General features: G+C 42.0%; 6 protein-coding genes and 1 long non-coding RNA gene across 16 annotated transcripts in view; 5 read left to right on the forward strand and 2 right to left on the reverse strand.

Annotated features, from left to right (window-relative positions):
- Positions 1 to 106,707: 106,707 nt before the first annotated feature.
- BDKRB2 (bradykinin receptor B2) lies at positions 106,708 to 151,212 on the forward strand. Of its 3 annotated transcripts, XM_048854056.2 has the most exons (4): positions 106,708 to 106,816; positions 131,889 to 131,961; positions 142,517 to 142,600; positions 145,822 to 151,212. In XM_048854056.2, the coding sequence occupies exon 4, from the start codon at positions 145,829 to 145,831 to the stop codon at positions 146,960 to 146,962; it is 1,134 nt and encodes a 377-aa protein (XP_048710013.2). In that variant the 5' UTR covers positions 106,708 to 106,816; positions 131,889 to 131,961; positions 142,517 to 142,600; positions 145,822 to 145,828; the 3' UTR covers positions 146,963 to 151,212. The 3 variants fall into 3 exon arrangements, with proteins under 3 accessions (XP_048710013.2, XP_048710014.2, XP_074985958.1); XM_048854057.2 differs by lacking the exon at positions 131,889 to 131,961; XM_075129857.1 differs by lacking the exons at positions 131,889 to 131,961; positions 142,517 to 142,600.
- Positions 151,213 to 197,601: 46,389 nt separating this feature from the next.
- On the reverse strand, positions 197,602 to 278,842 carry ATG2B (autophagy related 2B). 4 transcript variants are annotated; one of them, XM_048852484.2, is made up of 42 exons: positions 278,307 to 278,838; positions 273,361 to 273,523; positions 268,279 to 268,431; positions 267,444 to 267,546; positions 265,405 to 265,567; positions 264,628 to 264,807; positions 259,590 to 259,686; positions 258,278 to 258,460; positions 257,153 to 257,307; positions 256,168 to 256,285; positions 255,357 to 255,618; positions 250,872 to 251,022; positions 250,057 to 250,149; positions 249,677 to 249,865; positions 248,766 to 249,039; positions 248,098 to 248,200; positions 246,448 to 246,640; positions 246,177 to 246,319; positions 243,166 to 243,323; positions 242,722 to 242,894; positions 242,036 to 242,183; positions 241,008 to 241,207; positions 233,367 to 233,447; positions 229,702 to 229,808; positions 229,381 to 229,473; positions 225,475 to 225,545; positions 223,684 to 223,760; positions 223,177 to 223,347; positions 222,409 to 222,550; positions 221,414 to 221,616; positions 219,854 to 220,080; positions 219,129 to 219,237; positions 216,851 to 217,045; positions 216,125 to 216,226; positions 214,392 to 214,470; positions 209,039 to 209,246; positions 207,887 to 207,956; positions 207,083 to 207,165; positions 205,196 to 205,317; positions 204,907 to 205,061; positions 203,102 to 203,251; positions 197,602 to 201,679 (listed from the first exon to the last, which is right to left on the reverse strand). In XM_048852484.2, exons 1-42 carry the CDS (start codon positions 278,466 to 278,468, stop codon positions 201,449 to 201,451), a joined length of 6,240 nt encoding a protein of 2,079 aa, XP_048708441.1. In that variant the 5' UTR covers positions 278,469 to 278,838; the 3' UTR covers positions 197,602 to 201,448. The 4 variants fall into 4 exon arrangements, with proteins under 4 accessions (XP_048708441.1, XP_048708442.1, XP_048708440.1 ...); XM_048852485.2 differs by having other exon boundaries at positions 209,039 to 209,156; positions 242,036 to 242,186; XM_048852483.2 differs by having other exon boundaries at positions 242,036 to 242,186; positions 278,307 to 278,837.
- A 51-nt stretch (positions 278,843 to 278,893) lies between these two features.
- Positions 278,894 to 284,755, forward strand: GSKIP (GSK3B interacting protein). Its single transcript, XM_048852488.2, has 3 exons — positions 278,894 to 279,012; positions 280,218 to 280,476; positions 282,531 to 284,755. The coding sequence occupies exons 2-3, from the start codon at positions 280,219 to 280,221 to the stop codon at positions 282,690 to 282,692; spliced, it is 420 nt and encodes a 139-aa protein (XP_048708445.1). The 5' UTR covers positions 278,894 to 279,012; position 280,218; the 3' UTR covers positions 282,693 to 284,755.
- Positions 284,756 to 287,805: 3,050 nt separating this feature from the next.
- On the forward strand, positions 287,806 to 354,632 carry AK7 (adenylate kinase 7). Of its 2 annotated transcripts, none has more exons than XM_075129858.1 (18): positions 287,806 to 288,046; positions 296,896 to 297,081; positions 299,480 to 299,588; positions 301,369 to 301,463; positions 302,059 to 302,169; positions 310,318 to 310,401; positions 314,002 to 314,090; positions 314,691 to 314,781; positions 315,620 to 315,697; positions 316,868 to 317,017; positions 323,926 to 324,054; positions 325,321 to 325,465; positions 327,096 to 327,224; positions 330,870 to 330,935; positions 332,732 to 332,929; positions 340,553 to 340,773; positions 346,233 to 346,391; positions 348,540 to 348,764. In XM_075129858.1, exons 1-18 carry the CDS (start codon positions 287,939 to 287,941, stop codon positions 348,747 to 348,749), a joined length of 2,358 nt encoding a protein of 785 aa, XP_074985959.1. In that variant the 5' UTR covers positions 287,806 to 287,938; the 3' UTR covers positions 348,750 to 348,764. The 2 variants fall into 2 exon arrangements, with proteins under 2 accessions (XP_074985959.1, XP_048711157.2); XM_048855200.2 differs by lacking the exon at positions 348,540 to 348,764 and adding an exon at positions 353,555 to 354,632 and having other exon boundaries at positions 287,812 to 288,046.
- On the reverse strand, positions 350,174 to 353,560 carry LOC125638910 (uncharacterized). Its single transcript, XM_048855205.2, has 2 exons — positions 351,280 to 353,560; positions 350,174 to 350,710 (listed from the first exon to the last, which is right to left on the reverse strand). The coding sequence occupies exons 1-2, from the start codon at positions 351,866 to 351,868 to the stop codon at positions 350,559 to 350,561; spliced, it is 741 nt and encodes a 246-aa protein (XP_048711162.2). The 5' UTR covers positions 351,869 to 353,560; the 3' UTR covers positions 350,174 to 350,558.
- Positions 354,633 to 356,553: 1,921 nt separating the features above from the next.
- On the forward strand, positions 356,554 to 453,134 carry PAPOLA (poly(A) polymerase alpha). Of its 2 annotated transcripts, none has more exons than XM_048855195.2 (22): positions 356,554 to 356,779; positions 385,612 to 385,785; positions 386,440 to 386,506; positions 388,032 to 388,113; positions 388,677 to 388,786; positions 389,167 to 389,220; positions 390,614 to 390,725; positions 393,771 to 393,860; positions 393,966 to 394,104; positions 395,740 to 395,812; positions 397,486 to 397,606; positions 398,597 to 398,681; positions 403,871 to 403,924; positions 404,866 to 404,985; positions 418,936 to 419,045; positions 437,710 to 437,831; positions 439,917 to 440,059; positions 441,207 to 441,304; positions 442,418 to 442,638; positions 446,082 to 446,144; positions 447,890 to 447,967; positions 450,962 to 453,134. In XM_048855195.2, the coding sequence occupies exons 1-22, from the start codon at positions 356,772 to 356,774 to the stop codon at positions 451,055 to 451,057; spliced, it is 2,220 nt and encodes a 739-aa protein (XP_048711152.1). In that variant the 5' UTR covers positions 356,554 to 356,771; the 3' UTR covers positions 451,058 to 453,134. The 2 variants fall into 2 exon arrangements, with proteins under 2 accessions (XP_048711152.1, XP_048711151.1); XM_048855194.2 differs by having other exon boundaries at positions 356,556 to 356,779; positions 441,204 to 441,304.
- Positions 453,135 to 538,470: 85,336 nt separating this feature from the next.
- LOC125638911 (uncharacterized) overlaps positions 538,471 to 575,222 on the forward strand; it is a 41,916-nt gene continuing 5,164 nt past the window's right edge. For 2 of the 3 annotated variants that reach the window (XR_012669050.1, XR_012669051.1), the window contains exons 1-3: positions 538,471 to 538,857; positions 539,933 to 540,200; positions 541,201 to 541,328. This is a non-coding gene — a long non-coding RNA (uncharacterized LOC125638911). Of the gene's footprint in view, positions 538,858 to 539,932; positions 540,201 to 541,200; positions 541,329 to 551,402; positions 551,484 to 575,222 lie in introns of those variants that run through there. The other variant, XR_007357321.2, reaches the window with a different exon arrangement.

The raw sequence follows: 575,222 nt of genomic DNA on the forward strand, positions 1-575,222 counted from the left end.
GAAGCATGTCCTGTTCTTTGTGCTACAGAATGGGGCAGGAGTAGCTCTCTGACTTCCCGGTGATACTTGATGGGGGAGCAGACCTATTGGCTGGCCTCTAAAGGTATGTCTAAACTCCAGTTAGACACCTGTTGCTGGCCCATGCCAGCTGACTCAGGCGCACGGGGCTCAGGCTACAGGGTTGATTAATTACAGTATAGATGTTTGGGATTGGGCTATAGTCTGAGCCTCTGGACCCTCCCATAGTCCTAGACCCCGGGCTCTAGCCCGAGCTCAAACATCTATGCTGCAATTAAAGAGCCCCACAACCTGAGCCCTGTGAGCTCAAGTCAGCTGGCATGAGCCAGCCACAGGCTTTTGATTGCAGTGTAGACATTCTCTGAAGAGGCAAGATGAAGTGGAAAGTGGCCCAGCCGTCTTCTCTTAAGGGGAATTACTGATAGGGCAGGTAGAAGGGTGACTTCATGGTCCTCCGACAGATGGATAAGAGAAAGTCCACCCTGTTGAGAGGAGGGCAGAAAGGAGTGCTATGAAACTCACCTTACATGGTTTAAAATAAATATTTGTCTTAATTTTGTTGGTTTGGGTGAATCTGCAACCCAAAGCTCACAAATCTGTATGGATGGTAAATTTAGCTAAAACTCATAAAAACCCAGATCAGCTGGTACTTATCAGGCACAGTTAGTATGAGTCTCTAACACTGGAGTGAATTATGTCATTCAGTGGACTAGAGTCACTACATTTCAGCAGGTAATGCCTAATCATAGTTCATTCAGCTGTTGCCATTGTGGAAATCTGGTTGAATTTGAATGTTTACAAATGTGTGGAAAATTTGAAATAAAAACAAACAAACAAAGGTATGTATTGTGTGAAGACTAATTACAAGTAGCTGTGAGAATTCTCAACAGTCAAGGAGGAAAACAGGAATCCATTTACAGAGTAAGGTCTGTCAAATCTGACTAGCATACACCAGTTTAGTTTCATAGTGTCCGTATTATAAATATTCTTGAGCTCTGCCGCCTGCTTAATCTGAGATGAGGACAGTGTCCTTTAAATTAGCATCTTCTGTGGAGAGACTCACAAGGAAAATCAAGAAAGACCTTGCCTTTAAAGCTCTGGTAGTCAAAGTGCCAAATCAGCTACCAAAAGACCACCTACTTGGGGTACATCCTGGGACAGGGGAAGGTGCGTCCCCAGTTGGGAAGATCCAAGCCATTCAAGAACACCTTCCCCTGACCACAAAGAAACAAGAGAGACAATTTCTGGGGCTGGTGGGCTACTACTGCCGTTTCATCCCCAACTTTGCCTCGATTGCCGCCCACCAACGGAACTCCTAACAAAGAACCAGCCGCAATGTGTCAACTGGTCCCCCGAGTGTGCCAAAGCATTCAAGACATTAAAGGATTATCTCTGCCACAAACCAGTGCTTTATAGCACTGATTTCTCTCATAGGGTTGTGGTCCAGACCGATGCCTCGGCAGTGGGACTCGGGGCTGTCCTCTCTCAGACCTCAAAGGAGAGGAACACCCTGTCCTTTACATTAGTCGGAAGCTCTTTCCCCGAGAATGCAACTATTCCCCCCCTACTATTCAATCATGGAGAAGGAGCCCCTGGCAGTTAAATGGGCTGTGAAGGCCTTCGGTATTACCTCCTGGGGGACTCCTTTATTGTGGTCATGGATCACCCCCCGCCCAAGTGGCTCCAGATCATGAAACACACTAACGCGAGGCTAATGAAGTGGTACCTTGCCCTTCAACTGTTTGCATTTACCATACAACTTAGGGCAGGTAAAGAGAATGCAAATGTGGATGGTCTCTCCTGGCTGGGGGAGTGGGACCATACCAGCCCCGGAGAGTGGGGGCTGGACTTGAGCGGGGAGGGTGTAGCGAGGGGGCGTGGTCTCCCTCCCTGACGGACAGGGAAAGAACTGTGACCGCCCCCTGGTGAGCAGAACCGGGATATTCACGGCTACCTCGCCAGAAGCAGAGGTGGGGCAGGAACCAGAAATATAAAAGGCGGGCCCTCCAGCTCAGTTGGGCCACAGCTGCCAGAGGAGAAGGATGTTTCCACCCTGCTGCTGGAGCCGGACCTGATGGAGGCCGCTACACTGTCAGAGACCCGGAGGGACTGCTGGAGTTGCCAGACACTGGGGACACAGAGGAGCTGTTGGGGCTGCCATTAGCTGTCTACCCCAGCAAGGCAAACAACAATCCTGGAACCCAGGTACCGCCTGACTGGGAGTGTAGGAAGGAGCCCAAAAAAGCCAAATAGGGTTTGGCTGTGTTACAAACTGCAAGTCGACCAGCGTGTTGTGGCCAGATTTCCCTGCTGACCCAGTGGCGGACCAGTCCGCCCTGTTTGGGCCCTGGGCTGGAACGCACTGGAGTGGGTGGGCCTGTATTCCCCTACTCCCTGCCACCCTACTCCTGGGAGTGGCAGCCTCCTCACCTTTAGGCCAGGAGGCCTGTATTGGTCTGGTGCCTGCCCAGGCTAGGACGCCAGACGGTTTGGCTGGCTCTCTTGCCAGAGAACTAATCCCCCCCCACCCCCCCAGACTGCTGTGTTGCTCTACCTGACTGTAGGCCAGAGCCATTACCTGATTGCTGCCCCGCCCTGATTGAGGGCCCTGGGCAGACAGATGCCCTACTGCTCTGCCTGACTGCATGCCAGAGCCCTTAACTGGTTACGCTCCTGCCCTGATTGAGGGCGCTTGGCCTATAGACTTACTGCTACACTGCCCGACTATGGGCTAGAAGCATTAACTGTGTGCTGTCCCGCTCTGGTTGAGAGCCGGGGCTCACAGACCCAATTGCTGCCCGGCCTAGACTGCAGGTGTGGACCTATAAACTGTCGCCTAATTCCCCCACTGAACAGAGTCGCTATAGGAGCATTGCAGTGAGAAGGCAGGAAGAGAACTGCAACCACCTTACAGTTCTCAAAAAAGTATTTTGAAAATTAAATAATTCTTAGAGTATCTTTAGCATATTAGCTATTAAAGAAGCTGTTGATTCTTCATGACAATGTTTGGAAAGATGATTCCAGTTTTCCTGAGCTGACTGAGGGAATTTATTGAGCACTGGTAATAATTAATGTCCCGTTAATATAAATAATCTATACTTAAATAGCTTCTTACATTAGTAACTTGATTAGCAAGGTCATTAGATTCCATGCTGGTACATAATTTTCTTAACCATTTGCATAGCAATCATATTAGGAAATCCTATTAGGAGCTTTGCATTTACTTAAGATATTTGCAAGTATGCAAAGGGGTTTGCCATTTCAACATTTAATAAATAAACAAAAGGTTTAAAATATTTCCTATTACACATATTTTTTCTTGGAGTTTTAAAGACACAAGCAGAGGTTTTTCTATAAAAGAAAAGGGGGCAGAGGGGAATGGCATAGTCCTTTTACCACCTAGATCTATTGCTCTGATAAGACTTTCCTGTTTCCTATCTTCCTTTTTAAAGTATACTGCATAAAGAACATTGTCACAATTTTTCCAACTTGATCAGATCTTTACTTAAGACATGACTGTTTTGCATGCTTTGTATTCCTAACAGTAGGATTACATTTGTACCAAAGGAGAGGGATGTATCTCTTCTAGATAAGACATTTTTTTGGTTTGTCTGTTGACCCAAGCTCCTTAGAGTTACAACCTCTTTGTTGTAGCAATTAAATATTTTCTACAAAACACCCATTTTAATAACCAATACATCTTTTAAACATAGCACAAAAGAAAACACTATAAAGTTAAAGCAAGGTAAAGTTTAAAATGCAGCTTTCCTGAGTTTTTGTAACATTGTTGGGGCAATAAACATGGTTTTATGGCTAAGGAGGGGTTATCTTCCTGGCATTTGCTTTTCTCTAGGGTGACAGATGCAGAAACCTCCTGGAATTTCTTTGATTAGCTTGAACATTTTTCTTATAATCCCATGCAAGAAGTTAATAGATTTTGGAAGAAAATGATAGTGTCTATGTTAAATAAACCGTTTGATGGTGTTGTTTGAATGCAATATATTGTAGGCTGCCAGAAGATGATACTGTGGTTTCTCTATGTTTAAGAGCAGACTCTCAAGGAGGATGGGAGGGTCAAAGTAAGGAAACTGCTGAAAGCAGGAATAGCTACCACTTCTCTGTGTAAATGTGCATGTAATTCTAGTAAGACCTGGGAACAGCACTCGTTTGCGCTGTTAGATTGGCCAAACCACATGAAACTTGCTTGGTTTAATGATGAACTTGAAACTTGGAAAAGGTTTGTCCAATGAACATGAGCTGATCAATCAACATATTTGACACCAAAACCTTGGCAATTTTATGTTTTTTAAAAAAACCCACAAAACCAGGTGAAGGTTGGCAGCATTGACAGGGCTGTATGATGAGTTTGGAGCTCATTTGAACCCAGGTACTCCAAGTGAAATACAAAGGCTGCAAACACACAAGAACCAAAGAAAATGTGCACATGAACTCACTGTGATTTTTGCACAGCTGCCTTGTTTGCATTGTGGAGTGAATAGCCTCAAAGCTGACACTCGCTTAGTGCCATTCCTGCTATACGTATTCCCTTGCAGCTTGAGCCAACCTGCCTATTTTCCATTCCTGAAAACATTCCTGTTTATAAAGCAGCAGTTCTGTTAGACAGTCCAAAGAACAGTGCGCAGATGTTCAGTTAACAAAGGATTTTTTAATTCTCATTGCAACATAATGTCTTTGCATGGGGTAACTAATACAAAGCAGACAGCAAGAGGGTATCCAAGCCCTTCCTAAGCAAACATCATTTCTCACTCCTCATGCAGAGAAAGGACTTACCAGTAAACAACTTTACAGCTCTGGTTGAATATAGGCATTGTATTATACCAAACCATATCCAGCCTTTGATTGGGAATTGGAGTAACCTGCACTGCAAATGAGCTGAAGCAGTAACTGCCCCAGTAATTTCAAGTGAATTGTGTAAACAGTGAATGGCTCACTTAATTAGAGCAATCTGGGAAAAGGACTGCAAGAGGCTGGCTTAGTTTTCATTCTATTTTCTGCCATGTTCCTCAACTGGATTTTTCTGTCAATTGATATCTTAATTTTCCTTTGATCTAAATTAACACTGACTGAATTTTCCTGTTTTTGCATCTTCTTAATTTGTTATTCCTTAATCATATCAAAACGTCCAATTGAGTCTAAATGACATTTTTCTTATCCACAGTAACTTCTCAGAGATCTACATTTTTATGCCCTCTAGTGATATCACTTCTCTAGCTAAGCAAGCAGCTTTTTAGTTACTCATGGTCTTTGTCCATGCACACTGTTTATAGAGCTGGTTAAAACTTAAGAATTTTTATTGGGAGAAATTTTGAGCTTTCAGAATTTAGTTTCGTTCTGAATTAGAACAAAACCCAAATGTTTTTAAATGTTTCACAAACCAGAAATCTAAACAAAAAAATTGTTTCAAAACCATGGACATATGGTGATTCAGAAACAAAACATTCTGGCCTAGACTGGAACTGCTGGCTGAAATTCACATTCTTGATTTAGCCGTGCTTTTGCAAGACATGTCAAGTTCAACAAGCCGTCAATTTTTCCATGAAACTGTTTCATCAGAAAATTTCCAACCAGCTCTAATTATTTATAGCTATTGCGATGGTGTTTTTAAAAGCTCATCATTGATATTGTACTTAGGCCCAAATTTAACAAACATTGAATCAGCAACAAATGCATGGTGGAGGAGCTCACAACACAGAGGCAATATGTAAGCTTTCACTGGTCACGTGGGGAGAAATTCACTGCTGTGCAGAGGGCCAGCACAAGTAATGGCCATCATTTAGTCCCCTTAACTGCTCATATCAGTATTTAATTTGGACTTAAGTGACTCAGAAGCCATGTGACTTTCACCATTGAGTTATAATCCTGCTCCTATTGAAGAAAATTCAGAGTCCTATTGACCTGAACAGAGAAGGATCCTTGTTTACCAAACGTCTCAAACTTCTGAACCCTAGTATGCTTCATGTCCCATTCTTCTCTTGCTCCAGAAAGTCAATCCAGTTAGTGCCAATATTTTAAGGGTTATCCTTACTTCTACTTTGGGTTTTTTCCCTTGCCTCCTCTGCAATCTGCCTTCAACTATTGTTGTTGTTTTGGATATTGTTAATACCCTCCACACATCAGACCATTTCTCATATTTGAAAAGTATATTGGCTTATAGTTGCAAAGACTTCTATCTATTATGAATGATACAAATTGTCTTCCTTATGAATAATTCTTTGAGAGATGCATCATAATAATATATATTGGCACATGAAGAGAAAGGAGTTACCTTACAAGTGGAGAACCAATGTTGACAGGGCCAATTCAGTCAGGGTGGATATGGTCCACTCCCAGTAACTGATAAGGAAGTGTCAGTACAAAGAGAGGGAAAATTGCTTTTGTAGTGAGTCAGCCATTCCCAGTCCCTGTTTAAGCCCAAACTTATGGTATTAAGTTTGCAAATGAATTGTAGCTCTGCAGTTTCTCTTTGAAGTCTGTTTTTGAAGGTTTTTTTGTTAAAGAATGGCTACTTTTAAATCTGTTATTGAGTGTCCAGGGAGATTGAAGTGTTCTTCTACTGGCTTTTGAATTCCTGATGTCTGATTTGTGTCCATTTATCCTTTTACATAAAGACTGTCCAGTTTGGCCAGTGTACGTGGCAGAGGGGCATTGCTGGCACATGATGGCATATATCAGATGTGCAGGTGAATGAGCCCCTGATGCGGTGGCTGGTGTAGATACGGGGGCAGAGAAGGCAACAGGGCTTGTTACAGGGATTTGTTCCTGGGTTAGTATTTCTGTGGTGTGGTGTGTAGTTGCTGGTGAGTATTTGCTTCAGGTAGGGGGGCTGTCTGTAAGCGAGGATTGGCCTGCCTCCCAAGGCCTGTGAGAGTAGGGGATCATTTTCCAAGATAGGTTGTAGATCATTGATGATGTGCTGGACAGATTTTAGCTGGGGCTGTACGTGATGGCCAGTGGTGTTTTGTTGTTTTCCTGTCCTGTAGTAGGTGACTTCTGGGGCCTGTCTAGCTCTGTCAGTCTGTTTTCTCACTTCCCCAGGTGGATATTATAGTTTTAAGAATGCTTGATAGAGAAGTTGTAGTTGTTTGTCTCTGTCTGAGGGATTAAAGCAAATGCAGTTGTATCTTAGGGCTTGGCTGTAGTCAATGGATCATGTGATCTGTCCTGGATGGAAGCTGGAGGCACGTAGGTAAGTATAATGGTCAGTAGGTTTCCAGTATAGGGTGGTGTTTTTGTGACCATCACTTATTTGCATTGTAGTGTCCAGGAAGTGGATCTCTTGTGTGGCCTGGTCCAGGCTGAGGTTGATGGTGGGGTGGAAATTGTTAAAATCCAGGTGGAATTCTTCCATGGCCTCCTTCACGTGGGTCAATATGATGAAGATGTCATCAATGTAGCATAAGTAGAGGAGGGGCGCTAGGGGACGAGAGCTGAGGAGCTAAGTCAGCCATAAAAATGTTGGCATACTGTGGGGCCAATATTTCAATGTTTTTATTTTCCTTACAGCCAGACTGGGAATTGGTCCTGCTTTGAGCAGGGGGTTGGACTAGATGACCTTCTGGGGTCCCTTCCAACCCTTATATTCTATGATTCTATGATAATACTGAAGGCTTTTCTTTCTCTTTTCCCCCTAGTCTTTTGTGGGTTTAATGATCACCTTGATATTACAATAATCAAATATTCTCCTTTGTCTATATCATTTGTGACTCCTCCATAATGTAATTTTATAGCCTTGAGATATCATTAGAATTTAGTGTGGAGCAAAGAGGTTTCCAATGGAATGCTTCACTAAGTACTATCAACTCATCGTTAGAGCATATCATCATTACATTGAATTATGTTTCTGTTTTCTTTCTAAGTTATAAAAGCAAAATGATCTACATCCCATCCACCTTTTGGTCTGAATCACACTGTATCTCAGCACCCCACTTCAAAACTAAAATGAAAATTGAACCAGAAACTCAGTCTTCATGCTTCTCTAAGCAGGCTGGGGGAGGTATTCAGCACAGATACACTTTTGGACATAGTGTACCTTTTAAAAATTCCTTCCTCCCCCCCTCTGTGAAAGTCTCTTTCTTATGGAATTGTCCTGTAAAATTTAAATGAGAAAGCATTCCCAGCTAAATTGAGTGGCCTGCGTTATCCATCAGATGAGACTAGATGATGATAATACAGTAGTTCTTTCTGGACTTAAATTCTATGATTTTTTTGATTGATCTGATAAAATGTAATGGAAAATTCTCTCCTACAGAATAGTTTTTAAAAAATATAGAAAGTTTATTATATTCTACTAAATTCTGTTGATTTTCAGAGTTAATTTCTCTAGAACCCCAGTAAATTTCTCATAAGCCATACTGTTTTCAGCCCTACTTCAAGGTCTTAAATTGGGCATAAGTGGTGCTGGCCTTCAGCACAGCAATTCATTTCACTCTTAGTTTCTTTATTTATTAAAGATAAAGAGAATTGTTGACCATGCACATTATTTTCTTACATGAGTATTAAAGGAAAGGATGACAAATATGAGATTTCTTAGTTCAAGTTTAAAAAAATACATGAATTGAACCTTGTTTGTCAGTAAACAGCAAAGCGTACTGAGTCCAGGGAACATGTATAGTTGAGCTAACACATGGACTTTGAGATCTATCCATGGAAAGCCCTATGTAAGAGCAAGGTATTATCATTATTATTTATTTAGTACATCCTGTGATATTTCCATACACAGAGAGCAAAAAATATATTCTCCTCTCTTTAAAGTCTCTCAGTTTGACAAGCCAAATTGCCACTGTTCTGATTAGCATTCCAGAGCAGCTCTGTGGCATAACTGGCCTCTAATTACATGGCTCAGACCAGGGGTTGGCAACCTTTCAGAAGTGGTGTGCCGAGTCTTCATTTATTCACTCTAATTTAAGGTTTTGCGTGCCGGTAATACATTTTAACGTTTTTAGAAGGTCTCTTTTTATAAGTCTTTAATATATAACTAAACTATTTTTGTATGTAAAGCAAATAAGGGTTTTAAAATGTTTAAGACGCTTCATTTAAAATTAAATTAAAATGCCATCCCCCCCCGGGACCGGTGGCCAGGACCCAGGCAGTGTGAGTGCCACTGAAATCAGCTTGCGTGCTGCCTTTGGCTTAGAGTTATGAGCACTCACATTCTGCGTCTTTCCTCTAAACTTTCTATCACCTGTGGATTAACACAAGGGCTTCGCCTCAGGCCTTTGCTCTCCCATGTAATTTCCTAACCTTATCAGATTTTCTCACTCATATGCTTATTCTCACAGCCTTTCTTCATGTTTTCAGCTGTGGGAATTCCTGCCACATGCAGTAACTGTAATTCAAATGGCACCCTAACTATTGTTTTTATCTATTTTATCTAACTGTTGTTTTTCTCACATTATCACTACAGCACTGTCAAATGAATGCAGCCCAACTCTCTGATGTGTTTTACTTCAGTGGGAGGCTGCAAATAGTATAACTTCTTGCTAAAGCAATCAAAAACAGGGCCCTGATGCACCATCGTGACACACTACAGCATTTCTGCCTCAGTCTAATCCTTGAGCATCCTAATGAAGAAGAATCTTTGCTCAGACCCATTGCATAGAATAAATGCCTCCAGTTTCTTAGTGAACTGTTTCTCACTTTACTTCCTTTTTTATCTGGGTTTTCCCTTTTATGAGAGATAGATGTCAGATGTTATGTTTCCAAACTTTCCAAAACTGAGGAAGAGCCAGATTATATGATCTGGCTCAGATCCATCATTCATCTTAATCTTCACCCAGGTTTCAGAGTAACAGCCATGTTAGTCTGTATTCGCAAAAAGAAAAGGAGTACTTGTGGCACCTTAGAGACTAAACAATATCTTCACCCAGTGAATCATGCACTGGCATTTTAGTCAAGAGTGGGAAATGGTTTTCCTGTGATTACAAGCCCTGTTCCCATTTCTGGATCTTTATTTAATTTCCTTATAGGGAAAGGCCCACACCAAAAGTCCAGCTCTGAAGTGTCTGAATTTTCCAAATGATCCCTATGTTTAGAATGGGTGTGACCTGAAAGCCATAATTTTAACACATACACCCAGGTCCAAGGCATTTAAAAGCAGATTGAAATGTACCTTGAGCCCATCTCAGTTTGTATGTAGCCCTTTCACTTTTGCCAGAGAGATTTTTCTCTTCTTGGTCTCTTACTTGAGGGGGTGAGTCACTGTAAATCTACATTTCTTATTCCTTAAAAATGCTGCAGTATGTTGGCACATTACAGCAGATTGGTATGTAGGACATCTTAAAATTAGAGATGTCAGTCATAACATACCCACAATCCTGTTCTACCCACTGGCAGCCACTTTTAATACTAAAAGTAACTTTGTCCATTAGTTATTTGCCATAGGATGAGAATTATCCTGCACAATGTCAGCAACTAAAATCTTCTAGGATAGTTTGTTTTTTTAAATATATATTATAAAAGTTTTCTCCTGAAAAAAGAGCTGCCAGGAGCAAATGTTTAAACAGATCTTGACTGGGATGCTGATTCTGTGCCAAAGGCTTGTTTCCACTGAAACTGTTAGCTCAGTTTAGTACTTTTGCATATGTCACTCATACTAGCCTCGCTTGAGCAACCACATGAAATACCCTCTGAGCTGTAAAGTGTTACTGGAATAACAACTAATGAGTTGTTGGAACTCGAGTTCCAACATCCCCACTGGATTTCTAGGTCAAGCTTCAGGAGCTCTTGAACTTCACCCCACAGCCTGGACAGGTCAGCTAGCTCAACATTAAAGCACCACTTAACTGAAGCTATAGATTTGCATGTGTGGACAAGAGTCTGGTTTGATTCAGCACGAGAGTTAGTGTGAGCTAACAATGCTGTGAAGACAAGCTGGCATGCAACCATCAGAAGCAGACTTGCTACACCAACACAGACGAGTTGCTGTATCGGGGTCTTAGTTTCTTCCTAATCAGTTTAGCTTTGGGTAGAATTCACCCCTGTGCAACGGACCCGCACTGTGCTTATATCTGCCAATTACCCCCCCTTTTTTTTCCATTAGCACAATACAGAAATGCTGTAAAGAGTCTGAATATTTTTCATTATGTGTTTATCTTTTAAGTCATGGAAATATTTTTCTTAGGCTTCATAAGAACTGTTAGAATTTTAAAATTATAAAAATCTGTAGAATGTTTCTGTTCCTTTAAAATGTTGTTCTTTAAAAAAAATAAACACATCCATAATAAGCATTTCAGCAGCTGACTCTGACTGTGGAGTTCAGATTATTTGTAACCACAGGTGTAAGGAAGCATCTTGAATAGTTTCTTTAGATTTACTCAGAGGGCCCAATTCTGTTGCCCTTACACTGAGCAGTACCTCACTCATTGAAAGCAATGGGACTATTTGTACAGTACGATACTATCATATGCAAATCATGGTGGTTGAATCTGGCACTAAACAGACAGTGCTTGGCTAGGTTTACATTCCGGTCCTTATGCACTAGCCCATTGTTGCTTTCATTCTCCTTTCCAGCTGCAGCCTGATACCCATCCCACCTCCTCATTCTTCCCCCGCCCCCTTCCTGTATCCTGAAAATAAGAAGGATCATTTCTTTCTAGCAAGCGGTGAGCCTCCTGTTCCTTGCCTGCCTTGCTTCCCCTGCTAACTGGCCTCTTCCACATGTAGCCACTCTCCACCATGTCAGGAATTCCCAACGCTAACCAGCTGAGCCATCTGCTGTCTGGGAATTCCCTGTATGAGGCAAGGGGTGGGACCCAGCAACAGGATTAGGGGCAAGTCTCTCATCCAGAACAGGGAATCACAATCAGATCTGCTCACTCATACTAGCTCTGTCCAGGAATCCAACAAGGCCAGAAAATCAAGAAAAGTGGCTACTCTTGATGTGTAGAACACTCAAGGATTGGCCAGCGACCTAAGAATTAAATGCCTTAATAAGACGAGGGGCGTTCTGCCAACACAGGCAGAACCAAGGACTACTCACAGCGTGTTACCTGTTTAATCTTTGGAAGGAGATATTGACACCATCTGGAGATGAATGAAGCCACAATGTGATTACTCTTCTTAGAGTGAAGTGAGACTAAACAGAAGCTGTAGTTTTTAGGATCTCAGTGTGGTAGCCAAAGATTTCAGTTTGCCTTATTTGAACCATACTGTTTGCCTTCTGCTGAGTGTTTAAATGATGGATATAATATTTACTTAATAAAAAGCCAAAGGAAAGAACAAAGAGCAGCATCTGACGCATTTGAATTTATTTTTCTATTTCCACTTGGCTACAAAGTTCCTGAAATGTGTGACTTCCCTGCAGGGAATGTGTCATTTTTTTATGTGGGAGTTCCAAGTTATTTCCCCTGTGTAAAAGAAGAAATGATGATTAACATTTATGATAATAAGATGAAAAGAATCAGATTCCTGTTATTGAGGAAGAAAATCTCCAACTTCCAGATCTGATATGGTGTTATTCTATAAATGTCTGCCCATGGCACAACTGTAATGCACGTAGATGCTGATCGTAAAGAGCTCAGTTAGGTGGGAATGTCTGAGAAAAAGATTATGCAATAGCCAACAAAAGCTTCAGTCAACAAAGCGCATGCAACTGCGCGGAACAAACTAAAAATAAATCATGCCCACAATGCAAGAAATTCTCAGCAAGACAGATGGTAAAGAAGGGGGAAATGTAACAGTTTCCTACACATTTGGATTTCCTCAATTAAACACCTCAGATGATCCCAACTTTGTACAATGGCAATGCCGTTATCTAGTCCCCATCTGCACTATGGAAATGGCTCTTTGCTGGCAACTGTTGACATCAGTGGGTCCACCTTCAGCTCGTGTTGAGGGCCCTTCATTTTCAGTTTATTTTATTTAATTTTTCTTGGGAATTTATCAGTGTTTATTACCACAACAAAAACAGGTGAAAATCAGTGCAAAAACTATTAATAATTTTTCTGGATAAATATCGGGGTTTATTTTGGTGGATGGAAAGACCGGGGGAAAAGTATTCAGTAGACTAATGCTTTGAATTCTGATCATCAATGTGGTTTGCTGCAGAACTAAAACAGAACTCAAAACACAATTCCGCCTCTGAGTTTAAGAAAATAATATATCTCTAATCCCCAAATAAAACTTTTAATTTGAACAAACAGTTCACTGCTGGAGTCTTAGGAGTGTTAGCCTATAAATATTTACATTTAATAATTGGGCCACACCATTTGCAGCACATACACTCAACTTCATCCTTTTCTCCTGTTTTTGTTTTTCTACAACTTGTGTTCTGAAACGTATTCTGATACAGATTTTCATTTCTTCCCCTTTTAATGTGTCAAATCTTTAAACCATTATCTACTAATAGCTTGAAATGTGGCCGTGGTGGGCATGAGATTCATCAGTACATTCAGATGCGCACGCACTTCAGACCTCGCGTGTGTGCCTGTTTGTTTATTGCATGTATCTTCTAGACCAGGGGTGGCCAACCTGAGCCTGAGAAGAAGCCAGAATTTACCAATGTACATTGCCAGAGCCACAGTAATACCTCAGCAGCCCCCCATCAACTCCCCATTTACTCCCAGCACCTCCCACTCACTGGCAGCCCTGCCGATCAGCACCTTCCCCTCCCTCCCTCCCTATCAGCTGTTTTGTGGCATGCAGGAGGCTCTCGGAGGGGAGGGAGAAGGAGTGAGGACAGTGTAGGCTCAGGGGAGGGGGAGAGAAGGGATGGAGTGGGGGCAGGGCCTGTGTCAGAGCCAGGGGCTGAGCAGTGAGCACCCCCTGGCACATTAGAAAGTTGGCTCCAACTTCCTCTGTAGCATGGGGCATAGGTGACTTGCTGGAGGATTCTCTGCACCTTGAAGTCTTTAAACCATGTTTTGAGGACTTCAATAGCTCAGACATAGGTGAGAGATTTACCGCAGGAGTGGGTGGGTGAGATTCCGTGGCCTGCATTGTGCAGGAGGTCAGACTAGATGATCATAATGGTCTTTTCTGACCTTAATATCTATGAATCTATTAATATTCACTTCTGAAGAGCCGCACGTGGCTCTGGAGCCACAGGTTGACCACCCCTGGTCGAGACTAATACATAGCCTTACTTCAATAGGCAGCTTTGTGTATACACACAGACTAATGTATTATCGTAATACATATATCTCATGCAATCTATTATATTTTCCTAATAAAACAAATTATTTTTTATATATTTGGATGATACAAATGTAGGGTGAGAATCAAAAAAACCTGAATAATACTTTTTGTAAAATGTGGACATTTTTCAGTAAAAATCTGTTTAAACTGAAAACAAAGGGACTTAAGCATAGGTTTAGGAAGCATTTGCATCTAATAGCTAGGGCACTAGACTGGGAGCTAGGAGACCTGGGTTCTGATTCTGGCTCTACCATAGACCTGCTGAGGGACTATGGGCAAGTCACTTCACCTCTGTTTTCCCTCCCAATGGTATTCTGTCTTGTTTATTTACAGACTAAACGCTTCAGAGCAGAGACTGCCGCTCATTGTGTGTTTGTGCAGAGCCTATCACAATGGGCCCTCATTCAGAGCTGGGACCTCAAGGCATTGAGGGAAACACAAACAATAGTAATAACAGACAAAACAAGACCATTTCCAGCACCATCACAGACAGTGTGACTGGGGCCATGGATTCTCTGGCGGGGTCTGTAGTAGCGCTTGGGTAAGTCTGTGCTGTTTTTAAACAAGGCCAGCTGCTAACAGTCCACAAGGGATGATATGCTGGCTGGAGATCATAGGTGCGGACTCCATGGATACTTCAGGGCTCGAGCACCCACGGGGAAAAAATGGTGGGTGCTGAGCACCCACTGGCAGCCCCCTATCAGCTCCCACACCAGCGCCTCCCACCCGATAGTGGCCCTGCGGATCAGCACCTCCCCCTCCCTCCCTGCTTCTCCCGCCCCCCACAAACAGCTGTTTCACAGCATGCTCGAGGCTGGGAGGGAGAGGGAGGAGCAAGGATGCAGCATGCTTTGGGGAGGGGGCGGAACTGGGCTGGAAGAGGTAGCGCAGGGGTGGAGCAGGGGCGGGAAGAGGCAGGGCGGGCGTGGGGCCTTGGGGGATGGGGTGGAGTGGGGGTGGGGGCTGGGACAGTGCTGGGGGTCGAGCACCCACCAGCACTTTGGAAAGTCGGCACCTGTGCTGAAGGTTTTAGGAACACAGCATGATCCAGCCACAGCCCCTATGCCAGGGATGGATAGAGGAGGGAGCTGGTTACTCTATCTCTGCACCAGCTAAGAACTTCGCCACACCAGGGGATTCTTAGCTGGGAAGATCCAGCTGCTTTTCAGTCTCTTTGTCTTGTATGAAAGGAGCAAAGGGAGCAGAATGCACAAGAGAATCTGGCTCAGTGATCTACCTAAAGCGTCAGTCATGTCCTTCTCACAACAATGATGAACAGAGTTTTGTCCAATATACACTATAACACTAGCAGTTATACCATTTTTTGGCATCATGGTAGACACATGGCCACAGTAATTCAGTGTGGAATGAAGCACCCTGTTCCCACTTAGTTATGCATTTACATCACTTGCTCGAATTTTTCCCACTAGCTATAAACAAAGCCATTGTGTTTATCTCACTGATTTATAAACACTGTTTATACACAGATGGATGGTGGGGGATGAGAGCTTGCTGGTCCAGCTGGGGCTCTTACTACTGCTTCACAGGCTGATTAAATATGTCCGCTGTCCTATTTTATTGTTACTCAGCCATACCACCTGTCAAGCTGTTTTTAAAAAATAGAAATAGATTATTTTGCAATCTAGTTGAATTGAGAAAATCCACCAGGCTGGTGGCCAGTGCTTTGAACATCGTTTTAAAATGGCAGGGCCAGAAGAGGCAAGGAAGAAGAAAGAGCCAGTGTTGTCTATACTGAACTCACACACAGAGGCTACATAACTGGCAAATGATGTCCATCACTCTGAGAGTGTACAGGATTTTCAAAAGAATTCAGCTCCTGTTTAGGCACCTTAATATCAGATTTTCAAAGCTTCCAGTGGCTCCCGTGGTGATAATTAAAGCCAGACTTTCAAAAAGCTCAGCACTCAAAATGCTGATCTGTTTTGAAAATCTGGCAATGACGGAAGCCAATGCTACACGATAGTAAAAGCCTCAGTCAAGACTTTTCTTATCAAGGGGGTTATTTGCAGTTTGGTCTCGCTCTGCTATCATGTACGTTACTTATTTAAATGGTAAAAGTCCATATCTGAGCTAGTCAATTAAAATATAAAGCAAAAAATAAAGAAAGGAAATGTTTCCAAGTTATACACCCGTCCGTATGCACCTTAAGGAGAGGATTCTGCCATCACTCATGCATGTGAGTAACTTACTCATAGTAGTCCCTTTGGCTTCAAGCTATAAGTGCTTTGATAGCCTGTAAGACAAGGTAGATACGGTTACATTTTTTATTGGCCCAGCTTCTGTTGGTGAGCGAGACAAGCTTTGTGTAAGCTCTGTGTAAGCTCTAAAGCTTGCCGCGCTCACCAACAGAAGTTGGTTCAATCAAAGATATTACCTCACCCACCATGTCTCTCTAATATCCTGGGATATTAACATGACATGGCTACAACAACATTCAAATCCTGTGACAGACTTCTGACAAGCATTTGGCCTAATGGTCAACAGCTGGTTTTCATAGTATGGGGATATACTTAAATCGGGGATGAAAATGAACTCTGGTCTAGAGAATTCACAGTCTTTTTATTTTTGTAAATAATGCTCTGGGATTTAGGTATTATATAAACACAATTCTCTTTTATTCTTTTCTATTTCACTTTGCTTCTCCAGAACAGAGAAACAACGTCTGTGTCAAGTTCTTGCTCTTTATTTGAAAAACTTTAACCAAGTACCATGCCATCAAATGCCATGTGGGCAGAGGAGAGGAATAGCAGAGTTATCTCCTATTAAGTCACTGATTAACCTTCTGTAAGTCACTGCTCACTTTGACATGTTTCAGTTTACTCGTCTACAAACTGGAGATAATATTTGCCTACCTCACAAGTGTGGTATAAAGATTAAATACTTGAGGTACGTAGAGCACTTTGACAACCTCAGATGAAAGTTGTTATATAAATGTTACGAAAAAAAGATTTGGGGGCCAACTTGAGTTGGTTGCTTTGTGCTGCTATGGCAAAACCAAGCATCCAGAAAGCTGGAGTAGCTGGGCTCCTGGGTACTCTTCAATAACAGCTCCTGCACCAACCACCAGCCCTCCCAGGCCAGGGGCAGGGGATGGATCTGGGAAAAGTTCGGCGTGGCTGTGGCATCTCTATGAGTTGGCAACCCTCCACTACTAGAATAGCCCACTGGGGCAATGGGAGCGTGGTGTGAGTGAGAGCAGCCCTGACTCTAAGGACAGAGCTACACTTAAAAAGCTTCAGCAGTGCAGCTGTGCTGTGGCAGCTCTTTATTGAAGATGCTACTACACCAATGGGAGATGCTTTTAGTTAATCCACCTCCATGAGGGGGAGTAGCTATGTTAACAGGAGAAGCTGTCCCATCGACATAGCGCCATCTGCAGCAGGGGTTAGGTTGTATAGCTACGCTGCTCAGGGGTGTGGATTGTTTACCACCCCACCCCCCGCATGGCACAGTTCTACCGATGGAAGTTTGTAATGTAGACCTGGCCTAAGTAAGCTGGGCGCCACAGCCCAGGATGTGCAGCACAACACATAACTTGGAAATTCTGTTCTGAAAGCAAAAATATCAAGACACGGTGTGCATTTTTTTCCACAGATTGAGTTGTCAGAATAAGTCCACATGAGGTTTGCTCAGATTTGTATGGGAAATAGAATATACATCCATAAATGATATGTATCCATAAATGACTTTATTGTCTAATTCTCACGAGAGGTGATGCCTACTAATGCTGGACCCAGCATGATCCTGCTTACCTTATGAGATCTGATGAGAGCCCAGCATAGTGTGGCATGGTTATATACCACATATCCACTAAGACAGAATTCGGACCCTGGATATGTGAAATAAGGCTTTTATTTAAATCAGTGGAAGGCAGTCATGCACATCTAAGGGCAGAATTGGTCAGTGTCACTGCTCTGTTTTAAACACTTTTATCTTTCATTTGTAAACAAAGATTCTGCATATAATAGTAATATCCTGGGAAACAGAGTTTCAAAGCTGATTAAAGTACTGGTATTTTTATTAAATGTTTTTGTAATGCTTTGTGAGATAGTAAAATCTTTAGATAAGAAATGGGTGAAACCTATGAACGGTTCCAGAACATGCTTTAGAAATGGGAATACATTAAGAAAAATAATCTCAGCTGTGATAAATACTTCCAGGGGAATCTTTGAGTTACAAGAAGTTGGTCAACAGGGAACCTGCTACTTATCAATGTACTATCTTCCAGATTGTCTTTGTCACTATTTATGAGCATGTAGTTGCCCCTTTTGAACTCGTGGAGGTCAGCTGGGAGGGACTTTGTGGCTCCAAGTTGTAGGGCTGTGAAATCGGTGACTTGCCAGTGAAGAACTGGAAAATCCTTGTAATCAGGATCAGTTGTATGTAAAGTCTGAACAGACAAGCTCATTTTGCATAATTCTAAAGCCACTCAAATGTCAGACTGCAACATTACTGAGTTCATGTTTCACTTTGGAGGAAAAAAAGGAGTACAGAGATGAGCCAGAGTAAAACCTACAGTGAAATAAACTGGATGGATAATGGAGTGGAGAGAAATAACAAATACCGAGACATTAGAAATGGGGGGAGAAGAAGGAACAGAGATATTTAGAGGAAGAAATTCTGCTAAAGAAAGAAATTCAGTGTGTTCTGTGAGCACCCATCAGTGGAAGCCTAGCTTTCTTGTGGGGTTGGTGGGAAGGGATTTTTTAATCTTTAAGGCCAGGTCTATGTGCAAGACATCCTCAGGGTGCAACCTGGAACTGGGGTACTGCTGAGCCTTCTGTCTCACCAGCTTGGCTTCCTTACTCACTGTGAGGCTGTGGAAAGGTGCAGACCTCTCCCAGTCCTGCGCTCACACAAGTATTTACACAGGCAGGGACACACCCAGCAGCAGTTACTTGAGTGCCTTTGCCAGTCAGTCAACAATAAAGAGGCTTCAGCCTCCAGCCTAGGACCCCAGAGAGGAACCATCTTGCCATGGACAAAACCCTGACCAATGTAAGTTTATTTTCCAGTCCGCCCCTCCCTCAATGTGGAGAGGACAATGTACCAGTTCCTGCTCCTGAGCAAATTTCCCTTTTGCACTGTTTTAGGTAAAAAATATAAAACAGATGTATTAACTACATAAAATAGATTCTAAGTGATTATAAGTAAGAGCAAATAGATCAAAGTAGATTACCATAAGAAATAAAACAAAAACACAATCTAGGTTCTGTAACCTGGATGGGAATTGTCTCACCCTATTAGATAGTACAAGCAGGTCACAGTGTTTGCATACACAGGCTGGAATTCTCCTGTCCTGCCTCGGTCCCCATTCCAAAGTTCAGTCTTTGTTCCTAAAGTGTTTCCAGCTGTTAAATCTTGGGAGGAGTGAGGCCAAGTGATAATGTCACTTCCCTCTTTTATATCTTTTTCCAGCTTGCTGGAAAGATCTTTTGCTGTGACATGAGTCAAACAGTCTCCATTGGGTATGTGCTATCTCTGATTTGTAGCAAGCAAAACAGGAGCCCTTTAGAAGACAGGGAATAACTAACTTAATTTTAAATATTAAAATACTGTTCACGGTTCAGTAAAAATGCAAGTTATTATAACTCAGAGCCATTAGTCTGGAGCTGCCAAATAACATAAGGAGCCTTGAAACAAAAATTCTTTTTCACTGCAACTTGCTTTAGGAGTAAAAGCAAAACCTATGTAATGACACAATTTACTTCTTTGTTATTTAGTAATGCTAAATACACACACGACTATAACAGGGTTAAAAAAAAACTAGATAAGTTCATGGAGGATAGGTCCATCAATGGCTATTAGCCAGGATGGGCAGGGATGATATCCTTAGCCTCTATTTGCCAGAAACTGGGAATGAGCGACAGGGGATGGATCCAGGCCCACTGACAGGGGTGGGGGCAAAGGGGGCAATTTCCTGGGCAGGCTTCAGGGCTCAGAGGCGATGCTGGGGGAGGGGGGTGGGAAGGGTCACCCTCCCGCCCTCCCCAGATGCCTGCTCGGGGCACTCAACCCAGCAGACAGCCCTGGCTGGGGAGAGGAAGGAGTGGGGCAAAAGCTGGAAGGGAAGAGGTGGGGCCAGAGCCTCTCCTCTTCCAGCCATGCTGCTGTGTGCAGTGCAACATCTGCCCTGGGGCTCAGCTTCTCTAGGGACAGTGGCCAACAAGCTGGAGCCCCATCGCCCTCCCCGGCATGCTCAGAGTCAGCTCCTGTCCCCAGAAGCTGAGCCTGGGCAAGGCAGGGAGCGGTGACAGTGGTAGCCGTCTCAGCGCAGGCTGGTACCAGTGGCGGCAAAGGCAGCCAGGGGGGTATGTGGAAGCTCTGGATGTGCCAGAAGAGTGCGCCCAGCAGCACAGCCGGAAGCAGCTTGCTGGGCACCAGCCAGCAGAGGCGCAGCACCGTTCAAACGTCAGGCAGACCGTGTCCGCGCACTCTGGGGACCCATTGACTGTTCTGCCCGGGGGCCCAGAATTGCTGTTGGCTGGCCTGGATGGATCACTTGATGATTACCTGTTCTGTTCATTCCCTTTGGGGCACCTGGCACCAGCCACTGTCAGTAGACAGGATACTGGGCTAGATGGACCTTTGGTTGGACCCAGTATGGCCATTCTTATGTTCTATGTCTTATTGGTCCATAAAGAATGAATTGATACCGGCACTGTCCTGTTGCACTTTAGTCTGTGGCTCTGATCAGAATCTCTTTAATCCTATTTCTGATATTAATTTTAACATTATTAAACTACTGACCATTGTCAACATTTTGTAAACCCTTAAAGTACAGCAACAGAATGAAAAAACGGTGTAGAAGAAAAATAATTGTGGCACAAAAAGACCATTGAGTCTTCTTGATCAACTTGGTAGGTTCTGATAAATATTGACAGGTTTCAGAGTAGCAGCCGTGTTAGTCTGTAGCCACAAGAGTACTTGTGGCACCTTAGAGACTAGCAAATTTATTTGAGCATAAGCTTTCATGGGCTACAGCCCACTTCATCGGATGCATAGACTGGAACATACAGTAAAAAGACATATATAGATATAGATATATATACACAGAGAACACTACTTCCACCTTTTCATGTTCTCTGTATGTGTATATATATATATATCTTCTTACTATATGTTCCATTCTATGCATCCGATGAAGTGGGCTGTAGCCCACGAAAGCTTATGCTCAAATAAATTTGTTCGTCTCTAAGGTGCCACAAGTACTCCTGTTCTTTTTTCTGATAAATATTGACACTAAATTTTAGGGAGCCAACCAAGCTCTCATTCCCTCATTACTGGTGAACCAAACTCCAACGGTTCAGAGTTTGAGTACAGTTTACATAAACACCTTAATGTCTAGATTTTGTCTAAAAATTACTCTAGGTATTTGAGTCTCTTAACCCTGCTGACTGTCTGCAAATCTCATGAGAACAAGCTTTCTAGCAATATTTTAGTACTTTGCTGTAATGTGCCAGATGGAACACAGAAGTGCAATGAAGTGTGAAAATGAGAACTAAAAAGTTTAGAATCATAGAATCATAGAATATCAGGGTTGGAAGGGACCCCAGAAGGTCATCTAGTCCAACCCCCTGCTCGAAGCAGGACCAATTCCCAGTTAAATCATCCCAGCCAGGGCTTTGTCAAGCCTGACCTTAAAAACCTCTAAGGAAGGAGATTCTACCACCTCCCTAGGTAACGCATTCCAGTGTTTCACCACCCTCATAGTGAAAAAGTTTTTCCTAATATCCAATCTAAACCTCCCCCCCTGCAACTTGAGACCATTACTCCTCGTTCTGTCATCTGCTACCATTGAGAACAGTCTAGAGCCATCCTCTTTGGAACCCCCTTTCAGGTAGTTGAAAGCAGCTATCAAATCCCCCCTCATTCTTCTTTATTAAAGTTAGTTAGAAGTTCTTCTGTATGGCTCCTTCCACCTGGCATTCTTTCCAGATGTGAGCAGGGATCATGTGTTTTGGATGTTCCTCTGTAGGCCTTATCTCAGTAATAAAGTATAGTAACAGTGCAAGTAGAAGCATGGGTCAATATTATAGAGAAACTGAACAAGAATTGGACGCAATTATTTTTTCTGTCTCCAGTGGAGGAGGAATTACTAGTGCAGAAATTCACAGATACAGAAGTAAATGGGAGACTTCTGTTATTGCACTGTGTAGAAATAAATATCAGATTGAAAGAAATAAAAACATTAGAAAGCTTCTGCTTACTCAGCTTGAAAGCATTGAAATTCCATATTCTCTTCTGCTGTAATTCCAATTTGAGATGGGCTAGCTGAGTTCAGATAAATAAGGAGCAACATAAACTAGAAGCCTAATTCAAGCCACACGGTTCTAGAGGTCTGACAATGCTCTGCTACTACCATTATTATGACGGCCGTGCTTAGTACCCCAAACAGGAATTAGAGCCTATTGTACTAGGCAATGTTCAAGCAAACATCATATAGACAGTTCCTACCTCTAGAAATCTTAAAAGCTAGGATTTAGACAATATGCAACAGGTGAATAAACAGACACATGGGAAGTAGGGATTGAATGACCAGGTTAAAGGTAGGTGGCATTACATAGGTTGTCAGTCATGGTGGACTCTGTAGTCAGAGGTGGTCTCCAATCTAACCAATGTCAGCTGTATCTTCTATTTTAAATTCTTGTGTCACTTTTTCTATTGAACTTCCTGGTTCTGTGTGGAGCCCAGAATAGGAAATGAAAAATTGCCAGGTGAAAAGCTACTCTTGTGAGAGTGTTGGATCATATTAAAGAAGTTCTGTATTAAAATCACAAATGAGTTTGATTCCCCATAGTTTAAATTCCAGGGTATTACTAATTAAGAAGTCTCTTGGTTTTTGGTACTGTTTCTCTCCCTCTATGTGTGAAACTTGCAAGCTGCTAATTGTGTTAGTACATTCTAAGACAGAGTCTGTTCTCAAAGCAATTCACAGAGAGAGAGACTCAAAGCAATACTCTAACAACAGAAACAACACCCAGAGACTCCCCACCCTTTTGTTGTATTAACAATTGTGATTAAAATAGAGATAGAGGATGTATGTGGATGGATGCTTGGTGTGGATAATAACTGAATGATCAGGGAGGTGCCAGCCTAAGAATCCAGTGTCCATCGGCTGAAGAAGGCGTCAAGTGGAAATAACCAGAGGACCCCCCGGAGGGCAGACTGGAATCCACCCAACAGCCTCAAGAATGGGAGAACCAAAGAACAAGATAACATCTTGGAGCCGTCAGGAATGTGCTATCTGCTGATTGATTCAGCAACAGCATGATGAAGCAATTCCCATAGACTGGCATAGGAAGAAATTCCTATAAAAATAGACTCTAAAAAGTGAGAACTTTGGGGGTCTGATTCTGCAAACCAACTTCCAGGAGCATCAGATGAGCATCTGACAAGGCCCTGCTCCCTCCTCATGTCCAGGCCACCTGGCCAGTGGCTTGGCATGAGCAACTCTAAGGCTGGTAACTATGATAACAACCTTGCAGAACGTGTGTGTGTGTGTGTGTATGAATGAATGAATGAATGAATGTGTGAATAAATATGAGATTGAATGGAATGTTATAACTAGAACTAACTGCTTTCTATGATTCTTTCTGTATTCACAATAAATGTGGTATTTTGCCTTTTTCCCTTTAATAAGATCCTGCTGGTTTTTATTTTATTTATTTTATTGGTACAACAAGAGTTCCAGCTCAAATTTGCATACTCAGGAGGTTTAGATTAGAGGTGGGACTCAAACTAACACCGTGCATATGAACCCCACCAAATTTGGGGAAAGTTCAAATTCAGAATCCAGTTTCACAGCCCTGGCCTATCTCTAGCTATCTAGCTTATATGAGGTGTCCGCCAGATAAACATCTGGATTTCAGGATGTTTCTATAGCGTGAACCTCTGAACCCTTTGAGGCTTCATCCATCATTGTAATCTGGCTACTAGCTTCCAGTTAGTGGAAGGAAGAATAATATATTTCCTGCCTTATTGCTTGCCTTCTCACACAAGGCTTTTTGCAGCTACTGGAGTTTCCTCAAGCAGATAATTAGTAGTTTTAATTAATGAATATGTAGAAAATTTGTTTGCCCAAGTTGATTTGCCTAGGATGTTTCAGGCTTTGACAGAGGTGCTAAAATAGCAGCGCACTGCATATGCCACCCAAAACCTTCCCCTTTTCAACATTCACAGTTCAGTAATGAGACTCTTCTGGCTCATAAACTTTTTGTTGTGTGGGGATGGTTGTCTGTATTCTCTTGAGCAGAACTGAAAACATCCTCATTAAATTTGATGAGCATTTGTTTAGTTTTTACCTGAGCGCTCAAGTTTTTTCCCTATTAGAGGCTGAAAAGTGCTTATTTCCAGTGCCTTGGTATCACCCACTCACAGTGTGATGGCCCATATTAAATAATGCTTTAAAAACAGCAACTCCCGTCACCATTCTTTTTTGTAGCAAATGTGGTAATGTGAAGACACTGCCATTATCTAACATGAGACAAAAAAGGCTAAGGGACTTGAGGGTAAGTCATTATCCAAACAGCTGTTACAATGTTTAATAAAGAGAGTTCTTTATAGACCTTTAATGCAGAGTGACACACATCTTTTGGTCTTGTGAGCCAGATATACAGAAGAAGAGGCAGTATCTGAAAAATTGTCTAATATCATGCAGTCACTGACATCAGATATACTATTTGACCTATTGCCAACATATCTGTTATGACCCAGAAATCTTTAGGCTCTTCCCAAGTCATGCATAAGATTTTCTGTCTCCCTGTATTTCTCTCTCTCTCTTTAAAAACAAAAACAAAACAATTTGAGCATTACACAGAATCTTGCCGCATTATTACAGTGTGGTGCTAATCCATCTGTAATTCAGATTGCAGCTTTCCTCTTATTATAAGCCTGATTTTCAGCTCCTCTCCAATCTCCCAAAACTATTCGCCTGAAATTTCACATTTGGTTTGCATTTCATATATGGATAGATATTGTTTTCCCCAAAGTTTGGTGGAAATCAAGAATTTTACAGACATGACTGAAATTGTCAGCTTTTTTTCTTTTTTCCAGCCAATTTTGGACAAACAGAAACATTGAGAGGTCAAACCCACTTGGAATCCAAAGGCTAGAAGGCAAACACCTTTCAAAAAAAACCCTTAACTTTACTCCTAAAAATCTTTTTCAGATGTCTGAAGTGATGGTTCTTCAGATTTTACATTTGAGATCAATTGAATATAGCATCATAATGAAGATGCTTCCTATCTCAATGGAAGGATTTTTCCATTGATGTAGTTAAGCCATGTTTCTGAGTTATGGTACCTTGGTCCATGGAAGAATTCTTCTGTCAACTTAATGGTGTCTACACTGAGACTTAGGTTGAGCTAACTTTGGGACTCCGGGCACAACATTGTTCACATCCCTCAGTGCTGTAGCTTGGTCAATCTAATTTTAAGTGTAGACCAAGCCCAAGATCACACAGGAACTCTGTGATAGAGCAGAGAACTGAACTTGGGTCACCCAAGTTCCAGGCTAGCACCTTGGGCCGGCCTTCCTCCCTCTGGAACTTCTCATGCTACATTCTGCCCAGACATCCAACTTCTCACACTATGTGAAGCTACTTAGGTACACATTTTTGTGTCTCTGAACTTTATTTAAACTCTCTAATTATTTTTCTCCCTTGCCCTGTATTTCACAGATTCCTTTATTTGAAAACACGAGATTGATCTCACCCTTGTTGAGTGAAATGCATCCCTATGCAGAGGGCAGAGCAAGACCAATGCCCCACTTGAGCCTTGGCTAATTCTGTGCACAGTGGAGAATTTCAACCTTTGCCTCCATGAGAAGGGAGTGACTCCCACTGGATTCTTTTTCAAGACTGATTCCATAACGGTGGAGTTATATAGCTATGTGGGCAAATACAGAGAAAAAAATGTATCCCTCGCTAGATCATTTTCATGTATATTACTTCCACATGCGTAAATATTAATAAACACTACAAAAATGATGCATCTCACTCCCATGTGTACATGTTGGCTGGGGGAAGACTTGTGAGTGCTGGGGGAAGGGGAAATGCTTGAAGTTGACAGCACTGCACACCAGACGGGATTTAAACTTGAAAGCATCCACTCTTGGTTTTTACAACATTTTTAAAGGGTTTACAGAATATATGTTTCAATAGTAAAGTTTCAAAAAACAGATAGGCCAGCAGTGCTTCCTGCTCTGCAACCCCGGTTCATCGCCCTCCTCTGCTCCCCATGCTCCTGCTCTGCTTTGAGCATTTTAAATGTCCAAACATTAAAAGTGGGAGAGGGACAGAAAATGTGAGCAGATAGATGCCAAAAGGAAGGCAGGGGACATGGAAGGGGATGCAGAAAATGGGATGAGGCACTCAGATGGGATTAGGGGAGTTCAGGAAGGAAGGGAAGGGACACAGAGGGCCCCGAGCAGGGACAGCAGAGAAGATGGTAAAAGGATGGGGAGCATGGGCCTGGAGGGCCTGGAAGGGCAATGTAGGAGTGAGAGCAGGCTATGGAGCAGTCAGAGGTAGAAGAGGGCAGTAAGGCACAGAACAGGGTAGGGAATTGAGGGGAATGAGCGTGAGGATGGGAGCGTATTGAATGAGAGTACCTGAAGAGGGCAGGAGAGATGAACCATGGAATGTTAAGTACAGGGAACCAGGTGGAGCAAATGTAGACATGAGCAGGGTGAGAAGGTGTCTTTTATCCACATAAAAAACTTTAAAACGTCAAATTTTAGATACACAAAGCTTTAAGTTCTTGCAGTTTTCCCTTCAAGTGCTATGTGCTAAACAATGGCACAGAAGCAAAATATTTGTACCCATTCATCAGCTCTGGTTTTGAGCATCTTTCAAGGTTCCTCCCCCACTCTGAACTCTAGGGTACAGATGTGGGGACCTGCATAAAAAACCTCCTAAGCTTATCTTTACCAGCTTAGGTCAAAACTTCCCCAAGGTACAAAATATTCCACCCTTTGTCCTTGGATTGGCCGCTACCACCACCAAACTAATACTGGTTACTGGGGAAGAGCTGTTTGGACGCGTCTTTCCCCCCAAAATACTTCCCAAAACCTTGTACCCCACTTCCTGGACCAGGTTTGGTAAAAAGCCTCACCAATTTGCCTAGGTGACTACAGACCCAGACCCTTGGATCTTAAGAACAATGAACAATCCTCCCAACACTTGCACCCCCCCTTTCCTGGGAAATGTTGGATAAAAAGCCTCACCAATTTGCACAGGTGACCACAGACCCAAACCCTTGGATCTGAGAACAATGAAAAAGCATTCAGTTTTCTTACAAGAAGACTTTTAATAAAAATAGAAGTAAATAGAAATAAAGAAATCCCCCCTGTAAAATCAGGATGGTAGATACCTTATAGGGTAATTAGATTCAAAAACATAGAGAACCCCTCTAGGCAAAACCTTAAGTTACAAAAAAGATACACAGACAAAAATAGTTATTCTATTCAGCACAGTTCTTTTCTCAGCCATTTAAAGAAATCATAATCTAACACGTACCTAGCTAGATTACTTACTAAAAGTTCTAAGACTCCATTCCTCTAAGACTCCTATCCCCGGCAAAGACAGAATATAGACAGACACACAGACCCTTTGTTTCTCTCCCTCCTCCCAGCTTTTGAAAGTATCTTGTCTCCTCATTGGTCGTTTTGGTCAGGTGCCAGCGAGGTTACCTTTAGCTTCTTAACCCTTTACAGGTGAGAGGAGCTTTCCCCTGGCCAGGAGGGATTTCAAAGAGGTTTACCCTTCCCTTTATATTTATGACAGCATCACTTTTTTTTCTCCTCCTCATAGTGGCATATGTCATTAAAAGCTGAGAATTAACCCTGCTAGGTCCAACTTGGGCTTCATGTCAACCTCATTCTGCTTGGTTGCCTTTCAGTTTTCCTATCTTGTTGGATGTATCACCTCAGTAGCTGTCTTAGACTGAAATTCCCAAGGTGTTGTCTTTCCTTTGCTCAGCAGACACTCACTCAATATTGGCTGCTATGCCTCAGTGGGTATTTATTTGTGGATATAAAATGCCAGAATAAAATGAGTGTGAATTTCTTTGTTGCAGCTCGTCCAAAACATCCTCAACCACAGCTAATGCCACAACCTCTGTTTTTCATTCACTGTCTAAGGTTAAGAATGTTCCTTCCTGTCTGTGGTGAAGCTCATCCAAAACAGCCTCAACCACAGCTGACACGTCCTTGTCAATATCAATTGCATGGAAGAGTTTCAGAAACTCTTTTAAAGGATCACTGGAAGATTTCTTGGAAAATTTCAGCTTGGCTGAATGACTTGCAACATTATTCAGGAAGAGAAGGTTTTTGTAAGGATTTAGTTGTCATTTGGGTTCAAGTTGAGATGTATTGATGCAAACTTAAGTTCTGAAAATGTGAAAATCATTCCAAATTGATGCAGGGAATGTATTTAACGTCCATTAGCTTCCACATTAAAATATGCATATAATAGATTTCTAGTCCTTTCAAAATTTAAACAAATGTTGATGCATTTATACTAATGGAATTGCATTGTTTTCTTTAAAAAAAAAAAAAGAAAAGAAAGAAAGCCCATGCTCCTTGTAAATAAAAGAGACATCAATCTATTTTGACTTCGCAAAAGCACTGGACAACATATTCTTCAGAGAGTATTTGCATAGGGTACACAGCCTAGGGGAAGAACATAAAAAAAGGAAAACGTGGATTAAAAAGGACAGTAGAAAACAAGAGAAAAGTATAAATGGAATTTATGGTTTTTTGGTTTATAGCTGCTTGGTTTCAGCGCTCTGGTTGTTTTATTATTTATACAAATCACTCTGCTGGTAAAACTAGTATTAAAAGATTTGCAGATGAATCTCACTTAGGAGACATATCACAGATGGTAATGACAAATGATCCTTTAAAATATAGCGCAGTAGTCCTGGGAGGAATAGAATTTACATCGTCTGTTACCTTGAGCTTTGAAGAAAAGTGCAAATTTCATAGGGCCCAGAAGTTTACTCATGATTTCCAACATGGAGGTAGGAAATTAGAGGCCATTTTTTTTTATTATTTTTTTTAAGTGTGGCCTTTAACACACATAATAACATAAGAATGGCCATACTGGGTCAGACCAAAGGTCCATCCAGCCCAGTATCCTGACTACCGACAGTGGCCAATGCCAGGTGCCCAGAGGGAGTGAACCTAACAGGTAATGATCTAGGGATCTCTGTCCTGCCATCCATCTCCACCCTCTGACAAACAGAGGCTAGGGACACCATTCCTTACCCATCCTGGCTAATAGCCATTAATGGACTTAATCTCCATGTATTTATCCAGTTCTCTTTTAAACCCTGTTATAGTCCTGGCCTTCACAACCTCCTCAGGCAGGAGGAATGGTTCAAGTGGCTTTTTCCCTTTGGATTTTAGCCGAATACATCAACAGGGGAATATTATCCTTTGATCTAATTTGACATCGTTGGGAATTAAACTCATGTAAGAGCCGAGCAGTGCAGCAAAGTCAAGATCCACCATAAGGGGTATGTCTGCATTGCGATCACAGGTGTGATTGCAGCACGCGGAGATATACCTGAATTACCTAACTAGCACGAGTACCAAGCCATGACAGCATAGACTTCAGGGTGGGCTAGATGCCTGAGTAAGTACCCAAGGTCCCTGGCAGGCTTGTCCATCCCATGCTGAAGCCTGTGCTGTCACAGCTTTACTGCTACTGGTACTTGCTCCAAGTAGGTTAAAGCTAGTTCAGGTATATCTATATGAGCTGCAATCACACCTTCAACTGAAGTGTAGACATAAGTAGAGATGAAAGAGGAGAATTGTATCTTTAACCTACCAAAAGGAGTAGTCTTTGCAAAGACTCACATGATGTAAATTTACCTGTTAAATATGTTTTGATCATGGATGGAAATATACTATGCTGAGCATGCAAACAACATGCCTTCCTAAAAGGATTCAGAATTTCCTGATCAAATGAATATATAGAGAGATATAGATATCTCTCTATATAGGGTGACCATCTGTCCTGTTTTTAAAGGGACAATCCCGTTTTTTGAGAAGTTTTCTTATACAGGCACCTATTACACCCCACCCCCTGTTCCATTTTTTTACAGTTGCTATCTGGTAACCCTATCTATATATATATATTCTGTATAAAGAATATTGCAATGAGAGATATGCAAATAATGGATTTTTTGCTTTGCTGGCAGTGCTGAAAAATAAACACTGGGTTGAATGAAAAGTTTCATTTTGACAAAACTGTAAAGTTTCCTTTTGATTGCAATCATTGAAAATGGTTTTGATTATTTTTGGTTTTCATATAAAATTAAAGGAAATTTTGAAATTAGATGTTGGTTTGACTCAAAAAAATCAAAATGTTTCATTTCAAAAATGTCAGAATGTAGCATTTTTTAAAGGATTTTGTTTTCTGGCTGAAACGATTTGGCAAGACTAGTACAAATTTGTGAAATCTTTTGGTGTTGACAAACCTGCATTTTTGCTGAAAAAAAAGTTTTGTAGAAGAACTTTGCCCAGCTCGAACTGCAAACTCATTTTTTATTGGAGGCATTTGTAACACTCTGCTACTTCTCTCTCTTTGGATGATGGCTACTTGAAAAATGCTCTAAGAATGTGACTATTACTGCTCTCTTTTACTCAGAGGAGTAGCGCTTTCTCTTTTGGATGGGAAATTTCTCTGTATTATTTGTTCTTGATTGCAGCCTTTAATTCCAGACTCGTTAGAGTAAAGGTTTGAGATGATTGTACTTAAACAGAAAGCTGGCTTGTTATGCTTCCTTACATGTAACAAGTTAAAGTTTGCAGTGTACCTGCAGTTGTTCTATAGTCCTCATGGTACATTCTCATCCTGATGCAAAAGGAATTTTATTTATTTTATTTTATTTGCAGAATTTCCATTAGTCGTAGTCTTTATTTCCAAACTGGTAATTGTACTGTAGTTCTACTATGACCAAAGGGCCCAGGGAACTGAGAGCAGGTGTGTTAAGGAAATTCAATAGCAGGCCATCATGGACAATAAAGAAAACTATGCAGGTATAAAGGAAAATGTGAATCACTTTCTGTACTAGTTTGTTGAACTGACCCTTTAGATTCTAGCATATGAATCCGTTGCATGATGGCAGTGTTGTTGTCTAATAGTTAGAACAGGGAACTGGGAGGCAGGAGATCTGAGTTCTATCCCGAACTCTGCCATTGACTTCCTACATGACCTTAGGTAGGACACTTAAACACCTTGGGCCTGATTCTCCACTGCCTTGCACCCTTGGCTAGACATTTACATGTACGTATAGTGAGCATGATACGTTCTGAGGGCAGGTCTACACTTAAAATGCTGCATCAGGCCAGCTGCAGCTGAAGTGCTTTAATGAAGACGCTCTAAACTGACGAGAGAGAGCTCTCCTGTCAGCTTAGTTAATATACCTCCCTGAGAGACCGTAGCTATGTTGACTGGAGAAGCTCACCCACCAACACAGCCCTGTCTACATGGTGGGGGTTAGGTCTGTAAAATTACTTCCCTTAGGGGGGTGGATTTTTCACACCCCAGAGCGACGTAGTTATACCAATATAGGTCTGTAGCGTAGACCGGACCATAGACCAGAATGGTAGCATTTTATGCTCACTTCAAGCAGGCACCAGTGACTACGCAAATTGCAAGGCAGTGGAGAATCAGAAATGTGCTTAAATGACCCTGTCAGTAGAAGGGGGTAATTAGTACTCACCTTTTGCAAAGCACTTTTCTGACCCTTGGAGGAAAGTTGCTATAAAGTTTTATTACTCACTTCAGTCTGAACTCATTTATCTCGCTATCTAAAGCACCCAGATGTGACAGAACTATTCAGGAAATAGGCTGAATCACTGCAATTCAGGTATGCTCTGCTGTTCCTACAATAGGTGTGTATGTCAATGTATTTGTTCCCATCTCCAGCTAGAAGGATGATTGTGCTGGGGATTAGGGAAGCTATCACAAAATCTCACAGCTATTTGTAGCATTCAAAGTTCTGCCAAGCCAATGGCTCATTGGGCTGACCTGGTAAAGGCATAATAGTGTCATAGCAAAGGTGCACAAGGGAGCTATGTGCCCAGCATCACATCCAACCACCTTTGGCAGCCCTAACCTGATGGATCAGGTAACCATTTGTAGCTGGGTGCACTGGAGGTGGCCTTCCAGCGTGAGACCAGGCAAAACTCAAACCCACACCTTTCAGGATTGTAGAAAATCCCCTTAACAGATTAGCTACCTCACCTCTTAGGAGAGTCCTAATATTCCTTAAAAACAATGCTGGTGTGGTCACTTCCCAGTACATTTGATTTCACCATGCTAAGTTATTGCTCTCTTCCAGAATTTATATTATGTCCCATGTGGTTCTGTACTTTCAGGTTCACCTTGTACTATTTTAAGTAGGTTACTCTGAAAAGAAGGATAAGAAAAAGGATATTTACAATCTCACACAGGAGAAGGAAGGAGAGCAATTTTTGTTTATTGTGAAAGAAGTTGCCAGGATATTTGACAGAGTTTTTACATTTCATAGGACTCAAAAAATAGCACTGGTCAAATGTTCCAGTTCTTCACAGGAGTGTCCTCTTTTCCATGAATAGGTTTCATAAACTGCACAACAACATACACTTTAGATTTGTCTCAAGCAGATTTCAAATGATGTTGGTTTTAATTTTGGGGCTTTGCCTTTCATGACGTTTAGTTTGAAGTAGCAATGTTCGCTGGGGAAAGCCTGTAAAAATGAGAAACTTCCCATTCAAAAGACGATGGAGAGTATAAAATAATGGGAAGAAAAGAGTACTTTGACTGGAAATCTTTGTCACTAGCACCAGAACAGGATAGATTATAAAACTGAAAACAGTTTTTCTAAGTCTGGGTTTTTCCAACCCTAGAACTAACTCTTGACCTGGTGTTGATCATTATAGTTCCACTGAAGTCAATGGAGTCATGTAGACTGATGGTGTTCAGTGGAAGTAAGTTGTAGTGCTAGGACTCGGGGTCACTTCTCGAGCTAGCAGTCACTTTCATTAGCTAGGAATTGAAGTGGGGAGTGGGAAAGGGATAATGGTAATCAGAATAATGTGATTTTTTATGATCTGATATATCATGAATCTCCCTGGCTAGAATAAACTTCCATATACCACTGGAAATCTGGGATTCTTAGATTTGCAAATGGTGTGTGGCGTTATTTTATACCTTGGATCAATCTGTCACTGAATACTGAAGTGAATTTATACCTCTGGGGGAAGCATTTTCAATGTTTCTAGACTCAAGCTGAAGTTGCTTGGCCAAAGTCAGGTATCATACTCCGTCAATGGCCTACAGGTATCCAAGTACTTTACTGGCTTTACTATTATCTTTCCTGTATGGGTCTCACTATTAGCCCTTCTTTCCTCCAGGTTTCCCAGATGTACTGCATTTAGGATGTGTTACAGCTGTCAATGCTCTAGCAGGATCAGAAAAACCAACTGGCTGATGCTTCACTGTAGTTCCAGCCTAATGCAAAAAAATCCTGAGTAGGATTAGTTATCAGTCAAGAACCAGTGTTCTGGGCCTTGGACTTCAGACATACTGTTTCTTGAAGATAAAGATTCTAATGAATAGTTGATCTATAAATGAATGAAGTATGCAGAAAGGCCTAAAAGGGAATACACCCAAACTCTGCTACACTGTATTCCTTCCATTAGAGGGGATCTCGCAGGATGTCCGTGTATGAGGAGGGCTTGCCTGTCTGATCATCTTTAGTCCAAAACCTGCCTTTGAAACAATATGGGCCAACTCTGGTTGTCCTTATTCCTTGCTCAGTCAAAACTCCAGTTGCCATTGATGTTAATGGGAGCTTGGACTTAGTAAGGACAGTAGGATCTGGCCCTTTATTGGCTACTTTCTAACACTGGGTAAGCCCACAGGAATCTCTCAATAAGACTCAGTTTCCATTCAGTTAATATTCTTAGACAGAAGTATAAAAGCCAACAGAATGTTAGAGGTGTACAGGACACACTGGGGTAAAATATTTGCTGATGGCCTTTTTTAATTGACTATTTTACTAGCTCACAAGATACAGGGTTTTTAGGAGGTGCGGGAAAAGGGATGATATTCATCCTTCCAAATAATGCACTAATCATTTCATAGGCCATCCTGCTCTTTGACAGGTTTCAAAGTAGCAGCCGTGTTAGTCTGTATCTGCAAAAAGAACAGGAGTACTTGTGGCACCTTAGAGACTAACAAATTTATTTGAGCATAAGCTTTTGTGGGCTACTGCATGCATTCAATGAAGTGGGCTGTACGAAAGCTTATGCTCAAATAAACTTGTTAGTCTCTAAGGTGCCACAAGTACTCCTGTTCTTTTTGTGGCTACAGACTAACACGGCTGCTACTCTGAAACCTGTCATTATGCAAAGCACTGAATTTAGCCGTATGGAGTGGAAATCCATCAACTTAATGAAAAAATTCGTACAGGTATTTTCCACTGCATGTATCCGATGAAGTGGGCTGTAGCCCACGAAAGCTTATGCTCAAATAAATTTGTTAGTTTCTAAGGTGCCACAAGTACTCCTGTTCTTCCTGCTCTTTGAGAGAATGTAGCTTTTTGGACCACAACTCACTTTGCCCTTGGCTGCTGAATGTATGCGTCACCCACTCTGCTGTGATGCTATCTGGCAGTATGGGTCTTTATCCCTGGCTAGTGGCTGGTCCACCCTAGAGGTTAATGAGTCAGCTATAGCTGCCAGCTCCTAAGCCTGCTCTTTTAGCTTAAGTGATAGAGGCTTGTATTTTTAGTGTGAGAGATCCCAACTTCAGTCCCCATTGAACACCGCTAGTGAGCAGTTATTACATTTTTTCACTGGTTTACCATCACTGTTTCTTTACTCTGGTATTTGGTTAGTTCTCTTTGCTAGTGAATAGGTTCCCAAATATTCTACCGCCGGACTTTGAATTTGCCAGATGTATGAATTTTAATGTGGTGCCTATGTGTGTGGTACTCATAAAAAGTCGTGCTCCTGAGGAGTCGACATTCTTTCTGCTAATGGCTATTTTATGTTGTCTGCTGCTATTTTTTTAGATGCTTGAGTGCTTTACTTATATATGCCAGGCCACAGGGGTATTGTAGCATATACAGTAGACTGTCAAAGTTGTGCTAAAAGACATTCATTGATGTACTTTTAATGGTTTGCCTCATAGTTGTCATGTAATCTGGTCAGCTCAGATCATGATATTACAACATGAGCAGTTAAAACCAAGGAAGTTAACTTCTTTGAAACTAAAAAAACAAAGTCTAGTGGGCAACCTGGGTCCACAGGGCTAAATCAACCGTTAAAACATGCAGATTTTTGCCTTTATACGTGAAAATGATTCAGGGCCACATTTTGCTCGCAGTGTAAACCCAGAGTAACTCACTGAAGGAGCCCAGAGGAGAATATGGCCCACAGAAAGATTCTATTTCTTCTCTCTCTTCAGATAAGTCACTGGTTAAAATATGCCAGTGGTTCAGCACAGGTTTCTTCCAATTTGTTTAGTGTCCTCCCCCAGAATAGCTCATCTCAGGTGCAGTATTTCTGTAACAATGAAGCTTCTCACTTGATGGCAGGAAGATGACTTGAGTAAAAGGAGGTTAAAGGCCTGACTGTTTAATCCTTACTCATGTTGCAGGGCACTTCCTCACACAAGTAGTCCCATTGACTTAATTTGGGACTACCCCCATGAATAAGTAAGTCTCCCACAGTTGGCCCCTAAATTATTTCCCAGCGTCAAACACTGAGCCAGGCCCAGGCTGTATTCATAACTTCCTAGATTTTAAAGCCAGAAAAGACCTTTAATTCATCTAGTCTGACTTTCTGTCTAATGCAGGCCATAGAATATCATTCAGTTTCTCCTGTATTCAGCGCTATAGTTTATGTTTGGCTAAAGCTCATCCTCCAGAAAGGCATCCAGTCTTGATCTGAGGACATCAAGAGATGGAAAATCCAACACTTCTCCTGGTAGTTTGTTCCAATGGCTAATCACCCTCATCGTTAAAAATGTATGCCTTATTTTGTCTGGCTTTAATTTCCAGCCATTGGTTCTTCTTTTGCCTTTCTCCATTAGATTAAATGGCCTTTTAGTACCTGGTATTTTCTCCATATGTAGATACTTATACATCACAGTAAAGTTACCTTTTGATTTTGGATTAGAACACAGGACTTCTCAGCTACTGGTCCTTTTTCCACATTTTGCATTGTGTGAAAAAATACTTCCTTTTGTTTGTTTTAAACCTGCTCCTATTAATTTCATTTGGTGACCCCTAGTTTTTGTGTTATGAGAAAGAGTAAATAACACTTTGGCCTGGTCTACACTACAGAGGTAGGTCGAAGGAAGCCTCCTTAAGTCAACCTGTTAATGTATGTGTCTACACTACCGGGTCCTTTACACTGACCTAAGTCGCGTCTAATGTCACCTTCTGTAATCCACCTCTGTGAGTGGCGTAGCATTTAACTTGATTTTCATGGGTCGACTGCGAGGTAGTACAGAAGCAGCGTTGTGTAATTTGACTTAATTGGCCTTCAGGTGGTGTCCCACAATGCTCATCTGTGACGGCTCTGGAGACCATTCTCAACTCTGCTGCACTGCAGCCAGGTACACAGGAAACAGGCCCTCCCCTGCTAAAGCCCCAAGAATTTTTCATTTCCCATTTCCTGTTTGATCAGCATTGGGAGCATGCCAGCTTGAGCACAGCTGATCATGGGGACTACGCACTCCAGCCTGGTCTGCACAGGAGGTGGTGGATCTCATCGCTGTGTGGGAGAAGAGTGTGTGCAGGCAGAGCTCCGATCCAGCAGAAGAAATGCTGACATCTATGCAAAGATCTCTCCTGGAATGGGGGAGAAGGGCTACACGAGAGACACGCAGCAGTGTCGTGAGAAAATAAAAGAACTTCGCCAAGCGTACCAGAAGGCAAGGGCAGCAAACAGTCGTTCTGGTGCTAAATCCCACACATGCTGGTTCTACAACGAGCTGCATGCAATTCTCAGGGGTGACCCTACCAGTACTCCCACAAGCAACAGGGACCCCTCATAGGTGCATGAGTCTAGGGACAACAAGGGGGATGATATGGCGGATGAGGAATAGGAGGAGGAGAAGAATGGGAGACAGGCGAATGGTGGATCCATTCTCCCCGAAAGCCAGGAAATATTTTTAACCCTGGAGCCCTGTGGGTGGCAGGACATCACGGTGGGCCACCATGATGCCAGGGAAGGCATCTCTGGTGAGTATACAGTTACAATCAAAGTCCAGTTAAACTTTAGCGGGCACACATGTTCAGTGGTATTGCATGTTTACTGTGAAGAAAAAGCGAGGTTCTGTGGTTCTCTACTTACAAGAACCTGGGAATCCTCCAGGGATATCTCTAGGAAACTTTCATGGAGGTACTCTGCAATCCTTTGCAGAAGGTTTCTGGGCAGGACAGCCTTACTTCTTCCACCACGGTAGGACACTTTCCCATGCAACTCCTGAACTAATTCTGTTGGCATCATTGTGGTACACAGCATAGCAGCATAAGAACCAGGTCTATACCCAGACTCTTGCAGCATCTCCTTCCTTTCCGCCTCTGTTACCTCAGGAGACTGATATCACATAGGGTCACCTAGGGGAAACGGGGGAAGTTCTTATTAAAAGTGCTTTTACAAGAAAAAAAGAGCATGTAGACTCCCCCTCCTCCCCCATATTCTGGATCACCAAACCATGCAGCTGCTAATGGTTGACGGGGGACTGGGGGCCCACATGTGAGATTCCACAATTTGGGAGTGAAAACGTTCCCCCCCTCTTGCCCTGTTCGTAAACAGCTTCTTGTGGTGCTATGGGAAAGGGCCATTGTTCCATTAGCTACCTCTGCTCCCAACATGAGCCTGCCATAAACTTCTTTAAATGTGCGGTCACCCATGGCTTGGGGGGACCTAATCACCATGGCTGGAACAGCAAATCAGTGCAGTGAACGGTTACGGATTCTAATTATGTTATGGTTTGCACCTAGTGTAATAAGTTTTGTTTTTTTTTTAAACAAAAATGGCCTTGCTATGGAAACATTTTTTTGCATGTACAATGGCTCCTTTCTTTTTTCCCATGACTGACAGCTGGAAATCTGTCCTTCAGCATGCCTTCAACATCTAAAGGCAGACTTTCACTGATTAGAAGGAGGAGAAAGAGAAGGTGGGAGGACATGTTCACCGAGATAATGAACACCTCTAGGACAGCTGTCACAGAGCTGAGAGCGTTGAGGATTTCACTGTTTGAGAAGTTAGATATGGACATGGAGAGTAGGAAAGCTTCCCATGAGCGTGAGCATGCGGCTCAGGATGACATGCTTTGGATTATGCGGGACCAATAAGACATGTTGAGGCATCTGGTTGAACTGCAGGAACAGAAACAAGAAGGTAGAGTCCCTCTGCAGACCCTGGTGGACAGCCAGCCAGCATCACCTGGCGCAGAATCACCTCCCCCAAGCATTCCATGAGGCGTGGGTGAAAAGTCCATTATCCCTTTCATTTAACTCAGGGGGAGGTTACAAGGAACAGAAAGTGCCCATTCCCAGACATTTTATGGTCTAGAATGCAGTGTTATGTTACACAGCTAAAAATGTTTCTCCCGTTCCAACTTTACAACCCCTTTTCCCCAAGGCTAACTTTTTTTCTGTTCTCTCTCTTTACTTATGTTTGTTAAATAAAGTAGATGGATTTGAGAAATAAATGTTCTTTATTGAGTAGAAGCAGTGGGTTTGGGCAGGGGGTTGGCTTTACAGGGACTGTGATACAAGCCAGGTGAAGCTTTGGGAAATCACAATGCAGACAAGCAGTTCACATTACTGTGACTCATTACTGAAACAGCTTTTCAAAGCCTTGTGGATACGCAGCGCCTGTTGCTGTGCTCTTCTTAGTACCCTGGTGTCTGGTTGCTCAAAAATGGCTGCCATGTGATCTGCCTTAACTGCCCACCCCTGTGGAAAATTTCCCCCCTTTTTTTCCCACAGATATTATGGAGCACACAGCAGGCAGCTATAACCATGGGGATGTTCTCTTCACTAAAGTTCCACCTCATTAGTAAACGTCTCCAGCGTCCTTTTAAGTGACCGAGGCACATTCAACCACCATTCTGCACTTGATGAGCCTATAGTTGAACTGTTCCTTGCTGCTGTCCAGGCGGCCAGTGTACAGCTTCATGAGCCATGGGAGCAAGGAGTAGGCTGGGTCCCCCAGGATAACTATAGGCATCTCAACATCCTCAATGTTCATTTTGTGGTCTGGAAAGAAAGTCCCAGATTGCAGCTTTTTGAGCAGAGCCAAGTTCCTAAAGATGTGTGTGCCATGAATTTTTCCCGATCATCTTATGCTGATGTCGGTGAAACGCCCCCCTGTGATCCACCAGCACTTGAAACACCATTGAAAAGTATCCCTTTCAGTTTATGTACTCTTTGGCAAGGTGGTCTGGTGCCAAGATGGGGATATGCATGCCATCTGTCACCCCAACACAATTAGGGAACCTATCGCTGCAAAACCATCCACTATGTCCTGCTCATTTCCCAGACTAACTACCCGTCATAGCAGAAGTCGATTAATGGCCCTGCACACTTGGAACACAGAGAGAACTAAACACTTGAAGAGAACTATACACAATGACTCCAAGATCTCTGTCTTGAATGGCCTGAATCCCAAGATTTGTGAGAGTGAGGGATTGTCCTTCAAGGTAGGTTGTAGATCCTTGATGATGCGCTGGAGAGGTTTTAGTTGGGGGCTGAAGGTGACGGCTAGTGGCATTCTGTTACTTTCTTTCTTGGGCCTGTCCTGTAGTAGGTGACTTCTGGGTACTCTTCTGGCTCTGTCAATCTGTTTCTTCACTTCAGCAGGTGGGTATTGTAGTTGTAAGAACGCTTGATAGAGATCTTGTAGGTGTTTGTCTCTGTCTGAGGGGACTTTCATCCACACCCACCACACAATCCATTGTCTACAGCCAAGTTCTAAGATACAACTGCATTTGCTCCAACCCCACAGACCTATCCTGAAGGACGATCTCTCACTCTTACAGATCTTGGGAGACAGGCCAGTCCTTGCTTACAGACAGCCCCCCAACCTGAACCAAATAGTCATCAGCAACCACACACCACACAACAAACACACTAACCCAGGAACCTATCCTTGCAACAAAGCCTGTTGCCAACTGTCCACATATCTATTCAGGGGACACCATCATAGGGCCAAATCACATCAGCCACACAATCAGAAGCTCGTTCACCTGCACATCTACCAATGTGATATATGCCATCATGTGCCAGCAATGCCCCTCTGCCATGTACATTGGCCAAACTGGACAGTCTCTACGTAAAAGAATAAATGGACACAAACCAGACATCAAGAATGACAACATTCAAAAACCAGTTGGAGAACACTTCAATCTCCCTGGTCACTTGATTACAGACCTAAAAGTGGCAATACTAAAACAACAAAAATTCAAAAACAGACTCCAACGAGAAACTGCTGAATTGGAATTAATTTGCAAACTGGACACCATTAAATTAGGCTTGAATAAAGACTGGGAATGGATGGGTCATTACACAAGGTAAAACTATTTCCCCATGCTTATTTTTCCCCCTACTGTTACTCACACCTTCTTGTCAACTGTTGGAAATGAGCCATCCTGATTATCACTACAAAAGGTTTTGTTTTTGTTTTTCTCCTGCTGATAATAGCTCACCTTAACTGATCACTCTTGTTATAGTGGGTATGGCAACACCCATTTTTTCATGTTTTCTGTGTAATCTATCTATCTATCTTCCTAGTGTAGTTTCCACTGCATACATCCGGTGAAGTGGGATTTAGCTCACGAAAGCTTATGCTCAAATAAATTTGTTAGTCTCTAAGGTGCCACAAGTATGCCTCATTCTTTAAGCAGGATAAGCATCTACAAGAGAAGACCTGCCTAGATGCATCTTTAGGTGCTTTAACACCTTTGTGAGTCTGGTCTTTTATGCCCCAAATGGATACAGCATGCTTAATGCTATGAGTCGGTCATGGATTCCGTGATTTTACGTAAACTTCTCGACTTCAGCCCCAGGCGGCAGGGCTTGGGCTGTCAGCCCTGGGTGGTAGGGCTCCGGCTTCCGTGCTTTATTGTTTATTTCCCGCATTCTGTCCATGACTTTACTGGCAATACAGCCTTTCCTATACTCCTCTGTCATTTGTCCTCATTTTGGGGATCATGCCTAAGAGTAAGATTGTGTCTGTCCATATGAACAACAGTTAGTTCCATTTATAATGGGGGCTTTTGTGTTGCAAGTATTCATGCAACACGCTGGTCTAAGGCCATTAGCTTGCTTCTCATGCTGTAAGCCACTGAACTAGCAGTCTCAAATTTGTACCAAGGTTTGACTATAGTTTTCAAAGCCCAGCATCTTAAATATCTTCATGTATTTTTATATTTTATACTTCCTATGATCATAACATGAAACCTGTTATGCTCTTCAGTAAGCTATCCCTCTAGACTAAGGGAAAGGGCAAAGAAAGAAACAACAAATATAAAGTATCCATACAAGAATGTGCTCTGTAGCTGCAACCATTTTATATTTAGGGACAGATTTCAAAGGTTTAGGCACCTACCTTCGTCTTTAGACATCTAAATATTGTCAAAGCCAGATTCAGGACTCACATAATTTGTCAGACCACTCTGTTTATTAGCAAAGCGCCTTGCTAATGCACCCAGATGTGAGCCCCGATCTGAGGCCCAAGATAACTTATTTATACAGCTAAGCCAAAGCCAATTTAACATAAGAGACAAAAGAAAGCAGAAACTGACAAATATACATACATATCTTATTTGCATACTAACGTTTGCCAATCTCCTAGCTCAGTAGGAGCTTTAAGTTAATTAGTTTGAGAACCCATTGTCTCACACTCCTTAATGTTTCTCTTCCTGACAACTATATTTCAACAAACCCTTCAAGTAGCATTTCTTTAATGAATTATAATTTCAATATAATTCATTCTACTTTCACAATATGATTTCCAAAAGCCCCTGTGCAGATTAGGTACCAAACACCCATTGAAAACTGCTTAGATGTTTTGAAAATCCCTTTAGGCACCTGTCTGCTTCTGCACTTTTGAAAAGCTGGCCCTTAGTCACAGGAAAAACCTCCAAACAGCTCAAGGTGCCTGCTTTACTCTTAAGGGTACAGGACTTAAAGCAGACCCTACATACAAAGCCAACACACACTTTGCTCTTGTTTCTCACCAGTTATCACCCTATCTCTAATCTTCCTTTGTTATGGAAGACCTTTACAAAGGTTACTTTGGTGTCATCTGTTGGCCTGTGTTTTCCTTTTGGCTTGGGACACTGCTGACAAACAGCCCCTAATTTAAATGTCACATTATCGGTGACTCAGCCCTGTCCACCCTATAAAATTACTTTGGTATAACTATTTTGCTCAGGGGTGTGAATAATTCACACCTCTCTGCGATGCAGTTATATTGACCTAAGCACCGGTGTAGACAGCACTATGTCAGCGAGAAAGCTTCTCCCGCTAACATAGCTACCACCTCTTGTGGAGGTGGAGTTATTAAGTTGATGGGAGAGCTCTCTCCTGTTGACGTAGAACATCTTTGCCAGAAGTGCTAAAGTGACACAGCTGCATCGGTGCAGCTGGGCCACTGTAAAAGTGTAATGTAGACCTGCCCTTAGCTGTCAGTGGAAATAATTCATTCTGGACTTCACTTCCCCACTGGACCAATAAAACAGAGTTGCTTGATCTTTAGGGCATAACACAAGGTTAATTTCCTTTCTCCAGCATTTGCTTGAGGCAGAGGTTTGATGGGACTTGGGGAATATCTTTCTTTTTTATGTAAGAGGCAGCAAATGTTGTTTTGATTATATTTTTGTAAGCAATAGGGATCATTTCATAGATAAATCTGTGTTTATGGAGTATATCCATTGTTTTGCCATCTACCATTCACTGACTGTGTTAAACCTACCCATAGTGAAATTAGTAAACTGGGTTTTTATGTGTATTTCTGTATTAGTTGCTGCAACAAAAGGCCGAGATAAGGAAATATTACTAATACTTTGCACTTTGAGAGAACCTTACATCTGATTTTCTCAAAACAGTTTAAAAGTTTAAAAGTATTTAAAGTATTTACATAATAAACCCTTCAAAACACTCCTGTGTGGGAGGAAAATCTATCAATCTAAGAATGAATCTAAACTGTTTCTCTATCATGCTCCTCACCATAGTATCTGAGCCTCTGAAATATTAATATATCCATTTGAGTAAATTAAGGCCTAGAAAAATTAAGCAACTTTTTCCAAGGTCACACAATGGTCCAATGTGAAAGATCCAAAAATAGAACCCAGGACTACTGTCTCCCAGTCCCATGCTCTGACCACTAGATTCCTCTCTTTCCCAATGCGGTTGGGTTCTCACTTGGTGATGCAATGGACTCTTATTGTAGCATCACACCCAGACATCTCTGGAGTGGGTGGTGTATCTAACAATATTTTCGAAGGAAGCAATCTAATGGAAAGAGAATCCTCAGAGCTGTCTCTGCAAAAGCATGAAGCCAGGACTGAGTGAGTCTGAAATCTGAAAACCAAAGTAGATGATTTTAGCATAATTTAACAGCTGCCTAAACTGGTACTTCACAAGTAATAGTGATTTAACTCAATCCAAGTCACTTGTTCCTTCTCAGTAAAATGCTGTCTATTATCATGTTAACCCTGTCTGTTATCATAGAATGAAAACACCAGTTCAACTAGTCTCCCACCAAACAAAACTTGCTGTCAGGGATAACAGTTTTTCAGCTTAATTGCTTATGCTGAGCTCCCCTGACATTTTCAGTGCTTCAGTTTCTAACTGTGCATGCTAACTAAAGACTACCTGTCCTCATGATTTTATTCTGTTCATATTTAAAACTCACCCTCGCAAGAAAACTTAAAATCAAGGTCAACCCATCTTCTTTCACCAGCCTACACCTACTTGTGGTGTTTCAAGACTTAGCAGCATAAACATCAGGGGCAGATATTTTTAGTGGTCTAATGTAATTAAAGGTATCTATCTATTCACTTTATAGCTCTGCCTGCATATCTGCTCTCTCTTTGTGTATTATCCTGTTTCTGCTTCTTACTTTTTAAGGAAGGTCAATTTCTGAACAAAGAAACGTCCATTTCTTTTTCCTCCCTTACCTTTTAAGGCAGAGGGACATCTGTGTATTATGGGTACAAAAATACATATTTTCCAACATTATCCTGCCTAAAATATAGTGCACTAAAATGCTCTAGACACTACAACTTGTCCAAATTCTCCTGTGGATTACCAAGGTGATGACCAAAGCAATCTCGAAAGTAGAAAGACATTGAGCAGTGTTGCTAGTTACAGCAAAAAGGGCAAGAATGGAGAAATTCTGCTTATTACACCATGCCTTGGATTAGTATTGCTGCACTCTTTCACTGTATGGAAATTTAGGCTGCTTTTGCCCACGAGCACAAGGTGAGAAAGTACTTTCATAAGTGAGGTTTATCTTTAGCTGTAGCTCAGAAACCTTGTAGAAGATTTTGGTGGAGTTCAAGCATGCAGAGTCTATTGATTGGATACCATTTATCATCCAGTGAGCACAAAACAGGGATCTTTGCTGGGGCTCTCCCTCCCTTCATGTACCCTTTTTTACCCAGTTATACCAATGTTATTTGTTACAAAATAACATTAGATTCATCTAGTCTCTTTGGTCCTGATTCTCCACACCATTACACTGATATCATGCCAGTGAAACTCCATGGGATTTAATTGAGTTATATCAGTGTAAAATTGATACAGTGGAGAATCAGGCCCTGCTAGTAGCCATTTCTCTTTGAATATCTCTCATTTCTAGTTGTAAAGAAGATGGGGAGGGGGGCAGAACCACAGCTGGTGTAAATCTGACATCGCTCCTTTGACTTCATTGAAGCTACACAAGTTTTACACCTGTTGCAGATCTGTCCCACTATCTTAGCTGAAACTAGAATCCCTCTTTCTAAAGCTTGTCACTGACATTATATAGGCTAATAACAAGTTTGCAGTGAACAAGCTCGTATGTTGTTGAGGTTTTTTTTACTACACAGGTATTTGCAATTGTTTCCCCATGCCATAAATGGACTGTTTAGTTAGCAGCCATGGTGTACATTACTTGCAGCCATGGACCTGTTAGAAGCTTCAAAGTTTGTGGAGAACTCTGAAATCTCCTGTGGCTGAAATAAGGATTCAAAGTGCATCCTGTCCCATCTCAGTCTGCCACATCTTGAAGCTATTTTATTCTTAGCCTGTCAGTTACTCGCCCTTTCAGCTTACCCATCTTTTCCCTCTGCAAACCCTGCTCTCTCTTCAAAGTGATATTTTAACACAAAATCCCAAGGTGGCCACCCTTTCTCCTTTAACTAACACATGTGTGACCGCAAGTGAGAGCAGCGTGTTGTTCATTTGGGAGTCAGTGTAAAAGAACAGTGCCAGACTGCTCAAGGGTATTTTCTTACTTGTGTTTCTCAAAGCCGGTTCTAAAGATTGATAGAACACAGCCAGAATATATCCCGTTTTCCTGATGGCAATGTATCCTGATGGTAGTGTGATATCTTTGATATGTGTATGAGAGATATCTATTTGAACAGCTATGTAGAGTCCTGTACAAACGTAGGTATAAGCCTTTTTTTCCTGCATCGAGCACAGGGTTGGAAGCTGGAGAATTATCCTCTATTCCTGACTCTCCCAGTGACATGCTTTGGACCTTGGGCCATTCTGCACCTCAGTTCTCACATCCGTGAAAGGAGAACAGTGGTGCTCAGGCACCTTATAGAACGTGATTTGAAGTTTACAAATGAAAAATGCAATTACTTATTGTTATCGGTTAGTACATAACACCCTAATCAGGTCACCTCACAGTCCTGCTCCCAGCAGGCTTCATCCTGCTCCCACTGAAGCCAATGGCAAAATGCCGGTTGACTTCAATGGAACTGGGCCTATTTTATGGTCTTTCAGATAAAAAAGTTTCAAAAAGAAAAATTCAATTTAAACCCCTTAGTCCTCCCCTAGCTGCCAATGCCAGAATGTTCCCTGTGCTATAATTCTACCAAGTAATTGGACTTAACTAGCAGTTACTAATCTGCACACAGCACAACCCTGGGAAACTAGTCAACAATCTAATAAATCTCACTGTTGGCAAATTCAGGCTGAATATCAAAAAATATCCTCAGTGTTTTTAATTTCATTCCATTACTTCTAGTGACAGCTCCTTTGGACATTGCTCCTCTCCCTTCTTGACCTTTACATCTCTCAGATACTTGCAATGAGTTATGTCCCATTCAGATGTTGTGTGGCCATCATTTATCTTTTCACGTGAGTCCCTCCAGACCCAATTGTCCCTTTTTTCAGGATTCTCTACCATTTATCTTCTAAAGCTTTCTTGTACTGATGTGCCCAGAGCTGAATGCCGCATTCTAGACTCAGCAGTGATGTATGGTACGGAAAAGGATTATTGTCTTATCTGACTTGATTCCTTTGCATATGCAGCAAACAAAACAATTAGATTAAAATTGCATACAGTTGGTACAAAGAGAGAGAAGATAGGTGAGATAATATCTTTTATCGAACCAACTTCTATTGGTGAGAGAGACAAGCCTTTGGGATTACACAGAAGTTGATCCAGTTAAAGATATTACCTCACCCACCTTGGCACTCTAATATCCTTGGACCAACACAGCAAACATATAGTACATACCAGATGTATCAGTTCCAGTAAGGATGGAAGCACTGGAAAAACAGACCATCAGCTTATCTTTTGCATTTCTGCTTCATGTATCCTTAATACATGTATGGTGATCAGGGGAGAATTTAGGCTGCAGTGTCTAAGACACAAGGTTCAAAGTCTTGTGGTTTTGCTCCTCCACATGTGCTTTTTGTTCTTTTTGTTTTCTTTTATGCCCCTCATTTATATGAGCACTGTGTTTGTTCTCTACATTAAACTAGTAAACATCAGAAACATCATAGTCTAGTGTACTTAGCGTAAGTTAAGGAGTCAGGAATTCCTGAGTTCCAATCCAAGCTCTGCCAGTGATTTTCTGTGTAGCCTTACCTGTCTTCTTGTAGGGAAAATACTACTTACCTATCTTTCAAGGGTGTACTCAGCATTGGGGTCCCATTCTGCTAGAGACTGAACAGATATATAATAGACAGTCCTTTCCCCGAAGAGCTGACCTCTCCCTTTGATACCAGAGCCTTGGACACAGGAAAAGTTGTTTTAAGATACTGAATTTAGATGGGAAGGGGAAACAGGGTTTGGGGTGAGGATTGGGAACCCTGTGGGAGGACAGAAATGGAAATGTTGACTTATAGGCCAGAAGTGACCATAGTGATCATCTAGTTGACCTCCTGCACATTGCAGGCCACAGAATGTCACCCACCCACATCTGCAATAGGACCATAACCTCCGGCTGAGTTAAGGTTAATGCACTAAATTAAGGTTAATGATCTTATAAGATACCCAACACCTCCAGCTCCCATGGATTTCCTGCCTCCTAGTCACTGGGGCTACATGCACAAAGGGATTTTGATGCCTACATTTCTGTTGGTGCATATGCACACAGCCACCTAAGTCCTGATCCCACTGAACTGCCTGGTACCTAGCTCACACCTAAGCCCCAGTGGGATTTGCAAACTAGATGTGTTCCCTGCCAGTCTTGCTTGATCTGGTAGGTATGCTATGCACATGCCCCCACCCCCAGTAGCCCAGTGGTTAGGGCACTAACCTAGAATGTAGATGACCTACGTTCAAATGCCTTCCTTGTGGATTCATAGATCCCAAGGCCAGAAGAGACCATTGTAATCATCTAGTCTGGCCTCCTGTATAACACAGGCCACAGAACTTCCCCAAAATAATTCCTGGATCTATCCTGCGGCTTTCAGGCTCAAAGATTCTGGGTCAAATCCTGGTTCCACTGAAGTGAATAGGAGTTTTGCCATTGACTACAATTGGCCCAGGATTTCACCCTGTTTCTTCTCCATGGGTCCAGTATCTTACTCCATATTGCTGGGTTTGTAGTCCAAGGAATGACTCCTCTTACAACCTCCCTACCCCATGAGAAAGCCAGAATTAGCTGCAGATAACAGCAGGAAGGGGAGTTTTTGTATCCTTTCCTATTCTTTTTCTTGTAAGTTGCAATTGCGGGATTCAAGTTGAAACTTAATGGAGTTTTTTCTCCTACTTACCATGTGTAGCCTGAAGTTTGTACAGACCTTAAAATGAAAAATAAAAGTCAAACTTATTAAATAACTTTAGGTTGAAGAAAGTGATTTTGACCTGTTGAGAAGCAATTTGCCCATTTCCATCCACATGGCTTTACTTGTCTCAGACAAACCAAAGGAATATTAAAATGACATTAAAGATCTGGATTACACATAAAACATCATCACCCAGCCATTTTATCAGTGTAATTGTGTTGGATAAGAAAGAGCATGAAGGTTTTTTTAGCATCCTGTCATGGCTCTGTTTCATAGACTCAGACTTTAAGGCCAGAAGGGACCATCATGATCATCTAGTCTGACCTCCTGCACTTTTCAGGCCACAGAACCTCACCCAACCACTCCTGTAATAGGCTCATAACCTCTGGTTGAGTAACTGAAGTCCCCAAAGCTTGGTTTAAAGACACTGTGTTACAGGGATTCCACCATTTACTCTAGTTCAAACCAGCAAGTGATCCATGTCCTGCGTTGCCGAGGAAGGTGAAAAGCCCCCACGCCAATCTGACCTGGGGAGAATTCCTTCCTGACCCCAAATATGGCAATAAGTTAGACCCTTAGCATGTGGGCAAGACCCACCAGCCAGACACCTGGGAAATAATTCTCTGTAGTAACTCGTAGTCATCTCCATCTAGTGTCCCTTCTTCTGCTTTTGGAGATATTTGCTAATAAAAGTTGCAGATGGGGCATATGCCATTGTAGGCAATCTCATCCCCTCTATAAACTTGTCAGTCTTGACACAAGTTAGGTTTTTTGCCCTCACTACCACCTTTGGAAGGTTGTTCCAGAACTTCACTCCTCTGATTGTTAGAAACCTTCATCTAATTTCAAGCCTAAACTTATTGATGGCCAGTTTGCATCTATTTGTTCTTGTGCCAACATTGGTCCTTAACTTAAATAACTCCTCTCCCTCCCTGGTGTTTATCCCTCTGATGTATTTACCGAAAGCAATCATATCTGTCCTTACCCTTCCTTTTGTTAGGTTAAACAAGCCAAGCTCTTCAAGTGTCCTCTTGTAAGGTAAGTTCTCCATTCCTCTGATCATTCTAGTAGGTCTTCTCTGCACCTATTCCAGTTTGAATTATTTTTAAACATGAGAGATAAGAACTACACATAGTATTCCAGATGAGGTCCCATTCATGCCTTGTATAATGATACTAACACTTCCCTACCTCTATTGGAAATACCTTACCTGATTCATCCTAAGATTGCATTAGCCTTTTTCACAGCCGCATCACATTGGCAGCTCATAGTTATGCTGTGATTGACCAATACACCCAGGTCTTTCTCCTCTTGTCACTTCCAACTGATATGGCCTCAGCTCATAACAAAAAATCATATTGTTAATCCCTAAAAGCATGACCTTGCACAATCAAATTTCATCCCATTTCTATTACTCCAGTTTTCAAAGTCATCCAAATCTTGTGTGATATTCCAGTCCTCCTCCATATTGGCAGTACCTCCTACCCTTGTGTCAGCCACAAATTTTATTAGCACACTCCCACTTTTTATACGTAGGTCACTAATGAAGATCTCCACTAGTAACCTCCCTCCAGCCTGAGAGTTTACCTTTCAACATGAAATAATGTAGTCTCCCCTTTAACCAGTCCCTTACCCACCTTTCAAATCTTGTATTAATCCCCTTCTTCTACAATTTAACGAATGATTTCCCACGTGGAAGTTTACCAAATGTGTTATTGAAATCCATATAGATTAGATGTACTGCATTGCCTATGTCTAGAAAAATCATTTATCTTCTCAAAGATAGATATCAGGCTGGTCTGGCATGATCTACCTCTTTTAAAAACATGCTGCATTTTATCCCAGTTACTATTTACCTCTATGTCCTTAACTACTCTCTCTTTCAAAATTAGTTCTAAGACCTTGAATACAATTGAGGTCAAGCTAACAGGCTTGTAGCTACCCAGTTCACTTTTTCCCCCTTTCTTAACTATAGGTACTATATTTGCAATTCTCCAGGCAAAGGGTACAACCCCTAAGTTTACAGATTCATTAAAAGATCCTTGCCATTGGGCTTGCAATTTCATGTGCCATTTCCTTTAATATTCTTGGACAGAGATTATCTGGCCCCCTGATTTGGTCCCATTAAGCTGTCTGAGTTTGTCTTCCACCTTGGATGTGGTAATTTCTACTTCCACATCCTCTTTCCCATTAGTCACCCTACCGCTGTCTCCACATTACCCTTATTAAAAACTAAAGCAAAATGTTTGTTTAGGTGTGGGCCATACCTAGATTACCTTTAATCTCCACCCAGTCATCAGCATTTAGCAGTTCGATTACCTCTTTCCATGTTTTTTTTTATTTATATGGCTTTAAGTTAATTTGCAAGGTCCAATGGTCAAATGTGGGATGTACCTCTAACTAGTTAATTTTTATTCCATGCAGTTTACTAGCTGTGCTATAAACATTTTGGTCTCCAACCAGCCTTAGGAATGACCAACAAACCAATAAAATGGGAAGAATCCTAAATAAGGAGAGATGGATGGTTGTTTGTGACAGAGTTTATAAATCAGTCTCCATACTACTTGAGATAAGCAACAAGGGCTGCCATTTAATAGTCAACTTTTCCACTATTAAACTCAAGCAGAGGAGTTAGTTTTTCCTCGGGAGTTCCAAACTATGACTAACTTAACATGACATAGCTGGACATCTTACGTAATTAAAGATTCCTTAAGAAAGGTTTTCCTCCTTCATTCATACAAATATATGCACCTGATTCTTCAGTCCCTAGCATGCACTACTCCCATTCTATCTGTCAAGTATTACTAAAGAAGCGATGGTATTTATTGACTTCAGTGAGAATTAGTAGAAGGATCAGATCTCATAAACACTGAAAATTGATACAAAACCCATTAGTGAACACATATCCGATCTGTGTAATAGGTTCCCACCTCTGTTACATTCAGTGTCCAGCCTGTGTTGCTGTTTGTATGAAGGCATTATCTTCTTTTATTAAGCACTACATAACACAGAAACCAACCCCTGCTTTAAGCCGCAGCCTGGTACTCTCTGATCTGGCCCCCTAGAGTCCAAAGACTCACCTTCTAAAATGGAGGATGACCTCAACCTTCTGCAGCTACATCCTTCCACTACAGCAGCTAGTGCCAACCCAAGTACTGAAAAATCATGAGACTGGCTTCAAGATCATGAGATTTTTAAGAAGTGACATAAATACTGGATTCTGTTTGTTTGCCTTCCAGTCTTCGGGCCTTTGAGCTGCATTTCGGTCACATTTTCCAGCTTTTGCTCTCAACCCTGAGGGATAACATCTCATGTGTTCACTTGTCTCTAGGAGCTGGGGATTTAAGAAAAACACCAGATATCATGAGACTAGTGATGAAATCACAAGAGTTGGCACTATTGCAACAATGAGAGCGGTTCCACAAATCTCTCCCCTTCCTTTGTTTGTTGTAGCCACTTACTACCCTTGTACATTTACTGCACACTACAGCCATCTGCCTCTGCCACTCCTTCGAAAATAATGGGCTCTAAAACGCGTATGCTGCTTATGGGAATCTATACAGTTTGTTCGATGTAGATTGTCACAGGCTGGCAAATATTTTGCTTTTACAACTGGATTATTTCATTTCTTTAGTAAATATACAAACAAAATGTCTTTATTCTTAAGGCATTTCTTAATTTAGACTTAGGTTCTTTGGGCCAGGGCCCGTCTGTTTATATAGCACCTTACACAATGGAGCCCCAGGCCTTCCAGAGGCCTCCTGGGGCTACTATGCTGCAAAAATAATAATCATTAGCTATGAATAATAATAATATAATTAAACCTGCTGGCAGCCCTGTGGACAGAACTGGCTGCTGCTGCTAATGATATTATTATAATAGCAGGTGTACAATTCTATTAGCTATAATTAAAGGACACCAAACCTTTTACCGGCTGGAAAATGCCAAGGGGCAGGGGCTTGTTACTGCAGATATGACCAAGGACTTACCTGCCCAGGGAAGGTAATGCACGGCAAGCTAGGATGTGAATTTAAAGCACACTAGCTCCTCCACACTAACTCCTGATGTGGACACTCTGACTGTGTGTGCAGTAGCTCACTGAACTTTGAACGGGCATTAAGCTAAACTTCCTGAGGGCACTCTTAGTGCTCTGTACGTGTGTCCATGTGGGGAGTTAGTGCAGACTAGCTAGTGAGCTTTAAAGTCACACGCTAGCTTACTGCACACTAACTTCCCTGGGAAGACAAACCCTGACACCCTGTAAGAGCAGCTTGAGTGAATGGAATAGCAAAGTGAGCTGGGACTCTAAGCAGCATGACGGGTCAGTACAGGCTCCATGCAGGCCTTACAACAGGATCCCTTGTGCCCTCCACAAGTGTTGCAGCCACTGTAATCCTGGTGTCTTCTGAGAGGCACTGGGGAACAGGAGGTGTCCTGTAAGTGCATAGGGAAGCCATTTTAGCCCATTTATAATGAAAGATGAGTTTAGTCATATTTGTTTTCTCCTTTTCTTTGTTTGACTGATGGAGACTGAGCTTGTGGAAAGAAACTCTGAGGGCCTCACTGCTTTGTGAACTGTACGTGCTTTATTTTGTTCCTGGTTTGCGATCTTGTTTTGACGTCAATAAATCCTGACAATTATTCTTTCTCTGTACCTACTCTAGACAGAAGAACTGTCACTTCATGCCTGGTCCCGAGCATATCACAGGGACTTGGCTGCCAGACAAGTCATGCCCCTAAGTAATTGCACCTGCAGAGCGTGTACATGCTTTACTAATGTGAGGTAAGCAACATCCTAGAGGGCAAACATGGCACAAAAAGCTCTGGTTCCAATACCCATAAGCCTGAAAAGAATCTGCACTGAGATCTGGGTTCTGTCATCATGACAGAAAGAGTAAGTCTGAGAAAAAGCAGCCACTCAAATAGCTACAAGCTAACAGTAACCAAGGAGAAAATTGAAGAGGATAAAATGGGACACTTGTAGATTCAAACAATTCTGTTTAAATACTGTTGTTAGGTATTTTTGTCTGCTAGCCATAAGAGTTGTATTTTTCAGTGGTCGTGATGTAGGGTGTTCATTGAGGGGTTTTGATCAGCAGCCAAAAGTCAAGACCATTGAGTTCTATTCCCAGCACTGGCAATGACCTTGATCTTATTCTGTCTCTGCCTCAGTGCTGTGCCTGTCTGCCTGCCTTGTGGTCATCTGGTGACTAAGATTAAAAAGTGCCAAGGGGCAAGGGCTTGTTACTGCCAGCAGGTTTCATTATATTATTATAATTCACTGATAATTCATTAACTAATCTTTGTGTCAAGTGCTTGGTGATCCTCTGATGAAATTTGCAATGTAAGTGCAATATATTATTTATCTCAAGCTATTTTTCTTATGCACTTTCTACTATTTATTTGCTGCTATTTTAATTTACTTTAAAAATACATGGATGATAAAACTAGATAGAATTATATGTTAAAAGCTGTCAATCTTTACTCGTCAGGGTAGCTATCCCATAGGGGAGAAAGGATAGCCTTGTGTTTAAGTTATTGAATTGGGGTGCTAGAGATCTGAGTTCAGTTCCAGGCTGGGCCACAGACTTGCTTTTCAGCCTTGGACAAGTTACTTAACCTCCATGCCTTAGTTTCCCGTCTGTAAAATGAGAATAATAATACCTTTCTCCCACTCTTTGCCTATTTTGTCTATTTAGACTGCAAATTCTTTTGGGTAGGGACAGTCTCTATGTATGTGTATGTACAGTGCCTAGTTCAATGGGCCCCCTCATTACTTAAGGTTCCTAGATGTTATTGTAATATAACTAATAATAAGATGGCCTGTCCTGCGAATCCACACACTGTTCATCCAGACTTTCATCATCTCACATCACAATTAATGCAACATTCTTTTCTCTTCCCTTGAAAAATGCAATCTTGTCCTGCTGAGATCAAGCACCTTTGTGCCCTGTTACCCACACAAAATTCTCTGTTACACACACTCTAGGGCATCCACCTTTACCATTCCATGGGTTCAAGGCGTGATCTTGCTAATTTAGGCATCCCCACCCTTTCCCAGTTCTTAGGGCTCCAGGCAAAAGACACCTAACTTTACCCAATTCCCAGGGTGTAATGTGGTTAATTTAAATACCCACCCTTACCCAATGCAGGGCTCAATGCATAATCTTTTGTGGGTTTACAGGATCTTTTACCAGCAAAAGAGCCTTACACAGTAATATCCATAACCTACATTTATTAACAATCACCAAAACAGAATGCACACGCTAAGCATACAATGCTCACCATTCCCAATAAGGGAGATGAACTTTTCTTGATGGCCAGGTAGGATTAGGTCATCGGGGACTCCAGCTTCTGCATGCTGTCATTGGCAGGGTGCTGAGATCTGGCAGCTCTGATCTTGGGGCTGTGTCCTAGAGTTGGTTCCCAAGAACTTCTTTTGGATCCAATTTATATAGTGAAACTTGAGTCCTGCTTAGCTGTACCTTAACCAATCATTTTGCTAAAATATTACTAAACAATTCTCTAACCAATCCTAACATATTGTACAACAATTCTTTAACCAATCATACTCCACTATCTTAATTGATTTACACCTAGCAAAATTAGTTATGTAACAGACTGAAACAATCAAAGAACTAGATAAAGATCATACAGACAAACAATAGAGAAGTAAGGGCCATAAAGGCAAACAACAGAAGTATAGATTTTACAAACACAACTGTTAAGTGATTTCTTGCCAGACAGAACGCTATCAAACAAAGTTTTCTTTAACCATCTTAAGATCTGTTTCTTTATAGGGTGATGGTGGGTACTATCAGGACAGGAGCCTTCTTAACAGCCTGATATTATATTGTTTTAATGGAATGTGAGGATGTGACTTTCTGCTTCTTAGCTCATGGCTGCTGGTCTCCTAATATGGCTGCAGGAAAAAGTTAAACTTACAGCCCCTCATGCTTGGAGAAACTTCTCAGCAATATCCACTAAACTAATTTACCTCCTTCAAACCTCTCCTTTGCTGTAACACCTACCAAAAACTTTTAACCATGGTTAGGCTGCTATGGTGTGCTGAGACCACTACCTGTCACATTGACCAATATTGACTCATTCTTTCCTGTTACCTCCCATGTCTATCTGTATCCATCTGTTGTGTCTTGTCTTACACTTGGACTACCAGCTCTTTGAGAAAGGGAGTGTATGGAACAGCTTCCATATGAGTAGAGATTAATAAGACTGGGACTTTTCAGCTTGGAAAAGAGACGACTAAAATCATGACGGGTGTGGAGAAAGTAAATAAGGAAGTGTTATTTACTCCTCATAACAGAAGAACAAGGGGTCACCAAATGAAATTAATAGGCAGCAGGTTTAAAACAAAAGGAAGTATTTCTTCACACAACACACAGTGAACCTGTGGAACTCCTTGCCAGAGGATGTTGTGAAGGCCAAGACTATAACAGGGTTAAAAAAAGAATTAGATAAATTCATGGAGGATAGGTCCATCGATGGCTATTAGCCAAGATGGGCAGGGATGGTGTCCCTAGCCTCTGTCTGCCAGAAGCTGGGAATGGGCAACAGGGGATGGATCACTTGATGATTACCTGTTCTGTTCATTCCTTCTGGGGCACCTGGCATTGGCCACTGTTGTAAGACAGGATACTGAGCTAGATGGCCATTTGGTCTGACCCAGTATGGCTGTTCTTACTTTCTTATTGTTCTGTCTTTGTAAAGCACCTAGAAGAATGGGGTCCTACTCCATGACTAGGGCTCCTAGGTTCTACAATAATAGAAAAAATCAAATAATTTTACCACTTGACCCCCCCGCTTTCACCTACCATGAGTGCAAAGTGGTCTCAGAAATAACTTGTCAGAAACCACTGTGTAGGTCTTGTTGATTTTTCAACAAGATGTAGGATAGGGTTTGATGCAGGTTCCATAGAGCCATTGGACCCACTTTGTGATGTATAAATGTATTCATTTTGTACATCACCCAAGTGCTTTGACAATGAACTTTCAATAACCAGTAAGTAATTTAAACAATTACATAATTACTGCTAAGCCTATTTGGCAGTATAGCTGGACAAGTGTGTAATGAGTGAACAATGTCCCGCTCATGAAGAGGTTGATTGTGTGTATCTGTAAAGGCTGCCCCTGTGTTTATTCTGTAATACACACATTTGTAAGAGAAATGTTTTGATGTGACTCTTCTCAAGTGCTTCAGAGGTTCAGACTATCAAACAACAGCACTGGGATGCTTGGCTTGTGTTACACTTTGTAAACACTCCCACAGAGGTTAAAAATGATGGGCCAAATTCAGCAAAAGCTCCCTGTTGGAAGTAAATAACTTGCCAGGAAATCTAAGACCTTCACATGTTTGAAGGGAGCCATTCTGGAAGAAGGTAGATGGCATTTTTGCTGCTACCCCAGGTGAGGTTTCAGTTAGTGTGGGCACTGGGCAGCTTTAATTTGTAAAGCTACTCCAGTAGGAGAGTCACTGAATCATCACAATCCCCAAACTTTCCAGGACACACCCTTTCTGGTTGGCACCAACCACTTTCGTAACTGTAGGCCTTCTCCAAAGCAATGTTGTTATTACTAGTTTGAACCACCTCAAACATTCCCCCGGGAGAGAGGGAACCTGAGCTAAACCTGGCACCATCACTGATTCAGTACAAGATATGAAATATGTGTGAGGCCTAGAGGTAAAAAACAAGGTTCCTTTTCTGTATAAAATTAAAAATAAATACGGGCTTGGCTCATTTTTCTGCTGGTTGTCTGGGAGAAAGAAAGATGATGAAACTATCTAATGGTCTTCTGATGTCTCTATTTCATTTTCAAAAGAGTAGCCACTTTATAAGGCCAAAAAATAGTGTATTTAATAACAGGGAAAAGCTTCCAGATAAAAGTGATGAGAGTGACCCACTCAAAGCACCAACTAGAGTCAATAGACCAGGTCCTCAACTGGTGTAAACCAGCAGAGCTTTACTGAAATCCATAGAGCTATGCCCATTTATAACCGTTAGCATGTACCACTCCATCCTTCATCACAAATAATGGACGTGGGGGCATGTGGTTGATAAAACATATTTCAGAAATTTCCTCCTATCATGTGAAAGCTCTGTCAAAGTTTGACTCAGACTCACAATTTATCAGACCACTCTGTTTTATTAGCAAAGCTGCTCTGCTAATACATTTAGAAGTGAGCCCCCCGAGTGGGGCTTGTGTCTCTTAATTTATACAGTTTTTTGGAGAACAAGTTACAGAGAAGTTACAGACAAAAGAAGAAAAAGATTTTAGTCACCACCCTTCGAGATCCCTGAGACCAGTCACGTATCTTCAATTACCTGCCACCCTTAACAATCTCCTTTAACAGCTTCCAGTTAACTTAACTAATTGCCCTTCACACCTTCCATTCTGATGCCTGCTTCTTAGACGTGCTGGCTCTATCTTAATTGCTTCTCCATTCAAAAGCTAACTGTCCCTACGTGTGCTCCCTTAGATACTTTGTAACATGTTTTGGCATGCCCTCTCATATACAATGTATCCAACATGTCCCCTTATACAATGTTATACTTCCACAGCTCGTTGTTCAAAGAGTGGGCCTTCCTTACAATAGAGATGCTGGACTTGTCACAATGATTAAAACCTCACCAGTGGTAAAATAGGGTAGGATGTAATTGTTTGTTTTCCTTATGGAATGCTCAGACAGGTCATCATTCTATAAAGAATCTAGGGTTAAATTGTGGTTGTTCTGACCCCTTCATGTACAGAACAGGGGGAGTTCTATAAAACAAAGGGGTTGGGGGTGAAGCAAATCTGTCTGGTTTATCTGAAAACCCAGTGTACTGTACAACTGACCTCTTAACTGTCCAATATAGGGTAGGATACTGAAGATTGATAGAGTTATGCACATGAGTCAAGGTTACTTGCATGGATGAAGCTGCAGGATGAGGCTTTAAGATTATAAACTCCTTAGAGCAGGCATTGTGTCTTTGTGATGGTCTACACCAGGAGATGGCAACCTTCGGCACGCGGCCCATTAGGGTAATCTGCTGGCGGGCCGTGAGATATTTTGTTTACATTGACTGTCCGCAAGCACAGCTCGCTGCAGCTCCCAGTGGACACGGTTCAGCGTTCCTTGGGGGATGCAAGGCCCGGGGCGGAAGTGACATCATTTCCGGGATCAACCACCCGGGGGTGGGTAGGGGAGGTGGTGCCTCCCCAAATAGCCAGGCGTGGCCCCGCCCGCTGTGCGCTCTCCCTCCTAGTGCTCTGGAGCTGAGGAGGCTGCAGCACCCTCATGGCAGTGGGTGTGTCTCCCTCGGGTGGAAGGGGCAGAGCTGGGGGTAGCCTCCCCAAGCCAGTGGTTCACCTGCCGCCCATGCAGCACCTGTCAATCGTGCCAGTTCACCGGGCCCCCCAAAGTGTGGGCTCCCCATAGGGACAGCTCTGCTTGCAGTCTATACCCCAGTTGGGGGGGTGACATTATTAATGTAACCCGTGACCATATAGATCATTGTTGCAACCCACTGTTTTTTATTTGCAGCAAATATTGTACAAAGGTTGTCGTATAAGGTGTCGACGGAAAGGTTATGGTTTGCTGATTATGATTATGCTCACTGTATGCATGCCTCGTTTTTGTAGTTGAAGTTATGAATATTGGCTATGTACTTGTATATCAATGTGTTTGAATTCTGAAGTAGCCTTAGGGCATGGCTACATGGGAAACTTCAAAGCGCTGTCGCGGGAGCGCTCCCACAGCAGCGCTTTGAAGTGCGAGTGTGGTCGTGCGCGAGCGCTGGGAGAGAGCTCTCCCAGTGCTCCTGGTAATCCACCTCCACGAGGGGATTAGCTCCCAGCACTCGGAGACTGTTTACACTAGCGCTTTAAAGTGCTCAGACTTGCTGTGCTTGGAGGGGGGGGTTGATTTTTCATACCCCTGAGCCAGCAAGTTAGAGCGCTATAAAATGTAAGTGTAGACAAGTCCTTAGTAAAGCATTTGGTCAGCTTCTTGAGAAAGGAATTTGCAAGTTAAGTGCGCAATCAAGAAACACTTAGCTGACAATAGACCTTTGGAAACTCCAATCAACATAAGAAGTCTTCCTGGAGACGTTCAAGATAGCATGTGGGCAATGGCTGTCGCCTGTAAAAACTGAGTCATGTGACTTGCCCATGTAACTCCAAACTCCGTTTTGCTGTAATTTTCCACAGTAAGAACACCTGGTAGAGACTATTAAAGCCAGGTGCCTCATCTCCATCTTGTCGTCAATACTGCTTCATACCTCTGGAGGGGACTTTGCTACAACCTGAAGCTTTGAACAAAGAACTGAATGACCCATCCCAGCTGTGGATGTACTCCAGAGACTTAATTTGAACCTGCAGTTTATTCCATCACTGCTACAAGCCTGAACCAAGAACTTTGCCATTACTGTATGTAATTGATTCCATTTAACCAATTCTAGCTCTCATCTATATCTTTTTCCTTTTATGAATAAACCTTTAGATTTTAGATTCTAAAGGATTGGCAACAGCGTGATTTGTAGGTAAGATCTGATTTGTATATTGACCTGGGTCTGGGGCTTGTTCCTTTGGGATCGAGAGAACCTTTTTCTTTTACTGGAGCATTGGTTTTCATAACCATTCGTCCCCATAACAAGTGGCACTGGTGGTGATGATTCTGGGAAACTGGAGTGTCTAAGGGAATTGCTTGTGTGACTTGTGGTTAGCCAGTGGGGTAAAACCAAAGTCTTCTCTGTTTGGCTGGTTTGGTTTGCCTTGGTGTTCACAGAAACCCCAGGCTTGGGCTGTAACTGCCCTGCTTTAAGCAATTTGTCCTGAATTGGCACTCTCAGTTGGGTCCCACCAGAACCAGCATTGTTACAGGGGGTAATCATCAAAGAGTGGTATAAGAATCGAGACAGTGGCCTCCAACACCTCTCTCTCCCCACCCTCCATCTCTACTCACAGCAGCTACAACTCTTGAAAGACAAAGAAAGTATCATTCAACTGGGGAAGGGGTGGTCCTAGCTGGAAGGTTTTTCAGCTAGTACAGACTGCTGTAGCATATCGTCAGCTGAAACGAGCTGTAGCTCACGAAAGCTCATGCTCAAATAAATTGGTTAGTCTCTAAGGTGCCACAAGTACTTCTTTTCCTTTTGCTTTTAAGTTCACTTAGCTTGTTAAGTTAGATATTAGCTTGTTCTTTACTCTTTTATTTTCTTTTTGTAATTTATTCTGACTTTTATGCATCATCACGTGTAATCACTTAGAATCTAGCTTTCTGTAATTAATAAACTGATCTTATTGTTTTATCTTAACAATTGAAGTGTGTGGGAAATTCCATTTGGGATAACAAGACTGGTGCATTTTGATTTTCTGTTGATGAAATGAGAGACTTTCTATGAGCTTGTACTGTTCAGAAGGGTACTGAGCAGTAAAAGATGCACATTTCTGGGGGACAAGGGTTGGACTAAGAATTTGCGGGTTTCACTCTGTATGTAATTCATGAGTGACTGGTCAGAGTGCTCTTGTATTTAGCTGGGAGTGAATTTGCATGCTGAAGGCTGTGTGAACAGGCCAGGAGTGGATGTTCTGACAGTAAAGCTGTGTAAGAGGGCACTCCAAGCTAGAGAATTAAGGTGACATAGTTGTTCAACAGTCCCGATTGTACCCTGGGGAATGTCACAGTCTTCTTCCATGCTCTATAGAGTGCCACACTGTAATAATGTTAAATAAAAGACAATAATAATAATCCAATGTACGGGTGATGTACCACCCTTCGGATGGGGTAGTTGTTATTCTTAAGGGAAAGGGCAGAAGATCGATCCCCTGTGGCAGAAGCATTTGTTGTTCATTGGAGGGGGGTATTATTCCAAGCTAGCTTGTTGGCAAGATGAATAACTGCAGTATTTTTCTGGTAATTGTCCATTTTTAATGCTGATTGAGATCCAAATTAATTAGGCTTATCTGTATTTCTCTGCCTTTCTCCTTTCTACTAGTGATGTGATGGGAGTTTAATGTGAATTAAGAAAAGAGAAAGGTATGGGAAACTGCCAGTATCAGTGGAATACAATTAGCAATGCTAGACATTCAGAGATCGCTTGCCAGACTTTAAGTGACACTTTTTAAAAATCTCGCAAGCAATAATCAAAACACTGTTGAAATTAATTGCGCCACTTCACCCATCTCACACTGTTTCTCTAACTCCCTTTCCCAATAAACTCACAGCAACAGATCTCGCAGGAAAACATACCATCTTATAACACAATCAGAATGGTAAGATTTCAAATACTTATTATTCATTGAAGAACTCTATTCAGGAACATTTTATTCCCTTCATTAATTGATTAGACTTGTATATTTACTTCAAGTTAATTCATATGTCCCACAGCAACTTTTTAAGGACTTTTTTTTTTTTTTTTTTAAACTATAAGGAAAGTGTTGTACTGATTATAATGCCACAGCCTGGAAGAGAAATATGGCCATGCTTCCATGATCTGTGTCTAACATACCTCAATATATAGAGTTGCTTTCATGAATTATTTTTCACAATCTTTCTTGTGAATATTTATTAAGACTAATATAAAGAGTAGCAACTCTGCATATATTATCATTTTCCATTTCCATTTTCCAATACATACTTATTATGCATGCAGCATTTTAAAAATATACACAGTTTACAAAACAGACATTTAAATGCCAGAAGAGTCTTGTCATTGGAAAAATACAAAATGTGGCAGCTTTCCCAATTCAAGCCCTAGGAATGATCTGCCGTTGTCAATAGAATTAGAGCCTGATATTAAGTCAGTTGATGTTAATATAGCTGATGGTAAAATGGAGTTTCTGTCCCACAGGAAATAAAAATCTTAAATTTCAAAATTTCCTTTCATCCCAAATTAGAACAAAAAGTTGGAGTTTCTAAATTTGCAATGGCATGGAAATATCGAAATGTTTCAATTCAGAAACATCAAAACGACCTATTGAAAGGTTTCATTTTGACAATGTTGAAACAATAGAAATATAAACAAATTAAAAAGTTAAAAAGTCAAAATGAAACAAAAAACTCAGAATGAATTGAAACAAGAAAGTCAAAATGAAATACCACATTTTGATTCAAATCATTCTAGAATTTTTCTGTCAAAAATTTTGCTGACATCAGCATGTTCTTATGAAATGTTTTGACTTTGACAAAACAGTATTTTTCCCTGGAAAACTGTTCTGTTGAAAAAAAAAATTGATCAGCTTTAGAAATTAATGGGAGTCAACGATGAATTTTGGATTAGGCCATTTAAAACCCGAATTCACCAAAGTACTTAAACATGAGCTTACTTTGAAGACTCATCACAGTGCTGAAGTCCCATTGAAGTCAGTGCTTTATTGAATCAGGCCCTTAGTGATCGTGTCTCCACTGTCTGTCAGTATTACTACAGTAAGACAAACTGCAGCTCATACCACTGAGCCATTATTTGGTGGGACATACACACAAAGATTTCAGAACTGTTTTTAGTGACTAATTATAACCTTACAAAAAATAGGAGTATAGTTCTTCTTGACGGATGAGTTGTTTTTAAAGTTCAATGTTCATTTTACTCTCTATCTGTTACATGAGCAATGAAAGGCTGAAAGTATTGAATTTGAAAAGGCCACTAGTACACCAAATTATTCTTATGAACATTTGACTTCAAAACTGGGGTTTTTTTTAGTTGCAGCTAATGATGTTAAACAGAAACAGCTATGTTTCTCCTTGATTGCTGTATCTAAAATGTATAATGAAAAGCTAAAATTCACTCCCAATAGGACTAGGAGTGTGGTGAACTAGGGGTAGCTACTATTCTGTTTTCTGTACACTGCATCTATTATTAATTATCTACATTATTGTAACGCCTTGGGACCCTCCTTGTGGGCCACAGTCCCATTGTGCTAGGTGCTGTACAAACACAGAACAAAAAGTCTCTGCCCCAGTGAGCTTACAATCCAAGTATAAGAAGGGAGTCTGTCTGCCCGAGGGCAGAGTTGTGAGACACATTGTGCTTTCTTTCTCAATGCCATTTTAGATTTGTTTTTTTCCTCAGACGTTTTTCACAACATAAAATAAGTCATCTAGAGTGAAACTACTTGTTTTACTCTTTGTGTATATAAAAAAAAATCCGAAGAGGAAATAGCCCTTCCTTTGTATGCAAAACACCAACCTCAGCATAAAAGTGAGGAAGCCAGAGAAATACAAGAACTTTAGAACACAAAGGTGTTAATTCACCTGAGAACAGAATGGTATTTTGTTTACTTAGTCTGCCTTTCAAACCATCCTATTTCTAACTCAGTTGGTTTGGAATGTTGTTTTTCAGCCTTTTTGAGATTAACAAGTACAATCAGAATATAAATTTTGTATATGAGGAATGTATTCTTTAATGCTAGAGTCTGTCCAGGAAATATCAAAGCTAGTTAAAAAAAAAAAAGTTTTCTTCGAGTACGGCAAAAATCTTCTGCAAACCGAAGTGCTCGCCTGCATATCTGTCTCTTTTTAGGAGACAAGTGCGTGGTCTCTAAAGTCCTCTGGCAAGATTCCAAGTTTTTTGGAACAAGGTTTCCAGTCACCCTAATTACTGTAATCTAAGAACTAGACATCTGGAAATTGTGTACAAAGTGATACAGCAGCATAACTAATTTCCAGTGCATCAGGACCCTATTTTGGAATCCTGAGAGTCTTTTACTCTGTGACACAGAGTTCTCAGAAAATGAATACTATTTGGTCTGGTTTTGTTCAGCTTTGCAATGGTAGCGCATTTGTCTTAACCTTTGTATTTTAGGGCATTTTCAATTGTTGATCCATGTCATGGGGTCAGCCAACTCCCAGGAACCCTCTCATGGCGAGGGGCTATGCTACAGGCAGCCTGCCTCAGTTTCCCCCTCAAAAGGCTTCTTAAACACCCCCACAGGAGTTTTTCTTGTCTATTCACCACCCCTTATCAGAGTCCAAGATCCGTTACATAAATAAAGCTCCAAAATAAGACTCAACATCCCAAAACACAGATCATTGGTTTTACCCCCTCGTTGGATCACAACCAGATTTTTCCGGCCTGTAATCTGCATAAGGAAATCCCAGATCTTTCTGATGGAGTGTACTCATTCCCAGCAGTCTGATTCACCCTACTCCCAGGCCTTCCTGCCAGGACCCTGTCCTGCTTTGGCAGGCTACTCCCAGGCTCTACCTGGCGGGAGCCTCAGAGTTCTGGATCAACCTTGCAAGCCTGTTACTATCAAGATCTTCCCTGCAGAAGCATTTCTTTTATTTCCTGCAGTTTTCTGAGCCACACCCTTCATTACAGCCACTGGCTGCCCTTTATAGGGAATTACCTGATCTAACTGAGGCGTGCCTCTTTAGTAATCAGGGTTGGCTTGCCCTAGACCCTCTAGCCATTAAGAGGCAAAGCTCCCTGTTACAATCCAATAAAACCAGCACAGATACAAGGGGAATTCCTGACTTCACTACATCACATAAACTACCTATATTCAAGAGCTTCCTGTCTGCTCTTTACAGTAAATAGTCTGCACTGATTACCAGTAAACCAATGGGATCAATTCAAGGTCTTACAAACAATATATATAATTCTTAATAATCTAAGTCTGAAGTACGTGAGTGATTGTCTGTCCCCATGTTCCTCTAAGGGTATGTCTACACTACGGAATAAGGTCGAATTTATAGAAGTCGGTTTTTTAGAAATCGGTTTTATAAATTCGAGTGTGTGTGTCCGCACAGAAAATGCTCTAAGTGCATTAAGTACATTAACTCGGCGGAGCGCTTCCACAGTACCGAGGCAAGCGTCGACTTCCGGAGCGTTGCACTGTGGGTAGCTATCCCACAGTTCCCGCAGTCTCCGCTGCCCATTGGAATTCTGGGTTGAGATCCCAATGCCTGATGGGGCTAAAACATTGTCGCGGGTGGTTCTGGGTACATATCGTCAGCCCCCCGTTCCCTCCCTCCCCCCTGAAAGCAAGGGCAGACAATCATTTCGCGCCTTTTTTCCTGAGTTACCTGTGCAGACGCCATACCATGGCAAGCATGGAGCCCGCTCAGGTAACCGTCACCCTATGTCTCCTGGGTGCTGGCAGACGTGGTACGGCATTGCTACACAGTAGCAGCAACCCCTTGCCTTGTGGCAGCAGACGGTACAGTACGACTGGTAGCCGTCATCGTCATGTCTGAGGTGCTCCTGGTCGCCTCTGTGAGGTCGATCAGGAGCGCCTGGGCAGACATGGGCACAGGGACTAAATTTGGAGTGACTTGACCAGGTCATTCTCTTTAGTCCTGCAGTCAGTCCTATTGAACCGTCTTATGGTGAGCGGGCAGGCGATACGGACTGCTAGCAGTCGTACTGTACCATCTTCTGCCGAGCAGCCATGAGATGTGGATGGCATGCAGTCCTTCTGCACCGTCTGCTGCCAGCCAAAGATGTAAAAGATAGATGGAGTGGGTCAAAACAAGAAATAGACCAGATTTGTTTTGTACTCATTTGCTTCCCCCCCTCCCCTGTCTAGGGGACTCATTCTTCTAGATCACACTGCAGTCACTTACAGAGAAGGTGCAGCGAGGTAAATCTAGCCATGTATCAATCAGAGGCCAGGCTAACCTTCTTGCTCCAATAAGGACAATAACTTAGGTGCACCATTTCTTATTGGAACCCTCCGTGAAGTCCTGCCTGAAATACTCCTTGATGTAAAGCCACCCCCTTTGTTGATTTTAGCTCCCTGAAGCCAACCCTGTAAGCGCCCCTCCCAGCGTCAGAGCAATGGCAAACAATCGGGCATCTGAGAGTGCTGTCCAGAGCAGTCACAATGGAGCACTCTGATGGGGCTAAAACATTGTCGCGGGTGGTTCTGGGTACGTGTCGTCAGGCCCCCGTTCCCTCCCTCCCTCCGTGAAAGCAAGGGCAGACAATCATTTCGCGCCTTTTTTCCTGAGTTACCTGTGCAGACGCCATACCACAGCAAGCATGGAGCCCGCTCAGGTAACCGTCACCCTATGTCTCCTGGGTGCTGGCAGACGCGGTACGGCTTTGCTGCACAGTAGCAGCAACCCCTTGCCTTCTGGCAGCAGACGGTGCAATACGATTGGTAGTCGTCCTCATCGTGTCCGAGGTGCTCCTGGCCGCGTCGGCTGGGAGCGCCTGGGCAGACATGGGCGCAGGGACTAAATTTGGAGTGACTTGACCAGGTCATTCTCTTTAGTCCTGCAGTCAGTCCTATTGAACCGTCTTATGGTGAGCGGGCAGGCGATACGGACTGCTAGCAGTCATACTGTACCATCTTCTGCCAGGCAGGCAAGAGATGAGGATTGCTAGCAGTCGTATTGCACCATCTTCTGCCAGGCAGGCAAGAGATGGGGATGGCTAGCAGTCGTACTGTACCATCTTCTGCCGAGCAGCCATGAGATGTGGATGGCATGCAGTCCTTCTGCACCGTCTGCTGCCAGCCAAAGATGTAAAAGATAGATGGAGTGGGTCAAAACAAGAAATAGACCAGATTTGTTTTGTACTCATTTGCCTCCTCCCCTGTCTAGGGGACTCATTCCTCTAGGTCACACTGCAGTCACTCACAGAGAAGGTGCAGCGAGGTAAATCTAGCCATGTATCAATCAGAGGCCAGGCTAACCTCCTTGTTCCAATAACAACGATAACTTAGGTGCACCATTTCTTATTGGAACCCTCCGTGCAGTCCTGCCTGAAATACTCCTTGATGTACAGGCACCCCCTTTGTTGATTTTAGCTCCCTGAAGCCAACCCTGTAAGCCGTGTCGTCAGTCGCCCCTCCCTCCGTCAGAGCAACGGCAGACAATCGTTCCGCGCCTTTTTTCTGTGCGGACGCCATACCACGGCAAGCATGGAGCCCGCTCAGCTCACTTTGGCAATTAGGAGCACATTAACCACCACACGCATTATTCAGCAGTATATGCAGCACCAGAACATGGCAACGCGATACAGGGCGAGGAGGCGACGTCAGCGCGGTCCCGTGAGTGATCAGGACATGGACACAGATTTCTCTGAAAGCATGGGCCCTGACAATGCATGCATCATGGTGCTAATGGGGCAGGTTCATGCTGTGGAACGCCGATTCTGGGCTCGGGAAACAAGCACAGACTGGTGGGACCGCATAGTGTTGCAGGTCTGGGACGATTCCCAGTGGCTACGAAACTTTCGCATGCGTAAGGGCACTTTCATGGAACTTTGTGACTTGCTTTCCCCTGCCCTGAAGCGCATGAATACCAAGATGAGAGCAGCCCTCACAGTTGAGAAGCGAGTGGCGATAGCCCTGTGGAAGCTTGCAACGCCAGACAGCTACCGGTCAGTTGGGAATCAATTTGGAGTGGGCAAATCTACTGTGGGGGCTGCTGTGATGCAAGTAGCCCACGCAATCAAAGATCTGCTGATATCAAGGGTAGTGACCCTGGGAAATGTGCAGGTCATAGTGGATGGCTTTGCTGCAATGGGATTCCCTAACTGTGGTGGGGCTATAGATGGAACCCATATCCCTATCTTGGCACCGGAGCACCAAGCCGCCGAGTACATAAACTGCAAGGGGTACTTTTCGATAGTGCTGCAAGCTCTGGTGGATCACAAGGGACGTTTCACCAACATCAACGTGGGATGGCCGGGAAAGGTGCATGATGCTCGCATCTTCAGGAACTCTGGTCTGTTTCAAAAGCTGCAGGAAGGGACTTTATTCCCAGACCAGAAAATAACTGTTGGGGATGTTGAAATGCCTATATGTATCCTTGGGGACCCAGCCTACCCCTTAATGCCATGGCTCATGAAGCCGTACACAGGCAGCCTGGACAGTGGTCAGGAGCTGTTCAACTACAGGCTGAGCAAGTGCAGAATGGTGGTAGAATGTGCATTTGGACGTTTAAAGGCGCGCTGGCGCAGTTTATTGACTCGCTTAGACCTCAGCGAAACCAATATTCCCACTGTTATTACTGCTTGCTGTGTGCTCCACAATATCTGTGAGAGTAAGGGGGAGACGTTTATGGCGGGGTGGGAGGTTGAGGCAAATCGCCTGGCTGCTGGTTACGCGCAGCCAGACACCAGGGCGGTTAGAAGAGCACAGGAGGGCGCGGTACGCATCAGAGAAGCTTTGAAAAACAGTTTCATGACTGGCCAGGCTACGGTGTGAAAGTTCTGTTTGTTTCTCCTTGATGAACCCCCCCACCCCTTGGTTCACTCTACTTCCCTGTAAGCTAACCACCCTCCCCTCCTCCCTTTAATCATTGCTTGCAGAGCCAATAAAGTCATTGCTGCTTCACAGTCATGCATTCGTTATTCATTCATCACACAAATAGGGGGATGACTACCAAGGTAGCCCAGGAGGGGTGGTGGAGGAGGGAAGGAAAATGCCACACAGCACTTTAAGCACAGCACTTTAAAAGTTTACAACTTTAAAATTTATTGAATGACAGCCTTCTTTTTTTTGGGCAATCCTCTGTGGTGGAGTGGCTGGTTGGCCGGAGGCCCCCCCACCGCGTTCTTGGGCGTCTGGGTGTGGAGGCTATGGAACTTGGGGAGGAGGGCGGTTGGTTACAGAGGGGCTGCAGTGGCAGTCTGTGCTCCAGCTGCCTTTGCTGCAGCTCAACCATACACTGGAGCATACTGGTTTGGTCCTGCAGCAGCCTCAGCATTGAATCCTGCCTCCTCTCATCACGCTGCCGCCACCTTTGAGCTTCAGCCCTGTCTTCAGCCCGCCACTTACTCTCTTCAGCCCGCCACTTACTCTCTTCAGCCCGCCACCTCTCCTCCCGGTCATTTTGTGCTTTCCTGCACTCTGACATTATTTGCCTCCACGCATTCGTCTGTGCTCTGTCGGTGTGGGAGGACAGCATGAGCTCGGAGAACATTTCATCACGAGTGCGTTTTTTTTTCTTTCTAAGCTTCACTAGCCTCTGGGAAGGAGAAGATCCTGTGATCATTGAAACACATGCAGCTGGTGGAGAAAAAAAAAGGGACAGCGGTATTTAAAAAGACACATTTTATAAAACAGTCGCTACACTCTTTCAGGGTAAACCTTGCTGTTAACATTACATACATAGCACATGTGCTTTCGTTACAAGGTCGCATTTTGCCTCCTCCCACCGCGTGAACGGATTTTGGTTGAATGCCAGCAAACATACACTGCAATGCTTTGTTCTACAGTGATTCCCCAGTACGTGTTGCTGGCCTGGAGTGGTAAAGTGTCCTACCATGAAGGACGAAATAAGGCTGCCCTCCCCAGAAACCTTTTGCAAAGGCAGAACCGCAAATGCCAGGGCAAAGTAATCCTTTCACATGCTTGCTTTAAACCATGTATAGCATTTTAAAAGGTACACTCACCAGAGGTCCCTTCTCCGCCTGCTGAGTCCAGGAGGCAGCCTTGGGTGGGTTCGGGGGGTACTGGCTCCAGGTCTAGGGTGAGAAACAGTTCCTGGCTGTCGGGAAAACCGGTTTCTCCGCTTGCTTGCTGTGAGCTATCTACAACCTCCTCATCATCATCTTCTTCGTCCCCAAAACCTACTTCTGTATTGCCTCCATCTCCATTGAAGGAGTCAAACAACACGGCTGGGGTAGTGGTGGCTGAACCCCCTAAAATGGCATGCAGCTCATCATAGAAGCGGCATGTTTGGGGCTCTGACCCGGAGCGGCTGTTCGCCTCTCTGGTTTTCTGGTAGGCTTGCCTCAGCTCCTTCAGTTTCACGCGGCACTGCTTCGGGTCCCTGTTATGGCCTCTGTCCTTCATGCCCTGGGAGATTTTCAGAAAGGTTTTGGCATTTCGAAAACTGGAACGGAGTTCTGATAGCACGGATTCCTCTCCCCAAACAGCGATCAGATCCCGTACCTCCCGTTCAGTCCATGCTGGAGCTCTTTTGCGATTCTGGGACTCCATCATGGTCACCTCTGCTGATGAGCTCTGCATGGTCACCTGCAGCTTGCCACGCTGGCCAAACAGGAAATGAGATTCAAAAGTTCGCGGTTCTTTTCCTGTCTACCTGGCCAGTGCATCTGAGTTGAGAGCGCTGTCCAGAGCGGTCAGAATGGAGCACTCTGGGATAGCTCCCGGAGGCCAATACCATCGAATTGTGTCCACAGTACCCCAAATTCGAGCCGGCAACGTCGATTTAAGCACTAATCCACTTGTCAGGGGTGGAGTAAGGAAATCGATTTTAAGAGCCCTTTAAGTCGAAATAAAGGGCTTCATTGTGTGGACGGGTGCAGGTTTAAATCGATTTAACGCTGCTAAATTCGACCTAAAGTCCTAGTGTAGACCAGGGCTAAGACATTTGCAATCAACTGAATTATCCTTGCTTTCTGTCCCAAGGTTCCATCTGGATGGTGCTGGGAACAGGGCCTTCATGGTTCAGCAATTCATGGAAGCTCCCTCCTTGTATTCATGTGCCAGAGGCCATTGAGGGCTGTCTTCAGGACTCTGTTCAAAGACATTCTGTTTGTCATTATGCAAGGCACTGAATTTAGCCGTATGGAGTGGAAATCTATCCACTTATATAAATCTCCCCACTGTATTTTCCACTGAATGCATCCGATGAAGTGAGCTGTAGCTCACAAAAGCTTATGCTCAAATAAATTGGTTAGTCTCTAAGGTGCCACAAGTCCTCCTTTTCTTTTTGCAGATACAGACTAACATGGCTGCTACTCTGAATTCTGTTTGGGCTGGTTCAACTCTAATCATTTCCCCACCCTTTAAAAAAAGCTTTTCTTATGTGAGAAAACCTTGGGTTTGGGGTTTATTTGTTTTTTGTTTGGTTAGGTGGGGGGGTTTGTACATGGCTATTCACCAGCTACAATAAAAATAAGGCCTGATCCTGTAATCCTTACTTAAGCAAAACTCCCAGTGAAAAAGAGGGGAGTTCTTCCTCAGTAATGACTATAGGATCATTCCTCAAAACCTTAGAACAGGTATCGCTACTTCACTGCGGAAAGGGATCTGGGGGTCAGAGTAGACCACAAGCTAAATATGAGTCAACAGTGTAACGCTGCTGCAAAAAAAGCGAAATTTGGACTGGGCTGTATTAGCAGGAGTTTTGTAAGCAAGACACAAGAAGTAATTCTTCCACTCTACTCCTCATTGATAAGGCCTCAACTGGAGTATAGTGTCCGGTTCTGTGCACCACATTTCAGGAAGGCTGTGGACAAATTGGATAGAGACCAGAGAAGAGCAACAAAAATGATTAATGGTCTAGAAAACATGACCTATGGGGGAAGATTGAAAAAATTGGGTTTGTTTAGTCTGGAAAAGAGAAGACTGAGAGGGACATGATAACAGTTTTCAAATATGTAACTAGATGACCTCTTGAGGTCCCTTCCAGTTCTAGTTCTATGATTCACTTCTTAGGCAGAGACATCTGAGCTATTAAAAAAAGAAAAGAGGCACTGTAAACAATATGGGACATGTTTACTGGTGGGAGATACAGTATCCCCTATATCTGGCTTGACAAAGCCCTGGCTGGGATGATTTAACTGGGAATTGGTCCTGCTTCGAGCAGGGGGTTGGACTAGATGACCTTCTGGGGTCCCTTCCAACCCTTATATTCTATGATTCTATGATTCTATGGTCACAGCCTTTAAGAACAATAGGATTATGACTGATGAGCATCCCAAAACCCATTTTAGCTCCTTACTACTGTAACGGGCCATATAATGCCTCACAATCTTTAATGTAAGAGACAAGTTGGGTGAGGTAATATATTTTAGTGGACCAACTTCTGTTGGTGAGAGAGACAAGCTTTCAAGCTACACAGAGCTCTTCTTCAGCTAAGTTAACTTAGGCTTGAATAGAGACTGGGAGTGGATAGGTCATTACAGAAAGTAAAACTATTTCCCCCCATTTATTCCCCCCCGTTCCTCAGACATTCTTGTCAACTGTTGGAAATGGCCCACCTTGATTATCACTACAAAAGGTTCCCCCCCGCCCCTGCTCTCCTGCTGGTAATAACTCACCTAAGTGATCACTCTGGTTACAGTGTGTATGGTAACACCCATTGTTTCATGTTCTCTATGTATATAAATCTCCCCACTGTATTTTCCACTGAGTGCATCTGATGAAGTGAGCTGTAGCTCACAAAAGCTTATGCTCACATAAATTGGTTAGTCTCTAAGGTGCCACAAGTCCTCCTGTTCTTTTTGCGAATACAGACTAACACGGCTGCTACTCTGAAAACTACAAGATGACTTGACAGAACAAGGAGCTGAACCTGGGTTTCACTAGTCCTAGGCTAGCTTGCATCTAATCACTGGACCATCCTTCCACTGTGGATACTGCCTCTCTACAATACAGAGCCAAATGATCAATCGTTGGAAACTGGTGGCACTTTGTTAGCTTGGAGATTTCAGGAGATGGGGTCTTAACATTACAGGTCAACATGTGTGGCACCCTCTCCACTCTGACATACACAAAAGTCACTACTAGCATTCTTCATGGCTAGGCTCAAGACCTTTTTCTTTCTCTTTGTACTTCCATGTGCTGTGGGATCGTGGGATTATTTGGTTGGGGTTGCTCAGCCTTTGTTACTCCTCTAAGAACAAATTGGCCATGCTGACATTTTATTTTAAATGATATATTTGTGTTCTTGCTATGGCACCCAGAGATCTTTGGCATAGATGTGCCAGTGTTAAAGATCATATTGATATCCAAAGCTTCATCACATCGTTAATGTCGTAGTATATTATTATTATTTTAAATCTAATATACAACAAGGCGATTAAAGTCCTCTTAGATCACTTACTAGCCAGACAAACAGAATGGTGTGGTTAGAGGTTTGGCTGCATGTGTGTGTTCTCCCTGTGTGCTGCTCCAGCTCTGTGCAGACAGCTGGCACAGCAGCCCTCAAGTGAACTGCCCAATGACCCTCTGCGATACATCTTTATACCCTGATACAAACAAGTTATTACTGCCTCTGATATAGTTAGTTATTGCCCCCTGACATGGCTAGTTATCACCCATCATCTTGTAAATGTTGGTTCAATCAAAACATTCCTATTAAGTACTGTTAGCCTGACCGTATCTTTTAGGAGGGTCAGTGTGTTCCTGTTATCCTTGGGGAATGTTTTTGTACCTTCCTTGATATTGGGAGTTCTGGTACCACTTGATATAAGGATGTGTTTGTGTGAGTACCCTTAGCATTTCTTAGGAATGTGTATTTCTGCCCTGCTCTTGCCAAATTCTGTGAACAGGTCCTGCCTCATACCAGGCCTCTAATACAAGGGCTTATGTCTCAGGCTCTCTTCCTACTACATATGGCAGTTCAAAACTATTATTATAATGGAATAATTAACTTCACTTCCAACTAATGTTCCCTGCACCTGTTGTCATTGTTTCATTGCTCTTAGCTGATGTAATGTTCTTTGCCATAGTTGTTTTGAAATTTAAATGAAGCAGGTAGATTTTGCTTGCCTAGCTACTCAAAAATAAATAAAATGGCACTATTGATTTCTATGAATCCACCTTGAACACTACTTCTTTGTTTTCTTCTTCGGTCAAATTTCCTCTGACTCTTCTCTGGTCACAAAATACATTTCTGCCTGTACAAGTGCTGACTGTAAGCAACTCTAAGAAGCACCCCAGTTCATTATGGATGGAAGTGAGTATGGTTCACTCTCAGGTTCCTGAGCCACGCAAAGGATTTTGCTTGTTCTCGCCTTCAGTTTTTCAATTCAATGTCAGACTGTAACACATTCTGACACAGCATCTTAAAAATGAACATGTTGCTATGTGTTGAAACAACCAGACTGAATTGGGAACCTGAGAAAGGTCTGATTTCCCACAAGGCATTTGGGACTTTCCACAGAGTTCTTGATGTTTCTGAAGGCATTTTGCATTTTTTATTAAAATAACTATGTATTTCCTAGAGCTGGTTCCAGTGACTTAGAATATAATGACAAATGACCCCGTCAATTAGCCCCAAATTCATGTCTATAGTTTGGCTAAGTGATGGCTGAAAATGGAGAAAAACAGTTTACATATATTTAAAAAGTGTGAAGACCAAGGAGGGAACGGAATTACTTAGTGTGGTGTACAGAGCACAGCTATATGGAATAGGATGACATTAGGAAGACAAAGTTTAGTTCTGTCAAGAAAAATCTTTCTGCCAATGAGATGGATTAGGATGTGGACGAGAATCCCAATGAAAGTGACAGAAATCCCAACATGTCAGACTTTTAAAACTAGTCTAGAAAATATATTGTAGAGAACAATGCTGCATTGGCAAAGAAATAGACCAAATAGGTCTTTTCAGTTCCTAACTTCTATGAAGTTCTAAGACCAGACCAAACTGTTTCTGAACTTCCAGAAAAGGTCAGATAACTTTATTTTTCGTTCTTTTTCCTTTTCATGCACTTCACACTTCTGGGACCACCATCAGAATGCTAAAATAACAGGAGGTATTTTACCACTTGCACTATTTCAAGGCTGACCAAAAGTTAGAAATACAAGAAATCTCATGAGAGATTTTGTTCTTCCTAAATTCCAGATCAGGTTTGCAGATCTTAGAGATTTGGATACTTTGCATAAGGTTTGCAAACTATGCGGTATTTATCCAACCTGAAGATAAACATTGAGTGCTAAATATATGCTACCCCACTGAAATCAAAAGTGTTGAACAGGATGTATATATCAAGACAGAAGTTTTCCAATCCCTAGCCTTTTCCGACAGGAAATCACTTAAATTCAGAGCTGGGCAAGCCATTCAGGAAACACCTGAATCTGCCTCTCTCTTTTATCAGTGAGATCTCCAAAGTGAACCCCAACATCAACTCTTGATCAGAAAACCCCAGTAAAAATCAGCGAGTGTCACCCATTTAAATAGGTTTCAGAGTAACCGCCATGTTAGTCTGTATCCGCAAAAAGAAAAGGAGTACTTGTGGCACCTTAGAGACTAACAAGTTAATTTGTTAAATGAAACTAATTGTTAGTCTCTAAGATGCCACAAGTACTCCTTTTTCCATTTAAATAAGACAAATATGTCTTCAAGGGTCAAGATTATAGATGATGGAAGACTGTGAACTTCTGTTTCTCAAACCTCTAATAAATTATTTTATTGTCAGAATCTAACTCAGGAGGATTAATTGTGGGGAACCAGCCTTCTCCTCCCTGTAAAAAATAGGCATTTTTCCTTAGATTTGCCTGCAAGAACCTTTTAGGGCAGGGCTGAATTCCTGGATTTCATGCCTATTGCAAATTCTGCTGTAATCTCTAGCTCAGGGATCGACAACCTTTGGCACACAGCCCATCCAGGAAATCCACCGGCGGGCCGGGACAGTTTGTTTACCTGCAGCATCCACAGGTTCAGCCAATCACAGCTCCCACTGGCTGCGGGTTCGCCGTTCTAGGCCAATGGGGGCTGTGGGAAGTGGTGGCCAGCACATCCCTCAGCCCGTACTGTTTCCTGCAGCCCCCGTTGGCCTGGAAAGGCGAACCGCAGCCAGTGAGAGCTGTGATTGGCCGAACCTGTGGACACTGCAGGTAAACAAATAGTCCCGGCCCACCAGCGGATTTCCCTGACGGGCCACGTGCCAAAGGTTGCCAATCCCTGCTCTAGCTCTTCACTCTGAGTTGGAATTGATGGCCTGACCCCTTTCAAAGTGTTTACACTGGAAAATTTTTAATTCCCTACTTTGTAGGTACCTAAAGCATAAAGATCTAAAAGGCATGCACAGAGAGAAAACACATTCCAAAAGCTTTTTCCTGCAACATTTCATTGGCACTATATTAATCTACCAAACTGTCAGACAAGACCAAGGCAGCTCACACTCTTTTCCGGATTATCCTCTGCATCCTAAAATACCAAATTATCCAAACAAAAGTATCTACAAAACAGCGACCGAGGCAGAATCTTCATTACACAGGAACAATACAAGTAAGAGCAAGCAGCATGAATAGTATCTACTGAACACAGGTATTATAGGTCTGTATGGATCTTCTGCATATAGAAAAGGAGTACTTGTGGCACCTTAGAGACTAACCAATTTATTTGAGCATAAGCTTTCGTGACCTACAGCTCACTTCATCGGATGCATACTGTGGAAAATACAGAAGATGTTTTTATACACACAAACCATAAAAAAAATGGGTGTTTATCACTACAAAAGGTTTTCTCTCCCCCCACCCCACTCTCCTGCTGGTAATAGCTTATCTAAAGTGATCACTCTCCTTACAATGTGTATGATAATCAAGGTGGACCATTTCCAGCACAAATCCAGGTTTTCTCCCCATCCGCCCCCGCACAAACCCACTCTCCTATTGGCAACAGCTTATCTAAAGTGATCACTCTCCTTACAATGTGCATGATAATCAAGGTATACAGAAGCCAGCATGGATCTGTTAAACAGCATTTTCCTTCCAATCCGATTCTGCAAAAAGAAGCACCCTTCTGGAGTCTGTATTTATTTATCTGCATTTTGCTTTGCCATTAAAGAGATGCTACTTTGCCAGCATTATTTGTCTCCTCCTAGTTTGTCTACTGACATCCAAATGGGAGCACAAACTATCCCTATGCCAATGGTGAAGTGAGTTCAATAAAATCTGCATTTAAAATGCACCCTTTAAAGCAGTTTTGGGCACACTGAACCATGGCAGAAGGTGCCAGCTGGGAAGCTGTATATTTCAGCTCAGAATTATTACTTTAGCTTCCAGCTACCAAAAACCTAATTTACAAGAACTTGATTTACTTTACACATATTTGCAATTAATTTTCACCATCAAATGGACGGGCCTGGTGACTGATTTTTGTTAGTTTATCTCTAGGAAGTTTTTCAAAAGCTATTCATTTTCTCTGCCACACAGGGTCATGGAGCTCCCTTTGCTCTTCTAGAACAGCTTGTATCTGAGATTTTCAGAACATTTTAGCAATGTCCAATAATTAAACCTCACCCCACTTCACTGACACCAAGAACATTACTATCCCCATTTTACAGTTGGGGAAAACAAGTTAAGGGACTTGGCCAATCACCTACAAGAAACATGTGGTGGAATCAGGGCTAAAACCCAGATCTCCAGTGCTGTGCTTCAGCCTCAAGATCAGCCTCCCTGTACTGGATAGTACCAGATTGTTCCTTGCTTTTGAATGAGTGCAGCAATGGTTGCAGGATACAGCAATGCATGGAATCTTCCCCACCTTTGTCTGCCTCATGCAAGAGCCACCTGCACTTCTAGCTCAGCCAAGCTCCCAGTGGCAGGCCCAGACAGCCCCAGGTAGATCCCCTCACAACAGTCCTTCGGTGAGGGCATGAATGATTGAAGCGATACTTGCAACTCACAGGAAGGGGTGCAGCCTCTTTACTAGCCACAGATTTTTAAAGTTCTGTCATGGTTACCAGAGCAACCTGGGAGTCCCAGAAATCTAATGGATGCAGAAGATCCTGAGAGTGAGGGCCATTTTGACCATGTTTATGCAGATGCCTTTATTTGATAAAACAATTAGTTTTAGACAGGTAGACAAAGCATTTTCCCTTGATGATCAACTTCACCTTTGTCTTTTCTGGATAGAGTTCTAGCCGGCAAGAGAAACAGCTGGAGAATCAGCTGTTCAGTTGGTGTTTTCAGCAAAAAACCCCATGAAAACTAAATGAAAGGCATTAGCACAGCAAGTATTAGGAAGAAATAGTTACCACAGTGATGATATAAGAGCCTGTTCCTGCTCCCAATGACAAAACTCTGGTTGGATCTCACAGTACAGAATTAGGCCATACAATGCTTAGATTAGATAGCAATCAAGAACCGCCCCTCCAGTTGAGCAAGTCCTACCTCTGGCAGCTCCCAAGGAAGAACCATCTTGACTTCCTCAATTGCATGGATGATGGCTGGAATGAGGGGTCAGCCTTGATCCCAGGGAATAAGCCAACATTTTGCTTTGGAATAAGCCACAATACTTAATGCAATATTTCGACATATGCCTTGTTTATGGACAACATTCCGAGAAATAGCAGGTTTAACCGAAGGCATTTTCTCTTTTTTGTCATTTCCAAAGGCATCAGATTAACCTCTGGTGGAATGCTGATGAAAAACATGTTACCATCTGCTGTTTAGAAGGACGTGAAGTATGAAGACTTGATTTGCTTCTGCCTAACACCCCAAAAAAATAGCTATTCCATTTTCTTATTATTCTTCAGCATCTAATACAACAGGTTATACTGTATTTTTCCTGCACATAGGAACCTATTTTTAATATGCCACGGTTTACACTACACTCCCATTTATCCGAATGCTCTGTGGAACATCCGAAAGTTTGGACAACCAGGAGTTTGGATAGACAGAAGTGATTAATAAACATAGGGCTACATGGAGGACACATGAATTCAGATAACTAGGATTTTTGGATGGAGGCAATTCAAATTATTGGAATTATACCATATATATTATTTTAATAAAATGATTGTCCTCTAATGATGCTGAGAATTAGCATATTGTTTCCCTAGCAAATGTCAAACTCCATTGCTCTATCTAGGCTTCTACCATTCTGAAGTAGACTTCAGATAATTAGGGAAATTAAAAAGGAACTCACTTTTCTATTTAAAACACAATGCTAAAGAGTTCACTCCTGGATATCTGTTGGTTTGTATATTTAAATGGCAGTTCAGGATGTATGGCTTCCCTTGCCCCGCCCCAGGAAGCGTGGGAATTGTCCACTCAGTCTCCAGTTATTTAAGTCTCTCTTTTTCCAGGTTCATCCACTTCCCATTTATGTTCCTGCATCTGACAACCTTCTCTCTTTTTCCTGTCTAGACAAGAAATGCATACTTTACTACCATCACTCCCAGGTGCAGTCCTTTGTCAGTTACGGGCCACCATCTGCGATTGCTCTGGGAACAATACCTAAAATCTAACTTAAAAATACCCAATCTAATTAAAAAAAAGAATCCTGCTGTATCTTCCTTCAAAAATCTTACCAAACTTCTTTGAAGAAGTTTGGATAAAGCTCAGACAAGCAGCTGGAACTGCTGAGTGTTTTGACTTACCACATCCAAACTGCATTCCTTTTGAGCTCCCCCCCGCACCACCCATCACTGCTAATTAAACATTTCAAGAAATATTTTGAAATTACGGTCTTTATACACTTGTTTTATATGGTATATTCCACTGACTTCAGTGGAGTTCTCCCAACTTACATCACTCAAAGTGAAATCCAAATCAGACCCTGGATGCTCAGATAAAAACCAGAACTTCCCCAAAGTGAGAGGATGATTGATTTGCAGGATCCCTAATGGTAGAGAAGAAGCTGCTTAAAAAAATTGGGCCCATAAGCCTTTTTGCAAGAGAAATGGAACTCATTTAATACTGGGAGTGGACTGGAGATCCAAATATGCAGTTTGCATCCAAATCTCAGTGGAAACAGAGGCCATATTCTCCTCCCTCCTCACCAACATAGGAGTTACTCCTACTGAGCTCAATAGGTGTTACTTGTATTGGGCCTGATCCAGCTACCACTGAAATTAATGGGCAACTTTATATTGACTTTAATGGGAATCAGGTCAAGTCAATCCCTAAACAGGAGAACAAGGCCCAGCAGTACTAGGAAAAGTGTAAAAGTCCACCAGTGCGAAAACACACAGAATTGTGAGGCAGGTGAGAACAGAAGAGAGGAAGGCAGACGGGGAGAGGAAAACAAATGGACAACGTCAAAAATACAGACATCCATGGGTGAGAGGAAATGTTAATACCTAGAAATATTTAAAGATGAAGTTAAGCTTCAGAGCTTCAGAGGAACAGCCGTGTTAGTCTGTATTCGCAAAAAGAAAAGGAGTACTTGTGGCACCTTAGAGACTAACCAATTTATTTGAGCATGAGCTTTCGTGAGCTACAGCTTCAGAGCATCACTCTCATCTGAGTTCCACTATGGAAATGAATGGAGTTACATCAGTATAAAACCAGCGAAGGCTGGGGGAGATTCTAGGCACCTGTGTTTTATAGTGCCTTAAAAATGTAAAGAATCATGTTAACTTGATAAGATTCTCTTCATAAATTCATAGATTACAAGGCCAGAAGGGAGCATTGTGATCATGTAGTCTGACCTCCTGTATAATACAGGCCATAGAACTTACCCAGAATAATTCCTAGAACACATCTTTTGGACAAACATCTAATCTTGATTTAAAAATTGTCAGTGATAGGGAATCCACCACTACCCTTGGCAACTTGTTCCAATTGGTAATTATTGTCAGTTTAAAATGTATGTGTTATTTCTGAATTTCTCCAGTTTCAACCTCCAGCCATTGGATCATGTTATACCTTTCTCTGCTGGGTTGAAAAGCTGATTATTAAATATTAGTTCCCAATGTAGATACTTACAGATTGTAATCAAGTCACCCCTTAACCAGCTCTTTGTTAAGCTAAATAGACTCATGGAGCTCAATCTATCACTATAAGCATGTTTTCAAATCCTTTAATCATAATTGGGGCTCTTCTTGGAACCCTCTCCAATTTATCATCATCCTTCTTGAATTGTGAACACCAGAACTGGACACAGTATTCTAGTAGCAGTCGTACCAGCACCAAATACAGAGTAAAATAACCTCTCCGCTCCAACTTGAGATTCCCCTGTTGATAGCATTTTGCAACGATGGCATTTTGGCCACAGCACAGTACTGGGAGCTCTTGTTCAGAGGATCATCTACCATGCCCCCTCTCCACTGGCAATCTTTTTCAGAGTCACGGCTTCCCAGAATAACTTCCCCCATCCCGTAAGTGTGGCCTACATTCTTTACATTTATATTTAGCTGTGTTAAAAAACCTATTGTTTGCTTGTTCCCAGTTTACCAAGTGATCCAGATCACGCTTAATTAGTGACGTGTCCTCTTCATTATTTATCACTCCCCCAATTTGTGTGTCATCTGCAAATTTTATCAGTGATATTTTTTTGTTTTCTTCCAGGTCATTAATAAAAGTGTTAAATAGTGTAGGGAACAGAACCAATCCCTGCAGTACCCAACTAGAAACATACCCAATCGATGGGGATTCCCTATTTATAATTACATTTTGAGACCTATCATTTAGCGCGCTTTTAATCCATTTAACGTATGCCGTGTTAATTTTATATCTTTCAAGTTTTTTTAATCAAAATGTCAAAACCAAGACAAACACCTTGCAGAAATCTAAGTCTATTACAGCAGTGTTATTACCTGTGAGGCAAATCCACAGCTGGACCAGAGCTTCTCCCTCAGCTGCAGTGACTCACCCCTCCTGCACAGCCTGCAGTGACTCATTTCTCAGCCATGCTGAAGCAGCCTGTCCCTGGGCAGGGCCCAGGTCAGATGACCCCAAGCGCAAGTATTTCACTATCACCACCAGGACCGCAATTTAGTCTGCACAACATCTAGGAACCCTCCTGCTGCCTCAGACTCCCTAGGCTTCCTGTCTGCCCTCCATCCTGTCCCTGTTTCTCTTTCTGCCCCTGCCCCAGCCTTCATCCAGCCCTCTTCAGCCTTGCCCATACCCTATTCTGACCTCACTCCATCCCCATTCCTGACCCTCACCGGCTCTGCACCTGCCTCTTGACCCCCAGATCTTTGGACTGATTTCAACCCAGTTTCGATCTTTGGCCTGCTGCCAGACTCTAACTACAATCCTGCTTTGACTTGTTTATGGACTCTGACCCTGGTTCTGATCCACTGCCTGTGCCCAGATCCCAGTTTTAGTGCTGCCCTTGGACCCGTCCTGACTTTACATCCAGCTTCGAGGTGTTCTTGACCACCTCTCCAACCACTAGGCATGACTGCCTAGAACTCAAAAGCCTGACATTACCTTTAGCAACCAAACTTGCAATCTCATTTAAAAAAAGGTATCAAGTTAGTTTGATGGGATCTATTTTCCATAAACCCATGTTGATATAGCATTAATTATAATACCCTCCTTTAATTCTTTATTTTAATCAAATCCCATATCAGCTGCTGCATTATTTTGAGTGGGATCAGTCAAATTGACAGGCCTATAATTACCTAGGTCATCCTGTTTACTCTTTTTTAAATATTTGCACAACATTCCTTCCAGTCTTCTTGAACTTCCCCTGTGTTCCAAGATTTACTAAAACCAACATAAACAGTCCAGTGAGAGCCTCAGCCAGCTCTTTTAAAACTTTCAGGTGAAAGTTATTGGGATCTGCTGATTTAAAAATGCCTTACTATTGTAGCTGCTCTTTAACAGTCTCCTGAGATACTAGTAAAAAGACAAGGAGTATCATAGAATATCAGGGTTGGAAGGGACCTCAGGAGGTCATCTAGTCTAACCCCCTGCTCAGAGCAGGACCAATCCCCAATTAAATCATCCCAGCCAGGGCTTTGTCAATCCTGACCTTAAAAACTTCTAAGGAAGGAGATTCTACCACCTCCCTAGGTAACGCATTCCAGTGTTTCACCACCCTCCTAGTGAAAAAGTTTTTCCTAATATCCAACCTAAACCTCCCCCACTGCAACTTGAGACCATTACTCCTTGTCCTGTCCTCTTCTACCACTGAGAATAGTCTAGAACCATCCTCTTTGGAACCACCTCTCAGGTAGTTGAAAGCAGCTATCAAATCCGGCCTCATTCTTCTCTTCTGCAGACTAAACAATCTCAGTTCCCTCAGCCTCTCCTCATAAGTCATGTGTTCCAGACCCCTAATCATTTTTGTTGCCCTTCGCTGGACTCTCTCCAATTTTTCCACATCCTTCTTGTAGTGTGGGGCCCAAAACTGGACACAGTACTCCAGATGAGGCCTCACCAATGTCGAATAGAGGGGGACGATCACGTCCCTGGATCTGCTCGCTATGCCCCTACTTATACATCCCAAACATGCCATTGGCCTTCTTGGCAACAAGGGCACACTGCTGACTCATATCCAGCTTCTCGTCCACTGTCACCCCTAGGTCCTTTTCTGCAGAACTGCTGCCTAGTCATTCGGTCCCTAGTCTGTAGCGGTGCATTGGGTTCTTCCGTCCTAAGTGCAGGACCCTGCACTTATACTTATTGAACCTCATCAGATTTCTTTTGGCCCAATCCTCCAATTTGTCTAGGTCCCTCTGTATCCTATCCCTGCCCTCCAGCGTATCTACCACACCTCCTAGTTTAGTATCATCCGCAAATTTGCTGAGAGTGCAATCCACACCATCCTCCAGATCATTTATGAAGATATTGAACAAAACCGGCCCCAGGACCGACCGCTGGGGCACTCCACTTGACACCGGCTGCCAACTAGACATGGAGCCATTGATCACTATCCGTTGAGCATAAGCTTTCATGAGCTACAGCTCACGTCATCGGATGCTGTAGCTCACGAAAGCTTATGCTCAAATAAATTGGTTAGTCTCTAAGGTGCCACAAGTACTCCTGTTCTTTTTGCAAATAAAGACTAACACAGCTGCTACTCTGAAACCTGAGATACTAGTGGATACATTCCTGCTGACAACGCAAACACCACTCTTTGGGGGTGGAAGGTTTTTGTCGGCAGGAAAGCTGACAAACAGCGGTTACACGGCGCAAGTTTTAGCAGCACAGCTGAAGTGACACAGCCCTGTCACTAAAAGCTGTGTAGTGTAGACACAGCCCAAACCACAAAAGAGATTAAAAGGTTTTTTTGTCAGCTATTCTTATTTCCTTCTTCCAGAAATCAAGGTGATGGGATGAGCCCTTTTACAGGTAGCCTTTTCAGGGGTGTGAAGGAGCAGGTAACAAATTCTTTGTATTGTGATGTCTCAAAATGGCCCATTTAGTTTTGATAGACTGCTTGATGAGCAGGACATGATCCCTCCGCAGAGGTTCAGTTTCAGAGCGAACATTTTTATATTTATAAAGCAAAAAAATAAATATTTTATAACGTGTGATAAAGATATGTGAGATTAATGGATGCAGCAATTTACAAGCATTTCATAAAATCAAAACACTAAACACATTGTTAGAAGTCCAAAACCCATCTTAACCTAGCTAACACACAGGTGAAACAGACTGGTTTCCAGCACTGAATTTGTCAGTGCTCAGCTAAGGCCTAAAGCTTTGGCAAGAGCTGGCACCTGGTTTGCCAGCATTACAGAGGCTTTCTGGCTTTTGAGTAAAGTGCTCCAAACTATTCCAAATTATCAGTCACATTTTTCTGATTAAATTCTTTCTTCCAGCTGATTTGACTCATAATTGTTTTCCATCATTGTGAAATTGGATCTTTTAAAGCATCAAGTATATATATGGATTTTATCTGCTTGCACATAATACATATGCTCAAATCATTATCACTTGCACTTAAGTTACCATTAATTTTTAGTTCAGTGATCAGTTCCTCTTTATCTGTCCAGACGAGGTCTAATTTAGAACTCCACCATGTTGGACAAAATAGTTTTTCAGTTAGGCAATTTTCATCTATAGAAATTCCAAGGATGTTTTAGTGCTGGAGGCATGAGACCTCCAACATGTCACTCGAATTGAAATCCCCCATGATCATGCAGGCTTTTTTTCCTGCACAATGTAGACAGGTGTGTAAGGAGCCAATCATCCTGTTCCTTAGTGTGATTTAGTTGTCTGTACCAGACACCAACGAATATCCCATCTTGTGCTTTATCTATTAGGGCATTGATCCATAAGCATTCAAGGACATTTTCTTCTGAGTTCTCAGTGACTTGGGAACAGGTAATGCCATTTTTGACAAAGTGCCACTTCCCCTCCCCTTTTGCCCACTCAGTCCTTCCTAGATAGGTTTAACCATTGATTTTAACATTCTAGCCATGGGAATCATACCTCCAGGTTTCAGTAATACCAACTAGATCAAATTTATGCTCATAAATGAGCAATGCCAATTTTTGTTATTTATTATTGGGGAGAGAGAGAGCTCAGTGGTTTGAGCATTGGCTTGCTAAACCCAGGGTCGTGAGTTCAATCCTTGAGGGGGGCCATTTAGGGATCTGGGGTAAAAATTGGGGATTGGTCCTGCTTTGAGCAGGGGGTTGGATTAGAGGACCTCTTGAGGTCCCCGATATTCTATACCCAGGCTCCTAGCATTGGTTTATAGGCAATTCAAGAATTCCTTCTCTTGATGTCCTTTGGTTCCTCAATTAATTTTGTACTCGACATCTCAGTTTTGTGCTGAGTACTCATATCTTCCCTCTTTTTACCTTCCCCTTTTGTTATTAGTTTAACGCTCTTCTAACTACTTTAGCCAACCTGTCCCCAAGAATATTGGTCCCCCTTTTACTGAGGTGGAGGCCATCCAAACAAATACCACCAACTCTCCCCATAGAAGGTGGAGCAGTGCTCCACAAACCCAAAACCCTGCCCAATGCACCACTTAGCTAGCCAGCGATTCACTTCTAGAATCTTCTGCCTATTGTCTTCCTTTGCTTATGGGACAGGAAGGCTCTCAGAGAAGATCCCTTGGACAGCCTTCTTCAGTATTCTTGTGAGTTCCCTGAGGGCATTTACTATCTTGCAAGATATCCCACTATGCAGTGTCATCAGTGCCAATATGAACCATTATGTCAGCTTCAAAAGCCTATCTAATCTTAGATTTCAGAGTAGCAGCCGTGTTAATCTGTATTTGCAAAAAGAAAAGGGAGTACTTGTGGCACCTTAGAGACTAACCAGTTTATTTGAGCATAAGCTTTCGTCTATATTGCTCCCCAAGGACAAACTGGACTTAGTGATAAATGGTCACTTACACCAAAAATCACACCACATTGGTTTCTTCCAGTCACCCTATCCTAGATCAATTGGTACACTAGATCTTACACCAAAGACACCGCCTGTAGCCAATCCTGTAAAAATCTATCTAAGGGTTTATTTACTCGGAAAAAGAAATGAGTTATTTACAGATTAAAGCAAGCAAACATATACACACAAATGAGTTACCATCTAAATCCTAAGAGTGTCAGAGTTGTTGTGATCTGCCAATTCAAGTCATCTTTCAGGGTGGACCCCGGAGGCAGCCCTTGGGGAATCTCTGGCTTCAGTTTAGAGTCTCTGGCCCTTCAGAATTCAGACAAGCAAAAAGATGGAAAATTTTCTTGTGGTTTTGTTTTACTTCCTTTATTCAGCTTCCAAACCTACAGGAGGAGCTTCCTTGCACATAGCACTTCCCAGGTGCAGTGAGGGCCATTAACCAATTCTCTGTATTGTGATGTTCCTTGATGGGCCATCTGATTTTGATAGCCCTTGTGGATGGGTGAGGGGAGGAGTCTCATGCCTGGGTTCATAAGTTCAGAGCACACACGTTCAAAGTTAAAAAGCAAAACTTACATATTTTCTTATAGCATGGAATACAGTTATTGCAAGTGAGATTATGCAAACAGCAACTTACAAACTTTTCATGGAGCAAACACTAAATACATTCTTATAAGACTAATACCTATTCTGAGTAAAACTAACATACTGGTGAACTGGCCTGGTCTCCAGCTACAAGTTTGTCAGTTCTTAGCTAATGTCTGCAGTCTTGGCAAGAGCTGGCACCTGGTTTGCCAATGTTACACTAATGGTGACAAATTAAATGCCAACATTAACCATTTTAGTAGAAATATCAAGCTAACAGGCTTATTCCCCCCAATCTCTTTCACCTTTCCAGGTTTTAAATAGTTTAGCTGCAGCACGTCTGTCAAAACCTCCAACTTTCTCCAGGACAATTTCTACAATGCAATCATGTATTTTCAATGCAACATTGAACAACTAGATATGCAGGGGCAGCAGCATAATGTTAATTAAAAGCAATATTGAATTAAAGTACACAGCCATCATGGTCATGATGATTCATTTTCATGTTTAATTCAGTAAAGAGGTAACTGTTTTAATTTCTCTAGTGCTGCCAAAGAGTTTCCAATTTGCTTTTCTGGAAGGCTACTGAATCTGGTCCTCACACCATCAAGGTTTGTCAGAGTACAAAGGGTGTGACTGTAGTCAGCATAGCTAATTTCATCAAGAGATGCCACAATGTAAGAGGGTTCCTCAGATAAATAATTACTCTAGGAACTTGTCAGATCAACAGGAGTCTGGTCAACTTCACCACTGCTCTTCAGTGTTTGGCACCCATGAAACTGACAAGAATTATGTCACTTTCAAGTTGGCTTTTGCCAGGTCTTCCAGGGTCCCCAGTTCCTTCCAGCTCACAAGACAGGCAGCTACAGATTCCAAGGAGTTTGGAAGCCCAGGGTTCTCGGTGGCCTACCCAGTTTTGCAGCCTGCCTGGGTTCCATTGGGAGCTCGTGAAAATCTAACCACTTCCACAAGACATTTTGATTTTTGATGAATGGGCAAATTCTGATGGAAAGATGTGTCTTGGTAATTTTTCTGACCAGCTCTGCTAAGATTGGCACATAGCGGGATTTAAAAAAGCACCTGAGCAGGTTAGGCACTTTACTCCCATTACAAGCCAATGTGAATTAAACACCTAGCTCATCTGGGCACTTTTGCAAATCCCACAATGCACCTACCTGAATTTTTAGGTACCTAAATACTTTCTAAATCTTGCCCTCCATCCCTTATGATTCTAGCTGTATTCCTCCCTTCCACAGCTGCATTTTGTCATGCTCTCTAATCCTGCATTGTATTCCACTCTGCTGTCTTGCCTTAGTAAGCAATGCATTTTTCCAGGGCTATTGCCCTGATCTTTTTATCAAAACATTTCCCCATCTTGGGAGGCTTTATTTCAATGATTCTGACTTGATTGAAGTGATGAGCTTTTTGCTGACATCTCTTCCCCCTCCCCTCCCACTTTATACCGTTCAGTTGCCTTGCAGTGTTTCTGCTATAGTAAATACAATTCGACTCAGACAATAAGGCTTTGGCCAGGAAAAAGCAGATGATGAGTGTAAAAAACAGACGTTAAACAACCAACCAACCAACCAACCAAAAAGCAGTAACTGAATCTTTACCTTTCTATGACCTCTGGTAATATTTAGGAGGATAAAAAGCCACTTCCCTTCCTTCATTTCCTGACTTTTATTGCAATCAGATACTGCTGCTTGTCAAAATGGGATCTGGATGATGGTATCCTGACCCACACACTGTTTGAATGGAATCAATAACTTAACCTTGGGTTTATTATTGTCACTAATCCACAGCCTTCTCTATTAGCGTGGCTAGCTTGGGAAATAAGCAGATAAACCTTCTCGCCTCTTTGCGCTCATTTCCTCCTGTTCCTACACTTCCTCAGAGCCTCCAGCCTCACTGCTTCCTGTGTATCCTTCTCCAATTCTCATCTCCATGCTTTCTTCCATGCAGCCCCTCCTATTTAGAAATCCCTGCCACCTGGGCACAAAAAGCAGCTCACCTTCTCTTCTTAAAACCACTCATTGCCCTGGTCTACACTAGGACTTTAGGTCGAATTTAGCAGCGTTAAATCGATGTAAACCTGCACCCGTCCACCCGATGAAGCCCTTTATTTCGACTTAAAGGGCTCTTAAAATCGATTTCCTTACTCCACCCCTGACAAGTGGATTAGCGCTTAAATCGACGTTGCCGGCTCGAATTTGGGGTACTGTGGACACAATTCGATGGTATTGGCCTCCGGGAGCTATCCCAGAGTGCTCCATTATGACCGCTCTGGACAGCACTCTCAACTCAGATGCACTGGCCAGGTAGACAGGAAAAGAACCGCGAACTTTTGAATCTCATTTCCTGTTTGGCCAGCGTGGCAAGCTGCAGGTGACCATGCAGAGCTCATCAGCACAGGTGACCATGATGGAGTCCCAGAATCGCAAAAGAGCTCCAGCATGGACCGAACGGGAGGTACGGGATCTGATCGCTGTTTGGGGAGAGGAATCCGTGCTATCAGAACTCCGTTCCAGTTTTCGAAATGCCAAAACCTTTGTCAAAATCTCCCAGGGCATGAAGGACAGAGGCCATAACAGGGACCAGTGAAGCAGTGCCACGTGAAACTGAAGGAGCTGAGGCAAGCCTACCAGAAAACCAGAGAGGCGAACAGCCGCTCTGGGTCAGAGCCCCAAACATGCCGCTTCTATGATGAGCTGCATGCCATTTTAGGGGGTTCAGCCACCACTACCCCAGCCATGTTGTTTGACTCCTTCAATGGAGATGGAGGCAATACGGAAGCAGGTTTTGGGGACGAAGAAGATGATGAGGAGGAGGAGGTTGTAGATAGCTCACAGCAAGCAAGCAGAGAAACCGGTTTTCCTGACAGCCAGGAACTGTTTCTCACCCTAGACCTGGAGCCAGTACCCCCCGAACCCACCCAAGGCTGCCTCCTGGACCCAGCAGGCGGAGAAGGGACCTCTGGTGAGTGTACCTTTTAAAATACTATACATGGTTTAAAAGCAAGCATGTGAAAGGATTACTTTGCCCTGGCATTTGCGGTTCTCCTAGATGTAGTCCTAAAGCCTTTGCAAAAGGTTTCTGGGGAGGGCAGCCTTATTGCGTCCTTCATGGTAGGACACTTTACCACTCCAGGCCAGTAACACTTACTCGGGAATCATTGTAGAACAAAGCATTGCAGTGTATGTTTGCTGGCATTCAAACAACATCCGTTCTTTATCTCTCTGTGTTATCCTCAGGAGAGTGAGATATAATTCATGGTCGCCTGGTTGAAATAGAGTGCTTTTCTTCAGGGGACACTCAGAGGAGCCCATTCCTGCTGGGCTGTTTGCCTGTGGCTAAACAGAAATGTTCCCCGCTGTTAGCCACAGGGAGGGGGGAAGGTTGAGGGGGTAGTCACGCGGTGGGAGGAGGCAAAATGCGACCTTGTAACGAAAGCACATGTGCTATGTATGTAATGTTAACAGCAAGGTTTACCCTGAAAGAGTGTAGCGACTGTTTTATAAAATGTGTCTCTTTAAATACCGCTGTCCCTTTTTTTTTCTCCACCAGCTGCATGTGTTTCAATGATCACAGGATCTTCTCCTTCCCAGAGGCTAGTGAAGCTTAGAAAGAAAAAAAAACTCACTCGAGATGAAATGTTCTCCGAGCTCATGCTGTCCTCCCACACTGACAGAGCACAGACGAATGCGTGGAGGCAAATAATGTCAGAGTGCAGGAAAGCACAAAATGACCGGGAGGAGAGGTGGCAGGCTGAAGAAAGTAAGTGGCGGGCTGAAGACAGGGCTGAAGCTCAAATGTGGCGGCAGCGTGATGAGAGGAGGCAGGATTCAATGCTGAGGCTGCTGCAGGACCAAACCAGTATGCTCCAGTGTATGGTTGAGCTGCAGCAAAGGCAGCTGGAGCACAGACTGCCACTGCAGCCCCTCTGTAACCAACCGCCCTTCTCCCCAAGTTCCATAGCCTCCACACCCAGACGCCCAAGAACGCAGTGGGGGGGCCTCCGGCCAACCAGCCACTCCACCACAGAGGATTGCCCAAAAAAAAGAAGGCTGTCATTCAATAAATTTTAAAGTTGTAAACTTTTAAAGTGCTGTGCTTAAAGTGCTGTGTGGCATTTTCCTTCCCTCCTCCACCACCCCTCCTGGGCTACCTTGGTAGTCATCCCCCTATTTGTGTGATGAATGAATAAAGAATGCATGAATGTGAAGCAACAATGACTTTATTGCCTCTGCAAGCGGTGATTGAAGGGAGGAGGGGCGGGTGGTTAGCTTACAGGGAAGTAGAGTGAACCAAGGGGCGGGGGGTTTCATCAAGGAGAAACAAACAGAACTTTCACACCGTAGCCTGGCCAGTCATGAAACTGGTTTTCAAAGCTTCTCTGATGCGTACCGCGCCCTCCTGTGCTCTTCTAACTGCCCTGGTGTCTGGCTGTGCGTAACCAGCAGCCAGGCAATTTGCCTCAACCTCCCACTCTGCCATAAACGTCTCCCCCTTACTCTCACAGATATTGTGGAGCACACAGCAAGCAGTAATAACAGTGGGAATACTGGTTTCGCTGAGGTCTAAGCGAGTCAGTAAGCTGCGCCAGCACACCTTTAAACGTCCAAATGCACATTCTACCACCATTCTGCACTTGCTCAGCCTGTAGTTGAACAGCTCCTGACTACTGTCCAGGCTGCCTGTGTACGGCTTCATGAGCCATGGCATTAAGGGGTAGGCTGGGTCCCCAAGGATACATATAGGCATTTCAACATCCCCAACAGTTATTTTCTGGTCTGGGAATAAAGTCCCTTCCTGCAGCTTTTGAAACAGACCAGAGTTCCTGAAGATGCGAGCATCATGCACCTTTCCCGGCCATCCCACGTTGATGTTGGTGAAACGTCCCTTGTGATCCACCAGAGCTTGCAGCACTATTGAAAAGTACCCCTTGCGGTTTATGTACTCGGCGGCTTGGTGCTCCAGTGCCAAGATAGGGATATGGGTTCCATCTATAGCCCCACTACAGTTAGGGAATCCCATTGCAGCAAAGCCATCCACTATGACCTGCACATTTCCCAGGGTCACTACCCTTGATATCAGCAGATCTTTGATTGCATGGGCTACTTGCATCACAGCAGCCCCCACAGTAGATTTGCCCACTCCAAATTGATTCCCAACTGACCGGTAGCTGTCTGGCGTTGCAAGCTTCCACAGGGCTATCGCCACTCGCTTCTCAACTGTGAGGGCTGCTCTCATCTTGGTATTCATGCGCCTCAGGGCAGGGGAAAGCAAGTCACAAAGTTCCATGAAAGTGCCCTTACGCATGCGAAAGTTTTGCAGCCACTGGGAATCGTCCCAGACCTGCAACACTATGCGGTCCCACCAGTCTGTGCTTATTTCCCGAACCCAGAATCGGCGTTCCACAGCATGAACCTGCCCCATTAGCACCATGATGCATGCATTGTCAGGGCCCATGCTTTCAGAGAAATCTGTGTCCATGTCCTGATCACTCACGTGACCGCGCTGACGTCGCCTCCTCACCCGGTATCGCTTTGCCAGGTTCTGGTGCTGCATATACTGCTGGATAATGCGTGTGGTGTTTAATGTGCTCCTAATTGCCAAAGTGAGCTGAGCGGCCTCCATGCTTGCCTTGGTATGGCGTCCGCACAGAAAAAAGGCGCGGAACGATTGTTTGCCGTTGCTCTGACGGAGGGAGGGGCGACTGATGACACGGCTTACAGGGTTGGCTTCAGGGAGCTAAAATCAACAAAGGGGGTGCCTGTACATCAAGGAGTATTTCAGGAGGACTTCACGGAGGGTTCCAATAAGAAATGGTGCACCTAAGTTACCGTTCTTATTGGAACAAGGAGGTTAGCCTGGCCTCTCATTGATACATGGCTGGATTTACCTCGCTGCACCTTCTCTGTGAGTGACTGCAGTGTGACCTAGAGGAATGAGTCCCCTAGACAGGGGAGGAGGCAAATGAGTACAAAACAAATCTGGTCTATTTCTTGTTTTGACCCACTCCATCTATCTTTTACATCTTTGGCTGGCAGCAGACGGTGCAGAAGGACTGCATGCCATCCACATCTCATGGCTGCTCGGCAGAAGATGGTACAGTACGACTGCTAGCAGTCCGTATCGCCTGCCCGCTCACCATAAGACGGTTCAATAGGACTGACTGCAGGACTAAAGAGAATGACCTGGTCAAGTCACTCCAAATTTAGTCCCTGTGCCCATGTCTGCCCAGGCGCTCCCAGCCGACGTGGCCAGGAGCACCTCGGACATGACGATGACAGCTACCAGTCGTACTGTACCGTCTGCTGCCACAAGGCAAGGGGTTGCTGCTACTGTGTAGCAATGCCGTACCGCGTCTGCCAGCACCCAGGAGACATAGGGTGACGGTTACCTGAGCGGGCTCCATTCTTGCAGTGGTATGGCGTCTGCACAGGTAACTCAGGAAAAAAGGCGCGAAATGATTGTCTGCCCTTGCTTTCACGGAGGGAGGGAGGGAACGGGGGCCTGACGATATGTACCCAGAACCACCCGCGACAATGTTTTAGCCCCATCAGGCATTGGGATCTCAACCCAGAATTCCAATGGGCAGCAGAGACTGCGGGAACTGTGGGATAGCTACCCACAGTGCAACGCTCTGGAAGTCGACTCTAGCCTCGGTACTGTGGAAGCGCTCCGCCGAGTTAATGCACTTAATGCACTTAGAGCATTTTCTGTGGGGACACACACACTCGAATATATAAAACCGATTTCTAAAAAACCGACTTCTATAAATTCGACCTTATTCCGTAGTGTAGACATACCCATTGAAGCATGCCTCTTCCACTAGACCTAGCAGTGTTAGGCCACTTACATTATAATTACTGCTTGCTAACAATAGTAAAGTGAAATTTATGAACTAAATGACTTATCCAGCTCTAATTATTTGGGTCTGAACAGTTTCGCCTGGAACTAACTAGATTACAAGCCTTTTAAGGGTACAGACTGTAAAGTTCTGTGTCTTGTTTTAGTCACACAAGAAGGATGTGGTTTTAAAATCCTGCTGTATTTCCGTTTGCTCAGGCTGACTGCTAATGTGGGGCTGCCTAGCACAAAGGCATTGTCTCCCTAGCAAGGGACAGTTTCAAGAGGCTCAAACAATGAGACTGATGAAAATGAATTTAGCATTTACTCTATTCCTGGGACCCTGTCACCTATACAATGATGTAGCACTGAGACCTCTGTTGGTGTCCAGTTTCAAAAGAAAGAGAACAGCACAGTTAGCATCATTTCCAAGCAATAGCTGACAAAGAAGGTCTACTTTGTCAGGCATGGAAACTCCCTAAAGCTCCAGCACTTCTTAGATAGATATTATTGGTAGTTTACTGACTGTATACATTAATGTACCTTTGCCTTCTAAAGAGTTTTAGTGAATGGATGCTGGTGAACAATGCCAGACTGTTAGCAATGAAGACAACAGCCTAGACTCTGAGCTGAGACAGAGGAGTGCTTGGTACAGCTCAGGAAATGTCTTTAAGCCAGTCCTGTGTTCCCCGCGACCATTTGGGCATCTGCCACTCTGGTGGCCATAGGCAGCCAGTGGAAGATAAAGCAGCCTTTAGGAGTCTAGCTCAGTGCACAGTGGCCTGAGGAGCACAGAGGTGGATTGAACTCACCTTTGCAACCCTGTCTCTCCTGAAATGTGCAGTGTGCCCTATCTGGCAACAACAGAAGGTCAGGGCGATTGTATTCAGTTCTAATCCACCTTCATCTAAACGTCGCCTTTGTTTTAAAAAAATTGTCAGTCCCTAGAGTGGCCATTTGAGACAGATTTCTTTGACTTGTCTGGCTGTCTGTCTGTAGCAGGTTCGGACGCCATGGGCACCACTGTGGTATCCAAGTGCCTAGAAATTCTGATCAGGTGCTAAGCTACTGCCCTCCCCTGGACTACATCTTACCCCAGTCCCCTTTAGCTTCCCAGAGTAACTCACTCTAATCAAAACTCTGGCCTGGAGTCTCAGTCACTGTTTCTGCTCCGTTGCTTTGCACAGGCCTGCGTTGCCAGGTCCCAGGCAATGAGCTCCTGGGTAATATTTTTCCCTTCAGAACAGCCCTCTGCTCCCTTACATTTCCTCCCTCTGAAGTGCCCTGCTCCTGTTTTTAAAGTCCTGCCTCCAGCTTCTGCAAGCCCTACAGGTATGGCTGGGTGGGCCCAGAGCTGTTCCTTAACGCCTTGCTCTCCAGTGTGTAGTTTGTACACCCTATCACACATACGGGCTTAACTGTGTCATTCAGCCACAGCTCACAGTAGAGGGATAGCAAAGAGCTATGGCCCCTGCCCTCCCAAGGGAGCACTGGAAGGTGCTACAGAGAACTCCAGGAGCTTGTGTTAACTTTGAGCCCGGGGTGTAGTTGGAAGGTTGATTTGTGGGATAAAACGCCAAGCTGTCACCCCTGGCCATGACTTGTGGGGCACAGGAAATGAGAGTAGACGTGTTCTCCAGCCAAATGGAATGCTTCTGTGGGCCTGCAGTCTACATGCCTGCTCCTGCATTTTGTGGGTGCCGTTCACTTGGCCATGCGCAGCGGGAGTGCTAGAGGAGTAGGTAAGGAGAAGTTCTCGATCTGTGCTCAGGGACTGCAGTTCTAGCTGGCCTACAAGTAGACCACACAAGGGAGGGCGGAGTCACTCACACGCACAAGGTTTGATGGGGGCCTTTCCACTGGCTTCAGTGGGTATTGGATCACACCCATGTCATACACCTGCAAGAAAGTCAGGGGTCAGAGCACGATCTGGTGTAAACTGTCAACGTGGCATTGACTTCAATGGAGCTAAGACAATTGATACCAGATGAGGCTCTGTCCCCAGGCATTAGTTGAACTGGGCCCTAAAGAACACAACAGTACACAACATTAGAAACCCAAAATAACCTGGTGCCAAGAGAGCGCGAAATAATAAAGGAAACATGCTGCAGAAGCTTGGGATTGATGAGAGCAAAGGAATTCCTTATGTTTAAGATGCTTAGTGGCAACATGACCCTTGAATTTAGAGTACAGAGGCTACGTTTACACTGCGCGTTTCTTTCAGCAGCGAGTAGAGTATGTACTCGGGTAGCCGCCCAGCACAGGTTTAAGTAGCAGTATAGAGGGTGAGACACAGCTTAGGCAAGGAGAATACAGACACGCCAGAAGGGTAGGGTATGTACTGAGTAGGTACCTGGGACAGTGTGAGGAGCCTAAGGGATTATCTACACTCAGGCCATGTCTACACCAAAGTGCAAAGAGCATCACAGCTGTACCAAATGCAGGCGCGCTGCTGTAAGATCTCCATGTAGCCGCTCTATGCCGACAGGAGAGACCCCTCCCGTTGACATAATAAAATCACCTCCATGAGCAGCGGTAGTTATGTCAGCGGGAGAAGCTCTCCCACCAAGGTAGTGCTGTCCACACCGGTGCTTCTGTTGGTGTAACTTATGTTGCTCGGGGTGTGTTTTTTCACACCCCTGAGCGACATAAGTGCTAGTGTAGACATAGCCTTACCGTGCTGCAGCTGTGCCGCTGTAGTGCTTAGTGAAGACACTACCTATGCCAACAGGAGAGCTTCTCCCATGGGCACAGGCACTCCACCTCCTGGAGAGCTGATGGCCATATCAACAGGAGAAACCCTTCCATAGACGTAGCGCTGTCTACACCAGGGGTTAGGTTGGTATAACTGCGTCGCTCGGGGGTGTGGATTTTGCACACTCTTGAGCAACGTAGTCATACCGACATAAGCTGGTTAGTGTAGGCCAAGCCTTAGGCAGACTCACCACTCTGTGCACTTTGGAAGTGTCACCACATGGGGTAAATTGGTGAGATAGTTTAAGTACTAAGAAAAGGAGTACTTGTGGCACCTTAGAGACTAACCAATTTATTTGAGCATAAGTTTTCGTGAGCTACAGCTCACTTCATCGGATACAGAACATGTTTTTATACACACAAACCATGAAAAAAATGGGTGTTTATCACTACAAAAGGTTTTCTCTCCCCCCACCCCACTCTCCTGCTGGTAATCGCTTCACGAAAAAATGGGTGTTTTGTAGTGATAATCACGCATTTTTTCATGGTTTGTGTGTATAAAAACATCTTCTGTATTTTCTACAGTATGCATCCGATGAAGTGAGCTGTAGCTCACGAAAGCTTAAGCTCAAATAAATTGGTTAGTCTCTAAGGTGCCACCAGTACTCCTTTTCTTTTTGTGAATACAGACTAACACGGCTGCTACTCTGAAACCTTTAAGTACTAAGTGATTCAGCTTGTCAGCTAGAAACAGTTAAAAGAGGCATGAAGAAGACTGGAATAGGGTGGCCAACTTTGACTGAAACTATTCCGGGAGATTTTTTCCCTAACATGACATAATGTCATTTTCTTAAAATATGTTATTAAAATCTCCTGGATTGCTTTCAATAGTTACTGGGAGATCAATGCCGACTCCTGGAGATTCCAGGCCAATCCTGGAGGGTTGGCAACCCTAGGCTCGAAGGAAGGGCCAGAGAAGCCCAAGATCTCAGAGAGGTGAGATCTCTCCCCCAACCCTTGGGGATAAACCTTATGCTGTAAGGAACAAACGTTTACAAAGCACATTGTAAATAAAGCACTTGGTGTTAATCTGCCAGTGGTGTGAGTAAGGACGGTGTCAAGGTTCCTCCCCTACTCTGAACTCTAGGGTACAGATGTGGGGACCTGCATGAAAAACCTCCTAAGCTTATCTTTACCAGCTTAGGTCAAAACTTCCCCAAGGTACAAAATATTCCACCCTTTATCCTTGGATTGGCTGCTACCACCACCAAACAAATACTGGTTACTGGGGAAGAGCTGTTTGGAAATGTCTTTCCCCCCAAAATACTTCCCAAAACCTTGCACCCCACTTCCTGGACAAGGTTTGGTAAAAAGCCTCACCAATTTGCCTAGGTGACTACAGACCCAAACCCTTGAATCTGAGAACAATGAAAAAGCATTCAGTTTTCTTACAAGAAGACTTTTAATAGAAATAGAAGTAAATAGAAGTAAAGAAATCACCTCTGTAAAATCAGGATGGTAGAAACCTTACAGGGTAATTAGATTCAAAACATAGAGAACCCCTCTAGGCAAAACCTTAAGTTACAAAAAAGATACACAGACAGAAATAGTTATTCTATTCAGCACAATTCTTTTCTCAGCCATTTAAAGAAATCATAATCTAACGCATACCTACCTAGATTACTTACTAAAAGTTCTAAGACTCCATTCCTGTTCTGTCCCCAGCAAAGCAGCATACCAACAGACACACAGACCCTTTGTTTCTCTCCCTCCTCCCAGCTTTTGAAAGTATCTTGTCTCCTCATTGGTCATTTTGGTCAGGTGCCAGCGAGGTTACCTTTAGCTTCTGAACCCTTTACAGGTGAGAGGAGCTTTCCCCTGGCCAGGAGGGATTTCAAAGAGGTTTACCCTTCCCTTTATATTTATGACAGACGGTTTACAGTAAGAACCCAGGGTAAGAGAACCCTGCCCTGCGACAATACCCTACACAGCTCTCTACTCACCCAAGCCAGGCCTTCCCCTGTACTCTGCTATTTTCAGCAGTAGTGCCCAGCTGCCTTCCAGCTGCTGGAGCCTTTCCCCACTGCAGGACAAGCCTCTGGCATGGGGGAGCCTTTTCCCTGCTGCCCCCCACCCCATGACAGAGCCTTTCCATGCCACAGTGAAAGGCTCCAGCAGCTGCTTAAGCCTTTCTCCTGCCTCCCCTCTGCTGGGGCCTTTCACTGCCACACAGCAGTGTGAACGCAGCCTGCTTTTCACTGTGGTATGTAGCTGCCTGCAAACTACCTGCCGCTGAAATTGATGTGTAGTGTATATATATATCCATGGTCACCAAGTTTGCATCTGGATTGGAATCTGAACTTCCCCAGAGTACATTGTGTACAGATCTGTGACCTGGGCCCTTCTCTAACTGAAGCTTAAACAGATTACTGACGCACTTCGCCCTGAACATCCCATAAAAAATGTCAGGGGGATCTATTTTTTTCTCCACTAGAGCCGGTGGTTCACCATCTCTGGAAAACCATCAAAGCTTTCATATGAAAGATTAGACCCCTGCTGTAAACATATAATTCCCTCAGGCCTGTAGCCACTGCTGGAAGAAAAGCATTAGCTTTTAGAACAAGAAGCTGTGGAAACAGTCCAACCCTGCAGCATCCCAAATGCATTCGCAACCACCGCTCTGCTTTGGCAGGTTTTCATAGTAACATGTCATTTTGAGCTTGTTCATGCCATTCAGGAAGCTCTTCCTTCCCTGCCCTGCAAATGGCATCAGACACAGGCTCTATTGGCTTCCCTACAAAGTTAAACTGCAAGGAAGCCTGGACAGCACAGACCTGTCTCCCAAAAAAGCCAGTGAGAAACTACTTTCATATATTCCAAAGCGATTTCCTACTGTTGACATATTCGTGTGGCCATGTTCTATGAAGCAGGAAGCACATGAGGAAAACATCAGCAGCAGGAAAACATTCCATGGCTTTCAGAGGAGCCCAGAAGAGGGTGCTGACTTTGGGCCAGGTGTATAATTAGAAGTTGGCTTGGCGACTTCAAAACGCCTCTCAGCTCTGACCATGACCAGGGATCAGAAAATGACAGAAGCATCCTCCTGCCTAAACTTTATCCAGGAAATACAACAGTAGTCTGCACTCCTCTGGTATGTTCAAACCTGTAGACCAATGGGGTGGACAACTTAGGATACTGCTGTTCTGCACCAGACCTTTCTGCTCTATAGTACTGTTAGCCACAACCTTCACTATGGACCCATATTAAACACTCTGTTGCACAAAAATTTTATGACCTCATTTCTAATTGTGAATCTCTGTGCTAAGCTGTCTTGCAGTGGCTCAAGAGCATCAGTACCAACCTCCGGGCAGATTGTTAAGAAGCAGGGCATATACCCCAAATTGGCTGTGAGTTTTATACATAGATTCCACCCACTGAGTATCCTCAGGCACTATAGCAGCCTTAACGTGAAGTCCCAGACAGTCCCTGTGACATTCTATACCTTGGGGGGGCGTACTGTAACCCCCATATTCCTCATTTTCATATAACCATGATCTTCCATATAAAGTATGCCTTGTAAGGTATCAGGGAAAAGGTTATGATCTGCTGAAAGTCATTTTTCTATCCATATATGTGTATCATTAATGCATATGAAGTAAAGAGAATTGTGTTGTATGGTGGTCACTAAAACATGCTGTAAATTGGGGGATCAGCCAGACGTTAGCTCCCCAGGGATTACAGCAGGGAAAGTGACCAACACCTGGGCAGGGTGTCAAACAACCCACCAACAGCCGTTGTCCAGCAAGGGAGCTACAATGCAATGACTCACCTGCATGAGGCCACACCAGAGAAATTGCTCAGCCTAGCTTGTAGAGACTCAGCAATGCCCCCCCAGACATGCCTGAACTTGTGCTCCCCAAGCACATGGACTGAGGCTATAAAACAGACAGAGTGGACACATACTGGGCCCTTCTCCTGCCCCACCTATGCTTTCAGCAATCAAGACACCGAGAAAAAGACAAGACTCCAACAGAGGAGATTGGCCCAGGTTTAAGGAACAAACCTGTATATTAAGGACTGCAATATCCAGAGGGGTGAGAAAAACTGCTTAATCTAGATGTTGCCCAGTCTAATAAAAGCAGTCTATAAAAGCAAAATAACCAAAAATAACCTTGCTTTTGCTAAAATATGCCTGGTCATCAAAACGCCAAATGTTGGGGGCAATAATTGTGTTTTGTTCAAAGTTGCAAATAGAACAAAGAAGTCCTGTTTCTGTTGTGTTAGTTTCTTCTGTAGGTAAATGTTCTTCCCACACATCCAATCTTGAGTTTTTGAAAGGTTCAAACATGTCGGTATAAAATATGGCCTCCTCCCACCTCCCTTTCCCAGGGACCAATACCTGCCTTAAAACACAAATAAACAATTTCAAAGACAATCTTTATTTCCATGTTTCACTGTTTCATTGCTTTTACCCCTAAATATGTATCTGTTAAACAATCAAAGGAGCTACTTCATTCTTATGAAACCCAGATCAAAATTCAACAAATATATTTTATGCTAATACAGTTATTAAAGTACTAATTAAATGTTAAATGTTAATTTGTCAACTTAAAACCATGGGCAAAGACATTATGTAACCTTTGACCATTGGCTACTGTGCTATCATGTCTTGCTGCTAGACTTATCTGCGGAAGTGGGACTGCCTACCCCGTCACTTTCCCCCACCCATAAAAAATCCATAAATTCCATTTTAATCAATTACTTGACAGTGTCTCTGAGCCTAATAAGCAAGGTAACACTCCATCAGCACTATCCGTAATAAACTCCTGCGCTTGACCTCTACACGGTGTGAATTTATGTCATTCAATAAGCAAGCTCTATATGTCTTTTAGGGCTAAGCCAGGCCAAGCACTGGGGATCTTTTGCATATGCTTAGTAATCCTTGCCCCTTAGAGTCCAAGCAGTGAAAAAGATACTGTTCCTCCTTGTTAGGTTTTTTTATTCTTCCCCCCTTCTGCACTGAGCTTCAAATACAGCCGTTGGGAGCTATTCACTTGCACGTCTCTTCTACATGCGGCGGGGAAGGAAGCAATCAACAAAATATTTTGTCCTCTGATATGCACAATGTTTCATCTGGTGTTAATTGGCCTCCTTTGTTAGGCAGAGAATAACATCTCCAGTTGGAAACTAGTATTGTTGATGTTTCTCTCCTGTCTGGTGATTTAAAGTTACAGAGCAAACACTTAACTATTACATTATAACATGAGATACAGATATTACAAGTGAGATTGATGCATGCAGCATTTTGCAAGCATTTCGTGAAGTCTAAACACACAGGTAAACCAGACTGGTTCCAGCTCTGTATTTGTCATTGTTTAGTTGAGGCCTAGGGGCCTTGGCATGAGCTGGCACCTAGTTTGCCAGTGTCCCACTCTTATTTATATAGGAAATGTTCAGTGGTCTTACAGCAAATCCTATTTATGCTCAAAATATTACTCCCTCATTGTCAATAAAGGACAAGGTCAGGCTTGACAAAGCCCTGGCTGGGATAATTTAGTTGGGGATTGGTCCTGCTTTGAGCAGGGGGTTGGACTAGATACCTCCTGAGGTTCCTTCCAACCCTGATACTCTATGATTCTAAGGTATATAACCCTTCTCCAACACACTGGAAATGGAGAGGAGACAGAGAGAGCCCCATATGCAGTACATATCTATGATGAGAGGTTCTCGGGGCCCCATTTTCCTCCCAAAGAATGCCCACAATCACATCCAGCGTGGGGAGAAGCAGTCCCTTGCAGAAGGATAGGAGTCAGGCTCTTCTGGTGTATAGTCACTAGTGGAGGAGATACGAATCGGAATGTGCAGGCACTCACTCGTTACATCACAAGTACTTTCAGGCTTGCATTCCTTTCATTCTTCGGAGCAGATGACACGACTGGACCCCTCGCCATTGGCATTTGGGGGCACTGATGTCTGATACCATCGGCTTAGCTCTTTAATGCCTCTAGGAATATTCTCCATGCCACATCTTATATAGTCGTAGCATGAGTACACAACAAATGGACTGTGAATCCTGCTGTTGTGTGACCACAATGAATAACCTGTGAAGCCTGGCTCTGTGGTGCCAAAATTAAACATATTAATAGAACCTTTAAGGGGTCAGTAGATGGGTAGGTAGAAGAATTGCACAAATAGGATATAATTTCACCTGGCAAGTTCAGGGAATGGACGGCACCAGTTGTGCATGTTCCAAAAACTGATGGGCATTTCAGAATTTGTGAGGATTATAAAGTCCCGGTAAACTCCTGGTTGTAGGTGAATCGATATCAAATTCCAAAAGCAGAAGAATTCTGTGCTAATTTGGCAAGAGGGGTGACATTTATAACGTTTCATTAGCCTCAATCATATCAGCGGGTTGTAGAAGAGGATATTTTTCATTGAAGGGCATAGCTAGTACACCAGCGTTCAGAGAATAGTGCATTATGTGCTGCAGGGGTTAAATGGGGTCATCTGTTGTTTGGAAGCCACATTGATTATTGGGAAAGATACTGAAGAAAGTGTAAGAATCCTCAGAGTTTCTGAGAAGACTCTAAAAATATGATTTTACAGGTAGAAAAAGAAAAAAAGTGCTTTATTCCTGCATGGAAGTTGTTTGGGGCATAGCAGAGATGCAGAAACATCCCTTGAAAAATAATGCATTACGGAGAATGTGGCTGTACCCTGAAATATTTTAGAGTTTGGATCATTTATAGCAGTGCTGAATGGTTGTGAAAGATTCATTCCAAATTTATCAGCTTCAATCAGCCAAGAGTTTGCAAAGTTAAGAAGAAAATGCAAAATGAGGATAGCTCCAGAGATAAAACTGAAAAGGAAGCAAAAGCAAAAGTGAAAAGCTTCTATGGACTGGGGCATTATATTTCAGAGCTTCCTATACTCTTAGCATGCACTGTCTCTCCCATGGGCTTAGGAAATATCATTCCACAAATATGTAAAGGGGGAAAGATAAACATAACATTTTCTTCCAGAACATATAAAAAGCTGAGGAATTACTCTCATTATAAAAGAAGGGCTTGGCACTATTATGGGGATAATTAAATGTCATGAGTGCTTGTCAGGAAAATATCCCCCTCAACTCTTTAGTAAACATACTGATCCCTGATTCTTGGATCTGGCCAAACTGTGCTCAGTACAAGGCCAGAAGCAAGACTAATGATGGTTTTATGACATCACAGCAGTCCACCAATTCTTGGGGCAATCAGGGGTCAGTTCAACCCCAGGGTAATTTAGAGCATCCCAATTATTCTGGCATGTCACTGACCAGAAGGTGATGGATTACACCAGCCTGGGATCACTGTAGCATGACACACTCTTGGCCACATCTCTTTATGTCCTCTACACCAAGGAGACCAGAATCTAGCCTACTAGGTCCAAAGGCACCAAGTATATTGCACTTCTAACAGCACCCTGGACACAGAGAAGGGCTCTGTTTCTGACTGTGTATCAGTATAACATCAAGGACAGAGGGCCCAATTAAAAAAAAAGTTTACCTTTTTCTGATAAAAAGAAAAGGAGTACTTGTGGCACCTTAGAGACTAACAAATTTATTTGAGCATAAGCTTTCGTGAGCTACAGGTCACTTCATTGGGTGCATGCAGTGGAAAATACAGTGGGGAGATTTTATATACACAGAGAACATGAAACAATAGGTGTTACCATACAGACTGTAGCAAGAGTGATCAGGTAAGGTGAGCTATTACCAGCTGGAGAGCGGGGGGAGAGGGGGAACCTTTTGTAGTGATAATCAAGGTGGGCCATTTCCAGCAGTTGACAAGAACGTCTGAGAAACAGCAGGCGGGGGGGGAGGGATAGTTTTACTTTGTGTAATGACCCATCCACTCCCACTCTTTATTCAAGCCTAAGTTAATTGTATCCATTTTGCAAATTAATTCCAATTCAGCAGTCTCTCCTTGGAATCTGTTTTTGAAGTTTTTTTGTTGAAGAATTGCCACCTTTAGGTCTGTAATCGAGTGACCAAAAAGATGGAAGTGTTCTCCGACTGGTTTTTGAATGTTATAATTCTTGACGTCTGATTTGTGTCCATTTATTCTTTTACGTAGAGACTGTCCAGTTTGGCCAACGTACGTACATGGCAGAGGGGCATTGCTCGGGGGGGGGGGGGGGAATAAACATGGGGAAATAGTTTTACTTTGTGTAATGACACATCCACTCCCAGTCTTTATTCAACAATGATGAAAGCTTATGCTCAAATAAATTTGTTAGTATCTAAGGTACCACAAGTCCTCCTTTTCTTTTCACAGTAGATCTGCCGCTTTTCATTCAGCAGCAAATGGGCTAGAAGAACCCCTTCCACAGATACTAAAAGGGCATTAAATAATTAAGTTTGCAACATTTGTATTGCAAATTTTCTGTTACCATGCAGATCTCCCCCACCTTCTACCACAGAAAAACCCCCAGAAGAGTTTGTTCTAAAATGTCCTGAACAAACTAGATTTTACTGAGCAAAGATTTAACAAAAGGACTGAATGAAAAACACAGAATAAAGAGTCCACAAGCTATGAGTTCTGGGATTATATGATTAGACCAGAGAGTACTAGCACAGGGAAAAGAGGGCCGGAACTAGGGGAAATGGTGGTGTCATGAAGGAATGAGGACTAATGATTTACCTGGTAGAGGTTAAGACAATACAGAAATATACTGAGCAAGCTATTACAAGGGTTTCAGAAAGGGAAAGGTACTGAAACAAGCTGCTAACAGTGGACTGGAAAGGAAATGATTGTCCTTCTTATTGGCCTGAGAAGTTTTAAATGATAATGTTACTTTAGAGAGTGAATTGAAGGACGTAGATAGAGAACTGGAAAAAGAACAGGTGCTAAATGCCTTTTCCGGCAGGTGCTTTTGATCACAACATAAAGACAGACCTCTCATAAGACTAAGCTAGTAACAAAAATGTCTGCTTGATTTTTTTTTGAATTATGGAGGAAGAATTTGTTGTATGTAATTGAAAGGGGTTTTTTCCTTTTCATTAAGGGTGGAATTCTTTGTAAAGAACTTGTATGTGCTCTGTGCATCACTTAAGTGGGATTTAAGTGTTCCATACAACCTTGTGCTAACCCGCTGCACTGGGGTGGATTACGCCCAGAGAACAGAGCCTGGGTTTTACTGTCTAGATCACTGCTACTCAAAGTGGTGGTCCACGGACCGGTGCCAGCCTGTGCACACATTGGGGAAAAAAATTGCTGGTCCCCCACATCAGATAGCTTGAGAAGCACTGGTCTAGATGACTTTTGGTTTGGACTAGAGAAAACATAAAACCAAGAAAGAACGAACATAATGTCTCCATGAAAGACAGACATAGATGTTCACCTTGTAATATTGCACATCTGAACTGAAACAAAAAGTGGCATCCACCACTGCAGAAAGACAAGGGAGCACCTCTTCATTTAAAGCTACAGGATGCAGAAAACAGAATGGCAACACCTTTCAATTACATACACCAAATTCTTCCTCCATAATTAAAAAAAATCCCACTTAAGTGATGCACAGAGCACATACAAGTTCTCTACGAAGAATTCCACCCTTCATGAAAGGGAAAACCATAACAGCAAACATATTTCAACAAGGGAAAGTCACCAACAGTTCTCCTGAGGGAGAGTAAATCTCTCTGAGTCTTATGAAGTCTGTGAAAACACAAATAATAGATTTATCCCTCTGAGAAAAAACATTGGCAGTGACACAGCGGGTATTTAATCTGTTCTGATTTAAAGAATTTCACAGAGGTCCCAACCCTGTAAGGCAATCAGTACAGCTGGGTGGAAAATGATTTGCCTTTCCCAGGAACATTTTTAAGATTTTGAGAAAAGTTTCTGTCCCAAATCAGTATAAAAAGTCAAAATCTCAAAAATTTTGCAAACTAAAAAATAAAATTGGTTTGGGTCAATCAAAACATTACATTTTCAGATTTGATTTTTTAAAATATAATTTGCTTAAATTGCAAAACCAAAAGTCATTTTGAAGCAGAAAACTGGAATTTTCAAAAAAAAAATTAGTAGAAAAATTTGTCGAACCTGATCCTTTCCCGCAAAAAGTTTCAAGTTTGATGGATCAGCATTTTCCAGTGAAAAAAACATTTTGCCAGAAAAATTCCTGACCAGCTCTATAGCTGAGCACCTTCAATTCCCAGCGAAAACAACAGGATTAAGAAAGCACTCTGCACCACACAGGATCAAGCCTAAACTGATGGAGGCAGGAAGGGAGAGGAATTTTTCTTCCATATCAGGCTGAGATTTTAGCTTGATGTGTATTATTCACAAGGTTTAGTTAAATATCAGTGACCTCATATTGAAAACAGCTGCCAAACTTTGTTCTTGGAGGAGATTGTGTGTGTGGGGGGGGGGGGGGGAAATAATCCAGGAGTCTGATGTCATGAACAGTGGGATGAGCTTATTCTGTCTAGAGTTGAGCAGAAAACCAGAAGTTGGATTCGTTCATACAGCAGCCAGAGCCTGCCTATCCACTGAGAAATCTCTCTCTTTACCAGCGTTTGCCTCCTCTGAGGTGTATTTGGTGTGAAGGTACGTGTTCCTGCTTCTCTTTAAGCAAATATGAAAAGCCCTCAATTATTCAAATTCACCACAATTTTTCTTTTCTTCCTCAGACAAATTCCTTGATTTTTTTCCCTCTGTTTATGTTTCAGTTACAAACCAGATTATGCTTCAAGGGAGGGTTATTATTAATTATGATTATTGCTTCAAATTTTGTTTTACTGTTAGACTCTATCTTTTGTAGTTTTGATGATTAATGGGATTTGCAGCCCAGAATGTCACCCCTTAACAGCAGCTAACGTGTCACTGACCCAGTGAAAAGAATAGGAGGGCTTGTGGCACGTTAGAGACTAACAAATTTATTCGAGCATAAGCTTTCGTGAGCTACAGCTCACTTCATCGGATGCTTATGCTCAAATAAATTTGTTAGTCGCTAAGGTGCCACAAGTACTCCTTTTCTTTTTGCGGCTACAGACTAACACGGCTGCTACTCTGAAAACTGACCCAGTGGAATTTCAGTTGCCAAGTGACTACACTACATGTCAGAGGGCAAAGCATTAGTTGTAACCAAAGGTTACTTACTGTGTCTCACAAAAGTGCAAAATAATTCAGACCACAAACTTCCTAGTTTGTTTTCAGTGAGAGATTGCCAAACAAACTGTAGAGAAAACATACTGAGTGAACTCTCTCTTTTGTGTCCTTTACGGGTGTCTTGTCTTCTGTGCTTGTTATTTGGATTGTGAGCTTTGTGGGGCAGGGACTGTCTTTTTATGTGTATCTTGCATTCCTGAGCTTTATTATCTGTGCTTAATAAATAACAGAAGATAAATATGAAAATCTAAAATGTTCAATGTACACCAAAGTTGACAGAGTTCAAGTTTACTTTTAAACATTATCAAGCTTCTTATTAAAAATTACACCTTGCTTTATATTATATTAAAGGAAAAGTTTAATTTGTCAAAAAAAAATGTGACTTGTAAGCTGATGATAATAAAAGAAGCTTAGAGTTGGAGTTATTTCTAGGAAGATATGGCAGAAAGAGCAGGTAACAATGTCACAATATATGCTGGACATTTTAAGTCACTCCTGGTGCTGCACTCGGTGACTTTTAGAGAAGTTGCAGCATTATAACAATAGTTATACAACAGCAGAACACCAGGACAGGGGAATTCAAATAGTTTGTCACTAGGATCCCCAAGTTTGAATTTCTTTTTACTACATTGTTGGATATTATTATTTTTAACAATGATATATTTTAAGGCTAAAATACAGAATATGTTAGAAAAATTTCTGTTTACACTCCATAATACCCCAAAGTCTCATATTCCAGCATGCCTTTTTGAAAGTATTGGGATAGCCAGTCATATCAATAATATGATTTCTGTTGTTATTGTTATTGTTGTCTTCTCTCTGTGGAAATTTGCAGATGAAAGAGAGAAAGATGTTTAAATGAGAGTTTCTTCCTAACTGAGAATTGTCCCAGGTTTACTTGTCTTCAATATTGTAAAGTTTAGAACTATACAGACTATACAGAAGGGAAGAGAAAGATCCAGGAATAGATGTGGCCAAATTCCTGGACAGGACTTTAGAACAACTGAAGAAGAAGAGGCAGCCCCCAGAAAAATGTCCAGGGGTTTTACAATGAGCCCAATGCATGCTAAAACAGGATTTGAGTTTAGTCAGCGCTACCTGAACACTCCACAATCCAGACATCACCAGTGCGGCTTCTTGATTGGAGGAGCTCACCAGTAATGTGGGCCATAACTTTAAGAAACTCTCAGCACTATATATCTGAAGTCCTTCCTCAGGCAAAAAGCAACAGGAGTTTTGTAAGGTATCAGTATAGTGCCTGTAAAGAGTTTGTGTCCGTTTCCACCGATCTAGTCTTAAAATAAAACATTATGAGATAGATTGTAAGGGGAGAATCTTCAAAGGCACAAATGACAGTTAAAGGGATTGAAAATGAAGGAGAGATTTTCGAAAGCATCTAAGTGATTTAGGGGCACAAATCCTAAATCAATGGGTCTTGTGTTCCTATGCTGAGCTGGTCGGAAAACAAAGATTTGTTTTTTAAATTCATTTTGGTACACATTTTCAGTGGCAAAATTTTGAATCTTGTCAAAAATACAAATACTCTACAAATTTTCAATTTTCAGCAACCAAAAGTCAAAAATGAAAAAAATTAGTCCAAAAAGCTGCTGAAAACTAAAAAAAAAAAAAAGGGGGGGGGAGGGAGGTTATTTGCCCCACATAAAATAATCAAAAATAACATAATAAGAAGAATAAATTGACAATTCAAGGAAAACAAATGTTTTAAGTAAAAATTTTCATTTTGTCAAAAATTCAGTTTTCAATAAAAAAAGAAGTTTGACCAGCCCTATACTTCAGTCAGTGCTTTTGAAAATCTCACCTTGACTGCCCTGTGTGTCTTTGAAAAATCTCTCCCTAGACAGATACACAGAGCTAGGTTTTCAAAGGGCTGATCTGCCTCCCTATTGCATTTGCAATATTTGTTCCCGATGTTGAATTGCAGGCACAAGAGGAACCTATGTGTCTAACTACCTGACTGCAACTGCTATGCAACTATGCATGTAAATAGCACTTTAAAAAGGGTAGGCTGGAGCCGCAGCATGACTAAAAAGATAGCTCCACCTTTAAGCACTTTTACAAATAGAACAAGCCCTGTGTGAGGAGATAGTTTAAAAAGTATGATTTCTCCCCACAGGTGGAACCTGAGAACCAAATTCAGCCCATATTTAACATATGCAACTCCCACAGCAGTAAATAGGAGTTGCACCCACTCATAGACTTTAAGGTCAGAAGGGACCATAATGATCATCTAGTCTAACCTCCTGCACAACGCAGGCCACAGAATCTCGCTCACCCACTCCTATAACAAACTCCTGACCTATGTCTGAGCTATTGAAGTCCTCAACTCGTGGTTTAAAGACTTCAAGGTGCAGAGAATCCTCCAGAAAGTGACCCGTGCCCTGCGCTGCAGAGGAAGGCAAAAACCCCCCAGGCCTCTGCCAATCTGCCCTGGAGGAAAATTCCTTCCCGACCCCAAATATGGCAATCTGCAGAACCCTGAGCATGTGGGCAAGACTCACCAGCCAGATACCCAGGAAAAAATTCTCTGTAGTAACTCAGATCCCACCCCATCTAACATCCCATCACAGGCCATTGGGCATATTCACTGCTAATACTCAAAGATCAATTAATTGCCAAAATTAGGCTATCCCATTATACCATCCCCTCCATAAACTTATCAAGCTTTGTCTTTAAGCCAGATATGTCTTTTGCGTCCACTGCTCCCCTTGGAAGGCTATTCCAGAATTTCACTCCTCTGATGGTTAGAAACCTTCGTCTAATTTCAAGTCTAAACTTCCTGATGGCCAGTTTATATCCATTTGTTCCTGTGTCCACATTGGTACTGAGCTTAAATAATTCCTCTCCCTCCCTGGTATTTATCCCTCTGATATATTTATAGAGAGCAATCGTATCTCCCCTCAGCGTTCTTTTGGTTAGGCTAAACAGGCCAAGCTCTTTGAGTCTCCTTTCATAAGACAGGTTTTCCATTCCTCAGATCATCCTAGTAGCCCTTCTGTGTACCTGTTCCAGTTTGAATTCATCCTTCTTAAACATGGGAGACCAGAACTGCCCACTTATGATCTTGGCCCAGAGAGATTAAATGGCTTGTCCATTGTCACACAACAAATTAGCGGGAGAACCAGATTTAGATCTCAGCACTTCATGGCTCCCTGAACTCAGCGTCACACATCTGCATATATATATCCCACCCATGTGTATGTACGTCCCATTCACATTCTAGGGGCAAAGATAAAGAAAGGGAATTTAAGGGAGCATTATTCTGCTGTGTGTGCAGCCCCATGGTTTCTAGATGTTACAACACATACACTGGCAAGCAGTGAAATGTCATCACAGCACCGTAGTATCCTTCTTATTTGTGTGTATTGGAGTAGCTCCTAGGAGTGCTAGTCATGGACTCAGATCCTATTGCATTAGGTGCTGTACAAATACAGAACAATGGCTAAGAGCTTACAGTTTAAGGGTATGTCTACATTAGGCAGACACTATAGCCACATCACCATAGCTATGCTGGCATAACCCTGTTGTGTGGATGCAGCCCATGCTGATGGAAGGGTTTTTACCCCCCACTGTAGGAAAACTACCTTCCCTCATGATGGTAGATTGATTAACACAAGCATTTTTTCCATCGACACAGCTGTGTCTACATTGGGGGCTAGGTCGGCATAGCTATGTCAGTCAGGAGTAGGTGGTTTTTTTCACACACCGGACTGACGTGGCTAAATCAACCTGACTTTTAGATGTAGACCGGGCCGAAATAGAAGACTACAATCTAAGCATATGATGAAAGATAACAGGTAAATCCAGACAGCCAGGGAGTGCAAAGTTACCTGCTAAGAGGGGGACATTTTAGATATCAGGCTGATAACGGAATGGGCAAATTACAAAATGTTGAGGTACAAGATTTAGCTGCAAAGTTGCCAGATCCCAAATCTGAGTGGAATGTTTTGGGCCCAGATTGAATCCTCTCTCCTTGAGTCCCTGCACAAGGACCCCTGTTGCATCACATAGCCTTACTGTTGTGCTAACACAGGTTTTGAGGGTTTAAGACAAATATATGTTGAGAATGATTTTCCTTACGTACCGAGTAATTTCCTCATAGTGACGAGTTTAGCTTGCTTTCAGCACTGTGTACATTTTATATCCTTTCAATATTCTGACTCCTCAACTGAGTTCTAGGGGGTTGTTTTTCTTTAAAATACCCTTGATCTGATTGTTCAGGCGTATGGACCCTCTGATGCTGCCTACTCTGCACAATGTTCAGCTTTCACACTTATGCAAACCAATTAATCTCAATAGTGTCACATGGCTGCAACTGAGGACAGAATGAGGCCCTGGTTAATTTCAGATAGTGGGACTGTCAACATGCAGTCAAGGGTTTCTTCTGAGAGGTACCTCCGAGGTTACAGGTAGCCTCAGGAGAAGAGAAAGTGTCACGGCAAGCAGCCCAGCTTCTTTTGACTTTAATGGGACTTGCACCTGGGTAGCTGAGGGAGCAGCGTTTTTTTCTGGGCCCTTTTTCTGCACTGGCAGAGTGAAGAGTCCTATAAGGAGGAAGAGCGATGGTCCCATCTTCCTGCTTACCTCGGTCGGTCCCTCTGGAATCCCATTCCTTTTGCCTTTATTCAATGTGATTTCCCATCAGAAAACACTTTCTTGGTCCTTCTCAGGGAGAGCATACTATGCTGGGAGTGGGAAATTACATTGTATAAAGGCAAAGGGAAGAAACTTCCCTCCAGGGTATGATCTGATCCTGGAAAAACAGGCATGCTGAGAAGTAATAATACTCCACCTCATCCCGGCTCACTTTTCTCCGCTAATGCTAATGGCTAATGATAAACCTTACCCTATGAAAAAAAAGAAATGGCGATGCCTTCAAAATGTCCACTTAGGGCCTAATCCAAATACCATCAAAGTGTAAAGATAGAAAGATTCCCAACTGATGCAATTACCACCGGGGCCAGATCATCATCTAGTATAAATGGGCATAATTCCATCAACTTTAGTTGAGTTATGACATTTACAAGCTGGAGATTTGGTCCCAGGAATCTGTTTACTAGAAATGGATGGTTGCCAGTTTATGTTATAACTCCATTCTCCTGCTATCTGGGGACAGCATTCCCAGAAACGAGGACTCAGCTAAGCCAGCAAAACTTGTACAGAAGATGTTTCAGCACAAGCGATATGGTGACATAGGCTCTTGTCATAAATATAAAGGAAAAGGTAACCACATTTCTGTATACAGTGCTATAAAATCCCTCCTGGCCAGAGGCAAAATCCTTTTACCTGTAAAGGGTTAAGAAGCTAAGGTAACCCCGCTGGCACCTGACCCAAAATGGCCAATGAGGGGACAAGATTCTTTCAAATCTGGAGTGGGGGAACAAAGGGTTGGTCTGTCTGTGTGATGCTTTTGCCGGGAACAGATCAGGAATGCAAGCCTTACAACTTCTGTAAAGTACGTTAGATTTTCTTTTGTTTAATGGCTTGTAAAATAAGCTGTGCTGGAGGGAATGTGTATTCCTGTTTTTGAGTCTTTTTGTAACTTAAGGTGTTGCCTAGAGGGATTCTCTATGTTTTGAATCTGATTATCCTGTAAGGTATTTACCATCCTGATTTTACAGAGGTGATTCTTTTACCTTTTCTTTAATTAAAATTCTTCTTCTTGATTTTTCATTGTTCTTAAGATCCAAGGGTTTGGGTCTGTGTTCACCTGTACCAACTGGTGAGGATTATTATCAAGCCTTCCCCAGGAAAGGGGTGTAGGGCTTGGGGGGATATTGTGGGGGAAGACGTCTCCAAGTGGTCTCTTTCCCTGTTCTTTGTTTAAAACGCTTGGTGGTGGCAGCATACCGTTCAAGGACAAGGCAAAGCTTGTACCTTGGGGAAGTTTTTAGCCTAAGCTGGTAAGAATAAGCTTAGGGGGTCTTTCATGCAGGTCCCCACATCTGTACCCTAGAGTTCAGAGTCGGGAAGGTACCTTGACAGCTCTTCTTACTGTATTCCTTGCCTGGCCAGGAAGGATCAGAAATCCATGTAGCTGGCCCATCACTAATTGTTACCACAGCTAAACAGTACTGTGAGATGGGGAAGACAATACAAAGAGACATGCTTTAATCCAACTATTAGTTCTTGGACTAGATGCAGGAATTACTAGGTACGGTTCTATGGCTTCTGTTATGCAAGAAGATCCGACTAGATGATCTAATGGTACTTTAATGGCCTTAAAATCTATGAATCCCTGGGCTGTAGAGTTAGATTCATAGGTTCAAAGGCCAGAAGGGACAATTGTGATCATCTAATTTGACCTCCTGTATAACACAGGCCATAGAACTTCTCCAAAATAATTCCTAGAACAGACCTTATAGAAAAACATCCCACCTTGATTTAAAAATTGTCAGTGATGCAGCATCCACCACTACTCTTGGTAAATTGTTCCAATGGTTAATTATTCTCACCATTAAAAACGTATTCCATATTTCTAAACTCATGCTTTCAGTGATGAAGGTTCTACATTCAAACCCTGCAGATGGACGGTCCTTTGCACAGGCTGCTCTCCTCCTTGTTACTGTCCTCAAGGGTCTGTTTCTTGCTACGTCCCATTCTGTCCTAGTAAGGACAGCATGGAAACACACCAAAATCCTTTTTCTGGGGGAACAAGACAGCAAATGACACAGGCCTGGGAAAGGAAGGTGAAGTGGCAAGTGGACAAACTGAGGTAAATGGCCTCCATGTGGATATATGCTGCATAAGCAGAGAATTATGTGGCATCTTAATAGGAAGGTAAATTATACTGCCATGCATCAGCTGCATCAGCATGGAGCCCTGCCCTGTAGCCATCTCTTGAGTTAACGCAATGCAATGGGGTGCTGCAGGCAGCTGTACTGTTTATTTCCTGGCCTCCAAGAAACCATCCTCCTTGGTAAAAAGAAATCAGGAATTATTTTCATCAGACAATTCTGATGTCTTCTTTTATTAGGATCAAATCTGGTTTGTTAATTTATTTCCTTTCCCATGTTTGGACATGGATCTTTTAATCTTCTATTTTCCTTCTTCTAGACAATAATAAAATGTCCAACTGGCAAATAGAGACACTGACAGATAAACAAGCACCCTACTGGTCTGGGATTGTTTGCAGAGATCTGTGATAAATACCGTAAGGGAAAGGGGTTTCTTAGGCTTTTAAGTGTGAAAGAAACCAGGCTAGGATTTCACAAGAGCTAAGGCAATGTTTTAAAGCTGAAAAACTTTCCAAATGGTGTTTTTCTTTTCTTTTTAAATTGTGAGTTGCCAGTTCATTTTCAGAGTGGAAAGGCCTGGTTTTATACCATCATAGTTTAATGCAAAGTCAGAGTGAGTCAGGCATCAAAGCTGTTCATGCATGTTTAGGATGCTGTACACTGAAATATAGATATGGTAACAAAAGGAGCTTGTAGAGGCATGTTGGACAAAGCTTCCATTTACATCATTCATCTGAAGAAAAGAGTGAAAATTTCCCACACATAATTGTGCCTGTTTTTCTGTAAATTGAATACCTTACAACCAAGAAATCCCAGCCCTTTGGCTCAGCAATGGACCTGCTTCCCTGAGCTAGAGGGAGGAGAGGTGTATGATGTTTGGCTAAAAATACTTGGTTAGATGTTTCATTCAGTGCTTTAGAAATATTCGCTTTTTAGTGAAATGTAGTGAGACTCCCCACCCAATAAGTCATTTTCTCCTACTATACAGTCATTCAACCCACAGTTTCACTATGCTCATTGCAATGCTGTTAAATATGAGGGGGTTTCATTCTGCGGCACATAACAAGGAGCTTATCTGCTGCTAAGCTCACTGTATATATAGATTCCATTGTACATTAATTAAATTGAAGTTTTAAACATGTTTTTAGGATGGAATGAATGAGTTCTCATCATGTACAGGGGAAAATAAATTAAAATAGGCTTGATTTTAAATACCAGATCTAGACATTGCTGAACTTTCAGGGTGTTTGAACTCTAAATGTAGCTAAGGACCAAAGTTGTGTTTTATACTGGGCCAAACCAAAACCCCAGATCCAAATTTTGGGATGTTCATAATTCAGATCTGGATCCTGTTCCATACTGTGTCATAAACCCGTCTCTGAACATTAAAAATCTCTCTCTCCCTTCCCAAGCCCAGCATTCTCCCCTCTACTTGCTTGTTTCTCAGCCTGGTTTACCCTGTCCTGTGTCCCAGAGCTCATATTCTCTCTTTTTCTACTTTCTACTTTTTCTACATTCAAAAAACTCCATCCGGACATTCTGCAGCATGTCTGTGTTTCTTGCTAAAAGAAAGTTTTCAAATAGGATATTTTGCCACTGTGGAGAATGTGGGAAATTTCTTTATTATGAAAATTGTGTGTCATTCAGTTTGCTCATTCACTTTTGTAGTGTTATCTGCTTGGTCTCAAGAAGCAGACTTCTTTCCAGAAATTTCTCACTGAGTGTGTGTCATTTTGGCATGTCTGGGTTTGTGTGAATGAACACTCAAGAACTGTCAACATGTGACTACAACTACCTTACAGATACCATGGAGACCCATGACTGGACCATTAACTTTTAATGGCTGCTGGGCAAGAGAACTTTTTAGAATATGGTGGGTGATTACCTGTATAAACACAGCTCCTGCCCTGCCTAAACCCAAGGAGGAGGGAAGGGAGGAGAGTACAAGTGAAAAAAGTCATGAATGCAACTACAGAGAAAGAACTGACCTGTTAAAAGACTTGCTCACAGAACAGAAGAATGTAATCCCATCCAATAACTGTTGGGCAGGGCCAGGGAGGCTGGCTGCAGGCAGGAATCTAGGAGGGACCCTCCTAATCATCCAAGACGATGCTGACGGATTACAGGAGAGTTGTACATTTACGCTTTTCTTTACCATTTTAACTCAGTGTTCCTGAATACTATTGTCCTGTGGACTGATAAAGAACATCTTGTTTTGAAGAGGCTGTCCTGTGTCACTGCAAACAGCTCTCAGTTGCAGAGCTCCTAAGAGGGGAAGTCTTGAACTGGAGTCCCAACTCATCTGGACCCACTGAAGGAGCCATACTGAGAACCAGAGATGCTGAAGCCAGAGACCCAGTCTCAGAGTAGTGGAGTCACAGGAGTGGAGTCTTCAGCAGAATGAGGCCCAGGGTCTGTCTCTAAGAAGGGTACACTCCCAGAAAGGCTTTATAAAGATGAGAGGCATGGGATGCCCTGTAATATCAAGACAACAGGGACAGAAGGGACCTCGAGAGGTCATCTAGTCCACTCCCCTGCACTCATGGCAGGACTAAGTATGATCTAGACCAGTGTTTCCCAAACTTGTTCCGCCACTTGTGCAGGGAAAGCCCCTGGTGGGCCAGGCCAGTTTGTTTACCTACCGCATCCGCAGGTTCGGCCAATCGCGGCTCCCAGTGCCCGCGGTTCGCTGCTCCAGGCCAATGGGACCTGCTGGAAGCGGTAGCCAGTGCGTCCCTCAGCCCGCGCCGCTTCCACAGCTCCCATTGGCCTGGAGCAGCGAACCGCGGCCACTGGGAGCCACGATCAGCCGAACCTGTGGATGCGGCAGGTAAACAAACCGGCCCAGCCCGCCAGGGACTTTCCCTGAACAAGCGGCATCCCAAGTTGGGAAACACTGATCTAGACCATGCCTGACAAGTGTTTGTCTCACCTGCTCTTAAAAATCTCCAGTGATGGAGATTCCACAACCTCCCTAGGCAATTTATTCCAGTGCTTAACCACCCTGACAGTTAGGAAGTTTTTTCCTAATGTCCAACCTAAACCTCCCTTGCTGCAATTTAAGCTTCTTGTCCTAGCCACAGAGCTTAAGAAAAACAGTTTTTCTTCCTCCTCCTTGTAAAGCCTTTTACGTACTTGAAAACGGTTATCATGTCCCCTCTCAGTCTTCTCTTTTCCAGGCTAAACAAACCCAATTTTTTTCAATCTTCCCTCAAAGGTCATGTTTTCTAGACCTTTAATCATTTTTGTCTCTCTTCTCTGGACTTTCTCCAATTTGTCCACATCTTTCCTGAAATGTGGTGCCCAGAACTGGACACAATACTCCAGTTGAGGCCTAATCAATGTGGAGTAGAGCAGAAGAATTACTTCTCGTGTCTTGATTACAACACTCCTGCTAGTACATCCCAGAATGATGTTCGCTTTTTTTGCAACAGTGTTACACTGTTGACTCATATTTAGCTTATGGTCCACTATGACCCCCAGATCTCTTGCCGCAGTACTCCTTCCTAGGCAGTCATTTCCCATTTTGTATGTGTGCAACTGACTCTTCTTTCCTAAATAGAGTACTTTGCATTTGTCCTTATTGAATTTCATCCTATTACTTCAGACTATTTCTCCAGTTTGTCCAGATCATTTTGAATTTTAATCCTATCCTCCAAAGCACTTGCAACCCCTCCCAGCTTGCTACTGTCCGCAAACTTTATAAGTATACTCTCTATGCCATTATCTAAATCATTGATGAAAATATTGAACAGAACCGGACCCAGAACTGATCCCTGCGGGACCCCACTCATCTTTCCACCATGACTGTGAACCACTGATAACTACTGTCTGGGAATGGTTTTCCAACCAGTTTTGCACCCACCTTCTAGTAGCTCCATTTAGGTTGCACTTCCTTAGTTTGTTTATGAGAAGGTCATAGAATCATAGAATATCAGGGCTGGAAGGGACCTCAGGAGGTCATCTAGTCCAACCCCCTGCTCAAAGCAGGACCGATCCCTGACTAAATCATCCCAGCCAGGGCTTTGTCAAGCCTGACCTTAAAAACTTCTAGGGAAGGAGATTCCACCACCTCCCTAGGTAACGCATTCCAGTGTTTCACCACTCTCCTAGTGAAAAAGTTTTTCCTAATATCCAACCTAAATCTCCCCCACTGCAACTTGAGACCATTACTCCTTGTTCTGTCATCTGCCAACACTGAGAACAGTCTAGAGCCATCCTCTTTGGAACCCCCTTTCAGGTAGTTGAAAGCAGCTATCAAATCCCCCCTCGTTCTTCTCTTCTGAAGACTAAACATCCCCAGTTCCCTCAGCCTCTCCTCATAAGTTAGTTCCAGTCCCCTAATCATTTTCGTTGCCCTCCGCTGGACTCTTTCCAATTTTTCCACATCCTTCTCGTAGTGTGGGGCCCAAAACTGGACACAGTACTCCAGATGAGGCCTCACCAATGTCGAATAGAGGGGAACGATCACGTCCCTCGATCTGCTGGCAATGCCCCTACTTACACATCCCAAAATGCCATTGGCCTTCTTGGCAACAAGGGCACACTGTTGACTCGTATCCAGCTTCTCGTCCACTGTAACCCTTAGGTCCTTTTCTGCAGAACTGCTGCCGAGCCATTCAGTCCCTAGTCTGTAGCGGTGCATTGGATTCTTCCGTCCTAAGTGCAGGACTCTGCACTTGTCCTTGTTGAACCTCATCAGATTTCTTTTGGCCCAATCCTCCAATTTGTCTAGGTCCCTCTGTATCCTATCCCTACCCTCCAGCGTATCTACCACTCCTCCCAGTTTAGTGTTATGTGAGAGAGTATCGAAAGCTTTACTAAAGGCACGATGTACCACGTCTACTGCTTCCCCACTATCCACAAGGCTTGTTACCCTGTCAAGGAAAGCTATCAGGTTGTTTTGACATGATTTGTTCTTGAAAAATCCATGCTGACTGTTACTTATCACCTTATTATCTTCTAGGGTGTTTGCAAATTGGTTGCTTAATTATTTGTTCCATTATCTTTCTGGGAGCAGAAGTTAAGCTGATTGGTCTGTAATTCCCCCAATATATTGCAGTTAATGTTTACAACGGACTGGTAAAATAATTTCGTGACATTGTAATATCTAATGTGCACATTGAAAACGCTGCAGCAATACCCGAGGGGCGCTGGAGCTTGCAGCACTCTTGCCGCTCGGGGCACCACTGGATCAGCCCATGCCTGGCAGAGAGGGCACCGCTGGGGGAAGCCTGGCAATCCCTCCATCTCTGCTTCTCTTGCAGCTGGCTGCAGTGGTGAGTCTGCCTGGGAACCACTGGATCTGCCAGAACACTTGGATCTGCCCTGGCACCACTGCTTTCCTAGCAGCGATCCACCAACTAGCTGCACTAGGCAGTGCCTAGTAACTGGGAGAGCAAGGGGTGGGATCAGAGCAAGGCATGCAGCGCCCAGCCATGCACATGCAAATGATCCTCCAGCCCACTGTACTCCACCTCTGAGGAGAGACAGCAGGGTGGGCCATGGGCCCTCCCCCCAACGCCAGGGGTGGACTGTGAACTTGTTAACAATTAAACGGTTAACCGACATAATTTTAATAGTATAAACGGGTACTTTTAAAAATGATATTTATATCCCTAGTTCTGTGGCCTGCAATGTGCAGGAGGTCAGACTAGATGATTACAGTGGTCCCTTCTGACCTTAACGTCTATGAGTCTACATGCTGTTGGTGACCACCTCTGTACAAGGACTGATATATATAGGGTAAAAATAAACAAATTGTACTCAGAATATACCCATAGTCTGCATCACTGATTTCTCTTTCAATAGGAAGCTGACCTACAAATCCTCAACTTCTGCTAACACCACCACCACAAAAACACAGTTTATTCCCAAAATGCTGGAAAAGATACAGGAGAAGGGGGGAAAAATACAGTGCAGCTACCAAAAGGTGGGAGTCAAACTCCTTTTTGTCACCCTTTTGTCACTCCCTTTTGTAGCCATAGCCTAAGGTAGCAATATTAAGTGTACTGTACAGGACAAATTCTGTCTTGGCTAATTAAGTTCTGGCAGCCTGAAATTGCCATTGTAGTTTCAACTGACAATAGTACATTCACCCTCACCGTCATTTTCTAGCTTAAACTATTGTCTTATTATTGTACACTATTAAAAAGTGCTGGCTCACTCAGTGACTGAGTTGTCATAGAATCACAGAAATGTTGGGCTAGAAGGGACCTTGAGAAGTCCAGCTCCCTGCAATGAGGAAGGACCAAGTAAGCCTAGGCACATATCCTTGGAAGGAAGGTGTTGTAAGAGTACAATGCATTATTAATTATTATTTTATAGAGAGGGCCAGTTTCTGGCCTCCACTCTAGCTGCAATGCCCCTGAGGGTTCCTTGTGCCTGGGTGGAATCCTCAGGTTCCATAGAGCTGCCAGCATGGGTCTTAGTGGGGGAAAAAAAAGGGCTTTGGCTGGATTATCTCTGCACCGTGGCATCGGCGGCTGGGGTTGCAGCCAGCTGAACATAAGTTATAACAGCCATCAGACTGCTCTAACTTGCACCAGGGACTGACCAGTCCCAGGATCAGTGGGGACTAAAGAAATCAGCTGCCTGTGTGATGAGAACTGATGAAGACTGTGACCCTGAGAAAAGAGATGATGAGATTCCAGGCACACTGGGCAGCCATTCTTAGATACTCAGGCCTTGTCTACACTACACAGTTTTGTCAGCAAATGGCAGCTTTCGTCATCAAAGCAGTGGAGGTGTACACACTACAATGCTCCTCTGGCCGACAAAACCCGCCTGCTTTGCTGAGAAAATTAAACCACCTCAACGAGAGGTGTAGCGCTTTTTGTGGCTAGAAAGTTAGATCGACAAAGCATCAGTGTACACACTGCGCTCATTACATCGCCATAACTGGCCTGTGGGAGGTATCCCACAATGCCCACCATGACTGCTCTGCTCACTGTTTTGAACTCCGCTGCCCTGCAACCAGCTATACAGACATGCACCCCTTTCAAAGCCCCAGGAAGCTTCGAAACTGCTCAGCGTGGAGAGTTCACATAGCTACTGCCCAGCTGAGCATGCCAGCAAACACATTCCTGCCTGGACTACAGCGGAGGAGGTGGCTCTCCTTGATCTGTGGGAGAACTCGGAGGGAAACAGAATCAAAACATTAACGCGGAATCCTGCTCTCCCCAGCACTGGGACCACAGCAGCAGGCAGGCAGGACAGGCTGTTGTGGGGTACGGGGGAAAGAGCATACACGTGCTGTGCTGTGCAGAGCCAGGGGCTGATGTTGGGGTGCTCCCCTCCTGCCACCGGTGTACCATTCTTTACTGAGCTGGGGTGTGGGAACAGGGAAACACCAACGGTATGTGCAAAAGCTTCTGCTGCAGGATTGGTTGCTTCCGGCTGGTGTCTGAACTTAAAGAGACAGCGTGCCGACACACTCACTCTCCCCAACACACACACACACACAAACACACTCCCTGTCACACACTCCCCACATACACACACTTCTGCGGGCTTCTTTTGTTAGTGTTCAGCAATGCCAGTTTGGTCATATTACCAAGTGCTACTTTAAAAAGTGTTACTTTTCAGTCACACACCCAGCAAGCATTACAAGGTTCATAGCATGGTGCAAACCAACAATGCCAGGCTCCGCACACTACAGCAACGCACATTACTGTGGCTCAGTGTTAATATAGCCCCCCGCTGGGTTCCTCTTACAGCCTTGTGTTCATAACACACAGCACAGTACTTAACAGCAGTGCAGGCTCCATGCTTTCTGACAGAGATAACTGAGTTGCAGGTTACCAGGGCAGTTGAAAAGCAGCTGACAATCTATGAGGATGCCCATTGAATGATGGGATTGACAAAGCTGCATCATGTGATGCTGTACCTGCCTCCATGAGGCATTGCAAACCCTCCCAAAGCACCCTGCGGCCAGTTGCACAGTGGCATCGCTACTCACAGTGCGCTGCTCTCAGTCAATGCAAAAGCGGCTATTGTGGATGCGCTCCACTGACACAAAGAGCATAGTGTGGATATGCAACAGAGGTTTAATTACAGCAGTGCCTGTACATCGGCATAACCTGCATCGACCAAACTCTGTATTGTAGACAAGTCCTTAGAGCTTTTAGACACGAGCCTGCCTTGGCTAATAGTGACAAGCAGATTTCCCTTGAGGAACTGGAGCTGTGCACAAGTCACGTGTGAAAATGTATTAGTGACGTGTAAGAGTGTGCAGCATTGTTGCAGCCACCATCAATGGCGCCTCTATCTGGCTGTAGTGATGGTAGGCAAGGGATGAAGTGAATTCCAGCCTCATCTATTAGGGGCCGGCACAGTGTCCACATGGTACCACTAGCAAAGTGCTTACAGCCAGTTCATCCAAAAGTCAGATCGCTCCATGAAATATTCAATGTGCAGAGAAAGAGACACCGGCAAAAGTTGTTTGGCCATTAGACCATCACACTCTGCCGAGTCAGGAGAGCCGTAAAGCTCCCACCCAGGGAAAAGAGCTTCATTTCTGCTGCTACCAGAGAGGAGCTAAATTGCACTAAGAGTTACAGTGTATTTTATGTGCAGTCTGACAGAAGGGAGAGCCAAAAGAAGGCACCACCACTGTGCTAATTGATGAGTTGTGTATGTAGCCCAACTGCTATATAACGCCTCTGCCCTGGCATGGAGAATAAAGAAATACCACTTGTTGCAGCTGCTTTCAGAAGGTGAATGTCTCAAGAACTTTCAGCCACTGATTTTCATTTTTCTGTCCTTTCCTTTGGGTTTTGCTTTCCCTCCAGCGAAGCTCCAGTGTGAGCATGACATGCTATTAGGTACTTTCATGCTATTAGGTAACTGCTGCACGGAGTTAGCTGACTGGTAAGGGCACCATAAACTAGGGAGTAAAGGCTTATATTTTTATTGAGGAGGGAAGGAATGGGAAGCACTGAATAAAGACTCATGCAGGGCTCTTTTGGTGACTTATATGTCATGATGAGTAAAATACTAGTGACTCTAATGTAGCCAGAGGAAATAATGCAGGAATTGCAAATGCAAACTCCTTTGAATGGGGGGTGAAGAAGGAGCCTTCTCCAGTGGCACAGGTGGAGTTGAATCAGAAATGAACTGACCCTTTCCCCCTCTTCGGGAATAATGATCAAAGAGCTGTTATCAAATGTGTTTAGAACATGCACACAACTCCATATGTGGAGTATGTGCTTAGGAGGAGATGGTGCAGGGAGAAGGGCCAGGCCTGGTGTTCGGAGCCATCCACTCCTTAGTTTTAATCCTGCCTCAGATACCGATGTCTCTTGGCCTTTGGAAGGCCAATGAGCCTGTGTGCCTCAGTTTCCCCATCTGTAAATTAGGGATAGGGAAATTTGCCTACTTCCAGAGAGGTTATGAGAATTAATTAGGTATTTATAAAACACCTTGGAGATATGAAGTGCCATTCTGGTGCTATGTATAAAGAACAGGAGGAAGGGTCAGGGGGTGTTTGTGTGTCAGATACATCATACCACATTAGCTCTGTTCTGTTCTGATTGTGTGAATGTGCAACCACATCATGTATACACACTGGTGTGTCTAACAGCCATATTCTCTAGCCATAAACATTTTTATTAAGCCCTATGCCCCCCAAATACAGAAGTCAAATTCTGCCTATGGAGCCAGCCCCACGTGGCGGGGCTCAGGGTGGGGGCACCACCTCCACCCCCGACTCACTTCAGGCGGCCACCTAGCCACCTGCTCTGTCTGGGTTGGGCGGATGCAACCAAAAAATATCGGGGGGGGGCATGTGGCCTCTGGTAGGGGACGCAAATATACTTGCTCGTCCCAGGCACGCATATGCCTAGTTACCGCTCTGGCTTGGACTTCCCAGGCAAACACTTGTCACATGTGAAGAAGAGGAAGTCTGTGCAGAGCATCCTGATGCCAAAACTCTTTTTAATTTTTTTTCTTCAAGAAGTGTTTTGTTTCTCCCCCGCTGCTCTGTTGGAGACGTGAAAATGTGCACTGACCTTTGCTTCCCACACACTATGGTTAGCAGAACAATGTGATTATAAAGACACTGTGAAGCTAGACAGCAAGCCAGCTACTGGAAAGGAAACATTATATTAATGGCTAACCATCTCTCTCAGCAATGAGCCAAACACAGGGCACAAGTCCTTGGGCGAAAAGGCATGTAAGTGAGACACTGTAGGGTTTTCTAGCTACTTATGAAGTACATAATAATTAATTTAGTTTGTGTCATGCTTTTCAGCTAGGGACGCACAAAATTGTGGCTTTAGTTCACCGGGGGTGGAGGGAGGGGGCGGTTGATGCAAACTTTGATTTTAGTTCACCCATCCCGAAAACGTATCCAAAACGGTCATATTTCACAATTTTCACCCTGAACACTAAGCAGGATTTGCCTGCCTATTCCCCCCAGGCTGCCCCCTCCCCCACAGCCTCAGTCTCCCTTCCCTTGTGTTTGTGATCTTCTGGATGTGGGGACAGGAAACTAGTGGTCCGCAAATTACTTCTTCATTTTTCACACCATCACCTCCTCCTGTGTCTGTGGGGAGCAGGGGGCCAGTCAACCTGAAGCATGGTGTAGAATTTTCCTTAGGCACAGTACACCTGGGATATCTCACTCTCATCCTAAGAGTGACTTAAGGGCCAGCAAAGCAATAGGCAGCACCACTTCTGCTCCTGCAGGTTGGGTGTGGGCAGGCTAGTCATCGCCCTGTAGCTGCCAGGATTTTTTTTGCCACCTTGCAGACTTCCTCCCTCCTCCCATGTCCTTGGTCAGGATGAAAACACTTTCAGTCTAAAATGACTTATTCAATTGAACGAAAACAACAATCAGAGCGAAAGGAAGTCCCTACCATGGCTGAGTTACTACTCCCTGTGAGCCCAAAGATTTGGGTGGGGCCTTCCTGAGGGAAAAGCTGTGAGCAGCACACAGTCGCAGTGTTCTGAGGACGGATCGATACGGCTAAGATTTTGTCACGGATATTTTTATTAAAAGTCACAGACAGGTCATGGGCAATAATTCATGGAAGCCCGTGACCAGTCCCTGACTTTTACTAAAAATATCCATGGCAAAATGGGGAGCCTGGGCAGCTGCGGGCAGGCTGAGAGCTCCAGGGGCCCGCACCACTAGGGTGACCAGCAGTCCAGCTTTCAACCGGAACACCCAGTGGAAAAGGGACCCTGGTGGCTCTGGTCAGCACCGTCGAACGGGCTGCTAAAGGTCCGGTCAGTGTGCTGTGGAGCTAAGACAGGCTAGTCCCTACCTGTCCTGGCTGCACCCTGGAAGCAGCCAGCAGGTCCGGCTACTAGGCAGGGGGGCCACGGGGCTCTGCAAGCTGCCCAAGCGCCAGCTCCTCACTCCCATTGGCCGGGAACCGCAGGCGAGAGCAGCATGCACCGCAGAACCTCCTGCCCCTGCCCTCTCCCCCCACCAGGAGCCGGACCTGCTGTCCACTTCCAGGGCGCAGCACGAAGCCAGGACAGGCAGGCAGCCTGTCTTAGCCCCTCTGCGCCGCTGACTGGGACCCCTGCAGCTCTCAGCCAGCGTTGGCTGAAGTCAAGGAGGTCTTTGGAAGCCACAGACCTCCATGACTAAATCACAGCCGTACAGATCGACACCACAGGTATCCACCACAAAGGCACATAAAGAATGTGTAGCTAGGAGCAGTATGGGCAACATAATACAGCCACTTACAGGCATAGTGGGGCTGATCCATCTCTGTGACGAAGCAAATTTAGGGACAGAGGGAGGCAGCTTGTTTCTCCTATTCAGGCTATTACAATGGTGCAGAATTGCCTCAGCCATGTCCTCTCCAGCAGCAGAGTAGCCTCCTTTCTGCCCCCATCCCCAAACACCCCCTACGCCTGTGCCTGCTACCAACATACTGCAGAGTTGGTGGAGATAGTTCTGGATCCGGTGTAGAAGCCCTTTCACCAAGGGTATTCCTTGGAGCAGAGAGTTATGCTTGCCCTGTAGCCATTCTGCACCAGGGTAGCTGCTGTAAGGTAGCCCTAGAGCAGTGGTTCCCAAATTTGTTCTGCCGCTTGTGCAGGGAAAGCCCCTGGTGGGCCGGGCTGGTTTGTTTACCTGCCGCATCCGCAGGTTCGGCCAATCGCGGCTCCCAGTGGCCGCGGTTCGCTGCTCCAGGCCAATGGGAGCTGCTGGAAGTGGCGCGGGCTGAGGGACGCACTGGCCGCCGCTTCCAGCAGGTCCCATTGGCCTGGAGCAGCGAACCGCGGGCACTGGGAGCCACGATCGGCCGAACCTGCGGACGCGGCAGGTAAACAAACTGTCGCGTCCCACCAGGGACTTTCCCTGCACAAGCGGTGGAACAAGTTTGGGAACCACTGCCCTAGAACAATGGTGAACTGGGTCTCTCTAAGGGCTCTGTATCCATGCTGCGTCCACCCAGAGGGACAGATTGAGTGATAGATATTTCAAGCTACATTTTCAGTGAGTAATATCCCCGCAACAACAACAACAAAAACCATAAGAGATTAAACTCTGGCAAGGAAGCTAGGCTATGAGATGCAATAACAAAGGGTAATGATGTTTATCCACCATGAATAAAAGTGGCAAACATTAAAGCAGCTGATAAATGCAAGGAGAGGCTAAAGGTTAATCTCTGGGCCTCATTTGTTTTATTGGAACTTTTTAAAAGACTATTTACAATTGGTGTAGTACTCACTGCTGCAGACTGCTATTTCTGACCTGGTGTCAAGTATATAGAGACCAAAGATTTTGATGGCTGACTTCCCCTAGTATGCTGGTAAATGATGTAATGGAGGAAAACCAATTCACCTTGCTTGCTCCTTTGAGTGTCCTGTTAAACAAAGCTAACCAAATAACACCCGCTGGACTGCAGAGATGAGCCTGAATTCAGTTAGTAGTTCTTTCCTGCTGGGATACTTTCTGTCACTATTGTCACAATGCTTTTAGTTTTAAGTAAAATGGGCCAAAATTGGAATCTCAAATCTGAATCCGGATGAAAGGGGTTTGGACATGAATCCCTAGATCTGAACCCTATAGTTTTGTTTCTGGATCAGTCTCAAGCCCAGAAAATTATTGTTTTCCCATTCAGATGTAGGTGAAGTTGGGGTGGGGGTGAGGGAGTGGAGCTCACTATTTGTACAAGATTTCAGCATAAAATAGCATCTGCCCACCGCTGACTCGCTACTCACCTCTTCACCTCCTCCCTCGCCCACCTGCCGCTCACCTCCTCACCCCCCTGCCAGACTCCCCCGCCACGAAACCTCCCCTGCCGCCTGCCGTGCAGCTGGCTTGCCGCTCTCCTCCTCACCCTGCTGCTCCCTTTCCCTCACCGCGAGGCCCTACCCCCATTTCACCTTTAAAGTGCTAATAACATTCCCCTACGGAAACTAAACAGCTATAGATCAATTGCCAGATGGATTCTCCTCTGCGTGGCAGGGAGTTTGGTATATACTGTATAGAGAGACATGAAAAGTCAGGCTACCTGCGCCCTGAAGCCTAATCTATCCTTTTGAAAAGTTTCAGAGTAACAGCCGTGTTAGTCTGTATTCGCAAAAAGAAAAGGAGTACTTGTGGCACCTTAGAGACTAACCAATTTATTTGAGCATGAGCTTTCGTGAGCTACAGCTCACTTCATTGGATGCATACCGTGGAAACTGCAGAAGACATTATATAAACACATAATGTCTTCTGCAGTTTCCATGGTATGCATCCGATGAAGTGAGCTGTAGCTCACGAAAGCTCATGCTCAAATAAATTGGTTAGTCTCTAAGGTGCCACAAGTACTCCTTTTCTTTTGAAAAGTGTTTGTCATTGACAACCTGCATCAGGGCAGTAGTTTAATGACTGTTCTTACACAGAATTCCTTGCCAGACTCGCTTACTTAAACTGGGTTTGAATAAAATGACTAGATCAAGAAATAAACTCACTGGCTATGTCAGCTCCTCCTTGAGCCCGGTTAGTCAAAAATATTTCTACTTGGTACAAAGAATAACGGACGGGTCATTTGGAAACTGTTTTTAACCCCAAGAACACATTTTCCTACAATATCAAAGCCAGCTGAATGTGGCCAAAGGCTTGCTGGGTGTTGGCAAATGCCTGTTAAATGGCTTCCTTACCATTTTAATGGCCCTTAACAGTTTTAGTGATCTGCTACTAGGTCTCTGGTCTGAAAAGGCTTTTTCACTGTGTAAAGTTACTCGGGGATCCCCTCCCCTCCTCACTCCCCGGCCTGCTGCTCACATCCTCACACTCACACACACACACACACAACCTGCACCCTGCAAGGATGGGGGTGAGGATGCACACACCGGCAGCTGCAGGGACCTCCGAAGGGGGAGGAGGATGGAGTGGAGTAGAGGAGGAAGACTCACACCAGGCAGCAGCAGTAGGCCGTGGGAGCCTCCAGGAAGTGTCAGAGCAGGGAGGGGAAGAGGCAGGTGGGGGCATCATGGCCCAGGTATCGGGCGGCAGGTACGACTTGCTAGGGGAGGCAATGCCTCCTCTTGCCTATTATACCCGCCACCCATGTCCAGGATATCCTAAACCTATTGTGTATGTGTGTGTGCTTAATATCTATTAGTAGTTTTAGATAAGAACATGCTTTTTGGTATCAATCATTTCTCAGATGGAAGCACTGCGTTCCCATTGATTTATTCCTGATACTGCCTGTGGAGAAACAGTTAAGTTACTACTGCTTTCGATTCTGAAAAACCCCTGTTACTCTGAAACCTGTCATGTAACAACAGGATCAGACTCCATAGTTTTTATCCCCTGGTCACTTGGGGTATTATAACAAAGGCATTATGTTGGAAAGACTTCCAGATTTCCCCTTTATGTAATAATTTTTCCTGCTGCTTTGTTGCAGCAGGATAGGTTTTGCATCTATTCCACATTTCCCTTTAGGTAATAGAAAGGAACAGCATCAGAACTGAATGGATTGCTCCTGGGGGAAATTTAGCAACTTGTTTTTTCCACTGGATTTGCTGCTAACTGAGACAACTTTAAAAACAATAGAAGTAATTGTTTTTCATCTTTTCCAAATATAAATGAGCCCAATGCACTTACCTATAGATGCGATATGACAGCTGTAATTTCATACTGTGCCATCAGATTACATGCTGTGGGATCTCTTAAAATTTAGTTTTCAAAGTGTATTATCGCAGTATGTTTTCTTTATTTCTTGATATGCATTGTTTTCCTATAAAGGGAACAGAAATAGGGAAAGATTTTTCATTTGCTTTTCCTTTATTTCTGCTTTGGTGCTTTTGATTGCTTGCACTACTAGACCTATGACACATTATGACTTTTTTAATTCTCATGTATTCTTACTTAACAACAAACAATATCTTAATGTGGAACAGAAAGGTCTCCTTTGTAATCTTTAAAGACTTTCAAAATGAGAGCAACGTACACATAAGTAGGAGATGTTAAATGTTCTTATCATTGAGACTGTTAGGCATAAGCTCCTATTCTTCAAACTGTTTCCAAAAGTGATTTTCAAAAAACTGCCGCAGCAGCTTTGGTGCTGGGGTCAGGGGAAAGGTGCCTCTCCCAGTCGCAGCAGCTCCAAGACTTGGGCCGGGGCTGGTGGACAGGTGCCTCTCCCAGCTGCAGCAGCTCCGGGGCTGGGACCAGGGGAGAGGTGCCTCTCCCTGCCGCAGCAGCTTTGGTGCTGGGGTCAGGGGGATGGTGCCTCCCCCCCAGCCCCGCCCCACAGCAGCTCCAGGGCTTGGGCCAGGGGAAAGGTGCCTCTCCCAGTCGCAGCAGCTCCAAGACTTGGGCCGGGGCTGGTGGACAGGTGCCTCTCCCAGCTGCAGCAGCTCCGGGGCTGGGACCAGGGGAGAGGTGCCTCTCCCTGCCGCAGCAGCTCCAGGGCTGGGGCCAGGCACCTCTCCCCACCACTGCAGCCCCGGGGCTGGGGGAGAGGTGTCTCTCCCCACTGCAGCCCTGCATGCCCCAAGCTCCCCGCCCACCCCCTATTCTCCACCTCACCAGGGCCGGCTCCAGGCACCAGCGTTCCAAGCAGGTGCTTGAGGCGGCAGTCAGAAAGGGGCGGCAGAGTTTCGGTGGCGGCGGCAATTCGGCGGTGACAGGTTTTTTCACTGCTTGGGGTGGCAAAAACGATAGAGCCGGCCCTGAACCTCACTCTACACCTCTCTCCTCTCCAGACCCCTGTGGCTGCGTACCTGCACGGCTCTCCTCATTAAGTGCGCGGCCCTTGATGGGTTCCTGTGCAGCCACGCACCTTAGAGGGAACACAGCTGATGTCCCAAACCAGTGGTGGGGTCTATAATTAGCTTTCACCAAACCAGTAACAAATGTGAACTCCTGGATCACTAGAACAGCCTTACCATGGCATCACAGGGAGCCCCCTTAGTCTCTCCAGTCTATCTTGCCACCCAGACAAACTGGGCTTAGTGATAAATTGTCACTTACACCAACAATCACACCATTTTCAGGTTGCTTCCAGTCCCAAGAGATCAGTCACTTACCCAAGATCTGCAGTTTCCACGGTATGCATCCGATGAAGTGAGCTGTAGCTCATGAAAGCTCATGCTCAAATAAATTGGTTAGTCTCTAAGGTGCCACAAGTTCTCCTTTTCTTTTTGCGAATACAGACTAACACGGCTGTTACTCTGTTACCCAAGATCAATTGGTATCCTAGATTTTACTCCAAAGACACTGCCTGTAGCCAATCCTGTAATAAACTCTCTAAAGGTTTATTAACTAGGAAAAAGTAATAAGAGAGTTATTTACAAGTTAAAGCAAGCAAACACATACATACAAATGGGTGACCATCTAAATCCTAAGAGTGACAGAGTTGCAGTGATCTGTCTATTCAAAGTGTCCTTCACGGCAGACCGAGAGGCAGCCCCTGGGAATCTCTGCATCCGATGAAGTGAGCTGTAGCTCACGAAAGCTCATGCTCAAATAAATTGGTTAGTCTCTAAGGTGCCACAAGTACTCCTTTTCTTTTTGCGAATACAGACTAACACGGCTGCTACTCTGAAACCTGGCCCTTGAGAGTTTCAGCAGCCAAAAAGATGCAATTTCTTCTTAATTCCCTTCCCGCAGAGCTCAAGATAATGGGATGAGTTCATGTGCACATCTCCTCTTCATGGTGAAGGGGGGAGCAATCAACAAAGTCTTTTGTCCTCTGATGTTCCAGGGTTTGTCTGGTGTCTATGGGCCTTCTTTTGTTGGTCAGGAGAGGACACCTCCTCTGGCAAACTAGTACTTCACACTTGGTAATGCTTCTCACCAGAGCAACCACTTCTACATTTACAAAGCAAACACTTAAATTTTACCTTATAACATGGGATATAGATATTATAGGTGATATTAATGCATGTAGCAACATAGCAGCATTTCATAGAGTTTAAACACTAAAAACATTTTATAAGACTAATACCTACAGTTTTTGGATCAAAACTAACAAACAGGTGACTTGGTCTGGTCTCCATTTATGAGGCTGACAGGTCTTAGCTAATGCCTGCAGCATGGGCAAGAGCTGGCCTCTAGCCTGCCAGCGTAACAGTGGAATCTATGAAAAAATAGAATCAGTGGAAGACATTCTTCTTTGTGCATAATATTGCAGGATGAGCCACCCTTACTTAAAGCAGATTTTAACTAAGTTTCTTTTTACCTTTCACAGGATGAGCCACCCTTATTTAAAGCAGATTTTAACTAGGTTTCTTTTTACCTTTCACTCTTATCACAACATTTCTGTCTGGCATATATTTTCTTTTTTCCACAGCTCAGATGGCCCCTCGATAAACATATTTACTGCAGTTTTAAAGTTTACATAAAGGAGCAAGTCTTCTAAATTAGTAAGTATTCTCAGGGGGATATTCAACTATATTAGCCAAGTTCATGTTACACAAGAGATTCAAGGAGATGAACCCACAAACTGAGGTCATTTTGTATAGGAAATACACAAAATCACCATGAAAATATTCAGTCTGCATACATGCTGTGAGACCGGTAAAAGCAGAAGGTTGGTTAGGAAAACAGTTTCAGGGAGAAAGGCTGTGTTGAGAAACAAGAAATGGTATGCTAGCTTTTACTAATTGTTCCTCTTACTGCCAGATCTGACAAAACCAAATCAAAAGATGGATTGATACAGGCTATTCATAAAACTATTTCAGGCATTCTGACTCCACTAATTTAGTCACAGGGGTTCTCTTACATACCTTACAGACACCAGGATTAAGACCAAGCAAAATCATCACAGTTATTAAAGAAAGGAAAAGAAAACATTAAAACAAAACACAAATGATAAACTGGTTACTTCCATTACAAACTCTTCTATATGTCTCTCTGTGAAGAGCTTTCAACAGAAAGTACACACTTGAGAGTGAACTGCCTCTGGGGGCACTTTTCTCCTGGTAAATTAAAACCAAAGTACCATATACGGTTTCCCAAAATTATTATGAATCCATTATTTAGTATATCCTTAGATCATTAAGAATGTTGATAGATGGGAAAAAGAATTTATTTCAGGGCGGGTAGATCTGTTAGTTATTAATAAATAACCAGTCAGTTTATAGTTGGGTAAAGTAAGCAATCTGAAGTACATACTATGAAATCAAAGAAAATATTTTAGAAGAAGCCATTTAAGGATCTGTTTTGAGATAGGTCTATTAACCAATATTAAGAATCTTAAATCCCACTATTTCTCTGTTTAGCAATGTTTAGCCCTTGTATAGTCTTCAGAAATACATGGTCTAACCACTTTGTGATTATCAGGAAAAACTTAAAATATTAAGTTACGATCACATTTCAATTTCTACATTCCAGAAGAATTATACAAGTTTCAAGGTAATCCCTTGTCAGTGTCGTAGTTAACTTTCTCTCACCGACCCACCCACATTGAAGTTTTAGGGAGATTTTTCTTGGATTGGTTTCTTCCTGAGTCTTCTCTGTTTTCTTACCTATGTGTAACAGCTTGCTTGTAGAGATGGACTGGAAGAGTGTGGAGTGCTTGCTGTCTAAGCAGGGTAGCAGAGGCTTGTGTGTGAAAGGTGCTCACTTCAGAGGGTTTTTTGCTCTCTTCCGTCCTATTTCCATGAAATTATGAAAATGCTCCTCTTTCAGGCCTGTTTAGATTCAAAGTTGGTTGCTGTCAATCTTTCATTGGCTTCATGTCTTCTGTGTTAGCTTAGGTGACACCTGCAGCTCCTGAACATGCAGTTGGCCTGATCAAGACACAATGGTTCTTTAATTGTCTTTGTTCTTGTGGCAGGAAGCATCAGATAACTTAATTCTTCCTTTTTATTCAGTCCATTTTCTTAGATAACCCTTTAGTTCCATCAGAGTTTAATAGGAGTTCAAATTCAGTTTCAAATGAATCCAAATACTTTTGTTTTCTTTGTAGAAGTCAGCTCTCAAAATAGTCTTTTCAAATTCTTAAATGGTCAAAGAAATATTGTCTTTTCTTTTTACTAATCTTTGGAGAGGTTCTTCTTGTCTTCACAAGTTTGGTGAAGGGCTGCTTAAGCATTGCCATATGATTCATTTCTCCATTAATATAAATATTTCTATACTCACATGACATCTCATATTAGTAACCAGTTAAAGCATCAGGTGACCTTGAAATAAAGCATTTTACCATTTACATAAAAATGATATTAGGAGCTTTGCATTTAGCTAAGTTATTTGCAAGTGTGGGTTTCACAAAGGTATTTGCCATTTAAACATTTAAGGAATAAACAAGGTTTAAAACACTTCTAACTACACATATTTTTCCTAGAGTCTTTTCTGAATGTAAAAAGAAAAGGAGTACTTGTGGCACCTTAGAGACTAACAAATTTATTTGAGCGTAAGTTTTTGTGAGCTACAGCTCACTTCATCGGATGCATCCCTGAATGTATTTTCTGAATGTAGTTTTTAAGAGCAATTATAAAATTCATTTCAATTAGGATATTTCTAGAATGCTTTGTGTGGGTTTACTTAGATTAATTACTCTGATAATATACCCTGCATTCCTTTCACAATCAGGTCTCTTCCTAAAACATGAATGTTTTATATGATTTTTCTTCTTAAAAAAAGATTACCTTTGTATCAAGCTGGTATCTTATACAAAGGGAGATATGTCCTATTCTTTGATAAGACACTCTGGTTGGTTGGTTGGTTGGTTTTCTGACTAAATGGTTTCTAGATTTTCAATCTACCATTTGCAGTATATTTACAATTGTAATTACAGACTCTTATCAAATATTCTGTACAAAGCATGAATCATAATAATGAATCATGAAAGACTAGGGTTGGAAGAGACCTCAGGAGGTCATCTAGTCCAACCCCTGCTCAAAGCAGGACTAACACAACTAAATCATCCCAGCCAGAGCTTTGTCAAGCCAGGCCTTAAACCTCTAAGGATGGAGATTCCACCACCTCCCTAGGTAACCCATTCCAGTACTTCACCACCCTCTAAGTGAAATAGTTTTTCCTAATTTCCAACCTAGACCTCCCCCACTGCAACTTGAGACCATTGCTCCTTGTTCTGTCATCTGCCACCACTGAGAACAGCCGAGCTCCATCCTTTTTTGGAATCCCGCTTCAGGTATTTGAAGGCTTCCATCAAATCCCCCCTCACTCTTCTCTTCTGCAGACTAAATAAGCCGAGTTCCCTCAGCCTCTCCTTGCAAGTCATGTGCCCCAGCCCCCTAATAATTTTCGTTGCCCTCTGCTGGACTCTCTCCAATTTCTCCACATCCTTTCTGTAGTGGGGGGCCCAAAACTGGACACACTACTCCAGATGAGGCTCACCAGTGATGTTACCTCAATCTGCTGGCAATGCTTCTACTAATGCAGCCCAATATGCCGTTAGCCTTCTTGGCAACGGGGGCACACTGTTGACTCATATCCAGCTTCTCGTCCACTATAATCCCCACGTCCTTTTCTGCAGAACTGCCACTTAGCCAGTCGGTCCCCAACCTGTAGCAGTGCATGGAATTCTTCTGTCCTAAGTGCAGGACTCCACACTTGTCCTTGTTGAACCTCATCAGATTGCTTTTGGCCCAATCCTTCAATTTGTCTAGGTCACTCTGGACCCTATCCCTACCCTACATAGTATAAAAGCAAATAGTATAGAATATTAAAGCAAAATAGAAGTTATAAAACTGCATTCCAAGGTCAGTGTAGAAAGACCTGGAGGTAATAAACATTTTAAGTCTGTAAAGCCATGTTTATCTTCCCAGATAGTTGCTTGTCCTTGGAAGATAAGGTAGAAGCCTCCTAAAATTCCTTTGATTAGCTTGAATATTTCATCTAATTAAACAAACAAAAATACATGCATCTGACATACTTTTATCCAAGCACTGTATGTATGAAAGCAATGATAAATATATTGTAAGCTTCAGTTAACACACAAGCAAGTTTAATAACATCTTATTAAATATATACATAATTTTATTAATATCATTTTTGTGTCAGTATTGATATCTCTGCCCTACATTTGTCTTGTAACTAAGATCTAATCCCCTACTTACAGCATCAGCTCTAGGGTTTTTGCCCTGGGTGAACGTCTGCACTTTGGAGCCTGCCGTTATTCCCAGAATAATAAACAGCTGCGAACCACATTTTCCTCCTGCCCCTAGTATTTTGCTGCCCATGGCAATCATCTGTATTGTAAAGCTAGCCGCATGTATTTGGGATGTACAGAATACTGGTTTGGCCCTTTGTAGCTCCTAAAAGAAAACCTATGTAAATGTAAGATCTATGTATACTGCAGATGGACTTACTCTGGACATGATACCAACCATGCACTGAACTCCCATTGAATATTACAGCAGAACCCATCCCTTATTAAGACCCAAATTACTAAATAATTGAACCATAATATGTTAACACCTATGCCAAATTCATTGGAATGGTCATTCCAATGGATCTAGACTGTTCTCAGTGGTAGCAGATGACAGAACAAGGAGCAATGGTCTCAAGTTACAACAGGGGGGGTTTAGGTTGGTTATTAGGAAAAACTTTTTCACTAGGGGGGTGGTGAAACACAGGAATGGGTTACCTAAGGAGGTGGTAGTTTTAACCTTAGAGGTTTTTAAGTTCAGGCTTGACAAGGCCTGGTTGGGATGATTTAGTTGGGGATTGGTCCTGCTTTGAGCAGGGGTTGGACTAGATGACCGCCTGAGGTTCCTTCCAACCCTGATATTCTAGAACTCATTTCCCAGAGTGCAAACTTAACCTTAACCAGCTAAATCGTTGTCCAAAGCAACGTTAGATGGGATTAACTATCTCCCACTATCTCCAGCCAACATGACTGGGATCCCTTTTTTGTGAATGAAAAATGTGCCATCCTTTTTCCTTCCTTGGTGAAGGAAGACAAGGTGTCCTTTTGCCTCTCCTTATATCCTCAAAATTCATTGTTGGTTCCCAGAGTCAGGATGACCTGTCCTCCCGCCTGGGGTTTATTTGCTTTTATGCTGGCTTCACTTCCTCCTGCTGATTTTGTATGAAAATAAGGCTTTTGTTGTTTTAGCTTACAGTGTTCAATTTACAAGTGAACCAAAGCAAACAGGTGAATATACCTCCCTTTGTCTGGCAAAAACCCATTTGTCAACCCTGCTTTGATTTAGACTTTAAAACATTTTCCTGTGTGTGTGTATATGTGTGAGCTCCACAACTTCTTACGTGGTATTTGTATATATATATTTTCACAATGTTATCAATGACGAGTGTGATCCAGGCTTTCATTTGAGATCTCACATGGCATTCATTATAGATAAATATTATGAAAGCAGTGTGCTAGATGCAGTGAGTTTGTCAGGCCTGTTAGAAGTTGCTGTTATAGAATAGTGAATCTTTTTCCAGCTGGCACTGAGCAGTTCTTAGGGTCACAATCACACTGATGACTCAGATTCACTGCGTGATGCATTATAACCCATAGTTATTTTTCACCAGTGCTACTACCTACTCAGTTATTCCCCATGTTGTAGAAGTGTGTTTGATTTTCCCTTCCTAAGTAAAGTACTTTGCATTTGCCTTTACTGAATTTCATCTTGTTGATTTCAGACCAATTCTCCAATTTGTCAAGGTCATTTTGAATTCTAATGCTGTCTTCCAAAGTGCTTGCAGTCCTTCCCAGCTTGATGTAATTTCTGTGAGCGTTCAGTGGCGAGGGTCTGGGCACTTCAGGGAGCGCTCTTGAGTACTCTGTGGGTGGTGTATGCCTATCACTAGCGTGCACTGAGAGAGGAAGATCTGGGGAGACCTGGACATTAGTGCTTGCATTGTTGGTTTCAGGGAGCTGAGCTGCAGCAGGTACAGATAAGACCACCTCACATTAAGGGCAGGTAATGATGAGGTGCCTCTTGATCCTGGATACCATCACAGTGATACAGTTGCAAAAAAGACGACGATTGTGGGGTATTAACAGGATTGGTATTTACATGGGAGATAAATTGTCCCTCCCAACTTGGCACTGGCCTAAGATGGAGTACTGTGTCCAGTTCTGGGTGCCATATGTTAGGACAAATATGGACAAATTGGTCAGAGTCCAGAGGAGAGCAATAAAAAGATAAAAAGTTCAGAAAACCTGACTTATGAGGAAAGGTAAAAAAAATTGGGCATGTTTAGTCTTGAGAAAAGATGAGGAGGGGTCCTGATCACAGTCTTCAAATATATTAAGGGCTGTTATAAAGGTGATGGAGAACAATTGCTCTCCATGTCCCCTGAAGGTAGGACAACAAGTAAGGGGCTTAATCTGCAGCAAGGGAGAGATTTAGATTAAACTATTAGAAAAAACTTTCTAACTAGGAGGGTAATTGAGCTCTGGAGTAGATTGTGGAATCCCCTTCACTGGAGGTTTTTAAGAACAGGTTGGACAAAAACACCTGTCAGGGATGGTCTAGGTTTACTTGGTCCTGCCTCAGCACAGGAGGCTGGACTTAATGACTTTGAGGTCCCTTCCAGCCCTAACTTACATTTCTATGATTAGCTGTTTTTCCTCATTTGAGAACAGTTAGGTAGCTGGTGTGTGCTGGGATCACTGCCTATTATGCTGACCAGAATTCTCTCCTTTTTTCCTTGTGCTCTGCCTTCTGTCTGTATCCACCTGCTGGCTCTTGTCTTATACATCTATTGTAAACTCTTTGGGCAGGCACCATCTTTTTCTTCAGTGTTTGTACAGTACAAATGTGGTCCTGGTTCATAACTAGAGGCTCGGAGGCACTAGTGCCATGATAATCTTCCAGCAGATGAGATGTGGTAGACCTGGTAAAGGCTTAGGTGAGTAGGAGATCTACATATTGATTAACCACAATCTTGCAGAAGCCAGTGGGAGTTTTGTCCATATGAGGACTAACACAAGAAAGCTTATCTTGGGTTTCCTGAATGGATCCTGAAGCTAACTCATCACAGATATTTCCATGCTGTGTTTTTACCATTTTGAGGCAATGCAGAACTCAGAGTCATGAGTAGATTCCTGAGATAAGCCTACTCTTTTGACAAAATCCAGCACATTAATATCTCCAGTCATTTTAGGCCAAGTGATGCCTTCCCTTACAAGTAGTTGTCATTCCATTGAGTTCAGAGGTATATGCCCAATTTATGCTCACCATAAATTTAATCCACGGTGTCAAATGGGAAGTCAGATATCTTGTATGACTAAAAATATAGAAACCGTTGGAGCAGAGAAGCTGAGTTATGCTCAGGATGTTGTGACTGAATCTCACATTAAGGTGTTGGCAATGATACAGCTCAGCCTGTTCTGGTCTTAGCAGCAGAGAATCAGAAGGGAAGAAATCAATGGACCAAGCTGACACTTTGTTATCTCGGGTGAAGTTATGTCCCTGCTGAATTTGGACCAATGTCTTTAAGAGATGTCAGTGATTCCTTCACTGGCCTCAATACTAAGAGGTCATGGAAGGCAAAAATTCACACACAAACACGATCACTTGGACATTGTTTTCTTAAGAGAACGAAGCTGGAAGAGCAGTAGTAGTAACAACAGTTAAGTTTCAGTATTTTCTGTTCAAAAATGCGCACTTGTGCATCTTTGCCCCGCGAGAGCAGGTCAGCACCTCCAAAAGCCACAGACATGGCCACTTCTTACCAGGGAACAAAATATTCCTAAATTATGTTTAAAAGCGTCCACCTTGCAATGAGTTATATGTCAGCAGACTCCTATGCTGTCCTAGAACCCAACTGACCTCACTGCATGGGCAAAGGGGACAACCTGCATGAATTGCATTGCAGGACTGGGTTCTACATGGGTAAATAATGTTTGAGCTTCCACAGCAGAAGGTGCTCTCTCATTCATATTATATTTTTTATTATGTGTAGTACAGTAGTGCTTAGTAACCCCCCAGTCATGGGTTAGGGTCTTCTTGTGTGTTAGGCTCTACACAAACACAGAACATTATTTATCAATTACGGTTATTTCTCAATGGACCCAAGTCAGAAATCATAGCTATTTAGCTGTGACATACCTAGTTAGTGAAAGCCACCATTGTCAAGAAATGGGCATTTTTACTTTAATAATACAGTCTCTTCCTCCTTTAATTATGGGTGGGGGGATAGAAGTTATTCACACTTCCACAGGCAGCACACAGACGAGCGACTTGCTGGCCAACGCACCTCCACATGAGGGGACATGGCACAGCAGGCTCTCCGCAGTTGGTGTCCCTGCCAACAGCCACTTTGGCCCTCCATGATCTGCTTCGTTTGGCGACTCAGTCCTCCAGCCAAATCACCTTAAAGTCTTACTCCTTGCAGAGTAGCAATGTCCCACAACTCTAATTAACAACAGAGCATCTTAATCCCATCCAGGGCTCCTCTGCCGTTCCCCTTTTCTCACAAAGCGGCAGACTCCCAGGCTTCCTCCCTGTATCTCCCAACAGAACACAGAAAACCCCAAACAAACCAAACTAAAGCCATCCCCACCCAGTCTGACTTGAGCTTTTAGTCCTACCAGGATCTCCCCAGGTCCTTGTTCCAAATCCAGAACATCAACTACCTTGGCTATTTTTCACAGGGCCTACGGGTGGGGCTAGCTCCTCTCCTACAGTTTCCTCATAGTTCCTTCCCCAGAGTGAAGGGAAACTCCAGCCTACTTTCCTCCTAAGCCTCCCCTGTAGCTTTCACTTCCTTCCTTTATGTAGAAGGCTTAGCTTTGCCCCAGCTGGGTCTGATAAACCAAGCCTGACACACCCTCCAGATAGAGCAAAGGGGGTTAATTGAGCTCTCAGACTTCTGTTAACCCTTTGTTCACCTCTGTGGTGTTTACACCCCACCACATGGCATCAAAAGCAAGAAATATCTGTCTATTGCTTTGCCCGCCCACTTCCTGGATCCCACTAAGGCTTGAGTCAGGGAAACCTGGGGTGACTCAATTCAGCCCTAAAGCTCCAGTTGATGTAATCAAACAGCCGTTTCAGGATATGCATATATTTTACAAAATCAGAGAGACCCTAGGAGACTAGAGACCTTAAGCACTCTAGAAATAGTGCCTTGTGTTCAACAATTAACTTCCAGTAGTTCCTCAGTCTGAAATGTGAAGAGTGGCTTCAGAGCAAAGAAAGCAATTACTGTTAATGCCTGCCTGATCTTGTGAGAGATGAGATAAGTAGCTACACAGAGAACTGTGCAAAAAAATCTGCAGCACAGCAAAGGTGAGATGAACATCAGAGTCTCTGAGCCAAATCCTGAGCTATTTGCCAGGTTACTTCAGCTGAGGTTCCCTAGCCATTTCTATTTAGTTGTGATGGTTTTCTAGCATTGGACAGTGTTTAAACAAAGAAATGAAACCAACCCATCCTTGGAAAGGTACTGTCTTGGGTTTTAGCCTTTCTGTATCGTGCATGGTCAATATTTACACTCTGTGTGTAAACATGTAACTTATTTATTGTTACATAATTTATCATAAATAAGCTAATGGATGTGTGATGTCACTGTAAATGTTTGAAAACCATGGCTTACGGACACTTAGCATTTCCACAGCTGTGTAAACCATGGATCGCTCAGTAAATGCAGGAAAAAATAAGTAGTAAAATCAAATGAGTGCTCGTCTACACTACAGAGAACATGTTGCAGCATTTAAATATATTACCTAAACTGATCTCAAAATCCTGGCTTATGCAGTGTTCATAAATTCATTCATAAATTACTCCCACATCTGTACCAATATTTGATTCTTACAAAGTGCTTTTCATCTCCAAAGTTTTATAACTAACATTGGGCCAGATTCTGGCTAGCCCCTGCATGGATGCTCACAGATGGGAGGGGTAAGGCAGAACCCAAAATGCTCCTGTATCTTTCAGCTCAATTCAGGGATTGGCCAGAATCCTGAGAATCTGGGAACCTACACTCTGGTCGCTTCAGCCCCCAGTAACTCAAAGAGGGCACAGAAGGAGAGGCAGCTTGATGCAACCCCCATTGACGTCAATGGGAATCTTTCCATTGAGTTCAAAAGGTGATGGACCAGACTGAGGATGGGGGCTAGATCATGGTTCCACTCCACACAGGCTAGCCAAGGGGCTGGTCACTGAGGGAAGCATACTGCATTCCTTTCAAGGATGGTGCAGCAAGCTCACTGGTGATTGCCTGGGCATCTCTAGCAGAATTTTGGATGATTCAGCTAATGCTGGATTTACAAGGGGGACGTAGGCACCTAACTGCCACGTTAGCTGCCTAAATTTGACATTTAGGCACCACTGGCATTCACAAAACCACTGCTCAGTTGCTGCCTAGCCCTGAAGGTACCTGAAGTCCCTGGGCACTTAAGTTTCCACCACTAAAGTCCCCATGGTGCCTAAATTTCTGTCACTGGACGTGCACAAAGCCACTTAAGAGCATCTTGACACCTAACTCATATCTAAGCTGCAGCTGGATTCACAAACTAGATGTTTCCCCAAGTATCTTGCCTTTGGGGCCCTGGCAGGTAGGGGTGCTCAGAGGCTGCTAAAGAACATGCCTACCAGATCAGGAACAAGTATGAGGGTCTAGTACCCAGAAAACAAAATCACAGTCATTGCATAGGCTACAATGCCAATAATTTGCTTTATTTTACAGAAATGTCTTTGTAAATGCTTCCTTTCTAAAAATGTAATCCCAAAGATATGAGGTGAGGTGAGGTGAGAAATATCCTAAAACATGTACTCTCTCCTTGTTGTGCTGCTATTCACTGTAAAATTAACATTCTGCAGTGGGATATTCTTCTTCTGCTAGTCATAATCATGAGGAGAAGGAATAAGAAATTGCCAAGCAATGTTCCAACCTTTATGAACTTTCTTTGAATTGCAAATGAATGGCTTTTAAATATGTGCATATGTTCAACCACAGAGCACAACATAAAGGAGTCTTATATTGCTCTTCACCAATTCAGAACCTTTTATGTTACTAACAGGAAGATAAACAACTTCTGTTTAATTGCAGTATCCTACAGGACTTCTGTTCAGGAATGACCAATTGATTGGCAGTCATCCACCAGTCTCCTGCGTACATTTATGGCGTAAATCTGTAAGTGCTACAGGAAGAAGGAGTAAAACAAAGTTATTTGCAACACATTAAGTGGACCTACCACAGCCTCAGAGCTCTCAGATATTTAACTTATTAGCACTGGTGTCCAGATACCAGTGTTGTATGAAACTGGGTGAAAGATTGCCACTACCAAGACTGGACTTTTGCTAAGTGATTTCAGCATTTTGCGGGAGGAGGCTGAATAGAACAGGAGAGAAAAGTCTGGTGGGAGCCCTTTTTTTGTACAGAGGAGTTTGCAGTGATGATGTTGCTTAGCATGGTGGAGGTCACGCTCCTAGAGCCTTAACATTATACCTGTACTGCATAAAAGGAGTCTACACAAAGACATGATCCTGGCACCAAACAACTTTTACAATATGAGACAATGAGCAACAAACAAAGGGCCGGGGTAGGAGGGGGAGCTACAATCAAAATACGCACAATGTGACACATAAAACTCCCAGTATGAGTGTGTTTGATTTTAAACTGTAGTAAGTAAATCCAAATTGATTGTACCAAACAGCACCAAAAATCAAGGTGTCCCCAAGACCTTAGGTCACAGCGTAACTCACCAAGCCATGCTGCTAATTCTTCAGACAATACTAAAATGCGTAAGGGGCCAAAACCAGGCAGGCATTTGAAGACAATAAGGGAGGTTGTTTGAATGGGTTCTGAGAAGAACAGAGAGCAAATGATGATGTCAGAGGACAGGGATATGCACCTGAGTTTAGATATGGGTGTGAGGAGGACATATTTTGGACAATGTGAATTCTGGACAGTTGAGAACACTGCATGGATACTGCTCATGGGGAATGAATACACAGATTACCAGGATATCTACTTGTCTGCTAAACTCTGTTCCTTTTAAAGTTACCTCATCTTCCCAGCCCCCTCTGTCTGTTTCACTCCCCTGCCCTATCTGACATCTACATTCTAAACTCTCTGGGGCAGAGACTATCTTCTTTGTTACCTGCCTTTACAGCACCTTGCACAAAAGAATCCTGATCTTGACTGGGGTTCTGAGATACCACAGTACTAATCAATTACCGTCAGCTTTGCAGTAATCCTGCTTCCAGCAAGTATGGGTTTGATTGTACATTTCCAGCAGTCAGCTAGCAACAGCAGTAACCAGAGCACAGCCTATATTTGCATAATAGACAGCAGACCCCTCCAGTGAGATCTAAAGTTGTCCTTTTGCTGTCCAGGTGCCAGCTGTATCAGACAACTGCCCTGATTAAAAATACGTTTGACTCAGCTTCCAATAAGACTATAATAAAAGTTACCGCATTTTAAAGACTTGGCATAAGGCAAGTCCATACCTGTTGCTCAGTCCCGACAGCTACACTCAAACCCAGGAAGACCATCTTGCAGTTTAAAAATGTCACAGTATGCTCTTAGCTGCATAAACACGGGAATCTCTAGTAGGAGTAAAGAGGTTATTTTACATCTGTATTTGTCACTGGTGAGACCGCTGCTAGAAAATTATGTCCAGCCCTGGTGTCTACTATTCCAGAGCAAGTTGAAATTATGGAGAGGGTTCAAACAAGAGCCACAAGAATGATTAAAGGATTAGAAAAGATGCCTTATAGTGATAGACTCAAGAAGCTCACTCTATTTAGCTTAACAAAGAGAAGGCTAAGCGGTGACTTGATTGCAGTCCATAACCTATGTGGATAATGAATATTGGACATTGGGCTCTTCAGTCTAGCAGAAAAAGGTATAACACGATCCAATAGCTGGATGTTGACAAATTCAGAATGGAAATAAGGCATAAATTTTTCACAGTGAGGGTAATTAGCTATTGGAACAATTTACCAAGGGTAGTGGTGGATTATTCATCACTGACAATTTTTAAATCTTGATGGGATGTTTGTCTAAAAGATTTTGGGGACGTTCTATGGCCTGTGTTATGCAGGAGGTCGGACAAGATGATCACAATGGTCCCTGCTGGCCTTGGAATCTATGAATACAATAGTAACAAGCAAGGGGCAGATTTTCAAAGGCCCAGAGTGGCAGCTAGACACCCAACTTCCATGTGAACTCAACAGAATGTATGCACCTAAGTGACATTAGTGCCTATGAAATGCTTCCCCTGAAACATGAAGGCATTACAAGCTGTGCAATATTAACAATACAGGGCCACATTCTCAAAGAGGTTGTCACCTGGCATCAAAATTGTCCCACAGAAATCCTGGACAGGCCCGAACTTATGTGACAGACACCATCTTGGCCATCAGACCAGGAACTGAAACAGGGTCCTCCAGACTAAAAGCAGGACTCTCTTATTGGGGCTGTAACATTCATACCCTCTGTGGATCAGGCAGGGTATTATAGATGCAAAAAAATAAGCATATGAATCCAGCCATGAGAAGGCAAGCGACCCAATTTGCTGGCAGATGCAGGTTTTGCACTCACAAATTTACTCGTCCAAAATCGCAGTTGCATATTAAATGGTTGCTTGTGAAAATATGGTGCTTAGCTGCTGACAACATTCATTCCATCCCTGTAGTCTAAAAACCATTAAAAAAAGAGGGGGGAAAGGATCATCATGTTCTGTAGAAACCAGATCACCACTTTTCAAGGAAGGGTATAAAACAACAAGTGAGATGCCACAAGCACAACACCTGCACACCATAAAACTATCAAGAAAGAGAGAGAGACTACAAATATGTCCTATAGGAGACTACACTTAACACTACAAAAAGATAAACCATGAAGAAAACCAATAGTGTGCTCAAGGTATCAAAAATGCTCTACTTTATATTGCTGGAATTAATGATCCATAAAAACATTTTGTCCCAGCCTCAGTCATCTAGGGTGACCAGATGTCCCGATTTTATAGGGACAATCCCGATGTTTGGGGCTGTGTCTTATATAGGTTCCTATTACCCCCTACCTCTGTCCCAATTTTTCACACTTGCTGTCTGGTCACCCTACAGTCATCCCAAACCACAGATCTTCCACTGTTTCATCTCTTCTGTTTTCAGTCACTTGAACGAGATCCACCTGGGATGCTCCTGTGGTTACTGTCTCAAAGCCTCTTCAAATATGCAGTATCTGTAAGAGGATAAACCACATGCTATATACAATTAATTGTCAGTCTGTATTCCGTTAAAAGACATGCTCCTAGGGAGTATAAACAGTCATTTTTACTTTATTTATCATGTCTTTAGCAGTGATGTGCAGTATAGAATTATCTTATTTCACATTTTATTTTCCAGCAGAGAAATGGATTCCATCACAGCAGAAAATGTTTCCAGTGGTATGACTACCTGGAAGCTTGGAACCAGTCAGTCTTTTTCACACAACACATCAGAAAACAGCAGCAGCTCTACCTGCATTATATTGGATACATGGGATTGGTTATATACATTTCAGCCTATGTTCCTCTGGGTCATTTTTGTCCTGGGAGTGATAGAGAATGGCTTTGTCCTCAGTGTTTTGTGTTTCCACAAGAGTCGCTGCACGGTGGCTGAAATTTACCTGGCAAACCTGGCAGTTTCCGACTTGATGTTAGTTTGCGGTTTACCTTTCTGGGCCATTAATATCAGTAATCAGTTTAAGTGGCCTTTTGGCACTTTCCTTTGCAAGGTTGTCAATGCAATCATTTACATGAACTTTTATTCTAGCATTTATTTTTTGATGATGGTGAGCATCGATCGCTACCTGGCCCTGGTGAAAACCATGTCTCTTGGACGTATGCGACGAGGTACATGTGCCAAATGGAATAGCCTTATCATCTGGGTGTCTGCATTGCTCATATGTTCTCCTGCTCTAGTGTTCAGGTCTGTCGGTTATGTGGAAGAAATCAAGGGCAGAGCCTGCATTCTTCATTATCCATCCACCCACTGGACAATTGCAACAAACATTGTTCTGAATACTGTGGGCTTTTTGATCCCACTCTGTGTAATTACCTATTGTACTATTCAAATAATCAAAGCCTTACGAGGCAACAAAATACAAAGACTCACAGAACTCCAAACTGAGAAGAGAGCCACCATCTTGGTCCTTGCTGTCCTTTTGCTGTTTATCATTTGCTGGCTTCCTTTCCAGATCACCACATTCATTGACATATTAATTCAGGTCGGCATCATTTCTGACTGCATTACTTCAGAGGTCAGTGAATTGGTGACCCAGGTAGCTACATACTGTGCTTATAGCAACAGCTGCCTTAATCCAGTATTGTATGTCATTGTAGGCAAGCATTTCAGAAAGAAATCCAAAGAACTCTACAAAGGCTGCCTGCCTAGGATATGCACCAAATCAGAGTCCATCCAGATGGAGAATTCTTTGGACACTCTTAGAACATCCATTTCGATTGAATGCCCAAAGAAAAAGTCTGCTTCTTCATTAGCACGATAGCACAGTTTTGCTTATTGCAAAGTTACAAGAAAATCTTTCAACATATCAGTGCGTAAACTGTCCTTAATATCCATCTACTATGGCACCCCATTGTGTGCACTGGCTGCATTCATTATGCATGAAAGCTTGGGGAGCTGATCTCAGTAGAAAACTCCATGTAGGCACCTACTTCTACCAGCTAATGGACAACATTTTTCATGACTGAATCACATTTCATGATATATTTATATATTCATGGCTGAAGTTTATTTGACACACTATCATTTTAAATATTCATATTGCTAACAAAGATAAGTATCTGACATCAGAATATAGTTCTCTAAGTAACGCCATTTTATAACAGCTACTGTCAGTATTATGAAGCTAACCACAGTACCATACATTTGAAAGAATACATTTTTAATATAAGGAACATTTTCAAATGAGACTATAGTGAATGGAAGGTCTTATAGGATCATTATTTAAATTGATGTTCAGCATCCACATTATTTTCCCCCTTTGGTCAATAAGGTGTTCCAAATGCTCCAATCCAAAAAATGCTGTTTACGTGATTGCCAGGTTATACCTTTTGGGGATTGCTCTGACTTTGGTGGGGGTAGAATGTAATGTAACCCTACATTCCCTAGAGTGGGACAATTTCTAGTCTTTTAGATCTGTGTAACCCCCGCTACATTCAACAAGGGTTGCACAGGTGTAACTGAGAGCACAATTTGAGTGAATGAATGTAGTTCACAAGTAGACTGTAAGCTGTTCAGGAGCAAAGACCTGTATTTTCTACCTGTCTGTAAAGAAAAATTCACATCTGTGGTGCTGTACAATACATACACGAGAATACAGATTAGACATACATGGGGTATACTCATAAAAAAAAAGAAAAAACAGAAGTATGATTGAGACAACCGTACAATAACTGCATTTGAAATCAGGCTGATGCTAGTGGAAGATCTGCATGATTAAGGAATGCATGAGCACATTCTTTATCATGTAATGTAGGCTAAATCAGCACTGTTGAGTTAACTTAGCTACATGAGTTAACTCCTCGTGAGTAAGCCTAGCTCAAGTGAGAGCATCCACACTGCAAAAGGAGTCTGGAACTGCGCAGAGTGATTGTGTTAGCAGCTGCTGAATTGTGCTAACTTGGTCCCCTCCCAATGGGCCAGCAAAAAGTACCAGACTTGTGTTAAGTGGTTTTCTGTGTGGACAGGTCTTGAGTTAACACTGGAGTTATGAAGTGAGTTGACTCTGCAGTGAAGACAAGCTCCTTGTGTTCTGAATAGCCAGTGGTCTAGCAAACTAGCATTTTGCCTCTGGAAACCTGGTTCAAAACCTGATTTGGGATCTAATCAAAAGCCCACTGAATTCAATGTCTTTTCATTGACTTCAGTGGGCTGTGGAGTAGATCCCTAAGGTCTCAAGTTAAAACTGAAATAGACTTGGTCAGAAAACCATCAGAATACTGACAATCGTTGCCTAACAACCATGCAACTGGAAGTGTTGCTTATGAAAGGCTGAAGAGGAAAAGCAGCCATTTGGGAAAGTCCTATTAAATTTTAAAAGGATTAAATCAACAGGGTTCTATAGAAATGTAAAGAGTTCCCTATAGATTTCATGCTAAAAACAGAGTATTTAATAAAAAAATGTCCTCCTTTCCATAGGTTTGTTGAACCATCCTACATAATTCTACAGCAGGGATATACTTTTCTGTTCCATTCCACATATGATCCAAAACACCTATAGAAAATATATAACTTTTTCTGAAATTCTGTAGACTTTTCATTAGCTTCTGAAAGTGTTATTACACCCCTTACCCTCACAAACACACCGTTCACTCACAAACTTTAAAATAGAAATAGCATTTTAAAGCCATAGAAGCACAAGAGAACTTCCAGTATTCAGTGCTGAGAAGCAAAATACCAAATGATTTAGAAACTTCTGGACAAATAACATTATTTTAAAGCACAGAATCATAGAAATGTAGCATTAGATGTGACTATGAGGGATCACCTGTCCAGCCCCCCTGCACTAAGACAGGGCCAAGCATACATAAACCATTCCTGTCAAGTGTTTTTCGCACCCGTTCTTAAAAACCTCCAATAATGGGAATTCCACAACCTCCATTGGAAGCCTATTCCAGTGCTTAACTATCATTATAGTTAGAAAGATTTTCCTAATGTCTACCCTAAATCTCCTTTGCTGCAGATTAAGCAGATTACTTCTTGCCTACCTTCAGTGGACATGGAGAACAATTAATCACAGTCCTCTTTATAACAGCCTTTATCACATTTGAAGACTGCTGTCACATCCCCCCTCAGTCTTCTTTTCTCAAGACTTTTTCATTTTTGTTGCTCATCTCTGGATTCCCTACAATTTGTCTACATCTTTGTTAAGTGTGAACCCCAACACTTGCCACAAAACTCCAGCTGAGGCCTCAGCGGTGCCAAGTAAAGCTAGAAAATGACTTTTTGTGTCTTACTTACAACATTCTTGTTAATATGCTCCAGAATGGTATTAGCCATTTTAGCAATTGCATCACATTGTTGGCTCATATTTCTTTTGTTAACCCCCACCCCCAGACCCTTAACAGCTGTACTGCTGCCTAGCCAGTTATTCCTCATTTTGTAGTTGTGCATTTAATTTTACTTTCCTAGGTGAAATACTTTGCACCTGTCTTTACTGAATTTCATCTTGTTGATTTCAGACAAATTATCCAATCTGTCAAGGTTGTTTTGAATTCTAATCCTGTCCTCCAAAGTGTTTGCAACCCCTCCCAGCTTGGTGTCATCCAGAGATTTTATAAGCATACTCTCGACTCTATTATCCAAGTCATTAATAACAATATTAAATAGTACTGAACCCAGGACAGGTCCCTGGCAAGACCTCATTAGATACATCCTCCCAGTTTGATGGCAAACCATTGATAACTACTCTTTAAATATGTTTTTTCAACCAGTTATACACCCACCTTATAGTAATTTAATTTAGACCACACTTCCCTATTAGGCTTATAAGAATGTCATGTGGACCTGTGACAAAAGCCTTACTAAAATCAGGTAATATCACATCTACAGCTTCCCCTCTATCTAATAACCCTGTCAAATAAAGAAATTAGTTTGATATGGCATAGTTTGTTCTTGGCAAATCCATGTTGTCTATTATTATAGCCGGATTATCCGCTAGGTAACTACAAACGTATTGTTTAATAATTTGTTCCAGTATCTTTCCAGGTATTGAAATTAAGCTGACTAGCCTATAATTTCCCAGGTCCTCTTTGTTTCCATTTTTAAAGATAGGTACTTCTCCAACCACCTGCAACCTCATCTTGTCCTCCAGAAGTTGTCAAAGTAATCCCGGACAGGTCTGAGATTGCTTCAGCTGGTTCTTTAAGTACCCTCGGATGAATTTCATCAGGCCCTGTTGACTTGAATACATCTAATTTATCTCAATATTCTTTAACCTGATCTTTCCCTATTCTGGCTTGTGCTCCTTCCCCCTTGTGAATAGTAATTGTGTTGAGTATCTGGTCACCATTAACTCATTTAGGGAGGACTGAACCAAATAGGTATTAAACACCTCAACCGTCTTGATTCATGCATCACATATATGCATACGTGCACGTATATGTATACAAACTATAGTTACATTATTTTGTTAAAATGTGTACTTGCTGCATAAAATTTTGAACATAGTGCAAATGCATGGTGGCAGGGTTCTGTAGCATGTGTTAATTTAGTCTTTTGAAAGTATCACTGCCTTAGAGATTGAAAGATAGAATAGAAGGTGGATCAAGGGAAAATTAACTGATATGACTGACATCTTTAACTATTCTCAGAGGTCCTCTTTTTTGGGTAGCTTCCATTCACTCTTCCACTAGAGATGAGAGCGCTCAGCGCTTTGCAGAACTGGGCTCTGAACATTAGACTACAGCTGAAGTCAATTGACGACACTCACCATTTTTCAGTAAGTGCTCAACAGCTTCCAGGCTCAAGCCCTTACGCAGTAGCAAGTGTTATTTCCTCATTCAGTGGGTTCACTCCTGTGCTGCTGGGAGCCAAGATGCATATTATGAAAAGCATAAGTAGAGTGGCCCTAAATTACAATGAAAACAGAGCAGGTTCAAAATTTTCTGATGGAAAGCTTTTCCCTAGGAATATGCCTTTTTTTATTTTTATTTTTTACAAATGTAAAACATTCTGTGGGAATATGTCAATTCTGACAAAATTTCATTGAAAAAATCTAAACTGTTTCAAGAAGGGTGCAATGGAATATTTTCAACTTTTTGTTTCTTAGCTTATTGTTTACAAATTTATTTTGTTTGATTTTATATTATAAACCATAATATAATAAAGTCAAAATCAGATTGAAATATTTCAGTTTTATCAAAGCAGAACATTTTGACTGACTGAAAACAAATTGTTCTTGAAAATTTCATTTCACAGGAAATATTGAAATGTTTTATTTTCATTCTGATTTGGAATGTAAACGAATTTTGAAATGTCAAAATTTCCCATGCGATGGATATGCCACGTTTGGACTAGCTCTAAATGAAAGAATACTATAGGACACCCTAGCCTTACATCAAAATAGAAAGGTTTCTTCTCTCGGATTACCTTCTTAGATAAAAGGAGAAGCAGCAGGGCAGGTTTGTGAGAGGCAGAATTTCCAGAGAAGTAAGATGAGGAGTAATTTATGCAGAAGTGGGAAAAATTATTAACGTTAAAACAAGAAAAAAGTTACCCTTTTTTGAACCTTAAGAACTCTTTGGGATTGGGTTTGTTTCTGATAAAATAAGGACCTCCCTGAACCATTTTGGCCATCTCTAATGATAAGATAGATATAGCTATATAGATATGGGTTTTTTAACATCCTCATGGACATCACTAAAGACCACACAACTTTCTGCCATAAGTCTTTGGAAACCATTGCAGTCTATCATGTCAAAGCAGGTTTAGTGGGGTTGCTTAGAGAAAGTGAAGGCAGAATTTTGCCCATGATAACTGCAGAGCCCTATTATCATCTCAATAAGCTTATGTTTGTTGTCCACCAAGTTCATGGAGAAAAATGTGGGCAGGATCAACACAGTTTTACTATTGGTCATATAAATAAAAGCCATGAACAGTACATAATGGGTACAGGACGGGAGTTCTAGTCTAGGCTCTTACACTGTCTGTTTCAGTTCTTATATAGCCTCTGTTATCACAGTATTTGAGCACCTCACAAACTTTCATGTATGTATTCTCACAACCCCCTTGTGAGATAGTACTTCTCTGTCATCCCATTTTACAGATGGAGAACTGAGGCACAAAGAGGTCAAGGCCAGCTTTTTATAGTTATTTAAGTGTTCTTCTGCTCAGCATTGCAAGGCCTGAGTATCTTAGCCATCTAAATTACTTCAATGCTGGGCAGAGCAACACCTAAATATCTTTAAGATCTGGGCCTACGTTACTTGTCCAAAGTCACTCAGGAAATCTGTAGCAAGAGCAGCAAATTCACCCTGGGTCTTCCAAGACCCAGGCTATCACACTAGCCACTGGACTACCCTTCCTGTCTAAACACCACTCACTCCTTGTGTGGTTTGGGGCCAATAACATAACCTCTCTTTTTCTGCTTCCACATCTGTAAAATAAGGATAACATTTGTTTATTCTCTCCTTGGGAAGTGGTTAATGTTCATTAGTTAATGTTTGTACGTCTCTATATAAAAGAGTTAAGTATTATTATTTCTCATTTAAGTTCTCAACAATTACTGTACACTGACACATAGCTGTATGTGTATGGAAATCTAAGTAGGCTAAGAACTGTGTTTGAAATCACATGTGTATGCAGGAAACTGTTTTACTGGACGTAGAATAAGTGATCAAATTGTCACAAGTGGATTTTGAAGAGGATCTTAATAGAGAACATAGTATTATCCATCATTTTGTTATACTGTAGCAATAATGTGATATGGAAGATCATAAAAGCTTCACAAGATCTTTATTGGGAAGGAATGTCTAATGATTCGGGTATCGGTCTGAGACTTCTGGGATCTTTTCTCAGTTTTGCTGCTTGAATTATGTAAACTTTGGACAAATAACAAACAAAATAGATAAGCAGAGGCAAAGAGGTTAACTTATGTCTCAGTTTACCAACTTGATAGGAATGCTCTGAGGTTTGGATAATGATTAAGTGCTTTTAGATCATCAGATGACATGAGCACTTTATAAGAAAGTCCTAATTCGTTTTATCTGAGTGCCTGTATAACCATAAGGTATAAACAAATGTATTCTACATAAGCATCTTAGATGAAAGGCAATGGCCAGTTACGTTATGAAACTGTATACAAGGGAGTGCTCTTAAACCTTCACATCATACACTATAATGCAGAAGTCACTGTACACGATTCTTTCTAGTGCCCATGCCTTGTAAAGCCTTTATAGCTGTGTGAAATGCTACCTAATCACAATGCACTCGGCACAACTTTCAATGAGTATGGAAGGTGCAAAGCAGTAGATAAGCAGGCCCACTATGTGTGAATCTGTAGCGTAGGCCCTACAGCTCAGTATAAGCTGCCTATTGATCAGTAGAGGCCAATAGAATGTGTTGGTTCAACAATCTACCCTAAATGTAGGCTTTCTGTACATTCTCCCCTGGTTGAATCTTCACTGGAATCACTCTCCTCTTCTGAGTGTGACACACAAAAATTCTAAAGGTTACAGTAACAGCAATAGGAGACAGGAAACAGTTCTTTGATCCAGTTTAGACAAACAAAGAAAATGTTTTTTTCAAATCAGTAAAAGTTCAAAACACAGCTGCAATGTGTAATGCTCAGCATGTGTGTGCTGGCTGCCCGCAGACACAGATTCCTGTCCAAATGAGGCCAAAAAGGCTCAAAAGCCATTTAAAACTCTGACATGTTATTACTCACATGTCTCACATTCTGAAAAATGACTTCATTTAGAAATGCACCAGCATTTGTGAAGGGAAATATAGGAAAGTCCATGATGCTAGTTGTGCTACGCTTTCCTTAGTGAGTCATGATGTGGGTTGTGATGATGGAGATCGTTAAGGGCTGGCCAGAAAACAAGAATTCTGTTTCACAAAAAAAACGGTGATGTTTTGACGTTTGTTCTCATTCTGTAATGGTGAGTGCCCTAACCACTGGACTATTGGTTATTCTGGACTCTTGCTCTCTCTGTGATCAAAACACTCATCCTCAGAAATCTTCCTCATGAAAATTTAATCAAAACCAATATGTTTCCACAAAAAGTCTTGTTTTTGATGAATCAGCATTTTCCATTGAAAAAATTCAACCAGCTCTAATCATGAGAACTCACTGCACAGCCATGAATGACATAAAAATTTTCATAATATTTCCAACTGCTTCCCCAATAGCAAAACATACTGGGAAGTTGGAATTCAGAGGGTATGTCTACACTGCAAAAAAATATGTTCTTAACTGAGGTTAACTACCTCACATTAGCAAACTCAGGTTGAAAGAGCAGTGAAAACATGGCAGCTTGGCTTTCAATTCAAGTTAGCAGCTGGAGTTCAAACCTATAGTAGAGCCTGGAGTGGAACCGGTTCTGCCAACCAGAGTTAAAAGCCCAGTTGCAGTGTCTTCTCTGCTGCTTTAACCCAAGTTAGCTAACCCAAGTTAAGAATACACTTCCTTTTTTCAGGGTGGATATACTCTGGGATATAGTGAGCTACAATTATTGAAAAGGTAGCCAGTGGGGAGCAATGCTTTATGTATTGTGATACAGCATGGCCAGAGAGCAGCAGGAGAGTGGGGTCTTTTTTTTTCCAGCAGGAGAGTGTTTATTTGCATAACACACTTACAAAACAAAAACAACAGCATATGCAATGTGTAACACAGCAACTGATCACAATTGTTTTCTCATTAGCTTCAGGGGAGGGAAGTGTTCAAGCTTGCCTGGGCCCAGGGCGGGGGGGCTTCCTCGACTCTCGTGGTCTCCATCCTTCCGAGTTACGTGGCACCACGCTCAGTGTCACCAACAATTCCCTCCTTTGCAAGCACTCAGCAAGAGGGGCAGTCTGTGGGGTGGACAATCCGGGGGGCGGGGGAACACATGCACCCACGTGTGAAAGGACCCCTCTAAGGTGGTGGTGTCCATAGCAGCAATGGCTGGGGCCCCTTACCCTCTCCCCCAATCAAAGGGTCAAACAAAGGGAACCGGACGGGGACACCAAGCAGAGAACCTCGGACAGCGCCCACCGCTCCTCAAAAGCATCAAGGGAGTCGGTGGACGCCGCCCAGAGGAACTCCGCCCGGATACGTGAACGGACCGAGGATCGGAAAACGGCCCACAGTCACAGAAAACTCCATCGGCCAACCTCCTCTCTCTGGTTTTATAGATAGCTGTTTTAGCCAGGGCCAGGAGGAGGTTAACTAGGAGATCCCGCGACTTTGTGAGGCCACGGATGGGGAGTGCATAAATAAAAAGGTGAGGGGAAAAATGCAACCAAAAACATAATAGAAGATTTGTGAGGAGCTGGAACAGGGGCTGCAGCCTGGCGCACTCCAAATTATACGTGCGCCAGGGTTTTCCTCACACCGCAAAAGGGACAAGTATCTGGGATGGGGGTGAACCGCGCCAAGTATGTGCCCGTGCTCACAGCTCCATGAAGGAGCCGCCAACTGATGTCCCCGACGGGCCTCAGAATCAAGGTGGAATATAGGCTGGCCCACCGGGGCTGCTCACCCTCCAAAAGGTGGCAAAAAGGTCTCGCCACTTTGTGTCGGGGCGGGACACTAGGGTGAGGGCGTGATAGATGTTTCCTTGGTGCGGTTTGGAAGCATACCGGCTGCAGTTCATGCAGCCGGCTCGCAGTAAAGGGATGAGGAGGTTGATTGGGTATATGGGCTGGGGGGCCAATTAAAAGATCCGGCGGGCCTGGGGTAGAGGGTGGGCGGGGCGTGCCCTCGAGCAGGACCCGGTTGAGGTAAGCTCGGGCAGCGGGCGGCAAAGCGGCCTTCACCTCCTGAAGTACGCGTTGGGGGGTACGAGGTCTGGAGAGCCCCATGCGCCGAGCGAGCATCAGGGGATCCAGCCAGTCTCCCCAGTCATAGTCCAGGAGGTCTCCAACTCTCGTGACTTCTGCCAGGATCAAGCTCTGGTGCACCGAGCAGGACTCCGCCACCTGCTCACGGAGCTGGGGGTTGTGTAGCAGGGGCTCCGTGAGGAGATCTGCCCCCTTGGTGGCTGCCACAGACCTGGTCATTAAAAACAGTTTCCAAGTCCAGAGGAGGTCCTGGTAGAAGACCGGCAGCCCGGAGAGGTCTCGCGGAAGACCTCCCGGACGGGGATAAAAGAGCTGCTGGTCATATCAGAGCCCTCGGATGTGGCGGAAGAGGCGGAAGACGCGGACCTGAGTGTGCAGACACTTCAGGCCCTGTCCTCCTTCCATCAGGGGTAGATGAAGAACCTGTACAGGGGCCCAGTGCATTCCTGTCCAAAAGAACCCAAGAATCGATGTCCGGAGGTTGGTCAGGAAACCCGGGGCTGGGACCAGGGTTTTGAGCCGGTACCAGAGCATGGACAGGACTAGTTGATTAAGCACCAGCGCTCTCCCTCGGCGGGAGAGACATCCGAGTAGTCCCATCTATTTCCGGAGCCGCTCTATCACCCCGCCCTCTAAATTTTCCCAGTTCTCCGGCGGAGAGGGATGCGTGGCGGAAAGGTAAATGCCAAGGTAGAGCAGCGGACCCGCGCTCCACCGGATGGTCTGAAGCACGGGTGGGAGGGAGCTCATCTGCCGCCAGTCTCCTACTGGCAGGCCAGAGCTCTTGACCCAGTTGACCCAGACGGAGGAGGCTGCCGAATAGATGGCCTGGCAAGCCTCCGCCCGCGCCAAGTCGCCCGGGTCCTGGACCACGAGGAGCAAGTCATCGGCGTATGCCGACAGGACCAGCCACAGCTCCAGCACCCGCAGCACCAACTCTGTCAACCTCCTGCGGAGGAGACAGAGGAAGGGCTCGATCACCAGAGCATACAGCTGGCCCGAGAGGGGGCACCCCCTGCCATACTCCTCGCCCGAAGTTGACCAGTTCAGTCAGGGTCCAGTTGAGCTTAACCAGACACTCTGTGGAAGCGTACAGCACCTGGAGAAAACCCACAAACTGGGGTCCAAAGCCAAACGCCCGCAGAGTGCTCAGGAGGTACCCGTGGTCCACCCTATTGAACGCCTTCTCCTGATCTAGGGACAGGAGGGCGAACGACAGACCGTCTCTACGCCCGAGTTCCAAAAGGTCCCGAACCAGAAATAGGTTATCAAAGGTGCTGCGGTCCGGGACGGCATAGGTCTGGTCCGGATGGATCACGTCCGCCAGCACAGACCCTAGCCGCAGCGAGATTGCTTTCACTATGATTTTGTAGTCCGTGCTGAGGAGCGAGACGGGTTGTATCGCAGAGCTTGGCTGTAGACGATGGATCGTGTGGTGTGGTCAGGGTGAAAGTTGGAGGCATGTAGGTAGGAATAGCAGTCAGTAGGTTTCCGGTATAGGGTGGTGTTTATGTGACCATTGTTTATTAGCACTGTAGTGTCCAGGAAGTGGATCTCTTGTGTGGACTGGACCAGGCTGAGGTTGATGGTGGGATGGAAATTGTTGAAATCATGGTGGAATTCCTCAAGGGCTTCTTTTCCATGCGTCTGGATGATGAAGATGTCATCAATGTAGCACGAGTACAGGCTTTAGGGGATGAGAGCTGAGGAAGCATTGTTCTAAGTCAGCCATAAAAATGTTGGCATACTGTGGGGCCATGCGGGTACCCATAGCAGTGCCGCTGATCTGAAGGTATACATTGTCCCCAAATGTAAAATAGTTATGGGTGAGGACAAAGTCACAAAGTTCAGCCACCAGGTTAGCCGTGACATTATCGGGGATAGTGTTCCTGACGGCTTGTAGTCCATCTTTGTGTGGAATGTTGGTGTAGAGGGCTTCTACATCCATAGTGGCCAGGATGGTGTTATCAGGAAGATCACCGATGGATTGAAGTTTCCTCAAGAAGTCAGTGGTGTCTTGAAGGTAGCTGGGAGTGCTGGTAGTGTAGGGCCTGAGGAGGGAGTCTACATAGCCAGACAATCCTGCTGTCAGGGTGCCAATGCCTGAGATGATGGGGCGCCCAGGATTTCCAGGTTTATGGATCTTGGGTAGTAGATAGAATATTCCAGGTCAGGGTTCCAGGGGTGTGTCTGTGCGGATTTGATCTTGTGCTTTTTCAGGAAGTTTCTTGAGCAAATGCTGTAGTTGCTTTTGGTAACTCTCAGTGGGATCATAGGGTAATGGCTTGTAGAAAGTGGTGTTGGAGAGCTGCCTAGCAGCCTCTTGTTCATACTCCGACCTATTCATGATGACAACAGCACCTCCTTTGTCAGCCTTTTTGATTATGATGTCAGAGTTGTTTCTGAGGCTGTGGATGGCATTGTGTTCTGCACGGCTGAGGTTATGGGGCAAGTGGTGCTGCTTTTCCACAATTTCAGCCCGTGCACGTTGGCGGAAGCACTCTATGTAGAAGTCCAGTCTGCTGTTTCGACCTTCAAGAGGAGTCCACCTAGAATCCTTCTTTTTGTAGTGTTGGTAGGGAGGCCTCTGTGGATTAGTATGTTGTTCAGAGGTATTTTGGAAATATTCCTTGAGTCGGAGACGTCGAAAATAGGATTCTAGGTCACCACAGAACTGTATCATGTTCGTGGGGGTAGAGGGACAGAAGGAGAGGCCCCGAGATAGGACAGCTGCTTCTGCTGGGCTGAGAGTATAGTTGGATAGGTTAACAATATTCCTGGGTGGGTTGAGGGAACCATTGCTGTGGCCCCTTGTAGCATGTAGTAGTTTAGAAAGTTTAGTGTCCTTTTTCTTTTGTAGAGAAGCAAAGTGTGCTTTGTAAATGGCATGTCTAGTTTTAGTAAAATCCAGCCACGGGGAAGTTTGTGTGGAAGGTTGTTTTTTTATGAGAATACCCATTTTTGAGAGCTCATTCTTAATCTTTTCCTGTTTGCTGTAGAGGATGTTGATCAGGTGATTCCGCAGTTTCTTTGAGAGCGTGTGGCACAAGCTGTCAGCATCGTCTGTGTGGTATGTAGATTATAATGGATTTTTTACCTTCAGTCCTTTTAGTACGATGTCCATCTGTTTGCATTTGGAAAGGAAGATGATGTCTGTCTGTATCTGTACAAGTTTTTTCATGCAGTTGATAGATTTCCACTCCATACGGCTAAATGAAGTGCCTTGCATAATGACAGGTTTCAGAGGAACAGCAGTGTTAGTCTGTATTCGCAAAAAGAAAAGGAGTACTATTGCCAGCAGGAGAGTGAGTTTGTGTGTGTGTGTGTGTGTGTGTGTGTTCGTTCCCCGGGGGGGGGGGGTGAGAAAGCCTGGATTTGTGCTGGGAATGGCCCATCTTGATTATCATGCACATTGTAGGGAGAGTGGTCACTTTGGATAAGCTATTACCAGAAGGAGAGTGAGTTTGTGTGTGTGGTTTTTGGAGGGGGGTGAGAGAACCTGGATTTATGCAGGAAATGGCCCATCTTGATTATCATACACATTGTGAAGAGAGTGGTCACTTTGGATGGGCTATTACCAGCAGGAGAGTGAGTTTGTGGGGGGGGGGGGGGGGCGGAGGGTGAGAAAACCTGGATTTGTGCTGGAAATGGCCCAACTTGATGATCACTTTAGATAAGCTATTACCAGCAGGACAGTGGGGTGGGAGGAGGTATTGTTTCATGGTCTCTGTGTGTATATAATGTCTTCTGCAGTTTCCATGGTATGCATCTGATGAAGTGAGCTGTAGCTCACGAAAGCTCATGCTCAAATAAATTGGTTAGTCTCTAAAGTGCCACAAGTACTCCTTTTCTTTTTGCGAATACAGACTAACACGGCTGTTACTCTGAAACCTGTCAGTATATGTCCAGTGAAACTAACAACAGAGAAACCGGCTCATCATGAGAACAGTTTGAACTCTCTAGCTTCTCTCTTCATAAGTCATTTTACCAACTATTTTCAGATTTGAAACCTCAACTAAGGTAACATGAAGGACAAGGTCCAATATGTCTATTCATTTCAAAATCTTGTCTTCTATATGGTTATGGTTAATTTCCTTGATCTGTAAAAACTTGGTAGTTCATGATCTGAAATGTATATATAGGCTTTGTGTGCTTGGTTGATCTGCAAACCTTTACTCTCAAAGGGTATACCTTATTCCTGAGTTTGCTCGCAGATTGCGAGTATCTCAGAGTTCAAACCCTATTTGGGTATTTCCAAGCCCCAATAAATATTTGTGACATTCTATACCTTGGTGGAGCATCCTGGAACCCCCATATTCCTCGTTTTTATATAATTGTGACCTTACATAAAAAGCTTGTCCTGTAAAGTATCAGGGAAAAGATTACGATTGGCTGAAAGTCACTTCTCTATCCATATGTGTATATCATTAATGCATGTGAAGTTATGAGAGTTGTGTTGTGTGGTGGTCACTAAAACATGCTATAAATTGGGGAATCAGCCAGACATCAGCTCCCCAGGGATTACAGCAAGGAAAGTAGCCAACACCAGGGTAGGGTATAAATCAACCCATCAACAGCTATTGTCCAACAAGGGAGCTACAATGCAATGACTCACCTGCATGAGGCCGCACCAGGGGAATTTCTCAGCCTTGCCTAGAGACTCAGCAAGGCCCACCCAGACATGCCTGGACTGGTGTTTTCCAAGCACATGGACTGAGGGTATAAAACAGACAGAGTGGACACATACTGGGCCCTTCTCCTGCCCCCACCTATGCTGCAAGCAACTAAGACACTGAGAAGAAAAGACTCAGACAGAGGAGATTGGCCCAGATTTCAAGGACTGTATACTAAGGACTGCAATATCTGTATACTAAGGACTGCAATATCCAGTGGCTGAGAACTGCTTAATCGAGTTGTTGCTCAGTCTAATAGGGTTGAGAGTTTAGACTGCGTGGTTATATTTTATTTCTAACTTTATAACTAACTGACTTTTTGTCTATCACTTACAATCTGTCTTTTATAGTCAATAAATTTGTTTAACGGTTTATCTTTACCAGTGAGTTTGTATGAAGTATGTGGCAAATCTCAAGTCTTGCAAAGGCTGGTATATGTCCATTTTCCATCGATGAAGTAGTGAACTATTTAATAAATCTGCATTGCTCGTCTGAAACAGTGCAAGACGGTATATTCCTGAAGTACAGTACTTGGAGCTGGGAGGATTTGGCTCTGGTGCCTTTCTCTGCGTGATTCGTGAGTGGCTCTGGGGGCATTCATACAATGTAGCAGGGTGTGGGGCTCCACATGCTGTTGTGTTGAGTGATCACAGCGCCTGGTGTGGCTTCCTGCTGGTCACTAGCAAGGCATTGTGTGAGAGCCCAGGCTGGAGAGAGTTAAGGGGGCACAACAGTCCCACAGTCCCAGGCAAATCCCCGGGGGGATCCCGTCACAATACTAACTTCACTGTATATGGAATTTCACTAGAACCAAGTTCACAATGGGCAGATTCCACTGTACCATGATGTGCAAAGGAGGTAGTTATGAAATGCGTTCAACTCACTGATTAAAAACTACTCATCTGATTTGTGGTCACACAGTGCCAAATATTTAAAATTACTCACAGAAGAAAGAAACTACCTTGGCTGAAATAAAAAAAAAAAAGGAATTGAGTAGCTGAAAATTTATTTCATTCTCAGGCACATCTGGAGTTTTAAACCTTGTATTAATGTTGCAGGATTGCTAATTCTAGGAGCTATTCACTAGCAAGCAGGCTCTGGGGCATCTAAGGGGCTTTGCTTGATTCCACAGACCCTTTAGAAAGTGCATAGGCCTCCAATTGATAGGGGGATATGAAGTTAATTGTAGTTGTGATCAAACGCAGGTTGTAACAGAAAATTACTTTCCTGCAGTTACTTTTAGTAGCCCATAGTAAATGAATGAGACGTTTTAACTCACATGTAAAAGACACCAGCATGATTAGCACTAATTGGTACCAAAAAACTGGTCAGAAAACAAAGAAGGAGGGGAAACAAGCAAATTATTTTATCTATTTTTAGTCCAATTGTTTCAGTAAAAAATTTTCAACTTTGTGTGAGGTTTTTTACAAGTCTCCCCAGTCCATTTTTCTTTGAAATGTCATTTAGACAAATGTTCAGACCATCTCTGTGGTACCCTTGTTTGCTGTCATGAAAGGAAGAATGGCCCAGTGGTTAGGCTGGGGAAAACCCAGATTCCGTTCAGTTCCACAAGTGGCCTGCCTCTGTGTCACAGTCTCTCTGACCCTCATTTCCCCATCTGTAAAAGGGGGATAATAGCACTTCCCCACAGCACAGGGTGTTGTGGGGACAACTACATTAGAGATTGTGAGGGTGACAGGGGACCATATAAATACATTAGCTGTACAGTAGCCCCTCAATACCATCTCTCGGTGATTTAAAGATGACCCTCCAGGCGGAAGGGACATAGCTAAAACAATAGCAGCAGAAAGCTTATATTAAGTCTGGCTGATGGCAACCGATTTTTTTTTTTTTTAAAGATCATATGCTGTGACTGTGTAGGAAGCAAACAAATGTTTCTTTGCCTCACCCTAAAATCTGCAAACTCTTGTCCTGTAGAACAGTTCTGAGGCTAGATTGCTGTAATAGGACTTGGAGATTAGGTAACTATAATAAGACTTCTAGAAAACTGAAGACAAGACAATGGAGCTGCCTGGTTACGAAGCAGAATTTCCTGTGGGGAGCACATAGCACCAGCACTCTAGGTTCTACATGGCTGTCAGTAAATTGCTAGGTGGAGATAAAGGTATTGCCTCTGGTAAAAGGGATAAATGGTTTGGAACTCAATTACTTGAGAGACTGCCTCTCTCCCAGGGTCATACCACCAGAGCTGAGATTAGAGCCCTGCAACCCAACCCAACCCCCATGAGACGAGACTGCAAGGGTCAGATCCAGGTGGGAAAACAGCTGGACCCTCTCACGAGTCAGCTCCCCAAGTCCTGCCCATAGGGGTGGCACCACAGGGGCTGCATGGCCTGCTTCCCCTGCCAGCAGCGCCTCACTGCCTGGGTGTGCGGCAGAGTGAGTGTGCCAAGGAGTCGCAGCAGGCACATGGCGTGGCAGGGCGTGACAGACATCAGGAGTGGGGCATGCAGCCATGCTGATCCCACGGGCAGAAGGAGGAGAGCCAATCCCATGGGCAGGAGGAGGCATCTGCACTAACTCAGGTTCAAGGGGAAGGGTCGAGATCAGGTCAGAAAATGACTCTACCCTCTTGGGTTCAGGATGGGTGGGCTTGAGTCTGGGTTGGGCCTAAAAATTTGACCTGAGCAGACCACTAATGGATGACCAGAGGCCCTTGAGCAGCAGGTCCCTCCACATAAATGGGAGGAGCCTGCTGGCAGACAATCTGCATAGGATCATATCCTTTGTCTCTTGTTCCTTGGTCCTCCAGAGCTTATGGACACGTCCATCATCCTTCCGAGGAGGGATGTTTGAGGAGGGAGTAGAGAGGAGTTTAGAGGGAGGGTTATGATGTCACTAGTCCTAGCAGAGAGATCCTGCCCAAAGTATGTTCAGCACAGGAATAGAGCAGGGCAAGGGAGGCGGACGAGGGTGGTGGTAGGTCATTATGGTACCTCCCTATATCCTGGGGCAAATTGGGAGGTCGACCTGGCACCTAGCGTAAATTACTGCAGCTTTAGGGCTGCTCTAGCATACACTTGGTTGCAATGGCCCTGTAGGGGCCATTGCTGTAGCCAACAGCTGCCTGAATGCAGTTGTCAACCGACCACCCCCCAATCTCCCTGGACCATGCTGGTGGTTGTGGGGCAGTACAGAACCAGTTGCACTGGCTTGGTCATCCAAGGAATCCCCTTTGCAAGTGACATTCCCTGATGGGGAGATCTGCTATTTTCAGGGGCCCTTGGCATTGCTGAAGTGACTGCATCTCAGTGAGATGCAAAATTGTGCTCAGTCTCCAAGGCAAGATGAGGCACATTGGCAGGGCGAGGTGGGGAGGGCTTAACTACAGGAAACTTGTGTAGGGAAGCCCACTACTGTAGCTAGAGCCTAGCTTCCAGGGTTATCAAGCTAGCTCCTTCCTTATTAAAAAATTTTAAAAAGCGCCCATCTGTATACATCTGTCAGCACAGAGACAGACTCTGCTAAACCTCAGCACTGTTTGTAGCAATTAGGCATCTACTAATGGCATTCATTGAGCCCAGCTTATGTCTTAATGAGGGGGTGGACACTTCCATGGTTCACTAGCATATCTGTTCCTGCCATCAGCCTGGGAGGGCTGTATGTTGTGACACATACTAAATGGGCCCTTTCCTTCTGTTGTGCCCTTGAAAACAATGTCAGTTTAAAGAGGAAATATCACAGACTGTGGCAGGAGTTTAGCTTGTGTCAGTGCTAGAAATATGATCTCTGAATCATACACAAATTTAGCTTATAAAAACTGGATGACCTCTAAGGAATTTTCAGTGAAAAATAAGCTATCAGGAATCACTACTTGGAGAACGTTTTCAGAAATCCCTGCCTCTGGGTGACCCCATCCCTTTTTCTTCTTTCAAAGCACAGTTCCACTCCAGTACGTCAATGACATTCATATTTACTTCAGCGTAATACAAATGGCCACAAGTTCTCCATCAGACCTTCATTTCTCAAGCCAGAGTGAAAATGAGAGCAATTTAACACACGGTCCAGATGAAGAGGAGTGGTGGGATGTGGTGTATTGTATAGTATCACCATACATTGACACAGTCTGTGGTGCAGGTGTGCTTAGAAATGTGTGTGGTGTGTCTGTTTATTTGCTACCTTATAAATCTAGCAGCTGCTGACATGGTCTTTCTTGTGCACCTCCCTTTCTGGACTGACACCATCAGGAATAAATACAACTGGCCATTTGGTACTTTCTTTGTCATAGCACCAAACACATCTATCAAGATGAACACATACACCAGCATCTTTGTTAATGACAATCAGCATGTATTGCTATTTAGTTTTCGTTTACACCCTGAAAAGCAGAGGGAAACTAAGTAATGTTCAGGCTAAAGCAATCTGTCTGCTGGCCTGGGTCTCTAGCAGTCCGAGCATCCCAACATTTACGTTTTGGTCTGAAATATCTACAAGACCGGAATATCTCCTCTTGCATACTAGTCTTCCCCAGCAAACCATGGGAGACAACTGATCACCTGACATTAAACACTCTAGGTTTGCTTTGCCATCTATAGCAATCATCATCTTTAACTGCCACATTGTTCATCCTCTATGAGAAAACACAAGAGGTCAAGGGACCACAAGGACACAAAAGCCACCATGTTGATCTTCACCGTTGGTCTTACATTTCTTTTCTGCTGGACTCTATCACATTTTTGTTTTCTTATTGCAGAATAGAAGCTGTCAAGGGCTGTTCCTGAGACAAGTTGTTCAATTTTGGCTCCCAATTTTCTCCTGCTTTCACCAACAGTTGCCTTAAACCCGGGATTTATGTATTTGTTGTGAAGTACTTCAGGGAGAAGGTTTTTAAAGTTTATATACAATTTATTCAGAGCTGATTTCTTTTAAAAGGCCTAGCACATCAAGGGAAATCTTCATATTTTACTTCCAGCTTGAAGCAAGTTATCTTAACGCAAGAATTCTGCTTCTGCTTCATTTTGAGGTCACATTTCTCAGATATTAAAGAGATTAACATGAATTACTGAGGATTAGCTTGGCCTGTAAATATTGAACGCATACTTAACTAGAGTAAATCCTGTTGGTTAATTATTTCTCCATGGTTTGTCCAACTGCTATGCGTCCAAATGCACAAATACCAAATATTCACCCAATATAGATGATTAACACAGTGTCACCCAAGAGAAACTTATGCAACAGATATTGGAAGGATGCTTTAAAATCCTGTCTGGTCAGGAAACCCAGCACAGCCTCTGCAGCTGAGTAGTTATCTCACAGGAAGACAAAAATAACAGAATTTCGCTATCAGACGCAGGTAGATAGCAAAGAGGGAAGTTTCAAGAGTTGATGAGGAGCCCACCAAGTCATCATGCATGAAAGTTAAGATGCCATCGGCATAGTACCACAGCAAAAAGGGTAGTTTGTCCTTACGTCGGCTTCTTAAAGAGACCATGGAAAAACACCATTGATCTAAGCTGGCTCATTTATCAGTCACAGGAAAGGAAAATCCCTCAAATTGGAAAACAGAACGATGGTCTACGTATGAAAAATAACCAAAGGGTTAAAAATTATATTGCATCCTATCTATTGACCATTTAATAGAGTTCAGTGTTAACCACTGTATACACCTGAACTGCAATGTGTGAAGCGTACAATGCTTACAAACAGGTAGATGTAAATATGAAGTCAATCCACCAATGGTATAGATCTGTGTAGCTCCAAGGAACTATGACACTTTACACCAGCTAAGGATCTGGCTCTGTTATTGTTAATCTTTGCTATTTTTACTAATAGTCTTAGTGATGTAATGCTTGACAGTTGTTTCTAATATCTTGGATACATAAATATTGTGCACTACATGAAAGTGTTCCATAAGGTGAGAATACCTGACTTGTTTAAAAAAAAAATCCACACAAATAAATGGCCTTTTTGGGAGCCAATCTTAAAGATGTAGCTGAGATTTTCAAAGTGAACTCAATGGTGCTGGGAACCTAAGTCACTTAGGCTCTTTTGGAAATCCTAGCCTTAAGCATTTAATTATGGAACTTTACTCACCTGAGTAGCCCCAATGAAGCAAGTGTGACTACTTGCAGGAGTAGAGTTATTCAACTACTGGAGTAATTTTCTACATTATTTGTAATATTGTGAAGATGGATTGTGCTGTTAAAGAGAATCTCTGAGCCAGATCCTCAGCTGGTGTAAATCAGGGTAGCTCACTCTAGTCCATGGAGCTATGTTTCTATGCACCAGCTGAAGATCACGCTCCAATATATTGCTAATATGACCAAGGACTCCATTCAAGGCTTGTCAGCTAGACGAGGATTCTTTTGATTTTTCTCCAAAATCTAGATGAAGAATCTGTACCTGTTGCATTTGTTTCCATAATAATTTACTGTATTCTTAATGTCTGGTAAAGACACCCAGAGCTCTGGATATGCTTTTATTTTTGTTGGTATAAATCAATGAGACAAAATATATTTAATTTTATTTCCTTATGCTCCCTGTCTGTTTATTTCTGTATGCTCCCTGTGCATTTGTTATGTCCTCTTATACTTTGATTGTTGGTTCTGTGGGGAAAAGGCAGTTTTGTGTTTGTACAGCACCTAACACGATGGGGTCCTAGTCTACGACTGGAGTCCCTAGGTGTTACCACAATAAATAGTAATTCTATCCCAAATCAGCACTGGGCAGCAGGGAAACTTCTCTTCATTCATGTACTCCTGTAAGACAGGCACAAGCTGACAGTTGGGAGATCTGACCCAATTGTTAGGGGGCTTATTCCTTCACCCACTTACTTCCCTGGTCCTTCTCGCATGAACAGAGAGCAACAATACCCGAAGTCCAAAGGTGCAAACAATTTGATGTTTATTGGGGTGAACTTCCAGCAAGCATGATTCCAGTTTCCTTCCTTAGTATCCTCCTTCCCAGCTCTGACACCAGAGCCTTACACCTGTGTCCCTGTTCCCATTCCTACCCTTAGCATAACATGATTCCAACTTCCTTACTCCCATTCCCTGTTCCCATTTCTCCCTTTAGCAAAACATGATTCCAATTTTCTTACCCCCATTCCCTGCTCCCATTTCCCTCACCCTCCCACCCCCACCCACCCACTTCCTCATTGACTACAGATTATATAGTAAAACTTGAGTTCTGCTTAGCTATACCTTAACCAATCATTTTCCTGAAATTTAACTAACCAATCCTAACATATTGTAACATGATTATGTAACCAATTATATCCCACCACCTTAATTAGTTTACACCCAGCAAAATTAATTATACAGCAGACAGGAACAATCACAGAACCAGATAGAGATTATACAGACAAACAATAGCAAAGTGGGACCTATAATGACAAGACAATACAGAAGTGAGGATTTCACATCCCAGCTATTGATAAGTGAGTTCTTGCCAGACAGGATACTATCAAACTAAGTTTCCTTTTACATTTTCTTGGCACTTCCCTTTCTCTGGAGGTGATAGGAATACAATCCTGTCCTGATAGTGCCTAACAGCCCAATAGCACCTTATTTCAATGTGACTAGTTTGGAATGTGAGGATGTGACTGTTCGCTTCCCAGCTTATGGCTGCCTCTGCTGCTTAGCCAAAGGCCTTAGCCTAAGAACAGGGCCTCAGACTGTGACAGTAAGAGAAGGCCCTTACACCAGCAGACAGTGATTTTGATTCTCTCTTTTATACCTCTATAATTAGCCAAGTGATAAGAATACACCTAAATTCTTAGAGTCTAGGCCTTTACCGACAGGCCTGAATATCTATATCCTAACACCAATCAGAGTACAAGATTATATATCTACAAGCCATAGAAAGAAATATAGTGTGTGCTTGGAACCAGTCAGACAGCATCACTATGAAAGGAAAATAAGTTTGTGAACCCAGAACAATGCAGAGAGCAGAAAGGGCAAATACAATACAGCTGTATGTGTTCAACAGGTCATGAAATCAGTTTTAAAAAAACAACCTTCTACTCACAGCCGTAATTAGCATTTGTAATAAAAATGTAAGTCATGACAACCAGCAATTCCAATGGCTCTTGATTAAGAAATCTGTCCAGATGCCCCTAATTCCATTGATGTGTTGTTTTTTAAATCTTGACCTAATTCATTTCCTGTGGATCCTTTTTCATTTGAGCAAAGGAAGCCTTTTGGAGAAGTTGGGGGAGCCCCACAGCAGAAACCTATCCTATTACTAGAGTGGGTTAAGTGATCATGGAATGAGGTTTACCCCTAACTGTGTGAATTTTACTCATTTTGGCATGTTTGAGATCAATGTGAACTGATCACTTGTTCCAGTGAGTCATTTGTGAGCAAGAATCTGCTTCTGGTCCACCCAGATATGCTGCATTCAGTTAAAAATAAAGACGGGATACTTACTCAGTGAGAATCATTGAGGGAAAAGTGAAAAGAATTAAAAAAATTGTATGAATGTATGTGTCATTTTCCCACTATTCTTGAGGACCTAAAAAGGCAAGAAACTTTCCTCTTTTTGGGCTGACTAACCCTCTGACATATTCATGTCTATGTAAAAAGAAAAGGAGTACTTGTGGCACCTTAGAGACTAACCAATTTATTTGAGCATGAGCTTTCGTGAGCTACAGCTCACTTCATCAGATGTTTACCGTGGAAACTACAGTTTCCACGGTAAACATCTGATGAAGTGAGCTGTAGCTCACGAAAGCTCATGCTCAAATAAATTGGTTAGTCTCTAAGGTGCCACAAGTACTCCTTTTCTTTTTGCGAATACAGACTAACACGGCTGTTCCTCTGAAACCTGTCATGTCTATGTAGACATCTAAGGGGAAAATGCTTCTTACACAGAACTTAGGGAAAAGACTTCCACTGATGTCAATGGACATTGTATCAAACCCCAAATTAATGCCCTGTTTGTTTTAGCTGTACATAGCTACCAAACAGTGTGAGATTAACATGTTTATGAACTGTTTAGTTCTGGGATTTATAAATTACATGATTTGATTTCCTAGCTTCCTGCAAATATACCGGTAATGGTTTTCTACAGTACTTACTGGAATCTCAGATCAATAGATTGAACCCACAATACCAATGAGGGAAAAGCAAAGTGTTTATTTATAAATGCATGAAGCAGATGTAAAAGTCTCTGGCTTCTGGCTCCTATTTCCGCTTGCATTACAGATCACTTACTGTAATCTAGGGGAATACAGTGTAACTTTGATTATTAGCCTTGGAGCTCGATTAAACATTCTTCTAACAACGTTAAGTGCTGTGTTGTGATAGGAAAGGCATGGAAAATAAATATGAAAGTGTGATAGGCCGCCTGTAAGAGTGCCATCCTGGGAAGGATTCTTGACTTGAAATGTGCATGTGGGGGGAACAGCACAGGAATAAAGAAAGAAGTGGGGAGGGAAGGCTAAGGCTTGTTGTGCTCTGTGCAAGCCCTGTAGAAATCACAAGCCTTAAGACACAGATCTTCTTTGAGGAGAACCAATGTTTAGAGGATATTACTGTAAATCTACAGCATCTATTCCATCAGTCACCATGTCATCCCATCGTCTCCAGAGCTAAATTCTTATTTTGGAAGAAGCTCATAAGTTCAGCCAGCCATGAGCATTCAAAGATGAGGAGTCAGGTCCAAAAAGACAAAACAAATGGGATTTTTTCTCTCTTCTGCCTTGAGGGTCAAGTTTACAAGCTTTTCTCCACAACAAGGCCTTAAAAAAAATTATTTTTTTTTTAGGCCAAGTGAAAGCCCAGAGAATTGTGTACTCACCTCACTCCAGAAACAGGGCTTTTGGGGAAAACACTGAGTATGTAAGACTCATGATAAAGATCATGCATTGGCAGCACTGCTCATACGTGGCTTTCCAAATCTACTGTGGTGAAACAGGGAAGCTTGTGACATTGGCCAAGTTGTGCTTGTGACCTTTCTTATGTTGTCACAAGCATAACAAGTCACTTCAACACCCTCCATGGTGGTTTCTAGCTTTAAGGCGATAATGCTAAAAAAAATCTATTAAAGGGAGGATAAATGTATTCACTACTCCCTAGTATTCATGCAGATTACGTGGATGATGCAGTCAATGCTACCAGCAGAATGTCATTTAAAGTAATAACTCAGGAAAGAGACCCCAAAAGCCTTGCTGTATACACACAAGCTGCAGGCATCTTCCGAAAAAGTTCACAATAAGGATAAGCAATGTTTCCTCCAGAAACCAAGGCCAGTGATCAATCATTGTTCTAAACTTCAGCACATACCACAATTTTTAGAGATCCTCTCCTCTGGTAATTAATTTAAATGCATCAAAGTTCACATTTTCTTTCATGAATCCTCATCCATCTGTTTTGTCACATGCACACACAAAACCCATCCACACATTGGAAATTATATCAAGCACCCTCTTCCAAAACTAATGATGAGCCCCACCTCTCACCTCTTACATGAGTAGTCCCACTGATGGGCCTTAGGGCCTGAGCAGTGCCCTGCATCCCTTGATGAGCCTTGAAGTCAATGGGATTGGAGGAGCTATTAAGGCACTCTCAGAGTTGGCCCCTACAGGGCAATTCATCAATTTACTAAGAGTCTATTGCTTATCCACCATCTCCAAAAACCCAGCAAGTTCTTTGTCCCATAACACTAACACACTTTTAGTTTGGTGAATGTTTCATGCACCTCACTCCTAGACAGCAACAGGCACTTTTTTCAATAATACTTCAGTGGTAGGGTTTTCCTGAAAGGATTCATCAAACAATTTATCGTGCCAATTAGCTGTGAAGCCTGCCTATGCAAATCAGATAGTCATGGAATGAGACGAGTCTATATTCCTGTACAGATAGAATGATGAGCAGTGCTGGGCAGGAAATGGTTTTCCTGTCCCATGAATATTTTCGAGAACTCAATATTTTTCCCTCATCCCAAAATGGGATGAAAAGTCAAAATCTCATTAATATCCATGAACCAAAAAAAAAAAAAACAGGGGGAGGTCCAATTTGCCTTAAATTTCTAAACAAGAAGTCATTTTCAACCAGAAAACTGGAAAATTTTATTTTGAAAAACATCAGAACAAAAGGTTGCTGGAATTCTGAAACTTTCAACATTTTTTCAGGTTGGGAAATTCATTGAACCTGAGACTGATCCACAACAGATTTTTCTCTGACAAATTGGCATTTTTTTCAAAACAAAAGAACAGTTGGTCAAAGGATTCCTGACCAGTTCTAGTGATGAGCAGAAATGAGCTCCAAGTACTTCTTATCCTCCTTCCCAAAATTGCTCTCTTGATAAAAGACTAAAGACCAGATCCTCAGGTGATATAAGTCAAACTGAAGTTAGTGGACCTATGGCTATATAGAACCTGTCAAGGACTTGGCCTTTACAGCAGAGATAATGGACTTTATTTCCACTCCATTATACTACTTTTTTAGATGATTAAACTCCACTGACTTCAGTGAAGTCACAACAGCATCAACCTGGTATAATAGAATGGAGAATCAGGCCCTATGTATTTTTGCTAGGCTTATTTAGCTCTAAAGGCTCTGGAAGAAAATGGCCTTCTGGGAACAGTACTGTTGACACAGAGCATAAAAATGCCAGCGGGTGATACGTTTTTACTGTTTTGAGGTGTAAACTATAAAGAAATAAAACCTTGGATCCTTTTCTGTTGGGAAAGGGAAAATTCAATTAGGCTAAGTTTTGAAAAGAGCTATTGGAAAAGAACTCAGGATTTGATAGTTGACTCAAAAAGCGTGGGGTGTCTGAGACAAAGATAGGTGTAAAAAAGTCAATGGAAAGACAACTTCTCAAGGTCAGGGGTCTAGCCACAGAGTCTGAAACATTGTGGCCCAATCTCAGAAAACCATACTGCTGGCAGCACTGATTTACGTTTATCTTTTGGTTCAATGCCAGCATGCAGGAGCCCATTCCAGGAAGGGTTGTTGCAAAATACACATGTATGTACACAAAATATTCTGATGTTGAGAAATGACCTGCCAAGGCCAACTTTGGTGTGGCCTGTGGGAACAGGTGTCGCACCCTGTATTCCGAGCTGGCCCCACAGCTGCCTAGCTGCTTCCCATTTTCTCATGGATATATTTTTAGTAAAATTCAGGGACAGGTCACTGCTTCCGTGAATTTCTCTTTATTGCCTGTGACCTGTCCCTGACTTTTACTAAAAATATCAGTGACAAAATCTTAGTCTTAATTATAAATTATGGGCCTTAAAATCTCCACTATGTTTTAAGCACCACTGAGTGTGAAAAGGGTGAAAATCTACTCAAATGCCCAAAATTCTTTTGGAGGAAGAGGAGCTGAGTTTAAGGGGGGATCATTCCTCTCCCTCTTGCCCCACACATGTAGGGCTGAACGGACGCAGAGGAACACACAGAGGCTAAATGGGGAACCATAGGATTGGAGAAGAGCCACCTTGCACAGCACCATCAAGGAGATACCCATGCGAGTTAATATTCTCCTTGTCAGCATTAATTTCTTTGAGTTATTGCTCTGCACCTTCTTCCTGGGCACACTTGGGTCAAGAAGATGGGCTGGGCAGCTGATGGAGACCATACTGCCAGCAGGAATATTACCATGGCGTGAGGTGGGAGATTGGCCATCAGCATGAATCTCCCAGCACTCTGCAGAAGGCCTGAGCTCCATTAAATTTATCTGCAGACCTCAGGATATACACAGAGTTGGAGAGTCAAGCTCGGTGGGAAGGCAAACCCCACCGCTCTAGCTGCTACGTGCCTCAGACAGTTGAAGTAGTCTTAGGATTTTTCCATAGTAAGCCATGACCTGGTCCTAAATGAACACTAGCCAACAACTCACCAGGCAAGAGCAGAGCAGATCAGTTCAAAGCATAGCTTTGTGGTAGAGCAGAAGTTCAGAACAAATTCCTCCTAGTTCTATTGTCATCGTCTATGCAAGATTATTAAGGAAAAAAGGGGGATCAGCCTTCATTTAGCAGCTACTGCCACAGCAGTCAGGCAGTGAAAGGTCTCTTATCTAGCCATACTTCCTGGCAAGAACAGTCAAGGCTTTCTGCCAGTATGACAGATAAGGGAATTGCCTGGAGCAGAAAAATATTTACAGCAAAAGAATTAGTAGTGATATGAAAGGATTTTGAGTTGTTCTATTTTGTTTCTTAAGCAAAACACTGAGGATATTGCTTTGCCATCAACTGAAAATAGGGGAAGAACTGAAATAAAATTAATAAATTGCTAAGAAATGGGGTGGCAACAGTAGACCTTAACATTAAGGTGCATAAGTTCATAAGCATAAAGAAATAAGGACATTGGTAATTTAAGTGTGTGTACACAATGTGGGCACACAGCCAAGGACAGTGAGATAGCAGTTTTAAGCAGCTTGGCCTATGGCTAGTGTATTGGTAGGCAGATATGGACAGAGGCCAGGTAACGGTCACTCCAAAACTGAAGGAAGGGGTCAGTCAGGCATGTTCAGTCCAAAACTAGGTGAGGGTCTCCATACCATACTAGAAAACATCCCCCAATACTAAAACTTGTTCTGTAACAGCTTTAATTGACAGACAGATTTAGCAGTTGTGGTTGGTCTACAAGTATGGGCCAGAGAGGGTGGAAAGATGGTTGGAGGATAGATATGCTAATGATAGGATTGGGAACCAAGCCAATCAGAACAGGCCAAAAACTGTATAAAAGACTGTCAGTCAAGTTAGGAGCAGAAGACGACAGAAGGAGGAAGCAACAGCGCTGTTGGGACAGAGCAGAAGGATCCTTAGGGCTAGTCTACACTACTGTGCTAGAATCGACGCAGCAGCACCAATCTGGTGAAGATGCAGAATTACTCCACCTCAACAAGAGGTGGAAGCTATGCTGGCAGGAGAGTGTCTCCTGCCAATATAGCACAGTGTAGACACTACTCTAAGTCGATGTAGCTAACGTCGCTCAAGGGGGGTTGCTTTTTCACACACCTGAGCAAGGTAACTTGCATCGACTTAAACAGAAGTCGAGACAAGCCCTTACACAAAGCCAAAGAAAAGGCAAATACAGAGAGTAAGGATGCTATAGTATAGAATATAGGATAGAAATAGGGTTAAGAAATGTGTATGCCTGGATCAATAAAGATGAGCGTCTGTGGTGTGTATGTATAAAGTTTGCTGTCAGCGTCCCACACATGATGGATCACCATGTGCAGAACCTAACCACTTAAGCCATTCATCTGTATGACATTACAGTATTGGGTACTTTAGCTTGTATACCTGGGCTAAGGGATTAATGTTCATTTTTTAAATTTAGGTTTAGATTAATTGTGTTAGGAAAGATTGGGTACACTAAATAAAGAAACTGTGTTTTGGAAAAGTTCTGCTTGGGTGTCAATCCTTTGAGCAGAAGGCTGAATCTGTATCCTCCCAGGGGTGAACAGATCTAATCTGTTCTTGGGGAATTTCCTGAAGGGCATAGGGAAATCCTGGGTAAACTCTGGCAATTCTACTAGGGCAGGCCCCTTCCTTTCACCTTACAGGAACAGCTTACTGGGGCAACATCTTGGGAACCTGGGATCCCCGAGTCTGTTCTTGGGTTAACAGTAGGGTGTGTATGTATGCACGCACACACACACAGGCTGCTAGGGGGCGGACTGCAGCAGAATCCCTACAGCCAGCCCGAGGATTCTCTTCATGACCTAAAATCAAAGGAGCTGATGAAGTAAATGGAAGGGGATCCTCGGGGCTTCCGCTAATCACACAGGAAGCCCCGGGAAGGAGACAGGAAACCTCTGTCCTCTATTAATGCATTTTACTAAAAAGGTGTATGGTCGATTGGAAGTTTCCCTCAACCCAAAATTCAGGACACTTATTCACGAAACTGTCTCTGTGAATCAAGATTAACAGTGCAAGTGCCCAGTCATGCATCAAAGATGCACATTTCACTTACATGCACGACCTTGTTCACCAAGGCTTCATATTCTTTTCTTATGCATATACGTGATGCATCCAGCTCATCAGCCTAACGGGACAAAGTAATGATCTAACCATCAATTGTATAACGGAATAGCCAAAGTCCCTTGAACCAGAGACTCAGATCCTAGCAGTACCAATCCAGCTCTTCAGCCGTCTGAGTTAAATTAAGAACTGTTATATTTGTACCAAGCAGAGACGGAAGTAGACACAAGGGGAGTGGATTTAAACGCAGCTGTCTCTCTGCTGCCTTTATTGCTCTGGCAGCCAAATGGAAACCAAAATGAAAGTGGGAATGCACTGAGGAGGGTGAATACAGAACAAGCTATTTAAAGGGACAGGACATCACAGGAACCATCCAGTTTAGAAGAGCCTCTTCTGAAAGGAAAAAGGATAGTCTGGTGGTTAGGGCACTAGCTGGGACTTGGGAGTTTCAGTTCTCTGGTCCTCCACAGAGTTTCCTGTGTGACCTTAGACAAGCCATTAGTCTCTCCTTCCTCATCTGTGAAATGGGGATAACAGCCCTTTCCTACCTTACCGGGTTATGACAACGCTAAATTCATTAAACTGTGAGGTGCTCAGATACAACAGCAGTGGGGAGGGAGAGGTCATGTAAGGACCTCAGATCTAAAATGCAGAGCTGGTTGGAACATTCAACAAACTGAATTTTTTTCAAATTATGCTGTTTCAGAAGCCTTTGTTGAAATGCATTGTGGGTCCATGCCAAGAGTTAACAAAACAAATGCTGACATGGTGGTTTGGGCATTAGCCTGGTACATGATGAAATGCAGGTTCAGGTCCCTGCTCTGTCTGAATCAGTGATCTGGGATGAAAAAACCCTCTACTCTGAACCAGATAGAGGAGTGACATCAGTTTGGGTTTCCTCCTGTCCCAAGGCCAGTGTCCTAAGCACACATGCCCACTCTAGCATTTTGACACTTCTCCCCAAATTGAAAACCTCAGGTTTCAATTCAAAAACAGGCATTGACAATTTCATGTTGGTGAAAACATTTGAAGGGTTTTGCTTGCAAGCAAGTCTCAAGACTTCAGAAGTTGCCACCAAACAGAGCTGTTGTCCCCTGGTCAGCTCTACTCCTTAGCTAAGATTTCCCTTCACGGTCGTACAATATACATACTATGCTGGTTTGCGGTTGCCTCCTCCCAGAGTAGGCTGCATTTCCATGGTGCTGAATGTATATAGTTTGTGAAGCACTGCAGTTGGCATATAGGCAAAAATATTAGCCATATCAAAGTGTTCCTGAGTTGGTACTCACAGGATAATGATTTACTTAGATCAGCACATCCATCTTTTTAACCTTGGGCTTATGACTAGGATCCGAGTAGAGGGTAGGTAGAGTTATTGATTTATTGTTCCAATCTCTGATCTTGGTGGCACAGTGCCCCTTTGTATATTCTGTTTTGGTTTATAATTGTGGTATTTAATTATTGGTAAAGTAACCATATGCCTAGTTTTATCAGGACAGCAAATCCTGCTACAGGATTCAGACATTTGAATGCACTTGTCAATCTTAATGAAGGCAGAAGAGAAACTGAGTTATTTTCATATATTCTTTGTTTGCGAAAACTTTCTGATCCTTCTATAATGTTAGAAATTCTCATTTTAATGAAAACTGGTAACAGATATATTCAAGACAAACTGATTAATAAAAAGCTGTTTAATTAGTTTTTCAGTCTCCTCTGGGGCTGCAAGAGAGCAACACGCAGCATGTGCTTAAGTGAAGAAATACAGTTCGACATACTTGGCTCTTTCATCCAGAGGATAAACTATCATCATATCACATCGAATCATCCTATCACAATTTATTACTGTGTTTTATTTGATAACACACAGTATCGAGTGCCAAATCACTGTTTTCCCTTTCCTTACCTAATTGACAAATGTATACCGCTTTTAGTTTTGCTAATCTGACAGGTTGTATTGGAGAGAGGCTTTTTAGTACTCAGCTCATCCTTGTTAATTATGCACTATCACACTTCCACATGTGACACAACAAGCCACAGACTGAGGAGTTATTCTCTGGTGCAAAAAGATAGTTATTTTATCATGTAAACCAAAAATAAAGCAGGTCCCACTAATAGGCTAACTAGCTTTAACAATCTTCTCACTATATGCTCCTAATTTTACACAGAACCCAAAGACTTCACATTCTAGATGTGCAAAGAATTAAGTCACCCAATCAAAAGCTCCCCCAAAGGGGGAGGCTTTTCCTTTGTAATGTGATTGTGTATGACAGCTTGTTCAATGGAGTAGAGCTGATTAGTTAGACATGGGTTATAAATTATTGCAAGTAACTATGAAATGAAAGGGATATCATAATTTACAAAGTATGTGACTGTTCAAAGGATTTTGACAGGTTTATTAATGACACTTTGGATTATTAAAAGTGAATTTTTAAAAAAGTTATATTGAATTTCTCAATTTATGCAGCATTTTTTACTTTTTGCATTTTACTCAGCTGGTTCTGTTTCACTTTGGTTTCTAGTCAGTTTCCCCTTCTAGTTCTCATGCCCTGGCAAAAAACTGCCATGTTTGGGTTGCAAAAACTGCACATTGAAATGAAGTCTTTCACTGAAGCTTCAAGCAAATGCAATGAAACCAAAACCTCCCATTAGAAGATCCTGTTGTCACTTGCTTATAACTTTACCAAACTGTTTCACATGGAAAGTTTCAGCCCAAGAGTTTGCCTCAGGCTGAATTTTACTGGAACATTTCAAACAGAAATGATGCATCTGTTTCCAAGAATGAGGCTATAGAAAAATATGTTTTGCACATTTTTAAAAAAAATCTGGTGACTTTCTTTGAGAACCTCTAGATTCATTGATTCCAAAGCCAAAAGGGACCACTGTGATCATCTAGTCTAGCACTTCCCTGAAATAATTCCTAGAGCATAGCTTTTAGGAAAAAAAAACAACCATCCAATCTGGATTTAAATTGTCAGTGATGAAGAATCAAGTTCCCCATGCTTTGGACCAGTGATGTGAAATTTGTCAGGGGATGGCGTTTGTGACATGGATGTGTCTTTTGCCATCCTTATGAAAAACTGCCCAAACTTAGTGGAGGGACAAGGGGGAATTAGTTTGCAAATGGTCAATAGAAACTTGCTAGAGCTTAACAGCTAAATTCCTTTAAGATTCCATCTGCACTGAGCATGATTTTCCCTGCAACTGCCCCCCTGTGGGTTGCTCTGGGCCAGGCCTGCATAAGGCACTGAAACTGAGAGTAGGGAGCTCATTTCCTGCATGTTCTCAATGACCTTCCTGCCAATCAGGGGAGGGAAGCTGCCTGATTTGAGTGCAGAGGTGACAAAAGCTGAACCTGGCAAAGGAGTAGATTCAGAGAAAAAGGAAACAAACTGGGACTGGAGGTTGGCACACACAGGGAGAAAGGGACTGGAGCTGGGGTAGAGTGGGACTGGCAACGTGAGACAGAGACCTAAACTAACTGGGCAAGTCAACTGGGAGCTGGGGAGGGAGATTGAGATGAGAAGCCTGAGGAGTAGAGAATGGGACTAGGACAAGGAGCCAGAGCTGGGGAAGAGACAAGACTGGGACAGGTTAGAGGGGACAGAGCAGAAGGGGTCAAGCTTGGGGGAAATGGGCAGAAGAATCCTAACCCAGGCAACCTTAATTTTGACATTTCCTAACTTTTGAAAGCTTGGGTTTTTTCAATCTTAATATGTTCTTTTAATGTTGTTAGTACGCTTACACATAAGTCTGGGGACTAAACTGTAGTGCTTCTTGGTGTCCCTTTAATAATCCCTGTTTTTTCTTGTAGAAAGAGAAACTCCTCAGACTTTCTTGTCAAGTGCTGGAAATGGCCCACCTTAATTATCCCTGCAGAAGGTCCCCCCACCCTGCTCTCCTGCTGGTATAGCTCACCTTAAGTGATCACTCTCCTTACAGTGTGTATGGTAACACCCATTGTGTCATGTTCTCTATGTATATAAATCTCCCCACTGTATTTTCCACTGAATGCATCCGATGAAGTGAGCTGTAGTTCACAAAAGCTTATGCTCAAATAAATTGGTTAGTCTCTAAGGTGCCACAAGTACTCCTTTTCTTTTTGCGAATACAGACTACCACGGCTGCTACTCTGAAACCTGTCATTATGCAAGGCACTGAATTTAGCCGTATGGAGTGGAAATCTATCAACTTCATGAAAAAACTCATACAAATACAGACAGACATCTTCCTTTCCAAATGCAAATAGATGGACATCATATCAGAAGGACTGAAGATAAAAAATCCATTACAATCTACACACCACACAGACTATGCTGACAGCTTGTGCCACACGCTCTCAAAGAAACAGTGGAACCACCTGATCAACATCGTCTACAGCAAACAGGGAAAGATTAAGAATGAGCTCTCAAAACTGGATACTCTCATAAAAAACCAACCTTCCACACAAACTTCCCCATGGCTGGACTTTACAAAAATCAGACAAGCCATTTACAACACACACTTTGCTTCTCTACAAAAGAAAAAGGACACTAAACTACTACATGCCACAGGGAGCCACAACAGTGGTTCCCTTAACCCACCCAGCAATATTGTTAATCTATCCAAATATACTCTTAGCTCAGTAGAAGAATCTGTCCTATCTCGGGGCCTCTCCTTCTGCCCGTCCACCCCTCACAAACATGATACAGTTCTGTGGTGACCTAGAATCCTATTTTCGACATCTCCGACTCAAGGAATATTTCCAACACACCTCTGAACAACATACTAACCCACAGAGACCTTCCTACCAAGACTACAGAAAGAAGGATTCTGGGTGGACTCCTCCTGAAGGTCGAAACAGACTGGACTTCTACATAGAGTGCTTCCGCCGACTTGCACGGGCTGAAATTGTGGAAAAGCAGCACCACTTGCCCCATAACCTCAGCCGTGCAGAACACAATGCCATCCACAGCCTCAGAAACAACTCTGACATCATAATCAAAAAGGCTGACAAAGGAGGTGCTGTAGTCATCATGAATAGGTCAGAATATGAACAAGAGGCTGCTAGGCAGCTCTCCAACACCACTTTCTACAAGCCATTACCCTATGATCCCACTGAAGGTTACCAAAAGAAACTACACCATTTGCTCAAGAAACTCCCTGAAAAAGCACAAGAATAAATCTGCACAGACCCCTGGAATCCCAACCTGGGGTATTCTATCTGCTACCCAAGATCCATAAACCTGGAAATCCTGGGCGCCCCATCATCTCAGGCATTGGCACCCTGACAGCAGGATTGTCTGGCTATGTAGATTCCCTCCTCAGGCCCTACGCTACCAGCACTCCCACCTATCTTCGGACACCACTGACTTCCTGAGGAAACTACAATCCATTGGTGATCTTCCTGAAAACACCATCCTGGCCACTATGGATGTAGAAGCCCTCTACACCAACATTCCACACAAAGATGGAGTACAAGCCGTCAGGAACAGTATCCCCGATAATGTCACGGCAAACCTGGTGGCTGAACTTTGTGACTTTGTCCTCACCCATAACTATTACACATTTGGGGACAATGTATACCTTCAGATCAGCGGCACTGCTATGGGTACCCGCATGGCCCCACAGTATGCCAACATTTTTATGGCTGACTTAGAACAATGCTTCCTCAGCTCTTGTCCCCTAATACTCCTACTCTACTTGCGCTACATTGATGACATCTTCATCATCTGGACCCATGGAAAAGAAGCCCTTCAGGAATTCCACCATGATTTCAACAATTTCCATCCCACCACCAACCTCAGCCTGGTCCAGTCCACACAAGAGATCCACTTCCTGGACACTACGGTGCTAATAAGCGATGGTCACATAAACACCACCCTATACCGGAAACCTACTGACTGCTATTCCTACCTACATGCCTCCAGCTTTCATCCAGACCACATCACATGATCCATTGTCTACAGCCAAGCTCTACAATACAACCGCATTTGCTCCAACCCCTCAGACAGGGGCAAACGCCTACAAGATCTCTATCAAGCATTCTTACAACTACAATACCCACCTGCTGAAGTGAAGAAACAGATTGACAGAGCCAGAAGAGTACCCAGAAGTCACCTACTACAAGACAGGCCCAACAAAGAAAATAACAGAACGCCACTAGCCATCACCTTCAGCCCCCAACTAAAACCTCTCCAACGCATCAAGGATCTACAACCTATCCTGAAGGATGACCCATCACTCTCACAAATCTTGAGAGACAGGCCAGTCCTTGCTTACAGACAGCCCCCCAACCTGAAGTAAATACTCACCAGCAACCACACACCACACAACAGAACCACTAACCCAGGAACCTATCCTTGCAACAAAGCCCGTTGCCAACTGTGTCCACATATCTATTCAGGGGACACCATCATAGGGCCTAATCACATCAGCCACGCTATCAGAGGCTTGTTCACCAGCACATCCACCAATGTGATATATGCCGGCAATGCCCCTCTGCCATGTACATTGGTCAAACTGGACAGTCTCTACGTAAAAGAATAAATGGACATAAATCAGATGTCAAGAATTATAACATTCAAAAACCAGTCGGAGAACACTTCAATCTCTTTGGTCACTCGATTATTCTTCAATTCTGCTGAATTGGAATTAATTTGCAAACTGGATACAATTAACTTAGGCTTCAATAGAGACTGGGAGTGGATGTTTCACTACACAAAGTAAAACTATTTCCCCATGTTTATTTCCCCCCCCACTGTTCCTCAGACTTTCCTGTTAACTGCTGGAAATGGCCCACCTTTATTATCACTACAAAAGGTTTTCTTCCCTCCCTCCCCCCACTCTCCTGCTGGTAATAGCTCACCTTAAGTGATCACTCTCCTTACAGTGTGTATGGTAACACCCATTGTTTCATGTTCTCTATGTATATAAATCTCCCCACTGTATTTTCCACTGAATGCATCAGATGAAGTGATCTGTAGCTCATGAAAGCTTATGCTCACATAAATTGGTTAGTCTCTAAGGTGCTAGAAGTACTCCTTTTCTTTTTGCTAATACAGACTAACACAGCTGCTACTCAGAAACTGCAGTGTTATTCAGGACAAATGTTTGCAGAGTCAAATATGTCAAGTTCACATTTGCAACATTCTGAGCTTGAAGTCTTCTGCCCTTTACATTATGAACTGATTTTAAATCCATCTATTCATTTTCAGTAATTACATTACACTTCAATTCTAGAAAATGTGCTTACAATTACTTCCACCAATTCCAGACCGATATTGAGCTATACTAAGCTAGGTGGGGCCATTCACAGCCACACCATTTATTTCACAGATAGAGCTGCTTTGTTTGTTTATCTGCAAGCAGACTCTAGCATAAGGATTTGTTCTCTGTTTGAAGTTATCAGTGAATGTTTTATATAAACATATTGCAGTCTACCGCTAGCTGATGAATGACTGAGCTAAGGCAGTTGCTTTGAGTATTTGCAGTTGAAAATTTATACTGCATGTTTAGTCACCTAAGGCACATGGTTTCATTTTGTTCCCTGATTGGGTGACTCAAATCCACAAAGAGTTTTCTGAATGGCCACACGAACACTTTTGAAGTGAATATGTATCCTCATGGGAGCATAAGTACAATTGTACAAGCACTGGTAAGACTGTGTACAATTCTGGTCATCCATGTTCAGGAAAGATGAATTCAAACTGAAACAGGCACAGAGGAAAGCTATCAAGATATCACAGGAATAGAGAGCCTGTCTTACAAGAGGAGACAACGATTCTGGCTTGGTTAGCCTAGCAAAACAAAAACTGAGAGGTGATTTGATTGTTTCCTGTAAATCTATCATATGGGTAAACACCAGGGATGGTGAAGAGTTATTTAAACTAAAGGACAGTACTGGCACAAGAAGAAAGTGGGTATAAACTGGTCATGAACAAATTTAAGTGGGAAATTAGAAGACTGTTTCTAACCACCAAAAGGGTGAGGTTCTGGAACAGCCTTCCAACAGGAGTTTGTGCATGGGGTAGCAAACAACTTAATTAGCTTTAAGAAAGCTGGACAAGTTTATGAGTGGGATTGTATGATGGGGTTGCTTGGGGCCGGGGTGGGGGAGGGTTGGATTTGGATCCCTCAGGGCTATCTACTGGTGTATTGTGTTCCTAAAATCTCATGCTTCAAAGCATCAGTCACCTGCAGGGGGCAGGAAGTTCCCCCTCCTTCTCCCCTCCCCCAGAGTCAAAGAGAGGCAGTTTCTCAGGTACTCCTAGCTAGCATGGGCTACCTACCACTAATGTTTATCCCATTACATCTTCAAGCATGTCTTAGAAGACATTGATGTTGTTCCATATGGGTTTTTGCCACAATGTCCTTTCACTATTCATCTCTAATTTATATAATCTGGTTTTCTGGCCTTCTCTGAGCAGAAGAGAAAACACTTGTGACAAGTGATGGCTAGATGTCCCATTAACATCAGCTCTAAGCCTTATTAAAAAACCCAAACACTGCTGTTCTGGACAGCCCTTGAAGTCATACTACAATAGCCCTATTGTGATAGGATATGGACCATTACTACAGAATACCGCATTACCAAAAGTAAGACTGATTCCAATCCAATCCAGCTCCATAGGGAATGAAGATTATTCCCATATTTGATGATCTATGTGAAATGAGGTGATTATTACTTACTGTGTGTAGAGAACTCAAATGAATAGTCCCTGCCCCAAGGATCATATAACCTGGATTAGAAACTACAGATAAAATACACCACAAGGTCAGATGACCAAGCAGTTCTCAGGCCAGGTATATACAATACCAATCACGGTGGTGGCTTTTCTGGTCTCAGCAGCGAAGTCAAGTACTGAATAGGTGCAGAAAACACCACTACAGTCTGTCCCTCTGGGTCAAGATTGATACACATTGGCAGAGCACAATAGGGAAGCTTTTAGGGCCAGTTCAAGGGCATCTGGGATCCTGGAGACCCACTCATTTGAAGGCCCCTCTCACATGTAATCAGTCACTTAAAATAGGTCTATACGGCAATCAGAGGTGTGATTCAAGTTCATGTAGAGGACTCAAAATAGCTTTGATCTAGCTTGAGCAATGATAGTAGTGTAGCTGCAACACCACCATGGACTAACCTTCTGACTAAAAGTCTACACAGGACCCTCAACACCTGTGTGCCACAGACACACTGCTATTGTTACCCCAAGTAGCTTTGACCTAGCTAGATCAAAGCTAGCTCAGGGTATGCCTACGTGAGCTGCAGTCATACCTCGGATACCCTTAGTTAACCCCAGCCCATGCTTACAATTAAGGTAGAGGGGTGCAAAGGCTCAGACAGGCAGCAGCATCCAGGCAGTGGCCAATGAGAGCTGAACAGACAATCAGGGGCAGCAGTACCATGCAGCTTACAGTATCTGGGTCGTGGAAGCCTGCTAGAGGCAGGCTTGAGAGGACAGGACTAGGGTTGCCACTTGTCCAGGTTTTCCCAGGATTCCCTAATTTTTTGAGGTAGCTGTTGCAGGAGATCAGTAAGTGTGCTTGTGGCACAGAAGCTCCTTAACAAAGAACTCACCTCAGACCTGACTAACTCATTACACTAAACATATTAGAATATTTATACACAAAGAGTAACATGTCAGGTAGCTACAGAAAACTTGCAACTTGTGAAGATTCGTAATCTTTGTGAGATGTGTGGATGGTAATATTTACAGAAGAGTGAATTTATATTGAAAGTACACTTTATGGACTTGGTGTAAAAGTTAGTCACCAGGGAATAATGTTTCTCACCAATGGCCCACACAGGCAGTGGAGAATTACCACAATGCAAGGATCAATTGTATAGCCTTTCACAAAAAAAGACTTTCAACGGGAAACCATCAGACACAACCGCAAACAATCAAAGCTACTTGAAGATTAAAAAGGAACATTACAGCAAGACAGGGGTTAGCTTTGTCTGTGACTAGAAACAAAAGGCTGTTTTCAGTATAACACAGACGAGGGAGAAACACTCTGCATCCATTCATTAAGGAAACCCCTTTGTGGGGCTGAGGTGTTTTGATGACCATTTAGATCCTGGTTCTTGGGAAGCCAGTCAGCTCTGCAACAGATTGAACTATGTTCTTAACTAGGAAAGGTAACTATTAATAGATGTAGACCAAGGTTCACATTTTGCAATTTTGTTTTGTATTGTAACCATGTGTGTCCATCACTTTCTCTCATTTTTAGTTAAATCTACTGGATTTCATATAAATGCTTACAAGTGCTCCGTGGTCTGCAGGAGTGGAGGTGTCACAGGGCGCACCACTCACCATTTGTCTGGTGCTTCCTCTTGCTCACTCTGGGGGATTTGCTCTTGAGACTAACATCCCTTTCTGTGGTTGCATATTGTCACATCATCTTGCTCTCTTTCAGGTCTGCAGCTCCCAGGAACCCCAGCATCCTTTTCATGACTCAGCTCTCTGGCTAGATCACTCAGTGTTTTCCCCCTCCTGGGGTACATCAAAGTCTTTCCTTCAGCCGTGCTAGGTAATCTTCCCATTCACTGCCTCGGTGGCCCATAGGGGAACCCAGGCCTGCCCTCTGCTCTAGGCTCAGTCAGGGACCCTACACCCAGCAGTTCTGGGCTTTCCTCTCCTACCACCTATTGCTCCTTCCCTGGACTGCTTCCCATAACTCCTGGTTTCCCTCCTTACTCTGGGTGTACTAGCTCCAAACCCTCCTCCCCAGATGTGATAGCAACCTCCATGCCCCTGCAGCCTACAAACAGTCCTGCCTTTTTCCCAAGAGAGGCTACCTTTTCCCAGCAGCAGCAGCCCCTAGGCATTGCCAGCTTCTTGGTTTTATGGGCCCTGCTTACTCCTGCACAGCTGAATCTGCTTGCAATTAATTCCCTGCTCCGTGGCTCTTCTTCTAGGTGCAGCCTGTGGAGTTAATAGTGTACTTTGGCCACCATAACCGCTTCTAATCCTATGTGGAGGTTTAAGGTAAAACTGGGGTATGCTGCACCCTTAGGGACAGAAGATCTGGAATTTCTGATTAGCTAGAGTAGCTAGTGTCAGGGGCTGGATATCATAGGATGAAAACTTCAAAGGAACTCTGGGATCAGGCTGCACCTATTGTTAACCTGCAAGGTGAAGCCAGGGCTGGCATAGTCCAGAGGAGAGTGCTTGAGTGGCTGAAAGGCTAGTGGTGTTAGGAAGAAGACACCCAGCTGGCACAGGCAGGATTATTTCACGCTGGAGGCAGAGGGTTGCACAGTGACTCAAAGTCCTGTGTACCCTGAGAAACATCACAGTGTTCAGTGCATACTGCAACTGCCCAGTTTGATGGGCTTGGGAACATCCCAGATGTCCTCTTCTTTTCTACCTCAGAGCTGTCAATCTCAAAACCTGACACCCCCTTCCACACACCAACACTGCCCTGGCTGTCCTGTCTCAGCAAAAATTCTGAGGGAGGAGAAAAGAACAACATGACCTCGCTGGGCCAGGACAAAGTCAGGGTATCTCCCCTGATCAACAGGCACAACTTGCTCACCCCTCTTCTTGTTTGGTTTGGAGGAGTGAGAAGCAGGGCTGGAAAGTTTCTCCTGACTGTCAGGGTTTAAAGTACTGAGGAAGCTGTAGGATCGATGGGGTGGATTGGGTGAAGCACAGCTCCCCTTCTTCTGCTGAAAGCAGAGGGAGAACTCCTCTTCCTCATCCCTGGGTGGCAGGGCAACCCTTTCCTGTTCCAGTCTACTTTAACCACACCTGACAGCTTCATGGCAGCGCACTAGGCTTAGTAAGCCAGGTGCGGAATACCTGCACTGCTACCTTCTCCCCCTAAAAGACACCCACTCTCCCACCTCCTTTAACCCTTGAACCCATGAACGTACAACTCCCATGAGCCACCTCTGCACTTCCCACAATAAATCAAATCAATTCCACCCCTGAATAAGTCATTTGCATTTCCAATCAGTTCTGCCCATTCAAGCCAATCCATGTTGTCTCCCCAGAATAGATTCCAGCCTCAATCAATTCTAGCCCCAAATCCAATCAATCATCCCCACCCCTACTACATCACACTCTTTTTGTAGGACAGGGTTGCTTTGTGGCTGCTGCTGCCCTCTATCTCCAAAACTTTCATTCTGAGCCAGGTCCCCCTCCTTATCATTCCCCCAACCTGCGTCAAGGGTGGTGACTACAGCTGCTCAGTTACTCCACTCGTCCTTCTCCTGATGAGAAACAGCTGGTGATGCTTGAGCTGCCCAGCTCAGTCCCTCCCTCTATGCCTATTAAAGGAGCAGCAGGGTTTACCAGCTTCCCTTTCCTTACAGCCTAGGTCTGCCTTCTTGTGGGCCACTTCTCAACTGAGGGTCTCCTGCAACCACTAGCCTCACAGTCCGCTTGATGTGGGCCCGGGAGCTTGCCCTGCACTCAGCAGCACTATTGTTGCTCTGTGGAGAAAGGGCTCCAGGCCTGGGAGGCCAGCCCTGACTCCATTTTCTGAATTGTTAAAACGTAGAAACATAAAATCAAAGACGCAGCAGCAGCTGCTGCCAACTAGGATTCAAATGCGGAGAGCTAATTGTCTCACAGATGGCTACAGCAGCTGCAAATGTTTGTGCTTGTGTGTCTGCCTCCTGCACTGGGCAGGAATCTGCCAGCTCCTGTTCACACTGTCAGAAAGCATTGATGCTGAATAGTGCTGACAGGATCTGGGCCCTATTTTGGTGCCCTTTGCGTTCCTGCCAGGAGGTATTTGGACCAGGTTCATTGTGCTGGTGCTTATCTAGCGACGATACCTATTCCCATGCAGTTGATGGCATTCTGCACCCATGGTCTTGAATGCACACATTAGTATGCAGTAGCTGTGAATGACCCACAGGTAACAGGATAGCATAGTATCCAAGTGCTGAAACACCGCAGGATAGGGCAAGAGGATGTAAGTGAAATTAAAATAACTAAGGACATTGTAAAAAAAAAAAAAAAAAAAAGAGTACTTGTGACACCTTAGAGACTAACCAATTTATTTGAGCATAAGCTTTCGTGAGCTACAGCTCACTTCATCAGACCCTAACCCTAAGTAATGAAGTCAATGTAGTTGCACTCCCCTTTACACAAGATGCATCTGGCCCACTGACTTCCTGATCCTAAGGAGACTGTAATATTAGCACTCAGAGATAGCAGTAGCGAGTAGCAAAAGAGAAAAGGTTCAGCATTACTTGCAAAGTATTAAACAACAATGAAAAGCCCAACAGAAATTGAGCTCATAGCACCTATTGGAGGCCTTGAGCTCAAAAATGGTTTGAGGTCATGAGATGAACTGATTATTTTAGTCCTCAAAATTATGCCCTTGGAACTGGGTAGATAGGGGCATGCCATGTTAGTGCTGAACTATTGTTCAGTAGTTGCAGGAAATCCTGGGCCCATGTATAGGAGAGTTAAACATAAGCAAAACACTAATGACACTAGGAACTACATTTCCTAATAAAGCAGGAAGTATGTATAAAAAGCAACAGGGCTTTTGAATATGCCTGAATTCTCTTTAAATAGTATTTATTACTCATGGATCGCTGTCCTCAAGCATAGTCCTGTACATAGGCGCCTACTCCGTGGGGGCTCCGGGGCTGGAGCACCCACAGGAAAACATTAGTGGGTGCTCTGCACCCACTGGCAGCCAAGTTCCCTGCCCCACCTCACCTCCATCTCCTCCTCCTCCCCTGAGCGCGCCACATCCCCGCTCCTCCGTCTACTTCCAAGTGCTTTCCGCTGCCAAACAGCTGTAGCAAGTTCCGGGACGGAGGAGGGAGAAGGAGGAACATGGCTCACTCAGGGGAGGAGGCAGGGAAGAGGCGGGGCTGGGTGGGGATTTGGAGAAGGAGTTGGAATAGGGGCAGGGAGGGGGCGGAATTGGGGCAGGGACTTTGGGGAAGGGGTTGGAATGGGGGTGAGAGGTGGCAGGGCAGGGGTGGAGTCGGAGCGGGGCCAGGAGCAGAGGGGGTTCGAGCACCTACCGGAGCCCTTAGAAGTCAGCGCCTATGGCCCTGTACTATTATTATTACTTATTGTGTATTACGGTAGCACCTAGGAGCCCTAATAATGGACGAGGACCCCACTGTGGTAGGTGCTGTACAAACAGAACAAAAAGATGGTCGCTGCCCCAAAGAGTTTGAAAAAAGTGGTCTGAAAAATGTGGGGGGAGGGGTCTATCATAACCTGAGAGCAGCAGCAGTTGGTTAGATAGTGCTCAAAGAGTGCTTCTCAGGGACCCGGCTTATTTATTTATTTATTGCTGAATCTGCAACCCCTTGCAGACCCTTCTCTTTACGCCCTGGAGCTGATGATCTAAGTATAAACAACAGGCTGGTACAATTAGTCACTGCATTTCTCCTTACAACTTTGCCATGTCTAATGGATTAGTGATCAGATCCCTGTCCCCTTTTCCACCTGGTGCCCCTTTTACCAGCTTGGGTCCAGTCCATTACCTAACGTACTGGCCATGCCAGAACACAGACGTAGCAATCCCCTCGTCCTTCCAGCCCATCACTTTATAAACACACTCTTGCCACACCCCATTTCTCTGTGGGTCACTGTATCTCCTCCAAATGTTCAGTCTCCTCTTTGGTACAGCATGTTCAGAACTTACCAAGTTTCTGCTGCTCAAGGGCCTTAAAGCACTGGAGTCAGTATGATGCTGTGGATAGAGCATTAGCCTGGAAAGAGACCCATCTTCTATTCCCAGCTCTGCAATAGCCTGCTGGTTGGACAAGTCACTTCCCCTCATTTTTCCCCATCTGTAAAATGGGGACAATGATCTTTATCTCATTTGTGAAGTGCTTTGAGATCTACAGGTGAAAAAGTGCTATGTGAGAGCTAGGTGTTATTGTTATAACAATGGATCTGGGTACAGAATGAGCTTCACATGCACACTTTCTTCACCGTGTCTTCTGTAGTTTGTCAAAATCAGAGTTAAAATAAAGCATCTCTTCATCACCTTGTCCAATCTTTTTTCACTCTTAATTGAAGTAATTCTTCACAACATGCTTCTTACCATCAGCATGCACCATGCTCACTAACCTCTGGGCTATTGTACACTTCCATGTAATACAAACATAATCAGCCTTTGGAAAATGGAGTGTAAATTTGTATTTCTTTTCTGCTGCAATTAGCTCTCTCGTTCATGACTGCAGGAAGAGACCAATATCAGAAGTCTTTTATGGAGGTATATCCAACACACTGACACTCACTGGGATACAGTAGTTTGGCTAATTTTTATTTGCTAATTGCTTATTTTATTTTATTTCTGTGAGTGTACATACATTTATTGTTTGATGAAATATTCCTGATGAAATCTTCATAGACTGTATGCTTGTCAGGGCAGTCAGGGTGGGTAATTTTTTCAAAACTGCCCATATGACTTAGAAGTCTAAGTCTAATTGACACTTAGTGGGGCTCCTAAGTGACTTAGGGCCAGATTTTCAGAAGTATTTAAGTGACTAAAGATGTGGATAGGTGTCTAATGGGATTTTCAAAATCCCCCTAAGGCATCCCCCCAGATGCCTATATCACTTTTGAAAATCTTGCCACTACTACTAGACCCCTTAAGGCATATTAATAAGCGCAGGAGCAGCTAGAGGGTTTTTGGAAGGCTTCTCTACTCACCATTCTCCACCAGATGCAGAAGGATCATATAAAATGATGGGAATCCTTTAAAAATAGTCTTAGTGATTTGCTCACAACAGAGGCAAAGACTAAGGCAGTGGTGCCCAAACTTTTCCTGTCACGCCCCCCTTACCACTAATGGAATCTGTCCACACCACCCCCTCCCTTACAACACAGCCAAGATTCTTTAGTAGAGGAGCTTGGGCTGACAGTGGAGGTGGGGACAGAACTGGAGATGGGGGAAGAGCTGGGGTTAGTGGTGGAGCTGGCCTGGGGGGCAGAGATGGAATGAGGACAGAGCTGGGATGGGTGAAGCAGGGGGCGAAGTGGGGCTGGGGCCAGAACTGGGCTGGGGGTGGAGCAGGGGGAGAAGTGGAGCTGGAGCTGGGGCTGGGGCCGGAACTGGGCTGGGAGCGGAGCAGGGGGCAAAGTGGAGCTGGGGCTGGGTTGGGGGCAGAGCAGAGCTGTGTCTGGGACTGGAGCCTGAGCCAGGATGTGGGCAGAGCGGGACTGGGTGGCCCTCCGTTCCCTCCGCCCATGGGGGCTAGCTTGGGCTCTGTCGCACAACTCCCACCCAAATGTTCCTCTATGCCCCCTTAAAGGGGCATGCCTGTGACACACTGTACCTCAAACTAGCACCCTGTAATCCCCATATTCATCATTCATATATCGTTGTGATATTTCATACAAAGCATGCCATGTAAGATATCATATGAAAGGTCATGATCTGCTGAGACCCATTATTCTCTCCAAATATGTATATTGTTAGTATGTATGAAGTTATGAGAATTTGCATATGGTTGCTATTGAAATATATTGAGTTTGGGAGTCGTCCACTGCTAGTTCTCCAGCGACAATAACAATAGGGGGTGACCAACACCTAGAGGGCGTTAAACCACCATTAATCAGCAGGGGAGTTGTGAACAAGGTATTTACAATTCTCTAAGAGAGTTGTGCAAGCACCACACAATGGGACTTGTTCAAATGTATAACTCAGTTGTGCAAGACCACACCTGGGGGACTGCTCAACTCTGGGACTCAGCAAGGCCCACCAGGACATGTCTGGGCTAGTGTTTTCCAGGCACAGGGGCTGAGGATATAAAATAAGGGACAGTGGCATCATGCAATTACCTCTTTTCTCACCCACCTATGCTGAAGGCAACAAGAACACTGGGAAGACAAAGACTTCTGGGCTTGTTTAATTTGGAGATTGCTTATTTGGGTTTTTTGTAATAGGTGACTTACCAAAGTATAGTTTAAAAATGATTGTAGGAGTGGTTTTGGTGATTGACTGGTGTCAATGCACATCATTAGAATTTTAGAATCCTCCTATCCCCCCTCTCATTCAATTAAAAAAAACACTCCGAAATTCATGAATTTTCTGGCCCTCATACTTGACACATCCTACGTTCCAATATTTTGTCCCATACCAGGATATGCGTCAATGGTCCAACATGGGAACATACCACACTGAGGCAACAGAGACCATGGAGGATCGCGTGAGTGAAGATGACCTTTTTTAATAATGGAAGTACACACACATTTATTATTTTAATATTTTTAATGAGGAACTGCTAGGAGCCGGGTCCCCTGAGCCCACGACTGAATGGGGGCATAGAACTGCCTCCATGAGGATCACTTTAAGCCACTGCTCCCTTTCTTTAAGAGTTCTAGGGTGAAACTTGCGACAGATCTCACAGCGATCCTTTTGGTGACTCTCTCCTAGGCACCTGTCATAAATATAAAGGGAAGGGTAAACCCCTTTGAAATCCCTCCTGGCCAGGGGAAAGCTCCTCTCACCTGTAAAGGGTTCAGAAGCTATAGGTAACCTCGCTGGCACCTGACCAAAATGACCAATGAGGAGACAAGATACTTTCAAAAGCTGGGAGGAGGGAGAGAAACAAAGGGTCTGTGGGTCTGTCTTTATGCTGTCTTTGCCGGGGATAAACCAGGAATGGAGTCTTAGAACTTTTAGTAAGTAATCTAGCTAGATATGCGTTAGATTATGATTTCTTTAAATGGCTGGAAAAAGAATTGTGCTGAATAGAATAACTATTTCTGTCTGTGTATCTTTTTTGTAACTTAAGTTTTTGCCTAGAGGGATTCTCTATGTTTTGAATCTAATTACCCTGTAAGGTATCTACCATCCTGATTTTACAGAGATGATTTCTTTACTTCTATTTACTTCTATTTCTATTAAAAGTCTTCTTGTAAGAAAACTGAATGCTTTTTCATTGTTCTCAGATCCAAGGGTTTGGGTCTGTGGTCACCTATGCAAATTGGTGAGGCTTTTTATCCCACATTTCCCAGGAAAGCGGGGGTGCAAGTGTTGGGAGGATTGTTCATTGTTCTTAAGATCCAAGGGTCTGGGTCTGTAGTCACCTAGGCAAATTGGTGAGGCTTTTTACCAAACCTTGTCCAGGAAGTGGGGTGCAAGGTTTTGGGAAGTATTTTGGGGGGAAAGACGTTTCCAAACAGCTCTTCCCCAGTAACCAGTATTAGTTTGGTGGTGGTAGCGGCCAATCCAAGGACAAAGGGTGGAATATTTTGTATCTTGGGGAAGTTTTGACCTAAGCTGGTAAAGATAAGCTTAGGAGGTTTTTCATGCAGGTCCCCACATCTGTACCCTAGCGTTCAGAGTGGGGAAGGAACCTTGACAGCACCGTAAACACGAGAGTGTGGATTGCTCTTTGGCATGCGCTTTGGACAGACCACACAGTTTTTAAACCCCGGAGACCATGGCCTACCACAGCTCTGGAGATTCTAATTACTAACTACTAAGATAAACTAACTCTGTACAAACAACTACAGGACGTTCCAGCCTACCGTCACTGGCGATAAGAAGGAACTGAGGGGGTGGTGGGTCGGCAGGGCTCTATATTGAGCACCATGAAGGCACGACTCTTGGGGGTGCCCGGACCGACTGGACGGACGCTGCAAGGGGAAAAATCTTCCAGATACTGTGCACATGCGTGCACGCACACCTGATTGGAATGGACATGAACAAGCACTCAAAGAAGAACTAGAACTTGAATGTTATAATTCTTGACATCTGATTTATGTCCATTTATTCTTTTACGTAGAGACTGTCCAGTTTGACCAATGTACACGGCAGAGGGGCATTGCTGGCACATGATGGCATATATCACATTGGTGGATGTGCAGGTGAACGAGCCTCTGATAGCGTGGCTGTGATTAGGCCCTATGATGGTGTCCCCTGAATAGACATGTGGACACAGTTGGCAATGGGCTTTGTTGCAAGGATAGGTTCCTGGGTTAGTGGTTCTGTTGTGTGGTGTGTGGTTGCTGGTGAGTATTTCCTTCAGGTTGGGAGGCTGTCTGTAGGCAAGGACTGGCCTGTCTCTCAAGATTTGTGAGAATGATGGGTCGTCCTTCAGGATAGGTTGTAGATCCTTGATCATGTGTTGGAGAGGTTTTAGTTGGGGGCTGAAGGTGACGGCTAGTGGCGTTCTGTTATTTTCTTTGTTGGGCCTGTCCTGTAGTAGGTGACTTCTGGGTACTCTTCTGGCTCTGTCAATCTGTTTCTTCACTTCAGCAGGTGGGTATTGTAGTTGTAAGAATGCTTGATAGAGATCTTGTAGGTGTTTGTCTCTGTCTGAGGGGTTGGAGCAAATGCGGTTGTATCTTAGAGCTTGTCTGTAGACAATGGATCGTGTGGTGCGATCTGGATGAAAGCTGGAGGCATGTTGGTAGGAATAGAAGAACATACTGGCCATAAGCTGAACTGCTTAAAACTGCCATCTCACTGTCCTTGGCTGTGTGCCAACATTGCACACTTCAACTACCAAACATTTTAATTATAAACCATCATCTTATTTCTTTAGTATACGCTTAATTGTTATGCATCTTAATGTTATGGTCTACCGCTGTCACCAATTTCTTACCACTTTAGTTAATTTTATTCTGGTTTCCACCCCTATTTTCAGTGAATGGTAGCAAAGCAATGTTCTCAGTGCTATGCTTAACAAAATAGAGCAGCTCAAAACCCTTCGTATCAGTGGAAGGCTGAGTTATTTCATGATTACTGTTTACGTTATATAGCGCCATTCCTCAAAGCAGACACACGCCTGGGCAAAGGCACCTCAACTATGGATCAGCACCTTGGGAGAAACCGCAAGGATGCCAGAGGGGTAATTCTCCAGGAATGGTTCAAGAAAGCCCCCGGTGAATGGGATGCTACACTAATCACGAGAGGCAGGGATAAGTGCCACACCATGGGCTGCTCACTGAGATGTGTGAACAGGAAAAAGAAAAGGAAGCAAGGCCTTGCAAGGTTTCCAAACAAAAATGCCAAGCTCATCTGCAGCCCATTGAGGGCTGCTTCATGAGAACCACAATGGGCATCTGCAGCCCCCTGAATGCTCCTTTGCAAGCATCTGGGTGGACATTTGCAGTCCACCATAGGCTGCTCTGCTAGATCCTGGCTAGACACTCCTTTCTCTGAGCCCCAGATTTTGTGCCTTGGGCAGCTGGACGTTACTGACAGTCATATTTTGATGCAACATGTTTAAAGAGTGATTTTTCTCAATATGTTGGAGTCTGATAGGTGCATCAAATAGCTCAGACATAGGTGAGAGGTTTTTCACAGGAGTGGGTGGGTGAGATTCTGTGGCCTGCGTTGTGCAGGAGGTCGGACTAGACGATCATAATGGTCCCTTCTGACCTTAGTATCTATGAATCTAAATGCACTGAAATCACCCAATCAACAAGGCTATGATATGGTCTAAAATGGGGGTCACTTCCAATTCATATAAATGTAAATACACGTTTAAACTCACTTCTCTTTATTTCATTGCATGAAACCTTTCATTAAAAGGCACAGTCAACTCCATGTTACTATTTTAGAATAACGTCTACCTAGATTTCCTGACCAGGAGCCATCTTCTTCTCTGTATAGCTTGAACTTGTCACTTTGCTCAACTTGCAATGGAGGTTGGGGAATAGCATGTTAACTTTCCAGACTCCTATTTTTGGGCCTCAAGTAGCTGCTTGTGCTTAAGACAGCCCTAGAGTTTGCCTGTTACACTCAGATGCTAAAAGGGGCTTAACATCCTGTCTTCCTCCAAGTTCCACAAGGATCAGGTCTTTGGAAAGCCTGACATCTGGGGCTCTCTCCCTGACAAACACAGTTCACTCCATAGCATTTACAAACAAGATAATACCACTATTCTCTCTGTGCTATACAAAGAGCTAATAGCAAAGCATACAATTAAAGTTACTTACCACTTTCCAAGTGCAACACCCTGTCTTCAGTCACCTCTACCTTTACCAAACTATTTGAGCTGAAATTTGTCATGCTGGGTGTCTGCCACAGGGTGATTTTTTTAAAAAAAAGTTTCAGCAAAACAGCTCAGCTATGTCTGAGAGTGAGCTTAGGGGGAAAATATGTTTTGCCCACATTACAAAAGAAGTCTAACATCTGTTTAATTGCCTATGCAACCTTAATTCAGCCCCTTTGTGTATTTGCACTGTGATAGTCTTTAATGACATGATCTCATACTATTTTTCCATAGGACCCTTGCTGAATGCATCTGTTCTGGGGATGAATCAGGGTATGTAGTGAAGGCTGTTGTCTGTAGGACCCCTACCTCATTTGTTGCACTAGTTGGAAGGTGTGTAGTGAATGAGAGAGGAGATTGCAGGAAGAGAAAAACTGTCTCCTGGATAAGAAAGCTGAATGCCAACTTGCAGAATTAGATTCTGCACAAAGAGTTCCTGTGTGAAGCTGGGCAAGTCACTTGAACTAAGCTTTTCAAAGATGGCTACCAACTGCATGAGACACCTGCGGCCAGATTTGCAGAAGTGGTGAGCACTCATGACTGCAAGTGAGCTGTGCTTTGAACATATGAAGTGCTATAAAAATGCAAAATACTCTGTGCCTTGGTTCTCTAGCTAGACACTGAGGATAATACCACCTATTCTCACAGTGGTGTGGAGATTAATTCATTAATGTTTGTGAAGCACTTAGATGTTATGGTGAGAGCACTATTAACACAGCCATCAGGAAATTAATAATTTTGTATTCATTCAGTACAGGGTTTGAATGGTGTGCAATAACAAAGACCTGGGGCCAGACATTGAATGTGGAGGATAAAAGTAGTATTGAGTAACTTCCCATTCACCAAATGAGGCAGGGGTTCTATGGGAAAAACAGCATAAGGTAAAGTAAAGCTGGTTCATAATGCATATGTAGAAGAGGGCTGAATTAAGAGGCACAGGCAACCTTAATTCTGGTATTTTCTAATTTTTGAGGGCTTGACTTTGCAACCTTAATACTCATTTAACATAGATATACAACATTAGATTAAAAAAACAATACCAACTTAAGTCAGGTGAAAGGCTCATAGTTACTTCTGCTTTTTTTAAAAGAGAGGTCATTTTCTATATTAAATTTACACATTAGGATTAGAAAACTGACTTGAGGCAGAGTAAGATGTTTATTAAGTATTGATACCAATCCACAGCTTTTTCCATTAAGTATATTGAACAGAACAGCCTATTTGTATGAGGCTTTTACCATTTTAATATACTAAAATATACATCAAGATTGGTGCAGATAAGTTATGATCTAAAAATAGTTCTCAAATATATATATGGAGGGCACAAGTACTTTAAGCAAAATAAAGGAAGATTAAATATTTTAATTCCTTTCACGAGTGGTTTTTAACTTCATAAGATTCTACTGTCTTTACACTAACAAATTATATACAAACAATGCCACAAAACTACTTTACCAGCAAACATGTAAAAAATATACACATACATATACACACAGTTCCTTTTCTGTCTAAGCTACATTAGGGTGTTTGTTTGTTTTTAAGGAAATCCAGTGTAAATACATGATTAATATTTATGTAGTAAATTAATAGCTTTTTTTTAAAATTTGTAAACCAGATTCATAGCAAGTTAAAATAGTTGAGAGAAGCATACATTGAGAAGGCTGGAAATGGATGGGACTAGATGAAAAGATGGGTGCAAAATGATTTAATATATACATCTGTTGAAAAAGCTTGTATTGCTGTGAGAGCTGGGATGGTTAGGAATATATATTTAATCTAAATTAACTGCTGGATTTCACTGTTATTTTACAACAAACAAAACAAAAACAAAATACCCAAAAAACATTTGAATGTACTTAAAGTTTAGGTATCACATTTTCAGGTGTCGGGATCAACTCCAGTAAAAAAGGAATTTAGCTTGTTGATGTCATCCTGCTATTAAATAGCATTTTGCTTTATCAAAAAAACCCATCTCACTAATGACATTAAACATTGATAAACTGTACAATAGCAAATAATAGATGCAAAAAAAACAAACAAAAAAAATCCCCACTGTAACTGATTTTTAGTGATGAAAAAAATTAAACACTCACATCCACCAAGTATGTAGCCATTGGCGACATGACTACATGTCCCTAATCTATGTGCATGTAAGTACTGGGTATACTGTATTATTAAAATTGTGTTCTGCTCTGCAGTTTAACAGCCGCCAACTAATACCTGAAAGGAAATGGAAGCTGCTTCTAAATGGAGCCAGTTATAGGCTCCTCTTAGTCACAGAAGAGATGTTTACGAAGAAATTTTTAAGAATGATGGAAGTGATCTCTACACCAGGTACTTCCAGGGCACTTGCCACTATACTGTTAAGAGCCAAGATGCTTAAGAAAATCAGAATGATAGCTTTGAGCCTGTCTCCCTGGATAGCATCAAACTAAGCAGTATTAAAAGTAGCATCGGTCAGTATTTACACCTTTGTGAATGTGTACAGGGAAGAAAGCAAAATAGAATTGTGTATGTTATTTACACATCTACACATTATACAGTGTGTTCAGATCTGATTAAACTCATTTGGAGTTATGAAAAATGTTAATAACTATAACAGAGTTTGTTACAGTGAAGAGCTCAAGTACAATAACCTTATCACAAACCTCATCATGCTAATGGAGATATACAGCACTAGATTTGCAAGTTTGTGTGCAAATTACATATACACAGATGTATCACCCACCATAATCAAAGTTTTAGTTAAACCTTATCCTGTGTATTTTGTAAAGTGCCCCCCACACACACTTATAGTAACAAACAGCACATTTGGTGAATCCCTTTTTCTATACCCTATATAATTTTTTGATTAAGAACATAGGGTATGCACATCTGCAACACATTTTAAGACACTGACCTAGTTTAAAGGTTGAATTTATTTATTTTTTAATTTAAATGTAAACCTTTCTGTTCAACTTTTGCAACCTAAACAAAATTCTTCTAGCCTATGAGAACCAAGAAGCTAGCCATAAACAGATCAGTTTTATTGAGCAGGTTAAATAAGTTGCAAGCAGTAAACAGCACAAATAGTGAAAAGTGACGTTTGAAAATTTGAACTATTAAGAGACTTAATAAAAAAGAGAGCTTATAAAAATATAATATTATATCTTGACAGTGTGGATCTATGTAGAAATAATGTATTCTAAGGGCATCTCCCTGTACACTTTGATTGTGGGGAATCTGTAAATGAAGTAAAAATAAACAGCCATTTCTTTAAATTCAACTGTTAAAAATAGTTTATATATATGATAAATAGACAGATCTACGTTGTCTATTATAGTATATGCCAATTAACTTGGAAGGATCTTTACCAGCATGGCTGATATATTGGTATACTAGCCTAATAGTAGCAAATGGTAATGACTGCAGCTACAGTATACTACTTATAACATAATTCCACTTACAAGGATTCATTCAAGTGGTGTCAAGTGATTATGATGCATTTACCCATGTGTGAAATGCTCCCCTCTGATCTTTTAATATAGAAATTACCAAATAATTAGACAAGGAAAAAAATAAACCCAACCCCCAAAACAAACCCCAACAGACAATAGTTCATGTCATTAAATCTTCAGCTTTTTTGGGGGGTGGAAGATAAATGGCATCTCCTCTCAGCTGTGACAAGATGCCTAATTGATACAACCAGCCAGTGACAGGGGTACCCCAATTAAGTGGATTCTAGTATATCTAACAAACCCAGCAGTAAAATGTGCCATTTTTAAAACCAAGACCTTGTTTGTAAGTAACATTTTGTTTTAAAATAAAATAATAATAATAAAGCAGAAGCTGAATTGCTGCTCATGACATTCAGTTAATCAAAATTGTATAATAGGAGTTTGAAATATACCATGTTGTGAGAATGGCAAAAACAAGTTTGTAACAATATAACCTTTAAATAAAGGGAAGATTATTAAAATATATTCTGCATAGAATTTTAAACTAAATTATGAAATTGTATTTTTGTACTCTGCTTACCCCTTACCTACATCAGTTCTGTAACTGCTTTATTTTTAAAATATAGTTATTTCATGATAGGCAACAGTAGATCAGAAGACAAAGAAACTAGTATTTTTCATTTAATAGGCAGTTTAAACAAAGCAAGACACATTGCATTTTGTTTTTCTTCCCTTAAAATTTTCATCAAACGTTGTCCCTTTCAAAAATTGGCATAAGTTTCTAAATCATAAAGGATAATGCACATTACTGTTTATTCACACTATAAAAAAAGCACAATATACAGGCCATATCCTTTAAAGTGCAACACAACAGAACATGTCTGCAACATTCAGGTTCTTCAAAAACCCACAGAAGAAGGAATTTGATATTTAGGAGGGACAATTATTGTTCACAAGCATATGGACACAGTGTAATTGCTGAACAGTTACCAAGAGACTGTCCTTGTTGTAAGTGCCACACTAAAAACAATGCTCATGACCCATAAAATTATAACATTCTGTCTGACTTCTTTTCATATGGTTTCCATGTCTGATGTCCAAAACAAAATTCTTACTATTTAGTTACTGAAGAGCATCTATGGAACCCTTTATCGAAGACAGTTCTTTGAGCATGCTCAAGAAAACTTTTAAAATACACACAGTGTCACAAAGGGGCTGCTGATTCTAATGGCAAATCAAATGAACCAAGAAAAATATGGTAACTGAAATACAGCAAGCATGTTTCTGACTTGGCAGCAAATGCTCCACTATGTTTGACACTAGCTACCAAATGTATGGTAACACGCAGCATGTCCACAAGCAAGTACCAATTTGCTTTTCACTTCTGAACTTTTTGGTTGGATGTTTTGATATTAAATTGTTTGAAAAACCTCCTCGTTCCTGAGATGAACACAATGAAATGAAATGAGTTCCATCTAAAGCTGCCACTGGGACATAATGTTATGTATTTCCAGCATCGTTATTCTCTTGCTGAGTCATATTTAAACTATCAATCCTCCCCAAGGCGCCATTTCTGTGACTCTTCTTGACGCACATCCGGACGGATTTGGTTTCTCATTCCACCTAAAACATTTGAGGTTGCCTCTGTTGCGACAATGAGAGGTTTCACCACAGCTGGTGGAATTTGGCGGAGGACTCCTCCTACTGCTCCCGTTACCCCTCTGTTCTCATGCTCTCGAGCAGCAGTTTCATATATGGTCTGGGCAGTGTCTGTAATTCCCTTGGGAAATTGAGAAAAAAAACAAAAAACCAGTTACCTAAGAAGAAAATCCATCCTTTTCTAATTTTATGGACAACTTCAGTTAGGGCTTGTCAGCATGGTGGGGTAATGCATTCTATGGGAGTGTGATTTCTAAAGCACACTAACATGCTGCACACAAATTGGTCTGTGTAGACTCTGCTGTTGTGCACTAATGGTTCCCTAGTGCACTTTAATGTAGAATTGTTTCCAACAGCACTATGTTAAAGTGCGCCAGCAGAGTCTACAAGGGGCAAGTAACATGCAACACATTAGTGTGCTTTAGAACTCAAAACCCCATGGAGTGCATTACCCATTGTGTAGACAAGCCCTTGCTCAGCAGAAAACTGTGTGTGTGTATTACATCAACACTTTACGGTAACTAGACAAGTTTAATGTGATTGTTTTGATATTTTTCTTATTAAAATCTGATAAACATAGGAAGACTGATTTAATATAATTGCTTGGGGGAACTTCTTGGGCTGTGGAGGAAGCAGGTTTGGGCTATTCCAAAATGATGGAATTCACTGAAACTTCCTCACCTCAGTTAGACTCACCTGTCCTCCAACAATTGTTATCACACAAATGTCACCCCAAATAATGACCAGAATAAAAAAAAAAAGATGGACATTTTTACTAACACACAAGAGATGAAACAAATAACTGAACCACAATACAACTAACTACAACACAGATAATAATTCAACTTTTTAACATACTGCTATGGTAGAGAAAGACAAATTTCACTCATTTCATGCACAGGCTGCTGCTTAAATCATAAATGCCTGAAATTTAATTTTAGATAGTGTTAGATGCCAAAAGATAAGAATAACTGCTACGTCCTTCTAAGGTTGTTGATATTCACTAGGACAAATCAGCAAAACAATATCCAGGGAGATTAGGTTGGATATTGGGAAAAGCTTTCTAACTATAAGGATAGTTAAACATGGGAACAAGTTACGTACTGAGGCTGTGGAATCCTCATCATTGGAGATTTCTAAGAACAGGTTAGACAAACACCTGTCAGGGATGGTCTAGGTATACATAATCCTGCCTCAGCTCAGGATAAAAGAGTAGATGACCTGTTGAGGTCTCTTTCAGCCCACATTTCTATGATTCCATGAATGCAAATTTGTAGAACACAGATTTTCTATTGACTCAGGTTATAATTCATCTTGTTTGGAAGGTGCCTTGGCCTAATTCTGCTTCTCAGATTTTCCCTACATGTGACGCTTTTATAGAGTTTGGTCTACTGAATTAGATTGTACGTTTCAAATGATCTGATATTTCCCTCCAGCTGAAATTTCAAAATAAGAACTTTTTAATACCATCTTACATATTTCATATTTTGCTTTAACAAGGTTTAATTGCACTTTGGTCAAAAATAACAGCATTTGTGCATACCTCTTTTACCACACTGTATGCTTTGGCCACACCTTCCCGTAGGTCTACTGGCTGATGAGCTAAGCGATGCCGAGAGAACCGTTTGACCTTTTTTGTCTCCATACAACTAGGACCTGGGGAGACCATGTCATAAGCAGTTTCTGCAGCTGCCTAGGGATCAGTTCAAATGAAAAATAAATTAATACATTCTTAATATAGCATTTGATCACATACCTAACCAACCCGATTTACAAAATTACAATGATAATCCATCACGTACGTTCTTGTTTTTTTTTTAAAGATATGAATATGCATTTTACATGCATTCCTCCCTCTATCAGTTGTTACCACAATACAGGCTATGTATTAAATATGAGTTTAAAAAGGGCAGACAAATATGGCCTCAGAGGGTTTATATTACACTCTACATTACATATTAGTAAAACAGTCTCATCACTTTTACACACTGAACCACCACATGAGTCATCAGAACTAACATAATTTCTCCTCCTTCCCTCTGTCTCAATGTACAGCGATACCATAACATTAAAACTCCTTTTTAATTTTGCTTCACAGTGGAATGATTTTAAATCAAGGTGATTTTAATCACTGACTTAAATGATAATTTAAATAACTTAAAAAAAATCACTGATTTAAATCAGGTTCGGGCTTTGTAAAACTATCTTGAAAATTTATGACACTGCAATTTTAAATTATGTTATAATAAACTAAATTATAAATGCTGCTTTTTAATTGTCGCTACTGATAAGGTTTATATTTTATTTGAATTTTACAAAATGGCAGTAGCTGAAAATTGAAAATTAAGGCTCTGTTCCTAAAACACACAAGCAGGTATGTACCTTTAATCATATGAATAATGCCATTGACTTCAATGGGAAATCTCATATGCATAAAGTTAAAAATGTGCACAGGAAGTATTTGCAGCTTCAGGGGCTAAAATTGTAATTTTAATAAACTCTTTTCTCTTAGTGCATAGAACTATTTTCATTTAAAAACAAAATTACTTCAATGTTAACAGCAGAAAGTTATTCCAAGTTTGAAAACATTAATAAAGTTAGTGTGAACTTTTTATATACACAGGTCAAAATTTTCAGAAGTAGGAGCCTAAAGCTAGGCTTCTAAACCCATATTTAGGTGCCTAAACTGGGATTTTCAAAAGCATGTGAGTGATTCAAGAGCACAAGTCCGACTGATTTCAAAACTACAAATCCTAATGGAGGAGTACAGCTTTGTCCAAGCATTTTAGCTTTTCTGACTCTTGGATGTGCAACAGATCAGAAGGGAGTGTTGGTTGCAAACACAGCACAGGCTGTTTGCTTACAATTTTGTGCTGATCTCACAGAAGGAATGAGCCCCTGGGCTTGTCTCTCTCAGCACGGATGAGCATTTTAAAAATAAAACTTCTTAGTGGAAAAAAATTCCTCTGTGAAATCTAAAATATGTAATTCTACTAACAAGGACAAAATATCCACTTTCACAATTAAAGATGATAAAATGGGAGGAGGATGGTAAAAAAAACTAGCATATACATTACAAATCATAATAGAAATTAAAAATTTATTTTTAATTTTTTAAAGCGTGATCTTTATCTACCCTGATTTATTTGCTGTCAATGTTTCCATATTGCAAGTGTTTCAAGTGAAAACAAATAAGCCCTCTGGGTAGAGACCATCTGTTTTCCATTTTTGTACAGCACCCATCACTGTGAGGCCCTGATCCACAGTGGGGCCTTTGGGGACTACTGTAATAATTATTACTAAAAAACTTGTTCTCTTGTCTAACCTCAGACATAATGTAAAATGTACCTGTATGGTTTGAACCATTCTGTTTGTTAGCTCTAAAGCTGCCATTGCAGTGGAAGTACCAAAGGAAGCTGCTCCTCTTTGAAAGCCTCTTACAATACGACCATCCTTTCGGTACTGTTCTATTGGTAACCATACTAAGTCCTTCAGACCTTGAACTGAAATTACAGCCAGAATGCAAAACACATAACTTGTTATATAAACCTTTATACCTTGGAAAGCTGCTAAATGCTACATGCAGACTATTTTACCAGGGTGATATGTATTAGAACAGTAACAGAACTGAACTCACCTAATTGCACTAATGAATGCATAGGCCCTACTCCTCCTAGGATTCCTGGTAGCTGGTTTTTCTTTATGTCATTAAGCCATTCAGCGATAGCATAAGAGAATAGCTTATCCACACCTAACAAACTGTAACAGACAGAGTTATTAGTACTTATGGAAAGCAATGATAATTAAAGCTTTGGTACTGTCTTGCATGACCTCATTAAAAAAACGAGGGAAATGCAACCTAGATGGAGGTACTATAAGGTGGATGCAAAACTGGTTAGAAAACCGTTCCCAGACAGTAGTTATCAGTGGTTCACAGTCATGCTGGAAGGACAACGAGTGGGGTCCCACAGGGATCAGTTCTGGGTCCGGTTCTGTTCAATATCTTTATCAATGGTTTAGATAATGGCATAGAGAGTACTCTTATAAAGTTTGCGGGTGATACCAAGCTGGGAGGGATTGCAAGTTCTTTGGAGTATAGGTTTAAAATTCAAAATGATCTGAACAAACTGGAGAAATGGTCTGAAGTAAATAGGATGAAATTCAATAAGGACAAATGCAAAGTACTCCATTTAGGAAGGAACAATCAGATGTACACATACAAAATGGGAAATGACTGCCTAGGAAGGAGTACTGTGGAAAGGGATCTGGGGGGTCATAGTGGACACAAGCTAAATAGGAGTCAACAGTATAACGCTATTGCAAAAAAAGCGAACATCGTTCTGGGATGTATTAGCAGGAGTGTTGTAAACAAGACAAGAGAAGTAATTCTTCCGCTCTACTCTGTGCTGATTAGGCCTCAACTGGAATATTGTGTCCAGTTCTGGGCGCCACATTTCAGGAAAGATGTGGACAAATTGGAGAGAGTCCAGAGAAGAGTGACAAAAATGATTAAAGGTCAAGAAAACATGACCTATGAGGGAAAACTGAAAAAATCGGGTTTGTTTAGTCTGGAAAAGAGAAGTCCTAGAGGGGACATGATAACAGTTTTCAAGTATGTAAAAGGTTGTTACAAGTAGGTGGGAGAAAAATTGTTTTTCTTAACCTCCGAGGATAGAACAAGAAGCAATGTGCTTAAATTGTAGCAAGGGAGGTTTAGGTTGGACATGAGGAAAAACTTCCTAACTTTCAGGGTGGTTAAGCACTGGAATAAATTGCCTAGGAGGTTGTGGAATCTCCATCACTGGAGATTTTTAAGAGCAGGTTAGATAAACACTTGTCAGAAATGGTCTAGATAATACTTAGTCCTGCCATAAGGGCAGGGGAATGGACTAGATGACCTCTCAAGGTCCCTTCCAATGCTATGATTCCATGGCTTGAGGGATGTGTTTTCCAGTGAATGAGAACAAGAAAAGACATTTAAACACTAAAATAAGAGGAAAAGTGAAGGCTCAAATGCCATACTCACTTAGCCCTGGCGAACTGAGGTATTTGATCTTTCTGCTCTCCTCCGTAAAAAAAAAAAACAATCTACAATTGCATTCTGGAGTATGTTAGTGGAAGAAAACTTATGGGGAAAATTGATAAAGCAGCAGTACAGCTTCATGCTATTCCCATAGGCTCTGAATCAGGAAAGAACTTAAGTATATGTTTAATTTTAAGATTTTATGGTCAAGTTCAGTACACGGTTAAGAGTTGTTTTGAACAGAGATGCTTTCCTGAATTGGAGCCATATTAGACAATTCTCTGCCCTAGTTTTCACCCCATTCACAGCACAAATGTCTATAAACAAACAGTTCAAGTGCATTAAAAATGAAGTTTCTCCTTATAAAAATCATTGCAATGTGCTCGGAATTTTAAATATGCTTAATATGAGATGTTGCTTTTTGCTTGGTATACCCCATTACTTGCAACGTCCACATCCAATTTCCAGAAAAAAAATCATATTAAAATTTTGTAAACTCACCCATGTCGATAGCAAAGTCTCTTCAACTTTAACTCTGAGCAGTTTAATTGTGCAAGACCAATCAAAATCCCAGCTAATGTACCCTGAAAATTAAATACTTGATTAATCTAAAAGTCTATCTGCAATACGCAATCTGAAGTTGGGAAATAAATACTTGAGAACCTTGGATCAAATGCAAATTTTATTGAATATATTTTAAATTGCATACATGGAAATAAAACCTACCCCCATAACCCATAAATTTATTTTATTACAGCATTTTGAACTATGCCAGATTAAAACTGACACAAGGTGCTTTGGATAAAGAAGCCGCAATACAAACTTAGCAAAATGGTGTAAGGGAAATCTTTGGATGGCACAGGCCTCTCCAGCAGTATGGCGGTGTGTCAAGGGGTGCACCCAATGGCTTAGCTGGAGCTCTAGTGCACTACATGCACCCTCAGATGTTGGCATGGTCCCTTGAGGGCCACTCCTGCTGGGTGAGAGTGGCTGGCATTCAACACCCAACCAACCCCAGGATTCAGGGAAGAAGGTACACAAAAGTGGCTTAACGCCAGTCTCCTTTGTCCCCAATCCTACAACTTCCTGTGCTGAATAATGGTGAACCAGACCCAAGGATCTACCCCATTGTTCTCACGTAACAGTTCCATGTTATTTAGTTCCACTGAAAGTTTAAATAAGTAATACTTGAGAATTTTCAAGACTACACTGCAGATGGGAAGGTAGCTCAAAGGATAGTTTTGTTCATGGAAAGAAAACACAAAACATCAGTTTTATCAGATAGTCTCTGTGTTGTAAACAAACCTGATCCATTGAGACATGTTTGCCATGGTAATCAAGACGTATTGGAACTTCTGATATAAATCGAAATTCTCTGAAATATACAAAGGAAACAATTTATTACAGTGAGAGAAACTGAAACAGGAAATAAATGAAGCCATTCAAAAGGAAAACCAAAGTATGAATCACAAATAAGCGCATGTCACATTATAATACGATTCTCTTCAGTTTTTTTGTAAGGCATATATCAGTATAGCGCACCTTAGACTGTTGTTCTACTCCAAAAAGGGAGCATAAAAAACAATGTGGGGTTCCATGTTCACCGTTTCAATGACTTCAAGATCAAATCTGCTTATTGTAAAAGTTTGTATAATCTTTTTCTAACTATCAGCCCAGCAAATTAATCGTGAGATCAGAAAGTCAAGATGTATTCCTTCTCAATACTGTATCAGCACAATCCTTTCCAAGGGCCAATTCTGCCCTTAGTTACACTGGTGCAACTCTACTGTTTTTAGTGGCTTTGCACACATGAAAATGAGAGCAGAATTTGGCCCAGCAATCGGAATGTAGTTAACCATTCTGTTGGTGATGCATGTGCTGGGACAGAATCTAGCTCACTCTCCCACAGCTTGGTTCTGCTGTGCTAACAAAAGTGAAAAGTTAATCGTTATAAGTAGTTATAACTGAATACATAAGGCAGAACTGTTGAATAAGAAGGTGCAATTTCTTCAGTCACTTTTTAGGGCAAAACTACTTTAAAGCTCATCTCATGATATTTTACTACTGCAACCCTCTTCTCTCCCATAACATCCAGACCCTCCCTTAATTCACCGTCATCCTTGATTGTGTTAATTTTAATTTAGACTCAGCTCTTGAGTGCAGGGACCAGTCATTCTATTTCTTGGTAACACACCTTGCTCATCTACGGTGATGTATCAGAGCTTTTATTGAATTTCATTTTCTTCATATGCATGTGAGAGTTTGAAAAAGCTAACAGGAAATTCAAGAAATGTTTATTTTTCAATGATACATCATAGTATTATATTTAAGCTCTGGAGGAAAAAGATCATGCCCATTGAGGCTGCACAGAAATTATTGTAATGCCATATTTTATAAAAAGCAGTTAAAATGGTGGAATACGTGTACCCCTCTGGAAATCCTGCAACCAAAATTTACCTGAAAAAGACTGGTTGATCGCTGAACGATGTGATCTCTTCATGTGAAAAATGATGGTCCTCTCCATTAACCATATCCACAGAATCAACACTATCATTTTGGCTTGTTTGCTTGTGTACTGAGAAAGAAATGACTGGGCTTGGGTCCTTGAAGCTGCTGACATGCTTGGGCAAACTACAGGTTACATCAGCACCAGGAGACTTTTTAACTGAGATAATAAAAATTTACATACAGTAAACAAATAATTCATAGTCTTTCACAGTAATTTCAAACAGCCTGTTAAATAAGTGTTTTATTTTCTTTTTTTTTTTAGTCTAATGACACAAATCCATACTGTTACAGTTAAACGCACTGTGGTGTATAAAAAGCGGTTACTCACCTTCTCGTAACTGTTGTTCTTCAAGATATGCTGTTCACATTGATTCCAATCAGGTGTGCGCGCGCTGTGAACGTGGTCATCGGAAAGTTTTCCCTTAGCAGCTCACATTGGGTCGGCTGTGGAGCCCCCTGGAGTGGCGCTTCATGGCACTCAATATATGACCCTGCCGACCCAACCCGACCCTCCTTCAGGTCCTTCTTGCAAGCTACTCCAACAGAGGGGAAGGAGGGTGGGTATTGGAATGGACATGAACAATACATCTCGAAGAATGAGAAGATGAGTAACCGTTTTTATTTCTTCAAGTGCTTGTTCACGTCCATTCCAATCAGGTGACTCCCAAGCTCTACCCTGGAGGTGGGGTCAGAGTTAAGGAATCACTGATTGGAGCACCACCCTGCTGAATGCTGCATCATCTCTGGCGTGTTGGGTGATAGCATAGTGAGAGGTAAACATATGCACCGATGACCAAGCTGTTGCCCTGCAGATCTCTTGTATCGGGATCTGGGCCAGGAATGCAGCTGATGAGGCTTGTACCCTTGCTCTTGTGCGGCACAGGGGAAGTCAAGCGGTGCTTGGCCGCTATCTTTGGGTATGGAGCCGGGGAGCGCCAGTGCCGAGGGTCTCTTGTGGTAGAGTCCTTCCTCAGCACTGTGTTGCGTATGGATGCCAGAGCACTCCGTACGGATGTGCCCAGTGCCGGGTCTTGGTGGTCCGCAGCCGGCTGTGGGCGGAGAGTGGATTCCATTCACAGTTGCTTTAGTGGGAAATCACGCTCCTTTTTGGTTCTTGCCAAAAACCCCTGCAGATTTTGCACCTTTCCGTTTGGTGCGCTTCCCCCCAGACACTTTAGACAAGAGTCATGGGGGTCACTGATGGGAACAGGCTTTTTACAAGCACTGCAGGGCTTAAATGTTTGGGCTCATGGCATGCCCCAGAGCCAGAGAGAGGTTAGGGATTGGGGAGAGACCCCTGCTCTCAACCTACTATCTAAACTAACTATCCATACTAAATTACTGTAACACTAACTATAACTGATAGAAGAACGCTAAGGGAGCACTTGCTGAGCAAGTGAGCACTGTTCCAGTGGCCATCATGGACGATAAGAAGGAACTGAAGGGGGGGTCAGGTCGGCAGGGTCATATATTGAGCGCCATGAAGGTGTCACTCCAGGGGGTTTCACAGCCGACCTGACGGGAGCTAAGAGAAAACTTTCTGACAACTGTGCACGCGGCGTGCGCACACCTGATTGGAATCAGCGTGAACAAGCACTCAAAGAACAAACTGGATTTTCACAAGAATAGCCATATTTGTAAAATGCTCCCAATATGTAAAGTTATAAATAGTTCTATAGGTAGCTAAAGCTAACAAATAAATCATTAAAAAAAAGTCAGGAGTAAAGATTTATGGTAACAAGCTCCTCTTGATGAGAGACTGAGTAAAATTTTCAGAATTTCAAGTAAACTTTGCGATTTCTAAGCATTTGTAGGCTGGCAAAAGCATTCATGGAATTTTACCAGAAACCCTGCTGAGAATTACACAGCCTGTATATTTCTGCAAGTTGCACCAAGGAAAGTAGGTGATCTAAAATTGTTTACATACACAGAAGAGAATACAATATAGTCAAAGGGAGAATAATACTTAATTAAAAAAAAATCTTATTCTCTCATTTTTGGCCAGGTTTACAATGACAGTTGAATGGAAATACTACTTTAACTTAATACTAACATTTTACTACTTGCATATAAATATAGGATATGATTCCTTCTGCAAGAGCTGCATTTAACTTTAAATTAGTAACTATACATACCCTTTAACAGAGAAGGAGAAAAATCATTTGTTTTGTTTATCCATAGCTCCAACACTTTACACATATACGCTCACAACTTTTCAGAAGCGTTCACTCGTATACTTCAATTTTTGGGTGCCCAACTTGAGAGATATCTTGTGATTGGTCTTCAGAGGTGCTGAGGACCTATGTGGGTACCCAAAAACTGATGAAGAAACTGTAACTGTGGTTCTTCGAGATGTGATGCAGATGTGTATTCCACTTAGGTGTGTGCATTCCCAGCACACTGGAGCCAGAGACTTTTCCTAGCAGTACCCATAGAGGGGTGGTGCTTGCGCTTCCTCTGGCTATATGAGGCAGCGCTGCCCCAATGCCCCTCAGTTCCTTCCAACCGAAAACCCACAGAAGGAGACTCCAATGCAAAGGGGATGGAGGGTGGGCCACGGGATACATACCTGAATCACAACTCAAAGAAACACAGTTACAGTAAGTAATAATTTCTTCTTCGAGTAGATGCAGATGTGCTTTCCACTTAGGTGACTCACAAGCAGTACCCCAACCTGGAGGTGGGGCTCCGAGTCTAAGAAATAGGGACTGTAGAACCACTCTTCGGAGGCCTACATCCACTCTGGAAGATACAGTAGTAGCATAGTGGTTCTTAAACGTACATATGGAAGACCACATGGCTGCCATGCAAATGTCCTGTATGGAAACATCACCGAGGAACACTATTGCTGTCACTTGCGTTCTCGCGGAGTGAGCCCATAGCCACGGTGGAGGTGTAGCGGAAGCTAACTCATACTTAGTTTTGATATAGGATGTTATCAATCTAGAGATGGTCTGGGCAGAGACCACTTGCTCCTTCATGCAGTCCGCATATGGTACGAACAGGTCAGGTGAATCACAAAATGGCTTAGGACAGTCTAGATAAAAGGCTAGACATCACATGACATCCAGAGCACGGAGGTGCTGTTCTTCTGAGGAAGAGCGCAGCTTAGGGAAAAGCACAGGTAAATACACTGCCTGATTCAGAAAAAACTGAGAGACCACCTTGGATAAAACCTTTGGGTGTGGTTGCAGCGTTAACTTGTCCTTAGAGAACTGAATGTAAGGAGGTTCAGCCATTAGCGCCTGCAACTCTCACACCCTCCTTGAAGAAGTGATGGCTATCAGGAACGTGGTTTTCTAAGAGAGGAGGGGCAGCAGACAGGACACAAGGGGCTCAAATGGAGGGTCCATCAGAGCTGCCAGAACCGTGTTTAGGTCCCACAAGGGAACCGAATCTCAGACCAGAGGATGCAAGAGGATAAGCCCTTTCAGAAATCTCCTCACCATGGCATTGGAAAAAAATGACTTCCAGGGGGATGAAACACAGATATAGTTGCCAAATGCACTCTCAGAAAACTGAGCGCAAGGCAAAATTTCTGAAGATGTAGGAGGTACGCGAAGATGTCCTGGATGGAAGCCCCTGTCACTTGTGTCTCATGAGCCCAGGACCACAGTGAGTACCTCTTCCACTTTGCTAAGTAGGCCATCCTAGTGGAGGACTTCCTATTGTTGAGCAGGACTTGTTGGATAGCCGCTGAATATTGCTGGAGCACCCACAGAAAAAAATTAGTGGGTGCTTAGCACACACAGGCAGCCAGCTCCCCCCTGGCACCTCCAGCGCCTCCCACCTGCAAGCAGCCCCACTGATCAGCTCCTCCTGCTCCCTCCCAGCGCCTCCTGCCCACCGCGATCAGCTCTTCCATGGTGTGCAGGAGGCGCTGGGGGGAGGGAGTGGGACAGGACGTGCTCAGAGGTGGTGGCAGAACTGGGCAGGAAGAGGCAGGGCAGGGGTGGAGCTGGGGCAGAAGAAGCAGGGAGGGGGTGGGGACTGGGAGAAGGGGTGGGGTCTGTGGTGGAGCCAGGGGTTGAGCACCCCCAGGGCCCAAAGGAAGCCGGTGCCTGTGCCTACCCTGCTGAGCTCTGTTATTTCCAACTATTATGGCCAAGGAGATGCCTTATATGGGTAGGGCATTGGTGGCCAATAGGGCCTGGGCCCTATGTCCCAGCTTCGGGGTACATGCCAATCCTGGGAACCATACTGGTCCATTGGCAGACCTCAGAGGTTGTCAGGGGATGTGGAATGGGAAGATGACAATCCCGACTCGGAATCAGAAGAGCCCTGTGACCTTGGGAACATGGGAGGAGCGATGCCCGAGAGAGTCAATAGGTAGCTCGATTCATCCATCGCCCAGAAAGAGGCAGGAATCAGTGCCCCCAGTGAAGGCAGTCCTGTCAGTACCGAGCATGCCAGTGCCACAGGCAGAATCAGTCCTGGCACAAACAGCGATACTGGAGCACCTGAGTGCATTGACGTCAAGGATGATGAAAGCCACCATGGGAGCCTTTGTGGTGCTGAAGGCAGGGAAGCCAAAGAGGGTCCTGGTGTTGAGGTCCCCTGTACTGATTCCAGTACTGGCTTCACGGGGAGGGGAGCAACTGGATGTGGTGCCAACAGACACAAGGGTTCAGCGACTGGCTCCATCGGAGGAGCTATAGGTGGTGCACCCCTGGCTAACGGTAAGGGCAGGACTGAAAGGCAGAGGAGATCTGTTGCTGCTGGTTCGTGGATGACGTGGACATAATTGGGACCAGCACCTCAGCCATCAGTACTGGACTGAATGGAGGCCAGACCCAGAGTTTCCACCCGTTCCACTCAGTACCAGAGAAGGGTCCAGAGGTACCCGTACCATCCTGCACACCAGATTCAGTCCCAATCCGGTTCGCACCTTTTCTGGGGGAGGCAGAGGTGTCGTCCCGCAACCTGGAGCAGTCCCAATTGGTCTTATGAGACCTCTTTCTCAGCACCAATGGAGAACAGCTCATATAGCCAGGAGAGGGGCCACAGCCATGAGGCACAAACACAACCCTCTATGCGTACTGGTAGGCAAACATCTCTAACTCCAGCACGCTGAGCGTGCATACACCTAACTGGAATACAGCTCTGTATCTACTCGAAGAACAACACAAAATTAGAGAACTCTTCTGAAAGCTTTGGGCTTAATAAATAAATGACATATAATAGTGTACATGCAAGTGCACACGCACACACACACACACACACACGAGAGAGAGAGACAGAGAAAGAAAGAGGGAGAGGGGGTAGAGTATGTATTTCCAGCTTACTACACCAATAATAGTACCTTCCGGATCCGGAGTCATTAAGACTTCCACGTCTGTAGAAAGGCTAGTGAAAAAATCCTTCAGGAAAAACAAGGCATCCTAAAATAAAGAAATAATGCAATCACATTGAAGGAAAGGAAACAAATCACCTCAATCTAGAGTTCTCTGAAGAAACCATCCACAATCCTGGATGTTATGTTTCTGTGGGGACTTGCACATCAATCAAAGGAACAAGAGGATACATTTTAGCATCCAGAGCTCAAGTCCTTTTTTCAGTTGCAACCTAAACCAAACAATACACTGACCTATATTGTACAATGGAGAGCCATAGGCAGAAATGTGGGACTTGCCCTTGGATTGCACAGCACGTGGCGCAGCTGCTTTTGCGGTACTGTCCCAGTCCCTTTCCCGGGACCCTTCAGAGCGTGGGGGACACGCATGGTCCCTGCACCAACCCTCACAGAATACAGTCTAGGACTATATTACTTTTCCTTTGGCCTCTTCTGCGTAGCTAGAGGGGAACCTGTTAGCATGGATCCATTGGAACTGAACTACTAAAGAGTCGAGGAGGTCATTATTGGGGGCCCCAAAGCCAATGCGGAGGCCCTTTCCTCCAGGGAACACAAGGCAGAATGTGGTTCATTCTCCAGTGGCTGAAAAAGTGGACATCATGTACTGGGCAAAGCTAAAAACATGGTATAGGAATGTTTCAAATGGGGAATTTTCTTGGCTGGTAGATGGCAGCACTTCCATGCTACATTTCTGTTCTTGGTGGATATAGTATGAAATTATTACAGACTATGGCAGGGAGGAATTTAAGAGGCACAAATGGCAGCAAGTTACGTGTTTAACATTCACTGAAAGCCAATGGAAGGTAGACACCTAAATGTCATATGTACTTCTGAAACTCTCCCTCTCCATAGTCGGCGGAAATCAGTCAAGGTCAAGGAGAGAATTTCAAAGTCATACTGCTCATTTCTATCAAAACCAAGTCATTACACTTTTAAACTTTTAGAACTTCTGGGTTTGGGAGGCCTCACACACAGTGGATACTAAACAAATAAAAAACTTCCTGATAGAACTAATTTCTTACATCTCTTTTCAGTGCTCTCTGCCATTAATGTTCCAAATAGCTGTTAAGAGTAACAAATGGCAAAGAGCTTGTGGTACTGCCGTCTTACCATGTCATGTGCTTCTAACTAAAATATTATTGACTTGTCTTCTTCACATTAGAATTCAAAATTATTGGACTTACTTTCAAGTCAATGATAATTTACTGGGATGACAAAGCTATACAAGTGTTGTCAAAGCGCAAGTGTACTCAGGTCTTTAAAAATTCACTGTTTCAAAAGTCACAGAATTTTTCAGAAGTCTCAATGAATGAAGTGCAATCTTTGAGAGCATAGCATTTCTGCAGATATTACTAGTCTTTAAATTAAAAAGTCTAGTCACTGTGTTGGATGAGCACTAGACAAGCTCAATTGTTAAAAGCGATTTTTCATATAAGACGGACATAGGCAAATGTACAAGAAGATATATGTATAGCTGCAGGGAATCCAAACTTACATAACAGAAGGCAATCAAACCCACAAAAGAATTCCATAAAATGTGTATTCAGAGGTTATGAGTGTAAAGGTTATAATAGTACTCATATTAAATTTCGCCAAACAAGCATTTAGAGAGTGTACATTGGCACAATCCAAATGGCACAATGATGCTTCATCTAATGGACAGTGTCTCTAGCATCACCAACCTGGTCGATATTGAGGCGAAGTGGCATTAGTGATACACGTAAACAACACTCCTGTGGTGATCTGCCAGACTCTGGACGGACATGTAATGCTTTAACTGTTAGCTGCAGAACAAGAATGAGACAAAGACAAACTCAATACGTTAAAAACACAAAAACCCAAACCGAAAACATTGACCAATGAAAAGTGTTCACCTTTCATTCATACTTTGAAATGATTACAACTTCTATCCTTGTAACATATCTCAATTTGCCAATTACATAGCTAACATGGGATGAGTAACTTATCATGGATTGATGTATGTCTGAAAGTTCACCGGAAAAGGAAAGCTACAAATGAAACAGGTCTCCAAAGCCTCTGACATGAATATACTAGGTGTATATGCCTCCATACGAAGCTGAAATGCGAAGTGTACACACACAAAGTGATGCATACTCAAAACTGAAGACACAGTACAACTTAAGTAAGCATGTGTGTGTTAGATCTATTTTAAAATTGCTATAACCTTGAAAAACAGGATAGAAAGATTATTATTTGAGATGACCTTTTATACCAAACTCTACCCACAAGAAATTAAGAAAATATCCTACATTGACATAAAGCTTATGCTATTACAACATTCCATGATCTCATACTTGCTCTTCTGCAATATCAAGGAACCCACACCATTCTCAAAATTAAAACGTTTGGTTACTATAATATGCTATGAATACGTTTCATAACCTTACCATATTAGAATGTGCTTTTCTGGGCATCTCCTTACTACAGTAGAGATAGAGAAATTTATTCATCTGTGATGTAGCCAAGCGATCTCTGATCTCAAGGTCTTGAACAATAAAAACCTGCCGGGACACTGGCTGCTCCAACAGACTGGATTCGCATTCCAGCCCTCCTGGTGGGTATACCTCATGCTGGAATTTCACCTTGGAACAGAAAGGCAAAAGGGGATATTAAGGTTTAATGCATACAAGTCTTTACAATATAACAGTACTGATAAATCTAGGACTTTAAAAATCATGGATCGGGCTTTACAATCATGAGATTTTAAAATAAATAAATAAATGATGGGGTTTGGGGGTCTGATGTCTGCACTCTTAACAGAAAAGCCTCCTGACCCTGCTTTGCACATTCATGTTTTAGGATGAAGATTCAACCTGAAGCAAATGGAATATACAAACACAAAAAGAGAGGGAGAGAGAAGAGGTGTTTTCCACCTATTCATCCTGCCACAGACTTTTATTTTCCTCTCAGTCCTAGGGTGGCATTTTCCTCCCGGACTGCCTGTTCCCCATGTGGTCTCCAGTGATGTTCTGCTTCTGCCCCATACCAGGAAACTCATGCTCCTGATCCCGTCAACCTCTTCCAGCAACTTTCTCGTCTCTTACTTCCCTGTGTACATACACCCAATCCCTCCATTACTCCAGCCATTATCCCCCCGCAACACTTCACTAATCCTGTTTCCCCCTTGCCTGCTGGCAGCCTCCCCTTCACACAGTGCTTCTCTCCAGCAACCCCCACTTATTCCTCTCCTCCACTCCTATGGCCCATTAACCCTCAAGTCATCCTCCTCCTTTCCCCCTTACACACTCCAGCAACCTCCCCGCTCTACTATTTAGTGTAGATTAGGACTGCAAGCACAGCAAATGGGACAGTGACCTCTGATGACCAGCAAGGAAACTGCAGGCAGCTGAGCCCAAATTCCTGAGGTTGCCTGCAGATAGATCATGATTGTGAAAATATTTAAAAGTGGCCCAATCCATGATATTCGTAATAATATTGTGAAAGTTGGCCATGAAGATATCATCAAATCGTCAACTTCTAAGTCAGGTTATCTGACATCTGAGCACTGTTCAGAATCCTTATGTTTTTCACACTATGACCCCATTATTTTCAGATAAATATCTTTGCATCAGCATAGCAACTGATTTATATCCTTACACTGCACTAGAGAGAGGAAAACCTTAATATGCTGTTAGTATATATGTAAAGCATCCGCAACAACATAGAGGGAGCCATTACACTTTGACAGAATCACTGAAATATTCATGTGGAATCTTTAACTTTTCTTTTTCCCTCCTTTTACCATGGCAATAGGTCTTTAGAAAAGGATAAAATAGAAAATCATCACACATTTTGCTTCACATTAACAGTTAATGGGCTGAATTACTTTAAGCAATACAAAATGTACAAGGAATTTGAAGAATAGAAATAATTTGGTTTTACATAAGAGCTCTCATGCTCAAGAGACTTTCCAAAACATTGTAAGAGTGAAAAAATGAAAAATGGTTCTGGCTATTTTAAAAAATATCCATCTATTTACTTTAAATTTGCTTAACCAGTAGCTGTTTGCTAATGATATTTTTCATAGGCTCACATTCACCTTTCTAAGTTCCATACTAAAGCTGAGTATATCATTAAAAATAACTAAATTAAATGTAAATTAGCATAATTTGGTTATAGCAGTAATAGACTGTTGTGGCAAATGGTATTAATGATGCCATGAGGTGACCAAATATTACTGAATATCAAGTTACGGAGTAACCCCAGACATCTCACAGTTAATTCTGAGGGAAATGTCTACAACAATGTCTTCATAATAGCAATTTCAATTTTGAGTAAACGGAAAGGAAAGTTTTACCATGATAAGGATAGCAAAAGTGGTGGGGAAAAAAGGATTCTGTCAAAATAAAAATACTTTAAGGACTAAAAGCAAATATTTTAATAACTGTTCAGCTTCCCTCATTTCAAATATGGTTGCTAAACAGACAAAGTTGTACTATGACAACCATGTAGCCCTGCAAACTCATTTGGTAAAGAAATTCTAAGTCCATCACTCAGCATAACTATGTTAATGGACTTCTGCATCTAAGTAAGATTAATGCTCATTTTTACTGGTAAGCTTTCTAGCTTCATGGAGTCAAGAGCTCATCATTAGGGTTTATAAAGTCTTTAGAATATATATTATATATGCTCTCGTGTCTGCAGATTTTTCTGTTATTATCTCACCTTGCTTAACTGTATTTCCATTAAGAAGTCTGGGTTCCTTCCTCTTCCCCCATATGTCGTACTACGTCCATGTCTTGTTGGTGTGTGAGAAGGAGAACTATGAGGACTACTAGAAATGGGAGAAAAGAAGTATTTTTTCTGAGTTTAAATTGAAAGTCGGCCCATACCATCTCTAACCACACAAGCATACGTATTTTATTGGGTTTTACTAAATATTTTTTTGGTTAAAAAAAGAAAAGGAACACTGAAAAATTGCTGTATTAATGTAAACTAAAAATATTTCTCTCATTTTCACTGTAATAGTTATGCAGAGCTTGAGGCACTGAAAAATATTATAAAACATATACACTGTTTCCACTGAATTACCATTAATAAAATAACTCCTATTGTTACCCAAAATAATATTCACTCTCCTCCAACCTGCTTAATATCCTCAAAACAGACTCCATTCTCCACAACCACCTTCAACACACTCATCCCCAATTAAACCTACTCCCCGCAGGGAAAGCTTGGGAGAATACATTTGACTTTCAATGTACCCTGTAGGTCAACAAATTTGAACTCGTTCAAATTAAGGGGTGGGAGAAATACATTCCAGAATTAAATTGAACAGGATATTCATTATAAAAAGAAAGTACATTAAGTTCATCTAACTCTTCGTTTTGAAATCAAATGCAGAATGTGTGGATCTGAAAAAGAAATACTTAGTTACCTAAAGCACTTACATAAAACTTTTAGCTGGAGAAGAAGTAGGTACAGTCCCAAAATCCTTTCCTCCATAAAGATGCCAAACAAGAGAGATTTCCTTCACAACATAGCGAACCAAAGGGATAGGAAAATGTAGGGGGGCTTTGCTCATATCTGTCTTTTTTACAGGCAGGCTGAAATGATTGTCTTTTATCAGGATTGCATCATCAACCATTATTTTCACTACTGGCTCCTCCTCTTTCTCCTAAGAAAGTGACACAGGAAAGTGAGTGCAATTCTTAATTTCTTCATTCAGTTGTTTAATTTCTTCAAGATGAAAACAGATCAGTGTCCTCTTTGCTTCTATATGAAGAATATGGAATACAGCCCCAATAACTGTTCTTGTTTTGGTAATAACAGGTTATATAAGGAAGCTGTGGAATCCATGCCTTTGTGGGGTTTTAAAAACAGATTAAACAAAACACCAATCAGGGATGGTCTAGGTATACTTAATCCTGCCTCAGCATGGAGGGGTGTGGGGGTGGACTACACGACCTTCTGAAATCCCTTCTAGTCCTACATTTCTATAATTCTAAGATTGCATGGCCTCAAGACTCAGGACAGCTTTGTCTTGAAAGTTGGCCCCAATGAGATAACCTGATATCTCCTAGCTAGGAGAGATAAAGTAAACTGAAAATTGAAAGGAAATAAAATATGTCTCTTCATCCAAACTGAAAAATCAAGTCTTAAAACATAGTGTGGAAGTGCTACTATTATGCTAGTACTGCTGGAGGTGGAACTTCTGAGGGTTAGCCAAGTGAATGGGGGGCTCAATATCAGACGTCTAGAGTTGACTCTGGTCTGTCTAGATAAAGGCAATTTATCAGTGATAGTTTAGTGGTGATATGATGAGAGAAGAGAAGACTTTTTAAGTGTCAATACTCTGTCTCATAAATCTTTTGTGCAGTGGTGAGTGAAACACTGGGAGTTAAGAACTGATATTTTTGCTGATGCTGTTGCTGTTTACCCACAGAAACTTTTGTGCAAAGTTTGGTAATACAGTCTATAACAGCAATGGAAAAAGGCTGGCATTACTTTTAAATTAAAACTTGGATTTTCTGATAAATGGATACAAGACAAATGCTTCAAGGATAAAATATCTTGGTAAGTACTGTACTTTTCTTATAAGCCTTTTCAACTACACTACATGTCATGATTAAAGATATGTTGAAATGCCAACACAGGAAAAATGCAAATTTGCTACTAAGTGATAATCATAATAGAAGAGGACTAAATAACATTTATATATATTCTAGTATATTTGTTGTCATTCCTGGGAGGAACAATGCATGACGTGAATTCTCAGGTTTATTCCAAAAAATTGCTACATATCTTTTATATGAATAGTGGGACTTCCTCCAAAATGGCAACATTTCAAAGATAACGAAATATAAGGAATATTCTCCCCTCCATACCCCTACTGCCCACCCATCAATGTCAGCAGACAGTTGGTAGAAAGTTACAAAATCTAAAGGGACAGGCCTCAAATGTACTTTCCTCAGTCTGTCTTAGATTTCTTAATATTAGGAGCTTCTTACAGAAACAACAGCTTTGGGTGCAAAAAGAATACAGAAGTCGTCATTTTCAGTAGGTATGTCTCCCATCGCCTCTTTAATCAGATGGTGAGTGAATGAAGTGTATGTGGGACTTGGCTCTTGCGAGATGTTCCCACTTTCATCTGGAAACAGGAAGAGATCTGAGCAAGCTGGTTCCTGGGTTTGAGACTTTTCATCCAAGATTCCTGACATAAAGAAAGGCATTTCAATGGAAATATCTTTATAAGATACACCCAAGATTAAATGACTGAAATTGTGAAAATTAGAATAGTTCTAAAATTAAGTGTTAAAACAATCAGAAATAAAATATGCATATTATCTGGCTAATACATTCCTAGCATACAACAAACCCATCTTTCTAAAATTAATCTACTATTAAGACTCAAAACAGAGAACCTGTGGAAACTGTCTTTACTACATAAAAACTGAAGATCTCATAATCAAATGAGACTCTTGACATGACAGCAACCAATGTCTAATCTTCCATTCCTTAGCAACAGACTTGAGAACATAGCCTCTCATCTTTCCCATCACATCTTACAATACAATATCCTTAACCAATTTCAAATTGGTATTTAATTCTTACCATGGCAAAAAAAAATCACAGTCCTCCTACATAATCAATTACCTTGTTCTTTCTCCTAACGGTTTCTCCCTAGATCACTCTCCTGAATCTAAGTTCTTCCTTTGATACTGCAGACTACTACTCCATCCTCCTGGACTGCCTCCACTGCTGTCAATGAGCTCCTGGTTTCCTACTTGATGTAGTATGTCTTATCACTTTATGTCTGCCCAGATCCCTAACACACTGAGTCCCAAAGGGTCAAATTCATTGACTACTGTTCTAACTACCTGCTCTTATTCCATTACATATATCTGAATTTAACCTTAAGTTGCTACTTCTGCAATACTGGCATTAAGACTGAAATCTGATAGAAAATTTTGAAGGGTTAAATGTGATTCTAGGCTTCTTCTACCATTAGATTGTGGCCCAATGGGGGAAGCAGCTTGATGGATCTCAATTTCCTCCATAGCATCACTCATCAAATCCCGTAAAATCTGTTGTTCTGCTTCAGCAAGGACTAGTCCTTGGGAAGATGGTCGGCTAGAGGCATCTGCCTACAAACAGAAGAACTATATAAAGTTACAGTTATAAAGAAACTGAAGCACTGTGCTTAACAAGTATTTATGAATATGATTTTTACTTTCACGGTTTGGTATTCCAGTGTAAAACCACAGTGTGGAAGATAATTGCATTTTAAAATAAACATGTAAACTGGGACTATACCCTAGATTATCCAGGCAAAAAGGTTTTAGCAAACATTTTGAAGGTCTGTAACATCACTGTTGAGTGTGAATACACGCTGTATTAGAGAAATGCCTAGGTGTTGCAGTATTTGAAATAGTCATATGTGGACAGGCATATATATGTCCTAGAATCTTGTCTTCAAAAAGAGAATTAAGTGTATCAGGATGGTATCTAAGGGATTTTGTACTGTTGAGCTTACATGTTGAGTGCCAAGAGGAAAGGAAAAATTATTGCAAAAAGCAATTACTGTGAGAACTGCTTCAGAGACATTAAGCCCACACAATAAGTTAAGTATTTGTGGGAAAAGTTCTATAAAAAGTATACATTAATTATTATTACTATGATTATTATTGTGGAAAGCACAGCTAATGTGTCTGATTAGAAAATGTGATGATGGTAGTGTGAGGTGAGTTAGTGTTCCTTTGCCATTTCATACCTTGGTTTTCCGCTTGACGACTCCAGGTTTAATCTCTGTTTTGCTAGGTGGATGCAAATCGCCATAACTCGCAATATACTGTATAAGATTCATTAGCGCAGCACAAGAATCTGAGCATGTTCGGATATGGATTACATCACTGGAACTGTGTAGCTCAAAGCGTGGCTTAAGCTAGGCAGCAATAACACAATGTCAGAAATCTATCCAAGATCAATTTAACGTTCCATATGAAGAGTATACACAGATTTATTGTTATCTAGATTACTTAGTTGTCTGATCATTCAATATAAAAGCTTTAGAAACAGAGCATAATTGATAAACTACTTTGGAACCTGAAATCTCACAATCTGATGATGAGAGAAGGGATGTTTTAAAACTGTTAAGTAGGATTTGATCCTAAATGTGATTTAAGCTTTTCAAAATGTTTTAAAATCAAAATACAAAATATGTATTTTTATCATTTAGGATTAACATTATTATTTTATTCTTTCTATTTTAAGTACTTACTCTCTCCCCATCAGAACCAGGTTTTACTGCTGTTATGGTGAGTTCCAAGAGTCCCATATCCATAACACGAATATAATCTGAAAGTCCAAATGAATATTTTAAACACTGCCCAACATCAAATGTCATCTTAAATTCTGTTTGTTTTTTAAATCACCAATTATTAATCTCTGTTAAGAAGCATAATTAACTAAATTTTGTTTGTTTTGGTCTTGTCAACACACTTTATGCTTCTATGTTGCCTTACATCAGAGGAGCTCTCTGGGCTCAATCCTCAGCTATTTCTGGTTTACATTTGGTGCAGCTGAGTGAAGAAGAGAATGGTGGCTTTAAGCCACCTGTCCATTTCCCCAGTTCTTGGCCAGATGGGGCCAAATCAAGGATTACTCTGCCAGCTAAGAATCAAGTAGAGCACTGCACGCCCTGCCCGACCCCTGCCTGTGTGTTATGGAGTAGGGTGCCAACAGGTGGCATAAAACAGTGACCTGATAGATCCTTCTTGGAGCTGAACTGGCATACAAGTTCTAGGCTAGTGCCCCCACCACTTCCTCAGAAACAGCCCTTTAAATACCTTAACATACAAGCAAGCGTCTTCATTTTTGCTTTTTATTTTGTTCAAAATTTCCTGTTAATTTATTTATGTTTATTACAAAAAGTAAAAAAACATGGGGTGAAAATCAGTGGAAAAATTTAACTTGGGTTTTCTGGGTAAATATCAGCATTAATATTGGGGGATGGGAGGACAGAAAAAAAATCAACAAATAGAGAAAAGTAAGAATACTTCTGACCTGGCTCCCTGCTCCAGAAGGAGAGGTGGTCGCTCAGTAACTTGGGTGGCCCAGGTTATTGAGCTGCCACTTCTCCTTCCAGAAATGACCCAAAGTGAAAGAGGTGAAGGAGGCAAGGACACCGTCTCCTCACACCTCTTCTGCTTCTGGGCCTGCTCTGAAAGGAGAGACGGTATCACAGTTAACAGGGAGGACCATGTTACCAAGTCATCATCTCTCCTTTTGGAGCAAGAAGCCAGGTCTGGAGGAACAAGGGGGTCCTCAGCTGCCATCTCTCTTTCTGGAGTGGGGAGCTGGGTCTGGGGAATTCTCGCACTTCTTTTTTTGGGACTCTAGCATGGATGTATACATATGCATGTTCATGCACACGTGTATCTTCCACTACATTGCCTTGAAAGGTATGTTGTGGGGGGGATGCTGATCATTGTAGCAATGGATATATGTCTGTAGGTTTTGCACATGTACTGGTTGGGTCTGGTGCCGCTTGTCTGTGGAGAGCTTGCTTCTGATAATTAGCTTAGAGAGGCTGGGGGGCTGCTTGAAGGCCAGAAGAGGGGGCTCAGGAAATATTTCTTTCAGGATGGGGTCCCCTTTGAGTATGGATTTTAGTTGTTTGATGATATCCCATATGGGTTCCAGTATGGGGTGGTAGGTGACAACTAGGAGTGTGCGGACGGAGTGGGTTTTATTTCTGCATTGAACCAGGTTCCGTGGAATGGGCCACCCAAATGCTCCAAGAGAACCTGCTAGAGCCATACAGAAAAGAACTTTTATTTCCTTGTTCTGTGACATGACCCTGCACATACAGTTTAAAATTACACTGGTCACATTTTTCTGCTATACTACATTACACATTCAAGTCTAACTTGCTGCTCACTATAAACCCAGCTCTCTTCTCCAGTAGCCTATTGGACTGTTTTTAATATTTCTGTAGATTTCTTTAAATTCTGAAAGCTATATTTATAAGGTTAGCATATGGTTACTATTGCTTCTAAAACACCCTTACCTCTCTGCAGATTCACTGTAACAGTGTTGCACTTGTCGGACAAATGCAAAGCAGCCTCATCCAAGATTATTCTACAGGAGAAAAATGGGAAACAAAAATTCCAGGTTAAAAACTGTGCACTTCACACAAAGTAAATTATATGACATTATGTAAAAAGCCAGAACATATTTAAATCCTAACGTTTTTACTCTCCATTGTAACAGTTTTTAATAACTATCCTTTCATCTGGCTGTAAGGACATGGAGACTATTATTGGAGAATAAAATAATTTTATTTTTTACTATCATCAGTTTAACCTTTTGTGGGGTTGTAAATTATCCAGGGCTACATGTAGTCTCCCTAGATCAGAGGTCCCCAAACTATGGGGCACTGTCCCCAGCCTTGGTGCAGCTCTGCTCCTGGCCCCGCACCAGCCCCCAGCCTTGGCCACTGGCTGCGGCTCTGTTCCAGGCCTGGGGCTGAGGCCAGGGGCAGAGCCGCACTTGGCCACAGGCCTGGCTGCTGGCCCCCACCACAGCCCCACTCCTGACCCAAGGCCCACCCCTCACTGCGGCCCCAGCCTCAGCTCCTGTACTCCTGTCCACGTCAGTCTCCCACATCTCCCCAGAGCAGGGACCCTGCTCCCAGCCCCGGCGGGGCATGGATGGGGTGTGTGTGCTGGGGTGACCCTCAAAAGTTTGGGGATCGCTGCCCTAGAGCCTTCTGGGAATAATGAGTAGATTCCTTGGAAGGCAATACAGTTAGGCTAACCTTTCCTTTATTATATTATGGCAGAGGTTTAAAATATTTTTAACAACTTAACATTTATTTCCAGAATACAGCACTATTACAAGACCATTTAAAAGGATACCACAAAAGGGACAGGTGATATAAAACAGGGTTTAAATCCAATAAAAAACCAAAGAACCAATACTCAAGTAAAAATAGGGGAATAACAATATTAATTTAACAAAAATAAAAGGAGTACTTGTGGCACCTTAGAGACTAACCAATTTATTTGAGCATAAGCTTTCGTGAGCTGTAGCTCACGAAAGCTTATGCTCAAATAAATTGGTTAGTCTCTAAGGTGCCACAAGTACTCCTTTTATTTTTGCGAATACAGACTAACACAGCTGCTACTCTGAAACCTAATATTAATTTTCGGATGAGCTATAACCATTAAGTATTTCTTTATCTACTATTCAACCTGACCTAAGCAAATCCTTGTTCTAAAGATCTGAAGATGCCATCGTGCTCAGCAGCCCACACACAAACACCTGATTTTACAATATTTTTCAAGCATATTTAAAGGTGTCACAACAACATTTAGCAGTGGGACAAGCAATCCACTTAAGAACAATGGATTTAAGCAAACCAAGGGATTATATACAGGCAAAGTATAATACATAGTCTGGAATAGATGTAATTCTCCACTTGAGGAGAACATTTTCTCCACAAAAGACAGAAAAAATGGTTACTAACCTTTCTGTAACTGTTGTTCTTTGAGATGTGTTGCTCATGTCCCCTCCACGTTAGGCGGCGTGCGCGCGCTGAGTGCACAGTTGATGGAAATTTTTCCCTCAGTGGTATCTGTTGGGCAGGCTTTAGTACGCTCTGATGCTGCGCACACATGTACCGGTATAAGGGGCCTGGCCAGCTCCACACCTTCTCAGTTCTTTCTCACAGGCTAACTCCAAAAGGGTGGGTTGTGGAACGGACATGAGCAACACATCTCAAAGGAAAACACTTACAGAAAGGTTAGTAGCCACTTTTTCTTCTTCAAGTGCTTGCTCGTGTCCATTCCACATTAGGTGACTCCCAAGCAGTACCTTAAGAGGTGGGCTCAGAGTTCACGGACATGAGGATTGCAACACTGCTCTACCAAACCTGGAATCATCTCTAGCCTGCTGGGTGACAGCATAGTGGGATGAAAAAATACGCACCGAGAACCAGGTCGCCGCTCTGCAAATATCTGGTTTGGCGCCTGGGCCTGAAACGCCGCTGAGGAAGCTTGAGCTCTCATCGAGTAGGCAGTGCAGATGGCAGGAGATGGAGCACCCATCTGCTCATAGCACGAGTGAATGCAGGAAGCGATCCAGGATTAAATTCTTTGGGCCCAAACTGGCAGACCTTTCATTCTGTCTGCTATTGCCACAAAGAGCTGCTTGGATGTACGGAACAGTTTAGTCCTTTCTATATAGAAAGCCAGGGCATGCCTAACGTCCAAAGTGTGGAGACACTGCTCCTCCCTATTCTTGTGTGGTTTCAGGAAGAACACTGGCAGGAAGCTATTGCAGTTTCACGCTAATCAGGCTACTTTCAGAAGGAATGCGGGGTTGGGGGGTGAAGTTGAACCTTGTCCTTAAAGAACACTGTATACAGGGGTTCTGATGTAAGGGCCCTGATCTCTGACACCCTCCTGACCACGGTAATCGCTACCAGGAAGGCAACTTCCAGGAGAGGTCCGACAAGGGGAATGATGCCAACAGCTCAAAGGGAGGGCCTGTGAATCTTGACAGGACCAGGTTTAGGTCCCATGGGGGAATGGGTTCACAAATCTGCCGGTATAGTCTAAGCCCCTGAGGAAGTGAATGGACATTTTGTGAGAAAAAAACGAACTCCCATCCACCGGAGGGTGGAAGGCTGAGATGGCTGCTAGATGTACCTGAACTGATGAGATGAGTAGGCCCTGATGTTTCAGATGAAGCAGATACTCCAGCACAGACTGGAGAGGTGACTTAGAAGGTGAGATGCCTCACTGGGACAACCACACGGAGAAATGCTTCCACTTGGCGAGGTAAGTCGCTCTAGTAGATGGTTTCCTACTACCTAGCAATACCTGGCAGACTTGCTCCAAATAGGCCAGCTCTGCTGGGTTTAACCATGGAGCTTCCATGTGGTCAGGTGGAGTGCCTTAAGATTCGGGTGGAGCAATCAGACATGATTACGCAAGATCAGGGGGACGGCATGGGGTCACTACGGACAGGTCCAATAACATTCCGAACCAGTGCTGGCATGGTCATGCTAGGGCCACAAGAATAACCTTCTTTCTGTTGTGCTTGACTTTGAGTAAGACTGTACATGAGAGAAATGGGGGGAAACGCACAGAACAGGTGCTTTGTCCAGGGGAGCAGGCATCTGTAAGAAGGCATCCATGAGCAAGCCTGGGCTGCTCCTGCATAGAGATCAAAACTACTGACACTTCCTGTTTTGCCTGTTTGCAAACAGGTCTCTGAGGGGAGTCACCCGCTGCCGGAAGATGATCCTGACTATATCAGGATGAAGGGACCACTCATGGTGAGAGGAGAAAGATCTGCTGAGGTGATCTGCCAGATTGTTCTCAGCTCCTGGAAGGTGAGAAGCTTCAACGTGGATCGAGTGCTTTATGCAGAATTCCCATAAGTAAATGGCCTCTTGACACAAGGGGACGAGCATGCCCCTTCTTGCCTGTTCATGTAAAACATGGCTGCCATGTTGTCCGTAAGGACTTGCATAACCTTGCCTGCAATCTGGGATAAAAACATGCTAGGCGGACCCCTCTGTGCTCTCTGACATTTATATATAAGGAGAGTTTCTTTTGGGACCACAGACCTTGATTCCTGAGGTGCTCGAGGTGAGCCCCCCAACCTAGCTTGGATGCATTCAAGATTAGGGATACTGAAGCATAGGGATTGACAAAGCCTACCAACCAGGGGTCTCTCCACCGACCGAGGGAGGCGAGGACCTGGGCGGGAACTGTAAGCACCAAGTCCAAAGAGCACTAGAGCCAGCCCGATGGATACCATTGAAGGAAAAATCTCCAGCAACTGTGAATGTGGTGTGCCTCACCACCTAACGTGGAATGGACATGAGCAAGCACTCGAAGAAGAAATAAAGGCTACCATGGTTATGTGAGCTTCCATATTTTATGAACACTCTAATTTATACCTGAGAGTAGAAGAGGACTTATCCAGTGCAACATTACTGGAAATGCTGAAAGTTTCAACAGTAAGTAGAGATCTGGTTGGCAAAAACAAAGGCCTAACAACAAAAAAGGAGAAAAAATGTTAATACATCCTACATATTTTAGAAATGCAACAATGCAATCTTAAAGGTTGATCAAGAGTTATATTTTTAGTTATAAAATTTTCTTCAAAACAAGCCTGCACAAATATGCATTCTGATATGTAAACTGGAGTATTCCTAAAGAGTAACTAACTAAACAGTTACTGCACCATAAGGAGACAAACATACATTTATTTTACATACCTGTAATCAAGAGCACAACTCCAGAGGTGTATATGAAAAGTTGTAATGGAAGCTGGAGGATTATATCCCAAAACAGGCTCATCAGAAATATTCAAAAAATATAAAATCTACAAGCACAAAAATATGATTATGATCTTTCAATATATGCTAGTTTAGTAAACATGGATTTTTAAAAGAGATAATCCTTAATACATAGTATAACAAAACGTTTGAGAGAGAGAAGGAGGGGGAGAAACTCAAAATATTACGGGGGCATTTACTCAGTAGTTGAAAGGAAGGGAGAGAGTGTTCTATGTAAAAAGGGCAGAATGTGTGAGAAGGAAACCCCCAAACTGTTGAGAATTAGACAGTAGGAATGGAAACCTTTTAATCCAACCCAACAACTACAAAAGTGCATGTTAGTTCCGACATAAGGATGTAAGAACTTAAGAATGGCCACACTGGATCAGACTAATGGTCCATCTAGTCTAGTAACCTGTCTTCCAACAGTGGCCAATGCCGGATGCTTCAAGGGTAATCAACAGAACAAGGCAATCATCAAATGATCCATCCCCTGTTGTTCAGTCCCAGCATCTGGCAGCCAGAGCATTAGGGACACCCAGAGCATGTGGTTGCATCCCTGACCATCTTGGCTAATAGCTATTCATGGACCTATCCTCCATGAACTTACGTAATTCTTTTTTGAATCCAGTTATAGTTTTGGCTCTCACAACAGCCCTTGGCAATGATTTCCACAAGTTGACTGTGCATACTGTGTAGAAGTACTTCTTTTTGTTTGTTTTAAAGCTGCTACCTATTAATTTCATTGGGTAACCCCTGGTTTTTGTGTTATGTGAAGGTAAATAACACTTTCTTATTCACTTTCTCCACATCATTCATTTTATAGAATCATAGAATATCAGGGTTGGAAGGGACCTCAAGTCCAACCCCCTACTCAAAGCAGGACTAATCCCCAACTAAATCATCCCAGCCAGGGCTTTGAAAGCCTGACCTTAAAAACTTCAAAGGAAGGAGATTCCACCACCTCCCTAGGTAACGCATTCCAGGGCTTCACCACCCTCCTAGTGAAAAAGTTTTTCCTAATATCCAACCTAAACCTCCCCCACTGCAACTTGAGACCCCTCATTCTGTCATCCGCTACCACTGAGAACAGTCTAGGTCCATCCTCTTTGGAACCCCCTTTCAGGTAGCTGAAAGCAGCTATCAAATCCCCCCTCATTCTTCTCGTCCACTGTAACCCATAGGTCCTTTTCTGCAGAACTGCTGCCTAGCCATTCGGTCCCTAATCTGTAGTGTGCATGGGATTCTTCCGTCCTAAGTGCAGGACTCTGCACTTGTCCTTGTTCAACCTCATCAGATTTCTTTTGGCCCAATCCTCTAATTTGTCTAGGGCCCTCTATATCCTATCCCTACCCTCCAGCGTATCTACCTCTCCTCCCAGTTTAGTGTCATCTGCAAACTTGCCGAGGGTGCAATCCACACCATCCTCCAGATCATTTATGAAGATATTGAACAAAACCGGCCCAAGGACCGACCCTTGGGGCACTCCATTTGATACTGGCTGCCAACTAGACATGGAGCCATTGATCACTACCCGTTGAGCCCAACGATCTAGCCAGCTTTCTATAAACCTTATAGTCCATTCATCCAGCCTATACTTCTTTAACTTGCTGGCAAGAATACTGTGGGAGACCATGTCAAAAGCTTTGCTAAAGTCAAGGAATAACACGTCCACTGCTTTCCATAGAGTCAGTTATCTCGTCATAGAAGGCAATTAGATTAGTTAGGCATGACTTGCCCTTGGTGAATCCATGCTGACTGTTCCTGATCACTTTCCTCTCCTCTAAGTGCTTTAGAATTGATTCCTTGAGGACCTGCTCCATGATTTTTCCAGGGACTGAGGTGAGGCTGACTGGCCTGTAGTTCCCCGGATCCTCCTCCTTCCCTTTTTTAAAGGGAAGGGGGGCTTGCCATGGGGGAAGGGGGGCTAGAAATAAATTAAGACAACAGAGCAGACCCCTCTGCTGAGCCCAGCTCCTGCCAGCAGCCAAGACGCAGACAGATCATCGCTCTCCCTCCCCCATGCTGGCTCCTGGCTGGAAAGAGCTCTGGGGAGGGGGTGATGGGGAGGCCCAGGAGGGAGCCGTGTTGCTCTGCAGGGGGTCATGTCCCAACCAGGAGGCTCATGGGCTCCCCTTAGCAGCAGAGTCCCAAGAACCAGCTCACGGCTGCGTAGTGGTGGCTGGCATCCCAGCGGGCTGCCTGCCCTCCCCTGCACCCCGGAAGGAGGCCTCTCCTCTGGCCACCACTTTGTCCCGCCTGAGTCTCTTCAGCTTCTCCACCAGGTTCCAGCTGAAGATGTTGCTCTTGTTCTGGGATCTGCTAGGCCCAGGGGCACCACCGTCATCCAGCCCGGGGGCCCTCGGGAAAGGCTGAGCCAAGCCTGAACCGCCGAGAGACCTTCCCCGCAGGCTTTCCCACTGCTCCCTCAAGGGGGGAAGGTCTCAGGGCGGATCAGGCTTGGCTCGGCCATAGACCTCTACCATATCCCCATTTAGTAATCTACATTATTCCCTAGAGTCTATTCCCACCCCCCCCCACCCACTAATTTGGTCTGAACCACTACTCTTGCCAAGTTTTTACTATTAGGAAAATTCTCTCTCTTATCTAAACTTGCCCATCTTTAGTTGAAAGGTCAACATTTCTTGTAATACTATTTGAGTTTACTCCTCTACATTTTTTCCCTTCAAGTATTTGTTCTCAGCGAGCACAATCCCCCGCTCCCTTAATTTAAGCTACAAAAGTTACATTTCTTCAAACTTCACTCATGTATGATACATTCCATCATTTTCTTTACTGCTCTTGCCCTCCTAGTTTCTTGCTATCCTTTTTATAAAGAGGTACCACCCAAAGGTGTTCCAGGTAAGGCTCTCACTTCAGTTCTGTGTACTCAAGAATTTTCTCTCTTGTCATATACTGAACCTTTATATTCACACATCTCAATATAGCCTTTTATTCTGCTGCAGCCTGGCATTACAGGCTTATATTTAATCAGTCATTCACTCTTGCTCCAAAGTTTTTTATTCCAACTACTACTATTCAAACGAGTTGTGGGAAAGAGATAGGAGAGAAGTGATTTAAGAAATTAAATGAATAGATGGAAATGAAGACAGTTATAGGGTTGCAGATCTGAAGTGGAGAGAGTCCCTTAATAGCCTTTTTTTTTTTCAGTTGAGAATTATTTATATTATTGGATTCAGAGGTGGACATAAAAATGGTGAACATAATCGAGCACTGGGGTGTTGAGATCTTTTACCTAAAAGTGAGAGAGAAGTCTGAGGTCAACATTCTGGATTTCCTGAAGTTGAAAGGGTAGGATTCAGAATGATCACAGTAGAAGGAATTGTTGCAAATGAGATGGGAAATAATGACACAGATAAGCATTTCACAACAAGATCAAACTCTAGCAATGCTCTGGAGGCAAGAGGGGAAAGAATGTCAAAGGACAGCAATAACACTTCTGAGAACACAGTAAGATAGTGATATTGAATCAAACACAAAGCCAAAAGACAAAGATTTTTCACAAAGGATCAGTTCAATCTTTAAAACAATCAGTAGTAAAACTGAAATTAAACATGAAATCAAGAAAATTACATTAACCTGACCTGTTCATGCCAGCTTAGACCTGAAGGCAATACTCTGTGCTGGAGAGTGGCTCCTCTCAGCCCAACAGCAACCAGAAATTCCTGCATAGAAAAATTATGCAAATTAGTGTACATGTTTTGAGATTTGGGACTCTGAACTGTGGGTTTTATCTTGTTCCCATTTAAGTCAACAGCAGGACTCCCACTGCCTTCAAGGGGACATGATTGGGTCATAAGTCTGAATTCAGAAATATATTATTTCAAGAAGTTAAACACTATGCATCTACAGTCACGTCATTGAAATCATGGTTAACACAGTCTAACCTTTTTTGTAAAAATTATATTTTATGAATATCAAACCACTATCATTCAGGGGTGCTGTTCTAAACAGTAATGTGAAGACCAAAACAGGCCAAGAAGTTACACTGTAATGAACAAACAAAACACACAATATTCTTTAAAAGGAGTAGATTTTTCTAGTTTTAAGTAATAACATAACCACCTTTCTGTATGTACACACAGCATCTTTTGCCCTGAAGTATCCCAAGGCACTTTACAGATTATATTCACGGGGATCACTCAAAAACGACTGACATGCAACCACATCTAGGGTGGAATCTGGCAGCCATTCTAAGAGAAGAAGCCACAAAGTGACTGTCTTTTTTTTTTTTTTTTAAATAATGTTCTGCAGTCCTTCCTCTTCTGCTTTGTTGATCATAGGGTCTTTCTGTCTTTTGCTTCAAAAAAGAACTCCTTTGTGCACTGCTTCATCAAAGAGCTTGTTCTCAAAATACTTAGAGAGAAAATTACATGTTCAGTTTGGCTTTCTATTCTACAATCACAAACATCATTTAGCTATAGTACTGCATGCCACAAATCTTTAGAAGTCCAAAGATGCATATGACGCAAATGTTACAGACAGTGAGACCTTATGAAGGATCAATTTTACATATGATAGTTGGGTCTGAAAGAAAATCTATCCAGGCCCAGATACAATGTGGCTGCTATTATCCTTGGAGAAAGGCAGATGCTGCCTCATTTTAAACTATACAGCAATTTCTAACCCAAACTCCATGGGCTCCTTAGACAACAGGTCTACTTTTGAAGAAACCATCATTTCAATAACTAAATAGGCAACAGTCAAATCACATGCTGATTTTAACTTAGGCATCATGTTATACCAATAAAATAAAAACCAGCAGGATCTTATTAAAGGGGAAAAGGCAAAATACCACATTTATTGTGAATACAGAAAGAATCATAGTAAGCAGTTAGTTATAGCTATAACATTCCATTCAATCTCATATTTATTCACACATTCATTCATACAAACACACACACACAGGTTCTGCAAGGTTGTTATCATAGTTACCAGCCTTAGAGTTGCTCATGCCAAGCCACTGGCCAGGTGGCCTGGACATGAGGAGGGAGCAGGGCCTTGTCAGATGCTCATCTGATGCTCCTGGAAGTTGGTTTGCAGAATCAGACCCCAAAGTTCTCACTTTCTAGAGTCCATTTTTATAGGAATGTCTTCCTATGCCAGTCTATGGGAACGGCTTCATCATGCTGTTGCTCAATCAATCAGCAGATGGCACATTCCTGACGGCTCCGTGCTGCTAGATGTTATCTTGTTCTTTGGTTCTCCCATTCTTGAGGCTGTTGGGTGGATTCCAGTTTTCCCTCCGTGGGTCCTCTGGTTATTTCCACTTGACGCCTTCTTCAGCTGATGGACAGTGGATTCTTAGGCTGGCACCTCCCTGATCATTCAGTTATTATCCACACCAAGCATCCATCCACATACATCCTCTATCTCTATTTTAATCACAATTGTTAATACAACAAAAGGGTGGGGAGTCTCTGGGTGCTGTTTCTGTTGTTACAAAGTATTGCTTTGAGTCTCTCTCTGTGTGAATTGCTTTGAGAACAGACTCTGTCTTAGAATGTACAAACGCAATTAGCAGCTTGCACGTTTCACACATAGAGGGAGAGAAACAGTACCAAAAACCAAGAGACCTCTTAATTAGTAATACCCTGGAATTTAAACTATGGGGAATCAAACTCATCTGTGATTTTAATACAGAACTTCTTTAATATGATCCAACAATCAGATAGAACATTTTTGATTATCTCTACAATTCTCTTATTTGCTCCCACCCTGACTTAACCACATTTCCTATAACTGGATGGAAACAATTCAGACTTTTTTCTTAGAGGCTGATGGAAAGTACTCGCTGTTGTCTCATTTTCCATTTCATGAGTCACTTACTTCAGAAGTCTCTGCATGCCCTGCATTAATACCTAGGGCAACAGAACATAAGCTCACACTGGTACAGAGGAAAGAGCTTTTCCTGGTTTCTTCCTCTCCAGGGCTGGAGGCTCAGACTCCTCTACAGATAAGATGATCTGAGGGTACTAGATTTTCCCTTTTTTATGAGTGACACAACTTTTCCTCCTTTAGAGAGAGATTAGGTTTATACAAGCTTTTTGCTAGTTCCCATTTATCCTTCGATTTTGCTGATTCACTGTGGACTGAGAACTGAAGTCAAGTTCTGACCTGAATTTTCCCTTTTCCTCCTTTCTTGTGCTTAACGTTGAATTGTGGAGGGCTTAGTGCTCATCAACAAGCCTGACAACGAGGGGTCACTCCCTACTCTGTGTTGAGAAGATAACCAATTTTATTAAAATAAGGGAAAGATCTAAATACTTCCACTTCAGTAAAGTATTTGACATGGTATTACATGGGAAATTATTCATCAAATTACAGAAGATGGAGATTAGTACAAGAATTCTAAGGTGGGGTGAGGAACTGGCAATGGGTTGTGCTGAAAGGTGAACTCTTGAACTAGAGGGAATTTACTAATGGAGTTCCTCAGTGAACACTTGGGACCAATCTTATTCAATATTTTTATTAATGGTGGCACATAAAATAGTAGTATGTGAGTGAAATTTTCTGATAATACAAAAGTTGGGAGGCATCATCATTACTGAGAAGGATTCGGATATTATACAGGAAGATCTGGATGACCTTGAAGACTAAAAGGAACAGAAATGGGTTGTAATTCAATAGTACAAAGTTCAAGGCCATGTACCCAGGGCCTAATAATAAGAATTTCCGTTATAAGCTGGGGGTTTAACAGTTGGAAGAGGCAGAGGAAGAGAGAGACCTGGGTGTGTTGATTAATCACAGGATGACTATGAGCCACCAATGTGGTGTGGTTGTGAAAAAAGCAAATACTATCCTAAGACTTATCAGGTGAGGCATTTCTAGTAGAAATAAAGTATTAATGCCATTTTATAAGGCACTGGTAAGATCTCATTTGGAATACAGTGTACAATTTTGGATACGCATGTTCAAGAAAGATTAATTCAGTTTACAATGGGTGCAGAGAAGAGCTACTATGATGATCAGAGGAATGGAATACCTATCTTACGAGAGGGGACAAAAAGAGCTTGGCTTGTTTAGCCTAGCAAAATGAAGGCTGAGAAAGGATATGATTGCTTTCTATAAATACATTGGGAAGGGGGTGGGAGAAGTAAACACCAGGGAGTGTGAAGAACTATTTAAACTAAAGGACAATGTTGGCACAAGAAGAAATATGTATAAACTGGCCATGAACAAATTCAGGCTGGAAATTAGAAAAGGGTTTCTAACCATCAAAGGAGTGAGGTTCTGGAACAGCCTCCAAATAGGAGTTGTGGGGGCAAACAATTAGTTAATTTAGTTTTCAGAGACAGCTGGACAAATGTATGAATGGGACTGTATGACAGGGTTGCTTGTGATGGGGATGGGGATGGACATGGGCTGGCGGGGGAGAGGGAGGCAGAGCTCAGCCCTGAAGGTGCCCTTCTGGTTTAATGTCTTATGTTCCTATAATCTCATGCCTCAGGGCTTCAGGTGGTTGCCTGAAGTGGGTCTGGATGGGATTCTCTTTTTCTACCAACGTATTCTGTGTTTGTGCTTTGAGGGGGCACTAAGCATTCTTGTTCTCTCTCTCGGGAGCTTAGCTGGCTGACTGACTGCCATATGTGGAGTTGGGAAGGAATTTTCACTCCATGTCAGATCGGCAGTGACCTTGGAGGGTTTTCTCCTTCCACTGCAGTGTAGAGCGTGGGTCACTTAATGAAATCATCTCAGTAATCAATTCCCTGCCATCGTAGTCCTTGGACATTGGTGCACCTTGGCCCTACTTATTGTCTTCCTGTGGCACATAATAGTTTAGTCTCCTAAGGGCTGTAATACTTTGGTCTAATTTTGGTTTTTAGTTTTAGTGTGGGTACTGGGTGGTGTTGGTGGCTTGTGATATACAGGAGGTCAGTGCGACTGGCTGTAACCCATGTTCACCATTTTTACAAGACTATGATAAATTTTGTACAGAGTATGCCTTGTGAGGTATCATTTCGAAACTCATAATATACTGAACATTATTGTCCTGGTAAAATAGGGTGTATCAACATTGTATGTAAAGTTAGAAGATTCTACTGTATAACATAACTGTATCATGTTCCAAGTTTAAGAAAAGCAAGCCAAAACCAGTTTTTCAGAGATAGAAGATACCTTGCTGGGGCTCCACCGTATCAGCATAATCAGATGAACTGTATTATAGACTATCACCTAATTAAATGGGGGCCATTCTTTAGCAGGAAGAAGAGTGAAAGCAAGAACTTTGCATACTGACAATAGAACTGGGGGTTCCCGTGTAAACAGAGTGGCTGTCGCTTGAACTCCAGCTGGAGGTAATCCTCAAAGAGGGAAGAATGGTATAAGAATGGAGGACACACAGAACACAAATTACCTCTCTCCCTTCATCTATACTAATGATAGCTACAACATCTGAAAGACAAAGGAAGCATCATTGAACTGGGAAAGGGGGGGTTCTGGCTGAAGCAATCCAGCCAGACTGCTTAAGTCTTTGGTGAAAACAAACCTTTTTGCTTTTAAGTTCACTTAGCTTGTTAAGTTAGGTATTCATTTGCATCTTATCTTTTCATTTTCTTTGTAACCAATTCTGACTTCTATGCCTTATTACTTGTAATCGCTTAAAATCTTTCTGTAGTTAAAAATCTTGTTTTATTGTTTTACCTAAACCAGTGTGTGTTTGGATTGAAGAGTTGGGAACCTTCACTTGAGATAACAGGGACTGTGCATGTCATTTTCCATGGATGAAATGACAGACTTTATAGAAGCTTGCATTGTTCAGTGGGTGCTGGGCAGTACAAGACATACATTTCTGGTGGAAGGTCTGGGACCAGGAATTTGCTGCTGTCACCCTGTATGTAATTAATGAGTGGCTGGCCAGAGCATTTATGTAATACAGCTAGGAGTGATTTTGCATGCTAGAGGCTGCGTGTGAACTGGCTAGGAGTGGTGGTTCTCACTGCAAAGCAATGTAAACGGCACTCCAGGCTGGAGTACTAAGAAGACACAGCTTCTCCAGCAGTCCAGTTTGTACCCTGTGAAATGTCACAGTCAGATTAGATGAGCTGGTGGTCCCTTCTGGCCTTAAAATCTACCTTATGGCTTGCCTTTTCCAGGCAGTGCCCAGTTGCAGCTGGAAGAGGGAGGCCCCCTGTCCCTATCAGAAGCCACTGCAGCACTTCCAGAAATATGGCTTGGTTGTGGTGGATATCACTAAGGAAAGGCACTTACCCCAGCTGATGCAGTAAGTTAAAGAAGTATGGGCTGGATGAATGGACGATAAGGTGGATAGAAAGCTGGCTAGATTGTCAGGCTCAATGGGTAGTGATCAATGGCTCCATGTCTAGTTGGCAGCCAGTATCAAGTGGAGTGCCCCAAGGGTCGGTCCTGGGGCCGGTTTTGTTCAATATCTTCATTAATGATCTGGAGGATGGTGTGGATTGCACCCTCAGCAAGTCTGCAGATGACACTAAACTGGGAGGAGAGGTAGATACGCTGGAGGGTAGGGATAGGATACAGAGGGCCCTAGACAAATTAGAGGATTGGGCCAAAAGAAATCTGATGAGGTTCAACAAGGACAAGTGCAGAGTCCTGCACTTAGGATGGAAGAATCCTATGCACCGCTACAGACTAGGGACCAAATGGCTAGGCAGCAGTTCTGCAGAAAAGGACCTAGGGGTTACAGTGGACGAGAAGCTAGATATGAGTCAACAGTGTGCCGTTGTTGCCAAGAAGGCCAATGGCATTTTGGGATGTATAAGTAGGGGCATTGCCAGCAGATCAAGGGAGGTGATCGTTCCCCTCTATTCGACATAGGTGAGGCCTCATCTGGAGTACTGTGTCCAGTTTTGGGCCCCACACTACAAGAAGGATGTGGAAAAATTGGAAAACGTCCAGCGGAGGGCAACAAAAATGATTAGGGGACTGGAACACATGACTTATGAGGAGAGGCTGAGGGAACCGGGATTATTTAGTCTGCAGAAGAGAAGAATGAGGGAGGATTTGATAGCTGCTTTCAACTACTTGAAAGGGGATTCCAAAGACGATGGATCTAGACTGTTCTCAGTGGTAGCGGATGACAGAACGAGGAGTAATGGTTTCAAGTTGCAGTGGGGGAGGTTTAGGTTGGATATTAGGAAAAACTTTTTCACTAGGAGGGTGGTGAAACACTGGAATGGGTTACCTAGGGAGGTGGTGGAATCTCCTTCCTTAGAAGTTTTTAAGGTCAGGCTTGATAAAGCCCTGGCTGGGATGATTTAGTTGGGGATTGGTGCTGCTTTGAGCAGGGGCTTGGACTAGATGACCTCCTGAGGTCCCTTCCAACCCTGATATTCTGTGATTCTATGAAGATCAATGGTGGCTAGTGGAGATGCCCTGTAGTTAGAGGCAGTGGCTAAAGAGCATTAGGAAGGTGACCAATGATCTGTTGCATCATTCTGGGGTCCATGAAGAATGGGAACTACAGGTCTATTGGTGTCCCTGTGCTGGAGGTTGTCAAGGCCCTGGCAAAGCTTGAAGCCATTGAGCCCTTGTGATGGTCTGAAGTTGGCTGTCACTGGAGACTTCCTCTTTTTCCATCCCACCTGTGTGCCACTACAAGAGCTGTTGGCTTCTGGGAGCGGGTAGTGGGGGTGGGAGAGAGAGAGAGCAAAGCAGAGCCAGAGCGCTCATCTTCTGCCCATATCAATGAATGCAGGAGCCAAGCCAAATGAACTCCTACCAATGCGAACAGTGAGGCTGGAAGTAGGCAGGCAAAGGTTGTTCTTTAGGGTAAAAGATGCAATATTTCCCTACCAGGCAAAGCTGCCAATGAACTGAACACTAAGCTTATGGCTCTTTGTATTTATCCCTGCCTGAGGTGGGAGAATGGCCTCCACAAATGCATAGCAGAGGTAAAAGAGAGCAAAGAATGGGTAAGAAGACTAACTGGCCAAAAAATATAGATCCTTTAGATAAAAGCAATAGTGATCAGCACAAGGAATCACATGAAGAATTGGGCTATGTTGCTAAATAACAGACATAACCACAAAGAATATTAAAGTAGTTTTAAAGTCTAGTAAAGCATTCAGATTTCAATAGCTATTAAACTAACAGTTTAAAAATGGACATCGTTCAAAGTTTGTAGTTATTTGTGTTTATCTATGACCTTTAGAAGAAAGTTTGAATTCTTGTAAATGCTTTCATGTAAATTAGGTGTCTGAAATAATCTAGACGATGCACGAAAGCTTAAAGTTGGAAACACAAACCTTTGTATTGCTCTCCGATTTATGTGACTGGATTTTCACTGCAACAGACAGCATACTTAAACAGTCCACTCCCACACCATCTGAAGAAGTCCTACTGAGACCATCTTCTTCGGAAAAATAAATGGTAGGTTCTAACCAGTGTGGACGCGTTGTGTTAGGCAGTCGTATTTCAGATGGAGGGACAACTCCATCCACCACACCTGTATAGAGATTGTAGCTATGGTTATCCGGTGCAGCAGAGATGTTTGTGATTTAGGTAAAACTACTGGAAATCTGTCTACCCTTACCTGGTGATAAGATCATTTTAACTCTCCAACTAATTAACAGCAATTAACTTTGCCATAGTATTAGCAAAAAACAGAAACAAGAGCTCAGACATGAGTGATAGGAAAGTTTCTGCTGTTGTACATCCTCTGTCCTTAGAAGTTAGTGATTGGGAGGCTGGTGAAGATCATGAGACACAGTGCCAGATGTACGTCATCCCCCAACTTAATAGAAGCCCTCACATTGAAATTCCCTTAACCTCATTGCCACTCATTTGAGGTTATAGGAACAGGAAACCTTAAAACTTACAGATCCCACTCTCTCCTCCTTGGCTACAATGGAGCTGTCAGGTCACTTTAAAATACTTTACTGGCTGACTGCACTTTAGCCAGCCAGAAAATGACCTAAAACCTAAATTAGGATTTCAATAGTACAGAATTGTACTATTTTGGAATTACATGGAAATTAACAAATGAGAATGACACTTTTTGAAAAAGAGACAGTTTCTGCAGATTTGAGAGTTTTGCAGGCCAGCAGTTGCAGAGGTCATTTGAAGCTAGATGATCCGGAAGCAAACATATTAATTATTGTTATTTATTATTTGTATTACTATAGTACCTAGGGACCCTAGTCATGGACCAGAACCCCATTATGCTAAATGCTGTACACAGAATAAAACGACTGTCCCTGCCCCAAGGAGCCTGTATTTGACTATTTATTAATCTTTACTCAAATTTACATCCACTCACATTTTAAGTTCCTACCTTGATGATATAAACTGAGACTGCTAGAATGAAGACAGATGTAATGTTTGTCTTCAAAACCTTCATATTTAGTCACACAGAATAATGAACCACTGTTGAACTCAAACCAGAATTCACCACGCTTGCCTTCCAGAATATTTCCACCATCCTGCTGAAGAAAGAATCAGAAACATATAGCTGCTTGTGGAATTATTGTTGTTGCTTAGGACAGCATAATAGAACGTGTCACTTGCTACAATACAGCTCTCCTCTCCTTGTATTTAATTTTCCTAACATCAAATATGAAGTAATCAAAAATGTTTAAACATAGAATCATAGTCAGATGCATCCTTAACGATATCATTAAGATAGTGAGACTCTAATATCTGAAAGACATTCATACGACTACTTGTACAACAAAACTGCTAATAAAGCAATAATACAACAGATAGCACCAAGAGCTCCTGTCAGTATAACAAGATACATTATGCCTGTAAGGTTTCAGAGTAGCAGCCATGTTAGTCTGTATTCGCTAAAGGAAAAGGAGTACTAGCGGCACTTTAGAGATTATGAAGTGAGCTGTAGCTCACGAAAGCTTATGCTCAAATAAATTGGTTAGTCTCTAAGGTGCCACTAGTACTCCTTTTCATTATGCCTGTAAGTAAACCTAAGACTTAGCACAATATTTTCCGTTCCTGAAACCTCACCTTTACATCTGTGAATATTGACACTAATCCATGATTAACATTTAGAAGAACAGAGAGAGAGCTCTGTGTGTTCTTGTTTTGCAATTCAAGCTTTTTCTTCCGGCGTGAACGATAGTTTGGATCAACTGTGGAATAATATTGTAGAGTTTCCTCCTCAGATCCACTCTCATCATCTACAAGAAAACAACAACAAAATATCTTGATACAACAAATACAAAAGTTATCAAAGAAAATTACAAGTTTTTCACCTTTAATAACATTCAATTTCACAGCAGTATTTTAGCTAACATTCTATCCATATCAAAACATTCATTTACACATTTCTTTGTGGGATATATAATTGATTTTATATCTTCAAGTCTTCCCTTTGTACACTTAATAGTCTCAGGCAAGTATATCTACCTTGTACCACTGTTGTTCGAGAGGATTTATAAAATACATTACCATAATGAATTGTAGATTTGAATTGACTAAAGCTGTCTTTACTGAAAGTATTGATCAGTTGGCTGGCGACTGACAATCCAACACCATATGAAATATTCTCAAATGTTTCTACAGGAGATGGAGCTGTGGGTTCCCACAATAATAAGTCATTGCTGATCCTAGAAAGAAAAACATGTTATTGTTGCATTATTAAACATCTGATTAAAATGCCACTTGAATTAAAGCTAATTAATGTACAACAGTCCTGTAACAGATTTCAGACAAAATAGTCTGCAAAAGGATGAGATGAGCTCAAGAGCACAAATCGCAGTAACATATTTTAGTGAGCAAAGAAATCCTAATAATCTGCTCTTTAGATCTTTTACAAAAATCTGATTATTATTAATTATGTCAGGCATTTGATTGTGCAGCACAAATCCTTTACATACACCAATTCAATGGATATGCCAAAAACAGTTACTCTGGTTGCCTCCTGGATATTAAAGAAATTCACAAGATGCACATTCTAGATTTCTTTGCTTAAGACAGTCTTTTGGGTAATTTGAGTAAAAGGTTTTGCTTGAAGTGGAAGTGACTTTGCAAGACTTGTTTAATGAGAGGACTGAAGGGGCATGGAGTACTTAATTAATGGCTGAGGTGTCATGCAGAGAGCAAAGTCAGGCTCCTGAGGGATAGCTGAGGCTAAAAAAAGATAGGACTTCATATTTTTCAAGGCTAGGGTTAGAGTAATTTAGTGTAAGTACATGCACATTGATTAGAAATTTAATAAAATTTTGACAGGTTTATTTCACTATGTACTTAAGTGTTGATTTCTATATCGACTTCTCTCTATATTCTTTCAAGGCTGGTTCAATTTTTCTTTACTATTTTTGCATGTTTTTATGTTGTACATTACTGGTGCTAAGATTGCAAATGGTGATTTTTTTTCTTTACTTTGCCTTATCAAATCTGCTTTATTTAAAACTAGGGCTGTCAAGCCATTAAAAAAATTATTGCGATTAATTGCACTGTTCAGCAATAAGAGTTTAACATTTATTTAAATATTTTTGGAAGTTTTTTACAATTTCAAATATATTGATTTCAATTACAACACAGAATAATGAAGTGTACATTGCTCACTTTATATTTATTTTTGATTACAATTATTTGCACTGGGAAAAGAAAGAGTATTTTTCAACTCACCTAATACAATTAGACTGCAATCTCTTTATTATGAAAGTTGAACTTACAAATGTAAAACTATATAAAAAATAAACCTGCACTCAAAAATAAAACAATGTAAAACTTTAGAGCTTGCAAGTCCACTCAGTCCTACTTCTTGTACAGCCAATCGCTCAAACAAGTTTGTTTACATTTGCAGGAAATAATGCTGCCCGCTTCTTGTTTATAATGTCACCTGAAAGCGAGAATAGGCATTCTGCTGGCACTGTTGTAGCCAGCATCGCAAGATATTTACGTGCCAGATGCACTGAAGAGTCATATTTCCTTCATGCTTCAACCACCATTCCAGGGGACATGCGTCCATGCTGATGATGGGTTCTGCTCGATAACAATCCAAAGCAGTGCAGACCGACATGTTCATTTTCATTATCTGAGTCAGATGCCACCAGCAGAAGGTTGATTTTCTTTTTTGATGGTTCGGATTCTGTAGTTTCCGCATCGGAATGCTGCTCTTTTAAGACTTCTGAAAGCACGCTCCACACCTCGTTCCTCTCAGATTTTGGAAGGCACTTCAGATTCTTAAACCTTGGGTCGAGTGCTGTAGCTATCTTTAGAAATCTCACATTGGTACCTTCTTTCCGTTTTGTCAAATCTGTAGTGAAAGTGTTCTTAAAATGAACATGTGCTGGGTCATCATCCGAGACTGCTATAACATGAAATATATGGCAGAATGCAGGTAAAACAGAGCAGGGGACATACAATTCTCCCCCAAGGAGTTCAGTCACAAATTTAATTAACACATTATTTTTTTAATTAGCATCATCAGCATGGAAGCATGTCCTCTGGAATGGTGGCCGAAGCATGAAAGGGCATATGAATGTTTAGCATATCTGGCAGGTAAATACCTTGCAATACCAGCTACAAAAGTGCCATGCAAATGCCTGTTCTCAATTTCTGGCAACATTGTAAATAAGAGGGCAGCATTATCTCCTGTTAATGTAAACAAACTTGTTTGTCTTCGTGATTGGCTGAATAAGAAGGAGGACTGAGTGGATTTCTAGGCTCTGAAGTTTTGCATTGCTTTTTTTTTTTTTGAGCCCAGCTATGTAACAAAAAAAAAAAGAGATCTACATTTGTAAGTTGCACTTTCACAACAAAGATTGCACAACAATACTTGTATGAGGCGAACTGGAAAATACTATTTCTTTTATCATTTTCACAGTGCAAATATGTGTAATCAAAAATAATATATACTTTTATTTCAATTACAACACAGAATACAATATATATGAAAATATAGAAAAACATCCAAAATATTTAATAAATTTCAATTGGTATTCTATTGTTTAACAGTTTGATTAAACTGCCATTTATCGCGATTATTTTTTTTTATTTATTCATATGAGTTAACTGTGATTAATCAACAGCCCGACTTAAAACCACACACACACACACACACACAAAGGGAAGGGAAAAGAATCTAATTCAACAATTTTTGAAGTGGAATTTGAAAAGGAATTCAACTAGATTGTGGCAACTGTAAGATCTTAAAACAAACGTTCATTTGGTGGAAGCAAAAACTTATTTATTTTATTCTCAATAGAAAAGATCCGCCAAATTGTTTTGAGTGGCTGGCTGCTCAGATAGGGTCCAGAGAGGAGACTTCATTGCACTTCTGATAATAACTTAGAATAGCATTTATACAGCACTTTACATTGTTATAGAGCTGTACAAATATTACAGGTCAAATTAATTACTGCAGCTACTGACTTAGTTGTTCTTATGACCAATGAATACACTGACCAGAAATACAGGTCATACTAACCAAGCAAACTAATGCTTATACTCACCTATTGTAAAGTTTCTCATAAAAGGTCTTGTTTGGCAGCGTTAAGTGAACATTTGGTAACATGAGTTCCAGTACATAATGAGAATTGCTGATTGCTTTATCCTGAAACTCGGTCATCTCAACTGCATCACCTGGCATCACCATCTGAAAATAAAACAAAACACAATCTCAAGCTGTTGAGGGTTATCTGGAACAGAAGCTGCATATAAGCCAGAAAGGTAATATTCATTTGTATCTACAAAGATTCTGTAAACAGTAAGACTTTGTTTTACCTCTTCATTTTCAAACATGACCCTACGAGAGGAAAAAGGAGACGGCTCTGGTCTTCTAAGATCACAGACATCTTTAAGAGAATGAGATCCTCCTTCCTCTTCCTCTTGAAAGTTTCCATCACCCTCTTCTTCTTCAGCTGCTATCCTTTCCAGAATGGAGTGTACAGCCAGTGGGTTTATTTTCAGTACAATCCTGATATTGAAAAAAGCAAGCAGAATAAATTATTAGTGATATATGCTGAGAATTTTTACAGTAGATATCCACTGGAGATGTATATGTGCCTTTTTTATGAGTTAGCCTGTGAAAATGCATTGATACATATATTATGTATAAACTAACAAATTAGATGTCCAAATTGTTACACTGCCTACATGTACTATTGTACGTAGGAATTCATCACATTGTAAACTTTCATCCAAAAAAGTGTGAGACTCCATTACATGGTCTGGCATAAATCAATGAAAAACAGGACATTCAGAGATTGGATTGAAATTGCCTCTTTAATTTATGTAGCTACATAGGTTGGGGCCTTTATATTATAGACAGTATGAACATCTAACCAGGGGTCTCCCAAACATTAAACATCCTTTTATGTGATATGAACTATAATATCCAGGCTCAAGAAGAGGTTCAGTATTCGCTCAAATTTTCTGGTTTTGCACCAGCATCTTAACAGTTAAAAATTAACTGTGTGTGTTAGATTTTCACTTTAAGAGTATAATAATTTCAGAAGAGAAAAAGTAAAATGAACATGAACAGTGTAAGGATGGAAAACTGTTTAAACTTTTACTCAAATCAAAAATTAAAAGCAATCATACTGCCAAACATCACACATCTGGCAGTGCCATCATGCACTCCCACAGCTCATCGGGATCCTCACATGTTCAGCTGAGCCAGGGAAAGACAGCAGTTATTTGTTGTGAAGTTATACAGTTGTGCCTTCTTGCCACATGGGGCTGCTGTGGTACCTGTTGACAAGCAAACCTCTCTGCCTCCCACTGCCCTCTTTGCTGAATCCCAGGAAGAGACAGTAGCACTGTACCAGCAGCACAAGGCGAGGGGCCCAACATTGACTCCAGGCTCCTTCACCATCTAGCTTGCTAAATCAGGATGTCTCCTCCCTCCCTCACCACTCACACCTCATGAATCTCAGCAGCCCCAGGCACCACAGTACTTACCCATCTTATAAGAGCTCTGGTGAAAATGCTCCGTGCATCCAAGTAGTGAGCCATCCACCTGCTAGCACCTCCAGTCACCCCATTACCTCCAGGCAACTCCACCAGCCATCACTCCCACATAACATCTTTGGACTCTCTCACCCACCCAGCTTCCTTGTCCCAGACAGCCCCCAGCTTTCTTCCCTCAAAATTCTCCATTCACCTAGCTTTTCCCCACCAAAAGTGTAGGAATTTACTTATAATTGGCTCATTCCATCCAGAAATCATTCCATCCATTAATAAAGATCTGTGTTATTTCTGCAAGATAAGATTTCTTCATCTCTAGGTTCTATTCAATTACAGGGATCAATAATGACACATTCTTACTTTGTGCCTTATATTTAAAGTAACTGTCTCTGACTATTTATATTAGTTATTAAAGAAAGTGTTGCTTTTAAAAAGAATTATGATGAAAAATTAAAGATATTTTACCGTGGCCAATCAAAGTTGTCAGATGATATCATATCTCCATCTATGCCACTGGACACTTGAAAGAATTTTATTGAAGATTCTGTTTTATCTTCTTCAAATAAGCCTTAAATAGGAGAAAAGTTTGTAGAAAGATCAAAAATACAGGGGCCAGAGTCTGCCTGCAGGTATAGCTGAGCAGAACCCCGCTCCATGATTTTAACAATTCTGAAGCTAGTACTTTTACAATCTTGATATCGAGCAACACCAGTAAAACAAGTCACATTTTAAGTATCTCTTTTTTTTCCTAACAACAACAAACTGTATTACCCAGAAAGACTTTACTTTAACTTCAGTAAGCTTTTGCCTGTATTGGCATATTTCAGCTAAGAACCAGAAACCTTAATTATATAATACAACTAAAAACATTAAACACCAAGCTTAATTATCTGGGATTCTGATTCAGTTTTGTATTATGCTAAGATATATACTTCGACTTGGGTTGAGGTTCTATCATAGAAATACCGGAAACTGAAGTAACACAGATAAAATGCTCCTAAGTGAAAAATGAAAGTTGTATTCTCAAGAGGGCAAAAGTTCTGTTTAAACTTGCAAGACCTCTTTGTCAACCAAATGACTGTTTGACAATTGAAAGGTATAGTCAGCATTAATATAACATTTGTACTTCTTACCAGCTAGCTCTTTAAAGGTAAGTTCTAATTTAACTTGTTCTGGAGTTGAACCTCCTATAAACTCAGTCTTGAATTCCATGTCTGTAAATTCAAGATGAAGGATTTCCTTCTGAAGTGATTTTTTAAACCATGGTCCTCTTTCCTGATCTGATCGTAGGTCAGGTATAGGGAAGCGAACAAAAAGATCTAATGCTGGTGAAGTGACTTGCACAGAAATTCTACAGTTTGCAGGTGTATGTGAATCATCCAGAAAAACTTCGGTAAAAGCTTTATGCTAAAAAATACAAGGTGAAAAACAAACTAGAGAAGCAGCATTTTAAAAAAAACAAACAAAACACTTTACTGACTTGATACAATGGTTGTAATAGGTAAAGCTGCATTTTTTATACAATTTCATACAGTACTATATGTGAACTATAAGAGAATATGGACCACCCATACTTTTTTTCGCTAAGCTATTAGAACAGGTACTGTCAAACTTCTATACTTAATGAGGATTGAAAAAAATAAAATATTCAGGACAGAGCTACACAAGTATAGAATTTAAACCAAGGGTGCAGGGCTGCTTCTAGATTCCCATTATCGGAAGATCAAATGGGTATTTTGGGGCACCTGCATTTAAAAAACAAAACAACCTTCCAAAAGGCTAGGGGGTAGTTAGATCCCTGGAAAATCTTGGATTTTAAGAGTTTAAAAAAGTAAAATTTGGGAAATGTGTCGGTATTTTATTGTTATTTATAATTTATATAAAAGGATGACAACTCTTCAATCTGCTGCTATCCCACTACTTTACATTGGATGGCTTTGTACCTATTCTGGCCGGACAATAATTTTGAGACCCTTTAAAATGTTCCCGTTGCCTCCTGGTAGCTCCAGGCCTGCCAGCATGCATATAAATTAATTTCACTCACCAGACTAATGTGTTTGTTGTAAGATGTGTACATGTGAGATGCCATCATCTCCACTGTGGTTAGTTTCTGTGGCTGAAGCAAAGAATTTAGTCTGTCCACAATACTGATATCCAGTTCACAAAATACTGGACTTAGCTTGATTTGCAATTCTGCTTTCTGTGGAACAGAGCTCAGTCTTCCTTGACTACCCTACAGAAATAAGCACATCAATATTCTCAACGAAATACTGAAAAATACATTAGAAAAACAAAGGATGCTTGCAATATACATCTTTCTATGCAACCATCAAGATATAAAGTTACCTTTAAAGAGTAGAGAAAAAATATTATGCTACAGCATAATGCAACAATGCAGTCAGGTTGTTTTTTTTTCAACCTTACCTGAGGTCCTCTGTTATCTGAGTGCTTATAATGGAGCTGAAGGCATGAAAGAGGATGTGTATCATTTCCTTTTTCAGAATGAAATGTTAGCAGCTTGAAAATAAAAAATTAAATAATTAATAGATGTAAAACAAACAAAAGAACCAGAGAGCAGGAAAAAGCATAGTCTATCTGGCCCAAACTGCCAGTCAATCCAGTATTCAGTTGCTTGTCTGATAGCCACAGATCCAATAAAGAGCCACAACTTCTGATTCAAACTGGGGAGACTGTCCAGAAAGCCCTGAGCCTCACATACCACATTTGAGGAGACAGATAGGAAGTGATCAACAAGCACAGGCGCGGCTGAGAGCAGATGGAATACAGCGCCTGAATGACAGCAACTAGGGCCACCATCATGAATCCAATATCATAGGCTCATCTCAATCGGAGTATGAGCAAGGAGCAGTTGGGCCAAGAGCCATCACCTAAGAAAACCTGCCCACTGGGGTGGATGGGGTGGCAAGCAGCACTTTGAAATGTTTCAACCTAATTTTCAAAACACAATTCCTTTTGCTTCACACACACAAAACATTAGAGAATTCTACAGGCTTGATCCTTTGGTGGCAGGGAAAGAGGGGACACTGTGGCTCAAATCTGAGTTTTCAATTAAAATTTAAGACATGTCTTAATACTACCCAATCACTACAAAAATACAATAAATTAGTAATCTTAACTTTTCCAATTCTAACAATAGAGTATGATTTCCCTTCTGAAAACCTATCCAGTTAACATTTCAATTGCCCTGGTGCTTGGTTAATAACAGTATTTTTAATTACCTCTGTGTAGTGAGGTTGAATGGAGCAGGAGTCGGTAGAGAAAAGACATTCCAGTAGTTCCATATGCCCAATCGACAAATCTGTGCTGAAGCATCGAGAAGCAGACCTTTGTCTTTGTTCATAAGAGACTTTGATGCCAGTACCTATAAATCTGTTATGAGAAATAAAGGTATAAATATGTATAAAATGGATTGCAGTAACCACTTTGAAAATTCAGAAACGTCTCATGTATACATATGTGTGTGTGTGTGTATACATATATATTAGGGCTGTCAAGCGATTAAAAAAATTAATTACAATTAATCGCTCTGTTAAACAATAATAGAATACCATTTATTTAAATATTTTTGGATGTTTTCAGTATCATAGAATATCAGGGCTGGAAGGGACCTCAGGAGGCCATCTAGTCCAACCTGCTGCTCAAAGCAGGACCACTCCCTGATTTTTGCCCCGATCCCTAAATGGCCCCCTGAAGGATTGAACTCACAACCCTAGGTTTATCAGGCCAATGCTCAAACCACTGAGCTATGCCTCTACATTTTCAAATATAATGATTTCAATTACAATACATTATGCAAAGTGTACAGTGCTCATTTTCTATTTATATTTTATTATAAATATTTGCACTGTAAGAAACAAAAGAAATCATATTTTTCAATTCACCTAATACAACTACTGTTGTGCAATCTCTTTAACGTGAAAATTGAATTTACAAATGTAGAATTATGTACAAAAAGAACCTACATTCAAAAATAAAACAATGTAAAACTTTAGAGCCTGCAAGTCCACTCAGTCCTATTTCTTGTTCAGCCAATTGCTCAGACAAACAAGCTTGTTTACATTTGCAGGAGATAATGCTGCCTGCTTCTTGTTTATAATGTCACCTGAAAGTGAAAACAGGCGTTCGCATGGTGCTGTTGTAGCCAGCATCGCAAGATATTTATGTGCTAGATGTGCTAAAGGTTCATATGTCCCTTCATGCTTCAAGCACCATTCCAGAGGACATGTGTCAATGCTGATGACTGGTTCTGCTCGATAATGATCCAAAGCAGTGTGGGCTGATGCATGTTCATTTTCATCATCAGATGCCACCAGCTGAAGGTTGATTTTCTTTTTCGTTGGTGCGGATTCTGTAGTTTCCACATTGGAGTGTTGCTCTTTTGACTTCTGAATGCATGCTCCAGACCTCGTCCCTCTCAGATTTTGGAAAGCACTGTAGATTCTTAAACATTGGGTCGAGTACTGTAGCTATCTTTAGAAATCTCACATTGGTACCTGCTCTGCGTTTTGCCAAATCTGTAGTGAAAGTGTTCTTAAAATGAACAACATGTGCTGGGTCATCATCCAAGACTGCTATAACATAAAATATCAGCATGGAAGCACATCCTCTGGAATGTTGGGCAAGCACTGAAGGGGCATACAAATGTTTAGCATATCTGGCACATAAATACCTTGCAATGCCAGTTACAAAAGTGCCAGGCAACCGCCTGTTCTCACTTTCTGGTGACGGGCAGCATTATCTCCCATAAATATAAACAAACTTGTTTATCTTAACGATTGGCTGAACAAGAAGTAAGACTCAGTGAACTTGTAGGTTCTGAAGTTTTGCATTGTTTTTGTTTTTGAGTGCAGTTACGTAACAAAAAAAATCTACATCCGTACATTGCACTGTCACAATAAAGAGATTCCACTCCAGTACTCGTATGAGGTGAACTAAAAAATACTGTTTTTATAGTACAAATATTTGTAATCAATAATAATAATATAAAGTGAGCACCGTACACTTTGTATTCTCTGTTGTAATTGAAATCAATATATTTGAAAATATAGGAATACATCAACAAATATTTAATAAATTTCAATCAATATTCTATTGTTTAACATTGCAATTAAATTTTTTTTTAGTTAATCACGTGAGTTAACTGCGATTAATTACTCCTTGGGGAATTCTGTGCCAAAAAATCCTAAATTCTGCATATTTTATTTGTTAAAATAATGCAATATAATCACACCAGTTTCACTTATTTTGGTAATTTATTTGAACTACCATACAGAAAAAAAAAATCACAGTAACTGCTCAGCATTTCCTAAACACATGAAAATTAAGTTACAAATACTTGGTAGCCAATACCCTGCATTCCAGTTATAATCCTGGATTTTCATTTAAATTACATTACTTTTATTGTGGTGTTCTGTAAAGTAAAATGTTGCTTTAAATTTCTCAGACTTTCACAGTTTTGCTAATCACTGTCCTGTATTTTTTTTTTTTTTAAATGGACAAGTAAAATAGATCCTGAGCTGTAATCTAACCCCACTGTGCCTCTCTGGCACAGGAAAAAAAAAAAGCGAGAAAGCACACAGACCTTGCTAGCTGAGGATTCGGTTACTGACATTTACAATAAGGCCCCTTTACACCATTCTGGCAAGATAAAGGAGCCTTAATTGGCTAAGAATGGGAACAATTAACTAACAATGGGAACATTAGCAGCCTACCTTCTTCGTTGTTACATTTCTGCTCTGCCTCAGGGACAGAGCCTGCTTCACACAGTCCTATGCCTCCAAGCCTGGGATGCAGCAACAGTGAGCGAGAGGGACCAAGTGAGTCTCTCTCACTCTTTCGCATGCAGGCACGCGCCCAGCCCCACCCGCTTAAAATAGGGTTGCCAACTTTCTAATCACACAAAACGCCCCCGCCCTGTCCCTTCTCCGAGGCCCGCCCCCGGCTCACTCCATTCCTACCCCCCTGCCATGCCATCGCTCACTCTTCCCCACCCTCACTTACTTTCACTGGGCTGGGGCCAGGGGCTGGGGTGGGCCCAGAAATTAGGGGTTTGGGGTGCAGGATGGGGCTCTGGGCTGAAGCAGGGGGTTGGGGTGCGGGGGGGGGGGGCGTGAGGGCTCTGGCTGGAGGTGTGGGGGGGGGCTCCAGGCTGGGACAGAGGGCTTGGGGTGCGGGTCCCGGCAGCACTTACCGTGGCTCTGAGGAAGCGGCCACCAGATCCTTACGGCCTCTAGGCACATGGCCGACCAACAGGCTCTGTGCAGTGCATGCTGCCTTAACGCCCACAGGCACCACCGCCCACAGCTCCCACTGGTTGCGGTTCCCAGCCAATGGGAGCTGTGGAGCTCGCACTTGGGGCAGGGCCAGCGCGCAGAGTCTCCCAGTCCCTGGCCACCCCAGTGCCTAGGAGCTGTAGGGACCTGGCAGCTGCTTCCAGTAGCAGTGCGGAGCCAGGGCAGACAGGTAGCCTGCCTCAGCCCCTGCCACCCGGTACACCGCCAACCGGAGCCACCAGGCTCCCTTTTCGATTGGGCGTTCAGGTTGAAAACCAGATGCCTGGCAAGCCTACCTTAACGTCTCTCCACGGACACATGCACGCACACCCAGCCTCCCTCCTCCCCACCTGCGGTGATCTACTCTCTCCTGACAGCTGCTCCCAGCGGACGCGCTTGGGCTGCTGGAGAAGGGGCACAGAATTCCTCCAGGAGTAGCTTAATCAACAGCCCTAATATGTACATGTATGCTATAAAGAAATAAATTAGTACGGTGATACTCAGATTGAGGCTCAGGAGCCGCAAGTGGCTCTTTCATGTGTCTCCTGAAGCTCTTTGCAGCACATGATATTAAAGCTCTGTGTGATTTAATTATTAACCAATCTAAGTTATTAGCTAATCAGGATGTTTTTACTATGTTATTAACCAACTGTAGAATACTTGGTCAGGACAGTCACTTTCCTGTGAGAATAATATATATAATAGTAAATGAAACCATGAATCAACACTACTGTGGCTCTTTTGGGTAACATTAATTGCTAATTTGGCTCCTGAACCACTGAGGTCTGAGTATCACTCCATTGGTACTTATAATAGGCTCTGACATTAGGAACCTAGGATAATGGAATCCACCTATTCTGCCTTCAACAGTGACCAATGCCTAATGCTTCAAAGGAACACATAAAACCTCTACAATGCACATACTGTAATTTAGCAATACTATGCCATGGAAAAATTGGTTCCTGACTCCTGGATGATTTTGTTCACTTTTTTATTGTGCCCCAACTGACATCCCATTTTGCACCACAAAGAAAAAAAATCTCACTCAAGACCACTTGTGTAATAAAGTTGCTCTATAAACTATCTCTGGGTTATACAGCATCTTTAAGAAATAGGTAAACATCCTAATTTATGCTCCAGACTGTGTGTGTTTGATTGTAGAACCTGCATCTGTCTTGATCTATCTCGGCACGAAGAGATTTAGGATGAGTTGTGCACACACGGTTCTCTTTCTTTTCCTGAGATTTTTCATTTGGAACTCAAACCGTCCAAAACTATTTTAACATTTAATGAAAAAACAAACTTCTAGTACTTCAAATAAAGTATGATTTGATTCCAAATATTTATGGGCATAAACCTAAGTTGTCAAAGCTTATTTAAAAGAATATTTGGTTCTTTGTTTGTTGTATTAGTTAATAGGCAAAGTTGTACCTAAGGTGGTCATGAGAACAAGCCTCTGCAAATACTTCTCGGAAGGACAGAAAATCTTCTGTTGAAAACTTAACTGGATCAATCTTTTCTATTCGGGTAAAGAAATCCAGTGCCATTGGTGTCAGTGGGTTAAGGTTCAGTGATGTTTCAGGTGGTGGCAGAGGGTCAATGTGAAGTACAGATACTGAGAAAGTGCCCAGTGCCAATCTAAAAAGAAGTTCAGGCCTGGATTCATCCACTGAAACAGATCTGGATGGAAGGGCTGAAATACAAAATTAAATTAAATTTCTCACTAAAAGTTAGTTTTCAATAGCAACTTGCACATCTATTACATTTACCAGCATAGCCTTAAGAAATGCACAAACGTCAAACTATGAATACTATGCAAATCACAATACGACTAATTTTATACACTGTAATATATTGAGTCTTTGTTTAACTATAGAAGATTTACACCTTGTGTAGAACTACTTTTGTTGACGTTACTCTTCCCTTACCTCATTTTTAAATTAGGCCAAATCCCCCACATAAATGAAGAACATCCATGTAAACCTCTCACTCACTTATGAGAAAGCAGCTAAGCAGCAATCTGTGCAATAGATCTAAGTCATGAAGTGCACAATTCAGCATACCTTCTTAAACTGTATTGTCTAGAGGAAAAGACTACACATGAACTGAAGAAGCAATTAGGGAAAGGTGACATTTTGATCTTCTGGATTTTGATGCCCTTTTGACAAGTTTCAGAACAACAATGAAAAATGTCTAACAACAGTATAAAATGACTAGGAAGTAAACACACGTTTTTACTTACAAGTCCTTCTTAAAGGAGTTTGGTGAACAATACTGGGTGTAAATGATGAACTTCTTGGTGGTGGAGGTGGTGGTTCTTGTTTATTAGGGTCATGAAAATCACCCCAAGTTGGCTGAAGCTAAAACACAAATATATCTGATCTCTCATCTGCATAACACAACAGTTCTCAAGGATTAATCTAATGCAAACAGTAACGTGTGACCAAAAGACAGTATGCAAGACCCTTGTGCATATATACCATAAAAAGTAGTTTTCCAGCTTGTCATTTTCATGATATATTGATCAATAATTTGTCTATTGTTTATCTGGGTGTCAAGCTACGTTCTTTAGCTCTGATGATGATCTTCCCCTTGTATTTCTGAAAGGGAGATAACATTGCCCTCACAACTAACACATGTTCTTCTGTTACCCAAAGGAAACTAGAACTGTTCTCTATGACCTCTATTAAGCAAACTATTTAAAAACATGTGCATAAGAACTGAGTAGGGATGAACTTAAACCACAGTAATACTTTGTTGAATTACAGGCTATGACCTTAACTTAGGCAATACCACACCTTTGTGTGCTTTTATTCTGTTCCTGGCCTTCTATATTAAACATAGAAATGTAACACAAGGGTCTGTCACAAAAACTCCACATTAAACTTATAGCAGCTTGGAAACATACATAGTCTATTTCCTGGTCTGCTAGCCAAACAAATTTATAACTTATAGAATCCCAGGTTTCAAAGCTGCAACTTGCTGTGGGAATACCACTGAAAATCTACCTAACTCCTTAATAAAGGAAAGCCAGAAAGTGATTTTATGCATTAAGGAACCATACAAATTTGCTAGTTGATATTGCCACTGGAACAGAAAGCTTAATAGGTGTGTACTTACTATTATCTGAGAATTTTTCACTAGGCATTAGCAATGAGGAATCAATATGAAAAAAAAAAACCCAACCTTTTACTCTACAGAGATATTAACTGTAAACAATACTATACCACTGTAGCACTCAATGGAGATCCTGCTGGTGTAGTAGTGTATGTACTAGTTAAAGATAGGTCTAGATCCATAGTTGGTGGATCTCCAAGAGGTGGAAGAGAGGAGAGACTGTGAGACATGTCCATGTCAGCCATTGAGAAGAAAACTTCTTCTTCTAAGGAGAAATTATGTATAATCAATAGGTTTTTTTTTTCTAATGACAAACATTAACTTTAGTTATAATACACCAAATTAATCATAGCTGCAGAAACAAAATAGTCTGGATATGACATTAACTAGCTAAAAGTTTATTCACAGCATTTCCTAGTTAACTTATACTGAAGCCCAGTAATAACCAAGGGGAAAAAAAGATTTTTCCAAAAAAGAGAGTGTGACCAAGGCAACACCAAATTCCAGCAATGTTATGAGTACACATAATATAAAATATTTCCATTTATTTTCATGTTCAGGTTAAGACCGCTAAAGGTTGCAGTGATTAATTCACACTTCCCATGCTAAATCAGATATGAATTGGCACCTAAAAAAAACAGTAACAAATTATCCATGGGCTCAAAATTAAAAGTAAAGCAGTTCACATTTAATATAAACAATCATTAAATAAATTATATAAGAACAAATAAAATAATAGACTACTGTAAACCTTTGTTAATGGAGCTGTACTAATCTAAGTATTGGCATCTTTCAGATTCCAGGTTTCTTCTCCATGAAATTCCTGTCTTAAATTCAAATACATTCCTCCAGTACATGCATGTTTAAACTAGGTTTTATAATAGAAAACCAAAAGAAAGTTTTATAGTATTCTACATTTCATTTAGTTCCTTCAACCATTAGTTCTGAAAGGGATCTTACAGAATTAGTGTCTGTTTCGTTGTGTATTAGTGTCCAGACTATTAAATGCCTCAAACGAACTATGACTTCAGTCTGGGCTAGTAACGTGAATAGACCTTATATCCTGATTTAAGGGTATAATTAATGGTAGACATTAAGTTTAAAAGTCTATAAAGGTCACTGTTATTTGGCCCTTCTGAAAGATCAAGAGTGCTTTAGCACAGTACATTAAAAATTATTTTGCATGATGTTGATACTAGGCTGTCTGACATACTGGCATCATGTTTCATACTCACCACGGCTAGAAGGTGTTCTGGCAGTCTCGGTCTCATAAAAGCTCTGCTCAGATGATGCTCCTGCTGACAAAGATTCTTTTCTTAAGTAACGCTTCAGCTCCATCTGAATCCGATACTCGTCCTCCTGTTGCATGGGTCGGTTCTTTCTATCTTTATTTGATAATTCTATCCTGCTGGGGCTCTCTATATTCAAATAGAGGAAATGGAAACATAATTTGTATTTCCTTTCCATTCCGCCATGGAAAACTTCAACTAGTCAGAAAACAGACTGACATTTTATGAATTTATCTTCCATTTTCACTTCTCAAATACAAACCAGCATGGAAAACTAACCCTTTTTCTTTCTGTATTATTACTCCCAAACCTAAGAGGAAGATTTTGAGGTTATGTAGTCAGAACAGTTACAGAATCTTTTTTTTAAAGTTCTGGTCCATGTTGGCTTTAGAGACTTATGGACACATCATCTATAAATTACATTATAAGACGAATTGGCCCCATTTAATGAATGGAATAGGAAAATATTTCCAACATTCTTCCAAGGATCTTAAAATCATAACCTAAATTGACATAGTAATTGAATTTGCAGCATTGGGAATATATCTAGTTATACACTTGATCCAGTAAAATAAGTTTTATTATTTTATACACTATGATTCCAAAAAGGATTGCATATTTATATGAACAATGAGAGCATCCATAGTTATATTAGGTCTGGTCTACACTACAGACCCATATCAGTATGAAAAATCCACACCCCTAAACTCCCTCCTCCCATGTAGACAGCGTTATGTCGGCAGAAGAGCTTCTCCTGTTGACATAGTTACCACCTCTCGGGGAGGTGGATTAAGTACACCAACAGGAGAGCTCTCTCCCATTGGTGTAGAGTGTCTTCATTAAAGTGCTACTGCGGCACAGCTGCATCAGTGCAGCTGGACTTGATGGACCCCCCTCTGGTCCAAACTATACCAAACAAAACCGTTTGACTGTTATGTTGTCCTTTTCTCCCTCCACCACTCCTCTTCCCCAGACATTTAATTGTATTCTCCACCTGTTAGCTCAGCACAAACTAAGATTTCAAACTCTTTTAAAAAGGCTATTACATATGTGTACAGCATATAGAACAATGAAGCCCGGAGACATGATAGAGGCCTCTAGATATTATCATTATGCAAATAAACAGATAATGAATATTAGTAATCTGTTATAGTAATTACTATATACCTAATCAGGGGACTTGTTTATTACGCAAGCTTTCTTTACTACTTTCTATCTCATCAAATACACATTTAATATTAATATAATGTTTACTTGCCTGGTCCAGCAATGGCTGCTAACATGTCCAATAGAAGATGTACCTGCCTCGGTGACAGGAATAGGTGTATTGAGTCTACCTGCCCATCCACATCCAACTTAAAAAAAAAAAAAAATTATAAACTCTTAGAACAAAGACATGTCACTTAAGCTTCCCCAATCAACTACAAGTCACTAGATAGTGTACAGTACCACTCAATAGCAGTGGCTCTCAACCTTTCCAGACTACTGTACCCATTTCAGAAGTCTGATTTGTCTGGTGTACCCCCAAGTTTCATCTCACTTAAAAACTATTTTTTTAAAAAGATCAGATATAAAAATACAAAAGCATCAGAGTACATTATTACTGAAAAATGGCTTACTTTCTTATTTTTACCATATAATTATAAAATAAATCAACTGGAAAATAGATATTGTACTTACTTTTCAGTGTATAATATATAAAGCAGTATAAACAAATCAGTGTCGGTATGAAAACTTAGTTTGTAGTGACTTTGCTAGTGCTTTTTATGTAGCCTGTTGTAAAACTAGGCAAATATCTAGCTGAGTGGATGTACACCCAGAAGACCTCTGTGTACCGCCAGGGGTACACGTACTCCTGGTTGACAACCACTGCTTTGTAGGGAAAGTGAACTAAAGTCCTAATTCTCCTTCTTTCACTCTCTCCTATGTCACCACCTCCATGCTGCTTTTAAGTGAACTGCATGTTATATCTGGAAGCTTTGAAGGATGCAACATTTGGGATTGAACCTTCATATTCTTCCAATTGGGAACAGCCTGAAATTTAACTGTACAATTGCTTCCAACTTTGGGTTACATAGCAGTTCTACAAAACATTGCTACTGTGCCAAAGATCATTTATTTTGTTATGCTGTACACAAAACAAACAAAAACCATCCAAAAAACATGCACCCTTGGAGGAAAAAACATGATCATCATTAAGCAATTAGCAATTTTGTTTCTTTAATACTCTTGCATGTAATTACTAGCACCAACATAAAGCTTATTTTATATACTACATACAGGATAGTAAAACTTGCACCTTATGTGGTACTATTTCCTTAAAAATTCAAATAATTTTCACATAGGCTAGTATTTATCTATATTATAAAAAATTACTGATTTTCTTAAATAATGTTGGGTTATACCTAAGATTTATTATAAACTGTAACAACAGTAACAAAACAAGGAAATTAAACTAGTTCTCTCCAGACCACTAGACTGCACCACAAATTGAGCTTGTTCCCAATGTTTGCTGTAGGATTACTTGCTTAGGGGCTCATACAGATTAGGGTCCAATTCTAAAACCCCTTACGCTCTCACTTGTTGCTCCACTGGCAAGTGTTATATGTTGGAGAAAAGATTTGATGGAGCAAGTAGTCTTCATGAAGATGTCTTGTGATAGGGAGTACCACAACTACCATTTACGAAAGGGATAACATTACTGTAGACAAATGACAAGTTACTATCTATAGTTGCTACAGCTCATACATATATTTGATTTTTTTTGTTAAAAATAAAAATTAAATAGTTAATTACGGTTCATTAATAATTTCTTCTCTCTCGTTCAACTCTCTAAATACCTATTAGTGACATACACCAATGCTCATGCCAAGTCCTCACATAACTAAAGGACATAAAGCAACTAACCAATTACAATTTATTTGTACAATGGTGTGTCTGGACCTTGACTTTCACACCAAGTGAGAACAGGAGGTTTAACTCTCACCTCCTAAATAAGCAGTTAAATCACCTGATTTCATGCAAAGTAATTATACTGTACAAATATATTGAGAATGGTCTTTTATGAAAGCTTGTAATGTTCTGAACTTTATGGTCATCATGAGATACGTATGCAGAACAGGGTTATGTATGTATGTGTATATAGGAAACTGTAACTATAAGGCAACAGGGCACTGAAGCAGAGTGGGAGGGCACCTCCCAAGAGTCATTTACATAATACAAGGGTAGACCATTAGAGTTAATGGAAAGACATTGAGACATCCTTGCTTCAACACAAGAGGGAATTTTCTGCACTCTCGAGGCTTGTCTACACTTGAAACGCTACAGTAGCGCAGTTGCAACAATGGTTCTCCCATCATCATAGGCAATCCACCTCCCTGAGAGGCTGTAGCTAGGTTGACAGAAGAATTCTTCTGTTGATCTAGCAGTCTACACAGGAACTTAGGACGGTTTAACTACACTGTTCAGGGGTGTGGATTTTTCACACCCTTGAGTGATATAATTAAGACAATCTAATTTTCTAGTACAGATCAGTCACCATGCCAGGAGAGAAAAATAAAAAGAGAGAAAAGCCTTTTTAAAAGGATGCTTAAAACTGAAGTTTTCATCTAGAAACTGAGCGACAGTCACTTAGCGGGTGCTGTCTATGAAACCCTGGATCCCTTTTATTGCATGGGGTACACCAGAACACTATTCAAAAGGCAACAACTATTTTACATTAGAACAGGGATTTTATCTAATGTAGAAGTGTAAAGCCTGAAGCTGAGTCTGTATGTTTGTTTATTGTGTAACTTGTATATGTTTTCTCTTCCTTACTATATTATCTTTGAATCTGTGATTTTTCTATTAAATAACATTTTATTTATTTTACCCTAAGCAGGTCTGTGAAGCACAAACTGTGGTGAGTGTGTGCACCAAAGATGTCAGGGAGGGGTTGGGGGCGGGGCTGGATTTCACACCTTCGGAGGTGAAGAACCAGAGGGGAAAAGTCTGAGGGTCTGGTAGTTACGAACTCACAGTGGATGAATTTAGGGAGACCTGGCACTCAAAGGGCTGTTGCGGTCACCCTGCAAGGAGTAACTAGGCTGGTGAAAGCCAGGACTTTATGCTTGTGGGTAGTCTGCTAGTATCAGGGCTCTGAACCAAAGCAGCACAGCATAGATCAGATAAGGTAACAAGGCAGGAAGTGACCAAACCTCTTACTGGTCTAGGTGATCCCTAAAACTTTACAACTGGCTCCTACCGGCTTTTCCTTTCCTTGGGAAAACTAGAAAGAAGATTCAAATTATTAAATTGTGCTAGCACTTGAAATTAAATTAAATTCTGTTAGTTCCTGAGAGGGTTAAAATCTGGATAGATTTAATTTAAACACCTAATTTAATCCCATATTTAAATAAAGAAACCAAACCGACCCATCAGGAGGAAATCCTGGACTAGACTGTATGTTTTGAAGAAGAAAACCAACTGCACGTTCTGTATACTTTTTCTCTATTTCTATGAATATGTATAGTCTATTTAATGAATTAACCAAAATCAAAACTGAGTTCACTTTTTAATTTTGCACACCATGTAACATGTATAGTGTTCACTGACTAGTGTTAAACAAAATGTATTTTGTATACAGTTAATGCAAAAAGATGAAGTCAATATTCAAAGTCAGTAACAGAATGTGATTAAACTTAAAAATCACAATACCGTTTATCACACCAACTGATTTGTTCAGTGTTTCTCCCACTACAATGCCCAACAATGCACAAAGCACGCCAGAAATGTTGCACTGTGTTCTATTTAAGGCATTGGACAGGTCACCAAATATAAGTGCAACATAGAGTCCTAGACTCAGATCTTGAACTAAAGAGGTTCTTTTCCTGCCACCTTTAAATAAATGTAATGATTGACAGTAGGAAATCTTTTGATCTTTAAAAGGGTTGCAGTAAAGCACTTAGCTATTAGTAAATCTAGAACTGATAACCACAGAGCTTTTAATATCTTGTAATAGTTTGTTTCTGTATTTCCCACACTGCATTTTCATGGTATCTTCCTTTTCAGCAAATGTTGCCGGAAGGACTTTAAGTCAAGAATTGTTCTGGACTGAACAAATATAAAAAAGTTCTAAAAAATGAACCAGCAACTGCAGGATATGTAACAAAATTCCCCACTGTAGTAGAAACCATAGTGAGTAGTTTCTGCTTGCTGTATTTTGTATTCTTTGTTTCAATTAATTGTATTTTCAATTTAAATTTTAAAATAATTTCTATCATTTACCTTTTATCCGCAGGTATCAGAGCACATTATAAACCACCAATGTGAGTACACTTCATTGAAGATGATTTCAGAGCCAATTTTATTATTGAAGTTAATAGGAATATTCATGTGAGTAAAGTTTATACTGCCTAGTGCTTGTAGGATCAGGGCCTTATAGTTTCAATATTTCTGTTTTGTCTACAGAAGTTTTGGAAAATTCAAATAAAATACCCTCCCAGTAGTGGCATTTTCTTTTAAAACCCAGCATTATAATTTAATTCACTGTAAATTTTAATCTAAAATTTCAATCGCATAAATTTTCAAATTAGTTTTACAAAGCAAGCCTCAACCTGATTTAAATCAATGATTTTTTTTAAGTCAAATTTTTTTAAATTTCAAAATCAGGAGGCTACAATACACAGAGCAAAAAAATAAATGGGTAGCAACCGGACTTTTCATGAAAACAAAGCAATTCTCTTGGGAATTATTGCAATACATAGAATTCAAGCTGTCTCTAAGATACACTGCACCTTGTTTAAGAAACAGACATCACTATATTGTCTGTACTTTTGAAAGTAGTTTAAATGAAATCACCAAATGATTTATCATAGCTTCTTTTACAATTTGCTTTGGTAGAAGTTGTGAGTGGGGTATGAAAATGGTCAACATGCCTGCCTACCAAAGAAAATAAGACCCCCCAAATGCATACTGGGACAAATTCTGCACTCAGTTATGAGTGTGCAACTCCCCTGATAGTGTGGCTTGTGAACAGACCAAATCTGCCCATGGTGTTTAGACATGCATTTCCATGCATTCCACAACGTATTCTCAGCACTCTAGGATCTTGTTGGTTAAAGAAGGGACGTTCTAACAAGGGTTATTGCATTGCCTTTAAATGCAGATCATTGAAAATAAAATTAGCAAAATTAAACATAGCCCAAACCAATTCTTTTTCCTTAAAACTCTCAAAACTTTTGCAGTAGGCAAAAACCAAAACCAAATAGCTACTTGACTGTGTCCAGTTAGTTAAAGAATATAAAACAACAACTAACCTTAGCTCCAGGAAGTACTTCATGTTGCTTTAATGTAAGGCTCAACTTCATTTTACCAATCAGCCTACTAATCTGCACAGGGTCAGAGGGAGCAACTTCTGGCAAGTTTCTGGTTAACTGTGGATGTGGCTCATACACAATTTTTGGGTTCCAGCTAGGGGAAAGCTTTGGTTCCGCTGCCTTTAAAATGCAAGGGGAAAAAAAGGCAATTAGCATGCATCCTAGTATGTGTCACAAAGTATACATATACAAGTCTGATAAATCTATACTACGTGTAAATGAAAAACAGTTTCACATAAGTGCAAATTTGACCTCTGTACTAACAAACATATTTACTAGCAAATTTTAAATAAACAGGTATCAAAAAGCATTCAGAATCTCGAAGCATCAGGAAATGATGGAATTTTTCTTCAAATAGTAAATTATGGAGAGATGCCAGACTCTCTACAAAGATTAAGGTTACAGTGAGATTCAAGTACTGCATTTTTAGTCTTCTATAATTTTGCTCTTCAGACCTCACCATCTCCACTCTTACATAATATAAGTGTTTGACAAAGGAATTTATAAATTTTTTGCCCAAATTCAACAAGGGTCGCTGGGCTCAGTAGTTTGAGAACCACTTATGTAAATGAGCTAAGAGTGCAATGAGCTACCTAAACATTGTTCCAAGAAGAGGTTCAATTCCTTTATTAAGTATTAGGCTTATATGTATATTACAATACAATACATTTTATCCTTCATCAACTCTACATATTTATACGATTTATTTATTTTTACCAACTGTGTAGCTGAACACACTGGAGAGGACTTCGCTGATGCTGGAAACTCATCCCAGAAGAGAGAGACACCTGAGAGCTGAAGTAACTTGTGAGCAAAAGCTGTTGGCTGATGTACATTAATTCCAGAGCATTCATCAGCAGTTTCATCACAGTACATAGTTCTGGGAGACAAAAGCAAGGAAATAAGCACGGTAGGATGGCATGCACACTTTTACCTTCTACTGTGCTATTTAGCCTACAGTTCATGTTTATATATGCTTTCTCTACATAGATTATTTACAAGGACATTGACTGATGTGAAAGGAGAAACCACCACTTTCTGCGAATGGGTGGAAATCTTGAGGTTCTTGCAGGACACTATTAATAGCAATTGCGCTATACGTTTGAAGTCAATGTGCCCTAATATGAGATCCTACTATTTACTGTTTAATCTTATCTCAAAGTGAAGAAGTTTGCCCTATATTACTGTTTTTGTTTGTTTACATTAAGACATCTATAACTGTGTTCTAGTCTCATGACTAAAGTATGGTTTTAGAGTGGATATATCTACAACATATGTATTTTATATCCTCTTAAAGCACTACTTGGATGGAACACTTTCCTTTATGTCAGTCATCTTTGTTTAATAAATTAACAGAACTTAAATTATGCATAGGACATGCCCAAAATTAACCCTTCTAAATTTCTGAAATGAAATTTTATCTATTAAAATATTACTGAATTGTATAAATAGAAGAACAGTAGAAATTTTAAAAGATATAATTTACAATGGGAACACACACATAATTTTATCTTAACTAAAATAACTCAAATAGTACCACTCTGTTATAACACTTGAATTAGATGTTCTCTCTTCAAAAAGTTTGTTTAAGGGTAGCTTTTAACGTACAGGGGATTTTTTAAAGGGGGGGAAGGTGGAGGGGTTCAGATAGACTTGTTTACTGACCAGTTCTCTCTTGAACTGAACTCAGCAACTGCAACAATTATTTTTATTTATTTATTTAAGAACAAACAATATTTCATCCACATTTTTGTGTATGTAAAAACATTATTTTGTAGTGATCTTAATACAGGAAGATACTTTTGTTTTCATCATGGCACCAACTAAAATGAGCTTATTAGCCAAATGAGCTAAATGAATACCTTAAGAACATCTACAGTTCACAAGTTTCAATTATTTATAAAATTTGCTTTACACCATATGTGGGTACTTCTAGCAGATTATGCAAAAGCTGGATTTCTACTGCTCTGGTACAGTAATACTTTTGCAGGATTAAGGCTTCTTTCCTAAATATAGAATTGTGAGGTCAGGTTTTCAAAAGTGCTCAGCATCCACAACTGGGGCCAGATTTTCTAAAGGGTTAAGCTCCAATTCAGTCACCTACATGGAGTGGCCTGATTTAATAATGGGAGCTGTTGGGTGTTGACCATTTAAGAAAAATCTAGTCCCTCATTTACGGCATGTCTACACAGAAAAAACAAACAAACAAACAAACAAACAAACAAACAACTCTGCAGCAGCAAGTCTCCGAGCCCAGGTCAACTGATTCAGGTTCACGGTGCTCATGCTGCAGTGTTAAAAATAGCAGTGTAGACATTTGGGCTTGGGCTGAAGCCTGGGTTCTGAGACACTTCCCCCTCGCTGGATTTCAGAACGCAAGCGCCAACCCAAGCCTGAAATCTACAATGCTATTTTTAACCCTGCAGCACAAGCCTGAATCAGTTGACCCTGGCTCGGACTCTTGCTGCCACTGCTCTTTTTTTGCTATGTCGATGTACCCTCTTGTCATCAAAATGGGAGCCGTTCAATGTTGCCATCTGTTGAAAATCTGGCACTCTTCTGACAATTATAGAGTAAGTAACCCTGCTAAGAATTGGGTGGAAACATTTTACTAGAAAATTCACTTAAGGCATCAAAAGTCAACAGCATGGATGACTTGGACTTCAGGGCTATACTATGGGAGGGGATGTGTGCCTGTGTGTAAATCTGTGCATATAAAGACAAGAAAAAAAATGTTTATTTTAAGCAACACTTACTTCTCAATTCGGATTTCAAGTGCAGACCCACTTTTAGAATTTTCCAGCACATGTTCGATTCTCAAAACAGTATCTAAAAAGGTAACTTTCACTCTTCTTAGAACTGACATGAGGAAACCAGAAGACAATACAGTTACATCATGACCATTTAAAATCACAGACACACTGATGACTTAATATATGAATAAAAAGATCAATTCTTCTTTGTTGATTGAAAGCTAATATTTACTTCATTGTTAGAATTATGAATAGCATCTAATACAATATCACAATTCCAAATGAGAACCTAGTTTTCTATCAGTAAGTCTTAGCTTCTTCCAGTTGGACATTCAAAAAAATGTAAAGCAATCTGAAGAAAACCCACTTCAAAATTTCAAAACTGCATCCAATGCCTTGTTATGCTAAAAACATGAACTGTACAGAAGACTGTTCTACCAGGTTTTTTCTCCTAGGGCTACTAACACCAATGCTGATCCAACTGTCATATGATGTGCTAAACCAGCACTGCCAGAAACAAGACATTCTGCCAGTCAGCCCTGTCAACGAAAGGAATTATCCAAATTTATACTGGTATGAATGAGAGAATTTGGCTCTAATGAAGAGTTGAATCAGCACACTGCAGAAACAGTTCTTTGGGTTTTTTTTACTACTGTGGTTTTATTTCCCTGCTCTTCTCTCCTGTTTTAACTGGTAGAAGATAGAGTCACTGATAAAAAGTTGAGAGAGAAGAGAAGCTGTTGCAAGTGAGCTCTCATTTTGTAATATTATGGCATGGTGTAGGCTAACACAATGTAACTTAAGATGTTAATTCACAAGGTGCATAGTAGAGTCATACCTGTTTCAATAGTTTCTGCAAACTTCTCAAGCCCTTCAAAAGGTTGAGACCCTTCTCCTTGTTCATCTGTCAGTTTTTGGCTAAGACATTCTTTTGCGAGTTGCATACTAGTGGTCATAAAACTTGACCAATACATAGGCTCTGAACCAGATGCTGTAGAATAAGATAAAAGTCTTAAATATATTTGGCCATAAATGTAAAACCAACAAAACCAAAGCAAACAAATGATTTGTTTGGTATATCTAGACAAAGGTATGGTCTACACACAAGCTGCACCAGTTTAACTAAAAGTCTGATTTTAAACCATTAGTTAAACTGGTACAAACCCCTGCATGGACACACTCAAATCAATTTAAAATTGGCTTCTTTCTTTTTAGCTTCTGTTGGTAAGTTTATAGGTACAAGATAAATCAGTATAACCAGTTTTAAACCAGTGCAAGTGGGGCCACAGAAGGGTTGGCACTGATTTAATTAAATCAGTTTTTTAAACAGATTTTTAATTACACTGGTGTGACTTCTGTAGGCAAGACTAGGCATAGACAAGGCCTAAGAAAAAATGCTGTTCTTTAAATGGAGTTAGCTTCCTTGAGGTAGCTGTAATTGAAGATGACTTCCGGGTATTAGGGAGGAGCACCAATTATTAGTTAGATTGTGGTAGCAACAAAAATGTACTAGACACTGTCCAAATCTACAGGAAGTCCATCTCTACCTTGAGGCAGCTAACAAGATTTGAAACATCACTCAACACCTCAATCCTCATCCAGCCTAGGATTTAAGGTGTGATTTTAGCACATTAGCACATGCTGAGGGCACTGTGTCTGGCCTAGCTAGACTTTTTAAACATGCTATTAGCATGTATTAGCTAAACTGGTCAAGTTAAACACTAAGGGGGAGCCTAGAATTTGACTTGACCAGTTTAGCATGTGTTAAAAGCAACGTGTCTCATCTACACTAGATTTTTAAAATGTGCTAACATCACATCTTTAAATCCTAGTCTAGACAAGGCCTTAGACACTATTTGACATCTTTACAATCATGTTTGTTGATAGAGGTCAACCCTAGGATGCCAGATAACACAATTGACGGTCATCTCTAACAGCTAACTTGATAACAGTCTGACGTTTGCTCGTATTAAAAGTAAACAAGGCACATCAATTAATTTGAGGTAAAAGCTCCACTGTAGACAAGCCCAACTGAAGCTAACACTACAGTTGATACTAAACTGCATCCATGATAGGACCTCAGTGGTGTTTCAGATGGGATTAACTACCTCAAGGTAGCTAGGTCTGTTTTAAAAAATCCCTACACCATGTATTAATCTTGTGGCTGTAGCTGCTTGGTGACAATATTTCTTTCCTACATGCTCCAATTTTAAACAATTTGTGACAGCAAAGGACAACCACACATCCATGCAAAAAAATAAAATAAAGCTCATTGACAATCGGGGAAAGGAAAAGCATGACCAGTGAAAAATTCCTTCCTGAACCCCACAAAAACAGTGATCCTAGCTAGTACAAAGCAATAATTAATAATGTATTTTTTCACATACTTATTCATAATATTAGACTCCAGCACCAAAGTGAAGGCCATTCCTCCTATTTATTACTACCTATTATTACCATTCTTTGTAAGATAATATCTTCTTAGATGGACATTAGCAAGTAAAATTAGCCTAAGATTTAAGTTTTATTACAATAAATTAGAATGAAACATAGAACAACAAAAATATACATGATTTTAAAAGAAACCTATTCAAATAGGACTTTCAAAGAGACAAAAAATGTTCTTATGCCTTTTGTCACTTCTTTATGGTGTCTAAAAGCAGCATAAAAGCATTTCTCTTATCTTTCCATTATTCAAAATTCAGATCCTGAGCAGTCTAAAGGACACTGTGGTCTGTTCTATACTATAAAAATTAAAACAGTTTAAGCCAGTAGGATGTTTGTATAAAAATATGTATCCACAAACAAAAATGCCCCAAATAGTCCATACATGGTTAATAATGCATTAGAACAGACCACGTCTCAGCCTAACCAGTTTCGTCTGAACTAGGTTAGTGCCAGTGTGGACACAGACAAGCTGGATGGTTCTACCAGTCCCTCCAACACTGTTCCGAAGAAGACTTCTGTGTACTAGGGGAATGGGTCTCAACCAGGGGCATGCAGGGAGTACATCAACTCATCTAGATATTTGCTTAGTTTTACAATAGGCTACATAAAAAGCACTAGCGAAGTCAGTACAAACTAAAATTTCATACAGATAATGACTTGTTTTTACGGTTCTATATACTATACACTGAAATGTAAATACAATATTTATATTCCAATTGATTTATTTTATAATTATATGGTAAAAATTAGAAAGTAAGCAATTTTTCAGTAATAGTGTGCTGTGACACTTTTGCATTTTTATGTCTGATTTTGTAAGCAAGTAGCTTTTAAATGAGTTGAAACTTGGGGATACACAAGACAAATCAGACTTCTGAAATAGGTATAGTAGTCTGGAAAGCTGAGAGCCACTGTACTAGGGAACAGTACCAAAGGGATTCTCTACGTGAATACTTAGTTCACAGCAAGCTGGGGTGTAAATCTATCCCGCACTAGGCTACCATGAATTAGTCCACGCAGACCCTGTTGCCAAGTACTAAAAGCTCCCTAGTGCACTTTGATCCACTCCCATTTCAAAGCAGGACATATCAAAGCACACTAGGGAACCTTTAGTGCATAGCACCAGGGTCCCACATGGACAGCAAGCATGTAGCAGCCTAGAGTGGAGTAGATTTACATCCAGCCACCAAAATGTGCTTGTGATGCTGGCAGGCCAGAAGCCAGGCATTAGCTAAGAACTGACAACCCTGGGGAAACCAGAACAAGTCACCTGTACATTAGTTTTGCTCAAAACAGGTATTAGTCTTATCAGAATGTATTTTGTGTGTTTAGACACTATGAAATACTCATAAGTTGCTACATGCATTAATCTTACTTGCAACGTTTGTATTCCATGCTATAAGAAAATAAAATAAAAAAAATAAAAAATAAATAAAATAGAAGACCAGGGTTGGAAGGGACCTCAGGAGGTCATCTAGTCCAACCCCCTGCTCAAAGCAGGCACAATTCCCAATTTTTTTTTTTCCCCAGATCCCTAAATGGCCCCCTCAGGGATTGAACTCACAACCCTGGGTTTAGCAGGCCAATGCTCAAACCACTGAGCTATTCTCCCCCCCCCCCCCGCCCAATATGTACGTTTTGCTTTATAACTTTGAAAATGCTTGCTCTGAACTTGTAAACTCAGGCATGGGAATTGTCCAGCTGTCTCCTGGGTCCACTCTGAAAGACACTTAGATTTGGCAGATCACTACAACTCTGTCACTCTTAGGGTTTAGATGTTAACTCATTTGTGTGTATATGTTTGCTCACTTTATCCTGTAAATGATTCATTTCCATTTCCTAGTTAATAAAGCTTGAGAGTTTATTACAGGATTGGCTACAGGCTGTGTCTTTGGTGTAAAATCTAGGGTACCAACTGATCCAGGTAGGTGACTGGTATCATGGGACAGGAATCAACCTGAATGTGGTGTGATTTTTGGTGTAAGTGACTATTTACCCATTTATTAAGTCCAGTTTGCGGGGGGGGGGGGGGGGGGGGGGAAGGGAGATAGACTGGAGAGTGTAAGGGGCCTGTCTGTGACTCCATGGTAAGACTGTTATAGATATCCAGGAGTTCACATTTGTTACTGAATTGGTGAAATTTAATTATAGATGACAGTTTGGAGTGTCTGCCCTGTTTTTCACAGTCTGCCCTGAGGTAGGCACTCTAGACAGCATGACAGCGCTTTTCTGCAAAGAGCAGGAAAGAACCCTGCAGCAGGATGGCTCACCCCTTTAAGGGTTGGAGACCAGGGGGCAGCCAACCCTAGTTACTAAGGAGGCACATCTGAGTAGGGATCAGCTGATTTCCTCAAAGAGCAGCAAGAAGCTGTAAAGAAGGGATTCTCAGGGAGACCAAAGGTGGAGTACAGAAGCTGCTGGGAGCAAGTAGACTCCAGTAGAGAAAGTTGGGGAGTGAGACTACAGGCAAGAAAGGCCAGGGAGTGACCTGATAAGGGGTAACAAATGGAATTGCAAACTTTATTTTGAATGTTTGCTAACTTAAACCAGAACCCAGGAAGGGGTGAAAATGGATACAAAGGTTTGTGAATTACTGAGGCCCCATGAAGGGGGAAACTGAGGTGGGAGTGGGGACCCCACTTGCAGGGCCACCCAGAGGCCACAAGAGGACATATGTGAAGCAGCCACCCAATGACAAACCCACAAGAAACAGTATCATCATCTCTCCCCATAATAAGTCCATGCCATTGCACCATCCTCCAGCCATGAGCAGTAATCAGTTCCCATCCAGTCAAGTTCAGTATCTACTCAAACTGGCCAGTAGGAGCTATTGTATAATAGATAATTAATAAAGCACTCTCTTCTATCCACTATTTAAAGGGCTACCTATACAATACAGCTTGTCCAGATAGCACAAATGAAGCAAAATACAAACTTGTGGTCCTCACACGGCAGCATGCCACATTATGGGTAGACCAGTCCCAATTAAGGTCTCTAGAGAATTTTCCTATGAGTCAAAAATAAGCAGAAGCAAAAATGAAGAAGATTTAGATTTGCTTTTATAAAAAAGAAAAATATGGGAACATGGCTGTTTGACTATAAAATGTTAGGTACAAAACGGACACTTATGAGGAAACATTTCTTTATTAATGTCTAAAATTACATCTATGTAAATGCGGAAGCAAAGACACAGAACTTCAAAATATTATAGACTTAAATTAACTAAACCGCTGACCTATTGAAGAACACTTGATAATTATTATATTCTCTTTTTCTAAGATACATATTTTAAACAAATAGTGCCTAGGCACAATTTTTTATCTTGTACGTGTAACATTATAAAAAAAAAAAACAACAACAAAAAAACCACTGGTTGAAGCAAAACTGCCAGTATAATCTCAAACATTTGAACATTGTAAAGAATACTCCTAATTTATCAATGTAAAAGCCAAATAAGATAATGCAGTAAACCTACCAAGACGAGGCCTTGGCCTGAAGACCATCTCTAATCCTTTCACTTCTAGTGCACAGTTATCCTGTAGCAATGACCCCCAGGGAACAGACAGAGAAATGGACTGGATAAACCCTTCAGTGACTTCCAGAGGTGCATCTGCTGATTCCAGAATCTCATTAAGACACTAAAAGGAGAGAATCCAAAATTATGCTCATATTAACAGAATCAAAACATTTAAGATATGTTAAAAGAAATTAAATTAATGTATTTTAAAAACTGGAAGTTATCCTCTACTTTGGTTCTGTCAATGATGCATGCTAATTAAGCACTAAACTTTTAATCTAATACAATTCCTGCTGTGGTTTTTCTTATGATCTATACTACTGAACTGTTCTGTATGTTCCATATGTTCCTAACAGAAATATTATAGTACTGCAGCTTAAAATGTTACCACAAAAAGAAAAAATAATTACAGCTATAGGAAAGGCCAGCATAGTAAATGGATAAAAACAGTTTGTTCATTGTGACAAGAATCTTTGATTAGGACACAAGCCAAATAACTAAATTTGATGTAATGCTCATTCCATACTTGTCTGACTGTGATAACTGAGCCAAAAAGATTTATTTCTATTGTACTGCATGCTGTATTGACTGCTTGTTAGTTCTAAATATATGAAAAAGTTATTCCCAGTAATGTTCAAAACTAGTATTTTTTTTCCAGTATTCAAAATTCAAACTACCACTATTTTTTAAATGTAAAAATCAGAACAGACTTGACTGGCTGGTGTTCTACAAAAACAGTACTATTCATAGACCCTTCATATTTAATACACCAGTCCTCATACTAAAATTGGTTTCTGATGAATGGAAGTAAGGGGCTCACACTATCATGTTGCCTTAAGTTCCAGACTCACAGGAAGGTGAACTGGATGATTCCTTTGGAGAGATAGCTAATAAAAAAGGAGACCTCAGCTCTGAAAGCCTATTCAGTTCTAGAAAACATCCCAGAGAAAACCTGTTATTGCTCTTTGTAGCTTTCATCCATTCTATACAAATTCCAACCATTTTTTTCCAATGCTACATTTCTTTGCATTAAAAGATCACTTATTTTTAAAAGAAAACCCCTTTAATTTATGCTCATTTAAGTTTTTCATGTTTATATATTGTTAAATAAGATCCAAATTAAGCTTTTTTTAAATATACAGTTTTTAAATTCTCCATCATAACTATAAAGTGGGTCCATAACTGATTGAAGGACTGAATTCAGAGTAGTTATCCATGGTTCGCTGTCAAACTGGAAGGATGTATCTGTCCCAGGTCAGGTACTTTTCAACATATTCATTAATGACTTGGGTAATGGAGTGGAGAGTATGCTTATAAAATTTGCAGATGATACCAAGCTGGGAGGAGTTAAAAGCACTTTGCAGATACGATTAACATTAAAAATAAACTTGACATATTGAAGAATTGGTCTGAAATTACCAAGATGAAATTTAACAAACACAAGTGCAAAGTGTGCAAAGGAAGAAGGGAAATCAACTGCACAGATGCAAAATGGTGAATTGGCAAGGAAGTAGTACTGCTGAAAAGAATGTAGAGGTTATAGTGGATCACAAATGAGCCAACAACGTGATGCAATTGCAAAAAAGGCTAATATCATTCTGGGATGTATTAACAGGAGTGTCAGATGCGTGACATGGGAGGTAATCAGCCTCAGCTAGAGAGCCCAAAACGGAACACAGTACCATGCTTTAAGAAATATGTGGACAAACTGGAGAGAGTCTAGAGAAGAGCAATAAAAATTATAAAAGGCTTAGGAAATATGACCTATGAAGAAAGGTTAAAAAAGCTGGGCAGGTTTAGTCTTGAGAAAAGAAGACTGAGGGGGGGACATGATAACAGTTGTTAAATATGTTAAGGGTTGTTATAAAGCAGACAGGGATCAATTGTTCTCCATGTCCACTGAAAGTAGGACAAGAAGTATTCAGTGGTTAGATATTAGGAAAAACTTTCTAACTGTAAGGATAGTTAAGTACTGGAATAGGCTTCCAAGGGAGGTTGTGGAATCCCCATCATTGGAAGTTTTTCAGAACAAATTAGACAAATACCTGCCACAGATGGTCTAGGTATTTAAAATAAAATTGTAAAACTCCACGTATCTACACCAACTGCTGGCTTGATCCTATATCACTGAGGAATTTCCACTGGAGTCAATGAGAATTCAGGACATGGAAAGGCTTTGCAGGGTTAACTCCAGAAGCAGCAGTGAAATCAATCATTAAGCATATTTATATATTCAATCACAAATATTGTGGGCTAAATTCTGACTTTCATTAGACAATGCAACCCTCCTCAGGTCAAAGGGGTTGCACAAGTACAGTGGAGGTCAGAACATGTCCCTCTGTATACGGTAAACACCAAGACAATGGTGTATATATTATGTGTACTTTAAAATATTTTAAAAAATTAAATGAAACCAGTCGATGAAGAACAAAGTTCAAAAACAGAACAAAAATGAGAAAATAATTAAGGTTAAAACTACAGCCTCCTTGAGGACATGTAGACAGCAAGTTTAAAGTGACTTAAAAAAAAAGCAGCTATAGCACTTTTGCAACACCTGTTTTTGTAATCTTTCTGTCATGAATGAGAGAGCCATATCTAAAAAGCACTAGCCACTCACTAATTTATAGGCCAGAAAACACTGCCCAGCAAAGAAAAAAAAAAGTTTCTCCAAACTGGAAAATGAACATTATATGCACATTTTACTAACTTTCTTTAATACACCAAGCACTTTACATAAATTGCAGGGTTCATAATGTTTATTTTTCAAGTCTAGTGTAACTAGCAAAGGCTGTTTTAATATCCACTAGAGGGCACTGAAATCTTATTCAGACATTAAGTCTGCCCACCTACTACACAAAAACAGCTGCCCCACAGGACCAAATGAAGAAATTAATATTTTGCATTTACAAAGTGTCTTTTATCTAGGGCATCTCAGAAGTCCTTTACGTAAAACACAACACTCCTACTATAATATCTATTTTACAGAATTAGATCCCAAGTTTGCAAACATTAACATCCATGCATAACTTTACTATTAACAAAGTTTAGTGGTAGTTTATTAGTAGTAAAGTTAAGCACACATGTTTACAGGATTAAGGGCTTAAACAAACAAACAAACAAACAAACAAACAAACCAACCAACCAACCAAGGCCTACAACCCAGATTTCACATAAACGCATTCTGGAATGATGGCATCACTTTGGACCCCATGAAACTGACCCATGGCCTTCTTCACTGGTGAAGGGCAGTTAAGAGTTCTGGGGCCACATATTTACCGACTTCAAAAACTCCCTGAAAGAGAGAAGTTTAGGACCTTTGCAGCAACAACAACAAAAAAGGCATATTCAGATCTGTAATATGACACAGTATACCACCCAATGTCTAATTTCCCATTCCTCAGCGAAGTGATTGAATAGCTTGCAAAGCATCAACTCCAAGAACAACTGACCTCTACCATTATTTTGGAACCTGCTCAGCTGGAGTTTATACCAGAATATGGTACAGAAGCAATTTATGTTTTGTTGGTGGTTGGACAGTCTGTTCATAGCCATGGACAGCTAGCAAACTGCCATATTCATACTACTAGGCCACCCTAGTATTTCATATCATCAACCACAATATATTAGTGACTTGCCTTACAGACCATTCAGAGTTATGTGGAGTTACATTAATTAAGATGGCTCCTGATTTACCTCAGACTAGACCTAGATAGTTCTGACTGGCAAGTTCCCATGCCTTCCAAACTCTCACCTATGGCATTCCACAGTCCTTTACCCTCTCCCCCACCTAACTCAATGTTTGTACAAACACATATTAAAAGATTGAGACTATGCTAATACCATCCAGAGTTACATCTCCATCATAAAAAGTGCAAAAATGACTAACTACCTAGCCTAGTGTCTCAAAGAAATCAACACAAAGATGAAGACCAGCTGACTAAATCCTAACACAGACAAAACAAGTGATGCTATTGAAAAGAAGAAGGTGTTGTGAAAAGAGGAAGGTGTTGTGAAGAACAAACTGACATCCCATCAGTCAAGCCACATATAGTCAAAACGATGCTCAGCCTTAAAATCCTCACTGATAATGGAGACCCAAATGTCAACAACTCCTAGAAATACCTCCTTCTTCTGACAGCTGGCCAAGAGACTGCCAAATATTAATAGATACAGACCCAGCCATAAAGATGCATGTTGTTGTGACTGCTAGGCTGGATTACTGTAACACTATATCTGGGAATGAATATGCAAGGCCTGAAAAAAATCAATCATTCCATGGGCTAAGCAACACCAGCAGAGCAAGATCCTCCCACTCCCACTGCTTCTGTTGTTGACTACCAACCGAATACCGGGTCCATTTCTAAGCCAGGGAACTATTTATTAAAGCTCTGAGTGCTCTGGGTTTGAGCTATCACTTCCCTCTCCCCTACCAGGTCCTTTCATGACAGCAGAGATTCTTCTATTCAAGACAGTGGAGCTGTCCATAAAGCCAGGACAGAGTTGGAGATGGAGCATTTTTAGCAATAAGCCCACTGAAGAATGGACCTCCCTTTCGAAGAGCTGATTGACCAGCTATCTTGCCATCTTGAGGCCAGGCTCAAGATCAGTCTCTTTGCCTTTGCTTTCAAACAACATTTTTAAAAGCACCCAAACCCCACTCAGTGTTACTGCACATGGGCAGGGCAGGAAAACCAACTGCACCAAACTATCTATCTATTTTTTGGCAAGGTACTCAGACACCATTGCGACAAGTACAATTCCCTAGATAAAATATTAGAGTTGACTTTATTTTTTAAGGCAAAAAAGGTGATTTAAAAATAAAACAGGTGGCACCCGAGGGAGGGGAGGGGCCTGGGGCTGATCCCTCAGGAGCAGCAGGGTAGTGGGGACTGCACCTCTCTTACCCATTTATCCAGAGGGACCTGCGCCAGAGAGCCGGTACCCTGGTACAGATCCAGGCTGAGCTGCTCCAGACTGAGCTTCTCCTGCAGGAAGTGGCCCAGGTACCTCTGCAGCAGGTACCTGCAGGCCCTTTTCTTGATGGACTCTGAGAAAGGCCAAGGCATGGTGGCGGGTCGGGGACGGGAGGGGGTCACTAGACTGGAGCTGCTGGGCTGGAAGGGGGGGGGGGTAATCGGCTGGGGCGACGGGGGGCGGGGAGCTGCCGGGCTCGAGTCAGCTCTGCTAGGGAAAGAGCTCCCTGCGGTCCCCCGTCCCCCGACTCGCACCCCGTGGGGCCGGACCCCGCACCCTCAGAGGAACAAGGCAATGACAGGTAGCTCCATCCTCACTGAGCCGCCGCCGCCGCCATCTTCTCAGCGCCCCGGGATGCGAGGGGGCGGCTGGTGATTTCGGGGCTCCACCGCGGTAGCGCGCGCGCACTGCCGCCTGGCTTCGGTCCCTTCAGGGGACCTGCAGCCACCTCCTACGTGCCTCTACCCTCCCCCTCTCACCGGAACCGAGCGACAGTGACGCCAAGGTGACGTTTCAGCGGAAGTGAAGTCACAGAGCGGGGGCGGAAGTGAAGGGGCGGGCATGAGGCGGAAGTCGGAGTGGGTGGCAGGCCAGCCACAAAGCTCCTTTTCGGCGGCCGTACAAGACGGACGAGAGGTGGGTCTGTGGCGGACAGGTGAAGGGTCTCGGCCTGTGGCAGCGGGGAGCAGTAGAAGAGGCGGCGGCGGCTGGAGGGCCCGTCCCCCGCTGTGTTAAGGGTTTTTTTTCCCCCGTATCAAACCCAGGGTGGCACTAACGAGGCTTCACTGCCCGATTCTCCTGCGCGCAGTGCGGCTGTCACCGCGGTGGCTGCGCTGCAGGCCCTTCTCCAGGGAGCGGCGGGGCTGCCTGCTGCGAGCTGCTCTTCCGGCCCCTTCTTGCCTCTGCCTGTAGCCCCAGGGAGTTGCCTGGGGAGCGGGGTCGTTCTCGAGCGTGAGGCGCCTTGCTGCACGGGGCGTGCACGGGAGGTCACCAGCCCTCTCGGCTGTGGGTGTGTTACGGTGCTGTGGGAGCACCCTGCCCCGAGGACAGAGTGGGGCTTGCAAAGGGGGTTTGCGTTGCCTTTCATCTTGCATGACTTGCATCTTGGGACGAACGCAGAAAACGTGTCCCAGTGTTCAGCCTTTTTGTTTCAGAGTAGCAGCCGTGTTAGTCTGTAACGGCAAAAAGAACAGGAGGACTTGTGGCACCTTAGAGCCTAACATTTATTTGAGTATAAGCTTTCGTGAACTACAACTGTCAACACATGCTACTGACCTTTGTATTAACAAACAGATACAGAGAGAGGCTGAACGAATTGACTTTCTTTACAGGCAAACAGCCAGTTTTACTAACTAGCTCCTTTAAATATTAGTGACCCTTCACTTTCACTCCAAGAGTTTGAGCTTTCATTTGAGTCCTCTCTCTTCCCCCTTCCTGCACCTGCTGATGCATACATCAATTCTTGACTCATTGGGGACCAGCAGATAAGTTGTTTAGGACAGACTCATAACTGCTTGTGTATTAAGAACACTGCATACTGTGCTTATAAAATATAGATGTGTGCATTATCAGTTACTTTAATACCATAGTCACAGAATTGTGAGTTTGTTATGCTGAAACATTGTGGTTAATACCTTGTCTTTCAAGATTCCTCCAATTAAAAAAAAATCCTGGTTGACCTGCTAGTAGCCCTACAGGGCCCATATCTTCCTTTGGTTTTGCAGGACATTGAATGTGTCTTAAAATAGTTCTTTCTGTTGGAAAAAAATCTGTTTTATATCATTGATTTTGCATAATAATTTGTGGCCATATAAAATTGAATATGGTGTTTCCATCCACAGAATGGAGACTGATTACAATCCCATGGAGTTGTCCAGTAACACAGGGTTTGAAGAAGATCCTGAATATAAGGACATTGAAGGAACAGATGTGAAGGATATGAGACTAGAGGCGGAAGCTGTTGTGAATGATGTTCTGTTTGCTGTCAGCAATATGTTTGTCTCAAAAAACCTTCCATGTGCAGAGGCTGTGGCATATATTAATGTGGAGACAAGGGAAAGAAACAGATATTGCCTGGAGCTCACAGAAGCAGGACTTAGGGTAACCCGTTTATCCTTTTATAAAGCTTCTTTGTTTACAATAAATATTAATTGAAAGGTGTCTAGTAAAAGTTTTCAGTTGTCATCAAAGCAGCATAGGCTCTTTTCTTTATTGAATACATTTGAGACTCTTTTTTTCATATTTCAAAATTCAGCGTTTAAGGGAACTACTATTATGCCATTTCAATTAAATCCAAAAGGGGAAGATTTTACACACTTGTCTTGCCAAAGCGCATCTTACATGAATGGAAAAATGTTAAGTTAGAACTGATGCAATGACCACTATTTCAAGTAAAGCTCTGTATGTTGTAACAGTGATTATGCCCTGCATAACTGGGGTATGGTATACAATATTTTTCTCTGCATGGTTTTATCTTGATTCTATGTTTCACTAACATGGGCTGAAAGCAGTAACTGGTGCTAAAGTTAGGCATTAGATAAAGATGATAACTTTTTAAAAAATAAATTTCTGACCAATTGACACAACCCTGGAACCTAAGAGCTGAGGCTTGTGATATCCTTGACATGTGCTATTGTGCCTCATTTTACTTTCAAAACTGAAGTGTTTAAGCCCCATAATAATCCATTAACTCTTAGCTAAAGTAGAGGGTACGTTTTAGCACCCTGTTTAAAGAAGTGAGGTAATGCCCATCCTCATGTTTTCTCCAATGCTTTTAGTTTAATAACCCAACAGTTAACCTAGATTATGAAAAGCAGGCGTTTATCAGAAACATCTACAGAATGATAAAGATGGAAGTAGATAACTGAAATGTTTGGTGTTACAGGTGACTTTTTTACTGTAAAAAGAAAAGGAGTACTTGTGGCACCTTAGAGACTAACCAATTTATTTGAGCATAAGCTTTCGTGAAGCTCACGAAAGCTTATGCTCAAATAAATTGGTTAGTCTCTAAGGTGCCACAAGTACTCCTTTTCTTTTTGCGAATACAGCTAACACGTCTGCTACTCTGAAACCTTTTTCACTGTAGTTCTTCAATCTTCTAGTCCACAGTTGTCTGAGAAAAGTGCACAACAATTGCAGCAGGTGTAAGAAAAAGTAGATGATATAGTATTGTGCCCACATCAGACTGCATTTTATAGAACAGACTACTGTAATCTTAATGAGAAACACTAATTATTGATTTCTATGTATGCATCTCCCATTCACACTATTTAAATTGCTTGTGCGGTGAAGTGAACTTCCAGCCAAATTCAAAAGTAAGCCTCTGTATATTTAGTGTCTTTGGTGGTCTCAATTTTTGTGAGAACAGAATATTGGAAACTCCTTTAGAGGATGAATTGTTACTTAACGTCTTGAGTAGGGAAGAGGAAGTATAGGCTTTATTGAACCAACTTCTCTTGGTAAAAGACAAGCCTTCGAGCTTACACAGAGCTTTTCTCTTTTTCAGAGCTTGTCTACACTTGAAGTGCTAGAGTGGCACTGCTGTGCCGCTATAGGCCTTCAAGTGTAGACACCATCTGTGGTGATGGGAGGGGTTCTTCCATCAGCTTAAGTGATCCACCTCTCTTGGAGAGGTTGTAATTAAGTTGACGGAAGGATTCTTCTGTCAACCTAGTACTTTCTACATCCGGGGTTAGGTCAGCTTAACTACATTGCTCAGGGGGTGTGGATTTTTCTCACCCCCTGAGCGACAGAAATGTGTCAACCTAACTTTTTAGTGTAGACCAGGCCTGAGTGTCAGTTAAATACACTTCACCTTGAATGATCTCCTACGTGTTAACTATTTATGTCGGATGGTCTGTTCCATGTTGTAGTTAGCTGTGACACTGAGTGCCTTTCAAGACCTGAAGAGGAGCTTTGTGTAAGCTCAAAAGCTTGTCTTTCACCAACAAAAGATGATATTTCACCCACCTTGTCTTTGGTATCCTGGGACCAACATGGTTACAACACTACAAACAAAGTATAGTATTGGTTTGTTGGGTCTGGCAATCCTTCATTCAGTGTACTAATGTGACTAATTTTGTGGGGTTTTTTTATGGTTCCTATGACTAAATGACTAACTGCAAAAAAATTAACCATGGGTCTCTTTGCAACAGGTGGTGGGTTATGCTTTTGACCAGGCTGATGATGGCTTACAAACGGCGTATCATGAAACTGTCTACTCTTTATTGGACTCCCTTAGCCCAGCATATCGTGAAGCTTTTGGAAATGCACTACTACAGAGACTAGAAGCTTTAAAAAGGGATGGGCAGTCGTGATTCAGTCTGCAGTAACAAGCACATGTTGGGGAATGGTTAATAATAGTGGGAATTCTTAGTATGAGTTACTGAGATTTTCCTTTCGGATCTAGCCAGAAACGTATATCAAGCTTCATTTCTTGCCTGAACATCTAGGTTCCTTACAATAGAACTGACTTGTAAAATATGAATGTTGCTATGGATCTGCTTTGTCCACAAGGCTACTTTAAGCTATTTTGGTGGACTGTAGAAGTAGTACCTTTTTTGTTAAACTCTGCTGTAGATCATCAGTTGACAGTGACTTGCGTTCTACAGCATTTGAAGAAATTTGATCTCTTTCCAAAGCAATATGATCTAATATCTTATTCTAAGAAATATCTTAATTGATACTGTGCAAATCTTGAATGCCATGTATGAAAGTAGTAATGCTTTCTTAATGTCTATCTGTAAATTTTAACTCTGCTCCTTAAAACCAAATTTTAACTACTTGCTCTAGCTAAATTAATGGGAATTACTTTATTCCACTTAGAGGATATCTATTTCAGCTCAATTTTTTTGTAAGCAAACCTGAAAACTCTCTGCTTCATTCACAAGGTATGAACCTCACAATATCATACATAATTTGAATATTGCTTACTCTGAGTTTGCCTGTGCTTAAAATACTGCAGCCATGCCGCTGTAGCTGTGCCACTGTAGCACTTCAGAATCTCCTGTTGGAAATCCACCTCCCCAGGAGGTGATAGCTAAGCTGCCAGAAGAATTCTTCCATTGATCTAGTGGTCTACTTGGGGATTTTGGTCAGCTTAAGTGCACTACTCAGGGGTGAGGACTTTTTTATAGCCCTGACCGATGTAGTTAAACTGACCTGATTTCTAGTTTAGACCAGACCTTAGTGTCCTTGTTGAGTTAAAAGCAATGTTCAGTATTATTCAGTGTACCCTTGTTGGCGGCAACCACCAACCCGTAAACAAAAGATAACTGTTGGCATATGAATGTATCCTCTAAATTTGCAAATGATATAAGCACAGAAGAAAACAAGGAAGAACAGGTGACATTTTTTTCTTAAATTTAGACCATACTAATAACTTTGGGAGGGGGTGGAAGACATTTTAGCCTGTTTACTCTTCTAAACGTTTGTTTACATGATGTACAGAATATACTCAAGTATTTTTGCTTCAGTCTTTACTTTTTACAGTGCAGTGCTTAGGTATTCCTGTAAGGCTGCCCTCTTCTTCCTCAATTGTACAGTGTCCTGTCCTAAAGAACGGTAAGTATATAATGTCAATGCAGTGTATTGGTTTGAAACCTAAGGCTGTATGAAACATTCAGAGATTGATATTGAATTGGGAGACAGTCGCATATTTTCTATTTTATAAAAAAAAATACAAAGATCTTTATAAACTTATTGTGCTACTATAAGTTTTCGAATGTGTGGAAGAGATTTGGGTGTATGAATGGAAGAGACTTTGTGAAAAGTATTCAGTTGGTTTAAAGCACCAGTACTATTGAACTAGCATTCTATGATTATATGATCACTGTTTTGCACACTTGTACTATTCAATATCTATGCATCCTTGTTTATGTAATTCTGCCTTTATTTGTCCGTGTTTCATGCTAGAAAAAAAGTAAATGTGAATCCAAAGAGAGGGCTAGATTATCAGCTTTGGTAAATAAACATGCTCCACTGACTTCAACAGAACTAGACTGATTGACACCAGCTGAGGATCAGTCACATTAATTTGAGGGACCAGTTAACAAGTTGAGCATTTATTATAGTTTTGTGGCAATGATGCTGTAATTCTGACTGAGAAGGGACCTACAGTCAGAGCTTCTGTTTTCAAGTGTAATGTTTGTTTTATTATCTTAGTAGGTTGAAACAACTCATGTTAATATATAATTTTGTTAAAAGTGTTTTCATGCTCTAAGAAAATGGTTCGTTTTTTTTTTTTTGCAGTTTTGTGGCATGTGCTTTAATCCTCTATGAGGAAAATGTACTTTGCCAAGTTTATATCTCAATATCTACCCCTGTAACAATGCACCTGTTTATTTCAATGACTAGACACTTGAATAAATGCACAAACTTATGTATGATCTGCTTTTTATTCTCCTCCCCCAAAATAAATTGAAAATGTATACCTATATCTTTGTAAACGTGCAAGTCTCAGACACACAAGTCAGGTAAACACATGGTAGCTTAAACAATACCTTTTGGCTGTAGTGTATAAATATATAAGAGCATTTAAAATTGATCTGCATTACTATTCAACATGCCAATGTAAAAAAGGGGTGGAGATCAAGTACTTAAACATTGGTGAACAACTTCAAGGATAGTATTACATTATAGTAACTCTTCACTTAATTTGAGTATGCCTATGGCTGACAAGGAATATTTTTATAGCTTTACAACAGAAATTGAGAAGCCTTTACCAGAAGGCATAAACTTGTTGGAAGGCTGTGTAAGCCGCAGATCTCACCTACTTCCCTAGGAAATAATTGACTACACTATAACTTGAAAATGAAAAGGGATTCTAGTCATGCACATAGTTGGGTTAGTATGCTTGTAATATGTGGGAATACTCTTAAATAGTTATACTAGAAAATGCTGCTGTGTGAAAAGGCTCAGTTGAAATGCTAATTAACAGTAGACCTTTTAGTACAATTCCGTACTTGTTTGCTTTATATACCTATCTGAATCCTTGATCCTGTGCTGCTGGGCATCTGATAAAGCCATAGATCTGTGAACGGATATACCTTCCATAAGGATGAGAATGGATAGGCTTTCAATTAAATAAAAGTGGGAATGGACAGCAAAACACAACCTTGGACATTATGAAAAGTCTCAAAGCTTAGCACGGTTTAATCACTTTGAGACTATCTTCTTAAGAGATTATAAACAGCTGCCTGCTCTAAGGATGTCTGTCAGTACTGAGGTCAACTCCATTCTTCAAAATGTTACCAAAGATTTTGTGCCATGCTGAAGAATGTGCTATGTACTTAGAGCTCTGAATTGTGGATATATCGGGACGAGAGCCCACTCCAGTTCAGAGTAGTATTGGAATGCAAATGTAAAATAGGATAAGAGGAGTTCATCTTTGTATAAAGAATGATGCTGTTGTTTATCTGCTATTGCTGATTCTGCAGTACATATAAGAAGTGATAATCTAAAAGTTACTATGCATACCTCAAGGCTGTCTTTCAGCTAGTAGCTTGCATATTACAATTTTAAAAATACAAAATGCTCTTTTAAACACTATTTCTTAAACTTCAGTTGCAAACATCTAATAAGGTCAATGGAAGTTGTATCTAAAGCTCATATACTTAACAGTGTAGTCAGTTGTTTGACACAGTACACAAATAACATTTTTGCTAAGCAAACAAACTGCAAAAAGGTCAGATGTTGTTCTCATTGTAAAACTGCATTATATTAAAAAGTACCAGAGTTGGTGCTGAACTTTTTAGAGGCAGAGATCCTTCTAAAAAAATTGCTGCCTCAATAGCAACTTTTTCCTATAAATTGAGGACTGCTCAGTTGTAACGGGGGAAACCTAGGTCAGCCATTGTCGCATTCCCCTTCAGTACCTAGCCTGAGCTAAGAAAGCTAATGATCCAACTAATGGACTAAACTGGGTGACGAATCCTAGTCATGTGCCATCTGAGGCACACACAGATGCTAAGAAGAAGTTGGAAGTGACAAAGGAAGAGAGAGACCTTGATATACTGGTTGCTCGTAGGAGGACTATGAGTTGCAGCTGTGAAAAAGGCTAATGCAGTCTTAGGATGCAGTAGGTGAGGTATTCCCAGTAGAGATAGGGAAGTGACAGTACCCTTACACAAGGCAGGGATGAGATCTGTGGAATACTGTGCAATTCTGGTCTCTAATGTTTCAGAAAGATTAATTCAAACTGGAACAGGTACAGAGAAGGGCTACTGCGATGATCTTAGGAATGGAAAACCTACCTTATGAAAGGAGACTCAAAGAGCCCAACCAAAAGAAGGTTGAGGGGAGAGATGATTTGCAAAGACAGTAAGCTTGAAACATGGGATTAATTAACATAAATGCTGAATATGTTCTTGTTTCTTCTTAAAGTGCTAGTGCATACATACACTGATAACATAATTGCTCAGTGGTGCATGAAGATGCAGAACTTGCAATATAGAGAATGTGAACTACAAACAAATCCACAACTGTAAAATGCCTTTTGGACGTATTTATGATTTTAAGGCTGAAGAGACCTCAAGAGGTCAGGTAGACTATGCCCTGTGCTGAGGCAGGACCACATATTCATCTGACCGTTACTTCTGAAACATGTAACCAATTGTCTGATAAGCACAGAGCTGCTTTACCAGCACTGTTCCTCTTTCCTCTCCCGTTTTTTCTTAGGATGGGGGTGTGTAAAAAGTGCAGGGTTAAGGGACTTCTGGCCAGCCTTTATCTTCCACTTAATTCTCCTGTAAATCTACACAGGCTAGAACCTTGATTTTTCAAACATCAGTCTTATGAACAACTAGTTTTATGAACTATTTTTCCCAACAGGAAAAAAAAATCACATAACAAAAGTGATATCCTAATGCTTTCAGTGCCATGGAAATGCTTTGCCTCGTTTCAAAGGATAAGAAGAAAGCAATATAGTGCCCTATACTGCAACTTTGGTACTGAGACTTGGAGATACTCAATTTTATGAACTTCAATCTCCAGATCGTTCATAAAAGAGGGGTTCTACCATATTAGTGAAAATGCCTATGAAATACTGACCCTCTTATTTAAAAAACAAATAAATCCATATGAACATAAAGGCTTCCTCCTCACCTACCTCAGCTCAGAGCTGGGCAAGTATCTTACTGACCTGGCACACTACAGTACGCCCCACTCTCGATTACAGCCTGTGTTGTTTTAAAACGTCAAACTCTGCCTCTGTCATGATTCTCTCCCCTCTTGTTCCTGGACCGCCTCCACTATAGCTCTGTCTCTCTAGATCTTTGTCCCTCTTTTAGGGAATAGTTATAGGTTCGTGCCCTTTTCCCTTCTGTTCGACTCGGGCTCTGCCTACCCCAGTATCGGTCTCTCTCCCGGCTTTTGCCCAGGGAGCGGGAGCCTCCCTTCCCCGGAGGCGCCCTGGCACCAGCCTCGCCAGCTGCAGGGACCGCCCCCTGCCCGCGTCTTGGCCCGGCCCTGTGGCGGCCCTCCCCGATGCCTGGGCCGGTGCGGAGAAGGACGCTGCCGCTTGGCTCGGTCGCTTAGCAACGGCCCGGCTTCCCCGGCGAGCGCCATGGCGGCGGAGGAGGAGGAGGCGGTGGCCGCGGCCGAAGGGACCGTTCGCAGCCAGAGGGTCTTTCTCAACCATCTGGACTCCTACAGCGGCAGCAGCATCGGGAAGGTGACCGCGGGGTGGGGGGTCCCTGGGAGGGGGCTGGGCCGCAGGATCCTTCCGAGCTCCCCTCAAGCCGCAAGCTGGGATACGGCCCCATCGCTGCCCACCCCCACGGGGCGTGAACAACCTGCTGGGGTGTGGTTGATGCCAGAGCCAGGGCTAGAGAGCGGCCCCATGACCCAGCACAAGGTGCTAGCCATCACCGAGAGCACAGCCTCCCTGGCATGGCAATACTCCTCCTGGAGCCACATGCTGGTGCCAGGGCACCTTTGCCAGCCCACATGCTTCCCTGGGCACAAAGGCACGTGCTGAGCTATGATGCAGGCAACATCACCTGGACCACAGGATCTCTTTAGTACCCCCATCATCAGCAACTGCTTGCTGGTCTACAAGGCTATAAGCACTATGGGGTGCCCCCCGCCAGTCCTCCCAAATGGGAACCGTATGCTGAGGTGCAATGTTAATAGATTTACATAGTCTTAGAATCTCTCCTGTGCCCAGTGGCACATAGAGCAACCCATTTTTCCCACTGTTATCTCTCCGGAGAAAGATGTTTGACTGCATCGTAAGTTGTCTCCATGATGGCAGCATCCTTTTCAGTGGTACTAGGATAAGTCATTCTTTGCCCTCCACACCTTCTCTTCCTAGAGTTGCCAGGTGTCCGGTTTTCGACCGGAATGCCTGGTCGAAAAGGGACCCTGGCAGCTCTGGTCAGCACTGCTGCCCGGGCTGTTAAAACTCCGGTCGGCGGTTCAGTGGGGCTAAGGCAGGCTCCCTGCCTGTCATGGCCCTGCACAGCTCCCGGAAGCAGTGGCATGTCCCTCCTCCAGCTCCTAGGCATAGATGCAGCCACGGGGCTCCCTGCACCAGCTCAGCAGCTTCCATTGGCTAAAAACAGTGGCCCATGGGAGCTGCGGGGGCAGCGCCTGTGGACAGGGCAGCGCGCAGAGCCATCTGGCTGCGCCTCCGCGTAGGAGCTGGATGGGGGATTTTCCATTGCTTATGGGAGCTGCTTGAGGTAAGCACCACCCAATCCCCCTCCCACCCTGCAAACCCCTCGATCCTAGCTCAGAGCACCCTTCTGCACCCCACACCCCTCATCCCCAGTGCCACTGCAAAGCCCGCACCCCCAACTGGAGCTCCCCCGCATGCTCCAGCCCCCTGCCCCAGCCCTGATCCCCCTCCCACCCTCCAAACCCCTCTGTCCCAGCCCGGAGCACCTTCCCGCACCCTGAACCCCTCATTTCTGGCCCTATCCTGGAACCCACACCCTCAGCCCAGATCCCGTACCCCCTCCCACACTCCAACCCTCTGCCTTAGCCCAGAGTCCCCTCCCTCACCCTGAACTCCTCATTTCTGGCCCCACCCTGGAGCCCATACCCCCAGCCAGAGCCCTCACTCCCTTCCGCACCCCAATCCCCTGAGCCAGCCCGGTGAAAATGAGTGAGTGAGTGAGGGTGGATTGAGTGAGTAGGGGGCGTGGCCTTGGAGAAGGGGTGGGGCATGGGCTGGGCCCCATAGGAGGCGGGACAAGGCTGTTCAGTTTTGGGCGAGTAGGAAGTTGGCAACCCTATCTCTTCCCTCCTGGTGTAACCCAATCTCATACCTTGTAATTCTTTGATGACATTGCCAAACTACCATAGCTCTGTCTATCTAATTACTCAGTTCTCAGTTTGCTGATTTCTGTGGTGCAGCACTTCCACATTGGTTACATAATTTCTCCAATGAATTCCCAACAAAACTGGGGGAATTAATTCATCCTCTTGTTGTGTACTTCCACCATCTGCCATGTTACTGAAGCCTACAATAACGTTGGAAGGATAATAGCATAGCACAATCTCATTTTAGTGTGCAGATGTATTTTCTCACTCTTCCAGATGTTTGACAAACAGGAATTTGATCCACAGGCTTCACTGAGTTTTGCCTTCACTTCTTTACTAAGCTGGCCATTAGCAGATATTGTTCTTCCAAGATAGACAAAGTCATCAACTCTTTCCTAATCTTCTCCATCAATTACATTCTCCAATATTGACAGCATTCTCTCCTATTTCCATGGTCTTGCTCTTCTGTGTATTGCTTTATGCTCATAAAGTGTCTTTTCATTCCATCCAAGTTTGGTATCCAGTATGAATACATCATCTGCAAAATGTAAGTCTTGCAGCTTATCTCTGCCCCAAACAATACCAGTGTCCTTAGCAGCAGCCATCACTTTTCTCATCACAAAGTCTATGACAATGCAGAAGAGAAGTGGGGATAATATGCAACTTTGCCTTATGCCAGTAACAATCTTAACCCATTCTGTGTCTCCACTTTCTGTCCTGACACAGCTCACAGACTTGTCATTCAAAGCTTTTATTAAATTAATAATTTTTGATGGAATTCTATAGTGACTCAAGACCTTCCAGAGGACTTTTCTTTGGACATCAACAAACGCTGTTTTAAAATCAAGAAAGTTAAAAACCAGCTTCTGATGGCATTCTAGGCCTTTCTCAATCATCTTCTCAAGGTGAAAATCTGGTCTGAACACAACCCACGAGATCAAAATCTAGCCTGTTCATCCACAAGTATTTATCAACAGCAGTTTTCATCCTATTCAAAATGATAATGCAAAACACTTTTCCAAGTACAGATATGAGTGTCACCCCTCTCCAGATATCACAAATAAATTGGTCCCCCTTTTTAGGAATTTTGCAGATAAAACCTCTTCTCCAATCTTTAGGACAGATCTTATTTTCCCATTCTGTACAACCTGCACATGTAATTCACCATCACTTACTCTCTGACTTTTAACATTTTAGCATCTATCTTATCATAGCCTTTACTTCTCTTCAGTTGGTTTATGATCTCAGTTACTTCCTCAAAGGTTATTATTTTTAGTGATATAGGTGAAGGTATTTCTTCACATACCTCAGTGTATATTAGTGGTTCTATCTGGTTGAGCACAACCTGTAAATGTTCCATCCAGTGGGCTCTCTGTTCTTCCTTTCTGCTTAAAACTGTACCTTCTTGGGTATTCACAGTGGCACAATGGTTTAAAAATTGTGATGTCAGTTGTTTAGATATTAGAAAAAGCTTTTTAAAATACTCTTGTATGCCTCCTCAGCTTCCATCCATTCTCTTATCTCTTCTGGTTTATCTTTTAACTCCCTTGTTTTAGTCTGCATATTCTTGTTGCAGAATAGGTCTCACTGCTGTCAGATTCTTGTTGAATTCTCTCTTTAATTCCTTCCTCTCTTCAACAAGCCTCCATGTATTGGGTTGGAGTCAGTCTTCTTTCCTAGGTCTTCCCACCCTCACTGAAGTCCTGGCTGCATCCACACTTGCTTCTTTGAAAAACTCCCATTGTTCTTCTGTGACCTCCATGAGTGCCTTTAACTCTTAAGATCTGTTGCTAAGCTGCTGCTTGAAATTCACCTTCACTGCTGGATCTACTAACTTGCTAGACATATATGTACCCTCTGCCTTGCGTGATGTTACTTTCTTTAATTTTATTTTGATTGTCCCAATGTCAACATGGTGGTCACTTCTGACCTCAGCATAGGTATACACCCTGGTGTCCAACACTGATCTTTTCCAACACCTACTAAATAGTAACATGATCAAGCTATTTCTGGGTAAAGACATCATTTGATCTTCATGTCAGTTTGTCTATTCTTGTGTGGAAATAGTATAATTGCGTAGCCTTCAGAGTTCAGCAACATTTTTCCTATGGTCAGACTGGTCTGAGATGCCATGTCTGCCCGTAACATGTTCATATCTAGTATTTCATCACCAAGTCCATGAGGACAACAACGCTAATATTAGGAGCACAGTGGCCTTCCTAATTTTTCCCCCAGGACTATTTTGGACACAAGTTAGAACACAAGGTCATTGCTAGGTCCAGGCCCTCCCCCAACCCCACTCTGTTTCACCCAGTGAGAGAGCCACTTTCAGGGCTACAGTGCTAACACCAGGACCATCAGACCTCTCAAAAATGTGGCAATACTCTTCCAAGTTCAGGCCAAGTTTACACTAGAAACTATTGCCAATATAGTCAAGTCAGTTAGAAGTGTGATATACCATAGAATCATAGAAATGTAGGGTTGGAAAGGACCTTGACAGGTCATTAAGTCCAGCTCCCTGTGCTGAGGCGGGGCTGGGGCAGAGATGTAAAGGGCCCAGGGCGGTAGCAGCGGCCGAGCCCTGGGCCCTTTAAATCGTCCCCGGAGCCCTGCCACCGCTTCCCCAGGGCTCCGGCAGGCTCCGGGGATGATTTAAAGGGCCTGGGGCGGTAGTGGCGGCCGGAGCCCCGTCCCTGGAGACCTGCTGCCGGAGCCCTGGGGAAGCGGTGGCGGGGCTCCGGGGACGATTTAAAGGGCCCTGTGCTCCGGCCGCCGCTATCACCCAGGGCCCTTTAAACCGCTGCGAGAGCCCCCGGCTGCCGCTGTTACCCTGTGGAGAGGGAAGGAGGCACTCGCCGGTACAGGGCCCAAGGCCCCCCCCCTTCCAGGGGCCAGAGCCGGCCCCAGCCCAGCCCCGTACCAGTAAGTCCCTAGACTTACTTTCACCCCTGACTAGACCAGTAATTCTGTCAAAGAAGGAAATTAGGTTTGTTTGGCATGATTTACTCTTGACAAATCCATATTGTCTATTACTTATTACCTTATTATCCTCTAGATGCTTACAAACTGATTGTTTAATAATTTGTTCCAGTACCTTTCCAGGTATCAAAGTTAGGCTGACTGGCCTATAATTCCCCAGGTCCTTTTTATTCCCCTTTTTAAACGTAGGTCCTTGTTTGCCCTTCTTCAGTTCTCTGGGACCTCACCAGTCCTCCATGAGTTCTCGAAGATAATTGTTAACTGTTCCAAGATGGCTTCAGCTAGTTCCTTAAGTACCCTAGGATGAATTTCTTTATGCCCTACCAATTTGAATATAGCTACTTTATGTAAATATTATTTAACCTGTTATTTCCCTATTCTGGCTTGTGTTCCTTTCCCCTAGTTAATATTAATTGTGTTAAGCATCTGGTTACAATTAAATTTTTAAATGAAGACTGAAGCAAAATAGGCATTAAACTTTTCAGTCTTTTTTATGTCAGCCATTATTAGCAGTCCTTCCCCACTAAGTAGTGACCTAAACTTTCTTTCATCTTTTTCTTGCTCCTAATATATTTATAGAACCTCTTCTTGTTGCATTTTATGTCCCTTGTTATGTGTAACTCATTTTGTGCTTTAGCCTTTCTTTTGTTCTATTCCTTAGCAATTTGTCCATGTTTCCATTTTTTGTAGGTTACCTTTTTAATTTTCAGGTATTAAAGAGCTCCTGATGGAGCTATGTTGGCATCTTAATATTATTTCTAACTTTTTATTGTGTATATGTATTTTGCAACTTTTCTATACCTCCAAAAGCCCTAGTTTTGTAGATGCAGTTATAACAGCATAAAAGTATTTTTGCCAATACAGCTTATTTCGTTCAGGGAACTGCTCAATTCTATGCAAAAGCATCTTTTCCATGTATTAGCCATATCTAAACTCAGAGGGTTTCCTTGTATAGTTGTACAGAAAAAACTTTTTTTATTGTAGTCCTGGCATTTCTCACTTATGCTTAAAGGACCTGTCACTTACAGTAGACTGTGCAAATCTTCATAATATAGTATTTTCTCTCCTTTCTTACATGCTTTCATGAGCAATGAAATAGTTAACAATATTGATGTTTAAAGTTTTATTACTCCTTATCTGAATTAGCCTTCATTTAAATGAATGGGGTCGGTCACACCTCAGAGTTATTGTTTCAGTTTCTGCAAACACTGGCCAGTTCACTTTTTTGAGTTACTCTCAACAGCCACAACAGCTGAAGTCTTTTTTTTTTAATAAAAGCTGAGACTCTGGAGAACAAGAAGGCAACATGAAAAGGGTACAAGGAGATTGTGCCATCATGCTGTACTAGCATGCAAACCTAATCTGAGCCCTGCTTTCTGATCTACCGTTGAGCTTTGACATCTTTGAATAGCATTGTCATAGTCACACTGAACAGAACTTGGTATCACAAAAGTGGGATTTTGAACAACCCATGCTCCACAGTGAGTTAAGAAGCTCATTAATTCAGCCTTCTAATAGTGTACACCATTTATTTCTCATGTCAGTGGCTTTCAAAATACTGGAATTAAATATGTCACAAGTATAACAGTGTTGTTTTTTATTTTGCGTGATTTGCCTTCACCCTCAGAACTGTGTAATTCTTAGGTTTCTTCAATTAAAGTTTTACAAAACCAATGTTTCATGATATGTCAGGGAAAACATTTTTTTTTGGTCATCTATTTGGATTTAAACACCATCTCTCATACACACGCTAGCCATTGTTTGCAACTTTAATGGTTGCAGCTTGGTACTCAAACACTATCTAGCTGCTAATAAGTGACACCAAGCAGTGTTAGTATAAACAAAAGTGAAACTGACTAGTCTGTTTTAATTGTTTTAACTGAGGCTAATGCAAAAAGCAAACCGTGCAAATAATGACCATGCATTTATATTTAAAAATTATTTCAGTCTTAAAATGCTTCAATGTACAGATGTGATAAAACCAGGATAGAAACCCTTTACAACCACAGACCCTAGACTAGGATTTAAAATGTGATGTGAGAATGTGTTAACTAATATGTTTCCAAAGTTTAGCATTGGCAAGGCTGTATATACGTTAGGCTGGCCCCAAGATTTAACTCACCAGTTTAGCATGTGTTAAAGTCAGTGTGCCTTGTTTACTCTAGACTTTTAAAATGTGTTATTTTATTTTAGTTTAGACAAGTTCTGAAGAGAAATTCACATATCTTTGTTCCTTAGGGAAGGAGAGAAATAACATAATTTTTATTATGAATCTTGACACCAGTACTAAATGCTTTGATCCTTTAGCTTCTTATACATGGATGGGCAGCTGCACTATACCCAGAGCCCCACTGACTTCCTTGGTTAAGTTGTAAGCCCATATGAAGTCATCTGTAGGATTGGGGCCTAATTTTGTACAGTGCTTAGATACCAAGGTGATAGATTCCCTGATTATATTGGATAAATATAGAAAGAAATTTGAGAGAATTCAGATTTGTATCCCTGAATCCAAATTAGTTCTGTGGTTTTGGTCCCTCCTTGAATCCAGTTCAGGATCTGATGTGAACAAAATCTTACATGAATAGCTGTTATCAAGATCATTCAAAAATCCAAGATGGCAGAAATCTCATGAGAACCACACACATGGTTTTTGAGTAACAGCCGTGTTAGTCTGTATTCGCAAAAAGAAAAGGAGTACTTGTGGCACCTTAGAGACTAACTAATTTATTTGAGCATAAGCTTTCGTGTTGCATCTGATGAAGTGAGCTGTAGCTCACGAAAGCTTATGCTCAAATAAATTGGTTAGTCTCTAAGGTGCCACAAGTACTCCTTTTCTTTTTACACATGGTTTTTGGGACTTTCAAATCTGATTGATTGGTCTATAAATCCCAGATCTTAACTACAGAACACTCCCTTGGCTCATCTCTACCCAGGTGTTAAGTAAACAAGTCAAGATTTTTAAAGTAATTTGAAGCAGTGTTTCTTAAATGAAATGCAACTATAATTTCCTGCCATAGGCATTGTCTTTTTTTAAAAAGTGAGCAATTGCTGAAGGACATCAATGAAAAGCTGATATCTTAATCTGTGAAAAATTACGTTCGAACCTCAACGTTACAAATACCTTGGGAATGGAGGTTCTTTGTAGTTCTGAAATGTTCGTAACTCTGAACAAAACATTATGGTTGTTCTATCAAAAGTTTACAACAGAACATTGATTTAATACAACTTTAAAACTTTACTATGCAGAAGAAAAATGCTGCTTTCTTTTTTTTTTTAGTAGTTTACATTTAACACAGTACTATACTGTGTTTGCTTTTTTTTTTTTTTGTTTACTTCTGGTTCCAAATGAGGTGTGTGGTTGACTGATCAGTTTGTAACTCTGAGGTTCTACGCAGTGTTTCTCAAATGCAGCCACCGTGGCCGCAAGTGGTCATCAGGGGCTTTTCTTGCAGCCACTGCCTCCTGGGCAGTGGTTGAGGGGGACCCTGCCACTCCCCCTCCCTCGCCCCCCCCGAGACACAAATGCTGGAGGAGCAGGCAGCTAGTGAGTTCCCCACCTTCCTGGGGACAGTAGGGTCGGGCTCCAGTCCTGGGGTGGCGGGAAGCAGGCTCTGGCCATGGAGTTCTAAATCCCAGCTGTGGGGCTCCCCCTGCATCACCCCTGGTGCCCACTGCCTCTGCTGGCCTGTCATGCATCTCCCTGTCTCCCAGTTCCCCCCATCGACCTTCCCATCAAAGGCTTAATTTGTCCCCGGTCTTGCCAGGACTGAGTAAGTCTGCTGCTGTGAAAAATGATATTTGCATGTTTGTTAATATCACTTTTCACAGCAGCAGACTTACTAGCTAGCAAATCTTTTTTAAAAAGCAAAAGAAACAACAACAAAAAAGTCAAGAACCTTCAGAACACCTTATTTGTGTTTCTGTTCTGGTCCAGTAAAGAATAGAGACAACTGTACATTATTTTTATTGTTGAGTCTGTAAAAAGATTTAATAAATTACAATAATTTGGACATATGTATGTGCATATTTATTTATTTTTCCTAAAGTTAATTAAGAATTTTGGGAAAAATTGTTAGTGTGGCCACCAGCAAGAGTTGGTGGCCGCATTTTGAGGCCACCAAAAAATTTGTTGTGAGAACCCCTGTATCTACTGTACCTGAAATAAACACAAATTGTGCATTAATATTGAAGAGGGAAATTGTTTACCATGTGTACAGATATTAAACTGAGTCTCCTTTTATTTATAGATCATTTTTTCTGTCTCGTTTGTTGTAGTATTTATCTAACTGTGTTGCTGGAGCATCACTTGAAGAAGTGGGAGAGGAAGAAGAAGAAGAAGATGAAATTATGTCAGTTATAGATGTTACTCTCAGTAAACCAAAGGAGGGAGCCTACCAAATAGTGGGGACTCTTTCTAAGGCACAGAGTATGAAACCAGATTTTGCTCAGGAAACTTACACAGTGAGTAACAGTCTTGTTAAATTGGTAGTAAATAAATATTTTTGTCTTTTTAGGTCATCTTTAAGACAAACTTTGGATTACTCCAAACCATAAAAAAAATATATATATAATATATATTGTAGACTTGTGAGTATGATTTATATATTTCTAAAATTATTTTCTACCTGTTCTTTCAGAAGTACTACATTTGTATTTTATTCTCCCTCGTTCCTGTACAGCCTCTTTCTAGGTGATCTCATCAGCTCACAAAGGGCCTGATCCACAGAACACTGAAATTAATGGAAAGACTCACATTGCTTTAAGTGTGCTTTGGATCAGGTCCACAATGGATAGGCTGGTTTCAGAGGGGTAGCCGTGTTAGTCTGTATCAGCAGAAAGAAGGAGGAGTACTTGTGGCACCTTAGAGACTAGCAAATTTATTTGAGCATAAGCTTTTGCAGGCTAAAGCCCACTTCATCAGATGCATGGATAGACTGACATCTCTATGCTAATGACTCACTCGTCTACTTTTCTACTCCTAGCTTGTCTTTCTACATCCAGACATCTCAGCCTCTTTCTCTGACATCTCCTTCTCACCATCACTTTAACCTTAGAATGGCCAAAACTGAACTCCTTGTCTTTCCTCCCCATTTTATCCATTTCTTCATACTTCATGGAAATGATGTGTTTGTTTATTATGTGAGCAATGTGAGATGTATGATGGCTTTAACTATTCACTGAAGCCAAGATTTCAGCAGTGACTTGTTATTCTGAATGCCTCAAGAATTGAGTGCCCGACTTGAGACACCTAAATGACCAATTGTTGAGAACGTGGATGCTTGTCACTTTTGGAAAATAAGGCCCCTCTAAGGCGTTTTTTTGTATGTGGATCACAAAAGTTAGTAAACATTATTAGTCCCACTTTACATTTGGCCTAATTAAACAGAGACATTTGAAACTGTGCTATAAAATTTACTGTGGCTTAGTGGACAATAAGAGTCTGTGACAGGGTGCTGGGCATGAAGTGCTTAATCACCCCCCTGCCATGCCAGCCCCAGTCAAGGAGAATGGATTGGGGCTGGCTGAATAGCCCTGCTTGCTTGGCAACTAGAAGCAGCTGCTAGCCTAATTAGCCAGGGGCTATAGAGGCTGTGAGGTGGGGGAGGCCAGACGCTGAGAGGGACTGGTGGCTGTGGTCTGTTGCTGGTGAAGTCTGGCTGTAAATAGATAGTACGCTGGTGGTGGGAAAGAACTATAAATAAAATACATGGATGATTGCATCAACCTGAGGCGTCCCTGATTGGTTTTGGTGAGGGCAGCAGGGGCAGAAGCAAAAGGGTCCCAGCTGTGCCTCAGTATAGGGTCTGTCTCCTCAGTAATCTGATTTCTGCTCTTAGTTCTAGCATGCGTTTCCTATGGAATCTTTGGAAAGTTACTAAATTCCTAGATTTGGTCCTGATCCAGAAAACTGCTCCTTAACAAACCCTGTACTCACACTGAGCATCTTGCAGGACTGGGGCCTGAATGTGCTTTAGCTAGGCAGATAGAGGGACTTGAATGTTACACATTTTATAGAAATGCTGTGTTACCATTTTTACAAAAAAGGAGCAATTTTTCAACTTTTTTAATATAAAAAAATATTTTTCATTTTTCTTTTTCTGGAATTACATGAAGGACAAAAATCAGCCTTTTAGTGGTTGCAACTTTAGCTAGGGAGAAACTCTCACTTCTTTATAAGACAACACCCAATTTCAGAGCTAGGCCTGGAACACTAGTCTTCTAGTTATAGAATCAAAAGTCTTTACAACCTGAAGAACAGGATGATTTCTGTTGGCTGTCAACTAGCCAACTGTTAATAGAAAACAACACACGGGTCTTGATCCTGCTTCGGATGAAGTCAATGATGCTGGGAGAGATGGGGAGGAGTGGGGACGGGGCGCACTTGGGGGAGGAGGCGGAATCGTGTCTGGGGCCGACGGCACTGCTGATCAACTTCTCCCTCCAGTGCCTCCTGCACGCTGGGGGACAGCTGTTCAGGGGGATGCAGGAGGTGCAGGGAGGGAGGGAAGGGGAGGAGCGGGGATGGGGTGTGCTCAGGGGAGGGGGTGGAAAGAGGTGGGGAAGAGGAGGGGCAGGGCTGGAGAGGGGGCAGAAAGAGGTGGGGTATGGCCTTGGGGGAAGGAGTAGAGTGGGGGCTGGGGCTGAGTGGGGAGCTTTAGGGTAAAAATAGGGTAGGAAAAAATGTAAATCAAAATGGGGGTCCTCAGGTTGCTAAAGTTTGAGAAGCGCTGCTCTACAGCAATCTGCACCCCAGATCTGCAGCGGGAAAGTGCAAGTTAAAAGAAAAAAGAATTTTGGGCAGGGGAACTCATTCTTTCTATAAAAGATTATTGGGTTGTTGGTTTTTTTTTTTCTCCAGATCTCTACTCGAGAAGAACTTCTAGGTCACCTACTCGAGTGTGATGTTATTATTTATAACATCACTGAAGATGCAAATCAAATTGAAGAAGCTACTTGGGCTGCTTCTGGTTAGTATAATCAGTAACTGAACAGAAAACTCCCTGTTATGCAGCAATCAGAATTTGCAATAGAAACTTTGTTAAATAAATTGAGATTTGTAATTTGCTATGATATGAAACCGGGTTCCTAGATGAAAGAGCAGTATGGAGAAATGGTGAACTTTAATTACTGCAACACACATTGGATAGGACATATTTGTACTTCAAAGGAGTCAGTAAACTTTTGATCAAGTAACAAGACAATGGCAGCCAAAAATAAATACAAATGTATTTTAAAGGGAAAGCTATTAAATCAATGTACATTTTATTCTCAATGAACAGAGTAGCATATTTGTGACACAGAGTGTAAAACTCCATCAAATCAGAATTCTCCATTCACCCTACTAGTCGTATTTTGCTTTGCTGTCTTTTGACAAGATATCTCAAACCTCATTATCAGAAAGATAGCTTCCTTTCCATTTCCGGCTTGTTGGTTTCCTAGCAGCAAAGAATGCATCTTCCACCAAGATGCTTTACAGCAGCTGGACCACATATTAATTTGGATATGCAATTAAAATGTGAAATGGTTAAATTCTGTTTACAGTACAATGCATCCTTTATTAATACTGCTCATGTATAGCTTTGCTTTGGACTCTGTGGGGACACTCTGCAATGCAGCAAGTAGAGGGTTTGACAAGACAGGAGAGGGGGAAAGGCACAGGAAAAAATCTGCAGCTATGTAGATCCTCCAATCCTCCTCTCATCTGGGCTTCTTAAGGGGCCATGGTGCCTTCTCTACCTGTTGAGCTGGAATAGCCTCCATCGAATGGCTCCATAGCCACTCTGTGACCTGATAGGGGACATTTATTTCCTTCAAACAACTGCCTACTGCCCAGCTAATCTGTTTGGGTTGGTAGTTGGGTGGAAGATTTTCCCCTTTGCCATTCATATCGACATCAAGATTCCGTATTTTGCAAAACAATTTCAACTATATTTTGACTTAAAACTTCAGTAGAACCATTATGACCCACCACTTGCTATTATACAGCCGACAATTTAACCCATGTTAACTGCTTTGCAAAAGATTCCTGCAGTGAAAATGAGAAGGTATTCATATAACATTTAAGACAATTATACTTGCATGTTTACAGTGTAAATATATAGGTCATATCATAGTTATTTGAGTGGAAAACAAATAAACCTTAACCCTAACTATATTATTTAGCTCTGGATTAAAATAAGGGGGCTGCATTATTAGAATAATTCTATAATGTTTTATTCTAACCATGAAAGCAATACATATTTTAGTTTGCTATCAAGATCGCAGTGATTCATCTTTATTGACAAGTGATTTTTTTCACAGTATATCTTAAGGGAAGAGATGATAATTTCTGGCAATTTAATCCTATTATATTATCTTAATTTGCTAAGCAATAAGAAATATGTATTTAATATCAAACTTAATGACAGTTATTTGCGGGGAAAAGTTATGTCACATTGAACATTGTAGTAACTGTTATTGTGGAACGTTATTACTTGAAAACATAAATACAGTAGAAGTAATGCTGCTTACAGTAAAATAAGCACTTCACTAGGAGGGTGGTGAAGCACTGGAATGGGTTACCTAGGGAGGTGGTGGAATCTCCTTCCTTAGAGGTTTTTAAGGTCAGGCTTGACAAAGTCCTGGCTGGGACGATTTAGTTGGGGATTGGTCCTGCCTTGAGCAGGGGGTTGGACTAGATGACCTCCTGAGGTCCCTTCCAACCTGATATTCTATGATTCTATGATTCACTTTGCTTTGATTATACAGCAGTACATGGAGAGGTACTACATTTTGAGAAACCAAAGTTATTTATCTTAGTTTCAACAATAATGACATGGGCACGAAGCAAACCTCTTGACCCAGTAAGTAATATTCATTTTTGCTGAATATTCTCTTTTCTGTTAAATATTTGTAGTATGTACCCTAGTTGTAATGAACATGGTCAACATCAGCAAACTTATTTTCACTGTTGATTTTTGCACCTATGTCACTGACTGCAAAACTTTGAGTTTATATATGTATACATATAGTAAACTAATTAAATAGACTATTCGTGTGTGGAGTTACATGTAAAATTTACAGGATTGGGACCATAGATAACCAGGTGTGGCATTTTGTAGCATCTTTTTGACATTCACAAATTTAAAGTCTTTCTGAAACTGTATATGTTAATGATGTGAGAAGCAAACTTCAAGATTTTGTTATGCTTGTTTTCCTTTTAAATAGTTTTGATACATCTACATTTTTAAAAGCGTTGATCATTTGATTTTTTTCTCAAAGATTTCGAGAGTTTCTTTTTTATACATGTTTAAAAACAGAGGCTTTTTATATACAATGTAAATTGAATTTAAAATGACTGTGTACTTTTTAAAAATATCTTGGTTTTAAGCCATGTAGAACTTTTTGAATGGTTTTTCAGGAAAGTAGGACATTTTTCTTAGAGTTTTTTCTCTACAGGATGATTCGGAAATTCCTTTTACTGAAGAAGATTATCGCAGAAGAAAACCTCACCCTAACTTTATGGACCATGTAAATGCTGAAAAAGTGATTATCAAACTTGGAAAAACAGTAAGTACTGTATCACAAAATAACCTATTTGAATGCAGTTCTTTTTTACTTAAACTGAAGAATAACATCATCTTAATAATAGAAATTGTCTGCAATGTTTAACTGATTTCTGCAAGTATGTTAACTCCTTGATAAATGTGAATAGCTTCCAGTGGTGGTAATGTGAAATGTGTAAAAATACCGAGAAGGGAATTGACCCTTTAGAGATTTAAATGTGTGTGTTTATTTTATATTAACCTATTTCCACTACAAATTCATGCTGTTTTACTGAGTCAATGAATAAATCATACTTATTTCATAAGATATGTGTTCATGTATTTGTTATATTAAAAATAGAATTGGAGCTGGGGGCTTTTATGGGGAAAAGACAAGGGTGTGGAAGGGTGGGGGAAAGGGAATTTAGTATGTGTAATTTGAAAAGAAGAACAGCAGCAAATAAATTCTGGTTAGTTACTAAGTTATTGTTGTGTCTAATTTAAATACTTTGAAGGTTCTCAGATAGATACTGTGGTGATGGGGCACATAAATTCTGAGCAGTGAGTATCTAGATAGACTCTGATCTTGCAACAGGCTGTGTGCCGCCAGACTGCTGTGTCTGCATGGAGCCTCATTGGCTTGTGTGTACTCCATTGCAGAATCAGGGCCACAGACTCATCCCAAACACCTAGTGTGCATATCATCACTCTGATCACTTTGCATGCATGTTATAACTTTTTCCCCTCACCCTTCATCTGTCTTTGTCTTTTTTAGATTGCTAAGCTCCTTCGGGAAGACACTGTCTCTCTTCATGTTTGATCACTATTGCCATATAAATAATAATAACAGCAGTCCAATTCCTGCTCTCCTGGCTCATACTAAATTCCTTAGAGCATTGTAGAGGTTAGAGCAGAAAACTGGAAACCAGGAAATACAAGTGTGTACTCTAGGGAAAACTACTCATTCTGTATAGACCTGGCCTTGCAAGATGCTCAAAGCCTCCAAGAAATATTTAGATGAGGGCACCATGAGACATGAAAGCATTCATCTCTTTGTAGGGGGAACTCACTATCTTACAGGGTTAGGCTGTACATAAGCTTGGACATCAGTCAGTCTAGTTTGGGCCGGGGGGGGGGGGGAATGATGACCTCACCAAAAATGAATATTTTTACTCTGAATTAAGTGTAGCACCACTTGTTCTGAGAGAGAGAATGGCACTGCAAATCATACTTGGTTCTCATATGGCTAATGACAATACAGAACATTAGCCATGGCATGACAAGACAATCAACAATATTGTATAAAGTGCTGTGGCAAGCCAAAAAAAATTGCCTTTACTTCCCTGATATGTATGTTATGAAATTTCCCTCACAGGCACAGTATTACCCATTATGGGGGCCAGAGGTTACACCTGGCCTCCAAAGTGTCTGACATTGGCCCTTATGAGAAAAAATATACTGGAATAGATGGACCACTGGTCTGAATCTGTGTGGCTATTCCTATGTGCTAAGTCTGTGCCTAACCAGGCTACTAAAGGTGTTAGTATATAATTACCTTTTAAACAGGTGCATGCATCAGAGAAGAATGTTGGAAAAGCTTTCTCGTGGCCTTATTTTGCAGCGATAGGAAAACTTTCTTGTTAATTAGTCTGAAAAATAACCACATGAAATCTCTTTGTCTTTGTTGTGACAACATTCAGCTTGGAACATTCAGTACAAAGAACAAGACAAATACTAACACAGAAATGGTTTACAATGGCTAGAATGGTTTCAGTGGTAGCCGTGTTAGTCTGTATCAGCAAAAAAAACGAGGAGTCCTTGTGGCACCTTAGAGACTAACAAATTTATTTGGGCATAAGCTTTCGCGGGCTAGAACCCACTTCATGGCTAGAATGTGACATCTAGTGGCTTTAAAGAATATTGCAAAAGAAGTTGAAGAGCACTATTTGTCAGGCAGTGACTAGACCTGCAATAAGAAAAGGAGTACTTGTGGCACCTTAGAGACTAACCAATTTATTTGAGCATGGTGCCACAAGTACTCCTTTTCTTTTTGCGAATACAGACTAACACGGCTGTTCCTCTTAGACCTGCAATAGAGGTCTTCCTACGGGATGGGGAGCAGGCAAATACCGGACACAATGTTGGTATATAATACTTTAAATGCTTTTTATTGATAACAAAACAAACCTTACTTTACAGTTCTATTTGATAATTTTGCATTTGTACACATTGTATTGCTAGTACAGTTTTATTGTTAATCTTAGACGCACCAAATAGATTTACATTTAGAGATGTTTTTAAGGCTTGGGCTTGTTTGAATTGGAGTTTTACACTTCTAATATTTTGTTTCAATAATGCACCAAAATTGTGTTACATGTGTCTGTATAGCCCCCAAACTTTACCCAACGCTGACATTTTCCCTTGTAACATCTTAATATTAAATGAGTTTAAAACTTCAGCTTCAGCACCAGTACCACCTACCATATATTTTCCTATACTTTTTTTTATTTTGTATGGTTCTGTTTCCCCATTGTTGTTGCCACGCTTGTAATCAAGGCAAGGCATATTGCGTGCACTCCGGATGTTGTGCATTTATGTTTACTTGCACTTCTTTTAACTACATTGTTTGCTTTACAATAGTTGGGGCTTTGATTACTTTTTTTTTATATGGCTCATCTGCCATGATTTTTGGTGCAATCCTGTTTACTGGTTTTTGATTAATAAACATAAAAAATGACCATATTTCTGAAAATACATTTTCCCATTAATTTTTTAAAGCAACTTAATCTTATTATTATGGAAGGATTTGCCATTACTCCATATTTTCATAATTTAAGAGCCATTGACTTATTTTATTTTACATGAGTATTAGCCAATTTTTTATTTATTAGACATTTAGGGTGACTACATCAAATTTTAAACTTTAAAAGGTACAGTTCAGAGTACTTATATTTAGATTGTTCTCATTATAACTAAATTTAAACATTAGTTGACCTTCCCCCCTTAGTATGTACAAATACCTTGATTGCTTTTTTAAATTTTTTGGCTTTAGATATTTGTATGTCGCATTTTTGCCATCTTTCCACCATATTTTAAATTTTATCTTAAAAGGCTTTTTTTTTACATTTGGTTTTGTTTGGTTGGTTTTTTAATTCTGTTCCACTAATAGTTTAATGTGTTATTTCCTTTGATGCATACCTTCATTTTAGAGGTGCTTCCATATGTATATTTATGTACCCCTAAATTTGTCCAAATATTCAAAAAACATAAAAGCCAGAAATGTTTACCCTTTTTGAATTATGAGGATTCTTAATATTGAAGCCATGGCTATTATTCCATAGGAATAATGTCTGATGCTTTCGGACGTGTTATTTTAAATACTTATACTAACCTTTTCTATTTTTGCTTGAGCTCCGGTACTATTATTTTTCTAAAATATAACTCACACAACACAATTTTTCACTAAGCACAAAATGCAAAGCAAAGCAAGCATAAGCAATAAGCCAATTACAAAAATTGTAGCACCGTATTTACACTTTAAATTCAAGGTCCATACAGGATAATTTTCGGTGCAATTGGGCATTCCTTTTTCTTTGTAAGATAAACTAAAAGAATAAAAAGGAACATTATTTAATTTTTAGGCCATAACTTGAATTGTGATGTGTGGACCCACTTTTTTTTTTTTAAATGTAAATCTGTACTACAGTAGGTAAAATTTGTATTGTAAAATCTGTACTACAGTAGGTAAAATACAGTAGGTAAAAACAGTAGGAAAATGGTTTAACCCATTTCGACTTCAGGACATGATTTTTTAATATTAATTTTAAATACATTACTTTATTTTTGATTTTTCATAATTTACTGTTCTGAGCCACACAAGAATTTACATACATACATTAATAATGGCACTTTGTCCCCCACGATTTTAACACATGCTTCGATTTTACCACATCCTGCTTTATTTTTAATTTATACATCGGGAAACTTCTTTACCCACACATCCTGTTGATCCAGTATAATTTTCTCCACTGCTTCTGCAGCATATATTCTTGGAATGTACCCTGCTGTCAGGACGCTTTCTGTCCAGCCAGGTACACGCCACAGAATTTCATTAGTTAAATACAAAACTAACCAATTCCTCTTCAAAAAGGGAGACCCCAATATTAGTGGCTCAGCCGCCTGATCTATCTGAAGCATTTGTTTTTTACAACAAAAATCCCTCACTCTCTCTCTCTGGGTATAGCTATTTCTACTGAATGATACATTTTTCCTGTTACTCCTTCCCCAATAAAGGAGGCTGCTGTAATGATCTCTGACACATATTGAGAGAAATTACAACTTTTATTTACAATATTTACATCAGCCCCACTATCCAATAGGGCATTTTTTAGTTCATTATCTCCCACAATGACAGTTGTCCTAGCCCTCCCATTTGAATTCCATTTTAATCTAGTTGCCATCTCCCACTCCTGAGGACCCATTTTCAGTGGGAGCAACTTGTCATCATGGCTTTCCTATCGAGCAGGTTTCTCTGAACCCTCAGCTTGCATACCTACAACCTTTTTCTGCTCCTTAAACATTTCTTCTTTCATCCTTTGCATTTCTTTGATCAGTTCCCATTCCACTTATTCATATTTACTCCCCTCAATTTTAAATACCTTCAAGCGATATTCCGAATTACATCTACTTCCTTTTAGGGCTTATTTTGATTATTCCACCCTCTACGTTCTTGCAGGGTGTTTTGTCCTCTACCACAGCTGCTTCCTTTTTTACGGTATCCTGATTTATAAGCACTTTCATTTGAATGTTATTGCTTCAACAAAAGGTACTCTGGGTTTTAATCCTTTTACCTGGCTTCGCCCTTTCATCATCCGTTGGCATACTATTCAGTGCTCCAGTGCATCCATAACAGTTAACCCCTCATCCTGGGCTGTTTGGTTCACCAAATTAGTAGACATCACTAATAAATTTTTGTCCAATCCTTTAAACACATCATTTTAAAATTACCTCTGATTCAAATCAACTGCCATCAGAGAATCAGCTGTGACATGTCTGGCGACCTTTGCCCTGGGATTAGTCACTGATTGTATTTCTTCAACCAATAATTGCAATGTTATTCTCCTTAACAGGTAATCCCTGGGTAAATTTCCAGGCTTCATGTAATCTGCACCGGATAACACTTTTATGGGTCTTTGACCTATCTCTTTCCCTAACAGCATAAAAAATTGGTATCAGTTGGTGTGCTGGCTGCCTCTCCAAAGCATTTTTCACTCAATCTACTGTCTGTCTAATCTCTCCAGTGGTAACTGCCTTGATAAACCTATAAGATTTACTCATTTTTAAATTCTCTGTTCCTCCTAACTCTGCCCACTGTACTAGCCATGTAGCCAATTTTTTTATATTTACTGGGCCTACTGACTTTACCATCAACTGTAAGTCTGACGAACTTGCAGGAATTATTTGTGTCTGCTCTGACTGTATTTCCCCCGCTGCATTCTTAATGGTTGATCTCCATTTTATCACTGCTACAGCCTTTTCTGTCTTAGGCTCTTCCAGCCATTTTCTTATTTCTTTCCTCAGCTTAGTATAAAGCCCCTCTCGAGGTTGATCAAATTCCCTTTTCTCTTGACCCCCTCACAGGTCCTCTCCATACCAAATATCATTGGAATACAAATCCAAATCTCTCTCTTTTTGACACACAGCCCAACTTGCAGCTCCTGTATTTTCACATGCTTTTTCAATGTTGCTATAGTTTTCTTGCACCAACTGTGAGAAACGCTTGCGATCTCCTTTTCCTTAGTCAAATTTTGAATTAACTGTTTCATTTCTATCACTTGATGGTCCAAATTATTCTTGTCTGCTTTAAGCTTTTCCCAATACATCATTCTTTTCTCCAATTTCCTATTTTGTTTCCCGATTTGTTCGAACTGAGTTTGCATGATCTGTGTCTGCCTCACTTCCCGCTTCAAATTTTCCTGGCAAGTTTTAAAATTCTCTTGTAATGTTTGTAACTCTGCACGGACTTCCTCATCACATGCAATTGCCTTTTATACAGCTTGCCACTACAGCCATACTATGGCCGTTTGCTTTTTACTGGCATTAGGCTTGTACAGCTGTACATGTTTCTCAAACATGTTTTCTATGGTATCAAATATTACATCTGGTTCCATTGCACCTTCCATCTAAGGGCACATCTCAAAAGCAATAATCTCCTCCTCTAACAGAGAAGGGGCTTTAACTTTAGTCCACAGGGTTGCTTCTTCCATCCCTTTACTTCTCTTCTGAACAGTGTTTTAAACATTATTACAATAACACCATGCGGTATCTTCCCACTTGTTTTTTTTTTTCCTTACAAATTTCACAAAAAAGGAGTCACCCTCATTGATCTTAAATAAGGACTCCCCCAACACTCCCCCCGTCTTGAAATCTGGCACTCCTTAATATCTCTCCCCCTCCACATTCTCCATCACATGTTAGACCCACAATAGAGGTCTCCCTACAGGATGGGGAGCAGGCAGGTACCGGACACGGTGTTGGTATATAATACTCTAAATGCTCTTTATTGATTACAAAACAAACCTTACTCACTCCACATTCACACTCCAAACATACTATACCAGAGTCCAAAGGTCAGAATGGTCCCGATGATCAGTTGAAATTTCTTCTGATCATAAGATCAGAAGATGCGGGGAGCTGGCGAAAACCACATCTATATCCACCCAGGACTCTGGATTAATAAACAACTGCAATTTGCAGAAATCGTAGGCCACCATTTATAGTCCATTTCATCACGTCATCAGTTCTTTGCCTTTGTTTACTCAGCCTTCTACCCACACAATTCCAAAGAGACAATCCTGGGTGGGCCGCCATTATCCAAGGCATGCCATTTCCTCCGATTTGTGTATAATTTTATATCAATCCAGCTGGTATTGTTTCCTTTTCTGCTGATTCTCCGTATTTTTCTCTGAATATAACAAGATTGTTTTAGCACAAATAGTTCTAATAGTTCTTGACCTTAAGTTCTTGCTTAGGTTGCCAACTTACAGTGCACGTATTCATGTCAAGCACGCTTTATTCGTACCAGGCCTCAATGACCTATAACATATTACATAAATATATGAATCACAATGTACCGGTATGTCAATATATCCCAGCAGACCTACATTGCAAGATTACAGCTTGATTATTCAAAATGTTAATACAATTTTTATAGTCACAATGGTGGATAATACATTCTCATGCACATGACTTATGGCACTGAAAAGATATTTTTAGAAGTCCTGAATCCTTTCAAAGGCCCACTAGCTCATATTTCAATGGTCTATGGTAAATATTCCATCTTTAATCTCCCCTGATTCAAAATCTTTTTATTCCAATAATTATTAAAAAGTTGTTAGTCAACTGATCTGAGAAATATTTCCTGTTTGTTATTGTAAACTTTTAATTATTTAAATATGCAAACCAGGTTCCCTTTATGTAGTATTTTGTCTATAAAGTCAAGTTTATAACTATAATTATATGTTTCTGAAATGCTGTAAAAGTGATTTCAAGAGATACATTATCCTCATAGTGAAAAAAATAGACAGTCACTTCTGCTTCTGCTTTCTGATTTTGTCCCTGCATGCTTTGCGCTATTCTTTTGTATTTATCCTTAGCAATTTATCCATGTTACCACTTTTAGTAGAATTTCTTTTGATTTTTCAGGTCATTAAAGATGCTGGATGGGAATGTAACAATTCAGTCTCTTGAAAGAAGTTATCTCAGAAAAGTGGATATAACATGTTGATAAAATACTTAATTCCTCTCTCTCCTCATCCTCTGCATCCAAAAGAAGAGCTGCACTTAGATCATTTTCATGCAGATTTAATTAACCCCACTGGCAGGAGTGGCCTGTCTGTTCTTGATGAATCTCACTTGGATTCAGGATACTTTTGGGAATGGTAGTTCCTAGCCTGCTTGTTAGTTTCACTGTTGGTTTCTGCTGGCAGTATTAGCAAAAGGCCTATTTCCCCATTAGTAGTTATGTAGGAATTCATCTCACTTCCACGCTGAAGTGATGTAAGTGAACTATTCCATATATAGAATTCAAGTGCAATTTCACGGTAAGTCAACAAAATTTAATTTACAACATTGTTCATAGTGTTTTTTAAAACTTTCCTGTTTTACTCCACAGAACAAAAACAAATTTTCAACCTATGTTGTTGCTTCAGGCCTTCAGTATGGAGCTGAAGAAGGAATATTTCACTACTTTTTTAAGGTAGACTTTTTCAATTTTGGTGAAGTTTAGTTTAATATTGCACAGTTCTTAAAAGTAAACTGAAAAGGAATTTAACAAACTTCTAACTACAGTATTACTGTATGCTCAATGTCTCTACTAACAAGGCAGAGCACCTGATCCAATGCCTCTTGAAGTCCATTCCCATGGTCTATGCTTAAAACTTATACCAGCATGTATCAGGGTGGTGACCTGCTCCAGGGCTGAAAGGGCTTGAAACCAGTCCTGGGAGAGGGCTTCAGCTGCGAGGGGGCTGCTGCTGAGGAAAGCAGCAAGCCTCGGCTGACTGGGGAAGCTGCCACAGCTTGGCCATGCCCCAATCAGGGCACAGTTGGGCCCTATAAAAGGCTGTGAGCCAGGAGCTCAGGCAGTCTCTCTCTGACTGTAGAGAGGGAAGGACCTGGCTGCCTGGGGACTGAGCAAACTACCTGAGTAGAGCAGCGCTGGGGAAAGGCAAAAGGAGCTGGGGAGCTCCTGCCTGGAAACCCCCAGGCTGCAGGGCCTTGCGCGGGGCCTAAACAGGTTCTGGGGCTGCGAAGGGACAGCCCGGGGCTAGGTAAAGGCAGTAGGTCCTACCTCTCTTGCCTATGATTACTGGCTCTTATACTGCAGTCTGCCCCAGAGAGTGGGGGCTAGATGATGACTGGCAGTAGGTGCTGAGGCAAGGTGGGATTAGGGGGTTGAGGGTTCCCTGGGGAGGGGAAACCCTGAGAGTGAGGGGACACTGCTGTGGCAGAACCCCCAGATAAAGGGGCACCGTGGTCCGGGAGGGACACGGGGGCCAGCAGTGGCGGGACACCAGCAGAGGGTGCTCTGGAGCTGGTAAAAAGAGCTAATTCCTGGACAACCAGCAGGAGGTGCCACAGGGGTGAGTTGCGCACCGTTACACAGCATAATTGTTTTGACCAGTAGTGTGAAAAAAATACACACACTAGTTGACCCAGTTATTTTGGCAAAACCTCCATTAGAGACACAACTATACCGATAAAAAAGTACTTCTGTTGACATAGCTAATGTTGTTTGTGGAGATGGTATTACTGTGCCGCAAGAACTCTTCATTCTGACAGCACATGATGTGTCTACACTGGGGGTCTGTACTGGCATAGCTATGCCAATATGGAATCATAGAGATTTAAGGCTAGAAGGGACTTTGAAAGGTTATCTAGTCCAGCCCCCTGTGCTGAAGCAGGATCAAGTAAATCTAGACCATCCCTGACGGGTGTTTATCTAAACTGTTCTTAAAAACCTCCAAGGACTAGGATTCCACAGCCTCCCTTGGAAGACCATTCCAGTATTTAACTATCCTTATAGTTAGAAAGTTTTTCTTAATAACTAACTCAAATCTCACCTGCTGCAGATTAAGCCCATTACTTCTTGTCCGACCTTCAATGGACATGGAGAACATCTGAATAGCATCCTCTTTATAAAACCCCTTACCATATTTGAAGACTGTTATCAGGTCTATCCTCAGTCTTCTTTTCTCAAAACTAATATACCCAGTTTTTTTAACCTTTCCACACAGGTCTGTTTTTCTAAACCTTTTAACATTTTCGTTGCGCTCCTCTGAACTCTCATCTTTCTGAAAGTGTGGTGCCCAAAACCAGACCCAGCTGTGGCCTTGTCAGTGCCAAATACCGCAGGACAGTTACCTCTAGTGTCTTACATACAATACTCCTGTTATCCCAGAATATTAGCTTTTTTTGCAACTGCATCATATTGGTGGCTCATAATCAACTGGTGATCCACTATAGCCCCCAGATCCTTTTGAGCAATACTACTGCCTAGCCAGTTATTCCCCATTTTGTATTTTTACAGTTGATTTTTACTTCCTAAGTGGAGTACTTTGCACTAGTCTTTATTGAATTTCATCTTGTTGATTTCAGACCAGCTCTCTAATTTCTCCAGGTCTTTCTGAATTCTAATCATGTCCTAAAAAGGGCTAGCAACCCTTCCATCTTGGTGTCACCTGCAACTTTTATATGCTTACTCTACACTCCATTATCAGTTATTAATTAACATATTGAATAGTATCAGATGCAGGATAGACCCCTGTAGGACTCCACTAGATACACCCTCACAGTTTGACAGCGAACCATTGATAATTACTATTTGAGTATGGTCTTTCAATCAGTTATACACCCACCTTATTGTAATTTCATCTGGACCACAACTCCCTTGTTTGCTTATGAGTTTGTCATGTGGGACTGTGTCAAAAGCCTTACTAAAATCAAGATATATCAGTTCTACAGCTTCCTCCATCCAATAGGCCAGTAACCCTGAAAAAAAGGAAATTAGGTTGCTGCTTGAGAACTTACTAGAGACTGCAATTAAATAATTGTCTGACCCCACCCTCTAATTTCCCACAACTGTGACTATTTCAATCGATAGTGCAAGAAAAAATGCTTAGAATAAACATTGATATTATTCCTTGAAATTATATATTTAAAAAAATCAAATTCTTCCCAGCCTATAAATACAGCTATGCCAGCCTAGGCCTGTAGTGTGGACATGGCCACATTGAGTCATTTAGCAGATTTTTAGTTTAAAACATATTCAGTCATTCCACAGTTTTTGAACTATATCCCAGTATATCCTATGTTGGTAAGGGTATAGTGTAAGACAGTAACATTCCTGCTGTGCCCCCGGAGCCTCTCCCAGGGCAGAGCCCCCAGCCTGGCCAGGACTCCCCTTCCCGGGCCCCAGCCCCTGCTCCCAGGGATGGTGCCGCTTGGAGGGAAGGTAAGAGAGACCCTCCCATTCCCCCCACCCCTGGAAGCGATGCCCCTCAGTCACCCCTGGGCTGCAGAGGGAGGAGGCTAAAGAGGTTCAGGGGATGTGTGGGCAGGCGGGGGAACAGTGATGCTTTAGGTGGCAGGAGGCAGGTGATGGAGATTCAGGCAGCAGGATGGGGACAGGGATTTTGGGGCGATGCAGGGGAGTCAGGCTGCAGGTGGGAATTATGGGGCTGAGGGAACCGAGGTTGGAATGGAAGGACAATGTGGTGGGGGGGTCCCTGCGAGGGAAAGGTGGATGTGGGGAGGGGAGGCCGGAGGGAGAATGTGAGAGCAAGAGGAGGCTGGCTGGGGAAGGGAGAGCCAGGGGGCAGGGAATCATAGAATCATAGAATATCAGGGTTGGAAGGGACCTCAGGAGGTCATCTAGTCCAACCCCCAATATCGTATATCTATCATGGAACCCCAACGGAGTATGCAGCCTGCCTGCTGGGGATTAGGAGAACAATGTTTTTTTCAGTAAAGTGTGATTTTTTTTTCCCTCGCCCCTGAAGCTTTCTTTATTTCTATTTTCATTTTATATCCTTTGGGATATAAAATAATAATAATAAAGCTTTTCCAAAACTGAGCAGTTTTGTCAAAAATGCCCACTAACTTTGTAGGCGCTTTGTAGACTGCTCGCCTACATCAGCAGCTCGCAGAATTGATTACTCAGCTGTGGCTCAGACTCACATCCAAGAAACTGAACATTAAAATTCAGGATGTACCTAGTTTCACCAACTGTACATATGTTCCTTTTTGCAACTCTAATTAAATATAACCCTCCTGCTTCGTTTGTATTTATTTTCAGACAGCTTGGCTTGGTGAGACTCCTGCAATACCAGTTTTTGGAGATGGAAACAATTTTCTTCCAACCATTCATGTTGTTGATTTAGCAGCGTAAGTATGCTTTTTAGGGATGGCCATCCCTAGAAATGCTTAGTATCCATATATGTACCAAAACCATACCTACCAGTGGAGATTTCAAACAGCTGCTACCATTTTTTTTAAATTATTTTTTAAAATGGCATTGTATTGCAGTTGACTTTGGCACATCATTTTCAGGCAAATGGAGTTTTAAATATTTCCAACATGAAATAGGCCTTCTGGAAGTAATAACTTACAGGCACATTGAGGCAATGCTTTCAAGAAATTCGTAGAAGTACCATGTCCAGAACATAGTACCAGTCAACCAAATGAAACCAATGTGGAACTGCACTACAGTTTTTGAAACCAGGATAGAAAGGACAAGTAGCAGTTTGGTGTATATTTTCTAGAGGCATTGTTTCATATTCCTGAATTGTCTTGGCCAAACTGAGATATCTACGTATCTTATCTTATGAATAAAAATCAATATGAAAATAGCATGCTTTGGAATATTTACCTTCAGAGTTTCCTCATACCCTTTGCCTCGGGGTTGCTTCTATATTATATTTCATATTAAAGACACAATATTTTTCCTTCCACTAATGGGCATTTATTGCATTTGCTATATTGCAGGGTGTTACAAAATATAGCCGACCATAGGCCAAGGACTCACTACATTGTGGCAGTGGATGAATCTATACATACTCTTCAGGCCATAGTTAAGGTAAAACAGCTTAAGATTTTGTTTCTTTGTCGAGGTATCTTTTTAGTCTTGTAAATCCTTAGGCCTCGCTCTGTTAAAAGTCCCTGAATCTTCTCTGAATAATTCTGTGCAACAATTTTATAAAAACTAGTCTTGAAATCCTATAATGCAAAATGTGGACCCAGTCCTGCAGTCCATATTCAGGCAAAATTATTAGTTTCAAAAGGGGTTTTGACTGTGATAAAGGGCTGATGGATTCGACCTTATGTTTTCATCCAGTTCATATATACTGTAACTAGGCAGTCAGTGTCTTTTTGAAATTCTTTTTTCCCTAGAATTGTAGGAATATAGTTTGTTACTTTGTTTAATCACATGCCTTGAAGCAGAATCCAGCAAAGTAACCTGGAAGCTGCTGTGAAGTAGCAATCTGGTGATTTTAAATCTCTATTATTTAAAAGTGCTTTCGAAGTAATTGGCAATTTATTTGCCTACCGACACTGAAAATTGAACATACTAGGACAGAGATTGTCAGATGGTAATCCATGGACTTCAGAGCCTTTTTTCTGGTCGTCTGCAGAATGAAATATTTTGAGAATCATGTAGTGGGAGTGTTGGGAAATAAAGCAGGTCCATGGTTGGCTCTTGGCTTTACGATGTGGTCCATAAAATAGAAAGCTTGCACACTCTTTTTTTCAGTACAGATAGCAAAAAAGATCTGATATACAGCCTAGCAGAGGTATTCTACCATGTCTCTAAACTTGATCTAGTACACACATGTTCTTCAGATTGCTGTGCATGTCAGAAGTATGGATTAGATGAGTACCCAATTTAATATGTGTACAATATTGTTTTCTGACAGTGCATTAGCAAAAATGTTGGACCAGGAAAAATCCAAAAGATTCCAAGAGAAAACGCTTTCTTAAGCAAAGACTTGACGGTTAGTATTTTGTTTCCTTTTTTGAATATCTTCTTTAAGGAAGGGATATGAGATGAAAATATAAATGCCATGCAATGTATTCTTTTCTTATTGTTTACATCAGCACAAAGATATGACACAAAAAATATGTCAACAAAAGTGCATAAACTATAATTAGATAAAGTAAATGAAGAAGCAGGTTATAAACCACATAACAGAGAATTATGAGGAGTTTTTGCTAGTATGTAGAACCTGATCCTGAGGCTTTCCAGTGGCGTATTGGAGCTGATGTGAGTTGAAGATGCTAAGCACCTCACAGGAGGCCCGCATAGAATTGAGCCTTTATTGAGGAAATAAGATGTAAATAGTGAGCTACAAAATTTTTTATTCTGATTAGTCAATAGGATGTGGCAGATGTGAATTGTTTCTGTATTCTTACAAGCAGCTTGGAGTAAACTAGGTATGAATTGTCAAAGGCATTTTAGAATGTGTCCCTTTAATATTTCAGTGCAAGGATAATTGGGTGAATATGGTCTGTGTTATAAAGGTCCTTCTATCCTTAAAATCTCTGAATGAGAATAGATTCAGGAGTTAAGAGAGATGGAAATAATGACTGCCGCTTCGTTGGTTACAGTAACAAAATGCCCACAGATGGTAGTCTTTGCAGCATGGAGTTAGGACTGGGAGAGAGACTATCAAGATAAAAATCATATTACATAATTATTTCCTAAACTCTTTGTCATTAATAACAAGCTAGATTATTAAAACTAAAATTTTAAAATTGAATTCTTGTCTGTAGGCCTAAATCATAGCCCACTAAAGTCAATGGGAGTCATTCCATTGACTTCAGTGCACTTTGGATTAGGGCCCTTTGTTTACTTTTTGCCCTTCACTCTGCTTAGAAAATGAAAGTTCCACTCTCTGGTTTCCATGCATGATCACAAACCAGTGGTATAGTGGCTGGATTTCCAACACTTCATGGGAATATTTAAATTAAAAATAAAACCTGTTTTCATTTAAATTGTTAAATCTTGAAAATATTAATTTTTGGTTTTGTAAAGCAGCACTCCTTACCCCTCCATTTTTTTTTAAAAAAAAGACCTACATTTTGGGATTCAGCTACTTGGCAGTGTCCCTTTAATATCAAACAGGGAATTCTGTGTGCAATTAAATGTACTTTTGCTTGTTTAGCAAACACATTTGGATATGTTACTTGTGAACCTGCGGATGGAAGCTGTATTCTTGAAGGAGAACTGCAACATTAAGTGGGTTGCTCAGACAGGACTGGTGGAGAATATTGGGCAAGTCCTCAAAGAATACAAGCAAAGTCGGGAATTACTGGTAATTATTTTCTGTATGCTGTATTGAAGTGCTCTGATATTTTTCAAAGAGGAGTGTATAAATATACATTAAGTGACAATATTTGGAATGCTGTTAAGGGTTTCAAAATAAACTGACAAATACAATATATTGGGAACTAAAACTGAAAGAAGGACCGAAGAACTAAAGAGAAGAAATACTTTTCCTGTTGTCCCTAGAACTGAAATTCTGCAGGTGAAATCAGCAGAGGGCTGTGGCTCCGGAATTAGCTTTTTCATGTGATATACCATAATATGGTGACTTTTGGAATGAAATAAGAAACATCTGTTTACTCAGGTGTTTTGATTTTAAGGCTAGTCTACACTAGAAAAGCTTTGCCAATACAGCTACATTGGTACTGTATAGCTATATCAGCAGAGAGCCCCCCCAGTGGAGATGCAGTATATACCTGCACAAGGAGATCTTTCATCAGTATAGCTAAATCACCTCCCGACGTAACATATGCTATATTGACTTCTTAAAGGACTTCTTTTGCCAGTATAGCTCCAGTTACATGGGGGCGAGGGGTTTTTGCTAGCATAATTATGACAGTCAAGTGTGTGCATTTTTTCACATCCCTGACCAACGTCACTATGCCATCAAAACTTTGTAGTGTAGACCTGGCCTTAGGATCAGTAGCTGAGAGAGTATTTTATGTCCTTTGTGTGCTCCGGTTACAACTAAATCAGCAGGCTCCATTATAAGGCATTTGTTCCCTCACCCAGTTCCAAATGTAATATGGAACACTGTTTCCTAAGTGGGCTAAATATTTGGCTATATTCAAATGATCAGGAGTATAGTTACTAATGGTGCATGAGTTTTTGTGACCATGCAGTTACTGTTTTGTCTTTAATTTTGTAAAGCTTCCTGGCTATGACTGTGATTGTTGTGATATCAGTGTGTAAAGAGTAAATCCTGTCCAAGCCTCCATGGATGCAGAAGGTCCAGAACAAAGGAAAACTCTTGTGGTTCATTGAAAGTCCCAGCACTCATGCACAGAAAGGGGTTTTCAGGGCTGGGCTGGGCTGCTAGATCTGTGATCACATGGACATACCAGTTCAAAAAAAGAACACTCAAGTAAATACATGAAATACTGATACAAACAATTTGGAGGTGGGAAAGGGATGATGTTAAAACTCTTATTATCAGTGGCCCAACGTATGACCAGCCCGATCAACTGTTTATTGACAGGCAAAAGAGAATTTTAGAGAGTCTTATGTTTGTATATAGTTTTAGGCCCCTGTCTTGCTTCAGGAACTGCTAGTGCAGACCCCTCCCCTGTCCAGAGTCTTACTGAAGTTAGTGGTACCGTATGTAGGCACATGCATCAGCACTAGTAGATCCTGATGTAGGTGAGTTTTGGACATACTACTGTCAATTACATTGTAGAGTGGTATTTTAGCAAGTATACGTTTAGCCCTGAATCCTGATGCTAATGCCTAGCCCATATGGCTTGGCAGTATGCTGTGGATCTCTGTGGAACTGACAGGGAGGAGTCATTCATAGACCTGCAGGTCTAGTTTTAGAGCTGAAATAACACCTGTGTTTCCTGTGCCACCTCTCATGGAGAAAAGTAGTAGTATATCCACTACCCCATCCAGATCCTCACTGCATCCTGAGGCTTAGAAAGCCAATTTTTGTTCTGTTTGGAGAGTAGACTCTTCAAATTCTGCTCACCTTTGCACAGTACAGCCACACTGATTCCACTGCAAGGGGTTTTTCTAAGCTTGTGGACAGAGACAAGATTTGTCCCTTAAATGGGGGACTGGATGAAAAATTGATGGGATGGAGCTCATAACTTAAGAGCATATCCCTGGCTCACTATCTCCCTGACCCACTGGTCTGTGGTCAAAGCAACCTTTTCCTCCAGGAAATGGGAAATCCTGCACCCAAGCTCAGTTCTGGGTGAAGACCTATGTGGTCTTTGTCATAACAAGCCTTTAGGAGCAGCAGGGTTCCCTTGGGGCTTTTCTCCCGAGCCACGGTTCCACGGCTTTCCTCTGGAGAACATGCTGTCTCTTCACTGGTCTTTCTGTGAGGATGAAGGCCAAAAGGAAAACCTTTGTCTGAACGCTGTCATGTACTCTCTTAAAGGCATGGTGTTGTGTTGGAAGGGATTGCTTAGATTTTGCAGCATTGTCTGCCACTACCCTTGGCTAGTTTATCTCCAAAACGTAGGGCTCCTGTGAATTTGGCAGAGTACTACACCTGCCTCTAGTGGCATCTGGTCACTGAGCTGGAGGCTATGGCTTTGGCTGAGAATCTCATAGCATCCATTGAGCAAATGCTGTTGCCAGGGCAACTTTCTTTAAAATAGAATCAGTCTGAGGGTGATCTCTATCCTTGAGGGCTCTGAGATCTTTCAGTCAGAAGAGAGATGCCCTGCAAAGCAAGTAGCTGCTAGGGACGCCCCGAAGGACGCTGAGGAGGCCTCACTCTCTTTTGAGAAAAGGAGTACTTGTGGCACCTTAGAGACTAACCAATTTATTTGAGCAAAAGCTTTCTTGAGCTACAGCTCACTTCATTGGATGCATAAAGTGGAAAATGCAGTGAGGATGTTTTATACACACAGACCATGAAAAAATGGGTGTTTATCATTTCAAAAGGTTTTCTCTCCCCCCACCCCACTCTCCTGCTGGTAATAGCTTATCTGAAGTGATCACTCTCCGTACAATGTGTATGATAATCAAGGTGGGCCATTTCCAGCACAAATCCAGGGTTTAACAAGAACATCTGAGGAACAGTGGGGAGGGAGGGGGTAGGAAAAAACAAGGGGAAATAGGTTACCTTGCATAATGACTTAGCCACTCCCAGTCTCTATTCAAGCCTAAGTTAATTGTATCCAATTTGCAAATGAATTCCAATTCAGCAGTCTCTCGTTGGAGTCTGGTTTTGAAGTTTTTCTGTTGTAATATCGCAACTTTCATGTCTGTAATCGCGTGACCAGAAAGATTGTGGTCTGTGTTTATAAAATATCCTCACTGCATTTTCCACTTTATGCATCCGATGAAGTGAGCTGTAGCTCACGAAAGCTTATGCTCAAATAAATTGATTAGTCTCTAAGGTGCCACAAGTACTCCTTTTCTTTTTGCGAATACAGACTAACACGGCTGCTACTCTGAAACCTCTCTTTTGAGAGTGGCCTCCATTTTTCTATCCATGAGATCCTTCGGTTAGAACTCTGCTTCTGAACCATATCCTTAGCTAGACATGCTACAGTTGCATCGACCTTTGATATCTCAGTAACTGGGACTTTTGTTTCCTGGATCCTGTAGAACCCAAGATCCAGTTCTGTCAATGTGCTTACCTTTGTCTGGCTTGTCCCATTCATCTGTAATTACTTCCTCAAAGGGGGAATCAGGGCCTCTGGAGAGAATTTTGAAGGGAGAAATTTGCTCGTACACTTACTCTCAGTTTTTTGTTCAGGTTGAATCTGAATAGTGGATACAACATTGTTTGGTTCACATGGCCTTGAATTTCTCAGGGGGAAAATACCTTTCCTGAGTCTTTCCCTGGTCATGATGGGAGACAGAGCCTGACAATCCATCCTCCTCTTTGGAAGATGGGGAGGAGTGAGAGGGCTCATACTATCTCTTTAATGCTTTTTTCTTCCCCTTTTTCACTTTCTTTGATTTTATTTTTTAATTTTTTAAGCTTTTTTTTTTTTTAGCTTGCTGAGAGAGTGTACAATCTCTGTCATGACTTTGGTGAGGTCTTTTGCTGCTAGCCTTGCTGAAAATCTGAAGTCATCTCGCGAGATCTCTTTCTGAGTCTCCATCTGTTGAACCCTATTCACTCAGGGAGGAGTGAGGGGAAATGCTTCCAGAGCCCTCCTGGCCAGATTGGGAAGGAGGAGGAGTGGTTATTACTGAATTGAGATTCTCTTACTCATCAGATGGGTCTAACAAATCTTTATTAAGGCAAAAACACTCATCAAGTAGTGATGAATTACAAGTGGGAAGCTCATCAGGATGATCTCATCACAATCACTTCCAACACTGGACATACAGCTTCAACCTCCCTTTGTTACACAGTTTTATTTATAACTTTTTGTTGTTGTTTTTTATACATATGTATTAGTCCCTGATTTCCATGTTCACTCTCATCCCCTGACAGCATAGGTTTAGTGTTAGCTCAAACCAGTTTCTTCTAGCTTTGTGGCTACTTTATCTTCTATTTTCCTCAAAAACATGATTACTCTGTAATTTTTTACACATGCACAGTTCTACTTACATTGTTAAACGTTATTAGAGTAGACTCTTAAAATTCACAGCGGGCTTCTATCAGGCCTAAATATGCCTTTACTTTCAATGCTTATGATTAGGGTGACCAGACATCCCGTTTTTAAAAATACAGTCCTGTATTTAAGCCCTCCTGCAGGTGTCCTGACTTTTTCTTAAAAATGGGAAAATTGTCCCATATTTTCTGTCTCCCCCGCATCAGTACTGGCAGGTCCTGCTGCTGGCTAGATCCCTGCTTGACAGCCTCCTGCCTACCAGCGGTAAATGGCTTGGGTCCAGTGGCTGACTATGGGGGTGGGTGTGCAAGGCTGGTGGCAGGGGCTGGTCCCTTAGCGCAGCCCCTGCTGCATGCTGGCTCGTGGCCAGCAGGGCCCCCTCCCCGTTTCCAGCTGGCACTGCCTGTGAGCTGCGGTGGCTGGTGAGTGAGGGCAAGTGGTGACTGGTTATATGTCGCCTCTGCTGCTCACCTATTGGCCCTTTACATGCTCCCCCTCTCGCTGTCCCCTGCATTGTCCCTTCCCGTGCCCCTCACCCCCCTCCCCCCCGGCAGCCCTGCTACTCCTCCATATCCCCACTGGCAGGACATGTCCTGCTCCCAGCACTGGGCAGAAAACCAGCCCCTGGTCAGAGCAGTGAACTCACCACCAGCCTGGCCAGCAGACTCTTTCCTTCCCCTACTGCGTCTGGCTGGGCTGGTGCCCTGGGAAATCCCAAGACCCTCTGGCCTGGGGCACTGGCCAGGAAGAGCCGAGACCTGTATGTGCCAAAGCCCCACACAGTGCTGGCATGGGGAAGCCACTTTGCCCCTCAACTATGCTCTGGAGTGGCAGAGGGGAAGCGATTTCCAGCCTGTTCACGCCTGAACCTGCAGGCTCCATAGCAGAGGCTTAGCACCCTCTTCATCCCCCCTGCCCTGGGTTCGCTGAAGCCCCTACAGTCAAGTTCCCTGGGCCCTGGTGCACAATGCATCCCTAGGACTTAACCCTTCCTGCTTGCACTGTAGCTGAGGGACAAGAGGTGGCTGGGTTATGTCAGTGGCCAGCAGCAGCCTTGAGGTGTTAGCTGCCTTTTGTCACTGTGCGGGCAGGAAGGGACAAGCTGTTTTCAGCCACCCGGGAGCGGTGGGGTGGAGGGGAGATGAGCTCTGCCAAGAGATGGGCTAGGTCATCCCTGCCCCGCCCTCTCCCCTGCAGCTGGAAGCAGCTCCTGTCCCTTCCCTCCCATACAGTGCTGAAAGGTTGCTGCTGGCCACATTCTGGTGTGAACCCTGGTAGCAGAAATCTGGGGACGGGGAGGGCATGTGACCCTGTGTGCACACACACCCGCCCCCCCTTCCCCCCAACATGTTGCCTCAGGAAGATGCAGTGCCAGGTACCAGGAGAGGCAGGTCGGTCCCGAGGGCCTGGCCAGCCAGGCATGGAGGGCGGTGAGCGCTGGACAGGGAGGGTCGGGTTTGTTGGTCTCACTCCCACCCCCTGTGAGAGAGGTGAATGGGAGTGCATGTGTGTCACCCCTCCCTGTGTGAACCCTAAAGCCTTCAAGATAATAAGGTAAATAAAAAGAACCCAACTACGCAGTATTTCTTTTTAACAGGGGCTCAGTCAACTTGATGTTAATTTGAATGTTTGTACGATTGATTGCTGCTTAAATCACTTGAATATGAGTAATGTTACCAGGTGTCCCATGTTCAGCATAAGGAAATATGGTCACCCTACTTATGATCCCTGTTTCTTTTTCCAGAGTGATCAGAATCTATTTTTAGAACTTGGGGGAAGGGGGAGATTTGTGACCTTGTAAATCTGCTTTCTCTTTTCTCCAGGGGCCCACTGGGAATTACCCCCTGAGTTGGTTCACTAGGCCCTCCTCATACTTGGAGCCTCTCCCTGCCCTGCCTATAGATTCTTGGTCCATTTTTGCCATGTCGGAACCACAGCTGCTCTGGTGGCGAGAGGATTCCACACGCCTGCCTGACTCATAGCACTGGGACCTAACAGAATTAGGGGTAGAAGGCTGGGTGTAGGCTGGGTACACATCACTGTCTGCTGAGCCTGGGAAGGCAGTCTCACAGATGGAGCACCATTTGGATTTCATTTGGTGCTTTTTAGGGTACTCTGCCATATCCAGAAGGTGCAGAGGAGCCGGCAGGATGCACTGCAGCCCAGGCTCCAGAGGGTTCCAACACACGGCTAAAAAAACTGGCCAACGGGGGAAGAGAGCCTGGGAGGACAATTGCTGCTCAGCCCTGCCCCAAATTTTGACATTCCCCTCCCCCTGCAACCCAAAACCATAGGCAGATGTAAACTGGGAGCTTTAAAAAGCACTGTCCACACATGTCAGTGTCAGAAAAACTGGAGGAAAGTAGGAGCTGAGGGAGCATGGCCATACCATGTGGCTCCAAAACTTTGATCCATCTCTGTAAGCTGCAGAGAGAGGAGAGCTGCCCAGATGTCAAGAATTGTAGGAGACACTGAGCTCCAGAAATAGGACATCCAAGGGCAGAATTTATACACTGAAAGTTCATCTAAAATAGGTATCCAATTGTATGTTAATTTGTTTGTTCATATATTTTCTACTGGTCCTAGGGGAAAGACCAGTCATTTAAAACAATCACACTATTTGCTTAATTCCTTTTTATCTTTTTTCTTTCAGCCAGTCAAAATTTGTGTTCTTGGTCCTCCTGCAGTTGGGAAATCTACCATTGCTGAAGAACTCTGCAAACACTATATGCTACATCACATTAAAATAAAGGATGTAATTTCTGAAGCAATGGAAAATCTGGTACGTGGGTAACTCTTCTTTAGGATTATTATTTTGGTTTTCATAGTTTTAAAATGTAAAATGTTTGAAATCATTTATGAATTAGTTAGAAAACTGTGATTTAGAAGTTGAAGAATGACCATAGGAAATAACCTTCTTCTAGTAGAATGCAATGAGGAATTAAAAATATCCTAACTCCATTGTAGATACCCAACTGTTGCTGTTGAAACTAATCCCTGCCTTTTCCATTTTTCAGTATCTGCAAAAGCCAAAAAATATTTTATTTAACCTAGGCTGTAAAGGCATGATCTTGTGACATGCTGAGTACTGAGCACGCCTTATTTTAACTGATTGTAATTAGTGAAGATGGCTCAGAACCTCACAGCTTAGAGCCTTAGATGAGCTCCATATCTATATAATAAAATTCCAGGATTGTCACTCCGTGTGTCTTATGTTCTTATGTGTGTCACTCTGAAGCCTGGAATGTCTGAGTCAGTGTGAAGCTGGAAAAAGCTACAAGAACAGTTGAAAGCTCTTTTTGTTCAGAATATCACCAGGTTCAATCATCACTAGGATTCGGAGTCTGTTACCATCTAATTTTTAAGTTCTCGGCCATTTTGACTTTGAGTTACACCCGTACTGTGTACACCTACAGGAAGGCGTGAGTCTATGCCATGCCAAGGGTCCTAGACCATTGTGATATCAACCCAATCACCGCCCTTAGTCTACAGCTATTTTGCATGCAAAAATTTCATTGGTTGTATGAAGGAATCTGCACAACTCCCCCCTACCCACAACATAGCCTCCCCTCCACAACATAACCAGCATATACAATAACCCCAAATACACATAGACCGTCACTGTGGCACATTCCCCTCATTTGCCATCCACACAACACTCCCCACACACAAATCAACAAAACCAGCCACACAACACAATCAGCACACACAGTAACCCCAAAGATCACTCTTAAGCCTAGAATGTCTGTTGAACCAATGTGAAGCAATGGAAACAGCTACAAGCATGGTTGAGAGCGCTTTTTGTTTAAAATATCACCAGGTTCAATCGTCATTGGGATTCATGGTCTGTTACCATCTACCTGAGCCATTATTGGCTTTTTTACATACATAACTTTATGAATTACACCTGTGTGACAGCACAGGCTTTCAGCTATTAGTCTGAAACTAAGATGCGGACAGTTGCCCAAATGTTGTCCTTAATTATACCTGTCTAATACCAAAGGCAGAATTTAGCCAAACTATTTTTGAACCTTATTTTTGTATATAGGAAAAAATTATTGCTCCTAAAGAAACAGTGGAAACTGAAGAGGTGGGAGAGGAGGGAGAAGAAGATGAAGAAGAAGAAGGGAACAGTATAGAAGAGGCACAAGAACTCTTAGATGGAGTCAAAGAAAACATGGAGCAGAATGGAGGTAAGGTGTGAAAGGGAAAGGCATACTGATAATGGTAGCCTGGATTTTAGTTAATAGATGTAACTTTTATACAAATGAAAAATCAGGAAATTAATTTGTGCCTGTACCTTTAGACCTTATAGCTCCCATTGAAGACAAGGGTCATGCCTTCTGTTTGCAGTGTTATGAACCTTTACCTCACTTACCTTTGTACAATTCCACTGAAATAATTGGGATTGTATGAGAGTAACGGGGCAAAATTTGAACTAATGTGTCTGTTAAAAGTCATATACATTTTTAAACACTGAAAAGCTATTATAATAGTAGCAATTGTTTTCTGCATATATTTTTATGCAGCCCTTTTGACACTACAAACTGATATTTTACTTACAGCTCTATATTCAGTCTCTCTAGATTCTTGGCAAGAATATTTTCTAATTAATTATATCATGCTTACCTTTCAGAAGTGAAAGCCTAATTAATGTCACTTAAAGTAAAAAGCTAGCCAGGTTTTACTGGGTTTCTTGATTGCAACTAATCTTGAAAAAAATCAATTAACTTTTTGTTCTTTGGTTCCCCCCTTTTGGTGAAGGGTAAATAATGCTTACCCATGTTTGTAAAATACTTTAAGGCCTGTGGATGGAAAAAGTGCCATATAAGTGTTTTAATTATTATTTGTGGCTAAATCATGTGTGCTTTTGGCCTTGTGCTTCTTAACACACTGAGGTCTGCAATGATTTCCCAGGAAAAAGCACTGGATTGTTTTGTCTAATTAATGTATGCTTTATCTGCAAAATTAATGAGCACTGCTGCATTATCTCCTGCGTGACTTTGCTTTACTGTTAAAACAATGAAAGCTTTTACAATCAAAATATTTTGATTACAGTGGATTATATATATTTAACTAAGACTTTTTAAAAATGAAGCAAAAAGAAGGGGAGGGAGTTGGAATCATGATTACAGATGAAGTAAGAATCTGAGTTTTATTCCCAGGACATTGGGGGTTTATTGTAATGTTTATTTAATGACCTGGGCCAAGTCACTAAAACTACTTTGTGTCTCAGTTTACCCATCTGAAAGTGAGCATAATACCTGTCTCACATGGGTTTTGCCAAGTGTTTTAATGACAAATTGAATATGTGTTTGTAAAACTGTTTGAGGCCCTTAGTAAAATCCAACATTTTGCAAGCTTAACTGTTCTGCTACATTCCTCTCTCTAAATGTTTTTTTGTTTTGTGAAGTAAATTCAGAAATTAATTCTAGATGCTTCAGGAGATAGTGCAAGTCCCTGGACGTTACCAGTATGTTATACTACTATGTCCAATTTATTTATTTTTACTCCTTTGATCCTGGGATAATAGTTAAACTCATCAAACATAAACAGTCTTATGAAAGGAATCTTTCATTTTATACCTGATGATAATTTTGTAGTACTCTGAAGACTCTGTAACATATCAGTACATATTACCATAGGTGATTCTGTGTAGTTACCAAATAGTGATGCCAAGCAGATAGTTAGGCATTCTCAGATCTCAACTCAAAGACTCTCTGACAAGTGTATAAAAATGTTAGTAAAATCTTTCAGATGTTTATCTTCCACATAAACCATACATAGGTTAACTCTATTTGAATGCATATGTTAAATTTTCAGGTCGTCTGGATGATCAGTATGTGATTAGATTCATGAAAGAAAAGCTAAAGTCTATGCCTTGCAAGAATCAAGGATATATTTTGGATGGGTTTCCAAAGACCTATGACCAGGCAAAAGATCTATTTAATCGTAAGTTACAGAGTTCTCCTGTATTTCTTATGTATGTATGAAGACTGGAAAAGGGCAAATATAGTAAAAAGAAAAGGAGTACTTGTGGCACCTTAGAGACTAACCAATTTATTTGAGCATAAGCTTTCGTGAGCTACAGCTCACTTCATCGGATGCATTCAGTGGAAAAAACAGTGAGGAGATTTATATGCACACAGACCATGAAAAAATACACATTGTAAGGACAAAAAGAAAAGGAGTACTTGTGGCACCTTAGAGACTAACCAATTTATTTGAGCATGAGCTTTCGTGAGCTACAGCTCACTTCATCAGATGTATACCATGGAAACTGCAGCAGACTTTATATACACACAGAGAATATGAAACAATACCTCCTCCCACCCCACTGTCCTGCTGGTAATAGCTTATCTAAAGTGATCAACAGGTGGGCCATTTCCAGCACAAATCCAGGTTTTCTCACCCTCCACCCCCCCACACAAATTCACTCTCCTGCTGGTGCTAGCCCATCCAAAGTGACAACTCTTTACATAATCAAGTCGGGCTATTTCCTGTATAGATCCAGGTTTTCTCACATCCCCCCCACCCCCATACACACACAAACTCACTCTCCTGCTGGTAATAGCTCATCTAAACTGACCACTCTCCAAGTTTAAATCCAAGTTAAACCAGAACATCGGGGGGGGGGGGGGGGGGAGGAAAAAACAAGAGGAAACAGGCTACCTTGCATAATGACTTAGCCACTCCCAGTCTCTATTTAAGCCTAAATTAATAGTATCCAATTTGCAAATGAATTCCAATTCAGCAGTTTCTCGCTGGAGTCTGGATTTGAAGTTTTTTTGTTTTAAGATAGCGACCTTCATGTCTGTGATTGCGTGACCAGAGAGATTGAAGTGTTCTCCGACTGGTTTATGAATGTTATAATTCTTGACAGCTGATTTGTGTCCATTTATTCTTTTACGTAGAGACTGTCCAGTTTGACCAATGTACATGGCAGAGGGGCATTGCTGGCACATGATGGCATATATCACATTGGTGGATGTGCAGGTGAACGAGCCTCTGATAGTGTGGCTGATGTTATTAGGCCCTGTGATGGTGTCCCCTGAATAGATTTGTGGGCACAATTGGCAACGGGCTTTGTTGCAAGGATAAGTTCCTGGGTTAGTGGTTCTGTTGTGTGGTATGTGGTTGTTGGTGAGTATTTGCTTCAGGTTGCGGGGCTGTCTGTAGGCAAGGACTGGCCTGTCTCCCAAGACTTGTGAGAGTGTTGGGTCATCCTTTAGGATAGGTTGTAGATCCTTAATAATGCGTTGGAGGGGTTTTAGTTGGGGGCTGAAGGTGACCGCTAGTGGCGTTCTGTTATTTTCTTTGTTAGGCCTGTCCTGTAGTAGGTAACTTCTGGGAACTCTTCTGGCTCTATCAATCTGTTTCTTTACTTCTGCAGGTGGGTATTTTTTAGTTGTAAGAAAGCTTGACAGAGATCTTGTAGGTGTTTGTCTCTGTCTGAGGGGTTGGAGCAAATGCGGTTGTATCGCAGAGCTTGGCTGTAGACGATGGATCGTGTGGTGTGGTCAGGGTGAAAGCTGGAGGCATGCAGGTAGGAATAGCGGTCAGTAGGTTTCCGGTATAGGGTGGTGTTTATGTGGCCATTGTTTATTAGCACTGTAGTGTCCAGGAAGTGGATCTCTTGTGTGGACTGGACCAGGCTGAGGTTGGTGGTGGGATGGAAATTGTTGAAATCATAGCTTATCTAAAGTGATCATCAGGTTGGGCCATTTCCAGATTTGTGCTGGAAATGGCCCAACCTGATGATCACTTTAGATAAGCTATTACCAGCAGGACAGTGGGGTGGGAGGAGGTATTGTTTCATATTCTCTGTGTGTATATAAAGTCTGCTGCAGTTTCCACGGTATGCATCCGATGAAGTGAGCTGTAGCTTACAAAAGCTCATGCTCAGATAAATTGGTTAGTCTCTAAGGTGCCACAAATACTCCTTTTCTTTTTGCGAATAAAGACTAACACGGCTGTTACTCTGAAACAAGCTAAATAAGAGTCAACAGTGTAACACTGTTGCAAAAAAAAAGTGAACGTACTACTGGGATGTATTAGCAGGAGTGTTGTAACCAAGACACAAGAAGTAATTCTTCTGCTCTACTCCACACTGATTAGGCCTCAACTGGAGTATTGTGTCCAGTTCTGGGCACCACATTTCAGGAAGGATGTGGACAAATTGGAGAGAGTCCAGAGAAGAGCGACAAAAATAATTAAAGGTCTAGAAAACATGACCTCTGAGGGAAAACTGAAAAAATTGGGTTTGTTTAGTCTGGAAAAGAGAAGACTGAAAGGGGACATGATAATAGTTTTCAAGTACAAAAGGTTGTTACAAAGAGGAGGAAAAAAATTTGTTTTTCTTAATCTCTGAGGATAGGATAAGAAGCAATGGGCTTAAATTGCAGCAAGGAAGGTTTAGGTTGGACATTAGGAAAAACTTCCTAACTTTCAGGGTGGTTAAGCACTGGAATAAATTGCCTAGGGAGATTGTGGAATCTCCATCACTGGAGATTTTTAAGAGCAGGTTCGATAAACACCTGTCAGGAATGGTCTAGATAATACTTAGTCCTGCCACGAGTGCAGAGGACTGGACTAGATGACCTCTAGGTCCTTTCCAGCTCTATGATTCTATGCAGAGTATTATTATTTGTTATATGTTCACCACCAGCATTATGCTGATTGCTGTATAGGACACAAATATAAAAACAGTCCCTTTCCCAAGAAGCTTGCAATTGAAGGATTCTATATCACTTCATTTTAGTTAAGGAAGTCAGTGTTTTCAAAATATGTCCTGGTAAATAAAGGAATGAATAAATAAATGTACAAACATGGAGGGCTCAGTCCTTCTGTGTGCCGAGCTAGTGTATAGTGAGTTGTTGGGGGGAAATAGTATAGGAGCCTATTCCACCTATGTAAGAATTCCACAGGACTGCTTTAAGAAAAGAGTCCAGCTAATGGGCCGGCCCAGAGCTTCAGTTCATGTATATCAGCATAACTCCACTGAAAATCACTGAAGTCAATGGAGCTATGTGATTTACACCAGTTGAGGATCTTTCCCCAAGTCTCTAAGCAGGCATTATCTACACATTCGGAGACATGTCCACCCCAGCTCCCCAAAACAGCTAGTATATGTTCTATTGCCAGTAGCAGGAGTTGGCCAGAAGATGGTGGGTGTGCATGCTGCTCCTGCTCAGAGATGTAGAAAAGTGTGTCTCTCAGCAGAATCCTGCATTGGCTGGCAGGATCTCTGTGTCCGATGTTCATGTACCATATGGGGGGGGGGGGGGGGCGGGGGAGGGGAGAGAAGAGAGAATGAATATGCACCAAGCTAATTTTAAACAATAGAACTCTTCTGAATCATGAAGATCTAGCATCATTTGTGCTTCTTATTTAGAAGTATCTAAACTTTTTTTTCTGAATTATTTACCCACCTATCTCACAATGGTGCTGTCAGGATTCATTAGTTAGTGTCATTTGACCATATAAAGAACTGGTACTACATAAAGGACAGATATTGTTACTAGCACCTCTTTAGTTAACGTTAGTAATATAGTTTCTTCAGGTGACAGTGTTAATTATATAGTACTTTTATTTTAGTTGAAGATGATGAGGAAGAAGAGACAAGAAGCAAAGTGCCTCGCTATGATAAATTAATCACTCCTGGTAAGTTTACTATACTACAAAGGGCAGAGTTTTAAAAGAATTCTCACACCATTAAGAAGCACTCCTTCTATTGCTGGATTTAAGCATATAGTGGCCCTAATCTCATTGGAACAAAGATTTGGTCCAGACCTCTAGACAGACAGCAACAGATGATGAAGCACTAACTTTTGAACCAAGCAGCTTCTTCTATTCATAAATTGAGACACTTGTAGTCCACATTTTTAAAATGAAAACTTGAATAAATCATTGTGATGCACTGTGATGACCCTGGCAACAGGATCTGCAGGGGAGGTCTAAAAACACAACTGTTCCAAGAAAAGAAGAGTGACTGTATGAGAGAAGGTTGCACTCTCAACCCATGGCTATGCTGAGGTGGGAAGCATTTTTGTTCGTTTTCTGAGTTTTACTGACTGTTATGCTGTACCTGGTTCTATAAATTTCTCCCCGAGAAAAGATGTTACTGCTTGACTTTGCTAAACTGCTTCACCAATTTACAATGGTATTTATAAAATGAGATAAATTAGTCCTTATTTCCTTTGACTTTAGTGGCAGCTTTATCTGAGGCTTAGGGCTTGTCTACACTGGCGCTTTACAGCGCTGCAAAGTTCTCGCTCAGGGGGGTGAAAAAACACCCTCCTGAGCACAGCAAGTTTCAGTGCTGTAAAGCACCAGTGTAGACAGTGCCCCAGCGCTGGGAGCTGCACTCCCAGTTCTGGTAGCTATGCCCCTCATGGAGGTGGCAGTGCTGCCATGGCAGCGCTTTAGCGTTGCCAGAGTAGACTAGCCCTAAGTCTACACTAGCAACTTATGTCGATATAACTATGTTGCTCAAGGGCATGGAAAATCCACATTCCTAGCAACACAAGTATACTGATTACCTCCTGGCGTGATGTCAATGGGAGGGCTTCTCCTGTTACCATAGCTACTGCCTCTCAGGGAAATGGATTGCCTATACCGACAGGAGAAGCCCACCTGTCAGCAGAGGGAGCATTTTCACTGAAGCTGAATAAAGATATGAATAAAGATTTTTATTTTATAAAGAATAAAAAATTGAGACTGTTAAACTAATACAAAGTAAAATGTTTTCACATGCCTTTCCAGTATTTTTCCCTACCACTGTACTACAGATAACAGTGATACTAAATTATATTGCATCTGGCATATTTTATTTTTATGTACTGCTTAGGTGCATGATAGTTTACTTAACCCAATCATAGGTACATTTATTTATGAGATTAGAAATCCCAGACTGTAGTAATCTAGTCCATGAGGTCTTTTGAATAGATGAGTTAAGTTTTCCAGTCCTATTTACTACATTGGCCACACAATTCACATAGATCTTTTCAGATTTTACTATTTAAAGCATTTTGACTGGTGTGTATAGTAGCTTTCTGTGGGGCTTTAGGACTAGATTCTGCCACTGTTACTCATGTTGAGTAGTCCCTTACACCCCAAATAGTCCCACTGAGTTCAATAAGTAAGGGTGGCAGGATATGGTCCATAGTTTGTAGTTAAACTTTACGGTTTTTAACTGAGATAACATTGGAACATCAGGGTTCTTTCCAAAGCACTTTTGTTCACTGTTAAATATTGGTGAATTGCTACAAGTGTACACAGTTGGAGACAGAGCATTCTGTAATGCCGTTTTGTATGGAGAGATTTAAAGATTTGACATCTGTTTCTATTCACTAGTAGTTTGGAATTTGTTATTCATAGATGATATCTAGTGATAGCAGAAAAATAAAACAAAAATTATGACATTACATCTAACTCTCAAAAATGTTTTTTTTCCACAGAATATGTTATTTCTTTGAATGCCTCAGATGAATTCCTAAAAAACCGAGTAATGAATCTTCCAGAGAGTGTTGTGGCTGGAACTCATTATACTCAGGACCGGTTCTTGAGAACTCTCAGTCTCTTCAGAGAGTTAAACACTGAAGATGAGACTGTTGTCAACTATTTTGATGAACTTGAAATACATCCACAGTTTATTGGTATGGAATAAAAGCAAACTTTTATATAAGCCATTAGAAACATAGTATATTTTTCTTCCATGGAAATAATACAATATTTTTACATAGATAAAATGGCATATTTTAATGGTCACTGAAGTACAAATTTAAGAACATGCTTGCACTACTGCAGGAGTGTTTGTTTACTCTTATAATTTGGGGAAATGTACTCTAACTGCCATTGGTTCATACAATGTACCCATTTTAAAGGTTCCACTTTTGGAGGCTAAGTGAACTATCCTTTTATAATGAGAACACAGACCCCACTATTGATGGTCTGGTGAATTCGTACAGTAATATCCAGTTCTTGATTTTCAATATCATGGCTCCCAATAAACCTTTTCCTCAGCTTTGTTCTCACAAGTCATGATGGTATATAAATGATCTGCAACAGATGAAGCACGAAGATGGCTAGGGCACTGTGGAGGGAACTCTTGTACTGCTTCTGACTGACTATGACATAAGAAATTTTTGAAATCCCCCTTCACACACACCCCCAAAAAATGTCTTCCAACATACCATCCACAAAACCTGATCACTGGAACTCTTGGGGTTGGTGAATCGAGCCTGATTATTCAGAAACAAAATGAGAGCAATATGCCAGCATTGCTTAAGAAGCTATTTTCAGCCTGTGCACAAAAAAGCTATACCTTGATATGGATAATCACACTAATTATCACCCTGTCTTGAATGTCCCTTTTGTGGACTCAGATAATGAGAATGTTATGGTGAAACAACCCTGGTGATACCTGGAGTTCCCAGATTTTTTTTTTTTCTTCCATTCAGTCCTTGAGCAGACCATCTACAGACCTCTCAAGGTCCCTTCCAGTCCTATGATTCTATAAATATGGTACAGAGATTGTGCTACTTGTACTGGTAGGAAATCTTCTGCAATGGACAAAGACCATGTGTCCATATTGATCCTTTCAGATTTGTCACACTGACCATGAAGTGTAGTTGACATATTTTTGGACCTTTGAAAGCATAGGTAGAGTTGCTCATGAGGAATTCCATTCCTTTTTTTCCCTAAGAAGTCCTAGTGGGTAATAACATTAGGTAATTTTTCATCTGTCCTGAGGGTTCTTATATTGTATTTCAGAAGCGTCTATTCTATTGTCCCTCCCGTTCAAAGCATATAGGAGGCACATGGGGAAATAATGAGAATATTTGAGCTCTGGTGCCTCTATGTTAAACCAATAAAATAAAAAATCAGCAGGATCTTATTAAAGAGGATAAGACAAAATGTCACATTTATTGTGAATACAAAAAGAATTATAGTAGCCAGTCAGTTATAGCTATAACATTTCATTCAGTTTCACATTCATTCACACGTTCGTTCATACACACATACAGGTTCTGCAGCTGCTGTATAGTTACCAGTCCTGAATATAGCTTGAGTTCGTGGCTTAGGTTTGTAGCTTGTGGCGGCAAACTGGCCAGGAAAGCCGGGCACAAGGAAGAGCTGGGTCTCTGTTGGGCATGCACCGATGCCCTTCCATGTTGGCAGCAGAATGTTACCCTTCAAAGTCTTCCATCTCACCCATCCCTTTTTGTAGGCTTTAGTTTGAATCCAGAGTCTATAGGTCTTGCTGTGTCACCCTGCCTCTGGGTTCGGTGTGATTGATCACCTGTCAATTGCAGACATGACTTTCAGCCTAGGACCTGGCTTTGATGTTTCTTCAATTGTACTTTTGTTCTTTTCTTTTGAGGGTGGACTCCTCTTACTTTGTCAGTGCTGTTGTCTGCATCTTTAGCGGTTGGGTGTTTACACTTTATTTCATCAGGACAGGCTGGGGCTGGAGGTTGATTCCATCATCCATACATACCTCATTCACACATCTAAACTAAACTAATAGGATTACAGCAGGGTTTTGCAAAAATGAAGGTTGCAGCAAGCTTTTACAAAATGAAGTGAGCATTTTAAAATGGAGTTTGGGACAAGCTAAAATGGAGTTTGAGTTACAATATGGACAAGTGTAAGGAACGGCAAACAGTGAACAGAAGTTACAATGTTGAAACAGTGTAAGTTTCAGCGATTTAAGCAGCAATTGGATTGAAAGTGAAACTCAATTAGCCAGTTATTGGGGTAACCGGTTTTATGAATGAATGTTGATTAATAAAACTTTGCTTATGAAGTTATATTAATAAAGTGAACAATTAAAAACAATTTCATTGATCAGTTCTACATCTAGTATGCAAATGCAACTGGCTCCACAACATTCCTTATCAGATCCAGATGGTGAAGTTGATTGACTTACCTCAATGTCTTACTAAAGTGGGAGTTGGATGCAGGTTAGCTAGCTAATGGTATGTCTACACTAGCAAGTTTCTGCCCAACAAGTTATACCCCTTTTATTAAAGCACTAGAGTTAAACTGCTATTGTGTGTCCACACTGCGCTCCTTGTGACGGTGGAGCGCATCCACATTAGCAGCTCTTGCAAGGGCAAAGAAAGCAGTGCATTGTAGTAGCTATTCCACTGTGCAACTGGCCGCAGGGTGCTCTGGGAAGGGTTTGCAATGCCTCATGGGGCAGGCACAGCGTCACATGATGCAGGTTTCCCAATCCCTTGTTCTGTGGGCATTTTCCTACATTGCCAGCTGCTTTGCAACTGAAGTGTGGGGAAAGGGGGGCAGAGTGTGTGACAGGGAGTGTGTGTGTATGGAGGGGGCAGGAAAGAGTGTGTTTTGGGGGACAGAGTGTGTCAGCATGCTGTCTTGTAAGTTCAGAGAGCAGCAGGAAGCAACCAGTCCTAAGACAGGGGGAGGGGGAAACCCCGACATCAGCCCCTGTCTCCCTCCCCAGCACTTGTCAGAAACAGAGCTTTGAAAGGGGAAGGGCACATGCCTTCACGGCAGCCAGCCGAGTTCAAAACAAGGAGCAGAGTGGCCACTTGAGGGATTCCGGGACACTTCCAGAGGCCAATTGATTGCTTTCTGCACTGTAATGTATTTATACTGCCAATACAGCGCTGGAGCCTCTGTGCTGTAAGGCTTACAACTCTCGTGGAGGTGGTTCTTTTGCAACGCTGCAACTGAGGCATTTCTGCGCACAAAGTAGCTTAGCAATGTGTAAACCTTGGGAGTTGCACTGCAGAAAGCTGCTTTACTGCGCAGAAACTTGCCAGTGTAGACAAGGCCTACGTCTCAGTTCAGGGAAGACCCAGGAATGCTATTAGACAGGGAAAGCAAATGGAAGAAGTGGTAATTATTTCGGCCTTCTTGATTGAGGGGGTTTGCCCATCGTTTGTTAGTTATATTCACACATATTCATCTGGAAGTCTAGGTAGTAGCACTTGCCTAGAATGGGTTTGTTTTTTAATCTGTGCTTCATAAGAATGATTTTTTTTCTCTTTTTGATGTTGACTTCACTTCATAATTAGATTACTACATTGTCCTCTGCCTTGGGCTACACCTGAAGACTATTCTGAAACTCTAGCTAGTGCCAAAGGAGGCATGCTGCTTTGCCTGGTGGTGCTTCTTACAGGGACATCACACCCATGTTTCACAGTTTTCACTAGCTTCCAGCTGATTTCCATATGCAATTTAAGATTTTGACTTTCATCTTGAAAGCAACAGGCTTAGGTCCTGGTTACCTTCAGAACTGCTTCTATCCTTGCAGCTGCAATCAACTGAAGTGTGCAAGTTTACAGTTTTCTGGTGCAAAAAGATGACTTATGGCAAGAATAATTTCAGTAAAGGCTCTTTAGCTCTGCAACCCACTTCTCTCACCCTACCTCATAGAATCATGGGGTTAGAACGGACCACACAGGTCATGTAGTCTAACCCCCTGCCAAGATGCAGGATTTGCTGTGGCTAAACCATCCAAGACAGATGGCTATCCAGTCTCCTTTTGAAAACCTCCAGTGAAGGAGCTTCCACAACCTCCCTGGGCAGACTGTTCCTTGTCCTACTGTTCTTACAGTTAAGAAGTTTTTCCTGAGATTTACTCCAAATCTCATCCCCAGTAGGTCCATCACAGCCTACATTTAGTGACCCGAAGATCAAACGGCAAACCTGATTGTTTTCTCACACTTCTTCTGGGGGAAGCTGATTGGGTGTACTGGGTTTAGTGGGAATGTAACAGGGTAGGGCTTGCTCCATGGGCTGAAGAGCCAGGGGCTAAACCAACCCTAAATACAGCATGAACTTCACCTTACAGTATAAAAGGAGCAGGAAGTTGCAATGAATGGGGGGAAAGTCAGAAAGTTGTTGTAGAGTGTGTAGAAAGTGTACTAGGCAGAGAGGCTGGTACAAGCAGGATAGGGATGGCAAAGGTCTCAGGTAGGAAGGCCAAGGAAGAAGGGGAGAAACCTTGGGTTGTGTGGACTTATGAAGGGACTTGGTTTTGAGTTTTATCATTTAATCTATATTGATAAACCTAGTTCCCAAGGAGGGATATCTTTTGATCAAGAAAAAGCCTGAAGTGAAATTTACATGAATAGTCCAAGAGGGGAAACTGAGGCAGGGTGCCTGTAATTTGACTCTAGGCCATGAGAGAGTTTATGAAAGGTTGCTGGCCCAATCACAAGGGGGATATAATTTTGTTGTAGAGTAGGGAATTTTTTTTGTGTGTGGCTTTTTCTTAATATTGATCCAAATATTTGAATTTTATGATTTTACTATCATCAAGGATTTTAGAAGACTGCCAACTATTAAAAATGTGGCCTTCTGAGCTGGCTTTTTTATGTCTGCACTGTGGTTTAAACAGGAAAGTATCAAGTTATCTGGATTTTTCTCTCTGCACGAGTTATGTAAAGCACTTAACTTCTGTCTGCTTTCCCATCTGCAAATTGGGGATAACTCAGGAATCTAGGGAGGCTTAGTCAGTGGGTGAGACCACTGATAAAGAAACTTTTATTCAATGAAAAGCAGTGTTATCCTTTTAACAGTGCTTGCCTTTTAAGACCTCAATTGTGGGCTCCCCAGTTGTTGTGACCCCTTAAGGGTGCACCTGCATGGCCTAGGGCAATGAGCCTCCCAGCCCCTGTTGACAGACTTGGGGTTGCAGGGCTCATGCTAGCCCTCTAAAAATAGCTGTGTAGATGGTGCTTTGAAGTTGCAGCTTGGGCTGAGCTCAGATTCTGAAGCCTAGAGAGGGTGGTGGGCTTCTATTTTTAGAGCACTAGTAGGAGCCCCACAAGCTAGAGTATGTTTACCTGGGCTCAGAGGCTCACTGCTGTGGGCTATGTAGATGTATCCTCTGTGGCTCTTTTATTTAAATAATCTCAGCTCTTATTTAAAAAGACAAGTATATTTCTGAGGCTATGCAGTTAAGTATGACTTCTGTATCATTTGTATTGCAGTCTTAACCATTTAGATGGGTAGATGAATAGCAGAATTGTAGACCATGTGATAGGGAAGTTTCTATCCATGGTTAATACTAAAGTATTGTTGTTAGGGGTCCTGTGGGGAAAAACAGTATGTGATCATCTAATCAAAGACAGTATAAAAGGAGCAGGAAGTTGCAATCATTCATATGCACAAGCAGTAAATTAAGATTGTAGACAACCTTAGTTCTGGAGTTTCTTTACTTTGTAAATTCAGGTTTCAGAGTGGTAGCTGTGTTAGTCTGTATCAGCAAAAAAAACCAAGGAGTACTTGTGGCACCTTAGAGACTAACAAATTTATTTGGGCGTAAGTTTTCGTGGGCTAAAACCCACTTCATCGGATGCATGCAGTGGAAAATACAGTAGGAAGCTATATATACACAGAGAACATGAAAAAATGGGTGTTACCATACCAACTGTAACAAGACTAATCAATTAAGCTGGGCTATTATCAGCAGGAGAAAAAAAACTTTTGCAGTGATAATCAGGATGGTCCATTTCAAACAGTTGACAAGAAGGTGTGAGTAACAGTAGGGGAAAAATTAGCATGGGGAAATAATTTTTACTTTGTGTAATGACCCATCCACTCCCAGTCTTTATTCAAGCCTAATTTAATGGTGTCCAGTTTGCAAATTAGTTCCAATTCTGCAGTTTCTCATTGGAGTCTGTTTTTGAAGTTTTTTTGTTGGAGAATTGCAACTTTTAGTCTGAAATTGAATGGCCAGGGAGGTTGAAGTGTTCTCCGACTGGTTTTTGAATGTTATAATTCTTGACATCTGATTTGTGGCGTAAGTAGAGTAGGGCCATTAGGGGACGAGAGCTGAGGAACCGTTGTTCTAAGTCAGCCATAAAAATGTTGGCATACTGTGGGGCCATGCGGGTACCCATAACAGTGCTGCTGACTTGAAGGTGTACATTGTCCCCAAATGTGAAATAGTTGTGGGTGAGGACAAAGTCACAAAGTTCAGCCACCAGGTTTGCCATGACATTATCGGGGATACTGTTCCTTACTGCTTGTAGTCCATCTTTGTGTGGAATGTTGGTGTAGAGGAATTCTACATCCACGGTTGCCAGGATGGTGTATGACAGCAGAGGAAAGCAGAGACTCAGGACTCCTGGGTTCCATTCCAGGCTCTGGATGTATTCTAGTAGTTATAAACCCTTGTGCCCCTGGCTTGTCCTCCTTACTTTCCCCCTGCCCGTATCCAAACCCTTCCCAGTTCCTTTGCACCAGCCCTCATCTCCCTCCGTGCTTATTTAACACACACACCCCGGCCAAAAAAAAAACCAAATAAAACCCTGCTTGCCTGGACCCTCCAGCTCCTGCAACCCACTCTCCTTCCTGCTTAGAATCATAGAATATTAGGGTTGGAAGAGACCTCTGGAGGTCATCTAGTCCAATCCCCTGCTCAAAGCAGGACCAACACCAACTATTCTTCAACTATGCTTCTATTCACCTCCTGCCACTCCTTCTGCCTCCTGTCCCTCAACCTGTTGCATTCACGTCAGGCTCCTCCATGTTGCCTGGGCACCAACAGAGATAGTGTTGAGAGCACAGAGACAGTCGCCCTGCTCTCAGTGCCAGTGTCCACTGCCACAGCAACCTCAGCAGAGTGGAAGAGCAATTACAAGGCATCTTGCTCAGTGTCTGCGGCCTTGTTGCAGCATACACAATTAATCACTCAATGGTGATTGTGTTTGTAAAATCTAATCACAGATAGAATCTGTGTGGGGATGGAACATCCTCACTACGGATGGCATCTTTGAGATCTTAGACACGAAACTTGTTAACAAGTCTCTCCTAAATCTGAACTGCGTTTTTTCCTCATAGTCTCATCACTTGGCCAAATATGGATGAACTTTTGCAGGGATGGTAAAAGGCACATTCCTACCGCAGACCACCCCCTTGCCAAATTTCAAGCCCTTGCTCCAAAGTATGGGGGTGCTAGAGTTACTCAATAAAACAGTTGTAAGAATTTGTTTAATAGTGGGCAAAACAATATTTTTTCCCATCTCATTCTCAGAAATGACAATCATTTTAGCTGAAGCCTTATATGTGTCAGCCTGAGCAGACACCTGGCGTAGAAAACTTCAGCCAAGATGGTTGAAGTTTGACACAGTTTACCACAACTGAAAACAGGCTCTTTATGATGGAAAGTGTTGGCTAACCTTAACTAATATATCAAATATATTTTAAAGGTCTCACAATAATCATTGAAATCCCTTTCCCCTGTAATTAATGAGGACACTTATGTTCTTTGTTCTTATGTTTAAAAGATGTAGCAAAGTTTGAGGATCCTGAGAACAGACTTATTGTAAACGAGATCATCAGAGAAACTGGAAAACCTCGAAATTATGGTTTGACAGATGAAGAAATGGAAGAACTAGAACGCAAAGCTGCCGAAGCACGCCTTGCCAAAGAAGCAGAAGACAATGCTGAACAGGAGCGTAAAGACGCTGAGGAAAGGGCTGAAAAGGTGGCAAACTGGGAAGAGTGGGTAAGTTATTACAGAGTTCTGCACAAACCTAATTATATACCTGTTTTAGAAAATAGCAGTTATGGGATCTCCAGTAGCCTTATCATTTGACCTTATGCAAAAATGTTTGACTTGGGCATGCATGTGATGCTTGGGTAAGAGCTATATGCAGTGTCGTTCCATTTCAAAAGTGTGGTATCTGCTCTGTAGTCTCCTATACCAAGTTGCATATTTGTTTTCATATTTCCTTCATCGGATGTATTTTGAGACCCTTGTTAAAGAATTCAAATATTAATAAAGTTACAACAGAAGCTTTTGAGTGTCGTTACCAAAATATCCTTAAAACAAGCTTGATGATCTTCCTCCTCTTAACGCCTTATAAATGTCCAGTGAGATTTCAGATATTGATTGGAAAACTCCAGAGCAAGAAACTGAAGAAAAAGGGCTTTAGTAGCCCTTACACAAGTGTGCCACAGTGAGTTACACCATCATCTTACCCCTCCTCTGGGATTTTGCCACAGATGGGCAAAGACTACTGCACCATTGGAGCTGCCCCAGATGAGGCTTTCAAGGAGATGCACTGAATCAACACATCTCCTGTGTGCATTCTCCATGCTCCCTTTTTGGCTACCTTTGCACACTTTTGCTCACACAGTAGGCATAAAGATTCCAGCTGTCTTGTGCTACTATAAATGGTCTCCAGGTGGACTTGCTGAAACTTGCAGAACCACTCAGACATTGAAAGGGGCAGAACCCAGGAGAGCCAAAGATTCCCTCTTACCAACCTTTCAGTCACCTTATTGAGCCTGTGAAATCAAAATTAATTAACATTATGTCATTTCTTGCTGGTGCTGAAATGAACTGACAAAACTCAGGGAAATCCTTCTATGGAGCCAAACAGTAGCAGTAATAAGCTGCTTTATCTTGCCATTTGTAATTGTCTACTATAATATGTCAAGTATCAGAGGGATAGCCATGTTAGTCTGGATCTGTAAAAGTGGCAAAGAGTCCTGTGACTAACAGACGTATTGGAGCATAAGCTTTCGTGGGTGAATACCCACTTCGTGGGATGCTATGAGCATTTTCCTCCTCCTCCTCCTCCTCCATCCTGCCAGGAACTCTCCAGTTTACTTTCTTCTCTCTTCTTGTCTGCTAAAGTCTTGATTGTCATCTTTATGACTCCACTGATAAGGATTCAACATTTGTCAATTATCTGCAGTACTTAACTCTGTCTATAGAAACATAGGAATTGCCATACTGCATCAGTCCAGTGGTCCTATGTAGTACCCTGCGTCTGACAGTGGCCAGTACCAACTGCTTCAAGAAAATAAACCCTTTAGTAGGCAATTTTGGAACACTCTGCCCCCCATGAAAAGTTTCATGATAACTCTCAAGATTTAGAGGTTGGATTATGCCCTCATTTTAAGGACTTGTATCCCTTCCAGAGCCCTTGTTTGTTTTTTTACTTAATATTTACTTTTATAACTCTGGATATTCATGTTATCTACATTGGTTTAATAATTTTTTAGAATCCTGCTAAGTGCTTGGCCTCAGTGATACCTCGTGGTCCTGAGTTTTGCAGGCTAAACTGTGTTGAATTAAAATAGTATTTCCTTTTATTAGTTTTGAATGTGAGACCTTGTAACTCCATTCTCTCCTCTCTGTAGTGTACCTACTGTAATATTCCCTTTTCGGTCCATCCAGCCTTTTTTCCCCTCTTTTTTTTTTTTGCCTACTACATGCAATAAGCAAGGAACAGCAGTTACCTTAGTCCTACTTCCCCTTTTTTTCCTAACAAGATGGAATGAAGCAGGCGAGGAGGATCAAACAAAAGGAGAAAATTAGGGCAAAGAAAGTGTTTGGGGAAAGAAAAGAGGAGAGCAAGGGTCAAAAAGGGCAGCATCGAAGAGAGCAATTCCTCCCTCCTGGCCTCATTAGACTGAATACAAGAGGCAGTTCACCACTCTTCAGGGGTTGCGTGATTGGCTACCCATTGAGTAACCTCTTCTCTCAGAAGATGGGTATTCGGGCTAGTATTGAGACTCTTTTTTTCTTCCCTCTCCCTATGTTGACTGACTTCGCTGGTCCCTTCTGAGGCAAGTCTACACTATGGGGCTAAGTTGACCTAAGTTACGCAACTCCAGCTACGTGAAATACGTGAAGTGGTGGCATCCAAGACGATGCAGATGAGGCAAGAGAGCAAGGGGAAGAAGGCAAAAGCCAAGACCTGATTAAAGTTTAGTGGTGAAGAAAGCGATTATAGCAGGATCTTTCAAGTTCTGTGGGATAGGGGGAAACAATTCCTCCGAGAAGGAAAGTGTGCAATCTTCTGGAGGAGGAAAGTCTTCAGTGGATGGAGATTAAATAAAGGGCAGATTGCTCTCCAGTCGACTCCGGTACTCTACTGGAACGAGAAGCATAAGGTAAGTCGACAGGAGAGTTTCTCCCATCGACCCAGCACTGTGTAGACACCACAATAAGTCGACCTAAGCTACATCAACTCCAGCTACGTTATTCACGTATGCTTACCTTATGTTTCTCGTTCCAGTAGAGTACCGGAGTCGACTGGAGAGCAATCTGCGGTTGATTTAGCGGGTCTTCACTAGACACGCTAAATCAACTCCCAGTGGATTGATCACCACAGCAGCGATCCACAGTAAGCGTAGACATGCCCTGACTAACACCACACTCTGTTCAGCTGCTTCAAGTGCCCCAGCGCAACGGTTCTCCCAAGTGAGGGACAGTAGAGCAGATCTGGCCAGGCATATTCTCCAGCTCTGTTTCACAGGCTTTGTATTTGGTGCCCTTTATTTAATCTCCATCCACTGAAGACTTTCCTCCTCCAGAAGATTGCACACTTTCCTTCTTGGAGGAATTGTTTCCCCTATCCCACAGAACTTGAAAGATCCTGCTATAATCGCTTTCCTCACCACTAAACTTTTAGCAGGTCTTTGTTTTTGCCTTCTTCCCCTTCCTCTCTTCCCTCATCTGCATAGTCTTGGATGCCACCATTTCAGGCTGAGGTGTCCATTTGGGCACTCTATCAGTGCTTTAATGCACTGGAGTTACTGGTAATATGCTTAGCTCTTCTTGCCTGGGAACCACTGCTAGCTCAACACTGTGTCTTAGTCCAGTGTGACAAACAAGCTCCAGTGGCATATGTAAACTGACAAGGGGCACTCACAGCCCTCAGCTCCTGTCAGAAGCCTTCTGCTTTTGTGTTTAGGCAGAATCCCATATTTCTTTCCTTATAGCAGTCATCATCAGGGGCAAGGAGAATGTCTCAGAAGTTGGTTTTAGCAAAGCATCTCATATTTTGAAACAATGTTTGCATCCCCAGCACATTGCAGTTGAAGTATCTGCGAAGTTCTGATATCTTATTAGAGACAAACCAGTTGAACAAATGCCCCAGATTTTGGTAAATTACCTAGAATATCCAAGGATTAGAGCATGGAGCTGGGCTGCTCCTCACCCACCCATTCTTCAGATTCCCAACTATGGAAAGTCAGGCAGGATTTTGTTTTTGCCCAGGTGTCCTTGATATCCTTCATTCTCTGATATCATGAGTGGGCTGTCTTTATCCATGGAACATAACTTTCAAACAAGATCTTTAAATCTAACCCGAAGATCCATTCAATACTGCAATCCAGACCATCTATCTCTAACAGCCTATACAGATAAGCATCTCTGATAGCTATAGAAAGGCTTTTCAGTGGAGAGCGTAAAGTATGTGATGCAATCAGAAGTCCACTTCTAGTACATACTATGGAATCAGGGATGTCTTCCCCAGTAGGTACAAGAGCATCACATTGACATTTATTCCTGTTTACTTCAGCACACTCTCAGGTTTTGGTTGGTAGGATTCACAAAAGGTCTTAAGGTGAATAACTTGTAAGTGCATGCCCCAGCAATTTTTTTGGTCCTCTGCAGAGTCAGGATATTATATCCCAGAGAGCAACTCTTATATTTTTTATAACTTAAATACAGGCCAATAATTTCACAGTAGGTCTTTTTTCATTTTTGTATGTGCTTATGAATCTTGGAGAGGGAATGCCCCGAAACTACTCACTTTTAATGTAGCATTTGTAGTTGCTGTAACTGTAGTTTGAAATATAGGAGTGCCAAGTAGAGCCCTTGCTATCTCTCCACACATCTTCATTTTTTTTCCGGATTAAGCAGTGTTTTGCCTTCCCCTAGAGTTTGTCTTAAAGCATAATGTGGACTCTTATGTTAATGAACCAACTGTCTTATCTATGCACTGTCTAAAGGCTTCAACCACTCAGAAGTGAAAACTCCACACTGAATATAAAGTGAGTGCTCAAGTTTAACCTATATATACAAAAGCACTTTGGAATTCTAAATAGCTATCAATCTGCTCTAAGGACAGTAACAAGAAGAAGGCTACATTCAACACCTCCATTTCCCTCTTGGTAAAGGTTCTCATGCCATCTATGTCCATGCTCACAAACCACATCCAAAGCTTGTCAAATGTCACTTCTGAGCTATTACAGACAAGGTGGCTGAGGTGATATCTTAGTAGACCAACTTCTGTTGGTGAAAGACAAACTTTCAAGCTTACACAGAGCTCTTTTGTGACCTGAAGAGTCTGTGTAAGCTTGAAAGCGTGTTTCTTTCACCAACAGAAGTTGGTTCACTAAAAGGGTATTCTTACCCACCCTGTCTCTCATATGCTGGGACCAACACTGCTACAACACTGCAAACTCCTGAGGTATGTCAACCATGTGGACTTGGAAACCTGAAATATCTGCTTCTTTGATTTAGAAGGCCGGCATCTAGGCCTCCTCTCACCCATTCATCAGCCATTACTGTATGAACCTGACTCTTGTGCCAGTTTTTGAATGGGAAAGAGCCATCTGCTGAGTTCTCCAGAGTTTCTACTGTTTGCTATATCCACTAATAACCCAGGTTACTGCTGGGAAAGAAAGGACTGTAACAAACTTAAGGCTAACTTCAGCAGCTGTAAGAAGGTGCAACTCCATTGGCACTTTAAAAAAAAAACCACAACCTTGTATGAGCTGTTCTGTAGAACCATCCAGTAAGATCAAAGGGTTCTCTGTGAAGTTCAAAACAGTGCCCAAAAAGGACTCAAGAAGTTTCTGGCACATGCAAAAAGAACTGTTGGTTTTTTGCCTGGGACTTGCAAACATTTTCACCTTTTGGCAATAGGAGCAATGGAAAACATCTTTAGACTTTAGATAGAGAGGAAAATCAAAAGAAACAGTCGAAGGGAGATGGTCTCATTCTTCACTGGACTGAATCCTTTTCTTCTCTCCTCCTTCCCTCCCACCCTTGTGCCCCATCCTTCTAATACAAGAACCCAGGTACAAATTGTTCAAACATTTTAAAGAAATTACCAGTATTTCTAACTGATCATGTTTTTCCTACAAGCCACCATTCTAGATTTTTGGCAAATGCTATTTAATAGAATTGAAATTTTTAAAAATTATTATTACTTCTAGAATAAATGTCTAGAGGAAGTGAAGAGGCAGGAACAGGAATTACTTGAAGCCCAGTCCATTCCTCTAAGGAACTACTTAATGAAGAATGTCATGCCAACACTTATGCAAGGGCTGAATGAATGTTGCAAGATCAGGCCTGATGATCCAGTTGACTTCCTGGTAAGATAATTATTGTTTTCTCAGATACCTTTGACAAGGCCCAAAGGAAAAGTGCATTAAAACAGTAGCATCTCTTTGGGTATGTATACACTACGGAATAAGGTCGAATTTATAGAAGTCGTTTTTTTAGAAATCGGTTTTATATATTCGAGTGTGTGTGTCCCCACAGAAAATGCTCTAAGTGCATTAAGTGCATTAGCTCGGCGGAGTGCTTCCACAGTACTGAAGCAAGCGTCGACTTCCGGAGTGTTGCACTGTGGGTAACTATCCCACAGTTCCCACAGTCTTCACTGCCGATTGGAATGCTGGGTTGAGATCCCAATGCCTGATGGGGCTAAAACATTGTCACGGGTGGTTCTGGGTACATATCGTCAGGCCCCCGTTCCCTCCCTCCCTCCGTGAAAGCAAGGGCAGACAATCGTTTCGCGCCTTTTTTCCTGAGTTACCTGTGCAGACGCCATACCACGGCAAGCATGGAGCCCACTCAGGTAACCGTCACCCTATGTCTCTTGGGTGCTGGCAGACACGGTACTGCATTGCTACACAGTAACAGCAACCCATTGCCTTCTGGCAGCAGACGGTGCAATATGACTGGTAGCCGTCATCGTCACGTCCGAGGTGCTCCTGGCCACATCGGGCAGGAGCACCTGGGCAGACATGGGCGCAGGGACTAAATTTGGAGTGACTTGACCAGGTCATTCTCTTTAGTCCTGCAGTCAGTCCTATTGAACCGTCTTATGGTGAGCAGGCAGGCGATACGGATTGCTAGCAGTCGTACTGTACCATCTTCTGCTGGGCAGGCAAGAGATGAGGATGGATAGCAGTCATATTGCACCATCTTCTGCCGAGCAGCCATGAGATGTGGATGGCATGCAGTCCTTCTGCACCGTCTGCTGCCAGCCAAAGATGTAAAAGATAGATGGAGTGGATCAAAACAAGAAATAGACCAGATTTGTTTTGTACTCATTTGCTTCCTCCCCCCCCCCCCCCCGTCTAGGGGACTCATTTCTCTAGGTCACACTGCAGTCACTCACAGAGAAGGTGCAGAGAGGTAAATCTAGCCATGTATCAATCAGAGGCCAGACTAACCTCCTTGTTCCAATAAAAACAATAACTTAGGTGCACCATTTCTTATTTGAACCCTCCGTGAAGTCCTGCCTGAAATACTCCTTGATGTACAGGCACCCCCTTTGTTGATTTTAGCTCCCTGAAGCCAACCCTGTAAGCCGTGTCCTCAGTCGTCCCTCCCTGCATCAGAGCAACAGCAAACAATCGTGCATCTGAGTTGAGAGTGCTGTCCAGAGCAGTCACAATGGAGCGCTCTGATGGGGCTAAAACATTGTCGCGGGTGGTTCTGGGTACATATTGTCAGGCCCCGTTCCCTCCCTCCCTCCGTGAAAGCAAGGGCAGACAATCGTTTCGCGCCTTTTTTCCTGAGTTACCTGTGCAGACGCCATACCACGGCAAGCATGGAGCCCGCTCAGGTAACCGTCACCCTATGTCTCCTGGGTGCTGGCAGACGTGGTACTGCATTGCTACACAGCAGCATCAACCCCTTGCCTTGTGGCAGCAGACGGTACAGTACGACTGGTAGCCATCAGCGTCATGTCCGACGTGCTCCTGGCCACATCGGCCAGGAGCGCCTGGGCAGACATGGGCGCAGGGACTAAATTTGGAGTGACTTGACCAGGTCATTCTCTTTAGTCCTGCAGTCAGTCCTATTGAACCGTCTTATGGTGAGCGGACAGGCGATACGGACTGCTAGCAGTCCTATTGCATCATCTTCTGCCGGGCAGCCATGAGATGTGGATGGCATGCAGTCCTTCTGCACAGTCTGCTGACAGCCAAAGATGTAAAAGATAGATGGAGTGGATCAAAACAAGAAATAGACCAGATTTGTTTTGTACTCATTTGCTTTCCACCCCCCGGCCCCCCCGTCTAGGGGACTCATTCCTCTAGGTCACACTGCAGTCACTCACAGAGAAGGTGCAGCAAGGTAAATCTAGCCGTGTATCAATCAGAGGCCAGACTAACCTCCTTGTTCCAATAAGAACAATAACTTAGGTGCACCATTTCTTATTGGAACCCTCCGTGAAGTCCTGCCTGAAATACTCCTTGATGTAAAGCCACCCCCTTTGTCGATTTTAGCTCCCTGAAGCCAACCCTGTGAGCCATGTCGTCAGTCGCCCCTCCCTCCGTCAGAGCAACGGCAGACAATCGTTCCGCGCCTTTTTTCTGTGCGGACGCCATACCAAGGCAAGCATGGAGGCCGCTCAGCTCACTTTGGCAATTAGGAGCACATTAAACACCACACACATTATCCAACAGTATATGCAGCACCAGAACCTGGCAGAGTGATACCGGGCGAGGAGGCGACGTCAGCGCGGTCACGTGAGTGATCAGGACATGGACACAGATTTCTCTGAAAGCATGGGCCCTGCCAATGCATGCATCATGGTGCTAATGGGGCAGGTTCATGCTGTGGAACGCCGATTCTGGGCTCGGGAAACAAGCACAGACTGGTGGGACCGCATAGTGTTGCAGGTCTGGGACGATTCCCAGTGGCTGCGAAACTTTCGCATGTGTAAGGGCACTTTCATGGAACTTTGTGACTTGCTTTCCCCTGCCCTGAAGCGCATGAATACCAAGATGAGAGCAGCCCTCACAGTTGAGAAGCGAGTGGCGATAGCCCTGTGGAAGCTTGCAATGCCAGACAGCTACCGGTCAGTTGGGAATCAATTTGGAGTGGGCAAGTCTACTGTTGGGGCTGCTGTGATGCAAGTAGCCCACACAATCAAAGATCTGCTGATATCAAGGGTAGTGACCCTGGGAAATATGCAGGTCATAGTGGATGGCTTTGTTGCAATGGGATTCCCTAACTGTGGTGGGGCCATAGACGGAACCCATATCCCTATCTTGGCATCGGAGCACCAAGCCGGCGAGTACATAAACTGCAAGGGGTACTTTTCAATAGTGCTGCAAGCCCTGGTGGATCACAAGGGACGTTTCACCAACATCAACGTGGGATGGCCGGGAAAGGTACATGACGCTCGCATCTTCAGGAACTCTGGTCTGTTTCAAAATCTGCAGGAAGGGACTTCATTCCCAGACCAGAAAATAACTGTTGGGGACGTTGAAATGCCTATATGTATCCTTGGGGACCCAGCCTACCCCTTAATGCCATGGCTCATGAAGCCGTACACAGGCAGCCTGGACAGTAGTCAGGAGCTGTTCAACTACAGGCTGAGCAAATGCAGAATGGTGGTAGAACGTGCATTTGGATGTTTAAAGGTGCGCTGGTGCAGTTTACTGATTCGCTTAGACCTCAGCGAAACCAGTATTCCCACTGTTATTACTGCTTGCTGTGTGCTCCACAATATCTGTGAGAGTATGGGGGAGATGTTTATGGTGGGGTGGGAGGTTGAGCAAATTGCCTGGCTGCTGGTTACGCGCAGCCAGACACCAGGGCGGTTAGAAGAGCACAGGAGGGCGCGGTACGCATCAGAGAAGCTTTGAAAACAAGTTTCATGACTGGCCAGGCTACGGTGTGAAAGTTCTCTTTGTTTCTCCTTGATGAAACCCCCCGCCCCTTGGTTCACTCTACTTCCCTGCAAGCTAACCACCCTCCCCTCCTCCCTTTAATCATTGCTTGCAGAGGCAATAAAGTCATTGTTGCTTCACATTCATGCATTCTTTATTCATTCATCACACAAATAGGGGGATGACTACCAAGGTAGCCCAGGAGGGGTGGTGGAGGAGGGAAGGAAAATGCCACACAGCACTTTAAAAGTTTACAACTTTAAAATTTATTGAATGCCAGCCTTTTTTTTTTTGGGCAATCCTCTGTGGCGGAGTGGCTGGTTGGCCGGTGGCCCCCCCACCACGTGCTTGGGCGTCTGGGTGTGGAGGCTATGGAACTTGGGGAGGAGGGCGGTTGGTTACACAGGGGCTGTAGTGGCAGTCTGTGCTCCAGCTGCCTTTGCTGCAGCTCAACCATACACTGGAGCATACTGGTTTGGTCCTCTAGCAGCCTCAGCATTGAATCCTGCCTCCTCTCATCACGCTGCCGCCACATTTGAGCTTCAGCCCTGTCTTCAGCCCGCCACTTACTCTCTTCAGCCCACCACCTCTCCTCCCGGTCATTTTGTGCTTTCCTGCACTCTGACATTATTTGCCTCCACGCATTCGTCTGTGCTCTGTCAGTGTGGGAGGACAGCATGAGTTCAGAGAACATTTCATCACGAGTGCATTTTTTTTCTTTCTAATCTTCACTTGCCTCTGGGAAGGAGAAGATCCTGTGATCATTGAAACACATGCAGCTGGTGGAGAAAAAAAAAGGGACAGCGGTATTTAAAAAGACACATTTTATAAAACAGTGGCTACAGTCTTTCAGGGTAAACCTTGGTGTTAAAATTACATACATAGCACATGTGCTTTCATTACAAGATCGCATTTTGCCTCCCCCCACCGCGTGGCTACCCCCTCAACCCTCCCCTCTCCCAGTGGCTAACAGCAGGGAACATTTCTGTTCAGCCACAGGCAAACAGCTCAGCAGCAACGGGCTCCTCTGAATGTCCCTTGAAGAAAAGCATCCTATTCAACCAGGAGACCATGAATGATATCTCACTCTCCTGAGGATAACACAGAGAGATAAAGAACGGATGTTGTTTGAATGCCAGCAAACATACACTGCAATGCTTTGTTGTACAATGATTCCCGAGTACGTGTTACTGGCCTGGAGTGGTAAAGTGTCCTACCATGAAGGACGCAATAAGGCTTTGCAAAGGCTTTGGGAGTACATCCAGGAGAGCCGTGAATGCCAGGGCAAATTAATCCTTTCACATGCTTGCTTTTAAACCATGTATAGTATTTTAAAAGGTACACTCACCGGAGGTCCCTTCTCTGCCTGCCGGGTCCAGGAGGCAGCTTTGGGTGGGTTCGGGGGGTACTGGCTCCAGGTCCAGGGTGAGAAACAGTTCCTGGCTGTCGGGAAAACCGGTTTCTCCGCTTGTTTGCTGTGAGCTATCTACAATCTCCTCCTCCTCCTCATCATCATCTTCTTCGTCCCCAAAACCTGCTTCCGTGTTGCCTCCATCTCCATTGAAGGAGTCAAACAACACGGCTGGGGTAGTGGTGGCTGAACCCCCTAAAATGGCATGCAGCTCATCATAGAAGCGGCATGTTTGGGGCTCTGACCCGGAGCGGCCGTTCGCCCCTCTGGTTTTCTGGTAGGCTTGCTTCAGCTCCTTAAGTTTCACGCGGCACTGCTTCGGATCCCTGTTATGGCCTCTGTCCTTCATGCCCTGGGAGATTTTGACAAAGGTTTTGGCATTTCGAAAACTGGAACGGAGTTCTGATAGCACGGATTCCTCTCCCCATACAGCGATCAGATCCCGTACCTCCCGTTCGCTCCATGCTGGAGCTCTTTTGCGATTCTGGGACTCCATCATGATCACCTCTGCTGATGAGCTCTGCATGGTCACCTGCAGCTTGCCAGGCTGGCCAAACAGGAAATGAGATTCAAAAGTTCGCAGTTCTTTTCCTGTCTACCTGGCCAGTGCATCTGAGTTGAGAGTGCTGTCCAGAGCGGTCATAATGGAGCACTCTGGGATAGCTCCCGGATGCCAATACCGTCGAATTGTGTCCACAGTACCCCAAATTCGACCCGGCAAGGCCGATTTAAGCGCTAATCCACTTGTCGGGGTGGAGTACGGAAATCGATTTTAAGACCCCTTTAAGTCGAACTAAAGGGCTTCATCGTGTGGACGGTGCAGGTTTACATCAATTTAACGCTGCTAAATTCGACCTAAAGTCCTAGTGTAGACCACGGCTTAGATAGCAAAGGCTTATGAAATCAAAGAAAGAGCCCAGTTCTCTTCCAGTTGACATCAGTGGCAAATTCCAGTTATCTTAAACAGCAGCTGAAGGAGGCCCAAACTCAAATTGCTACTGTTCAGGAGACCAAGAGTTGTTATGAAAGTAGAACATACAGAAACCTAATCTTTTTGGACTGGATTGGCACCTTAGAAACAACCCAATAAGGGATGGCATGTAGCTGCACTGCCCAGGAGTATGGGAGGGATTTTCACAATTTGGTCCTGGCTCAACCTCTGTATCAGCTGAGCTGTACTGGCTGGTATACTGGGATGGGAGGTTGGGCTTCTACTCCCTACCCACCACACAGGATCTCCAAAGCAGGTTGCTCAAACAGGGAAATAAGGAGGGGTCTTATGCCTCCTTAATACCCTGCACAAACACACAGCCAAGCTCCCAAGTGAGCCATAAAAGAGGATGAGCAGAATTACTGCCATCCTGGTGATCTTACCTAATTTTCCACTAAACCATATATAAAATATATTTGCATGGAGGAAAGGGGAAATATTAACAGATGCTTCCTCTAAGGGCTCATCTACATTTAAGAGCGCTGCAGCTGCGCCCTTGTAACACTTAGGCTATGTCTACACTATAGAGCTTGCACTAGTACAGCTGCACCACAGTAAGTTCGCTTGTGCCTTAGTGAAGCTATATTGATGGGAGAAGCCCTCCTATCAACATAGCACTGTCTATACTGGGAGTTTGGTCAGTATAACTGCATCACTCAGGTGTGAATTTTCTATGCTCCTAAGTGACGTAGTTATACCAACATAAATTTGCAGTGTAGACCAGGGCTTAGTCAAGGCTTAGAATGAATGCATCCGTTTTGTGCTACTGTGGGCAGTATATAATGTCCTTACATTGTTGCTCTCTGCCCAATGATGTACAGAATCAGAATGATATCCATCTATAGGGAGAAGGGAGGGCTCTCAGTCTATTAAGAATAAGAATTATGATCTACATTAAGGAAAAAAATGAGAAGATGTACACATTCCTGGATTTTCATCTTTATGGGGAAGGACAATGTGGCCTCAGTAGTAGGTGATACAATCTTTGTTTGCTTGAAGTAATTGTACACTTTGTGTAAAGAGGGGTGATAGTATTAAAAAATGTCATAGAAATTGATGGCATATCTATCAGGGCTTACAGCTTTACCATCTTGGAGCTTGGATTTTGTTTAAAGTGGCGTCATCCTCTAAACTTCTGTTAATTTGGGGAAGTTTAAAATTGAACACTTAGAGTCTGTAAAACTGTTACCTTTACTTTTTGTCAATCTTTTTTGTCTATAGGCAGAATATCTCTTCAAGAACAATCCTGAAATGGAATGAAAGACTACTGACAGATGTAAAACCCCAGCACATCATCACACTAATGAAAAGGCAGAACATTTCTAATGTATTTTACAAAAAAATTGATTACATTGAAACTATTTTCTTTATATTTCTTTGTGTAGTTTTCACTTTTATTTCTGACATATTACTTTTACTGCTCATAGTACAGTAGATAGCTTTGCACTCCACTAAATACTCTGTTTATGACCACACCTTAAATTATGCACATATACATCAGAATATTTGTGCATATACCTATTTGAAATGGTGGTCCAAAAGAATCCACTCCATCACCATGGAAGGGCAGCACTGTTGGGAGTATGTTCCTTGCCTCCCATTCTCTAGTGCAGTTGACATGACTAGCACCACCAGCAAATTCTTTTCTGGTTCTCTAGCAAAATGGAAGAAAGAAACAAGGCTATGGGATTCTTTCCCCCAGTCTTTGAAAAGGGGGCAGCTGCTGCTACTGATAAAGGGAAGGAAACAGGAGCATCAAGGACTATCTTTCTACTACTCTCCAAGTGTAAAGCTGCTTCCTCTCCTCTGCTTATTAGGAGACTGTTAAGGCACTAGAAAGGCTTTCAGTCCAGGGGTTTTGAGCACCCTACATGAGGCATAGTGAGCAAGTGGTAATTCTGACCTGGGCTTCACACCCTCTGCCTGTTACACAAGAACAGACAGTGGAGCACACAAAGTGTTGCCATTTGTACCAGATGTGGAAGGATACCAATCCACTAAAGTGACTGGGTAAATGCCTGGTGACCCAATATGGATCTGCCATTAATTTTCTGTGTTGTTTTGGTATTATCAATATTTGGTTTAATAGTCAAAGGATATTCAATATTTCTGTACCATTATTAAATTGTTTTAAGATTCCCATAGAAGCACTTCTTGAAGGAAAATCTAAAGAGTTCCTGGGTTGGTCACAGTTAGTTTCTCAACAATAGTTGGAAGGCTTTCATTTGGTTATTTTGATTTTGTATTGACCTAATGTATATTGTCAAAAAGGCCAAATAAACCATCTGTCTTGAGCTGATGAGGTTTTGATAGTATTCATCTTCAAATATTTTTTATTATAGAAAATGTAACACCATACCATCCCTAAACAGAAAGCATGCCTATGGGGGCTGTTTGAAAAGGAAAAGAGAAACAAAAACATCTAACATTTCTAAAAAGGATAATGAACTATTAATACTACATATAATAAATGCAAAATATTTTATTTTTAATATAGGACTTTTATCTATTAATTCTCACTGTGTTCCCATTCAAACACACAAAACTCTTTTTCTGCATGCTAACATAACTTGCACAAGGTCACGTGCCAAGTCAGTGACAGAGCCAGGAACAATGCTTGTATTCTAAACAGACAGATGTTTTGTGGATCTAAAAATCCCATTGACAGCCAATCCAATTATCATTCACCTGGGATTCATTTGGAGACAATTTTTAAAGTATTTTAAAATATTTAATAAGTCTTTAGAAGCATTCAGACAATCTTATAGTGTGAGAGACCTGTGTTTGATAGAAAACTTGATCAAAAGTGAATTTTGGTTTGGACTTTACTGAGACTGACTATCTTCTTCCCAGCAGAAACTCTACTGCATAAATCCCTAAAGAGACTAATAGTTCTTTGCGACAATAAACTGAGTTTTCTTTCTTCCTTATGCAGTCCATATTTATTAGGATTTGTTTATGTGAATAAAACAAAGTTTCATACCACACCATTAAATTCTCTTAAACCGTCTTAACGTGACTGCTGCTGAAACGTTAGAAATCTAGGAGGGAATTTTTTTAAAAAATGAGAGAACTCAATCCTTCAACTTTCCAAGGTACAAAAACGGAGTTCCATGCAACATATGCTTGGTGGACCTTCCATACGGCATGACCATACAAACTTTGATCTGTATGGAGAGCATAAAAAGAGAAACCGAGTAGTCTGAGCACCAGCATGAGAAGCAGGATGGATGGCTGGAGTCCTAGTTTTGAATCAGACAATGACTCCCTCTCTGTGTGCGTGGCTTTGCCTTGTTTCTCTCTATGTGTAAAACGAAAAGGAGGACTTGTGACACCTTAGAGACTAACCAATTTATTTGAGCATGAGCTTTCGTGAGCTACAGCTCACTTCATCGGATGCTCAGGAAAGCTTATGCTCAAATAAATTGGTTAGTCTCTAAGGTGCCACAAGTCCTCCTTTTCTTTTTGCGAATACAGACTAACACGGCTGCGACTCCGACTATGTGTAAAACGTGTCCCGTCAGACCTACTCACTCCCCAGCGGGGACAGGAGTCTCGTGTGGGTGTGCAGTCTCGGATGCTACGAAACGGGAAGGCGGTCTGATTTGCAAACCCCGACACGCCGCAGGAGGAGCGCTCGGCACAGGCTGCCCCTTTGCTACCCAGAGCTAGCCGCAGTTCTGCCCATCCCCGGGGGCAGGGACCTCACTGTAAGCTCGCCTACAACGCGCTGTCCGGAAGGCTGTTCCCTCCGCGCCGAGCGCGCTCCTACACTTGTGCTCAGGGCGCGGCTGTCCGTTCGCAGCCTGCCGAGAGCCCGGCTACTGTCACCCGGGGAGGCCGGCACAGCGCCCTCCGCCCAGGGGAGAGGTCACCTACCACCGCTCCGCAACACTTCCCTGCCTCGCGGGGACACCGTCCTCAAAGGGAACGGAACGACAGGCTCACCGGGAGCCCCCCCCACCTCAGGACTCGCCCACCAAGCTTCGTTGGCCGACTCTCCTGCGCGTGCGCTTCCCCTTTCTGGCGGCCGTTAGAACTTTGTTTTCAAAACCCATCGCTGCTCTCCTCTCCCTGCCTAGAACTACAAATCCCGTGTTGTGGGCTAGCTGTGGGTCCAGTGGGCATGCGCCGGAGGCTCTGCGTGTCGTGCGTACGAGGGGAGCGCGTCGTTGCGTAGGCCCCCGTTCTAGAACGTTGCTGTGGTAGCGCCCGGGCGCCATGTTAGGAGGAGGCCGGAGGGGAAGAGGAAGGAGAAGCGGCGGCAGCGGCTAGGCCCAGCGAACAGCTCCCTCCTCCCTCTAGGGCCCGACTCCGGCCCATATCATGCTCACGGCTTCCGCTTCCCGGCGGAACGAGTGACCGGTCCGGAGGCGGCAGCGGGGGAGGAGGAGGGGGACGAAGAAGAGGCGGCGGCAGCGGGGGAGCCGGAGAGACGATGCCGTTGTAAGTTGGAACCCGGCAGGGTGTCTCGAAGTCTTGAGCCTTGTTTCCCCCGAGCCTTCTTCCCCAGCGTGGGGCCGGGCTCCCCTCGCCGGCTCGCTCCCCCAAGCCCTTCCCCTGCGCAGCGGGACTTCACGCTTTCCCCCTCCCCAGGTCTCCAGACTCTTCCGGTGCCGCAGCGTGAGGGGCCGCGGATTTGCAGCTTCCCGGGCTTCGCTCCCCTTGGCCCCGGTCTTTCTGAGGCCCCCTATGATAGGATGGCAGGGATGAAGGAGTCATGTAGCACCGGCCCCCTACCAGACTCTAGAAGAGCCCATACTTCTTTCTGCCAGGACTCCCTGTAGCCGGCCTCCTTTTCACTGTGAGGGGCCGCGCGGCCTCCTTGCTCAGGCAACCGCGCGGTGGGGGCCGCACGCCTGCCTCCCTCCCCCACACACAATGAGGAGTTGAGCGCGGCCTTCAGGCAGCCTCTTCCATAGAAGCGATGCACGCGGAAGGGCTGCTCTTCTGCCTCTATTTCTAACCTGTGATTCCGTCGGACTAAGCTGTTGTCCTGCAAATGTTTCTCCAATCTCTCTACTAGGCTGGAAAGAAGCAGTTCTGTTCAGGTTACTCTGTAAACCTATGACGTTAGCGCCCCCTGCCCTGTGGGAGCCAGTAGTTAGTAGTCCGTCGTACTCTTCTCTCTCTGCTTCCCACCACCATTCCAGCTCTGAAAAACAGTGGGGTTTGTGCATCACTTGGCTACAGTTCTTTGGAAGAGCTAGGACTGGTGCTCTGGGTATCTCTTCCTTTGCAGCAGGTTTTTAAGAAACACTGCCCCATCATGCAGCCTAAGAAACAAATGAAGTTTTGCAATTCCTTTGTTTCCTTTTAGCAATTTGAAGGCTCTTGTTTGGCATGGGCCCATTACTGTTGTCTAAATTTAGTGGACACCTGGATATGGGCGGGTAATTAAATATTTTTGAAAGATCAGACATGTTGTTTACGAATGATTTTTTTGATAGTAATGAGGAAAGACACATGATTCAAACTTAAATAAGGAACTACATGCGCTGTCTTTTTAAATCCCAAGAATGTTTTTTAAAAGAGCAATATTGTATTCCTGCGACGTTAGTTTGATTGCAGTAATATCTAAAGACCCCAGTCAGGAGACCCCACTGCACTAAGCACTATACAAATGTTAGTTTTATTATTTACTTGTATTATGGTAGCACCTAGGAGCCCCAGGCATAGACCAGAACCCCTTTGTGCACAATGTACAAACACAACATAACACACAAACTGGATACAATTAACTTAGGCTTGAATAAAGACTGGGAATGGATGTGTCATTACACAAAGTAAAACTATTTCCCCTTGTTTATTTCCCCTCCTACTGTTCTTGGAAACTGCTGGAAATGGCCCACCTTGATTATCACTCAAAACACCCCACCCCCGCTGGTAATAGCTCACCTTTCCTGATCACTCTTGTTATAGTCTGTATAATAACCCCCATTGTTTCATGTTCTCTGTGTATATAAAATCTCCCCACTATATTTTCCATTGTATGCATCTGATGAAATGAGCTGTAGCTCACGAAAGCTTATGCTCTAATAAATTTGTTAGTCTCTAAGGTGCCACAAGTACGCCTTTTCTTTTTATGGATACAGACTAACACAGCTGCTACTCTGAAACATAACACACAGACAGTCCATGCCCCACAGAGCTCAAAGTCATCTTGGATTTAACAGTATACAGCGTGAATAAACAAAGAGGGTTTCAGTGAGGTAACGGAACACATCAAGGCTATCTTTTACTATTTGGTTGGCGTGAATATACATTTTTTTAACTAATACTCAGGTTTTTTCATTACTATCATTATGGTAAGAGTGGCTGACTATATTTGGTTGGGGGTGTACAATATAGGATTTTTTTGCAAGGCTTTTATAAAAAGACCACAAAAAAAGTGGTTCTCATATCCAGTAGATAATTCCATAGTGGGTTTTATGTCTCGAGAAAATAAAATTAAGGTAAGTAATTCTTTTTGTACGTAGTCTTCCATTTGTGGATCCATTCTAAAGTTGAACCATTGCACATATAGGCCTGGGAGTAGGTGAGTCCCAAACTTTCACATATAGTACAAGTTTGAGATTATGTACATTATTAGTTTATTACTACGCTTTTCTTGATTTATAGGGTTTAACTCTAAAATTGTAAAGTCTTTTCCGGATTGAATTTGTCATACAGATTTCCATCCTGAGAGAACTTTTTTGCAATAGAAAATGAAGGAATTTAATTTGTTGCTTGGTACAGTTGGACTTCTGTAATATATTATTTTATAGTTTGTTTTGGAAGTGTTAGTAATTTTACAAAACATAATTTTAATCTTAAAAACTTGCACTGTTGATCTCTTAAATGAACTTGGTCTATAAGGTGCCACAGGACTCTAACTGATGTATTGGAGCATAAGCTTTTGTGGGTGAATACCCACTTCGTTGGATGCATCCAACAAAGTGGGCATTCACCCACGAAAGCTTATGCTCCAATACGTCTGTTAGTCTATAAGGTGCCATGGGACTCTTTGCCGCTTTTAGAGATCCAGACTAACACGGCTACCTCTCTGATACTTCAGTGAACTTGTTACTCTGTCTACTCAGAAAAGACTGACAAGTTTTATTTATTAAAAAATCTCTGTAGTAGTACTTTGTATGACTGCGGAATTACTGGGAATTTAAAAATTCATTAGACAGCCATGACTCCAAACAAACTGGTACAATAAAAGTAATCCATAACGTTAATTAATCTCTGAATTTATGAAATGGTACGTCTGACTTATTTTAGGTCAGTAGAGGCATTAGTTAAAATCTCTCACTATTTTGAAAACTTAGCATACTACTTTTCCCTTGATACTTATGCTTTCCTCCTGTTGGATGCAAATAGGCATTAATCTTTATGCCAAGTGGAAAATAATCTACTAATGTTAAATGCAAGTAAGCATTTTCTCACACACACACGTACCACTAGCTCTATCACTGCTATGCAGTCCACTTTCAGAACGTGTGTAGCTAGAGTCACCCTAACTTCTCTATGAACTTCTTGTAGATCTTCTTAGTTTTGCATGATAGTGCCTGGAGACCCCAATAAGGATTTTGCTTCCATTCCAGGAAACCCTGTACAACCAGATTTCCCATGCCCCAAGAGTAATCCCTCTTTAGATTGAGAGCATACAAAAGTGTGTAATCCTAAAAAAACAAAATTCATTGAACAAAAACTCAGTATAAAGAATAGGAGTACTTGTGGCACCTTAGAGACTAACAAATTTATTTGAGCATAAGCTTTTGTGAGCTACAGCTCACTTCATCGGATGCATTCAGTGGAATATACAGTGGGGAGATTAATATACATAGAGAACATGAAATAATGGGTGTTACCATATACACTGTAACCAGAGTGATCACTTAAGGTGAGCTATTAAGAGCCGGGGGGAAGGACCTTTCCTAGTGATAATCAAGGTGGGCCATTTCCAGCAGTTGACAAGAACGTCTGAGGAATGTTGCGGGCGGGGGATAAACATGGGGAAATAGTTTTACTTTGTGTAATGACCCATCCACTCCCAGTCTTTATTCTAGCCTAAGTTAATGGTGTCCAGTTTGCAAATTAATTCCAATTCAGCAGTCTCTCATTGGAGTCTGTTTTTGAAGTCTCTTTGTTTTAATATTGTGACCTTCAGGTCTGAGATCGAGTGACCAGAGAGATTGACGTGTTCTCCAGCTCGTTTTTGTATGTTCTAATTCTTGACATCTGATTTGTGTCCATTTATTCTTTTATGTAGAGACTGTCCAGTTTGACCAATGTACATGGCAGAGGGGCATTGCTGGCACATGATGGCATATATCACATTGTAGATGTGCAGGTGAACGAGCCTCTGATAGCGTGGCTGATGTGATTAGGCCCTATGATGGTGTCCCCTGAATAGATATGTGGACACAGTTGGCAACGGGCTTCATTGCAAGGATAGGTTCCTGGGTTAGTGGTTCTGTTGTGTGGTTGCTGGTGAGTATTTGCTTCAGGTTGGGGGGCTGTCTGTAAGCGAGGACTGGCCTGTCTCCCAAGATCTGTGAGAGTGAGGGATCGTCCTTCAGGATAGGTTGTAGATCCTTGATGATGCGTTGGAGAGGCTTTAGTTGGGGGCTGAAGGTGATGGCTACTGGAGTTATTTTCTTTATTGGACCTGTCCTGTAGTAGGTGACTTCTGGGTACTCTTCTGGCTCTGTCAATCTGTTTCTTCACTTCAGCAGGTGAGTATTGTAGTTGTAAGAATGCTTGATAGAGATCTTGTAGGTGTTTGTCTCTGTCTGAGGGGTTGGAGCAGTTGTATCGTAGAGCTTGGCTGTAGATGATGGATCGTGTGGTGTGGTCTGGATGAAAGCTGGAGGCATGTAGGTAGGAATAGCGGTCAATAGGTTTCCGGTATAGGGTGGTGTTTATGTGACCATCGCTTATTAGCACCGTAGCGTCGAGGAAATGGATCTCTTGTGTGGACTGGTCCAGGCTGAAGTTGATGGGGGGATGGAAATTGTTGAAATAATGGTGGAATTCTTCAAAGGCTTCTTTTCCATGGGTCCAGATGATGAAGATGTCATCAATGTAGCGCAAGTAGAATAGGGACATTAGGGGACGAGAGCTGAGGAATCGTTGTTCTAAGTCAGCCATAAAAATGTTGGGATGTTGTGGGGCCATGCGGGTACACAAAGCAGTGCCGCTGATTTGAAGGTATACATTGTCCCCAAATGTGTAATAGTTATGGGTGAGGACAAAGTCACAAAGTTCAGCCACCAGGTTTGCCGTGACATTATCGGGGATACTGTTCCTGGTGGCTTGTAGTCCATGTTTGTGTGGAATGTTGGTGTAGAGGGCTTCTGCATCCTAGTGGCCAGGATGATGTTTTCAAGAAGATCACCGATGGAGTGTAGTTTCCTCAGGAAGTCAGTGGTGTCTCGAAGGTAGCTGGGAGTGCTAGTAGCATAGGGCCTGAGGAGGGAGTCTACATAGCCAGGCAATCCTGCTGTCAGGGTGCCAGTGCCTGAGATGATGGGGCGTCCAGGATTTCCAGATTTATGGATCTTGGGTAGCAGATAGAATACCCCAGGTTGGGATTCCAGGGGTGTGTCTGTGTGGATTTGTTCTTGTGCTTTTTCAGGGAGTTTCTTGAGCAAATGGTGTAGTTTCTTTTGGTAACCCTCAGTGGGATGAGAGGGTAATGGCTTGTAGAATATTGGTGTTGGAGAGCTACCTAGCAGCCTCTTGTTCATATTCTGACCTATTCATGATGACGACAGCACCTCCTTTGTCAGCCTTTTTGATTATGATGTCAGAGTTGTTTCTGAGGCTGTGGATGGCACTGTGTTCTGCACGGCTGAGGTTATGGGGCAAGTGATGCTGCTTTTCCACAATTTCAGCCCGTGCACGTCAGCGGAAGGACTCTATGTAGAAGTCCAGTCTGTTATTTCGACCTTCAGGAGGAGTCCACCCAGAATCCTTTTTTCTGTAGTCTTGGTAGGAAGGTCTCTGTGGGTTAGTATGTTGTTCAGAGGTGTGTTGGAAATATTCCTTGAGTCGGAGACGTCAAAAATAGGATTCTAGGTCACCACAGAAGTGTGTCATGTTCGTGGGGGTGGAGGGACAGAAGGAGAGGCCCCGAGATAGGACAGATTCTTCTGCTGGGCTAAGAGTATAGTTGGATGGATTAACAAAGTTGCTGGGTGGGTTAAGGGAACCACTGTTGTGGCCCCCTGTGGCATGTAGTAGTTTAGATAGTTTAGTGTCCTTTTTCTTTTGTAGAGAAGCAAAGTGTGTGTTTTTGTAAAGTCCAGCCACGGGGAAGTTTGTGTGGAAGGTTGGTTTTTTATGAGAGTATCCAGTTTTGAGAGCTCGTTCTTAATCTTTCCCTGTTTGCTGTAGAGGATGTTGATCAGGTGGTTCCGCAATTTGTTTGAGAGAGTGTGGCACAAGCTGTCAGGATAGTCTGTGTGGTATGTAGATTGTAATGGATTTTTTACCTTCAGTCCTTTTGGTATGATGTGTCCCTCTGTTTGCATTTGGAAAGGAAGGTGATGTCTGTCTGTATCTATGAGTTTTTTTCATGAAGTTGATAGATTTCCGCTCCATACGGCTAAATTCAGTGCCTTGCATAATGACAGGTTTCAAAGTAGCAGCCGTGTTAGTCTGTATTCGCAAAAAGAAAAGGAGGACTTGTGGCACCTTAGAGACTAACCAATTTATTTGAGCATAAGCTTTCGTGAGCTACAGGTCACTTCATCGGATGAATTCAGTGGAAATTACAGTGGGGAGATTTATATACATAGAGAACATGAAATAATGGGTGTTACCATACATACTGTAACCAGAGTGATCACTTAAGGTGAGCTATTACCAGCAGGAGAGCGGGGGGACAACGACACCTTTTGTAGTGATAGCAGTCTGACCCATTTTTATTTTTATGGTTAAGTCATTCTCAAATACCAAGACAAATTAGAGGATTGGGCCAAAAGAAATGTGATGAGGTTCAACAAGGACAAGTATAGAGTCCTGCACTTAGGACGTAAGAGTCCCATGCACCGCTACAGACTAGGGACTGAATGGCTAGGCAGCAATTCTGCAGAAAAGGACCTAAGGATTAGAGTGGACGAGAAGCTGGATATGAGTCAACAGTGTGCCCTTGTTGCCAAGAAGGCCAATGGCATTTTGGGGCTGTATAAGTAGGGGCATTGCCAGTAGATCAAGGGACGTGATCGTTCCCCTCTATACGACATTGGTGAGGCCTCATCTGGAGTACTGTATCCAGTTTTGGGCCCCACGCTACAAGAAGGATGTGGAAAAATTGGAAAGCGTCCAGTGGAGGGCAACAAAAATGATTAGGGGACTGGAACACATGACTTATGAGGAGAGGCTGGGGGAACTGGGATTGTTTAGTCTGCGGAAGAGAAGAATGAGGGGGGATTTGATAGCTGCTTTCAACTACCTAAAAGGGGGTTCCAAAGAGGATGGATCTAGACTGTTCTCAGTGGTAGCTGGTGACAGAACAAGGAGTAATGGTCTCAAGTTGCAGTGGGGGAGGTTTAGGTTGGATATTAGGAAAAACTTTTTCACTAGGAGGGTGGTGAAGCACTGGAATGCGTTACCTAGGGAGGTGGTGGTATCTCCTTCCTTAGAAGTTTTTAAGGTCAGGCTTGACAAAGCCCTGGCTGGGATGATTTAATTGGGGATTGGTCCTGCTTTGAGCAGGGGGTTGGACTAGATGACCTCCTGAGGTCCCTTCCAACCCTGATATTCTATGATTCTAAGGTACAAACTGGGATTCTGTTTGCAATACTATTAGCTGAAAGTTATATAGCCCTTCTGATTTGATGATCCAGCCTCATAAGCATTTAATTAAGCCCCACAAACACTTGTATGATGTATTTAAGGGATATATAGTTGTCAATCCATTACTTTTGTGACACTCTGGGGTGGAAGGTGAAAGCTGTTTAAAGGAATGCATTTAACTTAAATTTTGTTGAGCGCTTTTATAAAACTGAAGAGCATTAGATGTTTCCACAGTTTAAAAAAATATTATGAAATGCTACTTACAAACATAGAATCATAGGATATCATGGTTGGAAGGGACCTCAGGAGGTCATCTAGTCCAACCCCCTGCTCAAAGCAGGACCAATGCCCAACTAAATCATCCTAGCCAGGGCTTTCTCAAGCCTGACCTTAAAAACCTCAAAGGAAGGAGATTCCACCACCTCCCTAGTAACGCATTCCAGTGTTTCACCATCCTCCTAGTGAAAAAGTTTTTCCTAATATCCATCCTAAACCTCCCCCACTGCAACTTGAGACCATTGCTCCTCGTTCTGTCACCTGCTACCACTGAGAACAGTCTAGATCCATCCTCTTTGGAACCCCCTTTCAGGTAGTTGAAAGCAGCTATCAATTCCCCCCTCATTCTTCTCTCCCGCAGATTAAACAATCCCAGTTCCCTCAGCCTCTCCTCATAAGTCATGTGTTCCAGTCCCCTAATCATTTTTGTTGCCCTCCACTGGACGCTTTCCAATTTTTCCATATCCTTCTTGTAGTGTGGGGCCCAAAACTGGACATAGTACTCCAGATGAGGCCTCACCAATGTCAAATAGAGGGGAATGATCACGTCCCTCGATCTGCAGGCCGTGCCCCTACTTATACAGCCCTAAAATGCCATTGACCTTCTTGGCAACAAGGGCACACGGTTGACTCATATCCAGCTTCTCGTCCACTGTAATCCCTAGGTCCTTTTCTGCAGAACTGCTGCTGAGCCATTTGGTTCCTAATTTGTAGCAGTGCATGGGATTCTTACGTCCTAAGTACAGGACTCTGCACTTGTCCTTGTTGAAGGTCATCACATTTCTTTTGGCCCAAACCTGCTGAGGGTGCAGTCCACGCCATCCTGCAGATCATTAATGAAGATGTTGAACAAAACCGGCCCCGGGACCAAGCCTTGGGGCACTCCACTTGATACTGGCTGCCGACTAGACATGGAGCCGTTGATCACTACCCATTGAGCCTGACAATCTAGCCAGCTTTCTATCCACCTTATAGTCCATTCATCTAGCCCATACTTCTTTAAGTTGCTGGAAAGAATACTGTGGAAGACCATATCAAAAGCTTTGCTAAAGTCAAGGAATAACGCATCTAGTGCTTTCCCCTCATCCACAGAGCCAGTTATCTCGTCATAGAAGGCAATTAATTAGTCAGGCATGACTTGCCCTTGGTGAATCCATGCTGACTGTTCCAGATCACTTTCCTCTCCTCTAAGTGCTTCAGAATTGATTCCTTGAGGACCTGCTCCATGATTTTTCCAGGGACTGAGGTGAGGATGACTGGCTTGTAGTTCCCCGGATCCTCCTCCTTCCCTTTTTTTAGAGATGGGCACTACATTTGCCTTTTTCCAGTCATCCAGCACCTCCCCCGATCGCCATGAGTTTTCAAAGAAAATGGCCAATGGCTCTGCAATCACATCCGCCAACTCCTTTAGCACTCTCGGATGCAGTGCATCCGGCCCCATAGACTTGTGCTCGTCCAGCTTTTCTAAATAGTCTGGAACCACTTCTTTCTCCACAGTGGGCTGATCACCTCTTCCCCATGCTGTGCTGCCCAGTGCAGTAGTCTGGGACCTGACCTTGTTCGTGAAGACAGAGGCAAAAAAAGCATTGAGTACATTAGCTTTTTCCACATCCTCTGTCACTAGGTTGCCTCCCTCATTCAGTAAGGGGCCCACGCTTTCCTTGACTTTCTTGTTGCAAACATACCTGAAGAAACACTTCTTGTTACTCTTAACATCTTTTGCTAGCTGCAACTCCAACTGTGATTTGGCCTTCCTGATTTCACTCCTCCATGCCCGAGCAATATTTTTATACTCTTCCCTGGTCATTTGTCCAATCTTCCACTTCTTGTAAGCTTCTTTTTTGTCTGTTAAGCTCAGCAAGGATTTCACTGTTAAGCCAAGCTGGTCGCCTGCCATATTTACTGTTCTTTCTACACATCGGGATGGTTTGTCCCTGTAACCTCAATAAGGATTCTTTAAAATACAGCCAGTTCTCCTGGACTCTTTTCCCCCTCATGTTATTCTCCCAGGGGATCCTGACCATCAGCTCCCTGAGGGAGTCAAAGTCTGCTTTTCTGAAGTCCAGGGTCCGTATTCTGCTGCTCTCCTTTCTTCCTTGTATCAGGATCCTGAACTCGACCATTTCATGGTCACTGCCTCCCAGGTTCCCATCCACTTTTACTTCCCCTACTAATTCTTCCCTGTTTGTGAGCAGCAGGTCAAGAAGAGCTCTGCCGCAGTTGGTTCCTCCAGCACTTGCACCAGGAAATTGTCCCCTACATTTTCCAAAAACTTCTTGGATTGTCTGTGCACCGCTGTATTGCTCTCCCAGCAGATATTGAAGTCTCCTATGAGAACCAGGGCCTGCGATCTAGTAAATTCCATTAGTTGATGGAAGAAAGCCTTGTCCACCTCATCCCCCTGGTCTGGTGGTCTATGGTAGACGTCCACCACGACATCACCCTTGTTGCTCACACTTCTATACTTAATCCAGAGACTCTCTGGTTTTTCTGCAGTTTCGTACCGGAGCTCTGAGCAGTCATACTGCTCTCTCACATACAGTGCAACTCCCCCACCTTTTCTGCCCTGCCTGTCCTTCCTGAACAGTTTATATCCATCGGTGACAGTACTCCAGTCATGTGAGTTATCCCACCAAGTCTCTGTTGTTCCAATCACATCATAATTCCTTGACTGTGCCAGGACTTCCAGTTCTCCCTGCTTGTTTCCCAGGCTTCTTGCGTTTGTGTATTGGCACTTGAGATAACTCTCTGATCGTCCCGCTTTCTCAGTATGAGGCAGGAGTCCTCCCCTCTTGCGCTCTCCTGTTTGTGCTTCCTCCCGGTATCCCACTTACCTCAGAGCTTTGGTCTCCTTCCCCCGGTGAACCTAGTTTAAAGCCCTCCTCACTAGGTTAGCCAGCCTGCTTATGAAGATGCTCTTCCCTCTCTTTGTTAGGTGGAGCCCATCTCTGCCTAGCACTCCTCCTTCTCGGAACATCATCCCATGGTCAGAGAATCCAAAGCCTTCTCTCCGACATCACCTGCGTAGCCATTTGTTGACTTCCACGATTTGACGGTCTCTACCCGGGCCTTTTCCTTCCACAGGGAGGAATTGATTTTTAAATTTTTAAATATTGAACAATATTTTCCTAGGGGAAATAGCATTCTGAATCACATGATGTTTTAAATCAGATTTCTCGTCCTTATTGTTCCAGAGATAATCTTGTGAATGTGAATCAAAATACTGTTGCAATATCTCTCTTGCTAAGTCCTTCTAATGCTGCATACTCCAATTTATGAATTGGACTTGTAGAGCTCCTACCCACCTCAATTCTACCACAGCTATCACCTTCTAGCAAACAGAAAGCGTTCTCCAGTGCTCTGCCACTTGTATATGGACACCAACCCAGTGATTGTCTCTAAGCTAATTTGATACTATGTCATTTTGATTCTGATGACACATGCAGACTTCCCTAGAAGTATGACAGATATTTTCCTCTGGAGCTTATAACATTGCTCTTAGCAGGAATGCAACCTGGTATCTTGTAATGGATATGATAAATACCCCCAAACTTGGTTATTGCAGAGTTAAGGTTGCCCAATGGGGCCTTGTGCTGTTCCAGAATATAGTGTGGCTAAATGTAAACATCTGAAAACTAGGGCATGACCACACCTGCAATGCAACTTGAATTCTGCCTACTTCACCCAGGAGCTGGCAGAAGCCACTGGGAATGGTTCAGTAAAGGTGAATAAAAGGTCTGCAAACCACCAAGGGAAGTGTTAGATTTTTCCATCACTTGGTGGTGTTAAATCAATATTTGACATGTTACTGGAAGATGCCTTCGTCAATCACAAATTACAAGGTTTAATATAGGAGTCACTTTAAAAATCTGTGAATCTACAGTAAGTAGATATGAAGAAAAACTCAAAGAATGTGCTGTTTGTTGGAATTCAAAGCTGTGGAATACAACACTTTATCTGCATGCACTCCAGCTGTGTTCACTGTGTTAGATATAGCTGTATTGATTGTTGGAGGGATAAGTTGAAGCATCTTGGCATGTGAATGTATACCTTGAGAGATAAGTGTGCCTCATTTCTGAACTGAATTTTTTAAATTTGCATCAGTAGGGGCGCACAAGCGTGTTGTGTGTATTTTGTGTCTGTCTTTGTTTTTTGTCAGGGTTGTCAGCATATGTGACAGTAGTCTCCATGGCTTGGTTAAGGGTAATGTCTCAGAAGGAATCCTCAGTGAAAGGGTGTGAAGGGTTGGTAACACTGAAGTCTGAGGTGGCTTGTGTGACATAAGTCATTCTTTGACTGTAGGGTAGGTTTAGGTAGCTTCTGTTTGCTGCACCTCACCTAAACTTGAAGGTTTGGCTTAACAAAGAGAAGGATTAGACTTTGTCCTACAGGTTTAGAGTAGCAGCTGTGTTAGTCTGTATCTGCAAAAAGAACAGGAGTACTTCTGGCACCTTAGAGACAAACAAATTTACTAGAGCATAAGCTTTCGTGGGCTACAGCCCACTTCATCGGATGCATAGAAGGGAACATATAGTAAGAAGATATACACGCATACAGAGAAGGTGGAAGTTGCCATACAAACTGTAAAAGGCTAATTAATTAAGATGAGCTATTATCAGCAGGAGAAAAAAACTTTTGTAGTGATAATCAAGATGGCCCATTTAGACAGTTGACAAGAAGGTGTGAGGATACTTAGGGAAATAGATTCAATATATGCAATGACCCAGCCACACACATTGAATCTATTTCCCTATGTTATGTAGTTTTTTCTCCTGCTGATAATAGCTCATCTTAATTAATTAGCCTCTTACAGTTTGTATGGCAATTTCCATCTTGTGTGTATGTATGTGTGTGTGTGTATATATCTTCTTACTATATGTTCCATTCTATGCATCCGATGAAGTGGGCTGTAGCCCACGAAAGCTTATGCTCTAGTAAATTTGTTTGTCTCTAAGGTGCCACAAGTACTCCTGTTACTTTGTCCTACCGTGCTCATGTGCTCTGTTCCCAAAGTCTTCTGCAGTATCTGTGAGGATAGAGTGGTAGTACATGTGGTGTTGGCATTTTGGGTAATCGCTTAAAGGGGGCAGAGTTGTGTTGCAAGGGTGCATGTACATAAGAACGGCCGTACTGGGTTAGACCAAAGGTCTGTCTAGCCCAGTGTCCTGTCTTCTGACAGTCGCCAATGCCAGGTGCCCTAGAGGGAATGAATAGAATAGGTAATCAAGTGGATCTATCTGCTGTCGCCCATTCCCATCTTCTGGCAAATGGAGGCTGGGGACATCATCCCTGTCAATCCTGGCTAATAGCCTCCATGAACTTACCTACTTCTTTTTTGAACCTTGTTATAGTCTTGGCCTTCACAACATCCTCTGGCAAGGAGTTCCACAGGTTGACTGTGCATTGTGTGAAGAAATACTTCCTTTTGTTTGTTTTAAACCTGCTGCCTATTAATTTCATTTGGTGACGCCCAGTTCTTGTGTTATGAGGAGGAATAAATAACACTTCCTCATTTACTTTCTCCACACCAGTCATGATTTTATAGATTTCTATCAGATCCCCCCTTAGTAGTCTCTTTTCCAAGCTGAAAAGTCTCAGTCTTATTAATCTCTCTTCATATGGCAGCCATTCCATACCCGTAATCATTTCTGTTGCCCTTTTCTGAACCTTTTCCAATTCCAGTGTATCTTTTTCGAGATGGGGTGACCACATCTGCACGCAGTATTTGAGATGTGGGTGTACCATGGATGTATATAGAGGCAATATATTTTCTCTTATCTGTCCCTTTCTTAATGATTCCTAGCGTTCTGTTCGCTTTGTTGACTGCCGCTGCACATTGGGTAGATGTTTTTACAGAACTATCCACAATGACTCCAAGATATTTCTTGAGTGGTAACAGCTAATTTAACCACATCATTTTATATGTATAGTTGGGATTGTTTTCCAATGTGTATTACTTTGCATTTGTCAACACTGACTTTCATCTGCCATTTTATTGCCTAGTGACCCAATTTTGTGAGATCCTTTTGTAGCTCTTTGCAGTCTGCGACTTAACTATCTTGAGTAGTTTTGTATCATCTGCAAATTTTGCCACCTCACTGTTTACCCCCTTCTCCCAGACCATTTATGAATATGTTGAATAGGACTGGTCCCAGTTCAGACCCCTGGGGGACACCACTATTTACCTCTCTCCATTCTGAAAACTGACCATTTATTCCTATCCTTTGTTTCCTATCTTTTAACCAGTTACCAATACATGCGAGGATCTTCCCTCTTATCCCATGACAACTTTCTTTGCTTTAGAGTCTTTGGTGAGGGATCTTGTCAAAGGCTTGACCCCCTCAAAGAATTCTAGTAGATTGGTGAGGCATGATTTCCCTTTACAAAAATCATGTTGACTCTTCCCCAACAAATTTTATGTTCATCTATGTGTCTGACAATTTTGTTCTTTACTTTATAGTTTCAACCAGTTTGTCTAGTATTGAAGTCAGGCTTACTGGCCTATAATTGCCAGGATCACCTCTGGAGCTCTTTTTAAAAATTGGCGTCACATTAGCTGTCCTCCAGTCGTTTGGTACAGAAGCTGATTTAAATGATACTTACAAACTACAGTTAGTAGTCCTGCAATTTCACATATGAGTTCCTTCAGAACTCTTGGGTGAATACCATCTGGTCCTGGTGACTACTGTTTAGTTTATCAATTTGTTCCAAAATCTCCTCTAACGACACCTCAATCTGGGACACAGCTCCTCAGATTTGTCACCTGAGAAGAAAGGCTCAGGTTTGGGAATTTCCCTCATATCCTTAGCCATGAAGACCGATGCAAAGAATTCATTTAATTTCTCTGCCATGGCCTTATTGTCCTTGAGTGCTCCTTTAGCATCTCGATCATCCAGTGGCCGCACTGTTTGTTTAGTAGGCTTCCTGCTTCTGATATACTTATTTTTCCCCCTATTACTTTGTGAGGCTTTGGCTAGCTGTTCTTCAAATTTTTTTTGGCCTTCCTAATTATATTTTTACACTTCATTTGCCAGAGTTTATGCTTTCCTGTTTTCCTCACTAGGATTTAACTTTCACTTTTTAAAGGATGCCTTTTTGTCTCTCATGGAGCCTTAAGCATAAGAGGCTCAGAGAGGTGAGCAGTGACCTAGTCATCTCAGTGAGATATTCTCAGCTGAATTCCCGCTGGAGGAAATGCACCCTCAAACAATAGCTCTGAGACATGTGAAGTACTCCTCCTTTCATCTCGGAGCATGTTCTCATCATTCCTCCATTGCGCATTTAGCATTCCAGCTAATGCAGGGAGAGGGAGACCCTCCAGATCCTAGCTAACACACAAGTAGGCAAGGATTCCCTAGAGAAGCAGAGCACCCAGTATACTAGCTCACTCTCCCCAAGTCACTGCTGCCTCATTCCTCCATCCTGTGCATGAGGCAAGACCCTCTATTGTCTCTGCCCTGAGGGATATGGCTGTGAATGGGAGGTATCTTTCCCCAGTGCCCAGTCAGGAAAAATGGAGTGGGGCTGAGGAAGTGATGGTGATTTCAAATGGGAGGGGAGAATGTGGAGCTGATAGGCCTCCTGTCCTTAATCCCCAGCTCCACCATTTCCTCACCCCTGGCCTGAAAATCTTATGAGCAGCTCATGTTCAGAGGATCTGTGTATCAGGAACTGTTTGACCAACCAACCCAACAGCTTTCTTTCCTTTGATCACCATTGGTCCCCTCGTGGCACCTTGGAGACTAACCAATTTATTTGAGCATAAGCTTTCGTGAGCTACAGCTCACTTCATCGGATCATGCATCCGATGAAGTGAGCTGTAGCTCACGAAAACTTATGCTCAAATAAATTGGTTAGTCTCTAAGGTGCCACAAGTACTCCTTTTCTTTTTGTGAATACAGACTAACACGGCTGCTACTCTGAAACTGGTCCCCTTGTTCAAGAAACATGATTACATTATTCTAACTGTTTACAAGAGTCTTTCTTCTCCCCTCTATTCAATTAATGCTAATTTCCTTGGCAGTACTTAAGTAAAAAGTCTGCATATGGTTTTTAGAGCACTGGGAAAATACCTCTCTTAAACCAGAAATTTTGGTCTCAGGGCTAAACTTCTAGAAGGAGCCCTTGCTGAATGCAGGCAGAGAGCAAGGAATGTGCACAAGACAACTTTTCTGAAAGCTGCTACGGGTAGCTCACAGGGCATGCATGCAGCTCAGGTTCAGTGACCACAGCATATCGCCTTGAGCCACCCAATTACTATGGCAGCATATTCCCTGTGAACCCTCTTGCTTCAACAGAGCCAGCCCTAGTCTTGTCTTTACACATGCATTGTGGTCTTTTGGACACATCAGTTTGGCATGCTCCAGCCTTGAGTTACAAACTTCGCTTTTAACTTTGTCTTGCTTCCCCAAAAGTGCAGCAGGTGCCATACACTAAATAAATCCAAAGCAATTAAGTTCTGTTTGTGGAGGATGAGAGCCATAATTGGAGCTTCTGGTGTGCACCCAAAAAATACATTATTTTGTAAAATACTGGTTTTGGGGTTTTTTTGTTTGGTTTTCATATCGGAGGCTGTATTTTAGACGTCTGGACCATTAGCCCTGCTCACTATCCCTATGAGGCATAGGAAATTTCAAGACAATCTGCATCAATGTGTGGGTTTTAAGGCACCATGAATAACCACCTTTAAACAGAAAGTGATGCCGCACCATAACTTTAGCAGAGTTGGTACTCTGCTATGATTATGGAGGCACAGATAGCAGCTCCATGGTTAAGTTAAGTCTGCACAAGATTTTCATGGGACTTTTCGAGTGCATTTTTCTCGACAGTTATTTTATTAAATATTTTAAAATTACAAATCCGCTCTTTTGAATTTTATAAAGCAAGTGTTAATTTATCTAGAGTTAAATTAGCATGGCTTTTTAAAAAGACTCAAGAATTTTAGACTTGAAGTCTCTCCTCTTTTCGAGCTACCTTCATGAAAAACCAGTTGACAGTCCTGAAATTCCTCACATAAGCAAAGATATCACACATTTTAGTAAACAGGGGTATTGAATAAGGCATTAAATACATGAATTGTGAGGGCATGTCAACTACTAATGACATTTTTCATTACAAGTTAATGACGGAGGGATTTTTACCTATATTAGCTAACATGATGCTCACTGTGGATTTCTGTTTCCTGGTATTGCAGTTTTTAATTGGGTATTTGCTTTTAGCCATCTCAGTTGCTCTTACTATGTGTGTGAATGTTGTATAGGTAATACAGTGTACTCCTCATAAAAGGATTACTTTTACTTATGTAGCACCATAAGTGGAAGGCAGTTCACCAGCATAAAATAAGAGAAGAACCCTATCCTAGAGAGTTTACAAACTTATTGATACATGTACCAACACAATGAATGAAAACAGTCCCAATGGGAGGATGGACTAATGGTGTAAGGAGATATGCCTGAGAATATTTTGGTTTAACTAGGGGCTGACAAGCGATTAAAAAAAATAATCTCTTTTAATTTGCACTGTTTAACAATAATAGAATACCCTTTTTTTTGGATGTTTTCTACATTTTCAAATATATTGATTTCAATTACAACGCAGAATACAAAGTGTACAGTGCTCACTTTATTTTTATTACAAATATTTTCACTGTAAAAAACAAAAGAAATAGTATTTTTCACTTCACCTAATACAAGTATTGTAATGCAATCTCTTTATCATGAAAGTTGAACTTACAAATATATAACTATGTACAAAAAAAAAACTGTGCTCAAAAATAAAACAATGTAGAACTTCAGTGCCTACAAGTCCACTCAGTCATACTTCTTGTTCAGCCAGTCGCTCAAACAAGTATGTTTACATTTGCAGGAGATAATGCTGCCCGCTTCTTGTTCCCAGTGCCACCTGAAAGTGAGAACAGGCGTTCACATAGCACTATTGTAGCTGGCATCGCAAGATATGTACGTGCCAAATGCGCTAAAGTTCATATATCACTTCATGCTTCAACCACCATTCCATAGGACATGCGTCCATGCTGATGACAGGTTCTGCTTGATAACAATCTAAAGCAGTGCGGACCGACGCAATTTCATTTTCATCATCTGAGTCAGATGCCATCAGCAGAAGGTTGATTTTTTTTAAAAAATTTTTATTTATTTATTTATTTATTGTAGTTCAGTTTCTGTAGTTTCCACATCGGAGTGTTGCTCTTTGAAGACTTCTGAAGGCACGCTCCACACCTCGTCCCTCTCAGATTTTGGAAGGCACTTCAGATTCTTAAACCTTGGATTGAGTGCTGAAGCTATCTTTAGAAATCTCACATTAGTTTCTTCTTTGTGTTTTGCTAAATCTACAGCAAAAGTGTTCTTAAAACGAACAACATATGCTGAGTCATCACCCGAGACTACTATAACATGAAATATATAACAGAATGCAGGTAAAACAGAGCCGGAGACATACAATTCTCTCCCCAGGAGTTCATTCACAAATTTAATTAATGTATTATTTTTTTAATGAGCATCATCAGCATAGAAGCATGTCCTCTGGAATGGTGGCCGAAGCATGAAGGGACATACGAATGTTTAGCATGTCTGGCACATAAATACCCTAAAATGCCGTCTACAAAAGTTCCGTGTGAATGCCTTTTCTCGCTTTCAGGTAACATTGTGAACGAGAAGTAGTAAGTACGGTTATGTAATGAAAAAAATCTACATTTGTAAGTTGCACTTTCACGATAAAGATTGCACTGCAGTACTTGTATGAGATGAATTGAAAAATACTGTTTCTTTCGTTTATCACTTTTACGGTGCAAATATTTGTAATAAAAAATATAAAGTATTCTGTGTTGTAATTGAAATAATATATTTGAAAATGTAGGAAGAACATCCAAAAATATTTAATACATTTCAGTTGGTATTCTATTGTTTAACAGTGTGGTTAAAACTGGGACTAATCTTGGGTTTTTTTTGGTTGGTTTTTTTTTTTTTTTGAGTTTACTGCCATGGACAGCACTAGTTTTAGCAAATGGAAACTTCTGATTGCAGCCATTTGACCTGTTGAGCTAAAGCTAGCTTTTATTTAACTTCATTGTGATTGGGTGTGGAAGTGGAACTTAGGACTGCTTGAGTAGAGTTCAGTGGCAGAATTTGTTAATAAAAGCATAGAAATTTTGGGGTGGAAAATACCTCGAGAGGTGATCAAATCCAGCTCCCTGCGCTGAGGGTGGACCAAGTATATATCCTGTGCTTACATCATGCTTCATTTGATAATGTAATAAGGCTTCACTGTTTCGGGTGCTTGAAAATAATGAAGATTAGAAAATAGGTAATATGCCCAGTATGTTTGATTTGCATAGCAGTTCCCTTTTCAGAGCAAGTGCATTTGTATGGATGACACACAGTAGTGCAGTGGTTAAAATGAACGCTTAAGCCTTTTTGTATGTTTAATACTCTGGAAAATAATAGGCTCCTGGAAGCTGGGCTGCATGCTCTTCATGGTGGGAACCCTGTACATGTACCTCTATTATTACGTTCATAGCACTTCTTGGAGCGATAAGATATATACAAGAAGCTTCATTTCTTTCCACTCTGCTGCTTTTTCGCTGGGGTAGGGGGGAGACATGGACTAATTTATCAGTAGCACTACTTATTATGTCTTTTCCTTTAAGTCCAGGATCTACCGGTACTGTGACTGGGTGCCTGGGATGGACCATGCTGAGAGTACCATCTCAGGGCAGACTGCAAAAAACAGGGAAGACAGTCCCCCCCACCACCTCAAATTGGTGGTTTATTCTATGATTAGATTCACCAAACTAGTAGCAAAAGAGCTTCTGTAGCACCACACTGGTTAACAAGAAGCCTAAGGGCTAGTCTACACTGGCAACGTTAAAGCGCTGCCGCGGCAGCACTTTAATGTGGTTTGTGTGGTCGCAGCGCAGCTCTGGGAGAGAGCTCTCCCAGCGCTCTAAAAAAAATCACCTCTATGAGGGGCGTAGCTGAGCTCCCAGTGCTGGGGCACTGTCTACACTGGCGCTTTACAGCACTGAAACTTGCTGCACTCAGGGATTTGGTTTGTTTTTTTCCCACACCCAAGCAAGACAGTTGCAATCCTGTAAAGTGCCAGTGTAGACAAGCCCTAACACAGTCCTTTTAGGCATTCCACCACTTGACTCCCATCCAGACAAACAAGTCTAATGTCATGAGAGGTTATTGAAAATCCAGCTCACCATATTGAGATCCTACTAATTCCAAAGGATCAGACACTTACCCCCAAGTCAATACATATTTCAGGTCTTATCCAAATATCTCACTGTCAACCAATCCTAAGTAAACTAAAGATTCTTTAAGAAAAGATTTGTTATAAATGGCTAATAGATCATAAATATACAAATGATTAGATCAGGTTTGTAGCAGTGATGGTATAGACTTCTAGCTTCCAAAAGTGTCTCTGGTAACTTTCAAAGACTGGAAAATCCTCAGTCCATAGTTAAAATATTCCTTTTAGTTGTAAATCCGCAGTCCAGAGCATTAGAGCAGGAATGAGGCAAAATGGAGCTGTCTCAGGTATCTTTTATATCCTCTGCCACGTGCATGGAAATTTACTGTCCCAAACAAAGTCCAAAGCCTGTGTGTATAAACAGTTACTGACAAAAATGGAGTCTGAGATCACATGTCCACATCACATGAGGAGAGTTACAGTCAAATCTTAGGGCTTGTCTACACTGGCACTTTACAGCGCTGCAACTTTCTCGCTGAGGGGTGTGAAAGGTTTAGCACTGTAAAGCACCTCTTTAGACAGTGCACCAGTCTCTCCCAGCACTCTGCCATGACTACACAAGCCATGTTATAATGTTGCCAGTGTAGACTAGTCCTTAGAGTTAAGGAAGGAGGTTATGGTTGAACAAAGTTATGCAAAAAGAAAAGGAGTACTTGTGGCACCTTAGAGACTAACCAGTTTATTTGAGCATGAGCTTTCGTGAGCTACAGCTCACTTCATGCTCAAATAAATTGGTTAGTCTCTAAGGTGCCACAAGTACTCCTTTTCTTTTTGCGAATACAGACTAACACGGCTGCTACTCTGAAACAAAGTTATGGTTGCTCTTTCAGAAGTTTACAACTGAACATTGACTAATACAGCTTTGAAACTTTACTATGTAGAAGAAAAATGCTGCTTTACATTTTTTTTAAAGTAGTTTGTGTTTAATAGTACTGTACTGCATTTACTTTTTTTTATTTTGGTCCTTGCTGCTGCCTGCTTGTGTACATTCCAGTTCCAAACGAGATGTGTGATTGACTGGTGAGTTTGTCACAGTTTGTATGTGTATGGGGGTGGGGGGGATGTGAGAAAACCTGGATCTATGCAGGAAATAGCCCGACTTGATTATGTAAAGAGTTGTCACTTTGGATGGGCTAGCACCAGCAGGAGAGTGAATTTGTGTGGGGGGGTGGAGGGTGAGAAAACCTGGATTTGTGCTGGAAATGGCCCACCTGTTGATCACTTTAGATAAGCTATTACCAGCAGGACAGTGGGGTGGGAGGAGGTATTGTTTCATATTCTCTGTGTGTATATAAAGTCTGCTGCAGTTTCCACGGTAAACATCTGATGAAGTGAGCTGTAGCTCACGAAAGCTCATGCTCAAATAAATTGGTTAGTCTCTAAGGTGCCACAAGTACTCCTTTTCTTTTTGCGAATACAGACTAACACGGCTGTTCCTCTGAAACTCTGGTGTTAGTAACTTTGAGGTTCTACAGTATCTGGGCTGGAGGTGTTTTTTCTGTGGCCCATTGTGGGAGTTAAGTATCCTTAATGGGCCATCAACACATAGCTGACTAGCCCTGATGTAAATCTGGCTAGGGGATGTCACCTAGGAATACAACACATGTTTAAGATATAAGTGCCTAGCTCATATTCATAATGTCAGATACAAAGATACATGCATATAAACAATATAATCATACTTAGGAAATCACAACTTTTTCCATACGTACCTTACATGACATACTTTACACAAAATTTATTACAATTCTGTAACAACGGTGACTATTGGTGTAACTAGTTATTTTTATTCAACATTGCAGTATCCATATATATAGAGAGACCGATACTCTGATCCACCAGCTTTGTGACATTGCTTTTGAAGAGAGAGATCTTTCTCAGGATATGGCTACACTATGCAGCTTTTAGCGACATGGCTGTGCTGCTACAGCCATGCTGCTAAAAGCCACACAGTGTAGCTGCTGTTTGTTGGCAGGAGAGCACGCCTGCGGACAAAGCGCTGTTCACACTGGTGCTTTTTGTTGGTAGAACTTTAATCGTTCAGGGGAAGAGGGTTTAACGCTCCTGAATGACAAAAGTTTTGTTGACAAAGTGCCATGGTAGACATACCCTCAGTTGTGCTACTGTCAATATAATGTAGACTAGAATTTCATATGCAGCTTTATGTACAGCATATTCAACTTGGTTTGATTGTACTGAGCCTTAAAAATCAAGCCAAGTTTTAAAAAAATTTCAATAGCTTTAAAGGTAGTTTACAATTATACCGCCCAGTATTGTAAACCACAGTAATTCTGGCTGTAAACTGAATGAATTTTTCAACTTGCTGTCTTCAGACAGTCAAATAAGGTCCCAAAATTGTTTTGTGCGGTAACTTACCCCATCCTCCGCCGTACCCCTCTCCCAAAAAAAGAAAAAAAAAGGATCAGAGACTTCTCTTATTAGAGAACAAATTCAAACAGAACATAGTTGAGGTGATGGGCAAAATAAAAACTGTACCTTGTTTTCTATGACATATAATGAAGGTTTAAAAAACCCAAAAACCTTTAGGTAGGCATGCCTTGTCTAGTGAGGAAGACTTTACAATGACTAGCACTAGTGTGACATCACAGTTGAGAAGAGTGAAAGTTGAGCAGTTGGGAAGGGAGTTTGTCACTGTTCAAAAACTTTTTGTTAATGCATAACTTCAGTGGCTAATATGTTGGATGAAGGATGTCCTGCCCCATCAATCAGAGAGCTAACAGTGAAACACAGACCACCTCCTCTTTTCCCTCAATTCCACCCCTTCCTCCCCCCAAAAAAAATTAATGAGGAGAACCAGGGAAAACGAGTTGATATTCCTGATGTGGTTAAAAACCCAAGCAGAACATGTATTGTTCGGGGAGTGGAATGAAGAGGGATGACCAATTTTTGTCAAGTTTCAGAGGAACAGCCGTGTTAGTCTGTATTCGCAAAAAGTGAGCTGTGGCTCACGAAAGCTCATGCTCAAATAAATTGGTTAGTCTCTAAGGTGCCACAAGTACTCCTTTAATTTTTGTCAAGTCATCTTCACTTTTAACCATGATTCTGTGTTTCTTGACATTTGATTTTTCAACATTAATATTGCATTTACTTTTGTTGTATTTTATGGGGTTTTAAAAAAAGCTAATAATTGCTATTGAAGCTAGTAAAATTCTGAATCTGTCTTGACAGCTTGTGAACCACAAAAACTCAGGAAGGCATACCCCTTAAGCTTGTGTGGGAATACTAGGTGCTTGTCTACACTTGAAATGCTGCTGCGGCACAGATGTGCCTCTGTAGTGCTTCAGTGTACACACTACCTACACCAACAGCTTGGGTTCTCACATTGCTGTAGGTAATCCACCTCTCTGAGGGTATGGCTACACTGGAAAATTCAAAGTGCTGTCGCTGGAACGCTCCCGCGGCAGTGCTTTGAAGTGCAAGTGTGGTCGGGCATGAACGCTGAGGGAGAGCTCTCCCAGCGTTCCTGATACTCCACCTCCATGAGGGGTTAGCGCCGTGCTCCCAGTGCTCGGAGCCTGTCTACGCTAGTGCTTTAAAGCGCTCAGACTTGCTGTGCTCGGGTGTGATTTTTCACACCCCTGAGCCAGCAAGTTAGAGCACTATAAAATGTAAGTGTAGACAAGCCCTGAGACACAGTACCTAGGTCAGGGAAAGAACCATGAGGGTTAGATCAGTTTAACTGTGTCACTCGGGTGTGGATTTTTCACACCCCGAGCATATGTAGTTGAGACAGCTTAATTTTCTAATGTAGACAGGGGCTTGAGGGGACAGAATTGCTGGTATGGTTCAACTAGTTCTTCCATTACAGCCCCACAATTCACCTTTAGTCTTTTGAAATCTCTTGGAATTCACTGCTTCTGGAAGCTGTGCTGGGAACTGTGGCATAGGTACCTAGAGGAAATTGTTACTGAGGCTATGTTTACACTGCCACTTATGTGGCTCGGGTTGTAAATATTCCGCCCCGTTAGCAACACAAGTTACGCGGGCATAAGCTCTAGTGTGCACAGTTATGGCAGCCGGAGAGCTTTCTGCCGTTGGCATAGAGCAGCTACATGAGAAATTTTACAGCGGCGCAGTTGCATCGGTACAGCTCTCTAGTGTAGACATAGCCTGAGATTGTTTAGAGTAGTGCTCCTGTTGAAGCAGGGTAGACATGCAAAAATTCTTAAATTAATTCAGCATGTTTAATGTGGACACACTGAACTGTTTGTGTTTATGTGGATGCAGTAGCACAGTGGTTCTCAAACTTTTGTACTGGTGACCCCTTTCACATAGCAAGTCTGAGTGTGACACCCCACCCTAAAAAATTTAAAAAACATTTTTATATATTTAACACCATTACAAATGCTGGAGGCAAAGCGGGGTTTGGGGTGAAGGTTGACAGTTCATGCCCCCCCCCATGTAATAACCTCGCAACCCCCTGTGGGGTCCCGACCCCCAGTTTGAGAACCCCTGCAGTAACAGATCACTTAACTGTTGACTTCTCTAGTGGAGGCAAGGCCTTGGGATTTTCTTTAGTATTTATTGTTGTAGTATTTAAACACTATAAACTAAATCAGCATGGTGAAAATCCCTAGTGAACTTCGAGATTTCTGCTCCTGCTGTACTCCTGGGAGAGACTGCTTGCAGGGTATTAATCATCTTGCTAGTTATGGTAGAAGTGTTTTACTGAAGAGGAGGATCTTTCAGCACGCCCCAAAATTCATCAAGATTTGGATTAATTTTATTCCTGAAAGTTTACTGTTACTAATACTGTCCCAACTGAGACAAATCATGATAATAAAAGGTAATTAGGCTAGGTCAGTTTCCTGGGAGATGTCCCACTAAAGTTCTCCTTATTAAATGTGTCCCAGATAAAAACAGTATATTGTAACATGTGATGCTTATGCACCAGTTTCTCCAGTGGAGGAAAGCTGCGAACTAGAGCATCAGATGTAACAGTTGTGGAGAGCTGGAGGATTGTACAGTACCCCTGGAGCAGGTTCCTGTTCTTACAACATCCATGATAGACTCTTCAATGTCCATACAGAAAGGACAGGGCTTTACTCTTTTTTTTTTTTTTTTTTAAAGGTCTTGTGGGAATAATACTATCCATGCAATAAACTGCATGGAACTCAATTTATATAATTTAAGAATGAAGGCCAGAGCCAGTATTGTCTACAAGACTTTAACCTTGACTTCCGTGAGCACATGATGCCAAATGTGATGAGCAGATTGCTAAACCATTCTCTGCATCAGAGCCTAAACGCTCCATTACTCTGTAGATCAAATACTAAGCTTGAAAAATGTACCCAATGCTTACTGGTCCAGGCAATACATCTAATTATCAGGAAAACTTTTCCAGTTTCACGAAATCACATGCCCCTTGCTTGTCGGGACCTCTTGTGACTGAAGATCCTGGTCTCCTCTGAGTTTGAAGTTGGAGCTTCCAATTAAGGCTACTTCTCCCACCCACAAACACCAGGTAAAACAATTTATGCTGCCCTTCTCAATGCTGACTCCACAGTGGGGTCGCATGAGGACTCCTACACAGAGAGCCCTTTACTGGCATAGTAGTGGCTAAGGTATCCTGCCTCTTGGACTGGTCTCCAGCCTACCTGAAAACAGGGAACAGGAGGCTGAGAAGCAGGGATGCTGCAGCCAGTCTGAAGACCAACAGCAGTGTGACTCCTGCCTGCATCACTATGACAACATAAGAATGACCATGTGGGTCAGACCAGCGGTGCGTATAGCTCAATATTCTGTCTACTGACAGTGGCCAGTGCCACATGCTTCAGAGGGAATGAACAGAACAGGGGGGCTTATGGAGTGATCCATCCCCTGTTGTCCACTTCCAGGTCCTGGCAGTTCAGAGGTTTAAAGACACCTAAAGTATGGGTTGAGTCTCTGACTACCGTGCCTAATAGCCATCAATGAACTTATCCTCTATGAACTTACTTAATTCTTTTTTGGAGCCCGTTACATTTTTGACCTTCAGATCACCTTTTGTCAACGAGTTCCACAAATTGACTGTTATGTGAAATAGCACATCGTTTTTTTGTTTTAAACCTGCTCCCTATTCATTTCATTGGGTGACCCCTGATTCTTGTGTTATATGAAGGGGTAAATAACACTTCTCTCTTCACTTTCTCCACACATTCATGATTTTATAGACCTCCATCATATTCTCTCTTTTCGAAGTTGTATAATCCCAGTCTTTTTAATCTCTCCTCATATGGAAGCTGTTCCATTCCCCTAATCATTTTTGTTGCCCTTCTCTTTACCTTTTTCAGTTTTAATATATTTTTGGGATGGGGCAGCCAGAACTGCACACGGTATTCAAGATGTGGGAATACCAGGGATTTATATAGTGGCATGATATTTTGTCGTATTTTCTCTCCCTTTTCTAATGGTTCCTAACATTGTTAGCTTTTTTGGTTGCTGCTGTACACTGAGTAGCTGTTTTTGACAACTATCCTTGATGATTCCAAGATTTCTTTCATGTCTGGTAATGCCTAATTTAGACCCCATGATTTTGTATATATATTTGGGATTGTTTTCCCAATATGCGTTACTTGCATTTATCAAGACTGAATTTCATCTGTGATTTTGTTGTTGTTGCCTGGTCACCCAGTTTTGTGAGATCGCTTTGTAACTCTTCTCAGTCCGCTTTGGACTTAACTATCTTGAGTAATTTTGTGTTGTCTGCAAACGTTGCTACCTCACTCTTTACCCCCCTCCCCCCCTTTTCCAGGTCATTTATGAGTATGTTGAACAGTGCTAGTCACAGTACATATCCTTGGGGGAATCCTACTATTTCTGCTTTCCATTGTGAAAACTGATTATTTATTCCTACCATTTGTTTCGTCTTTTTAACCAGTTACTGATCCATAAGAGGGCCTTCCCTCTTAGCCCATGACTGATTACTTTGCTAAAGAGCTTTTGCTGGGGGACCTTTCAAAGCTTTCTGAAAGTTCAAGTATGCTATTTCAGCTGGATCATGGTTGTTGAATCCCTCAAAGAATTCTAATAGATTGGTGAGACATGATTTCCCTTTACAAAAGCTGTGTTGACTCTTCCCCAACGTAATGGTGCTCCTTTGTGTCTGATCATTCTGTTCTTCACTATAGGTTCAAACAATTTGCCTGGTACTGAAGTTAGTCTTAGAGGCCTGTAGCTGTCAGGATTGCCTTTGGAACACCTTTTTAAAAACAGGTGTTGCATTAGCTATCCTCCAGTCATCTGGTAAAAATGATGATTTAGGAGAGAGCTTTTGTGTGTGGAGGTACTCTGCTGACAGTACCCACTCCAAGCTGACTCAGGCTTTTTTCCTGCTACTGTTACTAGCCCCTGTTACAATTCTTCATGCTTCCCTTTCTCCTGCATGCACCACTATTCATTCTTTGTTCTTCTCATCCTCCAACCTATCAGTACTTAAAATTTTTTTAAACTGTTACTTTATATTTTAGATTTATAAAATTAGAAATTGTGGCTGCAAATGATTTTGGAATGTGATCTACGTAATTGGCAGCAAAAAATTATGGCTGGTTGTAGCGTTGTGCATGGTGGCATAGATTGAGAATCCCTGTTTGAAACTGTAGACGAAGCAAATAGTCCTATCTGAAAATTCTATATGCATATGTGAGTAAACTTTCAATGCTCATAATTTCAAACCCACAAACAGTTTCCTTCAGGGTGGGCTTTTTTCTTAGATTTCAGTGAGACCTGTACAAATCAATTTTGATCAAACTTGTAGTCATTGTCTGGTTATGCAAGTGTAAAACGTTTGATGAAACTGTTTGAGTTCTACCTGTGTAACATTTCCCAAACATTTAGCTTACTGTTTCAAAAATTAACTTGTGCTGAAGTGAACCAAGGAAAACTTTCAATGCAAACGTTCATTTCTCAAGTTATGAGCAATTGGAAAAGGAGGGAACATGGGGGCTGGGCTGTAAGGGAAAACATATTGCAACTTAACTTTAGTGGATGCTGTCAACTTTACTGTAATATAAGCTGGAAGAAGTTAATCATATCCAGAGAAATTTGATGGCTAAATACTTAACAAAAATGTTAGTGTACCTCTTGTAGCCTGTCAACTTTTTGGCTTCTAAATAAGAGTTCCTGAAGTCTGCTGTTGAGCTGCTGTTTGTCTTGCTCATGTGTTCTTGAGAATAATATTTTAGTCAAAACATCTTTTCGCTACTCATTGTTCTGTTTTTTAGATATGACCATTTTTGGTCAAAAATATTAATTCTGTTCACTAATTTTAATCTGAATGACTGTTTTTAAGGAACTTCAGTCATCTGCACTCAAGGATGGTTATATATTTCAGGATTTTCTTTATAGGTCAATTATCAAACAATTTCTGTATCTAATAAAACTAGATCTTCTTTTAAATTAACTGTTTTACATAATCAGCTCAAATTTAATTAATTGGTTCTTGATTTTGTTTTTTAGAATTCTTCTGAAGTTGTATTTTTTTCCCTGATTCTGAAATACATTATCATCTTAAAACTGTTCCTGATGGCAAATTTCTCGCATTCTTAACATCACTGCGGCCTTGTCCATGCACGCAAATTGCACTGGTTTAATTACAATTGTTTTAAAATCGATGTAATTATACTGGTGGACATGTACATTACTTTTAAAATCAACATAAGTTAGTTGTAAACCAAAATATTTAGGGACCAGATCTGAGTAAGGTGACATTTTATAGTAACTTTTCACAGTAACGATCACACCTTGATCAAGAGTAGATTAAAATCATTACATAAACTCACCTTAAAGTCACAACTTATTCTGGTTATGTGATATAATGGCTGCAAATAAGAGATTTATCCTGTTTTTTCATTGATCTGTCTTTGTGCTGGTTATTCGATGATGACAACTTCTGCTATTTTCTTTCATGTTTCTGACAGTAATTTTATCTAATTATTTTTTAGTCCAGTTACAACCCAGGGATCACAACAAACACAACAGCTACAGAAGCATTATGGCATTACCTCACCTATCAGTTTGGCTGCCCCCAAGGAGATTGACTGTCTACTTACCCAGAAATTAATTGATACCCTAAAGCCCTTCGGTGTGTTTGAAGAAGAGGAGGAACTGCAGCGCAGGTGAGTGAATGTTGCAGTAGTTGCTTTCTAATATTAATTTAAAGAGTATTTCAGTGTAATGAAAAATCATGTTTAAATTTAGTTTTCAAAATTAATAATTAACCTTATTGAAAGTGTCTGGACTCTTTTTTCTCAACAGTAGGAATCAGTGAGAAATCCCTCAGAATGCAGAGCTCTAACAGTTTTTTAGTGTCCCTAAGTTAAGGCTAGTCTTTGCATTTGGCAGTGTTAGTTTATGTATTAGTCCCATTTACTTTCCTCTATACATTTCCTGTTAAAACTTTCTGAAACTTATGTCTTTCTACTGTTCATTACTGCAAAAAACATGTGAACCTGAGCAAATGATAGAAAGTTCACATCTTTGGGAAGTACACGCTTAAAATGTGTGTACAGTTCATGCATACATGTATCCCAAAGAGCCCTTATTGGCTCAGATTACGAGATATTTGTTTGTTCAACTGGAGTAACAAAAATAGTGGAAATATTTGCAGACTGTATTCATTTCTGTAGCTGTATTAAAACAGATAAGATCTGCTGCTGTTAGACTTCCAATGTGCTCTATTTAACTTTTTATTGTAATGGTGATCAAAATCTTAATAAAGCAATTAGTTTGCTATAATTTTATTATTTTTGAATTCTCATGTATCAATACAGGATTCTAATTTTGGGGAAGTTAAATAATCTGGTAAAGGAATGGATACAGGAAATCAGTGAAATCAAGGTATGGATGTATTTTCCTTGTAGAGTTACTTGTATTAAAATTTCTTGCATACAAGATAATTCTAGCATGTATTCCTAGTTCAAGAGATGTATTTCACTTAATCTGTTGAGTCTTATCTCACTAGAAAATAAAAGTAAGATTCATTTCTTTCTGGATGTTCTTGATGTCACTTCTAGTAAACACTTACTAGATAGGTGTGCAAGACTGAAACGTCTGTGTTAATGGATGTGGAGAGATTTATCTTTAGCTGCTGCTTAATTTTCAAATCGGAGGGGGGAGCTATTCATCTATTAAAGTGGGATTGGAATTTATTATATATTCTTATTAAAAACTGAATTTTAACTTCAAGCTTAATTATCAACATAGTTTTGTTTGGTCATTTGAACCTGTGATCGGGAGTAATAAAGTTCTTTTGAGACAGATAAATATATTTTGATAGGTAGAGCAAAATATAAGATCTTATTGTTTACATTGAGCCATTTTAACTTTTCCTATGAAGTTTAACTCTTCAGAACTTATTTAAATTGACACCTAATTACTATTTTCATTGTTACTTTCTTAGCGCAATAATGGGTTTTTAAATTTTTTTAAAACACTCTTTTAAATTGTCAGGCCATATTTTTTTAAGCTGCTCTCATTTTCAAGTTCTTAGAGATATGAACTTGAAAATCACATTTCTATGTGAATTTTTACATAATATATTTAAGACCAAAGATTACTATAACTAAAAGCCTTTTTTCAACTTACTTTGTGTGTAATTGATTTTACTGTTTTCTCTGTATAGTTAGGTTTTCCTTGTGTGAATGTCTACTCACACATTAAACAGAAGGGGAAAACCTTTACATTCATTTTTCACTTTTATTTTAAAACCAAAATTGGCAAGTGGGGCTTAGGTTGCATGGATTTGGTAGTTTTAAATATTATACTTGCCCATCTTGATGATTTTTGTCTTGGATACATTTATATTTAGTAAGTTTCCTAGAAGTAAATCACAGTTGAAGGAAATAACCGTATAATATTGTAAACATAATTAATGGTTTCATGCATACCAGATTAGATACACCTCAGTCTTTATGCAATAGACTAAGTTCCTCTCTGTCTCAAATGTGCTAAATAAGTTACTACAGCAAGCTTAAGCAGAACACCCCGTGTCTAGAAACTGTCTTTTGACTGTTGATTCACAGGTAACCAAATGATTACAACTAGTGTAATCGAATTTCTAGCACTATAGTGTATATATATTTGTCACGTCATATGCATGGTTCCTGAGTGTCAAATTATTACCTTTGTCTGCCACCAAATTCCATTATTGTGACCTAGAATTGATTGGATAACTTCTGGGTGTTGGTGTATTTATTTAAAATGAGAACAAACTGTCCTAACAGGAATAAGCTTTAATCTATGCAATTTAACATCTATTTTCTGAATTACTTCTGTTTGCATTGTTATGTTCTCTTGTAACTGTTGTCCATTGTCTGAATATACTTTGCTTATAAAATAACTAGTTGTATATTTGCTCCATTAGAATCTTCCACAATCCGTAATAGAAAATGTTGGAGGAAAAATTTTTACGTTTGGATCCTACCGACTAGGGGTGCACACAAAAGGTAAAATTTACCTTGCTAATTATGAAAAAAATTATATATCTGACCTAATGAAGTATTTATAAAATGTCATAGGTAAGACATTAGAAATGTTACTTTGGTTTTGAAGCATCATGTGGCTATGGTAAGTATGTAATTTCATATAATGCCTTAAAAGGAGGGAGAATCAGTTCAAAATAAGATACCTTGAACCCTTTCTGTTCAAGGTCTGGGAGGGAGAAGGGCTGAAGTCACAGAGATGCATATAATTTTTTTGTACGAGGAATGGGTATATCTGGATTCTCGGGGCTTTAATGTACAGTTACTGAAAACTTTTGTAAACCTCCCTTACCAGAGATATATATGTAGGTATTTTCAATGTGTCCAGTGGTTGTAAAAAGACACATTCATTGTTACTTTTGGAGCACATCTTGAAATATCTTGTACTTAGATTATAGCTGTATGAAGGATGACTGTTGCATTTTCCTTTGTTGCTAGAATGTTATGTTGTAGGCTATTGCTAGTATTCTCTGTGTATTTGTATAGAGTGTCTGTAGCCTCATGGTGTTTATGAACATGTGTTTTAGGAGCTGATATTGATGCATTATGTGTTGCACCAAGGCATGTTGACAGGAGCGACTTTTTCACCTCATTTTATGAAAAACTGAAACTACAGGAAGAAGTAAAAGACTTAAGGGTATGTTGGTCCTCTAACAAAGAGTTGTTAGGACACAAATGATGATGTAAAATTAGTGAACAGAATAAGTAAAGCAAAAGTGGTTTACATCTGTTAAGAGTAGGAAAGACTACAGTCAAATCCCACAAGATTCACGCCACGGTTTTAGTTCACATAAACTGAAAATAGCCACAACTTATCTATTAAAATGGTAGCATCCAACTTCTATTGTGTATTAAGTTTTGTCAGTTACTTCTATTTATTGCAATCATTTTGAGTCTGAAGGAGAAGAAATGTCAATATAAATTCTAATGCCGAAGTAATCATTTAAATTTGTCATTGTGTTATTTGTGGATACTCTTTTCCATGTTGAAAATAATACTGAATGTTTATTTTTCCAGGCTGTTGAAGAGGCATTTGTCCCAGTTATCAAACTGTGTTTTGATGGGATAGAGGTAAGGTTTAGCCAGCTGTCTTTGAGTCTTGTTTTACTATAATCATAATCAAAACGTTAACACTTCTAAGGTTCCCCATGATGTGTGTGTAATTCCTATTAGAGTTATATGTCAAGGGGCCTGCTTGTGTGAACTGCTGATCAGACAAAGCTACCTTTTGAATGTTGCAAGTATTAGTACTAATAGAGTACTCTTTGTCTGCAAGTCAATGAAAAATTGTTATGTTTTTTTTTAATTAGTACTAGCAAAAATTAACCCTTAATTGTCCAGTCTTCAAACTCAAAATTACTTCAAAAATTAAGGTGATCCTTTTGGTCCCAATATTTTCACTCTACTACGAACAACACTGCCAGCTCCTGTCTTTGCCTTGGTCTTTTGGTTTCTCCCTTTCTGCTTACCTACTTTAATGAAACACAACTTTTTGCGCGTGGTGGTTGCCTTTTTCTAGGGCTCTTAACAGAGATGGTGGGGGTTTCCAGAAATTCATGGTCTTTCAGCACCATTCCTTACAAATTACAGGACTTTTGGTTGTTAGGGGATGATATTGTATGGACACAAGCAATTGTAATCAAGATAAGATGTATTAAAAACAGAGAAAATAGTATTTTGTAAAAGATAGTTTGCTAGATTTATATCTTAGGTATGGTATTTTCAGTTTAGTTACTGAAAAAACAGGAGTGAGTGGTTTACATCCCTTAAAAGTAGTCTCCTCTCTGACCACCTATCAACCCATCAGCTTCCTTTATTGATGATGATCCACCTCTGCTGCCTCCAGAGATCTTTTATCAAATCTATTTAATAATACTTACAGTTTAAACACGCTGAAAATATGTATGCCACAACACTACATATAGTGCCAAATTCGTGTCTTTTTAAACAAACCATGCAAACTTATTCATTTGATGGTTTGCCAGGATTTCAGACCGTGACTTTTTTCTGTTTAAACAAACAAAAAAAGTTTAAAAGTCACGGGAATTATAGCCATGACAAATCAATAGCCTTAATTAGTAACATGTAAGCTTCAGCAAGTTCAGTGCCAGGCAAATTATTCACTTCTTTTCTGCAATTCAGTAGTATTTGCAAGGAAAACTGACTCTGACCGGTTTCCCTATTCAACCTCAGATTAGATGAATTGGGTCGTTTCTTGCATCCTAGAGTTGACTTTGAGGTAATATCATAGGAAGCAGGGGGGATGCTGAGAGCATTTCTTTTAACACTTATTAGGGGTAAACACATTCAGGCTTAGGCCATTTAGTTTGTGGAAAGAGATTTATTACCCTAAAGGGAATAAGTGCTTTTTCTTCATGGTAGAAAACTTGATTAAAATAATGCACTAAATAACTTGATTGAGGGTTAAAAGTCAATTTTTGTTTTTTTTTTTAAATTTTTTTAGATTGATATTTTGTTTGCAAGATTAGCACTGCAAACTATTCCTGAGGATTTGGACCTTCGAGATGATAGCCTACTTAAAAATTTAGACATTAGATGCATACGAAGTCTTAACGGTATGTATACAACTTTGAATTTTTAAGTATCCATTTCTCTGTCAAGTTAGTTTCAAGTGGTGTGTGCGGAGGAGAGGCAGTTCAATAGGTATGTAGCTGAGTTGCAAAGTTTAAGTGAACTCATGGTGGCTCAACTTGCCTAGATTTAAAGTAACTTGTCCAAGCCAATACTATTATGACATTTTGAAAAATTGGCTGTTCTTTTTGTTAGTCAGATTCTTTTGCCTTCTTGTCAAATCATATCTGAAACATCAAAGCCTAGAAACTTGAAATTGGGTTGGTTGTGGATTTCTCACCAAGAGCACTAGCCACTTATACATGAAATAAATAAATATAGCAGTCTCTTCCATGGCAAAATAGGAATGTCAAAACACTACTGATTTGAGGGCTATCTAGTATCAGGATTACTTGCCGGGTCCTGTCAGACCCTCAGTAAATTTGGCAAGTTTTTATAGTTGATCTAACTTCTGAGGTGTGAAATAAGCATTTTCATTGACATCTCAAAATGTAAGTGTAGATGAAAATTGCATTTTTATATAATGCAACTGTGTTGCAACTCTGTACTCAGGGTCACATGTTTTGTCACAAAATAGGCATAAAAACTGAAGTGAGGGCTCTTTGGTTTCTGTGGCAAATTGGAACTTCTGACTGCTTCAAGTAAATTTAAAAAGTAGGCATTTTATTCAGTTAAGTACAGAATAAAAATGTAATCAGGACAGTATTCCTTGTTCTATTAAAGTCAGTTTTATTTGGCCTTCAAATTTTCAGCACCATTGTGCCTTCTGCTTGTGTGAAATGTCTTGGGAAGGGGCCCTGAACTCCTGGCTCCCACCAACTAGCTGTCTCCCTGAGTTAAACAGCAATAGTTGCCACCATACGTTAACTGGAGAAGTTTTGCTAAAATCGGTGAAGCTGTTAAAGTTAGTACTATAATGCATCCATAAGCTTTAGAGTTGGTACTCCATTGAGTTAATGGTATAGTTTATATCTCTGAGCTGTTTGATGCTGTTCCTTTACAAACTCACCACTGCAACGGTTCATGTTTGGAAGATTTCACAACCATCAGGGCTATAAGCTTAATTTTTCAACACTATTGTTGATATTCTGCAGTCCAATTTTATGTCAAATTCCGTAGCAATGAATTGCATAAAAATCTGGTCCTAGTTATAAGAAGTCTGTGTGCAACATCTCTGTTCTTCATATTTCTGTTGTGTTTGTACACTGCTGTTATGCAGGTACCACCCTTTTTGTATGTTGTATTAATTTTTATTAGGGCTGTCAAGCGATTAAAAAAATGAATAGTGCAATAAATGGCACTGTTAAACAATAGTATAATACCATTTATTTTTGGATGTTTTTAACATTTTCAAATACATTGATTTAATTACAACACAGAATACAAAGTGTACTTTGTATTTTTATTTTTGATTACAAATATTTGCCCTGTAAAAATCAAAGTGTTTTTTCAATTCACCTAATACAAATACTGTAGTATAATCTCTTTATCATGAAAGTTGAGCTTACAAATATAGAATTATGTACAAAAAATAACTGCATTCATAAACAAAACAATGTAAAACTTTAGAGCCTATAAGTCCACTCAGTCCTATTTCTTGTTCAGGCAATTGCTCAGAAAAACAAGTTTGTTTACATTTGCAGTAGATGATGCTGCCCGCTTCTTGTTCACAATGTCACCTGAAAGTGAGAACAGGCGTTCACATGGGAGTTTTGTAGCCAGCATTGCAAGGTATTTATGTGCCAGATACGAATGTTTAGCATATGTCCCTTTGTGCTTCAACCACCATTCCAGAGGACAGGCATCCATGCTGATGACTGGTTCTGCTTGAAAACAATCCAAAGCAGTGCGGACTGACGCATGTTCATTTTCATCACCTGAGTCAGATGCTACCAGCAGAAGGTTGATTTTCTTTTTTGGTGGTTTGGATTCTGTAGTTTCTGCAATTTTGCTCTTTTAAGAGTTCTGAAAGAATGCTCCACACCTCGTCCCTCTCAGATTTTGGATGGCACTTCAGTTTTTTAAACCTTGGGTCACGTGCTGTAGCTATCTTTAGAAATCTCACATTGGTACAGTCCGTGTGTTTTGTCAAATCTACAGTGAAAGTGTTCTTAAAATGAACATGTGCTGAGTCATCATCCAAGACTACTATATAAGGTGTTAAATCACAAATTTAATTAACGTATTATTTTTAATGAGCGTCATCAGCATGGAAGCATGTCCTCTGGAATGATGGCCGAAGCATGAAGGGACATACGAATGTTTAGCATATCTGGCACGTAAAATACCTTGCAATGCCGGCTACAAAACGCCCATGCGAACGCCTGTTCTCGCTTTATGGTGACGTAAATAAGAAGCAGGCAGCATTATCTCCCATAAATGTAAACAAACTTGCCTGTCTTAGCGATTGGCTGAACAAGAAGTAGGACTGAGTAGACTGGTAGGCTCTGAAGTTTTACATTGTTTTGTTTTTGAGTGCAGTTATGTAACAAAAAAATCTACATTTGTAAGTTGCGATTTTATGATAGAGATTGCACTACAGTACTTGTAGGAGGTGAATTGAATAACACTTTATCATTTTTACAGTGCAAATATTAGTAATAAAAATAATATAAAGCGAGCACTGTATACTGTGTATTCTGTGGTGTAATTGAAATCAATTTATTTGAAAATGTAGAAAAACTTCCAAAATTTCAGTTGGTATTCTATTCTTTAAAAGTGCAATTACAACTGCGATTAAGTGTGATTAATTTTTTGAGTTAATTGCGTGAGTTAACTGCGATTAATTGACAGCCCTAATTTTTATATGAATTATCCTTTCTTCCCCAAAATGCTGCTGCTGTACAACATAATAAAAAGCATATGAAAATATATTAAAAGCAAACACCCTTTTCACATTCAAAACATAAGTGAGCCAAGTGTGAAATGTAATTTCTTGTTGTGCTGATCTTTGTTAGATTTGAAGGTGGGGTGAGGGCAGATTCTTTATCGTTAACCATTAGAGGTAACAGGTGCTTTCTGTTGGCCAGGTTGCAGGGTAACCGATGAAATTTTACATCTAGTACCAAACATCGACAACTTCAGGTTAACACTGAGAGCTATCAAACTGTGGGCAAAACGTAAGTTTAGTCTCAGAAAACAGGTTCTCGATAAATTCTTATCAGTGACAACCGATGATGATGACTAACTCTCTTCTTCTGTCTTTTTCCCCCCTGCATCAACAGGCCACAACATCTATTCCAATATACTAGGTTTCCTTGGTGGTGTTTCCTGGGCTATGTTAGTAGCAAGAACTTGCCAGCTTTATCCAAATGCAATAGCATCAACTCTTGTACATAAATTTTTCTTGGTATTTTCTAAATGGTATGTTTTAATTTTAGATTACACTAAAATAAAATTGTTTGTAGACACTGAATTTTAGTCTTGTTTCTATGGCATTTCTTCAGCTGGTGTCAGGTTAAGTTGGTAGTTTACAAAGTATATTGCTGCCTCCGTGTTAGTGAATTGTGTTATCTGATGAGCTAGACAACATAGCCTTTTGTTAAAGGTTATATGACATACTACTGTTTAGCCTTTTAAAAAACCACAAACACAACAAAATTTTGCAGATTTTTAACTGGAAGGTTTTAAAACATTTGTGGTAACTCAGGACCTCTGTTACTTTTCAGATCTGACCCTTGCATAGTCCTAAATCAGAAAGAGCACGAAAATGTTGAAGAATTATTGTATATTCTGAGACATTAAAGGAATGGTGGTAGTATGCAAGGGGATTGTTCATTAAAATGCAAAGTAAATTTGGCAAAACATGTAACTTGGAGAGAATAGTCGCCTAAAATTTTCCAGAAGGGTTGTATCTGTAACCTTGAGCTATGTGTTCCCTCGTGTGAGATGTCGAGGGAGACTTTCTAAAATCCTTGTACAAAATGACAACTAGATACTAAATTCAGCATGTCTGCTTTAACTTGCTAACATGAAGATCATTATTACTGTTCACTTTTTCTGAAAGTCCGTGGCTTCATAGTCTCTAGTATTTTTAGGGGGTTGATTCCTAAATAGAAAGTTGTTGACCTCATGTCACATGATGCTGATTCAGCAGATTGATTGAAACCCCCTGTTTATAGGGTACTGTACACTCAAAGCATATGCATTGCCAGTTTTATGTGAGGACTTTAAAAACTGTTGATCCTGTGCCGTGCCCAAGAGCATAATGCACAAATATTGCAAAACCCCATTGCAGGTAACTCTCATTTTTATAATACTAATTTAAAGAAAACCTAGTTGGTGGCTATTAGACTATTAAATGTACTTCTTAATTGGCGGTGTTCTGTAGGGTTAAGGGCATCTTGAAGAGAAGAAGTGTTGCATTTCATTTAGAAAGTGTTTCATTCGGCATGCTTTTTCTTAAATAATCTGGATGGGAAAAACCTTTAAATTTAATGCATGTAGTTCATAGTAACTAATCATACAGCAGTGTACCATAGTCACAACTGATAGTTTCTTCTCTAGATTGTCGATGAACAGAACTAGCATGAAGACAGAATTAGTAGTACATCTTTGCAGAGGTGATTCCTTCAGTAATTCAGCCAGAGGTTATGCGTCTATTACAAGAGTGGTCAAGGTTTTGTGGCCTGCAATGTGCAGGTCAGACTAAATGATCAGGATGGTCCCTTCTGACCTTAAAGTCTGAGTATATTTGAAGAGCAATTTAAAGAAGTTTGCTTTACAGCTACTTGTTTTTTTCATTCCCTTAATTAAGAGGCACAAACTGCTTTGTGCTGATGCATTGGAGCAAATTGTTATAAATCCATGTAAAGTCGTTAGCTCAGCTACTAAAAACCAACAGTAGACTGACTTGACTTCAAGAGAGAAAAAAAAATCATCTGATGCTGTGCCAGGAGGGCAAAATGAAGAAGGATCACATTCAAAAGTATTGTGTGTTTTACAGAATAAGTCATTATGTCCGTTAGTCTTATTCAGTGCTACAATCTTTTTAAACAGGGAATGGCCAAATCCAGTGCTATTGAAACAGCCAGAAGAATGCAATCTTAATTTGCCTGTATGGGACCCAAGGGTTAGTGTATTATTTTTTCCCAGTATAAATTACACTGTACAGTAGAGTAAATCAACTGCTTAAAGAAACCCAGGGACACTTTATTTTTAGATTATAAATGAACTTAATGTGTGGATATTACATTTTCTTTCTGGTAACTTCATCTATAATTCTTCCATACTGTGCAGAACATAATTAGTTCACATTCTGTAAACTACATCTAAACTCCAGATTTTTTAGTAACTGTGCTTTTTGTCCAACTTCAGCAGTAAGTGATCTAAATAAATGCTTGCTAAATGCTCCCTGTACAATTTTTATATAAATAGATACATACACTAAAGCAATTTGTTAGAACATAGATCACACTTCTTTATGACATTTCACTGTCTGGGTGATTGATTAACTTATTTTCAAAATTGTATTTTAACTGCTGTGGTACATTTGTTGTAAATTTTGCAATAATATGTCCTTTGTGTTTTGGACCAAAGGGGAATACAAATATTAAATAAATAAATAAATAAATAAAACTAACTTTGCCTTTCTTTCAGTTACCATAATTTTGACCTCTCTACTTCGTAGCATCTTCATGATTTATATTTTTCACTTTAAAAGTTGAAAAACGTGTAAGGACTCAGAGTAACATCCTATGCTAAACATAAAACCATTATTATTTAGGGTGTAAATAGGGGGTATTGTCAAATAGGAAATGTAGTATTTCACCAATAGTGAAATGTTCTTAGGGTTCATCTTCCGGGGGGGAGGGGGGGAGAGAGAGAGCCAGTGTGAGCACAATAGGCTTGAAAGCTGTACTGCATGACCTATGTTTTTAAATACATTTTCCGCTTGCTTTGACAAAAGTCTACATTTAAATAACGTCTGGGTTGTGATGTAAAGTAAGATTAAAACAATGTTCTTAAGTCACCCTATTGTTCCTGTTGTAGGGGTTTGAGGTCAGTGTGTGATGTTACGAACCATATGTGCTGTAGTAACTAAACAAAACAGGGTAAGTTAAGGACAGGGTTTGAATCTTAACTTCAAATTTACAACCTGACAAAACACAAGATCACTAGCTTAACGTTATTTAAATGTGATTTTGTCTTTGCTGTTTCCTTCTTTTATTTCCCCATGTGCTGTTTTTTAATAAAGGATATGTTAACACAAGAGCTACTTCCCTCAGGATGCCCAGAGCCTTTCCTCTTAGACTGGCTCTTTATTTTCAGTAGTGTTATAGGAATAAATCAGACATCATATTTCAAAGGGTCTCAACACAGCTGTTTCTCTGAAGGTGTCCAAGATGCTCAAGTGGTAATGAGGTACCCGTGTTTCAGTATGATCACAGGCTAGCTTCCATTGCAGATGTAATAATAAATTCACCACTTATCTATTTCAGTTGGTATTTTTAGCTTTAAAAACTACCCAGTATCGATAGTGAGGCATGCTGATAGTTTATGATCTTCTCTGTTCCATTTGAGTTTGGAATAACTTCCACAATGTAATTTACTTGTAGGAATATGCAGACAAGATGTTATCCTTGAGTATTCTCCACTTCTGTGCACAGTTGTTCAGTCTAATTTGTATACTAAGATCTCATTTGTTACATTGGAATTTAAGATTCATTTTAGCAAAGAGAGAATTCCAAATTTTTTTATTTTGTGTGTGCTTGAAGAAAACTGATTGGCTGTTGTTATATATAGGTAAATCCCAGTGATAGGTACCATCTTATGCCTATAATTACACCAGCATACCCACAGCAGAACTCTACCTACAATGTGTCCGTTTCTACACGGATGGTCATGGTTGAGGAGTTTAAACAAGGTAAGTATTATCTTATGCTCTTATATATTCCAAAAGACTTTAAAATAATTCCATCATAGGCACAACATTGTTTTGGAATAATTAGTTGACGACAACAAGCATCCTTCCTAAAGCAACTGAATCAGTCAGTCTTCTTTACTTCATATTTTGTCTGTAACTTGGAAATTTAATGGATATTTATAAATATTTATAAATAATCCATTTCTTCCTTCCAGAAATTGATCGTTATTAATTGGAAAGTAGCATTCTCTGTAAGTGGGAATCATACCCTGACAATTGGTTCTTTCTAGGCTGTTCCAGTGGTCTTACAGTCTGCATTACCATGTGGAGGACTACAGTGCAATTCTGTCGTCTTTGCTGGCATGTGCTAGTGGTGCTAAGGAGGCAGGATGCTTAGCTGTTTAAGAAAATTAGGAGAATGGTACCTTGCCTCAGTTGAGTTAAACCTTCTGACAGTCAAAGGACATTTACTGAGACAGTCTTAGCCAGGCAAGGCCTTGATGCACATGGGGAAATACTGATAATTCTCATCAGGATGTTGTGCTCACTTTCCCATTTCTGACAGTCATCTGTCCCAACACGTAACCCTCATCCCAAAGAGGATTTAAGCCCTATAAGGAAAACCTTTTCCTTTCCTTCGTGGGTTTAGCACATTTCCTCTGCGGCATGTTCAGCCTTATTCCAGGAAAGTGAACAAGAACCAGAAGAGAATAAAATTCTCTGGTGGTGTAGTAGAGCTTTGCAATACAATAGTCTGGTCCAATTAAGCTTGTAAGAAACTTTGTAACAACACACACTGAGTAGCTGATGACGATACATATAAAATACCACTGGAAGCAAAGTTTGTTGGATGAGACGACCATTGGATTAAAAAAGAGCAAATTAGCAGTTAACTTGAAATAACCTTTGTTTAGTTTATGGACTGTTTTTGTGGATACTTGGTGTGGATCAACTGTGTGAAAAGGATTTAAATGTGTTTTTATAATTCAGGTCTTGCTATCACAGATGAAATTTTGCTGAGTAAGGCAGAGTGGTCCAAACTTTTTGAAGCTCCAAACTTCTTTCAAAAGTACAAGTATGTATTTTATGGCATGGCAGACATGTTTAAGTTTCTTATCATTTACAAAAAAAAAAAAAAAAAAAATGGTGCTTTATAGACAGACACTTGCATCAGTAGCGTTAAGTATGGTTGAACACTTCCATTAGAAACCTTTAAAGTGCTATCTATATCCTTAAAATAAAATTAAAAAAAACAAACTTGAAAGTTCTCCGTTTTGTTGAAGGGTTTTTCTCCTGGTTAATTTTGAGATCAGTTTTGCAGTACTTTCATTTTTTTATAGGAAAGAGACTTAAATAACATAATTATACTGCTTTTTTTCTTTTCCATAGTATAATTGATCACCCTAATAGACTATGATCAGATATGCAGAACGTTACTGGAGAGCTATAGAATTAGTAGGTTAAAACTAGGATACTTGAGTTAGAAGTTGGTTTGACCAATTGGTGAATGTTCCAGGTGGTGGTAGTGAGCTGCTATTGTTGATAGAACCCAAAATCAAGTCAAGTAAAATGAAGTCTGCCTCTCCACAAACAAAATATTTTTTGAGGAAATTAGCCCTAGAAAGTAGATATTTAAAACTGTTCCACTAGAAAGATGCATTTCTTTACCATAATGGTAAACAACATACATTTTAATAATAAAATATATCCTTTAGTACATTTGGCAGCTCAATCGACTAAAGTTTTTACTAGTTTTTCCTCAGTAAGAAATAAAGCTGATCAAGGCTTCAGAATATATTCATCTTTATTGCAGCTAGTTTATTTCTAACTGCCGTGTAATGTCGTTACATTAGGGAAAAGTTTGCAGAATTTTTATCCTTAAACATTTATTTTTAAGAGAAATCTAGGAAATGAATTCTTGAGGTTTAACTGACATTTTAAGGGTTCCTACTGGTATGTTGTGGTTGTAGGGGAGAAGCTTGTTTAAATGTATACTGGATTTGCTGAAAAATGTAATTTATAATAAATACAGATTATTAAAATATATGGACTACATTTTATTTGCCCTCAATTTTGTTGGAGACCCACTTTTGGAGTTAAGATTAAATATTTTCTACAATTTTGTTCCTGTTTTGGGTGGTTATGTATTAATCTAAACAAGATTGAAATATACAGTTTTCCCCCATTAAAAAAAAGACTGATGACCATCATAATGTGTCTGTGTTTTGTTTCTGTATCTTTTGGATGATAAAAGCTTTAAAACACCTGAACAGCTTTTATGTTGTATCTTGGAGTTTCAATTTGAAAGCTTTTAATGGACACTGTAAGGTGATTTCATTTTTTAGAAAGTGAATTTTTGTTTTCACTCTTGTGTTGTTGTTAGCACTGCCCTCTAAAAAGGCTGAAAGTACATCCCCTTTCAGTTTGCCAAATGCTCTCTCCCAGTTTTGAAGGTAACAGACACTAACAGGGCTGAGTTGACTTGAAATAAGACCTATTTAATATAGTTTTATATCCTGGCATGTGCATGGGCATCAGTAATTACAGCAGCATAGCAGTGGATGTAGTCACTGCAAGCAGTGAGTGCACAAGCTTTGTAGGTTCTACTTAAAATGACTGACTTCCTAATTTCTTGACAATGGAGTGGTACATGGAAGCCTATTAATATTCAGAATTGGGAGGACTTTGAAAGTAATAATTACAATGTATAAAAGAAAAATATTAGTCTTTTAAAACTTTGATTAGTCACTTTTAATAACTCTAAATACAAATGCATTATCAGTAATAATAAGAAATAATAATAAGAAACTTGTGCTACTTTGGCCAAACCTTTTGATCTAAAAACTAGATTTCTTTCAGCCTTGGTGGTTATCCTTGTACAGTTCAAACCTCTTATTGCTGAAACTTTAAAATGTTTGGTGCTCTACAAGACACAAGATGACATGGTTCCTGCCTTGAAGTTCACCTTTTAAAATAATATCAAACCTGTTTGACTCTTACCCCATAAATGCATAGATTTTAAATGTGTATCACTATTAATGAGAATTACCTTGGTAAACAATACATCAGCAGCAGAATAGACAGATAATTTCTCTCAAATGATTTTTTAATTTAAGTGAATTCCAAATATTCTAGAGAACTTCGGGGGTTACTATATATCCTGCATTGCAGGGGATTCAAAATAGAAAAGATTGTCTGATTTGTCTGAATAGTTGCCAATACTTCAAATTTGAGAGACCAGAGTTCAGGCTGTTTGCACTTGTTACTGTTTCCATTTTCTAGATGGGAGAACTGTGTTAAGGAGACAACAGAAAACATCACATCTGGTGTGCTCATACAAAAATTAACAAACAAAAAGTTACCAACATGGTGTAACATCTGAATGTAGTTACATGACAAAAGTGATGGACTCTTTCCATATTAGCGTTTAAAAATAAAAACTGTATGGTAATAAAATACTCTCCATATACAATGACTTTAAACACATTGTACAAACTTCAGTAAACAAAATCAGTTGTAGTAAATAAAAAAAAGGAAACTTTAAAGGAGTACTTTACTTACTAATATATCTTGTGCACATAATAAGACTTTACATTTATTAACTCAATATAACTAAACCTAGATTTGGAGAAACCTTATTTAAAGTAGGCAAGTCCAGATCGGTACCCTCAATTGTTCATTACAATATTTTTTCCAAAACATTCTGAATAAAAGAGGCACAACAGGATATATGGCTTTTGGCTTTTTATGTGATTATGGATATTTAAAATGGAGTGCAGTTCACTAAATCCTCATTCAGTAGTCTTGATTTTTTAAAAATTGCTCAGGAAGAGGCATAATGGAGGAAAACTCAAATGTTTCTGAAAGGTATATACTGTACTTCCCAATAGTGGTGTCACTGCTAAAAAATTGTTGTAATAGCTGGATTATTATTTTCTTCTAACCTCATGGTAAAGCACCAAAGACACTGTAAAGTTAAAAGAATTATGTAAGAAAATCAGGGATTGAAAATTACAATAAGATGTTACTTGCGATTAGTCATAGGACCCATGACAACTTTTAAGATCCAATGTTTTGTGAAGCACCAGTGGCTAGAAACTAATACTCTCTCACTGGAAAGCTGGAAATACTCGATATCCTGTGATTAAATTATTTCTCACCCTGCTATGCAACACAAAATCCTTCCTTAAAAATCACAAAATCCTGGTTATCTTGATTTCCCTTCCTTCTCCTCCTCTTCAATTCCAATCTGCGTTCACTGACCCTGTCTAAACAAGGACAGTTAATAGACGTGAGTTTATTTAAAATCCTGATTTCAGTAACGATGGTTTAATTGTTTAAGAGATTTATAATCGGAATATGAAGCATCCTTCACTAACCAATCAAGGATTTTAGATTTATCAAGCTGTTTTCATAGAATTGTTCTTAAAAGCCTTTAAAGCTCCTTTAAAGAGCAGCTTCCAACAAATCACTAGAAAATTAATGTTTTTAAATACCTAGAAGTATGTCCACTTCACTATAAAAATCTTTTACTACTAAGGTTCATTTCCCATTGTGAGAGATCCTGTTGGTGTGTCAAGTAGAAAAATTTAAAAAATCTAGTGCTCATTAAGCGGAATTGGTATTAAAATTACATAAGAGTATAAAGTCAGATAATGTAGTCGTAATATTTAAAAGACCCTTATTTTCTGCTTCAGGTGCATGAATTTGTGTGCAATAACATTGCTGAATTCATGGAACAGCACTCTGAAAAGAATCAATTGTTGTCTGTAACTGTGACACTGCACATTTTTAAGTAGTATTTTAGTTCTGTGGAATTTAAACGACTTATTAGTGGTTTCTCAAGTATTTTTTAAAAAACTGATAAAATTGTTTTACTAAGACAGAACATTTCTTTGCATCAGGTGCTTCATGATAATATTAACATAACCAAATGAATCTTATAGTAAAATTTCATTTTAGCCACTTTTAAAAGAAAATAAATTTCTTCCTCCCTTCCCCCTTTCGTTTCTTAAAGTACAAGCCTTTGAATTCTATTAGTCCAGAATACTTTAGTCCATTTTCCCCCTTAGATCTAGGTAAGGTATGTGTGTGCATATTGATTAATCTGTTGGTTTTGAGTTACTTTTATAGTGACTTGTGGACTTGCAAGTTTTCCTACAATTTTGTGGAATTCTATCACAATGTTTCACTATTACTGACCTTGCAATTTTCTGGACAGAAGGTTTTGTGTTTTGTTTTTTTTAAGATAGTGGATAAATAAATCTGTGTGTAACCATGAAATACACTATGATATAGCTCCTAATCTTACTGGCCTTAAAAAATTAGGCCCCAATCTGGAAAAGGTTTAGGTATGCATTAATTTTACACAGTGAGTAATCCTATTCAGTGTATAAATTTACCTGTCCAAATCTTTGCAGGTTTAGGTCTTAGGCATGTAGAGTGCAGCTTTTGAGATCATTTTACAAGATCTTCTTGAAATTATTATTCCATTAATCTTTTAAAAAATAACCAAAATTTAATTCATTCCTTGTCTTTAAATGAGGTTCCCTTGCCCATCCACCTCCCTTGAGCTTAACTGTTCTAGTTCTTCCTTCATTAAAAATATTTTGGATTTTTATGCAGTTAGAGATTTTTGACTCAATATATTGAAAATCTGTGAGTATAGTAGATTATTCTAGAGTAAATCCTGAAGTCTCTGATTAATGGGGAGAGGAAAGACACTTTAGGAGGCTTCAGGAAAAATTGTTTGGAAAACCTCTTAAAGTTGGCAATACTTGTATTACCTTTCATCGCTATATTTACCTTTTTGATAAAATACTCAAACCAGTGTGTCAAACCAGTCATCTAGCTATGTCTTGAGAAAAAGATAATTGTGACGAAAACACCAGATGGCTGCACTCTGAATATTTGTTTTTTATTTTTATTTCTTTTGCTTCCACAAAGTGAGTAGCATTCTGCAATTGGCGATTTAAGTCATAGTCGCACTTAGTTGAGATTCTGGCTTAAGAGCTACTGCATTGCCATGCATTTATTACCCTTTTGTTGATATTAATGCAGCTGTGGACGTCAATGTGAGTTGAATTTTTTTTTTGAAAAAATATCTGTTAATACCAGACTCCTCTGCAGCCTCTTGTAGATTGTTTAAGCTCTTTATTTTATTCTTCTGTCTGCATTTGTAGCTTAAACTAATAAGGATGTTAATAACTGTGAATGTCCAGTGTCAGACATAAATAGAATAGCCTGTTGTCTTTATCTTCAAAGGCATTACATTGTACTTCTAGCAAGTGCACCAACAGAAAAACAGCGACTAGAATGGTGAGTATCATGCATGCTGGGGGTTTTTAATTCCTCAAATTACAAAATAATTTTATCCAACCAACCTGAGATGTAAATGAACAAGTAATACATATATTACGGAAAAAATTCTGGGTAGAAATCCCAGTGCCTGATGGGGCTAAAACATTGTCGTGGGTGAAGATTCTGTGCTCTGGAATTAAATAGATGAAGACAATTAATAATGTTGCTCTCTTTCATTAATCCAGAAATTCATTAAGGAAACAGAATGAAGGAGGATATTATTGGCTGCAGTACTCTATTTAAAAGGACCTGCAAAGGTTTAAAAAGATATTACCTTGAGTTTTATGATGTATGGAGAAGGCCTGAATAGCTAGATCTCATTCCCTCTCCTCTGGTTTTTATTCGGGGTTCTCCGATATTTGAGTTCTCTCACCTTAGTTGAAGCAGCAGAGGTGTTGAATCTTCAAAAGATACATCTTTTTTTTTTTTTCACGTTTAAGCATTAGAGTAAAATAGCTTTTAAAAAATCCAAAAAACCTTAATCTGAATACAAATTCATTCCTCTCTCAATTTTCTGCCTTCAGCCTTTCCTGGCTAGGGTATTATTTGATTTCTGAAGACTTACCAATGCATAGTAACTTAATTACTACACCCAGGAAAATCTTTCATTGTTGATGTCATTTTGGGCACAGGCAATTTGGACAAGGTCGTCATGACTTCAAGACAAGATGATGTGGAATTCCACTGAACAAAGCTACATGGCTTTGTTGGAAAGTAAATACTCGGCCAGACAAGCTCACTCCAGACAAATATCCTAATATTAGTTTCTTGGTATTTCCAGATATTGGTTTAACCAGAACATTTTGGCTTTTTCCTCCCAGAAGTGTGTAGTTGTATTTCAGGTATTTTTAAACTGCCACTTATTAGTAAGTGTTTTTTTTGTTTTTTTATTCATTTAGGGTGGGCTTGGTGGAGTCAAAAATCCGAATTCTAGTTGGAAGCTTGGAAAAGAATGAGTTCATTACACTGGCTCACGTGAATCCTCAGTCATTCCCAGCACCCAAGGAAAATCCTGACAAGTAAGCCAAATCCTCACTCTTTAATGCAATAATTGAAGGACATTCTATGCAGATAACTGAAAATTTACAATTTACATTATTCAAATCCATTACTGAAATGGATGAACATTTAATTAAAAGTAAACTTGACTAATGACTTAAGTTGTCAGCAATTATTGGTAAAGTCTGGCATCCACTTACATAAAAATCACTTGGCTAGCGCACAGATACTTTTGTAGCAGTAGTAATACCTTAATGGAGAGATACAACTTCACTAATTAGCACAATATATACTGTGCAAAGTTGCTATAATACTAACCTTGGTATTCCCCTCTTGTGCTTCAATTGTCTGAGTGACTATTATCAAAGTCTGTTGTTATGCTTTTATTAGTAGCACTGAGAATCAAGCAAGAGTCACAGACTCAGTCTCTTATTGATTTCATTATCAGCCTAAATGACAGCTTAGTTAGATTTGGAGTTTTGAAATACATCTATAGCTAATAGCTTTTGTTTTTTAACTTGCCAATGATTAATGTTTTAGGAAACACTAATGTCTGGTACCTGTAGGAAGAAAGCAAGTACATGTTTCAAAACTGACATTAGGATGTTTGGCAAGTTCTGATTCTGTTGTTTTGCTTTCCAGACTGTTAGGACTGTGTTTTGGGCTTGGTTGGTTGGTTTTTGGCCAGAAAACTGCACTTGACTTGGTGTTTTCTATGTATCAATTGCCATAGCCAGATTAGTGAGAGGTTATTTATGTCAAGTCTGAGGTTGGGAAATAAATTTTTGTGAACAGTTCTAACATGTATTTTTGCAGGTGTAACATTTTGACTTTGTGTTGTCTGTAGCGTGTAAAGCATTTTCATATTGAATTTAGCTTTAAAATTAGTGCTCATTTCATTATGAAATATCTACAGAAAGTCCACGTGACCTTTTACACAGGCTCTTCAACAAGGCAGTGGCTTCTTGGATTGGGCCCATTGGTGGCTGCTGTAAGCATAATTTAGTTGCACACCCAAAAAGTGAATTTGGGCAAGAGTATTTATAGAACTGTTTAAAATTAAGAAATTACTAGATAAAAATGAATTGCAATTAAGCAATAATAGAATACCATTTCTTTAAATATTTTGGATGTTTTCTACATTTTCAAATATTTTGATTTCAATTACAACACAATTCAAAGTATACAGTGCTCACTTTATTTTTTATTACAAACATTTGTACTATAAAAATCTTCAGTTCACCTCATTGAAGTACTGTAGTGCAATCTCTTTATTATGAAAGTTGAACTTACAAATGTAGAATTATGTAAAAAAAGAATAACTGCACTTAACAATAAAACAGTGTAAAACTTTAGAGCTTACAAGTCCACTCAATCACTCAGACAAACAAGCTTGTTTACATTGGTAGGAGATAATGTTGCCCACTTCTTGTTTACAATGTCACCTGAAAGTGAAAACAGTCATTGGCATGGCATTGTTGTAGCCAGCATAGCAAGATATTTACGTGCCAGATGCACTAAAGATTCATATGCCCCTTCATGCTTCAACCGCCATTCCAGAGGACATACATCCATGCTGATGACGGGTTTTGCTTGATAAGGATCCAAAGCAGTGGGGACTGACCCATGTTCATTTTTATCATATGATTCAGAAGCAGAAAGTTGATTTTTCTCTTTTGGTGGTTCGGGTTCTGTAGTTTCTGCATCAAAGTGTTGCTCTTAAGACTTCTGACAGCATGCTCCACACTTCATTCCTCTCAGATTTTGGAAGGCACTTCAGTCGTAAATCTTGTGTCTAGTGCTGTAACTATTTTTAGAAATCTCAGATTGGTATCTTTGCATTTTGTAAAATCTGTTGTGAAAGTGTTCTTAAATCAAACAACATATGCTGGGTCATCATCAGAGACTGTCATAAGGTGGAATACAGGTAAAACCACGGAGCAGGAGACATACAATTCTCTTCTTTCTCCCCTCTCCCACAAGGAGTTCAGTCACAAACCTGCAGGGCTCAACTAATGTTTCTAGTTTTTGCAGTTTTTCAAAATCCTTACCTGTTGGCACTGATAGATTGTGCTTTTGAAAAGCTAATGTGCATGTGATTGTGGCTTTATTGCAAAGTAGGCTCTGAATCATAGCCAATGTGGAGTTCCATCTGGTTGAAATATCTTGTACAAGAGTCTTTTTTCTTTCTGTCCATTTGCAGCTTGTTGTATTCCTAGCTCTGTACTGTTATCTGGGCTGTGTTTGAAATGGCCCACAAGTTTTCTACATTTTGCCAGCACGTTTTCAAAACCACCATCACTGAGCGCCACTGTAATGGATCACTGCAGTCTGTGATCAATACATATCATGTGTTCAATAGGCAAGTGACTGGCTGCTGCTACCATTTTATGTGCAGTCAGTACTAATTGTTACCTTTTCTTGAATATTCCATTCTTTCGCAACATAAATGAAATGCTCTGCACATGCTTCAGCATAATCTCTCTTCGGTATGAGTTACTGTTACAGCAAACAACTGCAGTGTCCAGGCAGCATCAGTAAGGTGTGCCGTGACATCAAGATAGCTGTGATTGCTCAAGGATGTCCAGTAATCACCAGTAAAAGCAACAGCCAGTGCATTTTTCAGAAGCTCCAACTTTGTAGTCTTCCTGTTGTCATAGAGATCACTTATTTGAGATGCAATGGTTCCTTGGGAGGGCAAGGTGTATGACTGATTGGAAGATGCAATTTGAATAATATCTTAGCCCTCTGACCATTTACAATGTTGGGTGGTCTGCAGTCCATAGCTATCCACTTTGCAGTAGTATTGGTTAAGGTGTTGTACTTTGTTTGATTCATGGGCTTGTAGCAATCCTGAAACTCTATAACTGTACTCTGTCGTGGCTGGCTGGATTAATTTGCTGGCGGTGGGTTACCTGTAGCACAAGAGCCATAAGCAAAAGCATGCTTAGAACATAGGTGGAAGTGCAGACTTGAAGTGCTTCTGTGGTATTGGGACTCAGCCATGCAATAGCTACAGATAAGTCTTTATAGACAAAAAACCATTTGGAAGTATTTTAAACATAAACTTGCCATTCGAAAGACCTGAACTGTTGCTGCTTTGCTCCATTAACTTTTTCTGATATTTAATCAGTCCAGATCATGAAAACACAGTAGAAATGTCAATATCTAGAATAATTCAATAAATTCTTCTATATAATCAATATATTAGTGTCCTTTTCAAAAGAGTCTTTGCCATGGATATGGAAAGATTTTACCTCAGGATTAACATTCAGTAGGGGACTGAATTGTGCAGGAGGCTTTTTTTAATTCTGCTGCTCCTGGGTTAGCCTTTTGTATACTATTTTGTATGTGTCCTTCAGAGGAGTCTTGGCTTTTTGAAAGGGGTAAAAATTTTTTATCCCAGAAAGTCAGTACTCTGGAGATGAGAGGTGTGTGAGTTATGCACGAGAAAGGTGAATTCTTGATGCTGCCCCAGTGGAGGTGGGTTTCTGAGGTCACCAGGTACACCTCCTGTCCGAAGAGTTTCATTTTAGAAATCTGCATTTGGTATTGGGGGAGAATAGGGGAGGGGGGAAGTAAGCAAAGACTTGTACAGGAGGAGAGTCTGGGAGGGCAGGGGGTGACAACACGGAGTAGCATGCAATAACTTGTGCAGGAGGAGCGTGAGGGAGGTGTCTTGCTGCTGCTTCTGGAAAGGTGGCTTCTGGTACTGGGCTCGCCTCCTTTTACTGAGCTTGGTGGGCTCCCTTCAGCTGAGTGAGCCTTCGTTTGCAAGGGAGGGTGGATTTTACCTCAGGGACTCATACTACAGGGGAAGAGAGGCTGGTGCAGGGATGCTGAGCTCACCAGGCCCATGTTCTCCATGGGGTACCCCTGGAACGAGTGGCTGGCTTGGGGCAATGGGGCACGACGCAGGGGGCTTGGTCCCGCAACTGAGGAGCGGGCCGGGCACAATAGTGCATGGGCCAGCTAGGGTGACAGTATGTCCCATTTTGGCCAGGACAGTTCCCTTTCTCAGCTCTGTCACAGCCATCCCTACTTTTTCACCAAAACTGAGCATTTGTCTTGGCTGCAAGGCAGAGCAGAGAGTGGCAGCTTCTGCACAGGGGCCAGCTGAAGACAGCACTGACTGCCAGCAGGAAAGCAGAGAAATATGCTGCTGGCGGGCAGTGCTGGCTTCAGAGCTGACCCCTGCGTGGCGCAAAGCTGGCCAGGAGCAGGGGAGGGAACTGGGGAGGCTGGGAATTCAGCCCCAAGTGCAGTCGGCACAGAGCTCAGCAGGCATGGGGGTGTGGGGGTCAGCCCCAGGTGGCCCAGGGCTCGGAGGGTGGGGGAGGGTCAGCCCCCAGCTGCAGGTGGCATGGGACTCAGGAGGGGGGTGAGCTCCCCAACTTGGAGAGACAAGGTCATCCGCAGCTGCAGGTGGCACGGGGCTGGTGGGCGGAGGGTCAGCTCCCGAGTTTGGGGGGCATGGGGCTCAGGAGTGGGGGTCAGCCCCAGCCATGGGCAGCACAGGGCTGGCTTGGGGGAAGACCCCACTATGGGCAGTGCGAAGCTTGGGGGCAGGGAGGCTCAGGCTCAACCCCAGCCCTGGGCGGCACGGGGCTGGGGGGGAGAGACCCTGCTGTGGGCAGTGCAGAGCTTCTGTGGGGCTTAGGCCCGGATGCAGGGGGTTGGTGAAGGCATGGGGCAGGTGGCTGGTGCAAGCCCTGCAAGTGCGGGGGTGGCTCGGGTGAGCCTCTGGCCATCCTGTTTTTACTTTTAAAAAATACTTCTCTGCTGGAGCTGGCATGAGAACCATGTCTTTCTGTAGCCTCTTCTCTTTCCACCCGCCCTCTGGTGGCTTCTTGCGTTACTGCACCTGACCCGAGGTAGGTTCTTTGGAGCAGCTGATGCTGCACCCCCCCCTCCAATTGTCTGAGATTAACGTGCTTTTAAAAAATTAACGTATTATTTATGCTGTGCGTTAATGGCAGTTAACTGGCAGCCCTAGAAATTACCTGTTCAAAGTAGTTGCTAACAGATCTTCTTGAAACGGTGCTGAAAATGGTCTGACTAATGGTGTAAACGTGTCAAAATTATTTTCATTTACAGAAAGCATATTTGAAATTAGTTTTGCTCTGCCTATACTAAGTCCATGTCCACACTACAAACTTACGTCAACTCAAGTTATGTCTGCATACAGCCGCCCAGTCAGTATGTCACTTGTGCACATGCGTGCTTGGCTCCTTGTGTTGGCAGTGCATGTACTCACCAATTCATGTTTGTTTTTGATGCAAAGTGTAGTGCATCATGGGTAGGTATCCCTTTGTGCAACCCGCCATCATCCAGTGCACAGTCCTTTGGGGAGATTTGGCAATGCATGGTGTCATAAATATAAAGGGAAGGGTAAACACCTTTAAATCCCTCCTGGCCAGAGGAAAAACCCTTTCACCTGTAAAGGGTTAAGGAGCTAAGATAACCGCACTGGCACCTCACCAAAATGACCAATGTGGAGACAAGATACTTGTCTGGGTGGAGGCAGAAACAAAGGTTCTCTCTGTCTGTGTGATGCTTTTGCCGGGACCAGAGCAGGAATGAAGGTCAGAACTCCTGTAAAGAGTTAGTAAGCAATCTAGTTAGATATGCATTAGATTCTGTTTTGTTTAAATGGCTGATAAAATAAGTTGTGATGAATGGAATGTATATTCCGGTTTTTGTGTCTTTTTGTAACTTAAGGTTTTGCCTAGAGGGATTCTCTATGTTTTTAATCTGATTACCCTGTAAGATATTTACCATCCTGGTTTTACAGAGGTGATTCTTTTACTTTTTCTTTAATTAAAATTCTTCTTTTAAGAACCTGATTGCTTTTCATTGTTCTTAAAATCCAAGGGGTTGGGTCTGTGTTCTATGCAACTCTTATGCAAATTGGTGAGGATTTTTATCAAGCCTCCCCCAGGAAAGGGGGTGTAGTGCTTGGGGAGATATTTTGGGGGGGAGACGTTTCCAAGTGGGCACTTCCTCTGTTCTTTGTGTAACACTTTGGTGGCGGCGGCGTTTAACCTAAGCTGGTAAGAATAAGCTTAGGGGGTCTTTCATGCAGGTCCCCACATCTGTACCCTAGAGTTCAGAGTGGGGAAGGAACCATGACACATGTAAGGCCAAAACAAATCGCCCAAGGGGTGACTGGGAGCAAGGGGTCAACTTCTCAGTCCGCAGCTGTGTCCATCCCATAATGTTACCTGTATCCCATAGTTTTTGTACCTTTTTTTCAAAATCTCGCAAACCTGCAAGGCCCTCCTCATTGTCCACTATCTCTGACAGAAGCATAGAGCCTGCACAACTCTGCATTATCATCATTAGTGTTGCAAGCACAGGGCGTACGATCCTGAAGTATTTGCAGAGCTTCAAGAAGAACTGAATTGGCAGGGATCATGGCATTTCTTTCGGGGACCGATTGCTATGGGACATAGTGATAATCAATTCAAGATTGTTGGTGGAGTTCATGGAGCAGCTGTAATTGGTGGAGAAACAAGCACTGGTTTGTAGGATGGTATCATAATGCAGAATTGGGATGAAAACCAGTGGCTGCAAAACTTTTGGATGCACAAGGCTACATTCCTAAATCTGTGTGCTAAGCTTGCCCCGGCCTCTCAGCACAGAGACACAAAAATTAGAGTTGTACTGACAGTGGAGATGGGAGTGGCAATCACACTGTGGAAATGTGCAAAGTCAGTTTGCTAATGGTCAGTCAAGAATCAATTTGGAGTCGGGAAATCCACTGCAGAGGCCACTGATGCAAATGTGAAGAGGCATTAATCACTTCCTACTGCGCAGGACTGTGGCTCTAAGTAATGTGCAGGACATAGTAGGAGGATTTGCAGCTGTGGGGTTCCTAAACTGCAGTGGAGTAATAGACAGCACATACCCCTATTTTGGCACCAGACCTCCTTGCCGCTGAGTACATCAAGAGAAAGGGCTACTCTTCTATGGTTGTGCAAGCGTTGGTTGATCACTGGGGATGCCTCACTGACATCAGTGTGGACTGGTCAGGGAAGGTCCATGGCATGCTCTCATCCTCAAGAATATGGGACTGTTCAGAAAGCTACAAGCGAAGACTTCCTTTCCCATCTGGCGGATTACCATTGGGAATATTGAAATGCCAGTAGTGATCCTGAGGGACCCAGCCTACCCCTGGCTCATGAAGCCATACGTTGGCCACCTCGACAGCACCAAGGAACAATTCAACTACTGGCTCAGCAGATGGAGAATGACAGTTGAATGTGCTTTTGGTCATTTGAAGGGTCGCTGGTGTTGTTTACTCACAAGATTGGATCTCAGTGAGAAAAATACCCCAATGATTATAGCTGCGTGCTATGTCCTTCATAATATATGTGAAGCAAAGGGGGAGAAGTTGCCATCCAAATGGAGGGCAGAGTGGAGAGGCTGCCTGCTGAATTTGAACAGCCAGATACAAGGACTATTATAAGAGCTCAGTGCAGCACTATACAACTCATGGAGGCTTTGAAAGACCATTTTCACAGTGAGAGAGTAGTGTTTGGTATGTTCTACCTGGCCACTGCCCTTTTGTGGCCTGGTAGGAATTATGTGGTGATTGCTGTATTTGTAGGAATGTAACATTATCAGTGCACCTATTTATTTTGTTTGTGAATGATCCTCTGAGTTGTATGACACTGTGCAGATAATTGATTTCTTTCAGAACTGCTGAGCTTCAGTAGCATATGCTGTGAACTAATAAAGATTATTAACAGAATTTTATTCTGTAACAAAATCGGTGCCAAAAAAAACATGCATTTTTAAAACAAATACATTAAAAAGTTAAGGCCCAACGAATTAAGAGAACAATCAGATTTCTTCAGGTGATAGTCCCTATATATATTCCAAACGTGGCTGCATATGCACCAGAACCAGAAGGTTTTCCCTACCAGTGTCCATTGATATACCGTGCATCTCCTCATGTTCACAGTTGAGGGCATAATAGGCCGTGAAAGTCGACACCTCTCCAGTTCTCTCTCACTGCCGCAAGCCCTGTTCCTTTGTGTGCTTAGTTTTTACTAAGAGAGTGACTTCTTCCATTGTATATAATTATTCATAGTTCTTTGCAGTTCTTCTCATAGTTAGTAGTTGTTGCGTTAGTAGTAGTTAATGTTAAGTTAGCTGGTCATCCCTGTTCGGAGACAGCCCCTCCCTCTGGGGACTATGCCCGTGTCCCAGGGTTCAAGAGCTCTGTATCCTGCCTGCGCTCCTTCTCTGAGCAACAAGCATTGGAGGGGTGTCTGTTGCTTCAGCGAGGCTCATATCATGGCACAGTATTGGATCTGCAAGTTGTTTCTGCTTCGGACCTGAGACACTCAAGATCTCCATTGAACTTATGAAGGGGAAAGAATTCATGTCCACTACAGATATATATACACCAACCATAGCTTTCACGTGTCTGTGTAGATGAAGCTTGTGATTGTCTTTAATGGCCCGCGGGGTGGAGTGGTAAGAATAGTGCTGCAAACCATGATGCTTCATGGAATGTTGGGGGGGAGGGGTTATTGGGATTTCCTGGCATTGAGTTCTCAATGGGTTGCAGGAGGAGGCAAGCCCAGGACTGTTGAACATGCAGGTTCACCAGTGTCTATAGCATCTCTTTGCTGCCTGAGAAACCCCATTATGTCCTGGTGCATCTCCTCCTTTTCCTGCTGGGACTCCTAGACCTTTCTCCTCTTCACTTGTTTCTTTTCCAGGCTATCTACAGTGTTCATTCTCCAGGTCCTGTGTTCATTGTCCCTTGCAGTACTGGCTTGCAGGATCTCATTGAACATGTCATCCTGAGTCCTCTTCTTTCTCCTTCTCCTCCTTCTCTGGCTCAGGTGTTACACAGGTGTGGAGGGGGAGTCACTGAAGGCCACAAAGGCAGCAGAAGATAAAACAAAGAGGTACCACTGTCAGTGTATTCACTGCAGAACTTAGGATGCTGAACTCACTCCTCTTGCTTCCCTAAAGTTATGAGCACTACATTTTCACTTCTGTTTGGGACTGCGTGTGGACGGCACTAGCCATGGTGAGTATGGCTTCCAGAGGTTGGGGAAATGAGGAGGGAATTGCTTGGTTGCATGATTCTAGTAGCAGAAGGCAATGGCACTGAATACTGGCACCATTTTCCACAGGTGGTGGTGATTTTAGCTGATATCTAACTCCTGAGGGTAACAAAGGCAGAGAGAGCACAGCTGCTGCTGCTGGTGTCCCGAAGCTGCCTTGGCCTATATGCTGGTAACTGTGTACTACAGTGGTGCCTGCTGAAGTTATAACTGAGTGGCATATGAAAGTGTTCTACCATGGAGCAAGAAATAAGGCAGCCCTCCCTCTAAACCTTTGGCAGAGGATTACAGAATACCTCCTTCGAAGTTTCATCGAGATCTCTCAGGAGGATTCAGAAGACATCCCTGTGTATATAAACAAACTGCCCTGCATGGCATGCCCCTCCACCGACTCTACAGGGGAAACAAAAAGCTGATAGCAACTCTACCCCTCTTGGTTGAACTACTACCTCTTCTAGCATAAGGAAATGAATGAATAGTTAAAATACTGTGCTCTGCTACTTTGGGAGTGCCATCCATGTAATTGAAAACTTATCTACATACTTTTACCTAAGATTCCTTCCCCTGAATTGGGCTCACCTGTGCTTGATTGGCTGGTCTGTGATGAAATCAAAACCAGGTTCTGGCTCACTGCACTGCTGGAGCCCCCAGTCACCTGTTCCCCATAAACCTCTTCCTTGTCCACCATCATATCTTCCTCGCTATTCATGGCAGGGGCTTGTGCCTCGGGCTTCTTGGAGGTATTCATGGTGCTGTGGGTGGGTGGGGGGAGTCTCTGCGGAGTATGGCATGTAGCTCTTTGTAAAGGCAGCAGGTCTGCAGCTTTGCACCAGCTGGATTGTTGTTCTCCCTCGCCACCTGTTATGCCAGCCGCAACTTCTTTTATGCAGCACTGCTGCTGATCACGGTCGTACTCCTTCTCCTGCATCCCCTGAGCAATCTGCTCGTAGATGTCAACGTTTCTATGGCTGTTACAGAGCTGTGCCTGCACAGCCTCTTCTCCCCACAGGCCCAGGAGATTCAATATCTCCTGTCTACTCGAGGCAGGGCCATGTCAGAAGCATTTAGCCAGCATGGTCAGCTAGGCAGTTGCACAAACAGTGGAGAGCTGCTAGGTGTGCAAGTAGGAAAAGGAATTCCAAAAATTTGTAGGGATTTAAAGGGGAGGGTGGTTCTGGTCTCCATGATTCCCTGAGCAGTGAATTTCACAATGGTGACCAGAGCAGTTAGTGTGGGTCATTGTGGGGCAGTTTGGGTCGACATAACGAATGCTGTGTCTACACTCGCTGTGTTGACTTAAATACATTGACTGTATGCCACTCGGAGAGGTGGTGATACTGTGTTGGTGTAATGGTGTGTACAGTGGTGGGAGACTAATTAGAATGCAGACGCATGCACAACTAGGTTGATGTAAGCTACCTTGCATCAACCTAACTGTGTTGTGTAAACCAGGCCTAATAGTTAAACCGTGTTTGTTGCTGGTTTTAGGGGAGTTACTGCTGACAAACTTCTCTACCAATGGGTTAATTTCCAAGTGTAAACAAAGTTTGTACATAGGAGCATGGCCCTACCAAATTCAGCGTCCATTTTCGTCAATTTCATCATCATAAGATTTTAAAAATTGCAGATTTCATGATTTCAGTCACTTAAATCTGAAATTTTATGGTGTAACTGTAGGGGTCCTGACCCCAAAAAAGGAGTTTTGGGAGGGTTGCAAGGATATTGGAGGAGAGGTTGTGGTACTGCTACCCTTCCTTCTGTCTGCGCTGCTGGTGGCGGCTCTGGCTTCAGAGCTGTGCAGCTGGAGAGTGGCATCTGCTGGCCGGGAACCACCACCAGCAGAGCCACCACCAACAGCCGTGCAGAAGGATGGGATGATATGGTATTGCCACCCTTACCTTTGCGTTGCTACCTGCAGAGCTGGAACTTCAGTCAACAGCCTCTGCTCTAGCTGCCCAGCTCTGAAGGCAGCAGTGCAGAAGTAAGGGTGGCATGGTATGGTATTGCCACCCTTACTTTTGTGCTGCTGGCAGGGCACTGCCTTCAGAGCTGGGTTCCTGGCGAACAGCTGCTGCTCTCTGGCCACATAGCTTTAAAGGCAGCGCAGAAGTAAGAGTGACGATACTGTAACTCCTCTCCTCTTCCCCCCCAATAAACTTATGACACCCCCACCCCGCAACTCCTTTTTGGGTCAGGACCCACAATTTGAGAAACACTAGTCTCCCCTGTGAAATCTGCATAGTATAGGTTAAAAGCACACAAAAGACCTGATTTCGCAGTGGGAGACCAGATTTCACGGTCCGTGATGCATTTTTCATGACTGTGAATTTGGTAGGGCCCTAAATATGAGCCACAACTTTCAAACCTGGATTCCTTAAATTCCTTTGAAATCAGTTGCATCTGGGCTTGGTCTGAACCAGTCTTTATCAGTCTGCCAGTGTCTCTTCCTAGATTTCATACTTGACAAAGTAAAGATGCTTCTTGAAGTGGTGGGGAGTCTTCTAGGACTAGTTCAGTTTACAAATTTTCAGGCTATCCACATGGATTACACTTTATAGTCAACCCTCAGGGATCATAGAATCATAGAATATCAGGGTTGGAAGGGACCCCAGAAGGTCATCTAGTCCAACCCCCTGCTCGAAGCAGGACCAATTCCCAGTTAAATCATCCCAGCCAGGGCTTTGTCAAGCCTGACCTTAAAAACCTCTAAGGAAGGAGATTCTACCACCTCCCTAGGTGTAACGCATTCCAGTGTTTCACCACCCTCCTAGTGATATAGTTTTTCCTAATATCCAATCTAAACCTCCCCCCCTGCAACTTGAGACCATTACTCCTCGTTCTGTCATCTGCTACCATTGAGAACAGTCTAGAGCCATCCTCTTTGGAACCCCCTTTCAGGTAGTTGAAAGCAGCTATCAAATCCCCCCTCATTCTTCTCTTCTGCAGACTAAACAATCCCAGCTCCCTCAGCCTCTCCTCATAAGTCATGTGTTCTAGACCCCTAATCATTTTTGTTGCCCTTCGCTGGACTCTCTCCAATTTATCCACATCCTTCTTGTAGTGTGGGGCCCAAAACTGGACACAGTACTCCAGATGAGGCCTCACCAATGTCGAATAGAGGGGAACGATCACGATATTTCAGTACCTTAAAGATCAAAGCATTATACCGTATTCAAAGAATTCTGTACAGCATATTTAACAAATTTCTATCAAATTTAGATATGGAAACATCATTGAAAATGTGATTTATCTCGTGCATTGCTCAATTAGTATCTGTATGGCTCTCTTAATTTGTCATTTAGGTTTTATGTCAGCTTTGGAAGACCAGTCCCTGCGTTCTTTTGTTAAATAGTTCTCAGACCCATATTCTTTGAGGATTGTAATGACTAATGACTCTACCAAGAGTGGGAGGATATATATATATAAGCAGTGCTTGAAAAGAGGTTACTTAGGGCATGTCTGCACTTACAGGTCTGCAGCGGCATGGCTGTACCTGTGTAGCCGTGTCACTGCAGCGTGAGTAGTGAAGACGTTCTATGCCAACGAGAAAGCTCTCTTGTAAGCCTTAAACCACCCCGGTGAGTGGCAGAAGATGTGCGCTTATGCCTGCGTGACTTATGTCGCTCTGGAAGGGGTGGGGGGGTGGAATATTCATGCACCTGAGTGACATAAGTGGTAGTGTATAGATGTAGCCTTATTTGTAACTGTAGTTCTTTGAATAGATTGCAGATAGACCCATGCCAGCATCTTCCTTCTCTGCAATTTAGGCTCTTTAAACAGTAAGGGGTGGGGGGGGAAATGAGGACAGTTGGACCCAAGATCCTTTATCGACCTTTGCTTTGATATGTGTAGATCCACACAAGTGCATGCATTGCTCCTAACAGTTGACCTTTGCTAGAGGATTCTGAGTTTACATACCAAAGCATGTAGTGCAGGGGTGGACAAACATTTTGGCCCGAGGGCCACATCGGGGTGTGAAACTGAATGGAGGGCTGGCTAGGGAAGGCTGTGCTTCCACAAACAGCCTGGCCCCCACCCCCTATCCGACCCCTCCCACTTCCTGCTCTCTGGCTGCCCCCCTCAGAACCCTCCACCCATCCTGACTGCCCCCTCTCGGGACCCCTGCCCCGAACCCCACCCACCCCCCTCCCCCGAACCTCTGCCCTATCCAACCTCCCCCTGTTCCCCGTCCTCTGACTGCCTCCCCACCCCCAAACCTCGGCCCCATCCAACTGCTCCCTGTCCGCCCCCTGGGACCCCCTGCCCCATATCCAACCCTCTTACCATACCACTCAGAGCAGCATGTCTGACACCTGCACTGCCTGGCCAGAGCCAGTCACACTGCTGCGCTGCCCTGCATGAGCACGCAGCGGAGGGGGAACAATGGGGGAGGGGCCGGGGGCTCAGGGGCCGGGCAGGACGGTCCCGAGGGCCGGATGTGGCCTGCGGGCTGTAGTTTGCCCACCTCAGATGTCTTGAAAATCTTAAGTGAAAATCTGTGTAGGCAAACTAAAAGGCAAGTAACTTTTCTTGTTAACATCTGCAGATTTTTGTGTAAACAGACTACACTTGAAACTGAAAAAGCAAAACTTAAAGAAGTGTTTTATATTTGCCTTATACCTTTTAAAATATGGCTAATAACACTGATTAGTAGGTAATATGAAATTGACTTTTTGTTTTACTATTATGGTTCAGTAGGAATTCTTAACAGTTGGATTTCTGGGTACTTTAATCTTGTTTCATGCCAGTTGAGCTAAGATGTAACCAACCACATTATCAAATTTTGCACCAGTGTTACAAACCACGTCATCTGAGTTTTAGATTAAGTAATTTAAATGCTTTCTTCCAATATTACATGATTCTTTTTATAAAACTTTTCAGGGAAGAATTTCGTACAATGTGGGTGATTGGTTTAGTGTTTAAGAAGACAGAAAATTCTGAAAATCTGAGTGTTGATCTTACATATGACATCCAGTCTTTCACTGACACAGGTAAGCTTGGTTTCTCTAAAAGCTTGAAATTAATTCATTTGTGCTGAATGTGTAATTATGTGGCCTTCGTTTCAAAATATTCTACCATGGGTCTAGATGGAAGGATATGATATAATGGTTGTTTTATTGCTTATTGGATGTATAGAAAATTAGTAGCAAAACTTTTGTTTGGATGGCTTCAGTATGTTGATTCTGGAGACATTTGCAGGACAGTCAACTCGGCAACTTTATATTTGGGACATAACTGACTAATTTGGTCATAAGAATTTAATTTTTTCATAAACTGTACCTTATTTAAGGCATAATTTGCAACATACTTCTCACTGAAAAAGGTAAAACTTTTAAAATGTTTCTTATTCAATATAGTAAATTACATGGCTTTAAGTGATAGTATAAACATTTATACTTAATCAACAAATGTGACCTACGTATGTTAATGGAAAATCTATGCTTCAGTGTAAATCTTTTTCCATGTTTGTATTTGTTACTGAAAACAGATTAATAGCAGAACCTAGGCAACATACCTTGTGCATTGCTGCAGTTAATCCAATATGTTGGAGCTCATCCTAACTAGTAAAGTGTAATTCATTCCTAGTGTTGTACTGACTATATTCAGAGATAAGGAATACTTGTGGCACCTTAGAGACTAACCAATTTATTTGAACATAAGCTTTGAGCTGTAGCTCACGAAAGTTTATGCTCAAATAAATTGGTTAGTCTCTAAGGTGCCACAAGTACTCCTTTTGCGGATACAGACTAACACGGCTGCTATTCTGAAACCTATATTCAGAGATGATACACAACACAAAAATAAACAAGTCATGCTAACTTCACAATCTGTTTAAAATGCTTTTGACAAACCAAAAAGGACAACATTGGTGGAAATTTGCAACATAACATCTGGAGAGCAAAATTAAGAATATGGCAGTGTTCTGTGGAAGATTGATTAGATGTATTGACAGTGTTGTTTTGACAAAAGTTTAAGTATAGTTTCATAACTTCCGTACTATGTGCAATAAAGCATTTCTTAACAAACCTCTGTCTATGGATTCCCAAGTTGAGGCTTATTTAGTGAATACTATGAATTTGGCATACAGTAATATAGTCGCAATAAGTGGTAAATGTAAAATGTGGAAAAGTATCTTAAACTGGACTAAAATAATGTTGTAATGTAATGAAGTTGCCTTAAATAGAGGAGGGAGAGAAACCACACAAGCCCACCTCCCAACATGAAATGCAAGATTCAGCCATTTGTAAATGGACCTCTGGATTTCCAACATAAAAATGTTTAAAATCTCTAGTTTAAACATTAAACTGGTTTGATTTGAGATATTTGTGTAATGACTTGCATTCTGTCATCCTTTCATTACTCTTCCCTTTGTTTCCCTGACCTTCCCCCCCTTTAAAAAAAAAAAAAGGCAATTTTATTAAGATTTCATACATTTTTTTGAAGGGTGTTTGAAAATCTTGGTGCTTCTATGTGCAGTTAACATCTGTTCTCAATCAAAAGGAAATTTCTTTCCCTCTCCCAAAACAGTGAATATAAGCTACTTGATCAAAGATAGCGAGTGCTACACTCCTTTGATTTGACTAGAGAATGTAGACAGGCTGATTAGCACTCTTCCTACTTAGTGTTTTTAATTATCTTGCTTTACAATCTAAAATCTAATCTAGAAGCTCTTCCCTCAACTGGAATGGCAAATATACTCTTTGCAAATAGATCCTAAATTCTTATCGCTTGAAAACAACATTCAAGACTTACGTTTCTGAATGGTCTCTGAATATCTCAGTTGTCAAACACGGAGGTCTATAAGTAGAATTTATAGACTATATCCAAACCAAAACTTTTAGTTAGAGTTTTAACAAATACCTCCAGAAACGTTTCTTTCTGAGGTATGGGGAATCTTAACTAGACCTTAATCTGGAAATGAACAGCAAAGGGATTAATCCAGCTCCCATTGCTATATAATCTTTCAGTACTCATCCCACCTGACATAGACTATCAATTTCATCTATGAATTTACTCCTTTCTTATTATCTGATGGTAATATGCTATTGGGTACATATTGATTTTATGTAACTTTTAAATTATTTTTGACAGGAATATAGACTAAAGATACATTTTTCTTTGAGTGTTTGTCCATGTCGATTCCATTCTCGGTGTGTGCGCACCCCCATGCACAGTTGTCAGAGACTTGCTTTTGCAGTATCCCTAGGGTTGGCTGTGGCGCCCCCTTGAGTGCCTCGCTCATGCATCGATATATCAGGCACCACCAGCCCTATGCCCTCTCAGTTCCTTCTTATTGCCCATGGTGGTTGGTCGGCGTGCCTCTCTCCCTTGCATCGCAGGTGGTTAGTGGTTTCTTTCCCTTTTGAACTTTGTGTTCCATCTGTAAATAGTTTGTTTTATTGTAGATTAGTTAGTAAGTAGCTCTTAAGAACTGTAGCGTAGTCAGTTAGGGTCCTGGCAGGGACTTTGCCTTAGGCAGGACAAGCCCCGGTCACCGGGTTTTAAGCCATGTGCTGTAATAGGCCTATACCTGTTAGCGACCCACATGGTAGCTGTCTGAATTGCCTGGGGGGAATCCCACATTAAAAACGTCGCATCGGTAAGAACTTTTGTCCCAGGACACAGAAAGAACGCGACATTCACTTGAGGGCCCACCTCATGGAGGAAGTTCTTCAGCCAGCCTCGGAGCCAGCCCAGCTGGATGCAATGCCCAGCACTTTGGCTTTAGTGTGTAGTGCACCCCCAGCACTAGGCTCTACCCAGCACCGATCCCCTTTGCTGGTGCCCAAGAAGACCAAGAAGTGGGACCTGGTACCGAGAAAGATAGACCAAGGGGCATTGTGCAGAGGACCCTGCCAGGGTCACCTGTGCACGCCGGAGCTGTGAGGGGGCACGTCCACCTACCCCCATAAGGGATCCACAACAGACTCCGGGGAGCGGTAGGTGATCCAGAATGATGGTGGAGTCAATGCCTTCCCGGCACCCAGAGAGCAAAGGACTCTCCCACCACAGCCGGCACCATGTGCAGCGATGGACCCAGAAAAGGTTCCCTATGAGGGGAAGCCAGCTGTGAAAGCCTCCTAGAAAGCGAGTGAGCGCTGCTGGTCTCCGGAGCCGAGGCAGAGCCCTTTGTGGCCTCATCCCTGGTCTCCGCATCAGCCCAACCAGTTCACTGCTACAGATGGCCAGCACTGCACTCCTGGTTTCTGCCCTCGCATCGAGTCTCACCCAGAGGGAAGCGCCAGTCGCCAGGTAGTCGGCACCAGTCATCTTTGTGACAACCCTCCCCATGCTGACTCACTGTCACAGAGACCTTCGGGGTGCTCCTCAACATGGCGCCGCTCCCCCTACTCCCAGCACCGGTCTGACTATTTGAGGCACCAGTCACTCATGGTGCCGGTTAGCCTCCAGACGCAGGCATCAATGGCCCTGTCCTGGTCACCAGAGGAGGATTCCTCCGGCATGGAGAGGGAGTCTAGCCCCTCACAGAAACAGCACTGTCGCAACTGGGATCCTGAGGTTGCATCCACCTCAGTGATGCCGTCCTGGCAACAGGGCTAGTGTCCAGCGCAATGGTCTTACTGGAATGCCTGGGGCATGCCGGTTATGCCGATGCCCCCATCTCGCCAATTGTTGGTCGCCACATCAGACAAGCTCTAATCGGCACCAATAGCAACGGATTCGGTGCGTGAAGCACTAGCAGACGCTGAGGTGGAGGGACAGGTGCCCACCCTGAGACCCCCTTCCCCTGCAGAGGATGATGCCCGAGGTCCTCCCCCAGTGGTTAGTCATCGTCCCCCTCTCCAGACAAAGTGGTGGTGGGGCCCTCCCCTGCTAGCCCATCAGATGACATTAAGGAGCACCAAGCTCTGCTCCGAAGGGTAGCCACTAACTTTGGCCTAGAGGCAGAAGAGATGGTGGAGCAATCAGACACTTCGTTCAGTGTGCTTTCTGCATCCACCCCCACCCATGTCACGCTGCTGGTGCATGAAAGGGTCCTAAACATTGCCAAAGTCTTCTGGCAAACCCTGTCCTCCATCCCTTCCACTTCCAAGAGGGCTGAGAAAAAGTATTTTGTCTCTGCCAAGGGGTTTGAATACTTAAGGTCCTACCAAATTCATGGCCATGAAAAATGCGTCATGGACTGTGAAATCTGGTCTTTGTGTGCTTTTACCCTATACTATACAGATTTCATTCTCAAATTGAGGGTCCTGACTCAAAAGGTAGTTGCAGGGGAATTGCAAGGTTATTTTAGGAGGAGTTGCAGTATTGCCACCCTTACTTCTATGCTGCCTTCAGAGCTAGGTAGCTGGAAAGTGGCGGATGTTGGCCAGGTGTTTGCAAGGGGAGTTTCGGAGGAAGACTAAGAGAGGCAGGCAGAAGAACAGACAGGCTAGTGAAGGAGAAATAGAGCTCAGGAACAGGTTTGTAGAGTTGGGAAATTAAGAAGGGGCATAGCAGGTGGTCACTGAAGGTGAAAGGGCAAGGAAGAAGAGAAGAGTAGCTTGTCCTATAGGAAGAGGGGAAGAGGCAATGGAGACAACACCAAATATGAGCCCCAGGAGGATACGGGATGGGTTGCAGAGGATTGCAAGAGAGAATAGGAATCGAGAGGACTTGCAGCCAGACGGAACAGGGGATAGACTGGAAAATCGCACCATCACCAGAAAAAGGCAGCTCTACATGATTGGGGACTCCTTACTGAGAAGACTAGACAGGAGAGTAACCAGAGCTGATCCAGACAACAGAAAGATGTGTTGTCTGTCGGGTGCTAAGATACGGGATGTGGACCTGAGGCTGAAAAGGATCCTAATGAGAGTGGGAAAGAATCCACTGATTGTCCTTCATGTGGGAACAAATGATACGGGTAGATTCTCCCTGGAACGTATCAAAGGAGACTATGCCTGGCTGGGGAAGAAGCTTAAGGAAATTGAGGCTTAGGTGATCTTCAGTGGAATTCTGCCTGTTCCTAGAGAAGGTCAACAAAGGTGTGACAAGATTTTTGATGACCAACAGATGGCTCAGGTAGTGGTGCTATAAGGAGGGCTTTGGGATGTATGGCCATTGGGAAGCATTGGTGGACAGAGCACTGTTCCCTCGGGATGGACTGCACCCGAGTAAGGAGGGAAATAGACTTCTGGAATGGAGACTGGCACAACTGATTAAGAGAGCTTTAAACTAGGAATTTGGGGGAAATGGTTGGGAGATGTCCAGGTAATCTCCACGCCGGATTTTAACATTGAGAGGGAAGAAAACGAAGTAAGAAAGGATACAGCCGTGGGTAGGAGAATGGACGTAAGGAGGAAGGGTAGTATAGATACCAGTCTAATAGGTGATACTGGCAGTAGAATGTCTGTGCCTAATCAGGTAAAGAACGTGAGCAAAGCCAAACAGCAAAAATTAAGATGTTTGTACACTAACGCGAGGAGCCTAAGTAACAAAATGGAGGAACTAGAGCTACTGGTGCAGGAAGTGAAACCAGATATTGTAGGGATAACAGAAACATGGTGGAATAGTAGTCATGACTGGAGTACAGGTATTGAGGGGTATGTGCTGTTTAGGAAAGACAGAAATAAAGGCAAAGGTGGTAGAGTAGCATTGTATATCAATGATGAGGTAGACTGTGAAGAAATAAGAACTGATGGAATGAATAAGACAGTGTCTGGGCAAAATCACATTGGGAAAGAGAGCGACTAGAGCCTCCCCTGGAATAGTGCTTGGGGTGTGCTGTAGACCACTGGCATCTGATTTGGATATTGATAGAGACCTCTTTAATGCTTTTAATGAAGTAAATAGTAATGGGAATTGTGTGATCATGGGAGACTTTAACTTCCCAGATATAGACTGGAGGACAAGTGCTAGTAATAATAATAGGGCTCAGATTTTCCTGGATGCGATAGCAGATGGGTTCCTTCACCAAGTAGTTGCTGAACCAACAAGAGGGGATGCCATTTTAGATTTGGTTTTGGTGAGTAGTGAGGTCCTCATAGAAGAAATGGTTGTAGGGGACAACCTTGGTTCGAGCTATCATGAGCTAATTCAGTTCATACTAAATGGAAGGATAAACAAAAAGAGATCTTTGACTAGGGTTTTTGATTTGAAAATGGCTAACTTTAAAAAAATTAAGGAAATTAGTTAGGGAAGTGGATTGGACTGAAGAACTTGTGGATCTAAAGGCGGAGGAGGCCTGGAATTACTTGGTCAAAGTTGCAGAAACTATCAGAAGCCTGCATCCCAAGAAAGGGGGAAAAATTCATAGGCAGGAGTTGTAGACCAACCTGGATGAGCAAGCATCTCAGAGAGGTGATTAAGAAAAAGCAGAAAGCTTGCAAGGAGTGGAAGATGGGAGGGATCAGCAATACCTTATTGATGTCAGAATATGTAGGGATAAAGTGAGAAAGGTCAAAAGCCATGTAGAGTTGGACCTTGCAAAGGGAATTAAAATCAATAGTAAAAGGTTCTATAGCCATATAAATAAGAAAACAAAGAAAGAAGAAGTGGGACCACTAAACACTGAGGATGGAGTAGAGGTTAAGGATAATCTAGGCCTGGCCCAATATCTAAACAAATACTTTCCCTCAGTCTTTAATGAGGAGCTTAGGGATAATGGTAGGATGACAAATGGGAATGAGGATATGGAGGAAGATATGACCACATCCGAGGTAGAAGCCAAACTCTAACAGCTTAATGGGACTAAATCGGGGGGCCCAGATAATCTTCATCCAAGAATATTAAAGGAATTGGCATATGAAATTGCAAGCCCATTAGCAAGTGTTTTTAATGAATCTGTAAACTTAAGGATTGTACCGTACAACTGGAGAATTGCTAACATAGTTCCTATTTTTAAGAAGAGGTAGGGGAGGGAAGTGATCCGGGGAACTTCGGGCCTGTTAGTTTGACATCTGTAGTATGCAAGGTCTTGGAAAAAATTTTGAAGGAGAAAGTAGTTAAGGACATTGAGGTCAATGGTAATTGGGTAATTGGTAATACAACATGGCTTTACAAAAGGTAGATCATGCCAAACCAACCTGATCTCCTTTATTGAGAAGGTAACAGATTTTTTAGACAAAGTGGATCTAATTTACCTCGATTTCAGTAAGGCATTTGACATGGTTCCACATGGGGAATTATTAGCTAAATTGGAGAAGATGGGGATCAATATAAAAATTGAACGGTGGATAAGGAACTGGTTAAAGGGGAGACTACAACGGGTCATGCTGAAAGGTGAACTGTCAGGCTGGAGGGAGGTTACTAGTGGAGTTCTTCAAGGATTAGTTTTGGAACCACTCTTATTTAATCTTTTTATTACTGACCTTCACACAAAAAGTGGGAATGTGCTAATAAAGTTTGCGGATGACACAAAGCTGGGAGGTATTGCTAATTTAGAGAGAGACCGGGATATCATACAGGAAGATCTGGATGACATTGTAAACTGGAGTAATAGTAATAGGATGAAATTTAATAGTGAAAAGTGCAAGGTCATGCATTTAGGGATTAATAACAGAAAATTTTGTTGTAAGCTGGAGACACATCAGTTAGAAGTAACGGAGGAGGAGGATCTCTGACTATTGGTTGATCACAGGATGACTATGAGCCCCTAATGTGATATGGCCGTGAGAAAAGCTAATGCGGTCTTGGGATGCATCAGGCGAGGTATTTCCAGGAGAGATAAGGAGGTGTTAGTACAGTTATACAAGGTACTGGTGAGACCTCATCTGGAATACTGTATGCAGTTCTGGTCTCCCATGTTTAAGAAGGATGAATTCAAAGTGGAACAGATGCAGAGAATGGCTACTAGGATGATCCGAGGAAAGGAAGACCTTTCTTATGAAAGGAGACTCAAAGAGCTTGGCCTGTTTAGCCTAACCAAAAGAACGTTGAGGGGAGATATGATTGGTCTCTATAAATATATCAGAGGGATAAATACCAGGGAGGGAGAGGAATTATTTAAGCTCAGTACCAATGTGGACACAAGAACAAATGGATATAAACTGGCCATCGGGAAGTTTAGACTTGAAATTAGACCAAGATTCCTAACCATTAGAGGAGTGAAGTTCTGGAACAGCCTTCCAAGGGGAGCAGTAGGCGCAAAAGCCATATCTGGCTTCAAGACTAAGCTTGATAAGTTTATGGAGGGGATGGTATGATGGGATAGCCTAATTTTGGCAATTGATCTTTGACTTAGCGGTAAATATGCCCAATGGCCTGTGATGGGATGTTAGACGGGGTGGGATCTGAGTTACTACAGAGAATTCTTTCCTGGGTGTCTGGCTGTTGAGTCTTGCCCACATGCTCAGGGTTCTGCAGATTGCCATATTTGGGGTCAGGAAGGAATTTTCCTCCAGGGCAGATTGGCAGAGGCCCTGGGGGGTTTTTTGCCTTCCTCTGCAGCATGGGGCATGGGTCACTGGCTGGAGGATTCTCTGCACCTTGAAGTCTTTAAACCACGAGGTGAGGACTTAAATAGCTCAGACATAGGTCCGAGGTTTGTTACAGGGGTGGGTGGGTGAGATTCTGTGGCCTGCGTTGTGCAGACTAGACTATCATAATGGTTCCTTCTGACCTTAAAGTCTATGATTCTAGGTTCCCAGCTCTGAAGGCAGCACCCTACCAGCAGCAGCACAGATGTAAGGGTGGCAATACCATACCATGACACCCTTCCTTTCTTCTGCACTGCTGCCTTCCTTGTTGGGCAGCCGGAGATGGTGGCTGCTGACTGAGGGCCCAACTTTGAAGGCAGGAGCATAGAAGTAAGGGTAGCAGTACCGCAACCCCGACTACAATAACCTTGCAACCACCCACAACTCCCTTTTGGGTCAGGACCCCTACAATTAAAACACCCTGAAATTTCAGATTTAAAATAGCTGAAATCATGAAATTTACGATGTTTAAAATCCTATGAGTGTGAAATGGACCAAAATGGACCATGAATTTGGTAGGGCCCTACTTATACACCCACCCACCCCAGAGTCATTGGTTTTGTCGGTGGCCAACAGAAAGGACAAGCAAGGGCATTCTAATTCCGGTCCCAAAAATAAGGAGGCCAAGAGACTGGACCTTTTCGTGAGGAAATTTTGTTCCACAGCCAGTCTCCAGTTCCGAGTCACGAACCACCAGGCTCTTTTGAGGTGATATAATTTTAACCTGTGGGACTCCCTCCACAAGTTTAAGGACTTCATGTCCTAGGAAGTGACCCAGGAGTTTGAGGCCCTGGTTGAGGAGGGTACCGCAGTGACTTGGTGCTCCCTCCAGATGGCCTGGGATGCAGCCAATTCAGTGGCCAGGGTGATTGCCTCAGCAGTGGTCATGAGGCACAGTTCCTGGCTTCAGATCGCGGGCCTATCCCAGGAGATGTTAGTCCTCGATACAAGATCTCCCATTTGATGAAATTGGGCTGTTTGCAGAACAAAGGGATATGAGGCTGCACAGTCTGAAGGACATTTGGGCCACCCTTCACTTTCTGGGGTTGCATACGTCTCAGTTGGCGAGGAAGCAATTCCGGCTGCCCTTGCCACCAAGGTCTTGGCAGCCTCGGCAGGTATCTACAAGGAGAAGGGACACTAGTTTTAATCGCCTCTGCTCTTCCTCCTCCCATTCATCTGCGCAGCCTGGCCCAGCGAAACGTCACAGGGACCAGAAGCAGGTGTTTTGAGGCCGCACTTGAGAGCGACACCCCGGTCACCTCCCCGGATCGTCCACATCTTTTCCTCAGCCATCTCCGTCCCTACCATTCGGCCTCGTCAAGGGTCACCTCGGACCACTGGGTGCTAGAGATTGTCAGTGGGCTACTCCCTCCAGTTTTCGGCCACCCTCCTTCCCATCCCCCCTCTTCCCAGTCCCTCTTCAGGGACCCTTCTCATGAGCAACTCCTGGTTCAGGAGGTAGACAGTCTCCTACAACTGGGGGCAGTAGAGGAGGCCCTTCAGGAAATGTGGGGGAAAGATTTCTACTCCTGCTGTTCCCTGATCCCAAAAGCAAAAGGGGGTCTAAGACCTATTCTGGATCTGCGACGACTCAAGAAGTAGAAATTTTGCATGGTTTCGCTGGCCTCTGTCATCCCCTCCTTGGATCCGGGATGCTGGTATGCCACTCTCGACTTATTTCCATATCTCTGTTTTCCAAGGACACAGACAGTTCCTCTGTTTTATGGTGTCCAGCACCACTTCCAGTTCACGGCACTTCCCTTTGGCCTCTCCTCTGACCCGCAGGTATTTACAAAAATTATGGCCCTAATAACTACTTATCTGAGGCATCGGGGAGGTTCCAGGTCTATCCTTATATCGATGATTGGCTTATCAAGGGGAGATCGCGGGATCAAGTGCAGAGCAGCCTCCATTTGGTGCATTCTACCTGCTGTGACCTAGGCCTGTTAGTGAACAAAAAGAAATCAACCCTTGTACCAGTGAAACGGATAGAGTTCATCGGAGCAGTCCTCGATTCCACGTAGGCCGGGGCATTCCTTCTGGAGGCCCATTTCCGAGCCATGTCAGACATAACTTCCCATGTAAGGGGCGACTCGCTCACCACCGCCTGCACTTGCCTGAGGTTGCTAGGCCACGTGGCTGCCTGGACTTACATGGTCCATCATGCACAACTCCGGCCACTGCAGGCGTGGTTGGCGTTGGTCTACATCCTCAACAGGCATGACCTAGACCAAGTAGTCAAGGTGCCGGACTACATCTGGTCATCACTGGCATGGTGGTTGGACCCCACATCGGTATTGCAGGGAGTTCCCTTTGTAGCCCTGGCCCTGTCACTAACTCTGGTTTCTGACACCTCAGACCTGGTCTGGGGAGCCCACCTGGGCGAGTTCAGTACACAGACTTCTGGTCAGGGCTTGACCACTCTCTCCACATAAATGTCAGGGAGCTCAGGGCTGTTCTCCTGGCCTGTAAGGCTTTTCGGTCACACTTTACAAGGCAAAGTGGTTGAAGTCCTGATGGACAACACCGCCACGATGTTTTATATCAAGAAACAAGGCGGAGCCAGGTCATCAGCCCTCTTCCAGGAAGCCATCTGGCTCTAGGACTTCTGTGTGCAGCATGCCATTCATCTCATGGCAGTGCACCTCCCCGGCACCAGAAATGTCCTGGCAGATCGCCTCAGCAGAGTCTTTTTGTCTCACCACAAATGGTCACTCCACCCCAACGTGGTCAAAGAGATCTTCCAAAAGTAGGGGGTCTCCTTAGGCAGACTTGTTTGCAACTTGTCCGGACAGCAAGTGTCACCTGTTCTGCTTGTTGCGGGGGGGGCCGTTGACAGGGACTCCTTGTCGGACACCTTCCTATTTCAATGGTCAGGGGCTCTGATGTGTGCTTTCCCACCAGTGCCATTGCTTCAGAGTCCTCATGAAGATCAAACAGGACAAGGACAAGGTTATCCTGATAGCCCTGGCTTGGCCTCGCCAACGCTGGTTCTGCACTCTGATGGATCTGTTGGTGACAACCCCGGTGCAGCTGCCCCTCTGGCCAGATCTCCTGTTGCAGAATCATGGCAGGCTCCTGCACCAGAAGCTGTCAGCGTTGCACCTCACAGCTTGCTTGCTGCTTGGTTAACTGCCAAAGAGCAGGAGTGCTCAGCCCAAGTCCAGCAGGTCCTACTGGGTAGTAGAAAGCCCTCCACTAGAGTGACCTACCTGGCCAAATAGAAACGATTCACGTGCTGGACCTCAGCCCAAAGGGTTAGGCCTGACCAGGCCTCGCTGCAGTTGATCCTGGACTACCTTATGCATCTCAAGCTCCAGGCCATGTCCCTTTCATCGATAAAGGTCCAGCTGTGGACACATCCGGCTTTCCTGCCCAAGGTGGTTTCGCAATTTCACATGAGCCAGGATATGTTTTTACCAGTCTTCTTCCCAAAGCTTCATAGGTCTGAGGAGGAACGTCGGGAGAGCGCTAACCTTCTACATAGAGAGAACCAAGCCATTTCACAAGTCGCCGCCGTTGTTCCTCGTGGTAGCAGATAGGATGAAAGGTCGTCCAGTGTCCACCCAGAGAATCTCATCTTGGATCACTGCCTGCATCCAGTTCTGCTATGATCAAGCAAAGATGCCCCCACCGGCGATTGTAACCACCCACTCAACTAGAATGCAAGCTTCGGTGGTGGCCTTCCTGGCCCATGTGCCAATTCAGAATATCTGCAGGACCTCCACCTGGTCATCCATCCATACGTTCATGTCTCACTATGTGCTTACCCAGAAAGCCCGAGACAATGTTAACTGACTAAATACAATACTTAACAACTACTTACTAACTAATCTACAATAAAACAAAACTATTTACACCTGGCATGAAGTTCAAGAGGGAAAGAAACTGCTGACCATTTACAAGGCAAGGGAGAGAGGTGTGCCCACCAGCCACCGCAGGCAGTAAGAAGGAGCTGAGAGGGCATAGGGCCAACAGCACCTGATATACTGGCGCATGAGTGTGGCACTCAAGGGGGCGTCACAGCCAAACCTACAGATGCCACTAAGGCAAAAGTCTCCATCTGTGCACGTGGGTGCATACACACCTAGAATGGCATCTACATGAGCAACACATCTCGAAGAACAACAATTATGAAAAGTAGGTAACCATTTTTTCTTAGCTTTCCTTTATTTCTTTATAGTCTGTTTTGGTAGAGTACAATGTTCATGAAATTGAAAGATCTCAAATATAAAGATTATATGGTGTTAAGTTACATGTGTGCGTATAGAGCTTGTAAATTTGTACATTTAATTGTATTGCATCTCACAGTTTAGTTGTAGTGTGATAGTGTGGCATTATACTTGGGGGCGGGGGAAGTGCTTTGAGTGGAAAATGTGATTTAATCTCTCAGTGATGTAATGTTTTGAAGTTTGCCTATATTTTTGCAAATATAAGGGTGAAAGATTAAAGTTAGGTGGTAACTTTAAGTCAGATGGGGAGATGGTGGTGAATCATAAACTGGATGTAAATCCTACTATACTGGATCCTTAAACTGTTAATTACCATGCCTTCTGCTATTCTTTTGTGAAGCTATAGACTCCTTGTCAAAGTGTAATTTGGGAGGGCTTTTAGCTGGACAATAATATAATATACTCTCAAGCTTAACTAATTTTTAGAATATTTTTTCGTTTGTGGTGTTTCCTTTGTCTTTTGAAGGAGCACCAGAAGTTTAAATTAGGTTTTCATTAAGGTCTGCAGAAGGAGAACCCTCTTCCAATACACCAGGCCAAACTTACTGACCCTCTGAGCCACATACAATAATCTTCAGAAGTTGAAGAGCTGGGCATGCCTGTCAGGGTTAGGGCTTCAGCCCTGCAGAGCTCCTGCATTGCAGCGGGGTGGTGGGGCTAGAGAATTCTTCCCTGTGGGAGGCACCTGCCAGGGCTTCAGCCCTGAGACCCCCTCCTCCCTGTTGTGCAGAAGCCCCTAGCCTCACCTTCCTGCTGTAGGGTAGAAGCCCCGAGCTTCCACTCTCACCCCAAGTCTGGTAGGCGGAGAATGGGGTGGGGGGGCATGGAGGGCTCTGCAAGCTGCACTTTAACTGTAAAAGTGCTACCCTTGCAAATACACAGTGAGGCTCACTGAAGCAGGGGGCCACTCCTGCAGACTTCAACAAGCCCATAAGAGGATGGGAATTGTATCTGTTTGGGGCGGAGGAGGTAGTTTTATATCCATCTGTAAAATTTTAAGCATTTGCATATTTTCTGGATGTACAGCTTCAAACTCTTAAATTTCTATTATAGAAAAGACTCTAGTATACTTTCCATAACCTTTGCCCCTTTCCCCATTGTCAGACTAGGGAGAATGGCTCCATGCCATTCTATGCCGTGAACTCCTGCTTCTTGACTTGTTTTTTTTTCTCCCGTTTTCCTACCAGTGCTCCCATTCATCAGTCCATCTCCTTTGCCAGCACCCCCCACGCACCTGCCCAAAACCTCTCTACCTCATGCCAGCTGCCTGGTGCTACTAATAGGATTTTTTTTATAAATCATGCTGTTTGCAGATATTTAAACTTGTTTAAACATCACTCTATATATGTTTGTATAAACTTTTATCAATCTACCATTAGCTGCCATCCCCTTCCTCCTCCTTCCCCCCCCCCCCCCAAAAAAAAATTAAATGGCACTCAACAAAGCAAACCAAACACATCTGGAGTTCGGAAGTAAAAATATTTTGCTGATATGAGCCACTACAAAAAGAACATTTTCAAAGTAAATGAACAATTTGGAAATACTGTATCACCTGTGGGCACACACGTTTCACAGAACAATCACTTTATATCTGATATATCTTTATATCTCAGTCATCTCAAAGGAAACCTGCACAATACCTTCAAAAGATGAAGTTGGGTGCTTAAATTGATAACTTTGCTAGACACTAAAAATCATGGTCTTAATAAAGAGACAGGATTAATGTCTTATTACAAGAGTCCTTAACCCGCTTAACTTCCGTTTTTTGTCCTATGACTGTAGAGGTGTTAACTGGCCACTTCAATGGTCTGTTACAAAACGTGTAAACTGCTTACTGGGAAACAGTGTGTTCCACCTAGTATTTACCTGTGACTTGCTGCGTACCTTTCCCAAACGGGAAGAGCTCTGTGTAGCTTGAAAGCTTGTCTCTTTCCCCAATAGAAGTTGGTCCAATAAAAGGTATTAGTATTACTTCACCCACCTAGTTTTTTTAATATCCTGTGACCAACGTGGGTACAACAAAACTGCAAACAATGGAGGACATCGTATTTTGCCATCTGAAATGGCAACTCCACAACATGAAGAAAAAAGGAGGAAAAACTTAATAGCAACATCTGCTTCCTGAGCAAAAGCAAGAAATAAAACATCACCCGAAGACTCACCCTCTCTAACTTTCTGATCACTACATACAACTCCATATATGCCAAACAGCTGTGAAGGAGGACTTCAGAAAAACCGAGGAACTATTTTCTGTCCTTCAAGTTCTCAAAAAGGGAGCCACCTCAGACAAGAAGTCATCACAAAGTTCCATGCACTGGAAGGAAAAAATCAGGAAACCTACCTGGAGATCATGCAAGAAACCCAAAACAACTATTTAAAAAAAAAAAAAACAACAAAAAAAAATCTGACAGCCATCCAACCCAGAACCAAAAAGTGGACGTAACTACCACAACTCCCAGAACACCATCGCCGAGAGAAACCATGGCACAAGGACCTTACCACATGGACACTACACACACCCCAGCATCATCAATTTGTCAAGGCTACTCCTAACCAGAACTGAATTATCTGTACTCTCCCAGGGATTGAACTGCTGCACAGAACCTGATACCATACTAACAGGTGGAGAACTAGAAGATTCTTTCACCAACTCTGCGTCAAAGAATTCTTTCACAACAATGAATATGCCACCCACAACTACCACGTCCCCACCAACAATCATAAGAAAAAAGAATCATTTTACTGGACACCCCACAGTGGAAAAAGCCACACATTTGATCATTACGTTGATTACTTCAGGGGAAAAAAAACAACAGTGAAATCCTTAACAAATATCACATCTGGCACACTCGCTCCATTGCTGAGAGGAGTCCCTGAAATCAACCACTAGCTAGTGATCAAACCAGCAGACAAAGGGGGTGCCTTCATAATTCTCAACCATGAGGATTACATTAATGAGGCCAAACAACAACACTCCAACACCACCTGCTATAAACTACCCAAAGACTATCTCACACCACAATTCACCCAGGAATCTAAGGGTATCATCAAATCCTTCCCCGGACGACATCATCATTACTGAGCCTAATGTTAAGATTGTGTGACATTTTGTTATAAACCACTGTCTTTGTTTGCTTATAACTTTGCCACACAACCATTTTTGCTGAAACTTTCTATGCTTGCTCTCTGCCTTTTTTTTTGCTTAAACTTAGAGTTCAGCTGTTTCCAGGAATGAGGTTAGGGGAAAATAGGTACGTTTTGTGGTGTTCAATATATATAACATATTATTTGAAGAGCTCAGGATTTGGAATTGAAATTTGTTAGGGACATAGTTGTGGTGTCAGGGGAGGTCCTTTTTGCTTTTCCTGTGAAAATACACCTACATTTGACCAAGTTATAAGCAACTAAAAATTGCTATTTGCATATGCTCCCAGCTTGTTAGTGACTTCTGCTGAACCTCTGAAGATTCCATCTGCACTGAGCATGCTCCACCCCAGTGAATTTCGCTAGTGCCAGCCTCATTATGCATGTTCCTTAGCACAGCTAGAGATCCTTATGGACAGGATGATGAAGCAACAGTAGCAGCAACTGCTGCAATCACACCTTTACCTATGTGAAAGATTAGCGTAAGAGAAGGCATATATTAAAGTAAAGAGGAGCTCAGTTCTGCCTCCTCTACTAAAAACCGAGAAAGAGCTCCTCCCCTTCTCCCAGGTTTGGGAGAGCAGTACATCTTTGCAGTTCCTTCTCTTTGTTAACTGCTCCCACTTGTGTTTATCTGCTTTGATCAGTGGAGGACATAAGAACGGCCATACTGGGTCAGACCAAAGGTCTATCTAGCCCAGTATCCTGTCTTCCGACAGTGCCAGGTGCCCCAGAGGGAATGAACTGAACAGGTAATCGTCAGGTGATCCATCCTCTGTCTCCCATTCCCAGCTTCTGGCAAACAGAGGCTAGGGACACCATCCCTGTCCATTCTGGCTAATAGCCATTGATGAACCTATCCTCTATGAACTTATCTAGTTCTAGTCTCTCTTCCACTGACTGGTGTTAGTAATTCAGTGCACTTCTGAACGCCTGTTATGCAAGACGTAATACCCTTAATCTAGAGGCAGGAAAATGTTATTCCTTCCAATTCTTTGAATAGATGAGGTAACAGCAGGGTTGCAAAAGTTCACTTCTAGTAAAACTGAATAGAATCCAGAAGCCAGATTCTGTTCATCTCGGGGGGGGGGGATGCAAATGGCTGTAGGCAAACTTTGTGCCTCCTAGAATCTGGGCTACTTCAGGGACCAGTGCAGCCCTTGGAATAAGATAGGCTGTATACATTAGAGCCATTCTTACACAACAGCTTATGGGCTTCTCCACAGCCAAGAATTAGTGGAGCACGACAGCCATCCCCCTCAATATGCAACTTTAATTCAGCCCCTTTATAAATATCCATTTTAATACTGTGACTATGTAATTAAAGTTTTTGTTCTACAGGACCCTTCCCTTATTGAATGCATAGGATGGACAGTCAGTAAGGTAGATGATTGGAAGAGTAGAGAGAGGATCTCAGGTTTAAGACCCTGGTTTGGGTATACTTCAGAAAATATACTGAGTGGTGGGCGGGGCGAGGGGGGAATACCCAGGCCCGCCCACAACTGTGGGTCCCAGGCCAAGGACCTTGCAGGGGGCACCCTTGTACCGCATCCCCTCCAACTCTTCGGTACATTTCCCTGAACCACTTTCCCACTGTCCCAGCACCTTCTTCACCCTTGCTTCAAGGCCTCAGCATACCAGTCCTAGCAAGCGCGCAGGAGCTTCCTCTGGCTTCCCTGTTCCTGCCCAGTACTGCTCTGTCTACAGTGCTAGCTTTCTTCTGCCTGCAGTATGAGCCTGCTGGACCCTGATTTGGCAGCTTCTGAGAGCCTCTCTTTTATTGGCTGCTTCCTGCACAGCCTCCGTAGGGCTTGTTAACACCTTTCATACCAGTGTAAGGGGGCTGCCCAAACACAGTCTTCTTCCTCAGGAATGAATCCTTCTGTCAGGTGTGCTCCCTCTATCTTGCGGTTGGGGAAGATGAGGTGCATTGAGGAGATGGGACAAGATGAGAGCGCTGGGATAAGACTCTTTGGGGGGGGGAAATGTCTCTTGACTCTTTTGAGATTCTTAAAAAAAGTTGGTGTCGTAGTTCATCCCTTCATTATTTTGTCCATCAATTAGGCCTACTATCTGCTATAACAATTTTGGTCCATTAATTTCAGGACTGATATCTCTTGTTTTTAAGTTCAACCTCGGCACAGTCCTTGAATCATGTCAGTAGGCCTCTTTTTGTTTGGACTAATTCAGTCTGTCTGTTTTTTTTGCACTTGTTCATAGCATTCATTACTGAAAACAATTTGACCTATTTTCCAAGGTTAATTCCCAAGCAGGCAAAAATTTATTATTGTGACTTCTTATGAACTTTGACATACTTTTACAGTTGAACTTACAATTAGGGTAAATTTTTAGGCCCAATAATCACAGCAGCACCTAATGGCCCCGATCATGTATCAAGGCCAGTCAGTGTCAGGCACTGATACAAACACAATAACAAAAAGATAATCTCTGCCATTGAGAGCTAAATAAATGTCTTAACTTTAATTTATATCAAGTTAGACAAGAAATCTCTTGACTCTGCTTGGTTCCATCTTTGAATTTATTCTTTCATAAGTACAATGCGGGGCTCACATACTTTTAAAATACTTTTTCAGTCCCATATTTCAGAGAGGAAATTTACGTTTTAATGGATTTTCCTTTTTTAAAATATAAGCAAACTCAAATACTTTACTATCTTCTCAGATGTGATGCAATTCTCAGTTCAGGAGGAAGGGCTGTTGGTTTTTTCTCAAGACTGAGGAAATATTAGCCTTCTTGTTGAATAATACTCTGGAATGTCAATCCTTTCTTCGAGGGCAAGTAACTGCATTTTCCACAATGTTTCAATGTGTCATCATCTTCTTCTAATTGTGTAGTTTATAGGCAAGCAATAAACAGCAAGATGTTTGAGATGGATATGAAAATTGCTGCAATGCATGTAAAACGAAAGCAACTTCATCAACTGCTACCTAATCATGTGCTTCAGAAAAAGAAAAAGGTAAACCTACAAATTACTGACAAACATAATTAATGTTATAATATAATTAATTACATTATAATTTAGTGATTCCCAAAGGTCTTTGGTGTACTAACAAAATAACTAAAACCCACTTTAAAAGGGCAGTTTTACTTGTGTAACCTACACAAACTTTCTAACCTATCTGGTACAACGGTACTGATACCCTGATCTGCAAAATCTATTGGTCCTAACATTGATAGTTCCCGGTTGCATCAATACCAATGAGTTAATACTGAATTATTTGTACATACGTTTCATGCATGCCTTTCTTCCTACCTCCTGGAAGTATCTGCTTCTGATTTCATCTCTTCTCCTTGAAATCATGCAGGTATGACATGATGATTTTTGTTGGAAATACTAGACTAAACAGATTTAAGTCTGATTAATTTAGCGAACTCAAAGCTATTTTGCTAGTGTAATTTGGAAGCCAAATTAGGGAAATATGTACAACGCAGCACTTCCATGATTAACAAAGATTATCTGGTGCACACAAATTTAAGAATTTGGTTTGTTTTCTAACATCTCCCTGTTGTACTAATAGTTTTGAGATTGTGTGTAGGCCATAAAATTACGAAAGAAATTGTATGACCTCTCTTATGACTCAGTAGAATGTTGAACGCTTTGCTGCTGCCGTTTGTAGCTAACAACACACATTTGCTCATATAACTAAAGATGTGGGTTAGAGAATGCTTTCAACAGTTAATGTGACTGACTATATGCTGTGGCCTAAAACTTGAAAAGGTCTCCACTTGACAGTTTTTTCTGTCTTAGATATAACCTTTTACTCCTAGATGGGAAAGATTTAAATGACAGTGAATGAATCTCAAAAATTGTCTGCTACACTTATACAGAAAATTTTTAGTAAGAGGCTGTTTTCTGTCTAAAGTTGTTTTCCCCTTAAATGCATGGCAGGCCTATGTGATCATATGTGAGAAGAAGGGCAGCCTTCAAAACAGCATTTCATGAAGGGCAGCAGTAATTTAAGATCAAGCTATTTGGTTAGTTTGAGCATGATTAATTGCAATAGGAAAGAGTGTTTATGGGCCAAGTAACTAATGCAAAAAGTCCCTGCCTCACTCTTTGAATGTAGTCTGAGAGCAATCATATATGAAAGCTGACTTGTAAAAAGAAGTCTTTTTGGAAACATGCATGTCATGGTTATGTATTGCTGTTCTCTTGTCTGCATTCATATAAATAGCTCAATATAATATTAGTATCCTTTTAAAGCCATTGTCACCATTTAAAAATGTCTCTAAATTGTGTAGCAAAGTTTGCACATGGTAGACTGAAACAAATCCAGTAGGAATCTAGTTGGTTGGTATCTTGTCTCCAATATTAGCCAATGCTGGCTGCTTCAGAGGAAAATATAAACCTCACTCAATGCATCTAATTAGGCAGTTCTGGAGTATGAACAGAAACTCGGTGATCAGCATGAGGACTGATGATAGATAAAAATGACCCAGTGGTCTGGAAAACCACTAGGTCAACTACCTAATTTCTTTGAGTTCTTGATACTGTACGCTTGTATTGATTGAAACTGAGAGATTATTATTCCACAAAATCAAATAAACTTGAAATGAAGCTGGAATTCTAGATACACAAGTAGTACAGGAGAAATTGGTTTTGTATGCTACATTATCTGGGTGCAAATGATGGATCATTCAAATTCTGGCCTTAATTTTGAACATAGGAATTAAGTGGTTCTGGTAGCAGGCCAGTAGAACCTTTGTATGTAGAAAACTCTGCACATCTCTATTTTGTGTGACTTTCAGAAGCCTTTGTATTTGAGGTTCAAGCCGCTCAATGTAGTTGGTTTTGGTTTGCTTCTTTGGTGTGCCTTCTAGAACTTATCAGTGCTATTTTTCTCTAAAAATGCTCTTTACCTATGCAACTGATGTCAAGACAATTAACCTTAAATTTTTTGAGATATCAGTTTGAGCTCAGTCTAATTAATTTTCACAAAATTATCAGTATAATTGAAATATTGCTTCATTGACTTTCAACTGATTCTCAGTCCTTAATGGGATAAGTAACACCTGTGATTTATTGTCTGATTGGTTGTAGCATTCAACAGAAGGGGTCAGACTGACAGTCCTGAATGACAGCAGCTTAGACTTATCTATGGACAGTGATAACAGCACGTCTGTGCCTTCTCCTACTAGTGCTATGAAGACAAGTCCATTGAACAGTTCTGGAAGCTCTCAGGGGTAATTATTTTAATCTTAACCTTCGCTATTCGAGTTTATGATCCTCTAAAAGTTACATGTGTTAGAGAACATGTGTTTACTGTGTATATTGCAAGAGGGCATATTATCATTTATCTTAAACTTAACTTCGGGGGTGGGGGGAGATCACTGCACTACGTCTTCGTTGTCTACAGCTAATAAAATGCTTTTTCATTTGCTCTGTTAGATTCCATTACTAATGATACACTTTTTTCCAATCTGTTGCTTGCTTTGTTTGATAAAATGGTCACTTCCATATTTTTATGTTAATATGCAAAGTATCTGATGATAATGTGGACTCTCTACAGCTATGCAATATACAAATTGAATGATAAAACATTGAGTATCATGTAGAAAAAATGTAGCTAGCTTTTCTTAATGCCTATGACAGCTGCTCTTTAATCATTTTCATTTATTAAACTATTCTCAGGATTTTTACATTACTGAGCACTCTTCTTGAAGGAAAAAAAAGAAAGCAAGTGTACAGTTAAGCATACTATCATGGTTCTCAGGGCTGAAATCTAACCTAGCCTAAATTTTGGTTTTTAACACATCATGCCCCCATCCTTTTTGATATAGCAAAATCTATTATAATGCCAAAACCAAGGCTGCAATCCTGTTAATTCCCAATTTCTTGATTAGGCAATCTATGGACTGAATTTATAGTGATGATGTGCATGTGATGATATGGGATATTAACACATGCTTATCATGCCAGCCTTCTCAGTTTGGCTTGCTCTATTGTAAAGGTAAAGGGGATTATAGATTCTTTTAAAAAAAAAAATGGACATGAGTTTTTTCTTTTTCCCTTTCAAATAGCTTTAAAAACTTTATTGAAACTTGGATTATTTCATATAAAATTAATCTTCTCCTGTAGTATTTCACACTGTGCAGGTTTATAACAGTAATGTTGCTAACACTCTTGCTTATCTTCACATTATATTTCATAAAATTGCAATGATATAATTTGGCCTTTTCTAACATTGTTGTGTTGATGCTATTGGCTAAATCACATCAATGCAAGTCTCTGGCAATGCTGATGATATGTGATGAAAGGCAAACAGTTTGATACCATATGCATATTTTAGTTTTCAGTGTTATCCATTTTGCCTTTTTCATGTTTTAGCAGAAGCAGTCCTGCTCCAACTGTAACAGCAGCATCTGTGATCAACATACAGGCTTCTGAAGTCACTGTGCCACCAACCATTTCCAGTGAAAGCTCAGGGGGTAGGGAAAATTACATACTATATTGTTAGCATTGATTTCTAGAGAGTATTTTACTAAAGATGTATCATCGTTATTTGGAAGATTTAAATTTACTGCATGTTGTAGCCTTATCTCATTGAACTGATTTACACATTAACCATGTCCTGTAGGATTCAGGATATTTTGATATACTTATCAAAATAGCCATAATATACTAGAATTTCAGTAATCTACATTTATGTCAGTTGCAAATCCTCTAAAAATGGATATTCATGTTTGCTGTTCATAATAGCGACACAGGTTTGCTCAGGGCAAACAGAGTGTAGATGATGGCAGTGCTCCCAGTTAGGCCAATGAAGGAGAGTGTGGCTAGGTACTGGCTAAAGCCCTCATAGTGCCACTTTCTTGGGTACTTCTGCTCCCTAGTACAATTAAAATTTGAATGAGGATGACCTGACTTCACCACTTTGTCCTGTGTCATAAATCACAATTGCCTCCAATGTAAGCAACCTTGTCTTTAGCCAGTGCTACAGATGGTCAGGGGTGACACTACTCCGGATTTTGGAAAAAGATTTAAACAAGAACAGTCCCGATTTGCTAATTCACGCATCTCAGTCAGCTACGTGGTGTGACCCAATCATGCTGATGAGTAATCACTATTATAATTTTATATTTAGCTTGCATTCTAAAGATGCCCAGAGGGCTACACCAACTGCATATGTGCAACCATCTTTGGTTAGCAGAGTGAGGCAGCTAATTAGTTCACTGTATGTGATACCACACTGAGAGAAAGGGGCAATTTTTTTCTCATGAATGCCTACTCTTAATGTTCTTACACAACAGAGACCTTCCAGTCTCCTTTAAGGTTTTCTCCAAACACAGATACAGAAAACTGCAGGATGTTCAGTTTATCTAGTTAGACTGATAAAGTCCAAGTTTTAATTATTCTTTGATTTTAAACCTGTGGTTTCAGGTAGTCTGTGTTCCAAATCTGATGCTCTGGAACCAAGCTATTTGTTCCGCTCACTCAGTGCCAGTGGGGTTAGATACAGAAAACAAACTACTGTGGAATTGATGTGAACATTAAATGTAAATGTTGAAACTATTTTAAAATGTATCGTATTTATTTCATAGGTACTTCAAGTGAAAGCATTCCTCAAACTGCCACACAGCCAGCCATTTCCCCACCACCAAAGCCTACCATCTCTAGAGTTGTTTCCTCAACACGTCTGGCAAACCAATCACCAAGACCATCAGGGAACACAGCAACAAAAATACCTAGCCCTGTCGTAGGGGTGAAGAGGACATCTTCCCCTCATAAAGAAGAGTCTCCTAAGAAAATAAAAACAGAAGAGGTATTTTATCCTTGATCGTAATTGTATCCACGCAAAAGAAATAGTAGTAGTATTGTTGCCAGCTCAGAGAGTTGATACATGTGGTACTGCAGTGAGAGATCTTCTTAAATTGTGTGTCTGTCTGCTCTAGTTGGATAACCCTTAAAAAGTACATGTAAAATAAATCGGTTCTGTTAAGTGGCGGTAGGTCATCTTTATGATATTAGTGTAAAATGAACTTTAAGAACTTGTTTCATACATGTACTTTACGCGAATGTATTTCAAGGCACTTCACAATAAAAACAGAACCAAGGGTAAAGGATAGAAGGTACTCAAGTTTAATCAGTTTAATCTGGCCCTGCATTTTGTGCTTGTCAGTAGTGAGTTGCAGTTTTGAATTATGTGATAACTTAAAAGCATGCACAGAGCTTGAGTTCGTTTTTTAGTACCCATTACACAGGCTTTATATGATCAGTCAAAATGTATTTAGCTTATTTCTGGAATTTGAAAAACAGAAAATAGTTCAACAATCTTTTTTTAAAAGATAAACAACATTGACAGAAAAGGAATTACCTACAAAAGTTCCAAGTAATTTTCTTCCTTAATTACTTTGTTTAAAGTTAAATAATAAACTGAACTTTGCAATGCAACTATCACTTTTATTGACCATTATTCTTAATTGTTAAATCAGTAAGTTAAAATGTACTTATGAATGCATGAACAAACACACTTCTTCTGTTTCCAAAGTAAGACACACACTTTCTAAATTTTTAGGCATGCAGTTATCAATAGTTTTAAGGTCGTGTTTGCTGCCTATTTTAAGAATTATTAAGGCAGAGATTTTCAAAAGAGCCTAAGAGAGTTAGACAGCGCTGCATTTCAGTGAGATTCGGATGCCTATACCTGCTTGGCTCTTTTGAAAATCTTAGTGTAAGGGAATAAATATTTAAGGACAAAAGAAATTTAAATAGGATAATTTTGTACAATATTTCACTCATTTTAAAGTCTGTTTTTTTAAACTTTGCATGGGGCTTCAACGCTATGGCAAAGGGCACCAAATATAACTGAATAATTTATTTTGTCAGTAGAATACATTTGTATGTTAAAGGTGTTATCTACATAGGTTTGGGGTGTCCCCATTATTTACAAGTGTCAAAGCTATGAGTGAAGTTATCCCATGCAATTGCTAATAAATCTCTTATACCATACCTTCACACATGCTATATATGAGACATGTTCTATAGAAAATGTTTTTCAAACATTTTACTTATTTGAGGAAGAAGTATCAACAGTGTTTAATCTCCCTCTACCTGTTAATCAGACTGCCTTTACCATGATTCTGATTATACAGGACCTTGGGAAAGAACTTCAGAAATTTCAGGTCTGATGGCTTGAGACTTTCCAGGCCTAGGAGCAAATTCTGTACCCCCGCTGAAAGTGGAGAATTAAACCTTTCCATTGGGGTATAGTGTTCATTAGCCTTGATGGCTTGGGTTAGAACCTTAAACCTCTCTCGTCTGTGACTGAATGTATTATCTGTACTGCACCTCAGACATTTGTTTTATGGGGAGATTACATTGTAAATAAGAGGAAGACCCAAGGAAGTACAGACCAGTTGTCATAACTTCCATATCCAGAAAGATGATAGAACAAATGATTAAACAATCAATTTCAAAGCACTTAGAGGATAATAGGGTGATAAATAATAGACAACATGGTTTGTCAAGAACAAATCTTGCCAAACCACCCTAATTTCTTTCTTCGATACAGTTACTGGCCTAGTGGATGGGAGGGGAAGCTGAACATGTGATACATCTTGATTTTAATGAGGCTGTTGACATAGTCCCACATGATATTCTCATAAGCAAACTAGGGAAATGTGGTCTAGATCAGGGGTTCTCAACCTTTTTCTGAGGCTCCCCAACATGCTATAAAAACTCTGTGGCCCACCTTATCCACTACAACTGGCTTTTTGCATATAAAAGCCAGGATCAGCATTAGGCAAGCGGGGCAATTGCCTGGCGCTCTATGCCACAGGGGCCCCCATGAAGCCAAGTTGCTCAGGCTTTGGCTTTAGCGAGTCTAATGCTGCCCCTGCTTGGAGGAGCCCATGAAAGCTGCTTGCATTCCCACAGGGGGCCCCAAACTCGTGGTTTAGAACCACTGGTCTAGATGAAATTTTTGTAACGTGGGTACACAAGAGGAAAAACTATATTCAGAGTAGTTATCAATGGTTTGCTGTCAAACAGGGAAGACATTTCAAGTGGTGTTTTGCAGAAGTCTGTTCTCAGTCTGGTACTAGGCAATATTTTCGTTGACCATTCGGAAGATGGAGTGAAGAGTACACTTAAACATTTTCAGATGTCACCAAACTGCGGAGGGGTCACAAGCACTTTTGAGGATGGGATTAGAGCTCAAAAAGATCTTGAAAGATTGGAGACTTGGTCTGAAATCAACAAGATGAAATTCAATAAAGACGTGTGAAGTACTGCACTCTAGGAAGGAAAAATTAAATGCACAAATACAAAAGTGGGAAATAACTGGCTTGGCAGTGATACTACAGTACAAGTTCTGGGGATAGAGTGGATCACAAATTGCATGAGTCAACAATGTGCTAATGCAAGAAGGGCAAATGTCATTCAGTGATGTATTAACAAGAGTGTCCTATGAAAGACACGGGAGGTAATTGCTCTACTCTAGTTGGCACTGGTGAGGCCTCAAGTGGAGTACTGTGTTCAGTTTTGTGCACCACAATTTAAGAAAGATGTGGACAAATCTGAGAGTTTAGCATACAACAAAAATGACAAAGGGTTTAGGAAGCATGACCCAGGAGGAAAGGTTGAAAAAATTGGGCATGTTTAGTCTAGAGAAGGCAAGATTGAGGGGGAGACAAGTCTTCAAATAAGTAAAAAATTGTCATGAAAAGGACAGTGGTTAATTGTTCTCCTTGTCCATTGAGGGTAGGACAAGAAGTAATTGGCTTAATTTACAGGAAGAAAGAGTTAGGTAAGATGTTAGGAAAAACTTTCTAGCTATAAGAATAGTTAAGGAATGGAACAGGTTGCTAAGGGAGGTTGTGGAATCTTCATAATCACAGGTTTTTAAGAGCAGGCTAGACAAACATCTGTCGGGGCGGTCTAGGTATGCATAATCCTGCCTCAGTGTGATGGAGTGGACTAGATGTTCTCAGGAAGGGGCATGGAGACCTAGATAGTCACAGAATCCTAAATCAACAGTAGTGAAACCAGAATTGTTTGAAGCCAGAAATTGCTTAGGTCATTTGTTATACTCCAAACAATAACACGCGTACTAAACATATTCCACACTCTGTCCTTAAAAACACAGTTTTACCACTGGTGTGTATAAATTCTGCTTGTGACTGGTTTATCTTGAGTTCCATGAACAGTTTTCTTCTTGTCACTTTATTTTTCTGCCTATTTTACCAAAAGTTTTTGTTTTAACAGGATGAAATAAATGAAGATGCTAGTTGTCTTGATATGAGTGATCATGATAAAATGGAAACTAAGGTATATATGACTCTTACATTTTTAAACAGAATAGAATATATTGTGTTGCCCATACAAGTTAGACTATGCATGTTTCTAGCCATTGCTGTTAGTACTGGCAGGAGTTGTGCAGGCTTCTTCCATAAGGCAGTGTTCATTTAAAAGCTCCTCGGCTGCTTCCAAACAAGTGCTGATATTGAATAATTTTCAGTTGCGTTATATTTTTAATATTCCACTGCAGTCTAAGTTAAATTCAAACACCTTTCAGTTATGACTGAAAAGTCTGCTGCTGCAATACAAATAACTCATTGCACCACCCAGCCCTAAAGCTCCCTCTTACATTTTGTTCCATTTAATTTTGACATGGCAGCATGGGTTGGTTTTTCTTTCAGATGACAGTATTGCTTAGTCTAGAGCAGGGGTGGCCAACCTGAGCCTAAGAAGGAGCCAGAATTTACCAGTGTACATCGCCAAAGAGCCACAGTAATACGTCAGCAGCCCCCCCATTAGCTCCTCCGCTCCCAGCGCCTCCCACCCACCGGCAGCCCTGTCGATCAGCTCCCTGCTCTCTCCCTCCCCGCACCTCCCAATCAGCTATTTCATGGCAAGCTGGAGACTCTGCGGGGAGGAGTGAGGGCACGGCAGGCTCAAGGGAGTGTGTGAGGAAGGGGTGGAGTGGGGGCAGGGCCTGTGGCAGAACCAGGGGTTGAGCAGTGAGCACCCCCGGCACATTGGAAAGCCGCGGAGTTGGTGTCTGTACAAGGAGCCGCATGTGTTCTTGTATGTTAGATCAGAGGTTCTTCAGATGCTTCATTTAAAGTGAAAAATCAAGGTCTTTAATGGATTAAATAATTGGTACAGAAGACCCTTTTTTGATAGTAAGTTTAAATTATTTTATGCTGTCCACAAATTTTCTCTTTTAACATGCTGAAGATTTTTACTGACCATGTATAACTGTACTGTAAGATACCAGGGTGGATAGGGAATTATTAGAACTTTGCACAGTAGTTTGAGGTGAAAGCATATTAACTGGTATTACTGCTAAAATGGAAACTAACATCTCCATTTTTTCAGAGTTATCCCATTGAGATTAATAGGACATTTCACATCTCAGAGCTATTATTTCAGCCTGTTTGCAGACTTTGGAAGATAACACTGCAATGTTTTACATTTGGTTCATGTTTTTAAAGTTTTCTATTCAATGGAAAAGGGCTAGAGCAAAGAATGGAATCTGCAGGAAATGCTGTGACTTTACATTTTCCTATGCTTATAGTGTACTTTTCACAGATCAAGGAGTTTTATGATATGCTAAACAGAATATGGGGGGGCAAAAAATCCTTAACACTTTATTTTGAGTGGGACCAAAAAAATGCGGAGATAATTTCTTGTTTAAAGATTTCCACCCACATGGATCCAAATGTGAAAGATTCCTAGAAAAGTTGTAAGTGACAAATCAGGAACTGTGTAAAATTAGGCAAGCTACAGGGCATTCTAATAGATAACCAGTTAATTTTTTGTTGTACAAAAATATTTAGTGATGCACTGAATAGTCATATTTGCCTCTGTATAATATGCATATGCCTGATCCTGCATTGAGATTTACATGGACAAATACTTATACCAGTGCAGAGCCACTCTGGTTTTGGTGGAGACTCTGCCTGTGTGCAGCTCGTTCTGGGATACATTGGGCTGTATTTATAATGTTGTTTGTGTAGCTTCTAAGGGATATATACAAGCAGTTACGTTTTTTATTCCTTTTTTTAAAGGAACAACTTGACGCAGAAGCAAATATTTCTTCTCAAACAGAAACTGTTCAGACAATGGCATCTCTGCAAGCTCCTCAGGTACTGACATTAAAGAAGTGTCATATTGTGAATTTTCTAATCATGATGACCTAATACTGAGATTAAAGTAAATCCAAATGTTAAAAATGACAGCAAAGAAATATATAATGGAACATTTTCATATAGATATCTGTATGGCAGGTTGCTTGTGAATGTTGTGAAGTAAGCACATCTTACATATGTATTTTGTTTCTTAGTGCCTATGTTGCTCGTTAGAAAAGCTGGACTGACTCTTATCTTTTCTCAGTTGTGTCCTTAATATTTACCTTTATGTCAGAACAACACTTAAAGTATGGTTCACTTTTTTCTTTGTTTTGCCCTTTATGATGTAATCTAAGGGGGGGAGAACTTCCATTTTAAAACCAAACAAGTCAGTTAAATAATTGCTATTCAGAGTCAGCTGCTTAAGGCTCTCAAATGTATGTTAAAAAGGTAACTTCACATATTCTGCTACCTGCATGTTGCTTCTCAATAGATACCCTGAAAAGAATGAGTCTTCAACTATACAGCTGTCTAGCACCATAATTAAGTTTTTCCTGTTTACAAATAATGTGGAAATTCAGTTCTAAAACAAGGCCTAGTCTATACTGGGGTTTTAATGCATATTGTTACTCCATTAATGTAGCTGCACCATTGCAAACCTCCTGTAGACATGTACTTGTTTAAATAGCTGCACTGCTGCATAGGTCACTTAACTTGATTTGAAATGGGGGTAAGCAGTAAACAAATTATGTAGGTGCCAAGATTGTTTGTGACAAACTAGGTTTTATGTATTGTAGATGCTCAGCAAAGCAAGATAAAATGGTTTGCTTCACAGAAATCAGCATCTTTATAGCTAACATAGAAACAAATATTGAAATAAACAAAAGTTTTCAGTTGTCCAAGAGCTATGTTCTTTAAGTTTCTGTAGTTCTGACATCTCAGAAAAAGATTTGTTGCAATCGTGGCAGAGATGCAGTTTGGATGTTGCAAAATTCTGGTGGGCTGTATCTAGGTCTCTAGTGGGCAACCTGCTGCCTGTCAGGGTAATCCAGTGGCAGGCTGCGAGACAGTTTGTTCACATTGACCGTCTGCAGGCACAGCTGTCCGCAGCACCCAGTGGCCACGGTTCGCGGCCAATGGGACCTGTAGGAAGTGGTGTGGGCCGCAAGCAGATGCTGGCCGCCGCTTCCCACATCTCCCATTGGCCAGGAATGGCAAACCACAGCCACTGGGAGCTGTGGGTGGCTGTGCCTGCAGACAGACAATGTGAACAAACTGTCTCGCGGCCCGCCAGAGGATTACCCTGACTGGCTGCGTCCACAGATTTCCCACCACTGATCTTGGTCTTGCTGCATCTGTCACCATATTTCCCAGTTTGATCTGCTTTGCACAGAGTAAGTCACCGAAGCGTTCTCCTCCTTATTCCTGTCAATAATTCAAAAGCTCTGGAAAGTTTGGCTAACATGAGCCAAAAAATAGGAGTAAACTGAGGGAAAAGCACAAGAAAATGTTTGAAGTGAATAAAAATACAACAGCTATTGTGTACTGTCTGAGCTCTGAGAAGAAAAGGAGTACTTGTGGCACCTTAGAGACTAACAAATTTCTTTGAGCATAAGCTTTCGTGAGCTACAGCTCACTTCATTGGATGCAACCGATGAAGTGAGCTGTAGCTCACAAAAGCTTATGCTCAAATAAATGTTAGTCTCTAAGGTGCCACAAGTACTCCTTTTCTTTTTGTGAATACAGACTAACACGGCTGCTACTCTGATGTCTGAGCTCTGTTTCTGTTACACTCACTGCCATATCCATCACTACTACCTCCATTCATTTATATGGGAAGGTCAGTAAACACAGTAGTCATGGTAATGTGCACTGTTTTTCCCTGTGCACGGAAAAACTTGTGTGAATTTTGACCATCTGTACATATAAGAAATAAACGTTCCTAATAAATTCTGAGCAGCACAAAATAACTTGATCACCATGATGTCTAAAGCAATATGGTCAGTAGAGGGGCAACTGAAAATTATTTTAAATAAAAATTTGACAATTAAGTATAGGAAATACAAAGTTTTTTAAGCATATTGGTAATTTATATCCTTTTTGTTCATAATTAATGTTTGGATTCCTGTGTTCTTTGGTTTGCTTCCTTGTTTTGTTTTATACTAATTAGTTGTGCTGCATTAGTTTTAACTTTCTTTAATATTTTTCATTTTTTTCCACAAACGAGGAGAAGCCAACTTGATTAATCTTCTTCTCAGTTTATAACGTTATAAACTGAGATCATTCTTAGTGCCATCAAACACTATTATACTATTTGCAGTTCTTTAATATGGAAAGCGTAACTGATACGTTTGGCAGCACAAACTTTCTGGTAAATCTTTTAAATATAGACACAATATAATCAATTAGAATTTTTAGATGTAAACAATTTTTAAATTCTTACTCAGCAGTATGAGCATTGATTTTTCAAGTGTGTGGTTTAGTTTGGTTTCATGAACAAACCATAAAATCCTGTAATTTTCAGTATCAGCAGTGTAGATTCCTATTTCTGAAATAGGAAATTATGATAAATAGGTTCCAGTTGTATTTCCTTGTGCCTCCACAAGTGGGGTGGGGGGTCTCAGATATCAAATAGTTTAAAGCCATCCTAAAGAAGAATGAAAATCTCGGATAGCATTTGTAGGACTCGTGCAATAAACCTATGTGTGGGAGTTTTTCAAGTGTGTTATAGTTGAGCTCTATTTTTCTTATTTCTTCAACTTGTAGAAAACTAAATGCGTGCTATGAGAGGGACTGTTATAAACATTCTTTCCTTAACTATCACATTTTCTGTTGCCTAAGAAAAGTTGTAATTAACGCTATTTTTGGTATATATTTCTGAATACCCTATCAAAATATATTACAACATAAACCTTTGAAACCTGGTGCTCAGATATTTGTTTTTTGTTAAACTAATATTTTTTGAGAATTAAAATACATTTAAAATTTTTCCTTTTTCCTCTTTCTTGTCAGAAAACACCTAGTACAGACCTTTCAGATATCCCTGCTCTCCCTGCAAATCCTATTCCTGTTATCAAGAATTCAATAAAACTGAGATTGAATCGGTAAAAACAACCTCAGGGGTCCATAAACAATATCTGCCAACTCAACCTGTTGTCTTCTAATGCTAAAAAAGGAGAATGGAGGGTGCAAGACTAGAACATGACTGCAAATGGATTTAGGTATATTTTGTGCACTTCCCTGACTGGGCTGTAATCACCACCTCTTTGGAAGTCCAGGTTAGTATGTGAAGCCAGGAGTACTTTTAATGTGTTAGCAACAGTTGCATTAAATATTTCGAAGGATTACTGCCTTTAAAAACAAACATGAACACTATTTGTAGCCATAATTGACATTCTGATTGGATTTATGTTTGATGCATTGTTTGAAAATTTTGAGCTAAAACTGGCAAAAGAATCCCTTAAATGCACTTTTATGTACCTTTTTTATTGGAGTACGACTAATTTTAGATATTCAACTGATATTTTCATTTTTATTGAAGAGATTCTTCAGTACTAGTAATCTGCAAATTGGATAACATTCTATGATATACTGTGCATTGAAGACAAAGTGTACAGTATATCTAGTTAAATTACCATCAAGCAGCAGTAAACCTTTAAAATAAAATGTCAAATCTTGAGGTTACATGACATATGTTGAGAAAATAATTGGGAAGCATTTGGAATTTGATGGGACATGATTAAGATGTGATCTATTTTTATTTATAGGATTATTTTATGGTGCATACAGATCAGCGATCAAACAGCAAATACACTTTCCTTTGACCTAATCAAACTCCTTACTCCCTTGCTGATCCCCTTGCCATATTTCTTGGAAAAAGCTTTTGTGTTTAATGTTTTTTGCAGCTTGTATGCACAAAATAGGACAACGGTCAAAAATAAATGCTCTTTTTTTTTTATGCTATTAAAACTCATGATGTTACATAAACCCAATACTTTGGGCCCCAAAGGCACAAACACCAAATTTTGTCCCATTGCTAAAACTTCAGAGTGAATAAACTGTGCCTGTGAAGCATAACACCTGTCTTGATGGCCTTTTGATCACTAAATATAAGATAATTTTTGTACACTCCATAAAAGTCCTGTCTGCATTAAAACATTTCAAATTTTAAATATAAAGGCAAGAAAAAATCCCCAACGATTTTAATCTTTTTTTATTTCTAGATGGCTTATCAAAAATAGTAGTTTTACATACTGAACAACACTGAATTTTTAACAATCATATTTCTAGAAAGCACTTGACATCTAGCAAGCTCTTTACTCCTCCTACTTTTTTGTTCTGTAGTCCTAGCAAAAAAGGATTAGCGGCAAATCTTTTCTTTAAAAGAACTGAATCTCTCATGATTAAGCAGCAGAACATCAGTGTTTAGGAAATGTGAGGGATGTTGGTGATAACACCAGATGTAGATAACAAACTTTGTTGTTATTACTTAGTCTGAAAAACTGGGATGGTAAAAATCATCCTTCCCATACTTTCTGATTAGCATGTTTTATGAATTTCCTCCTCCCATTGTGCTCCATCCTATTACATGTGCTTCTTCCATGTTAAAATTAAATTACTTACACACTGTCCCCATATCCTTCTAAATTAATTTTCCAAAGTCAGAGTGTAGCTTACTTTTTTCCTTAGGCTGTGCAGTAACTGAGGTTTTTCTTTTTGCCATTTGTCTAAGATGTCTAGTATACAATATTTCTCTTTCCCTTGCCCTGTGCAGCCTGCTGTCATCCACCTCGAAAAAGGTTATACTAACAATTGAAGTGTACAAGGTGTCTGTGTATTTTGTGTAGTTATGGAGTTTAGATCGAAATTGCCAGGCACAAATTTAGTTTTGTCATTTTGTTTACACATTGGGAAATCTTTTTTTCATTTTATTAAACATTTCATGTAACTGCACCCAAGTTTTGCCAAGCTGGAAACTTGGAATCTTTCTGTATAGTGACTTTTTAATTCTAGTTTTCATAACCTGGAGATCAGACTGTTGCTTTCGCATGATGTACGTAGTGTCTCATGACTGGAGTTTGCTTTGTTTTATAGTATCTGTACTCCTTGTATTTTTCAAGAGCTATTTTGTAAACAGATGATGTATTTCTCCATTGAAAACACAATAAAAAACAGCACAATCCCACATTTGCCTGATTTTCTTCAAATATCCAAAATTGCTTTTCCTGTTTGTTTTTATTCCAGACTTGTCAGTTAAATTACTTAATTGTTTCTGCTGATATAGAATGCAATGCGGCCTGAAAAGAACAATGCACTTTTAAATTGAGTCTGGATTTAAAAAGTGGCATTTAGCAGCATGCTAAATCTTAGTCTGTTTTTAGAAGAGAAATGTAAATTGCTATTTTCTGTCGTCGTTTAGTTTTTAAAAGAACAGATCCATTTGAATAGCACCCCTTTCTTGTTCCCTGATTTGGGTGCCTGCCTCAAAATCTTAAAGGCTGGAGTAGGCAAAACTAGAAAAATAGCATATATAATCAGTTTACATAGACTATTTATTTTTTTTAAATTACAACTTTAAAAAGCTTGAGCTAACTTTTTATCCTCTAAGGCAGTGGTGGGCAACCTGCGGCCCATGGGCCACATGCAGCCCATCAGGGTAATCTGATTGCAGGCCGTGAGACATTTTGCTGATGTCGACCATCCGCAGGCATGGCCCCCCGCAGTTTCCAGTGGCCGTGGTTCACTGTTCCCAGCCAATGGGAGCCACAGGAAGCGGCAGCCAGCACGCTGATGGGCCGCAGGTTGCCCACCACTGCTCTAACGTAAAAATATTAATTGAAACCATCATGGTATACTCTGTAAAACGCACCACGTTTCCTGTCTTGGAAGCAGTTCATTATATAAATTATCAGCAGATGGCACTGTTTCTCTTGTTTTTCTTCCACTGACTCCGACATGCACTGAAACTACAAATTCAAAAGGTGCCAGTAACTGTGCATCACTTGATTGATCTTATTAGCTTATTAGCTTTAAATCCAGCAAACATTTAGAAAGGCAACCTAAATTTGACTTAAATTTGTACTGTTAGTACTGTGCTTCTAATATAAATGTCTCCTAATTTCCACAACTAGGTGGCTTTTGGGTATGTTAGTTTGAGTTAGGCTTCAGTGAACTAATGATTGCTAGCTAAAATTTTGCTTTTATATTGTGCATCAGTGAGTGCTCTAGACCTCTATTTTACACTATTTCTTATCACACCTTAGCATTGCTTCTGGTGGTAAGTGAGCAATAGCTTTAAGTAGTAATCAGAATATAAAAAGAAAATCACTAAATGTACCCTGAAAGATCTAACTGTTGTGGAGCTTCATTTTAAATGCTATGTAAAACAAACAGATCTACAGCTGAAATAAACAAACACACTTGTGAGAGAGTACAGTCTGGACTTGACTTCACTTTAAGCCAAAAGCTACACTTGTCCATACTCATATCCCAGCTAAATTTAACAGTGAAAGGAAAATAGCTTTTTGGTATGTAAATATTTGTTCCTTTAGTTTAGTTTTTCTTCCATTTACATTCTTGGAAAATATGTGACTACTTATAAAAGAATTCTCACATGTTCAAATGGTCACTACAGCTTAATCTTTTTAATTCCTTGGGGTTGTCCACCTGAAAAGCAGCTGAAGTGTTTTATGTCTTGTGATCATTACTATAGGTAAACAAACAATTCATTGGAAGTCACATTAAGTAAATCTCCACTTCTATACCCTTCCATAAAAATAATAAAGAATACGCCCTGTAGGTGCATGTTTTCAAAGATCCCAGCGTTCATGCTATAGAACATAGTAGCAATAACCATTTTTTTAGTTTACTTTAATCATCTTTAAAGATTTTTTTAACTGTTTACTAGAAACAAAGCACAGATTTGTTGATAGAGGCAGATGCAATTTCATATGTCTACAAAGCTCAAACTAATATTTGAAATATCTATAAACATCAAACATTTGCCACTGTCATCACCAAAAAAATTAACTTTGATATCAAACTTCGGAGTACATGGATTATTATTTAAAAAACAATACAGTGAACTACTGTTGGATATCTCATTTGTTTTTTTATATTTAAACTAATGTGTTTTTAATAAAGTTTAGTCGTATTCTGTTTTTACTATATTCTGTAATGTAGTTTTTCGGGCCGGAGTGGGGGTTTCACATCTAGAGAGTTGTCCAGTCACATTCACAAAACTGTTCTGCATGTCTGTGTATACATAAGTCTAGTATTGTAGTGGAATGTTTCTAATTCATCTAAGTGCAAGTAAGAAGCTCCTACACGTGTTCTAATGAAAAACTAACAAAATAAGGTTTAAAGATATTGAATGAGAAAACTAATTCAAATAAAACCACCTCTTGATGGATGGAAAAACTGTGCTTAATGGTATATGCAGATATTCTCAAACTCAGTGTTCCAGTAAATTACTGTTTTAAATAAGAATTTGTACCCAGATGAGACTTTCAGCTGTAATGGAAAAGAATAATAAAGCAAAATGCTATTAATGTATGATTGTAAAAATTCAGACTTAGTTGGCTAAGTAAGCTGAATCTTTTTTTTTTTAAACATAGAAAAATAGCCAGTGCATTTAAACAGCCCCATAATTCCAGTGACCCATACAGACACTGGACATCTCACAGCTAGCATATCTTGTTTGCCTCTTGCCTCTAATTTGTATGTTTTATTTACAAGCTAGCAATTCTCATTTTATGAATACATTTTACTTTTGTCTTTTTTAAAAATAAATTTTCCTGATAAGGCTACTCTGGGTCACATTTTATGTAGTTTAAAACAAATCTTCAATTGTTTTAATTGATACATAGATTTATTAGAGTTCACTGAAAACAATTATCTCATATTATGGTATAAGTTTGCTTCTATAGTAATAATATGCAGTCCAAAGGCATTTAAAACATAAAATACTTTCTTTGCATGGATGGTGAATTATTAAAGTTGAAAGGTATATTAGATCATGTAGCCCTGACTAATATGACAGTTCAATTTGAGCTGCAAAATGAAATCATTTGAGGGAAGTTTCTGGAGTTTGAAGTTGAGGAATATTCTTTGATTTTTTTTTCCCCAAAATCAGTCAATTTTAGATTGCTCCTAAATTAAGACCTTCGGCATGATAAAATGTATATTTTTAATACAATTAAACAAAAGCAGTTTTTATGGATTCAGTTTCTTCTGCTTCAAATACCCTTTTTACAAACTTGCACACTGCATTGTGCCTGGTACTCTTTGCCTTCCAGAAATATGGCATGAGCATTGGTCCTTGTTTACATTCTCAGTTTGCAGTGGAGCTGTTAATAAAGAGATTGATGATAAAGTTGTTGAAAAGAGACAGTTGGATGGGACTGCTCCTCATGAGTGACAAAGGGCATGCTCTGCCTTCACAGCCAAGAATGCTGTCCCCAGCAGAGAGCCGGCCATGCCTGGACATTGTGCCAAGACTATTAGGTGCATGAGAAGAGAAGAATATTCAGCTATACTACAGGATTCCTATCAAGCTTTTAATTTTCTGGCATCCATTTTAATTTGGTCTATTTTTCACACACTGGTTTTTGTTAGTTTCATGGCATGAGAGAAATTTCAGTTTCAGACATGACACACGTGCTATTCTAAATGTCCAATCCTGAAATATTTTTGAGGTTGCTCTGTTAGGACTTTAAGAATTTTCCATTTTGGTCCTGTTCAGTGAAGTAAAACTCTGTTCCCTTGTTAAGGCTAAAGCTAACATTTTGGGCTTTTATGGAAAAATGCATTATTCATGTACTCAATCTAGATATTAGCTTCCTTAGGAATCTCCCTGCCGAGATGTGTCATAAGCTTGATTCAACTCGATGACATGGTTGGAATAAGAGTAGCCTAGAATGATGGATGGATGTGCTCAGTGTCTTAGCCACAGTTTATTGTGAATAATTTTAATCCATCACAATATGAGAATGGCAAGACTGATATAACATTTGGTAGTTTGTCCCTGTTTGCGCAGCCCTATGTATGTGTACTAATGGTATTTCTAGCTGTTCTTAATCTTCACTCTGAGGAGGGCGCAGGCTTTGTGTTTGTTCTTGATCAAATTATTCTGACTACTAGAAGCAGTATGTCTGCTAGGAACATTTTTAACAGTATATATTAGTTGTAACCATCTGAGGAGAAATCTGCTTTCCTTATTTTCAGGAGTAATTAGTCAGGGGTTAGTTAGTTAGACCCAAAGCTAGTTAATAATTAGTTAGACCCTATTCTAATCTTATTTAGTGTGTTGTCTTTTTTGTTTACAGGAGGGAGCGTCTTCATATTCTTCCGGTTTTTGTGCTAACCTACTTTGTGCGGTGGGAACTCATTCTTTGTGACAGAATGACACAAATAACATAAGACAGAAGTATTCTAATGTTATCCTAACAGGATTGCCTAGCCCTGATTTGGAAAATATACATTATGATCGCACAAAGAGGGCAAAGATTTAGTAGTCTGCTTTTTTTTAAAAAAAAATGTTTTTGTAGATTCCTACTAAGCATGCCCAGAAGTGATTTTTTGCAATTACATCCTTGTACACTTCTTCCTAACCCGCTAACAGATACAATTCGTACAGAAGGACTGTGTGTGTGAAAAGTTTGAAGGCTTTTTGTACTTTTTTTTTTATTTACAGGCTGGCAAAAAAAGAAAATTTACGTTTTTCTCTTTAGTCATCAGGAAAATCCTAATTAATACCTCTTTGGCAATAGCTCAATATGGCTGAAAGGATTTCCCTCTTCAGTTTCCATATTTTACATCTTGGCTAGGATCAATCATGTGAAGTCTTATCTCCAAGAGAACTTTTTCAAAAATCTTTGAGCATCTGAAAACACATTTGAGTCCCGAGAATCTCAGCTTTACTTACTGAGGTTCTACCAATCACCTGCTTTTAGACTAAAGCAACCCAAGGAATTTTTTCTGTTGTGCTTATATAATTCTCATTTCCACACTTATCCTTCCTTTGGAGATCTGGGATCTGCGTTGTATTCTCCAGTGATGTTGCCCCTAAAACCTGTCTAGCCAGAAGTACACCAGATGTTCTTCCTTTTGCAGATAAAGTCTAAACAGCAAGTTTGGGCTCCTCACCATTGGTTTCTTTTTGAGCAGTGAGAATACTTTGATTTGATTACTGTGGGGTGTATTTAAAAAGAAATAATGATGCATGAAATTCACAGTTTGAGTCTTTACAGCCACAGCACAGAGTTTCTTTTACTGTCTGGCCCCAACAATCATTAAAAGACTAACATAAAATTGGGGATTTTTTTTTCTTGAAAATAAGTTTCTAGTTTGGGGTTATTTACTTAAAGTGGGGAATTTATTTACTTACTCGTTTATAACTTTTATGTTTCTGTGTGTTAATTTTAGGTTGTCACATTATTTGTTTCATTTAGTCATACATATAGTAGGTGCTAAAAGTTTGAATCTGGACTCAAACCTCTTGATATCCAAGTATGGGAAACTTTTAATTTCTGTCATTTATATTGATACATTTTGTTAAGTGTTTAATTTTATCTATAGGGTAGTCAACTAATTGTCAGTGTTTTACATTTCTTTGGATTCTCTATTTTTACTGGGAAGCCGCATTTTCTAATGGTCAGTGCACAACACTGAGTCAGGAGATGAGGGTGTCTAGTCCGGAGATGGGCATGAACATATAAGCTTGACTGGGTCACTTGATCTTTTTGCCTCAGTTTCTCCATCTGTAAAATGAGAATAATGTTTCAGCCCTTCCTCACAGGAATGTTGAGATCTAATATTTGTGAAGCATTTTGAGAATCTTCATAGGGAAGATGCTGTAAAATTATTATTTGAACCCTACTGTACATGTAATACACACCAGTAGGGGCTCTGTAGTCTTAGATTTACATGGTTTTGTATCTGTATATTAAGATGTGTGTCATCTGATATATGAATAACAGGTACATCTTCCCAGAGAAGATAAAAACTGAGATTGGCCAATTCAGTACTGCTTTACCTTGGTGTTCATTAAATCACAGCTCATTCATATCTCATGGCTGTTTTTTCCTTTCAGGTGAGATCTTGAAGTTAAGCTAGAGTTCTTTAGGTAGATAACACTCGTTAATTTTTAGTTACCACTATAGCCAGTTACCACCTGAATTGTTTAGTCTGATGTTGTATTCCTTCCTTCTATGTATCTGTAATCTTAAATTTCAGCCTTACTTGCTGTGGGTGCTACTGTAATAAAATAATATAGATATTATTAAAAGTTAACCAAGGCTGGTTTTCCTGTTTAAATCACATTTTCATATTGTGGAACCTCATCTAAGAGCATGTTTTTCTTCATTTTCATCAGTGTATAAAAATGTGGGTTTTTTGGCATGGTACAATACACTGATTGTACTTCTCAGAATTAATTTGGTGTATACCACTATCATGCTTCTAACAAAACAGTCTAGGTGTTGTAGACATATTATATGGTGAGACATACAGTTTTCAGTGTACTGGAGGCAAGGGCTTTCTGCTGTATCCAGATAGTGAATCCACTCTTCCAGCTCCATGAACACCCAGATGGATCTATGATTTCCTTTTTGGTGATGCTTGTTAAGTTTTAGGTCTGGTCTGACCTGACAGGGATGATATGGGGAATTTTTTTATGCCACACTTTATTAGGACAATTTTCTATTTACAAGGTATACTCTGTTGACTGAAAGAGGAGGGTGGGGGGCTGAAAGGAGTAGAATGTTGTCTTGGTTGTCAAGTAAATGTAACTTTCCTAAAAGTGAAAAATACTGAAGTTTGGGCTGTGTCTGGTAAGTGACTGCAGTGGGGCTGGCTTCCTGTTCGTACAAAACTTTTGCTTGTTGTCATGCTGATGTAGGCTCTTGGGGTTATGTCTACACAGCAAAGAAACACCTGTGGCTGGCCCATGCCAGTTGACCCTGGCTAAGGTGCGGGGCTGTTTCATTGCTGTGTAGACTTCCAGGCTTGGGACCCTCCCACTCTACAGGGTCCTTGAGCCTGCGTCAGCTGGCACTGGCCAGCCAGGGGGTTTTCTTTGCTGTGTAGACCTACCCCAAAGGACTTGGCAGAAGCAAAGCTCAGTCCAGGGACCAATGAGTTTTAATGCTGAAGTGTCATGCTGTCTGCAGACTCGGACCTAGTCTACACTGGGAATTTACATCAATATAGCTAAGTGTCTCGGGTGTGAAAAATCCATGCCCTTGAGAGACATAGCTATACCAACTGGTGTAGACAGCAGGACGATGGAAGAATTCTTCTGATGACCTAGCTACTGTCTGTTGGGGAAGTGGATTACCTACACCGATGGGAGAATCTCTCTCGTTGGAGTGGTACTGTCTATGTTGAACTGCTACGGCAGTTCAGCTGTGCCACTATAGTGGTTTAAGTATAGACAAGCCCTCAGGCAGGTGTTACTGGACATGGTTCACGTTTGTAAGATAACTGCTTTAATTTTGAGGAAAGTTTAGTTCTGAAGCACAACTACATAGCAGATTTTTTTTAATTACTATTACATTTTCAGACCCTTAATATGTCTGCACATCAGTTTCCCATGTGTAACATAAAGATCATCTTTGACTACATTGTAGACCACTTTGAAATCTGTGGACAAAAAGAGCCACATTGTATTTTTTACAATAGACAGCAATGAAGAAACAAGGAAATGTGTTGCTGTCATTGCTGTGAGGGGGACTACTTCCATGTTACAGAGCTCATTGGAATTAGGTAAAAAGTAGCTCATGCTTAGCCCCATGTACCATGGGAGCATGAGCAGTGATCACACCAGAAATGGTAGGGCCCCTACAGCTGCAGTTTTGGCATCTTTGGCTGAACCAGCCCTATCTGTAGCAGTGAGGCATGAGGCTATTTCTGTTAAGGACTGAGGGGGCAGAACCATATTACAGCAGTTCAGACATGAGATTCACCTATTTTGCGGCTTGCACTTTGGATTACAGTACCAGCGGGGCTTTGAATGCTGTTTAATCAGCTATGGTTACCCATCACCAAATTGGGGAAGAAGGATAGGAGATGGTCTTCCATTAATCAGTGATCCCTACAGCCAATTAAGGCAGTGAAAGGAGTTCCTTCCTCCAGTCCTTTGGTAAAAGATTAATGCCTGTAGTCTCAATACTAAAACATGGGTATCCTCTGAGAAGTAAAAGATTCTTATTTATTTAGGCATTGGTGATGTGCTTGGCAGATACTAAATTCAAGCTCTTGCCCGTAAAACAGTCAAGGGAAAGCAATTCCAGTGCCCATTGATCAAATATTACAGTATATAAAAAATCTTCACTTAAACCCCAATACATGCTGGTAGCTGCCACTGGAAATTTCCCCTTAGTGTGTACAAACACTGTAAGATAGACTATTACAGCTAGGACTAAAGGTACAATATATGACTTGCTAACGTTCTCTTAAAGCTTTCTAATGGTTTTCAGACTATAAACTGTGGTGACTGGGTCTGTACACAGTTGAATATGTATGAGTTTTTATTTAAACAGCCGTGTATATGTCCACTGATAAACTAGAAACTGAAATATGGACAATGCTGATATGAGAAGCCGTTTGTCCAATTGACTGCCTTGGCGCTGATCCATTTTTCTCATTGTCTTTATAATATTTTGGACTTTATATAAGCACCTTTCATCTGATGATCTCAAAGCTCTGAGCAGACATTAATTAAGTCTCATGACACCCCTATGAGCTAAATAAATATAGTTGATGCATATATTAGATGGGTAAATAGATAGAGGTTATGTCTTGCCCAAGGTTACCCAGTGATTCAGCAATAGAGCTGAGAATATAAGTACTCACTTACTCCTAATTTCTACCCAGTAGATCTTTTTTATCCCCTGGATTGTAGCAGCCAACGACCAGTCGGTCACATTGGGAAAAGTCATATCAGCAAATTTCTGTGGTCCAAACGCTGGCAATGAATGTAGCTCTTAATCATGTAGAGCTTTGTGCATCCTTGCTGTTTGTAGCCTCTGTTAAAATAACCACCCCACATGTTTTACCCAGTTTATATACCAACTATAATGGAAGAACAAACCATTCTTGTTTTGATGCATTCTGTTTTTTGACAGCAATCTCCCTTCTAGTTCTGATTATTGTCTTCACTGAATGCAGAAAAGGGATATACTGTTAATTTAAATATAATCTGAGTCAGGAGTTGGATTAGCAGTAATTGGGAATGGGGGAAATAGAAAAATGAAGGCCCATGTAAGATGACTATAGTTGTTTAAACAGATGTTTTACATACAAAATTTTCTTTATCCATATCAAATTTTGTCCTGGGCAGACCTTGTCATCTATTAGTTATAAAAAAAAAGCACACCCAGTTTAGCAAAACAATGGCTCACTACCATATGAAACTAAAACAGTATCTTTACACTACCATCTTTATAGCACACTGCCCTTCTTGGAAAGATAAGATGAGGACTTTCATTTTGGGAGTCCTTGTAGCATAATAGGTTTTTTTTTTGGAGGGGGGGGGTATTATATTTTACATATCCCTCATAGGCTTTGACCCTGACTGTTCTTGTTATCAGTAAAATAGCTAACCAAGACAGCCTAATTGATCAACATAAAATTCACACTCTCTGCATCAATGTCAAAAGACCTTTATTAGATTATAGCTAATTGTTAACAAACATCTTCCATCTCCTCATGTTCCCTTTTAAAGCAGGCTTTTGTAAGTATTGCAGAATTAAATCCATTTTTTACACTTACATCTTTTATCCAGAAATTTCCAGGCACCTTACCATATTAACCCCCACAACTGGTTGTTGCTTTTATGCCCACTGATCTACACAGGGAATATAACCGGGAGACTGGTGAACATCTGGGCTGTTGGACCACTGTAAAGCATTGTGGCAATGAGAAAGGAGGGTTCAGTGACTGTTGGCGAGAGAAGCTGCTGAGTTGCTGCCTGCAACCAATCCTGCCCACTTTGCTGAGTCCCACCTCCTCTCCCCTATCCTGTTCCTTCCTTGTTCCAGGAAGCAGGACGTGGCCTGAGGGCAGGGACTTTGTCCCAGAGCTGCCCTGAGGTTGCTTATTTTATTAAACATGAGTGTGTCAGTTACAGTCTGATCACAGCCAGAGTCCTTTAATGAACATTACATAACACTGCACAAGCAGTTGCTGCCTTCATCAGGATTGTGCACTATATCTTCTCTATTTTTAGAGGATGACAGACCTTTTGTTTTGATACTTGGCAATATATAATGTATGCACATATATATCATTAGTGAAGTACAGCTATTGCTGGTATGGCAGCCAAGTAGCGCGCACGGTGCTGCACAACAGTGAGGGGAAATTGCCGTGGATGGGGTCATTAATGTCCTGACTAAAGCACAACTAGGAGTTAACATAAGATCTTACCTGACCTTATGGTACCCTACCTACTGTGGAAGGATGGTGGTCTGTGCTGATCCTGCTGGGAGTTGAGCTTGTAATGTCCTTGGTTAGTAGAATTTTTTTTTTTAAAGGAGAACCTTAAAAGTAATTTAGATAAGACAGGAAACACATTGTGTGGCACAATCCTGTACTGCAGTCTCTACATGTCCTATTTGGTCTTTTCCATCTTTGATTTCCGTGATTTGATATCTTTAGTATGCTGAATTAAAAGCAAAGAGGGAGAGGCTATGATAGCGACTAATGATCATTGATGGCAAACTTCAGGGAAGAACAAAGGCTAGCAAGGGGAGTTGTGTTGAGATACCACACATGAAGCATGCTTCTCCTGTGCTGTTGCTGTGCATTTCTCTTGTATGCAAATATTTCTAGGCAGAGCTCTTGCTATTGATTACTCTTATCTCTAAGTGATTTACCAATGTGGAGTACTTGTTCAGATGTGACAGAAGATGGGACAGTGGTGCAGCATGATTCTGCTGCTCATAGTGAGGGTTCCTCAAATAGCATCAGGCACTGAAAGTGGTGAACTACAATTCAAATATAATTATGAATTTCAAAAGAAATACTTCATCATGGAGAATAGAGCTCTGCCTTCCTAAACCTTGTGAAATAAATCAAATGAATGATAAAGGCACTGCACTTTTGAGAGACACTGGCTAATACAATGTGATGCAATGTTAGGGGCTTTTAAAATAAATTAATATATACTATCTGCGGCTCTAGGTGCTTGTACAAACATTGAACAATGTACAAAGCCAGACGTTAAATGCCCCCATTGCAGAGACTTGGCTGTTCAATCCATCTCTTAAAATAAAAATTGCCCATTTAATCAAGCTTTCAAAAACCAGCTTTCTTTGTCAAATGATTTCATATACTGCAACCCACCTTCTCAGTAAAAATCCTGGAAAATGGATGCGTCTTGCATCATGACCTGAAGATAAAAACATCCAGGCTCTGTCAAATGGGAAGGTGAGAGGAGTAATTTCCCATGAAGCGGGCCAATCATGTCAAAAACCTTTCTAGCAGTTCCTGTCCTTTGAAAGTACTGGGATGAGACACTTTAATATTTGACTCTTAACATAGGAAATACCACCAATTTTCCCAGGTTACTCATGGTAATTTTGCCTGCTTTTTTTGGTAGCTATGTGAACACCGATAACACTGAATTCAGGTGTTTTGCTGCATTTGTTGATCTGCATACAATGAATATTTGTTTATATGCTTAATCTGATTGGACCAGGTCTCCTCGTATCATTCCACACAGCTGATCAGACTATGTCTACGATGTGTATGAGTTTGTATACACTTCTGCATAATTGCTCCATATGCGGTCAACTTTGACAAACACTCCCTCCCCAATACTCTGTGTCTAATTAACAAGTCTCTCTTTCCACAAAGTGTATGTAACTCCTTTTGAGCAGGGGACAGTGCTTGCTTCAAACACTCTTTCAGACCCAGCTGGCATATGTCCTCTTAGGCTATGGTCAGAGCTGGAAGTTGGCCATTAATACATGTTATTTTTTTGTCATGTTATGGACTTAAAAGAAGACAGGTGCCCTTCTTGCATTTTATGAAGAGTCATTTATGAATAAAAGATACTGCATTTTGCATATTAGTGTGATTGCCAATATAAACCCAGCTGTGTGCAACATAAAGTGAAATGTGTATTTCAAAAACTAGGCCACAGCTTTTCTATGCTGTAATCTGAAAGTATTTGAATCCATTTTGCATATGCATCAGCCTTTTCTTTTAAATGTTTTTTAATGTTTAGCCAAGGTGACAAGACCTTAACCTGGGCTAGAGCTGAGCACCATGTGGGCAGAAGCTGTGTTGATACTCTTAAACATGCACCTCAGCACTCACCTGCAACTCCCTCTTCCTATCCCAGCCCTGGGGCTTTCCTCTTGTGCTGAGGTGTGGTCATCTTCATGATTCTCTTGTTACATGAACAGTTTTCTCCGGGGAAGCCATCAACTAATTTCACTTGGGAATTAGGTCACCTTCAAACCCAGGTCTGCAAAGATAAAAGTTGCTAGGGCTACTTCACTACCCGCATGTTCATTAAAGTGGATCCAGGTTTAGGGGCCTATGAACCCACAAAGCCTGAATCAGAGAGTCCTTTTTTGGGACAGAGATGACCCACTGGAGGGTGGTGGAATCTGCCATGGAGACTAGGGAGCAGGTAGCATCAGGAACCAGAAATGCTGCGAACACCAATATGTTATTTAGTGTGGGCTGGATGCAGTCCAAACAAAGGGCCCCTTTTAGGTTTAATCCATTACTGTGTGCTCTCTGCATATTCTTACCACTTAGTTTATCACTACTTCTATGATGGGAAAAGTCAGTGCCAATCCCTCTCTTTCTCAAGATGGCACAGGGTATAACAATGGAGTTCAAGACAAGGCTGCAGTGCTCATTTTCTGATGAGCACACAGTGTGTGTATGTTTGAGTGGACGCCTCTCTCCTTGCATTGGACCTCAGTGGAAAGATTAAGGAATCCCGCCTCTCAATACTCTGGACCTGATTTCCCATTCCTGCAAAAAATCTATGGTAGGGTACTCTAGAGGAGGAAATCTCCCCAAGGTTCCTTTCGTATAGCTTCCCTGCAGTTCTTCGATCGGGATTGGAGTGTGCCCCACCCATGGAATAAGCTATAATGCTGGAAGACCAGCAGTAGGTCAGAGCCGTCTGCCTGGAGACTCTGGGGTCATTGGTGTTCCCTCTTCTCTAGTGCTGTGGCTCCACTGGAACCATGCTGCTAGGGCTTCTCTAGCTGGCAGGTACCCCCGGGGTCTCATGTTAAGGGCCATTTCTAATCTCAATATGACAGTGTTCTGGGATTCATTATCTTTCCGAGGGAATCTCTACAGGGCCACTGGGGAATATGACAGGCATTCCCCTGGGGCTGCTCTCTCCTCTGCAGGGTACAGGGAAAGGGGGAATGTTGTTGCAGGGGTGTCTGACAGGCAAACCATACCCTTCTGTGAGATAAAAGACCCATGTGCACAGATCTTGGGGGCACAGCTATGAGGTAGATGGATATTCCCATTCTTAAAAAAAGGAAACAGAGGTGTAGATGTTAAATGATTTGCCCTAAGTCACAAAGAAAGTCCGTGTCGTAGCTGGAACTATCAGAGTTGGGCTTCCTAGTTTTGAGCTCCACCCAGTAGATGACGCTTCCTGTCATTGTGCATGTCTCTCAAATCCTGTAATAGACCCATCTGCATTCATGCAAAGCTAGGAAGACTAATCTAAAGACAGTTCATTTTTTGGCAATGAATTGTAACCGACACACTGACGCTAGCAAACCCAGAAGAGTTTGCTTGGAACTGCATATATGCATTTCTGTTACTAGTAAATAGGGTGCAAATGATAGTAGAAATGAATCTGTGGACTTGTAACTGCTTTGTTTTGACTTGTGGTCATCAATGTTTTGTTTAATTTTATTAATATGTTAAGTATTTGCTAACAGTTGCTTGGCTTTAACAATATTTTATCACTTTTCAGTTCTGGTAGATTTAATAGCCTAGTGACTAAATTGAGTTTATATAGCTTGTCCTGTATCTATTTAGAGATAAGAAGTTCATTTAGGGATTAGCGTATGCTTCTTGTATATGCACCATTAAGCATAGCACATCTGCTACTGAACTAGCAATCAGCAGAATATTGAGAAAAGTTATAAAGAAATCTTTTTGTTCATTCTCACGCTCGCATAAACACAAACTTGCAGACATTTACATGCAGGAAGAAATGGATATAAGAGCTGTAAAGCAAATCCATAAGGAGAGCATCAAATTCATTCATACAATGTTTGGGGCGGGAGGGGGGGTCTTGAATTTTGTTAGAATCTTTCTGTTGCAGTGAAAGTGGGTCAATAAGATTGATAGTAAAAAAGGAATATGCTTATTCTGTAGCAAAGTGGTGGCTTTGCCTTCACTTGCGATGTCTGCTTTTAAGGTGTTGAGATAGATGCATGTTTTCTATCACAGGCTTTGTGATGAAGCAGAATAATAAACAGTGAAAGAGGAAAACAAATAATAGATCAAGGTTTACATTTTAGTTCTTATTCATATGTGAATCCAGGCCCCCTTAGCAATAGTCTCTAAAACAACAATGAAAAATAAGAGCTTTAATAGGATTTTCTTCCTTTTAGCTTTCTTGTACACTTTAAACAATAGTGGAAAAGAATGAGGTGAGTGGGTAAAAAATCTACTGTCCTTGGAGCTATCTGAGAAAGAGGAGGAGAGCAGAGACAGAGGCCACACTTACTGACACTCGTGGGCTTCTGTCACCAAAAATAAGGGGGGGGGGGGAAGTGCGGGAGAATCATCTTGTCAAAACCACAGTCCTGTTTCAGACCAAACACAATCATTTTATATTGCACTACACAAAAAGATGATTAAATGTCTGGTTCGTATAGGCAGGGAATTCAGGTGGAGAATACAATTGACTTTCTTAAATGAGTGTTTCTTCAGGAAGAATCTGTGGATATGTGTGTGGATGGGTAGTTATCCTCCCCCTGAGCAGCCCAGGGAAGGTTTTTTAGACTATTTATACGCATTATGGCAGGCTGTTTGCCTTACAGGAGAAAAGCTGAATCATGCTGGTGGATGCTGATAGTGCTGCCAATTGGAGAGGCAAATTTTAGGTACATCAGTGTAATTAAGCAGGAGATGTGTACGGCTGGAACAGTTTGATTCAGAATATGTCTATATGTTTTTAATTTTAAGATGTTTGCACGTCAGTGTGTTAGGCTCAACTGCAGGTGTCACTATTCGATCTGAAATAAAGGTTTGCTCTTTAACTATTGCTGTCATAATGGAATCTTTCTCCTACCAAAGTCATACTTGTGATAGCAATACAAAGTCTATGAAATGTGCAAAAAATATAATTAGACCCCTCCTTATATATCTGTGCATAAATTGTGTGTATTGTTTTATATATGAGTAGATATAAACACTTCAGGCACTAACTCAGCATTTCTAAAGTAAAGTTAAATGTGTCTTCTGAAAGAATGTAGTTCGATGTACTACTTTTAGACTGAAAATCTGTCAAAATCCCACCTGATTTGGGATTGGTATTTAACTTCCATGGACCCTTAGCGAAGTGATGGTGCAATCTGCGGCAGGGTGTTAGAATGTGTAAACATTAACGTGGTGATTTGATTCTGAACATCTGAAATTGTTTACAGTAATTTACAATAGCCCAGTCGTGCGATTAGCTCACGAAAGCTCATGCTCAAATAAATTGGTTAGTCTCTAAGGTGCCACAAGTACTCCTTTTCTTTTTGTATACAAATACATTCTCTTCTCTTCTTTTCATAGTCTTTGGCTCATACTTACACATACAATATGATCTCTGACAGAAGAATCAGGCCTATCAGATGATTGGCAACGTGTTTCTATAAGAAAGCAGGAAAAAAGGTGGGAGGAGGTAGAGGGGAGGGAGAGAAAGAAACAATTAAAAAACCATGTCTTAAATCTATTCCTACAACTTCAAATAATTAAACAAGCTTTCTTCCCCCATCCACTGATAGATGTATTGGTCCTGAAAGTGCAAAAACCGAAACAATGCCTTATGGGTGTATTTTACAATGACACATTGAAAGCTATTTATGCAAGAAATTTATAATAGAAATACAATATTCTCATTAAGTGCCAGTCTTAACAGTCTGCTATTCCCCCACCTGGATTACCAGATCTTCAAAGCTGGTAGCCTGGTATATTACATATTAACACATGATGTTAACATTTATGATACTCTGTGGATTTGTCTTTGGATAATACTGTTCTCGGTGTATTTACACAAATTTTAAAAGTATATCCTAAGTCTAGATTAGTTTATAGCATCTCCTTGACCATTCTATTTTTGGTTTTTTCTTTCTTTCTTTCTTTTTTGTGTAAATTCTGTGTTTTATGTGCCCATGTTGCTTTTTACCTAAGCCCTTTCTGTAAGGTTGATGAAATAGACAAACATTCTCATTTCAAGGCAAACAGACAATGGAATATATATATTCCACTTGCACGTATAAATATACATTCCTGAGTAAGCGCACTCTAATTGACTATTGACTGTTTTGGCAGTTTTATCCCTCTTCTTAATTTTGCTCAAAATAAAACCTAGAAATGAAAAAATAGTTTGAAGTGGCAAAGAGAGGGAGTTGAGAATGGGGAAAATAAGGCAAATACATTTTTGAAGAAGAATGACCCATGTACTGTGACCTGAGGGCAAATGCAAATGTCTGTTTTCAAACACAGACTCGTGAATTCTTATTAGGGGTGCGTGACTGTGCCTCCAAGTACATCATTACATATTCATAAGTATGAGGGAAACAGACTCCTTCCACATTCAGGTGTGTCCAACCAAACGCTGCGCCTTTAAGATTAAAGAACAGCTCATTTGGTCTGTTTTCTTCAGTTCACAAAGTGTTAAAGGAATATGAGATAAAAGATGCACACACAAAGAGAAAAAGAAGCAGCAATACTCCACAAAGATCTTTTTAGTGTCAACTTAAATGCACACAAATAGCAGATGATGATCTCTTTTATTGGACTAACATTTATCCAGTAATATCCACACACTTTTAAAACCATTGAGACCTCCTCTTCAGGTGTTCATTTGAATAGAAATAGCTGAATGAGTGTTTTTATAATTGATCCCCTGAGTACTGAATGTCTAGTGCTGCATAACCAACATTTTCCCATTGCTGATTTTTTTTTTCCAAATTGCTACTCTGCAAAATTAGGATTGCGTACAGTTTTGATAAGAAAATTAACCTTCCAAATGCCAGACCCCCTTAATGTTAGTTACTAATCAGTGTGAGGCTACAAATGAAACCCTCAAATGGATTCTTGCATTTAAAAAGGAGGGAAAAAATCTTTCTCAATATTTATTCGAAAACAAGGGAGAAGAAGAAAAGTTAAAAGGCATTTATTTATATGGTTCCAGTATCCCTAGTCCCCCTTGTATAGGAAACACTAGTGTACAGAACATGCTTGAGGAAATGTCCTTGCTTTGAACAGCAATACAAACTTTGCAGCTCTTGGTAAAAGTGTTTCATTTTTAGGTTAGATTAAATCTTATGTTTTCAACTTTAAAGACACCTTTGGAAGACTCTTTGCTTAATCTTATGGTGCATGTCATAAGGTCTGACTTTTCCAGATAAACACTCACAGTGCATGTATTTCCTTCCAAGCTGTTCGCAGTTTATTCAAGGGAATGTGTGGCTATTTCTTGCTTGCAATTTTTAACATGCGGCTTTAAAAAAATAAATGATTTTCTGGTGTTTTGAGGACTGGAGAGACTAACAGTTAACAGCATAGATAAAACAGAGCTATCCTTCCATACATACCCCACCCCCAATAAAGCAGATGTAATCTTGAGCTGATAGTAAAATCATCTTGCAGTAGCGTCACCTGAATAGTAGAAAGAAAGGAGATATGATGACTGTGTGATAAAACCAGTTAACATTTGTATGCCATTGCAAACACTCAGGAGTATAAAGAAAACACTAGCTAACCACTAGAGATGTCCACTTATGTTCATGATACAAGCACTACACACTCCAGTTCTATCAACTACCATCAAGCACAAGATCCATCTTTAATTAATTTAATCCTGTAGAGCTGAGCCTTATTTTATTTGTGACTGTGCAGGGAGAAATTACACTTCTCTGTGCTTGCCTTGAACTTCAACCTTACCCTTCTGTATCAGTGGTACTGAATAACACAAAAGCACACACTCCGAAATTCAGGTCTCAATCTTTTAAAAAAAAGACTACTCCGATCAACCTACACATGGTTCATCTATACAGTTCACTCAAGGAGAAGAACAGAAAATGCATTTTTCTCCCCAAGGAGAAGATGTGATTTTTTTTCCCCACAGTAGTGAAGCAGTTTATTAAATCAATAAGCCTTTCCCATAATGTGTAAGTAAAGACATCTCAATTATGTAATAAGGCAAAGAGGGCTTTCCTATCTGAACTATCCAGGTGTCCAAACTTTGCCACAGTGAGGGCCATACGTAATATGTATAAAACAGGCCAGTTTGTACCTGCCTTCATTTTTCGTGTAGGTGTGGTTTAGAGAAGACTACACACTTCAGTATGCAATGTTTTATTTGAAAGCATCTATCCAACATGGCTGTCTTATTGTATCAGAAAGTAATGTGACTCTGAGTCTATAGCGCCTAGTGTGTGCCATGTACCATCATGGTTAGAGGGGACAGAGTACTACTGTCCCTTGGGACAGCATCAATTTATCAAGGTTAGGGAAGGTGGCAAATTGTGCCATAGAACTCACATTGCATTAGACACTCCCTTTCCTGATTTAGTACCTTCTGTATGGATATACAGCAGTGTTTTCCAGATACTACAGAGCACAAGTGGAGGCATCATGCAGCCCAGAGAAGCAGCAGGGGGCAAGTTGCATGCTTTTTATGCACGTTTTAAATCTGTGTAATTGCTGTGGCAATCCCTTGTGTGCTATCTGCTGATAATGGACAGACTCTGTGTGAAATTACAATGTAGTTGAAGGGGACACTTGCAGCAGCAAGTTTGCAGCAGCTTTGGTAGCTCCATAAAGGTCACTCCAGCGAGGAAAAACACACGGATCTTGAAAACATCCTATGCTACTGGTTAATTCTGTAGAGGGGCTTTCATTTTGTGTTGCAAAAGCAGAGGTCGCTCTCAAGCCCCACAGAGCACAGGCCCTAGTTTCTCCCAGATTTGGGAGAACTAGTCCTGGAAAGGAGACTCACTTTTCATTTAAAATCCAAAGGCAAGTTTCTCACCCCTTTTCTTGCAAAAATAGCCTGGAAAACATAAACCAGTGTAAGAGCACATTTCAAGGGTTGAAAGGTACAAGTAAGTAGGTTCCCCCTCCACAGCAGCCAGCAGAGAAGAACACAAAAAAAGTCATTGCACGTGCTTTGTATGTAAAATAGATCTATTACATGCGGGGTGTATCCCCAAGCATCAGCTTGCTAACCTTCTCCAAAATTCTTAGGCTGCCCTTGTCCCCAGTGTTGTGATGCAGGGTGCGTGGGGGGTGGGAAGGGAAATTGCTAAGTTTGGGAAGGGAAAGGTGATAAAAAATGGCTTTTGGGGGTCAAACCAAAAATGTAAAGCCAGCTCTCTGAGAAATGCTTCACAGCTGAACCTCTACACCCCCAAACAGAAAGAACCTGCAACTCCACTTAGGGTCCGAATGGGGGGACAGTTTTATCACAAAATCTAGCCCAAGCTGGTAGAGAATTTACAGCCTTCAAGGGCTCGTCACCCCAATTCTTTCCCCTTGGTTAATTCTGCCACTGGCCTTCCTTACCATAATCTGCCTGGCTTCCCTTTTGGAAGATAAAACTATAAAGATGTTATAATGCCATTATTCTGTAATATAGGCTAGGCTCAGGGACAAATTATCCTGTGTCTATCTATGAATCTCAACAACATTTATTTTCTAATAATATTTAATACTTTTCAGTTGTATAGGGCCTTTCACAACCGTGAGCTTATCCCCATTTTACAGATGGAGAAATGGAAAGGTTACGGTCACCATCTTCTGAAATACACAATTTTATGATTCTGGATTTTTGACTCTCCAACTTGAAACTCCTGAGATGAAATTTCCAGCAGTGCTGGGCACTTAAAAGGTAACAGCCAGTAATTCAGTAATTTCATTAGCTGATTCACTCAAGTTCAAAGGGTTCATGTGACATGAGCCAGTTACTATTTATATATACAATTGCTCCAAGTTTCATCCTTGCATTCCAAATTTTATCACTAGCTCTGTTGACAAGGTTTTTGCTAGTTCTTAATTGTCCATAGATCTGGTCTTTATTTTTTCTTGTTAAAGTCCAATTTAATAGCTCAGTCATTTTAGAATGAATGACCATGGTCTCTGGCCCTTAGGCTTATGCACACATTGAAACTATCTCTCTGGTAGAGTTTTCCCCTCAGGTATATTTGTGAAATCCCATCTTATTCCTTTTAGCCCCACTTGGCTGGAATTAACTCATTCTGCTGTGCTTTTTTGCTGCCGTTTTCTTTCTAATGCAAACCATACCCCTCTGTCTATCGCTTGGGTCTTTATCCCTTCTGTTCTTGCTTTGTCCTTTGATCCAGAAGGAGGATCAAATTCCTTGCTCTTGTGTTTGTTGTGCCTGAATTGTGGTGCCTTTTAGGATGTCCCATCTCTTTTGCTGCACTTGTGGATTTGATTTTGCCGCCACCCACTCCATTATCAAATTACAGCTCACTGGTTTTGTAAATACTTCTGGCTCATGGTACCACCTTCCCCCTCTTCTTCCTGTGCTTGCCTTCTTCTATAGGATAATAACAGTAAGACTTACCTGCCTCACCAGGGTGTTGTACAGATTAATTAGTTAATGAGCTTTGAAGATGAAAAGTCCTGTACCATTGCTAAGTATTGTTGTTGTTTTATCTTGCATAGATTGAACCCATCAATACTGACATTCCAATTATGACACTAATCCCACCAAGTTTCCATTAGGCCCACAAGATCGTATTATCCATCACTCACTACCCTTTATAGCTGTTCTGGCTTTTTTTCCACATTCTCCCATTTGTGAATAGGCACTTGCATCCTGTATGTTAATATTCCTTAAAAAAATATTATTTATCATTTGTTGCAGAACATCCCTGTCTTAAAAGTAGAGACCCTGGAGGATTTTTTTAGTGAGATGGGAGCCTCACTCCTTTGTACCTGGAAGAAACCCTACTTTTAGATGCCTGCTGCTGTTGAAGCCAGCAACCTGGCTCCATCCACTTTAGTGGCAACCATCCAATTATTCCAGTAATTCCAACCATCCAAGACATTCTAATTATATGTGATTCCCCACCATTGTTTGGTCTCCAGAATTGTTTTCTAGCTTCTTCATTTGTCTAAGGCACCTACAGGATCGTTAGTGTCATCTCTATCTTCTCTTTTCTTTGCCGGTTCCTAAAGTATTCTTATTCTATCAGTCTACATTGACTCATGCCCTTTGTTTCTGGGACTACATGGGACTGTTGGGTACTCAGACAAATAGAAATTCCTCAGCATTTTTCCAGAGCATCCAGGTGCTCTTCTTCTAGCATCTGCCATGGAATTTAGAAAACAGCCAACCATACTGTTTTCTTTATCCAAATCAGAGAGATCCAGGACTGTGCTGCTCGCTCCTGGTGACCAGATCACTGATCATATCCTCGTGTCTTTATATCACTGGTTGGTTGATTTTTTTTTTGTCTGTGGTTTCTTCTCAGGATGATCATCCTCTAACTCATGAGCAGCATAGCTTTTGGTGTTTGCCGAAATCTTGGTTTCAATGGCTAAATTTTCCTCTTTGTTACCTACCATGTTCTTCTATCTCCTTCATCCCTTGCTTTGTGAGACACTCCAGGTGGCCCTTAATGTAGGTTCATTAAGACAGGTATTGTACATGGAGAATATAACTGAGGTGTGTTTGTTATATAGCTTTTAAACCTAAACGTTTCGAAGATAAGCCGTCAATTCTATCAAGCATGTCCTCCAAGGAAAAATCAGTAAGGCAACACGCGCCAACCTCTTCAACTCAACAGTATTGTTGGCAATATTGTTCGGCAGCAAAACATGGTGGCCCTTTCCAGGGGAGGAAATCACAGAAGTCACATTTTTCCAGGGACTCCAATACCCTGCCCAAGTGGTGCAGAGAGGCCATGGCCACTACCTGGGTCTGTAGGCTGGAGCAGCAGCTGCAGAGACCCTGTGCATTTCACCTGCATGAAAACTGGTCCCTATCTGAAGTCCACTGTCACCTGCATCAACATAGCTTGCACAAGTTAGCAGAAGCCCTTCAGCTGCAGGCACTGTCTAGTAACCTGGGATAGAGGCCAGGAGTGTCTTTTCCCGATCTGGGCACAGAGCTGAGAATTACTGACCTCTATGTGGTCTTGGTGAAGGAGCTGCTGCCCTCTTTCTTTGCCTTTGAGAATCAAGTATAAAATAACAATACCATGTGGCTGTCCACATGAACATCAGTTCTGTCTTTATAAGGATCTCAAAGTCCTTTACAAATACTAAGCCTGGAATGCCACCAGGAAGAAGGTTGAGCTACATTTTATCCACATTTTATAGATAGGGAAACTGGGTTAAGTGACTTGTCCAAGGAGACACAGTGAGTCTGCAGCAAAGTCAAGAACAGAATCCTGGTCTCTTGACTCTTTTTCTCTCCTTCCTCTCTCTTAGGCCAGCTGGCAGTTGGCAGCCCGCATTGAGACTGTGACTGTTTCAATCAAACCTTGCCAATCGGGCTTTCCCAACCTGTGATCAATGCAGCCCAAAGAAAAGTGTTAATGTGACCTATGCTGGCCTCTTACAGCCAGTTTCCTTTCCAGACTCTTTTCCCTGCAATCCTCTTCATGAAATAAAACTACTGTCAGATCTGTCTTTTGCCACCCATGTTAGCCATTTCTTCTGGCATTGCTGAAGCCAAATAAGAGCTCCTTCCAGTCTAGAATCCCTGGAAGTGGGGGAAGGGAAGTGGAAGCGGAAGCAGTCAGGGAGGAGGTGTTTAAAACAAACTGCCTGAAGAAACGGTTTTCCAAATTCAGCAAACCGCTCTCAGCTCTTGATGCCCCAGTTCTACCTTCCCTTGTCTCGACTTTGGGAAGCATAATCTTTCTTTGGAGATGCATTGTCAGATCAAGCAGAAACAATGCTGGCTGAGCTCAAACAATGACCATATTTGATATTTTCTGCTGATTGAGCTGTCCAGTTGACTGGAAAGGGCTGACAGCAGAGAGAACTCTGGTCTGAGCAGAGCAGATCCCAGGCCAGCTGGTGAGGGAATGGGTTTGAGCCAGGTAATTATTGCCTAGTGCAGAGGTCGAAAGCCTCAGAGAGGCTGATGAACTAATGAAACACAAATGGGACATCTGTGTTCAGGAGTTCAGCAAAGCATGGAAAACAGAACTTTGCCAAGAGTATATGTACTACTGAAAGCAAAAGCACTTCCTCTAGCTGAGGGAAACCCAGTGAAGAGTGAAGGCATGAGAAAGCCCTTTGCAGCAGACATTTTATTTGCATGATAACTTTAATGCTTATAGCAATTACTCCAGAATCTCCAGCATTCAAGCAGGAGAGAGAAATGGATACAATTCAAATAGGACAGCCCTGAATGTCTGTAACACTGGGAAGATAAGGAGGGTCAGGAGAGATAATAAAGGACTAGAGGAGAGAGATAAAGGAGTCTTTGACAGGAACCCACCATGAGGTTACTGGGAAACTGGTGAATTTACTAATGTACTTGGTACCAACCCTGAAAAACTGGTATTGTATCAGCAGAGCAGGGACAGCTGGGTGGGCTGTTACTTTAAAAGGGTTTCACTTACAGTTACAAATATCAACACATTCAATGAATTCCGGGTCAGATTTTGTTCCTGGTACAGCCATGGCATCCCATTGACAGCTGCAGCTGAGGGAAGAGTTGGGGCCAAAACCTTTATAGTGTATGTGTAACTGGAATCTCTGCATAAACAGAAGTATTATGTTCCTGGAGAGAAGGGTAGTTAAGCACTGGAACAAACTACCTTGGGAGGTTAAGGAATCTCCATCACCTGAAAATGTTTAAGAACAGGTTAGACAAACACCTGTCAGGGATGGTCTGGATAATACTGTCCTGCCTCAGTGCAGGGGACTGGATTAATGACCTACTGAGGTACCTTCCAGTCCTACATTTCTATGGCTCTATATGGGAGAGAGTTAGTTAATTCATGTGTTAGTACATGAGTTTGGTTTTATTGTATTAATTTCCTAGATATACCCTTAAAATCAGTCCAGGTTTGCTTGCACCCCAGGGGACATTAATTTCACCCTACTAAAGAATGAGCTAGTTGGATTTGAGGGGTGTGTGTGTGAAGTGCAGGCCTTAGGGAGGTGAAATCCATCCTCCACCCCACCCAGAAGCAAGGTTTCAGTGTAGTACTCTGCATGGCTGCTATTCTAATCAATGGGCTATCGCACCTGCTGGAGCTCTACATGTCTTGTGTGGCATGTTGGGGTCACTGCATATAAATGGCTCCTACCTAGGTCCACCTACATAGCTTGTGTCTCAGCCTATGCCAGGCTGACACAGAGACCCTGTCTGTGATGTAGACCAGGTGTATAGAACCATAGAATATCAGGGTTGGAAGGGACCCCAGAAGGTCATCTAGTCCAACCCCCTGCTCGAAGCAGGACCAAATCCCAGTTAAATCATCCCAGCCAGGGCTTTGTCAAGCCTGACCTTAAAAACCTCTAAGGAAGGAGATTCTACCACCTCCCTAGGTAATGCATTCCAGTGTTTCACCACCCTCCTAGTGAAAAAGTTTTTCCTAATATCCAATCTAAACCTCCCCCACTGCAACTTGAGACCATTACTCCTCGTTCTCTCATCTGCTACCATTGAGAACAGTCTAGAGCCATCCTCTTTGGAACCCCCTCTCAGGTAGTTGAAAGCAGCTATCAAATCCCCCCTCATTCTTCTCTTCTGCAGGCTAAACAATCCCAGCTCCCTCAGCCTCTCCTCATAAGTCATGTGTTCCAGACCCCTAATCATTTTTGTTGCCCTTCGCTGGACTCTCTCCAATTTATCCACATCCTTCTTGAAGTGTGGGGCCCAAAACTGGACACAGTACTCCAGATGAGGCCTCACCAATGTTGAATAGAGGGGAACGATCACGTCCCTCGATCTGCTCGCTATGCCCCTACTTATACATCCCAAAATGCCATTGGCCTTCTTGGCAACAAGGGCACACTGCTGACTCATATCCAGCTTCTCGTCCACTGTCACCCCTAGGTCCTTTTCCGCAGAACTGCTGCCTAGCCATTCGGTCCCTAGTCTGTAGCTGTGCATTGGGTTCTTCCGTCCTAAGTGCAGGACCCTGCACTTATCCTTATTGAACCTCATCAGATTTCTTTTGGCCCAATCCTCCAATTTGTCTAGGTCCTTCTGTATCCTATCCCTCCCCTCCAGCGTATCTACCACTCCTCCCAGTTTAGTATCATCCGCAAATTTGCTGAGAGTGCAATCCACACCATCCTCCAGATCATTTATGAAGATATTGAACAAAACCGGCCCCAGGACCGACCCTTGGGGCACTCCTCTAGCTGAGGGAAATAGTATAGTTTCTGCACCCAGTAGGGGTGCTTGCATGGGCCCTCCATGCCTGAGTGAATATCACCAATATGAGGAGCTGCAGAAGTGCATTCAGACCCAGAGGACAAAGTAAGCAGATTCTGAGTGATGTGATTAAAAAAAGCTTTCACGGTGAGAAGAAAACTGAACCCACTTTCCCTGGGACAAGAAGAGGCAATAGGTTCTGTGTTTTCCCCTTTATTGATTAAGCCTGGAAGTAGAGTCAGCTATGTTGGGCTGGTCCCTCTGGGAAAGCACTTGATTAATGAGGGAGGGACTGCTGGGGCAGGACACCAGGGTTATCTCTGCCCTTTTCCAGAAGGGGGATGGATCCTTCCACCTGGACAGCAGAGCTGAGCTGGGCAGGGAAGATCTTGGTTTAACATCAGCCAAAGCGGAGACACCTGTGAGTCCTGCAACCACAGAGGGTCTTCCTCTGTCTCCCTGTGCAAAGAGCATGAAGAAAACAGAGCCTTCAGGGTTTCATAGCTGCATATCCACAGCCCCAAATTAGCAGGGTCTCCTCACTGAGAGCAGGCCTTGAAACTCGGAGTATTCTTCTGATTAAAATGTATCTCTACCTACCTCTGGAGGCAAAAGGCCACTGTTTTGATGTTTACAGGAGGCCGGTTTGTCCACAGGTTGGCCCTGTGAAGGTGAGTACAGCACTTATCTTGTATGTCACTGCACTGTCAGCACAGTGTGTGAGCCCATTGCCTGACGTGGGATGTGAAGCTAGGACCTTCTGGTCTGGAGGCCAGAGTGCTAATGCAGCACTGTGTTCTTCACTTTGAAGTGTCATCAGTGAACTTTGCTAAAAGTGTTCTGTAAAAAGAAACAGCAGCAGCAGGTCTGTCTTCTATTCTTTCAGGGTTGCTGGCTCTGAACATTATCACCTCCTAATGCATGTAAACTATCTGATGACTCAATTATATTTAAATCCTCCAAATGTGAAGAATTTGTGCTTATTTCTTAGGAGATAAACATTTTAACAATGGCTGGATAGAAAGTCTGAACTAGAGGAAACCTGATGTGGAATTTACTTGATGCAGCAATAGCACCCCGTGCTGTGACCTGGTCACCTCTCACAAACGACGTAAGGTGAGCCAAGAGAATGACTTCAAGGAAAAAACAGATTGCAGCCACTGGTTCTGGTGACTCAGTAGGAGGCACTCTTCCCTCTGAATCCATATTGCCTAATCATAGTGATGATGGACTCTGGAGCTGCTGACAGTGGTATGAGGTGTGAAACCAGAGTCCTTACCACTTGTGATCCTATGGTTCTATCTGAAAGAATAAGGATGTTACCCTGTTCTCCTGGTCACTTTCAGATTCGATAACTGTGTTCTGCATACCCAAATCTTCCCCTTGTGTTTCCAGTCACACATGGTGATCTTCACTGTCTGTTCTGAACTGCTAATTCATGCTGATTTGCTTTGTTCAAAGGTTGCAGGTCTTCCATACCATTAGTGACTTCTTTTCAGTGATGGGTGAATTATATGTATTTAAAATTTAATAATCAGTTTGCTGAGCAATTTAGGATCTTAAATTAAAGGTGCAATTTTAATGCCACTCATCATTATTATCAAACCCACCTATACTTGGCCTAATGGGTCAACTGGCAGTGCCTTCCACCACCACTTGCGGACCTGGATTTGAGTCATCTTCAGGACTCCCAGATTATGAACAGTTGGGGTTTGAGTATATAATACACTGGTTTAACAGAGTGATCACCTCTTTCTGAGTGACTATAACAGACTATAACTATAACTATTGCCTGCCTCTTGTTCACAACTAACAGTTACTGCATTAGCTCAATAGCTACAGTGCTTTGAGGGCTGAAAGTCCCAGATTGGATTCCCTCACTGACTGTCTTGGTGTCTGCATATGTGTTGCCAAGTTTGTTAGAAGAGTCCACTCAGGACTTGATTCAATGCCTGTTAAAGTCAACGTGAGTCTTTCCATTGGAAGAAGCAGGATGGGGCAGAGGAGAAGATGAAGTTACTATTCACAAGAAGCAGCTTTATTGGTACTTCTGGCTCCAGAGTAAACTTCCAGAGCCAAATCTGCAAAATGCATGTGCCCTGTTGGGTTTGTCAAAGTCAGGCATGAATACACACCCCAGCTCACTCATCTAAGCTGGATGTGTGCAATAGCAAATATGCACTGTACAGGTTTGGCCCTGGCTCAGCAAAGACTGTCTAGCCTTCAAAATGCAGGGATAGAGTGGTAACTAGATGGAGGGGGGGGGGGATGGAATTTTAAGTGGGCATCCTAATAGCTTGGCTGTTAGAGCCCTCTTGGCAAATGTTGCTGGCTAGAACACAGAAGCAGGGAGTAGAACAGTCTGCATTTGATTCTTTAGAACCCACCTGCCAATAGAAATAAAAGCACATGCTCCAAACCTAACTTCCGTGAGAATGATTCCTTTAGAAAAGCCCTATAGCTACACAGTCCAGCGTGGGGGGGAAATGTAGGAAATTTGACAAGAGAGAATTGCTACCAGTTCAGCTTTGGATCTGTCCCATCCTTCCACTTTGTAAAGCCAGAAAGGGGTTGGGTTTTGTTTGCAGATTGCTCAGCCCATTCTACAGCTGACATTCCCAATAATTACAGTAAACACAGTGATGCAACACACAGTACTGTATATGAGAATGTACCTTCTTTTGCATTCAGTTCCGCATGCCCTGGCTTCTTACTGGTATCTTCATTTCAGTTTGGGGTTAAAGACCAAATTGTAGACCCCTCCAGTATGTTGTGTTCAGTCGTCTTTTCTCTTGCTCTCTCTGAAGTCTAAAAATTCAGGCCAGATTCTGATCTCAATCTCGCCAGTTAATACCTCAGTGCAACTCCACACATGCCAACATAACACAGAACAAAATCTGGCCCTTTGTGTTCTGTAAGTGGTAGTAAGCTAGCCACTTGTCCAATATGAAGAGTATTCTGATAGAGCAAAGTAAACTAATCAGGAAATACTGGAGTCCCTAGCCCAGTGGTCACCAACCGGTCGATTGTGATCGACTGGTCAATCCTAGAGGATCTCCCGGTCGATCGCAATCTCCGGTGGCAGCACAGTGTGGCTGCTGCCAAGGCTACCCTGGCCCCACACCACTCCTGGAAGCAGCCACTGCAGCCCCACGGCCCTGGGGGAAGGGGGCCAGAGTCTCTGTCCATGTGCACTGCTCCTGCCTGCAAGCACCGCTCCTGCAGCTCCCATTGGCTGGGAGAGCTGCAGGGGTGGTGCTTGCAGAGAGGGGCAGCGCAGGGAGCCACGTGCCCCCACCCCAGGGGCTGCAGGGGCATGTTGGCCCCTTCCGGGAGTGGGGTAGGCAGGGAGCCTGCCTTAGCCTCGCTGCGCCCGCCACGGACCGGGAGCCATTAGAGGTAAGTGCTGCCTGGCAGGAGGCTGCACCTGATCCCTGAGCCCCCTCCCAGAGCCTGCACCCCAACCCCCAGCCCCCTTCCAGAGCCAGCAACACATACACCCTTCTGCACCCTGAACCCCCTCCTGCACCCCAAGCCCCAGCCGTCACCACCTTCCCTGGGCCAGCACCCTATAGCTTGCACCCCAACCCCCTGCCCAGCCATAACCCCTCTCCCAGAGCCAGGACCCTGTACCCCCTTCTGCACCCCAACACTCTTCCCCAGTCCAGAGACCCCTCCTGCACCCAAATTCCTTCTGAGAATGTATCCCAACATGCATCCGATGAAGTGAGCTGTAGCTCACGAAAGCTTATGCTCAAATAAATTGGTTAGTCTCTAAGGTGCCACAAGTACTCCTTTTCTTTTATCCCAACACTGTGCCCCAGCCTAGAGCCCCCATTTGCACCCCTCACCCCCTCCTGTACCCCAACCCCCTGCCTCAAGCTCAGCCCAGAGCCCCCTCTCACACTGCAAGCCTGCACCCCCTCCCAAATCCCATCCCCCTGCCCCAGCCCGGTGAAAGTGAGTGAGGGTGGGGGAGAGTGAGCAATGGAGAGAGTGGGGGATGGAGTGAGCGGGGGAAGGGCTGGGGGTGGGGTAGATCCTGAGCTGCCCTTAGATTCAAAAAGTGACCTTGAGTGTAAAAAGGTTGGAAACTACTGCCCTAGCCTCTGTTTGCCAGAAGCTGGGAATGGGTGACAGGGGATGGATCACTTGATGATTACCTGTTCTGTTCATTCCCTGTGGGGCACCTGCCATTGGCTACTGTTGGAAGACAGGTTACTGGGCCAGATGGACCTTTGTGGGATGGTGAGACCCCATCAAAAGAAGCAACTGATGCTCAAAAGGGTTTGGATGTGTATTAACCTGTCTGTCGGAACAAAACAAGACAGATGCAACTAGCTCACATACCTTAGAGGAGGTTACTGTTCTGGAAATCTGACTTTCTCACAGATTCCTGGCCTGAAGAAAGGTCTGACTTCAGAGTCCGCTACTTACTGACTGCATGGCATCTCCTGTACTTCTCAGGCAGGGTTTATGCAATTAATAGCGATCCTGGCTGGCCCTTTAAATCTGTGCTAGACAGCCAGCATCGAGGGTGGTCGTTTAGCCTCTAACTGCTGCATTTAGCCATGTCCTTCCTTCCAGCTACTGCAGTCAGGATTTAGTTACTCTGTATATTGTTTTCTTTTGACTTTCACTTTCTCTCATCCCTGAGGAGAAGCAGCCTCACAACTAGTCTTCAGGGATCAGAGCTTTTCTAATTCTGTTAATCAAGATCTCAATCCAAATATTCATTGTTCTCCAAGGCGGTCAGCTTGAAGAACCCCGAGTTCTGCAGCTGCCTTTCCAGCTGGGTGGTTTTCTTTAACTAGGTCAGGAGTTGTACTGTGAGCAAGTTTGCTCATTTTGTATGGGTGAATAGAAATGCACTTTGAACCATTTGTCCTGAAAGCCTCTGGAGAGAATATCCAAAGCAGCTGGACTCAAGAGCCTAGTATGAAGAGACCGAAAAGTTCATCAAGCCTGCTAAGCTGTAGTCTTCTGATCAAGAATGTATCTAACGTTAACGGGTGAAAGTACTACTGTGGCAGCGGCCCTTTTAAATCACCACTGGAGCCCTGGGTGGCGCAGGCCAGGCAGTGCGGATGGGCTGGCTGGGGGAGGCTGACACCCAGCCCTGCCCCTTCTGCCCGAGGCCCCACCCCTTCCGGGGGGCCCAGAGCCGGGGCCCCATACCGGTAAGGGTTTAATATTACTTTCACCCCTAAATATTAAACTGAAATTACACAAGCTCATCGGCAAAAGGCTGAGGAGAAGAGAGAGTACTGCTCTCCAGGAGTTAGGACAGCATAATGTTGTTCTGTGCATTGCACCACTGCAAGGCCTGGAAGGAGGAGATGTCTTAGAAGAGAAGATGGAAATTTTTCGCATGATAACAAAGTGAATCTGTCTAAAGCATTGTTTAAAAAAGTTTATTTAGGAGCTGTAACAACTCAGGCCGCTGAGGGGTTGTCTAGGGACAAACGATTCTCCTCAGGCCCCATACACCACCCTATCAGAGAACATCTCTGCCATTGGGATGGGTTTCACTCTTTGTATGCTTAAACACTTTAAGACTGGAATTCTCAAAGGCTCCTAAGGGAGAGAGGTGCCCAACTCCCATTGAATTACAGTGATATTTGGGCTCCTAACTCCCTGCACCACCTTTGAAAATCTTACGCTACAGTATTAACCAGGGCACAGATTGTGAATACGTGACAAGAGGGGGCCTCCTCTGTCATCTCCCTCGATTTCTCAAACCAGTTGTCCTCCGACTTGACTGCTACAACAATGAGTGTGGGGTAAACACCTCTCTAGAACAGAATAGAACTCTCCTATGTGAAGGAGACAGCTCTCCCAGAAGAGGACAATTCCCTCCTTTCCCAATACCTCAGGCCTCTGCATTGGGCTCTAAAACCCTTTCCTTGTCTGCACCACCAGGAAGGCTTCTGCAAGCCATTCATGATTCACAGACCACAATTGATTAGCACTGAATTAAACTAATACATGGTCAAGGACACCTGTGTGTCTCCCCCACCCCCACCACATTCTCCTCCAGCTGAGTCCTGGAAGCCATGCCCCCAAATCTCCAGGAAGGTAACACTGAAGCTGTGAGTAAGGGCCTGCCCTCCATCCTTCACTTGTCTTACATGTATTGCTGTAGCATGTCACCAAACATACTGAGCTGACACATTGCAAAGCCCCGTACAGGGGGGCCAGTTAAGAGACTGCCAGCCTTTAGCTTCGAAACATCTTCATTTTTTGCATGGTGGGCCCCTCTGCACACCTAAGGCTGACTAAAATTCCCTTTAGAGCTCCTGAAGGCTGAACTGAGAGCATGCTCCAAGCCCCCACACACAGGGGAGGAAGACCTGGGAAGCTGAATGCAGGAAGAAAGGTTTTGTGTTCTTAGTCTTTGGTGATAGTTTTTGCTTTGTTTTCCCCGTGCAATGTGCTCTGTGTATTGCAAAGGCCCTGTCCACGCTTCAGATAAATGTGTGCTGGGACTAACCATGTTTAAAGGGGAGGCAGTGTGGTCTAGGGCAGAGGGCACTAGTCTGGGCTCCCTGAGTTCTGTTCCTGGCTCTGCTACTGACCTGCTGTGTGACCTTGGGGAAGTCACTTTTTACTTCTGTTCCATCTGTAAAATGAGGAGAATGATAAAGCAGTTTAAGACCTATTGGTAAAAAATGCTATAGTCAGGTAGTTATTAAATAAGGAGGGCACAAAACCCCACAAATGTTTATTTTTGTGTGCTGCCAGGTAGTAATGTATGTTGCTTGGAGCAGAGATGGGGCTTTGTTCTAAGACACTGGGAGCATTTATAGCACCATGTGGAGGGGAAATGATTCAGGAGAACTGTGTACTGTTCTTGGCTCTACCAGAGATTTGCTTTGTGACCTTGGGTAACTTGTTTAACCCCTTGGTGTCCCCCATCTGGAAAATGGCAGAGTAATTACTGCTAACATGTCCTGGGGGATGAGGCTTACCCAGTTAATGTTTCCAAAGCACTTTGAGATTGCTGAGTGGAAGGTGCGAAAGAAATGTTATTTCTAATAACCATGAACCTGATTCACTCAGGCACCTTATGCAGTTATTTAGGGCTAAGTTTTCAAAAGAACCCAGCTCCCATTTAGGCACCTGAATCAGAGCCAGAGTGTGGTGAGCTCTTAGGACAGTCTGGCCATAATGTGTCACAGTGGGAGCTGTGGGGTTTCAACCATGTTTGAAAATCTGGCTCCTTAGATGCCTAAATGGGAATGGAGCTCTGTTGACAATCTGGTGCAGTTCTGAGAGTCGAGCACTTGACCACCTGGCCTTGAGCTCTGTTGGAGACTTGGCTTTTAGAGCAGTGCAAAGTGGGTTTACAAGGATACTCTTCTGAGTCATTGCCTTTCACCTCCACATTTTACCGGTGTAAATGGCCATTGTAGGTACAAGGCAGCAAAGAATCAGGCCCCAGAGCTATAACTTAGCTACAGGCCAAAGGAATGTTTAACAATAGAAGCCTAAAGAACTAGAAATAAAGAAAACACAACCTGAATGGTACTCAGTGCAAAGAGCGGTATCCCAGTAAGGCACAGGGAGGGGAAGCATGCTATGTTCCTTGGGTAAATTCTGTGCTTTCCCTATGGGAAGAAGAAAGGTGTGGGGGGAAACCCATCCTGCAAATAGGCTTTTAATCTTCATAAGTGCAGATGATCTGTAAATTCCACAAAAAGAGACATAGAAAACACACACACACACCTTTTAACTAGTGAGCAATTTAAAGACTAATAGGATTCATCCATAATTACATAGTTAAGTAAAATTTATGTATGAAGGAATTAACTGATTTCCCTCAGGGCAATATAAACCATAGAGACAGTGCTCTCATTTAAAAGCACCATCTCAATGTTAAAATACTTTGTCATTCTTCTGTAGCAACGGTTAGGTGCTGCGAGAGCCACATGGAAGTTTATTTACTGCTCCTGCAGACAACTGATAACAGATCTCTGCTTTGTTTGGAATAGAAAACTTGAACAGCTTGTCCACACCTCTCCGCTCGGACATTAAATCAACATGGCTCTATTAGTGGCCCTAGGATGCCAGCTGAGCCATCTCTAGGCCTGTCACCATGATGTCTTCATCTGTAACCAGAGCAGACGTGAGCTCCTGGCAGCTTCGGGAGGTGACAACAAATCCAATTAGCTCCTCTCCATGGCGCCACAATACTACTGTGAAACGGCCTGACAGGGAGGGTGGATGCAATACCCCACACAGTGGGGCATATCTTTCATACTAAAAAAAAAAAAAAAATGCTACCAAGACTTAATTGCTGGAGTGACTTTCCAGGCGACTGTTGGAATCCAGTGCTCAATCTGGTCAGAAATGTGAGCTGTCCTCAGGGGTCGACTAATATGCCATTTGGGGAGGGGCTGAGGGAAGGAGGAGAAGACCCCAGCAGGTGGTAAGTGCTCCCTCTGCATTGTCTTTTTTTGGCTGGGGTGGGAGCCAAAAGATGGAAGCTAACCCCCATTCCAGTCTCTGTCTCTTGAAAAGGAAGGAGGGGAGCTGTTCAGCAGGAAAAGGAATTGGAAGTAGACAATCTAGCTGATGCCTTCAAGCATCGAATGAGAGGGGATGATAACACTTGCTCAGAAATAGAGACTTGGCTGTTTGTACTTGAATGTAGCCCCTTTCCTCCCAAACTAGTAGAAGAGGGTATTGCATATGCTAACACAAAGCTGCAAATCTCCCAAGACGCAAGACGTTAACTCTTTCTTGTGTTATTTCCCTAGTTCATCTCCATTCATGTGGCATAGTGCGATCTTGTGGCCCCTACTTGTAGCTAACAAGGCAAGGGAAAGTAGGTTAGAGAGAGACATGGAAACAGAGTTTGGGGTCTCTGAGTAAGACCCTAAATCTGATTTGTGCTGGAAATGGCCCACCTGATGATCACTTTAGATAAGCTATTACCAGCAGGACAGTGGGGTGGGAGGAGGTATTGTTTCATATTCTCTGTGTATATATAAAGTCTGCTGCAGTTTCCACGGTATGCATCTGATGAAGTGAGCTGTAGCTCACGAAAGCTCATGCTCAAATAAATTGGTTAGTCTCTAAGGTGCTACAAGTACTCCTTTTCTTTTTGCTGATTTCTTCTGTAAGTTCTCACTATAATAGTTTAATAAAAGCAAATAGCTGAAACCTCAACCTCCCTGCTGCTCACAGCCATACAGTTATGATGCGGGCACTCTTCCTAGAGACCATCTTTTGAGCTGGTGTTTTCACTGAGTCCTAGCTCACTTCTTCAAGCAATTCCTGGAAAGGAGAAAAAATTGAGATGGACGCTGGCCAGCAAGCTAGCCATCAGTTCGGCCCACTGTGCTGGATGTTAGGAGGAGGCCTATTCTGCTCTAAGTTACTAACTCCATTCTTGGCTCCATTGGCTTCAGTGGAGTGGCCCAGGGGTTACATTGATGTAACCAGTGTGGTCCTTGGATTCTAAGGAAGATAATGGACACTTGCTGCTGGGTAGAATGGAAGGATATCTTTCCCACTCCTTGCCCTTCCGAATATGGTGGTAGCTTTGTATCTAATGCTAGTGGAACAGAGCGAGGCGTGATTAAATGTAGCACATGCTGGAGAACACTAGAGCAAGCAAAGAGAAGGCATCGGGAAACAACAATCAGATGATGGCTCTGTTGCATTTTTCTGAGTTGGCATGACTGATGAATTCAGTTCATTCCTCTCATGGGTGTGATGTCTTAAACTAAAATGGAAGGACAAAGCATTGTTAATGGTGATGGGGATGCAACACAAAGGGAAGAAAAAACACTACAGAAGTGAATGTGGGAGGATATAGTGGCATGTGTATTGCACTATTTCCAACAATGTTAAACTCTCAATGCTCGCCTGGCTCCCTGGTGCTCAGAATGTGTTTTTTAAAAAGAAAACCCCCAAGGTGCAGTGAGATCTGGGAACATTTCAGCACCAGTAGTGAGTTCTGAGGATGGCTTTCTCTGGAGAGAATGTATTATAGCAATATTGCCTTTCAGAGTGTTGGTGCTCTAGTCAATGGCTAACAGCATGACATCTCTCTGTTGTCAGTAAGCCAATTGTGCTGTTGTCTCTTCCCACATCCCTGTGGGCACTGGCAGCCATGCCGGTGACAACAGAAAGGGAAAAGGGTGGAGCTGGGCTGAAAAGAAGGACTAGAGCCACTTCCCCCCCGCCCCCTAAGTCCCTCACAGAAGCAGCTTGTTGCAAATGTATGTTATTATAGTCAGACTCATTCCAGATTAATTGGGCACAATATCTAGGCATGTGGCTGATTTACAGAGCAACCAAAGATTCAGTGAGCCTTGGAACTCCTGGACTGGTTTTGGAAACAAATCCAGTGCTGCCAGGCCCAATTATTTTCAGCAACATCTTTCTGCTGCTGAAACGCAGAACTGTGGACTTTGGCCTGCTTGGTGAGGACTGCTTTGTGAGCTTGCAAATTGACTTGATTCTAAATGCAAGCTATTGAATCAGGCCTGCTGCAGGGAGAGAAAAGATGTGCCCTATTTATTACTGCGAGGCCCCCTCTTAACCTGCACTTAGCAGCTGTAGCAATTTAAAAATTATTTTAAAAAAACAACACACAATGCAGTACAAGTGGCAGCCTCTGCTCAAGAGGAAGAATTGGGTTCTTCTGAGATTAATATCAAGCAGAAAACTTCACAGCTGAATAACAGACTCTGGGCCAAATTCAGAACTTGGTTACACCATGGATGTTAATAGAGATGCGTTGCCAGTGCAATGGACAGCAAGATTTCACTCCCTAGGTAAGAAAGCTGTTAAAATGTTCAACAGCTATAAGAAGTGTCAATGCCTATAATACAGTATTGACACTGGTAAACAACGTGAGAGACCACAAAGCTGATGTGCTGGGGGAAGTATTCACAACAAAGGCTGAACTGTACACGACACACCTGGATCTAAGCTTTGTTACAAACCTCAAGCTCAGGCCAGCTTCACTGAAAGGGTTTGCGACCCTTCTGTGTGAACCTGGGGCTGCTTGATGGGCTCTGGAAGAAAGCTGTCCATTCAAAACGCAGTGTTATGTGGCTTAGCCACAAGAACAGTAGGGACTCTGTGGCTGCAGCTGAGCTTTGCTTTGAGTTGTTAGAGAGAGCGAAGGGCTGGAATGCAAAATACAAAGTAATGCCAGAAGATGCCAGCAAAGTGCAAGAGGAGACGATGCACATAGGATCCCCTACAGTCCCGTATCACCTAAGTTCACCCAACTGTAATATTTACAGCCAACCAAGGCTTTCAAGTGACTGTAATGACCTGGGTACTTCTGCATGTGGGCTGTGCTTGCTTTAGGGGTTGGTTAAGTTGTTTATTATTTATACTGCAATAGTGCCTAAGACTGTACATAGCCTGTAAGGTGAGTAAATCTGATTAGCTTGAATGGTATTTGTGTGTGGGTTTTGGAGCCACTGTGGTGTTAAGTAGCATCACACATTTGGAGCCCTCCAGACCAATCTTACTGCATGTCACCCCAAATCCGAAAGGTGGCTCTGAATGTTATGGGCTATGATTGGTTGTCAATCTCCAGTCAACAGGAAGTGTTGGCTCCTGTTGTATTTCCTGCCAAATCCCTTTATTTGGGAGAATCTGTATCAAAACGTACAGGCCCCAGTGATCAGGGGACTGGGGGTTCAGATAATAAGGGGAGGTGGACAGCAAGCTTTGACTTGGTGCTTGAAAATGTGGGATGGTTCCTTTGACTGAAGGAATGAAGGTCTCTGCTACTATGGAGCTCCTGTGTATCCTAAGATATGTCTGCACTTCAAGAAAAGGTGTGTTCTTATCTCAGGGTTAGCTAACTCAGGTTAAAATAGCAATGAAGACATGGTAACATGGCTTTTAACTTGAGGTAGCAGCTTGAGTTCAGGCCCAGGCTGCCCTATAGTCTTCGCAGTTATTTTAACCCAAGTAAAACCCTTAGAGCCTCACTTGTGAAGATTTAGGGGAGACGAAGTATAAGCTCTCGTCCAGATTTTCTCCTTCTCCCCAGCCATCTCACCAGCTAAAGAGAAGTTCAGCTTGGAGCTGAAGGTTTGCTGTGTAGCATTCCTAAAACGAGGAAGTAGGACCACACCTCTGCTAAGCCAACCAATTTTGGGGAAGCTGGCCAGCTGCATACCTAAGCCTCACTTACCTGAAACCCCTGACTGATGTGTCTGGGATGGGTGAAGGTCAAATAATGAAGGCTTTGTTGCAATTATAAAGCTGCTAATCAGAGCAGTATGTTTGGCAGAGCATCCCATCCTCTAAGAGAGGGAGTCTCATAGCGCCAGCATCATGCAAGCAGCTCTTACCTCACCGTCGTCAGCGCAAGCAAGGGGCGGGTCCGTTTGATTAAACCTGTGGAAGAGTGGAGAATACTTAGTTCAAATGACATGGATTTTCTTGACTTCTGGTTTAATTTCACTGTTAATGTTTCATGCTTCATACAACGTTTATAAGTACCTCCCAAGGTGTTTGTCCCATCAGGTGAGCACCACTCAGCTCTGACGTCCTGCTGAATCATTTCAGCCCTTTAACTCCATTAGAGGGTAGCTCAGCCGTGTTCATAAACTTACAGGCTCTCAGGCTGTCTTGGAGCTTTGGCTGCTGGGAGCTTTGGGATCTAGGTAACAAAATGGAGCTTCTGAATCAAATTGGACAAGCACAGCATCAGAGAGGGAGGTAAATAGCTCAAAAAGATGGTGTCAAAACCAAGGCAACTTCCCTCTTGGTTTTTGGCCAAACCCTTTAGTGCTTACAACATAGCAACCATATGGCTCTTCCTCTGTGGTATTACAACCCTCCCCCCTCCCATCCTCCCCAGGTGCTGAGGCTCCTCCAGGCAGGTGAAACATAACTTCATCAAAATCAGTGACTTGAACAGGAATGCGTTCTGCTCAGGACTGCATTTTCATGAAGTCTGTATTTCTCCTCTTCCCTTCCACCCAGTCTTGCTTTCTTCTATACATGCCTTGTGTACCCATCACCATCCTCTGGCTTGGACTAATGTTCATTCCCCTGGGCCAGCCAGCAGATGTCTATGTAGAGTGTTGGTGTGGTAACCCTCTTCTTCCTCCTCCTCCTCCTCCTAGGCAACAGTTTGATGCCTAGACAAGCCCCTGCCTTAAAAGCTGTCATCCTGGCTGAGTGTGGAGGTGATGGTGGTAGTCAGGCCAGAGCCATGTTGGTGTAGTGGTTCTCAACCCCAGCTAGTGTGAGGATCATTGGTGCCTTAAAGCGACAGACGGCTATGCTGATGGCAGTCCTGGCTAGTAGGGTGGGGATGGGGGATGACCTAAAAATTCAAAGCCAAACTGGTCACCTATGCAGCCTACTTGTAATGCTGGCCCTGGAGCTAATTGGCCTCAGCCATCTAAATCCTGTGTTGCACCTGTTTTATTCATAGATTTGAAGGCCAAAAGAGCTCAAGAGGTTTACCAGTCTGATTGCCTGTATGTCACTGAACATTACATTTCACTCAGTTATCCCATATTGAATCCTATAACTTGTGTTTGGCTAAAGCATATCTTCCAGAGAGGCAGCCAGTCTTGAGGTGCACGTATTGAGATATGGAGAATCCACCAATTCCCTGGATTGTTTGTTCCAATGGTTAATCCCCCTTACTGTTTAAATCCGATTTGAATTAGTCAGGCTTCAGCTTCCAGCCATTGGTTCTTGTTATGCCTTTCTTCACTAGAATGAAGAGCCCTTTAGTACCTGGTATTTCTCCCCATGATGGTACTTATACACCACAATCAAATCACCTCTCAATCTTCTTTTTGATAAGCTAAACTGATTGAGCTCTTTAAATCTGTCACTGTGAGGTATTTTCTCCAGCCATTAGATCATTTTGTGGCCCTTTTCTGCATCTTCTCCAATTTTTTACATCCTCTGTAAATGTAGACACCACAACTGTAGGCAGGATTCCAGTATTGGTATCACCAAGGCTGTCTACAGACTTTTTTAAAAAGTGTGGTGTAGATTAGACCCCCGGGTGCATCCCAGAAAGCCCCAGCCATAGTTTGTTATAAATCCGGGACCTGATTATGCAGTCTCTGCATATGAGGAACTGTCATTGAAGTCAGTGACAGCCATTAATAATGCTTAGCTGCCCTATGAAGAACTATTCTTTCATAGAGCTCAAAACTGTACAAAGGAGGTGTGATGGGGTGTCCACCCCACACAAGGCCTGAAGGGGTTAAGGTGCTGAGGTGGGCCAATTAACTACCTAGGCTGCACCTGGAGGAGAAGCCAGGGAGCAAGGGCTAATTAGAGATGAAGCTCAGCTGGACAGGAGCTGGGGCCGGAAGGCAGCTGTATAAAGCTCAGTAGCTAAGAGCAGAAGGTGGCTGCAGAGAGAGAGGCTGTAGTCACTCTCGGTGTGAGAGAAGGCAAGATAGGAAGCAGTCCAGGGATACAGCTGTAAGGTTTAGGACTGCAGACCTTGGCTGCTTGTTTCAGGGTACCTGAGCTGGAACCCAGTGTAGAGGGTGGGCCTGGGTTCCCCTACCAGCCACTGGGGAAGTGGCACCTTTAAGAGGCAGTGAAAGAGAAGGCTGCCTGGACTCTGAGTCCCAGGAGACTTTGATATACCCACACCCACGCAACTGTTGGAAGGGGAAAACTATAGTGACCTGGCTGGAGGACCAAGCCACGAAGCAGGATCAGCTGAATTCTGAGAGAGTGATGGAGTGAGAAAACTCTGGAAGGGTCGTCAGCCTGTCAGATCTAATCCCCTGATATGACCAGAAGGAGGTGCTCCAGTGGTGAGAAGAGCACCCCATAATAGGTGGGCAAGTATCAATAATCCCATTTTACAGAAGGGGGAAAATGAGGTACAGAGTGGTGACATCACTGGAAGAGGAGCAAGGATGGCCATGTGGCTATGGATCTAACTTGAGTTGTGGGAGACCCGGATTCAATTCCTGCTCTGCTACTGAATCCTTTTGTGACCCTGCACAAGTCACACAGTCTCTTTGTGCCTCAGTTCCCCCTCTCTAACGTGGGAATTGCAGAAGTTCTGCGTCTCCTAAGGTGCTGAGAGGATAAATACATTAGTAATGGTGAGATGCTCAGATATTGTGGTAATGAGGGCCATACATATCATCATAGGCAGCAGTGATATGCCGGGGTTTACACAGTAGGTGAATGGCAGAGTCGGGATTAGAATCCCAGTCTGTCTGCTAACTTTACCCACCGGATTATGCCTGATGCTACACACTGGCTGCATAATAAGGCACTGATTTGTTTTTAATCTGTTTAAGATATGGGCCTTTCTGGATCTGTACACTCCGGAACTTGGCTGGGGTTCAAAATTACATCTGGAACCAGAGCTTGGGGTTTGAGCACATTTTTTGTTTTAACACGGTTCTCCGATATGGCTGTGGTAGGCACCCTAGGAGCTAAGTGCAGAGCTCTGTGTTCCCCACAGGATTCAGAGCTCCAGCCAGATAGGGGAATGAACAATCAGGATTCAAACCGGTTATCTCCCTTACCTAGTGTTGCCTCCAGGCCAATGAGCCAATTTGAATCAGAGCCAGCATTACACAGTTTTGTAGATGACTTTTAAACATGCAAAGAAAATTAAATTATTCCTTCAAATATCCTTAGCCGGAAGAATAACTCAAAGGACATATTGGATGGGGTGGGTTTTTTTTTTTTTTTTCAGAGTACAGTTCTTATTTATTTGAATGCTGCATCAAAGCTAGGAGAAAAGACCATTGTGCCTTTGATTGGATTGGAATTTTCAGCATCTGCATTGGCCAAAGGCTGTCCATCCCCTCTCTGTCTCTGACACGTGATTCGGTGGGGAAAGGCAGGGAGCAGGGGAAGATAAATTGACAGACAGGCAGACAGATCAAACACGACACTTCAAAGAGACGAAAAAATACAAGAATGAAGCAATCCAGCATTACAGTCCCTCAATGCTGTGAAACAAAGCAGACAACCCTTTACACATGGCCATTACTGCCATCCAGAGACTGAGGCTGTATACACGAGATCTTACCAAAAGCACTAGGGAGTGGTCTCCAGTGACTACATGACCAGTTATTGCACTATCCGTGCTCAGACACTCTGAGGGGCTAATTAGTGCTTTTAATATGTAAATCAGAGCCTGAGCAGATTAAATCTAGGGAAAAAAAACAGCTGGTGAATATGTTATTTTAATTATTGCTCCAAAGAAAATATGGACATGGCTTAAGATGATGACAGAGCAGACCTTTAATATCAGCACTGAAAGAAATTGTCTGTCAACTGAAAACCAGGACTGGAAACTTGGCACTGATCTTGAGTGGACTGTGATTGGTGTCATGCAATTAGTACCCTGTTAGCAAAGCCCAAGCTTGCTAATGCTGATGCTCCAGTCCTACCAACTGAATTTCTAAAAGTGCTTTACAATTACTTGTAGGACAGTGCCCAGAGGCCTCAAACAGGATCCCATTAATGCCAGGCATTGTACAAACACCAAGAAAAAACATTCCTTGTCCTGATGAGCTTTCTAAATTTCTGAATAATTTTACATGGCTCCGCTGTTGAGATCAAAGTGTATCATCTCTCTGCTCACATACAGATGAGCTTGAACCTTCTCGGGCACAACACTGGGAAGAGAAGGAATTTTTCAGTCTTCTTGACCAGCTTTGCCTGAAGGCAGAGAAGAATATCTGCAGGGAATCAGAAGAGGGAAGAGAGAGAGAGATTGAAGACAAGTTGGTGGGAGAAAGAGATTAAAAGAGTGTTGTGGGCAGAGTGAGAGGGAGGTCATGGGAATGTAGGGTGGATGATTAGCAGAGTTTAATAGGAAAGGCTCTAAGGAGGAAAGGAGCTATTAACTTCTTTGGGGCTACATCCACTAATGCTAGGATGAAATATTTTGCACGGTAAGCCTGTATTCCTGTCCTGTCTGCCAAACACAAGTTGAGAAGATGAAGTTTGCTTTCTAAGAAAAAAGTTTTCAGCAAAGAGGGCATCTGCAAGCCCCCCAGCCCTCTTGTTACTCAAGTCAGCTCTGCCTTCCAACTCGCCTGAAAGAATTCAGAACAACTTTCTTCTGTGTCAGATGCTGAGGCTGTCATGCAGCCTCCAGTGAAGTGAACATTTTTCTATGGATCAATATCTAGCTTCTGTTGGAAGGAAAACTCTGAACTTTCCGTAGAGCCAGGGAATTGTGTTCCCTTTGCCGCACGCACAGCCTTTTATCTCTGTCTTTCTGTTTGTGTGTGTGTGTGTGAGTGTGTGTCTTAATTTATGATGGGGAGTTATAAGAAAGGCCATTTGCTTTCAACTCCCCTCACTCTACCAGCCTCTGGTATAGCTGCACTTCTTGGGGTCTGCTCTACGAGTCCTCAAAGCGCGCTGTTCAATGTCATCTCCTCTCTCAGACCTCACGCTAACGTGTCTACAGGTGTGTCTATGCTTAAAATGTTGTTGCAGCACAGATGCGGTGCTGCAGCTGTGCCACTGTAGTGCTTCAATGTAGACACCACTTACACCAGCAGGAGCAGTTCTCCCATCCGCATGGTGGTAGCTAGGTCGACAGAAGAATTCTGCCATCGACCTAACGCTGTCTGGACCTGGGGTTGGGTTGGCATAGCTACGACTCTGAAGGGTATGGCTTTTTCACATCCCTGAGAGATGTAGCTTGCCAATGTAAGTTCCCAGTATAGACTATCACCAGCCCTCCCTTTGACGTCTCGCCACTGCTTCTTGGGTCAGCCTCGCTGTCTTTTTCCTTCAGTCTTGATCTGTGGGACTCTCTTACCTACATAGTTGTCAGGATTGCACTTTACATGACCAAACCATGTAAGCCTGGACTCCCTCCGTTTTTTGTTTATGGGTGTTACTTTGAGCATGTCTTTAACATACACATTCCTCATATTGTCTTTCTTGCTTACCACTCATCCATCTCAACATTAGCATTTCTGCAGAACAAATCATTTACTCATTTTTCTTCTTTGTTGCCTAACGCTCCTTGTATGTTAAAACTGGATGGCCCTCCATTTTACAGACTTTTCCTTTTCATTTTACTGTTATCTTCCTGTTGCTTATGACATCACTTATTTCTCTCCATTTGAGCTGGGCATTTAATATCCTAGTTCTAATTTTGTTCTCCATTTCCCACTTTTTACCAGATTTTGGAATACAGATACTTGAAACTTCACTTCTTGAAATGTCTAATTAAAAATGTCTTTTGTTGTTGTTTGGTTTTTTTTGCAATAAGCATATATAGGTTGTGTATAACTGGGACTGCTAAGTTACACAAGAGGCTCCTTTTAAGAAAGGAAATATATCAAAGAGTTCTTATGACGGATCAGCCAGAAGACTTGCATTTGAGTTAGCTGGGTTGTCATCGGGTCTGAGACATAGACTTTCTTTCATCACAGTTTTCTAATGTTTAGCTTTAATCGTGCATAGTTTGCCCTGTTCCCCCACCTCTCCCCTTCACACTGTGTTCTTCTTTGCTTCTTTCTCTTCTCTACTGCTGTGCCTTTGACACTCCTAAGGGCAGAGGTACCTGTTCAGAAGCCTCCTTCTTTCTTCCTGTGACTGTCGTTGTGACCACTGTCTTGTTAGCTTCCTTTCTATTGATAATGAAAACTCCCAATACAGTTTTAGGGCCAGATCCTCAGCTGTTGTAAACCAAGGATGACTTCAGTGAGGCAAAGCCAACTGGCCTACAACCAAAGCTAAGATGACAGGTTGAGTTCTCTTTGCTACATCCTTCTGCAATATGCAATGTGAGGGGAGAAAGGTTTATCTTGTGGTTATGGCACTGAACTAGATGAAGTAAAAAACCCAGATTAGGAGCCTTGCCCCACATCACACCAGGGCTCAGTGGCAAAGCCAGGAATTGAATGCAAACCTAATCTGGGTTTTTTACTTCCTAAATTGGTAAAATGGAGATAACACTTCCCTCCTCCCGCCTGTTTTGTCTATTTAGACCCATCCCCAAAGAGTTGCGATCTATCTCTGGGCATACAGTGCTTAGCAAATTGGATGCCCAACTCAGTTGTGGCAAGCAGGGGATCTAGTTATCTACAATTATTACCAATTATACAGTGGCCAAGCAGCCACTGGGAAAAGAAGAGGCCAGGCTCTCTGAGACAAATGATATTTAGCACGGATATAACCCTTTACATTTGCCATCAGCAAAGCCAGGCTCCCAGTCCCAGGCTCATCCACTGATCCATGCTACCTAGGTAGCACAAATGTGGGGGACAAGTCAGTAAGACACACTCAGGACCAAATTCTTTTCACCAAGATGGAGGATAAGAGGTGCCCATGAGAGAAAAATTGCCGTCCTGTTTTGTAATAAGTTAGGCCACGTGGGTTGGCTCTATTGCTCAATGCTGTACTTGCTGATAGTTCAGTCCAGGTCATGCAACGGCTGCTGAGCAGAGTCTACTACTTAAAGAGATAACTGATAAATCAAATCTTACACACTGTCATTCATCTCATTTCACACAGTCTCACTCATTTCCCCTCCATCTCAGCCTCTCAACAGGTTTGATCTTGACAATCCCAACAAAATAATACTAAAGGCAAAAGGACCCTTTTCTCTAAGCTCGCCCCTTCCCCAGTCTGCTAACATCTTTCTCAAAACCCTTTAGTGAATAGCGAGTCAAGGGTTATTTTGTATCTATGGGAAAAATTCCTGAGGGAGCAGGACCTCTAGAAATTAACATCATTTATGCTGTAGAGACTAAAGTATAACAGACACTTCTGCAGGGAGCGTTTCCCTTTTGCCTTTGGAATCATGAGCTTGTACCAAATGGCAGTCATGGTGGAAACACATTTCCAGGACAAGAATCCTTAAACCCTCCACAAGGGCTTTATCTACCCACCTCCGACACGCTTTTCACTCAGCAGGCAACTCAAGGCGAAACCTGGTTGTCACATATTAGAACTGCCGAGGAGCAGCACTAACATACTGGTGCAACAGTCAGCAGTGATCTTACACCAGTGGAGGGGTGGGTGTAGCTCTGCTCTACCCTGCCATGACTCTCCCCACCCCCAGCCTTCTCCCACCGCACCCTCAGCACGCCCCTGACCCCTGCCCTCTTTCCCGTTACAGTGGGGAGTCAGCACCAGCTCCACCACCTCAGCCTGCTTTCTGCCAGTAGAGAGTTCCCCTAGGCAGGGGTTATTCTTCGCTGGCCGTTTATGGGCAGTTTAATCCACGTTACACCTCTCAAACAGTGCAAAATGTATTTATTAGACTAGAGAGTCTAACCCTATATGTTCAAAGCACGGTATGGGCATGGACTAATCATTTCTGTGAGAATAGTGGTTAAGTATCATTCCCCCTTTTTTTTACCATCTCATGTGAAAACTGAACCAGAAGAGGGCTGAGATGTGCCCAAGGCCTCGCAGTGATTTAGTGGTGGAGGCAGGATTAGAACCCAAAACAGCCTGGTGAGCAGGTCTTGTTGGGGAGCTGTGCCCAGAAACTTAAGAGGCTTGAGGATTCAGGAGGTTTAGGGTTCAAGTCCTTTAGATTAGAGTAGTATTCTGCCTTCTGGGACAGTGTGTCAGCCCTGCTGTTTTTGGTTCCTGGACAATAGGAGATTACAAAATCAAAGTGTGAAAACAATAAGGCCCATTGAAGTTGTCACTGCTTGAGGGCCTTGACCCTATGCAAATATTCCAGATTCTTCTTATCAGTGTACTCCTGGAAGAGGTACCAAGCTCCTTCCAGATAGTGGTGCCACATTTCAAAAGTGGTCTTAATTGCCAGAAGTACTTTGTCCAAAATTTTGTAATTTTGGTCCATAGGTGTGAGTTTCCTGGAGTACAGGGCACATTAAAGTACAATTTTTGTGGACTGTGCCTTTGGGATAGCATTGCTCCAATTGTCAAGTTGGAAGCATCTGCTTTGATGCAAGCTTGTGTGGTGCCTGGGTGAAGCAATATGGGAGCAGTAGTTAATATAAGTTTTAATTACTCAAAGGCCTGCTGGGCCTTGGAGACCAGAGGAAACTGGTGTTTTTTCAGAGCAGGGCAGTAAGAGGGGCGATCCATTCTGAGAACCTTGGGATGAACTGCTGGCAGAAGTTTGTGAACCCCAGGAAACGTTGTAGTTCATGAATGTTCCATGGTGCTGCCTACTTGAGGATTGCCTTCACCTTGCATGCATCTATTTCAATACCAGCGGGGGACAGACAGGATGAACCCCAGGAATTCTATGGAGGACTGATCAAAGGTGTGTTTTTCTAAGGTAGCGCAGAGGCCTCTTCATGATGGAATGGACATGCTTGGTGTGTTGTTTGGCATTGTCTGAAAAAATAAGTGTATTATCCAGGTAAGCTACAACATATTGCTCCAGAATGTCCCTGAGTATGTCATTAATAAAAGGTTGGAATGTTGTGGGTGCATTAGTCAGGCTAATGGACATTGTGAGATACTCAGTATGACTGTTATGACTTCTAAAGGCAGTCTTCTTTCGTTCCCAGCTCTACTGCGTACTAGGATGTATGCCCCCAGAGGTCCAGCTTTGTGTATACCCGAGCAGTACCTACAGTCTATTAGCTTGGGGATTAGTGGCAATAGGTACCGGTATCTAATAGTGACCTGAATCAGTGCCCGATAGATGGTAGTCTCCAATTATGAGTGGACTGTTTGTTTAAAAAAAAAAATAAGGGTGAGGTGGACTTACAAATAAAGCCCTTGACTAAGTTCTGCTGAAAGTAGGTGCACAGAGTGGCTAGTTCGGGTTCAGACATGGCATATATATGCTCCAAGAAGAGCCTGTTTGGCTTGTTGAGAACAAGGCTTGTTCTCAAAGCAAGAGAAAAAACACTGCCAAGAGCCTGGTGGCTATGGTGCACAGTTAGGACATAAGAGACCCAGATTCAAGTCCTGCTCAAATGAGGCCAGTAGAAACATATGACTGGAAGAGGGAACTCCCGAGCCATCAAGTGTAGTCGCCTAATATATACCAGTATTGTAACCAGCTTACAATAATCCTATTCAGAAATGTATCAAGCTCCATCTTAAAACTAGTTAGGTTGTCTGTCTGTCTCTCCCTCCCCCCCCCCGTCCCCCGACTCCGACTGGAAGGCAGTTCCAGAACCTCACTCCTCTGGTGGTTTAAAAACCCTCTTCTAATTTCCAGCCTGAATTTGTTCATGGCCAGTTTATGCCCATGGAGAAGGGGGCTAGCAGCTCTCTAGCTCACCCAGGGCTCTGCCTACAAAGCTCCTGACTGGGGGAGATGTCTGGTCCCACTGGTTCACTTGGTCACACTACTTCATCTAGAGGGAGGCACAGGAAGTTCTTCAGGCAACTAGGTGTATCCCTGGCTGGCTGCCATTGCCGACCCTGCCTACTTGTTTGACTCCTGAGCCCTGTCTTCTCTTGGTTCCTGCCTCCCAGACTATTCCTGCCCTCCCTATCCCAGATCCCCATCTGCCCCTGATTCCTGCTTTCCTGCCTCACTCCAGGTCTCTGCTTTTGCCCCCCAGACCTGACTATGACTCCCTGATTTGTCCCTTGGCTTGACTCCTGACTGTTTCCATCTCTGACTCTCAGCTCCAGTTCCAACTCTAACCACTAGGCATGACCACCCATGCCCCCGTCCTTACAGCTTGCTCTGATCCTACCTACTCCTTGAGGGAGCCCAAAGGAGGATAGACCCCAGTGGAGTTCCCTGTCCCACAAGGGGCATTCACACTGCACAAGCAGGTGATCCAACTCCAGGCAGGCATTGCACGCTCAGAACACAGAGCTGGCTGCTGAGAATCAGGCACTGCAGGAGCAAGCCTATCAACTCCAAGTGCTGAACACTGTGCTCCGGGCCCATCTAGCCATGCTGTCATCTGAGCTGGGACTTACTATTCCTCTGCCTAACTGCTTTGATGGAAGTCGCTCCAAATTCTGAGGCTTCATGAGGCTTGTTCTTTGTTTGACAACAGATATACTCTTCTGACCAGGCCAAGATAGGCCAGGTAGTCAGCCCTGCTAACTGGGAAGGTGTTGAACTGGGCCTCCCCACTGTTGGAGGCTATCACTCCAGTGCTGTCAAACTGGGATGCCTTTCAGCAGGGGAGAGCAACCATCTTTGATGACCCCAACCACACCAGCTTCACTGAGGCTGCCCAGAAACTCCAACAGGATTGGTCACTACCACTTCCTATGGAGCTCACTTCTGCTGTCTCGTATCAGCCACCAGATGGAATGAGGTGGCCCAGTTATTTCAATTCTTATCAGGCTTGCAGGACAAGGTCCAGGATGAACTGGCTCTAGTTGAGACACCAGCAGGTCTGGATGCTTTTGTAGATCTTGTTATCCAGATCAACAATCGTCTAAGCAAGCAATGGGAAGAAAGAAGAGGGGTGTCACAACCATTCCCCTGCTTTCAGATTCCACTCTATTAGCCGGCCCACCAGAAACTTGTCTCTGAAAAGAGAGAGAGTACTCGTGATGCCTTATTCTGTGTTACTACCGTGGCGAGCTGGGCTATGCTATCTCCAGTTGCCCCATGAAGAGCCCAGCCCAAAGGAATCGAGCCCAGGCTTGGAGAATGGGGCTAGGCTGGGCACCATGATCGTGACCCCCTAACCCCCAAACTGAGGTTCTGACTGGAATGCGCACCAGTTCCCGTTGACTGACACTGCACCTACAAGCACCAGTTGAGTTATGAATCCTGGGCATCCCCAATTACTCCCTCCACAACAGGCCCTCACTCACTTGGGTGCAGCAGACAACTTTATAGGTGCAGAAGCAGCCCAGGCACTACAGATGCCACTGCAGCCCAAGCCTGTTCCAGACCTAGCAGAAACGATTGATGGGTCCCTCTTATCTCCTGGCCATGGAAACGGCTCCTCTCGAGGTAACTCTCCAAGGACAGCAAGAGACTCTACTGTTTAGTGCCATCCATTCCCTGTACTTTCCTCTGATTCTGTGTATCTCGTGACTGGCCCTCTACAACCCCCTTATCCGCTGGTGCGAACTAAAACTTGACTTTTTCTCAGAATTCTGCCAGCAGCACAGCTTGACCCCAGGAAAAGGGGAGTGGTTTCCCCGCAGTCAGAAGCAGGGGTAAGTGGCCCAGCAGAGCTTCCTGCTGATCCAAATACAGTGACTATAGTGATTTCTTTTTAAAAATGCAGATGCCTTGCTCCCACACAGGGAATAGGAAAGGAGTACTTGTGGCACCTTAGAGACTAACCCGAAAGCTCATGCTCAAATAAATTGGTTAGTCTCTAAGGTGCCACAAGTACTCCTTTTCTTTTTGCAAAGACAGACTAACACGGCTGTTACTCTGAAACAGGGAATAGGGTTTCCCACTCAAGCTACAAGAATTCCATCCTGGACCTAAGAAATCTTCCTGAGGAAAGGTTCCTCTGAACCAATGCACTTCCACAAATGCTCCCATGTTTGATGAATCAGGATTTTTTGGAGCAGATTCCCCCTGAGTTGTCTTTCTATGGCTTGTGTCTCCATGGGTACCAGGCTGCTTCCACTGTGCTTCGAGCCTTGTGCACCCTTGTAAATGGGGCAGGATTTTCTCTTAAATTTGGACGTCAGACTTTTGGAATATTCTTTATTTCCCTCGTGGGAAAAAATATGGCAGAACATGGGTGTAATATCACAGTTCTGAATCCCAGGCATGTGCACGCAGCGGTATGATTGTCATTTAGTACTGATCTAGAACTTCCTTGGTGTGCATTGCACTCTGCAGAGAAAATAAACATGGCTGCCCTGAGGAGATTTCAGGCGAGGTGAGATATGACTGACCTGACTCATAAGGCAAGATACCAGACAGGCAGGGGAGAGAGGTTTATACAAAATAGGGTTGTGAGGCAGCTTGCTTTCTCAAGGTGCACGTCATGTTAGTTCCTTTACTGTTGCTTAATTGTTATTGATGATTAATAATGTAGATGGTATTTGGCACAGGCGGGTGGGTCATTGCAAGAGAGAATATAAGAAGTAGGTTTTGTGGCGTGCTTGGAAGGAGGAATGGCAGGTTGGGTGGTGTAACAGGATGGAGGAGGATGCTTCAGGGGTAAGAGCAGCATGGTACTTGCTTGAGGGAAAAATGGACCAGGGAGGCAAGAGGAAAAGCATGATTAGCGAAGTGTGGTCCCCCAAGCAGCAGGAGACAAGAGGTGGGCAGGGGCAGGGCTGTGTAAAACCTTGAAGGTGGGGATGAGGCGTTTCATTCTGATGCTGAAGATGTGAAGGCCATGAAGGCACCTGCGGGGGCAGGGGTGAGATGGTCAAGGCAGAGGGAGAAAGCACTGAGTTTGTAAGAGGCAGGTCAGGTTGATATTTATGGAGCAGCGTATGCTCCATTGTCACTAATGGCCTTGGTGTGCGTGAGAGGGGCAAACCCTGTCATGACTCTTTGAGAAGTTTCATGGAGGAAGAATGTCTCAGGGATTTTAAGGATGTTACAGCAGCAGTGTCCCAAGGGCACTGTGATCTCAGGGGAAGTGGGCCACTGTTGTTGCTTCTAAATAAGTATTAACGAAAACAGCTGATGGGCTTGATTTCCCAGGTCTGTCCAGGGAAAAGAGGGAGAGCCCGCCGCCCCCATTCCCAAGCCAGATGGGGCAATAGGGTGACCAGATGTCCCAATTTTATAGGAACAGTCCCGTTATGTCTTATATAGGCACCCCAAGACCCTCACCCTCATCCAGATTTTTCACACTTGCTAGGTGGTCACCCTAGGTGGCAAATCAGTGCAGGGAAACAGTTACGGTGCTGTCTGGGTCTGTGTGTGCACCTCCTTCCAGAGGGAAAGGATCCTTGACCCAAGACATACTCCTGCAAGATGGCACCTGGGAGTGCAACCTGCCCAGGGAAAGTGAAAGTGAAAGTGTCTTGTAATCTGCAGCATCAGCAGCAGGAGGGCAGCTGCCTCTGCCTCCTCTTCCAGTAATAAATCCATATCCCGTTGTGTCTGAGCTTGTGCCTGTGTCACCATTCCCGGGACGACTCCTGCTAGTGCTCACCCACCAACGAAGCCATGAAGTCATGCAACTCTCACAAGCAGAGGAGCCATGAGTCTGTGCTGGAGGCCCTATATATCTATGAATGTCAGTCTCAGAACATTACAGACAATGAATGTACAGTTTTACTTAAAGGTGTCCTAAAGTTTTCAACACCCCAAAACCACTTTCCCCTGTGTTTTGCATTTGTATAACCAATAAATGGATTCAAGTTTTGCAAACTGCTATTCTTATGCCACTTACCTGTTGCTAAAAATAATTGCTGGAAATTAATTTTTGCTGAGTTTTGAAATTGATGAATGCAGCAAAATTAATTCAGAGCAGACAGTTTAAATTATATAGTGTCTGCATACAAATAACAATATGATTGTATTTTATATAAGTATTAAAGTGAATACATTTAGCACCTAGAAATATTCCCAGCATCTCTTGACTTGTCAGTGGGAAATATGCACTGGATGCAACAATAAGTAATAAAAGGAACATTAAGACTGTGCCCTAAGCCAGGCTGGCTCCATGTGTGATTTCACTACTAGATGGTGGTGAGCCTCACATGGCTATAACTCATTCCTGCCTGATGGCAAAATGACTCTCACCACCCTCGCTGAGCTGTGCTGGTCATGCTTATCATATAATTGATTCCAGCTCACAGGTGGAACGCTTGCTTGGGTAGATGAGCTACACATTAGGGTAGAAAGAAAAGGAGTACTTGTGGCACCTTAGAGACTAACCAATTTATTTGAGCATGAGCTTTCGTGAGCTACAGCTCACTTCATCAGATGTTTACCGTGGAAACTGCAGCAGACTTTATATACACACAGAAATCATGAAACAATACCTCCTCCCACCCCACTGTCCTGCTGGTAATAGCTTATCTAAAGTGATCAACAGGTGGGCCATTTCCAGCACAAATCCAGGTTTTCTCACCCTCCACCCCCCCACACAAATTCACTCTCCTGCTGGTGCTAGCCCATCCAAAGTGACAACTCTTTACATAATCAAGTCGGGCTATTTCCTGCATAGATCAAGGTTTTCTCACATCCCCCCCACCCCCATACACACACAAACTCACTCTCCTGCTGGTAATAGCTCATCTAAACTGACCATTCTCCAGGTTTAAATCCAAGTTAAACCAGAACATCTGGGGGGGGGGGGGTCCACTTCCTGGACACTACAGTGCTAATAAACAATGGCCACATAAACACCACCCTATACCGGAAACCTACTGACCGCTATTCCTACCTGCATGCCTCCAGCTTTCACCCTGACCACACCACACGATCCATCGTCTACAGCCAAGCTCTGCGATACAACCGCATTTGCTCCAACCCCTCAGACAGAGACAAACACCTACAAGATCTCTGTCAAGCTTTCTTACAACTACAATACCCACCTGCAGAAGTAAAGAAACAGATTGATAGAGCCAGAAGAGTTCCCAGAAGTTACCTACTACAGGACAGGCCTAACAAAGAAAATAACAGAACGCCACTAGCCGTCACCTTCAGCCCCCAACTAAAACCCCTCCAACGCATTATTAAGGATCTACAACCTATCCTAAAGGATGACCCAACGCTCTCACAAGTCTTGGGAGACAGGCCAGTCCTTGCCTACAGACAGCCCCGCAACCTGAAGCAAATACTCACCAACAACCACATACCACACAACAGAACCACTAACCCAGGAACTTATCCTTGCAACAAAGCCCGTTGCCAATTGTGCCCACATATCTATTCAGGGGACACCATCACAGGGCCTAATAACATCAGCCACACTATCAGAGGCTCGTTCACCTGCACATCCACCAATGTGATATATGTCATCATGTGCCAGCAATGCCCCTCTGCCATGTACATTGGTCAAACTGGACAGTCTCTACGTAAAAGAATAAATGGACACAAATCAGATGTCAAGAATTATAACATTCATAAACCAGTCGGAGAACACTTCAATCTCTCTGGTCACGCAATCACAGACATGAAGGTCGCTATCTTAAAACAAAAAAACTTCAAATCCAGACTCCAGCGAGAAACTGCTGAATTGGAATTCATTTGCAAATTGGATACTATTAATTTAGGCTTAAATAGAGACTGGGAGTGGCTAAGTCATTATGCAAGGTAGCCTGTTTCCTCTTGTTTTTTCCTACCCCCCCCCCCAGATGTTCTGGTTTAACTTGGATTTAAACCTGGAGAATGGTCAGTTTAGATGAGCTATTACCAGCAGGAGAGTGAGTTTGTGTGTGTATGGGGGTGGGGGGGATGTGAGAAAACCTTGATCTATGCAGGAAATAGCCCGACTTGATTATGTAAAGAGTTGTCACTTTGGATGGGCTAGCACCAGCAGGAGAGTGAATTTGTGTGGGGGGGTGGAGGGTGAGAAAACCTGGATTTGTGCTGGAAATGGCCCACCTGTTGATCACTTTAGATAAGCTATTACCAGCAGGACAGTGGGGTGGGAGGAGGTATTGTTTCATGATTTCTGTGTGTATATAAAGTCTGCTGCAGTTTCCACGGTAAACATCTGATGAAGTGAGCTGTAGCTCACGAAAGCTCATGCTCAAATAAATTGGTTAGTCTCTAAGGTGCCACAAGTACTCCTTTTCTTTTTGCGAATACAGACTAACACGGCTGTTCCTCTGAAACCTGACATTAGGGTAGAGTGTTTATGGGCGAGCCACACCCACTTCACCACATTCTCCTTCTTTAGGTGCCCTTTTAAGTGCAATATTCACTGAATTATTTTTTGCAATATTTATAAGATTTCTTTTTCCTCTCTGATTTCTAGGGGTATCCTTGTGAACAGATTTTTTACGGCTTAGTCATGCAAGATGCTGATCTCTCGGGCTTTGATCCAGTGACCGCTCTTAAGCACACGCTTAGGTTCAAGTACACGATTGGTTCTATTAACTGGGGCTAGATTGCTGAGCAGGATCAAACCGTTAATGAGTATAGTCAATAATATCACCTGTTGAATTACTTGTGATGCTCCTAATCTATTTTGGGGTTCACATCTATTCTGATCTCCTGCTCAAATACTGCTCCAAATGCTTAAAAGTATCAACAATAAAACATTTGCAAAATTTTGGGGCTTCCTTGCAAATAATATTGTGTCAGTAAAATTATTTTTGTGCATTTGCCTTTTCTGCCAAATATTTTCACTACAAAACTAACCAAGCTTACAATATATAAACAATTTAATGAATGAGCGCACACACACCCCCCCCGACTGTCTAAGGCAACATGATGTATATAGATATGTGCTTTGTTAAATTTACATGCACATACTCTCTTTTCTCTTACACTAAGGGATGTATGATACTTCCTGGGAATTGTACTTTTTGCCTTGTATTACAAAACTCTAGAAAGCCTTACTGTATCTCCAGCTGAGAACTATTTCATGCTCTAGCATAGCAAAGTGTCTGCAGACAGAGATAAGCTATGATTTCCCATTTTCCTCTACAAAATTAATGATCTAAAAGTACAATAAAACCATCATTTCATGTCACCAGTGGGGATACTGAAACATATTTAGCTTAAAAAAATAACAAATATTAATGAGAAAATATTGAAGTGAGTGAGGGTTTTTTTTCTATGGATTTTTTTCACTTGAAAATAGTTTTGAGAGAAAAGAGAATTGTCTGAAATTAAGTAGAAGGATTTGCAAAAATTAATTCTGTGAAGAAAGAGATGGCTAGTAGCCAGCAGCAATTGAAGTTTGTATTTGCAACAAAACTGAAAGAGCTGGTTAAGGAAATCACTCTGACCCCATTTGTTCTGTTTCAGGATTACAGGATTACTGTCCAGTGAGATCCATTCGATAGCTACTTATGACACCGTTTCAAGCAATAATTTTCAGAGGTTTGTTCTGCCCTATCTTTCTGTTGAGGACACTTTTGTCTCTGCCCCTGTTTATCTCCAGTTGAGAAGTGTAACCTCTTCACAAATTTTAACAATTCTTTTCTGATTTTTTGTAAAGCTAAGAACAAAACTGTATTTTCTTCCTGTTAATGAGTCTTGTTGAATAATTAGGGGTAGAATTTTACATCAACATGAGAGCAGGCAGCTCTTGGGAGGTAAACCAGTGACTTCCTCTCTGTTTTTGAAGCCTTTCTCAGACTCAGCATGCTCATAACTTCGCAATCAAAGATTAGTCTGAAGGACAAATGCATTAAACCTGCCACCGCGTAAAGTGGTGTTAACCCATTCCACAGCCTTTGCATTTTTGCCATGTGAAATTCCTGAATAGAAGCACCTTTTATACTGTATTAATGTAAAAGTTTCATTTGAAAGATGCCAGCTGTGGTCCTACCCCAGGTTTATTCATGTGGGACCTTTACTGGGTCAGCTTAATACTTGACTACTGCTTATTATCCCATCAGTCTTCAGGGACAACCCATGATCTAATTGCCCAGCATTTATGTTGCTTGGCAACTATAAATACAGAGTAATAATCCTTAAAGGGACAGTGTGGAATTTCATGCCCCTACAGTGAAGTACACTTCATTTCCCAGAGCACCCTGTGTTTTTTAATTCAGTGAATAAAAATGTGTAATGAATAATTAATTATGTGCTTGGAGGCACAATAGCTGCCTACTTTTGAATATTCATCAGTGACATTATTAATTCACTAGAAATCCCACCGAGCGGTGGGAGAGGCTTTTAGACTAGCTGGAGGACTTACAGATAATACTCGGCAACAGGAAGAAACTTTTTTTAAGCAGACTTTTCTGTTAGAGAGTTTTTGAAGTTTAATTTATATCTTTTGAAAAATTGTTCAGAACTGGATATGATAGAGCACCACTGAACCACAGTTGACCATGATGGTAAATGCCTGTTACTGTATGGTACTACTATATGAATCTTAGCAAAGCTGTCCTTCACCTAAGAAATCTGGTGTGTGTGTATGTGTGTATGGATAGAAGATACGCTTCAGGGAGGCTGATACTGCAGGGCTGCCTCTGTACAACTGAAAATTAAACAACCCAGGCACAAAATCCATTCACCTGCCCTTTAATCTGATGACCAGTGATTATGAGGGGGGGAAAAAAAGGGTATTTCACTTGTTTGTTTAAAAAAATAAAAAGTACTTGCCCTGGATGAGTGAGCAAATAGAATTTTGCAAGACTGCATAGGGGATTCTTTTATGACTGGATCTAGGTGTGAGTCTCTTTCGGAGATACTAAGCTTGGTTCTCAATGCTGTTATACCAGCTTTATGTTGTTTTTAGTCCTTTTAAGCCAGTGGACTTTCACCAGTGAAAACCGAGTGATGGAGTGGAGAATCAGGCCAATAAACTCTCTCCCTGGGGGAAAAAAAAAAATCTGAAATTGGTGATTTTTTTTTTTAAACGTATTTCCTTCCCTGTATTTGATCTGAAATGCTCCATGCATTGTATCACTAGAGACTTTAACTGGAGAGATCTGATGCAGTACACTCACTTTTCAGGTCTAATGCATATGGCCAAATCCATTTACTTCAATGGAGTTGTGCCAGCGGAAAACTTGATCCCTAATTTGAATGCTGTGGATCTGATCCTGCACTACCTTCCCTCACACAAATACTCTATAGCAGAACTGGTATGGAATTTTCTACTGGAATTATTTTTTTCAATGGAAAATGCAGTTTCTGCAAAATCTAAATTTTCCATGAGTACATGTACCCAGACTACAACGCCCATGAGGTAACGTGCCATCATGGCCAGCCCAGTTTAATCTTGAACTGATCTGAAACAAAATGTTTCACGTCAGTTCAACACACCAGAATATTTCTCAAAAAGAAAAGGAGGACTTGTGGCACCTTAGAGACTAACCAATTTATTTGAGCATGAGCTTTCGTGAGCTACAGCTGCTCAAATAAATTGGTTAGTCTCTAAGGTGCCACAAGTACTCCTTTTCTTTTTGCGAATACAGACTAACACGGCTGTTACTCTGAAACCTGTCAGAATATTTCTATTCAGGTCAAACCAATCCATAACAAAAACAAAATATTTTGTTTAATTTTTCCCAGTGGAATATCTAAACTTTCCTGCAGATTTTTGCTCAGCTCTAGTCCTTCGTCACATATTTGCAGAATCTGGATCATTGTATAGGGTAACATTTTCAAAAGCACCTACGTCACTTAAGGAGCCCAAGTCCCTTGGAAAGTCAATTGGACTTGGGCCCCCAAGTTGCTTAGGTGGTTTTGAAAGTGCTACCCATAAGTGTGGGATTCTTAATGGGGAGAAGTCATTGGGCTTGATTCTAAAGTCCTTTCGAACAGCGGTTGCAGGGCCAACATGCCTTACCACAGGTGGCAATGTAACTTACACCTATAGTTTACAACCACTTTAAGATCCCTTCATACTGCCAGAGTGGTGCAACGGGCCTTGCGTGTAATTAGGAAAGAGTCCCATCACTTTTCTATCTTCAAAATCTTTTTCACATTTTCCTTTTCCTTCCCCTCTTCCTATGGCATGTGCCTGGCTGAGCATGCTCTGTCCTGTGATTCAACAGCTTCCCCCCCACCCCCCCACTTTTATGTCAACAGAGATCTTCAACAACAAAGGTTGCTGCTCCCCAGTCTAATCAAACTTGGTGCCTTCTCCACGGAGCACATTAGCCTCCTAAGTCATGTAAATGATAGTATTTACACTAGCTACTGTTATGTAAAAGTCACAGGCAGATTTCAGCTGCTCATTTGCTTGAAAATAAATCTATTTTTCTTTTTAAAGCACTAAGATTTTTACAGTAACAATTCTAGGTTAATGGATTGTTTCTCTGTAAAGTCATGATGTATACATGTTTAACAACAGTCGTAATACCATCCAGCTTGGATGCAGGTTAAACAATAGTCATTTTGCTCCTGCAATTCAAACTTTCATTACAATTTGCCATGCAGTAGAGTTCTCAGGCAATGTAGTCATTTATTGCAATGATTTGCATTAAAGAGGGTGTCATTATATTACCTCTTAGCTTTGGTTGCGATTAGAAGTAATATCTACATTTATCTTTCACTCCTAGGAGTATAAAATTTGTGCTAATAATAACAATAATAAAGCTAGTTCCTAAAAGCAAGTGAACTCTACACAGCCCTTTTTCCCCCTTTTTTTTCTTTCCCTCTACTCAAGTGGGGGAGTAGAAGGATCATGAATAATAAATATGGAGATAAGAGAACTGAAACTGGGAAATCAATTTACTGCAAAATATTTGCATATTTTATTAAAAGAAACTGTGCATAAACCCCACAACAGGGTGGAATGATTTATATTTTGATTTGATTTGTATACATTTTACCTCTGGGAGAACTGATGCAACTTAGTCATCCCTGCAGGGCTTTCTCTGGTAGGTTTTTTGTTGTTGTTGTTGTTTTGCTTCCAATATCTTTGAGAAGGGAGTAGTCAGTCCCTGATGGAAATTATGGAAATTACGGAGACAGTTCCATAATGTATGACATTTCTGGATTCTCAGACATTGGATGATCCAGGAGATTATCAGTTCCTTCTTGGGTTTGTCCATACCCAGACTCATCCATGAATGGGTTTCCCTAAAACTATAGCTGTAGTCATAAGGCCTCCAATTCTCACTTCAAAACAAAACTGCCTGAGCTCATTTGGGCAATATCTATAAAGTCTGCATTTATAAATGGAAATAGTTATCATATGATGCACTTGTTACATTACAGTGAGAAAAATCAGCTTCATAGATCTACTGATTTATCTATTGCTATTGTACCCGTCACCATAGTGTCTAGGTGCTAAATAAGAGAGAGATAGTAGAACCCCATTTATCCAAGCCTCCATTATCCAGCTGTCTGTATTAACCGAACAACCACCGCAACTTAAAATGAGTTTCTGCTTTTTTAAAAACTGGTACTCTTTACTAGAAGTAACAGTTCATGTATGCTGTAAATAAAAAAGGGGGTATGTTTCAATGCTTATCATTTTTGGAATTTTTAAAAATTGTACTGTTTGTGACGTTATGTGTAAACAAGCTAGAGATGGTGCCTTGTGTAACATTAAACAGATTTTGTAGACGATCCCTATAATGGTCAGAGGTAAAGAGTGTAAAAATGATTAATACAACTTGTTAAAAACTCATGTCAGTTTTCCTGTTAATGAATGAACAAAACATTGTTTGCAAGAACTAATGTTTTGTATATTCTGTTAAGTAGATAAGAAGGGAGGCATATTTTAATGCTTTTCTGGCAGGGGTCAGCTAGTTTAAAGGTAACTCTGCCGCTTAAAATAATGGATGGAAAGCTCTTTGCCCATTTTCCTGTTTATCTGAATTTTTGATTATCCTATCTGGCCCTGGCCCCGGTCCCAATTAGATCAGCTAAACAGGGTTCTACTGTACTTTAAATAAAAGATAAAAATACAATAAATGTTTTAAATCAAGACTGGATGTCCTGCTAAAAGATATGCCATATCAGAAATTACGGACTTGAGGCAGAAATTAATGGTTGAGGTTCTATGGCCAGTGTCATGCAGGAGATCAGCTGAGATGATCATAATGGTCCCTTCTGGCTTTAACATCTATAAAGTGATGAATGATGAAGAATTTAAGTGACTTTTATATATTAACCAAATGTTACAGTTCAAATAACGATGCTGCCAGAACGAATCCCGTTTTTCTAATATGGGAGAATTGTCTGAATTGCTTTATTTGTATAGTATTCACCTCGGACTGAATAGCTAAAGATCTGTTTGGTTGGATGGATGTCTACTTAGCCACTAAGCTCTTGATAGTCTCAATCTAAATATCAGCTAAGCATGGAAATCCTACCTTTTAGCTGTCTTTCCAACAATAAAACTGGTGGTCTGATAAAAATATAAATATAATCATATAAATTCCTCATCAATCATTGATTTATAGATGTTCTGGACAGAAGGGACCATTATGATCATCTCATCTGACCTCCTGCATGACACAGGCCATAGAACCTCAACTATTAATTTCTGCAACAAGCCTGTATGCTGCATTTAGTGAAGCTGTGGAATTTTTTCAAAATTTCAAGCTTTTGACAAGACACAAATTCTCCCATAAAACTTTGTGTGATGTTTGTTTGTTTATTGCCATTTTCCAGCCATCTCTCGTGTTTAGTAGTTTCAAAAACTAACTTCAACTCACGTAGGCCCAGGTCCTCAAACATATTTAGGCTTCTAACTTCCCTGAAATCACAACACTGCATACTCAGATCCATGGAAATTAAGAGCCTAAATACCTTGATGACCTGGGCCATAGCCAAATTCAATCCTGCTGTAACTCCACTGAGGTGTATGGAGTCAGTGAGGTTACATCACAAAATGAATAATCCTGTGCAGAAACATAAAGTGGTGAGAGACCCATGGAGGACACTGATGGAAGTTTCTCATTGCCTGCAGATGCCTGATTAGTTGTGGTTACAAATTAGTTTTTGTTTTGTTTGCTGCACTCTTGAGAAGTGATGTGCTCATTATCAAATACAGAAATTTGCCATGTCATGCACCTCTAGTCATGGGATGCACCAGGAGAGAAAATTACAAATAGCTCAGTAATTAAACCTGGCTATATATTTGCTTATAACAGCTCAATTCAAATGGCTCTTGAAGATAATTTGTGCTGAGGTAGGTTTTGTCCGTGAATATTTTTGCAAGCATGCCCAGACTTGGTGGAGAAAGATGGGTGCTTTAGAATCTATAGGATGCTATAACCAACATCATCATTGTACATTAGAGATCAAATTTTAAATATATTTACTTAATCATTTTCCTTGATCCCTTCACATTTTATAAAATCCTCATGTTTTGAAAGGACCTCTTAAGGGTCATCTAATACATCCCCCTGCCTTGTGGCAGAACTGGTTTCATTTTTTCCCAATTGTCACTGATCTAGCCATCCATAACCTAAACAGCTAATTGTTCCATTGCCTAGATGTCTTTACAGTCTTCAGATCTTTCTATCTTCTTAACCTCACTTTTCCGTACTGCATCTTAAGCCCATGTATTGATGGTAACAGTGTGACAGTTTCTAAGATCCTGGGAAGGAGAGAAGAACTCCTTTGTTGAGTCACTCAAACCTAAGGATCTAGAATCCTGCAATAAATGTATAGTAATTACTGCAGACTCATAGTGGAAGGGGGATAATGTTATTTCCAATCACAACATACAGGGGGTTGGACTGTCTGTATGGGAAAAAGGGAGCTAGGTCCTGGGATAGAGAAATTCCGAGGAACAGCCAAGCTTGGGACGACAGCTTGATCTTGAGCAAGACTTTTGTTTTGTTTTTTGAGTTACTAGTGTAATCCCTGTGGCCTAAAGCCATAGGGCATGTCTACGCTGCGGCTGGCCAATGCTAGCTGTCTCAGGCTCATGGGGCTTGGGTTAAAGGGCTGTTTAATTGTGGTGTAGACGTTCGGGTTCGGGCTGCAGCCAGATCTCTTGGACCCTCCCAGCTCTCTGGATTCTAGATCCCAGGCACCTGCCCAAACATCTACACCGCAGTTAAACAGCCCCTTAGCCCATGTCAGGTGGCACGGGCCAACTGCGGGTTATTAATTGCAGTGTAGACATACCCTTGGAGAGCAGGATGCTCACTACTGTCATCTGTTGGTGAAATGGGAGAAGAGCGGTCTCGAGCTGCTTAAAAACTGCAGATGGGCAGAGCTACACTGGTGAGGGAGTTCTCCGCTGGCATCTGTTGGAAAGCCAGGGGAGTTGAGTGACTAGGCCAGGGCTTATTTACATTTCAGTTTTGTGGCAGTTTGGGGACATTTTGGTTAAAATTCAGTTAAGTTTTGGGGGGCAGTAAGATTGCACTTGACCTTGCTGGGAAAGAGAAGACACTGACCCTGAACGGCCTGGGGTCTCCCTGCTGTCTGGCACTGTTGGGTACAGAAGCCTGGGTGGTGGTGGGTAGTGCAGGGAGAAAAGTTTCGGTCTGCTTCTGAAAGTGCTTTGCTGGTGGTATGGACTCTGTCCAAAGTTGTAAATACCGTGGATCCTTTCCTCAGCACTGAGCCTGGTGACCAGGGGACAGTGCAGAGTGAGGGCAGCTTCCAGGAAGCAGCAGCTGCATTTTGGGAATTGATGGTGTTAGAACAGCAGTTTCTCTGAGGCAGCAGACAGCTCAGAGTGGTGGTGACAGCACCTTTGAGGGGCTGGACGGCGCAGAGTGGCAGCAGAACCACAGCCAGATCATTCCCAAAGGATGTTGGTATGGGCTTGCTACCCATCAGTTAAAGTTGAAATCACTCCACCTGGCATAGGTAGTAGAGTTCCCCAGAGCAGCCCAGGCAGCAGTGACCTGCTAGGATCTTTGGACTTCTCCAACCCAGGAGAGCTAGCCATGAGTAGGGAGCTGGGAAGTGGCCAGAACCCACCAGCCTCTCGCAATGGCCAAAGGAGGACTGAGGTTGGGCCTACTGTTAAGACACCCTGGGGAGAGGGGAAGTCTTACATCACAGAATTTGTTAATTGCTGGTTTTCCCAAATTAATTCTGGTGTCTTCCTTCCCCTCCTCCCTATCTCTTCCCCCCCTCCCCAATAAAATTTTCTTTCTTGTAACCCCTGAACTCATTGTTTGCAAATGAGGAAGAGTTGCTCATTGGGGCACCCAGTGTCACGTATCTAGTTTCCCGGGTTTCCGGGTGGAGACTTGAGCTGGTGTTAGATAAGTGTGTTTAAGGAAACTCATAGAAAATTGAACCTAGTCCTTTTTGCCGCCAACAACACTTGGCAGAAGGGGTATAGACCCTAGGAGAAGAGTGAGTTTGGATTATATATGGGGTTTGTGTGTGTGTGTGTGTGTGTACACCTGTTCAAACAAGGTTCTGTCTATTTACACCCCATTGTCTTGTTTGTTTGTTTGTTGTATCTTCATCAATTAATGAAAATAAGAGGTCTTTTTAATATCCCTTTATGAAGTCCTAGACTGTAACCATGTCATCTGTCCATCTTCTTTTCCACAGGCTAAACAATGCCCATTTCCCTAAACTTCCATCAGAGACCTACTTTTCAAATCTTGAACCACTTTTTTGGGTTTTTTTTCTGTGCTTTCTTCTGTTTGTTTCTGTCTTTTATAAAGTACAGGAGCCAAGTCTGAAAGCAGCCCTGTACTCCTACTGAATCCTGAAACTGTTTCCCACTTGGGCCTAACTGTTGCCAAGTAAGGTGTATAAATATCCTACTTGATTTACATGTAGTAATTCTTGTTAATGCACTGGTTAAAATGAGTAAAGCGTCTCATGATAATAAGAACAGGAGTACTTGTGGTACCTTAGAGACTAAGAAATTTATTTGAGCATAAGCTTTCGTGAGCTACAGCTCACTTCATTGGAAGCATCACTCACAAAAGCTTAATGCTCAAATAAATTGGTTAGTCTCTAAGGTGCCACAAGTACTCCTTTTCTTTTTGCGGATACAGACTAACACGGCTGCTACCTGTCTGAAACCTGTCATGATAATAACTTCTCCCTGGTCTACCAAGCATTATAACTCCTAGTTCTCTTTCAAGTGATTGTGCACAGATACCTTCAACTGTAGGTATATATGCAGAGAGTGCACTGGAGTCAGAAACTTTTACCAGCAGGCAGCACCACTGCGTGGTGCACATTCCCTGCTCTCCTTGTATGCTGAACTGAGGGTATAAAAGGGGAGTGGCTCCCACCTCCCTCTCAGTTCTGTCTCATCACTTGTGGTGAGAGTTGGAGGGGCCACTCCATAGTTGTTTAGCTTCAGTACACCAGCCTCCATAAAGAGTTCTTCTTACTCTATAAGAACGGCTATACTGGATCAGACCAAAAGTCCATCTAGCACAGCATCCTGTCTTCTGATGGTGGCCAATGCCAGGTGCCCCAGAGGGAATGAAAAGAACATGCAATCATCAAGTGATCCATGCCCTGTCACCCATTCCTAGGTCCTGGCAAACAGAGGCTAGGGACACCATCCCTGCCCATCCTGGCTAATAGCCATTGACCGACCTATCCTCCATGAATTTATCTAGTTCTTTTTTGAACCCCGTTATAGTCTTGGTCTTCACAACATCCTCTGGCAAAGAGTTCCACAGGTTGACTGTGCATTATGTGAAGAAATACTTCCTTTTGTTTGTTTTAAACCTGCTGTCTATTAATTTATTTTGGTGACCCCTAGTTCTTTGTTCTAGTTCTAGTATATAATTTAGTTTAATTTTAGTATAGTTAGTACAAGAACTGGTGGATTTAACCTGAAAACTCCACAGGGTTCAGGCAGTGTGCAATGTGTACGGAGATGATCCCTTTCATGGATAGGCACAAAAGCTGCTTAATTTGTCTAGGTGAAGGACAAATGTTCGATTTGTAGCTCCTTCCTTACTGGAACAAACAAGAAATGCAGGGATTTCCACCTCAAAGGCTGCATTATGGAGGAGGTGATGCATCCTTCAGAACCGGACCCTGACCATAAGAGGACAGACACTTAATTCACAAGGAGTGCCCCCTTGGAATCCCTGGCTTTCAAGCCTAAATCTGAAGAGAGAAACCATTCCTCCTCATCCCCAGCAGCCTCCTCAAAGTGCTCTAAACTAGCCGTGTCTGAGTCTCACAAATGGTCAAGTCCCACTCTTCATCACACAGGCTGCCAGTGAGTCCTCCTGTGCCAAGGACTGCTTGCAGGCACTGTAGACTCCAGTTCCTCTGGACCATTAAGACCAGTGTCTTCACCATTACTGGGTCCTTTCTCTGCAGCACCATCGGCACTGTCAGTACTGTTGGCTCAGCTAAATGGAAACTTGACTCTTTAGGTATCTTCTATTCCACAGGCCTTCCTTGCAGTGAAGGACCTCTTGCATTTGCCAGCACCAGACTTTCCTTTGTTGCACCATCCAGCACCGATGGTGTCAGTCTCAACACCGCTGGTGCCAACCATGATATTTACCATTATGATGGCTCCATCAGCAGCAACTTAGCTATTGGTGTTTTGGCTCCCTGAACCACTACTTCTAACTCCCTTGCACACTTCCTCTATATCCGTGCCAAAAGAGAAGCACTGGGTTTCTCCAACATTGAGACCTCCACAAACACCAGCTGGGACTGTTTTCAATTTATCCAGGAGAGTTACATCTCCTTTTTGGACTTGAACTATGAATGACTAATATCCCCTCTGAGGTCTTTTAGATCACGTTATAGACCTTGTTCTGGAGGTACTAAATCTAAAATCCCTGACTGGCACTCTTACAAGGATGCCCCATATGGTCCCTATCACTGTGGGCAGTTCAAAGAGTGGAATACCCCCTCTGGCCTTATTGTGGACTTTGGACTACTCTAAGAGGTCTAGTCCTCCACTGGAGTCCCAGTCTAGAAGGAGATTGCCTTCATCCATATCAGGGACCTCTAGAGAATCCCCTTCTACCATCCATCAGCTTTCTCCTTTGTTGGAACCTACACAAGAAGGGGAGATAACTGAGGAACCAGTTGATATTCCCCCCCCCCCCATCATCTTCCCTGGACAAGGCTGCCAATCTCCGGAGAAGGAAGATTTTAAAGTGTTCCAGGACCTTATGAGAAGGGTGGCCACATTTCTGGGAGTGCAGACAGAGCTTGTACAGGATACCCATACAAGCTCCTAGATACCTTACAGGCTCCTGCCCCAGGAAGGGTCACCCTTCCCATTAATGAAGCCTTGCTGCAACCAGCCAAAACCCTCTGTGTCACCCACTGCCAAACAGGTGGACGGACACTATCAGGTTCATCAGCAAGACTTTGATTATTTGTTTGCCCACCCGACTCTAGACTCTCTTGTGGTTATGGCCTCTCCTAAACACAAGGAGTTTAAAAGGCTGGACCTATATAGCATGAAGGCCTAGACCACTGCCAGCCTTCAGATTAGAATGTCAAATTACCAGACACTGTTGTGTAAATACACCTTTATTTATTGGTCAGCAATCTCAAATTTGCAGACAAATTGCCTGAGGAATACAGAGAACAGTACTTGGCCATAGTTTCTGAAGGACACCTCACTGCCCAAACCTTGCTTCAAGTGGCCGTCAACGTTGCTGACATGGCTTGATGCTCCATAGCTACAGCCATCTCGATGAGGCACTCCTGTTTGTTGCAAGCCTTTGCATCCCAAGGGAGCTGCAAAATTCCATTGAAGAGTTACCCTTCAAAGGGTCCAAATTGTTTCCCCAGAAAATGGATGATACCATGCATACCTTAAAAGATTTCTGAGCAACTCTCCATTCGCTCTGGGTTTACACCCCAGTAACAAAGAGGAAACAGTTTAAACCTTAGCTGTATTAAAGACCCTCTTGTCAGCAGAGATCTCAGGACAACTTCAAAAGAAAGACTAAGCCTCCTTGACATCACCTATTGGCATCATCTACAACAGGCCCTTCTCACCAGATTGCTGCAGCTTTGAAGCAGTTTTGATTGCTCCTCCTCATCAATTATTGGGAGTGAACTACATCCACCCTGATTATATTTGGCCCTGTCAACACTGGTTTTCCACTTGTGAGGTAACTCCCTTCTCTTCATGTGTCAGTATAATAATGCCTGCAACTGGAATTTTCACTCCATGCATCTGAAGAAGTGGGTTTTTTACCCATGAAAGCTTATGCCCAAATAAATCCGTTAGTCTTTAAGGTGCCACCGGACTCCTTGTTGTTTTTGTGGATACAGACTAACATGGCTTACCCCTCTGATACTTGACACCATCAGGGACAGAACACCAACCATATGTCACCTCCCTTTGGACTGTGCCTGTCTGTCTTTTACAGTGCTTGGAAACTGATCATGTAGGACAAGTGGGTGCTCAGCACCATAAAGGAGGGATACGTCATCCAGTTCAAGTTCCTTGCCCAACCCACTCCCCTTGTCCTTTTCATGGACTCATCTCTCATGACTGTATTGGTTCAGGAAATGCAGTTTCTTGTGGAGTTGGGAGTGAACATCTGCCAGGGGTTCCCTTTTTGGCTACTGGTACCAACTATGAGTCTGGTACCAGACATTCACCAAAGGCTGGGTGGCCCATCTCAGTCAACTCCAGGTGCAAGCTCTTGCATCACTTCAGCTGGTGTTGCTCCACATAAATTAGTTGGAGCTCTGAGCTATTCTTCAAGCCTGCAAGACATGTATGTCCACTGTTTGGAACCAACTGGTTCAAGTTCCCAGAGACAATACTACTCCCTTGTTTTAACTGAACAAGCAGGGAGATGCAAGGTTGTCTCAGCTGTACCAAGAAGTCATCCACCTGAGGAATCTCTGAATAAGAAACAAGGTCTCACTGAAAGCCTTTCACCCTCCAGGGGTAGGGAACACCATTGCAGATCCCCTCAGCAGGGACTTTATAGACAAGCATGATTGATTAAACAGAAAGGACAATCTCCTTCAGATCTTCCAACAGTAAGGGTATTTGCAACCAACCTCAACAAATGCAGGAGATTTTGCTCGATGGTGGGCTACAGCCCAGGTTCCATGACAGATGCCTCTCTTCTTCCCTGGTCCAATCATCCGCTCTGTGCTTTCCTTCCAGTTCCTCTCATTCTGAGGGTACTCAGGAAACTGAAAAGAGACGAGGCAACATTAAGCCTCACAGTACCATCTTGTCAAAGAAAGTATTGGTTCATGGACTTACCTCAACTCTCCATCCAGCCCCTTATAACTTTGCATCCACTAAGGATCCTGGCTCAAAACCTGGGCAAGTATCTATATCCCTACTTCCAGTCTCTCGAACTCACCGCATGGATGATTTCTGCCTGAATACTCCCAAGAGATTATACTCCAGGGAGGTCTAAGCCATCTTGGTGAGCAGCAGAAAGGACTCCACTAAGGCCACATACATCATATAATGGACAAGGTTTTCAACCTGAGTGCAATCTCACCAGTTACTGCCTAATCACACAGGGATTACACAAATACTGGATTACCAATTAAGAGTCCACTTGGCTTCTATCTCTGCAGTTTACCCACCGCTGAATGGCTTTTCTATCTTTTCTCCCCCTTTGGTTTCTATATTTCTAAAGGGTCTACTCAACATCTGCTCTCCTAGTCCACTACCTTGATGGGATCTCAACCTAGTCCTATCTAGGTAAATGGGTTTCTCCTTTGAACCTCTGGCAACAACTGTGCTACCACTATTGCCTATCAAAACAGCATTTTCGCTTGCAATCATCTCTTCAAGGAGATTTTCAGAACCTCAGGGTCTCCTAGCTGACCCTGCTTTTATGGTCTTCCATCGAGACAAAGTTTCTCTTAGGCCACTCTCTAAATTTATTCCCATGGTAGTATCTGTTTTCCATCTCAATGAAGCCATCCACCTTCCAGTATTATTCCCAAAACCCCACACTTCCAAAGCTGAACAAAGACTCCACAGTCTTTTACCTGGCATTCTACCTGGACCCCACAAAGTCATTCAGAACCTCCCCCAGGCTCTTTGTGGCCTATGCCAAGAAAGTTAAAGGTCAAACAGTTACCGCTTAATGCATCTCGAATTGGATTTCGGACTGCATTAAACTTTGCTATGATCTTGCTAAAGTCTCTCCTTCACCAAGGATAACTGCCCACTTTATTAGGGCTCAGTCCACTTCATCAGCCTTACTGAGCAATAGTACTATACTAGATAGTTGCAAGGCAGCAACATGGTCATCTATTCAGACCTTCTCCAGGCACTATTACTAAGCTTTATGAGACGACACCAACTTTGGCAAGTCAGAGTTGCAATCCCTTTTCAAATAATCTGGAGTCCCATTACTTGTAAGAGAACTGCTGGTGAGTCACCTATAGTGGAAAGTATAAGTGGGCAATCACTCAAAGGAGAAAAGATGGTTACTTACCTGTACAGTAATTGTAGTTCTTCAAGATGTGTCGTGCACATATACATTCCACAAACCTCCCACTTTCCCCGTTACTTTAGACATTAGATAGACTGTGGTGCAAAAGAATGGCGAAGGAGACAGCAACTATGCCCATGTTATGCGCTTAGCTTGGCGCACGAGGAGAGCAGGGGCATGCGTGGCCTAGTGGTACTGCTGGCAAAAGTCTCTGACTCGAATGCATTGGACATATATACACCTACAGTGGAATGTGTATGTTCACAACACATCTCGAAGAACCACAGTTACTGTACAGGTAAGTAACCATTTTATTCTCCTCTGTGGAACTACTGCATAGACAGTCTGTAACTGTGCATTAGGTAAGTTCTTTCCTAAGTGAACCACTTCATATTATCTTTATTGACTCTAATTTTATTGATTTAAGCTTCTTTATCTAATTTATGAAGATCATACAGTTGCCATCAGTACCTTATTTTGTGGAAATACAAAGAATAAGCAGGGAATATCAAAGATTAGAGCCTCTCTAAATACTTCAGGCTAAATCCTGAGAGCTGCTGAGCACCCACAACTTTCACTGACATCAAGCAATTATTCAGCAACAACTCAGGATTTGCCCCACAGTATTCTTGGCCTTACTAGATCTTTTGCCTGAATTTTATGGGTTGAATTATCTTCTCATGTACCCTGGGGCAACTCCATTGACTTCATATGATTGCATAGTACATACATGATAATCCATTACTTCTTACATATACAGACACCATATATATATATATACACACTGATACTATTTCATAGGAATGAAATCAGTGTGGTTCCACTTGTGTGACTAAGAGTAGAACTTGGCCTGAGATTTCAGATCATTAGCTCAAAACTGGGGTAAATCATCAACTGGCAAATTTTCAGAGGAAACTCAATCAGATCTCCACACTGGCACCTGTAATTTTACAGGTAAAGTAGTGCCAACTCCAAGTGTTGACAAACCATGAGCCAAGCCCCCAGAATTGATGAGATTGATTTAAAAATGAGATTTTTAAAAAAAAAAAACCCACATGTATTTTGGATTCTTTTCATTTGCCTTCTGATTTTGAGTCTTTAGCAATTTCACAGTTTCAACCTTTTCTTCAGAACCTAGAAACTTCCTTTAAAAAAAAATGAGATTTTCTTGTTGTCACATGACTCCATGAGCTGGGGCTTTGATAAAAACAACAAATATCATGTGACTCATGATAAAATGGGTGATGGAACACTGCAGGTGTGCCTAAGGTGGCACAAGTACTCCTTTTCTTTTTAACCAGAGTAGTACTTGCTTCATGTTATGCTGAAAGTTATATGACAAGACCATCTTTACTTGATCTATGTCAACTGCTTCTGCTCCTGGCTCAATCCAGCAAGTAGAGGGGGGAGACACAAAAAAAGTTCTTGTTTGGGTTTGGTTCATTTGGGTGTACTTGGGGGTGGGAAGAAGCTCTTTAAGTCTTATTCCCTCTGTCTTCAGCACAACATAGGATGGGGAGGGTTATATTTTAAAAAGTGCTTAATCCTCAGTGACTTAGGGTCCCAAGTCCCATTTTCAAAAGTGACTTAGGAGCTCAGGAACAGATCTAGTCAAAACTCAGAATTTCTGTTTTGTGGGAAATTTCAACATTCCAAACTTGGTTTTCATTTTGAATTGGGATTATGCACTATTGCACTACTAGTGTTGTTATAAAATAATGTAAAAATAATAAAAACAATATAAAAAGGAAAACCTGTGCATAAAAGAAAACTTGAAAAGAAAACTCAGTATTTTCTGAAATGAAAATTTTCCTAAATGGGGGAAAAAAATCATTAAAAAATATTCTTCCATGGGAATTTTTGTCAAAATAGACATTCGTGAACAGTTTCAATTTCAACAAAAATGGCATTTTTCATTTAGGAAAAGAAAAGTTTTGTTAAATATTTCCAAACAGCACTACTCAGGAGCCCAAGTCTCATTGAAAGTCAATCTTTTGTGACAATGGCAGATGATGCGTAATTTTTTTACCTTGCATATATGATTGTGTGAGACCCCACCAAGGACAGTGTGGATGTTACTTTCTGTTCTAAAGACTGCAAGAATAAGGAAGAATCCTGCTCAGTTAAGCAAGTAGCTGTATCTCCACTTCATACTAGTAGTGGAATAATTTTAAATGGATTTTAACAGCAGGTTGGTGAAATTCATGCCACATATACCTATGTAACTGGGGATCGAACAGAATTCCTAATGCAAGCGCTGAAACAGACAAATCCCTTTATCCAGGGAGCAGACGTTCATAAGTTCTAAGTTTTAACATTGAAGTTGAGCTAAGAATAGGGGAAGAGGGCAGCGTACAGACTAGATGATCTCTCAAGGTCCCTTCCAGTCCTACGATTCTATGATTATTATTTTATCATTTGTATTTTCATCCAAAAATGATACCAATGGTTCCATATTTTTACTTCTGAATCAGTGCCTTTCAGCCATGCAATCCTTCTCTACTATTAATGAGTTGGTGACTTGGAAACTTACTTTAAATTACAGTGCAGCCTTTGATTTCACAAAGCTCCTCTGAATGCCTCCAGCTAAATGTGTTTTCAATAATAAATTGTTGAAGAAACCTTGGCTTAGTTGGGTTTGGTTCGATCTGACTTAATTAGAGCTGTTTCAAAGTACTATCCTGTGCCACTCGGATTATTAGTTCTCTTATGTTATTTACAGGACACTACAGAACAGAATGACTCAGGATTTATGGCTTTCCCACACTCTATCTATCACACACCAATGCCATAATTTAAAGTAATGGCATCTTCCTGCCTTCATGCAAAATGATTTTTGCAGATGTGAAGACTCTGACTAATAGTACCTTTTTTTATCATATGAAAAGTGGAGTTGAAACACGGAAGGCTGTTTAATCATTTGTGGCGAGCTCCCAAACCTTGATTGATTTTTACAGAGGCTAGCTTTTTCCTACAGGTGGATTACAAAAGCTCTGTAAACGGCTCTCACTTTTTCAACCTCAGGAATTTTGGAGCAATTCATACCAGTGTCGAGTCAGCCTGTTCATTTTATGGCCATGTGTTCTTTTTTGCCTTCGGGTCTCAGTTAAACTCTCAGAATGTCTTGCAGATCCTTGTTTCTGATGCTAAAAAACCTGATGGTATAAGATGCCATCAAATCCAACCTTTCTCTATGGCCCAACCATATAAAGCAATACTGGTAAGAACCAAAGTAGAACTTTAATATTACAAAGTTATAATCAATAGCTCATGATTTGATCACCACCGGAGTTGCAAAAGCGCATTGGTGTCATAATGTGGAATTTGCAGGTTAGCATTATCTGATAACATGTGTGACATGCTGAACAATGTGGTGGGGTGCTTTACGGACATAAAACTTGTTTGCTAGGAATAAAAGGGCCCTGGGTCTGAGGCACAGCGCTATTATTTATAGCTATATGTAAACAGGGAAGCCCTTTGTCAGTTTTTTTGAATTACCAATAGTTGCAGAAATCTTAACATAATAATCTTGGTAAAACTGCCCAGATGTTTGATATTAAACAAACATCTGTTTTGAATAAAAGATATTTCACTCTTCCCTCCCTCCTCTTTAACATATTAGAGAGGCGGCTGAAAAGAATTGCCATGGCTAGAGTTTTATTTAGTTCTCTGAACACTGCTGTCCATAGTGTCAAAAACACACCAAAAAATAACCCTGGGAAAGGTTAATAATGGCCTTTCCAGTGTCATATTCTACACTTTATGTGTTGTGGTAATTATTATCATTATAGCTGTAAGGATGTCTAGTTATCTTTCTTAATCACATACTATAAAGAAGTGCTTCTGAACACATATCTATTATTTAATCAAAATTTCACAGTTATTGGCATTTATGCTCTGGAAGGGCTGTGTTTATTTTCTGTTTGCATGGGGGAACAGTGCGTCCTAGAAGAAAGGGAGACCTCCATCCATGCCCACTTTAATCACTGTCATATCATGTGACAATCTGTGCTATTAATATCAGAGACTGCTAATACATGTTATTATGTCCTGTTGCCTTGTACTTTTTGCACTCTAGGAAAGCACTTTTATTAACAGATTTTTTTTAAAAAAAGGGAGAGCTAAACTGTCTCCATGAGTAGAGCTGGGTTCAAGTGCCCTGGCTGGGGTAGGATAAGATGGTCCAGGAGATGCAAAATCTACCCTAGTCTCTAGCAGAATCATTCAAATCATTCAAGTAGCATCTAGTCTCCACTCACTACACTCTTCGGCTGGTCCTTGGGCAGAAAGTGCTAAACCATTGCCCTCAGGCAGTGGCAGCCTGCAGATTGAGGACTGACTATATGTTGTATCTGGAAACTGGGCCATGAGCCAGGAGAGCACTTCAAGCATGTGCTTAACTTTAAGCATGTGAGTAGACCAACTGATTTAAATGGGTCTAGACTTGTAAATAGACTTTATTGAGTATGCTTAAAATTAAGCACATGCTGGATTGGGACTTTGGTGTCCCGACACAAAACAATTAACAGAGCCACTCATCTGGTGTCTGGAATTGCTGTGTAAATGTCCTTCAAAATATTACAGCTGAGGCTTCAACCAGAAGCTTCATGGTCCATCGGCAGCAGGAGCTGTGCTAAGAGGTAGGCCTGGTCTACGCTGCAGAGTTAGATCAATGTAAAGCAGCTAATGTCGACCTAACTCCATAAATGTCTACACTACAACGTTGCTCCCGCTGATGTAGTAACCCACTACACCAGCCTAATAACTCCAGCTCCGCGAGAGGCATAACACTTAGGTTGATGTAGTTAGCCCTGTCAGCCCTGCATGGGGCTTACAGCTGGAGTCCCTCCCACCACCCCTAGCGGAGTGGAATCCAGCTGTCAGCGGCTGACAGCCCAGACTGTCAGCCCCCCACACTGCCCCACTTAAGTTGGTGCAAGCGCTCCTGGTGAGGAGGCATACCACTAGCAGAAGGATGGTAGCATGGACATGAAAAACCATGATAATTACTGTAACTTACATCAACTTAATTTTGTAGTGTAGACAAGGCCTTAGATGGTAGCCAGTCTTTAAACTCACCTCTCCTTCTGGGAGCTGTATCTCCATCCTTATCAACAGCTGTTGTGTTTGACAATTGGTGGACAGTCACAAGAGGGGACTTAACCAATTATTGGTGCTTGCACAAGGAAGCTTTTCTCCAGTCAGGCTGGTAAGAGTGATGTGAGGATGGGCTCTCATAAAAATGGCCTTTGGCCTATCTTTCAAGCTGGGATAAAAAGAGACTAAATGTGGCAGCCAGAATGGAAGAGATAATAGAGCTTCAGATACTGCTTGTCCCAAAATGCAAGACACAGGGAGGAAAATTTTATTTGGTAAAGTCCAATTTAAAAAGAAGCCAAATCAATTTGTTTCAATATTTTGGAATATTCATGTATATTATGATGTCCCAACCCTATAGAAATTTCCAGTGGAAGTCTCTTCCATTTCTCCACCAATTGTGATGTACGTGGTGTCAGTCAGATGTGGGTAGATGTATAATATGATCTTGGTCTGTGGATCAAGTTGGCCAGCAATCTCAAACTAAGAGAAAAATGTGGTAAATTGAGGATTCTGCGGGAACTGCAAGTTGTTACTTTAAGGGGGACCCCTCAGTAACTTGCAGGACAGGGCCCAAAGTTAAGCTCTAACCTCTTATGCCGCAAAATGCTGAGTGCCTTCAATTTCTGCTGACATGAGGGAGGGCATCTTGCAGGATTGGCCCCTCAGAAGGGTCAAAGAGGCATCAGCTGAGTACTTGAATCTGATCATTGCTCGTCATCACTGAAATCTGAGATCAGCTGTTGAAAGGAACTTGGGAAATATTAGGAAAGACCAAAAATGGGGAAATGATTTTGGAAGGAGCTATTATTCCCATGGAATCTTTCTTATGCAAAAAAAATTTGAACAACCTAGCAGATTTGTGAGGCAGCTTCTGATGGGAAAGTCCTCTACCTGACTCTGTAAACTACACATCCATTGTAAACTAAAATGCGTCTAACAGCATTCAGAGGAAAGTAATTTGTTTAAGGACTGTACTGATTTATTCATTAGTTTTTAATCTAAACAATTTCATGTAAATCTCCAAACATTAGAGTGAGTTCACATACTTGTGCCAATGAAGTAGTATTTCTGTGTTATCACATCTGTAATGCACATTTCTGTGGTACAGACAGTATGAAATTCCTAATTCTTTTTGTCTCAGTTGTTTACAATTGATTTACAACCACACCCACTTCGGGCATTAACCCTGGCCAGGAAAGATCTCTTCTTGTATTAGGAGGCATGTTAATGCATATATCTGTGAGACAAATTAATGTATTAAAAAACAAACTCCCCACCCTTCCACAGAAATGTACTAGACAATGGAAAAACCAATTACACATCACTGGCACTACGTCTTCCATTCAGTTTAATATATTCCTGACATATTGCTTATTCTTAATTTGAAAACATGCATCCAGTACTCATTCTTGTATTGATGGCACACTTGCATTTCATAGGTATGCTAATTAATTTGACATATAGGTGCAACTATTGATTATTCCATAGCAAAATGAGCAGACCTACTGCATAAAGTATTTTTTAAAGTTCATCTCTATTAATTGTTTCGTGACAGCCAGGCTTTTTGCTAATGTGATTGTTTAAGTCCCATCTAGATTCCTGTATCCTAAATTAGTGATAGGTCCTGGATGGAAATTCATATTTTATATTCCTCAAGTTTCAAGTTAAAAGCAAAGTGTGTTTTAGAGTGATACTTATGAACCTGCAAAACCAGGCGTAGTGGGCTACTTGATACCTAGATAATTGATTGGCCAGACAAACTCATAGGAAGGTAAAATTTGCACCCTATTAACTTGGTCTACACTAGGGAAAATATTTATTTCTAACAGGTGTCAGCAATGGTTGCTGAACATGGTTAAACTGCAAGCACGACCAAGACCAAAGCATGTTCAGCATTTCAAAATTCCTGCTAGAACTTGCTCTCAGTTGGCACAGAGAAATGAAGAGGCTTTCCCAAGCACACAGTCAGTAAATTGTGGCTCTGGGAATAGAACCCAGGAGTCCTGACTAACTACTGGATGAGGCTTCCTCTCAGAGATGGGAACAGAACAGAGGAGTCTTATGTCCCCGTCACCTGCTCTAACCACTAGACACACTACATTCCCTAATAAAAGGGTGCCTCTGAGTGTCTGAGGAGGCTCTGTAGATGAGATTTTATTGATGAACATTGAATGCTAGAATTTTTATCATAGCCATGCTAGTTGTGGATTCCAAGATTTTCAAATTGCCAGTGCTGTTTTAAAAATATCCCTTACATATGTCAAATGAAGATTTCTGCAAGGAAGTGAGTTAGTGGATGTGATTCACTGAAACACTCGAAAGCTGGCTGCTTTGGAAGTCAGTCGATAGGAAGAAGCTTAGTGATGACACAGGACTGGTATAAAGGACAGGGCAGTGGACTCTCAGTGAGAGATTCTGTTCCCCAATCTGCATGTCACTTCATGTCTGTTTACAGCATTCAAATATAAATGTATTTGTTGCCTGTAAAAACCAGGGAACTAATAATATGAAACCTTCCTGCAGCATTTGGCTTCCTTTTGGACGTTTCCTGAGATATTGCTGTTAAATTGCCTAGATAAACACTCCAACTTCCAAAGCCAATCTGTTAGAAACAACTTTGGGGTTGTGTGAGGCAAAAGCCAGAATAGACTGAATGGTATGGAGGATTGAAAACTGCAACACATGCCTCTCTTCCAACTCCCCTGGCTATCTTCATTCAACTGCTGCCAGCATGAGTCCACCAGGGAAGGCAGGAGGAAGAAGTAGGGAAATGAAAGAAAAATGTCTTTGTGGCTAGAGGAAATCCACTCATTTCTGGGCCAAAAGGCCAGCTTGCCCCCTCTTAAGTCAGATAGAAACTAGACCTAAGGCTGTGTTGTTTGTTTCTGTGTTGTTCTGATTGTTTGTTCAGTTTAGTTGCTAAATGGGGAAACAGAAGAGAGAGAAAGTATAAGGATGCAATAAACAATAGTCATGGGACCATCGCCTTAGCACTCACAGTCCCCTTTTCCCACCAAGGCAACCCATGTGTGCTGTGGAAGTTATAACAACTTGGCAGGGACCTGCAAACACATGGAAAGATCTTGACCTTTCCTCAGAGCAATTTAGAGCAGTGAAAAGATCCCAGAACCAAGGTAAGAGCCTTTTGGATGTTAAAAATCTAAAGAGGTTTGTCAGGATTGTGTTTTCTCTGCTTACTATGTCAATGCCCCTAGAAATTCACCAAAGAAACTTTCAACATTGGAAAATTGGTTCTTAAGAGATAATGGAGAAATAAGAGCTGGGAAAAGAAAATGAAGGCAAAGAAAGGTTTGATTGTCTGGAGGAATGCAACACTTTGATACAGATCTTATCTTCTGACTAAATTTCTTCCAATCAATAAAGAATGAGACAAATTATTATATGGTGTAAACTGGTGCAGTTCAATTAGCATCAGTGGAGCTATGCTGATTTACATTAGCTCAGGATCTGGCCATGTACTTGTATATCAATGTATGGAACATAGAATCATAGAATATCAGGGTTGGAAGGGACCTCAGGAAGTCATCTGCTCAAAGCAGGACCAATCCCCAATTAAATCATCCCAGCCAGGGCTTTGTCAAGCCTGACCTTAAAAACTTCTAAGGAAGGAGATTCTACCACCTCCCTAGGTAATGCATTCCAGTGTTTCACGACTCTCCTAGTGAAAAAGTTTTTCCTAATATCCAACCTAAACCTCCCCCACTGCAACTTGAGACCATTACTCCTTGTTCTGTCACCAGCTACCACTGAGAACAGTCTAGAACCATCCTCTTTGGAACCACCTCTCAGGTAGTTGAAAGCAGCTATCAAATCGCCCCTCATTCTTCTCTTCTGCAGGCTAAACAATCCCAGTTCCCTCAGCCTCTCCTCATAAGTCATGTGTTCCAGACCCCTAATCATCTTTGTTGCCCTTCGCTGGACTCTCTCCAATTTTTCCACATCCTTCTTGTAGTGTGGGGCCCAAAACTGGACACAGTACTCCAGATGAGGCCTCACCAATGTCAAATAGAGGGGAATGATCACGTCCCTCGATCTGCTGGCTATGCCCCTACTTATACATCCCAAAATGCCATTGGCCTTCTTGGCAACAAGGGCACACTGTTGACTCATATCTAGCTTCTCGTCCACTGTCACCCCTAGGTCCTTTTCCGCAGAACTGCTGCCTAGCCATTCGGTCCCTAGTCTGTAGCGGTGCATTGGATTCTTCCGTCCCAAGTGCACTTATCCTTGTTGAACCTCATCAGATTTCTTTTGGCCCAATCCTCCAATTTGTCTAGGTCCCTCTGTATCCTATCCCTATCTGCCACCGTATCTACCACTCCTCCTAGTTTAGTATCATCCGCAAATTTGCTGAGCGTGCAATCCACACCATCCTCCAGATCATTTATGAAGATATTGAACAAAACCGGCCCCAGGACCGACCCTTGGGGCACTCCACTTGATACCGGCTGCCATCTAGACATGGAGCCATTGATCACTACCCGTTGAGCCCGACAATCTAGCCAACTTTCTACCCACCTTATAGTGCATTCATCCAGCCCATACTTCTTTAACTTGCTGACAAGAATACTGTGGGAGACCGTGTCAAAAGCTTTGCTAAAGTCAAGAAACAATACATCCATGGCTTTCCCTTCATCCACAGAACCAGTAATCTCATCATAGAAGGCGATTAGATTAGTCAGGCATGACCTTCCCTTGGTGAATCCATGCTAACTGTTCCTGATCACTTTCCTCTCGTGTAAGTGCTTCAGGATTGATTCCTTGAGGACCTGCTCCATGATTTTTCCAGAGACTGCGGTGAGGCTGACTGGCCTGTAGTTCCCAGGATCCTCCTTCTTCTCTTTTTTAAAGATGGGCACTACATTAGCCTTTTTCCAGTCGTCCGGGACTTCCCCCGATCACCATGAGTTTTCAAAGATAATGGCCAATGGCTCTGCAATCACAGCCGCCAACTCCTTTAGCACTCTCGGATGCAACGCATCCGGCCCCATAGACTTGTGCACGTCCAGCTTTTCTAAATAGTCCCGAACCACTTCTTTCTCCACAGAGGGCTGGCCACCTACTCCCCATGCTGTGTTGCCCAGCGCAGCAGTCTGGGAGCTGACCTTGTTAGTGAAGACAGAGGCAAAAAAAGCATTGAGTACATTAGCTTTTTCCACATCCTCTGTCACTAGGTTGCCTCCCTCATTCAGTAAGGGGCCCACACTTTCCTTGGCTTTCTTCTTGTTGCCAACATACCTGAAGAAACCCTTCTTGTTACTCTTAACATCTCTTACTAGCTGCAGCTCCAGGTGTGATTTGGCCCTCCTGATTTCATTCCTACATGCTCGAGCAACATTTTTATACTCTTCCCTGGTCATTTGTTCAATCTTCCACATCTTGTAAGCTTCTTTTTTATGTTTAAGATCCGCAAGGATTTCACTGTTAAGCCAAGCTGGTCAGCTGCCATATTTACTATTCTTTTGACACATCGGGATGGTTTGTCCCTGTAATCTCAATAGGGATTCTTTGAAATACAGCCAGCTCTCCTGGACTCCTTTCCCCCTCATGTTATTCCCCTAGGGGATCCTACCCATCAGTTCCCTGAGGGAGTCGAAGTCTGCTTTCCTGAAGTCCAGGGTCCGTATTCTGCTGCTTCCCTTTCTTCCCTGAACTCAACCAACTCATGGTCACTGCCTCCCAGATTCCCATCCACTTTTGCTTCCCCTACTAATTCTTCCCGGTTTGTGAGCAGCAGGTCAAGAAAAGCTCTCCCCCTAGTTGGCTCCTCCAGCACTTGCACCAGGAAATTGTCCCCTACATTTTCCAAAAACTTCCTGGATTGTCTGTGCACCGCGGTAGTGCTCTCCCAGCAGATATCAGGATGATTAAAGTCGCCCATGAGAACCAGGGCGTGCGATCTAGTAGCTTCTGCTAGTTGCCAGAAGAAAGCCTCATTCCATATGTCACTGTTGAGTAAGGAAGTGGGGTATGGCTACCGAGACCAAAGATCATGCTGCACCTAGGATGGTGGGGCTCTGGACTGTAGGGACAGATCAGGGAACAACTGTAGACTGCCACTAAGAGATCAGCTGCTCAGGTTACTGTGTTCTATGCTGCAAAATAATTTATTAAATACAAGCTATCCATGTCTTACTGAGAACAAGAATACACTCAAATCTAATGTTTTCCCCAAATCAAACATTTGTATCTGTTTTCATATATAACAAAGAAAAATTTAAAAGAAAAATCCGGGGTGGGGGGAGGGAGTATGTGCAAATCCTGACACTAAAGTTTTCATTCTACATTTCTAGAGCAGATTGGGAATTTTCCATCTGAGGAATTTTCTGATGGAAAAATCACTTTGCACAAAAGTTAAATTTACCCTGGAAAATATTTCCCATCAGAAAATTGTTCCTGGCTCTGGCTCCTCCACTCCTTGGCAGCCTGTTGGGTGGATTGCGGTAGATCCCCACTTTCCAGGCTCCTTGGCTCCGGACAGGAGAGCTACTGATCCCAGAGAACATATTTTATTTTAGAAATGCTAAACAGTTCCAATAATGGGAATATTTTAGTGTTTCCAAAATAAAATATTGCAGGATTTCAGTTCTGTGAAAAATTTTGAGTCTCTGATTTTTCATCCTGATTTGGGATGAACATTTTTCCAAAGATTCAAAAATTTTCATGGAGGTGAAATTTGTTTTTTGGCCAGCTGTGTACATTTCTCATTAGGCTCATGAGCACAATGCAGAATGAGATAATTGCAGATTGACAGCAATCAACCTTAACAGTTAACTGGTTTTTCTCTTTTTTTCTTCTGTCCGTCTGTCTGTCAAATTGGGAAGAGAGACAAAGGAGAAATATGGAGGGGAACTTCCCCTCCCTCTCCTCTTTGCTTCGATGATTCTAGGAAAGAAAACAGAAAAGGCACTTAATATATCTATGCCTCCTATTCCCCACATTGTTTCCTTATCCAATCTCTTGAAAGCACTCAACCCTTTGATTCCTCCTTATACCTTTCTCAAGTCTTCATCTCTCCTGCTCTTCTCCTAGTATTTCAAGTTCTGCCTCCGAAATGTCAACATTTTAAAAATTCTTAATGATGCAACCTGTGGTTACCACGGTAACTAATTTCATTGCCTAGGTGGCAGTGATCATATGATGAGTATTGCCATTGAAATTTAGAATAATTTTCTTTTTCTTTTAGACTGAACTAGGCCTTCCAGAGTGTTCCACTGTCTCTTATTCTACCCAGTGAGGAAACCTGTCAGGCATTAAATTAGAACGTTATTATAATCTGCTGGGTTTTTTTTTTTTTTTGTTAGCAGGGTAGAGAATGACACCTCCCTTCCCTGAAATATAAAACTACTAAAACAAGAAGTCACTGATTTATTGTTGACCATTCTGAAGCTTTCTACATAGTCTGAGGAAGCCATCACTGCCAATTGCGTGTAATGCAGCTAAATTTTATTTACTATTTAAAAATGTGCATTTCAAATCAGTTTTTAGGGATTGACATGAGTGGTTAGAGGTGCTGCCAGATTCTCATGTCCTTACTCCGATTCAACCCAGGCAACTAGTACACTCAGTTGTGCCTTTTGCTTTGCTGGTTGTCAGTCGGTGTTTTTGGCTGGGCTCTGTAACTTGCCTTAGCTCAGTTAGCAAGGTGCTTAGAGACCATGGAGGTAGGCATAGTATTAAAATCTGACTAGATTAGGATAGAATTCGCTATCTTTTTACTTAAACCAGCAGCATTAGGGCATGTCTACATTTGTCATTTAAAGCAAAACCAGGGGAGCATCTACACTTGTTAATGACTTTTTGCGGTGAAACTCGGAAGTTTCATTGCAAACAGAAAACCACCTCCATGAGAGGCGTACAGCTCTTACTGCTGATTCTTTTGGGGTGCTGTGCAAGTGAAGACACATTCTTCCTGTGTAAACTGCTTTTAGCCTCTAGAGGCTATCCCACAGTGCCTAGGTGGCCACTCTGGCCAGCACCTCTGCTGCTCTGACGCCAGGTAAACGGATGTCTGCCCCTCCCCCTGTAAAGCTCTGAGAAGTTTGAAACTCCCTTTCCTGTTGCGAGTGCTCATCTGGCCAGGTGACCATGGCTGCTCCATGCAGCAAATGATCCCCTGCTTGGAGCAATGATGAGCCACTGGACTTGATCAGTGTTTGGGGAGAGGAGGCTGTGCAGTGCCAGCTGCATTCCAGCCGTAGGAATTTCAATACCTGCTAGCAGATTGCATGTAGCTTGTAGGAGAAGGGGCATAACAGGGACACTCTGAAGTGCAGAGCGAAGGTGAAGGAGATGAGGAACGCCTACCACAAGGTGAGGGAAGCAAACGGTGTTCTGGTCCTGCGCCCCAAAGCTGCCGTTTTTACAGTGAGTTGGATGCACTCCTAAGTGATGACCTCACCTCCATTGCAAAAAGTCCAGTAGATACTTCTGCATGTCTGGAGGCAGGGGAAAGTGGCCCTAGCCAGGAGGAGGAGTCATAGATGAAGAGGAGGAGACTGAGGAAGCTGTGGAGCCCGTTGCTGCGTGTGCTCAGGGCCCCTTCTCCGCTCTGGAGATGTCTAGCCACTGTGAGCGGCCGCTGAGGCGGAGGCAGGAGAGCAGAGCTCTGGTAAGTTGCTTTGCTCTGACAATGCATAAAGCAGGTAGCGGGCACAGGAAAGTACTAAGGTGGCTATTTGTGTGCTGGGTGCCCTCTGTTCACGCTTGCCCTTTTCAGAATGGGTGTGTGCAATAAACCCTCTAACCCGGCGTTCCCTCACCATTGCTGGGCTCTTGTGCACCAGGGATGCTTCACTTCTGTCACCAAGATGGTGATTTCTTACCAGTGGTGTATTGAAACATACACAGTGATTCCTATATGTATGTATATCAGTAATATGTTGCTTTGGTCTCCCCAGAAATGACTGTGGAAGACCCACCCCCCCACTGTAGCAGAGTGCCTGCAATGCATAAGAAAGCGGCCAAGATGCACAAGGGTGGACATGTTTCGTGAGGAAATGCATGATAAAAATAAATGGAGAGAAACCATGACAAAGTGGAAAGAGGGAGAGAACCGAGACTGAAAAGAGACTCATGCTTTCCATAGGGAAGCCACGGAGAGGCTAACCATGTTTTGGAGCGTCAGACAGATACGTTGCATTCTCTCATTACACTGCAGAGTGACCTGATTCGTGCCCACTCCCCACTGCAGCAAATGCAGAATTCTTTCCCATGAACTCCCCAAACTCACACTGCACATTCTTATAGGCTCACTGCAAATTTTTTCCATTCCCCCCACAATCCACACCTCCAGACAGCTTGTCAAATGTCAGCTCAAGTTATAAACAGCTGTGAGGTGTACGGGTCCCCCACCCTGTTCACCACCATCACTGAGGGTGGATATATGTGAATGTGGTGTGTTCTCTTCTTTTTTTTTTTTTTAAATAAAAGCACAATTTTTTCAAAAAGAAGCAAGCTTTATTCGTGTGTTCACATTTCTATACATGTCATCACAGCTCCAAGTCAACTTCATCGTCACTGAAATCGCAGACAGAAGCGCCATGTAGCACAGCGCGTGCTGTTAACACTTTGTTTCCCAAGTACAGCAGCAAAGTTTAATGATTTTCATTTTCAAACTTTTCCCTCAAGGCATCCCAGATCCCAACTGCCACATGTCGTGCCCCTGTAATAGCCCTGCTATCTGGCTGCTGAAACTCAGCAGCCAGGCGTTCGGCCTCCACATAGGAGTAAAGCTTTCGCCCTTCTCCTCACAAATGTTATGTAAAGTACAGCAGGCCGCAATAACCATGGGAATATTTTCTCACTTATTTCCAGTCTACTGTACAAACATCGTGCTTTCAAATGGCCAAATGCACATTCGACAGCCATTCTGCACCTACTCAGCCTGTTGTTGAAATGTTCCTTACTGACATCGAGGTTTCCAGTGTATGGCTTCATGAGCCATGGCATTAATGGGTAAGCTGGGTCTCCCAGGATCACAATGGGCATTTCCACTTCCCCGACGGTGATCCGCTGGTATGGAAAGAAAGTCCCCACTTGCAGCTTTCTGTACAAGCCAGTGTTTCTGGATCTATGCAGGAAATAGCCCGACTTGATTATGTAAAGAGTTGTCACTTTGGATGGGCTAGCACCAGCAGGAGAGTGAATTTGTGTGGGGGGGTGGAGGGTGAGAAAACCTGGATTTGTGCTGGAAATGGCCCACCTGTTGATCACTTTAGATAAGCTATTACCAGCAGGACAGTGGGGTGGGAGGAGGTATTGTTTCATATTCTCTGTGTGTATATAAAGTCTGCTGCAGTTTCCACGGTATACATCTGATGAAGTGAGCTGTAGCTCACGAAAGCTCATGCTCAAATAAATTGGTTAGTCTCTAAGGTGCCACAAGAACTCCTTTTCTTTTTGCGAATACAGACTAACACGGCTGTTCCTCTGAAATCTGAAGATACATGCATCATGCACCTTTCCGGACCATCCAGCATTAATATCAGTGAAACGCCCACAGAGATCTAGTAGCGCCTGCAAAACCAAGGAGAAATACCGCTTATGATTTATGTACTCGGTGCCAAGGTGGGCTGGGGCAACAATAGGGATGTGCGCCTCACCACGGTTAGGGAAGCCCATTTCTGCAAAGCCATCCAAAACGTCACACACATTACCAAGAGTCATGGTCTTGCGCAGTAGGATGCGATTAATGGCCTGGCAGACTTGAGTTACTACGGCACCAACGGTCAATCTCCCCACTCCAAACTGGTTCGCAACCAACCGGTAGCTGTCTGGAGTTGCCAGCTTCCACAATGATTGCCACATGCTTCTCTACAGTGAGTGCAGCTCTCAATCTGGTGTTCTTGCAATGCAGGTCTGGGGAAAGCTCGGCACACAGTTCCATGAAGGTGGCTTTCCACATCTGAAAGTTTTGAAGCCACTGGTAGTCATCCCAGACATGCATAATGATATGATCCCACCACTCTGAGCTAGCTTTCCTAGCCCAAAAACGCCATTCCACAGTGCTCAGCTCCTCCATTAATGCCAAAAGTAATCAAAAGTTACTGCTTTCCATTTCAGGCAGCTCATCAGGCATCTCTGACTGCAGTTCTCTTTGCAAGTTTAAGAACAGCTGCACTGCCATGAGTGATGTGCAAGTGACAGCTATCAGAGCAGTGGACAGAAGTGCAAGATCTATTCCTGCTTGTAGATGTGGCGGGGAAAGAAGCCAGAGAGCAAGAGGTGTTAAAAAATGCCGCGAAAGGAACAAGGAAGTAATGGGGCTGCTGGGACATGAAGCAATGCATCACGGGACACTAAGCAAGGACCCAGAATGCCCTCCGCACATCCCCTTCCCACAAGACCTATTGTCAAAACGGAGAGAGCTGCACTGTGGGATAGCTGCTCTCAGTACCCTGCTCTCATCGGTGATGGAAGTGCTGCAGATGTAAACACTCTCTGACGCCTGTGGAAATAAGTGAGTACACAAATCGGTGCTTTACTTTCACCAGTTCCCTATCACTGGGGAAACTGACAGCGGAAAAACTCTGTAAGTGTAGACATACCCTTAAAGTTAATGGGAGCTTTGCCATTGATTTCACTTAGTGTAGGTTCAAGCCCCCATTGAGCAGACTTGAGCTGGAATCACTGAGAGACAATAAGTAAAAGAGTAATAAAAACATGGTTTTTTTTCAAGGCTGAGTTCTTTCTGGCTCATATCTCACCAACAATAAAGGTTCTGCAATCAATATTTAGTAAATTAAAGCAGACTAGAATCCAGCTGACTCTTCCAAGGCTGTATTGGCTCTGCTGTCTTAACAGGAATTAAAAGGAGATAAAAACTTATTTTAGTCAGTAAAGCTATGCTTTTAAATGCACCCGAGGAACAGATCTATTGAGCAGAATGGCATTCCTTAGTAACCTGAATAACAATTATTTAAATGTCCTCTCTCGCCATCTTCACTGGCTATATAGCCACCAGGATGCCTTGCTGTGGAAGTACTGATGGCTTTGACATTCCTCTGAACTCTAATGTCCTTGCTGCCTTTGATCCTTTGTCAACCATTGGTTTATATGATAATGCTATGAGATCTCAGGGTGGTATAGTCTGTTGGAGGCAATTAGCCTTTACTGGAAACAAGATTTGGAACTGAAGGAGAGAGTTTAGTGGAAGAAATAGGTGTGAGGACTTTGTCTGACATTCCACATCTGAGAGTTATTTCACTGGTAGTGCTGGAAAATATTTCTGCTATTTCTTATTTGTTGGGATATTTTGGAAAGTCTGGGTAAGGATTTATGGTTTACTGTACACTTGACCTCCCTATGTGTTTAGGATTTCTTTAATGTTCTAAAATGTTTGATGTATTTGTCTAATCTATGTCCTACCAGCCATCATCTGAGTGCCTGCATGTAAAATTGAGAGCAATAGCAAAGTCCCTAGTGGATTTCATGGAGTCTTGCCCTTTTCAGGGTAAAAAATCTGCTTAGGGGAGGGTTTATGTTTTTCTTTAGATTTTATTAATTTACTTTTGTTTTGGGTTGGCTGGGTATAGATAAAGGTGCAGAGTCACCAAGAGTGCTGCCTAATGGTTAGGCAGGGCTTTGGCAGGGTACCTCCCTGTTGAAAAGCACAGAGCATGTCTACGCTTACCTCCGGAGCGATCGATCCAGCAGGGGTCGATTTATCACCTCTAGTGAAGACGCGATAAATTGACTGCCGAGCGCTCTCCTGTCGACTCTGGTACTCCACCGGAGCGAGACGCGCAGGCAGAGTCGATGGGGGAATGTCAGCAGTTGACTCACTGCAGCGAAGACACCGTGGTAAGTAGATTTAAGTATGTCGACTTCAGCTACGTTATTCATGTAGCTGAAGTTGTGTAACTTAGATCCCCCCTCCCCCCCACAGTGTAGACCAGACCTCAGTCTGGTTCTTCAGTGCCTCCAGCCCAAAGGTTTCCATTCCTCCCCTTTAGCACAGAGGTTTTATTGGGGGCTGAGTCCTTGACCAGTCAAGGCCTTTTTTAGCTGATCTGTCACCGAGGTGAAGACTCCAGGTGTTGCAATATCTTCTCAGAGTGGGTAGGGGAGCCTGGGACTACCCTCTCCACCAGGCTCTGATCCAGGGCTTGGTGGTGGGCAGCTCTGCCTGACACCTTAGGGTGCTAAGCTGCTGCCTCCCTGAACACTTCCTACTCCAGTCCCCTTTAGCTTCCCAGAGTAAATTGCTCCAATCAAGTCTCTGACCTGCACACTCAGTCACTTGGGTTTGCACAGGTCTGTGTGGTCAGTTCTCAGGCAGTGAGCACCTAGGCAGCACTTTCCACTTCTGCTCCCTTCTATTGCCCGTCTCTGAACCGCTCTGCTCACCTTTATAAAGCCTTGCCTCCAACTTGTGTGAACTTTTCAGGGGTGGCTGAGTGGGGCTGCCTGGGCCCAGAGCTGTTCCTTAACCCCTTGCTCTCCAGTGTGGGTTAGTCTACCCCATCACACTGGGCTTTTTTTGAGAGGGTGTCAATGTTAGTATCCTTCTTATGGTGAAAAGGCCTTTTCAATGTGGAAGCTTTTACAGTGTTTCCAAAATATGGTCAGATTCTGGATTCTCCTGTGCTCCTCTAGAAGTTTGTGTCATAGCCAATCCCCTTGACTGAGAATGCTTTGTCCCCTGCTGTCACGTGTCATCCTTGCTTTGAGGTCCCAGAACAGTCTAACTATTAAAGTGGTTCATAGCTCAAAATTTAGTCTTCAGTGTATCTAGGGCTTGATCCATAATCGGCTTTAATATATTCCTTTCTAGACCTCTGAACTTTTTGGTTTTGTCTAGGACTGGACATTGAAGTACTAAACAACTGTGACTGTGTCGGGTAGGCCTGGGCCAACTTGGGGTAGCAAGTACTTGAAATCTGATGATAGAGGCCTTCACACAAGATTCACAAATCAAAGAGGGTCTGGGTAAGTTTATGAATAAACTTCGAGGTGGAACCTTTGAATCTTTTGAGGTTCAGCCATCACTATTCCCATAATCCTCTACCTCCCCTCCATTTATTGAGGCGGGGTGGGGGAGGGGAGATAAACTTCTCAAAGAAAGAATCAGTCTATTTTCCCTTTTCGGCCTCAAAGCCCAAGAAGATATATCAAACCCTGTCTGAGGGAGAGAATGGTTATGAATAGAAATAGAATATATATCCATTCATTTTGAGTGTGTGCTCTCCAGCTCTTTCACATTAGGCATCCATAATGCCTGCAGACAATAAACACAATTTCAGGAGTCTGTGCAGTATCAAAGCAAGAGGCAAAGTTATTTACAGCGTGTCAAGGTCTTTCGGTGATGGTGTTAGAACACTTTGATAATAATGATATAGCACTCAGAAGTAATGATGTACTTACAAGTATAGATGAAGTGCCTTTAATTTATTTGATAAAGAGAAAACTGAAGTGGGCAACTTCAGAGAAGCACACACCTCTGTACCTGACTTGCACTGAGTGTTTAGTCTGAGAACATGTGCACTACTGCAGAAGGCTTCATCATTGACAAAAGAACTTTATAAATAAAGAAAATAGAGAGAGAGAGTTTTTCAGATGAGGGAAAAACATGGCTCTGGGCAAAACAGTGTATACGTTATCTGTGGGCGAACTTTCCAGCACTGAGAGGTCATGCCTCACCCTGCTGGCACAAAGGGTCAGACCAGTGTTAGGTAAATTTCACAAGTTTTTTTGATCTCAAAGACAAATAAGACATCAAGCTTTTCAAGTTGGTATGCCATAGATGTGGGCATGGATGGATAGGGTGAAATTCACCCCGGTGCAGAGGGCCAACAGAAATCCTATGCAGCACTTATATCCCACTTAGGCCCTATTTGGAAGAATTAAGTGTTCTTGTGTTAGTCCCCTGCACAGGGATGAGTTCCATCCCATATGAACATCAAGGTTTTGGTTCTCCACAGTCACTCTACCACATCTGAGTCTCTTAAAGACCCCATTAAAAATTAGCCTAAGGCACAGCTTTCAGATTCTGGTCCTAACTTGACAAGGTTTGAGCATATTTGGATACAGGGTGGAGGTCCATGCCCATCTCTAGATCCCTTCTCTACTGTTCTTCTCTTCTCTAGACCCATAGGCCCTGACTATATATCAATGATGCTTATGTGACATTTACCATTGTCCTTAATGGGAGTAGAATCAGGTTCCTAAGCAGCAGTGAAGGGGAAATATTTCACTTTTGTTGTGCCAGGTCCTGCTCAATTGAGACAAAAGATGTGGTTCTACAGAAAACTAAAGAGGTGTTTCATTTACACGGAACAAGTCTAGTCAGGACCACAGCTCAGACACATGTAACCCTTCTGCCCGTCAGAGTTGGCAGCAACAAGGGCTGGGTTCAATATCTAGGGGATCCATTCCAATAACACAATGCAAAACGGCTCGAGCCCCCACCCAGTGACCTGGGACAAATATATACCACCCCTGCTGGGCGCCTCCAAGAGGCAATAAATACTTCCCCTCTCGCAAGCACATAGTCTGAGTGTAGCAAAAAGCCTTTTAATAACAGAGAGAAACAATGTGGCATTATGTTGTGGAAACACCACCAACAGGATTCATAACACAACCCATGAGCAAAAAAACCCACCCCAAGCAAATTGGGGCATGCCCCTTTTCCTTTGGTTCTTGAGTCCAGCAACCCCAAATCACCCAAAGTCCCAAAAGTCCAATGACCCAAAAGTCTCTGTTCCTGGTCAGGGCAGCCCCAGAGTTCGAAAGTTTATCTGCGGAGCTTTACCTCCCAACCTGGGTGGAGATGGGACGGGGGTAAGAGGCACCTTACATGATCTGAAGCTGACCACCCCACAGCTCCATAGGCCTTCGCTTCGCTCCACTCCGCCAGCCGCCCCACAAACTCCTTCGCTCAGCTCCGCCCCGTGGCCCACAAGCAGCTCCCGCTGTCCCACGAACTGCTCCACCAGCCGGTCCACAAACTGCTCCGCGTCCCACAAACTGCTCCACAATATATCTTCAGGCTCCCCCACTACTTAACACAACACTCAGTGATTTCAGCTCTTAGTCAGTTCAACTCTTTGGTGAATTCAGCTTGCAGTAGGGGAGTCTCAGTGCTGGTGCACCATTAGCTCGAAGTGAGCTCAGCAGCCTGTAACTAGACTCCTAATGGAATCAAAATTAGCTCTGATATTCCACAGTGGAGAGAGGAAGAAGTGCAATTAGCATGTAAGGCCCTCACCAAGGGGCCCATGCCACCAAGTATTAATACTTGTCCCCAGCCTCTCTCCAGTCACAGAGTTTTAAAACCCATGACCCTTGCCTAGCGAGTGCTACTTAGTTGATGGTGAGTCCCTCCATCATAACAAAAGGCCAAGTACAGTTCCAAGCACAGTTCCCATAATCAGGGTAATAACAATTTATTCTTCCTGCCCCAATAACAGAGACACTGGGGATCCCACAGCAGCCAAAGTGACCATTTGGGCAGCTATGGCCTCATTCTAGGAGGGGTGGGTGTGCCTATGCAAATGAGATCAGCCCCTGAAGTTCTTTTCCACAACTTGCCACACCTCACCACCAGATGTCAGGGTGGAGCTCATCCTGACACTGCTTACACACATACACCTCTCTGCCTAGTGCCAGCACCGGATTGTCAGCTGACTTCAGTAGATCTATACTATTTATCTGCTAGGAATCTTAGTTACCTATAAGGCCCAACACTGCAGTATCTCAGCACCTCACAGTCCTTAATATTTATCCTCACAGCAACCCTGTGAGGTAAATCAGTGCCATTATCCCCAACTTACAAAGCAGGAACCGAGGCACAAAGATACTAAGGTGATATCTACATTACAGTTGCTGGCATAACTCCCTAGGGTAGAAGCAGCGTATGCCAGTGTAGGAACACCACCTCCCTGCATGATATTAGCTAGGCCAACAGAACCACCCTTCTCTCAGCATAACTGCATCTACACTGGGGACTTTTGTCAGCATGCCTACGTCACTAGGGGATGTGAGGTTTTCTTCATACCCCTGACCTAGATAGTTATGCCAATATAAATTTTAAACATAGGGCTACGTGACTTGTCTAATGTCACACAGGAAGTCTGTAGCTGAGCAGAAAATTGAACCCATCTTTCATGAGTCCCAGGCAAGTGCCTTAACTACTGGACCCTCCTTCTTACACTGATTTACTCCACCTGAGCATCTGGCCTCAGCTGCTTAGTCTCTTTTTTCCATGTCTTGTAGGCAGAGTGGCTTAAGCAGGACATTGCTTTCCCTTGATCACTTAAAGGTACAGTGGTTTGTGAGAAAGCAGTATGTGACTTGATCTATCCTGCCATCAATTTTGACACAGATCTCCTGTTGACTTCAGTGTCACACAAACAGAAAGATGATGAGATGCCTCCTTGATGTGTAAGCCTCATCATAACAGGGGTGAGACAAGGCTTGGCTGGGCCTGATACAAGACATGCACAATTCTTGAAGCCAAAAATTCTGAGGAACAATGCTTGGAACCTTATTTGAAATAATTTTGCTTTCAATTTATTTAGCATTGCTGGGCAAACTCCAGACCTAGAATCTGGAGAACAGTGTGTGTGCGGTGAGGGGGGTGGAATTGACAAACATTCAGTCAAATTCAATCTAACTGTTCATACTCTTTGTTGTTAGACTTTTGCAAGCAATGTTCTAGTTGCACAAATGCTTGGGCGGAGGCTCATATTTGTGCAAATGTGCATGCACATTTGTTTTCATGAAAATATATCACAAGTGCTTACATGGTCAAAGCAAAGATCCTCTTTTTTGGGAGTGAGGATAGTAGGAGACAGGGAGAGCATGAGAAGCGAAAACATAACCCATTGGTGAGGGTGGTGTTACAGATCCCCCCCACCCCTCTGTGCTGGATCCACAGAGGATATGGGTGTGTGACTATTCCTGACAGAGAGCTGTAGCAGATCATGCTTTTAGCTCTGTAGGCCCCTGGTTTGATCCCTGAGGTGTCTGTTAAGATGGCAGTTGTCTTGCAACCAACCAATTGTCATTAAAAAAGAAAAAAAGAGTTGAGCTGTAGTGAGGAAGGGTGGGGGCTCCAGGCACTGTTATATCTCAACTATTTTTAAATTTTCAGCTTATGTATGTAGTAAGAATATAAAGCACTTAGGCGGAAGCAAAAAAGACATGATTATAAATGTTTGAAAATCCCCAGGGTCAGCGTAAGATTGACAGTCATCCAATTTGACAGAAACAATAGCTGAGATGGAGGTGCCCAAATTTAGAATTATGAATATTAAATGCTCGCACAGAGCAATGGTCTCCGTGAAGAAAACTGACGCCTGAAATACAGTTGAAGGAAATGCTATTTTAACAATAACTAGTATGTAGAAATAATGATCTGTTCCTGGACGGATTTGCCAAAAAGAAAAAAACTATGTTTAATCAATAAGTTATTCACTCAGAACGGTTAGCTCAGTTCTACCCAGTGTGTTACACAACATTGCTTCCAAATGAACTTTTTAAATAATTAAATGTTTTCTTTTCAAGGAGACTATTCCAAATCAGCGTATGCTACTGTATATGCTGTAACCTTAGAAAACAGGTAATAGTGTGGAGAAATCTGCAAATCACAATGATTCTAATTCAAGCAAATCGCTTACTTCAACCAAATCAGCGGTGAGGCCAGTGGTAACTGGTGGCGTTCTGGACTAGCTGTGATGAAAACCTTCCACGTGTGAATGAATACAATTCTGCTTGTCCGTGTTTTCGGACAGATGTACAATAAGGCCACCTTCAGAGCTAAGTCTAAGGGCTTGTCTACACTTACAGTGCTGCAGCGGCACAGCTGCACCACTGCAGAGCCAGTGCTTAATTTGTGCCAGGGCTGAGCCCCAGCACCTCTAGGCTTGGCAGTTCATAGCCCCGGCACCTCTGGGCCTGCCGCGTCAGTTAAGAATGTAAAAAAAATGGTTGAGGCCCAGGCACCTCTTTCATTACAAATGAAGCACCAGGTAGCGCTTAGTGAAGATGCTACCTTTGCCAACGAGAAAGCTTATCCCATTGGTGTAGGTACCCCATCTCCCCCAGAGGCTGTAGCTATGTCAACGGGAGGCCCTCCTGTTGGCATAGCTCTGTCTACACTGGGGGCTAAGTCTGCATAACTACATTGCTCAGGGGCATGGGTTTTCCACACTCCTGAGTGATGTAGTTAAATTCGACATAAATTTGTCATGTAGACCAGGGCCAAGTGAACCTAGAAGGAGATTAAATTGAGTGAAATGTTCACATTATTCCCTCTAGGCTCCCACCGACGTGTCCATATTACCCATGTAAAGTAGGGCTTGTCTATATGAACGTTCAGCTGACGGGAAGCTGGGAGGTGACTCTACTCCCTGCCATGGATTAACTGTCTGGGTGGAGCCAGCAAACACTCATTAAGGTTTTGTTAATGATCATTTCAAAGGGGAGTAGCTCAAAGCACACTAAGAAACTGTTAATGTGTGTCAGCAGGATTCACGTGGAGAGTTAGTCTGTGGCCGCAAAGGGTGGGGTCGATTCACATCCCATCTTGCTATCAACTGAATGTTCATGTAGACAAACCCTTCCACTCTCCTCTTCTCTTACACAGCACCTCCAAATATGGCCTAATAGCTCTGGTAGTTGTGAACTGCTCCCATTCACCTCAACAGAATGTTAACTCACTCATTTTAGCTGACCTATCCAGCAAGGCTGCCAACACGTGTCATGTCAGGCAGCCCCCTCAGGCCTATCCACACCCCAGCTGCAACAAGACAGATTGTAGGAGTCAGCTGCAGTGGCTCCTCTAGGACTCTGGGGGCAGCAATGATGCCTGGGTTCAGGCAGTAAGATTGAGTAAAGGCAGAGTCATCTCTCTGCTGCCCACAGATTCATGCAGGGATTGGATGGAGGATGAGGGGAGGAAGTGGTAGACAGAATAAAGGGAAGGGAAATTAGGGGTCAGATTGGAGGGGGCTGCCCACTCAGGCCTAAGCTCACACTGCCCCGAGGAACATCCTCCCAAGCTTCCCGGAGGTTGTCTCTCATACAATGTCCCCCTTACGTAGCCCCTGACTTTAATGCCTTTGTTCCCACTGGCTTCCCCAATGCCCCTATCTACTCCTGGCTCACTTCTGCAATCCCCTTGTTGCTGAGGTGTGTAGGGAATAGGTGTCTGCATCCCCACACCTGCTGCCACTGCTTGGTGGAAATCCTAAGGGGGAAATTAAGGACTTTTCCTTATCGCTGGGAAATTTCACACATGGAGCTGTGCTAGAATTGGCAGCTCTGAACCCTCCTCTCTCGGATTGTGGGTACGGTTTAAGTATGGTGCTTTCACTTTTTACTCCCCGGGTCTAACCTCTGAACATATTAAATTGTAAATGATTTGCAACATTACTGTCCATTCTATAGTTCTCCCTGTACACACCCACCCACCCTCTTTACGTATTTCTTCCTTTTCTCAAGTTCTGAGGAAGACGCTGCATATTTAAGGACCCCACAGGGTTCTAAGTCTGTAGTAACTTTTCATTTCAAATGCTTTAACTGAGTCAACCAGGTCAGCATGTGTCACTTGGCCAATTGCCCCCATGAGAAAAATACACAGGCCTGCTGAGTCAGTGTCAGAAGGTTGTACCTCACAATATGAGTCAATTGTTATTTTAATTTTCTCCTTCTACGCTAGCTCTCCCACCCTCTCCCCTCCCACCAAAAGAAGCTTTGCTACAAAATGAGCATTACTAACAGCAGCGGGGCTGCTATAGAAAAGAGAAGAAAAGCTGGGGGAAAGCACTGCAACCTCTCATGTCTGCAGCAACTTTATTATGCCACTTGACACAGCTTGAGGGGAAAACCAGAAACTGCACAAAAGGCAACATTTAAAAATAACTGATTTCTTTGTTGTCCATTAAAGCGAAGGTCTTTTTTTTTTTTTTTTTTTTTTTTTTAAACAGCTCTGACAATTCCCCCTCCCCACTTCAGTAGGAACTCTTGTGAACAATTCATTTTCTCTTAAGTAATTTCAGGCATTTTAGTTTGAAAAAAGCAAAGAATGCAGAAAAGAATTCAGGCCCCCCACCAACATGCCCACATTTTTCAGTTGGTTCTCAAAAGTCACACAGCTGCGGGGCTACAAACTCGCTGTGAGCAGGAGAGTCACGGTTATTGGGAGAAGGATTAGATCTACTTCTAGATGTTGTTGCTACCCAAGCGATTCTATCACATGTAAATGAGCGCACCAAATATCCTATTTAGTCTGATAATGGAAAAGATCACTCTTTATTTCTGAGGCAACCTTGATACTTTCTAAGAACTGTGGGAACTTTTCCAAGATATAATCACTGCTTATGACTCACCAGACCAAATGTCATTTACACCAGGATGCCCAATCCCCATGGGCTAAACACCATGTTTGAAAACCTACTTGCATGCTATTAGGATGTAAAGAGCTAACTGTGCTCTTCATAAGGGTGGTGGAAAACCGGCTGCAACTATCAAGACACCAAATCTAATGGCACTACAAATACCCCTCCATGGAAATTAAAGTTTAGTCGACTTGGACAGATGCAGCTCAGACAGTTCAGCATCCCACTGTCAGAGCCTCAGCCAGCCTGAGAACTCCACAGTGGGGTGTGGCCTTCAATGGATGTTATGGGTCCTTAAAACCTCTCAGGACCAGGGCCAAGTAGCGTATTGATGGAATTGTAATTAAAACACTGGAGTGAAAGCCAGGGCAGCTGGGTTCTATTCTGAGCTCTGGCACTGACTTCTTACCTGACCTTGGGCAGGTTACTTAGTACCTTAATTTCTTCACCTCTAAAATGGACAATAATAATACTGATCACACAGGGGAGTTGTGAGTCTTAATTTATTAATATTTCAAAGCACTTTGAGATCCTGTAAAAGTATAAAGAATCTGAGCTACTGGGATTGCCGCAATACTGGGGTCATGAGATTTTGACTACAGTTCCTACTGGAAATAACATCAGTCAGACTGCAGAAACCAATTCTCCCTCTCCTCTCACATCACATCACATAAGGACCCCAGATCTGAAGTCACATCCTTTTCCACTTCAACTACCCCACTAACCGATCAATACGAACATCTCCTCTCTTATCCTTCCATATTCAGCTCTGATGCTTTGTAGAAGTCCTTTGGAACTCTAAAAAGGGCCCTCATAATCACAATCCATTCCCAATCTATGTTCCCTAATAAAAGGAAGTAATAGTAAATAATGGAATGGTAAAGGTCCAGAGTAAGCTAGGATGCTGGAGAATTTCTCTCTCTGGGAGTAAACATAGGATAGTTGGGTCCCACTGGAGCTTGATCCACAAATGACAGCTGCACTTCATTGCTAATGACACTGCTCATAAAGACTGGGCAGCCATTATGAGGAAGGAAATGTCAGGGGAATGGCTCTGTATTTCCCTCAAGAGCTCAGGGAGTCTACTAGCTTGGATTCCATGGTGATGCACATGATATATGTGCCTCGAGAGAGAGAGAGGCAGCGGTCCCTGGAAATCAAGTCTATGCAAAGTGTAGGTTATTTTTGTTTACTCTTTGAATTGAGTAGCCAACCCTGAAATGCACAGTGACTTCTGAGACAGAATTCTGATCACTCAGAATTGGATTGTGCGTGTGTTTTGTTAATATTTAATGCCAATATCAAGGCCTCTTGATATTGAAGGTTTTGTTTTGTTTTGCATAAGAGAAATCTTTGATGATTTCTCAGACTTCAGGTTAAGGCTGATACACACCACTATTCTGCTGTGAGTCAAAGAGCCCAGTCAACCTCATCCACTCACTAAAAGCTATATTGATTGGAATACACCATAGACTTGCAAAGTCCAGCTCTGACCTCAGTACCCTATAAGCTAGGTAGTGGTGTATAGGGATGCAGGGTAAGGATTATGGTTGTTTGTGAAACATTAAGGATGAACTTCTTGACCTTCCTTTTTTTATTCTAATTCAATACTAAATAAATGTATGCCAATATTTGTATTTTATAACCACGTTATTTTAGTTTAATTGCTATATTTGTACAATGTTAAGTCTACCTCACAAAGCTTTTTGTCTGAGAATGTAAAATCATTATCATCACCATTATAGACAATGAACATTCTCTGATGTGTTGTTCTTTACATATTTGTCATTCAGAATATTCAGAAAAGTAAACTTTATTTAATATAGTTTAGGCTTAAATAGAAATAGATTTATCTGTTTTCTTTCACAATAGAAATACTCTCAGAATTATATTTTCATTAGATATATTTTTCCTTTAAATAAGAGATCATGGCAGAGTTGTTAATGTATATGGAGTTTCTTTAGTGATGGACTTTTCTGATCCTCAGTGAAAGTTAAGCATTCAATAACAAACAGTATAGACAATCTCTAAAAATAAACATCTGTGTACAACGAATTTAACCCTAGGTACACAACCTGTCAGAGAAAAGGACACTTTTAATGGACACTTCATGACAGCCTAAAATAGATCCACCATAGATGGAAAGTGACAGATTTTCATTATCATGACTCTTAAAGGTATTGCTATAATACAATGAGGTCATCAGGTTTATTTTAGCAAATGCAGGAAAATTTAAGGATCGTAGTTTTAAAAGGCACAAAACATACGCATGCAAATGTGCACCTGTTTTTGTGTGTACCATTGCTATACTTCTGTGTGCTAACTAGGTTGATGTGCAGATGCCTAGCTCCTCATTTCCTTATGCAAATACTTGATTAGTTGTTGGAATTGTGGGTTATTGCCTACACAAATATGGGTAGATAAGTGCACATGCATCTTTGGCATACAGGCCTGCACCTTAAAAATTTACTTCTGAGTGTCTTTCTTGATTCATTATTCACCTGTCGTGGTATCTTACTCGAGAGTGCTACTGCTCATCTTCAGGTTAAAGCCTCTTGGTCCAAGTCAATTTAGCTAGTTTATATTTTATTTGTTTTTCCTCAAGTTAAAGTAACGTCTCACTCCCCTCTTTGATACAAATGTTTTTGATCCAACTCTGCAGCTGCAGTGCTTCCTGGGATGGTGCAACTTGCGCACCACCATTGACTGAAGGAGGTCCTGGAAGGCACAATCTAGCTCATCAATGAGACTGAGTAAGATTTTAGAATTTAGCTCTTGCCTGGCATTTGCCTTATCTGGATTTATGCTTTATCAGAAGGTGTTTCAGGTAACTGATTTAATCTAATGTTAGCAAGTGGTAATGACCGCTGCTTATTAGCGTAAATTTTGCTTAATGGGGAAGCATTCAGCAGGTGCCAAGTAACTGCATGGTCAGTTGACTCTGTCAGGGCAAATTAGACTCAAATTATGGGTTTTGTAAAAATAAGCTTTTAGTGAGGCTAAGGCCAACATGAATGTTTTCATGATTTTTGTTTTCTAAATTCAAAGGGAAACAAGTAAATAAAAAAATAAACAGCCCTCAGCAGAATTTAGAACCAAAATGTTGGCTTTGGTCAGACATCTGGAAGTATTTAGTCAGTGGTCTAATACAGGTGCTGGCATAGTCACTCCCACAATATCATGGCGCCATTTATTTGTGTAGTCACTCCCATACTGTTAACTTGTTACTTCTCTTTACATGCCCTCTTTTAGCTACTTGGGCTGGTGCAGCAGGGGTGGGGCATTGTGACATCTTCTCTCGTTTTCTTGTACAAATGACTTCAACACCTCTGGTTTGTAAACCCCAGCATGTAGGTTGTTTGTGGTATCTCATTCATCACCCCTTTGCAGACCTGGGCAGAACTCTCTTTACAGTAACATACAAATATCATCCCCTTTCACCAGAGAGCAGAGAGGGGAGAGGGAAGAGATCTCTCTGAGCAGAGATCTCCCTTTACTCTGAGCCTGCTGGCCTTTCTCTCTCTCTCTCTCTCTCTCATCTCCCACCTTGCACTTTTTTCTGGTGGGCCTTTCTACTCTTCCAGTTAAAGGATTAATGAGCTCCTTAGCTCTCTCCAGTTCAGACTGATCTAGTAATTAGCCCCAGCATCCCTCAATCAGGCCTTTCGCCATGGAAACTAGCTGGTCTTACAGTGAGCAGAACAGAGCAGAGCAGTGAGCAGAGTGCTGGGTCAGTTTCTGGCTCTCAGCACTCTGCCACAGGTGTTTGGGAAATAGTTACAGTTCCTTAACTCTTTGGTTTCAGAGTAACAGCTGTGTTAGCCTGTATTCGCAAAAAGAAAAGGAGTACTTGTGGCACCTTAGAGACTAACCAATTTATTTGAGCATAAGCTTTCGTGAGCTACAGCTCATGCTCACGAAAGCTTATGCTCAAATAAATTGGTTAGTCTCTAAGGTGCCACAAGTACTCCTTTTCTTTTAACTCTTTGGCTGTTTCATGCCAGTTGCAGCTGTTGATGGAGTTTAAAGCAGCTCTAAACTCTTCCAGCTGCTAATGGTCACCAGCCGGGGACACTCTGGCCACATCTCATCCCAAGCTGTTCATTTCTTCTCCAGATGCCCTACGCTGTGGCTGTGTGCATAAGAATGGCATTGGAGCTGGCTAAGCTGGTTCTGTACTCTCTGAAGTCTCCCCCATGTCAGGAGGAATCACTAGGTGGAAACATAAGACCAGTTTCTGCTCCCTTTTGCTTTGCCTGAGTGGTACAAAGGGAGCAGAAAGGCTCTGCCCATTTAATTCCTCCCTATGAGGAAGAGAACACTCTTAATTTTGAAATAACATAACTCACACCTGGTCAACAAATCCTGAAATGACTTTCCAAAGTCATCTGATTAGTCAATTGTTGCTTATTGCAGCCTGACTCACTCCAGAATGATGACGTTCTAGCTTCATCCACGTGCTGCTTGGATTTAGCAACTTTGGCAATGAGTGTATCTGTAATGATCATGCATGGGGTGACTTTTGTGATGCTAACATGATACCTCTGATACTTCTGTAGGCATTGGTATAGATGATCTCATTCCATGATCTGTTCTTTGAGGAATCAAGTTTCCATCTTTTAATCCTATGTCAACAAGTGTCTGGGACATCCCAGGCATTTCCAGTAAATCTCATTGATTTCTGTGCTACCACGGACTGCTTCCACAATATATGAACAAAACTCTGCTGTGGGGGTAACAACATTTGTTAGCTTCCAGCTATGAATGTCTGTTCGCAGATGGACGGGTTGCTACTGTCACTTTGACCAGTGGATTAGTATATCTGTCATACAGACCTGAAGAAGATCTCTGTGTAAGCTGGAAAGCTTGTCTCTCTCACCAACAGAAGTTGGTCGAAGAAAAGATATTACCTCACCTGCGTTGTCTCTCTCTAATACGGACTGTAAACTCTCTGGCGTAGGGACTTTACTTTGTTATATATGTCTGTGTAATGGTGCCCTGATCCCTGATTAGTGCCTCTAGATGCTATCACTAAACAAACAATAATATTGTGTGTTTCTTTCGCTTTTTCTCCAATTGCATCTGTAAGTCTAATAGTCTTCCTTAGGTTTGTGTAACTCAAGTCTTATTAGATGTGAAGTCCCTGTTCATCTGCCTATTACCATTTGTAGTTAATCCTTCTGTGGCGTATTTCTAAGTTCCAGCAAAACTAGATAAAGATCTTTAATTTCAGGTGTTCTGTTGCTGTGGTAATGTGGAGGCCACTTACAAATGTAGGTTGATAGGTATTTAAGCTTTCTTGAATAGATTTTTCTCTGTCTGAATAATTCTCTGGGACATCTCGTTATTCTGTAGGTGTTTTGCAAAGAGATGATGTGCTCAAATTGTGAACACAGTAGATGGCAAAAGTTTCCCAGGCCCACCCAAAAATGCTAATGCCAGCTATGAGTGTTCTTAAAACAGCTGATGTGTAGATTGCTTCCAGAATGAAGCGAAAATGCTATTACTTTAGAAAACTCCATTCTAAACCTAGGACAGTGCATGTGTAGAACCCATAACAACCCCACTGGCAATTTTGGTAATCCAACTACTATGAAAGTATCGACTAAGCAAAAGAAAGTCTCTTGTTTTAATGATTCAATAATTAGAACTGAACTAGAAGATTAAGAGCTGAGAGATTCTTTTGTCAAGAGGCTGGGTATTATTATCCTTGACCAATTCTGCAAAGACTAAAACCATCTCCGCTTACTAACTGATAAATTCAAAAATTAGCAGCTAATATATAGAGAGAGGATAGAAAATCAGAAAGAGGATAACATTTCTTAATGTGTAATATACATATAGGTTTGTCTAAAGAAATAAGCCTTCTTTTCAGCCACAAAATAGTTTTAACCCTCACTTACCTAAGTCTACTTCATCAAGAAGTAGAGGAACTTAAATTTATATAAATCCAATCACTTATTAGTAAAGGTACCAACATAAGTGCCTATTTTATAGTAGCTCAAAAATCTGTGGGTCAGATTTTACTCTTACCTACCCCATATAGACTGAATCCATCTGCTGGGATAATTCTTTGTGAAAGTATATTTGAAGGATAATAAATTCTTTTTCTTCTTCTGTGATGCATTAGGTGAGAGATGATTATAATTTCTGTTTTAAGGATTTTAGTTCAAAGCAGAATTCCTACTTCCAGAAAGCTATAAACAAATGCGTAAGAAAAATTAGACCAAAGGATAAACAGGTGTAGTCATAGCTACATTGTATATTTTCCATCATTCTGATTGTTCTTGAGAGAGGAAGAAAGAGAGAGAGAAAAAACACTGCTGAAACTTCCAGGAAACTAATAAAACCTCTATGTTGCTTTAGAATTGCAAAACCTTCTCAGCTACTCTGAAAATATAAGAAGTGCAACGTAATGAACAGCTGGTGTAAATCAGTGTATCTCTATTGAAGAAATCAGAATCCAGCCCAGTATGTTTACTCGGAGAAATGTATGTTGAAATTGGACAAAATGTGGATTGTTTAAAATAGATATTTCAAGACTTTTTATTTATAGGCTTTTCCATAGCATTCATCACCATGGTAAGAGGTGCTTGGAATATTTCCACTGAAATTTCTTTTCGGTGAAATATGCTGTTTTATTGAAGCTGAAATGTTTCACTGAGACGTATGGATTTCGACAAAGTTCTTGTGTGCACACAAAAATGGCTCTCTCTAAAGCATGGTGGGTAGGGCACTGGGTTGGGATATCAGAGCTGCAGGTTCAAGTCCTGTTGTCATCCCAGATCAGGCTGAGCAGGGTCTTGAATCTGGGCTCCCACATTCCAGGCCAGAGCCCTACCCTCGTGGCTGGACACACATGCGCAACCTAACTCAATTTTTGTGAAAGATTTTTGTCTTCATTGCACTGTGGAACAAAATCCAATTTTGAAACCTGGGAAGTTGCTGGTCAATGGAATTATCATCCTCCAGTCAGCTCTAGCCATGGTAGCCAAGCACCTCAAAAGCATCACACACACAACACCATGCAAGGTAGGGAAGTATTTCTGTTATACAGGGGGAGAGCTGAAATATGGAATGATTAGGGTCAACATTTGCAAATCTTGGGTGGGCACAATAAGGTGTTTGGGCACCAGTGGGGGGCTCTAGTGCGAGCTGAGCACTTGTCATGTTTCCAGTGCATGTGTTTGGTCACATCCAACCTGTCGAGTGCTTCAAGCGGGCAATACGGGATACGATTTGGAAGCTAGATGCTGGAACAATATTTTCAGAGGCCCTGGCATGCTCAAGGATTTCTCTGAACACTCAAAGGTTAGTTGTTGTTTTTATTATTATATTATTTTTTCCTTATTTATAGATTGTAAGCTCTTTGGGGCAGGGAATGTCTTTTTACTCTGTGTTTGTACAGCTCCTAGCAGATTGGGGTCCTGAGCTGCTACAATAATAGAAATAAATAATAATAATAATTAATATTCTAGTGCCTAGGAGCCCTAATCCTGGACCAGGACCTCCTTGGGCTAGGCACTGAACAAACACAAGACGAAAAGACAGTCCCTGCCTCAGAGAGCTTACAGCTAACTACATGACAAGAGACAACAGGTGGGTACAGATAGATGGGGGAGTACAAGAAAACTGAGACACTGTCTGTCAGCACAATAGGCAGTGATCTCAACACACCAGTGGCCTGGCCATTGTCAAGTTCTGCAGGCATCATATCAGAAGAGAGTTTTAAAGAGGGTTCTGAAGGGGGACAATGAGGCAGTAGTGTCAGAAGCACTCCCCAACCAGGACATGCTCAAGCATTAGTCCCAGTACACCCTCGTACTGAGTCTTTTGCAGCCTGCGTAGTCTGAAAACAGACAGCGCATAGGGTAAGGAGCCCCCCTGCACACCCACAAGAGAGAGAGGGAGAGGCAGCCGTGAAGAAAGAGATGGATTTACTGAGGTCTGACAGAACTGGTATAGGGAAAGTGGAGGAGAGTCAGTATTTAGGGTAGGGGCAAGGAGAAACAAGGAGAGAAGGTTGAAAGAATTGGGGGACACATACCACAGTTTGGGGGAGAAGGTTACTGGGGATGTTTGGGGGAGGAGAGGGGGTAGCACTGAGGAGAGGGTGCAATGCAATGCCTGATCATTGTTGGGCTGTATGTAATGAGACAACTGAGCAAAAGAAAATGGCAGGCAATGGAGTGAGAGGCTCAGAGGAGCAGGTCCCCTTACCCTCCTAACAGGGTCTATGAACTCAGGAACAATTCTTCAGCCCCACTGAGGCACAGGTCAGTAGTGATGCAGGCTCACATCTGTAGCCAACTAGCATCTCTATACCCTTTCTATGCCAGTCAGGAGTCTGAACTGCACTTGCCGTCTTTGCCAGTAGTTCATTTCAAAGGACCATCCCCTGATATCAGTCAACATGCTGACTCTTAGTACCTAGAGGGCTTCCTGTTTGCGATGACCCTCAGGTTTACAGACCAGATAAGCCCCCTGTGAATGAGCAGACTCAACATCAGATTAATAGAACACAGTGACTTATGTTTGTGTAACAATTAAGGTTGCTACACACCTGACACAAACCCACGAAAGCAAAGAAAGGAAAAGTGAAGCTGATGAATACATGTCCTCTATTCTTCTACCCATGGGCACACCCCTGGCCATTACCAGACCTACTGTACACCCCGGGGCCATGCACCACAACTTTAAGTGTGTGCTCTAGTGTTGCCAACCTTTCAAGACCCCATTTTACCAAACTATCCTCTCCAAACACAGCTGATTCTCCCTCACCCTTCCTTCTGCACTATCCCTTCACATTCCCCCTTCCCAGTCTGGGTAGATGTGGGCTTTTGGTGCAGTGGCTTAGTGTAATTTGAGCAACCCATTTTACAATTCCCCTCAATCTTTGGTTACTGAGGTGGTTCCAGAGTAAAACACGTAACTAAAGATCAAGCAAACATTGTTGACTATTCAGTGGAGGCTAGTAAGACAATAGCTCCTTTGCACACGGTAATATTGCGTCTCCTTCTGGTGCATGCCATTCACAATACTCCTCTCTTTAATATATGCATATGCGCTTTTGGAGCCCACTGACTTGTGGAAGGACATTTATGTATTATTCACCATTTTAATATGAGTTAGTTGATGCCTCTGGCTCACCTGCCTTTGCAGTTTCACAGCATAAAATGTGGGAAAATTCATCAGCAAATCTCCAAATGTCCACCTGACTTACAGAAAGAGATTTTCAAAGGTACCAAGCTGAGGGAGATTGTAGGTCAGTTACCCTGGCTGTGTGGGAATGTTCTGCTGAAGAAGAAGTCAGTACACTGCTGGAACTCACTGACTGTGGGGATGCTCATTTGCTGTGAACTGACACTAGGGGAAAAGACCTGTTGTGATTATCTGAAGGGACTAAAAGAAACTTCAGTGGGAGGCAAGTTCCAATGGAGAATGCTCCTTCTTCCTTTTTAATTCTCTCTTTAAAACGATTGTACCTTTCAACTATTTGAGTCTGACTGGGTTATTTTCACAGACTGAGAAGGAGCTTTAAATGGTGTATAAAACTGGGCTCCTGGTGTATAAAATCGAAAGTTCTCTTTAACAAAATGGTTAAAATATTCTGCTTTGTCAAAATATGTTGGGTTTTTGAGAAAACAGAGTCTGGATGCAAACGGGTGTTTTCATGGGGACATCTGTGAACTGCTGAATTTAACTGGACACAGCTAGTGCTCCTTGAGTTGTTTCCTTTGCTCATTGGTTAGCATCTTGCTTCTCTTAATGAGCTTTTTATTTAACTTATAGTGTTCCAAAATATTTTAGAGGGTCCTAAAGTGGATTTTATGTTAAAATCATAAGCACTGGCAAGAAGACTTTTGTGTGCATGCTGTAGCCCATAGAGATAGTGTTGACATTTTATTTTTACTTAGCAGTAACTCAAGGAACATTTTGGCCTGATTTCTGTAAGACATTAGCTTAAGCAGTCAGCATGTGGCATAAGTAAGTTAGCATAAAGTTTTGAGACCTATGACTTTTAGCATAGATAAATGGCCCAAAAGTTACCCTGAATTTTGCGAAAATGGAAATAGCATGTTTGGGGGGGCCCGAGGAGGCATTTATACATAACAGTACCAGGTAACCTCAGGAATATTGAACTGATACTATGCTTGGATATTTTAGGATAGACTGGCAGATGCTTAACCACGAACTTGCCTTGGCAACAAGTTGATGTATGTGGTAATAAGCTAAAATCATACTATATATACTAACCTATGGGACAAAAGGCACCCCAACATTATTAGGGTAAGGCAGTTAGATATGGGCAAGAGAGGCTGGGCATTTGAATGAATTCATGACAGACCCTAAGCCCTGTAATGGGCCAGACTACCATGTAAGGTGTGTGGGTGGATCCGGACCATCAGTCTCATTTGGCATGCCTGTGGCAGGGCTGTATTTTTGTCCCTTACCACCAGATCCCCAAGGAAGGGTGTGAGCATATGTGTGAGGAATGATACACGATATCATCTGAAATCTGTATTTTTGCTCTCTTTTTATGTGGTTTGGAGCTTTTCTGTCTTTACTAATTGTGCTAATAGAAGTGGTTAAAGTTTAGCATTGCCCTCAGTATGAGTGTCTCTGTTGTGCACACTGGGGTTCCCAACCAGACACTGACTGAACCTTGTAACCGCAAAACTGTTGTGCCTGATTCTGGGACTGGACCCCAACAATCCCCCAGCTCTTTAACACAGAATTAATTGGAAGCAATAATCAATAGCCACTAAAGAATGGGGCCACAGTGCTTGCTGGGTGAAGGGAATAATCATCATAAGAACTTATGGGAACCTTGCTGCTCTTGAACGCTTGCTAGCCTCACTGGAGAAAGATGGGTGTGGAAAAGATCAGACCAAAACCATGAACATTTGAAGCATATATTTAAATGTATACAGCTAGGAACGAAGAATGTAGGCCATACTTATAGGATGGGGGACTCTATCCTGGGGAACAGTGACTCTGACAAAGATTTGGAGGTCATGGTGGATAATCAGCTGAACATGAGCTCCCAGGCTGATGCTGTGGCCAAAAGAGCTAATGCGATCCTAGGATGCATAACCAGGGGAATCTACATAGGAATAAAGAAGTTATTTTACCTTTATATTTGGCACTGGTGTGATTGCTGCTGGAATACTGTGTCCAGTTCTGGTGCCCACAATTCAAGCAGGAGGCTGATAAATTGGAGAGGGTTCAGAGAAGAGCCACGGGAATGATTAAAGGATTAGTAAACCTGCTTTATAGCAACAGACTGAAAGAACTCAATCTATTTAGCTTAACAAAGAATAATTATGCAGTGACTGATTACAGTCTATAAGTACGTATATAGGAAACAAACATTGAATAACGAGTTCTTCAATCTAGCAGAGAAAGATATATCACAATACAGTGGCTCGAAGTTGACACTAGACAAAATCATACTAGACGTAAGGTGTAAATGTTTGACAGTAAGGGTAAATTAACCATTGGAACAATTTACAAGGGTTGTGGCGGATTTTTCATCTCTGAAAATTTTAAAATCAAGTTTAGATATTTTTCTAAAAGATCTGCTGCAGAAATTTTTGGGCGGAATTTCTATGACCTATGCTATACAAGAGGTCAGACTACATGATCACGAGTCCCTTCTGGTCTTGGAATCTATGAATTCATGGACAGAATGAAAGGAAGCTCCTGGGGATTCACTATGGCCCCAGTCTAGTAATGATCTTTGCATGGGCATATCCCTGCACTCAAGGGAAGTCTCATTATAGACTCCAGTGAAGCTCTCTGTAGATGCAATAGTCTGCCTGAGCAGCATTGATTGCAGGGGATCTGGGCCATAAGGTGAGCTGAGGATGACCTGTGATGGATGGCAGAGACACTGGGCTGAATTTTGTGTAAATATACTGGACCAAATTGTACCTATAGTAACTGTCCTGTAATCCCCTTGAAGTCATGAGATTTTAACCCATGATTTGCAGATTATAGTGAGGGGAGTCTGTTCTTTAAGCAAGGCAAAGAAGGACCAGTGTCACTCATTTTATCATTAAACTCCAACAATTAAAGTCCAATGTCTCACTTTTCCAATGGTCATATGAAAAGAAAGTCAGAATGCTGGCTCGTCTTTAAGGCGATATATACTTTGTTACTTACTTATTCAGAACAGCCCAAGATATTTCAAATGTTTTCAGGGTCAGAGCTAGATAGAGAATTTTTGAGGAGAGAGGAAAAGCAAAAGCCCAGGACACGGAGTTGTGATGAACCCAGGAGCAGAGTGAGCTGTCACTAAGTACAGTGAATCAGGAGTGATAGCATTCCAGAAGAAGTGGAGGAAGACCAAAAGAGAAAGATAACAACTGAAAATAGGGTCACCAATCTGGGTGCTGCAAAAGAATAAAAAAGCTCCAGTATATAGTAATAGCAGTAAAAAAATATTCAAGCATTTTAAAAATTTCCAGAATGGTAACAAGTCCCAAACTCAAAACCTTGTTTACTTAGAATTAAGGCTGCTCAAGCGCAAATCCCACCAAAAGACCAAAGAAATCACCGATTAAGGCAACTCTCATGTATGTGCCTTAACACCCCAACATCACCCTACCCATATACTCTCAATGCCTTCCATCAATAGCAAGCTCTTCTGCACTTCCAGCATATAACTAACCACAATGCATACCCTCAGTTACTCAAATCATACCACCATCATATTAAAACTTCTAGTTGTAATGTGGCCTCATCTGAGAGGATTCACACTCAAAAGAGAGAAACTACACATCTCAGTTAATATGAAGCATGTGCATGTTACTTTTTTGCCTGTCTTGGATTGATACTTCTATACATGTGAATAACTAAGTACAATAAAATACCTTAGATGGAACTGAAATAGAGATTAGCCTGAGCCGTAATGTTCCCATTCTGGTATGAATTTTCCCAAAGTCACTCTATGTGTCTGTATATTTATACTAACCCCATTATTGTGTTAACTGAGATTTTGCATTGGCCCATTATAGAGATAAGGGACCAGCTATTAAGTTTGGATCCCCAAGTCTTTGCACTTGTCTTTAAAAAGCCCAGCATGTTGTTGCACTATATCAATCATAAATAGTAATAAACTTCTCCAAAGATAAGGGGTATTCAGATCCAGAGGTTTGGTTTGGGCCAGTCTCTAAAGTGAAAGTGACATTTTTTTTCAAGCAACAACTATTCAAATTGGTTTGAAACTTGTAGGTTGACTGTAAGAAGCAAAGTAGCCAAGGTCTGTTTCACTTACAGATTAGGCATCAATTTGCCAAATAGCATTTAATGTGCACTTTGCAAACACACTCAAGGGGAAACAGCTGAGGTTCTCTATGGATTTGTGGGTTACACTGCTGGTGCTAGGATGGGCTAGCACCAGCAGGAGAGTGAATTTGTGTGGGGGGGTGGAGGGTGAGAAAACCTGGATTTGTGCTGGAAATGGCCCACCTGATGATCACTTTAGATAAGCTATTACCAGCAGGACAGTGGGGTGGGAGGAGGTATTGTTTCATATTCTCTGTGTATATATAAAGTCTGCTGCAGTTTCCACGGTATGCATCCGATGAAGTGAGCTGTAGCTCACGAAAGCTCATGCTCAAATAAATTGGTTAGTCTCTAAGGTGCCACAAGTACTCCTTTTCTTTAAGGACAGTGTGTATGTCTGTATGTGGAGGAAGAGGGTAGCAGTATTTACCCAAATGTAACACTGAGGCAGTCTGCAAATGGAACAGAGAGGTGATTTTGAATGCAGCACAGAAATATAAAATAGGTTGTTTGAGGACAGGATATGGCACCTCTGGATTAGCAGTTCGGATCGAGACTGGGCCCATATAGTGACAGAAAGTCACTAATATCTGTCTGGTGGCCTATGTGCTATGGGTTTGTGGTCTCAGTCAACATTCTACTGGACAAATGGCGACATTACGAAAACCACCAGCAGAACTGGTATCTTTGTTTGCCATCTCAGCCAAGGGCCCAAGCACCTCTCAGTGCAAACTAAGACTGGAGTGATCCTCACACTGTTAGAGGCTAGTGTTGAGGCAAGTTGGTAGGGTAACGTGGGTCTGATTCTAAGCCTATTAACATCAGTGGAAAGAGTCACATTGATTTCAATGGACTCTGAATCAGGCCCAGTGAGAAGAAAGCCTGCTCTGTCAAACTAGCATCTTTCACAGGCACTAAAACCACATGCACAAAAAGCTACGAACAGAGTTTCTACCAAGCAGTCTTCTTTGGAATCCATCTGTAAGGTGGGAAAATATCTGACCTTTCTCCATCATGATCAGGGACTAGGATCATTTCACAGAGATGGCATTAACTCCTCTTTGCTAGCTCTTCTCTTTCGGTGCCTTGTTATTGTGGTTTTGTTTTAAAGGAGTAGTGATGGGCCAAAAAGCTTAGTCTCATCTCTTCACTTTGTTGCATTACTCTGTGCAGTAGTATCTAACCTCTTAATAGCTTATCTCCTTCCAACTGTATTTTACTTTTAAACGTGTGATTTTTAAATATTAGAGATACAAGGTGAATGAGGTTCAAAAAAGAACTAGATAAATTCAGAGACGATAGGTTCATCAATGGCTGATGGGTAAGGATGGTGTCCCTAGCTTCTGTTTGCCAGAAGCTGGGAATGTGCGACAGGGAATGGATCACTTGATGATTACCTGTTCTGTTCATGTCCTCTGGGGCACCTGGTATTGGCCACTGTTGGAAGACAGGATACTGGGCTAGATGGACCTTTGGTCTGACACAGTATGGCCGTTCTTATGTTCTTATGTTGAGGTGATATCTTTTATTGGACCAACTTCTGTTGGTGAAGGAGACAAGCTTTCCAGTTTACACAGAGCTGCTGCATCATCTTAGGTGGTTTTTTTTTAAAAATCAGTGAGTAAGATTGTGCAAATTATTCATTCTTGCTTCATCATAGCTGGGTTCGTAATGTAATACCTAGCCATACAAGTGGAGGGTGTAGTTTGGACTCATTTTCTGCTAGAGACTGTATCCCACTGGCAAAATAATTGTGGATGCCACAATGATTACCACTAATTGGGAATACACTCTATGGTGACTTTTACAGGATGGAGTAAAAGAGCTTCTGATGTTACCATTACCAGGAAGAACACATCTCCAGAAGGCTATAAAACCTCACAAGAAAGTACTGTTACACTTAATTGTCCTAACACAATTTATTATGATCATACAGAGATTTCTATCTTTTCAATAGAATAAATAATGGAGTATTAAAAAGTTCTTTTAGCCAAGTAAGATGCACCAGCGAAAGACTGTTCTGCTGAGGAATCTCTTTTAGTCTGCTAGCAGACTCCATAGTGTGGCTGAAATGGCCTTAAATCTACTTTGCTCCTAGTGACGGGAACTTTATATGACAACCTGTCACAGGGACCCAGAGTAAGCGGAATAGTTCTTTTTTAAAGGAAACATCTACATATGTGTGTGAGACTTACTGGCTCTTTAACACAACTCTCAATACGTTACTCATGTATTTTGTAAGGTTTACATATTATAAGCACGTTGATCACATGAACACTTAATGAAGCGTGTCACACATCTAGGGTCATATCCTTGGATTCTGGACTTAGCACCTCGCCTGCATAGGAGGGGGAATTCTCCCCTGAGGTTGGGGGAGCTGCTCTGTGGAGATTATTTCTGCTTTATAGCAGCCCCAGCGGACTGCCCCTGCTCTGGCAGCGGGAGAACTAGAGGCTCCACAGAAGCAGAATGCCTCCGGGAGTGCAGGGGGGAGCATAGCCAGTGCTGCATCTTTGGAGTGGCAACATGAACTCCCCCTGCAAGGGGCTGGCTCCTGTGGCTAGAGAGGGGGGTGCAGGGTTGTGACCCTGTCTTCAGCCTGCCCCGCTCTCACGTCACTTTGGGAGTTCTATTGGTGGTGCCAAACACAATAATTCACGTGAGTGCTAGGCCTGGGATTGTACCCAGCCTCTCCACAGAGCGATGAGCACAAGGGCCTCCCCCGCCATCCCTTGTGACCCTGCTAGGCCCAGGCCCTGGCCCAATCTCACCCTTAATGTATTTAAATATCTTTTATTAAGCACCCATCTTCAAAACCACCTGGGGTCAGATTCCGTGCTGCACCTCCCAGGTGGGGCAGCCCAAGTGGGGCAGGGGATCGGAAAAGGTGACTAAAAGTCACCTTTATGCCCTCCCAATTCTGGGCTGCAGTGCAGGCTGCCGTGACACCCCGTGTAACTTAGAACTGCCCTGCTGCTGCTCTAAGTTACAGCAACCCTGCGGTGCAAGTCAGAATAGCTGTAGTGGCATGCACTGTGGCCCTGCGCCTTCCTACTCCCAGCATCCCCCCATTAGGTTTGTGGGAGGACCAGCATATGGACCTGCATGGATGCAGTCCCTACACCGGGGGATTCTCCTCTGGCTGTGTTGGAAGTTTGCCACCCCTCTACACTACCAAAGGGAACAGTGAATCCTTCCTCTGGTTTCTGTACAACAAGTAAAAACATTAATGACCAAAACCTGAGACCGGAAGCCCAGCAAGAAACTGTCAAGAGAAAGGAAGGAGTAAATCATGCTCATGTTGTTGGATTTGCAAGTGGAACATTTATCATAAATGAGCATTCCCTCCCCCACCGTTCTTTTTTTAATTGATACCACTCTGCTGAGCAGCAGCTAGGGCCAGGGATGGGAACAGAGTATTTAACTGTGCAAAGTAAAAAACATACGGACAGAAAATTTGTTCTCCTGACCCATATATAGTGAGCTTATGTTTGCAGCTGTATTTTATTTTCTACCCTATTAGGTGGCTTGGAGATGCCCTCTCTTTCCTGTGTTCTTAAGATTGTGGTATTTAAGCACCAAATAATATCCCTAAGAACTCCCCCTTTTTTAACAAAAACAAGGACTTTGCATTAAGAATGAGATTGACCACAGGCTAATGTAATGTACCTGAGCAACCACCATAGCCCCCCTTAACTTTCTGTCACATACCCCTTTCTGCTACTGTAAATCAATAACACCTCTTTTTTGTATCAAACGTGGCAGAAATATCTCTTAAACTAATATAATTTCAAAAAAGGATTACTGAAAGATCTCATGAAATAAGCTAATTCTTGCATTTCACACAGTCAGGCCAGTTAAAATTGACATCAAGCATTGTGTATGTTCCTTGGAGAGGGTCTTCAGTACTATGTATCTCATGGGTGTCATTGGATGTAATTGTTGCCATGCTAAATATTCATGTATGAATAGTCTGGAATAAATTCTCTTGTAAATTGACAGAGGGCAAGTTAGAACTGTCCTTGAGTCTCTCATCTGCATCCTCATTTTTGCAAAACTGTCGTGTGTGTGTGCGTGCATGAGTGTGTGTGAACAAAATGTACTTGGTTAATTTAAACAGAGAAGGCTCTTCTCTTTGTGGAATGGCTGGGATGCTTGCTTTCAGCACTTTTAACACTGGCCACTTACACTGAGTCAGTTGCAGATCGTGAAGAATGGTTTAATACAATTTATTTTTAGTAGAACTTTTATAATAGCACCTATGGCCTCAGTTGAGATCAGGGCCACATTGTGCTAAGCATACTATACACACACGTAAGTAAGAGACAGTCCCTGCCATGAAGAACTCACAATCTAAATAGGCAAGACAGACAAAGGGTAGCAGAAAGGAGGTATTATTATCATTCTCATTTTAGAGATGGGAGAGAGAGGTACAGAGAGATGAAGCGACTTGCATGGGGTCACATGGGGGTCTGTAGGAGAATCAGGAAGTGAACCCAGATCTCCTGTCCAGCATCTTAACAACAAAAGCAGCCTTTCCTCTTTTCAGTTCAGTAATACTCTACTCACATGACAAGCTACACAAGTATTGCTAGACCATAAAAGAAGGACAGATCTCCCGGCTATCTGTCCTAAAGTATGAACTGTCCAGCTCAGTGGGTCTGAGGTTTGATTCTCTGGGCCCATTTGTCTTTTCCTGATTTGGTGCCAGGTTGCAATACAGCATGAAACTTTCCTTGCCATGTCTTTTCTTTCTTACAAAGTTCTGCTCAGGTTTTTTTCCCCTTATCACTTTTTGATGAAAAATCTTTCATTACTTCTGATAATAAGTGTAAATATCTTTCTCACACTCCCCTGTGTTTTGGACCCTAGAGTAGAATCTGCCTCTCCCTTTCAATCTCTCCTCTATCCCACTGGCTGCTTGCAGTTGTTTTCTTAGCTTGAATGGTGCTTTGTGTGTCCTGGTTCCCACCTCTAATTTATGGTCAGGTATTCTGTGTTTGGTCAGAGTCTGTCTTAGCTTTGCACATGTCACTGGGGTGAGGTAGGGATCTGTAACAATTTAATGTATTGTTTTGATCTTCCAAACAATTCATATTTGGGTATTTTAGGTGTTGGTTTCGTGTCTTCAGCATCCTTCAGTATGGGTCAGGTTGTCTGGTAGGGGCAGTTCTATGGGGCACCTCATGTTGTTGACTGGGCCTCCTTTGCCACTAATGTAAATTCAGTGACCCAACTGTCAGCTGCTTCTTACCCTGTCCTCTCCCTTTCTGCCCACAGAGGGTAAATCTATACTGCAACATAAGCCTATACTTCAGCCCGTGCTACACTCCAGTTGTGCTAACCCAGGGTTCAGACCAAGGGACCCTTCAGGGCTGGAGAGTCCGAGCTCAGGTTAAGCCAGGACCCAGGACTGAGTACTATTGCTTGGCATTGTAGACACAGCCCCGCTTGACTCAGGTCCTGGGAGTCAGCCAGAAGTATCTCACAATTCCACAGGACCATTTCTTTAGTCCTGTCTATCCCAACAATCTGCAATCCACTCTATTGAAAATGGAAGCCATCCCCCTCGCCCTCTTTGCGGACAGCAGCAGCTCAAGTCAACGTTAAGTCATTCTCTTCTGGTCACTGATGTGCAAGCCCACTATCAGAGAGTCGCCTGGGGTTGCGATGGAGAGCGAAACAATCAAGATGTTTGCAAAGCGAGCTGCTTCCTGGCAATATGCATTGGTCAGAGGGGCAAATGCGTCTCCCACCAAACTTTCCACATGTAAAAAGGCTTCTGATTTGCAGGCTGACTCACTGCTGACTTTTGTTTCAGTGCTGAAGCAGCACTTCCCATGGCGGTGCCTCCTGTTTGTCATTCAGCAGAAACCACCGTGAGTGCAATGACAAACGACAGACAGGCTGCAAGTCTGAGATGAAATAAATACCCTTTATCATGTTACTCATGTTCACGGGGCCTGTGAAATCAAGGGGACATTCATACTTATCCCTGAAAACCTCCCACTTGGTCTTACTAATTGTTTTCTAAAATGATATCCTGGTGTTGCAGAAAAAAGAGCTATTTGCAATGTCAAAACACAACCAATCTATGGGATTCTGACTTTAGGCAGTCTTGATCAAGGGGTGGAACATAGGCTGAAACCTTCCAGAATGAGCCCCATGAGGCTTTTTGACTCAGTCGCCCCTCTGAGTCACAATCTCTCTCCTGCTTGCTCCTAGGGGTAGTAATTTACTGTTGGCCTATAGCACAGTAAATTACTACCCCTCCACACCACTACGATTTAGCTACTCTGGTCAGTGAGGAGGATGGTGGAAGAGGTTGGAGCCAGTTCAACCCATTCCCTGCCCACTCCCTGACCACCTGCTCCAGGGAGGATATGAATGGGTGAGTAGACCCCCCACTCCCGTGATGGCTACTGAGGCTCTTGTTCCTTCATATTTTCTTGAAGGTCTACAAATGACAAGGAAACAAAGAAATTCAAACTTCTCTCTCTGGGCCAATAGGGGAAGAACAAAATTGCACTACATTGGTCAAACGGTTGGTGGAACTGTCCCCTTAGGGTCAAGAATAGCTGGCAGGACCCAGGCAGGAAAAAAGGATGGGGACAGGGAGAAGAAGGGAGATGACTGTGGATGAGTGCTTCACCTAAGCATGCATTTAGCCATGTAAACAACCTCGATTCGTGAGGTGAGGTAGTAAGATATATTTTTTTAATTATTGAGCTGTGTACACATTATAAAACCATTACGGAACCAAAGTGTATAAAATTCCAAATTACAAATACCAGCTTATACAAAGGGGTAATAAAATAAATAATACATTAACTAGCTACAGCACTCTGTATTCATAGGCAGTAATGGAACCATATACATCAAAGGCCATAAAAATGCATACATTAAACAGGGTGCATAGTGGTAGCTGAGGTTTATCTTGATCCTTTCTGCTTTCATGAAGGTCTATTAGCACTGGGGGATGGGAGCTGTATTTGCCACTTAAGCCATTATTGATCGGCTGAGAGAATTGCAAACCTCATAGACCAGGCCAGCAGGAAAAAGGGTGAGAACTTAGCTTGACACAGCACATTAACACTGTAAACAAAGTAAGCTTTGAAGGTTATTATGCATGACCGCTGTGTCCTGTGCCTATGAGATGGAACACCAACATGGAGGAGTATCTTGTCTTTGGGCAGAAGGAGAGGGATGTTTAAGCATGTAATCTTCATGGAGAAGAGGTCTTGAGCCAAATTCATCTCCCAAGTTCAGCAGGGTTACTGCAGGGATGAATCTGGCTACCTGTGGCTCAGAAAAGAACAGTCTCACGGGACAGATTCTCTGCTGTGCCTCACAGCACATGCAACAACAGGCATGGCCCAGGCAGTGAGAGGGCAAAGATGTCTTTATTCTGCCTTTAGATTCGGCAAGGACTGGCCTGGCTAGATTTAAACTGGTCTTGTCAAGGTTTTCCTTTGCCTACTTGATATGTTTAGATGTCTTGTTGAATTGTATAGGATTGCCCCAGATTCTCAACGCTACAGAGCAATGCCTAAGTAAAAAGGCATATAGTACTGGCACAGCATCACTAAGCAGATGGACAGCATTCTTAGCTCAGTCAAGTAATAGCCAGCTTCACTCTAGGCTATAAAATGTCTTTTCTTCCCACTCTTGTTCTACTTACCGTAACCTTCCCTAGATTTGCGAATCTGTGCAGCATACTGCTGTGACTACAGGAGGTGGTACTGTACATATAACGGGTCCAATCCAAAAAACCTTTACGTCCATGAGTAATCAGTGGGATTATTCACAGGAGTGGGGACTATATACCAAAGTTTTCAGGATTGGACACATCATTGGTAAAACACTTCAGGATCCTCTAGAAAGAAAGATTATATAGCCAGACTGTTTATCAAATCTAATATTGTTGTAATGGTATTTTTAAAACCTAAACTCTGTCCCTTAAAGACTTGACAGAGTCTTGTCAGTGGAATATTTTCAATTTGACACCAATAGCACACCCAGAACTGGTTTTTGCTATGCCTAGGAACAGTTCAAGAGGAGGGTTATTTTGCCTATTTTGACACAAGCCAGGTAAACTTCATTCGATGGCATTATTCAACTTCTACCATCAGGAAGGGTAGTCTATGGCCCACTGCAAAATGATTTTTTAAAATTGTCAGCTGTCTTTCAGAATAAACAAATGAAAGGAGAAGAGCATCATAAAAAGGGGAAAAATAATCGAGAGTCTTAGATTTTCCCCTATTAAAGCATTTTGCAGTCACAGGTCCTATATATGATAGCCAAGATGCTCAGTTACTGTAAATCAACAAAGTTGTTGGAACGATGCTGATTTTCACCATCTCAGGTTCTCGTCCTCTGGTTAATTAATATACAAGAAGGCTTACATGATCCTTGTCTCTGTTTTCCTGGATTTATTCAAGCTGTGTATCTGAATCATGTTACTCACTAAATGAAACCATCCCTCCTCTTTCTTGCTCTCTCTGTCTTTGGGCCAGATTCTGATCTCAGGCACACAGGTGGAGATCTGGAGTAATTCCACTGGACTAACACTGTCTTCAGTGGAATTACTCTCAATTTACACTGCTGTAACTGAGATCAGAATCTCTTGTCTTCCTGCCTCTTTCACTCACACACATGCTGGCACATGAAAATTTATTGTATTTAATTGTTAACTTAATAAAAGCAGTATTTGAATGCCAATTTCTTTTGACATTTATTTATTGGGTAGGTGCAGCAGTATCTACTGGTGCACTGGAAATAACACCCATCCTTAAGTCCTATACAATTCAGCTAATCAGAAGGGTTTGGAAAGTGTTTTACCCTTGACAGTGACCTGTATTACAATTAAAGCTCATGATGTAGGTTTCTTATTTGCCCAAGGAGACAACAAGATTTGCTATGTAATTTGAGAAGCACTTACAATACTGCTACTCATGTTGTAAGCTGATTATTAAGTTCAGCACAATTGCTTCCATAAGAAAATCAGAATTCACAGTCAAATAAAGTGTACAACCCTGATGTGTAGATGCTTCTTACTGCTACTGTATATAAATCAGATTCTGCTTAGCAACTGCTGCATATCATGTTTATTAAACACCTTCTGGTTATAACAGCAGAGGGTACTAAAAATCCTTCATGAAAATCTCACAAAAATCTTTTCACATCTCAGATATTTTTAAGGTCTAATTTTAGTGAAAAGACTCTGTCTGCGGAAGAGGTACTTTGGGTGCCCAGAACATGTGCTTCTTCTATAAGTCACATGGAAAAGTTTTCTCAGCTTACAACCCAAACAAAATGTTTTGGGCTATTATTGCCTTAGTCCTCGGGTTCAACATAGCAGGAGGAGAATTAAGCTTATTTCCTTAGCTACTGTGGAGATGGGGTAATGCTATTAATGATTCTGGAGATTAATTTAAAAAATAACTGTTTTTTATTAAGAGGTAAATTCACCTTCATGAACATGCTAGAGTAAGCAACATTTCATTAGGGGACATTTTTATTAGCTGATCAGTGATTCTCAGTGCAGGACACTGTTACTGAGAAACTCCTCAGACTTGATCAACCATTTCATGGGTGATACATATACCCCACATACACAAGATGAGCCTTTTAAAGTGGATTCAGATACTGCTGAGATCTGGTAGGTTAAAAACTGTCAGATGACTGTGCTGACAGTCATTACTAACAGTATGTGGAACTAATTTCAAAATGTCAGGCCTCATGAAAAATTAATTCACATGGTAGAAAAATAAAATAGCAATAGAAATCATCAGCTGCTTGATCCCTTCCTCTTCTACCTGTTTTCCTTCTGTGCTCTGCCTTGACTGAGTTGCTTCGCTCCTGTTTCATGCTGCTGAGTCTCTGATCTTCATTTCTGTTCTTCTCCTCAAGGATTCAGAGACAAAACCACAATGCTCTTATTACTGAATCTCTCAGCAACTTTTGACACAGTCGACCACAATGTGCTGTTGACCTGATTACATGACCTAGTTGTAGTGGATGGTGCAACCATATGGTGGCATGTGGATTCCTGCAGGGATGACTACTGTCCCCACGCTGCTTCTATGTCCCTAGGAGACCTCTTGGAGAGGCAGGGAAATGTTATAGGCTCCACTGCCAAAAATACACTGAACACACCCAGCTCGATCATTTCAATAAGACACTCGCCCCATCGCAAAGATGTCACAATGTTGACAAGAGATCAGCACCAGGATGAAGAATCGCTGACTCAAACTGAACTGGAGCAAGGCCAAAGTGATGCTGATGGGAAGGGAAAAATGCTTTGAGGAGCCCGTTCAGACTCTGACATCACCATGTGTCAAAGTAAAAAGCCTTGAGGTCTTATGCTCATCGCTAAGAATACAATCTGCTCACACAGGTCATGGATTCTGTAACTTTAATAGATATCTGTGACTCCTTCAGCTACAGTGTGTGGCAGGGTATGGGCTTGGGCTTCATCCCCCTGCGGTGAGGCTCCAACTTGGGCTTCAGCCCTGCCATGACCATATGCTGATTTTATACATTTTTACCATGAGCGTTCCATGAATTTTGCCTAATTTTACCATGACAAAATCATATCCATACTCATCACTAATCATGAATAAGGCTGCGAGTCTGTCACGGCGGTCACAGATTCGTGACCTCCATGACTATTGCAGCGGCTGGTGCTGGCTCAGGGGCTGCCTGAGCCAGGCAATCCCTGTTCCAGCAGCAGCAGTTTGGATGCGTGGGAGAGGGCTGAGGGCTAGGGGTTGGGGAATGCGGGGAGGAGGCTCCCCGGCTCCCACTGTCATGGCCCCCCTGCAGCTTCTACATGGCGGAGGGGCTGGCGGGGGGGCTCCACACCGCCTGCACCCACAGGCCCTGCCCCTGCAGCTCCCATTATCTGCGGTTCCTGGCCGATGGGAGCTGTGGAGGCCGACGCTTGTGGCGGGAGCAGTGGAGCGCTTTCCCTGACCCCTGCCTCCACCACCTAGGAGCTGCAGGGATGCGGAGTCGGGTAGGAAGCCTCTGCCTCTGGCTCTCAGGTCATCTTCTGCACCAAATCCACATCCTGGTCTTGATCTGAAAGATCTGAAAAAAGACTACCTGTCCGTGCAATGGAGCTGTATTCCTGCCCCAGACAAATCTTGCAAAAGTTGGAGATCAAATGTTCATGATCAAAGGTAAAAATCCATATCTCTCTGGTAGGTAAAGCAATTTACCAGAAGGGATAAGTCTGAGCTCAAGCCTAACCATCTTCAGATTATGTTGTAAACCTACTTTGTAGGTTTGGGAGTCACCAGATGGCACTGTCAGACAGTTTTACATAGTTTGTTTAACTGACTGGATAGGCAGTTAGATCTTGGAATAAATGCTTTGTTGTTAGTTATGGTACAGTTCATTTTAGAAACTGTGCATTATCATTTGTAATGTTTGTTCTCTATGGGTGTTTCTCTGACTGGAATAATTGTTTTCTTGCAGAAGTGTGTCTACAGGACATGCACACAAGCAAACAAACATTACATGTGTGGGAAAATAATTACACACCTATTCACTAAATGCTTCCTGCCATAACCAAAGACAAGGAATTATTAACATGCACAACCTGTTTAGTTGTATATTGTTGGTGTAGAATTGTTGCTGTGTTCCACCCCCAGAAGTGGCCATTTTCAGTGACAGATGAACAATCCTTATATAAACAGCCTGATTCATTCTCAGTTTCTAAATGGCCTGATTTTTCTTGCTATTACCCTGGATTTGCATTTACTTCAGTGGCGTTACTCCTGATTTACACTGGTGTACCTGAGCATAGAATCAGGCACAAAAAATCCATAAATTACTTGGTATCTATCTGCATTAAAGGTGCTATATAAATGTCAGTTGTTATTATAAGTAATAATCACATTCAGGCACTTTAGGCATCATGTTTAGAAGTGACACTTCTCAGGTGCATTTGAAACACTTGGTAGTGCCTCATACCAGAGTACAAAAGACCATATCCTTAGCTGGTGTAAGCTAGCAAGCACCATTATCTTCAACAGAGCGACACCAGTTTACACCAGCTGAGGATCTGGCCAAAAAGTTGAGGTGTCTCGCAGGCTGTAACTCAGCATCAACTCTGCCTGTTGTTCCTCCTTGCTTTAATTACAGAGTTGGAGATGGTTGTCTATCTTTGGAGTGTTGCTGGGAATGATATAGGGAGAACAGTCTGAGAATTCAAATTATACTACAGATCATCATGTCCCGCAAGAAGCAAAAATATTTGGATTATTAAACTAAGCAAAGCAAGATGGCATCATAGATATCTCACATTTGAAAACCTATAGGTGTATGATTTATACTCCTTTTAAGTGGCTTCATTAACTAAAGTTCTCTAATATATTTCAGTGCTCACGTAGACTTAAAAAAAACAGTGTTAAAGACCAGCTTGTTATTAATTGTTCTTATTTATTTGTATTGTTATAGCATCTAGGAGCCCTAGTCATATATTTTTGCACACTTAGGTGCATGATGCAAATTTGTTTTCTATTATCATGCATAAAGGATAACTCTAAAAGAATTACAGTTAATCCCTGATTTTCACAAGCATTGTGTTATATACAATGCATTGAAGTATCAGTCATAAAGATATGATTAGAACGAGACTGATATAAAAGGATGTACTGTAAGATTTCCTTAAATTGCACTGTATGTAACATCAATACAGCCTCCATGTACAACAATATGAAAAGTTAATATCTGCTGTATCCAAGTAATTGATGTGTGTCAACCCAATTCTTTTTTTTTTTTTTTTTTTAAATCAAGGACAATTCATTCCAGCCACCTCAGTTTGACATAAAAATCTTACCTTCGTTATTAGATTGTGACTGCCATAAGCTAATTATTTTTGATAGTCCTGATTGTTTCCATATAATTTCAGTGTAATTTATTTTAGCATACATCTGAGTGAAAAACAATGAAGTTGCTTTACATTTATATTTATATCTATGACCCTACATGGAAAATTGAAACTGGTGGGTTTTTTTGTCTTGATGATGATGTAAGGAAATGAATATCTACAAATTCAAGAATTGTCCTAATAAATCGGAAGGATCTGATTTTACACCTGGCACATCTAGAGGGAATAATACTAATTGCTATTATTTCTTCCAGTGTTATGAGTGTTAGAACTAAGGAGTTTTTCTAT

This window comes from Caretta caretta, chromosome 6, assembly GCF_965140235.1.
Source record: "Caretta caretta isolate rCarCar2 chromosome 6, rCarCar1.hap1, whole genome shotgun sequence".
Classification (NCBI taxonomy): Eukaryota; Metazoa; Chordata; order Testudines; family Cheloniidae; genus Caretta; species Caretta caretta.

Coding starts and splice junctions, on each gene's coding strand:
- AK7 (XM_075129858.1), top strand. CDS start 287,939: ATGGCGGCGGAGGAGGAGGAGGCGGTGGCCGCGGCCGAAGGGACCGTT. Junction 299,589..301,368: donor AGCTACTTGGGCTGCTTCTG/GTTAGTATAATC, acceptor TTGATTATACAG/CAGTACATGGAGAGGTACTA. Junction 325,466..327,095: donor AAACATGGAGCAGAATGGAG/GTAAGGTGTGAA, acceptor TTAAATTTTCAG/GTCGTCTGGATGATCAGTAT.
- PAPOLA (XM_048855194.2), top strand. Junction 388,787..389,166: donor AAGAAGTAAAAGACTTAAGG/GTATGTTGGTCC, acceptor TTATTTTTCCAG/GCTGTTGAAGAGGCATTTGT. Junction 441,305..442,417: donor TTCCAGTGAAAGCTCAGGGG/GTAGGGAAAATT, acceptor TTTATTTCATAG/GTACTTCAAGTGAAAGCATT.
- GSKIP (XM_048852488.2), top strand. CDS start 280,219: ATGGAGACTGATTACAATCCCATGGAGTTGTCCAGTAACACAGGGTTT. Junction 280,477..282,530: donor TCACAGAAGCAGGACTTAGG/GTAACCCGTTTA, acceptor TCTTTGCAACAG/GTGGTGGGTTATGCTTTTGA.
- LOC125638910 (XM_048855205.2), bottom strand. CDS start 351,868: ATGCAGAGCTCATCAGCAGAGGTGATCATGATGGAGTCCCAGAATCGC. Junction 350,711..351,279: donor AGGCAGAGAAGGGACCTCCG/GTGAGTGTACCT, acceptor TTTCTCCACCAG/CTGCATGTGTTTCAATGATC.
- BDKRB2 (XM_048854056.2), top strand. CDS start 145,829: ATGGATTCCATCACAGCAGAAAATGTTTCCAGTGGTATGACTACCTGG.
- ATG2B (XM_048852483.2), bottom strand. CDS start 278,468: ATGCCTTGGCCTTTCTCAGAGTCCATCAAGAAAAGGGCCTGCAGGTAC. Junction 268,432..273,360: donor CAGGCCAAGGCCTCGTCTTG/GTAGGTTTACTG, acceptor CTTATTCTACAG/CATCTGGTTCAGAGCCTATG. Junction 222,551..223,176: donor TCGTCAAGCGGAAAACCAAG/GTATGAAATGGC, acceptor TTCTGTTTGTAG/GCAGATGCCTCTAGCCGACC.